The sequence below is a fragment of the Notolabrus celidotus genome, chromosome 15 (assembly GCF_009762535.1).
Source record: "Notolabrus celidotus isolate fNotCel1 chromosome 15, fNotCel1.pri, whole genome shotgun sequence".
Taxonomy (NCBI): Eukaryota; Metazoa; Chordata; class Actinopteri; order Labriformes; family Labridae; genus Notolabrus; species Notolabrus celidotus.
The window spans coordinates 29199674-29726309 of NC_048286.1; the positions used below are offsets into that span (position 1 = coordinate 29199674).

At 40.6% G+C, this 526636-nt stretch overlaps 13 protein-coding genes and 1 long non-coding RNA gene across 36 annotated transcripts in view; 5 read left to right on the plus strand and 9 right to left on the minus strand.

Annotated features, from left to right (window-relative positions):
* Positions 1–19437: 19437 nt before the first annotated feature.
* Positions 19438–103037, plus strand: zswim5 (zinc finger, SWIM-type containing 5). Its single transcript, XM_034703737.1, has 16 exons — positions 19438–20050; positions 75790–75977; positions 78211–78379; positions 80356–80504; positions 83516–83666; positions 85190–85366; positions 85467–85643; positions 86582–86728; positions 86884–87021; positions 91612–91763; positions 92733–92835; positions 92929–93064; positions 94441–94598; positions 94706–94869; positions 95507–95588; positions 97348–103037. The coding sequence occupies exons 1-16, from the start codon at positions 19516–19518 to the stop codon at positions 98208–98210; spliced, it is 3489 nt and encodes a 1162-aa protein (XP_034559628.1). The 5' UTR covers positions 19438–19515; the 3' UTR covers positions 98211–103037.
* Positions 103038–116687: 13650 nt separating this feature from the next.
* urod (uroporphyrinogen decarboxylase) lies at positions 116688–132310 on the minus strand. Of its 2 annotated transcripts, XM_034703402.1 has the most exons (11): positions 132109–132310; positions 129130–129242; positions 128909–128988; positions 128372–128434; positions 126721–126918; positions 126471–126632; positions 123159–123293; positions 122624–122724; positions 120326–120392; positions 117523–117703; positions 116688–117389 (listed from the first exon to the last, which is right to left on the minus strand). In XM_034703402.1, exons 1-10 carry the CDS (start codon positions 132129–132131, stop codon positions 117539–117541), a joined length of 1107 nt encoding a protein of 368 aa, XP_034559293.1. In that variant the 5' UTR covers positions 132132–132310; the 3' UTR covers positions 116688–117389; positions 117523–117538. The 2 variants fall into 2 exon arrangements, with proteins under 2 accessions (XP_034559293.1, XP_034559292.1); XM_034703401.1 differs by having other exon boundaries at positions 116688–117703.
* Positions 132311–134613: 2303 nt separating this feature from the next.
* lyn (LYN proto-oncogene, Src family tyrosine kinase) lies at positions 134614–159457 on the minus strand. 4 transcript variants are annotated; one of them, XM_034702148.1, is made up of 13 exons: positions 159316–159457; positions 149443–149555; positions 147715–147757; positions 146455–146557; positions 145920–146018; positions 145671–145774; positions 145404–145553; positions 145031–145183; positions 140704–140886; positions 140385–140461; positions 137832–137985; positions 137108–137239; positions 134614–135613 (listed from the first exon to the last, which is right to left on the minus strand). In XM_034702148.1, the coding sequence occupies exons 2-13, from the start codon at positions 149548–149550 to the stop codon at positions 135411–135413; spliced, it is 1509 nt and encodes a 502-aa protein (XP_034558039.1). In that variant the 5' UTR covers positions 149551–149555; positions 159316–159457; the 3' UTR covers positions 134614–135410. The 4 variants fall into 4 exon arrangements, with proteins under 4 accessions (XP_034558039.1, XP_034558041.1, XP_034558038.1 ...); XM_034702150.1 differs by having other exon boundaries at positions 149503–149555; positions 159316–159456; XM_034702147.1 differs by lacking the exon at positions 159316–159457 and adding an exon at positions 153086–153200.
* Positions 157881–163484, plus strand: LOC117826227. 2 transcript variants are annotated; one of them, XR_004633995.1, is made up of 4 exons: positions 157881–158077; positions 158168–158272; positions 159398–159540; positions 162966–163484. It is a non-coding gene; the product is annotated as an uncharacterized LOC117826227 (long non-coding RNA). The 2 variants fall into 2 exon arrangements; XR_004633994.1 differs by having other exon boundaries at positions 157881–158272.
* pkia (cAMP-dependent protein kinase inhibitor alpha) lies at positions 159898–172289 on the minus strand. Of its 2 annotated transcripts, none has more exons than XM_034702151.1 (3): positions 168352–168630; positions 166255–166445; positions 159898–163383 (listed from the first exon to the last, which is right to left on the minus strand). In XM_034702151.1, exons 2-3 carry the CDS (start codon positions 166415–166417, stop codon positions 163313–163315), a joined length of 234 nt encoding a protein of 77 aa, XP_034558042.1. In that variant the 5' UTR covers positions 166418–166445; positions 168352–168630; the 3' UTR covers positions 159898–163312. The 2 variants fall into 2 exon arrangements, with proteins under 2 accessions (XP_034558042.1, XP_034558043.1); XM_034702152.1 differs by lacking the exon at positions 168352–168630 and adding an exon at positions 172148–172289 and having other exon boundaries at positions 162613–163383.
* On the plus strand, positions 172182–409456 carry ctnnd2b (catenin (cadherin-associated protein), delta 2b). 13 transcript variants are annotated; one of them, XM_034702136.1, is made up of 26 exons: positions 172183–172366; positions 174001–174143; positions 241526–241662; positions 261726–261838; positions 305482–305516; positions 308555–308668; positions 321791–321939; positions 324499–324663; positions 328693–328838; positions 330651–330898; positions 335102–335233; positions 338639–338882; positions 344617–344673; positions 359050–359182; positions 363282–363495; positions 372376–372562; positions 377683–377800; positions 380303–380485; positions 386823–386996; positions 389344–389494; positions 392493–392736; positions 396600–396693; positions 396846–396972; positions 401341–401469; positions 402777–402853; positions 406677–409456. In XM_034702136.1, the coding sequence occupies exons 3-26, from the start codon at positions 241531–241533 to the stop codon at positions 406938–406940; spliced, it is 3630 nt and encodes a 1209-aa protein (XP_034558027.1). In that variant the 5' UTR covers positions 172183–172366; positions 174001–174143; positions 241526–241530; the 3' UTR covers positions 406941–409456. The 13 variants fall into 13 exon arrangements, with proteins under 13 accessions (XP_034558025.1, XP_034558035.1, XP_034558027.1 ...); XM_034702137.1 differs by having other exon boundaries at positions 174061–174143; XM_034702135.1 differs by lacking the exon at positions 172183–172366 and adding an exon at positions 172911–172997.
* Positions 409457–416062: 6606 nt separating this feature from the next.
* ankrd33bb (ankyrin repeat domain 33Bb) lies at positions 416063–434747 on the minus strand. The gene is made up of 5 exons (XM_034702944.1): positions 434250–434747; positions 424858–424987; positions 419173–419313; positions 417583–417746; positions 416063–417432 (listed from the first exon to the last, which is right to left on the minus strand). The coding sequence occupies exons 1-5, from the start codon at positions 434745–434747 to the stop codon at positions 416776–416778; spliced, it is 1590 nt and encodes a 529-aa protein (XP_034558835.1). The 3' UTR covers positions 416063–416775.
* A 6306-nt stretch (positions 434748–441053) lies between these two features.
* Positions 441054–457491, minus strand: LOC117826238 (E3 ubiquitin-protein ligase MARCHF6-like). 3 transcript variants are annotated; one of them, XM_034702170.1, is made up of 26 exons: positions 457184–457491; positions 455045–455144; positions 454589–454662; positions 453830–453973; positions 453213–453285; positions 452799–452979; positions 452247–452484; positions 452071–452132; positions 451804–451836; positions 451656–451707; positions 451409–451467; positions 451239–451319; positions 451029–451097; positions 450800–450874; positions 450436–450570; positions 450127–450246; positions 449392–449492; positions 449140–449277; positions 448622–448817; positions 448438–448507; positions 448176–448357; positions 447705–447839; positions 447185–447274; positions 446838–446970; positions 445937–446072; positions 441054–445213 (listed from the first exon to the last, which is right to left on the minus strand). In XM_034702170.1, exons 1-26 carry the CDS (start codon positions 457200–457202, stop codon positions 445135–445137), a joined length of 2775 nt encoding a protein of 924 aa, XP_034558061.1. In that variant the 5' UTR covers positions 457203–457491; the 3' UTR covers positions 441054–445134. The 3 variants fall into 3 exon arrangements, with proteins under 3 accessions (XP_034558061.1, XP_034558062.1, XP_034558063.1); XM_034702171.1 differs by having other exon boundaries at positions 455045–455141; positions 457184–457485; XM_034702172.1 differs by lacking the exon at positions 457184–457491 and adding an exon at positions 456811–457004 and having other exon boundaries at positions 455045–455141.
* Positions 457492–459226: 1735 nt separating this feature from the next.
* atpsckmt (fATP synthase c subunit lysine N-methyltransferase) lies at positions 459227–462089 on the minus strand. Of its 2 annotated transcripts, none has more exons than XM_034703137.1 (5): positions 461920–462089; positions 461559–461838; positions 460338–460475; positions 460154–460204; positions 459227–459991 (listed from the first exon to the last, which is right to left on the minus strand). In XM_034703137.1, the coding sequence occupies exons 2-5, from the start codon at positions 461832–461834 to the stop codon at positions 459770–459772; spliced, it is 687 nt and encodes a 228-aa protein (XP_034559028.1). In that variant the 5' UTR covers positions 461835–461838; positions 461920–462089; the 3' UTR covers positions 459227–459769. The 2 variants fall into 2 exon arrangements, with proteins under 2 accessions (XP_034559028.1, XP_034559027.1); XM_034703136.1 differs by having other exon boundaries at positions 461559–461842; positions 461920–462088.
* A 1161-nt stretch (positions 462090–463250) lies between these two features.
* On the minus strand, positions 463251–476463 carry LOC117826940 (neuropilin and tolloid-like protein 1). The gene is made up of 10 exons (XM_034703369.1): positions 476056–476463; positions 475774–475839; positions 474117–474251; positions 473783–474031; positions 466533–466574; positions 466226–466353; positions 465663–465891; positions 464819–464932; positions 464579–464723; positions 463251–464415 (listed from the first exon to the last, which is right to left on the minus strand). Exons 1-10 carry the CDS (start codon positions 476081–476083, stop codon positions 463878–463880), a joined length of 1674 nt encoding a protein of 557 aa, XP_034559260.1. The 5' UTR covers positions 476084–476463; the 3' UTR covers positions 463251–463877.
* Positions 476464–478565: 2102 nt separating this feature from the next.
* LOC117827172 lies at positions 478566–482433 on the minus strand. Its single transcript, XM_034703679.1, has 2 exons — positions 481942–482433; positions 478566–479316 (listed from the first exon to the last, which is right to left on the minus strand). The coding sequence occupies exons 1-2, from the start codon at positions 482406–482408 to the stop codon at positions 478851–478853; spliced, it is 933 nt and encodes a 310-aa protein (XP_034559570.1). The 5' UTR covers positions 482409–482433; the 3' UTR covers positions 478566–478850.
* Positions 482434–485075: 2642 nt separating this feature from the next.
* On the minus strand, positions 485076–487164 carry LOC117827189. The gene is made up of 2 exons (XM_034703703.1): positions 486592–487164; positions 485076–485886 (listed from the first exon to the last, which is right to left on the minus strand). The coding sequence occupies exons 1-2, from the start codon at positions 487050–487052 to the stop codon at positions 485400–485402; spliced, it is 948 nt and encodes a 315-aa protein (XP_034559594.1). The 5' UTR covers positions 487053–487164; the 3' UTR covers positions 485076–485399.
* A 6210-nt stretch (positions 487165–493374) lies between these two features.
* LOC117826960 (cysteine-rich secretory protein LCCL domain-containing 1-like) lies at positions 493375–511283 on the plus strand. The gene is made up of 15 exons (XM_034703395.1): positions 493375–493616; positions 494685–494996; positions 501216–501334; positions 503027–503159; positions 503495–503610; positions 504204–504304; positions 504554–504721; positions 505845–505905; positions 506107–506173; positions 506337–506467; positions 506619–506662; positions 506760–506832; positions 507728–507797; positions 509517–509650; positions 509891–511283. Exons 2-15 carry the CDS (start codon positions 494730–494732, stop codon positions 509940–509942), a joined length of 1536 nt encoding a protein of 511 aa, XP_034559286.1. The 5' UTR covers positions 493375–493616; positions 494685–494729; the 3' UTR covers positions 509943–511283.
* Positions 511284–522007: 10724 nt separating this feature from the next.
* LOC117827014 (solute carrier family 12 member 7-like) overlaps positions 522008–526636 on the plus strand; it is a 43386-nt gene continuing 38757 nt past the window's right edge. Inside the window, exons 1-4 of one of the 2 annotated variants that reach the window (XM_034703461.1) lie at positions 522008–522342; positions 524797–524895; positions 525002–525102; positions 525638–525802. In XM_034703461.1, coding sequence (XP_034559352.1) covers positions 525667–525802 — 136 coding nt within the window. In that variant the 5' untranslated portion in view covers positions 522008–522342; positions 524797–524895; positions 525002–525102; positions 525638–525666. The remainder of the gene's footprint in view (positions 522343–524796; positions 524896–525001; positions 525103–525637; positions 525803–526636) is intronic. The other variant, XM_034703462.1, reaches the window with a different exon arrangement.

Sequence of the window (526636 nt, forward strand, 5' to 3'; positions counted from 1 at the left end):
CCACCAACGATTGGCTTCAAAACAGGGCTTTGAAAACAACTTTGTTAAAGAATTACATTGTTTGGTTTTGCCAAGTTATTTAAGAAAGCTCTTTTGCCAGACAGGAAGTTGATGCTAATGACTCATGTGACATATTGATCCATTGCTCCTGTTGATCAGACGACTTCAGGGTTAGGCAAGCAAAATAATTGGCTTAAGTTAGCAATGGACCATAATGATTCAAAAAATACTTAATACATAACCTTTACCTTTTTCTGTTATGTGTGGCCCACTAAGATGTTTTCTATTTTGTTCATTACCATATGCCACCCTTAAACCAAACCAAATGTGTCCCACCTTGGCACATTTCCAGCCGACATGCTGGGTCTTCTAGGGGTAAATAAAGCCTACAGGAACAGGCTTAAACCAGATTCACAATGTAGTGTCCATATGGAGCCACTATGGGCCTCATGTCACATATAGGCGCAGGTCTCTTATTGATTTCTGACACGGGGAAATTCAGCCAAAGGGGCCACTTTGTCTAAGTGGGCCAATCATCAGTCGCGTATTTGACTAACTAATCAAGTTTAGAATTGAGGGCAATTATCAAGTAAATGATCAACCAAATTTGAAGGACGGGTGCTGAAATACGTTTTAAAATTAGCTGATGCCCTGAAGTCAATCCAAATCAACATCTCTTCACCATGATGTGAAACACAGCAGAGGTCCGGTAAAACAAGCAGAGCACACTTTACAGCTCCCAGCCAATGTGTCGACATCTCTTATACATCTGTCCTTTCTTCCCACCTTCTTCCTCCCCTTTTCCACCCCTTTTCCTTTCCTTGCCTCCTCCTCCCTTCCCCCCTTGTCCCTCAAGTTTGCCTTTCAGCTCTTTCTCCTACTGGATGTCCCACTGGGAGCAGAGAGCCTCCACAAAGCTCCGACACCCAGAGTGAAAAGGGGCTGCGAAAAGAGAGAAAAGGCGAGGGGAAAATAGAGGGCGAGAGGTCGCAGAGAAGAAGAGAAGAAGAAGAAGAAGAAGAGGAGCAGGAGCAGAGGTGCAAAGAGAGCAGAGAATAGGGGACAGAGAAAGAGCAAGGGGAAGACTTAAAGAGAAGAAGGATATTGAGAAAAGGAGGCAAATAGAAAGCGGAGAGGGAGAGATAGTCAGTGGGGAAAGAGAACAAGAGGCAGGAGAGAGGATAATGGAAAGAAGACAAAGATGTGAGGAAGAGCACAGAGAGGAGATAGAGGCCGTTAGGGAAGGAGGGATTGGATTTGACACAAACAAGAGCATCCAGCAGAGCAGAAAGGTGGAGATGAGAAAAGGGGAAGAGACAGACTTGATGAAAAGAAATCAAGCTCTGAATAAAAGAGGGAGGGGGCGAGTCGGTTGCCTGGAGCCTGAATGGGAGTGTGTATTGTGAGGGATGGAGGGTCATAAGTAGCTGCTAAAAGGCTGGTGCCACCTCTGCTGAGGAGGAGCCCTTCACAGAACATCTCATCAACTGAACGTGTGTGTGTGTGCGTGTGTGTGTGTGTGCAATTCAGAGAGGAAGTGTCTTCAGGCGCAAAGGCAGCAAACGGCATGCTCATGAGTTCGCCATAGGTTAGGTGATTGCACACTTCCCCTCCCCCTTCACACACACTCACTAACACTCATTCTGTCCACACATTCGCTGTCTGGCCAACCCACCGCCTGTTGACACCTCAGTCTTAATCATCACCTCTGTGCCAGGCTGTCAAAATGTTCCTCTGATCTGAGTCTGTCACACGTGCTGCGTTGACATGCACTGAAGAAATCTGATTACTCTCATCTTTAGCAGTAACTAAATCTATGGAGGGGCAATGTAAATGAGTAACCTGAGTCCCTTAACAAGAAATTAGATTTAGAGAAAACTGCATGAAAGAGTTTTATTTTTGCTGGTGAAAAATGCTTCTTTTCAAATTTACAAGGTTCTTAATTTATTTTATTTTTTTAATCTGTATGAGGTATGATGTATGATGTGGTGGAGCAAACAGGTACCAAAGGTCTTAAATTGAAAGGGCTTCTAACTAGGGCTGTAAACGTTAATGCATTCAATGTGATCAGATAAGGTCAAACATTAAGGCATTGATTTGTATTGATTTCGTGCTTTCTACACAGCTAAGCCCTGCGTTGGGAAATAACATCACTTCAGCTTTGAATGGCACATTTCTCTCCCAAACCGCTCAGTTGGCATGTCACAAGTCGAAAGCATGAATGCATAAATAATGGACGTAGTATCCGTAGCCGCTTGGTCAACAATGATATGCACTGTAGATTTACAACTCGTGAGTCCACCACCACAGGGATTTTGGTGTCATTGTAAGGCACTGGTTTGAGCACAAGTTATAGGCTGAAAAAAGGGCTCAGACTGCAAATGTCTTTGCAAAAAAAGATGGCGGTTTTATTGATAAAAAAGTGAAATTGAATGATTTAACCAAAATCAAATACACTCAAAAAGAAAACCCATCCTCACAGCAGGCTGATGCCAGCAACAATCTCCCCCCAGTTCATGTCAGTCTGCTATTTTATACATGTCGTGGCCCGCCCTGAGTTGAGTAAACCATTGGAAAAGGAAAACCACTGATTCATTAGCCCACTGAAAAAAACTCAAAGAGCAAATAATGAAAATATTTCAAAGTGGGAAATCAAAACATCAATACAAGCATAATCCTTTTAACTTGTGAGATTTACCCCTTTTTGTAGATACACTTATCAAGTGCTCCACACTGACCAGCCAGGCACAGGTGGCCTCACTTGGTTTAATTACTCTGCTGTTGGGGAATGTGGTTCATGTGAAAAGACATGGGGAAACCTTTCCATATGCACTTCTTAAACAGAATTAAAACATCCCTGAAGTACTTCATGTTTGACCAAATATGAGCGAAGCATACAGGTGCAGTTTACCAGACCAATGTCAGCAGCCAACTTCAGCACAAAAGCCGGCAGAGCACTATCTTGGAGTGTGCTGATCATCACAGATCTGTGGATGAAACTAAAGCAAAGACGTTGGCAGGGAAATATTGTGACCAGTCATGGAGCTTACCATACTGGGGAACCATGCACCATGATGGTTAAATAAGTCAACGGGCATAAATGAAAGGAAACCAACCAATCAATTATTCTCAATCATTCTTTTTTTTAATTAGCCAGCTAACATTATCTGGGTACAAACACATGGCAACATGTGGTTGGCATTGTGCCCCTGCTCAACTAGCAGGTATGAATCCAACATTCATTATTCTTTTAACTCTATTTCAATCTGTACCATTTCCAAAGGGAAATATCTGTCCCTTTAACCGAGACATGTTACATCAATTTCACCAGATACTCATGAACTCTGTCTCAGGGTGCTTAAGTTGGAGGTCATGAAACAAAACCATTCACTGAAAAATGCTAAAAGGTTTGTAGAACTGAGTGAAACTGCATCAGCTGTGAGAAGTCCCTATCACATTACACACAGCTATGTGATGCATGATGGTGAAATGACACTGAAAGTAGTTTAAAAATGAAAATGCTAAACATGAAGTCCTGGATTACTGTACCGACTGGGGGCAGCTTCAGGTCCAATCGATGAATGTCACGTTCAGCTCTGCAAACTTGCTTTCAATGTGCCCCATTTCTACGTACCTTTTTGACTCATGGATGTTGATGTGCTTGTTTCATCTCAAAGATTGCTGTAGATATATTTCATTGTTCTGAACTGTGCAGTCAATCTCCAATTAAACTCTTTAGTCCAAAATGTTGGCACCATTGTCAGGTTTACCTGAGAAACCTGTCTGGCTCTGACTTAAAGATTTACTTCAGGGATTAAAGGGTCCAAGCTGACAGGAACAAATATTTGCCATGGACCTGTCCTTGTGTCCAAAATAACAAAATCCCTGATAGTTGCAGTAATCTGGTTTCCTGTGTGCATGTAAACATAGATGCTGTCCTGTCAGCATGTTGACAATCCACAGGTCGATGTTGCTCTGATTTGAATGTCTCCGAGTAGACATTAAGCTAGTGTGTTTAAGAAAGAGATAGTAGTCTAAAGAACTGTTATAGTAAGCAGGTGGGCCTCTACTCTGTTATCTAGTAAAGACAGCTGCAGGAGCCACATTTGTCAACAGAGCTGTCAGTCATCTTGTAGAAAGACTTGGACATAAATCAGCACAATAATGACTGAAACCATGTTTGAGAAAAGTGTATTTGACATGTATTTTAATGTCATAGTTTGACCCATGTTCCATCTGCTAACATGAAGGAGGCGGGGTTTGAGCCCTAACATGCAGCCAGTCAGCAGGGGGAGCTCTAAATCTTTGGCATTCACAGTCAGTGAACATTTACGTCCATTTTAATTAGCAGTCTGTGTTTTAAACTCTGAGTGTCAAAATGTTCTCATTCAAATCAAAGGTACACATGCGTCTTAATCACATCACTCAACTTCTCTCTACTCAGCATGACTTTAATCAGACTGAAGAAGAGCTGCACATGTAAACATGTCATTTTCTGAAAAGGCTCATCCATCAATGTATTCATCCATTCGACTTATGTGCAATGAGATCTGGTATAGCAAAGTCTGCTGAATGACATTTGTGTCATCACATGCAGCTCCTCTCGGTGATGTCCGGGGAAAAATCCTTGACCCCTCCTGCACACTCTTCCAAGGCCTCACCTCTCGCCTACGCCAAGCAGGGTGTTTCCAGCGGGTGTGAATTCATCTATCACAGATTAACCTGCTGCTGTGTGCTTGATGTGTCAAGAACAAGTCACAAAAATGTCCTAACCAGATCCTCCAGACACTGTCTGGACAATTTGTGTGGGTGAACAGCTTTAATGCATCAGTATAGAAAAAAGAATTGAGTTTTAGTGGGATGCAGGATTTTGACCTCTCTGTTTTAGTTGAATAGGTCATTCTACTCAAGGTTATAATCAATGAAAACCCCCCAGCAGAATGAAACCTAATGGGTCATAAAACAGGGGATGGGGTGACAGCAATGCTTCATTGCAACCCTGCTGTTATGCTAGTTCCCAAAAACTTGTTTCAAACATTACATTAGCTGTAATGAAGCTTCTTTTTGCCACAGTTGGTGTTCTTTTCTAATCTTTGCTTTACTTAGATCTAATGTAAAGGCAACTCCCCTGAATGCCAAGTGTAATCCAACTACTGTACGTATTTCCATTTTTTTTAAATGTTTTTTCTGCCTGTCTGAAGAACTCTTATTTGTAACTGATGCATACACTGAAACCTGAGCCTAAAAGTGACATGTATCACTTCCCACACACAATCTGTGTGAACATACAGGCATTTTGGAAGCAGAGGAATTCACAATGTAGATGTGAGGTGGTAAATTGGGCCTGTCACACATTTAATTTTACTTAACAAGGCTTGACGGCAATGCACGGTTAAAAACAAAGTACACGGTTCTACACTGCTAACAAAGCATGGCCAACTTTGTAAATCTTTTACAGGCAGTGTTCCAAATAACTCTAGAGATACAGGACTCTGATGATTTAGATAATGCATGGATTCGTGGAAGACAGACCGTCATATGTGGCTTTTGTTTAAAATTTTTTAATGATTCATAGTTTTTTATTGTTATTTTCACAGTTAACAAGCATAAGCAAGCAGTGGCACCCTGAATGGCAAGGACCAGCTAGAACTAAAATAAACACAATACAATTACATACACACATTTAAAAATAATAATCATAGCAACAACCACTACATACACACAAAAATGAATAAATAAAATAAAAACAGATGCACAAACAGCTTAAAATTGGACAGCGTTTCTTGTTGAGTTGTACCACAGTATTCCCACAATTGTTTACCTCATTGTTGTAGTTCAACTGAAATCATTCTCCTCTTTTCTGAGTTGGAAACGTCTTCAGTCAGACAATAAAAATGAGTGATAATGCCCCCACTTCAAGTCCTACTCCTCCACCCTATCTAGAAGCCTGTACGATAATCTTTCCAGGGCAGCAAGCTGACCAAGAGAGGTGTACCATGAAGATAAAACTGGTGCTGAAGAGGCCTTCCAATGAGAGTTTTCCTTCTTAACATGAGGAGAGTCTGGGTCCAGTCTGCAAGTGGTGGGGCCAGGCTACCTAGAGCAGAGGGGTCACCCAAAATAAACAAGCTGGGAGTGAAGGGGATATCCTGGCCAGTAATTTTCTTTACTGTGGTGTGTATCCCTCACCAAAACTCCTGAATCCTGGAACAGCTCCAGAGCATATGCACTAGAGTACCATCTTTATCATGACACCTCCAGCATGCTGGGGTGTCAACTAGACCCACTCTATGCAGCCTGGATGGCGTCCAGTAAACTCTGTTCAAAAATTTCAACTGGATCAATCTTGTGAGCAATTCTCTTGACATTTTTTTGCTTTTGTTTAGTTTTGATTGCGTTTGTCTTGTTTGATTTTCTGTCACATGGTTGTAGATTTACCTTGTGTTTCACCTGTGTATATTCTGTATTAGTTTTAAGTTCCTTAAGTCATCCTGGTGTCTCTTGGCACCTTGTCTTGTGTTGTGTTTCTAGTCTATCCTGTTTCCTGTTTTGTTTTGTAGATCTTGATCCCTGTGTGTGTGGTTTGGTTTTACTTCCTGTCCTTGTGTGTTTCCCCTCCATTTTTATTGGACTCATTAGTTTCACCTGTGTCCACACCTGTTACTCGTTACCCAGTGTGTATTTAGTTCCCTCGCAGACCGGTGCACTCAGATCTTTAACATTGAGATTAGTAACTGATTTGGTGTGTTGAACCTTTACACCTCTAGACTTAACACATAAAGGAGACCCCAGTTTGCTCTTGTGAAAGAGAACTAGTGTCACAATTAAAAAACATGTTCAAACAAATGTTGAATTTAAAAGAAAGTAAAATGAGTCGTTTTCAATTTGTTATTATCAGACATGATCAAGCACTCCACACAGCATATTTACCAAGGATGTCAGAAAACTGTGTAATACTGAATCTTAAAAGCAACTTCAGCTTAATGGTTTTAGAAGCTTTAGTCACATTCAAGGAAACAGACGAAGGCAGGTTTACTTCAGCAAAAACATGTTGAGAGAAATCAATACCAATAACATGAGGGATGTACAGAGCTAAGATGACATGACATTTTTTTTTTTTGATGAATATTGTTGACACAATTGGATGTCAGGAAAAAACAGTGTCTTTGTTTGACCTTCACACACCTGTAAAAAATCTTTCAGTGATGTGTCCACAAAAAGAAGATTCAGATGTTAACACTTGTGGGACAAGCTTTCTGGATTTTTTAAAAATCTGGATTTTTTAATCTGGATTTTTTTAATCTGGATTTTTTCATCTGGATTTTTTTTCATATGGATTATTTAATCTGGATTTTTTCATCTGGATTTTTTCATCTGGATTTTTTTAATCTGGATTTTTTAATCTGGATTCTTTAATCTGGATTTTTTTAATCTGGATTTTTTCATCTGGATTTTTTTTTCATATGGATTATTTAATCTGGATTTTTTCATCTGGATTTTTTCATCTGGATTTTTTTAATCTGGATTTTTTAATCTGGATTCTTTAATCTGGATTTTTTTAATCTGGATTTTTTAATCTGGATTTTTTAATCTGGATTTTTTAATCTGGATTTTTTAATCTGGATTATTTAATCTGGATTTTTTTCATCTGGATTTTTTTAATCTGGATTTTTTTAATCTGGATTTTTTAATCTGGATTTTTTAATCTGGATTATTTAATCTGGATTATTTAATCTGGATTTTTTCATCTGGATTTTTTTTATCTGGATTTTTTTTATCTGGATTTTTTTTATCTGGATTTTTTTATCTGGATTTTTTAATCTGGATTTTTTCAATCTGGATTTTTTAATCTGGATTTTTTAATCTGGATATTTTTCATCTGGATTCTTTTTTATGTTTTAATTTTTGGAAAGATTAAATTGAATTAAAACAACACCTGGTTTCAAACTAATAATGAATTCATATTTATCTCTTGTGTTCAGTGCCCATGAAAAACTAATTTTTGCTTCATCGGCGGTCTTTGACTCAACCTTTCAAACAACGTGTTCAATACAGATTTTTCATAATCTATGACACAATCAGAAACACTTTCTCTTTTATGACTTCTCCAGTTGAATTTCTCTTTTTTTATATTTCATCGGACAGTCCAAAAAAAGTTTGATTATTAGAATCTGTAACTAGGGATTAAACTCTTGTGTTTTGGCTGCTGTTGGGATAAAACAGAAATATACAGGGGCCACTTTTGGATGAGACAATGATCTGACTCAGATCAAGCGGGGTCTACTATTCTCCAAGCACAGGTCAGTGCGTCATAAAACCATGCCTGTGACCAAACACAGTCACATGCCGACTGATTATTCGAGCCATTATCTTTTCTTCCCATGTTGTTATTGAAGCGCATCGTGAAACAGTGCAGCTCAGAAAGACAAAACTACATACAAAATAAGTTGAAATTCTTCTACCCTCAATGTAGAAAGAAAGAGAAAAAAAAGGATGATGGGGGAGAGAGAGATAAAGGTAGATACATTTGCTCCACTGTCCTCCAGTGATGGACCAATCAAGTGGAGTGTTCATGGTGGGGAAGACGTGTTTGGAGGATGTCGACACCTTGGTTAGCAGGACTCTGGGAGACAAGGTGTCTGAGAGTCAAGGGTAACACACATACATACACACACACACACACACACACGCACATGCACACACACACACACACACAGAGAGAGAGAGAGAGTTTGTTTGGCTATTAAGTATCTTCAAACTAGTGAAGGAAGCGTTTGAGAGTGTGTGCGGTGTGTGTGTGTGTGTGTGTGTGTGTGTGTGTGTGTGTGTGTGTGTGTGTGTGTGAGGGTGTACCTCTCAACTCCTGGAAAGTTACATATCATGGCCTCAGAGCAGCTGATGCTTGTTTGAAATGTGTGAAAACAAAGCGTAACTGCAAATTATGGAACAATGATGTATGAGAGTGTATTGGAGCGTGGGGGGTTGGATTTCTGAATGTGTGTGTGCATGAGGTGTGGGTGGAAATAAGTGTGAATGCTTCTTGGATTTCTTGAACATGTGCCATGTCTGATCATCTGTATTTATTCCAACTGGATGAAAAACTATGAAAACGTTAATGATGTGCTAATTAGTGAGGTGGTTTCTGGATTTAAATGCTAAAGTGGTGAAAATACAATCAGGTTGTAAATGTTTGTTACAGCATTCCTGCTAACAAACCCGTTCCATGTGACAAACATGCTGATTGATCATTCTGTTGTTGTCAGTAACATTAGCTCTGTTCTGTTCGAGGCTCCCACTCTGCCATGATGTGGAGATGAGGATCCTGAACTAAAACAGCTTCAATTTCACAAGCAATTATTGTTCTTTTTCCACGTTAATATGTCAGAATGTCCTCATGTAAAAAAAGTTTTATACCAAACTCTAAAGCCTGGTTTATACTCCTGCGTCGAATCGATGCAGTATAGGTCTATAAGTATGCGTAGCCCCCGTACCTACGCAGAGGCCTACGCACGTAGATGATGCACAACTCCTCCGTGTTCAAATCGACAGGACCGCAAGCCCTGTGATTGTTCTGCTCAATGGCATTGTATTTCCTGCATTCACAGTACCTCCAGAATCGTCACACATAGGCCTTACATTGGCCGTGCATTTCATCTCCTTCAACGTGTCCTCTGTAAACATTGCTATATGCCCAAGCCTTCAGCTGCTCAGCACCCAGACCCTGGAACTCCCTCCCCCCCACACATAAGACAGTCAGACATTATAACATCATTTAAGTCCCAGCTCAAAACCCACCTTTTCAAATTAGCATATTCACTCTAACTGGACTCTCTGCACTTCACTAGTTTTTATTTTATATTATTATTTAGTCTGTTTGTTTTAATGATGAATGTTTTTTTTAATTTTATTCCCTGTAAGGTGACCTTGGGTGACTTGAAAGGCACCTCCAAATAAAATGTATTATTATTATCATCATTATTATCATTATTATTATTATTATTATTATTATTATTATTATTATTATTATAAACAGCAACATATGTCAGCTCTAAATTAAAACAATACGTTAGGAATCGCTGTGAAAAAGCAAGCAGAAAATGTAACTGGGCCAGAAACAGGCGTATAGAGACTACACTGCCTCAAGCGTTTCAGCAGCGTATTGCTGCGCAACACAAACACATGTAGTGCTCATGTCCACATCTGCCACTGCTGTGTAGGGTCAACTCAAAAGTATCTACCAGCCTTCAATTCAAGTCAATTCCTAAATATGAGTTTCAGATTTCCCTCGAGTTCCAACCCGTTCAGTGTGTCAGGAAACAGTCTGATCAACTTGTCACAGCAGACCAATGATGCAATTATTATCTGAATTATCTTGTTTTGAAGTGGGGATGTATGAGGTTGTCAGTTGTAAGTGTATTAGCCACAGTGTATGCCAGTCAGCTCAGCTTCTTTGCTGAGAAATATGTATGTATATGTAATGTATCAAGCTCACTTTGAGTACTCCAAACATAAATGTTGATGTAAGTGTAAGTTACATTCAGGAATTGCCATCATAAAGCCCAGCTCTGTTTGCACTGTTCGTGGACGAATCACACGTTCCTCCACTGATGAGCTGTTTGGGTCTGCCTGCTCTGAAGAAGACAAAAATACAGCAAAACTCAAATTAAAGACCAAACGAACGACCACAGGAGAGAGGGGAGAAAATCTGAGCTCACTGGAGGGCAGGAGATTTCCAAGTTACCTGGTGGTGCAGGTGTGTGAACTGTGAGCCCATGCTCATGAACCGAGAGAGCTACTGCTGTCATGAAGTTTAAAGTTCAAGGATTTTAAAGGTTGATAGCATAGCTTCTTATGTGGTTCTCTGGGCAGATTCAAAGGAAAGGGGCAGAGCTGACTGATCCCTTGTGGGTAAAACATTAAATTCAACAGTTACTTCATACACCCCACTCAAAAACAACGGACTATCCCTTTAACTACACAGGAAATAACTCCACCCTGAATCATTGCTTCTTAAGACAAATTTGCAAGAAGACTTAAAGGGCACATTTTTCTACTTTCTGCTTCCTGAAGTAAAAAAGAAGGTCTGAATAACTTAATCCAGCAGCTGCCTCTGGGCTCCAGACCCTCAGAGGCCCCCCTAAGTCCCAGGTTCACTGCGTGGCAATCACTTCATGTTAATTTGATTATGAGATAATACAGGGTAAAATGCAAAGGGATTTAATGTGCCTTTTGTTTTCTTATCTAATCCTGAGGCCACATTTTATTGAGGGCCTTTGTGCCATGATCTAATTTAAGACACTGAAAAATTACAGTCAGTGTGTGCTTACAGGCGCAAACCGTAATGAAATTTTGATTTCAATCTTAGAATATGTTTGCTTGAGTTACACAGCTCAGTACACACTTTTGGTTCCCCACTGAGAAACATTGGTGTGTCCTTGGTATCCATTCAGCCTCATGTATTATTAGTGCTTGCTTTGGTACCTCACTATGTTCATATTTTTGTAACTTTTAGAGGACGAAAACTGAACACATTCAGGTTCAGTTTTTAACAGTGATCATTTTCTCTCTGTAGTTCTTTGGCATTAGCATTAGCTTTAGCATCACAGAGCCAGCTGTTCTCTCCATGGCGGCGACTCTTTCACCAAATCACCCTCTCAAACATTGTTTACAGGCTTTGTTTGACAAAAGAGAATAGGCTAGACTTTCAGGTAATGTAGTGATACATCATTAGGAAACAACATTAGAGTGTATAATAAATGATGTAGTATTCGTGACGTAACCCATCTGTTCTGAAGCCAATCTGGTAGGAGCCATATTAGAAATGCTGAAGTCAACCTACCTCCTGTCTAGCTAGTGTGAGGTAAAGAGGCGGGCTTTGAGCCTCCTAGTCAGCAGCTACAGTATTTCCACCTGTCAGTCAAGTCAGTCATGTCCTAATTTGGGCAAAACTTGTAATCTTAATATCTTCTGAACCGTTGCATTTGAAAAAAATTCCCCCTGTACAGTGTGTGCCGATAGAGCAATTAGCTCTTCAGACCAAAGCCGTTTTTTGAACCAGGCTATGTGGTTTCCTGTGTTTCTGAAGCCAGCCTCAAGTTGACACTCAATGAACTGCAGTTTATTACACTTCCTCATGGGCTTAATATTTTGAGACTGGAGGTTGCTGCTTGGAACAACTTGAGAAGTTTCAAAATGGTTGATGGCGGCCATGTGTCCTACAGGTAAGTCATTCCTGAGTGAGACTGAAAACAAAAATAAGTGTTACACCCACTTCACTTGACATGATCACAGTTACACATCTTTTAAAGCAGACGTGTGCTTCCTGCTTGTTTTACGGCTGCTTTTGTCAAATTCTTGGTGAACGGTTGATCACGTGAACCTAAAAAACCTCTATCCAGAACATCAGCCAACATAACTCATTATGAATGAGGCAGAGCCAGAGGTGGGCACAGTTCATCCAAAATTAAACTTTTCACAAAGTTGTTTACTTTGTTAACAATGAATCATTTACATTTGTACAAAATTAGCCAAAGTTAACATTAAAGTTAACTTTAAAACCAGTTGAAAGTCCAACGGTGAAGGATTTAATCCTAACACATTACATCCATAGAGATCCACAGATTACTTAAAATCTACGAAGGCCATATGCTTTTGCTCATGTTGTGTGGGATCCATCTTGCCATGTTAGAGCAGGGTTTTCTTCTTCCACAGATAAACAACCTCAAAGTTTGGCTCCAAGTGATGTTTTTAGGCTCTTTCAGCTCCCAAACGTCTCTTCATTTTATTGATCACATGCAATAGCCAGCTTTTAAAGCCAAGTCATTCACGCCGGCAGATCACGATTGAATACATAAATGTTGATGTTATAGAAATTGAATAAAACAGAAGTTAAAGGATCCATAATTTGTTTTCAAATTAATGTCAATGCTAAACGTTAATATAAAAAGGAACAACTGTAATCAATGATTAACGGATTGAAGGAAGTTTGCCCAGCTCTGATTGGCTGTGGTGCAACAGGTCTAAAAACAAAGCAAGCTTCTGCAGAAAGACGTGTTTTCACTTATTATCAGCTTCACATTTATTCTTTTAACACTTTGCATTAAAATTATTTTCTGGTTTTGTTTTATTATCCCATTTATGTATTCACCACATTATGGATTGTTTTTATTCATTGACAAAAATGGATAGTAATTTGTTTTAATAAAGTTTTTATTTTCTCGTCATGAAAAAAGATGTTTCACGTTTTTTATTTAAGATGACATTGAAGAAAGAACTACTACTGATAAGTGAGTCAATCATAACAGAGTATGGTCAGTAGATCTGCTCTGTTTGTAGAGCTAACATTTGTTGGGATTTTGCACTTTATAAATAAAGATTGATTGATTGATTGATATTTCATTCATTAAGCAATAAATCATAAAAAAGTGATCTTAAGGACTAAACTGATTTATTTGTGCTATAATTCAAAGAGAACCGACATTGACCCATGACCAAGCACTTGGCAACAGTGGCAAAGAATGACAACACTTTAATAACTCTTGTTTGTAATGTATAACCTGGTGTATGGCTCATCGTCAGTGACCTTTCAATCACAGACCACTCTGTCCATCTTCCTCTTTTCAGACAGAAGAGAGAAATTGGAAGAAGGGGAGGCAGAGAGAAAACCGGATATTTGGAAAAAGAGAGGTTAATGTAAGGGTAAGAAAGAGAGAGGAGGGAGTGACTGGAGGAACCAGAGAGAGAGTGATTGCCTATTGACTTGATGAGAGAAGGGATGCATCATTATATAATTGTAAATCCCACAAAGATGGGGTGTAATAGGGCTGTCTCTCCTCCCACTGCTGCTTTGGTAATTTATCCTTCTCTCTTTCCATCCCTCCCTATCTCTCTCCTTCACCCTGTCACCCATCAATCTTTTTCCAATTACCTGCTCTGTCTATCCACAAATCCATCATAATCATTTCCATGGTAACGGGTTGCATCCTCCATTGGCTTTGGCCTATTGTTCGATATAATTGCACACCAAAAAGCAGTCTTTAGAAGAGAGGAGGGGATACACAGAGAGACACCGGTCTGGATATTGTCTCTGTTCAAGAGTTTACTTCATGGAAGATAGTCGACTTCATTTCAATCATCGTCCATTTATTGGACCCTTTATTAGCTATTATGTTTAAACTGACTGAAGCCGAGACAGCTGTAACATCAACTCCATCTGCTTAATTGTCAGTAATTGTGAGAATGGGAATGAAGAAGTGCCCATAGAAGATCAGTTAACTACAAAACAGAAAGCTATTTGTTTGGATCAAATGGGGGAAAAGCTCTCAGAAATCTATTACGCTGTTTATTTTATGTACTCAGACATAACTGTAAAAAATAATAGACATCATTTTAAAAGGACGTCAGCGCTCCTCTTCCCTCATTAACAAAATCTATTTTAAAACAAACTCTAACTAGGCATGAAGGTCATAAATATGCTTGGCTTAATGGCGTGTGCAACAAAATGTTCCCTGTGTACCCAGATCTTATCCTTTCTTTCTGAATGCAAACTATTAGCTTCAAAATAGAAGAAGCATTGCCCCAGAATAAGCAAACTACCACAAACTTAGTGTATGAAAGGCACTTCTAATATCTTTTTTTTGTCATATAACGGACAAGAAATGCACAGAGAGGTATTTCATTGTGTTAAGCTATTTTACCCAGATGATGGTGCTCAAAGAAACAAGCCACTTCAGCCTTAGCACGCCGGATACAGTGAGGAAGACCAGTCATGCGTTTTAAGAAAGTGGTGGTATACTTTTTAGTAAATGAGTCTTGTGGAGAGCTGGTTTGATTGAAAAGACTCTTCAATTTAACACAAGTGAGCAGCAGAGGGGGATGATGCTAGTCATGGGGATTTGGTCATGGGTAGTGGGTCCGTCCATACCTCACAACCATAAACACTACCTCAACTGAGCTCATCTACTGCATGGGCAGAAGAGTGAAAACAAATGGTTCTAGAGAGTCTTTCACAGGAACTGAACATTGTGGACTTTGTTGATCTCAACGGAAGACTTAACGCAGGCACACAGTTTGAACCTTGAACCATCCACTAAAACATGCTATATACTGATAAGACTTATACTCCAGAGTCTGCAGTGATGTTTTTGTATCAAACTCAAGGACAATTTTTCCAGCTGTTTCTAAAACCAATAGGTGCACGTATACAAACAGATAACTTGCATACTAGGGATGTGCAGTTCAGTCCACTAAACAATTAGATGTCTTCACCCTTGCAACTTGGCACCAGAATGTCATGAGTTGATTGATTTTGCCTTGTAAGTCTTCCTGGTGTTCCCTGTGTTTTCTTTTGGATTAGGTTCTTTGACATTTTAGTAAGTTTTCTTAGTACCTTTCATTAAAATCTTAATTTCTGCATATGGGTCCTCCTCCATACTTCCCCAACCAGACAGAAAATTAAGATTTTAATAACAAAAGATCAAACGGTACAAACAAAACTTACTAAAGTGTCCAAGAACCTAATCCAAAAGAAAACACAGGGAACACCAGGAAGACTTACAAGGCAAAACCAAAACCAAAGATCAACTCATGACACAGAATTACTAAATGATTAAACTAACCATTAATATCTGTTAATATAGGCTCAAAATGTATCTGATATGATGGGTCTAATGTAGCACAGCCACCCGCCACTATCCCTGGCTGCAGCTCTGTTTAATGTCTACTGCTATGATTGGATAATGCTCAAATACCCAGTTATAAATAAGCACGGACGACAGATGTACGTTGGATGTGTCACGTTATACTGGCATTATAATCACTTGAACTGGAGCAATGCATAACTAACACAGTGCTTACTACAAAAAGCAGTTGTTGTATCACATAAGAACCTGACAACTGTTTTTAGACAGGCCTATAAAAAAAATTGAAATCGTCCCTTCAGTTTTATTTATTATCACAGGATGATTGGATAATTCACTCCTCTGTGCTGATTATTATAATAATTGATAGAACTTATATATCAGGTTTCTAGAGTAGCAAAGATGCCTAAGAGTCAGTAACAGTCATCATTAGTGTAATATGTAGATTTTTGCATGCTCCTCCTGCAAATGTACCACATTATGGTTTAATTCTAACCGGTGGCTTCAAACTATTTAGTCATCTGTCTACATCTGAAGTTTAAATGTTTGCCAGAAATCCTGTTTTTTATACTCCTCACAAAATGAAGCATGAGATGGAAGTATTTTAGGTGTTTTTGTGTCTGTGTACTTTCCAAGAGATTTTTGCCTTTATTAGATAAAACAGCTAAAGAGCAAATTTGGAACCCATCTGCAGACTTGTCTATCATTGCCTGATGACTTTCATTGGCGTACACAGTGTCCAACCAAGACCACCTTTCCAGTGTGGTGTTTAAATCTCATACATGCTGTCATTTCATGGTCCATTACATCCCCCATAGTTGCAGTCAGTCATCTAATTCAAGTAGGTCTCGGTTCAAAGACAGTAGTTACACAGAGGCCACGCTCAGGCTTCAGCAGGACAGGCTTGAAAAATAAACCTATTTCCTTCAGACTTTCTTTAAAATAATGGGCCCCAAGTTTGTCCAAATAACATCATGATGTAGATTTGTTGAAAGTAAAACTGCAAACTGTGTCAGGTCTGTCTTTATGAGGAGAAGAAAACATCTTGTTGGAGGTTGGATCGGTCATTTCTAATGCCTTCTTGGATGTGAGGAAATCTAGACTGATTCAGAAAAACAAAGCTGATTGTCTTTTGGATCAAAGCGTTGAGAGGATTTGATTTGGAACAGATTGTTAGCTTCACTTGCATGCATATATCAAATAAACAACTAACTGGAGCAGGGATGTCATTATGGCGGCGGCCTGCTTTTGCTCTCCACATGCACTGTTTTTCTTGCATACACAGAAACCTGCTGATTTGTGATTGGTCAATCTTACTCAGATTAGAAACCAAAAACAAAAACCAGAAAACTCCCCATGCCAAAGATCCAGACCACTGAATACAGGGTCTACATTTTTAGAATCTATAAATAGAGGTTAAATGAAAAGAGACTGGGTTTTGAACCAGTAAGTGCTGCAACAAGGACTTTTGTGTCTTTACCAAACCAGTGCCCTGAGTATTCAATAAGGATTGAAAAGCACACATGGCCCTTTGCTGTGTAGTGAAAAACAACATACACTGATATTACAGTACTTTTCTGTAACTGTTTGCACACTACAGTGACACGTTTCTTACTATTCATACGTTGTATTTGTGTGCTTTGCTTTTAAGTGTTGCTTAATTCCTTTGCATGTCTTTACCATTCATCTAAAGCCTTAGATCAATGAGCAGTGGGCTCCATTATCTCAGCCTTATCTTAAGTATGAGGTTGGCTCCAGTTTCTCTGTGCCCTGCTGTGGGAAACAGCCACGCAACTGTGTGTTGTGTCCTTTGAATGGATGTGTATTCACTGGCCTGAGGTCATTGATATGTATAGCACACATAATGGTGTGAATTCAATTTGCAAAACAGTAACTTTGTTATTCATGTGGAGGAGTTGGGATCGTTATCTGTCTCAATGTAAAATGCGGACATGTCAGGGACTCCACAGTCATGTCACAGAGACTGCAGAGTGATGAAAGGGGTTTGGTCCAAAAGTACTTTTTACAGAAACACCAAAAACCCACAATAGGACAATAATTCCATGTGTCTCCTTTCCATCTCACAAAATGCTGCTGATTTACTGTCACTTTATTTATGCATGATGTGTTTCTTATGTTTACCTCCTTTTTATATTTGTGCACCCTTAACTTGAACTAGTTCCTATGAATAATGAAGCATACCTGGATATAAGGGAGCAGGTCTTGGAGCTGTTGCAGGCATGCCATGCTGATCTGAGACTCCTGTGTTTTGTTGTTGTGTTGGTTAGTGATGTGTAACATCCTCGACATCCAATCAATCTACAGACCCCCCCTCACTCCCCCCTCCCACCTCTCTCTCTCTGCCTGCTCTTTTAAATCAAGTCACACAGACAAACAGCATAAGTGACAGGAAATTAAGACATGCTTCTTTTAAAATAAAAGACCCTCTATCACTGAAGGATATTTATGAAAAAAATGCATGCTGCTAAAAACGATTGGTGCATATTTTTGACACTCCAAGAGATCTATTTTTAGAAACATAAAATAGAACAACTGTTTGCTCTCTGACACAGTATGTATCCTCTCTCAATGAGTACAGAGGGAAACAGACACCAAATGTTGTTTCTGGAGCGGTGGAGATGCATGAGGGTTTGTAGTCAACTATTTTACTGTACACATGAAAATAAACATTATTTTACAGCTATATGGTAAAAAATGTTTGCAGTTATTTTCACAAGTCAGTTGGTAAAGTGGTCTTACCTTGTACAAGAGGCTAACCAGGACATGGAAGAGCTCTTGTTACAGCTTTGCTCTGTCCTCCTCTGGTCAGGATCTCATGTGAAATCAGAGCTCATCCCCCGTCACAGCCAACATTGTTCAACTGCTTAGCACTTAAAAGTTCAAACTCACAGGCAAGCTAAATTTGAAATATATATTGTAAAATGTTTATGAAAGTTGATGTAAGATTATATTTGAATTAGAAAATAAGATAAGATAAGATATTACTTTATTGGTCCCTGGGGGGAAATTCAGTTGTTGCAGCAACTCAGACATAAGAGCAATCAAGAAAAAGTTCCAATTAGTAAAATAAAACAAGTACAAATAAAAATAGATAATTAAAGATAAAATACAATTTAGATATATGTTACAAATGGAATTTAGATAATTACAATGTTACAAATGTATTAAATAGCAGTAATTACAGGCAGTATTAAAAATGTTTCAGTAGTGACAGGTTGACATGGTGCGATTATGGTTGGTAATGACAGATTAAGCACTATAATAAATAAATATGGGTATATGACCGTAAGTTGTAGACAATAATTTGTTGTTCTTTTGTATTTATGGCTGATTCTTTTGTATTTATAGCTGATGTTATTGTTATTATTATTTTTTTTTATTGGTATGTCTTATTCTTATGCCTTGTACAAAGAGAGCACAGTTTACCTATGTCAAATTCCTTGTGTGTTTAAGCATACCTGGCCAATAAAGCTGATTCTGATTCTGATAATGTAATATATAACATAATATGATATAGCAAGATTGATCAGAATAATGTGTCTTCACATGTGCTACCTTCTACATTTTGTAATGTGAGGCTGTGATAATGGCGTCAATTAATTAAAGAAGTTTCTCCAATGACTAATTTAGTGAGGAATTTTTTTGACTCCTTTCATGTATCGCGACTTTTATTTCGAAATGCTGTACCGGAAGTTCTGTCTGTCTTGCCACTGGCTGCCCAGCGTGTGTGAGTTCCTGTGTGTGTATGTGTGAGTGTGAGCGTGAGTGTCTCAGTGTGTGTGCGTGTAGTCGGCTTCCTGCTGCTGCTGCTCCGGGTCCACACACCGTCCGTCTCGTCAGTGTTGATCGGCTCGCCATGGCGGAAGGACGCAGAGAACATCCCCATCCTCTCCTCTCCTTACCTCCGGCCAGCAAGCGACCCTGCCTGCGCCCTGCTCCCCGAGGTCCCGGACCGGGGCCCGGACACACCAGCGGCTTGCCCAGCTCCCGGTACCGTTCTCCGGAGTCTCTCCTGGACTGCGCCGCGAAAGCAGTCGCGGAAAAGTGGGCCTTCGAGAGAGTGGAGGAGCGCTTCGAGCGGATCCCGGAGCCCGTCCAGCGCCGCATCGTGTACTGGTCTTTTCCGCGTAACGAGAAGGAAATATGCATGTACTCTTCGTTTCAGTGCCGAGTCGCCGGCGAGGAGGGTCCGTCGGCGGCTACCGGCGGCGGGGCAGGGGGTGCGGGGTCCGGAGCTACAACCGCCGGCGGTGGTGGCGGAGGATCTACCGCCGGTACGACTGCTGCTGCCGTGGGGGCAGCTGGAGCTGTGGGGACCGGGGACGGACTGCCTTTCCGCCGGGGTATCAGGCTGCTTGAGACCGGCTGTGTGGAAAACGTATTACAAGTCGGTAAGTGGAACCTCTCAGTGTAAGAAGGCGTTTTTCCCTTTTTTTCCGTGGACTGCTTCCAAGTCCGTGCCCCTGCTGCTGCTGGATCTGTACGGGGGGATGATTGATGGAAGTTTTCCCTGCTGTCGTGGAAAGTATTCAAAGCGTTTAATTCCCCTCACATTGACGCACACTCTGGGTTTGTGTGTGTTTGAGTGTAGTTGGTGTACAGAGGAGCATACATTTATTGTGAAGTGTGGAGCTTTTTTATCTGAAAGAGGAAGATAATGTTGCTCTCCAGCTTCAGTCGACCAGCTGCTGCTGAAAAATTAAAGGGCTTCCTATTGTAGCTCCTGCGTCTTTGAGCACTTTGCCTTCACATTTGGAGATTTACGCAGCGACATATTGTGGTTTCAAGCCATGTTTCTGCAACTATGAGCACTTTTCTGCTTTTTATCTGAAAGAGGAAGATAACGTTGCTCCGGCTTCAGTCGACCAGCTGCTGCTGAAAAATTAAAGGGGCTTCCTATTGTAGCTGCGCGCTGTAGCTCCTGCGTTTTTGCGCACTTTACCTTCACATTTGAAGATTTACGCAGCGACATATTGTGGGTTTCAAACCAGGAAAAGCCATGTTTCTGCAACTATGAGCACTTTTCTGCTTTTTATCTGAAAGAGGAAGATAATGTTGCTCTCCAGCTGCTGCTGAAAAAATAAAGGGCTTCCTATTGTAGCTCCTGCGTCCTTGCGCACTTCACATTGGAGACTTACGCAGCGACATATTGTGGTTTTCAAACCATGTTTCTGCAACTATGAGCACTTTTCTGCTTCTTCTCCAGGGCTTCTCGTCGGTAGGCGGCTTTGCTGGAGCCGTCCCCCCCAGCGGAGAGGCAGGGGGAGGCGGGGAGAAGAAGGAGGAGGAGGGTTGACAGACGCGGATACAAAAGGACCCAGCGTTTTAAAGCAGCGTCGGGCTTTTATTTGAGTTTGTGCGCGTTCCCTGCTCCAAAAGTCGTTTTTCCTCAACCCGCCATCGGTTGAAGGTGGCTTAGGCGAGGAACAAAGGCGGTTATTGGGTCCCTTATTATGATTAATCCAACGTTAATCCGAAAAAATCCCCCCGCAGCTTTCTGTTTATTTGCTGTTGCTTGCTGCTGGTCGCACCGGACAAAGAGCGCAGTCGCCACCAGCGTGTAAAAAAATCCACGCTGGGGGGGTGTTTTGTGATGTTTTTATGATTAAAGTGAACCTCTCAGTAGCTGTTTATTATAACGTTATAAACTGCATTTGTCGCTGCGTTTGCCTGCAGCCTCTCTCTCTCTTTCGCACAACACAAAAGGCTTCCAGTTGAAATGATCGATAAGCGTCTCGCATTTCCAGCGCTGCAGAGAGAGGCTGTTTCCAAACAAAGGGCCATTCCGCAAAGCTCCATCTCCACTCACAGTCTCATTAGCCTCACACACACCCCCGGCTCTGCACAGCCACAAAATGAGCCCATACACGAGGGAAATGGAAGAGATGAAACCAGTGGATAGTCAAAAAGCAGCTTTTTATGGTTACTGGGAGCCCCCTTTTTTTTCTCTTCTCTTTGGCCATATGGTGCGAGAGCCACTGGAGCTTGTCTGGGGTTTCATGTTGCTCCAAGGTATCTGGAGGAAGGAGGAGGAGGGGGGGAAGCTGCAAACTGTGGCTGCTGCCTTGCTCTGTGACTGCTGTATCTAATTGCATCTTCTAAATGCTCATCGATTCCAGCCCATAACTAAAGGAAATGTGAGCCTCGTGAATATGAAAGTGATCTCTGCTCTCAGTCTGGAGAAGTTTTGCAAGTTTGAATCTGTCTGAGAGAGTTGATGTATTGCTTACAATCTGATAAGTTATTCGAGTGAGATTTGTAGTTTAGTTGTTTGCCTGCAGGCCTGACATGTAGACCTTATGTAAGAATTAATTATAGACTAAGATGGGGAAGTTGCGACCTACTTTTATCACCTCCTGTCCTTACAAACAAATCACAGCGGGGGAGTCTTGTGTTTGTTGGTCAAACAGGATTCGTGCGCGGGTTTTCAAAGGAATCTGGAGTTGTGCTGCACAATGCAGTCAAATGGTTATTAGCTAGTCAGTGTAAGAGGGTTCAATATATTGTGCAAAACTTGAAGAACAGCAGGTTGAAGAAGGAAATGTGAGTAATAATAAATATGCACTTGATATTAATGTGTAATACATTGCTATCCAATATATATAACAACATAATTGCACACTGCATACTTATCTCACACCCTGCAGGCTTGAAGTCAGTGGCACATCTCACTTAAACGCATATTTTGTGATTAAAGGTGATGCATGCTATCGCGTACAAGTTCCAGCTGGGGTTTAAACGGTCAAAACAAAAGCATACACCCATAAGCAAACACTTCCAGTCTTACCTGCCTCACCGCTGAATCATCTCCAATCCCCCCCTCAAGGTCAGTCATAGCAGGCAGACACACGGTTTTGTCTTTCTGTCAACAAAACACAAGCCGGGCTTAAATAGCTGTGTGACATGAAGATAAGATTTGGCTCCTCTTCACTCTGCAGACCTTGGGAACCAGTTGCTGCATGAAGAGTTTTCAGCCTGACCTAACACAAGAACAATTGTGTTTTGTGTTTTTTTTGTGGCTGGGTATAGAAAGGTTGGGCAACCGTGCTCGCTCACACACACACACACACACACACACACACACACACACACACACACACACACACACACACACACACACACACACACACACACACACACACACACACACACACAATGCACTCATTAAGGATCGTGTTACACACCTGTAAATGACAGTCTTAAGAGAGCTTTCACCTCACATGGCATCATATAATCGCCACTCTAAATAGCGGCATTACTTGTTTTTGAGGCAGCGAGATGGACGTGCTTCATGCACTTTGTAATAAGAGCCGGAGAGACGAGGATGCATGCTGACACACGCAGCGTGATGGTGCGTGGTTCAAGAAACAGCATCTCACTGAACAGCAGTGTGGAGTAAGAGGTGCTAAACTTTGTGATTACATCATTGTGTAGATAAGGCTTGCTTCTACATTTCTACACCAACACCACCAGCACATATTTTTGATTTCTTGTTCTGATATTTGCTTGTTGTCGAGCTGGATTCTTTGCTCCTCTGCATCCGTCTCACGTTGAGGTGTGTGATGCTGTGTTGCCATGCAGCTCTCGTCTGTGTTTGTGACTTCAGGGACTTTTAAACACATGCATCATTTTTTGGCAAATTAAACATTGCGTAGTAGCTCCACTCCCTTTCAATTCATTGAAATAAAAACCACATGTCTGTGGTGCATCAAACAGTAAGGAACCCCTAAACACTTTATCTTTGATGCTAGGCTATCATGGAATACAATAACATTTATTTTCCCCTCACAGCTATATCACAAGCTCAGCAGGAGCTCCTTTTTCCTATTAACTCATGCTCGCCTGGAGACTTGATCTAGTGAGTTTTTTCTTCTTCTCAGAATGAGTGAGCCTGGAGCCAGATGTAGAACTGCTCTAGTTTTTGTTTTCAGGTAATTGCTTATTGCAGTCCAAGGAAAAGAGAGGGTATCAGAGTGTGATCTCATTGAGAACTCTGCTTGTCAAATTAGTCGTCTGGGTCACATAAAGTTGAAGAGAAGAGCAGTAGGGTTTGAGAAGAGGAGGGCAACTGTTGTCTGCTGTGGCCTCAAAAAAAACCCTAAAGCTCTTTTTTTTTTATCACATATGATATAACATTTATTCACAACAAGGAACACACACTGGACACAGCTTCAAACTTTGTGTTTGAAGCTGTTTAAAGTTGACTTTAGTTACAGCACCTCCAGCAAGCGGAGTACTGAGGAAAAAAGTTGTGAAAGGAGTGAGTAATTCCAGCGCGAGTTGCAAATGTTTACCATTTCATACAGCTTTTATGCTTCAACAATCCTAAATTGACTTGACTGATGTGTCCCCTCCGTGCCCTCCACCCCCGTACATTACCACTGAAGGCCTTTTGTGCATCAGCCTCCTTTAACGGTAATACTGACGGATTGAGGAGACGTGAGCTCATCAACAACTCATCAGCCCATGTGTTCATAATAATCTACTCCTCGCTCCAAGTCATAATTAGAATAATCAAAGCTAAGCGTGCCTCTATTTGTATTAACCCCCCCACACACACACACCTCCCACCCTTCATACACACCACATACACACATGTGTGCCCAGAAGCCCCCATACCACAGCCTTATAAAGTCCTCAGAGAGCGGGAGGAAGGGATATAAGAGGAGGGAGGGCAGGGGGGGTTTCTTAAGCTTTGAGTCAAGCTTTGGGATTATTGGGTCATGCTTTGTTACCCAGCTGTAGAAAAACCCCTTGTTCACAGAAAGGCGGGGGGGGGGTAGGAGGGATCTGTGTGTATATGTGTGCACACGTCTCCGTCTACGCAACGTTACATAAAGCTGTAATGGGTCCCTGACGCCTTTTGAAGCGCCGGTGACTCTGACAAAGCGGGGCAGTGGAGTCGAACAGGATTAAACTGTATGGGACAGTGAGGCAGGGGGCTGAACGCACTGTGTGGCTTCTTAACTCTGAACACTTCAGGTCCTGGAATATCTTTAAAGCCTGAAAGCTGGTCCTGTTACTGAGATAAATCAGTCCCAAAAAACTCTCAAGTGTCAAAAGTTGAGATGTCAGACTTCTGCAAACTTTTTCTTGACTTTGTCTTTGATCAGACTGTTTTGGATTTGGATGACATTTATCTCTGAGAAGTGCTCGCATGTATAGTCCTTGTAGATAAAACTTAATATCTGAAAGTTTTTCCTTCCTTTGTGACACGAGGAGCTGGAAATTATGAAAGTATGTTCTGCATATAAGGCACCAACTTCCAGTAAAAGAAGAAGAAGAAAGAGAAAGGTACTTTATTGATACTCAGGGGGGAAATTCAATTTTTTCACTCGTGCTATTTTGGACACGTTACACATACAGTTTTTTTTGGTATATACATACAAATGCGCACACATGCAGTGAGCATGCTTAAGGAGAGATGTCAGTGAGGATACTGCCGTCAACCAGCGCACCCAGAGCAGTTGGGGGTTCGGTGCCTTGCTCAAGGGCACCTCGGCAGTGCCCAGGCAAGTGAACCAGCACCTCTCCAGCCACCAGTCCACTTGCCAAACTTCGTCCGTACTGTCACTCGAACCGGCGACCCTTCGGTTCCCAAGCTATATTTAAATTTATAGTTTAGTCTTTAGCATGTGTGGAACCTTCAGGAGAAGGACATTCCTTGTGCTCAAAGTGACATTTTAAGCTTTAACTAGGGGTGTGCATGTTTGGCCGACTGAACGATTACATACTCCAAACTTGTGATCCTGTCTTGAATAAATTGAGCTTAGTTCTGGGTTTTGTCTTACCTTCTGACCAGTCGGTTAGTCAGAATTTAAATTTCCCTTTAAACAGCTTAAAAATGAGTCACAATTCTGAACTGCTGTGACCAACAGGGGCGATCACACTGCAACCACCCTAACAATTTCCTGTTAGTTCTGTGATGAGACTGTTTTGGATTTGTATGACATTTATCTCTGAGAAGTGCTCGTATGTGTAGTCCTTGTAGATAAAATGTAATATTTGAAAGTTTTTCTTTCCTTTGTGACACGAGGAGCTGGAAATTATGGAAGTATGTTTTGCATATGAATCACCAACTTCCAACAAAGAAGAAGGCAAGCTGAGGAGGCCAACAAATCCTTTAACATCTACAAGGCCTCCAAGAAACGATGCCTCTGATATTGAACACTTAATTGACTAAGTTTAAAATGTATAGTTTAGTCTATAACGTGTTGAACCTTCAGGAGAAGGACATTCCTTGTTCTCAAAGTGACATTTTAAGCTTTAACTAGGGGTGTGCATGTTTGGCAGACTGAACGATTACATACTCCAAACTTGTGATCCTGTCTTGAATAAATTGAGCTTAGTTCTGGGTTTTTCTTACCTTCTGACCAGTCTGTTAGTCAAAATTTAAATTTCCCTTTAAACAGCTTAAAAATGAGTCACAATTCTGAACTACTGTGACCAACAGGGGCGATCACACTGCAACCACCCTAACAATTTCCTGTTAGTTCTGTGATGAGACTGTTTTGGATTTGTATGACATTTATCTCAGAGAAGTGTTCGTATAGTCCTTGTAGATAAAACGTAATATTTGAAAGTTTTTCTTTCCTTTGTGACACGAGGAGCTTTCAAATTATGGAAGTATGTTTTGCATATGAATCACCAACTTCCAACAAAGAAGAAGGCAAGCTGAGGAGGCCAACAAATTCTTTAACATCTACAAGGCCTCCAAGAAACGATGTCTCTGATGTTGAACACTTTATTGACTAGGTTTTAAATTTATAGTTTGTGTGGAACCTTCAGGGGATGGACTTTCCTGGTGCTCAAAGTGGCATTTTAAGCTTTAACTAGGGGAGTGCAACTAGGTCGACTGAGTGATTACATTCTCCAAAGCTGTGATCCTGTCTTAAATAAATTGAGCTTAGTTCTGTTTTTTTTTCTCACCTTCTGACCAGTCTGTTAGTCAGAATCTAAATTTCCCTTTAAACAGCTTCAAAATTAGTCACAATTCTGAACTACTGTGACCAACAGGGGCGATCACACTGCAACCACCCTCACATTTCCCCTCGAGGAGAAACCTGGAGCAAATTCATGAGTGAAGTAAATCCAAGAGCACGTGCTCATACGTCCAAAACAAACGCAAATAAAGAAATGTGCAAACCTCTGCAGCACACATTCCACAAACACCTTCCAGCATGAAGTCTACTCTGAACGCTAAATGATATCAGCTGTGACTGAAACTACACAGAGAAAGTCTTCCCTAGAAGAATGTACAAGAGCAGCTGTCTAATTCCAAGTGTGGAGTTCCTACTTTCACTGCTGCAGTACTCAGTGTCAGTTCATGTTTGAGTTCCACTTCGCTGAGAGTGTGTGTGTGCGTGTTGTGTGGGAGTGGGTGGTTGGTTTTGCCAGTATTTCCTCAGATGTAATTTCCTGGCAGAATGGCCGCGGGGTTCCTTGTTGTGGAGAAAGCTTGCGAGCCTCTGGTGTAAATCCTCCCTTTGGTTGCTCACGAGAAGAGCACTGCGATAAAAGACCGAAGGAGGCGGTGAGCTCATCCTCGCTTGCCTCATCTCCCATCTCTCTTCCACTGACACAGCTCAGATTATATCTGTCTGTCCATGGCTCTATTTCGGTCCTGTCTTTTACTTGTCCCGTCTTCATCCCCGCTCCGTTTCTTAACATCTCTATCTGCTTCTCATTCAACACGTGACTCCGCGTCTGCTTTCTATCTTTCATGCTGCTTCTTTCTCCTCGCACTCTCTCCCTCTCTGTTTCTGTAACTTACATCAGTAAAAGATGACTCGCACTTTAATCATATTCTGTCTGTAGGCTCCTGCTCAGTAAGGAGATGTCGGTCGAACCCGGTCAGATCATTCCTCGCCCTCCACTGACCATGTGCGGGGCTCTTTCTGGAGTCTTGGGGCAATCTAGAAAGACTCAGTCATTGCTGTTGTGTGAGTCGGAGGTCAGACTCTTGACAACAACACCCAGAGCGTGCTTTTCTGCAGCGTTTCAACACTGTTGAGATGTTTGATCATGTTCTTACTGGTAACAGGGAGATACTTCTCTGAGGTCAGACTTCAGTTCTCATTGGTTGATGGTGTGAATGTGGAGACAGGAGGGAGGAAGTGTGTCAGAGTTTCAAAATGTTCTATTAATGAGGATTTTGTCATTCACTTGTGTTCAATTGGCTTTTGTTGTTGTTGAGATTACATTTTAAAGCTGCTTTAAGTGAATGTAGATATCATCCCCTATCGTCCCGTCCCATGGAGGTCACCATCTTGAACCGCCATGTTTCTGTCACACCACAGAACAGAGTGGCTGCATGAAATGTTGGATAAAGAGTGTTTCTGTGCACGAAATAATTTGCGTTGATGAACTCTTTTTATGGTAAAAACTTGACAAAAGGAGAATCATACTTCTCTTTCATCACAGCAGCTTCTTGTCCTCGAAGGCCGCCGCTGCTTCACCCCCGGAAGAGGTGAACAAGGGAGCCTTTCAATCTGCCTTTGAATGATTTGGATGTTTTATGAGATCTTCATTTTTCTGTATGTTTATTTCTCTTGCTTACTTCTTGTTTTGAAAGGTTTTGTTGTTAAGCTCTTTGTGAGGAAAAGTGCTCCATAAAAAAAAAAAAAAAAAAAAAAAAAAGGGCTTTTGTTGTTAAAATGCAAATCATCACTTTCATTTCAAGACATTTTCAACGTGTAAGTGTTTTATCCTTCGCCGCAGGGGCAACAGGATGCTTGAGCATTAATTTGCAAAAAGCTCATCCTTTATTTTCTTGAGTGCATTTGTTGTCTATTAATCCACGTACATTCACAGAAGAATCCATTCTGAGCCACAGTTTTCGCCACTTTGCACACACAAACACACACACTCACGGACACACATACTCTCACACAGTCCGTCTTCAGCCCTTCCCCGGCGCACAATGCAGACAGACAATATTTAATCAGTGTAATTAATTCCGTGCCCGCCACACTCGAAAAGAGAAAATCGGTAAAACAAATCGTCCTGGCTCTCTTATTAGCTCTGGAGAGGCTCCTGAAAGATGAGGCCATTAGAAGATGCTCTGTTGTCATATTCATCAAAGAGAAGAGGCACCTGTACACGCGTGTGTGTGAGAGCACACAAGGGTTGATTATATGAAATCATTAATCAGAGGTTGTGTTTGACGGCAGCGTCCTCCATAAAACAGAGAAGCGACCATCTGTACGTAAACACAAAACGCTTGATGAAAGGAAAAGTGTCCATTCACAGATTCTCTTTGTTTGAAATAAGAGCTCTGGACAAACTTTGATGTCCTCATTGTACAGAAACTGGTCTTCATTTCCTCACTTGGTCTCAGAGTTGCTGGTTTGAAAGAAGTGGAAGGAGGAATGATTGCGTTTGGGGATTTCAAAAAGAGATAAGACAGTCATCTGCAAAGAGTTGAATGTACTCACTTTTACCTCTATTAGGAAGCACCATACCAGCTCCATTTTTGTTAGCCGGGTTGAGAACCCAGACTTCTATTCCTCTTCTATTCCATATGAAGTGATTGTTGGGTCATGTGCTGTAGGGATGAGTATCATTAATTTGGTTGATATTGACACATCAAGCCAACTTAACAATCAAACTCAATTGATTCCACTATCCATATCCTTATTTGTTAGTAAGTGACCTTGAGTATAAAGAGAGCGCTTTTATACCATAGATCAGGGGTTCCCAAAAATGTTCAACCCACGACCCCCAAAATATAGGTGCCAAAGACTCACGACCCCCACTGTCCCTCAAAGTGATTTAATGTGGTTTCATTTAGATGGTCTGCAGAAAATTAGCCTACCTATATGAGCATGCGGCTGTGTTTCCTGTGCCTTTATGAATTAACCTGCTGCTACTGATGCTTTTGATAATTAACTGTTCACTAACCCTAAACTTACGAGTCATCTGGCAACAAGAACGGCAGAAAACTCATTACATTTTTTGTTTTCAAGGTTTTATTTCAAATGTGGCTACTATTTTTGTTGATATTTTTACCATAATGGTTGAATGTACAATTTTTAGATAGCTTCTAATGACCCCCCATTTCTGTCTTGCAACCCCCCAGGGGGTCCCGACCCACACTTTTGGAACCCCTGCCATAGACTGTATAAATAATGGACGTAGTATCCAGTGACGTCACCCATCTGTTTCTGAGTATTGTTTTGAGGCCAGTCGGCGGCAGCAGCCATATTGGAAATGCTGAACTCAACCTAACTGCTGTCCAGTGATTGTGACGTAAAGAGGCGGGCTTTGAGCCTCTTAGCCAACAGCTACAGTGTTCCCGCCTGTCAATCAAGTCAGCTGTGCCTCTCATTGGACGACTCGTAATCTAAATATCTTTGAAATTGCTGCATTATGAAAAAATTCACCCCCCGTACAGTGTGAGCCGATCAAGAAATGAGCTATCCAGACTACACTCGTTTTTTTGTACCAGGCTGTAAACATGTTTATTTCTGCTGTAAAGATCAGCTTTTTTGAATTGGTGTGTATGTGGTTTCCGGTACTTCCTGAGCCAGCCTCGAGTGGACACTCGATGAACTGCAGCTTTTAACACTTCTGCATTGGCTTCAATTCTCACGGCCGGAGGTTGCCACTTGTTTACACATTCTCTCCTCTGTGACGGCAGGCTTCCCTACCTGACATAGACAGGGGCTGATCAGAGCATCCATAAACACCTTTGCCTTCAGCCACTTGACTCAACATTTAATTTTAACCTGTCTTCTTTGACATTTTGCAGATGACTCTGCTGTTCCCCTGTGTAAGCTTTTGAGTAAATAGCATCATGAAAGAAAATGTCTCCTGGGAGAGCAGACAGTTGTTGTGAAGCAAACAGAAGAGCTTTAATAGACTGGTTAGAGGTAATATCTGCTCTGCTCTGCAACCCAAAGAACCACAATCAGCATTAAATGAAAGAAAAAGCAACATTCACATCTTCCAAAACCCTGACAAAGGTTTTTGTGCATTGCTTCCATTTCTCCCCAGTGTGTGTGTGTGTGTATGTCCCGTGTCTTCTTTCCCTTTAAACCTGGCCTCAGGTGCTTCAGCCACATTTTTGCTATGATTTCCAGCCATGCTATTTCCACCTCAGACTTGTTTGCAGTTGCACGCACCCCAAAAAAAAAAAGTGGCATTCTTTGCTGTTGGTAATGTTTGCTCAGCCCTGTCCCTCAACAACAGCTCATTTCCTACAGCTGTGAAACACTGGAAACCTGTGTGTGAGGAGTGTGTGTATCTGCTCATGTGATGAGATAAAAACAGAGCAAACACCTTTTTTTTTTTTTAACTACCCCTGTTCTGTTTTCATGCCTGCGTGCCCTGTGTGGTGCTCTGTGTGTTTTCCTCCACCTTCAGTGCTTTTACCTCGGGTGGTGGGTGTGCAATTATGAGCCGAGATCACTGCTGGCCTTGTCCTTTTAGCTTTTGAAGCTGACAGTCTGCTGTTTTCTCTTATTGCACTCTTCCACACCTGTCTTTTATTGGCTTTTTGTGTGTGTGTGTCCAAGTGTGTGTTGTTTACCAGGGTTGTTGCACACATTTGGCCTCTGTCCATGTCTCAGAAGCTGGACATGAAAGAGAAGTCAGAGGCTTGCAGACCGGACTATTATGGCCTCGTTTGGTTGTAATTGCCTAACAAATGTGGAGGAAGGAGAGGAATAGACAAGGAGGGGGGAGGCGGCTATTTGAAATGCAAAGTAGATCCAAATCAAACTCTTTTATAATCAGGGTTTTAGCTGCATATGCAACTCATTTTAACCAGCTATGCTTTCTGGACTTCTCTGATGTGTAACACAATCGTATAACTCGTCCCACATGAGATTAAGTGACGCATTTCCTGAAAAAGAAAAGCCATGCCTGTGGCGTGAAACATGACATGAGGGGAACTCCAGGATGATTTAAGTGGGAGAGGAAAACAGTGACAGGTAGCATTGTTCAAAAACATAAAGGTAAATCTCCTGGGATGAATTTATTTGTAGAAGAAGAGCTTCTTTTGCCTTTAACACAGAGGAATTAAGAGGAAGAATTAAAACATGTCCTCTGATAGATTAACCTCAAACCCTTTTTCTGTCCTTATGTTTTAACCTGGTGAGGAGAAAGAAACGTGGCTCCTCCGCTCATGTGTGTGCTGATATTGATTACCTGATGGTTGGATAGAACTCAGTCAAGCTGAACTCTTACTGAAGGTGTGTGTGTCTACGTGTGTGTGTGTGTGTGTGTGTCCTCTGTTCTCCAAGTCCTGAAAATAGCTTAAAGGCTTTGTTTACCTTTCTGAGACCTGTGCTTTTCAGACTGAAACTGAGAGCACGCAGGGTCAGGTACCAGAAAGAATCAAACCACCACATGTTGAAACACTCATGTATATCAGCACCAAAGAATGAGCTTTTCTTTTGAAACAAAATCCCCCGGATTGTTTTCTTTAAAAGAAAAGAAAAGAGATGATGATTCAGGCCTTACCTTGTATTCAAATGATTCTTACTCATAACATGAGACTATTTCCAAAGAATTCCTGGTTTTCTTTAAAGATATTTCAGGAGGGTTTAAAGAAACAAGAGGCCCAACTTTGGTTTCAGACAAGCGGCAACCTCCGGTCTCAAACGATGAAGCCCATGCGGAAGTGTTATAAACTGCAGTTCATTGAGAATCCTCTTGAGGCTGGCTACAGAAACACAGGAAACCACATACACACCAATTCAAAAAAGACGATCTTTACAGCAGAAATAAACATGTTTACAGCATGGTACAAAAAACAGCTTGGCTCTATTTTGCTCATTACTCTATTGGTACACACTGTAAGGGGGTTGAATTTATTTCTAACGTGACGGTTCAGAAGATATTAAGATTAGGAGTTTTTCCCCATATAAGGACATGACTGACTTTACTCCTGGACGGGAACACAAAGCTGTTGGCTAGGAGGCTCAAACCCCGCCACTTTACGTCCCACTATGCCTGGTTGAGTTCTGCATTTCCAATATGGCTGCCGCTGTCGATTGGCTTCAAAACAGCGCACAGGAACAGATGGGTGATGTCACAGATACTACCTCTATTATTTATACAGTCTATGGTTTCAGATTATCAGCAGTGTTGCTAATACAGAGTTAGGACTGAATCTAAAGAAATGCATTGACAATTCAAATAGTTACCCTGCTTGCTCTCTGTCCAAAAGTTAGAACCTCCTACTATTAAAATGACACTGTATAATATGATGCTATAGCTAGCAGGCCATTAGCTTAGCCAACATATATATATATATATATATATATATATATATATATATATATATATATATGTGAAGATTTTGTCTTCAGAAGGTATTTTTTTGTAAAAGTTTGTCTATAAAAGGGGAAGCTGTCTTATAATCCTGGTTGTAAAAATTGGACAGTAAAAATATTTTTTTTAACTTTGGGTGAGCGTATCAACTTGTTTTTCCCCTTCTTCTGCTACAATTTTTTTTTTTACAAGGTAACAGTTAAAAAAAAAAATCTTGATCTTCTTCTTCAACTTTAGAAAATATAAATCTCCAAAATATCACACCTCCCCTGACAGAATATTTCAGATTGTTTATTCGTTTCATTGTAAGCCTTCTCTCTTCATTCTTCTTAAAGAGCAGCTCCAGCAGACAGTCAGACACTTAGCTGGGACACTGACAGATTAGGGACTCGGCTAATTGGATTAAATTTGACCTTTTGCTCTGAGCATGATCATCTGCTCTGGTTGCTTCTGTGTCACATAAAACACCAGTGGAAGCTGTTTTGGGACACATCACTGTGAGCATAGAGGCTTTCTCAAATGAAAGACGTACGCAGTGTGAATGTAAATCACAGGAGACGTTTAGCTGCAGCAGGAAAACAGAAACATACAAAAATGTTGAAGTAATGTTGTTAAATAATTTTTTTGAGCTTCACATCTTTGGTAATTTAATACATCACTCCCTTTCCCACAATGCCCTGCTTTGTGTTGGTCATGCTTGCTTCATGAGCTCTATGCTAATGCTCTCCATCTTTCTTTTAAATGCAGTGAATCTGCTGCTTTATCGTGTCGCCCATCTCCACTGTCAACGGCCTGTCGTAGATCAGAGATATCAAGCACAGATAGTCATCACTCCTTCTTTTCACTCTTCTTTTGAATACACACACACACTCACGCACTCACACACACTTGTGAATTGCAGCGACTGCCTGTTTCCTATGTGCTTTTCCAATCTCAGCCGCACTTAAAGCAGCACTCAGCAACAGTGCTATTACTGCCAAAAAGATAGACGAGGGCCCATAGGAGCGCATTGTGAGAGACACATCCATTATAGTTGGATTAGAAACTATTTCCATACATTTGGTTGGCTTTGATCTGAGGAAATGGGAGTCAACAACCATGCAGCATGTCTTTTTATCTCCCTCTTTGTGCATGTGTGCAGCTTATATTGTCATGGCGTACAGATGTGCTCCCTCTCTTCATCCTCCTCTCAGACAAAAACATTTCTGTCTGCCGTATTCAAAACTTAATTTGTGATTCATCTGTTCTGACCTCGTCAAATCATTTGATCTTTTCTGCCTGTACAGTTTGTCTCTCCTGGTCATCTTGAGCCTTTTTATCGCCCTCTTTCTCTTCTGAAATGTGAGGACAAGGTTTTAAAGGAAGCACTTAGTGCTAAAGCTACGAATAATTATATCACTTAGAGACCAAGTCCCCTATTATGGTGATTCAGACTGTCAGTGTGCATTAGCAAATGGGCCGGGGCCTCCTGTGTGGCTGAATTATTCGGAGTCTTTGAATGTGAAATGTGAACAGCACACCAATCTTTAACCCCAAAAGGTTGAAAAGTCTCCTGTTGTCCTTTGTTCCTTCAGTAAGCCTCAACTAGCAGTCTGTTTCTGCAGCTACACTCACATTCAGCTGCAAATGATCAGCCAACCTCTGAAATATGGGGGAAATACATGATAAAATCAAAGCCCTTATAGAACTGATTAGTCCTGCATCCAGATAATCCTGATCCCATTCATGATAATAGAGTAGAGATGCTTTTATGGTAATGAAATCCTCCAACACGTCTATTCTACATTAGGAACACATCAGATCAGTGTGTTATATAGAGTCATGGGTAGTTACACATGAATATTTAAGGACAAAGGAGTTGAACCAATACATTATACGTATACCAAACCATGTAAATAAAACATGCAGGATCCCAATCAAGCTCTAGAAACATTCACTGATGTGTAATAACCTTTAAAAACAGAGGCTAAGATAATATAGCTGCACTTTCCAGGATGTAAGGCCAGTATTTCTGTCTTAATTTGACTATTTCAGAGAAGTTTATCATCATTTTTTAGGTTTAAAACATGCATACTGAGGCTTGCATGAAAAAAAAAGAGCAATCAAGTGTATTAAATGTGGACTCTGCTGTATTTCATTGCAGTTCCTGCTGTTTTCACCCATGATGTATCATACCAGCCTCACCGTGACTCACCCCTTTTCATTTTAAGAGGCTGCTGGGTCATGCTGCTCTGTCGATGGCCTCTTCCTCTTTGAACGAGCCTGCCTGCTAACTGGTGGGACATAAAAACACAGAATCGAATCAGGCTGCAGAGAGGAAGATGCCTGCTCAGCATTAGTTAATTGAACGCTGCTTTAATATGAATCACCCCAGTTTACCTCTCCTCTCCTTCTGCACACCAGTCTGCTGTGTTTTCCACAGTTTCCCTCCTCCTTTCTCTGCCTCCCCTCTCCTCTTTATCTCACTGCCTGCTAATAACAGCACTCTGTGTGGGTTTCTTTAGTGGAAAGGCCTGCTATGGCCCATTAGGCTGCAGCCTCACCGACAAATGAATGCTTGGACTGACTGCAGAGAGAGGAGGAGGAGGAGGAGGAGGAGGAGAAGATGAAAAAGGGTCGGGGCGAAGCTGGGATGAGATGGGTGGGAAAAGAGGTGAGGGTGGGGGAGAGGGCGGAGGATCGAATTCAGGGAGATGAGGGTAAGGGAAGGAGGGAAAGTGGAGGTGTGAAGCAAGGAAGGGAGGAAGGAAGGAAGGAGAGAAGAGCTGAAAGGCAAATGTGGAAGAACATAACCAACCTGTCACCTCTGGCTCCCCCTTCTCCACTCACTCCTCCATCACAAAAAAAAACACAGGAGGAGGGAGGGACCTCATTAGGCTCCCAGCAGTCCATCACACACACACACACACACACACACACACACACATACACACACACACACACACACACACACACACACACACACACACACACACACACACTCAAACACACATTGAGAGAGAGAGACGGAGAGAGAGACCACAGGGCTGTAAGGTGGGGGATGGGGATGCCCTGTGAAAAGGAGGGAGGTACAATTGAATTGATAGGAGCAGTCAAGTGCAGACACACGCACACACACACACACAAACACACACACACACACACACACACACACACACACACACACACACACAAACAGGGGACAGGGGAGGACAAGTTTCCACCACGCACACACTCGCTGCTCTTCTCTATGCAACATGATTAATGTGGTCAACAGCCATGAGGATCAGTCTGGTCGGGACCTCTCACCCTTTTACACACACACACACACACACACACACACACACACACACACACACACACACACACACACACACACACACACACACACACACACACACACACACACACACTTCGCCCTCCTCCTCTGTAAGTGTCTCAGTGCCCTTTTTCTGGCTCGTCTCTTCACACACCCTCCTCCTCCTCCTCACCCGGACCAGCCTCCTCTCCCCTCCTCACACCCAAACAAAGATAACCGGGACAGACACAGGGCCTGTTTGTGTTGTCTAACGTTATGTATCACACTGACATCAGTTTGAGTTTAAAGGCCTGTTTTTCTTTTTTGTAACACACAGACGTTTTCACATATGGACCGTAGTGAGTCAGGACATGAGGCACGCCGAGTTAAGCCACAGAGTAATGTTTACGACGGGAGGGCAGACGAAGCAGCAGAGACTTACAGTGTGACAGCAGCTTTTGCATTTACATCAAGGCTTCCTGTAAACACTTGAAATGATTCAACCTCAGATGTCATCTCATGTCGCTCTTAAAGGTTTGCACCAGTGAATAAATGTGCTCGTTAATATCATCACACCCGCCTACTCGCTCAAATTTCCCCATATGTGACTTAAAGCGTTCTCATATGACAATTTTACCAGAAGTGTTTGAGCTGGCAGAAAACACTTCGGGTAAAGTAAAACTTTTGTGTGTTTTGGAAGTTTTCAGGTGATTTGTGTGCATTTGAATGCAGCTCATGTGTGATAATGAATCTCTTATGATCATTAGATAAGACATGTTTTGTTATTGCTGCTGGTGAACATTTTTTGAGGAGAACATTTGATTCTTCTAGTCATTCAGTAGTCAAGACAACCAGGCGCAGAGCTCTGACATGTTGAGATGGTAACTAGCCGTCTGTGTTTGACTTATCCACGCTAACACACTTTGTTTTCTTTCCTTCTTCACATCTGCTTCTATTCTTTTGCACGGATTCGCTTAAACTCACAGCCAATCAGAGTGAGAGCACAGACAGGCTCCGCTGCAGATCAAGTAGCAACCTCTGGCCCGTGAGAATTGAAGCCAATGCAGAAGTGTTAAAAACTGCAGCTTCCAGTGTCCGCTTGAGACTGGCTCTGGAAGTACCGGAAACCACGTACACACAAATTCAAAAAAGCTGATCTTTACAGCAGAAATAAACATGTTTACAGCCTGGTACAAAAGTGAAGTCTGGATTCTCGATCGGCACACACTGTATGGTGGTGGATTTTTTCATAACACGGTCATTTCTAAGATATTAAGATTACAAGTTTCCATTATCAGAGGTAAAGCTGACTTGATTGACAGGTGGGAACACTGTAGCTGTTGGCTAGGAGGCCCAAAGCCCACCTCTTGCTCTCACACTTGTTCCACAGCAGTTAGGTTGAGTTAAGCATTTCCAATATGGCTCCCACCGACGATTGGCTTCAAAACAGGGCTTCAGAAACAGATGGGTGACGTCACGGATACTACGTCCATTATTTATACAGTCTATGCTGCAGACTCATCACACAATGAAAAAACAATAAGGGCTGTGTAGACCTGTGCAATAGTAGCCGACACACCTGCAAAACCTGAGATCAGAGCTTTAGAAGGCCTGATATCATCCAGTGGCTGAGCGTTCACTTTATGTGTCTGTAAGAAAGTAACTGAACTCAAATGGTCCATCTTACGCTTACATTTTAGGAGCTGTTGAATTAATTGAATATGATATTTAGATTCACATTTGGTTTTAACACTCAAAACTAGCAAAATGAAAGCTACCTTTACACAGCACATCAGCTCTGAGCTGCACACCGACAGACCTGCACTAACACCAGCAAAGAGACAAACTGGGAGCTGGGTACAGCTGTAAATAAATTTATAGTGATAACATAATGAGAAAATGGATCCTGGGTAAAAACCAGTCCTGCTAATGCAGCCATTTGAAACATTACCTTTGTGAGATGGCCTCAAGACGTTTGAACCCAAACCACTTAAACTGTCAGTTCACATGAGGCCAGCATGCTGTCCATCACCGCACGCACGGAGCACGTCCACTTTAAGGCCCCGAATGATTTCCCCTTACTTTGTTTCTCTGTGTGTGTGTGTGTGTGTGTGTGTGTGTGTGTGTGTGCGGGTGTGTGTGTCCGAGCGTGGGCATATATCAGTGAATGCAGGGTTTCTAGTATTCGTCATGCTGTAACAGGATTAGGTGCCTTCTCTCCAGCCTTACACCACAGGACCATTGTAGTTTGTGTGTGTGTGTGTGTGTGTGTGTGTGTGTGTGTGTGTGTGTGTGTGTGTGTGTGTGTGTGTGTGTGTGTTGGGGTTTTGTCTCTGGGGGTCTCACTCTGTCCTGTAAACCTTAGGGGGGCTGGTGTGTGTGTGACTGTTCAGAAGTGCTTCAAGGAGAATGAAAACTTTTCCAAACTCAGTGTTTTGTTGTAGAAGTCAGTCAGCGTCTTGTTTTCTTGGAACCAAGAGTTCTTGAAGTGAGTGTGTTTTTATTCACCTCTTTAAAGTGGAAGTTGTTTATTCTGCCTTTTTTTAAAAAGGAATGTTTGTTATTGGTTTTACTTTGGATCTTGACCTTGGTGGAGTTGCTTTTGAGTGCAGAAAAAAAGACCAAACATTGACTCTGAAATTCTCCTATCCTTTTTCTTCTCTATCTTTAACTATGCTCCCTTGAAAACGCCTACACACACACACCTACACACACATGCACACCTAGACAGAGGGCATGCATGCTCTGTATATTCCCTTCTTTTTGATTTTAAAGTCTAATTTTCACCTAGTTAAATTTTGCCTCAAAAAGAGAGCATGTGGCATGCTAAGCACTTTTTTTCTGCCATCGCAGCAGAAAGGAAATCTCTGTGTGTTGGTGTGTGTGTGTGCATGTGTGTGTGTAGCAGCGTTCAAAGTGTTGTGAGTTATCAGTGGGATGAAACAGCATGGCTCTAACAATGGGATTAAAGCTGTGTCTATGAAAGAAGCAATTAAACGCTATCTCATCTCATCTGCTTCTCACACCAAAAAGCACTTCCATATTCTCAAGTTTTCCCTCCTCCTCCTCCTCTTCCTCCTCCTCTTCTCGAGAGGCATCTTTAAGTTCCCAGCAGACGCTGATGCTGATTGGTGAACGGCCAAACTCTCCTTTCATGTGATTGGTTCTGTAATCCTTTTTTTTGAGAGGTTCTACTTCTAAGTTTACGTTGCCTGTGCTGCTGTTAAAGATTAGATTTTCTTATAACCAGGTCTGTATTCATCAGCACGTTTCTATTAAAGAATATGGCTGTCTGCTGTTTTCTGTTTTGATTCCTCTGTCTGATAAATCTATAAATTATTCAATTTTGTTCTCAAATTTTCATTTTTTTTATGAAGAAAAACCCAGAGCCCGAAGTCAAGTCTCAAGTCTTCAAAAGTCACCAAATAAAAGTCCCCTTTACATCAATCTGAGTCAGATCCAGGTCTCTATTACTGGTATTGTAATTTATCCTTAGGTGGATCACAGCTTCACTGTCTGAACCTGGACTGACTGTGTGGGAACTCATGGATGTGTGAAAACATTTCACTTCCCAACATGAGTGTCTGACTGATCCTGTCAGCGTGTCTGAAGATTTAAGTCATGAAAGTTACAGCGCTGTGTGTCTGTAAGAAATGAATGCACACCTCTGCTCCCTGAATGTGCAAATGTAGCCATCTATTATATATCTAACTCACCTGCTGTGAATCAGAATCTTAACTAACCAAATATCTTTAATCAAGTGGCTAAAGGCTGGCACACATTACAGGATTCTTCAACCCTTCACACATTTAGAGACCACACACTTGATGATAACAAAAGACAGATCGCACAAGATCTCTCTCTTCTGATCTTATAGTGTGTGGTGTGCACTACGGAGCACACCACACACTAACCAATTCTTCACGCTCAATATTCCAAATCTCGCGTAGTAAAACGTGACTTTGGTGTAAACAAACATGGCGGATGAACAGGAAGACTGTTTTAGGCCTCTCTTACTTTCCGAAAACACTCTTAAAAAAGCGTTGGTCTTCCATTTCGGAGGTGCAAGAGACTTTAGTTTTCACCGGCGCCATGTTTTTGTTTGTCTTTACTTCCTCCTCTGTCAGTCAGCTGAGTCAGCTCGCGTCTTGATTGGCTTTTTGATTGGCTCTCGGAGCATCCCAAACACTACAGGATTTCTACAGGTGTCGTAAATATTAAACATGTTCATTATTTATGATCTCTCCTTCTGAGGCCTTGCTTCCGAGTGGCTCCGACTGGACAAAACTCTTAACACACCCCACACCACAGGAAAATCACACACAATGTCATTTGCAAACATCAGACAATCAGGCCTTTGCTGGCTTTGATCATAAGGGGGAGATCGGGACAAAAATCAGCCCGATTATCCTGTAGTGTGTACCCACCTTAAGTCACTGAAATAGCAAACTTTACCATCCCCAAGAGTAATGTCATCAACAGCCCTCGCTTCTTTGAGAAAGAAACTCATAACTTGTGCTGATTCGTTTAAGAACCCAGGCAGGAACTGTTGCTGCTTACACACACAAACAAAACTAATAAAACAGTCTAAAGTCTAGGTCTGAGTCCTTTATCTTCCTAGTCCTAATGCAGTCAATGCTCAAGTCCAAGCTGAATCATGAGTCCTGAAAATCAGGAGTTGAGTGACTGAGACAAATAGCTGAAAAGATACACTTGTAGCTTGAATCATTGCAGCTCAATTTTAATTGATTCATTGCTTGAAGCCCAAAAAGAGAGACTTTATTTTTAAAAGCTCTCTAGAGCACCTGCTGGTTTTACAGTGTTGACATTCTCATGCTCAGATTCTGAAGCTTTAAAACGCTGGTAAAAGTCACCTTCTACTTTCCTCACCACGCAGCTACAATATGAGGACAGTGCTCTCCATCCTGTCACATCTTAACCTCTCCTCCTCTCTGTCTTTTCCACTCCAACAATCAAAAAATTTCCTCACAGACGTATTCTCCGCTATTACCTTTAATCATCCTTCATCGCTTCATTCCGAGTGGGCGAGGGGAGAGGGAGCCGGATGAGGGCAAAGCGAAAGAGATGGAGCAAGGGGGGGTGATGGCTGTGTGATTGAAGAGGGTTTGTCAGGATAATTCTCTCTGATTGGACTCTCTCTGTGTCTCTGTGAGCGTCAGAGTTGCTACTTACCCTTCACACGGCCTCTTTGTCCTCTGTTTCATCCCTCTCTTATTCCCTCTCCTCTGCTTGGGTCTATGGATACTTTGGTCACTGCTCTGTTCTGCTTCTCGTGATTTGGGCTTAAATTCAGGTGAGGCAGTGAATCATTTTGTAATCCACCAATCTCCTCTTAGATGTATTGAAGTGTGGGTTTTTGAAGATAATTTTCCAGCAGACTGAAAGTGATGAGTGAGCGTTCAGCAGACACGGAAGCAGCCTGCATCCAGCAGCTGGCTGCAGTCTCTTTGCAGTGGGAGCGTCTCGAGGGCCATGCAGATTGTGTTTCAGTGACCTGACCGGGCTGCTCTGCGGCTGATAGGCTTCTGGTGAAAGGAGTTATTTAATCTAATTTGGGTCCGGATATATTTGAATCGCAGGAGAACGTAGACCAAGGTTTTTTCTGTCAGCTTTAATATACAACGAGCGAGGGTGACAACATTTAATTGTGTAGGCCAGGGGTTCCCAAACTTTACCATGCCAAGGCCCCCCAAACAGAACTCGCTTCTGGACGAGGACCACCTTTGCAAACCCACAGACAATGCAAGGCAAGGCAAGTTTATTTATAAAGCACCATTCATACAAAGAGCAATTCAAAGTGCTTTACAGAGTTAAAAACAAAAACCAGAACAGTAACAATCAACAAAAACATACAGCAAACACTTCAAACATTACAATTTTATATGCAACCAGTTATGTGCTTCAAAATATTTAAAGAAACATCAACTTTAAGAATGTATTTTCTTACTTTTATTCACTTTTCAATAATTATTGCATTTGTTTAGCATAGGAAATTATTAACAAAGGTGTTGTAAAAAAATAAAATAAATTTGATTATATTTTTTTCCCTTCCCTCCAATTTTCTGAGCGCCCCCTGGCGGCCCCCACTTTGAAAACCACTGATGTAGGCGACTAAACACGCACATCCCTAGTATTGACTGCCCATGACTGCTCACTAAGTCCAATATTCATTCATATTTTTACCTCTGTTTTGGTCTCCACCAATCCCAAAGGGAAAAATGTGCATGTTAGCTGCAAAAACCCTGCCATGTTCTCACTAGCTGTTTGCTAACTTGTTGCAGCTGAACCCAAAACAGCGAGATGTTTCCAAGAAATCCGAGGACTTGGTACAAATATTTGTGTGGCTGGAGCTGAGGAAGTATTTGGTGCTGTAAGCCGGCGTTACCATGGTTTTAAGGGTTTTCAGGGTCATGAGACAGAAAAAGAGCCAAAGCCCGAAAGTAACAGAAGCCTCTTCACATTCACGACAGTTAGCTGCGTCCCCCTGTGGCCAACGCACAGTCCACATATCAGCTCACACACACACACACACACACACACACACACACACACACACACACACACACACACACACACACACACACACACACACACACACACACACACACACACACACACCTCTCTGTGGATTTAAAACAGTCCTAATACTGTTCCCATGCTCACTGGACTAACAGTTTTTTACTATTCACACACTGCATACACGTACTGACCCAGGCCTACATCCCTCGGGGGGGTTGCCATGCTATTTAACCACTGCTTTTGTTGCAGGGGTCTAAAGCCGAGCCAGGCACACCTTTTAACTTACAAAGAGCATTTCAGTTGGAAGCCAGTGGTTACTGGGGCCTGGGGGCACCCTGTGTGTGTGGATGTGTGTGTTTCTCATGGTGGGAAACCCAAAAGACTATGATCAGACCCTCCTCAATTGTCCAGTTCCTGCTCTTTTCTTTCTTATTTCACCTCCTTTTTCTCCACCTTTCTATTCAGCCCGAGTGAACTAATTCCCGTAAAAAACTCCTCAGTGTTTTCTTTCTGCCGTGTCCAGCTCATCGCTCTTAAAGCGGAGCTTTTACTCAGGTTGCCTGAAGAGCTGTGTGAATCAACACATAAAAATAAAAGCTACCCCTTGTAGCGTTTTGAAACAGGGTTGCTATGCATGCTAGTTAGGGGAACCTTTGGTAGTTTGACTCGCTGTATTGAATCTCTGAGGTGAAACCGGGCACTAGTTTTAGTGTGTTGCCAGGTGACTGACTCAGCGGCTCAATACACGGCAGTGCAACAGTAGCTGACTGGTGAGGAGGAGGCTGAAGAATGTTTTTGATATGAAACACCACAGAGCCAGCAGAGAGCCATTTTTCCAAAAGCCAAGAAAAGAAGGGCCACGCAGGGCCTGCCAGGACCAGCCTCTAAACGCTGCTGGCATCCAATGAAAACCTGTTCCTTTATTATTATGGGAAAGGAGAGGAGCTTCTTATCCCCTGGCAACAGCATACAGAGATGAATCCCGTAAATGGTGTCAAATCTTGTGAAATCTGGAGGTGCAGTGCTCCTGGCCATCCAGGCAGGCTGACATCATCCTGTGAGGAGCTGGAGCTGCAGAAGAATCACAGTGAGAAGCGCAGCTCTTTAAATACAGTGCAGAACAAAAGAAAGCATGAAGTCCAAACATTTATATCTTTTGTTAAATGGAAATTAATCAGATGAAGAAACACTCTGACTGTGGGGATTGTTATGTACAAGTTTTGTTGGATTAGTTTCTAAACTCATGGTGTGTGTTAGCAAAACCAGATTGACACACCTAGATTAACACTCCCAAATTGACATTTACTAATGGATCTTATTAGTGAAAATTAAACCAAAACAATGTGATAATCTTTTAAAGTGTATATAATTTTAATTATTAAAGAAAGACAAAAGAAAATTGACTTTTTCAGATGGCATAGGCTGAATTTACCAACTGGACAAAACTCAGAAATACAAAGAAAGCTACTGTTTTCACATCAACTAATGTTAATGCTTTGAAAAAGTTCCCAATATATGAACCAGGTTGCAGTTTTTACACGTCATCAGTATGCTTCCTTAAGCAAGGGTTCAAATTTAAACCCTTTTTCACATCGTGTGCTATTTTGTCCCTTTCTGCACATTGTAGTTGGGCTGAGGCAGCAACCTCTTGCTTCCTGTTGCCGCTGTGTTGGCTACTAACACCACAAACATGCTTTAGAACAGCATATTCGAATACTAGTGCCATTTTTAGAACCTGACCCAAAATATAATCAAGGTACATTGCGTTGAAAAGATAATATTTAACGATATTCAGGTACAAAATCTTAGAATGCTCCCTTGATCACCCTCCCATTGGTGAAGTAACGGTGGCCTTAGAGGACAAGAAGCTGGTGTGATGTGTGATAGATATGATCCTCTATTTGTTAGGTTTCACCATCTAAAAAGTTTATTGATACAACTTATTTTTTGCACAATCACAACCAATCGCTTCTCCTTGGTGTGCCAAATGGTGCATTACACCAGTGGCCACTCATTCAACACAAAAACATGTTTGGCAAAAATGTCAACCCTGATTTCTACAGATGTTCAAACTGCTGAATGTACCTTTATCCATGACCTTAATCTGACATGCAAACAACATAGAAGTGCATCTATGTAAGAGTCATTTGGCGTTAGTATTTCCTCTCCTCTTTTCGGCCTCTCTCTCTGTGTTTGGAGTCTGTCTCCTCTGTCTCTCTGCTCCCTGCAGGATTGTGTCATGGCTGTCTGCTAACTTGAGGGGGAGTTCCCCCATTCGTCTGTCTCCTCTCCCCCAGGTCCTTACACTGAAAGGACCTCTTCTTTTGTCATAAATACTGTGTGTATGTGTGTGAGTATATTCGTGTGAGTGTTCATGTGTGTGTGTGTGTGTGTGTGTGTGTGTGTGTGTGTGTGTGTGTGTGTGTGTGTGTGTGTGTGTGTGTGTGTGTGTGTGTGTGTGTGTGTGTGTGTGTGTGTGTGTGTGTGCACGCAGGCAAGGACAGGCTGCTGTGACATTTCTATTGAGTTCAAAGCAGTGAGTGGGAGTGTTTATGACACTAGAAAGCAACTATAAGATCTCAGTGTCTGAATCTGTCACTCTTTTACTCTCTCTCTCTCTCTCCCTCTCTCTCTCTCTCTCTCTCTGAACCTGGCTAACCCTGGAGCTTGAAAGCTAAGAGCTTCTCTTTGTGGTCCGTCTCTGCGGTGTGTCACTGCGAGGTTTTTTCGCTCCTAGCTAACGATCGCTGCACTGACCTCTGATCATAGAAACACAGTCTATGAGTCCTCTTTTTCAGATACAGCATACGATATTTGAGCTTCACACTAGGCTTGGTTTGCACCCACTCTCACACACAAAAAGAACACACACACACACACACTGGAATGACACTGAGTGTGTATTCTGTGCACTGATCCGACGTTTGTTCCCTGTGGGTATAAAGTGAGAGCAGGCTGTGTTTGTGTCAAAGGAAAGGCATTTTCATTCATACAGGGGCAGGGCTGCTATGCATGAACACACACTGGAGTCTGGTCTGTCGCCATGTGTGGGTGTGAGTGTGTGTATGTGTGTGTGTGAGATTTAGTGCATCCTCTTTGATTTTACAAGAAAGTCAGAATTCCACCCTGTCATCATCAGATGTGTCTGTGCAGCGTTGATCAGGGTTTACTTCATTTCGTCTAGTTCCTCTCAGTTAACCCTTGATGAGCCGTGAAGTCCTGAAGGATGTTTCTAGAGTTTGTTCACCATTGGCACACTTTTCTACTTGTGTCTTTATCCATCTGTGTGCTTTTATGATGGTGCACTTCTCAAATTGGAGTCCTCCACAGGTCTCTTTAAATATTGATGGTTGTATGTAATTTAGGATTTAATTAAAACATTTTCCAGCCCCCCCCCCTCTCCAAATTTACGAGCTTGAAAGCACTCGAAAAGACCTTGAGGTGGCAACAAAAGGCCCACAGTGTTGTTGAGTGCTGCCTCAAAGCACTGTATGGAAACTAAAATATGCACCAGGAATACCAGTTTGAAAGCTTATCAGACACAAAGAGCCTTTCAGTCAGTGGTTTGAAATGCTCCGACAGTCTTTTACAACAATAGAAATCGTGGTGGAAGGTTGTCAGTCAGTTCATCAGAAAGCATCTTGACTTGGTTAAAGTTCTTGAAGGCATTTGGCCTCTCATCAAAAGACTTGTTGAGTTCAAAGCCTAAAGGTTAAGAAAGTTGTCTTTCAGATTCAACTTTTGACGACAGCAGTAGATGTACAGTCTAGAATATATTCTAACACTTCTACCCTATTCCTCACTTAGTCATATCTTGACTGATTTAGTAGTGTGTACTTCCTGTGTTCTGAACATGGAGTCAGCCTTTTCAATAGCAATCAGAAACTCCTCCGGAACTGTGCTGCTTATCAACATGGGTCACAGAAATGAATCACAGTCTGAATTATGTTCAAGGGGAAAAAGTCCAGTTTTTACCAAGCAGCAACATCTGGTCTAAAAATATGAAGCCCATGCAGAAGTGTTATAAACTGCAGTTCATCGAGGATCTGCTTGAGGCCGGCTCTGGAAGTACCGGAAACCACATACACACCATTTCAAAAAAGACGATCTTTACAGCAGAAATAAACATGTTTACAGCCTGGTACAAAAGACGAGTGTAGTCTGGATAGCACTGTAAGGGGGGTGAATTTTTTCATAACGTGGCAATTTGGAAGATATTTCAATTACGAGTCTTCCAATGAGAGGCACAGCTGACTTGATTGGCAGTGCAACAGTAGCTGTAGCTGTTGGCTCGGAGGCTCAAAGCCCGCCTCTTTACGTCACAATCGCTCGACAGCAGCAATATGGCTGCTGCCGCCGATTGGCCTCAAAGCAGCGCTTCAGAAAAAGACAGGTGACGTCACGGATACTACGTCCATATTTCATACAGTCTATGGTCTTTACCAATCAAGTGCACACAACACAATCCAGTCATGTTATGTTATTGTGCAGCTTACAGTTGTAGAAATTCTGCAGTGTTGAAATATTGCTGAACAGAAGTTTGTGCCATATGCAGATTTGATTAAAGGAAGTTACTATTCCACCTTCCCTCAAATTTTAAATGTACAAAAACTCAATATTCATTAGTGTTTGGTGTGTTTGATTAAGAGGGATTCCTGCAGTGTAGTTCAATGCCAATCACATCCCTGATGAGTACAATGGTGAACCGTGTATCTCTACTCCTGCTGTGTAACAGACGTTACACTCATGATCATTTCAGTAGTCAGTAGTCACAGCAGTGCCCCCAAGACTAAGGTAGACACAGCTTATGAATCATGTTGTGACCAACTCGTTATGTTTCACATCAACACTGCACTGTAGCAAAGCAAGACTCAAATCTGCATCAACCTCTATGCAGATGATACCATGCTTTCTTATTGAGACTGCAGGAGCACCGCCATGGTGTCATTTTTTGTTGTCTTCCCATAAAGTGCAAATTATGGTAGAAAGACAACAAAGTCAAGGACAGGATATATTCCAAATATTGTAGCTTTGTTATTTGATTCATTAGAAACTGAAAGAAAGTTGTCTTTCAGCCAGGCCAGGCAAAATGTGGTGTTTTTTCTTTCCCCCATTAATATGATTTCAACGTCTTAAAATACTTTATTATTCAGATGTTTTATAACAGGGTGAATAAAAAGAGACCAACGTACTTATATCTCTTATAATGTTTCTTATTGAAGATATCATACACATATAAATTGCTCAGATCCCCTGTAACCCCCTCAAGGACTTTAAGTAGCACCACTCTGAAAGACTAGCTCTCTTTGGCCTTTTACATTTCTTTCTTCTTTCCGCTGGGAGTCTGAAAAGATGAAACTTTAATGGCCCCTGTGTGGAATGCTGGTCTGATCACAGATTTACCCTACACATGGCAGTACATTGCATTACACTAAGTTGAGGCTAGTATCCCAGAGAGACTTATAACTGTGCTTCTAGTTTGTCACTGTCAGATATAGTGCTGTTTTTTTCACTTTGAAATATCACAGCATTAAATGGTCTCATCATTTCTTTAAAACAAGGATAAAAACTACAGATCCTCTCTCAGAGAATCCTCAACGTTTCTGCTAATTGAAGAGAGAGCGGACGAGGTGGTGAGCTCGCCGGCCTCTGTGCGGGGCTGTCGTCGAGCACTCTGCTCTGCCTTTTCCAAGCTCTATTCATTAATTCATTTCTTATTGGGACAGAGATAACAGGATTAGTGCTCCAAGCATCCAGGAGTCAGCAGGGAGGGAGGGGGGGACCCTTTAACCCTCCTCCCTCCTGCAGACAATGCCTGTGTGTGTATGTGTAAGTGTGTGTGTGACTGTGTGACTTTGTGATTGTGTGGGTGTGTGTTTGTGTCCTTGCCAGATGGGACCAGTGCTTCTTCCAACTAAGAAAAGCATCAACACACACACACACACACACACACACATATACACACACCGTATATTCTTCAGCTCTCACCCTCTCTCTGGTTTGCGTCCAATCAACCACTTCTCACTATTGTGTTCTGGCCTCCAGCAGTGCTTTGTCAACAGAGCCAAATATCACCATGTTAACTAAATACGACTCCTTGGTATTGATTATGGTTGATACTATGAGGACATAATGTCAAGACGGTCTTTCCATTCAATGCTGCTACATCAGACCAGCAGTTCTTATGACTATTGTTAAGTTATAACACGCACTTTTATGCAAGGCCGTCTTGTAAAAGTTGATATTTGCACTTCAAACTTGATACCAGAGTAAACACAATGGTATGAGGATGCTTAAGTGCTCACGGGATGGGTAGCTTATACATCTGGGAAGGCTCCATTAATTCTAACCAGTTTTGCTGCCACCCAGACAATGCCTTTGTCAGGGAAGACCTTGAATAATACACCAAACTACATTCTACAGGTATTAAAACACAATGGCTCAGTAGTAAAAGAGTCCTGGTGTTTAACTAGCCCATCTGCAGTCCTGACTTGACACCCGTTGAAAACTTATGGCTTATAATGAATCAAAAAATGTGACAAAACAGACTCCAAATGTTCCAAATGTCAGGCAAGACCATAGACTGTATGAATAATGGATGTAGTATCCATGACGTCACCCATCTGTTTCCGAAGCACTGTTTTGAGGCCAATCATCGGCGGCAGCCATATTGGAAATGTTGAACTCAATATAACTACTGCCGAGTGATTGTGACGTAAAGAGGCGGGCTTTGAGCCTCCTAGCCAACAGCTACAGTGTCCCCACCTGTCAATCAAGTCAGCTTTTCCCCTGTAATGTAAAACTCTTGATCTAAATATCTTAGAAAAAATTCACCCCCCTCACAGTTGTGCCGATCAAGAAATGAGCTATCCAGACTACACTCGTCTTTTGTACCAGGCTGCAAACATGTTTATTTCTGCTGTGAAGATTGGCTTTTTTGAATTGGTGTGTATGTGGTTTCTGGTACTTGCGGAGCCAGCCTCAAGCGGATCCTTGATGAACTGCAGTTTTTAGCACTTCTGCATTGGACTCATATTTATAGACCGGAGGTTACCGCTCACGTCCAAACCAGTGATTCTTTAATGACTTTCTAATTACCTGAACCACATCGTCATCTCTTTCCCCCTCCTCATATGTGCTCATAAAGCTAAAGCTGATTTCACACAGTATGTAAAACTCAGTTGTACACAGTAAAAGTCTGAGCATTGAAGGTTCTGGAGGTTTAAAATGTGTCATGAGAGCAGGTTACTGTGTTAAAGCGCTGCTCTGTCTTCCTTTCAGTCTCCTGTTCGCTCTCCATCGCTCCTCATTTACAGTAGCGCCTCCTTCCCTTCTCACTCGCCCTCCGCTCCCTCCCTCTGCTGAGACAGAGTCTATTGCCTCCTCTCACTGTTACTGTGGAGAAACCGGCAGCATGCGTCCCAGGAATGCAAGCACACACACACACACATTCCTACGCACACACTGACACACACACACACTCTCACTCACAACCACCCGGTGCCCTGCCAGCTTTGCGGGTCATTGTATTTGGCACGTGGCCACTATCTCTCCTACATTGCACACATACACACACAAAACACACACTCGCCCCTTGCCTGACTCCTGCCTTGGCAGACAGCTCCTGCTGAGTAAGGAGGCCCTCGCTCGCCCTCGCTCTTTCTCACTTGCTCTCTCTTTTTTTGTGCCTCTCGTTTCTTTTCAGACTAAACTTTCTCTCCTTCTGTGCTCCCTTTATGTTCGCATGGTCGTCTCACTTCATGTCTTCCCACGTTTTTTAACACGTCCTCAACCTGCAGAGAATAAGTAAAACCGACGGCACTCCCATTTTCTAACCACGCCAGCCCCCGTCTGATCCCATCCTCCAGAAGATTGTACAGTCTGCATGGCTTAGCTGCACCGCATGCTTTTGAATTGACACGTTGTAACTGGATGTGAAGCTTTAACTCTGGCCATTAGTCATGTCTTTACTCTCCTGCTGGCAGTAATGTCTCAACAGAGAAGAATTAGAGGTGGGGCATTGAGGATTCAGAGGGCTGCATTCAGCCTTAAGGTAAAGACAGTGTTTCACAATGCATGCAGTGCTCAGCCAATCCTCCTCAACGTGACTCATATTAGATTCAAATCAGAGAAATAAGAGTACAGCTTCATGTGAACCACGCTGTTACCTGAACACAAAGAGATACCTCAAAGATTTAGCAACACCTTGGTTAATGTGTCACTGCTCGCTCCATTATTTAAACTTTTACATGCTGGCTGTTGATTAAGGGATAAGTCCGTTGAATGACATTTGAGTCATCGGGACAAGCGTTAAGCTGTTTGCTTACGGGAACTGTACAATGACTACTGTTCTGTAAGCTGTATAGATGATAACAGTGTTTAGAGTCAAGGTTGTGTGTTCTTTATCACCACGCTGTCCTGTCTGAGATAACTGCACTTCAGTCTCATAAAAAGCTCCGTCCTGGTATGAGAAGTATTGTCAAACTCCCTCTGGCTCATTTTTGAGAGATGAAGGGAGAGGAAGCGTTTCATGAGAAGATGGCTTGAGTTGACTTGTTGTCATTCAGAAATGCTTTATGTCATTTTATTTCTTCATCTCCAGTTCGCCTTTGGGTGATTATCTATTGAGATCAAGCAGCAACCTCTGCCTGCAAGAATTGAAGCCATTGTGGAAGTGTTAAAAACTGCAGTTCTTCGAGTGTCCACTTGAGGCTGGCTCCGAAAGTACCAGAAACAACATACACACCAATTCAAAAAAGCTGATCTTTACAGCAGAAATGAACATGTTTACAGCCTGGATAGCTCATTTCTTAAACACCACGCACAGTACAGTGATTGACAGACGGGAACACTAGCTATTGGCTAGGAGACTCCAAACCTGCCTCTTTACCTCACACTAGCTCGACAGAAGTTAGATTGAGCTCAGCATTTCCAATATGGCTGCCGCCAACGATTAGCTTCAAAACAGTGCTTCAGAAACAGATGGGGGATGTCACAGATACTACGTCCATTATTTATATAGTCTATGTTATCGCCACTGTAACTAGCTAAATACTGCGATGTGCAATGCTCATGGTGGATTAAGGTGGGGTCAGACTGAGTCTTACCCTGTCTTGAAGTTGAGTCTCTGTTCATAATTTGACATAGAGTGGTCTAGACCTCCTATGTTTGTAAAAGCGTCTTGAGATAACGTTTGTTGTGATTTGGCGCTATACAAATAAAGATTGATTGATTGAGATTGATTGAGATGGTTGAGATGATTGTGACACAAAAAACGTATCCTTAGTTTTATTAAATTTTAAAAGTTTAATGACTGGGACGCTGGTGGCCTAGCAGTCTAAGCACCCCATGCATAGAGGCTACAGTCCTCGTCGCAGAGGTCGCTGGTTCGAGTCCCGGCCGGTCGACCATCTGCTGTATGTCTTCCCCCTCTCTCTACTCCCTTCATTTCCTCTCTCTCATCAGCTGTCCTGTCCATTAAAGGGAAAAAATGTCCAACAAACATTACTTTAAAAAAAACAAACTGACTGAGGTCAAGTTTTTATTCCCATGCCATTTCTTTCAAAACACCCCAAATGTAACATTTCTTCCCCCAAAGTTACAGCCTGTTACGCTCCTTGATACATCTGTTACTGGACAAGCAGCCAAACCTCCCTAAATCACACACAGTACCTTTCACAGTCAGTCGTGTAAACTATGAGAAAGCAAGTTAAACTGGAGATCAAAAGTCTCTGTATCCTTTCTGCTCTGGTCTACGTGCTCTTGCGCTCAAAGCTCCAAACATCAGTCATGTTCAACATTCAGACTGATTGTCCTTGGCAGATGATAAGCTTCAGATCTGTGTGGCGACAGTTTTAATCAGCAGCTGATCACATGGAACAATGTTCTTTTGTTTGGGAACAATGTCTTTGACAATGCTTTATCTGTTTCTCAGTGGGTGGCGGTTTGGCGCTGCACTATTTGAATTATGTAAAACATACGTCAAGAAGCAGAGCCTGCTGGTGAGGGTTGCTGCTGATCCATGTGTGGGAATGTCATGCTGTTCAGATATATGCAACCCTTTATTTCCAGTGAAAGACTGGATAGAGAGCAGACTGGAAACATGTCGATGCACTTTGCATAATTGAATGGGACTACAACTTGCGAGGCCTTGAAGTTTAAAGTAGTTTCAGCCCATTAACAAACTCTTCACTTGAGGTAAAAGCATGTCCAAAATATTGTTCCAGCTCCATCCAAAAGTGGCCAGCTGAGCCTCGTTCAAGTCCCTCTCTGTTTCTTCTCCTGCTCTTGTTTGGGACATGAAAAGAGGATCCTGTTGTGTTTCTGTGGTGTCGCCCGGCGCTGCCTCTATTCAGCGGGATCTGATGAACACGACTTGTTTTAAGTATCAAGCCTCTCTATAGCTCCACTTTTCTTTATACCTGAGAAGAGAGGGAGAGAAATGTGTGTGTTCGTATATCTGTGTGTGTGTCGCAAGTTCTGTGTGTGTGTGTGTGTGAGTTTCATTGTCATGCCAAGGACAAGCGGGTCTGTCCCGTGCCAAGTGGTGCCAAGCCAGCTGGCTGTCGCTCATGCTTTTGTTTTGTGCTGTGCTCTGTATTCAGCCCACGACACACATTGTTGTGAAGAGCCTTTTCGCTCGCTCTCCCTCACTCACACTCCTTTTGTGTGTGTGTATATGTGTGTGTGTGTGTGTGCGGCAGTGACCTTGATGTGGGGGAAAAAAACGACAAACAAGAATGGGCCAATCCAGAGCAATAGAGAGAATTAGAAATGAAATGGTGCTGCATGTAATTACCTTTTTAATATTCACTGGTGTTTGACTCTGGACGTACAGTCACCCTGCTCTTCTTCTGTTCCTACACCAAAGAGGTGAAGGGGTGCTGCTCGGCTTTGTGGTGAAGTCCTGTTAATGACTGCGGTGCTTTGCATCTCAAATGGGATTCTCTCCTGTTAGCTGTGGAGGAAATCTGAAAGGAGAAATAATCTCAAAGTGATCCATTCAGAGATGCAGTCTATAATTTGCACTATTTCTTCTTTATTAAGTAAATGGATTTGAACATAAGTGCACAGCCACAGGTATGCGTCATGCTGAGAGTTTGTTGGACTGTTACAGAAAGTCTAAACTCAGGAGGGGCCTGCATCAAGAACCTTTTGTTATTTTCTGAACGGATCACTCAACAGGACATCTTTCAGAGAGGTCTGGAGGCAGAGAGAAAAGCTGAATGAACTCTTTCTGCATCAACCCCCATACGACAATGTCTTCATTTTAAATCTGCACTTAAAATCTATAATTTTTTAGCTCCATTGCTGAACTTGTCACCTTCCATGTGAACATGCTAGGGATAATGATTCGGATTTGTTGAGCCCATACAGGTAACTGGTTATAACCTGCTCCTGATGGCTGATACCAATACATTTATATTTCTTTTTTACATTTTCATTTTTTAAAATATGTAGTTTGTGCACACCTGAGGGTCGGAAAAGCTAAGAGTTAGTGACCTGGTAAAACTTTTGCCACTGTCATTGTTGTGGATCAGACTGTGAATGTGTGTAGAGATCACATTACATTTAGCGGTCACTCAGGATGTTCCAAATAAACCATGAGCTGGTGAAATCTTCATTCTTCTACATCAGAAAAAGACGTTTCATTGAGTGATGTAAAATCAGTCACTTTGTCATTACTTCAGCTTTTGGTTGTCTCTAGTACACTTTCTGCACTTTCCAATTCCTGTTGAGTCGGCACTGTGTCACTTACTGTTTATTGGTGCTTATTCTAGTTGGGTCCTTGCAATGATGACTTTTCAGGAGACTGAAAAGATATGTTGTGTTAAAAGTTGTGGACTTCTTTCCTCTTCTTGTTTTACATGCAGCCTATGTTCCACAGGTAGCATTCATGTTCATCTCAGCTGAAACAGGAAGAAATCATCACCAGTGACCAGTGTGGATGTTTTTCACTCTCTCATCAGCTTGATGCAGCTGAACTTGTTCTTCTCTGCATGTGATGGTGGATCATATACTGCCACATACTGTATGTGAAGGCCTGTGAATAAGTGAATGAAAGCAACTTTTATCAGTTATTTAAATCAGATAAAGCTTTATTTTCAGAAGATAACAAATTACTGGCTGATAACTTAGAACTTGCAATAAAGTTAAAAACTTTGAATGTCAGAAATTGACGGCAGCTTTTAGAAACAAATGTGTTTCAGCCCTTCACTTTCATCAGCTGTCATCAGCACCGAGTATTTTTTGAGAAGCTTTGAGTGTATTCTCTTTCTGATCATTTATCAGACACATATATTTTGCATCCTTACTAAAAATATAACCACACATATCCATTTACTTAAACTGGGCACGTCTATTCCAGGAAAACACAAAAAAGGGCACTTAGACACTCGCCAAAAATCTGCAGGCTGCTGATGCCACTGCACACCAGAGGTGCTCAGGTTATAGCTCTATTCATGTGCATGAAGGCAGCAGTAACATTATGAAATGCAGAATTTAGCTGCATCACAGCAGCTCCTCAGGACGAGGTCAGCACTGCCTGTAATAAGTACGTCATGTTGACTGCAGTTTGAAGCTGATGGTATTTCTATTGGGGATTGATGAATCAGTAAGATTGCGGAAGTGACGGTACATGTCTGCTCCACAGTTTGTAAAAGTCTTAAGTGTCTACACATAAAAACTCAATCAGAGGTTTGACAGTGAAATGGGGTCAAGTGTGCAGACGATCCTGTGGGCTTTACAGTATAACAGTGTTAGTGTGTGTATCCTGAAGCTCTGTTGTTTTTATCTGACACTCATCTGCTCTTGAAGCACTTTGTAAGTACAACATTGAGTGCTATACGTTAATTGCCTCCTAAGAGAGAAGTCTAAAAGCCACCATCTACATTTAAAGAAACTTTGGTAGCATGTGACCTGTGAGGTAGCTAATAGAAATAAACCTGTGTGTCCTTAGTTAACTTGTGTGTGTTGAAGACAGTCTGATATTAACTGTTATGTCATAGCCATGTTTGTGTCTCCTTTTCATTCAACTGTGTAAAAGCTTTGGCTGAGGTATTTCAACATCCTCGTCAGTAAAACTGAGTGACTCGACTGACTTGAAAAGCAGCGGAAGAAACAGAAAGTCATTGATGATGATCCTGCTGTGTTGACCCAAGAGGACATGTTTAAAGTGTCTATTCATGAATATTCACATGAGTCCAACCCTTCATCCCCCCCCTTACCCTCCCACCTCCTGTCCTGCAGCCGCATGTGTCCAAAGCTGTTTTTAACTCTACATAATTTGGGTTTGAAGTGCCTTTCAAATGGCCTTTCTTGTTCTGACACTTAACTGAAACAAGAGGGGACACACTTATTAATCAGGCCCTCATTGTGTGTGAGTGTGTCTGACTGTGTATGTGTGTGTGTGTGTGTGTGTGTGTGTGGTTGATGGAGACAGAGATAGGTGGCTGCAGAGTGAAACCCACAGTGGATAAGAGACACGAGCTGGAGTATGAGAGCGGGAAACAAAGTCACAAAACAAGAGTGTGTTTGAGAGCGAGACAGAGAAAATGAGACGCAGTCACATTGTGGTTTAAAAAAGCAAAACCAGTTGGCAGCTGGCGAGATGTTGGTCAACCACAAAGCAAACTGCCACAGTGGTTTTGAAAAATGGAGATTTTCAACTATCCCAATTACACTGATGCATTGAAGCGTTCTCCATCCTGTCTACTTAGTCGGAGAGGCCGTTTGGGCTCTTGGTATAAAAGTCAAAAGGGAAAACAGGGAGCTTTTTTGTTGTAGAGTTCATGCTGTATTGTCCGAGCTGGAGTTGAGCATCATTCTCCAGTTGAAAAACGATTAACACTGCCACATACTCCACACTGGAACAGTGTAAATGAACCATCTGGATTTTAATGAGTCTGCACTCAGTGGGTTAGGCTCTCTCTGTCCTTGCCAAAAAGGAAGAATCTTTGAAAAAAGATCTCACAACAAGGCCATAACAAGAGGCCGGCATAATGCCTGATTTGCTTTTTGACATCCAACCAAATGCGGTCGCTGTTCAATCCCAGCATCCGCCACTGAGCAGCATGTCAGGAAAACCGGTGATGCCTAACAGCCATTTCGGTGCAAAGCTGTAACGCACGAACGGTCCATCTTGTCCTCTGTTTAAAGGGTATAAAGCCCCCAAATCTTGTTGTCCAGCCAATTAGCAAACTTCTGAGATGGCTGCAGAATCATTTTTCTTTCCTGTTGGGTTAATGTAATGACATTTTCATTTGGTTCACACCCAAAAACCTTCAAAGTCAAAGTAGTTTCAGAAGTTGTAAAACTATGCAACAAACACTGGAAACTCAAACGATAGAGGACCTAGTTTGAAGCCCTGAGGGACACCATTTTTCAACGTTAGTGGAGAATAGTTGAGAATTAAAAGCCAATTAACTTGTCATTTATAGTAACAATCAGGTCATCCACTGAACAACTAACCTGGGCTTTACTGTCACTTTAGTGAATACACATTTGTACATAGGATTAAGCTAAGGCCTTTTTGTTTAAAGGGAGATTTTATTGATTGTTGGTGGAAGAAATTGATTTTGCAGTATAGGTCTCAGTCTGCCTTTCACTTGAAATACCTGGAAATATCAAACTACTACTAGATACTGGAACTCAGCCTCCTTTAAACTGAACACAAAATATGTTGTTGGTTTAAGGTCAAAAGGAGCAGGTTAAGGACATGTTGTGTTTTGTCTTTAAGTAGAGTTTCAATGTCAAAGACATGCAGAGAGGTTCATAGTAATTGATCAATAGAAGGACTGCATTGAAGACAGTTTTCTAGAGTTTGGTGTTTCTTTGTAATCTTGCTGTTTGGTGCTTCATGCTTCATTTTCAGATGAGGTGAGATCATATTTGTCATTGTTGCATTAATTGCTTTTGGTAGCCTGCTGGTTTTGCAAACTACTTTTTACATTGTCAATTATTCAGTTATTGCATTGGAAATACTGATTTGTGCAGCTTTAATTATCCTTTGTATAAAAGTTATAAAATAAAACATTTCAATGGAAAACCAAGCACACATGTTTCGGACAGATACACTGCCACACACTCTCACTCACACACACCCACACTCACCCACACAGATCCATACAACTGTAGCCCTGGGGTTGTTGTTCCTATCCTTTTATTGTCCATACAGAGGGGATTGGAGGGCTTACATCACTGTTGGTTCAATCTCAAGCCGTCCCTGCACTGTGTGAATCCAGGCTATTGTGATAGGATGAGATGTGTGTGTGTGCATGTGTGTGTGTGAGTGTACGAGTGTGTGTCTGCATGGTGCCTTACAGAGCAGGGCCAGTGAGTGCATCCTGATCCCTCCTATCTGTCCTATATAACCCACTCTGTGATAAAGGACTGAGATCCTTATAAAGAAATAATGATGATAATAATAAAAAGTTTGTGTCCATAAAACATGTTTTATTTTGGAGTGTGTTAAAGGTGGACAGAGAGGAGGGGGACAGAAAAAGAGCAATTGAATGACTGAATAGAGTAAGCCAGGGAATGGTCTGCCTGGCATTGTGTCCCTTAGCGCATGGCGTAAAGGTCTCTCTCCCTCTCCCTCACCCCAGCTGTGTGTGTGTCTCTCTCTCTGTGTGTGTGTGTGTGTGTGTGTGTGTGTGTGTTTGCGTGTGTATGTGTGTGTGATTGAATGAATGTCTAGCGATTGGAAACCTTTTCTTTTGTAAACTCAAGTCTCTGCTAGAGAGCATTGTGGAGCATTGTTTACCAGCCTCCCATCCTTTGTTCTGCCTCTGTGTGCGTGTGTACGTGTATATGTGTGTGTGTGTTTGTCCCTGTGTGACAGTTGACATTATCAGATGATTGCTCCCACGACTCGTCTGTGTGTGAGTGCACGCACACGCATGCCTCTGTGTGTGGTTACGTACATGACAGCTGACATTATTGGATCCCCACTGTTGTGTGTGGGTGTGTGTGTTTGTATCTATGTCAGCCGATGATTGTGTGTGTGTGACATTATTGGATGATTGCTTGTGTGCGTGTGTGCATGTGTGCGTGTGTGTGTTCCTGATTATTTTCCATCAGTTGAGGCCTGTGGTTTAAAACAAGCTGCTCTAATGTCTTTAAACCAGAGTTGCAAAGTCGTCTAAGCTCCTGCAGCCCTTCTTCATGCGACATGTTGTTGCCTCAGGTAAACAAACTGTCGTCAGACTTCAGGTCCATGGGTTTACCTTCGACTGGTGTCTTTTGAAACCTCAGAGGGAGTTTGCTGTGGTAGTTTTCTGCCGCTTGCTGCTGCTTGTTCCTCCCATTCCAGCCATTTGAATCGGTCGCTCTTTTCACACATGCTCCACAAAAGTCTAGAAAACTTCAGGACTGCCTGCTCCTGAAATCAACACAGTTTATATTCACACATGTCCCTCAAGGCATTAACTTTTCCCAGTCTGAAGGGGGAGGGGGGGTCATGGTGTTAAAGAAGACTGCAGTAGTCATTTTGTAATGTTTACAATGCATCCAAGATGGCGGGTGGAGCAGAGTCTGACAGTTTTTTTTGCCTTTAAATCAATGCCATGTGCAAACAGAATCAAGTAATGCATTGTAAAGGTTAGCTAGTTAGCAGGAAAGAGCATGAAGCAGCGTGATATGTGCACAAAGATTGCAGCGGTCGCAGACTGATCACATGATTTCATCATCATCGACCTGAACTTCTTTTTACCTGCTGTTTTCACACCGCAGCTCACCTAGACTTTGTCCCCGACAAACATTCTACAAAGACGCTGAAAGGAAAATGTCTGAGTAAAGTCTGGCTGGAAAATGTGTTCATTAGCAGACGAAGCTGACACTGACATTTCAGGGAAATTCTCCAGAGCTAAGTGCAAACAGCAACGGAAAACTGTGCTGGAAGAATCTTATATCTCATCCTACAACCAAGCAGGTAGCAGTTATCCATCATCGTCTTTGCTGGTGTTGAGGGATTATTTCCCTGCTGTCCCAAACCCATGGATGCTCACATATGTATATGAACATATCTTTATTGTGATTTAAAAAAATGTATTCAGGTTTTTTTCCTCCTACTTCACTCATGAAGTGATATGATAACTATTTGTTTATTGATTGATTTTTGTCCACCTAACAACTATCAAATGTTACAAAGTCTAACTGGAACATCTTATATCCTGTGTCACAACAGCAGAGAAGTCTTAAGCTAATGCAGCTCAGCAAACTTTCTTCATCCTCAGTTCAACCAAAACTAAATTATAGTTCAAAGGTGCATTTCGACCAAGAGTCTTTTAGCCCCCAGAACTACTTTACCCTGAACTAAAAGGTTCCTGTGCCCCCATTGTTGTCTGTGTTTCAACCGCGGGCTGAAGTCCTGGGTAGATTGTGGAAACAGGCCAGTGACGTATGGAGAAAAAAAATTATGTTAAATGATATTTTGAAATCTTAATAAGAAACTAAACTAGTATCCATTCCCAGGAACTCCCTCTGTGTTTCAACAGCTTTGTAAACTCCACAAACACCGTTACGTTCAACAGAAAGTCCCAAGACCTTTGAAAAGTACTACCCCCCAAGCAGGGGCTTTTCAGGAGGAAGATTATCTACCCCTGAACTAAATTTAGACCCTGGTTCCTCCAGTCGAAACGCACGTAGTTCAGGGATAAAGTCCCTAGTTCTGGGGTAAAGTTCCTGCAGTTGAAAAACGCTTCAAATCTCAAAGTTTCCAAATACACAAAATCTGAAAAGCTGAATGTTGAGAAACATGTTGTCAAATGTGTCCAAATTATTAAGTAGATACAATGTTTTTTTGCTGAAATGGGACAAACTTTAAAAGTCAAAACATGCAGTAAAGGCTGGAATACAACACATATAATACTGTGAGATACAGAAAAAGAAGATCTGACATCTATAAAACTGTCAAAGGGAAACTGAATGTGCTGCAAGGGTTTTACATCTCAAAGCGCTTGTATATTTTCCCTCATTCACAGCGCCTGCAGAACGAGCCGACAAACTCCCTGGTCACTTTGAAAGTTATTCATTTGAAACGTGGACTTGAACACGTTGGGCTCATTCAGTTTCTGCGCTCATGGCTGATGTCTCATTGAGTCGTGTAACCCTGAAACGTTGCTGTAAACGTGGCCTCACAGTAAATAGAGCTTGCGGTGCAGTCTGGCTGCAGTGACAGATGCTCCTATTTGAAATAAATAAATGAACCTCCACGGGAGAATTGAGCTCACTTTGTTAAGCTTGATCCCAGCTTTAGATTGAACGGAGTAGACAGCCTGTGTTGCGTGTAATGGCTTTGTGAAAGTAGCTAACGTCACTCACAGCCCGTTTGACTTCAGAGCTTTTAAACTTTTACCTATTAACGTTGTGTTCCTGATATAATGAGTTCATAACCATCTCCACTCTTTTGTCCTGTCATCTCATCTCATGTTAGTTTCATCAGCTATCATGTGTGTTTGCATCCGTCCTTCCCCCTCCAGCAGCTACCTCTCCCCTGGCTTCCTCCACAAGGCCTCCTGGCTGCTGCCTGCCTGCCTGCCTGCCTGCCTGCCTGCCAGCCGCCTCTCACCCATTGTGGGCTAACAAAGGCAGGCGAGGCCCCAGCCTCAAGGCCTACAGCCTGGTTCTTAGAGGGGGTCTCAGGGTGGGCGGTGCTTCGGGGAGGAGGGGGTGTGCTTGCCCATGAAAGGCAGGGGAAGCCGGGGGGTGGAAGCCAAGAAAAAGCAGGTCACGCCCAGATTAAAATTCAATGTATGCCCCATGTATGACTGTCTGCCTACGTCAGCAATCTGGCCTTCCTGCACGGTGTGAGTGTGGGTGGGTGTGAGAAGGAGAGGAGGGTACAGGGAGTGATTCGCAAGATTTTCAGGGTGGATCATCAAACAAAGTGGTTGGGGAGAGGAAGAAGAGGAGGAAGACAGCTAGAAATATGGAAAAGAGGAATGAAGGAACCATGGGGGACTGAGGAGAAATGAGTGTGTGGAGAGGAAAAAGGAGGAGGTGGTAATCAGAGTGTCTGGCCCCTTCATTGCTTAGCTTCAGCTGTTTGAGCCCGACACACCTTCAGGGTGTGTGTGTGTGTGTGTGTGTGTGTGTGTGTGTGTGTGTGTGTGTGTGTGTGTGTGTGTTGGGAGAGGAGGGGGGTCTTCTTAATAGGGCTGCAGTAGCGTCATAATGCATGCAAGACAAAGCTGATTTGGTGATGCATGCTTCCTTTGTGTTGGTGTTGCTTTTGGGGGGGTCTTGGTAATACACACACACTCACTCACACACACTCACACACACACAATCCAATCCCCCTCTGTTTTGGGCCCCATCCCCATATGGTGGCTTGGCTTGATGAGAGCTTGATGAAGTCAACCAGAAGTCCCCCACCCCTGTGCGTGCGTGTGTGTGTGCGTGTGTGTTTGTGTGTGTGTGCAAATCTGTGATTGCTTTTCAGCTAATGGATAAATGAGAGTTTCGCCCTTGCAGAGCTTTTGTGCGTACATATCTGTGTGTATATATATGTGTGTGTTTGTGTGTGAGGGAGTGAAGGAGCATGTGTGGATCATCAGCTTGTATATTGGCTTGCAAGCTGTTTTCATTATATTTCATTATTCATGTTTCATGCATGATTGTGCAAGGCGAGCAGTGATCAGCTCTGCAGGGGCGGAGGCTAATCAGGGGCGTAAAGGTTTCTAAACTCAGACGTGCAGACGGTCCAACTAAACCACAAATGTCACGACCTTTTGCAGTAGACGAAATATTTCCCAGAAAGAAGTAGAAGAAAAACAACAACACGAAAACCTACAGTCAGTATTTATTTTCAGATTTGCAGACTCGTACAGTGCCAGCGGGGATTGAACCGAGTCCATGTTTGCTGCTTCTTTTGTTTAATATGAACCCAGTGAGACTAGCTGTTACTATGGCAGAGGGGCAACCAGATTAACCAGTAAACCAGCAGCATTTATTTTCATTTCCCTGGGTATGCTGAAAATCCAAACAGTGAGTCACCTCCAGAATATCTTCCCATCTAAAATTAACTGAGGTCACTGCTTGCGAATGAGCTCCAAGAAAGTCTTTCTGTTTATTGGAAATAAAGCCCAAACACACCAGGAAATAATGTCGACTTACTGTACAGCACATCAGAAAGTTGTATTCAAACTGTGTGTGTGTGCCTGCCTGCCTTCAGAGAGAGTGTGTCGTCTGCTTGATGAGCCAGAGGTCAATATTCCTATTTTCCAGAATGTCCCTGAAGTTACTTTTGTTCACTCCTCAGAGTGCTTTCATCAGATGTTTGCTTTCAGCTGTACAGTAAACAAAAAAGCTCTGATTAATAAAGCTGGATTTCAAATGTTCAGCTTTGTGCTCATTTGTGTTTGTGCACAAACTACAAATACTGGGCTTTTGTGCCTCCTTCCTCTGTGTGTGTTTGTACACACAAACGGCATCAGAGCGAGCTTTTTCTCTCTCCTTTATGTTTTGTGTTGCCACCTCGCCGTTCCTTGTGTTGTGTCCGCCAACTCAGAATGGAGCCATTTTGTCTCCTTCAGTTCCTGAAATGAAATATAAGCCTCTTAAATGCATACTTATCTTGCCCTGCAGACCGCGCTTGAGGAACAAACACTCACATGACTGCATGCACACACACACACACACATGCACACACACGCACACACACACACACTAAAGAGGCATTGTGATGCCAGCTCTTGTTGTTCCTAAGACGGCTGCTGCATGCATGTGGCAGATGGTTGTTCCTTTTGCTTTGCATGCTGCCATATTAAACAAAAAGCACGGCGAAGGCCACGGCTGGTTTCGGAAAAGGGCAAAGTGCGAGAGAGATGCAGAAAGAGGAGACAAAAGAGCAGCAGAGGGAGAGCCAGAGACAACAGGCTGGGCATACGTAAACACAAGCAGGAAATCCATGCGTGTAGCTGTGCATGTGTGTGTGCTTAACCACATTAACTTTGCATGCTTTGCTTACACAGATGCAGGCAGACACACAAATTCAGCAAAATGAACGCACAATAATAAGCAGAATACACCCAAATGTTCCAGATGGCTGACTTGCTGCAGGGAACGATCTGAATATGTAGCAGACATCATGTTTGGTGTGTTATTTTGGACTGCATTTACTGAAAGCCATGGTGTTGCATGTTTAAAAGTGTGTGAATGTCTTTCTAAAGCTCTTTGCTTAATTGGAGGCCAAATCCAGCGCAGTGACCTTTTCCAGCTGTCTGCTTCTTTCATATGTTTCCATGTTGGTGTGTACGTCCATATCACTGAATGCCTCTGTCGTTCTTTCCAAGAATGAAACGCAGTATTGCGCTGACATTTCAGCCGTCCTCTCAACTCGTCCCACTTTAAATCCCAGTTTGTCAAAGTTTGCTGTGGTAACGTCAAACTTGTGCTAACTTTTGAGGGGAGCAGATTCCCATGGTACGTAAGGCAGAGAGAAAGACAAAGAAAGATCACATCCTAAATTATGAGATTAGCACGTCTATTTGGAGACGCCACATTTTTCCTTGAATTTCTTTGGCCACCTACACTCACTCATCCCAAACTTCTTCAGCTGGTTCAAACCTTTCAGTGACTGTAATGTCCTGTTTTTTCTGAACCATGAAGTGTCTGCATTTTTCAAATAATCTGCCTGAAGGAGACAAAGGAGCAGGAATGTTACAACGGTACTCTCTTTGGCTTGTGAGCGATGGCTTAAAGTGACATTTTCAAAGCTCCTGGATACAAGCTTTCTGATTGGTTGAACCATCCAGGTACAAGTCATCAAAATCAGCATGAATACGAGGCCAGAAACGTACTGAATTTTAAAACCTCTTGTGCCGTGATGAAAGTCTGAGAAACTATAGCTTGTTGGATATTTGTTTGACTTTTGTGCACAAATTTATGTACGGCACACATTCTTCACCTCCTGTTGTAAGATGTGAAGCCAAAATTGATTTGAAGCAGACACTCTTGGCTGATGGAAGTTCAGTGACTCTTGTGTTTGTGTTGTTTTCTCTCACAGTTTCTACTTTAAGGATGCTGCAAGAGCCTTTGTCAACAGAGCTGTCACTCATGACATCACATCCCCTCTTGTTAGCATACCAGAATGTGTATGATTAAAAAAGGCACGTCAGCAATGCTAATTACCATGCTCCTTATCTGTCTAAAACAAAACTCATGATTGGTGTAGAGGTGTTGTCTTTTGATACTGTTTTTGTAAGTTACTTATTCATGCTGTTTTTTTACAGTAAACAGATAAAAGATGTTAAACAGTCAAGAGGCTAACTCTTTGAAACATATTTCAGTTTAAAGGTTCACATAAGGTCAAAATAGTAAACTTTTACAGTAGATGTTGTGTAAAAAACGTGATTTTCAAACCTGAAATGTGAGTGACTTGTCAGGACTTCGAACAGCTGTTTCTCCTGTCTCATATATTGTAGTCTTCAGTCGTCTTTCCACTTTCGTTTGAGATAAACATCTTTTCTCATATTCAGCTTTGATCGGCTGATAGGACACTTCTGTTCATTCCTGTTCCATGGGAATTATCACCAGCACTCAGATTATTTGCATCATCATTCTCAACTCCCCCTATACGGCGTCCGATCTCTTTGCACCTACCTGCTTCTTGTAAGTTTGTTGCCTCATGTTTGAATGCTCCATTAAATCTCTCTCCACAAAGCTGGAGTCTACGCCATGGAGAACAATTTAAAACAGGAAGTTTTCCCGGAGACAGTGAATGCATGCTTTATCACATGCAGGGGATTGACATTGCATGGGGGCAGCAGTAGCTCAGTCTAGTAGGGACTTGGCTTGGGACGAAGTTTGGCAAGTGGACTGGTGGCTGGAGAGGTGCTGGTTCACTTGAGCAAGGCACCGAAGCCCCAAGTGCTCATGGGTGCGCTGGTTGATGGCAGCATCCTCACTCTGACATCTCACCCTAAGTGCATGTCCATAACATGTTTGTGCATAAATTGTATGTCAAACTATGTGTGTAGCATGATCAAAAATAACACAAGTAGAAAAACTGAATTTCCCCCATGGGGATTAATAAAGTACGTTTCTTCTTTCTTCCTCTTCTATGTTTGCAGCCTGATAAATTGCTTCTGCTTGCTTCTTTGTAAGCGTGGCCAGACAAGGCCGCGGCACAATAATGCCTCTGCTCTGCAAACAACGGGCCAGAACATAAAAACACGGCCCCCTTATCTCTAATTTAGCCTTGGGTGAACAGGGTTTGCACACAGTGGAGAAAAGACAGCTTCTGTGTGTGACACACAAACATACCACAGCCCTCAACCCTGCCCCAGCTTTGTGTTTCATTTAATGTGTTTCTGTCGTTTGTGTGCGAGCATTTCTACTCTCAGGATTTTTCAGTTTCGTATCCTCCTGCAAAGCTGAAAAGCAGTATTTGTGGACTGAATAACCTTCATTCAAGTGTTGCACACGCTCACAATGGCGTGAATCCACCGAGTGACTCTCCATTAATAACAGAATGTATGCGGGCCATGAGTTGGACCACTTTGGCATTCAGGTTGTGTAGCTTGCTTTTCGATTAGGCAGGTGAAGTTCCTGATTGAATTTCTGACGCCATCAAGCAAGAGACGCCATCTTTAATGCTCAACACATTCAACACGAGAAACTGTTTGGAGGCTACGGCAAAGTACCCGTGTGTGTGTGCACGTCCAAACAAGCAGACATGTTCTCCTTCTTCCTTTGACGAGCACTTTACTCAACACAGTCTTCCTTTCAAAGACATCCAGCTTACCTTCCCTGCATCTGAATTTCTTGCCATGCTTCCTTTTTGTTGCCCTTTGCTCCGTCAGGTTTGGGAACGAAGCAGTCGCGTCAGCTCTTTGCCAGTTTCTGCTGTCAGCTCTGTCAGATCTGCAGTTTTTGCCCCGTTTTCGTTGTTTCCACTGTGACACCTCAGCTGAAAGGGACTTGATTAAACCTTTCTCCCTCGCCTTTTTCTCTCTTTCACCCCTTTTCTCTTCCCCCATCTCCCTGTTCTCTCCTCCCCCATCGCAACAGAATGGAGCAAATCAGGGAATCAATTCAATGTAATCATGACAAATGAGTCTCGGCGGTTAGCAGGGATTTTTTTTTGTGCGTGTGTGTGTTTGGGACAGGGCTGCTGGGAAATCACAAATGAATCAATCAGCTGTTATCGCATCAGTAAACCCTGCAGGAGGGAGGGATGGAAGGATAGATGGATGAATGATGGATGGATGAATTGTCAGAGGGGAGGAGAGGATTCAGTGTACTCTATGTGTGTGTGTGTGCATATGCACGTCTGTTGTGAAGAGATAGATGGCTGATTGAATACAGGGCCATGTGGGTGTCTGTCTGTGTGTGAATGAGAGCGAGCAGGGGGGGTGCTGTGTAAACCTTGGAGCTGTCAGAACAGATGGGAGATGGGTATGGCCGCAGGCTGCGAGGGATGTGTTGGCTGCTGGAGGAAGATGAATCCTACATTTGGCCACTTTTGGGAGTGGGGGCAGTGAGATTAGAGCAAAATAAGGTGGTGGGGTTTTTTTCTGCTGGTTGTGTTTCTGCTGAAGAGGCAGTTTCATGGTTGAAGTGAGAAGTAGACGTCTCATCAGCTTAGACGGAGTGAGATGGAGTTCTTTTGGTAGCTGAGAGGGATTAGCCAATGTATTTGACATGAAGAGTGTGTGTTGACAGTTTTATGGTGTGTTGGTGCTCTGAACATCACATGATATTGTGTAATAACAAGCATAACTAATTGTGACCAAGTAATGTCTATAAGTATGGACCTCCCACAGATATTCATAGTCTGTCTAACCAACGGTTCTTGGGATAAGAAAATACTGGTGCAACAGTCAAAAATGAGCACAATCTCAAAAACAACCTCTAACACCCCTTTTCGACCGAGGCCGGTTCAGGGTTGGTTCAGGGCTGGTTCAGGGCCAGTTCAGGGCCGGTTCGGAGCCTGCGCTCAATTGAGAACCGGTTCTTCGTGTTTCGACTGTGAGTGAACCGGCTCCTGGACGGGAAAACCGGTTCCATAGCGGCTCCAACTCTTTGCTGGTCTAGAACTGTGAACCGCTTACGTCAGGGGGCGTGGTTGCTGTGATGAAAAATACAAACCAATAGTGTTTCCGCCATTGTCCTTCAGTGAAAAAATAAAAGAGACTAATGGATTCCAAGGCAAAGCGGTGGTCGGCCGAGGAGACAAGCTGCTTTTGTCCGCCATTGTTGTTGTTGTTGTGAGGGAAAGTTCACGCTAGCGCTGCTGGAAAAAAGGGGTCACGTAAATGTGACGTCATGGCGTGCCTCTTCCACGAGCTCGAGCGAGTGGAAAAACAAATGGGTGCCATGTTGGTTCACAAGTTCAACCAGCCCCAAACCAGCACGAGCACCTCCCCGAAAACCCAACCCAACCAACGGTTCACATTGGTCGAAAAAGAGGTATAACTGGTTTGCTGAGTCTGGCTACCATCAGCAGATCTAGCACCACCAGCCAATGGTCCTCTTTGCAGGTTCACGTCCCTTATGCCTGGTCCGGTCACGCATTGCTCCGGTCTGGTGGTTACATGTCAGTTAAATCAGACTCAGCCTCAAACAGTGCCACGCTACCAGATGCCATCTGTCATGTGTGCTAGTTGTCATCCAGATAGTAGAGCGTTCTAGTCATTAACTGACGCCACAGACACAGCTAGAGGCAGGAGACTGGGCCACAGCTTTGACACAACATGCAGTCGCAATTTAAAAAAATATATAACATTTGCAATTAATAGAACCAACTAGTAATTATGGTGCCGTCTTGCAAAGGTGATAGTGTTTAATCATTAAGTCTTAAACATGGACATCCCTGTTTTAAGTGGAACATTTAATAAAATATATCAATGACTATCTAAACCAACCCGAGCATTTCTTTCAGCATCACACACTTAAAGACAAACTGTGTTTTGTTTTGTCTTGTGGTTTGTTCAACATAGTCTGACATCAACCTCTGAGTGGATCTGATATCACACAGAATATTGGTCTACAGGATTATTGAAGGAGGTTTTACTACCTTAAAGAGTGCAGCACTCTAGACTGATGATTCAACATGAAGTCACCGTTGTAGCTCCCAGGTTTGTGTTGACTCTCCGGTGTTTGGCTTATGCGAGTTAAGTATATTGCTTTTTAGCTGCTGGAGCGCCAAATGAACATGATGGAGAGAAACTAAACAAAATTACACTGCAGTAATATAATGAGTACAGATGATTCAGAGCCGAGGGGTCATTGGGTTCACTGGGTGTAAAAAATAATGTGAACTTTGCTGTTGTCATCGAAACTCCAAATTAGAGGCAATCTTTAGGCAGACGGCGCTCTTGTGGTGGAGACGCTTTTTGTTGGCTTTTCTTTAATTTGCCCTCCTTTCATACTGCTTTGCAAACAGAGAAAATGAGGGAGTGGCTTTGTTTTTGCAGTGTGTGTTTTGTAGCAGTGTGCAGCTCTGTAGGGCAGGTAGATGAATAGAATCAAAGATGTCTCTTAGTACATTTATAAATCCAGTCTAAGACAGGGTTTGTCTGTCTGTCTGTCTGCAGGGCCTGTGGTGAGGCTTTGCTTGAATATACCGGTTTAGGAGTATGCGTATGTTTGTGTGTGTGAGTTTTTGGTGTGTGTGTGTGTGTGTGTGTGTGTGTGTGCATGCACCCTTTGGCTCCCTTCCCGGCCTCAATCTCCCCAGCTGATTAGGGGTTAATGGTCTATGAGCATGGGGAGCTATCTGCCTCCAGATTGGCTGGCTGGCTTTGTGTGGGCGGGGTTGCCATCGAGTGACAGATGGCGCACAACAGAGAGGGAGGAGGTGTATTTGGAGTGTGTTGAGTGTATATATATACATCACACGAAAGGGGGGGGGGGGCTGTCTAATTACAATAGAGAAATGTACAATGGTGGTCTCTCCAGTGTTGTTTCTCTCCCACAAATCATCACTAAGTTGCTGCAGGATTTCACCTGTTAACACATCTATACAGACACATGCATTGTGGAGTGCTACCAGCATGCATTGCAAAATCATAACAGAATCAGAGTAAGGTTGAAAGCTGGTGTTTGAACATGTGCATATAGAGACAAGGTGCAGGATGTACATTCAAAGTGGAGTTATTAAAAACTTCCAATGACACAAACAAACACACACATCTCAGTGAAGGACCATGTGTGTAGGTTTCAAGGCGAGCATACATACCTGTATCAGAACAGACAAAGAGACAGAACACACACATATATATACACACATAAATACACACAGGGCTTTGTGATGTCCCCCCCCCCAGTTTTGGCAACACTCCCAGTCTACACACATCACTCCTAATTCACCTTTGTTAGAGATTCATTGGTTTTGCAGAACCTGTCCAATAGCCTAGCATGGAACAGGACGAAGACTGTGTGTTTGTGTGCAACAGAAACAGATTAGTGATATCTACTGTGAATATCACGGACTGGTTTGTGTCTTTTCATCACTGTGACATTAAGAACAAAAGCAGACAGGCTCTGAAAAGGTTGTTTTGTTCACTGTATTTATGTGTGTGTGTGCGGGTGTGTGCGCCTGCAGACTGTCTGATGCAGCGTCTTTTTATCGAGTGTCATTGCATCCCCATCTGCTGAAGACACACTGTCTCCCTCAGACTCGACACACACACACAGAGAAGCACTATGTGTGTGAGAACAAGGGGATAAAGGAAGTTGGGAGTTTTTACACCATCTCTGAGTTTTCCATGGGACAGAATGAACAAGAGATCAATGACAAAAATAATCAAACTCCACTCTGGAGCACCTGATGGCTCTAAGGTCTAGTATCATCCTTAAACAGGCAACTTTTAAATATCAGAAAGTAGCTTAATGCGTCAAACAGACAACCAGGTGTGACGTAGAACCAGGTTGTCCTGTCAGTTAAGTTAAATGTGGATCTAAATCTGATCTGCATACGATGGACCTCAAGCTTTTAAATATGAGCCTGTCAGAAGTCAAAGAGAGATAGCAGGACAGGATTAAGAGACATAACGGCCACAGGAGAGACCAAGAGGAAATGATGCAGGCGTGGTGGTGAGTGAGCAGAGGTAGCTAACCAAATCTAACACAAAGTTCACATCACAGGTTGTTAGTTTATAATAGCGCAGTAGAGGAAATGGGCAGATATAACATAGATCTGTCTTTGTCAAGCTTTGTATCTTACTCAGCAAGGAGCTCAGTCTCTCCTGTGATTCCATGTCCAATTCATGATCTAGTCTCCACATGCTTTAATTGATATGATCAGGAGATGAAACTCACAGGTGGTTCACTGTAGTCCAGAATAATTAAGTGTGGTGAAGATACAGTTTATAACGTGGATCTGTGTATTCATCTTGCTGCTTATTTGGTCTATTTTTAACACTCAAATCAGACACAGTCTACAGTTTAGTCCTTATTTTTAACTGATGACTTATAAAACTTTAAAGGAATCATTATGTTGATGAATAAAGTTTTACTTACTTTTTGAACATAGCCAATTCGAACTACTCTGTGCTTCTTTATATACTTTGTTATAATTTTTGTTAAATTTAATTTTATTAATATTTATATCTTATTTTATTCCTTCTTCTATTAATATTTTGACTTTCTTACATACTGTTTATAAGAGCTCTGTAATGACTGAATTTCCCTCCGTGGGATAAATAAAGTATTTCTGATTCTGATTGTCACTTCAGTCTGTAATCGTTCTCCACGCTGCACCTCTTGCAGCTCATCCCCTCTCTCTTTTAAGGCTGATGAAAGTGAAGTGAAAGAGAGACAGATAGAGGGGTCATGACTGTGTCCTAATACTTTTTGTCTGAAAAGTCAGCCTGTATTTTCAGCCTCCAGCTACTCATTGAGCAGAGGCCGAGAGAGAAAACCTGGAACTATGACATAACTTAATATAACACCATGTTGAGGAAAAAAAAGTTACTTAGTAGCCTGAAACAACCACTTTTTCTTTATCTAAAAACAATGATTCACTTTCTCAGCAGCTATTTTCAGATGTAGTTATGTAATAATGTTGTAAAAAGTTTAATTTGCAAGTTGCACTTTAAAGACCTCGGTGGTTTGAAGGTGTTATGCCTTTAACTGGAAGTCGTAGCGGGGATGGTGCCAGACAGACTGTGACCCGTTTCAGCCACTTTGTCCTTGATTGAAAGTAAAAAGAGCAGCTTTGTCACCATTGCATTCAGCCCAGTGACCGGAGCCACAATAGGCTGACGAGAGAGTGAGAAAAGAGGGGGCTCACTGGAGTCCAAAGCCAAGGCAGGAAACTGTAGAAAAGTCTTTATACCTTTTATAGGTATCATCGAGCATCAAAACTTCTACACTTATCTTAAACGCTAAGCTGCGTTTCTGGCGTAAGTGTAGATTTGACTGATGACTGACAAGACATTATTTAGACAGCCCGGAGAGGAAGATAGCTCTCAAATGTTCCCCCGATGCTTTTAAGAAATGCACTCCCTGGATTTTTGCCTGATCTTTTGCTCACCGCTGTGATGATTTCAGCACTGGAAGATCAAATTTGGACTCCCTTACGCAGAGCTGCGGTTAGTGCAAATTGGCTCTACAGGTATATCCATTATAGAGAAGGAGGGGAGGAATGGAAAACCTTTTCTCTGACATTTATGATATTACGATGAGCTGTGAGACAGAAAGATTGGTTTGACAGGCGGACCCAGCGGGAGGGAGAGATTTCAACAATTTTGATGAGTTTTTATGTGAACATTAGGAGGATGCATCAGCCCCCTTTCTTCAGATTTCCTCTCTTTCAGCGTCTTTTCCTTCCTGATGGCCTGTTTGGCTCCGTGGACTCTTGGCGTTGGTCGGCCATGTCCTTTTGGGAACCAGTTGGTCATTGAAGTGTTGATGTCACCTGTGAGACTCTCAGTCTGTAGTTATGTGGGTACGTCAGGAGGTCTGAAAGTTCAGTAGATGACTTGTGCCCGGGTTGATGGGTAGTACTGATAGTTTGGACCCAATAACAGTGGAAAAGAAAAAAACAGCCATTTTCGGGTCCAGACTAAATCCTTCACTCCCCTTTCACTGTGACTCTGTAGTTTGTTGTTTTGCTAACTGTTCATTGGCGGTCTGGGTTGTAGAATTGAAAAGTAGATCAGACCAGCGTGTGGTTATTTTGTCGGTGGAAGGATGTGAGTCGACTAGTTTGGTCTTGGTTCAAAGGGTTCTTTTTGGTCAGCCGGTGTGACAACAGCGTGCGTCAGTCCTTTAAACCCTTCATGTGGTCGTCAGTTTCCTCTTGTTCTCCTGTTGCTCTTCATCTTTCTTTGTCAAAGTGAAAGCAGTTTGGAGCTGATTGGGTCTCAGCGTGTGTGTGTGTGTGCAAGTGTGTGTGTATGTGTGTGATTGCTACCTTGTGTGTCTATGTGCTCCCAACATTTGGTTTGGAAAAGCCTGCTGGGGGATTTTGCCAGGGAGATGGCTTAACACACGCTTATTAGGCCGCTCTACCAGGCTGGCTCACACCCCAGAATTTAAATGTTGAGTGTGTGTGCGTGTGTGCGTGTGTGTTTATGCTGGTGTTTGTTGGCTTGACGGAGCTTTAGACAATTAGACTTTTATTAGCTGGTGCTGAAAATAGCCATATCATTGCTTCCCAGTTAGCCTGCTCATGCTCCCTTTATGTCCCTCCTTCTCTTTATCTATCTTTCCCTCTCTCTCTCCCTCTCTCCCCCCATCTCTCTCTCTCTCTCTCTCTCTCTCTCTCTGGTGTATCTAGCTGTGAAAGCAGCAGTAGGGTTGCCATGGTTTGGTGAGATACTGTAATCCAATGTGTACACACACACACACACACCTCACCTCATAAATAATTGACCTGTCACAGTGAGACGACAGGACAGACCAGATACACTCTCCCCTCCCCTATTCTCTTTTCCCCTCTCACATTTCTCCTCCTATCTCGTCCCCTTTATCCTCTGTTTCCTCGCTTGCCTTTCTGTCTGCTTTTATCTCTCTCTATTTCCAGTTCTTCTGTTCTTTTCGCATTTTGTCTTTTGGTGGCAGGACTATAAAAGACCTTGCAGTTAATGGTTTGACTTGAATGAGCGTCATGTGTTTGTGTTTTAGTGCATTTGAGAAAAGATGATTTCATGCGGGAACCACTATTACTTTTTTTCATTAAACCCAGTAGATGATGATGATGATGATGATGATGATGATGATGATGAGAACCAGCTTTGGGAAAACAAAGACCTTAACAGTAGCTAAATTTACTACTTTATTGACATCATCAAAAGTAAGTTTGGGATCAAAGATAACTCAGAAACATTTAGCACACATGGTCCAGGGTTATCTTTGACACCAGATGTTTATAAAGTCAACACAAACAGATTTATTCCTTTTTTTTAACATTGATATGATGGGATTACAAGCCTTCTACATTTAATGTCAGTCTGAACGTCACTGGCTTACAGATGAGTAAAGTTGTGCATCATCAGCATAACACTGGAGTCCAAGAATAGGGCCTTGAGGTACACCACAGTGAAGTATTTGCTGTTATCACTTTGTATCCAGACCATAGACTATATAAATAATGGACGTAGTATCCGTGACGTCACCCATCTGTTTCTGAAGCACTGTTCTGAAGCCAATCGATGGCAGGAGCCATATTGCTGCTGTCGAACGATTGTGATGTAAAGAGGCGGGTTTTGAGCCTCCTAGCCAACAGCTGCAGTGTTCCCGCCTGTCAATCAAGTCAGCTGTGCCTCTCAATGGAAGACTCGTAATCTTAATATCTTCAAGATTACAGCGTTATGAAAAAAGTCACCCCCCCGTACAGTGTGTGCTGATCAAGAAATGAGCTCTCCAGACTACACTCGTCTTTTGTACCAGGCTGTAAACATGTTTATTTCTGCTGTAAAGATTGGCTTCTTTGAATGGTTGTGTATGTGGTTTCTGGTACTTCCAGAGCCAGCCTCAAGTGGATCCTCAATGAACTGCAGCTTTCAACGCTTCTGCATTGGACTCAAATTTTTAGAATGGAGGTTGCAGCTTGATCCAGACCCAAAGCTATATTTTGCCTGCTGTTGAATATATCTTTGTTAGCATTGAAAGTGGTCACAGGTTCTTTTTTAAGTTATTGCTTGATGCATCTTTGATTGGACAGCTAAAAGGGTCTGAAAATGTGGGGAGTTGTGACATGCAACAATGGGTCAAGGCCAGGAGTTGACTCAGCCTCTGCATGTTAACCGCTTAACCAATGCTTCAACTCAAGTTATTCAAAGTAGACGTGTCTCTCTGGAGTTTTATCTTAACAACACGTTTTTTGGCAAAACTTTGAGATCCACACAAAAAGAAAAATCCTTCAGTTCAGTTCTCAAAGAGCCCGCCTGTAAATCTTGCGAAAGTGAGGGCAGATGTTTCGGAGTGTAATCCTCATAATGTTCTCGGCAGTTTGTCTGAAGTGTGAGGCCTTTGGTTAGTCGAGTGTGTGAGGGTCATAAAGATTAACTATGCAGAGCAGAGTTAAAGTTCAGCTCGGCAGGTGACTACCCTTACAGTCCTGGGGGCTGAACATATGTGTTTGTAATGTGTGTGTATGTGTGTGTGTGTGGGGAGGAAATCACACCCCAGCAGCCTGCTATTCACTGCACACACACAGATGCATGACACATAAGGAGGAGAGAGGCAGAGAGAGTATCAGATGGCACGGTGCCCTGTTAGAGAAGTCTCATTAAGATGTGTGTGTTTTGTACTGAAGGTTCCCTAAAGGCTCAGGTTACCACACATGCTCCCTCTCTCTCCCTCTTTAACACTTCTATACTTCTATTTGATAAAACCACCAGAACTAGGCCGAAGCAGCAGAACACATCGTAATGATGTCGAGTTTTTGTCCATGAAAAAAATCATTATCTCTGTTTTTACATATTGATTTATAGACATGGAAACTCTCTGTCCCAGTTCTCATCAGACCATCTGAAACAGCTTTGGTTAAATGTGCATGAAACAACATTTTGCATCACTGGTTGTGCGATCGTCTTCCCTCATCACTCACTGTCCCCTTCTTCTCTCGTGTCTTTGCAGGGTTTCACCTCAGCGGCACAGTAACTGAACCCGCCACGCCGTCGGAGCCCGAGGTCACTCACAAGGTGGCCATCAGCTTCGACCGATGCAAGATCACCTCCGTCACGTGCGGTTGTGGGAACAGAGACATTTTCTACTGCGCCCATGTGGTGGCGCTCTCTCTTTACCGGATTCGCAAACCAGAACAGGTAAAAACAAAAACACATCACAGCTTTCAGCGTCTGTTTAAAGATCAACATTTCTTGCAGATTGCTGCTTCTGTGGTATCATAGTCTTCATTGTCTTGTTACAAACTTTATCTCTTCAGAACCAGACGCTTAAAGATAAAATGTACACTTTAAAAGCAGTAAAAACATCCAGTTTATTGTTCTTTTTACATCAAAGGTTACAGAGCAAACTGGAAATGTAGTATGACTTTGTATCTGAAGAGTCCCGTCGTTTCTAATCACTATAAAACTGATAGAAAGACATCATCTTCACAGTCCGTCAAAGCGATTTGTAAAGCCAAATTTTAAAACTTGAACAAGTAATGGAGGGAGTTTATAAAAGTTCAACCAGAACGATAGAACCATTTTGAAAAGAGCTTTCTGATAACTGTTTTTAGGAGAATTTTTAAAGACACTACAGAGAAAACTAGTGATTTTCACATGACTAAATAATATTCAGCTTCAGGGAAAAATGGGGCATATGTTTAGCCTTCAGCCATCTCTTAAAACACCAAGGCATTATTGGAACTGTGAGGCCAAATTCCAATACAGAAAATCACATGAATTAACTTAAAGTAGCTTTTCCACAAATACATTTTCTGACATTACTAAATCCTCATAAATATATTTTTCACCATCCTCGGACGCCTCACATTCTCTTCCCTTCGATAAAATACAGCTTTAAAAATCAAAGATCGGGCGCTGATGGCCTAGTGGTCTAAGCGCCCCACATACAGAGGCTATAGTTCTCCTCGCAGAGGTCGTCAGCTCGACTCCCGGACGCGATCATTTGCTGCATGTCTGCCTGTTCTCTCTACTCCCCAGGTTTTCTGTCTCTCTTCAGCTGTCCTATCAACAAAGGCAAAAAAAAAAAAAAAGCCCCAAAATATAACTGAAAAAAAAAAAAAATCAAAGATCAATCACAGATGTATATGGAAGGGATTTAAAACTATGTATATCTTCTTTCTGAAGAAGCGTAGATTGTATTACATGATATATAACAAGGATAACCCCAGAGATGTAAACTGTGCTGAGGGATGAAAATCCAGAAACTCAGCTTTCATTTTAACAACCTGAAGCTCCTGTCCCTGCTTTCAGCTTCAGACCCTGAGGACAAACAGAACCTCTTTTCTCTTTACTGCTTTTTTTTTATTTTTTATAAATGTGTAAAAAGTGTTTTCAGAAAAAAAAACTCTCATCCTGCTGTTTTCTAAAAGTCAAACACACCTCTCACCATGAATCTCCCTCATGGAAAATGTTAATCACTTCATCTGATGCATGACAGTGACCTGCTCTGACGGAGCTTACATTAACTATTTAGTTATTATTAATCTCCTTACTCCTTTCTTTATTTTGTTAGTCAAAAAGAAGCCTCAGTACTCTTTCTGTCTTTTTCATAACCAGCTAAACTCCTCTCTGGAACCTTTACACGTTTGGTTTGAATAGAAGTTTCTAAAGAATCTGTGTATGTTAAACGATCTCTGTCTAAATGAGAGAAGCTGTGTTAAGTAATTGTAAGTAACAGTAATAAAGAGAACAAAAACATTTGGTGACGCTGCTTTCAGCCACTACACTCCTAAACTATGGAACAACCTGCTGGACGATCTGAGGGGAGCTGACAGAGATATTGAGACTTTTAAATGTAAACTAAAAACATATTTATTCAGTCTGGCTTTTATGTAGGGTTTTAAATTTTTTAGAATTGACCCTTTCCTATTATATTGATTTTAATTTTGTATTATTATTATTAATAATTGTAACTTTTTTATCTTATTTTATTTACAATTCATTCAATTACTTATTTATCTACTCAGTTTTATTGATATTCTTAGCCTTAATTTTATTTTCAACTCTTATCCTTACCCTTTAAAATTATTTATTTTAACTATTTATACTCTTAATATTAATTTGACGCTTTAACTTATTTTTAATTACACATTTAATTCTATATTTCTTATCGCTGCCATGTGCATTAGTCCCTATTTTATTTTAGTCTCTATTTCAGTCTCTATTTTAAAATCACATTTTTATTTTTTAATGTCTTGCCATATATTTTATTTCTGCTTATTTCTTGTTTTCAATCGCTGTAAAGCACTTTGGGTTGCATTTGATTTGTATGAAAGGTGCTATATAAATAAAGCACGATTGATTGATTGATAAAAAGTATGCTGATGGTAGGCACAATACTAACTTTCCCAATGTGTGTCTGATACAGGTGAAGCTGCGGTTGCCAATCTCAGAGACGTTGTTCCAGATGAACAGAGACCAGCTGCAGAAGCTGGTTCAGTATCTGATCACAGCCCATCACACCGAGGTGCTCCCCACTGCTCAGAAACTGGCCGACGAGATCCTGTCCTCCAACTCTGAAATCAACCAGGTCCATGGTGAGAGAAAGACACATATGACAAACTTTCAGCTCATGTTTGATGAACTTCAGGTCTCATTTATCACCCACAATCCATCTAGACACTGCTTTGAGTGTCATGAGCCTGGCGGTCAATAGTAGAGCTGTAGTTGTAAAGTCTGTGGAGGTGCCGTTCATCCCTCTGCAGTGATATCTTCACAGCCACAGGCCAGACTTAAAAGCTGCCAGGCTGAAAACCTGCTGCATGTTAGCCCACAGGCTGTCAGACGTCAGAGCTCTGATTGCTCCAGCGGAGCAGCTAGGCCGGCTTCAAATGGCTTGTTTGATTTCTAAGTCCCAATTCTTCAGTGACTACCTCCTGCCAGTGGCAGGAATATGACGAGTAAAGTAGAGAAGAAAAAAAAACAGAGAGTTGACTGGTGAATGGACCAGGAGACGGAAAAGAGAGAGACATATGGAAAGGAAAGAGTTTAGAGGAAAGCAGCAGAGATGGTATTTGGGGAAATGGGAGCGAGGAGACGGAGTGGAGAGAAAACATGAAAGGACCGGAGAGTGTACTGATGATGAAAAAGACGAGGAAAACCACAGCAGACCTGCATGAGGGAAACGACAAACCAAACACATCCTTTCACCGAACAAAACTCTTTATCTGTTTCTTGATTTCATCCTCCTCGCTAAATGTTGACATTCTCCAGCGCTCCTGTCCAGGAAGCCCCGCGCTGTGTTTCCTGTCTGTGTTTGACAGGGGGGATCATGGGGGTTGAAGTTCAGTAGAGCCAGGAGGGAGGCGTTCTTTGATGGAGGAATGTTGCTGTTTGCTGCGGCCTTTTTTTCATTTTTTCTTTCCGAGCCAGTTGGAAACACATCTCTGGGCTTTCCTCAGCACACTTCCTGTTAGATCAAAGCAGCCTCCCCCTATCTGAGCACATCTACATTTCCCCATAGTATAACTGAGACACACACACACACACACGCACACACACAGGCAGCACCGCACGGAAGAAAAATAAAGTTAGTCTTTTATTCCCTCAGTGCACCATTAGCCTAAATGGAGCAGCTTTTCTTAGGTGTCATGTAGGTTATACTGTAAGGGAAATGTAAAACAAATGGCTGTAAGAGCGCTGAGGAACAGGGAAGTCAAAGCTCTAGATTGTTTTTTAGTCTTTTATTTTTTCCCTTTAAATATGTAATGCAATCTCATGTTGTTGTGATAAAGCAACACACTGTGATGTTAAAATGAAGGAAACGCAGAGTGCAAAAAAGCTGCAGTTCCTCAAGTGTCCTCAAAGAGACCACTAGAGGCCGTATTAGGGTGCTTGTTTTCACATCAGAACGACACGTTTCCATCCTGGTTCAAGAAGCGGTATTGGTCTCTATAGCTCTTCTATTTTTTCAAACTGTAAAGGAGTAATTTAAAAAAAATCATATCTGTTTTGATCATACTAAAGCCAAATTCTAATGCTAAAAACAGCTTAAATTGAAGGCAAGGCAACTTTATTTGTATAGCGCATTTCATACATGAGGGCAACTCATGTATGAAATGAACAGGGGTAGAGAGTCAATATTTCTGATGTCTGGTGGGAGTGAGTTCAAGAGTTGGAGACGGGCAGAGGGCACAGAGAGGTGGAGGGGGGTGGAAGACCTGAGAGAGCGAGAGGGGGTGGCAATGTGGAGGAGATCGGACAGATACAGGGGGGTGAGGTTGTGGATGGCCTTGAATAAAGGAGATTCTAAATTTGACCAGGAGCCAGTGAAGCTGCTGGAGGACGGGGGTGATGTGATGTAAAGGATAATGTATAGTGAACTGGTGGTTATGCATATTAGAATCATTATGATAGGGTGAGCAAGACTTGGACACAAGCAGAGGGGTCTTGTCTCATCCTGAAGGGATTCTAATCTGCATAACCACCAGTTCATTAATCATGATCCTGCTTATTACATGTTTCTATCGCTGTATATTCCGGTCATTAATTGTGTACGTGTTTTTATTCCCAGGTGCTCCGGACCCGACAGCAGGCGCCAGCATTGACGATGACAACTGCTGGCATCTGGACGAGGATCAAGTGAGGGAGCAGGTCAAACAGTTTCTGTCGCAGGGAGGATACTACGGCTCGGGGAAGCAGCTCAACTCCATGTTCGCTAAGGTACACATCGCCACTTCCTGTTTCTGATTCATCTCAAGGCTGAGACTAATTTATTAATAATAATCAAATAAAAGATTAAAGGAGGCATTTTAGTAATTTTATTCTGCATTTCTATAAAACTGTGGGCTATACATCCTTCAATTCCCACAATGCAGCTTTAGTTCATTAGAGCCTCTTCAGCCTGACTTTTTTAAACCACAGATCTAAGGTTTGTAAGAAAAGCTTTCAGATATAATGTTTTGAGAATAATATATCAACCACTGATTGAGATGACCCTGATGTCAGCTGTTTGAAAACTCATCTTCACGTCTTAGACGTCGATGATTCCTGTTTGAAATGATAAAAAAGAAGATTATAACAAACTTTGGTCACCATCATTTGCGCTTTCGGTCTCTTTTACTTTTTGTTCCTCGTTCACGTTGAACCCTGAACTTCTTCTCTGCAGTCAAAGAATAAAAAGTTCACATTGATTCAAACACTCTGGTATTTGGAGTCAAATTCTCATCTCAATGTAAAAGTGTGGTCTCCGATGCATAAAGAAACAAGGCGCTCAGAGGTCCTGAACGCCTCTCAAGATTTCTTTGACTGTATTATTCAACTCAAGAAATGAATAGGTGTTCAATACAGTTTGATGTAACTTTTCAAATCAGACTGAGTGCGGAGGATTTGTGAAAGCACTTCTCTTGTGCTCTTTGTCTGAGTGTAACAGGACCACTTTACAAAGACCTGTATTCTGATGAGGCTGAGCTCTCGGCCTCAGGGCCAAGCGGATGCTTTCATAAAGTTTTAGATGGCATTCAGAAGCCTCTTCAATGTAACTTTTACACCTCGAGTGTACTTAATGACACGCATCTCAAGGAATCATGCTTCATCTTTCCTTTTATTCTGATTTGATAAAAGGTTTTTCACACGTGTTCAACCTGGATATAGATGCATGCTTCCATCACTGAGCAGAATAAATAACACAGATAAGATGTTGTGAATCACTCTCTTTAACTTTCTATCTCACACCAAGAGAATCAAAGTAAACTCTGAATCAGTGTGCTCTGTTTGGTTTGGAGAAAGAGTCCGGGGGTGGTTGGCTTAACTCTTAGCATAAGGATTTATTTTTTTGTTTTAAACCTTTATTTAACCAGATAAAACCCATTGAGATCAGGATCTCTTTCACAAGGGTGACCTGGCCAAGAGGTCAGCAGCACATGTCATAAAAAACAGCTACAAGAAAATGACAGTACAAGTTAAAACATACAATTTATAGATGCATAGTGTAGGAATAAGAGGTGCGGAGGCTGTAACAAAACAACAAACAACAATTTAAGGTTTAAAACACAGGCACTGTACAGTGCTCTCACGCTGTCGGTCCCTCAGGATAGAACAGAAGGCTCCAAGTGTAATGAGTTCAGAGAGTTTCAGTTTAGTCTGTAGAGCATTCCTTGCCATGGGGGCAGCAAAGCTGAAATCTCTTTTTCCAAATTCCCGAGGAACAGGTAAGGACTTAATTGGATTGAAAACATGTGTTTAAGCCATAGACTGAATAAATAATGGACGTAGTATCCGTGACGTCAACCATCTGTTTCTGAAGCGCTGTTTTGAAGCCAGTCGGCGGCGGCAGCCATATTGGAAATGTTGAACTCAAAATAACTGCTGTCTAGCTAGTGTAACATAAAGAGGCTTAGAGGATTAGAAAACATTCAGGACATTCAGACATTACTAACTTTACAGACAAAAACAAACAAACAAATTACAACAATATTGGCAGTTCTGAAAAAATAAACGGAAAGATAACCCAACAATAATGAAGTTAATCAATCAAAACTTCACTTTAAGTGATGGGCTCTAACAGTGGCAGCAGATTAAGAGTTTTATAATGAGTATAACTTATCTGTAGATTTAATTTCAGCTTAGTGGGGTATCAAGCTTGTCTCTAATGTAGTCTACAAAAGGTTTCCATGTTCTCTCAAACTTATCAGAGGAGTTTTGTATTGTGAATCTCAGATTTCAAGTTTTAGGTGTTGCTAGAGGCAGAGTTTGAGCCTCCTCGCCAACAGCTACAGTGTTCCTGCCTGTCAATCAAGTCAGCTGTGCCTCTTATAATGAAAAACTCGTAATCTAAATATCTTCGAAATGGCTGCGTGCTGAAAAAAAATTCCACCTGTACAGTGTGTGCCGATCAAGAAATGAGCTATCCAGACTACACTCGTTTTTTTGTACCAGGCTGTAAACATGTTTATTTCTGCTGTAAAGATCGGCTTTTTTGAATTGGTGTGTATGTGGTTTCCGGTACATCCGGAGCCAGCCTCAAGTGGACACTCGATGAACTGCAGTTTTTAACACTTTTGCATTGGCTTCAATTCTTGCGGTCGGAGGTTGCAGCTTGATTCAACACCAAGCAAAATGAAGCTTTGGGTCTGGATGCAAAGTGAAAAGAACAAAAACTTCAGTGTGGAGAACCTCAAAGCTCTATTCTTGGACTCCAGTGTTATGCTGACGATGCACTCCTTTACTCATATTTTTAGACCCGAGGTTGCCGCTTGGTTTAAGTGTTAATTAGTGTTGTGATGTAAAAAAAAAAACTCTCTAATTTCTCTACAGCACAAACAAAAACTATAAAAACCAACATATTTGACATTAGCATTCTTTAAAATTCAGAATATACCACAAATTCATGTTAATAAGATATCAAATACTGCATGACCTTGCTCTAACTCCAATCAGCTCTCTTTCCCTTCAACACTTACATTGCAGAACAAAAATGATCTTCCTTTTATGTAAAGCCCTAAAAGCTTTTCATAACGTGTCTGAGCAGACAGTTTCTTGAATCTCTCTTTTGTTCGATGGAGCAATCGTTTTCTTTTAGTTACCATTTTGTTTACTTGTTTTATTTCTCTACATTCTATAGCTTGTAGAGTGTTTAATATGCCTCATAAATACATCTTTACTTACTGTATATACAAATGAAAGTCACAGTCATGATATCTGTGACTGAAGCCATGCTGTGTGGGTCTTTTCAGGTGAGGGAGATGCTGCGAATGCGAGACTCCAACGGCGCCCGAATGCTGACACTCATAACGGAACAGTTTATGGCAGACCCCCGCCTGTCGCTATGGAGACAGCAGGGCACGGGCATGACCGACAAGTGCCGGCAGCTCTGGGACGAGCTTGGTAAGTCGGAGACACGGCTTAAAAAAAAACCAGACACACACACCCTGAAATTGACTTATTTGTTTTGCAGTTTTTGAAGGCGGCCAATCAGATCGCTCGTTGCTCCATCAGTCAGCGTAGATTAGAGAGCACAGCCCCTCAGACATATCTGCTGTGTCATTGATGCAGAAAAATCAGCAGTCACCTTGTCGGGTAAACGTTCACCCAGCCAGTAAGCTATTAAGTCATCCAGTCAGAGTCTCCTCCTCCTCCTCCTCCTCCTCCTCCCCCTCCTCCTCCTTCACCCTCTCTTCTCCCCCTCGTCCTCCAGCTCCTCACAAACAGAGTGAACGATAAAGGCTGCCGATCAATACGGCTGCTCAGCTTCTCTGCAATCAATCTCAGCATTTAGGAGGTCAATGAGAACACTTCCTGGGTGAGCGAGGGGGATCATGACACAGACGCAGACAGAAATAACAGCCAGACAGCCAGATTTTGCTGCCTGCTCATTTTTCTCCAATGCAGACGTCTGACAGTGTGCTCTGCTCAACGTCTGTTTGTAGAGGAGTGGAGGTTAAAGCAGTGCAGCCTGCCATTGTTACTCAGAATATTAGATTTATTTATATAAAATGTGATATAGAAGTCTGAGGGAGTCTCTTTTGGGTTTGTGCTGAAGCTAATGCACAACATTGTATGCATAGTTTGTCTATTAAATGTCAGAAAGTAATGAAAAACGTGGATCAATACTCCCTGAAGCCCAAGATGAAGTCTTCACACATCCTGGTTTGAAGCTAACCCAAAGATTTTCAGTTTACTGTCACAGGAAATAAAACAAACAGGATGAGTTTTTAAATTAAAGCAGCTAAAATCTGATAATTTGTACTTTTAACCTTAAAGATAAATTTACAAAACATCATGGAATTTTAAATATAGCTGTGTTGGGGTGCTGGTGGCCTAGTGGTCTAAGCACCCCGCATACAGAGGCTACAGTCCTCCTTGCAGGGGTTGCCAGTTCGATACCCGGCCAGTCGACCACTTCCTGCATGTCTTCCCTCACTCTCTACTCCCCACATTTCTTGACTCTCTTCAGCTGTCCTGTCAAATAAAGGCAAAAAGGCCAAAAATACAACTTGAAAAAAAAATAATAATAATAAATGAGATAAAAAAAATATAGCTTTGTTTTCACTTAATAAACAGAAAATGGATGTAAACACCAGGGAAGTCACAAAACGACAATGACAGACGTGGATATTATTAAAGCAACAGTATTTCCGCTTTGTTGGAAGTTGGCATGCGAATAGCGCCTCTTCTAACCTTCTTGAATGTATTACTCCTTGTCCATGTCTACATGAACAACTCACTATTCTTCATCTTCTTGATAAATGACTCATCAAATTATTTATTGCCACATATGTCATCAATATTTTTTCTCTCAATCTACAAATCAAAAACACTGACGTAGGCCACAGCTGGAGCTTTCTGTCTCAATCCGGGGAGCCTAAATGATGCCATTTCCCTAAATCTGACCTCTCTCCTTTCCCCAGGTGCATTGTGGGTATGCGTAGTCTTAAACCCTCACTGTAAAAGCGAGGAGAAGACCAGCTGGCTGAAGCAGCTAAAGAAATGGGGCGACATGGACGTATGCCCGCTGGAGGACGGCAACTACGGCAGTGAGCTTCCCAACATCACAAACGCTCTGCCACAGAGCAACCTGGCTCAGGGTCAGTATTAAATGTGAAAATATACATATATATAGTTAAATCCACGGATGGAAGCACAACAGATCTAATGTGAATATTGTGTTTGTGTTGTTTTCGTCAGACTCTCTGTCCAGGCCGAGGAGGACGGTGTTTAGCCGAGCAGTCGAGGCCTGCGACCTCCACTGGCAGGACAGCCACCTGCAGAGGATCATCAGCAGTGACCACTACATGTCTCCGTCCTATCAGAGGGAGGGGGAGAGCCTGCTGTTCAACCCACAGGGGCTGCCACTCTGGCTAGGTAAACACACATTTTGGAGATAACTTCTGGACTCTCAGGAACATGCAGATCACACAGATCATCTCTAGAGGACATGCTCACAACTCTACTTGGTTTAAAGGGAGGGGAGTTTTGCACATGCAGAAGGAGGAATCTGCTGTACCTGTGTTTATATCCCTATGACATTTCCACAACAAACCTTGGGCTTCTCACATGCATGTAAGGAAATATTAAGGACTTCTGTGCATTTATCCTTTAGAAACTCAAGTTTCAAGAAGTTTGATAGCAGTACTCGTGCTTTACTCATGTCAGGAAAGTCAGTTTATGAACGCATTTAACGTCTGCACACTTTTTTCTGTAGCTTATCCAGTCAAAGTTCAGTTTTAACCTTCACACAGGAAACGAGCAACTTTCTATGACTGTAGCATAAAAACTTCTTTTCAGGGGCAAAGACAGAATTTCTGAGGCACTTACATATATACACAATCTCTAATTCCACCGGAGACACACACACACACACACACACACACACACACACACACATTCACACACACACACACACACACACACACACACACACACACACACACACAGTAATTCTGCTGATATTGAGGCCAGTATCTGCAGTAAGCAGCTTCCAGCTAAGATCTGTCAGATTCTGCAACTTAAGCCAGCTATCAGACGCTCGCTGGTGTTCTGCTGAGACTGCTCTGTGTGTGTGTGTGTTTTTGTGTAAGAGTGTGTGTGTGTGTGTGTCTGCCATTACTTACTACATCCTAGATACCACAGTATGTGTTTAGGAGAAAAATGCGTCTGTGACTGGTTTTGTATAATAATGTGTTTATTCAGCATCAGTGCGTTTATCTGTGTGTGTGTGTGTGTGTGTGTGTGTGTGTGTGTGTTGGTGTGTGTGTGTGTTGGCTCTAACGTCACTGTCGTTCTCTCTCTCTAACACACAGACCACGTCCCAACGGCCTGCGCTCGTGTGGACGCCCTGCGTTCTCATGGTTACTCAAGGGAAGCCCTGCGATTGGCTGTGGCCATCATCAATACACTCCGCCTCCAGCAGCAGAGACAGATGGACATCTACAAACACCAAAAGAAAGGTAAGTGAAGCGCGTGCACACACACACACACACACACACACACACACACACACACACACACACACACACACACACACACACACACACACACACACACACACACGCATAAGGTGATCCTTTTCTGGACCAATCATTCTCCTCTCTTCCTCACTCAGAGCTTCTCCAGAGAGGCGTGACCTCCACCACCAACCTGGAGGGCTGGGTGGGTCATCCTTTAGACCCGATTGGCTGCCTGTTCATCACACTAACAGAAACCTGCCGTGTGGACGACGATAACTCCATGGACACTGGAGGTATGACACATGTAGTGTTTTATTCATACTTAGTAAAGCATCACTGTCTTAAAGATTCACATGAAAACATCATCATTTATATTTTTGTTTTACCGTCATAGACGTCAGTACGGTTCATACGGCTGCTCTCATCTTTCTGCAGAGTGTTTTTGAAGATCAGTTCTGGAGTCCAAACAAACTGTTTTATTTAACAGTGTTTTGGTCTAATCAGGGGATTATCAAGAGCTGATCAGGCATGGAGGGTATTTAATGTTTGCTCTGTTCTGTACAAGTCAGAGAACTGGGCAACTTAGTAGAGCCTGAAATTACAATATTATTAGTTTGGCATTTGCACTTCAGCCTGGTAATCATGGATCAACAACTTTATTATTATTATTTTTTTTTTTTTTTAAATATATTTTATGAAGTTATTTTATTATATTTTATTTAATTTTATACATTTTTATTTTCTTGATTTATTTAATTTTATTTAATTTTATGCATTTTTATTTGCCTGTTTTATTTCATTTTATGAATTTATTTAGTGTTTTATTCTGTTTTATTTTATTTCATGCTATTTTATTTTCTTGATTTATTTCAGTTTATTTTATTTTAGGCCCTATCAGGTAAAAATTGCTGATTTTGGGATCACACATGAAAACACAAATTAGAATCCACAAAATAATATAAATAAAAAGAAAATCCAAGGCAACCCCTAAAAAGAGAAATCAATCAAACCATCATTATAAACAGCCACTGGTTCTGGCATCTGTTTTGATTAACAGTGGCAAACTTGTACCAAAGCATTTTTCTGATTTAAGACAGTGTATAGTCTTGATCCTTGCTTAATCAGGAGAGTAACCCATAAATCAATTATTTGTTGCAGCCCCATCATCCCATATATAAAGCGGAAAATCATTCTCCCTCTGCATGTCAAGTCTTCAGTCAGCTGCGTTATCATTGCTGTGTTTTAAAGCTAAGCCACCGTCCACTGAACCCACAAAGTAAGCTCAAACCTCAGCACAGCTTCATCAAAGGAAGCTCCTCCCTCCTGTTTTAACACCAAATTAGTCAAAGAGCTCATTTCTCAAACACGAGAGTGATTCCTGCCACACTCCACCAGCTGATGCAGAGTCAGCCTGAGGAGAGGTGAGCGGGTTCACCAGCAGAGGCTCCTCAGACGACAGACTTCACGCTCTTATATCAGGAGCGGATCTATTGTCCTGCAGACGGCCATAAAGTCACAGAGCATGAATGGATTGGGCTGCAACACCCTGCTCATTTAGACCACTCTCCTTTTGTGTGTGTGTGTGTGTAGATGTGTGTGCATGCAGGCATGTGTGCATGTGTGTGTGTGGTACGTATAGAATCCATCACCATTTGCATTTCTCACCCTGCCCTGGCTCTTTTTTTGCACCAGTGGTCATTGCAACAGAGCAGAATAGGGGTCGGGTTTTTCTATTGTTACCAGGCTACAGGGAACTATTGTCCAGTCAAACAATGCTGACCACTGGCACACTCACTGGTCCGTGTGTGTGTGTGTGTGTGTGTGTGTGTGTGTGTGTGTGTGTGTGTGTGTGTGTGTGTGTGTGTGTGTGTGTGTGTGTGTGTGTGTGTGTGTGTGTGTGTGTGTGTGTGTGTGTGTGTGCGTGTGTGTATGCGATAGAGTGAATGATTGTCTTATGTTGTTCTGGGAATTGGAGGAGAGTGGTATGACTATTCTGTGTGTGTGTGTGTGTGTTTGTGTGTGTACGGCCTGGTCACTGTGTTTTATTTCCCTCTGGAAGACAGCTGGGAACATCTGTTAAAAGAGGAGGCGGGCCCACACTTAATGTCAGCCAATCAGAATGAAGTCTCCCCTGAGATCTTTTCAAACCGACCAATCAATCACCAGCTCAGGGATAAAAAACTAAACTGAGTTAACACCGGGGTTAAGTCTGTAAAATCAGTTTCCACTTTTCCCTAGATTTCCTCTCTCTCACTCACACACACACACACACACTCACAGAACAGACACACACACACACACTCACACACATGCATGGAATTAACAGGATTGAGGGGATGTCTTGCTCAGAGGGGATTTAAGCGGAGTGGTGGGGTGGGGGGAGAAAGAGAGAACAAATGGGCACCAATCAACAGCTGAGACTCTCATGGCATCTGTTCTCAATTATAGCTGTCGAGCATTTGGTGAAGGTTGGCCGCCATCTTAGAGGAGTGATCACAATCTACTGTGGATGCTGTAATTTAAATACTTCAACACGCAGCTTTATCACATTTCAACAGGTCACGTCAAGTTTAATTTTCTAATTGAATGAGAGTTTTTTCAGGCACTCTGGCTCCTGTTCAATCAGTCAGTCTTAATGCACACAAGCCTACATGTCTTACTCTCTGCCTCTACGACGCTACAGCAAACCCTTTCAGACTTAACACTGAAATAACAAGAGAAATACAAACATCATTGAAGTGTAGAGCAATCTGAGTGAGTGATATCTCTGACTCCTGAAGGTTTTCTATCTAATAATTCATATTTAGTGTAAAATTCTCTTTTTTCTTCTACAGACAGTTTGATCTGTCATTTTAACATTCTAATAGTGACATGGACTGGAGTTTTGACACCCAGAACAAATATAGTAACTCAATATAACTAGCATTGGATGAGGTCTGCAGTCTGTGTTCTTCATTAATCTGGTTGGTATCATTTTGGACTCCTATCTCACACTGGAACAGCACATCAAGCATATCACCAAAACCGCCTTCTTCCACCTTAAAAATATTGCCCGTCTCCGTCCATCTCTCTTATTTTCCACCGCTGAAACCCTGATCCACGCCTTTATCACTTCCAGACTCGACTACTGTAATAGTCTTCTACGGTCTACCTTCAAAACAACTCAACAAACTACAATGTATCCAGAATTCTGCCGCCCGCCTGCTCACCCACACCCGCTCCCGTGACCACATCACCCCTGTCCTCCAAAACCTCCACTGGGTCCCCATCAAACAGCGCATACATTTTAAAATCCTCCTCCTCACCCACAAAGCCCTCCATAACCAGGCCCCCTCTTACCTCATTGACCTGCTCCACCACCACACCCCCTCCCGTAACCTCTGATCCTCCAATGCCCACCTCCTCTCCCCACCACCTGACACAAAGCACTGAACCTGGGGGGACAGAGCGTTCTCTGTCGCCGCCCCCCACCCTCTGGAACGCCTTACCACTTAACATTCAAAACTGCCCCAACCTGTCCACCTTCAAATCACTCACCAAAACCCACCTATTTAGAACTGCTTTTAACCTATGATTGCTTTTAAATGTATTTTATTCATGTTTTTATTATTCTGTTGTTTTATATGCTGTTTTATCCTTTGTGCAGCATCTTTGAGTTTTAAGAAAAGCTCTAAATAAAATATATTATTTTTATTATCATTATTGGTACAAGTTGTTTTGCTGAAGTCTGTGATCATTTAGACTAGAAGTTGAAGTAGTTTGGGTTATTCACAGTTAAGTAGAATCAACTTCATTGACTCAGCCCTTCCTCTTCATCAAGAATTGGATGACAGGTCACGTAGAGTTCAGTGTGCTCTGCTCTGCTCTGTTCTGCACACAGTGACTGATCACTGCTGAAAAGAAATGTCAGTTCAGTTTCTTTGAAAGGTTTTTTTTTACTTTTATACGACTCATTTAGTCATACATAAAAAGGCTTGTGTAAGCTGTTTGTTTTGAGTTAACTCATTGTAATCCAAATGTTATCTCAAGACGCTTGTACAAACAGAGCAGGTCTAGACCCACTTTGTGTCAAATTATGAACAAAGACCCAACACCAAGACAGGATCAGACTCAGTCTAAATCCACCTTAATCCACCATGAGCATTGCACCTCAGTATTTAGGTAGTTACAGCAGTGAGGAAAAATGTCCTTTTAACAGGCAGAAAAGCTCGAGCGGAACCAGACTCATGTTAGACAGCCATCTGCCGAGTTGGAACATTTGGTCTGTATGGAGGTTTTGGGTTCCCTTGTCAAATCATCAGTCTGTACCTGTATGCCTGGCTTGTAAGTACTTGTTGGACATTTGAATTCTGTTTGACACAAAGTGAAAGTTATTTTTGACTTGTTGACTGAGCCGTCTGGGAGTTTTTTTTTTAAAGTGACGCATGCCGCTCAGAAGCGCAGCGGTGTTATTTTCCAGCAGGAAGCAGCTGTGGAAGCTAAACTACTGTGTGCCAAATGAGACAAAATAACATGCAAGTTAACAAAAAAAAAGTGCTTTTAATTCAGGCTTTAATCACATCACAATTAACATGTTAATGCTGACAGCTCTAATGCAGATACAAAAATACCATCTAAATATACCCAGCCTATTTAGTGTCACTTCAGTCAGGTAACACTGGAACACTATGGGCCATTAAAACTGAAGAAGTGTGAACTCTCCTGGCACACATAGGCACTTGAATACTGTACTAATACAGACCTGAGAAAGTCTGAGTCTTCATGTCATGTATGTGATTTTTCTTTGTTTCTGCTGTGTCTAGATCACCGCCTGAATGAAAGTGATCACACAAAATCCACTGATCAGATCAACAAACTAAATATGTCTTATTCTTTCTCATCAGATGGAGACCCCAGGCCTCCCATCTACCATCATGTACCTGTGTGGGGCAGTCCTGACGGGGCGGAGTCCTACCTGACACTGGCCTTAGAGGTGGCTCTGATGGGAATGGGCCAGCAGAGGATCATGCCGGAGGGTCTCTACGCTCAGGATAAGGTGAGATCGGCACATTGATAGTAGTAATAATATATACATTTGAACATGATCCCAGTTTGTCAGAGGACTAACTGCTCTTACAGTTTCCTTCTGACTAAACACTTTGCTTTTTCTGTTCTGGTGCATCTGCAAACAAGACAGAAAATGGCTGTCATTAAACGTCTGTGTGAAGTAATTGCTGTGCAGAGAGAGAGAGAGAGAGAGAGAGAGAGAGAGAGAGAGAGAGAGAGAGAGAGAGAGAAAGAGAGAGAGAGAGAAAAGGTCACAGCATTTTGTTCCTCTAAAAATAAGCAGAAAGTCATTGTGCTTAAGTTCCCTTTGAATTAAAGTAAGTCCAAGAAACATGTCTTTGTGTGGCTGATAAGCTGCTTTAGAGTGCTTAGCATGGCGGCCATGGACCTTTCTCTAAAGTCATGGGAAAATATTCCTGTTCTAGACGAGGCACGGCATCTATAACAAGGTGACTGAATGTGCTTTGAATGAAACATGAATACACATATACACTAAACACAAAGTGTATGAAAAAGAAATCACATTTTAAAAAGTATTGAGGTCTGAACTCAAATGATCACATCAGAGAAAGCCGTGTCACGTGTCCTCTAACAGTAGATCCGCACAGATGAAAGTGTGTAAGGTATTAAAGCCCCCTGCTGCTCCTTTAATACCTCAAGCTCCAAATCCCTTCTTAAAAGGTGTTTAAACTTCAAAGATTTTCTCTCATGAAACAGTCATGAATCTCAACTTTTTTGTGTGCGTGTTCTTCAGCTCATCTAACCCGTGCTCATGAAGACTTCTCATATCTTATTCTAATTTTAGTCCATGTGCATATTAAACCAGTGATGACTTCACTCTTTTAGAGAAGTCTACAGATCCTCTCTGCTCTTTTTCTCCCCCCTTTGTCATGAATACTAAACTCTGCATTGATCGTATGATGGCAGTGAATACAGCGTGTGTGTAAATGTGTTCCAGGTGTGTCGTAATGAGGAGCAGATTGTCGTGAAACTTCAAGAACTGGAGCTGGATGACCCTCTGGTCCAGACTCTTCGGAAACAGGCCATACAGCTGCTCGAAGGTAAGAGAACGTCGTCCCCCTCTGGTTTACGTTTGGACACATTTAGAAGTTGTGAAATGAACCTAACATTATTTTGTCCTTCTCCTCGCTCAGCTGGTCCGTTCAGCGGACTGGGTGAGGTCATCCATAGGGAGAGCGTTCCCATGCACACCTTCGCCAAGTACCTCTTCTCTGCTCTGCTGCCTCATGATGCAGACCTGGCGTACAAGGTGGCTCTTCGTGCAATGAGGTGAGTGTCCCTGCACAGTGAAGCAGTTGAAAGAACTCGAGAAACTGTTTGATGCTCTTTCCTAATCGAAGCACACTCTTTTCATTTGTTGATATAAAGAATAAGTTCAGTTACTCTTAGGGTTGCAAAATGCCTGGAACTTTCAAAGTTGGAAACTTTCCATGGGAATAAACCAGGAATTTACTAAATTGAAGGTTGGCTCTTAATAGGGAACTTAAATATAGTTGGGGAAAATATATTTCAGCATAATCCTGACTAAAAAAGATTTCATGCAAGCACAGTTAAATTTCTATGGTATTCCTCAATCACGTGCACATAGCACACTGCTTACTGCAGGGCTATTGAGACCACGCCCCCTACATGCACTGTGCATTCCTTCATCACATGCACAGATGATTTCTAGAATCCTGCAGAGGCTAGGCTTGAGAAGCTTGAGGGAAGATGCTTTTTTATTTGCATGTTGAATGGGGACTTTTTTTGGAGGGAGAGGGGCTCTTTTCATTTAACATTTTGAATGGGACTTTGTTGGGATTGATTGTTCAATAATATTTAACACTTGATAAAGTTCTACTTATAAATAAATCTGTTTTAATTGTATTATTTTGGATGGATGTCTGCTTATAACAAAACAAATATTTATGCTTGGATATGATACCTTTCAATTAGATTACCCTCAATTCCCAGTTAATTCCCATAATTCTCATGGAAAGTTTCCAATTTGGAATATTTCCAAAATTCCTCAGCATAACTTCCCATGGAAATTTACCAGAAATTGTCCACCCCTTTGCAACCCTAGTTACTCTTAGATGTGGCATGAAGACAAAAACTGTCATCAAAGCGTCTGACAATATTAGTTTGTCTTCCAACCTTTTTTAAAACAAGCTTTATTAAAACCATTGATAATAACACAGTGCTCAATTTATGAAAACACACATATGCCAGGGGCTTAGAGAAGAAGAAAAATTAAGAGAATATGAAAAAGTAAAACATGGAAGAGTGAAATGAAAGGATCTTGGATGCGTTGTTAATAATAGACCACGACGACCACAGCATCAAAAGTCGTCCCACCGCTGTATGGGCATCAGAGGTAGTAACAGGAGCATTACAGGGAAGGAGGCAGGAGAGAACAGCACAGAGTGTATGTGAACCTCCTGCTGTGTGTTTAGCACATACGTGTCCGCAGCACCACTATTACATTTTTGCAGGATGTGCCTTTGTTACCACTCTCAGTATAAAAGGGGCTGAAGTCTACGCTGGAGTAGATCTCTGTGGTGCATTCAGTGGAACTTGTAAATCAGAGCTTTCTTTCTTTCTTTCTTGATATGAATGTTTTTGCTGATCAATTTTTAACTTTCAAACCTTTTTTTTTCCATCAGACTGCCGGTGCTGGAGTCGTCAGCAGGCTCCGGGGACATGGGCCACCCTCATCATGGTATCTCCATAGTCCCCAGCAGATACCCGCGCTGGTTCACACTAGGACATCTGGAGTCTCAGCAGTGTGAGCTGGCCTCGACCATGCTCACTGCTGCAAAAGGTACCTTACACGCAACTGCCGTCTCACAGCTGAAATCACAGTTCATGAAAAATGTACCTCCTTGTAATAGTTCCTGCTTGTTAATAAAGCGATTTTCTGCATTGCAGGTGACATGTTGAGGTTGCGGACAGTATTGGAGGCGATCCAGAAAAACATCCACTCTTCTTCTTTAATCTTCAAACTCGCCCAAGACGCCTTCAAGATCGCCACACCGGCAGACAACCCACCTGATATCACTCTGCTCAACGTGGCTCTGGAGCTCGGCCTACAGGTAGGAAGTGCTTGTGTGTGTGTGTGTGTGTGTGTGTGTGTGTAGAGTAGGTGAGGTATGAGGGCGAGTCGGTCGTCTTCATCGAGTCATTTCAACACCAATAAAAACCAAGGCACAGTGATCACCAGACAGAACATTCAACAGTTTCCCCACAACTAGTAATTTCCGCCGGCCTCCACAGCCCTCGCTACAAATTAACAGAGAAAACATCACACAGCGTTTTACCATCCTGGATGAGAAGAAACCACATAATTAAGCCTTTTGGGTTCCACAGTAAACACCAGAGCTCCTCACATCATCAAGGCAGCAGAGAGGCTGTGGTTTTAATCCGCCTGCTTCTCCTTGTATTCAGAGGTTCACATGAATTCCTGTCAGCAAAAAACTGCAAGAAAGTGGAAGAGTGAGAATTAGTCATCTTTAATTACAAACACACTCCGGATACATCTTTCATGGCTGGGGACTTACAGATGCATACTTGCTGCTTCAAACTTTTTATGCTTAATGGATGCTAAAGGTGCAGTTTTGTTAGACTTTTTTTAAACAGGTGATCATTTGTAAATCTTCCAAGGAGTCTACTTCCTGTTTTAAAAGTTGGGTGGTCAGAAAGCATCATGTGGTCTCTGTGTGTGCTCTCCAGGTGATGAGGATGACTCTGTCCACACTGAACTGGAGGAGGAGGGAGATGGTTCGCTGGTTGGTGACCTGTGCGACTGAAGTCGGTAAGTGACGCCTCTGAACATTACTGGAGGGATGAACACTTTTTAAAACACCTTTTGTTCTTTCAAGAAGTAGTTTAACTCCTATGTATTATCTGAAGCACATTATCACCATTTTCATCCTCATCTTATCACTCAGTGACCTCTTGTGTCAAAAACTGAGGCGTCCACACACATTATGTGTAATTCTTTAAAAGGTTTTCAAATCATTGAATAATTGTCTGTTTGCACACTCCAAAAAGTCCAATGTGAGCGGCTGTATTTGTCTAATTATCAGTCAAGATATTTCATTACACTGAGTAAAAGCCTGATTGATCTGACAGGTCCAATTATAAATCTTTTTAAAGATATGCAAGGCAAATATCAGGGTTTAATTCATTTTAATAATTACAAATATCTGCCAATGCAGTAAGAAAAAATCTGACAAGTTTCATGAAGTAAGTATTCAACTTGTTTAATAATTTGATGAGAAATTAGACAAACACACTCAGTCTGATTGGCTGATACATTGGCATCACTGGGCTCCAGTGCTCATCATAAAGTAGGAGGCAGCAATTCATGAGGAGTCATTCTGGTCATCACAGTTTATGGCTGATCAAATCAAATCAAAGATGTCAGTTTAGTAGGAGATGAAGCTTTTTAAAAACAGGCTTTACATGTGGCTTCATATGCAGCCAGAAGATTAAATGAAAAGCAATTTCATCAAAGCAAATATTTCAAGAAAACAAACCCAGTGCAGTTTCAGCCAGAGTTGGTTTGTGACATTAAAGTAAAGAGACCTGAGAGAAAGGCAGCCCTATGTATCTAGTACAACATAAGTTTTACAGCTATATCAGGAGCTGCAGTCTGCATTTACAACTGATCTATAGGTGCATTTCGACCAATAGTTCTGGAGTCTTTTGAACTACTTTACCCAGAACTAAAAGGTTCCTGTGCCCCCATTGTTGTTGCTGAAGGTCTCCAGTTCACAGGGTCACTTTTAAAACCTTAACACCGAGAGAGACACATTCACAGTGGGTTTAGAGAAGACTAGTGTTACAAGCTGCTCAATCAAGTGAATCACAGCTCCTTCTTTTGAAAAGTACACTCACATATTAAAAAGATAGAACAAATTAAAGAAAGAGAAATCAAGTGAATCACAGATGTGTGTGATGTTATTATAGACAGCAGGCGGAATAAAAACACTGCAGGTAATCTACCAATCAGACAGGTTCAGCATTGCAGGCCCTGCCCCCAGAAAGTCCTGGGACCTTTGAAAAGTACTACCCCCAAGCAGGTGCTTTTCAGGGGGGAGATTAACTACCCCTGAACTAAATTTAGACCCTGGTTCCTCAGGTCGAAAAGCACGCAGTTCTGGGATAAAGTCCCTAGTTCCGGGGTGAAGTTCCTGCAGTCGAAAAAAGCCTTATATAATACAGTTCCACACCCAAGCAAGGTCAAAGTCTATGTTCCTTAAAATGATCAAAGTATACCTGACCCTGCTCTAACCCTGGACAGCAACACCTTCAGGAAGGAACTTTCCTGTCAAATAATGATGATAACATTATTGATCATACAGAATGTTTAAAATTCAAGAACTGAATCTGAATGTTTTGGAGGATACTGAAGACCTAACTGAGGGTGCAGCAGCATGAACAAACAATAAACTTTTAAACCATTAAAGAACACATTTAGTCCAAGAACAAAGAACCACTCCAGCGCTCTGAAATGTATGATTTCCATTTCTAAACAATGAATGTAAAATCTTCTGGTTCCCCCTCAGGTCTTCGGGCGTTGGTGAGCATCTTGCAGAGTTGGTACACCCTCTTCACACCCACTGAGGCCACCAGCATCGTGGCAGCCACCGTCATGTCCCACAACACCATCCTGCGCCTCAGCCTGGACTACCCGCAGCGGGAGGAGCTTGCCAGCTGTGCTCGGACCCTGGCCCTGCAGTGCGCCATGAAGGACCCTCAGAACTGCGCTCTGTCAGCCCTGACACTCTGCGAGAAGGACCACATCGCCTTCGAGACGGCCTACCAGATCGTGATCGATGCAGCATCCACTGGTATGACCTACTCCCAGCTGTTCACCATCGCCAGGTACATGGAGCACAGAGGATACCCGCTGCGCTCCTTCAAGCTGGCCTCCCTCGCCATGACACATCTTAACCTGGCGTACAACCAGGACACTCACCCAGCCATTAACGACGTGCTCTGGGCCTGCGCGCTCAGCCACTCGCTTGGAAAGAATGAGCTCGCAGCCATTATCCCTCTAGTGGTGAAAAGCGTGCACTGCGCCACGGTGCTGTCTGACATCCTCCGCCGCTGCACCATGACAGCGCCGGGTCTCGCAGGCATTCCTGGGAGAAGGAACTCTGGGAAGCTGATGTCAACAGACAAGGCGCCACTGCGGCAGCTCCTGGACGCCACAATTTCAGCCTACATCAACACCACGCACTCCCGACTGACGCACATCAGTCCGAGGCACTACGGAGAGTTCATTGAGTTCCTGAGCAAAGCACGGGAGACTTTCCTGCTGGCACAGGACGGACACATTCAGTTCGCCCAGTTCATAGACAACCTGAAACAGATCTACAAGGGCAAAAAGAAACTGATGATGTTAGTCAGGGAGCGCTTCGGCTGACCTAACCCCGCCCTCAAAAAGGACCCTCTTCTTGGGAAGTAGTTAAACTTATTTGTTTCTATTTAAGGTTTTTTGCATTCTTTGTATTTTTACTTCTTTCGTTGAGCCATTTGTTGACTAAGTCTTAAATTTTTTGTCCTGTTTTGTTGTTTGTTTCTTGAATGTGAACCAGGAAGTGTTCGCAGTGCATTGCTCTACTTTATTGAGACAGCAAAAAGAGGGAAGCCGGCTTTAAATGTCAAAGAAAAAGGAAGAACGAAGCTTTTACCCCTTTCTAACTCATGTTAAACTTTTAATGTAAAAGTCGAAAAGATTGTGATGAAAACAAACAAAAAGGAACTTTTGTTTCGTGGTGGCACATGACGATTGAAAAACCAAAAGCTTTTGTTGGACTTTGAGCCAGAAGACACTTTCAGCTGGTGTTAGGAAGAAGAAGAAAAAGAAGAAGTTTTAAAGTGAACACATCATTCCAAAAAGAAAGGAAAACCCACTGAGGTCAAAAACACACAAAGTGTTACTTTCATACCTCGACTGTATTATTTGTCAGCTTTAACTTCTCTAACAGAAATGGGCTCATGTTTCCTTCAGGGCATCTTAGAGTAGAGAGGGGTGAATACAGAAACACACACATGTGGTTTCTCTTTACCAACAGGTGTACAAACTTGACTAAAGCCACAGTAGACTAGCTCAAACCCTCCACACCTGCTGGTCAGAGCTTTTCTTTCACAGACGAAGAATCACGTCGCCTGAGAGTACATCTTTCAGGATGTTATAGCAAAGGTAGACTAGTTGAGGCTCCACGTGCACATACATTTACACAGTATATCTCCTTTGTACTCCTTGAGGCTTATCAACAGTGACATTACACAACTGTGATGAAAGGTGTGGTCACAGTATTCCCATCTCCAGACACCACCAACTGTAACGCTGCCTGTGGCCAAAACCTTTGAAATCTCTGGTCCTCTTTCCCTCACTAGATCAAGATTCAGTCAAAAGCAATATAAGTCATGTCTGAGCTTCACTTTTATCACCTCGCGGCATTAATTTCACCCTCTTGCATTCAGCGAGGAAGCTTTGGATCATAATGGTTGATTTCATTGACTGTTGGCTGTTAACTCTGCCTGAAGCTGAAGCTCCTTTTCCATCCCAAGAACATGAGCAGGAACTAAGAACTTTAGTGATAGTTTCTCTGAACTTCAAATGAAGCAAGGTGGTTTATTTTTCACCGTCGCTGTGTGGTGACCTGTGCTCTAGTTCAGTGGTTCCCAAAGTGGGTGTCGGGACCCCTTGGGCGGTCACAAGATGCCTTCCAAAAATCTATAAAAACTTAGAATGATCTAAAATTGCATCTTTTATCCTTTTCTTATAAAAACATACAAAATGTGTAGCCTAAGGAAATTATCCTGCTATAGCCTTCTTTAAATTGCAAAGATATCTGTAGGTTTTGGGATTGGCCTACTAGTTTTGTGAGCAACATTCAACCACATCAGGACAGTGGGGGTCTCCAGTCTCTGGCATTCTTATTTGGGGGTCACAGATTGAACCGTTTGGGAACCCCTGCTCTAGTTATTGCTCATTGGTCAAGCTACCACTATTATTATTCTGTACGGACTTAATCATCAAGACAATAAACTGAACATCCTTAATGATAAGGATAAAATCTCTGCCTTTGTCCAACATTTTAGTTTACCAAAATGTATTTCTCCAACTATATTAGCTTCATTTGGCTAACTATATAAATTTACTGTGAAGTGAGTCACAGTGTCAGTCATGATTTGCACAGCAAAGCTAGCATTTTTCAGCCAAAAGCTAAACATTTGGCTGAGCAACAATAACTGACACAGTTAGCAGCTAGCAGATGAAGAAAGTTCATGATTCTGAAATTCAGTGAAATATTTCCATAATACTTTATTTCAATTTTTTTACTTAGAGCTAACATTGCTACATTTCTGCTAGATGTGTAAATTAGCATACTATGGCAACCTGGTGGGCCCAGTAAACTCTGCAACACCTCTTAGCATTATGTTGCTAAGTATTTAGAAAAAAATCTTCCCCTTAAAAGTCTCAAGTTGAGTCTCACACTGCTTTGTATTTCGGCTTCAAACCACAAAACTTAGCTACGTTTGGTGAAAGTGTTAGCTGCCAATCACCAAACAACAGACGAACAAAGTTAGCAGCTAGCTAGTGAACATACCAGACAATTTGGCGGGAAAATAAAAGTCTTTAAAATGTCGTCTGAAGTAAGTACTGGATTAAATTTGTGAGGTGGCAGAAAAAATTAACTCCATCATGTTTCTCCATCTGTGCCAGATGAACATGTTAGCAACTGTTCAGTAACATGTTAGCAATAGCCGGTTTTATACTGATAAGATTTTACTCTAGCTGTGTTAGCTTGCTCCACTGTCCGAAGGTGACCAAAGTAAAATAGATGCCTGGTAGTTCAGTGACATAAAAAATGAAAAGGCAGATATTTAAAAGTTCTAAACACGCTCATTGTTCTTGTGATGGAAAAGGGATGCACCTCACCTGTGGATGCTTGTGATCACCCTGTTTGGACAAGGGGCCTTGTCTTTGCAGACCCACATGGCAGAAACACAAAGTACTGTATGTTTTATGACTTAATCCTACATTTTTGAGACCACATGCCTTGGCACGCAAAGTTCTTTCTTCTTTCTGAGGGTCGTCGGTGTCCCCTCTTCTTACCCAGTAAAGAAGTGTTGTTGTTAAACGGCAGTATACAGAGCAGCAGGAGCTTCAATCTTTACTGGTCGGACTACACGTCATCGTATAAGCACTTCACACAAATACCTCTTCAGTACGTTCCTGCCTGCTTCAGCATTTATTTATTGATTGTTGAGTAAACTGTATGACTGAGTAAGGGATCGCAGACACAGAAACAACACAGTAAACGAGTCAGCCTGCCGATGACCGGAGAATTAAACAGAAATGGTTTTTTTTGTTTTGTTTATTATTTGAATGGAGGAACATTTTCTTGTCTGCTTTTACATTCCACGAGAGCTACCTTCACCCACTATCTGGGTAGTCAGCCACAACTCTGGGCCTTTTTTTTTGATCTGAAGAATCGCAGACGGAAGAATGGATGGAAAAAAAGGATAACTGAGCAAAAGAAAGAAAAGAGAGGCTAAACTCAGTTCTCAGGGACATCACTTAAAGAAACAAAACAAAAAGTAGTAGCATTAAGCATTTAAGATATTGTAAATATTAAAGTGTCAATTCAGAAAATTGTAAAGTTATAATTATTTATGATAAGTATGTTCTGTGATTTTCTTTATTTTTACGTTCTTTTGTTTGTTTTTGGTGGGGGTGTACTTGAACTGTTTTGGGGCGGGGGAATTTGACAGCGTTTTTGTAAGACTTCAAGGCATTTCTCAGGTGCTCCTGTGTACATTTCTTTCTGTTTGTTTTTGCTATAATATCTATTTTTGTTTAGTTTTTTATATATATTTTGATTTGCAAAGAAAAAAAAATCTGTGTTCCTAAAGGAAGCATGTCGTTCGGGAGAAAGGAGGGCGAGGAAGGCATTCATTGATAAAACAGATTCGTACTAAACCTTGACTATGCAGAACCGCTCTGATGGTCTTGTCACCTCTTAAAATTTGCCCCCAAAAAAGCTTTCAGAAAAAGAAACAGAGTGGACTGAACCATTGTTAAAAGATGGGAGGGGGGGGGGGTAAAAGACAAGACCCAGCATGCTTGTGTGTGGATGTTGCGCAGTGGCCGGCATACGCTGCAACATTTAGAGGAGAAAAAAAGAAAATGTTGGGAAATGCCTTTGTGACCGATCAATGTACAAAGTTTATTTTTGCTTTACGTCCTTATTGTTTTTGATTTAATCAGGACTCAAGCCTTTAGTGTCTTCTCAGAGGTGTCGAGTGGCGGCACTGCAGTGAGACAGAACAAAACACAAATGTCAGAGTCAGACAGAGACGGCCTGTGGATGACCTCGTGTTAATTTTTATTTTTTCTTTCTATCAACTCTCCTCAGCCCAAAAACTGGCTGACTCCACCTCCTCTGTCTCATGGTTGTTTCCTTCTCTTATCTTCTGTTCTTCATCCCCTCCTCTCATGTAGGGAGGCTTTTGGTTTGAAGCAATGCACCAATGTGTCAGTGAGCAGCTTTCTTCTGTTGTTACTTCTTAAAAACCACTCATTCCAGTGCGGCAGCCTTTGCTCTGCATAAACTTTCAAACAAAAAAAAATCAGATTTTCTTCTTTCATTACTGAAAATTGAGAATTCAAAAAGTCTTATTACATTTGTTTGCTACTGAGTTAGCATGTTGAGGCTGTTTTTTCCTGATTCATCCATGACAGAGGGACATCATTTACTATGTTTTAAACTTGAAAAGCTGCCTTTGTGTGATGCATTCACTGACAGCATTATAACAAAGAAGTTCAAACTCTGTTTTTCAGCCAGTTCCTGAGGTTGTCTTTTCTTTCTTTTCTTCTCCTTCGTTCTTTTGTAGGAGCGTACTATTTGCTGGTAGAGATCTAGTTCACCTACTGTTTCCCAGTTTGTTTTGTTTTTTGGATTCTCTCTAATGTAAGGGAAATTTGAAAGTGTTTGTTGCCTCTTTGTGCTACTGATTATGAAAAGGTATTTCCAGTATTTGTTGCCACAGAAGTATGATAGCTTATCATCAACACTTGTTTTTGTTTTTGTTTTTATTTGTAATTTTTTGTGCAACTTCTTGAGCTACTGTCTATAAAGCGAGAATTTATTACTATTTATGTAACGCTACTACCATTTTATATTGATTTGTGTTGGAATCTCAGTGCTTTTCTATGAATAAAGTGTGAAACACGTTACAGGACTCTTTTTCTACATGTGCTCAAACGTGACTCAACACTTAAAGAGAGGGATAGTTCTTTATTTGAAGTAATGTCATATGAGGAATTTGTCAGTAATAAGCAGTGGTGGACAAAGTACACAGCCTCATTACTTAAGTCAAAGTATAGATCCTCCAGGTCAAATATTAGTCCAATACAAGTGAAAGTTGTTCTGTCAAATTATTACTTGAGTTAAAGTACTGCAGTACTTGCTTTTAAAAATACTAAAGTGTTCAAAGTACTTCTTAAAAAATCTTTAAACATTGTATTTTCACAATGCATAAGTGCAGTGAAGAATACATAGAAGTACATTCTGTTACATCATGTTTATCTAGAAACGGTTACTTGAAATATCTAAAAACTATACCATGGAATAAAAACAGCAACTATGTTACTCCAAGCACAGACAGCTTAGTTTGAAATGTTCATCTGGACTGAAACAAATGTTACGTAGCTCAACACGCTTTCTCAGGTCGGTCAGTGAATGTTTGTTTGTTTGGGCAGAGTGGGAAACAGGGAGAACATTTCAAACGATACATATCATTCTTCATTTCAAAAACCTCTAACACGGACTGAAGATATGGCCATGGGGGCTCAGGTGGAGAATTATAGACATCATTACCACCTCTACATGAACTGCCTGATCTGAGTGAAATTTGCTCTGTGTTTGATAGATAGATAGATAGATCTTTATTTGTCCTTAATAAGAAGATTTGTTGCCACCATCTGTACAGGAATACATGTATGAACACAATAACCATAAACATCCACCCAGCCTCACAGCAATGGTGCACCACATCCCACAAATATACACACCAGACACATATGCACACACTGGACACATATAAAACACACCGAACACATATGAACACACTGGACACATATGAACACACTGGACACATATATGCACACCGGACACATATAAACACACCGGACACATTACAGTGGCATTCTGTTTAGCAGTGCTATGGCCGATGGGACGAAGCTTCTGCCAAACCGGGCTCGCCTACAGTAAGGGGATCTGTATCTGCGACCGGAGGGGAGTAGTGTGAAGACCGAGTAGAGGGGGTGTTGGGGGTCCAGTGTTATAGTGCGTGCTCTGCGTATGATGGCTCTGTTGTTGAGGTCAGACAGGTTGGGTGTGGGGAGGCGGACGATTTTGGTGGCAGTGTTTGTGGTGCGTATGAGTTTGTTTTTGTTGGAGACAGTTAGCATGTTGTAGTAGCAGGGGGAACAGTAGAGGAGAACGTTCAACCGTGGGATCAGATTTCAGAAAAGAGAAGGAAATTCATGAGCTGACTTCAAAGCTAAAGTAGTGAGTAACTAGAGCACTGATAGAAATGTAGTGGAGTAAAAGTAATAGGTTCCCTAAAAAAATAATACTCAAGTAAAGTACAGATACTCACAAAATGTACTTAAGTAAAGTACAGATACTCACAAAATGTACTTAAGTAAAGTACAGATACTCACAAAATGTACTTAAGTACTGTACTCAAGTAAATGTACGTTGTTACTGTCCACCACTGGTAATAAGTGTATTACCCAAAGGAGACCCTCGGTCAGCTGGGCCCATTTGTTGAAAAATCGTCCGTGAACCAGAACACAAGCAAACTTCTACAAACGGGGCTACCTTTACCATAACTAGTTTAACAAACTCTAACCATAGTACTGTTCTGAGTCTAAGTGTTGCTGTGTTTTGTCATTTCTCAGTGCTGCATTTTGCTGTCAGAGTCCTTTTGTGTATCCTCGGACGCACATGTTCTTCTGCCTTTAAAAAGCCTGACATAGACTGAAGTGTATTTTGTTATGAGCTACAAAACCCAATGAGACCACAGCCTACAAGATACATTATTTCTACTCTATTTCCATTCTGTTTTTTCAGGGCCTGAAACTGCTTCTGATCCAGGGTAAAGACATCGGATGAAGTATTAAATTACATGCTGCCATTTAACACATTTTCCTTTGCAAAAAATGACGAGTGACATTTGATTGTTAAAAGACAGCAGGATAAAAAAACTTTAAATGGTAACACAAGTACAGGCTGAGTTAGTACAGAGATAGCTTAAACCAAAATGTCCTCACAGGAGCTTTAATATCATTCAGGAAATGATTGATTTTACTGTTCTGACAAGTTTAACTATTTCTAAAGTTTGGGGTTTTTTTAAAGAAATTTTTTTTATTTGTGCCTGAAATACTAAATTGTGGCCACAAATTAGTATTTTGTGCGCACAAAATACAAATTAATGATATTAATATCATTCCTGGACAGCTGGGTACGCAAATCGAGCGCACCTTCTCTAAGGTCTAAGGCAGGGGTTCCCAAAGTGGGGGTCGGGTACCCCTGGGGGGTCATGAGACACAAATGGGGGGTCATGAGATTTCGTCCAGAATGTTTTTTTTAAGTTATCTAAAAATAGTGTAAAAAAATAAAACCTTGAAAATAAACGTAATGAGTTTTCTGCTTTTCTTTTTGCCTTTGCTCTTTATGACAGTCATCTGGCAAAAAGATACATATATGACATTCTCATATAGGTAGGTTAATTTTCTGCAGACCAGCTAAATGAAGCCACGTTAAAACACTATGAGGGACAGTGGGGGTTGCAAGTCTTTGGCACCTGTATTTTGGGGGTCGCAGGATGAAAAGTTTGGGAAGCCCTGGTCTAAGGTACAGGCAGTAGAGGGGCTAAAGCTACACGATGGACAGAGATCGTATGATTGAAGTTTATTTTAGGCTGTGAATGAGCTACAAAGACATTCTGAAAAGCCTGGCATTGCAAGGAAGCATTATTTCTGAAAGGCATTTACACAAAATATTGAGATACAGATTGCTTTACCGGTGGAGCTACGACTTGGACGCCAGGATGGATTTCATTGTTGACCAACTGCAAGGCCCTGGAAAGAATCATGGTTACCGGTGGATGTATATAAAGTGTAAACAACACAGTATTTCGTCAGGATGAGAATCTGTTGTGGTGTGACCTGTAGTGACCTGAGGGATCTTTGATGTTTCATCTGGAAATGAAATGTTTGTTTTTGTTAGCAGAAAGGAGACAAGACGTCATTTACCCGGCTAAGTGCATGCCTTGACTCCAAAATACATCACTAGTGCAACATGTCTGCATCTATTGTCTTGGTAATTTGTCTTCAATGTTTCACAATTGGACGAGATGGAGGGGCATCATCCATATTTATGTACAGTCAATAGTTTGCAGCTTTAGGAGAAGACTTTGTACGGAATAACATTGATGTAAATGACCCAGGTAATTTCGTCTGATATTAAATCTGCTAGGAGTTAATATGAGCCATGCTAATGCTTAATCCACCACACAATGCGTATGAATATACGTCTTTACATTTGATGTTGTTCAAGCCAGGAAGTTGAAGGAACATGCTGACATTTGAAGGTTAACTTTAAAATGCATCACTGAACACACATTTTATGTTTGTGTAGTTTAAGTTGTAAAGACATCTGTTATGTGCATTGTTCCTGTTCAGCAGCTGAATATGTGCCAGTGCTGTAATGTCTTCAGGCCCTGAGAGTACCTCTCCATCACAACAACAATATAAGGATAAAAAAGCAGAAAGACTCACCAGCTGGTGAGGCTCAGTCCTGCATGTTTCAGCCGTCTAACCCGTGCCATTATTGATAAATGAAGCACGCGGCGGCTGAGACGGTTCCATCAATCTTTCACTCATTTGTCTCTTCTCAGAATATTATTCTTCAACGCTTCGTTCTCATTCATTACTGATTCCTGCAGAGCCGTGTGAGCAGACAATCAGGCCATAAAGAAGTGTTAAGTGTGTGCGTGGGTGTGTGTGTGTAAATCCAGATTGATTGGCCGATGGTAAATGAGCAGATTTATATTAATTACACAGACAGATAGATGGAGAAGTGATTGCTATATGCTCAATCTTTCTCTCCTTAGTTAGTGCCGCCTCCCCTCATCTCTCCATTTTCAATCAATCCACACAAGTAAGACTTTCTGTACTGCTCATGGTGGATGTGTAGAAAGATGTATTTTTTGGATGTGTGGCCTTAGCACCTGTGAGTGCTGCCACAATGCAGATGTCTCAACACTGTAATGCTAAACACTGTGCCTGAATGTATCCTGTGTGGTCACACAACACAGGAGAACTTGCTACTGCACATGTTGCTCATATACTACACCTCCTAATGTCGCGTTCAAACCAGACACAAATGATTGGTGCAATGGGTTCAGATATTTCAGATATTTCAACTCTTGCGAATCATTCGTGTCATTTGAGTGAATTGCGCCATTCGTGTCGCCAGACCACTACTTGCGTCTATTAGCGTCTCTACATTGACTACATGTAATTCATTTGCACAAATGAATTTATTCGCGTTTCCCCATAACACTAGAAAGGAGGTGTAGAGTTCACTTTCATGATACATCTGTGTGCAAACTCAGCTAACAATATGGTCTTGTTGCTTAGACTGCTAGGCCAAGGGTGCCCCCAGTCCCGGCCTACTTGAGATCAGATTGGGCTGTATGAGGCCCCTGAACTGAAATGAGTTTGACCCCCCCTCCTGCTATAGATAATGTTCCTTCTCAAGTCAACTGTCATTGGGAAGCTAACAAATGATCCATAGGCATAGTTAATAAGTCAATTCACAGCCACCCCCTTGTCAAAAGACCTCTGGAGTTTGAAAAACAAACATGGCAATGACTAATAAAGTGAACATGAGGCTACAAATCTGCAGACCACAAACTAATAGAGGATATCAAGGTGGTTATGTGGACTTGGGTGTCATCCTCGACAGTACAGTGTCATTCCAGTCCCACATCAATGATGTCACCCGGTCAGCATACTTCCATCTCCGTTACATCTCTCACCTACGTCTGTCTCTCTCCTGGTCTCCTCCCGCCTAGATTAATGCAACTCCATCCTTTTTGGTTTACCAGACAAGTCCATCCATAAACTTCAACTGGTTCAGAATTCTGCAGCCCGCATCCTCACCAGAACCCCCTCCACCAGCCACATCACACCTGTCCTGCAGCAACTCCACTGGCATCAAATACAACATCATTTTAAGATTCTGCTTCTCACCTTCAAGGCCATCAACAACCTCACTCCTCAGTACCTCATCGACCTCCTCCATACAAAAATACCCACCCTACCGTAGTCTCAGGTCCTCCTCTTCCACTCAACTCACCCTCCCACCTGCTTGCTTGACTACCATGGGGTCGAGAGCCTTCAGCCTCTGGAACGCTCTCCCCCAGGACGTACAAAATTCCACCTCTTCCACCACCTTCAAATCCTGTCCCAAAACTTACCTTTTCTGCCAAGCATACTCACTTTAACCTATCTCTTTAGGACTGGAATGACCCCATCCCCACCCCCTTTTGTTTTATTAGTATTGTATTGTTATTCTGTTGTATTTATGTATTTATGAATGTTGAAAGGTGACCTTGAGTGTCCAGAAAGGCCCCTATAAATAAAATCTACTACTATTATTATTATTATTATTATTATTATTATTATTATTACTTCTTGTTGAAATAAATTGTTTATACATAAGAAACATTCATAAGGTTTTACACGACATGTGTGAATTAATCAATGGACTGTTGGTGGATTAAGAAACTTCCCAGATAATTCTATTTAAAAACCTTTCAAAGTGACCTCCAATGACTGTAGGGATGTTTTTAAAAAAAGCTGTATCTTTGTAACAAGACGTCTAGTGCAGGAGGTTGGCTGCTGCATGAATGTAGGAAACAAGGGTCCAGATCAGTAGGATAAACATGGTGCCATAATATGTTTTCATCTGCAAAGAGGGGCAGTCACAGCTGTCAGCATCTGCACCAGTGTGAAGCAGCTCATGGTCTTTTCACTTTGTCTCCCTCTGCCTCCCAACAACAACCGCTATGCTAATCCTGCCGATCAGTCTCTGTCACCGCCGCTGTGTTTGGATGTGTGTGTTCATTCATGCATGTGGTCATTGAAAGATCTAGAGTGTGTGTGTGTGTGTGTGTGTGTGTGTGTGTGTGTGTGTGTGTGTTTGAGGGGGGCGGTCACTGATAAAGCGCTGATAGTGTCCATCCCTGGCAGATGATGTACAGCCTGCTGTCTCTACAGGCAGATTGGATTTTCAGGCCTGCTGATTTGCTGAGAGATGGAGCTTGGACCTCCTTCAAAGACACACACATACACATACAAGCACACACACACACACACACACAAACACACATTAAAAAACACACCTTATCCACCTGTTCAATGCATGAGCTCAAAATAAGCACATAAAAGCCACACACACATGTTCACAGAAGCACATACTTACAACACACAAACAGAAAAACATGCATATAAACACACATGTAAAAACAAACACAGAACACACACACACACACACACACACACACACACATACACACACACACACACACACACACTAATGTATTATTCTCTTGCTAAAGCCTTTTAAAAAGACCGTGTGGAAATTGATCTCCATTTCTAAAGAGCATATATTCATTGTTGCAGCCTCTCTCTCTCCCTCTCTTACACACACACACACACACACATACGCACACACACACACACACACACACACACACAATGTCAAACACACACACACACACACACACACACACACACACACACACACCTGCAGCCTGTCACTTTGTTCCCAGAGGCCCACTGACACAGTAGCGGCCTCTTCAGTCCTACCTGCCGACAGTCAGAGTGATTTTTGTTCATTTGTCTCTGCTATTTACGCAATAGAAGGGGGGCGGGGCTGTAACAAAACCTTGTGTTTGCTTTATGTGTGTGTGTGTGTGTGTGTGTGTGTGTGTGTGTGTGTGTGTGTGCGTGTGTGTGTTTAGAGTACTACAGGATAACAAAGGACTGAGATGAATGAAAGACTGTTTCATTTGCTTTTTCCAATCACAGGATTAATTCAGCTGCTTTGTGACTGAGTGTGTGTGTGTGTGTGTGTGTGTGTGTGTGCGTGTGTGTGTGTGTGTGTGTGTGTGTGTGTGTGTGTGTGTGTGTGTGTGTGCATTGTTTTTTCTAAATAACACTGAGCTTGCCTCCCCTCACTCCTAAGTGTTTTAATCAATAAAGGATCGACATCTTTTGTAAAATGGCTCAGACAACCTTGTACTTTTTCAGGATGTGGGGCTGAGGCCGGGAGGCAGGTCATTTATCTGATATGTCTTATTGGAACACATTTCATTAAAAACCCAAACTAATCAATAAAAAATAATTATTATAAAATCCAGAGTAGAAGACACACTTTTAAATAATCTATGATCTAAAAGCAAGCTGTGTCCTTCGCAAAGGGGGGACCCAAACACCCGTACAAAATCTTGTGTCATGCTTTTAAAGAAAACGAGGCTGTACTATATTAAGAGAGCAAACCTTGTTCGGCTGGTTTGATTGAAAACACTCTCCTGTTTAAGACAACAAGTGACCAACTGTGATGGATGGTGCAAACCTCAGCAAATTGGTTGCAGTTTGTGGGTCTGTACCATCGCAGTTATAAAACGTAACCTCTGGTCGGCTCAGCCACCACGCTGACAGCCTGCAGGATTACAAATTCCATAAAGCAGAAACAGACTCTGTCAGAGCTCCACAGCTGCACAGAATCAGCACATTGTGGACTTTACTGCACACATTGCAGGAAGACAGTCCTCTGAGAGACTCCCACAACAGTCTGTTTCTGATAAAGCTGTACTTCTTATACTCCAGAATTTATGGTAACATTTCCTATATCTCAAGATGAAATGTCAATATCATCATGCAGACTTTTAAAAGTACTTCTTCCTCCTTATTAAGAAAGATTTTGTGTTAAAAAAGAAAACCTTCAGTGACAGGCTGTTATGAGAAATACTGTATATTTTAAAGGTCATAGGCTGAATGTTGCACAAAGGGTGAGAAAGTTATCAGACACTGAGAGTCATTGTTGATTTTGGTCTCTTCGTGAACTTTATTTATGAAAAGAAATATAAAAAGTGTTTCAAAATGTGACATCAGGTCAACAACATATCCTCTAAAGCTTCTTCAAAGCTTCAGAAAATGTCACCTTGAAGCAGGAAGATATTGTATTTGACAGTTATTGAACGTTAAAAACGTATTTTTTCAGTCTGGGTTTTATGTAGGGTTTAACAATTCTATTACCTACCTTTTACTATAATATTTATTTGAATGTTGCTTTATTATTTTACTAATTTTAACCGTTATCTTATTCTATTTTTATGTATTTATTCATTCATTTATTAAATTTTTATTTATCTACTCAGTTTTATTGATATTTTTAGCCTTAGTTTTATTTTTCAACTCTTATCCTTACCTTTTTAAATCTATTTATTTTAACTATTTTTATTCTTAATTTTGATGCTTTAACTTATTTTAATTACACATATTTTATTTTGGTGTGCATTGGTCTCTATTTTATTTTATGTTGTTCTTATTTTTAATTTGTATTCTTATTATTTTTATTATTATCATTATTATTTACTTTCCCCAATTAACTCTTGCCATTGTTTCATTTCTGCTTCTTTCTTGTTTTTCAATCGCAGTAAAGCACTTTGGGTTGCATTTGATTTGTATGAAAGGTGCTATGTAAATAAAGCTTGATTGATTGATTGATTGAGTTATTGAAGTGGACACTTTTCATCTCTTAATCTAAAACAACAAACAGTTCATAAATTCTTCATTTATTTCAAAAAACAAAACACATTCTTTAAAATCCTCTTTGCTTTGAGAGCATGAGATTCATGTTTATGATCCATCATTTAAAAAAAACCCAGACATCTTCTAATATTAAAAAAACAATGATATATTCACAGGGGTGCACAGCTGTAGCTTATAATTATTTCAAAATATTTAAGGAATTATATAATTTATTTATCTTTTCTGTGGTTAAAGCTGCTTATATTTGAAGAGTTCATTTGCAAAAACTGTTAACTCACTTTTAAAAAAATCCAAAAAATGTTTCAAAAATGATCAATCCAATCCAATCCAATCCAATCCAATCCAATCCAATCCAATCCAATCCAATCCATTTGATCTATATAGCACATTTTAAAAACAACAAGGTTCCCAAAGTGCTGCACAACAAATATAAACAGTAGAAATAAAAAACAGTAAAATTTAAAACACAGTACATTAAAAGACAAACAGAGACCAACATAAACTCTCATGCTGTATTAAAAGCCAAGGAGTAAAAATGAGTTTTAAGCCGTGATTTAAAAGTATCCAGGGTGGGGTCCATTTTAACTTGGGGTGGGTAGCTCATTCCACAATTTAGGAGCTACCACTGAAAAAGCTCGGTCTCCCCTTGTCTTTTGTCGGCTTTTTTGCACGACGAGACGCATCTGATCAGCAGATTAATTTTATCTTTGTTTAATCGTGATCTTTTTAGGGAGCCTTTTTAACATCTGGCAAGGGACTACGGATGTAAACTAGCCTTTTGGCTAACTCTGGCATATTTACAGAAATGTTAATTAATATGAATGGTCCTTTTAAATAATAAATAATAAATAAATAAATAATAATAGACCTCAGTGCTCTGGAGGGGGCGCAGATCAACTGAGGTTGGGTGGCTTTGACAGTCAAAATGTCTTTACTAATCAGAGATATATTGAAAATCTAACTTTATTAGGAATCGATATCAAAAAGAAATGTTTTTTGAAAATGTATAAAATAGAGTTTTCTGTTTTTGGAAATGAACTCTTCAACACTTTACAGGGATATACTGGATACAAACAGGCATTTGTAAACTCTGATAGGTAACTTGATGTGTGTGTTGTGTTTTGTAATGTTAAATATAAAGATATGTTTAATAATGAGAGTTTTTTTTTTTTTTACGTAGGAACCACTTAAAATGATTTTCTTTCTCAATTGAAAAATTAAAGCTTTCCATTTTAACTCAAACACCATTAAAGATTTATATTCAGCCAAAATTTAGATAGAAATATAAACTGGTTTGCACCATCATCAACAGCAAATGATGGTTTTCATGCAGATTTATTCAATGCAGTTTTACAATAAACTCTCTCTACATAAAGGTATCCTTACAGAGTTATGTTTTGTCACATAGAAATGATCAAAGCCAGAGACATAACACACAAACAGAAAAACTGACTTCTTTCTGAAATACTGACGGACATGTTTGAACTCATTAGATCTCAATAACCCACAGACTGGTGACGAGGGATCCCCTAAACCCACCCCCCGACCCCCCCACTCTGGTCACATGATGTTATGATTTCTCTGGGATCCTTCACAACAACATCAGGAACAACAACAACAACCGGATTTAGCAGAATCTGCTTATCCAGTCTTCTTAGCTCCCCTCATAGAGAGAGAGAAAAAAAACACAATTTAGGATTAGCTGATCCTTTTTTCCTGTGTTCAGAGCTTCTTTGATGATTACTGTAATAACCCATCATTCCATCTTAAGCCACATTCTGTGTAATACAATAAAGCTTTGTATTTACTCAATATTTACACAACTATTCATTCACATGGAGACAGACGGCCTCCAGGTCTGTGATTGGATGTTTAGTTTGAATCCCGCCTCTCATTGGTGTCTGTGATGGAGATGGTCGTGGGTTCAGGCTCCTGATTGGTGAAGATGAAGGCTGACTTTATCACCTCTATGCCCGTCCTTAGATGACCCTTAAAGGTTTAGGATGGCTTCAAAACAGACTGAGGAAGTAGAAAATGTTCAGGCTGATGATTAGATGCTCAAGTTTTAAAACGTCAGAGTTTCAAGGTTCTTGGAAAAGTCTGTTTTTTGGGGCTTACTGAGACCTAAGACTCAAACCAAAATAGAAAAGCAAACATATCTATAATAGTGATGTCATGACCCACTCATAGCACATTTTATTAGAATAACAAAGTCAAGCCAGCAGCACTTGTAAGGCTTATTTGACATACTGTTTTTATTTCCTCATGGCCGTGAAGCAGCTAATGTAGCCTGCAGCAAAGATGTTGATTCACTTCTTTATCTTTTCTTCTTTTCCTTTTCTTTGTTTGGATAAATTTAAGTTACTCCTTCATCAGAAGAAGTTTTTGTTGTTCTTGAGGCCGCACTGTGCTGAACTGTTTAAGAAGTTCTTTATAAAGACCTTCATCCCAAAGCTTCTCTCCAGGGATGAAGTGCACACACACCTTCAGGCGGGACATCGTCTCCCTTCTGTCCCAGTTAAACTCCAGACAGCGTGATTTCTCTGTCCCATTTTCTGGGCCTCAGCCTCGAAAGCTTCGAAACAAAGAGGAATATGTCACAGCTGTTTTCTTTCATATACATTTTCAATTGGGGCAGTAGCACCTCAGAGCATCAATACCTTAGCCTTAGGTCTTAAACAACTTATTAGCAGAGTCAATAGAAAGAGAGAAAGAGGTTAGAGAAATGGATGCTGTCTGGAGTGATTTGAGACTCAAGAACTTTGGACAATTCAAAATGTATGGTGATGTTTGAAGAAGTAAAGCTTTACCTTTGTAGTCTTCTTCTTCTTCTTCTTCTTCTTCTTCTTCTTCTTCTTCTTCTTCTTCTTCTTCTTCTTCTTCTTCCTCTTTTCTTTAGACCAGTGGCTGGAAGCTGCATTAACTCTAACACCAAATAACACCTGATTGTCTGCAGCAGTTGTATCTTGTCTGATTTAGGCAACAGGTTTTAAAAAGGAGGAAGAATGTTAAGGTACTTGGGGAGATATCTGGTTCAGCTGCATACAGAGGGAGGAGAGGAACTCTCATCTTATACGCAACGCTCGAGAGAGTCGGTGTGAATTCCTCATCTCTTAATCTCTGTTACAAGAAAAAGTCCTGCTGTTGAACTCTTAAGGAAAGGTAAGGGAGAGTAAGGATAGGATATACATACACCAGAATTATGAGTACTCAGTGTGGCTTCTGTATGATCCATACTCTGGGTCTAGCAGTCTGAGACCACCAGTCAAAATACTTAAAGACAGTCTGTGTTAGAGCTGGATTGGACTAAAGTTTGTATAAAACCTGGAGACCTCACAGAATGCTCAACCATCAGTCACTAAGGGCCACAGTTAATGCTCGGTTGGTTCCAGGTCCGCTGATTAGTCAGGACTCCGTTGTCCTCTTCCTGAAGTTGTCCGTGTAAAGCTTTGAAGACATGAGGTTGAAGCATGTCTCTCTAAATGTCAGTGATACCTTCATAAATGAAGAAGTCAGTTTGAAGCAGGAGGGCATCTCTGGATTGTCTGCTGCTCTGAACAAGCCCTGATTGCTTTATTGGTAATCACACAGTTTAGGATATCTGAGCTTCTGTATAGGGTTCATGTTATCCGTGAATCAAATGTACTTACATTTGATTTCTGATGAAGACAAACAGCATAGATGTGGTTATAATTCTTATTCCATGGCTTCTTGGGGGTTTAAATGTGTCTGAGTCTTAAAGGAGTCTGATTATTTTCAGGTGTGGTCAAATATGTTTGAGACTTTTGGACCCTGCTGTATATTTTAGTATGGGTGAGGGTTGCAGCTGAACTTCACCTGTAATAACACACAGTAATTTAATGACCAGATTTACATTTTGGGGCTGCACGGTGGTGCAGTGGGTGGCGCTGTTGCCTCACAGCGAGAAAGTTCCTGGTTCGAGTCCCCGGTCAGACAGGTGCCTCTCTGTGTGGAGTTTGCATGTTCTCTCCGGGTACTCCGGCTTCCTCGCACTGTCCAAAAACATACTCATCAGGTTAATTGGTCACTCTAAATCAGGGGTTCCCAAACTTTTCAGCCCGTGACCCCCAAATATAGGTACCAAAGACTCGCGACCCCCACTGTCCCTCAAAGTGATTTAATGTGTCTTCATTTAGCTGGTCTGCAGAAAATTAGCCTACATACATGAGCATGTGGTTGTGTTTCCTGTGCTGTTATGAACTAACCTACTGCTACTGATGCTTTTGATAATTAACTGTTTACTAACCCTAAACTTAGGAGTCATCTGACAAAAAGAAAGGCAGAAAACTCATTACATCTTCTATTTTCAAGGTTTTATTTCAAGTTTAGCTATACGTTTGTCGATATTCTTCACTATAAATGGTTAAAATGTACTATTTTTTAGATAATTAAAAAATAATAATTCTGGAAGACATCTCACGACCACCCAATTGTGTCTCGCGACCCCCCACGGGGTCCCAACCCATACTTTGGGAACGCCTGCTCTAAATTGCCTGTAGGTGTGAGTGTGTGCATGAATGGTTGTCTGTCTTTCCATGTTTGCCCTGTGATAGGTTGGCGACCTGTCCAGGGTGTACCCTGCCTTCCGCCTGAAGTCAGCTGGGATAGGCTCCAGTCCCCAGGTTACCCCAAATGGGATAAGCGGTCAAAATAATGGATGGATGGATGGAATTATGTTTTGTATTTGCTGTTAAACTCAATTTACAAAGTCAGAGGTAGTTTAAAAAAGATATGTACAAAAGAGAGAGAAACAGTTATTCTTCTGAAATGTCCCCGCTAGTGTGGACAGGCAAAGTAGCATCAAATAGAAATTGTCATATAAAGTCTTCTTTAAATTGTAGGTAAATATAAAATCAAACAAACAGCTTTTATTTTACATTTCTATTTCACTGCTTCAATTCTTTTTTTCTGCCTGATGACATAAATGTATAAAAACAACATGAACTGATATAGAAATTAAATCAGTTTTTATTCACTTGACAGAAAAATACAGCCAGATACACATTCATCATATTTCAAACCTGCTTTCACAGGAACCTCTCTGCTAACAACATGAATCACTTTATAAGCCATAACTCTGAGCAGATGAAACTAAAGATGTATTTATGGTTAAAGACAAAAACAGCATAAGGCATCTTCTCGTACGACAAGCTTTTGTAAAGTTTTTTCTACCTGCAGGAGTAAAAATAAAACTCTTCCTGCTGAGCTCCAGAGAGGGACTTTGTTCGCTGTGAAGATGTTCAATGGTGGATTGATCAACTGCTGAACGCTGACATCTCTGAAACTTGATTTTAATCACTGGAGTCGTTTTTTGGTCTCCGTTTCCAGATGACAGACTTTTGTTTTTCCCTTCAAGAATCATTTTGTCCCCATGAAGAGCCTCTGACAGGCTTGTGTTTCTAAGTGCTGCAGCGACATTATAATACATTTGATTGGATGACGAATATTTTTCATCAACAAGTCAAAGCTGTTTGAGCAATTTTGAATAAATCCAATAATCATAGAAATACAGCACACATCTAAATGTCTTTGGAAAAGGGGATGTCATCCCTCTGGAATAAAAACACATAATCCGCTCTGCTCAGATCAACGTTAGAGACCAGCAGAAATCTTTGCTTATGAAACAACAGCTTGTTTATTTATCCTTACAACCTGCAGTGAGAGAGAATGAAGGAGAAGATGTCAGTGTTTATGAAGATCTGAATGTTTTTGTGTGTCATTCATTTCTGGTTCTGTTTTGATTTTTTCATCTCAGGGAATGGACTCTTAAACTGCTTTGGCTTACACAGACTCATCCATCTTTACATTTGCTTGATCATCTGTTTAGAGTGCTTGTGCACCGCTTCGACGAAGGCGCCCACGTTCTCTGGGTCCATGTCCGGGTAGAGACCGTGGCCTAGGTTTGCGATGTAGCCTCTCGTGCCGAAACCCTCCAGCATCTTCTTCACAATTTCAGAAATCTTTTCCTGAAGAAGGCGGATAGAGAAGGGGAGGATTAAAGGGGGATTCTAGTGTTTTTAAAGCAGAGTTTTAATTTATCTTAAATGCTTTGGGGTCTAAATGACTGATGGGTTCATAAAGTTTGGAGGTGCTTCAGCAGACATGTTGTAACATAATCTGTCAGGGTAAAAGCGCTTTATCAAAGGACATCCTGAATAAAGGTTTGTTTTGACCTCTGACAGGCTCACATTGTTATTCTAAGAGTCTGACATCACTGCAGCTTTATTTGTGAAGCACATTTCATACACTGCAGCATCTCACAGAACTTTACAGAGCAATAAAACAAAAGACAGAACTACGATTATAAAGAACAGAAATTAGTTAAAGTTAAAACAAAAGTGCAGACAAGAGCGGCACCACAGTTTTAAAAATGGAAACAGAGTTTAAATAATTACTAAAAGTTAAAGAATGGCATGTAAAGAAATTAATCTGTTTCATTTGGACTTGAGGGTGGTCAGAGCCAGGTCCAGGCCAGTCATCTTGGGCGATTATTCCAGATTTGTGCTGCATAACAACAAAACACTGCTTCTCCATGTTCTGTTCTGACTCTAAGACAGCCCCTGATGTCCTCAGGGTTCATAAGTCACAAAAATACCATAGATGTGTACTTTTAAGATTAGGCTTCAAACTTTCCTTTTTGATAAAGCTTATAGTTAGAGCTGACTCAGGCTTAGACCAGCTCTTAGTTCTGCTGCCATAGGCTTAGACTGCTGGAGGAACTGGCACACTGACACACTGGGATCCTATCTCACCCCCTTCCACCCAACCCCCTCATCACTTACTTTAACTCTCCCTGTCCCATTAAAGTTACTAACCATAGACCTTTCTGGAGTCCCTGAGCTCCCTTGTCTCGTAGGTTCCTTTGAGCTGGAGACGTCCTGCTGCTGTGGACGTGCTGGACTCCAGCGGCAACAGCTACTACTACTCGTCTCATCACTATCACTGCCTCCTCTCTCTCTTATTCTCCTCTATCCCTCTTTGCAGACCCAACTCAGTCTCAGCAGATGTGTGTCTGACATGAGTCTGGTCCTGCTTGAGGTTTCTGCCTGTTAAAGGATTTTTTCCTCGCCACTGTATCTAGCTAAATACTGCGAGGTGCAATGCTCATGGTGGATTAAGGTGGGGTAAGACTGAGTCTTATCCTGTCTTGGTGTTGGGTCTCTGTTCATAATTTGACATAGAGTGGTCTAGACCTGCTCTGTTGGTAAAATCGTCTTGAGATAACGTTTGTTGGGATTTGGTGCCATACAAATAAAGATTGATTGATTGATTGATTGATTGAGATGTGATTCAGAGAGACTTACACACCTGCAAAAGCATTTTGAGATCAAACCTCAGTTTTACAGGTAGTCAGTGTACAGGTTTTAAATCTGGAGTAAAGTCTTCATATTTCTTAGACTCTGACTGCTGATCTGCTGGTTTAAAAAGCTTCGTGAGGAGACCACAGCAGGAAACTAATTTGCTGAAAATAAAAGCATTTTTGATCTGTTCAGGGTCTTTGACATCATTCCTCTGACCCCAAGCAATGTTTTTTAAATGCTCAAAATCAGAATATGTCCTCCTGATTCAAGATTCCTGACATGACTCTTTGTTATAAGAGACAGACTGAAGGTGAAAGCTGATGCTCTCTTTCTCAAGTCAGCCTCTGTTACGTTGGAGAAAGTTTTGCTGCATAGAATCAATGATTCGATCAGTACGTTACTGAACAGATCACCACAGAAACAGATCTTTCAGTTAAAGAAGGAGATGCTCCCAGTTTGACCAGAATCAGCCTTTGTGTCGCTCTTTTGAAGCCAACAGACTCTGTCGCCTTTACCTCGCAGGAAAACAGGAGCTGTTTGTGTATCGCTGCCTTGACTCATTCATTGTTTGTATTGTTGAGTGACTTTTGTGTTCAAAAGAGTTTAATCAAGAAGAAAAAAGAGGCTGAAACTCCAGATTTATCTAAGAGATAGGACCAGTGGTGAAGACACAGCTCCTGTCTCTTCTGTGAGGTTAAAGACCTCTTTGTCAATGAGTCTGCTGGCTTTGATGAAAACTGTGCAAAACTGTTCCCTCTTAAACTTGAGGATCAACTGGTTCATTTTAAAACAGCCGTAGAATAACTGATTCATCAGCGTAGGAAACTGTTGTTGTGATGACTTATATTTTGCTGAAACCGGGTCAGAGGAGGATCCACTTTGGAAACTTCTGCCTAAGAGTTATAAAAATGTGTGTAAACAAAAGTTTGTCAGAATGAATTACAGCACTTCACCTCGGTTATGAAGTAGAAACGTATGAATAGAAACACGGTGGAACGAAAAACAAGATTCACAGCTTGTACGCAGGCAGCTGAAAATAGCAGCTGAGAGAGAAACACTTGAAGAAAGTGAAGTGTAGCCGTTTTCCTCTCAGCCTTCTTCCTTTGGGTTTTCTTTTTTTGTTCAAAAATAATGATTAAATTGTCGTGTGGAAGCCGCTCTGTCGCCACTGAACAACTCACACTTTGTGCGACGAGTTCACAGGTTAGACAAAAAACAATGAATGTTCATTATTTTTCCTTTTTACTCAGTAATCAGAGCCGAAACTGAAGCAGGAGCTGAGGTTACCTTTGGAGCGTAGAGAGCGCAGGGGTCCATGTTTCCCTGCAGGCTGACCTTCCCTCCTGTGCGCTCCCTGAACACACACACACACACACACACAGGACACACAAAGTAATCCTTTAACCAACAGGTTAAGTATTTGATGAGCCGAGCAGAAAACACAGACATTTGTTGACTTAAATTCTGAACCCTCTGACAAACCAGGGCCGAAGGAGAGGTCAGTAATGGTTAAACTGCTCCTCAGGTAAAACAAAAGCAAGGTCCGAGGTCGGTGCAGAAACCTGAGGTTCATTTTCTGAAGTCTGACCATGACTGTGGATTTTCAGCTTGTGCTCGTCTGATGGGGTTTGTGCATTTCTTTCTGTTCCTGCTCTCAGTCATGACATCCCTCAGCTACAACCTGAGGAGGCTGCCCCGGTTGAAATGACGACAGACCAGTCAGCTGATAAGGCTTAGGTGATTCTTGAGCCTGGTGGGACAGCTCAGGCAGTGGCGGTTCTAGACCAATTTTACTGGGGGGGCCAGGTTGGGGCCAAGGGGGTTGTCAGAGGGACACATTCAACCCTGACAAAAGAGACTGAGAAGGGCGAGGACCGGCTGAGAACAAACTTGCAAAACATCAGTGCATCCCTATATACTAGACATATACACTACTGTGTACTAGATCAAAATACAGACTGACAGCAGCTGTTTGGCTGTTTACACAACATGACCAAGTGCCACACGCATGTGTTAGGCCTGTAACATCGGCACAATACCGAAGCTTTTTTTTATCGTATATTATTATTTTGGTGTGGAGGGGGGGCCACAGGGGGGTCCAGGTTCAGTTTTACAGGGACACTGGCCCCTGTTCGCCCCTCCCCAGAACCGCCCCTGAGCTCAGGGTGTTTTAACCCTTTTCTGTCCATTGTTATCTCTGGTGGAAGGAGGAGGAGGGAGGCGAAGGACTCGAGAGGTTACAGGATACTATGGACCAGGGCACCAGAATAAATAATAAAGAAATAAAGAAGTAGGGAAATAAAGAGGTAAAGGAATAAAGAGGTAAATGAATAAAAAGATAAAGGATAAATAAGGAGAAAGTACGGGGAAAAGATAGAAAAGAAAGGAGAAGAAAGAAGTAAAATAAACTAAAGTGAAATAAAAAGAGTAAAACAGTGCTTGTGTTTGTTAATGTATGTACAGTATCTCACAAAAGTGAGTACACCTCTCACATTTCTGCAAATATTTAACTATATCTTTTCATGGGACAACACTGAAGAAATGACACTTTGATACAATGTAAAGTAGTCAGTGTACAGCTTGTATAACAGTGTGAATTTACTGTCCCCTCAAAATAACTCAACACACAGCCATTAATGTCTAAACCACTGACAACAAAAGTGAGTACACCCCTAAGTGAAAATGTCCAAATTGGGCCCAAAGTGTCAATATTTTCTGTGGCCACCATTATTTTCCAGCACTGCCTTAACCCTCTTGGGCATGGAGTTCACCAGAGCTTCACAGGTTGCCACTGGAATCCTCTTCCACTCCTCTGTGATGACATCACGGAGCTGGTGGATGTTAGAGACCTTGCGGTCCTCCACCTTCCGTTTGAGGATGCCCCACAGATGCTCAATAGGGTTTAGGTCTGGAGACATGCTTGGCCACTCCATCACCTTTACCTTCAGCTTCTTTAGCAAGGCAGGGGCCGTCTTGGAGGTGTGTTTGGGGTCGTTATCATGTTGGAATACTGCCCTGGGGCCCAGTTTTTGAAGGGAGGGGATCATGCTCTGCTTCAGTATGTCACAGGACATGTTGGCATTCATGGTTCCCTAAAGTGCCGGTAGCACTCATGCAGACCCAGACCACGACACTCCCACCACCATGCTTGACTGTAGGCAAGACACACTTGTCTTTGTGCTCCTCACCTGGTTGCCCCCACACATGCTTGACACCACCATAACCAAATAAGTTTATCTTGGTCTCATCAGACCACAAGACATGGTTCCAGTAATCCATGTCCTTAGTCTGCTTGTCTTTAGCAAACTGTTTGCAGACTTTCTTGTGCATCATCTTTAGAAGAAAGGAGAGGGGTGTACTCACTTTTGTGAGATACTGTATGTTTCATGTATTAAGTGTACTGTGTATATGCGTGTAATGTATGCAGTCAGCTGATGAGCTAACGTGTCAGACTTAACGTTATGCTTTTATAATAAAGAGCTGAAGTGCAGTTTGTGTTGTGATTTTTTTTATGGTTTTATGCTACTTGATGATGATTCCAGAGGTGGAGTCAAACAGCTTTGTGCACATGTGTGTTTGTGTTACCGTGCAGATCTTGGGTCAACAGTCCAGTCCAGTCCGACCACCTCATAGTTGGACTGAGACAGCTCCTCCAGACCGTAGTGGGCATCCTTTGCGAAAACAATCTGTGAGACGAAAACAAACAGATTTTTAAAGCAACTTCTCCATGAATGTTTGTGATGCATGTTTGGTGAAATGCTGCCATCTTGTGGCGATAAGTAGAACTGTTTTTGTTATGAGACCAGATGGATGCTTAATGACCCCTCCTGGGACACAGAGTGTTGTTGAAGCAACACAGTGTCGATAAGAATAGAACAGAGCCCTGAAACTAATGAAGAAAGTAATTATAACCATGGAACAAAGAGGAAAATACAGCAGTAAGAATAAATAAATACAGCTGTCACAGTCGACATGCAGTGCTCATCATTAGCAGCTGATGTTGTCAAAAAGTACTGATGGAGGAGTGCAGAAAATATGTAGCAGGAAATCTAAGTGCAGGAATGTTTATGCAAATGTGTAAGAAAGTTGATTTCTGCTCCTGTGTGCAGCTGTCACTCACCATGGGGACGACTTGTCCTGACTCCTTCATTTTATCTTTGACACTTCGAGCGATATCTCGAAGGTACGGCAGAGCAAACTCTTTAAACTCAGCCGGGCCCAGAATACCTGCGTGGGACTCAAACACCTGTAGAGCCTGCACAACACACATCCACAGAGGAGGAAGGATTGTTAACAAAAAACCCTGCAGGAGACCTGAGGGCATGCAACAAGTTTAAACTCAACATCTACTCAGCACTCATTCAGAGCTGTGCTAACCCTCATCTGATTCATCAAAGTCCAATATTTATCTCCTTTTGTCTCCGTTTTTGTCACAACTACCTTCTAAAGAACATTATGCTCCCGAATGTTTCACAGTGATCACCAGCTTGTCTCACACTTTGTCTGCTGTGAGCTGCTGAACAGTTAGTATAGAGGGAGTTCATCTGAGCCTCTTTGCAGAAAACAGAAGGCTGATGCATTTGGAAATATTACAGAAGAATAAGAAGAGTGAGAAGAAGAAGAGTGAGAAGAAGAAGAAGAAGAAGAAGAAGAAGAAGAAGAAGAAGAAGAAGAAGAAGAAGAAGAAGAAGAAGAAGAAGAAGAAGAAGAAGAAGAAGAAGAAGAAGAAGAAGAAGAAGAAAGAGGAGCAGCAGAAGAAGAAGAAGAAGAAGAAGAAGAAGAAGAAGAAGAAGAAGAAGAAGAAGAAGAAGAAGAAGAAGAAGAAGAAGAAGAAGAAGAAGAAGAAGAAGAAGAAGAAGAAGAAGAAGAAGAAGAAGAAGAAGAAGAAGAAAGAGGCACAGCAGAAGAAGAAGAAGAAAGAGGAGCAGCAGAAGAAGAAGAAAAAAGAGGAGAAGAAGAAGAAGAAAGAGGAGCAGCAGAAGAAGAAGAAAAAAGAGGAGAAGAAGAAGAAGAAGAAAAAAGAGGAGAAGAAGAAGAAGAAGAAGAAGAAGAAGAAAGAGGCACAGCAGAAGAAGAAGAAGAAGAAGAAGAAGAAGAAGAAGAAGGAAGAGGAGCAGAAGAAGTAGAAGAAGAAGTAGAAGAACAAGAAGAAGAACAAGAAGAAGAAGGAAGAGGAGCAGAAGAAGTAGAAGAGTGAGAAGCTCAGAGAAAGAGAAGAACAACTTGTTCTTGGTTATACAGTATTTAATAATCTGAAGATGCATTCTAAAAATGAACGCGTCATTTTCTCTGATGCAATTTTGCAATTTTTGTCCCTTAATGCACACCATAGTTTGGCCACCACAGCATCTTTTTACTTTCTGCTGCTGCAAAGGAGAAATAACACCACTGCACTTTGGAAAGGCACATTTCACTTTAAACACCTCTCAGACGGCTCAGACGACAAGTTAATATAAAGTGCACTTTGTGTCAAACAGATTTACAGCATCACTGAAGAACTTGAGGTTTGAGCTTCTACCTACGAGCCAAGCATACAGGCGCAGATAATCAGGCTGATGTCAGCGGGAAGTCACATCATAAACAAGGGCAAAGCTCTATTTTGGAATTAGGAAAGGAGTTAACCACAGGGCTTGCCAAATCATTAACCGCATGGAAGACTGAGAACTAATAGATGACCTCATGTGGGGATGTTGTGACCAGTCATACCTCATGCAACAGTCCATGCAAACAGGTCAAACAGTGAAAGCAACAAAAATGGAACTCCTGAAGAGTGCATTCATTTGATGCCCTGATAAAGACACTGGTAAGACTAGTTTCATTTGTCAATACAGACATAAAACTGCTTAGAAAAACAAAAAATTGAATTCTAAACATGCAGTTAAAAATGGATCGTTTGGGGGCACTGGTGGCCAAGCAGTCCAAGCACGCCCCGTATACAGAGGCTATGGTCCTGGTCACTAGGGTCGCTGGTTTGGCTCCTGGACATGACCATTTGCGGCATGTCTTCCCCCACTCTCTACTCCCCACATTTCCTGTCTATCTTCAGCTGTCCTATCAATAGAGACGAAAATGCCCAAAAATGCCTTAAAGACGTATTTTCTTCAGGGATCATTTCTGTTTTTGTTCTGCAGTCCTTGCAAAAAGAAGAACTTATACTCGACGTACTTCGGTGCGAATGCTTTGCAGAATTTCAGCCATAAAGTCTGTTTTGTTGCTGCAGGATGAAGAAGAACTTCTGCAGAAATCTCCAAACTATCGTCCTTTAAAACCAGAGTGATCTAAAGCCGGGCCGACGTGTTTAAAGACAGAATCCCTCTGCTTGAAGAATCGTTTGATGGGCGGTCGTCTTTCTTTCTTTTTGTTTGAGTTTATCTTCGTCATAAAAACAAACCACATTATCCCTCACTCTCTACTCCCCACATTTCCTCTCTCTTCAGCTGTCCTATCAATAGAGACGAAAATGCCCCAAAACATAAAAAAAAGTTTTAAAAATGTGGTCGTCTGACCGGCCATGTTTTTTTGACTATTTAAAACCCAAATACTGTGAGTTGTGCTTTGATGCTTTGGCAAAGTGTAGAAACCTTTCTATAAGTTATAATTCTATAATATATATATATATATATATTTTTATATATATTTGGGGCTTTTTCGCCTTTATTGACAGGACAGCTGAAGAGAGACAGGAAATGTGGGGAGTAGAGAGTGGGGGAAGACATGCAGTAAATGGTCGACCTGCCGGGAGTCGAGCCGGCGACCTCTGTGACGAGGAGTATAGCCTCTATATGTGGGGCGCTTAGACCGCCAGGCCACTAGTGCCCCAAGATAATAAATCATTTGAATCAACAGAATTAATCCAATAATTGTGTAAAACATTGATTATAGCAGCTTTAACTTTTGAAATCTCACACACCTTTTTTATTATCTCTAAGAAAATATGTATCTTCTGGTATCCCTTATTTCTGTCATATTACTCCATATGACTGAAGAGTTTTCAGCTCTATAAATCACCAGTGTTCTCAAGTACTATGATATCATTGCAGGCTTCGAAACCCACTCAGAGATACTTCAGTGTTAAATGATATTCTCTCTTTTCTCTGCTCTGCCCGAAGGTCAGGGTTTGAGGAAACACTAGCAGGGTGGATGCTTGATTCCTCTCAATGAGATCAAAACAGTAAAAGGACACCATGTTGTATCAAACTGTAGTGAAAATGGAGGCAGACTCTGCTTGTGTTTCAGAGTCTAGACGTTGTGTAATCATCCAGGTTGGTGCTCTGAACTGTTTCAGGAGAAAATGCTGCCTCAAACTGATTCCTTTTTGCTGATACTGACGCAGGTTTGTTTCCATGAGCTGCGGCCATCAGCAGAGTATTTATGTCTCTGTTCTGACGCTCTCACAATGTGACGTCATCTGAAACAAAGCAGACCCTCTTACCTGAGCTCCAGCTGCCACCTGTCCCAGCAGATACTGCACGATCACATCTGTCAGCATCCTCAGCAGCATGTGGCTCGCCTCAGGGTGCCGGTACAGCCAGCGCTTTGCCTTAGAGTGGGTGTTTGAGCCTCCGCCTTCAATCATGTAGGACATTAGTGTCCACTATGGAGAAGCACAGCAACTAAATTAGAACCTCAAATAAACACATTTACTTTAGGATCTTTATATCTGTGCGTGTGTTGTCTCTAACCGGAGCTCCAGTGAATCCTATGAGCGGCACTTTGCCCTCTATCTTGTGTCTGGTCAGTGTGATGGCTTTGAAGACGTAGCTCAGCTCTTTGTTCACGTCCACTTGGGCTTTCAGACGCTGCAGGTCCTCTGGCTCCTTCAGGGGCTCTGGGAATGTGGGACCTTTACCTGGGACCATCTGGACATCCATACCCATAGCCTGGAGGGACCAAGAGATCAATGAAAGGATGAATGAAGACAAAGAACATGTGCGACCAACCAACCTGGATAAGGACACTATTCTTATACAACAGATGTCCTGCAGAGTGGATACATCAAAATCACCCAAATAAAAACTCTGTTGTGTATCATAGCATGTAGTCTTTTAATTAATGATGGAAAAATATAACTGTATTTTATACACTACCAATCAAATGTTTGGAAACACCTTCTCATTCAAGGGTTTGTATTTATTTTAATTATTCTAAACCTTGTAGATTAATACCAAAGACATCAAAACTATGAAAGAACATATATGGAATTATTTAATTAACAAAAAAGTGTTAAACAAAGCAGAATATGTTTTATATTTTAGATTCTGTAAAGTAGCCCCCTTTTTCCTTCATGACAGCTTTGCACACTCTTGGTATTCTCTCAGTCTGCTTCATGAAGTGGTCTCCTGGAATGGTTTCTAATTAACATGAGCCTTGTCAAGAGTTCAGTTGTAGAATGACTTGCCTTCTTCATGTGTTTGAGATCATCAGTTGTGTTGTTCAGAGGTAGGGTTAGTACACAATGGATAGCCCTATTTGACTGCTGTTGTAATCCAGATTATGGCAAATCCAGATAATTTTATATTTTTGATGTCTTCAGTATTAAACTACAATATTAAAAATAATTAAATAAATAAAAACCATTGAATGAGAAGGTGTGATAATTAAATAATTCCATATATGTTCTTTCATAGTTTTGATGTCTTCAGTATTAATCTACAGTGTTTCAAATAATTAAAATAAATACAAACCTTTGAATGAGAAGGTGTTTCCAAACTTATGACTGGTAGTGTATTAATCTGTTATATTTGCTATATTTTATTTTATCTTATTTTAGATTCACCTTATCATTATTACTAATATTATCATTATTATTATTGATATTATTTTATACTTAACTATGTAAGAACATTGTCATATTCTCATGTCCTGTGTTGTAAGCTGTTGAAACAAACAAATTTCCCCCTCTGATCAATAAAGTCTGTCTGTCTGTCTGTCTGTCTGTCTGTCTGTCTGTCTGTCTGTCTGTCTGTCTGTCTGTCTGTCTGTCTGTCTGTCTGTCTGTCTGTCTATCTATCTATCTATTCAACATTCAGGAAAGAAAGTTAAGAAGTTAAGTTTTTTTAATTATACCACAGATTTTGGACTAATATTGAGGCCACATTGGAAGACTATGTAAGGTTGCATAACTATTTTTTGGCCATTATGAGAGAATACAAACAAGCTCACAAATACCAAACCACAACATGTATCTCTGCCTAATAACAGAGTTATAGTATAAAAGTGCTGATAGCAGCAAGTCCACGATCCACATTTCTTCCAGCTCTGTTAAATTAGAAAACTTAACACTAAAGAGGTTAAGCTACAGGTTATGAATGAGTGTTGTCTGAACAGCCTCACCTGTGGGATCACCAGGATGTCAGAGAAGATGATGGCAGCATCGAATGGATAACGTCTCAGAGGCTACAAGTAGGAACAAGGAAGACAGCAGACAGAGAGGAGATAGCTGCATGATTATTCATTCTCTTGTAGTGATGAGAGCCACATCAAATTTTACCCCTCTTTTCAAACAAAACAACTCTATTTATTTACTATACAGCTACCACACAGTAAATAATGTCAAATGTCATCAACTGTGACAAAATGAAAATAGTAAATCATGATCAGAGACAGTCATTTGTGGTTTTATTCTGCTTGTGGTGTGCTGTCTTCTGATTATAAACCTAACATGCCAGAACAACTGCAAAACTCTAAGAATTATCAAAGTCCTCCTGATGATAAAAGCATTTTTTCAGCCACTCGTTTCCAGTTTCAGGTCAAGAAATATCAATTTAACAACAGAATTCGAACACGCCCCGGACAGGATAAGTGGTCAAGTTAATGGATGAATGTATCTAAAAGCTGAGTGAGTAATGAGTTTGAAAGGCAGTGCTGTACCTGCAGAGTGAGCTCACAGCAGGCCTCGGGTGACCTGCATGTGTCGAAGAAGTCCTTCCCCGCTCTGAACTCACGAAACTCTGAAAGTTAGATTTGACAAAACATAGGTAAGCCTTCATGTTGTTGTCCTAAAAGTGTGCAGACTTCAGCAATGTGTTCAAAACTGTAAGAACAGTGCAAAACAAAAAACTAAGTGTTTAGAGCAGCACTGATGTTAGCACCTGGTAGGTATCTTCCTGCCTGTCTCATACACCACACAGGAACATGCTCAGTCTCTTCTCCTCTTGTTGCTCGCAGGAATGTATCATTCTGAAGCTGAGGGAAGTCCTTGGGGCTGGAAGGAAGGAAAAAGAACAGAGGTTAGCATCAGTAGGTTTGAATGAGGCTGCACCCAAACGGAGATAAAACCAGCTTTCTGCTACAGGGAAAGACTACAGTATATAACAATGCTGCATAAGCTTGCAAACAAATCATGTGTTGCAGTACAGATGTGAGTTATGTAATCAGAGTTTCTCAAAGACATATCAGAGCAATACCGCTTAGTAATCAATACAGATGCAGCCCCCACTGTGCACATGAAAAGATGATTTATTGGTTATTTAATGTTCATCCAAAGTAAACCTGGGTTTATTTTAATACAAAGTTGTGCAAGTTGATAGTGATCATGCCTCTTAAATGTCTGAGGTAAGAACAAACATAAAAAAATGACTGTCCTTCCATCAGACTATCAAATATGTCCAACCCCTAACAAAAATCTCAAAGTACTGCCCTTTCAGAGAATCTGGATTAGCTGGCAGTGTCTTAATCACAATAACCTGCAAGCAACAATAACGTTACTAAGCATCTGTTATCTCCCAACAGTCACGTCCCTCCCTTTCCCATCATGCAATCATATCAGGCATCCAGCTGCAGAGCTGTTAATGATAGCGTGGTTATTCGAAATACCCCTCCTCTGCTTTCTTATCGTCCTCCAACAGTAGAAAAACGGTTACAGCAATGGTTTGTCCCCATCATCCTTTACATTACATGTGTGAATTTGAACACTAGGGTTAATCTCACTATGGGACCAGATTAAAAGAAGAACTGCTTTCCAGTAACATTAGATTTCTATTGATCAATCTATTAATGGTAACATTTACTGTAACTTAATGAATCACTTTTGGTACACAGAATGACTATGACACATTTAAGATAAGATAAGATAAGATATACTTTAGTTTTCCACCATTGGGGGAAATTCATTTGTTACAGCAGCTTACAACACGGGACAGGAGAATACAACAATGTACTAACTAGGGATGCACCGATCCCATCCTGGTATCGGATATCGGCCAGATTGGACTCAAAAAGCTAGATCAGATATCGGCGACAAGGGGCCGATATATAGTGCCGATTTTAATATCCCTCCTCCCTGCCACAGGTACAGGTCATTCTGTGGGAAACACTATGGAAACACTACGTTGACCTATTTTTTTTTCCTCATTTGAAGCTGTTTTTCTATGCAGAATATTTAATTCCTCGTATCGACTACTGAGGTACAGTTGAATTATAATATCTGTTTGTTATGAAGATTTACTCACCAAACTGCTGGTACACATTTATAATCTCTTGAATAATGACACTGTCAGTTTAAAAATGTTCATTTCATTGTGGTTTTCAGAGTCAGAAAACCTGAAGTTGCCAAAACATGATTCTATCCTCACATTAAGGAATAGAGATTGTTAAATCAATACAGGGATCGGATCGGTTCAGTATCGTTATCAGCAGATACCAAAGCCCAGGTATCCGCATCGGGACCTAAAAAGTAGGATCGGTGCATCCCTAGTACTAACATAGTTAAAAAATATAATAACAATAATAATAGCAATGACAAAGGTAAAATAGAATAAAATAAAATAAAATAAAGTAAAATGAAATAAAATATGGCAACTATTACAGATTGTTACATGCAGCAGAAATACTAACTGTGTTAAAGTGAGAAAAACAGAGTTACTCAAGAAACTTTAAGACACATATTTAATTCTACTTTGATTCAGCAGCAATCAGAACAACAATAATCATAGGGATAGAGTTTTAGTTGAACCATCTTTAGGAAGCACTATGCACTTAGCTAGACTGTTCTCCGCTGTTCAGATCATGTCTTCCAGCTACAGTTGACTCACACTGTCCTGCTCTACTCTGGGAATCTGTGTTCAGCTCTGGAGTGACCCAGCACTTGGTACTCTGGTCATTATTGTGGTGATGACAACTTAATTGTTGATGATGATAATGGAAGGTCTTAAATTGTTTGTTTGCTTCATTGTAGATGTTCCTTATTTTGGAAAAAAAAAAATTCCTTATTTACTTTTGTGCATTGCCTTTACACTGCTTGGCAGTACCTGCACCCAAATGGATTTGAAGCACTTTGTTACTCTAACTGATCTTGTTTCCTCTTGTCTAGATCTTTGCTTGTGTTGTTCTTGTTCTTGTATGTACGTCGCTTTGGATAAAAGCGTCTGCTAAATGACATTGTAACATTGTAATTATAATAGCAATGACAAAGGTAAAATATAATAAAATAAAATAAAGTAAAATGAAATAAAATATGGCAACTATTTCAGATTTTTACATGCAGCAGAAATACTAACTGTGTTAAAGTGATGAAAATAGAGACACTCAAGAAACTTTAAGACACATATCTAATTCTACTTTGATTCAGCAGCAATCAGAACAACAATAATCATAGAGGAAGAGATTTTGTTGAATCATAATGCACAATGGAATTGGAGTCACTTCACATTAAAAACAAATTATATTATTATTCTATAAACACTGAGACGCTCCTTTATGAGTTATCTTTAAGCCGAATTCATCACAAGATCCAAATGAGTTATGGTACTAACAATGTATTCCCCAGGGGTAATTACATTTTAAATAATAGCTGGATAATATTAAAAAGCTTGTTTTCTAAATGAGATTCTTCCCTGCAGAAAGAGCAATGCTGTTAAGAGGAACTAAACATTAGTAAAGTAGGACATATTAAAAACATATTGCTGTAAGGGTTATGAACTGTGAGATCAAAGCGAGGTTGTGTAAAGAAATGTTTTCATAAGAGTGACACATGCATGTTTCGTAATGTCATTTTTGATACAAAGCAGCCGAGCTGTTGTCCTAAACCGTGTGATATATTGTAAAATAAGGAGAACAACAGCCGTACTTACAGGATTATCTCGTCCTTGCTCATGTCTGCAGGGCTGAGGAGATGTCACACACTTTCAGATGCTCCTCTGTTTCTCTCTGAAGATAACACACGCGACCTGCAGCTCGTCAACTGTCAATAAAACCTGCTTTGCACAGCTCTCTGCTTCAGTGCTTCTCCCCTGCAGGGCGCGGCCATCTTGGAAGACCACGTGATCGTACCAGGAAGTGAGCCGCGTATCAAAGTAAAATACGTCATGAGACACTTTTCTTTCCTTCGTTCTTTTTCTTCTTTTGTTCTTCTAATTAATGTTTCAAAACCTATACATGTATGTTTCCGAATTGTTTCTAGATAATTAAAATATAATTAATGGATTTATATAAATGCAAAGCACCAAAATGCAGCTGAATTAATAATAATATAATAATAATAATACATTTTTTTTGGATACACCTTTCAAGTCCCCCAAGGTCACCTTACAGGGAATAAAAAAACATTAATCATTAAAACATCATTAAAACAAACAGACTAAATAATAATAATAATAATAATAATAATGTTAATAATAAAAAATAAAAAAAATTATTGCTTATTGCAGTGAATACATTATGAAGGTCCTGAACTTGGTTTGGAAGTCCATAATAACCGCTTATTTTTTATACAATGAATGTACTCATTACATGTTGAATACTCATTTTCATACTTTGTCAAAAAATACTGAAAGTAATGAAATGTAAATGTAAATGTACTGCACATCCACCCTCTTTGATACCATCAATCCATCAATCCATCAATCAATCAATCAATCAATCAATCAATCAATCAATCAATCAATCAATCAATCAATCAATCCATCCATCCATCCATCCATCCATCCATCCATCAATCAAGCTTTATTTATATAGCACCTTTCATACAAATCAAATGCAACCCAAAGTGCTTTACAGCGATTGAAAAACAAGAAAGAAGCAGAAATGAAACAAATGCAAGACATATTAGGGGACAATAATAATAATAAGAAAAATAGTAATAATACAAATTAAAAATAGGAACAACATGAAATAAAATAAAATAGAGACCAATGCACAGCAAAAATAAAATATGTTTAATTAAAATAAGTTAAAGCATCAAAATTAAGAATACAAATAGTTAAAATAAGTAGATTTTTTTAAAAAAAGAGTAAGGATACGAGTTGAAAAATAAAACTAAGGCTAAAAATATCAATAAAACTGAGTAAATAAATAAAAATTAAATAAATGAATGAATTAATATATAAAATAGAATAATATAATAGTTAAAATTACTAAAATAATAAAGCAACATTTAAATCAATATTATAGTAAAAGTTAGGTAATAAAATTGTTAAACCCTACATAAAAGCCAGACTGAATAAATACGTTTTTAGTTTACGTTTAAAAGTCTCAATATCTCTATCAGCGCCTCTGGGGAGTCACCATGGGGATGACTCCAAAAGTTTAGCTCTCCCAGCTCTCTGAAGTTGATAAAGGGAAGAAGAGAAACGGCAAATCCCTTAAATGTGAGGAACACATGTGTGTGTGACTCAAAGACATCCAACATTAAAGTTTTATGTTAACATCTTTGTATATAATACCTTCATTCCCAGCACAATTCCAATTCTGTCTACTTTATTATTGTTCTTTTTTATTTTATCTTTCTTAGTTTTATCTCATTTGTATTTATATCTTATTTTATTCCGTCTTTCTATTAATATTTTGACTTTATTTCATACTGTGTATAAGAGCATTCTGTAGTTACTGAATTTCCCCCCTTGAATAAAACGGATCTGTAAGGCCAGTGATGTTGTCGGGGTGGAGCTTGACTCTCTGACGGTGGTGACAGAGAGGAGGACTCTGTCAAAGCTCCACAGCATCATGGACAACATCCACCACCCTCTCTGTAACGTGCTGGTGAATCACAGGAGCACATTCAGCAAAAGACAGATCACCCCCTAAATGCACCACAGAATGCCACAGGAAGTCATCAGACTGTACAACTCCTCCCACTGATGACTGAACTATATTCTGTACTCTGTGCAATAACTTACAACACACTGTGCAATATCCCTGCCACATCAACATCCTGTATATAAGACCTTCATTCCCAGTGCTTTTGTACGTATCGAACTGTAACTATTCTGTGTTTCTGTATATACTTATTATTAATCCAAATTATAGTATCTCATTCGTATTTATATCTAATGTTATTCCTTCTTTCTATTAATATTTTGACTTTTTCATACTGTGTAAAAGAGCATTCTGTAACAACTGAATTTTCCCTCGGGATAAATAAAGTATTTCTGATTCTGATAAAGTATTTCTGATTCTGAAGTACACTACATAAACCTTTGTCTTATGTTCTTTATTATTTGTTTTCCACAATCTAATTTCAAACAGTAACACGCATGCAACTGAACTGAACAACACATTTCAAAGAAATAGAGATCTCGTGTTTTCATGCTATGACATGTTGACTCAATGTACAAATGAAAGAGCCAGTGAATACACGATGAAGGTCTAGATGTTTAATTTTACAATAACATATTTTACATATTGAAATGATTAAGGCATCAGATTCCACTTGTATCATCTCAAAAGATCAGAACAAGTAAAAGCAACAGAACTTCAACATGAAGTGAATTTAAAGGTGATTGACTCTCTGCAGTCAATAAAGCAGCGGTTGAAGAAACAGCTCTGCTATGTTCAGACATTTAACTGTTTGGGGTTTTTTGGACACAGAAACTTCATGAACCTGAAATGGAAATATGGAATATTGAACCTTAATGTGCCTTGTATTTTCTTCTTTTTTTAAACAAAAACATCACAACATATAATGCACATGGATAGAGAGTTGAAGATTTTAACTTTAAGAAGTTAATCCAAATGTTGGCTCTTTACCTGAAAGCAGACTTTAACATAAAAACATTAATTAACATGATAAAGTATCACTTTAAGGTTGCTGATACTTGAGTTTCGCACGATAGAGGCACAACACTCCAGTGTCAGAGGGGAAAACAACAACTCTCTTATTTTTCATTTTCACAATATGAAAATTACATATTCTTACAGGTGATATTTTATTCATAATTTAATTGCCTTTTATGTTTTTACACAAAAGGTTTTAGAGGCCACAAAAGGAGCAAGGTGTAGGACAAAGACAGTATATTCAGTTTATGTACAGTCCATATATGTTTTTCATTTATACAAAAATTACAAATTAGAATAAAAATAGGCATGCATATCAAAAGTGTCTCCAAACATAATCAGGAGTCAATGTGAAATGTCTCCCTCATTTAGAGTCCCTCTCTTAACCCTGTTGCTGGTATTGTCCCTCTGTGGCAGTGAAGAAGTCCTCCAGGACACTCTGCATGTACTCAAATGTGGGTCTCTCCTCAGGTTTGTGCTTCCAGCAGGTCTGCATGATCTCATAGAGCTCTGCAGGGCATTCAGTGGGCTGAGGCATCCTGTAACCTCGCTGCAAAGAGGACATCACTTCTCCTTTGGTCATACCTGAAGGTAACACAAGCAGACATGTAGGTGTAAATATAAAAGTAAAAGCACAAGCAACATCATCATGTATACTGTCTATACACAGAGATTCATGCTGACCTGGATCAGAACATGCAAACTGCGGCAGTAGATATCTGAGACCTAGTTATGAATAAGTAAGGAAAACACCTGTGCCAGACACCTGTGCCAGTGGGGTGATACTTTAAATAATGCAGAAGTGTTTTTTGTATTAAAAACAGTTTGGCAATGTGTGAAAATATTTGTGTATGAGCTATTTTTATAGGCTACCTGTGCACTTTAGAGTCAATTTTGAGATTCTTTTATTTGTTTTTAAATCTTTGAATGGTCTAGCCCCGCCTTACCTCTGAGCTCCTTCACCCCTACGCTCCTGCTCGATGCCTCAGGTCAGCTGATCTGCTGCTCCTGGAGGTACCGAGGTCAAAACGGAAGCTCAGAGGGGATAGAGCTTTTTCTGTTGCTGCTCCTAAATTATGGAATGAGCTTCCCCTCCACATTAGACAAGCCTCCTCACTGCCCATTTTTAAAACTTGGCTTTCAACCCAGCATGATACCTTGCTCCTGTTTTAGTGTTTTATGGGTTTTTTTATTTATTGTTTCTATGTTTTTATAGTTTTATTATCCTGTTGGAATTGTTTTATGCCTGCATTCTCTGCCTATTTATGTACAGCACTCTGTTTCGGCTGTGGTCGTTTTTAAAGTGCTTTATAAATAAAGTTAAGTTGAGTTGAGTTTATATAGTTCTGAAATTAAAAACCACCAGCAGAGGGCAGCATACCTTAAAGCAATTCTTGACAACACTACATCAATGTGATGTCCCTCCTGACAAGGTTTAACTGAGTTAATCAAGAAACAAAGCTGAACAATAACAAATGTGAATTAACATTAAAGGGGTCCCTGAGGGTTTGGGACTTGGGCAACTGTTTTTTTGGGGTGCAGTACCTCAGTCTGTGTTGGGAACCATAGCGTCCCCATTTTAGGTTTGATTATAAATGCAATATAATGGGATATTACAAGTGGGGATCTGTGCTGGTAACAGGCGAGGTCTTGCCACTTCTTTTTCTGTGCCCTTGAGCATGGCACTGGACCCTAAAGTGCTTGGGACACTAGTCCTTGTGCAGCACCCTCACTCTGGCATCTCTCTATTAATGCTTGTTCATGGGGTCCTGTTTGTGCTGTTTGAGTGTATTTCAGCATGTGTGTGTGTGGCCTGTTTCAACAGAGTGAAAAGCTGAATTTCCCCTCGAGGATTAATAAACTATGTAACATTCAAATGTTTTTTTTACATTTTTTATGGTAGTTTGTAAAGTCTGTTTGGGTAACTAGGAATATCCACTAATGAAGCACAATTCTAAATGACATGGAGAAAGCCTTTATAAAAGTCTGAATGTATCACCTGACCCTTCAAAATCTGTCATTTCAAAACACTTTCTATCTGATAATGTGTTTATTATCGGGTGTATGGGCTTTATTTACCTGGGTATGGGATTTTCCCGAATGTTATGATCTCATACAGCAGGACTCCAAAGGACCACATGTCTGACTTGATGGTGAAGGAGCCGTAGTTTATGGCCTCAGGAGCGGTCCACTTTATGGGAAACTTTGCTCCTGTGGAGGACACACACACAGTTACACATAAACTTCATGTCAGCATTAATGGAAAGGTATTTTTAGATTGTAAAATGATGACATTTATAAAGTTAGGATTCTTTAAGGCTACTGTATTAAAAAAAAAACTGTACTGTACTCTTACACACTCCCACACACTCAAATTCTCACAGATACTGTGTACGTCACATGGAATCAAAGGTTTATTTGTGTACATATATTTGTAATTTTCCGGCTGCAGTGTCAGCGTCTGATGGTTCCAGATCAGTGATCAGTCAGGTTTCATTAATAGTCCACATTAAAAAAAACAAACCCGCCCTGATCGTCACGTATCAAAGAGTTCTCTTTCATTTAGTTCATCAATTCTGCTTTTTCTCTGGAAAGGGGATTTTGATTTTGCTGTGTTGCGACTGTCCAGTAACACAGTTGTGAAGGGAAATAAACCTCATACCTTAAATAGAAATTGAGTAACACACACATATTCTTGAACTTACGACACACATACACACATACACACACACACACACACACACACACACACACACACACACACACACACACACACACACACACACACACACACACAGTTTACCCTCTCTGGCTGAGTATTCATCGTCCTCTATGACTCGTGCCAGTCCAAAATCAGCGATTTTACAGAGCAGACTCTCTGAAACGAGGACATTAGCCGCTCTCAGGTCTCTGTGGATGTATTTTTGCTCCTCGATGTACGCCATGCCCTCTGCGATCTGAAACAGGAAAAATGTGAAACAGAGAATGCCTCAAGTTTCATTTCACACATGAGTAGGAAATAGCAACAAATAATACATATGGTAAAATCACAGAACTACAATTATTTTCATTTTATGAAAAGTTATTCACAGTTGTTCTCAAACCAACCCACTGACTCTGGAATCACTAACGTTATTTATTTACCTGACCAGACCTGCGCTCAGTAGACCACATTAACTGAAAATGATTCACTCCAACTCTTCAAATATAATCATGTTATATGATAACATCCAAGTCCTTATATAGAATTATATAATGAACTTAATAAGCGATAAAATACAACTTGTATGTGCACTGTTTATTCATTTATGCACTGTGTGATCTTTTCTGTTCTTTGCTTCTTCTTCTTCACACTGAACATTTCCCTGCAGGGGAATAAATAAAGGTTCATCTTATCTTATTTTATTAATCCATGTAGGAACAAAAAAAAGATGGACCAAGCATGACCCAAACACCACCTTCAAATAAATATGTCCTACACTCCCAAACTAAGCGACACAGTGATTTTCTGGTCAAAGCAGCTCATGTGCTTGAGTGATTGTTTCTATCTTTAACTAATACCACTGAGCTCAACAAATTCTGACTCTATGCACTACAGTATATTTAAGGTTAATGTAAATGTCTTGTTTAGACAATGCCTCTTATTAACTCTAGTACAGTAGACAGCAAGGTGCAATCTGATCTCTTCAGGTTCATCAGCAGTCCTCGAGTACTCAGAAACCATCTTCAAACTTCATATGAATGGTCTAAACTTTGTTATACTACAGCAATACAGAAAATAGATACTATGTAAGTATTCCATATCTTTACCCTGGATAGGCTTCATGTCAGTGAAACCAATTCACACATGAATAGACTTCTTTTGGTTATATGCTCCTGTTTGTAGTATTACTTCGTAGTCCTAGATTATACACTACCAGTCAAAAGTTTGGACACACCTTCTCATTCAATTGTTTGTATTTATTTTAATTATTTCCCACATTGTAGATTAATACTGAAGACATCACAACTATGAGATCATATGGTTTTGCCAAAATCTGGATTACAATAGTAGTCAAACAGGGCTCTCCATTGTGTACTAACCATTGACTGTATAAAATAGGTACTAACCCTACCTCTGAACAACACAACTGATGGTCTCAAACACTTTAAGAAGGCAAGTCATTCTACAAATGAACTCTTGACAAGGCTCATGTTAATTAGAAACCATTCCAGGAGACCACTTCATGAAGTAGACTGAGAGAATACCAAGAGTGTGCAAAGCTGTCATGAAGGAAAAAGGGGGCTACTTTACAGAATCTAACATATAAAACATATTCTGCTTTGTTTAACCAGAGTTGCCAGTAGCCCCCTTTTTCCTTTATGACAGCTTTGCACACTCTTGGTATTCTCTCAGTCTGCTTCATGAAGTGGTCTCCTGGAATGGTTTCTAATTAACTTGAGCCTTGTCAAGAGTTCATTTGTAGAATGACTTGCCTTCTTAATGTGTTTGAGACCATCAGTTGTGTTGTTCAGAGGTAGGGTTAGTACACAATGGATGGCCCTATTTGACTGCTGTTGTAATCCATATTTTGGCAAAACCATATTATTTCATAGTTTTGATGTCTTCAGTATTAATCCACAATGTTGAAAATAATTAAAATAAATAAAAATCATTGAATGAGAAGGTGTGTCCAAACTTTTGACTGGTAGTGTACTTTCAGAGAAGTACCTTTAATAATAATAATAATAATAATAATAATAATAATAATAATAATAATAATAATAATAATAATAATAATAATAATAATAATAAAATAAAAAAACATTCTGGTTTGTTTAACACTTTTTTGTTCATTTAATAATTCCATATATGTTCTTTCATAGTTTTGATGTCTTTGGTATTAATCTACAGTGTTTCAAATAATTAAAATAAATACAAGCCTTTGAATGAGGTGTGTCCAATGCTACATTTTACTGTGACTAACCTTTCATTCTCTGAGAATTTTCCTGCGAAACATTTCACAATGTGTTACTCAGTATATCAAAAACACTTTTCAACGAGGCACATTTCCATTTAAATCTTGCACTGATGGCAAATTCCTGCTATTAATACACAGACGTTGATAAGAACCAACATGACATTGTTCCGTCACGGTGCGGACCAGGAAATTAGAAAGTATCATGTTATCAACATGGGTCAGGTTTGAACAGTGGATAGTCAGATTTGAACTATTGTGGTTTTGGTTCCTCCTTTCACTTCAGCAATGGAAACAGTGAAGTAACATGTGGGTTTCAGAGAAATTGATGCCACCATTTCTCAAAGGATGGCGGTGAGCAGTGAATAAAAAAACTCTGTGTTTTCATCAGTGTGTACCTGTGCTGAGAAATCGATAAGCTTTGGTAGTTGCTGTTTGGCTCCTGCGTCACTCTTTAAGAAGTCCAAGAGGCTCCCTGAAGACAAGACAGAACAGGAGACAGTGTCAGTAAAATGTTAAATTCAGTGGACATTTGATTTGTTTTCCTACTCTCTGTTGGCCTGCTCCACTAGTATGAAATCCCCTATGCTCTCCTGCTGAAGATGCTTTCAAGACTGGATGCTTGGTCTGAATACACCTGGGTAATACTCAAACTTATTGTACCGCTGCACTCTTTGAACATCGCTCCACACAATAATATCAGCCAGAACTACTCACCATTCGCCATGTATTCAGTGATGATGTAGATGGGTGGTGTTTTAGTGACGACAGCATAGAGTCGCACCAGCCTGTCGTGCTGCAGCATCTTCATGACGTTGGCTTCCTCCATGAAAGCTTCAACCGTCATGGTGCCCGGCTTCAGCGTCTTCACTGCTACTTTGGTGGTGTTCTTGTAAAAAGCTGATCATGTCGAAAGAGAGGAAAGAGGGTGGGGTTTGGAAAAGAGGAGAATGTTACATTTCAAAAGGAAAAGAAAGTCAGCGTCTGAATTATCACATCCAAACCGGTTTTACATCCAAATCAATAGTTTCTACTGACTCATTAAAACATCTAAAAATGGTAATTAAAGACAGCAAACCTCTTTAAAAGCTAAATCACTTATGTATATAGCTTTTAATATTTACTTTGTGCACATGTTTTTAATAATCATTAGAGCCTGTAAAAAGCAGTGTGAGTTAACAGTGCAGTGTCAGCTTCTGTTATTACATCAGACTCATCCCTCTTCTTCACTTCATGCATATTTGAAGTGTTCACAAAATGCTCAGTTCCTCACAAATCATTTTCCTAAAGCATCCAAACACGTCGAACAGCTCAATGAATACACATTTTATGTAGATAACCTCAAAGCTTTGTGAAATGAAGAAAATGTCTGTTGATGAAGTTTGCATTCAAGTGCTTGACTCGCACTGAGTTCACTTTCTGAGGTGCCTTTGAATGAGCTATAGGAGTGGAAACAGTGCTCAAATATTCTACAGTTACTTATATGTAATTCTACTTTACTCGCTTTTCACTGAGGGTGAGGAGTGAGGGTGTTGGAAAGTAAAATATGACCCCCAAATGACATAATTTGGGCGTCACATTTTAGCTAGTAACTTGTAAGCTTGTAACTGAAGTTTAACCACCAGGAGAGGTTAAATGTATGAGGCGATTTCCTTGTTACTACACCATCCAGGAAGTTGATGACTATTTTTCTAACACCTTTTTTTAGTTTTGCACTTTGTGGATAGTGCCCTCTGCATCAAGTCACATCATGCTGTGCAGAGTTCACCCCCTTAACTGTCCAGCATGCAGGACGGCTCGCACGGAAGAAAACCCGGCTGTGGCTCTCAGTCTATGTGACCATGTTTCGAAAGGGGTGACGCTTTTTTTTAAAAGCATTGTTCCTCTGATGAGTTAATAAGTAGGGAAGGGTGAAGTTGTGGATGTATGCCCTCCCTTTAAAAGTGTGATTTCAACACCAACATGTCTCCTTCACTACATTATGTTCACCTGACAGTCAGGTAGTAGATGTCAGCCAATCAGCAAGTAGTCTCACAGTTGATGAAAATCCTTTTTACTTTTATTCTTCCTCAGAAACAGATGCAAAGTTGAATGTGGTGTAGTATGATACTTCCCATAAATTATAGTTAAGTGAAAGTGAAAATACTGATGTTATAATGAAGGCTACTCAATTACAGTGTACATTACACTGTAACTGGTTAGCTTCCACAAGGTGTCCAATCTACACTATCAGTCAGAAGTTTGGAAACACCTTCTCATTTAACGGGTTTTTTTTCTTTTAATTATTTGAAACACTGTAGATTAATACCAAAGACATCAAAACTATGAAAGAACATATATGGAATTATTTAATTAACAAAAAAGTGTTAAACAAAGCAGAATATGTTTTATATTTTAGATTCTGTAAAGTAGCCCCCTTTTTCCTTCATGACAGCTTTGCACACTCTTGGTATTCTCTCAGTCTGCTTCATGAAGTGGTCTCCTGGAATGGTTTCTAATTAACATGTGCCTTATCAAGAACTCAGTTGTAGAATGACTTGCCTTCTTAAAGTGTTTGAGACCATCAGTTGTGTTGTTCAGAGGTAGGGTTAGTACACAATGGATGGCCCTATTTGACTGCTGTTGTAATCCAGATTATGGCAAAACCAGATTATTTCATAGTTTTGATGTCTTCAGTATTAAACTACAATGTTGAAAATAATTAAAATAAATAAAAATCATTGAATGAGAAGGTGTGTCCAAACTTTTGACTGGTTGTGTAATTTCAGAGATTTACTTTTATTATTATTAATAATAATAATAATAATAATAATAATAATAATAATAAAATAAAATAAAATAAAATAAAATAAAATAAAATAAAATAAAATAAAATAATAATAATAGGTAACTTGATTTGCCAGATAAATGTGATTGATGCTATTTTTAATGGTGAGATAACAACACAAGAAAACAGGACATATCAGAAAATTAAAAGGCAAAGGGACAATAGAGAGACAGAGTATTTCATCACTGCCATAAACATGCAGTGTTACAAAGTCTTGCACTTCTCAGTACTGGAGCAGCACTTCCCCATCATTATCCTCAGAAGTAACAAACCACAGAGCATTACCTCTTCTCTGGCGCCCTACACTTCTTATCTCAAAGGTTTTTTTAACCTCAGTTGTGTCATTTGTTGTATCCTTATCTCGATGAAATGTATTATTAACAGGTGGAACAAGGAAGAAGGGTGAAGTAAACTACCCTGTCAGTTAGAATCAGACCACAGAAAGCTTTGCCGGTCTAACTGTGAAATCAGAGTTTCTCTCTTCACCCTCTGTGCACACTCCTCTCTGATGTGAGTCATCATACGTCACCACTCCCTAACTTCTAATGCAAATCTCTTCAGACTCCAACATTTCCTACATAGATGATAAAATTGACAACCCTGATGCGCACATGAATTTGATCTTCCCAGGTCGGTCTTCTCTGCATATTTTCAGTATATTTGCAGAGGCAGCAGTCAATTCTGACAAATATGTGATACACCTAATAGGTAACAAAAGAAGGAAGTCATTTCTGTTTTAATTAGGGGGAAATGGAACTTCCTGGTACTGTTCACTTCTGCAGCTCTGCAGTTTATTTACACAAAATGAGAATACGGACTAACAAATCCTCTGACCTGCAAAACCAAACACGACAAAACTCACTGTCACTCAGGAGCCAATGTCAACGTGCCAGGCCAATGCTGAAGGATGTTTAAAAGGAGCTTATACTGAACTACCTGGGCATTCAGTGCTGTAATGATGCAGCAGCCTCTCATATTCAGAGATAGGCAGTGCTGTAGAGCAGGGGTTCCCAAACTTTTCAGCCCGCAACCCCCAAAATATAGATGCCAAAGACTCGCGACCCCCACTGTCCCTCAAAGTGATTTAATGTGGCGTCATTTAGCTGGTCTGCAGAAAATCATCCTACCTATATGAGCATGTGACTGTGTTTCCTGTGCTGTTATTAATCAACCTGCTGCTACTGATGCTTATGATAATTAACTGTTCACTAACTCTAAACTTAGGAGTCATCTGGCAACAAAGAAAGGCAGAAAACTCATTACATTTCTATTTTCAAGGTTATATTTCAAGTTTACCTACTATTTTTATCAATATTTTTTATCATAATGGATAAAATGTACTATTTTTAGATAATAAAAAAAAGAAAAACATTCGGGAAGATATCTCACGACCGCCCATTAGTGTCTTGCGACCCCCAGAGGGTCCCAACCCACACTGCTGTAGAGTAATGTTTTGTATCCATTAAGTATCATTGGATTAGCCTGCTGCTTTCAGGTTGATATCCTGGAATTACTTGTAAATAATTGTCTTCCAAGTTGCTTTTTGTTTGAAATGAATGAGTTCACACTATACTGATAGAGTGAATGGACTGAGTCAAAATGTATTATTGGTGAAAAAGAAGAAACTGAATCTAAGTTGCTGCTTAATTAAAGCTCCTGTGAGGAACTTTCTGTTTGCGTTGGCTTTGGCACCCCCTGTGGACAAAGTCATACCTCTATCGTTGCTGAATTAATTATGTTTCTGAAACGAAATCTCCTCCTGCTTACAATTAATAGTCAAATATTTCACTCATTAAGAACATTTGCTGCAGAAAAAGTACTAAAAGGGTTTTTCTTTGATGTGCTGTTGATCACCTCATCTGGCACCTACCCCCTCAGAGCTGTTTCAGGCTTTAAAAGTTATAAAACTGAAACTGTTAAAATATTTTCTAATGGTTTTGTTTGATTTTGAGGGTCATGAAGAGGCATGGTTGTTGATTTCAGCCTGTTTCATAACCTCTCAAAAACTCCTCACAGGAGCTTTACAGACAGAAAGTCAAAACCATTACGTGTGTTATTATTTTTTTATCCCTGTTTTATCTACTCTATGCCGTGTCCCACATGGGGATAAGGAGACTGAATTACTGTCTGCACTATCTTGTGTATCTACTCCCTCTCTGAACTCTTATAAATGGATTGTATTGATTAAATGAAAGCCACATTCTCCTCCGTACTGACCCATCCAGACTTCTCCAAACTGTCCTGCTCCGAGTTTCTTCACCATGGTTATCGACTCTTTGGAGATTTCCCAGGCGTCTTTGTCCCACGGCTTCTGTACCTGGGGTTTTACACACGGACGTTCCAGTTTGCGACACAGGCCGTCTGCTTTATCTGTTGGTTACACACACACACACACAAGCACAGACATAAAAAGCTAAGGCATCCTTCCTTTGTTCTGAATCAAGCTTTTAGCATAAAACATGCATGGTGCATTTTATCTTGAGGTCCTGAGGCGTCTCAGAAGTGATTAAATCCAAGTATAAAGGCGAGGTAACATGAACATTTTCTGAGATTAGGATGTTGAATGTTTCTATTAAGGAGCTGTACCCACTGTGATAGTGTCTGATCATTGAGCTAATGTCAGTGAAGGACACTTTAGGAGAGATGTAGTATCCGCCATTATCCAGCATCCTGATCTTATAGTGTTTGACCAAGTCTGTTCCCTGGGCGTCCACGTCTCTGATGGACAATGAGTAGCTTCCTTTGGGATAAACCAAGAAAAAGAGAGTGAGCAGTGATTCAAAACTAGCAGAGGTTCAGTCTGAACTCCGCAGATTGAATGTGTGTGAATGTATCTTTATCTGTTGTGATTTCTAACCTTTTAATGATTCACTTTCTCTGATGAGATAAGAGCCGGGTTTGTTTGCAGGCGCAAACAGCTGCCTCTCTGCATCCTTTCTGGTGACGTCTTTGAAAAACCAGCTACAAACACAAAGAAATGCACTCGATAAACACACGCTTATACTTCCCAAAGGCAGCCATTAGTCCATGCACAATGTTATGCTGATGCAAATTGTTAATATGAAACATAATGTGTAGAAACGTTGACTGATGTGCAGCTACTCACGCCTCTGTTTCCATGGTGTTGGCTTCAGCAACATAATTGGATGGGATAAATCCTACTTTCTTGGTTTTCATTGATCTTACTTTCCACCACTCCCCATGTCTGCAAGAAATGATCCACAATTAACACTATTACTTTTTAGTCTTTGCCCGTCAGGACTGTCAAAGATGTTTCTGAAAGATGTCCCAAAGCGCCGGATGAGCAACTTCAACCCTGATTTCCATGTTTGGTGTAAATTCTGGTGGATTTAAAGGAGAATGAAATATCCTTTATACATCTGATTACCAGCTCTATCCAACAAAGTACATTATCTTCAGCCTCCAAAGGATTCATTTCATCCTCACTAGAATTCAAAGTGTGTCCTCTGAACACTTTTTGGTGACGCAACAGTCAGTAATGACGGACGGAGCATCAGGGCTGAAAGAGGCTGAACTCCTCATGGTATGCAGATTAAACAGAGCTCAGTTTTGGACATGTGTGAGCATTGATCTCTGCTTTATATGATGCAATCAGTCCACCATCAGTATCAGACACTCACTCCTCTAAGACTTCCATCATCTCGCCTTTCTTGAATCCTAAGTCGTCCGGGTGCACAACTTCATACGGGTAAAGGCCGACCATTATTTTACCGACCTTTTGCTCTGAGAGAGGAAACAGAGAAAGGTATTGAAATGTTAAATTCTTTCAACATTAATAATAACAATAAATAAGCCCAACTTTCTTTAAGTCAAACTGTGTCATGTGTAGGCCAAGCATTCATTAAAAAACATCAGACATAGGTTAAGGACGTGAAAGACACAGATATAGTGACTGCAGGTGGTATCAGCATGTGTGATCTTCCACTAAATACCACACATCACTATTATATTTGTATATCCAGAGTAAGACTCAGTCTCACTCAGTATAAAGTCACCATACTGTTGTGACTTTATCAAATAAATTTGAGCAATGACCACCGCACTGGAAAACATCATAATTAAAACATTTTAATTTTTTCAAGAAACCTGACAACTAAATTTTTATTGATTTGTTACTCATTAAATCAATTTAGGTATGTTTTTTTTTTATATCTTGAAATAAGACTTTCATCTGGACTTCCCAACTTGGTCTCAGCAGATGTGTGTCTAACATGAGTCTGGTCCTGCTGGAGGTTTCTGCCTGTTAAAAGAAGTTTGTCCTTGCCACTGTAACTTGCTAAATGCTGCAAAGTGCTCTGCTCATGGTGGATTACGATGACATCAGACTGAGTCCTGTCTGTGAAATGGGACTGGACTTTGTTAATGATATAACATAGAGTGCGGACTAGACCTGCTTTGTTTGGAAAGAGTCTTGAGATAACATTTGTTGTGATTTGGTGCAATATAAATAAATATTGATAGCTTAACTGGACTTGTCAGGTGAATGTGTCTTATATAGAGTCTACTAAGACATCTATTTTTACTAGAAATAAGACAAACACAAGTGTTTACTTTGAGTCTTTTCAGTGTGTATACAATTTACATTATGCAACTGCTAGCTAGGTCAGTACCCTGGCTATGTGGAATCTTGCAGCTAGTTTATTCCAATAACATTCAAGGATAAGTGAAGATATGCTTCAGTAAGGCTGGTCATACACTAAATAACTTTTAGATCTTCACAGATTTTAAAAGTTTAGGAGACCACACACAAAAGGAAAGTCCTGACAGATTTCTAAACATTACAGGAGGGCTAGCATACACCACACTGCTGGGCTACAAGCCTTTGTAAAGAAAGTATAGAAAGACATTCAAACAAAGAGAAGACACAATGTGAGGCATACCTTCGATTTTTTGGAACACCTGACCAGGTAACAGGGAACTATCCTGCAAAGACAGACCAAGAATTAGTAGGATCACTCTGGTTAATATTAAATCTTAAAAAGCATTTTAGAAATGTTGTAAAGTAATCTAAACTAACTTATAAGAGCAGTAAGGTAGCATGCTAACAAAAACAGCTGCTTCTGAAGCTAAACAGTCACCTCAAAAAGATACTTCAGGACTGAGTTCATGGCCTTTTTAAAGACTTTAGTGTTCTATGTTTTAGTACTTTAAAGTAATGTTTTTAAGTAAGATGTACTGAAAATAAGTTAAAGGGTTAAAAAATAAAGTTTGGAAGGCATAGATATCTGTTTTAATGTAATGTTGGAGTATTATAGATGAATAGATCATTAAATGTCTCATGTCTCATTACATCATTATGTCTCATATCTCATTAATTGTCTGATGTTCTGATTACATCTCAGACACAGTTTGAAGTTTCAGCTTGTTTTATGAAAGCGGTTAGATACGTTTGTGCACAGTGCAGCTTCTCTTTCTTTAATGTTTGAAAGTAAACCATGCCTAACAGCATTCATTTGGGCATTTTCCTGTTTATGTCACCTTATTAAAGGCAGTGTGCTCTTCACATTGTTATTAGTGTTTCCAATACAATACAATTTCATATAATAATAATAATAATAATACATTTTATTTAAAGGCGCCTTTCTCGGCACTCAAGGACACACTACAGATATAAATATATACATACACGAATTTACATTAAAGGAAACAAAATCAGAGTCAAAAATGAAAACAATATAAACTAACAAGGGGTAAGAAAAAATAGAAACAATAACAAAATGACAGAGCAATTGGAGTCAGACGGAGTAGGCGGTTTGGAACAGATATGTTTTGAGTTGTGATTTGAAATGGGGGAAAGAATCTGTGTTTCTGAGTTGAGGTGGCAATGAGTTCCAGAGACGGGGAGCAGAGCGGCTGAATGCTCGGCTCCCCATAGTGGTGAGACGGGCGGAGGGGACAGACAGGTGTATGGAGGAAGAGGATCTGAGGGAGCGGGAGGGAGTGGGAACATGGAGGAGGTCGGACAGATATGGGGGGGCGAGGTTGTGGATGGTCTTGAATGTTAACAGAAGGACTTTGAATTGAATACGGAACTGAACAGGGAGCCAGTGGAGCTGTTGGAGGACAGGAGTGATGTGGTGGATGGAGGGGGTTCGGGCAATGATACGGGCAGCTGAATTCTGGACCAGTTGGAGTTTATGGAGGGATTTGTGAGGGAGGCCGAAGAGGAGAGAGTTGCAGTAGTCCAGACGGGAAGTGACAAGGCTGTGGACAAGGATGGCGGCAGTGTATATATATGATACTACTCACAAGTTACTCACTACTTAAGTAGTTTTTCCTGAGGTACTTATTTACTCAAGTACTTATTTATATGAGTACTCTTACTTCTACTTGAGTAATCTCCATTGTAAAGTAGCAGTACTTTTACTGTTTACTCTACCCACCACTGTTTATATAACATAATAATTAATAACTGCCCGGAAAATCAATCATTTTGTACTCACCAGGCCGTACTACAAGCGTAACATTCATTACAGCCAAACTGTGATTGCGTTTGATTTTCAGGTAGCAGCACCATGTTTTGCTTAAGTAAGCTTAGAGAGCAGATTTCAGCGTCTTCTTATCCTGTATTATTTTTTTGTGCACAGCCCATCTGTCTGACTACTTACTATGGGTTTTTGTGTAAAGGAGGTGGGGTCTCTGACATAGTGGGTTTGCTCGGTACGTACAGGCTGCTTGTTGTCTTGCCCCTCCAGCGTGGACTTCATGCAGCCCATCCTGCCTGCAGGAGGAAGTGAGAAAAAGGAAGAGTGAACTGGACTGTTACACGTTTGGCATTTACAGCTGGTTAAAAAAACAACATCGGAATTATTTGGCTCCAAACACCTGTGACATTTCATGTAAAAATAACAGAATCACCCACAGACACTGTCCATTTTTCCTTTCTTTAACAACACCTTGGTTTAAAATAGTCGAATAGGAAACACACATATACACTGAAACCAACTCTGAGCAGCTGCAGGTGTAGTCATCGCATTGGTGAACATCCCATACCAAATATATGGATGAAACTGTCTGAGAAGTTACATATCAGGGATTCACAGTGTCCCATGTTCATGCAGTATAATCACATCTTGCTCTGTATCTTACTGAAATGCCCAACCACAACATGGTCTTGTAGTGAAATACCTAGAGGACATGCTTTTTGTCCTTCAAGGGATAGTTCATATATTTACTTATTTATTGTTAAGTCAAGTTGTATGCAATCAATAGTTAGTGTATTGCTCACAGGGGATCCTGCCCACCTCAGCTCTTTGCTCAGAAACAGACCAGAGAAGCTAGACTATCAACCACTGGACAGGATCAACTTCACCACACACTGTGCTCATTTTGAGAAACTCTGACCCAAAAAGTACCATTAGTGTAAGTGTGCACTCTACTTAGAAACTTTGCATCCCTTTACGTTGTCAAATTCAGCGTTTTAGTTTCTTTTTGTGGCTTGTGGTTGGCTTGTTCTCTACTAACCATCGGGAAGCCCACAAACACTGACATTTACAGGCAAGCATGCAAAGACACACAGAGACGAAACCAAATGGCTAGAAAATCTTCTTAACCTCAAGAGATGATTTCTGTTTGGCTTTGCATTTTATATTAGACTGTTCCCAGCACAGAGGAGAATACACAACATATGTTAGCAGACATGCAAATGTATGTGCAGTGTTGTAGACACAGCAACACAGTTTACAACAACCATGCCTCCCCTTATGGTACAATATGATAAGATAAGACACAATAAGTTGAAAATGTGGAAGAGTACAGTTGTAATGTTATGAGACAGAAGTCTTAATTACAGGCTATAAGCTTTTCTTATCCAGCCCGTCTTAACAGCTGAAGACAAACAGTGGCTGCAGAAGCGTGCACAGACTCAGTTTCTTACACAACTGACTCAGAATCCTGATTCTTATGATGATGTGGTTCTGAAAAAGATGAAGTGTTCAGTTTTTATGAAACTTAAATGAAAGTGTAACTTCACAAGATGCTCCAGATTCCTCTTTTTATGTTAGGCGGCTGCAGGCACCTCTTCTGATCTGTCCCTCTAAAATAACATAAGAGAAAACTAAAACTAAACTAAAATTGTGACTGTTTAAAAAAGTACAACTTCTTTCTCTTATATCATGGCTCAATACTATGGCTTAAATCGTGCATGGTTATGAGTTTATTCTTGTTCATTTACAACTTTTTTCTCCTAAATGTACGACTCTGGTTCTGCCCAAGGTTTCTACCTGCTAAAAGGAAGTTTGTCCTTGCCGCTGTAACTCGCTGAAGTGCTCTGCTCATGAGGGATTAAGATGAGATCAGACTATTCTGCCCTTCCTGAACGGTTTAGTTTGCCAGATAGGATAAACAGTTCTCGGTGAAATGAGAGACCGTTTGAAGATTTGGCCGTTTATTGTGACTCCACACACAAAGGTACTGTTAAGATAAGATAAGATAAGATAAGACAAGATAAGATAAGATAAGATAAGATAAGATAAGATAAGATAAGATATACTTTATTTGTCCCCGGTTGGGGGAAATTCTTTTGTTAAAATGTAACCCTTTTCTGTCCATTGTTGATCTGTGGTGGAAGGAGGAAGGAGGAGGAGGGAGGCAGAGGACTCAAGAGGTTACAGGATACTGTAGACCAACACACCAGAAATACATAAAGAAATAAGTGAGTAGAGAAATAAAGAGGTAAAGAGATAAATAAATAAATAAATAAATAAATAAAGATAAAGTCAAGAAAAAGGAAGAAAAAAAAGGGAAATAAAATACACTAAAGTAGTGGAATAAAAATTGTTTAACAAAGTGTGTGTGTGTGTGTGTGTGTGTGTGTGTGTGTGTGTGTGTGTGTGTGTGTGTGTGTGTGTGTGTGTGTGTGTGTGTGTGTGCATGATGTGAGGTAGTCGTCGTGTGCAAGGCTAAGGCTTTAAGTATAAATCAGCCTTAAGGTGATTCTTGAGCCTGGTGGGACAGCTCATGGTGTTGTAACCCTTTTCTGTCCATTGTTGATCTGTGGTGGAAGGAGGAGGAGGAGGGAGGCAGAGGACTCAAGAGGTTACAGGGCACTGTGGACCAACACACCAAAATAAATACATAAAGAAATAAGGAAGAAGAGAAATAAAGAGGTAAAGAGATAAATAAATAAATAAATAAATATATAAATAAATAAATAAATAAATAAATAAATAGGTAAAGAGATAAATAAATACATAAATAAAGATATAAATAAATAAATAGGTAAAGAGATAAATAAATAAAGAGGTAAATAAATAAATAAATAAAGAGATAAATAAATACATAAATACATAAATAAATAAATAAATAAATAAATAAAGAGGTAAATAAATAAAAATACATAAATAAATACATAAATAAATAAATAAATAAATAAATAAATAAAGAGGTAAATAAATAAATAAATAGGTAAATAAATAAAGATAAAGTAAAGAAAAAGGAAGAAAAAAAAGGAAAATAAAATACACTAAAGTAGTGGAATAAAAATAGTTTTAAAAAAGTGTGTGTTTGTTAATGTATGTGTGATTCATGTATTAAGAGTGCTGTGTGTGGGTGTGTGGGTGTGCGTGTGTGTGTGTGTGTGTGTGCGTGATGTAAGGTAGTCGCCGTGTGCAGTCATGATAACTCATCACCAAGGACATAGTAGGGGCCGCCCCTTAACCAATCAGGGCAGAGGATTGTAGATTAGCTCTGATTGGTCCGTCAAAAGAGGAGAATAATAACATTGCTTGATACAAAGGCATTAGAAAATGTGGAAAACGCAGAGATTTTTCAATAGTCTCAGATTACTCCATTTACTCCAATGAGTACTGATGGGTATTATGACCTTTCCTCCAAACCCAGCGGAAAAAAGGAACGTTTTTTTACACCATTCCTACCAACAGCTGCTTTAATGTAGAGCAGATCAGAACCACATGTTCAAACAGCTGATCGATCAACACGGAGATATAAACATTACACACCACAGAGTGTTTAAGGTGTAGTGTTGTAGAGTGAGATGTGTGTCTGCAGAGTGAGAGAGTGACACTGAAGGTGAAAGCGCGTTTGTCACACACCAGGGGCGTGAGAGTGAGCTCTCCTGTGTAACGAGTCCACGTAGACAGTCAGAAAACAGTCCCCTAGCTTAATGCTAACACACAATGGGGAACCCCATGTACTGGCTAACGAAGTGAGCATTGCCATTCCGATCATGTTTGACCTTTTTAACAGCTTTCATTGGTAACATGAAACAAAACAACACACTACAATACTCACAGGCATCTGTTTCCATGCTCTTATGAGGGACGTCAACTGCAAACAGTGAACAATAAGGTTCTGCTTGATTCTAACTGTGATGGTTAATTAAGATGGCTGCCTGAAAGGATCAAATTCAACTTTAAAGATACAGACACATTCCACATTAAATAAACATATTGTGACATGTCCAAAAAGCAAAACAAAATGTTCAACCTGCAACCTCCAAAATATAGGTGCCAAAGACTTGTGACCCCCCACTGTCCCTCAAAGTGATTTAATGTGGCTTCATTTAGCTGGTCTGCAGAAAATGACCCTACCTATATGAGTGTGTGACTGTGTTTCCTGTGCCTTTATGAATTAACCTGCTGCTACTGATGCTTTTGATAATTCACTGTCAGAAAACCCATTACATTTTGGATTTTCAAGGTTTTATTGTTTGTCAATATTCTGTACTATAATGGGTAGAATTTACTATTTTAAATAACTTAAAAAAAAACAACAACATTCTCAAGGCCCTTCCATTTTTTAGGTGCTGTGAAAATTATTAAATTCATGCAAACCACTTCTACATAAATGAAGCGATGCCTGCGAGCTAGTTCAGTTGGGGGCGGCAGTAGCTCAGTCCATAGGGACTTGGCTTGGGAACCGAAGGGTCGCCGGTTTGAGTCCCAGCATGGACGAAGTTTGGCAAGTGGACTGGTGGCTGGAGAGGTGCTGGTTCACTTGCCTGGGCACTGCCGAGGTGCACTTGAGCAAGGCACCGAACCCCCAACTGCTCGGGGTGCGCTGGTTGACGGCAGTATCCTCACTCTGACATCTCTCCCTAAGCATGTTCACTGCATGTGTGTGCATTTGTATGTATATATGTATGTGTAGCATGTCCAAAAATAGCATGAGTGAAAAAATTGAATTTCCCCCCTGGGGATTAATAAAGTACCTTTCAAACTCGAGCTGCACTGCTATACACGTCACATGTCCCACTCTCATAACAATCATCCGATCCTGCCCTCTGCCTCTCAAATTGGCGGTCTATTTAAACTGGGAAAATCTCCCATCTCTCCCTCTGCCTGTCAACGCCTCTGCTGCCTGCATGCCTATTGCTGAAATTTCTTTCATCCCCACCGCCACCCCAGCATCCACCTGCAGGCTCCCGGGGGTGTTCAGTATGTTTTGCTCATCACTCCTCAATGTCTGCATGTAAACTTATCTGCAGGGAGTGATGAGGCCGGGGCCTGGGCGCCAAACATGAATATGTATTTGCTGCTGCACTAAACAATTTAAAGGTGAGTTGTCTGACTGAACTACAAATGTAGTATGCAGTACCCACTGCATATTACATTCGTAGGTAGCAGCAGGCGATTTCGAAAACAGCCTTCTTCTCAAACGGTCTCACTCGATAGCACACACAGTACAAATCCACTGTCAGGCAAACATCTCTCAAATGAAATGAAAGACACAGCAATGTACTGCCCTCCATTTCCCCTTCCCAAAATCTTGTCAGTCGTCTAGCTTCACATACACCTTCAATGTCCAAAAACGACCCCACCTGCATCAAAAGTGGCACGCCACTCACCACTTCTATTTTCCTGGCCTCCGTTCCATAGTCTCTGTTTTATTTTATTTTATGTTATTCTTATTTTCAATTTTTATTACTATTATTTTTATTATTATTATTATCTTCCCCTAATATGTCTTGCCATTGTTTTATCTCTTTCAATCGCTGTAAAGCACTTTGGGTTGCATTTGATTTGTATGAAAGGTGCTATATAAATAAAGCTTGATTGATTGATTGATTGAAATGGGAAAAACGAAACATAGTTGCGTTCAATCAATTCAATGTTCAGGGCCTTATCTCTATGCCGTTTAGACGAAAGCCCCTCTTGTGATTCGGACAGATCGCACTTCACCAAGTTTCCTTCCACAAACGTTTCAATCTTGTGAGGATCCTTGAAAATATAGCCATGCTGAGTCACGGCCATCATTCCCACAACAAACCTTTCCTCTTTTTCCTTCTTTTGACTACTGTCACTGGAAGAATCATTCTTTTTCCTTTTATTTTAACTTGTGTATCTGAGGGTCTACAATTTAAATCTCGCTCTCTGACTCCTGCTCTGATTCTTTTTCCGCCATCCGACCTCAAGTTTGTCAAGTTGTTGTGTTCCCAGACTCCTCCTGTCTTGGTGTTGGGTCTTTGTTAATAATTTAACAGAGAGTACAGTCTAAACCTGCTCTGTTTGTAAAAAATCTTGAGATACAATTTGTTGTGATTTGGCGCTGTATAAAAAAAGATATGATTGATTGATAGTTTAATTCGATTTTATCTACAAGGTAGCCCTTATACTATGATGTACCTTTGAGTGTGTTTGATGTGTGTCTCATAAAGTCCAGATTAAATAGCACAGTTGACATTTTGAGCCTTTGTATTATAGCATATTTCCTACTATAAAAGGACATAACATTGGGATCTAATCTACTCATCTAAGTGTTCAATAATGTTCATGTCACTTCAACCACATGTGAATGTGTGTTCACACCAAACACAATGACAATACTTGAGTCTTTACAGTGACAGTGTTCACACATGGGGTATAGCAGCATCCATCAGGGAGCTAATACAGAGTACGCTTCCCTCAAAATGAATATGTTCAAGTCTGAGAACCCATATTTGATGAATTTTAGGGAACACATCAAGGTTGAAGGTGAGAAACAACCTGGAGACACACAAACACCGGGGCATCCCATGGTGCTATCAACTGAAGTAGATGACTTTACAGACACAAACACCAGATACATTCACCTGTTCTTAATTTAGAGTCACAAATTAACCTGAGACACATGTTTGGACTGTGTGGAGGAAACCCACACATGCATGAGAGGAACATGTGTGCTCCACATACAAAGCTCCTGTGGATTCAAACCAGCAAAGTTCTTGCTGTGACACTTTGTACTGACCACAGTACAGCCTGATTACATTTGTTCAGCAATTTCTTGTAGTTAACGCCTCTTTGTTACTTTTCATACGCCTGCTTCTACGTGCTGAGGGGTTTGTCTGGGATAAACCAAATCTGGAGTTTTGATGGTTTCTTTTTCCTCTTGGCTCACACGGGATGCATCTTCTCTCATTTGGTTTCATATGCTGGTTCAGCACTGTGGCTGTGATCTGTTGAGATTCTTCCTCAGACTGAGTATTGTTTCTCTGTGGTAGGAGCTATCCCTTAAACTCTGGTAAATGGAGTGAGTTAGAGGAGCTGGTTTATTTATTTTCCCACCTGTCCACCCATGTGTTAGTTTTCCTTTTTTTTATTTTTGGTGTAATCCTAGTAACAAAAAAAACAAAACAGAAACCAGGTTTGCAGTCCTGCTTCTTAAAATGCCTGAAGCCTGGCACACCTTAGAAGATATTTAAGCTAGAGTTAATGTTAGGCAGGTGCCTGGGGGTTGTTTTATGTTGGCACTCTCAGGGGCCTACTTACAGTGCTCACTTCAGTGGGAGATTTTAGAAGTTAGGTGAGTTTAAGTATGTGCCATTGTTGTTTAGTATCTATGATCCTAACTTGTATGTGCCTTACAGCTTCTGTATTTCAACAAAGACATGATTCCAGGCATGTATATATAGATACATGTTATGACTGGGGATGTGACCTTAGAGGGTCACAAAGCCATATTTTTAAATTTCATTCAGATTTTTATGGCAGATGTTTTGCTTACAACGTGAGAGTTCAGCTGCCTTGCACTTTTACTACATGTGATGGTTGGTAATCAAAAAAAAGATATTCAAATCCCTGTCATGAACATTTCTTATTCAAACAGCAGGATGAGCTTTCCCTCTGATTTGCTGGTTGCAGAAAACATTTCTGACAGGATGTGAAAAAGAAACAGGAACAACAGGAGGGATGATTTAAGATAGAAACAAGAGAAGTGATCAAAACAGGTATCATAATGTTTTAAAATGATGGTTGGTTGGTGTGTAAAAATGATTCTGACTTCATGAGTCACAGTACAAACAGTGTTCATAAAAAGATGATGGACAAAAGAGTACTACTGAAAAAACAAGGTTTTATGTCATGGGTGTTTTTGGTTTGGTGTTTTCTTTATGGTGTCCTGGTTTTGATTTCTGGTTTCACTTCGTGTGTTTCATTGATCCCTGTTCTGTGTTTTATCTGTTGCCTTTTTGTGTTCTTGTGTTTAGTTTAGTGTTTTGTCTTGTTGCTACCTGTGTTTTCCTGTGGTCTTGAGTCGGTTTTCAGTGTAATATATTGTAGAATAGTCTTGTGTTAGCTAGTAGTAATAGTCTTGCTAGATTTTAATTTGGAGTAGTTCATTTTTAGCCGTGGACTGCATAAGTATTTTTTTATTTATTTTTATTTTAATCATTGTTTTAACATTTATTGATCTTATTTATAAAAACTATTTATTTATTCATACAATTTAATTATTTATTTATCTATTTATTTCTTGTGTTCATCCGATCTTGTTAACTCTACCTTATTTTTAACTTTTCTTTCCACTCTTACTTATTTTATTAATTTTACTGTGTTGATTTTATTTTATTTTTAAGTATTTTATTTATAATCATGCCTTTTATAATTCTACCATTGCTGTTGTTTTCTGTCTCTGTTATTCTGTGAAGCATTTTGGGCTGCATGTTTTTATGTATGAAAGGTGATAAAGTTCAGTTGAGTTGAGTGTTAAGTTTAGTGTTACTTCCTGTGTTTTCCCGCCTTTGTGATTGTCTTCACCTGTGCCTTGTTGTCCTCACCTGTGTGTCCTTACTCGTTACCCAGTGTGTCTATTTAGTCTCTGTGTTTCCTCCCTTCTGTGCCTGTTCATTGTGCTCATGATGTCTTCCAGGTTCCCAGTATTTTTTTCATTCCCTGGATTTAGTTTGGATTAAGTTTGTTTTATATCTGTTTTTAGTTTATTAAATTATCTTATTTTTTTTAATCTGCACCTTGGTCCTCCCACTCCTTTCTACATCTATAACAATTTTAATCCAGATTGATTTATAAGGTTAGATATGATCAGCTGTATTATTACATTTCAGCCTCACAACTGCAGGAGCACACAATGTTTGAATCAACTACTGGTTTCTAAAACAAGGAAGACAACGCTGTGGCTCAATTGTTGGAGAAATGGAGTCAGCAGTTTGAATGAACAGCTGTCAGAGGGGACAATGGAAATACAGCAAATGATGTCTGGAATGACGTAAGTAAAGCTGGTCACATGTGGAGTCATCATTTGGGAAACAAGGATGTATAAATGTGGGAAACCCATCCATAAAAAGTCGAGATTATTATGTGGCTACTGTGAGTTTTTGATGCAGATATAAAACAATAAAAACATTAAAATCTATCACAGCAGCCGACCACATCTTTGCAGTGACTGTTATCTACGAAAAAATGGTAGATTTGAAAGCTTGCAGCTGACCTCAGTCTGATAATTTGCACACAGGTTGTGAAAGAAAAAGCCTTCATGCTTCATTATCTCAGTGTTGTGTTCTGAAAGCGTCTAAATAGATAGTTTAGGGTATGTTTGGGAGCCGATGTGAAGTTGTTATAAAATGAAAAAACAGTTTGGCAGTTCGTTTCTGGCTGTCTGCTTGACTGGTCCAGTGCCTCTGCTATATTTTTAACCTGACAGTCAGCAAACAGCCGGAAACCAAGGCTCTTAACAGATTAGGGGCTCAGGCACACACATGAACACACACATGAACACACACACATTGGGTATGCTCTGACCAACATTTAAACTTCCTCTTTTACTACTGAACGGAGTCAAAGGCTAGAGAGGAATGAAACATGAAATGAGATAGAGGACAGGAGGAAAGTGAATTAAATGCACAGCAGAGTTTTATCCTACAAAGAGACACATTAAACTGCAGTGCCACCTAAAAGTGAGTTCAAAGGCGATCTATTCTAACCTTATCTAAGTTATCACAACTTACAAACTACTATTTGTTAATCAGAGGTGCTGATTTCAAACATTAAAAACTCCATGAAGCTCATTGAAACCATCAGAAGCATTTATGAAAAAGTGTGAGGAGAAATCCAACAAATACTTACACAATAAAATAATAAAAGTTACTTTATGACTTGAATCAATATATGAAAATGTTCAATCAGCCAAAATGTTTACTTTGGCATAATACAATTGCATGTTATTCTTGTAGTTTGTGTGAATAGGTATGTTCTTTAGTCTGTGACAGAGCACAACAACCTGATGCACATCTCTGGAAGGTGTGTGCTTACCTCTCTTGGTGTGTGTCCTCAGTTAAAGGAAGCAGTTCATCCACCGTTACACTCCTCAGATTTCTTCTTTGTTTCTCATCAGATTGACAGATGGAGTGACAGACTGCTGGTATTCTTCTTGACAAGCGGGTCAGCCGGTCGACAATGGACTGTTTCACTCTGCCACCCAGAATGAGGAACTTAAGAGAAACCAGCTGGGGATTTTTTTCTTGCTCAAACTTCCTGGTACTATTGTCTAATGATTATTTGCATAACCAGCAACACACACAGACTTTTGAGTGCTGTATATTCTAAAACACAATAGTTTATACTGCAGTAGGTCTGAGTTTGACAATAAACAATACAGAATAAGAACCAGAATCCCATTGAGGTATTTACAAAAACTACATGAGAAAGGCTGATAACCTTTGTAACTTTGACCAAATGCTTTATTTTAAATTGTTAAAAATTATCATAAATACTTTAATATGATCTATACAGCATTTTAATGTTCCATACTTTAAGTGTCGTGTGTCCTTTTTACCAAACAGAGCCCCCTGTTGGCCAAATAAAAGAATCACAATAAGACCAGAAACACACAACTGTGATCAGATATTTATTTTGTTTTGACACATTATGTAGAAATATGATTATAGGCAGTCAGACAAACACAGACACATTAAGCAGAATCATGCACCTGCTTTATGTCTACATGCTGAGTTATGAACAGCAGGGTCACACAGTGTTGTTGCAGGTGAGAGAGTTACATGGTCACATGGCAGTTTACAACCTGAAAACCTGATTGAATGAGTGTTATAAAACACAGTTATATTAGCAGTGTTATCGTCAGCATGAGTCAGAATGAGACACGTTTACGTCGCAGTATTACAGCAAGATTATACAAGGGACAAAATATAAAAATAAAAAGTTTCAACAGTGCATGCATGATGGTCTCTGCGGGTCGTGATTAGGGGAGGTTTCCATTTTTTATGTAAAGTGGGAATACGGATTAGCTTTAAGAGGAAATTTCACCCCAACATGTTAAATTACTGGAAGCTCCACTGAGTATTGCATATCTACATTTCAGTAGCTGGAAAACACCCTTCTTCATTTTACTACGAAGAGTTCATTAAAAGGATTCCTAGTGGTCTCATGTATGTACATTCAGGGCCTGTGTCCACTGACAGCATTATTTTCACAGGCAGCACCCATTTACACAAAACCAATGCAGAGCAGCGTCCAATGTGCAAAAAGGCTCCATATGCCAGCTGTTTTTTTCATGCTAGTTAATGTCAGCCGTCCAATACCAACCTTTCAAAATCAAGAGGGGGTGGGGCTTCTGATTTCAGCTTTGTCAACAAAAATGGTGGAGGCCAGTAGAGGAGGGAAACTAACCACACTTGTTTTTAAGATAAGAAAGGATAGTCATTTATTCGTTCCACAACGGGGAAATTTAAAATGGTTTAGAGGTACTATTACTATTATATTGTTATAGTGAAAAATAAAGCATACAGAGCATTTTGAAAATAGTCTTAAAGGTCACTACTATGGGTAGCAGAAGTCATGCGGGACAACTTTAGTAACATAGCTGGTGAGAAGTGCTCTAAAGTCAAGGTCAGGGCTAATGCCAGTGCTAAAAAAAGTGGTTAGTGGACACAGGCCCATCTGTTTGCTCACCTAGCTTATCTGTATTGGTAACAAATCAACAGTGTTTTCTTACACATATAAAATAACTGTCATGAAACCAAAGAACATGGCTGGAAGCACAAATTGAGAAAGGAGGAACTATGTCGTCTTCATCTTTCAATAACCATATTGTTGGATCTGTGGTTGGTAGGTTTAAGTTTTGTGTTTTTTTGGAGTGGGGGTCGAGTGGATCTATTTTGAGAACTATAGCTTCTGTACAGGTGCATGTTAGAGTCACTATCAGCTTGGTCATCGTTTGCCTCCGCTTTTCGAAACTGAAAATCCAGAGGCACCTGGCCAAGCACACTACAAAACAGATCCAACAGATACACATATGGCATACTACCTTCAAACCAAGCGGCAACCTCCCGTCTAAAAATATGAGTCCAATGCGGAAGTGTTAAAAACTGTAGTTCATCGAGGATCCGCTTGAGGCTGGCTCCTGAAGTACTGGAAACCACATACACACCAATTCAAAAAAGCCGATCTTTACAGAAGAAATAAACATGTTTACAGCCTGGTACTAAAGACGAGTGTACTCTGGATAGCTCTGGATAGAGGGGGGTGAATTTTTTATAACGCGGCAATTTCGAAGATATTTAGATTGCAAGTCTTCCAATGAGAGACACAGCTGACTTGATTGACAGGCAGGAACACTGTAGCTGTTGACTAGGAGGCTCAAAGCCTCTTTACGTCACAATCGCTCGACAGCAGCAATATGGCTCCCGCCGACGATTGGCCTCAAAACAGCGCTTCAGAAACAGATGGGTGACGTCACAGATACTACTTCCATTTTTTATACTGTCTATGATACTACCTTCAAACGCAGTATGAAGTATATACTGCATACTGTATTCATAGGTAGTATGTGGCAGGCGGTTTCAAAAACAGGCTCTAAATTGATGCCGGTGCCACAGTATGTCAGTGACTGTTGCAGGAGGTATTTTGACTTCAGTTTTGTGTACAGTGGGAAAGGGTGGAGATGTCTTCCATCTTTATATACAGTTAATGGGAGAAACACTTGCAGACAAAAGGTGGGCCAGCAAATACACTTAAAAAGGAAACCTGAAATTAACAGCAGAGTTACAAATGATTATCCATGTCAGAAGGAATCAAAAGTAACCTTTATACTAAGAGTTTGTGGCTCTTGACCTAGCGATATATAAAAACTGGAAAGGGAGATATAATGTAATTTTATCAATGATGTGGCTTAGATGTAAAATTGATTGATTGGAGTCTTTGCTTGATGCCGTGTAACTGGTCCAAGTATAAGATTTCATACAAACCCAAGCGAGCTATTTCCCTGTTTCAACTTTGAGTTATGCTAAGCTTCCCCTCTGGCTGACTTCAGCTGCATATTCAGCATACAGACATGAAGCAGTTTGAATCCTCTCTTCTCCCTCTCGGCTGGAAAGTGAATAAGTGTATTTTCCATATTTTCAATCTCCCTCAAAGTTGTGATTATTATTATTATTATGGCATTATTAGAAAAGTAAAAAAACTAAAGTATAAACAGTTCCAAAGATATTACACCACCATCAGTTCTTTTTTTTTTAAACCACTGAGTTATAAAATATGTTACCATGCTCACTGTATGTGTATTATAGGTTCACTGAACACGGCTCCATCATCTCAGGTTATCTTCTGTTTTTACAAACCAGTCCCACATCACTGTGTTATGTTCATGACGCACAACAGAAGTAGTGTACACACCTTCCCACATATAAAGTAGTCAAGCCCCAGTGTTTTATGTCCATAGTGTTCTCCTTTTCTACTTCAGCTGAGTCGCTCAATTCCCTCCACAGTAATGTCAATTTAAAGGAAGCACAAGCCATTAACTGGCAATATAATCTCTACCAGCATCACTACTAAACATGCTACTCTCACTGTGGGCCATTACATCAGCACGTCTCAGTGGTCTTACAAATTGTCAGCACAACTATTAAACTCTTTTTTTCTTTTTTCTTTTTCTCTTTTCATTCCAGCCATCCAGCCTGTGTGTTCACTAACTACGACTGAAGTAAAATCAGCTGTACAAGAGCTACAGATGAGTCTCTCTGCTTTCACCAGCTCTGAATACACTCCTGCCATCAGTCTGTTTATCAAGTGGACAGCAGAGCCACAGGAACATGAGAGCACTGCGTGAATATATCCCAGCACAGCACCTCTACAGTGGATTCTGGGGGGGGTCAGTACCATGCTTATGTAGGCACATGAGCACCAGTAGTGCTAGCCTCCAGCGATCAGCCCACTGTGGATAAACTGGTTCATCACGATGGCGGCTGGAATCCCCCACGCTGCTCTCCGTCCACGGGCAGGAGTGTGTGGATGGCTAGCTGTTCCTCTGCTCTGAATCCCTGTGGGCGGAGGACGAGCTCTGGCTGTCCTCGGCGTCGTCTCCATCTGCAGGACAGAGGGACAAATTACAAACATCCATAACAAGTTTTAAGTCCATGTTTTTTAGGGTTTCGTATCAGATCAGACAAAGCATTGCAAAAAAAAAAGACACCATAGCATTTTTTTCTCCTGAAGCCATTCTCACCTGTCCACAGCTTCAACATAGTTTGTTAGCAATTAAACCCACAGATCAATATTCTTCATCTGATTGGACAATGGGGGGGAGGGGGGGGGGGGGGGGGGGGGGGGGGGGGGAGGCAGCCTAAGCATTGTGCATAATGACTATCATTGCAAATACTGCTGCCTGAGGAGTTAGGCTTTAACTCTGGGTCTGAGTAATAATTAACTTTTTAACTACAGTCATTATTCTGGGATGCATGGCTGGCAATAAAGTTTTCCATTGACACTGAAAGAAACAGATTAAAAAACAGACACAAACACAGAATTGTGGTTTACATTTGTCTCTCAGTGACTGATGGATTAGGATGAATTTAATAAAGTCAGGGATGTCCAAAGAGAGGAAATTAAAAATCGATGTCTTTTGGGATCTGTTGAGTTTCATCTTTCTTTTTTTTTTCTTTTTTTTTTACAATAATCTGTTAAAAACATTCTCATGAGACTCAGCTGTGATATGTGTTAAATGCTGAGTATCAAACCTGAGCAGTTTTTTTTTGCCCAGTTCCCCTCTTAGCAGCAGGGTCTTTTCTTTGGTTTGCATGATCAGCTTAGACACAGCTACATCTGCAGGTTGTAGGATCGATTCCTGGCCTTGACATGACTTGGTGCGTGTCATTCTCCTTCTCTCTCCCTTCATTCCCTGTCTCTCTCTCATGCTGTCAAATCAAACAAAGGCAAAAACCCTAAAAAAATCATTTGTAAAAAATAATGATTTTTGATTTGTGCACAGTTTTTTCTTCCAAAACTTCACAGGTTCTTCCTCATGTCCTTAACATCGTTGTCAAAAGTAAAGCAACGTACAAAGAAATGGTCAGAGTATAAAATTGTTCATTTTTGAGACCGCTTGTGTTTAAATCACAGACTATAAATGGATGGCTAATAAATGGACGTAGGATCCGTGACGTCACCCATCTGTTTCTGAAGCGCTGTTTTGAAGCCAATCGTTGACGGGAGCCATATTGGAAATGCTGAAGTCAACCTAAATGTAGCTCTAGCGAAAGTTCAGACAGGAAGACTATAAAAGCAATCACAGCAGTTGTTTAACTCTCCTCTCCCTCGTTCAATAGCTCACCCGCTTCCACCAGAGTCTGGACTCTAGGGGGATTTCTTCTGCTGCCAAATTCACACATCCCACGCTCACAAAATTATCCCCATAGGGTCCGTAAGCCAAAGATTTCTGTCAAGTTTCATTATTCATTAAGTTGTAATAAATAACATTTAGCTGTGTCTCTCCTGATTGAACTGCTGTCGAGCTAGTGTGAGGTAGAGAGGCGGGCTTTGAGCCTCCTAGCTAACAGCTACAGTGTTCCTGTCTGTCGATCAAGTCAGCTGTGCCTCTCATAATGGAAAGCTTGTAACCTTAACATCGTTGAAACAGCTGAGTTCTGAAAAAAAAAACTCCCCCTGTACAGTGTGTGCCGATCGACAAATGAGCTATCCAGACTACACTCGTCTTTTGTACCAGGATGTAAACATGTTTACTTCTGCTGTTTTTTGAATGGGTGTGTATGTGGTTCCTGGTATTCCCCGTTATATCTACAGTCACTAATCAAACTTCACAGCACAAACCGTAGCCTGCGCTCAAGTAGCCTTATCAAACTCATCCCACCCAAAGCCCGGACCTCCTTTGGTCGCACCTCCTTCCAGTTTTCCGCTGCAAATGACTGGAATCACCTTCAACAATCCCTAAAGCTGACCTCTCTCATTCCACTCGCCACTTTCAAAAAACTAATACACCCCATAACTCAACATCACTGCCCTTGCTTTTAAATTGCTTTTAAGTTGTTCACTGCTGTCATATTTTTGTATTGTATTGTTCTGTCTATAGGTTTCTGTGTGTCCTCTCTATTTCTTGTTTTGTCTTTTATTTATTGTCATGCCACCTGTGTTGCCTCATCGCCCAGGTCGTTATTGCAAATGAGAATTGGTTCTCAATTAACTCACCTGGTTAAATAAAGGTTAAATAAATAAAATAAATAAATATTTCTGGAGCCAGCCTCAAGTGGACACTTGAGAAACTGCAGTTTATAACACTTCCGCATTGGCTTCAATTCTCGTGGCCGGAGGTTGCTACTTGGTTCAAATACACGGACGAAGTAGGGAGACACCACCACAGTAATGGCAGCTTGTCAACTTCAAGCAATTTGACAGATTGGTCAACAATACTTTATTATCAAGCTTTCGAACCAGTGGTAAAAAATTACTGCATAACATCCGCTGTTTAAATATATATTAATCTCCAATCTGAGTTTCAGGAATGTTTAAACTTACTGATTGAAAGACTTGTTAAGAATGATGGTTTAGTGTAAAGAGCTACAAGGGCGATGCTGGTTTTATGTGGATAAATAACTTCTGTTATAAAATGTGACCAATCTTATATACTGGTAGACAGCTACACCAAAACAACTTTAAAAACAGTTAGCATCTTAGAAAGTGTACTTTAATCTAAAGTTTGTAGATATGGAATGAGAATGAAAGCTACTTTGTCTTAAAGCCTTGAACTCAACACATGCCATTGATGACCCATTTAGCTGCCAAGTAAATGAGAACATAAACCAAAGAAAATGTTTCTACATCTTTGAATTCAGCCACTTATCCCTGACATTATCTGTTCCAACTGAATCGAACACCTTACTGCGTTATATACTTATAAGACTGACCATCTAAAGTAAAACATTTCAGCACTATACGTCACTTTACCTCCTCCTCCTGCGTTGATGTGAAGCTGGGACAGAGACAGCGTGAGGGGCAGCTCTCGTCCATCGGGGTCAGTGGGACTCTGCAGGATATCATGCATGGCGTTCCTGCGTCCCGTCCTGCCGGAGGCGATGAAGTCTGCGTACGTGGCCTCAACATCAGACATCGCTCGGGCATCATCCACACGGCAACACCTGCAAGACAGTATCAGTGAGATTTAGCTGAACACACTCAGGTCTGGAGAGTCAGATCCATCAATGTGATAGAGGACCAAGACACAACATGAAGGTTGGGTGCGTTGCTTGAAAGACCCTCTCTGTATTTACTTGTTTTAAAAAGCATCTTTTGCATATTTATTATCATGATCTAAAAAGAAAAGGATGCTACATGACTGTACTTTGCAGGTTAACAGTATCTATGTGCAAGGCCTTTATTTTAACACACCATTATAAGCACTAACAGACCTTCCAACACTCCCGATTTAGGCGGGAGTTGATAATCTCCCTATTTAACCTTGATGTCAATCAAATGAGTGTCCCTCAACTTCTATGGGGGGCTTGCGTGCTCATTCAATCTGATGGGTTACCTTGAAATAGACAAATTGTTATGAATTCAACAAACTTCTGCATTGTTTAAAGGTTTGATCCATCCCTCATTAAAGTGGGTTAGCCCTGTTCTTGCTTGCTAACTTATGTTATGATGTGCAATAACGCAGCATCCTCTTTAAAGTTCATAAGGAGAGTTTAGAGCTGTGTGAATCTGATGACAGAGTGCTGACAGTGTCACTATCACAATATCACAGGTGAAGTTATTAAATCCCTAAACTCTACCTGATAACCTCAGGTGGAGACGCAGAGGAAATCTCTTCCTTCTTTAACCCTCCTGTTATGTTGCGGGTCAAATTGACCCTTTTAAAAGTCTATTTCAGGCAATGTATGCCTTCCAAACCAGCTAAATGCAGCACAAAAATATGGGCAGCATGTGACAGAAGAGGTGTCATGTTAATGTATCAACATCACTTATTAAAAATAAAAACTATTGTATTTATATTTAGGGCTTTCCAATGTACATTTTAAAAAGTTTAACATTAATTTTCATAAAAAACGAGTGAGTAATCCTCATTGAACCATGATCTGTGAGAATTAAAGAACACCAATGTACTAAATATTGATTTTAATGGCTAGTAATGGAGTTAAAAATTTGATTTAAAAACTACATATTGGGATTTTGACCCAGAAACATTATTGCTGATTCTACAGAAACGAACACAAAGAGCAGAAAGCAGCAGAGGCTAAGGATGCAGAGGTTACTATAGGTCATATAACATTTAGCTGTAGGTGATAAATATGATTTAAAGGAACCAGACAAATTTTGTTTGTGTTGTTTTGTGTGCTTGTTGTGTGCTGTAACCTATTTTGTGCTGCCGTCTTGGCCAGGTCACTCTTGAAAAAGAGGTTTTAAATCTCAATGAGTCTTTTACCTGGTTAAATAAATAAATAAATAAATAAATAAAGGTCTATATGTGCTTTAAAAAGCACATAGAGATGTAGATTCATGTTACAGAGACTCCTGCATTGAGATAATACTATAATGGTAATAACATCAAAATATGGTGTCAACACAAACCACTCTACTTGGCATATGTGTGTGTTACTCCTCACTGCAGTGGCTCACTCTACTCTCACTCTTTAACATGTTCATGAAGTTTGTCATATTTATAAGACATGCATTTTTTTTAATTTTGTATGTTTAGATTGCTATATTTTATTGCAAACCTTGAAATTAAGAGACATTTAAAGTATATATCTGTTTATTAAATGTATTAATCTGCAGTTCAGGGTTATATATGGACGGGGTTGCTGGGTATAGGCTGAATATCTCCCTATTTTGCACAGTCCAATGTTGGCAGGTATGAAGTAAAAGCATCCCTTGAGACATCAGAGTTATTTCATGTGTGTGCAGCAGTAATGCAAACTACGCAGCCCGTCAATAACAGGCCCTCAGATCAAGTATCTGTTTCATGACTCTCAGATTAGGTCCTAAAATGACTAATAGCATCCTCTGATTGCTCCTTAATCCGACTTTAAACTCATCTCTTACCTTTAGAGATAGCTCTGATAGTGTTGTAACCCCGAGCTACATTTCTAGGGAGTGACTTCACCTACAGATCCGCTCGACAGGCCCGACATCACATCAAACGATTCAACTCAACAAATCAAACCAAACAACAATCCGACCCGAGCAGCGTCCACGAGGTTATCACACACAACCGTACACCTGATTACGACTCAAAACATGACATTAATCCACGGATACATGTCACATCAGTGGGATGGTTTGGGAAGTCTCTTGTCTTCTCTCCATGGCCTTCGCATCTTCCTCCTTCGTGACCAATCAGAGGCCAGCAAACCGATTCTGAGCGCTGATTGGACAGACAACACAAAAGGATGCGAGGAGAGAGCGCAGAGAAGCACCGAGGCTCGTGCTGCGTTCAAGATCACCTCGGAAATTGAGAAATCCTGCATTTTCTGCTTTCTTACATCTTTCTTTCATAGATTACACTTTATCAATCAATCAATCAGACTTTATTTATACAGCGCTTTTCATACAATGACATTGTAAATAAATTATTATTATTATTGTAACACAAAGTGCTGTATATAAAAATATGCCAAAATAGAATAAATTAAGAAAAAGGTCCCACTCCCAGACCGACTCCCAAGGTTAAGAACACAATATATGCAACAATAGTAATAAAAACAATAAAAATAAAATAAATAAAAAATAAATAAAAAAGAAGTTGCTGAACGAACTGAGGAAACGCTCTCATGATATCTTAATGAGGAAACAGTGGAGGTAAAAATAAGATGTTAAAACTCAACACAGGAAATTAAAATCACCAAAATAAAATACCTTTCTAAGATAATAAGACCCTAAAATATTAAACCATTGAAAGAAAATAAGATGCTAAAAAAAAATAAAAAAATAAGTACATAAATAAATAAAATAGACTAAAAGTGACTTAAATTTGAACTAGATAATAAATAAATGGACTTGTACTTATATAGCACTTTTCTAGTCTTTCTGACCACTCAAAGCGCTTTTACACTACTCGTCACATTCACCCATTCATACCCATTCACTCACTGATGGTAGAGGCTGCTATGTAGTGAGGAACCATCAGTATTAGTTGATCTCATTCGTTCACATTCACACACCTCTGAACAACAGTGGGAGCAATTTGGGGTTCAGTGTCTTCCTCAAGGACACTTCGGCATGGGACTGCTGGAGCTGGGATCGAGCCGCCAACCTTCCAATTGATAGACGACCGAATCTACCCACTGAGCCCCAGCCGCGCCCAAAATAAATGAATAAATAAAACTGTTATGAGAATAAAACTCAGTTAAAAGCAAGACTAAAAAGGTAGGTCTTGAGTTTTACTTATATAAGCATCATGGGTACAATAGAGAGTGATAGATCATACACTAAAGGTCCCCAGAGTCTACTCTGAACTTGGAAAATCTGCCTTTTCCTATAGTGCTCCTGATTCTTGGAACAATCTTTTAAAATGATTTAAAGATCAATTGCCTTCCAAACTATTTACAATTCAAAACCATGATCACAAACCACTGTCTATAATTCTGCAACGGTTTAAGTGAATGTCTTGTTTTATCCAAGCAGCAACCTCCAGTCTAAAAATATGAGTCCAATGCGGAAGTGCTAAGAACTGCATGTCATCGAAGATCCGCTTGAGGCTGGCTCCGGAAGTACTGGAAACCACATACACACCAATTCAAAAAAGACGATCTCTACAGCAGAAATAAACATGTTTACAGCCTGGTACAAAAAACAAGTGTAGTCTGGATAGTGGTAACACGGCAATTTCGAAAATATTGAGATTACGAGTCTTCCAATGAGAGGCACAGCTGACTTGATTGACAGGCAGGAACACTGTAGCTGTTGGCTAAGCTCCTTTAGTTTGTATCTAGATAAAAGGTCCAAAGGAAATCTCTGGTTCAGTTTGGACAAATCTCTCATTTTAGAGGAAATGAGAGAAAGAACAGCTGTAGGCTCAGTGACACATTGCTCATCAATGTGTTGTTTTTTTTTGCTTCTCTGGAAATAAGATTGGAAACAAGATACTGAGGATATAATTGCATGCAATACTTTTTCTTCCACATGATGGCGCTGATGACTGAGTTAGTTCACTTAGAAGTGGCACCAAATGGTGAGAATCAGATAGCCCACACACCCTACCATGAGCTGCAGAATTACTGAAATCATGTTAGTACCATTTAAATTAGAATAAAGCAATCAGAGATCACCAAATCTATATATGGCATCTATACATTTTCCTGGTTCTCTTCCCTTTGATTAGTTTACCTCCCCAAACTGCTGCTTAAAGATTTAACCTGAACCAAGATTAGAGGTCATAACCTTAATCCTTGGTTTGTCTGCTGTCCAATTTCACCCCTCTCTCTTATTCAATATACCTCCCCACCACCATCAACAGATTTATCTTGAAGTGAACACCTAATTTTACTCACAGGTAAAACTATAGCTTCACTTTGAGCAGTGTCAGCGGTGAGATACTCCTTAAACATCCCTTCATCCTTACAGACTAAAAAAAGTAATGTTTCTAAGAAACCACAAATGCAGAACATGACTTTGACTCTCTGATTACATTTCGCTGTTAAAGCTCTGTACCTTTTGGAATGAAGGACTTCTGTTTTGGAGCTTTTCTACCTTGTTTAATTAGTACAGTTTCTTCAGTAGAGGATACCACTAACACTGCTGTTGTTTTCCTCGCAAGGGGAATAACATACCCCCCTGGGAATTTAAGAAAAATCGTACAAGTTTGTGCTGATGATGCCTGGTGCTCCAGGAAACAAGCATCTCTGACTGTTAAAAACAAGCTCTTGCATGAATGCATCAGTTTAAGTCTTGCCTCTGGTTTCTGTGTTGACAGCTGTGCACATCACATTGTGGATATTTGGTTTGTGGCACTTCAGTAGGATCAATAAAATCTGCATTGTCTCTCAGAAGAGTCTTCAATAAATGTTCAAGTTTCCTGTCTCCCGCTGACAAAGACTCCACGCCCTGAGCTTTTAACAGGCTCCTTGATTTTTATGAAGTTTAACTTTCACATGGAAGAATATCTTTACAAGCTGCTTCTACTGAAGAGGATGAATTCTGACTGCAGTGAAGGCCACAGCAGGTATTGACCGTGGAGGATGTGTTGAGCTTTCACATGAGCACACGTGAGTCTACTTTATATAATCACCAACAAGGGCGAAACGGTTCAGGAAATAAATGATAATCTCAGTTTTAATCAGACTAAATGTGTCGATCAGCTTTTTATTAAAACAAAGGGTGCTTCCTTTTACTATACGGTGGTTACTTTGAAACAAGTTAAATATTACTTTGTGTAAAAGAGAAAAGGTCCAAGTGAGAAATACCTCCTGAGGAAACGTTATATACATAATATATCCAGGAAATATTGTAGATCAGCACATCTGTCAACTGTACTTTTAGTTGTATAATTAAATAGATAAGGAGGTCTGTAGAGTTAAGAGTTCAACAGATCAGTTATAGAGGTGCACAAAGTGGTCCAGTGAGCACCAGATCCCATACATGACTGCAACAGCAGATTCCTACTGCTGGAATGGATACACAGGTTAATAAGTTCATACACTCTATTACTATTTCACTGTGTCAAGCAAGCCTTTTTTTAAATTACAAGATCCATATATGTTGATTTTGGAAAACATATTTTTCTGTTTGAAACTCATTTAGTTATAGTGATGAGCTAAGGTTAATTTGGAAGTTTATTTAGACTTCTGCATTTAAGAGTGTTGAAATTATGTTCTCTTGTGTGGTGCTGTGTCCCACTCACCTGCATCCAATCAGGTAATTGGGCAGTCTGTAAAGCTGGCAGAAGTGTGCTTTGCAGGGGTAGAGGAGGCCGTGCTGCCTCAAGCATGTGCGTTATATTAATTTGATTATGAGTTAATTTGCTTTACTTTTCTTTGCATTTTGTTGAGTTGTTGCCTTCCTACCACCTTCCTCGACAATTGAGCCTGACTACACTACATGGCACCTAATCCTTTTGCAAGTAAGATGTTAACGTTGGCGAACAATCCCAGTTTGGATATGTTGAGGCTGCTTCATCACATGTACAACTAGAGTTTAAGACAATCGATAAAACATTGATTTTTATATGGACGTTATCTGCAACTTCCTGTTACCCTGAGTGAAAAGGCATTCTTTAAAAATGATTGATACAAACTTTTAGGCAATGAGAACCACTCATCACAGCACAGTGGTGTGAGCCAATCACAGAACATTAAGGTGGGACTTGCTGGCATTGTAGTGAGAGAAATCTAATTGAGATTTTATGGAACAAAGTTAATCCATGGGGAGACATCAATGTGTGTGCCAAGTAGTGACAAATCAGTTGAGACATTTCACTCAAAACCCTTATGTGTGAAGATGAAATGTTAAACTTTTGTTTCCAAAGTAGGCTCTGATGTCACATTGCTCCACAATAACAGTGTACACTCAGAGTTTCATAAAAGAGCATCAAGTCAAATATAAGAACAGAACCTGCAGCCCGAGTGGGAGGAGCTCCAGAGCTCATAAAATACAGCCAGCTCACCTGTGTGAGCCCTTTTGTGAGAACAATGGAGCTGGCTGCTGGTTTTATCTCCTACATCTCCATGACTGAGCAACTGTGTCTTTGGGCTGTGAGTTGCCTTTATTTAAAGTGTGTAGTGTCTTAGTTTGCCTTATTTATAGTTAAGTTTGTTGGAATGAATAGCTATCATGATTGATGTACCTTTTGTTAGATCATTTCCAACAGACTAAACCAGTTCAAACCGTACAATAAATATTCTTTGGACTGGAAGCTTGTCTCATCGTCTTCTGTCCTTGCAGACAGCCCATTGAGTTGGTCACCCACATTACACCAGAACCTCTTACCAAAATTATATTTTCCAGCAATAAAAGTCCAGTAAGTTCAGTAACAACAGTTAGATGTAGAAAATAAATGGCATTACATTGACAGTACTCGTGGCGGTAATCAGGGATGGAAAGATTGCTATAACAATCTGCTCAAGTAAAAGTAGAGTTACTTGACATTGATGATACTTTAAGTAGAAGTAAAACTACCAGTCTGTGAATGTAGTCAAGTTATTTTAAAATGTACTTGTTGTAATAACTAACTCGAATAAAGTAAAGTACTGATTTAAAACTACAAAAATAAATAAATAAATACAAATAAAATAAGTTATAAAAAAAGCTACTTAATTACAGTAAATCTAACTTCTTACTTTCCACCCCTGGTAATAATACTGTGGAGTCTTAAAACTTAAATTGCACCTGAATGTAGGAAAGCATATAAAAGTAACTGTACATGATAATGATGAAATGCAATACTCCACATGATAAGGTTACTGGTAGACCAGTTGTCCATAAATAAAACAGTGGCCCTTCACCTCCAACTTAATGCTAAAGGTAGGAAGCTTCAATGCTGCTTTAATGTCACACTGCTGTGCTGTAGATTGTTTTTACATATTTCAGCCACTGTTATGTGGGACAGGAATGGGAATCTAATTTCTTGCTAACAAATTGTCATCAAGGAATAGATTTATCATACGTTCATTTTTAAGACTGGTTTAATTTGGATAAGATTCTACTGATGCTGTCGTCTTTAAGGATTGTGTCATTCTGTGTGCTCCCTCTGCAAAGCTGGACTCTTGTGGGTCTTTTAAAGATCATCTGAATCTGGATTTCCATTCCCAACCTCAGGACATTGCAAGAGGAAAGGTCAGGAATCATAGAAGTCAGTGGATTTAGCCTCCATAGGAAACATCAATATCTCCATAACCCAGGTCAGTGCATCCAAAAAGTTGTTGTGAAATTTCAGCCTGGACCAGAAGTGTGGACTGAACATATAGCCATGCTGCCTCTATGGCTACACAAGGAAAAATAAGTAGAGGCCATACAGCATCGTCTCCTCTCAGATGCAAATGGGGGTCTATAAGCCAAGCTTTCAAATCATGTCAGAGATTATTTATCAGTTTGAAAGAAAAGATCTGCTCGCTGCACTGAGGGATGCAGGCGTTCTGATTTAACAGCAACATTTCAATCAACCCTGTATGCACGTAGATTGAAAGAAGGATGATGACGGGCAAATGAAGGATAAAGTGTTTGTGATGTACATGAAACACTAATCCTCCGTCTAGACACAGACTGATAGGTTGTAGGTCCTGACTTCACAGCCCCTCTCTCACTCTCTGCCTCTCTCCTCCTCTCTCCCTTTCTGCATGATGTCACCATGCACCAATGAGGTATGCTGGATGTTGTCTTTGTTTCTGCAACCACTTTCAAACGAGAAACCCATCGCTACATTTCCACCACGCTGTCTCTTTACCACTGTCGCCTTTCTTTCTGATCCCCACAGGCTGACAGATTCTTTCATGTTAACATGGGTTTAAATGTGTTCCTCCCTGCAGCATTGTTCTTCATACACACGCATTTACACGCACACACTGACACCTCCAAGCAGCTTCTCACTTTAACACATTTCCCTCCTGATGGACACTGAGCAGCTTCACTGGAGCAGACAAGTGCCTTGCTTAAGGGGACTTCAATTTTTAGATTAGGTCAGATGAAACTTTAATGATCCCTGCGGAGACGTCAGGTCATTAGAGCAGCAGAAGATAAGAATAGCTCAGATGGAGTAGACTGCAAAGAAACAGTTAGAGCAGAGCTCACAGCACACATAAAGAGGTCTTCAAAATGTGCAGTTATACCATAAATAAATATAAAGCCATTCGTTGAGGACTTTTATCTACAAACTGCTGCTTCTTCCTCTGTCAAGGCTGCAGAACATCCAAAGTCATTTTTTTGTGCAGTGAAGCAAACGGCTCATGCTAGAACAATGTGTGCAAGATTTAGTTTGCTACTGATGCCTCCGACTGTGGCATTTGAAAATAGCTTACAGTCGACTGAACAAAGAGATTTCAACAAAGAGGAGCTGAAAGGAAGAGCGACGCAGATCAAGAGGGAGACAAATATAGACAGAGCCAGAGACAGAAGAGAGAGAGGAGAGACAGAGCTCAGTTCAACTGGGTTACAAACTTTTCCCAGCTTCCTCTTGTGTTCCTTCTCCCTCTGGTAAAGGCTCTGTCCTGATTTGGTGTATGTGCATATTCTATCTTATATTCTTGACAATTCAAAGCCACTAAGTGTTTTTTGTTGTATTTGTTCAAGTTATGGTGTATCTGACGCTCTGAGAAGTAGAAGTGAACCGTGAAGATGAGGTGCTCCTTAAAAGCATGGTGTCTTGGTACCTCTTTTTTTGGGAGGAGGAGCTTTAACAGCCTTTAGAGGGTAGGAGGGTGGAGAAAGTTGGAACTGGGGAGAAGAGGGTGGGATGACTTGCAGTAACAGTCTGAGAGTTTGAATTTAACATAAAGACTGTCTTGATTAAATACAGAAACAAAAATCTTCTTAGATGAGGAGACTGTATTCTTAAATCAACACAGCACAACTTTTAATTATACTACAATAACTGAAATCATGCCCTAAAATTGAACAATTTTGGTGCCAAAATCTAATCAAACTTGGATTATTTTGTTACATTTTAGCAGAAGTTAGTTTGACAATGTTCAGGTGCAAAAATCATTGCTGTGTCCTGCAAAGCCATGCTCATCTTGGTGAAATACCATGTTTACAGGAAGTCTTGTACTCCTGACTTGAGTATTCAAAGCTAGGGTCAGACAAAGCCTTTGCACAGAAGTGGCAAGGGAGGATTGCTTATAAAACAGTCAGTCACCTCTCCCTAACGCCCCTCACATGGACTATTCCTCTACATTCACTCTGGCTGGGCACACTATTTTTGGTTGGATATTTTGTTGTTATACCTCAAACTCCTTTCACCTGAATATTGAATCATGTAAGCAGTAATGTCAATGTATCAAACACAGAGGCGATAATTGTGGCTACGTCCACGTTGATTTTGATTCATCATTCCAGTTAGGGCCTGTGTCCACAGCATCCTAAAGCGCAGAAATGCCGCAGCCTGCATCAGCTGCAGCCACGTCACTCTCAGTTGAAAAAGTTCAACTTTTGGAACACCACTACATTCATCATTGTCAGTGCTTCCTCACCAACCAATCAAAACCAAGAACGGGCAAACATCTGATACCAAGTTGGAAACAAAAATGGGAGAGGAGAAATGAATCTGACTCATATTTTTCTCGGGTCATTTCACAGTATAGAGCTGCTGCTAACAACAGGACCAAATTACTTCCCACTGTTTTTACAAAAAAAAAAAATGTATTTAAATAAAGCAAATGTGAAACATATAGAGGAATTAATGACTTAACATAACATGCATTCATCTATCTCAAATTCTAAATGTATGCACACACTGACAATATAACAACTGACAATATTTTTTTATGTAAAGGTTTGAAGTATCCTTCTGTAACCATTTGAAAATTCAGCTAGCTTTGATCTGTTTAGTTTTATACTTAAATCTAGTGAAAGGTCAAGAGTGGTACGCTTATATACGAGATAGTTTTGTTTCTCACTTTGTTTCAGCACAAGTGCATATTGTTGACTGTGCAAGAAACTGGAATCTGATCTGTTATTTATGCTGCACATATTACTCAAAATCAAACAAATTGTGATTTGGTTTGATGAAGACTAGGGATGTCCCAATCCTGATCTCTACAATCAGATGAGAGGCGGTCTTAGAGCATAGTTTGTGGCAGAATGCAAATGCATGAGTGGTAAAGCATTAGCAGCCCTGTGGCTAAAATGTCAATAGTGTGAAAATATTTTAATACAGAAAGTGCAAACAGTCAAACAGTCATTTGTAATGCAATATATGACCATTTAAAGGTAGAAGTAGATCTGCATTCAAAACTACCTATTTGACATGACATCTAAAACATAAACATGCAACAGAATTTAATGCATTCACCAAAGTTACAGAGGAGAAGCCTGCTGCACCAAAGCAACAAACTACAGACCTTAAAAGAAAGGATAAATATCCTCCAGAGAGTAAAAGGCCAAAAAGATTACAAAGAAGGTTCCATCGCTTTGGACCACCAGCTCATCCCCAGGGTAGAGAATGCATGTTTTTCTCATCTTTTGGAGCTTTTGGATCGACAGTATGCCGTGGGTTACTGGAGCTGTACAGCAAAGTTTCTGACAACGTACAAAGTGACATAACATGATGTGACTGCTGTTTATTTAACAGAAGACATTTGGAGCTCTAACATTTGTCCCATGTCATTGCTGATCCTCACTTCAAACTGTGATTGTCTAGTCGAGCTGTTTACAACACTTTTTGTTGGATCTAAGATTCCTCTTCAAGTATGTACTTTTTATTTGTTTGTTTAATACAGCACTAAGTAGATTGGGATTTATTTTTGTGACTGAATATTGAAGATAAACAAAACTTTAACACTATTTTGAGTAGACGTTTGATTTAATTTGTGAGTTTTAAAACATTGCTAGCTGGACTAAGTTAAATAGATTAAGCTGAGGGCATCTTTTAGTTAATATGTTTACTTTAGTTATTTTTCTAAAGAAACAACGTGCAGCTCTGTCATTAAGGCCAGGGGTTCCCAAACTTTTCACGCCATGACCCCCCCAAAATATAGGTGCCAAAGACTTGTGACCCCAACTGTCCCCCAAGTGGTTAAATGTTGCTTCATACTTCCAGGTTGGTTTACCACATGTGGCTGTGTTTCCTGTCCTGCTGTGAATTAACCTGCTGCAACTTATCCTTTTGCTAATTAACTGTTAGCTAACCCTAACTTTAGGAGTCATCTGGCAACAAAGAAAGGCAGACAACTAATGAAATGTACTTATTTGCAGGGTTTTTATTTCAAATGTAACTACTATTTGTGTCTATATTTGAAAAGTTAATTTGCAAAAACAGATAACTCACTTTTAAATATTTGAGAATCTTTTTCAAAAAACACATTTTTTTCTATTACTAGCTTTAGGTATTATCAATCAATTGAAGTTGGGTGGCTTTTACCAAGTCAAAATAACATTACTAATTAACTGTATCTTAAAAATGTTACTTTATAAAAAAAATTATATTAAAAGGATATTTTTTTTGAAAATGTATAAAAACTGAGATCTGTTTTTGCAAGTGAACTCCTCATTTTTACATTAATGGATAAAATATGCAAATTTAGATTACTTATAAAAAATAAAAAATTTGGAAGACATCTCGCGACCCCCATTAGTGTCTCGCGACCTCCGAGGGGGTCCCGACCCCCACTTTGGGAACCCCTGATTTAGACAAATACAAATATTGGATAAGGACTTTGTATTGATTGATACTCATCACATACTCAGTATTAAAAATTTGATCAGGATCAGTAATGTGGCTTCAAAGATGATCTGTTATGTATCCCACTCATGCTGCCACAGGTGTCAGTCATTCAGCTTGATTGAAGGCTAAATGAACATAATTAAAACATTAACGAGACCTTTTATTACATTTAACACTAAAATATCACATATCAGTCTGCAGGTAGTGTCATATATTTTGTCTGTGTAATGCTGTTAGCTGGAATTTAATGTTAATACGTCACATTTTAAGGCTAAATGGATATCTGCACTACTACTACTGGCCCACAATGACGGAGCCTCTCTTCTCCAGCTGCTGCCTCCTCCTCTCTGTGGCACGCGTAATTCCTCTCATCGCCAGTGGGTGTCGCTGCTGATACTTTGGTACCCAAACCGTCTGTCAGTTTGTCTGGCGGGGATGGGGGGATGTTGTATTGTGAAGTAGAGAGAGAGAGAGAAGAGAGAGAGGGAGAGGAAAAAAAAAGCGAGAGAGAAAAAATAGAGAGAGAGAGAGAGAGCGAACCACTGCCGCTCTTCCTCCCTCCTCCTCTCCCTCTCGTGTGTGCGCAGCGCTCCGGCCCCGGCCGCTCCTTCCTCCCTCATTTCCTCCCCACAGCTGGCTCTCTCCTCTCTCCTCTCGGATGCTGGCTCGCCCTCGTCTTCTCCTCTCTCTCACTCACTCACACACCGCGCTGGACCAAATACTTCGCAGGGTGGAAATGACTGACTACTACCTGGCTTGCATGGTCTGAATATCGGGGGATTCGCTCGTCGGAAAGGAGGGGAGTCAAGAGGGGGAAAAAACGGAGGCTCTCCATCCACCAGAGGGGAATTTATTTTACAGTAAGCAGGCGCAATGTCATCCCAGTTTCCTCATACCACTCGTCTCACACCTCCCATCTGTGTGAATGCCTGAAAAACGCCAGAATGAGACAGCCTGTAAGGAATATGGCTGTCTGGTGTGTTTTTGCTCGGAGTGTGTGCCAGATGTTTTGCGGGTTTATGTCAGTTAAATCTGAGGTGTGGTGTGGATTGTGTGTGTTTTTATTATGATGATGCGCTAAAGGGCTGTGGTGCGCTCGCACTGGCCGTGGAGTGAAAATGGAACCCCTTCCCACCCCCCCATTTCAGCTAAGACTCGCCATCCATCCATCTCTCCATCTATCAAGCAGAGGCTGGGGTGTGTGGGGGTCGGAGGACGAGGAGGAGGAGGAGGAGAAGTGGGGGGTTGGCAGATGTGAAAACGCTTCCAGATTAAGCGTAATTTGTGATTTTCCTGCGATTATCACAGCTGACAGCAGCGCGTCGTTGCCGTCTTTGTGTTGCCATTGCAGGGCGATGCGTGGACGATCCGAATTTTTGGTTTCCCCCCAGCCCATCGTCAGGCGCACATGAGCTGTGTGAAGAGCACCTTGCAGCCCTCAGTGCAGCTCCAGCTCCGGCTTCAGCCTGCTTGAAGGGCTCCATGTTGACCAGTAAAAACACCACAGAGTGTTTCCTCCATCACCTCCAGGCTCTTTCTCCTCCCCACTGTACATTAATTAATCCCATTCATCTCCCTGCAAAGATTAGATGAGCTACTGTGTCTGAGCAGAGAGGATCCTAATGTTAGCTGTGGTAATTGTCTGTAGATTTCTGCTCTGTGACCTGGCAGAAATTAGGGCCTTGCATGTGCCTGCAGAATTAGCCCTTCAGTGTATCCTCAGAGTGTCACCATGGGTTTATGATGGCTCATTTAAAGTTAATTCCTGTTTTTTCTTATGAGCTTTGGTGCTGTAGAGATCACAGATCACTCCCAAGATGGAGGAGCTGCCCAGCCTGAGTAAGAAGTTTAATGGAGGGGGGGCGAGGAGAGGGGGGGTCTGATTAGGCTGCCAGAGGAGATTGTGTCCAACAGTGAAATTTCTTATTAAGCTGGTTAATGAGCAGCAGCCTATTTGTGCATGTACAACATGTTGTGACAGATGTTTATGACAAAGATCAGTGGATTTGGCTCACAAACATTCTCTGACATTCCTCAGTTGTCATGGTGTTGTGTTGAGTTTTACTGATCTATTGAGGCTGATAGTTTTTTAGATTTTAGTCTCTGAGTCTAAGACAATGGAGGGACCAATGTCTCAATTTCAACACCAAGTAAATCTAATCATATCATTGATATGTCTTATTATGAGTTTTCAGGCATGTTTTGGAAGTGTATATTCAGAAATGTCACAATCAACATTGGCATGTGATCCTTTAAAGATATAACTCATAGGTGATAGATACAGCTGACTGGTTTAGTCAACCAAACTACTAACTGTTGTCACCCTTGCTCGCCAGCATCAAGTTTAATTATCATACAAAGGAATTATTAGTATTTTTGTTATTGTAGGTCTGAAATGTTTGTCATATGTAAGCCGTAGCAGCCACTCAACATTAGCTGCAGCTGTTGCTCTGGTTAATGTCTACTGCCATAATGCTATAATGCTCTACTACCTGGATGTAAACAATCACAGATGACTGATGGCATCTCCTAGCACAGCATGGTTTGTCAGTATTTTGATGTATAACATAGAGATAAGGTTGTATGCTGTGTCTGGTTAAACTGACATGTGACCACTCAACTGAAGCAATAACCAGTACAGGCATGTGGACGCTAACCTGGAAAGAGGACTGAAGCTCTGCTAATGTTAGCCTGACTTGGGAAACCGATTTGACACGTTATATTTTTTGGCTTTTTCGCCTTTATTTGACAGGACAGCTGAAGAGAGACAGGACATGTGGGAAGTAGAGAGGGGGAAGATATGCAGCAAATGGTTGACCGGCCGGGAGTCGAACAGGCGACCTCTGCTACGAGGACTATAGCCTCGATACGTGGGGCACTTAGACTGCTAGGCCACCAGCCCCCCTAAATTTTAGTATTGAACCATTTGGGAATAAGTTGCTTTGGAACATCATGACAGCTAGCCTGTATAACTATGTAAAATGTGACAAAATTCACCTTCTAGCATCTCTAAAAATCACTACCATTTGTACAACCTGCTGGTTTAATTTTCACAAAACACATGATAAAATATAGGTTTGTAGTTAGTAGACTGTCTGGGATTTGAATAGACTAATATTTTTCACTGATATTCTGTTACATATTAAAAGAACATAAGCTCAGATGAGTTCCAGGACAAACACCAGACAGCATTTGTCAACTTATGCTACTATGCTGATTTATACTTCTGCGTCAAATCGCCAGTGTAGCCTTCGCCGGGGGTTCTTGTAGCTCCAGTACCTACGCAGAGGCCTACGCATGTATCTGACGTGCACCTCCTCCAAAATGTAACTACACATAGAATCGATGCGGACCGTAAGCCCTGTGATTGGTCCGCTTGGCGGCATTGCATTTCCGGCATTTACAGCACTTCCAGGATCCCTGCTCATCGGCCGTGTATTTCATCTCCTCCTCTCTATTCTTTCATGTAATCATGTCTGCATGATAAACAGTAACATGTATTAGTTGTAGATTAACATAACACGCTCTGAATCGCTGTGGAAAAGTAAACCGAGATCATACCACGGCCGGAAGCAGGCTACCGACTATCAGAGAGTTTCTGAATGGTTCAAATGATCCTCCTTTTGACAACACAAAGGCCAAAACCATGATTTAAAACACAAACCCCTTTAGACTGGTCAGATTGTTATATGGGGAACCAAGAACCTGCCACCGCCTAGCTGCTTGCCCAAAACAGATAGCATTAAGAAAAGCTCTTTGCTCATGTTGTGACTCGTCAACATAAAGACACTTTCAGCCCTTCTCTTCAGTGTTCATTTGCTCTGCAGGAGTGAACACAAACAGTTTACCCACCACAGCTACATGTGCAACATCTCAAAGCGGAGCTCCAAACACTAAACACACTAACAGGTGAAGCTGCCAGACACTGTTTTCGTCACACAACATTTAACTGATCAAAGAGCTGCTTCTCACAAACATTACTGCATGTGTTCCTGTAACAACCCAAGCAGCATTACAGGAAGTCTTTACAAAGCTTTACCTGTTTCTCTGGGGTGTGATAGAGACCCCCGCCCCGTCTCACGCACCCAAACCCATCTCTCCATTTCTCTGCCTAATTGCCAATGATTCATGCTGCATGCTGGAGTGACCCACAGCTACGTCCCTGGTGAAAAGTCTGGAAAGTGATGCTCACCAGCGCGGTTCGGAGAAGTGTTAAGAGCGAGTTATCATCCATCTTTAAAGAGTCGCCTCGGCTGCCGCGGCCTCAGCAGGCTTCATTAAGCTCTTACATTAAGGAGTTGATGTATGTGATGTGGACAAACACTTCATAAATTCTCACCGGGACAGATTTGAGTCGTGAGTTATTACACCTATACACCTACACCTCACCTGTAGTCTGTCTCCTACTGTAGATATTGATCGCTCGGTCTAGACCAAAACATTAACCCTTTCATTTCTACATTAAAATAGCCCGTTAGTGTTAACACCAGTGTATTATCTTATTATGATGTAAATACCTGGAGATTTTTGAAACATTTTACATCCTTAGAATCTGTAAAAACCCAAACTAAGAGGGGACATAAGTTAATAATGATTATAACTGTTGTAAGAACGTATATAGATTAATAGTTTATGGTAGTTTTCTATAGTTCTGCTAGATAAAAATACATGAATACATTAACTGAACATATTTTTCAGTCAGTTTCGTCAAAGAACCTCACAAGCATGCCGAATCCAACCCAATTATAATCAGCTATGGTTGCATCTGCAGTTTTTCTTCTACATGATTACATTCATTCATTACATTCTGATTGGAGATTTTAACCTGGTTTCATGGGGAAACCATGCTGTGCTGAAATTGTGGAGAGATGGAGATTTCCAACAATCCTGAGAGCTTTGCTGCCACTCCCACTCCCCAGTTTCCCACTCGGTCCACTTTCAGATCTCTCTCATTAAGACATAAAAGCCAAAAATAACCTTAAATAAACACTTTTCTGAATTACTTAAATTTTTCAAACCTTTCAGATTCTCTCTTTTTCTGTTTTGTAATCATAACAGGGGGCTGACATTGGTACTTTGCTTACTTGTTCTCTTGGAGTACCATTGAATGAGGCTATGTGAGCAAAGCTTTTGCTACAACCATTTTTATCTCACATCAATTTGAACAGGATCCTGGGGACAACCATCTCTACCAAATTTATACTGTGCATGATGTAACACCATGACATCATCGAAAGATGCATAAGAGCAAGACAAAATAGAAAGAGGCCTTATCTCTGTGCTGTCCAAGCTATTGTAGTTTTTTATTTTGGATCAGTTTAATCTGGATTATGCAAACAACATTATCCCGTGTCCCCTGAGAGAGGTCCATTTTCTTAAGTTCAGCTCAAAAGATAAAAGAGGGGGGAAGGACAAAATCATAAAAACATTATCATGAAAACATTATAAGCACTTGAAGGGATTTCTCAGGTTTATTACAAACTTTGTTTTGTGTGTGCAGGTTTGGCAGTCATTTCTTTTGGTGTGTAATCATATCTGACTCCAAAACATGATTAATGATATTTTGGAAACACAGTATGATTACTTCAACAAGGTCATACGAGTACAGAGACATGGGTGGTCAGTTGATTGTGCAGGTTTTTTTGGAGGGGATCTGGGAAGTATCTGCAACAAGAATGCTGATATTAATCATAATTCATTGATTTATCTGTAATCAATCCAGGAAAAGCTAAACAAGGTTGATTTTCTTGACATTATGGATTTTTTGGCAGTCCTGGTGCAGCCAGTGGGTAGCATCAAACAACTTGTTCCTTTTCTGTGCAGGATTTACATCAGCATTGTAAATGTTGGGAGCTGTGGTCCAACACATCCTCCTGAGTTGTGTCTGGTTATCTGTATCAAATAGGTCAACAGAGACAGTATGTTAAACTGAGGTTGCACTCTGGCTTTCTTCATTATTACAAGCCTGAGAATTGTGCAAAAATCCTCGGGTCTATCTTCAAGAAGAGAAGAGAACAACTTCTCAAAAGGTGCATTTCACCCGAGAGTTCCGGGGTCTTTTAGCCCCCAGAACTACTTTCCCCAGAACTAAAAGGTTCCTGTGCCCCCATTGTTATCTGCGTTTTGAGTCCCGGGTATATTGTGCAAATCAAGCCAGGGATGTATGGAGAAGAAAAAAAATGAAATTAAATAACATTTTGAAATCTTAATAAAAACTAAACTAGTATGCATGCCCAGGAACTCCCTCTGTGTTTCAACAACTGTGTAAACTCCACAAACACCGTTACGTTCAACCGAAAGTCCCAGGACCTTTGAAAAGTACTACCCCCCCAAGCAGGGGCTTTTCAGGGGGAGATTAACTACCCCTGTACTAAATTTAGACCCTAGTTCCTCCGGTTGAAACACATGTAGTTCAGGGGTAAAGTTCCTACTTCCGGGGTAAAGTTCCTGCTGTTGAAAAACGCCTAAATGTTTCTTTTGAACTGAGGACGGATTGATCTTTTCTAATGCATTTACTGATTGGCTTTTGCTACACATGGTGCAGCTGATTTGTCACTCAAGTGAAGATTTTGGATGAAGAGCAGATTGTCAGCTTGAATGAGGACATCTTATTATTTCCTGTAGATACATATATCTGTAAATCAAACAGATTAGTACTGATGGGAGCCAGGGTGTCATTGCAACTGTGTGTGTTCTGCCTGCTTTTGCTCTCTATATGGATATACACCAAAGCCTGCTGATAAGTGATTGGTCAGCACTACTTGGACTACAAAAGCACAGCAAACAGGAATGAGAATGCTCCCATGCTGAAACAAACAAATGCAGAGTCTACATTTTTATGTGTATAGGGATTATAATTGAAAGAAATGATAACCCAAATGTGAAAAAACTGACCCAAATACTGAAGTCCGGCTTGTCTTCTGAGATTGCAGTAACTATATTGCAATAACAGCTCCAGAGTTGCATCACAGAGACGTCAGCTCAGAGCATTATTAATCAATAACAAGATGAGGCAATCAGCACTTAAAGGTGTGAGGGATAGGGTTTAATGTGACAACTAACACAACATTTAAGGCAGTTTGCTCATCTGCGTCATAACTGCATGTGCATCAGCCCAAAATCTGCTAAATGATTCATCACCTGAAAGAGTATAGTGTGAGAAACGAAGAGTAAAGTGCAGCAGGACTCCACCAGTTGAGTTTATACATCAGGGATACTACGCATACCCTATGTGAAGTATATAGGAGGTGTACAAATACTTTATTAGTATGGAACATCATGACCCACTTTTGTAGCAGCATTAGCATGCTTTAGTAACTTCAAAGTTGTTTTCATGAGTGGTAATGCTATTTCATCTCCCCCCTGCAGACCTCTATTTCAGCTCATACTGAGAAAGCTGTATTTAAATGAGGGATTCTTGATGGCGATGCTCATACTGATATCGCTGCTACTAATCACGAGTATGTAAACAGCTAACACATTTGTAGAAATGTAAAATCTTGAATGGTATTGCATAAGAAATATGATTACTTCCCTGTCACTGTATAACAACTAGTGCTACAATTAATGATATTAAAATACCAGGAATATCTTTCTGTGCTCCCAGTTTGTACTCATGTCTTTATTAAATCTTTTCCTCTAAAAACATTGATAGTCCCGTGTAAAGTGGATTGAAAATTAAGGATTTAGGCTCAGGATGAGATGTGTTTTGTGTCCCCAAGCATTCACTACCTATTTGAATCAGCCGTCTATTGTCCTAACCCGATAATCTCTGCTGATAACCTTGTTCAGAGACAGAGACACATGGCGAGAGAGAGAGAGGGAATGACACTGTGTGTTGCCAGGTCATTGTATTCCAATCATGGCAGCATCTGATTCATATCACAGCTGGCGTCCCTGCCCCCCACCTACACCCAACCCCCCCTCCCTCACTCAGTAGATGGAAAGATCCGCCCGCCTGGTCAACAACCACTTTATTCCTTGGACCCTTCAGAGCAGATACTCAGTAGGAGATGAAAACACAGGGCGGGTCGCGGCCATCAAAGGCATTAAAACAGGGAAATGATTTTCTGTAGCTCTTTGCAGAATAACACTTTTATAAGAGTAAAATATCGACGCAGGTAAAATAAATCTTTGATAACTGTAATGGTGCAATGATTATACGTAACTGTTTGTGCAATAGAAAAACAGAAAAGGTTGAATTTAGCATCACTTTAAGATCAAATGGGCATTAAACCGATGAGTTTGGCTGAATAGATCAAGGTTACTACCGCTGTGTACACGCATGTTGCTGAATAACTGCATCCTCTTTGTGCAACAGTATAATCCACCTCTATCCTGTTATAAAACCTCCATTGTAGGATTTGACTGTGTAACTTTACAGCGTGGGGTCACGAGTATCCACAATGATGTTTGGAGTATTGATGATCTGAGTCGTATTGAGTCCCTTCAAGATTTGGTCCTGGTCCAACTCCAGGTCATGGTCATTACCATCAAATTCTAACCTCTTTCATCACATTTCTGAATCAACTCATTTGCAGATGACACTCTAATGTTTGTAAGTCTCTCGCTAAGCCCTAAAGAATCAGAACTCACGTTTAGTCGTCCGCAGGTTTGTCCTCGATTTGATCAAATCTGCCTGAAATGATAAACATACATATATTCTAAGAATCAGGGAATCCCTGCGCATAGGCCAACCCAGAGATTAAACCAGAACAAAGTGATGAGGGCACATGGTTGTGAAAAACTGCAGCTGAATATAAATTGATTTTGTTGTATTATGCTGTGTTTCCAGAAAGAGATATTGAAAAAGGTTCACTCATCTCCGTTCTCTCTGCTAAAGCAACTATATCCTCTGCTTATATGTTTTTATCAGACTTGCATAAAAAGGGCGCTTAGACCGCTAGGCCACCAGCGCCCCTTTTATGCAAGTCTGATACACATACAGAGGCTACAGTCATCGTTGCAGGGGTTGCCGGTTCGATTCCCGGCCGTTCGACCATTTCCTGCATGTCTTCCCCCACTCTCTACTCCCCACATTTCCTGTCTCTCTTCAGCTGTCCTATAGAGTGGAGGCAAAAAGGCCAAAAATATAACTTAAAAGAAAAAAAAAAGACTTGCAAAATAAATCTGTTTTCTTCTTCTTTTGCAATTAATGCAGGTAGCATTCTTCTTCTTCTGTTTGCTAATGTGGTTGGCAAAAAGCTGTAAGATGCTCTATAGCCACCGTCTGGCGGGAAGAAGAGGAGAAGAAGAAACGTAGTTTATTAATCCCCATGGGGGAAATTCAACTTTTCCACTCCTGTTAATTTCGTCATGCTACACACACAGTTTGATATATACTGTACATACAATTTATGCACAAACATGCACTTAGGGAGAGATGTCAGAGTGAGGATGCTGCCATCAACCAGCGCACCCCAAGCAGTTGGGGGTTTGGTGCCTTGCTCAAGGTTACCTCGGCAGTGCCCAGGCAAGTGACCTGGCACCTCTCCAGCCACCAGTCCACTTGCCAAACTTCATCCATACTGGGACTTGAGCCGGTGACCATCCGGTTCCCAAGCCAGGTCCCTATGGTCTGAGCTACTGTGGCTGTACTGAAGGTAGATGGCCTGTACGGGGAACACCGTATTACAACCAGACACCGGTAAAAACAATGAAAATGTGTACTTTTAAAATGAGAAAATATTCAAAGCAACTCTTTAATTTTTACAAAGTGAATGAATATACGAATATTTGAAAATCATTGCCCATCCCTATAATCAATGGGTATGGTAGCCTAATAAAACATGGACTCAAAGGAGGTCAGGATGAGCTGTCAGTCTTTATCAGGACACAAACACTTCAGCTTCTTCTGTTACTCACTCAATAAAGAGACACCCACTTCTTGCATTTACAACCAAGTCTTGAGTGAATGAAGTCGTACAAGTGTAATAGCACCATTGTTGACCCAACACTCTGCACACAGTATATTAATACTTCAACACTGATCAGGAGTACAAATCCTATGGCTGAATGACCTCTGACCCTTTTCTCTCTGCAGTTTTTACTTGTGTGTCTGACTGGTCCTCTAATGGATGATGACAAACAACAGATGCACTTTGCTTCCCAGTCTGAGGCGCTGAGTGGTTTACCCTCTTCATCCTCTGCCCTGAGAGGCGAGAGCAGCAGAACGGGAGCCGTGGAGAGGGTAATGGTTGTTTGTAGGACGTGTCGTTTTGTCACTTGAGTTTCGTTCGTTTCACTCAATGGTTGAGTGTGTTCTTTGCTGCAGGAGAACTGTGCTGCAAAGTCACTCTGCGCCTAGATTTACTACGGTTGAACATTAAACAGACACTCGGGTGAAAATGCGATCATGACAGTCTTACTCTGCTCACTTGACAAATGTATTTCAGATAATTTTAAAGATAAAACCTATACCAGGAACTAGCCTGAGGCACTATTGGAAAACCCTCCTATATTATTATCACTGCAGCACATCAGTAAATTGATAAGCAACACATAAACAATAAGCTTCTTTCATCCCTGTGTAAAGCCAAGTTCAGGTCAAGGGCTCATCATTGTTTCATCCAGTCTACCATCCTCTCTGTGTCTGTCCCTCTGCACCCAGGGAGACTATAATACTCCTCCTAATCCACCTCTCACTGCATTGCTCACCCAATCAATCCCCCGTGGAGTGGGACGTTGCCAAGTTGCAGTTGCCAAGTTGTGGTTGCTGTGGTAACAGGGACTCTGGTTTAGCTGTGATGTCAGCCAGGTGCGTTGTGGCGGTTCGGGCTCTAACAAGGCCGACCCTTGTTGTGGATAATGAGCGAGACTCTGCTGTCATGGCGATGACTCTATCTGTGGACGAGCTGAGGTCAGGGAGGGTCGACTCCCAATTAGCTACGAGAGAGAGAGAGAGAGAGAGAGAGAGAGAGAGAGAGAGATAGAGAGAGAGGTGTCTCTGTATGTATGTATTGGGGGGCTGGATGGGAGTAGGAGGGGAGTTGAATCCCCCTCTGTTTGTTTGTTTGTTTGTGTGACCAAATCAACATTACTGCAACATGTGTAATCTAATCTCAAACACATGTACACTTGTGGCATGCAGAGTACTGGCAAAACTGCTGAATCTGAAAAGCTCCTTTACTGGTCCTGTTGCAATGATTGAATCCCATACCAACAACAACATTTTTTGAAACTTCCTCTACTAAAAACAGTTTCTTTAAAGCAAACTCTGAAATTTGAACATTTTACACAATGTCAAACAATTAGCATTTATACTGCTAAGAAACAAGAGAATCAGAGACACTCTTTTGGACAATTTAGGACCTTGGTATTCATGGCATGGTCATTTTAGACCTTTAAACAACTTCAACACATTCAATGAAAACCACTTTTGAATTCCTGATGAGGCTGAATGCCTTTTGAATGTGAAAACTGTGTTTGAGGGCGTGGACTTAAGGCTGATTTATACTTCTGCATCCCCCCTATTCAGCAGGGGCTGACGCAGACTGAGGGCAGTGCGGTCTCTCTGATAGCCGGTCGCCTGCTTCCGGCCCTTCTACGATCTCTGTTTCCTTTTCCACAGTGATTCAGAGCGTGTTATGTTAATCTACAGCTGATACATGTTGCTGTTTATCATACAGACATGATTACATGGAAGAATAGAAAGGAGGAGATGAAATACACCGCCGATGTGCGGCCGATGTCTGGGATCCCAGAAGTGCTGTAAATGCGGGAAACACAAGCCGCAGAGCGGACCAATCACAGGGCTTGCGGTCCACATTGATTCTACGCGTAGTTACATTTTGGAGGAGGTGCACGTCAGCTACGTGTGTAGGCCTCTTTGTAGGTACGGGAGCTACGCGGAAACTCGGCTTAGGCTACGCCGTTGATTTGATGCAGAGGTATAAATCCGCCTTTAGCCTAACGGTTAAGTTGCGCGCCCATGTAGCGGGTGGCCTGCGTTCAAATCCAGCCTTCAGCCTCTTTCCTGCATGTCATTCCTGCACTCTCTCCCAGTTTCCTACACTATCCACTGTCCTCTCCTCTATAAAAAATAAAGGTGTAAAAGCCCAAAAATATAACTTAGAAAAAAAAGGAAAACTTGTTTGACATGATCACACTCTCAAAATGATAAAAGATAGTAATAATAATACCTAAGTTTTATATAGCGCTTTTCAAGAACTCAAAGACGCTTGATAGACTAGATGACTGCCTGTATCCCAATCCAAACAGCAGCTCCAACCTAAACTAGAGCACAGACAGATTTCCTCCTTGTGTGTTTTTTGATGGAGCATCTGTATCCCTAAAACTGAACATTGCACCACTAAGTAAACCACTAATGCTTACATCAGCAGTCCTCCACAGGCTGGACAGAAACACAAATGTTGGCTGATCTACCCGTAAAATTAGTGGGGTGAAGTGTTAGCAGCCAGATGTCCACTCCTTTTTATCACTCATCGTTCTATCACTTATCTTTTTTATGACTTATCATTTTATCACTCGTCCTTTTTATTACATTTTATAGAATCCTAAATATAAGTTGCAGCACAGGACCCGGTCTGTGTTGGGGTTTCTTCTAGAGGGAAAAGGTTTGAACTAACTTTCTGTGTGAAGAATTATGTTGCATTCAAGAACAAGTTCATGATGTGAAGCTTCTGTACAGCTTTGTAGCTCCTTCTAGTCTTCTTGCAACCTAGTAGTGCGTTAGCTGAGCTCGGCCTATGGTAATCAATATAGATGTGAGCGCGGGCCCACATCCAAATTTACCTGGAGTCATGATGACGAGCATCACTGGTCACTTGTTGGAGTCTTTTAGATCAAAACACCTCCACAAAGTTCATTTACCTAAGAGTATACCACCATTATTAACCCTCCTGTTATGTTCATTTTTTAGGGACAGCAATAATGTTCTAGGGTCAACTTGACCCGGGGCATATTTAATGATTCAAAAGTGTCAGAACCCCAAAAAAAATCCCAATAAACATTTTTAAAATCTCATTTTTAACTCCATTACTAACCATTTAAATAAATATTTAGTGCATTGGTGTTCTTTTATTCTCATAGATCATAGTTCAATGAGGATAATTCACAATTTTTTTATGAAAATTCATGTTAAAACTTGTTTTATGTACATTGGAAAGTGATTTGGGTAAAATATGTCACACAGTTGCAAAGAAACATTTAGTATTTGACACCTCTGACCCCTTTTAGCCTCCACTTTGACTGCAGGGTCAAATTGACCCACGAACAATAGACTATCTATGTAATAAAACATGCAGGGGGGGTTGCAAATGTTTGAAATGAACCATTTTCACTTTATATGCTGTCCACGCTAATTAAGAAGTTTCATCCTGAAAAAATTACTTTTTGACATTTTTTTTTTTACTTTAAAATGGGTCAATTTGACCCGCAACATAACAGGAAGTTTAAACATGTATGATTATGATCCTATGATCTACAAGCTGTTAAAAGTGGCAACTTGCTGTAAACAATGAATGGGGGCAAGTTTTCAATAGCGTGAAGTTGTGTGGTGAGTGTTGGTGGTCATGGTGCAGCTTTGACCAGCGTTGCATTCATCTTCTTACAATAAACACCTTTCATTGCATTATACTCTATTGGTTGCATAATGTAGGATGCAGCCCACCTTTAGATGAGGAACCATAAACCAGATGTTAGTTCTTGGCAGTGCTTTTCTGCAGCAATCGTTATGTGTAGGCAAAGTGTGCAGGGTCACTGTTATTCATGTTTCTTCACTGCCATTGAAAAGACTGAAAGATCATTCAATAACTCTACATCTGCATGACATTCATTAATGAGCACCATTCATATGCAGACAACAAGTAACTGGCTGCTTTGGAGGGAATGAAGTGCATCAATGATGAAAAACTTTGCACAATTCTGTTTATAAAAGTACTTATAATACATAACTAATTTAACAAGATTAGATTTATCAATGCTTCTGTGCTCACCCTCTGTCCTTGGATTAACCCGGTTCATTTTTCTGCACTAGAGAAGAGACACTTCAGATTTCAGGGCTTTGAGACCTGTGTGCCTGCTTCTCAGTGCATTTTACTGCAAACTGGTTTGTTCTTTTACTTTGTGTGCCAGTATGTTAGTGTGACTTTGCATGCCCTTGTGTTTGCATGTGTGTGTGTGTGTGTGCTTGTGTGTGTGTGTTTTGTTGACAGGGTGGTGGGCGTTGGAGGACTTGCTGCAGCCTCACAGCCGCTCTTTGTTCTCGCTTGCCTTTAGCGTTCATCAACTGCTACGTGTAAGTGGGCTTTACATAATTACAAATGAGCTTCTTATCCATAATGATGCTGAGAGAGGACCATTATGTCCTGCAGAGATTTTGGGAGCTGTGAAGTTTAGGAGAGAGAGAGAGAGAGAGAGAAAAAATAAGACAGATTGTGGTGGTCAAACAGCTATTCATCACTTATCACCTTGATGGGAACAATTGTGGCTCTGCTTTATTTAACTGCCTGTGGTCTGTGAGTATGGCACCAGATGAATTCATACAGATTGTTCACACACAGTGGCAGAGAGAGGCTTTTCATCTGGGTGTGAAAGTAATGGGTTTGCAGGCGACATGTTTTAAAGCTTGGTCCTTTGTGTGTCCAGTTTAATAAAACAAAAGATTTTTTACTCCAGAAAGAAAATAAATGCTGAAACTGCACATGTTAGGTTTGCTTTGACTTTCTCCTGTGATTGAAATTTGTAGACTCTTATTTTCATCTCTTTGTCCCCAACTACTCCACCCTCCTTGGCACCATTGTTTAGATTTTTCTACCCTGTTGGTTGTTCCATATCTGCTGACATGGTGGTTTGTGTGATGTTTGGTGCAGACTGCATGGTGTCAGTGCAATCTTTGCTTCAGGCTGTGTCCTTGATTGTTTTCTGGCCAAAATCACCTCCATTTATTTGACCTCAAATGCACTTAAAAATAACCCCTGGAGTGGACTTTTAATGGGGGAGGAAAACATCTCTCAATCCTTAAGATATGCATGCAAAAAATGTGAGTGGATGCTATCTTTTCTCTGTCTGGGGCAGTTTTTATTTTGTAAGCATTTTTCAAACTTTAAAGGGCATTTCGTTGCTCCAAGCCTTCATTAATTGCTAACCTTGTTGAAGCGTTTGCTGGCTTGCAGGTTTTGTATGAGTGGGTTTTGTGTGTGTGTGTGTGTGTGTGTGTGTCTGTGTGTGTACACGTGCAGGAGAGGAAGTGGCGTCAGGCCAGAGCAGCCGAGCTTTGTCTGGCTTTAATGCCTCTTCATTCACTGTCCTCACATCCAGCCAGCGCCCTGACACCAACTAATCTCCTCTTTATCTTAAAGGTTTGCTCAGCACTTTGCTGTCCCGTTCAGGCGGCTGCAAACCAAAGATTTCAGGGCACCAGAGCAGCACTCTACTCTTCGTTGACTGCTCCACCATGTCCACGCTTTATTGATGTCCAATGTTGGCCTTTTTTAGTCAAGCGGTTGTGACTCTGGGGTGAAACGGCTAAGCAATCATGTAGAAATTCATGTTCCCTAAATGATGCACATTCATAACTTTGGTGCTTGACTGTGAGATGGACATTTGATTTTCTTACTGCACTGTTAGATGGATTTGATTTAAATTTTGGAAACATATTCATGGTCCCCAGAGGATGAATCCAGTGTAGTTGTCTTAAACCTATTTCCCAAATGCATTCCACATGATGTCTCCTTTGGGTTGGCATAGGTGGCATGATATAGTCATCACCCCAGCCCATTGGCTCATGGTAAGAAATCTCTGATATAGTCGGGGATACAATCGTGGTTGTTTGTGTTCACACACGCAGCGCCCCTTAAAATTTATTTTTTGAGTGAGTTGTGTTAATACTGTTTAGTGTTATTCACACTTAAAGTGTTGATTGTTAAGATCCCTGTAAGGCCTTTTTTTCCTCCATAATGCTCCTATAAATAAATCTATGGTGACTCTATCAGACACCTTATAAAGTCTCTGACACATCTCAGTGCTCCTATGTTACTTAGTCTCTCTGCACTGACAGAATTCAGCAGCCAGAGGCATCGTAGTTCAGGATGATTAGATGACCAAAACATGCATTGGTTACATGATAAAGCTATCTAGCCTTTTAACACTAGAAGGCCAGAATTCCATTTCTACTAGAAAGGCCATGAGAGGTCATTTTGACTGCCAGATTCCAAATTGTATCATCTGTTATGATAAATACCCAGAGTGATGTCTTTACTGTTTAAGGATGTACTATATATTTATGAAAATATACATATATTTATATGAAACTTTCCTCGGAGAGCCACTTTTCAAGTCAAGTCAAGCTTTATTTATAAAGCACATTCAAAACAACCTCAGTTGACCAAAGTGCTGTACAGTTATTAAAATACAATATAATCATACACAAATATAATAATAAATAAAAACAATAAAAGAATAGGAAGAGCTCAATTTAGGAAATAAAAGGAGTAAAGAAGTAAAATGCCATGGGTTCTTGCTTAGCTGGGACTGAACGCCAAGGAGAAAAGATGGGTTTTTAATAGTGTTTTAAAGTGCTCAACAGAGTGTGCAGCTCTAACCTGGAAAGGTAGGCTGTTCCACAGCTTTGGGGCCGCCACTGAGAAGACTTTTATCCGCTTCTTATTCAGATAGATCGCTGGTCTGCGCTGTCCAATTCCTGGAACAACTGTCCATCTTCCTGATCTTTCTCTTTGAGCTTCTCTTTGCAATTATTGCAAAAATAGAGTTGTCTGTTTTTTCTCAAATCGCTCTGGACACTACAATGATAGTTGCCAAGCAATCAAGGGGCATGCAGCGTGAAAATGTATCAATCTAATGGCAGCAGTCATTATGGCTGCCTGTGGCCGAAGTAGATAAATGTGATCATATTCTTGTTGCCTTTTGTGAAATTTGTATAAATGACATTTTAAATACTTAAACACACACTTTTAGGAAAAGTTAGGAACCAGCAGCACTGTAATCTTTAATTTAACAAAGTTGCAGGACAAATAAACGTGAAAACAGTCAAAATGACCCCCATGGCCGTTCTAGTGTTGAATTGAGATTGACTTCCCTGAAAGCTTTAGCTATGATCCTAAAAATATAGTTTTCATCATTGGATGAATCCCATGACTGAGGATAACCACAGTCATGAATCCCATGACTGTGGTTATCCTCTCAGCATCACCAAAAGGTCAACATTTTCACTTCTCCAGTAAACATCTGAATATATTCCCAATGGGTTTGCCTAAAAGTTCATACTGACATTCATGATTCTCAGATAATCAGTCCTAATCTTTTGATTTCATGACTTCTCCTGTAATGCCACCTTGGCACTGATATTTGCAGGTTTGGTTGAAGTGTCAGCAGCTGTCTTATGACTCTCTTGAAATTTCTGATAGACATTTATGCTCCTTTTTATTATGAGTAGTAAAACTTTAGTGATGTTTAATCTGTCCTTCACTTTCATTATCTGCAGTCCATTTTAATGTACAGTTTTACTTACCAAATACCTGCAAAGTTATAACACTAACCTTAGCCTTAGCTGTACTTTGTGTTGGTCTTTAATCAGCTAATGTTGATGTGCTTAACTCGGATGTAAAGCAGGTATATGCATTTCACTAGCTGAGCATGAATAGAGTAGAGAAGACAACTTCAATGTCCACTTTTTTCATGCAAATGCAGACATTTGTCTTTAACCCTCCTGTTATGTTGCAGGTCAAATTGACCCTTTTTAAAGTCTATTTTAGGCAAAATATGCCTTCCAAACCAGCTAAATGCAGCATAAAAATCTGGGCAGCATGTGACAGAAGAGGTGACGTGTGGATTTATAAAATGTAAAATAAATAAAATAAAATCTATTTCATGTAAAACTATTGTATTTATATTTAGGTCTTTCCAATGTACATTAAAAAAAGTTTTAACATGAATCTTAATGAAAAACGAGTTATCCTCATTGAACCATGATCTGTGAAAATTAAAGAACACCAATGGACTAAATCTTGATTTAAATGGTTAGTAATGAAGTTAAAAATTAGATTTAAAAAAAAAATGTGTAATGGGATTTTTTGGGGTTCTGACACTTGGATAATTGAATATGCCCCAGGTCAAATGGATCCAGGAACATTATTGCTGTTCCAGATAAACGAGCATAACAGGAGGGTTAACTTGTGAAATAGTAAAACACTTGAAAACATTGCATTCTGAATTAAAATACACTCAATGTAGTTACATTAAAGGAGGTTAAGTGTGTGCAGAGTGAAGCAGCAGTCTGACATTAAAAGAATCAGCTTGCCATTGTTGAAATAATCAAATGTTAAGGTTAGCTTTAGATCGGAGTACCCACATGCTATGTAGCTTCTTATCAGGCATCCCAGATCTGGTGGTTATTTTCGCCTTTGAGGGCTCACCTGTTGACACATTGAAAACTGATGTCCTCTACTTTGTGAGTCCATTAGCTTCACAAGCAGAGTCATATTTTCTTTCTATCAATACAATGGACAGGATGATATCACGGGTTAGCAAACATTGGGACCTTTTGTGCTTGAAGACGGCATGAGTCATGAGATTTGTTGATTTAGTAAACAGCACCAGCAATTAGTGACCAGCTGATTGGTCGCAACAAATGCCCTTTTTAGAGGCAGGATAAAAGTACATGATGTTTTTCTACTCTCTGGGAGTAATCCACATGTGAAAACATTAGCAGAACTAATTAGCTGGAAAGGTCTTGTAATGAGATATGTAGACTCAAAATAAGCAGGGCAAATAATGAGGATGTTGTTTCCGGTCACAGCCTGTGAAATAACACAGGGATCATAAATCACGCCCATTTGTTCGGTGCCGTGCTCTGGGTCTGGGATTAGTTTGGTTGCTCACATTGATCAAATGAAAAATCTCAACTTTTAGTGAATTAGATGTAATGCTCTTCTAAAAACGTGGTTGTCATCTTTGCTTTAAAGTTTAAACGTTGCATCAGATGATAATGTTTAACCCCGAGTTTTGTCACATTTGGAAACTTATTAGAATACAGACTGAAGTTGTTGAAGTTTATTTTTTAATGCCTGTTCATCTGGGATTTAAAAACAGATTGAAGTATTTTAATCAGCTTTGATGTAAGAGAGAGAAGAGGACTTTTACACTTGGGAAGTGAAACAAGACGGAAAGGAAATGAAATCAAAGAAGCTTTTTTTTTATAGCTGTAGTGAATCAGCTATTGGACACACACTCTCCCTCTCTCTCTCTTTCTCTCTCTCTGACTTTTTTTTCAGTTTTTATCACCAGACTCAGTCAGGCGAAGACAGCTCCACGGCTTGGCAACTGCTGATTTTAAATATCACACTCGGCCTCCTTAAAGACGGGCATGAACACAGCGTGAGCCTCTGAACGTAGCTCCAAAGGAAATATTTTCCCTCAGACCTTTTAACTTTGACTAATAAGGATTTGTCAGGGAGAGCTGAGCGTCTCGCTGATGACTAAGCATTGTGTCTGACTAAGAGATGAAGAGACTTTGCAGTTTATTGGCTGAGGGTCAAATCCTTTGGAGATTTTCGCTCAGCTGGCTAACGTACTGCTCTCCATGTGCTCACGTATTCGAGTTCAGGCGGGGAATTCCTTATTTGCTCTCTTCATGGCTTGCTCTCGTGTAATATCAGCGTGTCCTCACTTATCTCGGGCCTTCGGGCTAAATTGATGAATCTCATTGATTTGTTGCAGTGAAATAACACTGTGTCATCAGTTAACTCGCTCTCAGCTTAATTAATGGAAGCTATTGATCAGTCAATGATAAGCTGGATGGATGTGTGTATGCAGAGAGCTTTATTTTAGTCTATGATTCTGCAAGCAGAGGATTCCTACTTTCTTCTTTGTGACCTTACACAAGGAGTCATGTTGCATTCACAGGCAATAGGAAAAATGAAAGTTTTTGCTTTAACTTTATTGACAGACTTGCAGGATGTGACAGAATTACCTCATTTAAAAATAGCACCATAGAGACAGTATTTTGAACTCATGTGGTTTCATATTTCTTAAAACCACAAAACTGTCACAAAAAACAAACTGTTACAGCAGGGGTGCGTCCAGAAGGATGACCCAGGGTGGCATTGGACCTCCCTGAAATCTGACTGACCACCTTAGAGGCGGGGCTTATTTTGAAAATCAACTATTTGTGCAATGTGGGTGCTAATAAAATCTCTGTGTTGCACACTTTCTTTTGTTGATGTTCTAAATAATGGTTAAGTAGACAATAGACAAGGTTAAGTTCAGAGTTTCAGCTTTGCATAGGATGACAGCACCGCCTTCATCAATATATATTGGTCTAAGAGGTCCCCAAAACATGTCTTTATAGTTTATGCTCAAAAAAACACTTTGAAATCAGATTTTGGCATGCCTGAAAAACCCTCTTCTTAAGTCCTCCTCAGAACACTCTGTTTTCTCTCTGACCACGCCCCCTCAGGAAGTGGATGTGCCTCGGCTCTCCAGCACGTTGATCTAATGTTTACATGTTGGCTGAATATACACGGCTGCTCACAGATCGCGTTACTTCAACCCTCTGAATCTGATCCAGAATCTGATCCTGACGGAGAGGCGCCTGCAGCAGGACCTTTCTGAACGAATGGTCACAGATTTAGTGTTTCTTGTTGTTTTATTTATCAGTATGTCGACGTGTGTCTTGGTACACAGCTACGAACATGTAGCTATGTGGCTATGCTAACTAGCGCTAGCACTTATCCATGATAAATAAAAATCATCCACTACACAGCTACAGCTATGAAGATGTAGCTATGTGGCTATGCTAATTAGTGCTAGCACTTATCCATGACAAATAAAAATCATCCACTAGATCTTCAAATCTGCAGACGTGTGGAGTAAAACCGACCTCTGCCAGAAAGGCAGCGGGACCTTTTCTGAAGGATTGGTCACAGATTCTGTGTTTCTTGTTGTTTTATTTGTCAGTATGTAGACGTGTGTCTTGGTACACAGCTACAGCTACGACATGTAGCTATGTAGCTATGCTAACTAGCGCTAGCACTTATCCATGACAAATAAAAATCATCCACTAGATCTTCAAATCTGCAGATGTGGGGAGTAAAACCGACCTTTGTGTTTATTAAGACAGCCTACAATTAGCATGCCTCCCTCCTAAGCTCCTTGTTACCGCACATTTGTGCAGGTAATGAAAAACGGAGGGGGGATTCAGTATTATTTTATACAGTCTATGGGCTGAACAAGCTCCGAGCTCTGACTCCGTGACAGACCGGATATTGTTGTTACGTAACAAAAACATGGAAGTCTGAAACGGCTCGTTTCACACACATTTACAGAAAGGTGGAGAAATCAAAACAGGGGCAGAATGGATTTTTTTCATTCTCAGGGGGGTTTGTAGACATGCCAGGGACACATATTTCAGGTAATGTACCATTAAAAAGTCAATTTTGCATGATATGTCACCTTTAAGTAATTCTTACATGACAATATTCTTTGTAGATCTTCAATTAAAATAATATGTATACAGAAACACATGAAGCTGTAACGTTAGGTTAATAAATCCACAGAATGAAGCCGTACAGATACGGTAACACATACTGTATGTAACACCTCACCAAGCCTCTGCATTCAGCTAGTGATGAATATAATGTGACCCCACCTTCAGTCTCACTATACATGTTTGATTCAGGTGAAGTTAACACTTTCAATATCTGCAGATCATCCTTACAGTAAACGAACAATCACAGCATCCAAGGATGCTGGATTGAAGTCAATTAAAGGCCAGCTTTGCAGGGAGAGATGAAAGTTAATGAGCCCACAGATTGAATTAAATCAGTTATTTAACATGACTTCTATCTGTCTTTATATTATAGTTATGTGTGTGTGTTTATAGCTGTACTATGTGTAGTTGTTTAATTAGACATGAATGCAAGGCCCTGCTGAAGGCAGCCATGTTGCAGGATGTTTTGCCACTTGCTCAGAGGGGGAGTGTCCGTGTGGGAAAGTGACGTCAGTGCACACCCTCTGCTACATGCTTGCTTTGTCAATGTGATCATGTGTGATGTTAGAACTCAGCCCAAAGCATGCTGTGCTTTCATCAGCAAGGAGACTGATTAGTCCGTCATTGTATCGGGGGAGCATAATGAAGAATAGTAAAATAAGTAAAAGAAAATAAAAGAAAAAAATAGATAAATAAAGATAAAATACAATTTAGATATATACAATGTTACAAATGGAATATAGATGAAATAGCAGTAATTACAGGCAGTATTAAAAAATGATTCAGTAGTGACAAGTTGACATGGTGTGATTATGGTTGGTAATGACAGATTAAGCAATAAATAAAATAAATATGGGTATGTAATATGACTGTGAGTTGTAGTAACCAATAATAATGTAATATAACATAATATAATATAGCAAGATAATTATATAATATAATACATTATGCATTATAATGCCAGCAGCAGTGAAGAAAGTCAGTTCGGGATGAGATGATGGAGTGTGACAGACAATGCAGTGATGGTATGGATCGGTTAATGGGGGGTGGGTGTCAGTGGTCAGCATGGTGCAGTCTGTGGCCTCCATTACTGTTTAACAGTCTGATGGCGGTGGACACAAAGCTTGATCTGCCTCATTCAAACTACTCCAGCCTCCTTTATCATGGAGGGTGTGTTTATTTTTACTCCTAAGAAGCACGAGGAGTCGCCTGGTTGATCGTCACTTCTTTTTCAGTGAATAAAATGTTTAATTGGAGCGCAAGATGAAGGATGCAGGTAATTAACGAGGTAATTTGACAGTTTGGTTAATAGTGTTGGTATGCTGCTCTCCTCTCCGGTTGTGTTTGCAGCACAAAGCTCACGTCAGTCCTGCTTTCCATTCAAGCTAAGCAAATAAAAGAGAGTTATATAAGACTGAGGTTTTATTGATTTTCCTATCTTTCAAGGAGAATATCCAATATGGCTGAACATCCATTACACTGTCTTTTATTCTAAATTGCCTGACATTTTGCAATATAGTCACCTGACAATAGAGACGTGTGGTAAGGCCTGGATTCTTAGGTAAAAAAAGGAGAGGACATGAGAGGAGAGGAGAGATTATTAGACGGCAGTGAAGCGAGTGAGGAATTGGAAACAAGTGCAGCAGGAGGCAAGAAGAGGCTTTCTGTATGTACGCAGTGAGCATTCTTCACCAGTGACTGTGGGAGCCAGTGACACATGAAATATGAGAGACAGCAGCACTCTCCACTATTTATAGCCCCGCGAGAGAGAAAGGGAGAGACAGAGAAAGCAGCCACACCACATACACTCCGGGGCAGAGCTGGCATCATTTCTTCACTCTCAGAGAAATTGCACCCAAATTTCAGAGCTCACACGAGTCAGGGCCAGTGCGTATTTGTGTGTGTAAAACTCCCTTTAATAGTGGAATGCTGAGTAAGACAGTTTGTTTTTTGTCTCACGGAGCTAAACAGATGCTCTGGGGGGGGAGGAAGCGCTGGTTGTGGCTTTGTGTCATCGCTTTGTGATGATAAAAACCCATCTGTAGCTCTGCACTGTTTAGCACAAACTGCAAGAAATGTCTCAGTCCCGCTTGGAAAGTAACAGCACGTCCTGTTCTGCTGTAGATATAGGGATGAAAAGAAGCCAAAAAGGAGCCCAGTCAAAGTTGGCACGCAGCTTGAAGAATCTTTTTAGTCATGTTATCTTCTGTTTAGATGCAACTTTGACCTGTGAGTAAGAATCAAAGAGGCAGCAGATCATTATTCGATGCTTTGTGGAAGCCTCTCAAGCTCTAGAAATAGGTGAACGCTGCGTTAGCTAAATGAATAAGGTCTGAAAGGTTACTGTGATCTTCTGCAGTGCATTGCTTTTTGATGTAAGATTATGAAGATTGATGTGACCCAGAATTGCATAACATGCTGGCACTGTCAGGCCAAAGAAGCATCAGAACATCAGATAAAAATAACCTGAATTGGAGGGAGGACTTTGATTTGTGATGGGAGATAAAGTAATAGCTTGGCCTACAAATCTTACATCAAATAGCAAACTTTACAAAAAGCCCTTCTCTTTGTTTTCCTCTAAAAGCACACGTCAGCAGTCAAATAAATCCTGAAAAAGCTGACATTCTGAGTGCTTTTGAGCAGCTCTCTTCTTGACATTTGATTTTTACTTTCTCACAGTGTCCGTACTTGCATCATGCTCTCCTAACCACAGTCCTGTCAGCTATTTGAAGTTTTTTGGACCGCAGCCATGGTCTGAAGGCAGCTTCATTGCCCGAACACTGCCCTCCATAAACTATTTTTCTTAGTGACGTAGGTTCTTCAGAGAAAGCCCATCAAAGTCAGGTGGATGTATTATGCATGGGGGCTACAGTAGCTAGCCGGTGTGCCTGTAGTGCTCTGGGTGGTAATGGTGATGCTCGCAGTGCTGAGAATAGCAGCGGGAGGCCTTTGTACTGTGGGCTGTATCCCTCTCTGGTCAATTTTTTCCCCTCCTTCACTGTATGTTCTGTTTAAATCATGCATGAGTGCAGTGCTATCGTTGTGCAAACACAGAACAGAGATGTCCACAGGCTATACTCACATTGAAGGAGTGTATTCTGAACACTGAGGAGCTCTGAAGAGAATACATTCTTATCTCTTTTACTTATTGAATTGTTTTCCAAGAAGACAGATACCGCAGTGAAGCAAAATGAGGATTATTAGCATGTTAAAATGTGTTTTAATAATCAAAATGAAATCAGCTGTTCAAGTTTTCAGATTGTATGAACGGCTGGAGGAGCTACGCAAACATATTTCATGACATGACTGGACAATTATTTAGAGCTCTTGTGGAGGTCTTTTGGTTTTTGCAGATTTGGCGCCTCCTGTGGACAAATTGGTACCTCTCGTCTCTTTGCTGCACTCATTTACCCCTTTTCGATCGAGGCAGTTTCAGGGCCGGCGCTCAATTGAGAAATGGTTTTTCGTGTTTCCACTGCGAGTGAACCTGCTCCCAGCCTGGGAAACCGGTTCCAGAGTGGCTCCAACCCTTTGCTGGTCTAGAACTGCGAACTGCTTACGTCAGGGATGAGGTTGTCTTGATCAAAAACACAACCAAATGTGTTTCCGCCATTGTCCTGCAGCGAAAAAATTGAAGAGACTAATGTACTCCAAGGCAAAGCAGCGGTCGGCCGAGGAGACAATCTTCTTGCCTCGTTGTTGTTGTAAGGGAAAGTTCGCTCTAGAGCTGCTGGGAAAAGTGGTCACGTAAATCTGATGTCATGACGTGCCTCTTCCACAGGCTCTAGCAGGCGGAAAAACAAACGGGTGCTGTGTTGATTCCCGAGTTCAACCAGCTCCGAACCAGCGTGAGCATCTCATTCAGCCTGGAAATACAACCTGGTTCGGACTAAAAACCAAAATAAAAGGTTATTTTCAGCAGCCTGCTGCAATTCAATTTGTCTAATACCTACTTTGCAGCAGCCACTGTTTCAGGCATTGAAATTAACTATACAGAAATGATCAATCGCATAGCTTTTGTAACCCATAAAGAGGAATCAATAAGAAAATCAGTCAATCTCACAACCAGCTCAAATCTCAAAAGATAATTTTCGGGCAAAAACTGATGGTTCGCAACTCAATGATAATTAATTTCAATATGTATAATATTAGTAATTTAGATATTGATAGTTATTGTCTTCAACAAACACAGAGACACTAGCTAAAACAGATGAGGAATGAAACATGTAAACATTTCTTCCTCTGGTCCTTTCTCACATTTTGTCAGTTTTGGTAAAACACAAACTACTCATCAAGTCTAAAGAAGAAAAATTATGGAAAAGTTACAGATTTTTCTCAATTCTTAATCTCAGGAGAGACTTTTGTCTCAGTTTTCCTTTCATTCTGTATTTGAAGTTGACCACACGGTCAAAGAAAGGTTGAAGGTGTTCAGTTTTCTGTGAACATTTATGAAGCACCAGGCAGCTCATCTCCACATGCTCATGAGTTCACTGACTCTAAGTGAGTTGCGATGTGTTTACTGTCCATCTGAATCATAAGGATTTCAGTGCATGCTAACTTGTAAAACCATTGCAGTGTAAATTTAAAAGATTCTTCACCAAAGTACCGACTGAATATTAATATGGACTGCATGTCTCTGTTGCCTCTTAATGTGAGAAGTGGAGCCATAAGACCAGCACGATGAGCTCCAACATATTATGCTGGTGATGAATTTTGGAGACGAGGTTTGACCAGAAGTGATCTGACTGATAGAGCCTTGGGACTGTTGTCACACCCCGTCTGCTATAAAAGAACATACATTTAATTTAATGATAGAACGCCAAAGATCCCTCAGGTGTTACAGTCCACAGCAGAACAGATGCTTCTGTTGATCTGAAGCAGAACATCAGAGTAAAACCGCGCTTATTGACTCAGAATAACACAATTATGGCCAAGACGACTAGAACAAAAGGTCATTAGCAACAACATTGCTTAGCTCTCTGTTCTGGTTTATCAGAAAGGACATACTGCTAACAGCTGCGGGTTCAAAGAAGGTCAGGAGCATAAGATCATTCAAAGCAACACAAATTAACAGTGAAACTAGCCTGCAGCGTCACAAGGATAGAGGTGTGGAAATGAAACAGAATAGAGAGAGAGAGGAAGTTTATTTTTTCTCTTTGTTTATGAGGATGTGTATGTGCAGCTGCAATGTAGCATGCTGTGTGTTTCATGCTGCATTCACATGGATTCAGACTGATGGTAGACTGCACACAGGAAGTCGTTCTGTGGACAGGAACAGAAAAATCTGGTAGTATGCCAAAAAAAGAGTAATAAGGTACAACCAGGTGAGGCTGGAAGAGTACATCTGTGGTGCTAACAGTATAGCTTAAAATATCTTAAAGGGGTTTGTGTTCCTCTATACAATAAAATAAACATTGGACTGTAACGTTGTGAATTAAAATCAAGCGGCAAACTCCGGTCTCAAAATATGAAGCCCATGCAGAAGTGTTATAAACTGCAAATCATTGAGAATCCGTTTGAGGCTGGCTGCAGAAACACCGGAAACCACATACACACCCATTCAAAAAATACCATCTTTACAGCAGAAATAAACACGTTTACAGCCTGGTTCAAAAAACGGTTTTGGTCTAGGTCGCTAATTTCTAACGCAACGGTTCAGAAGATATTTAGATTACAAGTTATGCCCAAAATAAGGACATGACTGATGGCCAGGAGGCTCAAGCCCTGCCTCTTTACCTCACACTCTTTTGGATGAGCTCAGCATTTCCAATATGGCTCCTGCCGACGATTGGCTTCAAAACAGTGCTTAGAAACAGATGGGTAGCGTCACAAATACTACGTCCATTATTTATACAGTCTATGATAAAAACACAACATTTTAAATATATTTGGGTTATATTATTTAGAGCCACACCACTAATCAGATTTCAAGGGGGCCCATATCACCTCTGGACATCCCTCTTGACACACCTCTGCCTTTAATTTTTTACAATTACACCCTTTGTCCACAGGGGGTGCCAAAATCAATGCAAACTGAGAGTTCCTTTCAGCAGCTTTGATTTATTACATATCATCATGCTTTTCTGCTATTTGCCCAACGCCGTGTGAATGCAGTATAAAGGAAGACCTACTCTGAGTTGTAAGGTTTTAAAGGAGTTCAGAACCAGTTTTAGTTTGATTTATTTATTGTAATGTGTTTTGGATAAATCATTCTAGAAATGCAGAAACTGAACCTGTGATTTTAAAATCAGTCGTGTCTCTGTCTCTTTGTTTTTACATCACTGACAAACATGCAAACCCTCCGGAGTGTAATCCTAACAAACACTCTGACAGCTTTTCCCCCCAAAATGCTGCAGTTTGTCTAACACAGTTAACTTTGAAGTGTCCCGGCTTGTAACTTTCACTCCTGAATCCTCTTGTTCACAAACAGCTTTTGTCACGATGCAGAGTCCTCAGTGCATTCCTCTGTGGGTGGAGGAGGGCAGTGTACGTTTTAATTTGCCTTTGCAATGTGATTATTACCACGGTTGTAACCTCTGCAATTAAAGCATGTGGTGAAGCCGCTCACGAAAACCTAGCTCACCCAGAGGATCAGTGGAGAACATGTTTAATTCATGATGTTGATCGTATTTTTAGCTGCACCGGCTTGTTGTTTAGAGATAGGGATGCTGCATTTAAGGCAGGTTATTTTGTATTAAAGATGCGCCTCAGATGAACAGTTTATTTTTCTCCTCTTTTAGCTTTAGTCCCGCCGCCTGCTGGGAGGCTGCACTGAAGGGTGGGGCCTTTTGGTTTTAAGTCTCTTTTATTTTTCTGTGGTATAAATATCAGAACCAAAGTCTGCGTTAGTGTCACATTTATATCTTGTTTCATTAATACCACTCTCCCACTGAAACACCAGAGTCCCACGAGCGGTCAGAGCAATGCTGTCCCAGTGAGTGGCATCACACCACATGAAAAATGTCTGCAGCCTTGAACTGCTCACACTATCTCATTTATTACTGCAGCATCATTTATGATATCAAGACAGAGTTACTTCTTTTATCTCAGAGGAGGCGACTGATTGCATGAGCAGAAGTCTGCATGGCTGAATGTTCAGTAATACACTCTGCACATACTTGTGTGTGTGTGTGTGCTCATCAATAAGAGCACATTAGCGATGACCTGTACTTTGTTCTTCCTTTCCTTCTTACACACACACACACACACACACACACACACCCACACACACAGTTTCATGTTGTTGTTGTCCCATCAGTGAACCAGCAGGGGTCTCCCATGGCAGCTCAACACCCTCAGCCAATCACAGTGAAGCATTTAGCTTTGAAAGACATTAGTCTTGAACAAAGTGTAATGCAATCAGTGCTGCACAATAGGACCAGTGTTATCTTAGAATAACTGAGTTAGGGTTTTCCTGAGCTTTATTGTACCTTATTTTGAATCTGTAACTTGAAAAGTGTCTAGTAAATTTATTTGGCTGCAGTTCATTCACTTTATGGTGAAAACGTTGCAAAGGGTTCTTCTTAATGATCTCATTCATCACCATGTTTATTGATCTGCTACTCAAGCCACCATAAATCCTCTGAGTTGATTTTAGAAAAGATTTGATACCTGCCTGCAGCGCTTTGCTCCCATTCACCTGCAGGACAGCTATCTTTTATGTCCATTGCATCTGTGCAGTTCCAGTGTCTACCCTTAAGGAAGAGATGCATGATGATTTAAAAAAGGGAAATCACAGTGTCAATCATTTCTAGTTTCATCAGCGTTATAAGATCTGTTCAAGAGGACAAAACCAATCCATGTGAATGTCCTGTGTACAGACACAGTTTTGAAACAGTAGGAACCTACCTGCCCAAACTCAATTCCAACCTCTTGGCCCCATCCTGGATTTTGCAGGGCTGCTTAATGTGGCCTTTCAGAACCGCCATAGGTTGAAACATTTATCCTGGAATCACAACCACCCCATTGCCTTGTTAGAGCCAATGATCTTTTTTAAGTATTTCTTTTTTTTAAAAATCATGCCTTCTATAATTTTACCATTGCTGTTGTTTTCTTACTGTCTGTTACTCTGTGAAGCACTGTGGGCTACATGTTTTTATGTATGAAAGGTGCTATATAAATAAAGTTGAGTTGAATGATTTCACTAAGTGACGATCATCTGAGGATGTCACAAACAAATAAAATCAGTGTAGATGGTCTTGCAGCAGTTCAGTATGACAGTTACATTCACACTTAGGTGGTGACCTCTAAAAAGGGCAGAATTCAAGAATTTCAGAATATTAATTTACCTCGTATGGTGTGCAATGGTGACCAAAATACCAGGGGAAACAACTACCAACTAACAGTGGAGGTAAAAACAGAAAAGCTCTTGGAGATATTGATACTGAGCTAATGATCAGGCAGCTAGTGGAATGGGATAGCAAGAGAAAATCAAGTGACAAAAAAATGTTGAATAGGGTTGAGATCAGGGGTCTGTGCAGGCCAGTGTACAGTATGTGGAGTCTTTATTAATCATGCTGTGCACCAGAGTTGTTGTCATGTAAAACAAAAATGATCCTTTCCTAATAAAAATGGCGCCACAATTACTAAAATATCATTGTCTTATATAATAATGTACTCCAAGAATTTCAGATTCAAAAATGCAGATGATGTCCTCGTGCTTTTGGTCATGAATACAGTGTATCTATACCCAGATACCCAGCCAAATAATTGCACAACAATAGCACTGATTGTGTCATTTGTGTCATTCAGCTCTTATTATCCTTGACTATTCTGTAAGAAGATTTAATCTTAAGCTAAGGAACATAGTAGATTGAGGGTTTGTTTCAGTTGTACAACCCTGCTAAAGTACTCTATAGTGCCAGAATTGTGTGATGAATGTTCTTTACATCCAGATTCCCCACATGTCTCAAAAATGTCTGCTGTAGAATCGGAAACAAAAAAAGCATAAAGTAAGTTATCTAAAGTTTTCCCACGCTAAGCGAGTGACCTTGAAAGATCTGTCCTGAAATATGAGTCTCAGACTCATCAATATTCCTCGGCTATCTCCGTCCCAGGATCAACACACATCCTGGGGATAAACCTGCGATGGAGATTTGCATTGATATGACAGCAGTTTGAAAAGTCTTTCCTCGGGGTTTCTTTTTTTTTTGACAAGATCGTGAGCAAGGGTGAATCCAGGACAGCTGTAGAGCCTGTGACTGACAGTTAATGTTACTAAAACATTTGTGTGTTTTTATTGATACTAAGATTTATCATTATTTTAAGAAGATTTCATTATGTTGAAATGCTGAGCATTTCAACATATTGTTCTTCTACTTTAAACTTATTATTTTTCTTCTTCCGTGACCGCTTTCACAGCCTTCAAATTTTGTCCGATTTTCACCGTTCAACTTTTAAACTATTCAGCTTCTTCACCATTCGCAGGCTATATCTTTTCACATCTTCAACCCTTATACTTTTTGAATTATTCAACTTTATTCAACCTTTATTTTAACATTGAAACAGATGGGGCGGAATCTTCAAATCCACTTCAACTTCTTCAACTACTACAGCTCATAGCTTCAGCTTACTTTCACTTATAGACTCCATTCAAACTTTAAACTATTTACAAGACTTTCAGCTATCTACACATGTTTCACTTCTTTGATACCTTTCACAGTTTCACAGATTTCACTGTTCAAAAATTCATCAAATTTCAGCTCTTCCCTCACTTTAACATTGGTGTGTGTGGGGTGGAACTCTGGTAAGCAGAGTGAGAGGTTCAAAACTTAGAGTGGGCAGGCTGGGAAAAATATGGGACATGGCCTCTGGAAAAATTGCCAGAATATCCACAAATTTCACTCCACATACACAAATAAGATATCAAAACGTTCCCTGTCTTCTCCTGCTTCTGTCAAAGAGGTTACCAAAGCAAAAGATCGTACCGTTGAGCCAGCAGGTCACCAACTGTCAGAGAAAGTCTCTCTGCTCGGCCATCTGCCGTAATGTTAAACATTTTTGGAGGGCAGCACAAGTTTCACTTTTCTTAACTCGCTGCCCTGACTACATTACTGACTGTACAGACAAGAAAAACACATCACTGTGTTCATCAGAGTCTTCTGATGCTCACGATTTGATCCTTTTTCTGATAGCTATTACGGTTATCGCATAGTGTTGGCACATGTAGACCCTAATTTACTCCATGAATCCCATTCTTAATCAACTGTCACACAGCAGTTACACAGCTGGTCCCATCACAATGGAAACAGTTAATGACAGTTGGAAACAGTTAATAACAGTTGGAAACAGTTAATAACAGTTGGAAACACAGGTGATTCAGATGACCTCCTCAGTTCTGACTGACACAAAGACACACGCACACACATGTGATTCAGATGACCTCCTCAGTGAGTGGCAAACACAAACACACATACACACACATACACAAACACACACAGGTGATTCAGATGACCTCATCAGTGAGTGACAAACACAAGCACGCATGCACACACAAACACACACACACACACACACACACACACACACACACACACACAGACACAGACACACGCACACACAGGTGATTCAGATGACCTCAAAACACAAACACACACACACACACACACACACACACACACATACACACACACACACACATACACAGACACACAAACACATACACACATAGGTGATTCAAATGACTGCATCAGTGAGTGACAAACACAAAGACGCATGCTCACACACACACACAAACACACGCACACACACACACACACAGGTGATTCAGATGACCTCATCAGTGAGTGACAAACACAAACGCACAAACACACACACACACACACACACACACACAGACACACACACACGCACACACAGGTGATTCAGATGACCTAAAAATACAAACACACACACACACACACACACACATACACAGACACACAAACACATAGTAGGACATTTCCATAGTTTGTCAAGCAGTTTATAGGTGCTACTACTTCTAACACTTCAACTTCTTTTTAATTTTTCCACTTTATTCACTTCTTCTCCTTTTTCACTTTTTCTCCCTTTTCCACTCCTTCACCTTTTTCCACTTCTACTTTTTCCACTCCTTCAACTTCTTCTCCTTTTTCCACTTCTTCAACTTCCTCTCCTTCCACTTCTTCTACTTCCACTAATTCAACTACTTCTACTACTCTTCCACATGTTCAGCTGTGTTTCACAGCTTTCAGCCTTCAGCTTCAGCATTTCAACGCATTTGCTTTCAGGAAATGCAACCTTTCTAGTTTACATATAGTTTCAAAACTATCTTTATTTTCTTGTCTCCTGAAAGTTGACATCCTACATCACTGTAATATCAAATTATTACATCCTTTATCTTAATTTCACTCCAGCTTTTGCTAACATTCAATCACATTCAAGCTATTCAAAGTGAATTAGAGGTCCCTGTCTGATGCAACAGCCTGCAAGTGCAGCTTCAAACTCAGCATCAAGGTCTCCCCACCTCCATGACGTTACCTTGTATCACATATGAACCTGCACATACAGGGGCGCTGCCAGGGAGTTCAAAATGTGCTGAGGGTAATCTTTTACAGTTTAAATTACATTGTATAACACATCGTTAAACATATCACCACTTGTAGCAACATGAAGACCAGAACTGTGCAGCATCCATTGCAGACTGTAGGCTGTGTTTGTTTCATCTAAGGATCATTATCTTGAAAATCAATTACAGTGTTTCGAATCTTGTTATGGAAAAGAATTGAATCATTTCTCATATTTTATTTAATAGAAAATAAACTCCAGGGGGACCCTCTAAATTAGAATTATCATTAAACATGATGATGCTCACCCCCCTCTTCAGTCACCAGTAGAGCTGGTTCATCTGTATGATAAGATGGAGCAGGTCTGTTGGTCCTGGAATGAGGCAGGGTCAGAGAAAAGAGATCAAGGACAAATAGCTGCTGAAAGTTTACCTGCGTTGATTTAATGTTGGTTGAAATAACAGGGAGGGGGAGACTGTCAAATAACAGAGACTGTCTGACTAACTGGGAATTTTTGCCCAAAATGAGAAAAAACAAAAACAATTTTTTATTAGTACATTGTGAAGAATGTGTTCTCTTATGACAATAGGTTAATGAAAAGTATTGGAAAAATAATCCTCTAGTATTTGTATGGCCCCTCACAGTCACTGGCCCTTAGCATCGTCCCCCATTGGGCTCTCCTGCAGCTCTACTCCATTAAAGAGGGAGTTGAGCTGCAATGCATTGAATGACATTTAGTTGTTGTTTTCATTTTGTAGAGGGCTGGGGCTCCAGTGGTGGAAATGTCTTTTTTGGAATGATAATGAACAAAAAGAAATGATTGAGGTGCCCGTGTCCACTAACGCATTTTATTTTCACGCTAGCAGCTCCAATTTTGTATTCAAACATAATGTGATTTGGCGTATTCAACACTTGCCCTCAGCATAGCAGCACTTTCTGCACTCTCAGTTGAAAACAGTTCAAATTTTGTAACATCGCTTTCCTCATCAATTTCACTTCTTGATCACCAACGCATGTGAATCAAGAAGGACAGGACTTCTGATGTCAGCTTTGTAAATAACAATGGCGGCGATCCGTACACTGAAGAAAAGTCATCACACTTGTATTTTGAGGTACAATTTCTGAGTCTAGAGCTGCTACTAATGCTATGACATGATTTCTATTAATAGTTTTTCCACTTCCTCACGCTTTGGCGACTGTGGCTCAGTTGGTAGAGTCGGCCGTCTCTCAATCGGTAGGTTGGCGGTTCGATCCCAGCTACGGCAGTCACATGCTGAAGTGTCCTTGAGCAAGACACTGAACCCCAAATTGCTCCTGCTGTTGTTCAGCAGTGTATGAATGAGATTAGCTAATACTGATGGTCCCTTACTGTAGCAGCCTCTACCATCAGTGAGTGAATGTGGTGTGAATGGGTGAATGTGACAAGTAGTTTAATAGCGCTTTGAGTGGTCAGAAAGACTAGAAAGGTGCTATATAAGTTCAAGTCCATTTACCATTTCTTGATGAAATGCTGTTGAATGATACTGACACAATTACTCTGGGTCAGTGGAGTCGAAGCTCTAAGTCTTCATCCTGCTTTTAAGTTTTCCAGTTTTGTCTATCATTTTTAGAATACAGTGGCGGTGAGCAACCATAATTTAATTTCACTGATATGATGACTCATTAGTTACCCATCAAACACACACAGCAACTTCCACGTTCATGTTTATTTGTTTGTTTTCCTCTCCTCTTCTCTCTGTTTTTATCACCTCCTGATGGAATTAGCTCTCTCCCTCCATCCTCACTGTAATGTAGAGTTATGTTAACATTACGCATTATATTTCTGAAAACCTGACACAGAGGAGGGTAAACATGCACCAAAGTTAAACCGCCCAATCACTGAGTCAACGGTTCAGTTAATTGCTAGTTGTCCTGGTGATTGCATTTAATTAATACTGTGCCTGTAACCAAGGAGACGTGGCGCTGAGCCTGTTGAAACATTTCACACTCTGTACACAGATCAGTCACTAAGGTTAGCGCTGTTGTGACAAGATGTTTCTTGATTTCATTTGACTCAGTCCCCAACAGACTGACTCATTGTGCTGAGGTGAAGCTTCGCTGGCTGCAGAGACACACTCACTGTCACCGAGGAGCATATGGTGCGTGTGTGCGTGTGTGCGTGTGTGTGTGTGTGTGTGTGATACTTACTGACAGCTCTCAGATGAGGGAAGTGATAATTAGAGATGTTTAAAAGTGACAAGTGAGTGTGGTGAGGGTCTGCTATGAGCAGTAAGGGCACGGTTCTGTATGTGAACATGTGCTGTGGGAACACGACCGGGGATTTGCTCGTTGAAATCTTTGTGAAATCTGACCAAAACATCTGAGACCTAATTTCAATCATTTTTCAATTAGGCTAAAATATGGTTACAACATCAATGTGCCTTTAAAACACATTTTAGTTTATGCTTCTAATAAACTGTTCAGTCAAGGAAGGATGAAAATGAACTTAAAATTCTGTAAGAGACATAATTTAAATATGTGTATCATGGACAGTGTGATGTTAAAAAGAAGGCTCAGAGACATCATGAAGGAAGTTGTAATAGACAAACTCCACAGAAGAAGAAAAAAAGAGGACCTTGTATGCGCTGATACTTACCTAGAACTCCCACCTGATCTGTGTCCAGTCCGTCTCCGATCCACTGTGGTCCGGCTCCATGCCTTGTCGTCCGTCAGCACCCACCAGTTGCGTTTTCTGAATGCAGCACAGAGCAGGACCGCCGGACAGCTGGAGTCATGTGACCAAGGTTTTCCCACGGCAATTACTGAATCAAGGATTCTCCTCCTCCTCTCCTCATCCATGTTGTCTTTCTGGTCCTCTGAAAACCTCTGACCTGTTGACTCCAGGCCTGGCTCCGCTCATTATGACGGTTTGTTGTTGTAGTTAAGTGAAAAACAATCTGGTGATAATTTCTGATTTCTGAAAATTAAACAGGTGTTCTCATTTTGTTTTGGTGCCTGACTTCCTGTCCCGCTTCATCTGCCCTGTGCATACTGATGCGTTGTTATCAGGCACCCGGCAAAAATAGAAGTCTTGCGAATCTGATCAGTTGGATTCCAGCGTGCCAGATCAGAGACACAGCCTGAAGCAACGGAGTGGATCCAGTGGAAGTTAACACATTGACTATAATAGAAAGACCTGGTGCCGTGATGGACCGGACATGGATCTGGTGGAAATTGGCTGTTCAGCTGAACATGCTCTGACTACAAGACCCCTGGATTCTGAAGTAGTTGAACATACTTCACAGACAGTGATAGTTGCAGGTGGTGTTATAGAGTCAGATAACTGATGGTGACGCAGCAAAACACAAGCCTGCATCGTGCTACCTGCTTATGAGATATGAGATGCGACTTGAAATTTTTCAGGAACATGCGTGTGAATGTGTGATGAATCTTGTGAATGGAGTCAGTGAAATCTGGTCTAAAAATAGATGTTGAAAAGGTTTTTCTTTTCACTCAGTTTTCAGCGTCCCTGCAGCAGAGGCCATGGACATTTTTAAAAACATCTATTTTTAATAGGAAAATGCTCAATGGGAGTATTTCTAGCTGTTTTTCGACCATGAGTCACAGCCACAACCTGTTCCTCTCAATCGTCATGGATTTAAGACAGGTGAGACATCAGCAAACACACCTTCAAGAAGGTAGGGCCGTTGTTATGGAGTTATGAATCCCTGCTGCACTGCGGTCAAGTCAAACCAAATCAACCCACAGCCCATAGCCGATGATAAAGACCCTATAGACCGAAAGAAATGGACTGAAAGCGAACACAGCGACTTAACGTTGCTGGTACTTTCTTACATTAAACTTGGAGAGATCATATATTGCGAGTCTGCAACAGTTTTGCCATCACCACACTTTTGTACTTCCATATTAATCCACTAACAGCTTAATGTCTGTGTTCTGGTGTGGGATTTCTTATTCTATTATGGCTTTTTTTGAAGCATGAGAGGTAAAAAAAACACAGCAGGAGCTTCACATCCACGCTCTCATACATGCACACACACACGTGCACGCACGCACGCACGCACACTCACACTCACACACGCACACGCACACACACACACACACACACACACAGGCTGTTCCACCAGCTCACATTAATACCGTCTCGCCTGTGTTACAACCTTGATGCTGGCACAACGGCAGGCCCAGTTGGTTCCACCATCACGCCTCTGTGACATTCATATTGAAAGCGAGACGTTACAGCGGCGTGAATATCACACCTTGAGTTGGCAATATGTAGAGGGTTAGAGACACCCGCTTTGACATGAGGAGTGCCCTTTGGTTAGTGAGCGTGTGCAGCCGCCTGGCTCTGCTCGCAGTTTCAGAGCAGAACAGGCAGAAGACCCCCCCCCTGTATTACAACCAGGCACCTGTAAAAGCAATGAAAAATGAGAAAATATTCAAAGTAACTCTTTGATTTTTACTAAGGGAACAAATATTTGTATATTCGATAATCATTGCCCATCCCTAGCTAGCAGGTTGAGCAAATTCATTTTACACTGGATCATCAGCATTTAGCTGGTGGCAAATGCACTTTGCAATGAAGCTGGGGGAAGTAATTCTCTCTTGCATGTGCACTAAAACCCAAACATGTTTGTACTAAAAACAAAGCTCATTACCGAAATGAAGGTTTCTATGTCTTTAAGTCACTAGCAACTTTTGTATCTGTAATTGACTATGGTGATGTTCTTTATATGCATGCTTCCTCAGCCTCTCTGAAAATGTTGGACTCGGTGTACCATGCTGCATTGTGGTTTGTTTCTGGTTTAGGATTCCACACACATCATTGTATCTTGTATGAACAGGTAGGCTTGTCTTCCTTACACAACAGAAGAATGGAGCATTGGTATGTCTTTCTTTATAAGGCCGTACTCCAGGAGCTGCCATCTTATATCTGCTCTTTATTGACTCCTAAAGTTGTCAGTGGCTGTCATCTTCGGTCCCATGGACAAATTGTTTTTGTCATTCCTCAGACTCGCTCTGTCTTTGGTAAAAGTGCTTTTAATGTCTTTGCTCCCTCATCTTGGTTTGAGCTTCAGGGTCGCCTAAAACTGGATTGTTTAATTTGATTGGAGGATTTTAAAACTAGGATAAAGGATCATCTGATCAGCTTGTGCACATGTTTTAGAGTCTAACACTGCTAATTTGTACATTTATGTAATAGTTACTTGTCACTATATTTTTTGTCTTGTTCTCTTTGTGAAACTTTTTATGCTGCTATCTTGGCCAGGACTCCCTTGTAAAAGAGACTTTGCATCTCAATGGGACTATTCCAGGTAAAATAAAGGTTAAATTAAAAAAAAAAGAAAAAAAAGAAATGAGCTACAGCTTAAAAATGTCGGTCAAAGCTATAGTTTTGGAAGGAAAATTTCCACACAAACCAACAAGAGAATAACTGGTCTCAGTACAGTTTTTTTATTTCTGATCACTAAATTATCCACTGAGAGAATCTGAAATGATGATTTTGTGATGTCTGCACCTCTTTCATCTTGAATCTATAATAACGTTGACGTCTTTAGGTTTTCAGAACTCCTCTGCCTTTGCATATTGATGGTGATGGAGTTTATACGAGTAGATAGAGCAAGAGGAAGCAGTCTTTGAAGCCTCTAGAGAGGTGTGTTGCTCTTTCTCTGGCATTGCTACTTAAAGAGCAGACTTGGATCACAGAGAAACCGAGCTAAATGAATTCCACTGTCGGATGTTTATTTTAGGCTTTGTGAAGTTTAAATTTAGGACAAATACACCGGAGACTTCAACTACACGACTTTGAAATCAGGAAACTGTGTAACAAGGTACAGTTTCCCTGCACGCTGCACAGTTCAGCCAAAGTATGATGAGTGGGTGTGTTTCATATTTCAGGTTTGGGGAGTGCAGCGCTAATCTTGTTTTGAATGGGATTAAAAATCAGTTTTATTCTAATATTGGTTCCATTTTGTGTTTCCCTAAAAGATGAGAAAATAAAAGTCTGTTGTGCTCTGTGAAATAAAGAAAGTCGTACACACACTGACAGATCTTTAGTCTCAGAGTTGGGATTTTGTATTTATTAGATAAAATGATCCTCTGAAGGAAGCTACATTTGCTGTTTTGCTGTAGTCTGTTTGGTTCTGAGCTCTTAAAGCTGTGTCGCTGTCTTTGCACACCTCATGTAGGGAACAAGATAATCAGGCCAATTTTGGGGCCCACTTTTTTTTCAACTTTTGATGATTCTGAAGATGATCTTGTCACATTTTCCTGTGATGTGAGATTAGTTCAAATGGATTTACTTCCCCGATCTCCTCAGAACACAACCGACAACCAACTTGTTCATTTGTGGCAAGGGTTTGCCCAATGTGTCACTTAAAAAAAAACTGCAATCTAAAGCTACGTTCACACTGCAAGGCTTAATGCTCAATTCAAATTTTTTGCTCAGATCTGATTTTTTGTTTGCCTGTTCATATTACCATCTATAATGTGACATGTATCTGATTCCAGTGTGAACTGCCCCGCATGCCCAAAAGAACAGTAACAATGACGTCACATGCAGCTGTTTCACAAACGTAAACATGGAGGAAGTCAGCATTTTCGCCACGTTCTTCTGTGTCTCCATTCGGCAAGTTCTTATACTTTTAAACACGGGCCGGTTAAGGTATGAACCCTCAAGCTTTGCTTGTATGGAAGTGTCACCCCATATATTCATAAGGTCCAAGACCTTGCTGTCCCTCCATTGATTTGCTCCATTTTTGCTATCCTCCATTTTTGCAAGGCTACTGCCGTGCAGAATTGTGATGTGTGTCGCTATAAGGACTCCCTAAAAAGTCCATCAGATGACTGCAGCTCATACAGAATGCTGCTGCTCGAGTCCTAACAAGGACCAAGAAAGTAGATCACATCACTCCAGTTCTTAGATCTCTACACTGGCTTCCTGTCTGTCAGAGAATAGACTTTAAAATTCTGCTGATGGTTTATAAAGCACTGAATGGTTTAGGCCCAAAATACATTGCTGATCTGCTGCTACTTTATGAACCACCTCGACCTCTGAGGTCATCAGGTACTGGTCTGCTTTCAGTCCCTAGAGTCAGAACGAAACATGGTGAAGCAGCGTTTAGTCATTATGCACCACATATCTGGAACACACTCCCTGAAAGCTGCAGGTCCGCTCCAACTCTCACCTCTTTTAAATCAAAGATTAAGACTTTTTTATTTACCACTAGCTCATTTTAACTCACTTTAAATTCAAATTTTAATGTAATTTTTAATATATTTCTAATTTTCCTTTTCTTTATTATATTTTTCATTTTAATTATGTTCTTTTATGTTTATCTGAATGTTTCCAATGCTTTTAATGTTTTAATGTAAAGCACATTAAGTTGCCCTCGTGTATGACATGCGCTATACAAATAAAGCTGCCTTGCCTTGCCTTGCCTATATAGTGATGTGAAAGTATCAAATGTGCATCAAATCCGCCTTGGCCGTTCACACAGAGGACGCATTGAAAAAGATCTGATCTGTATCTGATTCAGGACCATAAGGATATGGTACCATATGTTATGTGGAAGTGGTCTAAATCTGATTTGGTCCAGATCTGACTGTTCACACTGCCTCTAAAAAATAAGACCTGGTCACTTGACCTCAAAAAATTGGATTTGGGCCACTTTTGCCTGCAGTGTGAACACAGCTAAAGTGACAAGGACTCCTATTACAGTTACAACAGAAAGCTCAGCAGCTTGTGGCATTCAGCTTGACACTTATCCGCTGTCCACCATGTTTGTTTCCTCTGAAGAGACCACAAGTGATTTTGCAAGATTTCCACTTCACTTCCACTGAGAGTCTTGACTCTGGTTGATGTTGAATTAAATCTGTGAGCATGCGATGTGCTGTGTTGGCCGTCATGTTGGAACAAAACAGTTCAATCTTTCATCATGTGTGTTCACCAGGCTTAAGAGTAAGATTTTCTTGTATCGTTCTTCTTTGCTGCGCCTCTGACCTTGAAAAGCAGCATTTGGAAATGATGTGAAAAGAACTTCTTCCAGATACCCCAGTGCCCTCAAAATGCATTTCCAGCGCTCTCACTTTGATAATCATGCCTCTGCTCATGAATGTTTTCTGTCCCTTTTTAATAGCTCTACCAAATCCTTCTGATTCACTGCTAATCTGGCTTCTCCCTCATGCTAATGAGGTCTTTGTAATCAGTGATGTAAGTATCAGTACATGGGGGCTTAGAGGTGAGCATGAGTTCACACTAGAGCACATACTACAAATTAACTAAAGTCAATACAGAGCTTAAGGTGAATGCACTTTCCTTCAACAAACAAAAGTAAGATCCTAAAGCCCTGCTGACTCTGCAGAGCTCTGTGTTTACTCGTTTTAATGCCCCACAGGACACAAATCAAAGCTCTGCACTGATCAAACCTCCACAGATTGATGGAATCTCACAGTAATGAGTCTAAATAAAGAAAGTTTGTTGTGAGTGAGAGGGGACGTCTTCAGTAAATAGACATAACCTGCTCTGCAAATTTCATGGCAGTCTGCCCATGAGATTATGAGACAGTGTGTCTGGTGTACAGGGTTGACATTTTGTCTGACAGAGGCAGGAGATGAGAGCTGGGGGTGTTTTAACAGAAACAGTTTATCCTGGGGGGGAGATAAGAAAACTCCAAATATTGACTTTACATCATCTTCTGGGAACCATGCACTCCTGCGAGGCTTTTCTTGTCTTGGTAAATACACTGCTTGTAAATTAGCTCAGCTTTTTAAAGGTGTAACAAATAAGAACTCAAAGTAGAAGTGCTGAATTCAGATGGATTGGTGAGCAGTAAGGTGGTGCAGGTGCTCTGGCTGCTTCCTGTGGGTGGAAGTAATGCTTGTTAGGTTCATTTGTAACATTTTTATGGTCATTCAGGTTCCACCGCAGCTTCTTCATCACTAAACCTCTGTTCTTTGACTATGAACAACAAGAAGTCTGGCCATGTGTGTAACACGCTCATTAACAGGTTGAAAAATGTGAATTCAGAGGTGAATAAACAATATAGCATAACATTGGTGTGCCAGTGTATGTTGATACATGGCATTACGGGAGGCATGATGTGTAAACAAACAGCATGAGCTTCATGTGTATGCACACACATGGAAAAAACACACTCAGCATTGTTCAACCCTGCTTCCTCTGCTGTTTACAGAGCTGATGTTTTGCCTCTGTTACACTCCCGTTACATGTCTGATACCAGCTTTGTGGCAGAACACCTCAGCCCCACCACTACGCCTCAGTGCCATCGTGAGCAAGCAATGTAAAAGTGGCTGAAGGATTGTTTGACTGTTTTTTAAATGTATTTGATTTATGTTATTGTTATTAAATCAAATCAAATCAAATCAACTTTATTTATATAGCTCTTTAAACACAACACAGTTGATCCAAAGGGCTTTAGAACAGACGATGAGGAAAATGAAGAGCAAATGAAATAAATGGGGCACCAACCAGATTGTCTCTATGTGTCAGTCTTGAGATGGACTAGTGATCTGTCCAGGGTGTATCCCGCCCCTCACCTGATGATAGCGTGGTCTGCTTCTTTCCCCAAGATACTTAACGGGATAAGACCAGATAACAGATGTGTGAAACCCAGGTTTTGTAACTTGTTGGTGCTGTTATTTCTTGACTGGTGAAACCAAACTAAACTAAACTAAACTAAACTAAACTAAACTAAACTAAACTAAACTAAGCTAAGCTAAGCTAAGCTAAGCTAAGCTAAGCTAAACTAAAGTAAACTAAGCTAAGCTAAACTAAACTAAGTTAAATGTAACTTAACCTAATTAAACTAAACCTAACTAAACTAAACTAAGTTAAACTAAACTTAACTTAACCTAATTAAACTAAACCTAAATAAACTTAACTAAATTAAACTAAACTTAACCTAACTAAACTAAGTTAAACTAAACTTAACTTAACCTAACTAAACTAAACTAAGTTAAACTAAACTTAACTTAACCTAATTAAACTAAACCTAAATAAACTAAACTAAATTAAACTAAACTTAACCTAACTAAACTAAGTTAAACTAAACTTAACTAAACCTAAATAAACTAAACTAAGTTAAACTAAACTTAACTAAACCTAAATAAACTAAACTAAGTTAAACTAAACTTAACTTAACCTAACTTAACTGAACTTAACTAATCTAAACTTAACCTAACTTTACTAAATTAAACAAATCTAAACTAAACTTAACCTAACTAAACTAAACTAAGCTAAATTAAACTAAGCTAAACTAAACTTAACTAAGTTAAATTAAATTAAGCTAAGCTAAACTAAACTAAATTTAACTAAGTTAAATTAAATTAAGCTAAGCTAAACTAAACCAAGATAAACTAAACAAATCTAAACTTAAGTTAACTAAACTAAACTAAGGTAAAATAAACTAAACTTTCTTAAATCTTTGAAGGCACTTTTGTTTAAACAGTTAAAAAAAATGTAAAAGAAACTGAAAGTCAGCTCACATAAGCCTGTAAAGCTGTCAATGTAAGGACTGTGGCAAAGTAAATTATCATACTTATTCAGATTAACTTGAGATCTGGACATGATGATTTCTACATCTTGGCTGGAGCTGAACTGGAAGTTCCTCAGCCTGGCTGACAATGATCCTGTAACACGATTTTAGACAGATGGTAGACATCAAAGTGTGCATGAGTCTAGTGGACAGCAGCAAGATGGTGAACAAGACGAGACCGGGAGAGTTCACTGGTTTTGGTAAACAACATTGACATCCAAATTTTTGCCTCCTGTCATGACTGAATGCAGGGTCGAATGTTTCCTAGTTTCCTCATGCGGGATAAAACTTGGCCGTCCTGGTCTATGAGAGGCTTTTTCTGTCATCCTGCCAGTCTGTTGGACTGTTTGTATGTCTTTTCCTGCATCGTCCAGAGGGTGTTTACTGTCTACTGTCTGCCATCTGTCTGAATCCATGTGGATGCAGCATTGAGAAATTATTGAGAAGGGCTCTTCTGTGAATGATATGGATGCACTAGACTCATAGATGGATGCAAAAAGAGCATCACTGCTGAATGCTGAATCATGCTATCTCAGTTATTTTGTTTTCATTACTCTTGTGAGCAAAGAGTTCACACTATCCAAATTTGCCTACGTGTGTGTAGCTACTTTACACACATTAGTATTTTAAGCAGGTGTAGCTTGGTAGCTGGCCATGTTGTAAATTGTTATCCTCATTCAGCATCCTGCCCTCAAAGCTCTATTACTCAGAAGTAGACAAACTCCAACCATCTGAATCATTGAACCAACTGGTGATGAGTCAGTGATCTGGAAACAGCCTTGTCTATATCAGGGCTTCATGCTGTGACTTTATCTGAGATGCTGATTCTTCTCTCCAGGTTTCCTGCTTTGGCTCCTGCAGCTTTCTTCAACAGGGTGTACTCTGGAGATAACAAAGCTTTCCCAGGCACGGGGACTATTTCTGCTCCGGTTCACTTCTGTTTGCTTTATGGTGATTATCTGCTGGTTTAAGCCTTATGCATTTCTTTTCTGCTCTGATGCTCTGGATTAAATATAGCTCAGTGCTCTGTTGATGAATATGCCACAGGTCTGATCAGCCACATTAGCTGAGCTGTTTGTTTAGTTGGGAGCCTGAAGGATTTTTAAATCATGAGTCTCCTGTCATTCCTCAACATCTCCTGTAAGACTCAGTTTAAAGGCCGGATTCACAAAAGGACTGTGTGGCTTTTGCACCCACTGAACTTGTGCCAATGAGACCAAAAGACACCATCTAATTCACAAAGCACACACAAAGGTTTGATTGCACCACAAACTGCACTGCACCACAAATAGCATGAATGTATTCTGATTTTTGTGCATATTGCTTACTGTTTGAGCCACAATGCATTGATTTGTTGCAAAATTTTGCTCTTTTTATGCAAATGAACCTAACCTCAAAAATGTCAAATTCACAAACACAGGCCCTAACAGTAGTGATGGGCAAATGAAGCTTCATGAACGTTTTCTTGTGTTTGTTGAGCCCTCTAGATGGCGCTCTCTGTTCAACAAAGGGTTGAAAGTAGTGATGGGCAAATGAAGCTTCATGAACCAGTAGTTGTATTTTTTGACTCCTCTAGATGGCGCTCTTGGTTTAGCATAAAGGCTCAATCAATGGCAATTCAGCGTGCTTTCAACCCTTTGTTGAACAGAGCGCCATCTAGAGGACGTTCATGAAGCTACACTTACCCATCCCTAGTTGAAAGCACATTGAATTGCCATTCATTGAGCCTTTATTTTTAAACCAAGATCACCATCTAGAGTAGTCATAAAGTACAACTAATGGTTCATGAAGCTTCATTTGCCCATCACTACCTAACAGCTACGCACTGCTAAATTGAAAATTTTTGGTCTGCTTAAGATTGAAAGGGACACAGCAGTATTTATAAGCTTTAGAGTGGTGAAGACAGTTCCACTGAGAAAGAGGAATATACATAAGGCCTGTAAGTATTATGTTGAATCTACTGCGTACATGTGTGCCATCCGACCTATACATTTTGTTTTATTGTTGTCCTTGGATGAACAGTTCCTTTAGCTCCCACCAGGGAGGAAATTTAAAACTGTATCATATACCTGATTATCTGTACCACTTATTTCATGATCAACTTCACAACACACTGGTAACAATCGTCCCCTGCTTGTCAAGGAGATGCTAACAGCTCATCTCCGCAATCAGACACTAAACAAGAGCAAAATGCATGGAACTGTAAAACTTTGTTGGCATGTTTGCTCTTCAATATCAATCGCTTTGTGATTTGGACCCTTACAACAGAGCAGATAGGAGGACAAATGATGCAGAATTCTGGATTCTAATAACAGCTGCAATCCATTCTTAGTGACATCACCTCTTAGACTCCTCGAGTCAAATAGTTCTGTAGATTCTGCCACATTTTGCTGTAATGTCTGTCTTCTTCTCTTTGAATTATCAGCAACCTGATGTGTGGCTATGTTTGGAAAAAGAAATCAAAGAGAAGTATTGTTGAATTTACTATTTTGATTTTGAACTTTGCACCATGGTTATTCGATTATGAAGAATTCCCTCACATGCGCAAACCAAATCCAGAGAGCATTATTAGCATATACGCCCAAAATAGAAAAAGCCATTTCAAATGAAAATACAATCATCAGAACTCAATTGAATAGTAATCCATATTTAGTGAGTCAGGCATCCAGGCAGTAAAATAAAATGGCAGCAGCTCTCTAAAGTGGTTTGGCAACAGTCTCCCTGCAGTGTAACAGGCTTTGTGTTGAGCATTTTTAGCGGCACATTTTTATTAAATAATGTCTTGTGATTGAGGCCAGTCGACTCTAAATGGTTTTACATCAGAGCTGCTTTCTTCAAGTGACACTCAGAGGGATACATGATGTGCAGGAGGTGTGCGTGTGTGTGCACTAAGTATAGATGTCCATTAGCATCTGGACGTTTACTGTGGACAGATCTGGGTGATGGGTGATTAACCCTTAATGATGCTTGTAAGCCCATCTGCCATTATCTGCCTGCAACAGCTCTGTTGTGAAAAATCCTTCAAAATTTAAAGCCCTGCATATGGTTCATCCATATTTTGGTTGAATGGCCTTCTTCCCAGGACTGTGTTGGGCTGCACTGAGTGCACTTGATGGACAGATCCTTCACTCTCCTTTTAGCTTCGATGCATCTGTGAGGAAGAATAAACTGCACTTCGATCATTCTTCACAGTACATGAAGTCCAGAGCCTTCATGTCACTCTCAGCTTGGTTACATTATCTTTTTATTTGAGCAGAGGTATAAACAGCATGAAGCAGGATCTTGGCAGTCACATACAGTAGTTTGGATGAAGGTTGTCTCTTTGCAGCTCCTGAAAATGACATTATGCAGAGCTAATACTATTAGCTGGTTTAAATGGACATACTGCAATCAAGATGGTATTTTATCAAATTTCCATGAAATTCAACCCATCAGCAACTTCCAATGCAAAGTGATGAAAACATCCACTGTCAATGCATCAAAGGACTCTTTTTCTGTCAAAATAATACACAAACGGGGCGCTGGTGAACTAGCGGTCTAAGCGGCACATACAGAGGCTATAGTCCTCATTGCAGAGGTTGCCGGTTCGACTCCTGGTCGTGACAATTTGCTGCATGTCTTCCCCCACTCTCTACTCCCCACATTTCCTGTCTCTCTTCAGCTGTCCTATCAATAAAGGAAAAAATGCCCCACAATATACAACTTAAAAAAATAATAACTACCAACAAAGAGCCAACGAGTGTTAATGCATCTTTAGTAATACTTTGAGTATTGAGGCTAAAGCTTGATTTATTCTTCTGTGTTGATGTTAAGCTGTGGCTACTCTGTAGTGGCATACACCGTAGTGAAAAACGTACATACTTGTGCATTGAGTGTCTAAGTCACTCTGCAACACTCCACCTCAACACTAGTTTGTTAGTTTTTTTATTAGTTTTTTTTTCACTACATTTGCTGTTTGTTCAATGCACAGGAAACCATGGCGAATGAATCCAAGCATATTAATGGAGTTGGAGCCGACACATGTTGAGCAATGTTGATAATGCTGTAGTTATTGCAAAGAGTATAAAAGAGGAGACGTTGGAGGAGATGGAATGTATGATTTCTGAATCAAAGTTACATTTTTGAGGAGGTGCACATCAGTCTATGTGCTACTGCAGGGTAGAGGCTGACATTTTTTCAGGAATCCCACAGGTCAAGGGATTCCACAAATCCACAAATAATGCAAAAACAAACAGGTTTTCTGATGTGAATTGAAGGTGAAGTGCTGACAAAAAACACAAGTGGAGTGTACACCTAAACTGAGATGAGTGCTCAGGTCTTAGTTTTCCAAAACTCAGGTGCAGCATGTGAATAGTGAAGGTAATGCCTTTATGCACTTTGTTCAGTGAGGTATGTATTGCCTAAAGACTAAAAGAAAAAAAAAAAAAAGGGATTCATTCTGAATGGGAGTGGGATGGGAGTGGGAGCCATTTCACTGGGAGTGGGATGGGACAAGATTTTTTTCTGTGGGAGTGGGATGACACAGGAGTAAAAATCCACTCCTGTGTCACCCTCTACTGCAGGGATACAGGGAACCTACGACCTAGAAGTATAAATCACTCTAAAGAAGCAAAGGCTGTTTTTAAATTGAAGTTGGCTAGATAACGAGAGACACAATGATCTTTGTTGGTTCAAAGTATAACAGCAGGTCAGTTGTTCTTTTTTCTGATATTTGCTCAGCTTGAGAGCTGAACTGTGTTTGGGTTTGTATGAACAGGAGTGAGATATGTTGAATACACATTGTTGAACAAAGACAAATAAAATAGTACATAAAAAAACAGAAGAAACATCAGATGGTTCAACATGTTGTTTTACACTGTTTGTGTCGACATGTTGCATTATTTTCTCAAAGGGGCCTCTGGGAGGCCATTTCTCTCGTATATATTTAGCCAACTCCACTTAGAGTTCTTAGCATTCAATGTCAAAGGATGAGATGGTCTGCTTTTAATTAATTTTTTTTTTTTTTTTAAGATTAAACCGAAATGTTTTTCGTCAATCTTTACCTACAAGTAGAGGTGAGATACAGCATTCAAATTTCTGTCTACAAGTTTTCTTTCTTTCTTTCTTCTTTCTTTTTTTTGTTCCAGGTTGTGAAAGTCCATTTTGCCTGTAGACTTTGGCACTGGACCACGGGGCTTCAATGGAGATTGATTTGCTTTTGGAGCCAGACTAAGGTGGCTATTCAGGGAACTTGATTTAAAAAAAAAAATTGGCCTCATTTCAGATCCTGAAGTTGCAACTGAGGCAGAAAAAAAAGCTGTAACAAAAAAACACTGACAACGCTAAACTGTCAAACGTGTTTTACTCAAATGGATTTGGCAGATACAGAGACACATTAGTGTTCATTGTCAGTCATGTTTCTCCTTAATGAGCTGTTTGAGGCTTAATCACTCAATAGATTTGAAAGGATCAGTCGTTGAATGTCTCTGTAACCATGAGGTCGTACAGAAAGGTTGAATGTACAAAAATAATTGTAGTACTTCAAACTGACAGTTTACACACGTTTTATTTCCTTTTCTCTCTGCAGGCTTCCTGTTGATCATAACTTGTCTCATTAGTATTTTGGAAGCTACTGGCTTCATGTACTGAGTGGACACATTCCTACTTAATATTGTGTGAGGAGAAACTACTATAAGCTTGACTGTGTGAAAACTTGATCCTGATTGGTCATTACATAGCAACAGCTCATAGCAACAGTCTGATATTTCTGAATAACAGACCATCTACTTAAAAAATATCAGACATACACTCTCCATTATTTCTGCTTTCCAGAAATGACAGGCAGTCGCTGCGAGGAACAGGCTGCAGCTCTAATTACAGGCTCTTGAGGACTAGCTGTGATCATATAAAGTGCAGAAAGAAGTCTGGTTGTCTGACATGAGATTATTTATGGTGAGAAAAAAAAGAAAGGGGATAAAAACAGCAGAAGAAAGGCAGGAGAGGTTATGAGCACAAAAAGCTTTAGGCTGTAAAGTCGACGAAGTTGAGGATGAGGCATGAAGTAAAGGGACATGATATGGGGTAGTGTGATGTTTAAGGACTGATGAATAGAAATGAATCAGAATCAGAAATACCTAACATATTATTAATTTATTATTACATTCATCTACTAAAATGTGCACTCTGGCTTAGGCTATTTTAACTTATTCATGTCTTTAAAAGTGCTTCTATACTTTTGTTTGTACAGTTAGTATTTTTATTTTTTATTTAGAGTTTTTAGATATGTCTTTAGGTTTCTATATTTATTGTCCTTACTGTCTTGTCAAGTACCGGTGTTCCAATCACCACGTCAAATTCCTTGTGTGTGCGAGCTCACTTGATTCTTGATTCTTGAAATACTTTATTTACCCAGAAGGGAAATTCAGTAAACATCACAGACTCCGTCAGCATCACAATCTCCGACAGTGACAAGGCAGAAAATCTCAATCATGTGCGGCACTCATTCATGTGGTCCTGTGCACCTTGTTTTACTTCAGCATCAGTGGAAATGTTCAAGTTTAATGTGATTATTGACAGCTGAATTAGCTGCTAAATTATCATTATATGGGTGCTGCTCAAACTGTGACTGTAACAGACCATCTTCAACAGAAGAATTATAATCATTTTTAAATCAATATAATCATTCCCAAATCAACATTTGGATTTTGGGGGTTTTTTTTATTTAGATTTTTCAAAAATGCAAGTACACAGAGACAAAAGGCAAGGCAAGGCAAGGCAGCTTTATTTGTATAGCACATTTCATACATGAGGGCAACTCAATGTGCTTTACATTAAAACATGTAAAAAAGACAACACAATAACAGACATAGGAAAGAAAAGATACAATATAATAGGAGACAACACTGGACATGACACTGGGGGTGCATGATAATTCATAACCAATCCATGATGGGTGAGTTACGGTACACAACGAAATAACTAGGAGGCTGAATAGCCGATATAACAGCAGCAGGTAGACGACAATGAACATGACCATGAACACACCATGATAAATACAGTACAAAACTCCTAACCCAGACCTCTCCTGACAATGTCCCAGAGCCCACTCAGACCTCGGTCAAAGTCTTTTAAGAGACCAGCAGCTCTCTCCATATTTAGCAGGTCAAGGTAATCCTCCAGCCAAGAGTCCTTCATGAAGCATGCTGGCTTTCGCTTCTTCCAGTTAAGAAGAATCAACCTTTTAACCGAAAGGCACCCGAGAGTCCACAGGCATGTGACAGCAGGGCTAGTTTTAGTCTGGGGCTTATAGCCCAAAATGCAAACAGAAGGGGAGAAGGGAAGAACAGTATGCAAAATTCCTGTCACGACGGCATGCACTTCTGACCACACAGACTTAACAGCAAATCAACATTTGGAGTAAATGTATTACTTTGTTAATAGAGAAGCTGTATAAGAGGCAGGATCATTTATGAAGCGGCGTTGAGGAACCCCGCTGCTTCATGTTGGGGTCCTGCTCACCCTGTCAGGGTCTCGCTTTAACAAGCTTCTCCCTGTCCATCATCCCTCACATGGAACTCTTTGCACTTGGAGTTGTTCTCATGCACAATGCAGAACACAGATCAGAGGATTAAACACTCAACCTTCAGTCCTGATGCCCCATCTTTAATTTACTTTGTCTTATTTACTTTTCTGTTTGAGAGAAGATGGTTGAAAGAAAACCATTCACACATCAGACAACTCTGAGGGGTGAAGAGAACTAAAGGCATTCACCCGCCCTGGTCTGCAGGTCTTAATAAATACTCAGTGAGACACAGACAGTGCTAATTACATTGTTAATGTGAGTGTTAGAGTGTTGTTAATTTAGGAAGCTGAGTCGTGGGCACAGGGTCTAGACAAAGGGACAGATGACTGGTGAAGCCAAAACAAAACACTGCAGCAAGTTTTAATGAGGCGGCGGGGGACTGCCCGTCAAACACATAACAAACTATCACATCCCAGAAGGAGGACACACAAATAAACAACACAACAATGCCTCAGTGCTCTGTGCACACACACACACACACACACTTCATTTAAGAATACACTCGTGCATGCAAGTACACATCACATGCAGCGAAACAACATTTGAACATGGACATTGGCTGATTTGCTGCATCTGTGATGAATTCTGTCTTCACCAACACATGCCTGTCTCAAACCTGAGTGATGAGCTTAAAAGGTCAAAAGATTAAACTCAATATTCCCCGTGTCGAGCATGTCAATCAAGGCTGAATTTACAATATAACAGCAACATCAGAGATTACCGCTTTGAAATGTGGGGCTAAATACCCCCGCATTTCAAAGCGGTAATATAGACGTAAAAATCCAAGATTATACTTCAGTGAAATAAAGCCTTTAGGCCTAATCCATATTCAAAGTCTTGTCTGTATCTGGGCTCTGGGCTTCCATAACCTAGTTCTGACGGCTGTTATTGGGGAAAGCTGCTTTGTACTGGTCAGTTGTGTGATGAGGGCTTGGACACGGTCTGTTGAGCTGACCTATATTTGGCTGCCTGCCCTGTTTGTACAGTCCAAACCAGAGCTACTCTCTTGTGGTGTTCTATAGGCAAACGGGCCGCAGGATACTCTACTTAGTCTCTGATCCACTTCAAGGATCAGATTTGAAATAGTTCAAGCTATCTTTATAAAGTTGTCAGAGAGAAGTCGTGCACAGGACTGATTCAAAACTTCATTCACCATCAGTGGAGAGGAATGTTGTGCAGCACTGTTTTGGAAACTCACATAATCATAAGCAAAACAGTACTGTAGGTTAGTTTGTTGAAAATATCAAAACAGGAATTGAGTAAAATGCTTAGATCAACATGCTAATATGCTTGCAACTACAATGCTTTCTCACTCATGTTAAAGCTCCTGTGAGAAACTCTCTGTTTGTGTTGATTCTGGCGGCCCCTGTGGACAAAATGATACAGCTTCTCTCTTTGCTAATCTCGTCTTGTACACATGTAAGTCCCATTCTTCATCATCATCTTCTTATTCTGTCATCATGATTGTTTGCTGTGGAAAAATGTTAAAAAAGGGGGGTTTGCTTTGCTGTGTTATACAGTATATCACCTTATCTGACACCTACCCAGATCAGACCAACCAGATCACACATGTCACATCAAACCAGTCTGTAGAAAGGATTCTTGCACACTTGCAAAGTTTATGATTTCAACTCTTCCTGGTGACAATTTCGCAAAAAACTCAGTTTCAAAAAGCATTGTTAGCATGGAGGATATTTTTGATAATACTCTTGGTTTACTTGGAGAGCACAAAACTAAAGTCCAGCCCAGTATGGACTTTAGCAGTGTTACAGGATTGAGTAAGAAGACAGAAAAGTTACAGGAAAGAAGAGCTCATACAGGTGCTTCTGTTATTTTCTGCATTTGTGAAGAATGACAGCAGAAATTTGCAAATGTTTAAGACTTTACTGTGAATGAAAATGTTACATTTATGTTAATCTGACCCACAAGTAGGCTGATGAGAACAATGTTGCTACAAAAGTGCAACCAACCGTAGAATCTGGGGGACTTTTTTTTTTTATCTGCGTAAAGAAATCAGTTTTAAATCAATGCAATAATCTTTAGATCAATATTTAATGTTTAGATCAATACTTAGTTTCACATTGTTTGTATATTTGGTTGGTAGCTGGGTAGTTACCTTTTCCTCAAGGTGTTTTCCCATTAGATATCCCCACCTACCCCCAGACCCCCTACCTGACCCTGGGAAGCAACCTTTGGTTTCTTGAAAGGCGCTACATAAATATCAGTTATTATTATTATTATTATTATTATTATTATTATTATTATTATTATTATTATTATTATTATTATTATTATTATTATTATTTGTATTACTATTACTATTACTATTACTATTACTATTACTGAGATGATGAACAGTGAGCTGAGGATTATGCAGAACAGAATCACAACAGGAAACAACAAAACCCCCACACTTCAGATCCGGTTTCATCCGGTTGGGATGCTATTTTGCATCACAGCCATCATTCCTTACAGAGTACAGGCCATAAAACACAAATATATCTGAGAGTGATCATCACTTCTTTATCGCAGGGTATCCTCTGGAGTTCATTCAACATCTTATTATCAAAGTTGAGAAAATCTTTAACGATCATTTTTAAAATTCTTGTTAAAACATGATAAATTAAAATGTTTTCTAAATGAAATCCCCCCCATAAGACAGCACACATGATGACCAGCGTCTTATTATATATTTCTGGATGTCATGTCACATAACCTGAATATTTGACCCAACCCCCCTCTGTGTTTCTAGAGATTTGAAGTGCACCCACTTGATGCCAGCCTTCTCCCACAGCCTGTGGTGCTTTAAAAGAAGTTATACACTGTTAGGTCAGGGATCATTTTTTCATCCTCTGGGCCTCATTAATGTTATCTGTACTAAATTTTCCTCCAACACGATAAAGTCAGTTATTGTAGCATCAGAGAAGAAGTCAGGGGACCTGCAGAACCCTGAGTGTTCATACTCTGGGAGCCATAAAAGTCAACATTAAGGTCAATAAACTCCTTCTAAGTCTGCACTTCAGCAGTCCAATAAAAGACCGAACATTATTACCACCTAGAGTTACGTTTTTAGGAGGCAGGCGATAAGTTTGGCTTTCCTTCCCAACAAAGCTCTGATGAACTATAAGTGGTTTCAAAAACATCCTCAGTAGTTGATACACTTTGAAATGCTTCTGATTTCCTTGAAGGTAAAGAAATGAGCTTTCACAAACTCCAATCTCTTTTTATCTGCCCCAATTTAATCCCACTCTGCAGCTTGTAGTCCTGCTCCACAACAACGCCTTATACGTGTATGCACAGAAAAACAGCAGCCTGCACTGTGCAGAGGGGAAAGTGCTCAAAATGAAAAGTGGGGCTGCAGTGTCAGACGCTATACAAACACTATCAGTACAGCATGATATGCAATCAACACCAAGTAAACAGCAGCAGTAGGTAAATTAATAAATGGACTTCACAGGAGCAATGATGGTATATGCTGAATTATCATGGGCTGTATAAACAGTGTTGTGCTGTCGGGTCATGATGTAGAGGACAGCGACACTGCTCAACCTAATTACTTGATATTGTGCACCGGGGAATCCAACATTAAAATCTCACTTCTTAAGATTGGTTTCGTTGAGGGAGATATTGCTGTCATCATTACCGCCTTAAAATGTTCATGAAAACTGTCTTATAGCTGGTGTTACTATTTCCTGGCTCATCTGATTTAACACTGAATCTATTTCTGGATGTATGACTCAGTGTGACTCCAGAGGATGCCGATCAGAAGGAAACTCTGTTTTAGAGTGAGCTGGAAAGTTTCAAACTTCTTTTCTAAATAAGTTACTTTTTTCTCTGTCGGGTCTCTGTGATTCACTCAATTCTTAAAGTTTGTGTCCAACTGAGAGGGAGAGATATTTAGGCTTAAAAAGTTTAATTCAAAAGCACATAACACTCTTTTTCAACTCTCAGGGGTTTTGTTACTACATGGTTGGTTGAGCACATAAAGTTTCACATCCAAACTCATGTAAGTTAGTCACTTAAGCTGTTTATTCGTACATTTTTCCACAACAAATCCTGTTCTGCAAAAGGGACAAAAAATTAAAAACTTAGTTTTAACAAGCTGAACACAGATTTGAACAGACATTACCATGCTTGTTGAACTGTTTGCTTTCCCTCTCAGTTAGTTTAGCTAAGGATGTTATGTTTGAATTAACTTTTTAAGAACAGTGTGTAAAATGGGAATATTTAGCGATATCTAGCAACCACACTAGATTGAAACACTCCCTTGCTCACCCCTCCCATCAGTGAAGCAATGGTGGCCTTTGAGGACAAGAAGCTGCTGTGAAGCCTGTTACATATGATCCTCCAATTGTCAAGATTTTACCATCAAATCTACCATCAATAACACATATTTTGAGCACAACAACTCTCTTCTTTTTCTTCCAGCTAGTGCACTTTTAGTGGCCACTCACTAAATTCAAAAACCTGTATGTGATTACTTTGTCTGCTTTGCTACTTTAGAAATATGGCTGTTCAAGATGGCGGCCTCTGAGGAAGTGGACCTGCTACTTCTGTAGATATATTTTTAAGCTGGCATATCCACTTTGATCACAAGAATCCTTTCCACTGTTAACTTTATCCATCAAACTTTTACAGTGTTGTTCCTTTACTTTGCCTTGTAAGGTGGCCATGAGTTTTTTGAAATGCACTTATAGATACAATGTTTTTTTATCATTATAATATAAAAGGTTCATTCTGAGGAGACATAAACAGTCTGTTCTTTTAACTGCTGCTAAATGTTACGCACTGTACCTTTAAGTGAAGGATACCTTTGATAATGACATGCATTACATGTGCTGTTAGCTTATGCAGGCACACTTGTGGCCTAATCACGTACTGAATACATCAGGCATGTGATTGCTATTAGACCAAAACAGCAGGAATATATTGTCCAGCACGCACGCACACACACACACACACACACACACACACACACACACACACACACACACACACACACACACACACACACACACACACACACACACACACACACACACACACACACACACACACACACAAATACATATACTCAAAGACATTTAAGGTAACATAAAATGATGATCTCTTAGAATCACAATAAATGACACTTGTCCACCTCGTTCTGTCACAGCTATGAAAAGGCGATGAGAGGGTCACAACAAAGTGTTACAATAACCATGGCAACTCTCTTGCACCTTGCTGCATGTGAGAGAAAGAGAAAGAAAGTGTGTGTGCGTGTGTGTGAGAGAGAGAGAGAGAGACAGAGAGACAGAGAGAGAGGTTGGTGTCGCTGCTGATCACTACTAATTAACTTGATTTGGAAAGAGCTGCCAAGTTCTGGACCTCGATGGCATCAAAGTTCGTTACAGCAGTTGTTACAAAGACACACGATAAAGTGCTCAACAGAAACGTGCTCGATTAGCTGTGCCGTTATCTGACAGCTAACAGTGTAACTTATTTTAAAACCACATGCACAGCCTGCAAATAAACACAAACAGCTAACATCGCTCACCTCTAACAGGTTGAGTTCTAGCTCATTACTGTGTGGAGAAAGTATCATCACACATTTGATCCTGCTTATTAACCTCCTTATTTAAAGTGGTGTTTGATGGAAATCCATAATTTATTATTTACTTTTTTAGGTCAGAAAATTCAGAACAATCACATCCCCTTGTAATGAAGTGGGCACAGCTGCCATGATAGGATGACTTAGTTTGTTAACGACTGCCGTTTAGATGATTTCAGTTTTGCTCTTTAGATGTCTTCATCTTGTTTTAATCTGAAGCCTGACATGAAACAGTTAAGACAACAGAAAGAATATTGCTGCTCTTTAACTTTATTTGTAGTCATGATGGTAACTTATCAACCAATCAATCAAGCTTTATTTATATAGCACCTTTCATACAAGTCAAATGCAACCCAAAGTGCTTTACATTGATTGAAAATGAAGCGGAAATAAAATAATGGCAAGACATATTAAAAAAAGTAAAAATGGATTTTAAAATAGAGACTAATGCACACTGACAACAATAGAATATGTGTAATTAAAATGAGATAAAGCGTCAGATTAATATTAAGAATAGAAATAGTTAAAATACAAACATTTAAAAAGGGTAAGGATACGAGTTGAAAATAAAAATAAGGCTAAAAATGTCAATAAAAATGAGTAGATAAATTAAAATAAATGAATGAATAAATAAATAAGAATAAAATAGGATAAACAGTTAAAATTAGTTAAATAATAAAGCAACATTTAAAACAAAATAACAGTAAAAAGTAAGTAATAAAATTGTTAAACCCTACAATTTATCAATTATAAGAAGCCAGGCCTTTTATCATATCCTACTTTAACCCCTGTTGTTTCTCCAATTGGTGCTCTCACTCACAAAGTGACAGTCATGCTTCATACAGAAGAACTGAAACCAGTGATCCAGATCATAGGTTTTTACTTAGCCAATTAATCTAGTGAGAATTAGGAACATTTTCTTGTAGACAAACAACTAACCCTTGTTTTTGTTTTGTTTTTACCAGTGGAAATGCCCCCTACTGGCCATACGAGAAAATGCATGCAGGCACTTTCACAGAAGCTTTACTTTTGAAACCAAGAGGCCACACCCACTTTTTATGTCTTTAAATAATACATATCATAACATATATGTACTTTTTATAAAGAGTTAATATAGGTCAAAATGTAAATGACAGAGGAAAGTGAATAGTTTTCAACATGAACCATGACCAGAGGCCTTCCTCTTGATAACAATAAAAGAAAAGAGGAATTTGGGGAATTGTATTCCAGAGAGAGAGAGTAATGGAGACCGATTAGGATGACAAAATGTGATATTGAGTGATGACAGAGTAAAGAGGGAGAGGGAGGAGCAGGAAGGACTGGAGGCTTTGAGTAAGGATGTAAGTAGGCAGGGAGGTGCTATAGATTCAAGAGGAAGGTGCAGCGGGAGGATGTAAGACACATATGAGCTCATGATAAGCTGAGCTGATGAGTAAAAAACTCCAGGAAAGCAGGATAGAAAAAAAGGGGGGATGGCATGAAAAATGTGAAGCATGTAGCCGTGTCAGCGGGCCAGAAAAGCAGTCGAGTGTGCCCGCTCAGGGTGGATGGGTTGGGTGGGGATGCTGGGAGGGCTCAGGTGCACCGCAGCGTTGCAGGTTGAAATCTGAGCAAGCTACGTTTCGGGTCATCCTCCTTCTGCCATCCTCCACTGCGTGCTGCCTAATAAAGCAGAAACCTGCTGAAAGATGAGGAGACGCTGAAATAGGTCAAGTGTGGAGAAGTGGGCGGAGGGAGGGGAGGAGAGGAGAGAAAGTTTAGAGGCATAAAAGAGGAGGAGAGGGATGCAGTGGAGGAGGAGGAGGAGGAAAATATGTAGTGTAAGTAGAAAGGTGGATGGTTATGAAAAATTTAGTTTGATAGGTAAAAAGGGAGGAACACTCTCCAAAATGGAAGACGAGTAAAGCCAGGTCAGCCATATTAGCAGCCTTCAGTGACCACAGATTGTTGCCTAGCAGCATGCAGGAGAGGTTTTTTTATTCTCCTCTCCCTCCTTCTCCTCTTGTCTCTTCACATTGCATCCTTCTTCCTTCTCTCTGCTTCCCTCTCCACCATCACTCTTCTGGTTTCACCTTTCCCTCTCTCTCTTCTCCTTTACACATGTATCCCTCCACTCTGCCTCCTCTCTTTAGTTTTTCTTTTTTAAAACCAGTCTAGTCCGGTGCTGCCTCATGCACACAACTGTCCTCTTTTTGTGTGTGTGTGTGTGTGTGAGTGTGTGTGTGTGACTGCGTGTGCGTGTGCATGTGTGTGCATGTGGCAGATTCCTCATGACAAGCCTTTCATCAGTGTGTAAAGCTGGCTGATGCAGCTGTTACACCAGCTCTGTGCTGCTTCAGGATTACACGGCACATGTGAAACCCGTGTCCTCCAACGCCGGGTCCAGAACAGGATGACACATGGCATCAAGCATTGAAAAGTGTGTGTGTGTGTGTGCATGTTTTTCTCTGTGTGTGCGTGTGTGTGCGTGTGTGTGCGTGTCTTTCTCTCTCTCTGTGTGTGCAAGTTCCTCAGATGCTGTGCACAGCTGGGTTGTTTGGGGAATAAAAGCCACTGTAAGACCTAAATCCGAAGTATCCATCTATCTTTGTGATGTAGGGCCTTATTTACAGAATAATTTAGATCTAAAAATAAATAAGATTAACCCAAATTAAAAATTCAACAATGATCAAATCAGATCTTCTATGCACAGACAATCTTGGAAAATGGTCTTTACCACAATAAGGGGCTATTTTTAATGCAATTTTATGATAGTATGAATTTTCAATTCCCACAAAGATTTCATGGATGTTTGATGAAGTCTTCACTTTCATATCAGAAATACTTTAAACTAGATTAAAGGAACATTGAGATTTTTTTTTTTTTATAACACCTGTTTTGCACTAATATTGACAGGAAAGGCTGACATTGCAAAATGGACAAATCAAACCTTTGTTGATCTGACTTAATGAATATTTTACCAGAAGACAAATTGATGGCAGACTCCTCCTCCTTTTTGGAAGAGACTATTTAAAACTAGGGTTGGTAGTCACGGGAAACTAGCATGAATTTGAATGTAGCATTTCAAACTATCAGTAGCATGCTTCCTGGCTAACATGTTTCATGCGTGATGGTGTGGTGTGCTGGTGTGGTGTGTTACCAGCGCAGGAGGAGGGCAGAACCGCAGGACGGGATTTGATTGGTTTCATAATTTGGCTCCTGATTCATTCATTGGTTGGTGTTCTCCCAGGTTTACTCCGGCTGTAAATAGCTGCTTTTTTCGCTCTTTTTTTAAGAACACATTATGTATTGATTGCCATTGGGACATAAAGATCATTTTAACCAGTATAACAAAAAGTGTATCTAAATGTGACTACCAACCCCAGCTTTAACAAGCAGCAACCTCTAGAGTAAAAGAAGTGGAGCAGATGCAGAGAGTGTCCATTTGAGGCTGAAAGCCAAGGAGACCCCACTACAGCCCATATTTAGACACTCATTTTCACAGCAGCAGAAAACATGATTACAGTGGAGCACAAAAAAGACGTTTTGGTCTATGTGGCTCATTTCTCTTTTTATGACAACTGTAACAATGCATCCTTTTTTGTTAATATGAAGTCAAAGATGAATGAATAAGTGGCATTATTAGGGGCTGGGTTGACTGACAGGAAGGCATGCTGTCCTTGTTTGCCAGAAAGCTCAAAGCTTGCCTCACTTCCACCTCTTTGCCTTTGGTAGACTGATGGAAAGTCAGGCTGATATAGTTTTTCCTTTGTGGCATGCAGCCATCGTTTGGCCTCATAACACCTCCAATTGTCAGTTAATCTGCACCGAGAAAAAAGTTTGCAACAAATAAAACGTTGATGACATGTTTTAGATATTAAAGTCTTCAGTAGCAGTCATTGGGCTCGTGGCAGAGAGCCACAGACAGCAGGGAGACCAGCTCACACATTGTTGGTCTTTTCATTAAAACTGTTAACATCTACAACATTAATGAATATTGCCAGACTTATGCTTTTTATAATTTTGTTGTCTGCCAAAAGAGATGCCATAAATGGACAACTTTATTACTACAATAATAATAACAGCTACAATGAATACTGCTTTTCCTTTCATGCTCTCCTAAAAATGTGATTAAAACATTGCTTGTTATGTGGGCTCTGCTTGTACTATATTACTTTATAAAGACTCTGGTACAAATAACTCAAGCGCACTGTAGCAACGACATGCCAGATGTGTACCTTTCTAATATAAATGGAAACACCCATCTCTTTTTTACAAGGACTTACCTGTCCTAGAACACAAACCTACAGACTCTGGATTACTAAAAGTACTCATCCTGTTTTATTTCTAAAAATGGTACCATTTTTTGCAGTACTACACATCCATAAATCATCCTATGCATGTACACTTTGGCACAAGTATTGATGTTAAAGCCTTTGGAGTCTGCAAACTTCTGTCTCACTGACCTAGATTTCCTGTTCTAAAGATATACTCATGTACCTGTCCAGGATGTGCCACTGACCTCTGCCAAATGCATGCTGGGTAAAGCTCCAGTTGTACATGATCCTGCACACAAATACATCCAAGAGATTTTACATTACATTACAATACATTACAGTGAGCAATCTCAACAGGATGACCCTAAAGAGGCAACAATACTGAAATGACACTTTCTAGAAAATGTATTGGCCAGTGTGTTCAAATGTGATGCTAATAGAAACTATGAATTTTGCCACAGTGTCAACAGGCAGAAGTGAAAAGTGCTGGACTTCTTTGCCCACTTGATTTGATAGTTCATGTTTGATCAGGCTGCACCTGGTTATTGGTGATTACCATTATTATGGGGTTCTGATAAATCATAATTAAGTATGTGAAAGTCCCATATAATGGTATTTTAAGCTGTTTACCATGTCCTGGTTTTCTTAAGCAAGGTTTCAAATTCAGAGGCAAAACCCCCCCCCAATTTCAGGCTTTTGTGGAGGAATCGTCAGCCTCTAATAATAAATAATAATTCATAGGATTTATATAGCACTTTTCTTAATACTCAAAGTTGCTTTACATAAAATAAAAGTCAAAATAAAACAGGTAAATAAAACATAACAAAGACAGAGGTGGGGCGGGGGTAGAGGTCATGTGTTGTATGCTTTTTTGAGCAGGTAGGTCTTGAGGTGGTTTTTGAATGTAAGTTTCTAACCCCATCCATGCAGTGAGCTAAGTGGGCATGGATGCTATGATAATGAAGCCCTACTGTGATTGGCTGCCTCATTGCCCCTTAGAGGGGGAGTGGAGAGGGTTTCAGGCAGATGCAGAGGTGGAAAAACACCAAAACAAACATGGTGAACTCTCCAGAAGAAATTGCCCAAGTACTAAGCTATATGTTTCTTAGAAAACTGCAGATATTATTACATATTATTTATTATTTTCACTGTATCATGCCTTATTGATTTTATCAGCCTGATTTTTATATTGTTCTTTTTTAAACTCTGCCCTGTACGGTGACCTTGAGGGCTCAGGAAGGCGCCTTTAAATCAAATGTATTATTATTATTAAAGTGGTGACACTTACCATCAATCATAACCACCTCATTGTTGTTAAAGATCAAATGAAACCACAGTTTTCGTTGTTTCTCTGGACAGAACGTGGACTTTTGTGCTGCTTCTTGCAACCAACAACAGGGCAGATTGCATATCTGGCTTTGACCTTTGACATCTTGATTCAGCAACAAAAAGAAATCACAACAGCACAGGAGGAGGTGGAATTGCAGGAGGAATGGTTTTGCATTCGTGTTATGCAAATCACTCCTGTTTCTATGTCATTACAGGAACACATTTAAATCACCTTGTAGAAGCGGTATTTCCCAGTAGGTGGGCTACAGAAACCATGTAGGGGGTCTGTTGCTTCCTCACTTAGCAGGGTTTCTAGGCTAAGGGATGACAATAGTTTATATGTATAGGCAAGGAAAACATGTTTTTCATTATGTGAGACCTTTGCTCAGTGAGAGAGTCAGGTAGTAATATAATTTGAATACACTTATTGTTCTTATATTTTGCTGAACCATGTCACGTCAGTATGTTCTGTCTGAATGTCTGCTTCTCACTTCCTTCCACCCTTTTCCATGTGTTCGTGTAAGATTGATGGAGAGTGTAGGTGTGACAGCCACTCAGACTAAGCACCGACATGTCAAAGTATTTTTAATAATAATTAACGAGTTGCATGTTTCCTTGTTTTCGCAGGAGGTATGCCAGTGCCTGAGGTGGCGACTGACACTGCCAGCGCTGCCGCCATGTTGAGCCCCGTCCTCAACGCCTCCAACGGAGACGGCTCCGAGTCTGAAACCACCTCCGCCATCCTCGCCTCCGTCAAGGAACAGGTTAGAAATGTTTTATATTATGTAGGTGTAGGTGTGTGTTTGTGCAGCTTATAACAAGGTTCATCATAATTAATGAAAAATGAACACCAGAAAAAACAGTGATGATAAGTTCCCTCAAGTCTTTTCTGGGATAAACAGGGCGACAATGAACACTAAACACAAATGATGGAATCATCTGAGCTAATGTGTCACAAAAATGTTGCCACATTTTTATCTGTTAGCTGGGCGCCCGAGGCCACAGCCGCTCAGTGTAATTTTGGATTGCTCTAATGTTGTAGGAGGCATCGCTTCACTTCATTTTTGTCAAAGTCTGAGCAGATTAGTTGGAGGTACTTTTAGTGAGAAAGGAATAAAACAAATCCCAGACTTTGACTTTGTGCTTAAGGAAAGCTAACTTTAGGCTGTATGGCTAGACTTTGTCTTTGGTCCTTAATCTGTATTCATGAAGGTTGAAATATTCATGACTCTGTTGGATTTCGTCTTTATCATGTTTTTATATTTCTATTTTTTGATGAGTAGATTTTCTTTACTGTTAGTCATGTTCTGAACTAAAGACTGATCCTGATGTTCACATAGTTGTCTTTTCCTTTGACATATAAAACACTATGTGCGCCATTATTCTAAACAAACAGACATCTACAAATGTTTGCAGAATCTAAATGTTGTAAAGAGCTCTGAAACTTTCAGGGGCCTGTAGGGAGCAGGATTTAAGGTTACTTCAGGGTTTATTCTGGGGTTTCATGACAACACAGGGGCTTCACTTCTTACCGGGGTAGATCCCCATGGTCACCTGGAGCAGGATATGTTTCATAGAAGAAATCATCCTCTGATAAACCCCGCCTACTGACCAATCACTTTATTTTATCAAGGAGCTCTGTTAGCTGATGAAGAAAGAGGAAGAGGATGAGTGACCTTGAAACATTTTGTTTACCTGTCTGGCTTTGCACATGAAAAATGTTACTGAAAGTTATTGATGGTGGTTTAATGATGTCATCCTTCAACACCAGAGCCTTACATGTGTTTATTATTTTAAAGTTTGTTTAAAATATTCATTTTAATAATCCATGCTGCTCGGTTTGATATGGTCGGTGCTGTAGCTGAAATCTAAAAATGTCACACATGCCACTAGAATAAATGAGAGCAACAGATTAATTTAAGGGAATGGACATAGGTTACCACAGTCAGATCTATCATTTAGGTGGCCTATTAGCCTGCCTTCTTTATGCATGAAGTTTTTTCAAGTTATTTATGACACCTCCTCTTAACATGATCCTCTAAGTTCCTAATTGTAATGCAGGCGGCTCCTTCAAGCAACACACATGCTAACCATAGACTACATTTACAACTTATTCTCTTAAATAAGGACCTTATGTTCATAAATGTACACCCTTATTTTTTTATTTTTTTGTAATACTAAGACAAAACAAAGATGTGGCAGCATGTCAGCATTGGATGAGTTTTCTTAAATTTAAGACTATCTTCTGTAAATAAACAGCTCATTTTTAACTCATCCTTCAGTATAGGATTTGATACCCAATGCAGAAACACACTTTAAAGAAAATTTACAAAGAAAAAGATTTACAACATCGACAAGAATAAACAGGAAAAAAAAATAAAAATAAAATAAAAATAAAGGGAAAGTAAAAGCATAAAGCAAATTTAATCAGATTTTAATTCAGACTTTTAATCACCCTTATTCTTGAAGTATGAGGACTTCGTTCTTGTAAATTTACTACATTCTTATAATCTCTCTTCTTCCTTAATGTGGACCTCACCCTCTTTTAGAAAGTTGCAGATTGAACTAATAATGCTCAAACTTGTTTGTTCCAATCTGATGACTTCCTGGAATTGAATTTCCCCACATTGGTTGTTGAAGCAGGATAACATTACAATACTGAGTGAGTTTCCTGTCAGTTCTCTGATGCAGTCTCTTTCATTTTGAAAAGCCATAGTGGACACAATCAAACCATAACTTTCAGGCAACACTTTTTACCATGGTCAGAATCAAATTAAGTCAATAACAGAGGTGAAAGCAACATCTAAATGAGAGCTTTTAAGTATTTGACTCACTTGTCATGAAGATGATTAGATCTTGTGATGTCAAATGTCAGATTTAACTAGATTGAAATTCTTTAGGAGTGTCAGCAGCATCTAGTTCACTGTAATGCTAATTGCCAGTCAGGAAACCAAATGTTAACATTGGATATAAATATGGAGCAGAGATTTTGCTGATAGAAAATAGATCATTGGTTTTGGTGCTATCCCGTCACGCTATGAGAGAGGACATTTTGACTCTCTGTTGGTTGAATCAGATAAAAAAATATTTAGGGGATCACCAAAATCATTAAGTTATAACATCTGAGGACCATTTATCTGTCTGCCAAATGTAATGTTAATCCAACCAGAGGACATGCAGATATTTAAATCCTTACAAAAGTGTGGAACAGATGGACTCCCCCAAAATCCACACTACCACTGTATTTTACTTCCAATCAGCTTACTTGTACACAGGATTAGCACCAATCAACATACAGTAAATATAGAAGAGATTAAACCTAATGTCAGTGTGAGATCTCATTATGTATTTAAACTGTTTACTGGTCTTTGGGGTTGCTACTGCATGAGATTAATAAAGCTTTTTGTGTATCCGAAGAGGAGATTTAAATCAAACACTGCATCAATTCAGTGTCTGTTGGTGCTAATGACTACCAGTTTGAGGATTTAAAAATACCCCAGGATGTGGAGTCAGGAAGAAGTTGGCATGCAAGCTGAATTTCTGATCAGATTGATGAAAGTGAAACTGCATTATGGGTAGTGCAGTCGCACACTTTTGACAAGAGGGTAGGAATGCGTGGAATAAGAAATGATAATACCTCTGGTGTTGGCATCAATTTTAATCCTTTTTAAAAAAACGACTCCTGCCATGCTAAGTGAGCACTCTGTGAATAAATGAAGCACTCTTTTAGCTTTATAGTAGACCGCAGTGCTATGAATCTTGGCTCTGAATTGAAGATGAACTTTCTCCAGCGTGCAGTTGTGCATGTGTGGGTGGGTTGGGGCACAGTCGAGTGGATACTTGACACTGTGGACGTTGTGTGTGTCCTTGGGTACTACAGGATGTGAGGAAATGTACTCTGAGACTAAGACGCTAAAGATAGCCGGTGAATATGCTGGGGAGTGGAAAAATAATGGATTCTGCATGTTTTAGAGTGGAACCTCAGTTTGAGTTACTACAAAAGTTCTGAAAGTCCATGTCTAGTCTAAGTGGGTCATGTTAACTCGGACACACACACACATATGGTCCATGCAGGGTTCAGTAATGGCCTTCTGTTGAGAGTGTGTAAAAAGAAAAAGAGAAGAATGGTGGGTGTGTCGGCTGCTCGGAGAGAGTGAAGACGAATGGTCTCCCCTACCTCCCTTCTTCTTCCTCTAAAAGCTGGACTCATTTTATTTCACGCCCCTGCACCACAGTGAAGTTATTATATTTTTTAAGCCAGTCATTTGTCACTTCCTTTCACACTTGTTTCTACACTGTGGCATTTTTCAATATGTTTGGGCTTCTGCCAGTGTTTGTTGCCTGGCTGTACAAAAGGGAGCAGCCTGCACACAGCTTCCTGTTCATTTTGCTTCATAAAGACAAGGTCATACATGAGAGACCAAGAAAAGGCTTCACACACACTTGGATACACAGGCGTGCTTGCATGCGGTCCGCAGACACACACACACACTTGTGTACACACTGCCAATCACACTCTTTTGCCTCTGCTGACTCACACCAGGAGATCCCTGCTGCTGTTTTTCCCATTTCCTTCGACCCACATGAGATTGATTAGCCATTCGACGTTGTATTTATCACATCTGTCAGCTTTTGTCGTCATATCGTTCATCATCTCTGCTGTCGACACATCTGCTGTAGGGGAAAGCAGTGTGAAGTACCCGCTCTGAAAGAGTTTCATGCCACTGTGAGATGTGCCTCTTTTGAAAAATCTGACATATTGTCAGATTGAATGAAGGATTAAGTGAAAGCAGCTCAGGGTATTGATTAGCTGTCTTTTGCTCGTCGCCTGGTAACACATGACGATCAAGTCAGTCCATAAAAATATCAAGAAGCTCAGAACATGTTCATCTATCTGCAGACAATGATCTGCAGGAAACTCCAACTAAATCCTTCAAGTTGTTTGATATATGATTCCCAAAAAGTATTTGGTACTTCTCTGGTGCTGTAAAAGTGCAGAGTGTAGTAATGGGGATATTTAGCAATATCTAGCAGATAGGGAAATTTAAAAGCTCTCTTACTCACCCCTCCTGTTGGTGAAGCTCCACAAGCAACGGTGGCCTTCAAGGACAAGAAGCTCCCGACTTACACAAACACAAAATGTAAGATAAGATATATTTATTGTCATTGTTATGGTGTAACAGTGAAATTTGTAAGGAGCAGTCCTCCAGATGCCTAAAAAGAAATGGTCTCAAGTAAAGTATTTAACTATAAGAAAATAAACAATAGAATTAAACTTATAACTCTAAAAAATATACAGAAATAAACTGTATAAAATGTACAATAGGATAAATTATAAAGCTAGATAGAAATTGAAAAAAATTATAATAATGATAAAAATAATAATGATAATAATAATACTATACATAACACATGTCGTTACAAGTTTGAATGTACTACTGTATAAAGATGGCGGTGCAAGATGAGGGAGTGGACAGGCTCCTTATTTTGATAGAAAAGGCTCATTGGAGCATAAACAACATATATATTCAAGTGATAATAAATTGATTTAAACATACTTGTGAATATTATACTCCAGTCTGTTCTGCTAAATGCTGCTAAATACTACACCCAGCACTTTTAAGCTTTCATTATTTCTTCATTTATAAGATAATGAAACCCATATCTGTGCGTCTTGACTCACAGAGCATGTATGTTGTTCTTATTCAAGAGCAAATACGACTTAAAACAGGGGTTGTGATTAAAAGTAGTAAGTGCAACTGATCTAAAATGACTATTACTGATATTTGAGTGAAGAAAGAGGATGTGATGTCATGATTGACAACTTTGTTAACAAATGAGGCTTCTGCAGGACTATAGCAGAGTACAGGAGGCACGGTGAGAGGAAAAATAAATACAAACTAGGGATGGGACATGATTTTCGAATATCTTCATATTCGTTCACTTAGTAAAAATTGAGGAGTTGCTGCAAATATTTTCTGATTTTAAAAGTACACATTTTCATTGTTTTCACCGGTGCCTGGTTATAATAATCTCACACCACTTAACATGTATTTCCAGAGATTGAGCATGGCTGTAAAATGTAAACATACATGCCATAGAGCGTCCTGCTGCAAGGCTGTTAAAGTGTGTAGTTAGACTTCATGGTCCACTGCAGGTTGTTGATACTTCTGACTTCCAGGTGAAGCTTTGTTTCACCCCATTGTCATTGAACTTTCCATAACCATGAGTGTCCACCTCAAATCAACGAAAGCATCTGTTCTGCTTTGGACCGTACTGACCTGAGAGATCATTGACGCTGATTGGCTAAAGTTAAATTTGTGTTCTGGCTAGAGACTCCAACAGCCTCCCCAAGCAATATATCTGTGCATGTCTTGGCTCTAAAAGGTGTACGGTTTTGGCTTCACTTCTTAGTGTGGGAGGAGATGGGGGCAGGCCGTCCATATTAATATACAGAGAGAGAACAGCCATACAGTCCTGTTCTGTTTATTCATTAACTGGAAAGAAGTTTACCTTCTTACTCCGATCATGCTGTAAACATTACCTCCTGCTGTGTTTTTACAAAAGGGCAACAGGAGACAGTCCTGTATTCACCCTGTCATGAGAGCCGAAAACATGACGATGCATTAAAGAGTGATGAAGTGCTTCATTATGAGAGATCATTTTTAAAAGGGTAAAAAGTACTGTACTGAGAGACCCTGTAAAATATATTTAAAAATGCTTCTGTTGTCTGTAAAGTCTGAGCTGGCTTTAATTGGCAGTGCAGCAGGAAACAACTCCTCGCAGGTCTGACCTACAACGCGTGTGAATCCAGACTGAAAGCTGAGCTTTAATTAGGCTTACAGAGAAAACACAGATTCAACCTTTATTTTCTCTGTAAGCTTAATTAAACTTTGATTCTTCTCTTCACCTACCACATCATTCACATTTTCAACACAGTAGTTTAAAGCACCGATACTTAAACACTCACTCTGTTTATGATTGGTGTTATGACATATGAGATGATAAAAAGAACAGGATTAGCAGCCTTTTTGAAAACAATCAGCTTTACGGTAATTGTACTCACTGTGTTGGATGATTCATAAGTTTTGTTTACTGCTGTTTTCTTGCAGAAGCTCAACGATAATAACAGCTGCCATCAGCCTTTCCTCCCCCTCCTGTCGCTCCGCTCTTTGTTTATCAAGGATTAATTAAGATTTGCTTAGCAACGGATACCTCATTAAAACACCAAATATAGTTCCCTTCAAAGTTCACACGAGTTAGATATTCATAAGAAGTGGTTTCAAAGTGGATCAAATATTTATTCTGTGTTACTTCTTATGCGAGGGGGCATGCAGAAAAAGAAAAAAGGAGAATATTTATGGGATGAAGGGGGACAGGAGGTATTTAGGGGGAAATTGTGTGTGTTCATGCTTTGTCTCTCCTGCACCCTCCTCTTTCTTTGCTCCGTCAGGCAAAGTGTTGGAATTTGAGAACGTCTTTTACTTTTTGTTATTTCCAGATGAAGAAAGACTCCAGGCCAGAGCACGGTGGTAGAAATAGGACAGAATATCTTATTTTAGTCAGGAAATGTTGCAGAATGAGGATGTGATTGTGTGTTGTGTGTGTTTTTATCTGTGGATTTTGTGTGATTGTGGATGAAACTGACTTATTTAGCTCGTGCTGGTCAAGCTCTCCATTGTCCCATGGCTTCTTCTATTTGACGATAATAGTGGATTAACAGCTGAAATTGTAAACTGTCATTTCAGTACTAAATGAATTGTTGATTTAGACAGAACTATATAAACATAGCACCTTAATTCAAGCCAAATAAATCAAGTTTTCCCTCTACAATGGCAGCTACAGCCAGCAGGTTTTATCAGCAAATGCTATAGCTTATAAAGCTTAGAACGAAAAGGCTGTCTTAAAATGTCTTTATAGTGTTTTGCTTCAGCACAGTCAAGAGCAGAAAGTCGACATCCGTACATTAATAATATGTGTTTTCAGCTCCTGCTTAGATAAGCTCTTTTTTTTTCTTTTCTTTTCGGTTCTATTTAGCAGTTTTCCAACTTTTTCAACCATTTCCTCTGATACAGAACATTTAAACTCAAAGGTTGTACTTCAAGGCACATCTCTCTGTTTGTGTGACATTTGAACCCAAAATACATGGTTCTAAGATGAGGAACAACCTTAAAAGCAACGCAAACATTTTTTAAATTTAACTCCACCATTAGTTTTAAATACTTTTAAGAGGCGCTGGTGACCTAGATTTGTTTTCTAACGTAGCCTTTTTGTGCATTTCTGAAGCAGCATGCCGTGTTTGTCCACGCTCACCTCCATGGTCTATTGGGAGCACTGGACGGCATGAAGTGCAGGAGGCTTTCATCGAGCACCTGTTGACGGGCTTAACCACCGACTTCTTTGCTTCCTATTTACTGTTGTAGCCGCAAAGTCTTCTCTTGTTGACAGTTCATTCATATTTCACACTTGTGAACACCAATCAGTGGAGGAATCTTATTTCAGTGGTATTATGTGAATGTATAGCTGATGAATAAGAGGGGGGCTTTGATTGAATGTTACCATTCCCTTTCTAAAGTGGATTGAGAACTCAAAGATGTCAGCTGACAGGAAATATATGGAAACTTAATGTTTATTGTTAAGACTGTTTTCTGAGGTGTCCACTCGCATATTGTTCAAAATTAAAACATCTACAATACTTAAAAATTAACATCCATGTTGAAAATGATAATCATGCACTTTAGCAACTACTGTCTGGTGGGTTGAATATGGATCTCCAAAAATTCTACTGAAAAACAAAAGGACAATGTGCTGCATTTAAATGCCACAAAAGCTTCTAACAGCCTGCTGTAGCCGTAGAAGGCAGTTTGAACTCCTCCAGATACAAAGCAGATCATAGTTTAGGATTTCTGCGAAGGCACAAGGGGTGGCTATTTAGATTTCAGGAGGTCCCTGCCACCCCAAGCCATCTGGACACACTTCTGCTCCAATCCAGTTTTGGGATTTTTTTCAATTAGGGACGGAAACACAGACCATTAAGACGAGAAAGCGAAACTCCTGCATCTACAGCTGCAGTTATTGAGAAACAAGACAAATGTGAGCACTTTGGGTCGAGCATTTAAGTAGTTTTGGTATCTGGAGAGAGCTAAATCTCCTTGAATCTGTTTTCCCCCTGTGCCACTTTCCAGTCAGCTGAAGTTTTCTCCTCTTCCATCTCATTTCACTCGTCTCTCAGTGCTCCCCGGGTCTCTATATTTCTATCACACCTCACCTATTTGTGTATAGGCTTGTTTATCTCTGCCCCGGGGACAACTTTGTTACTGACTGGATGTACAGAGTAATTCTCTGTTCTCAAAACTACAGCCCCACACGGCAGTGGTCCCAGATATGCAGCCTCTGTGACATTTTCTCATCGAGCAGGTTCCCTTCTGAAAATACTAAATGCCAGGCGAACACCACGGGGCATAATTAGACCACTTTACACTGGAGAGAACCACACACACACATTCACACAAACACACACACACACTGGCACTGCGACTTTGCTCCCCATGCCCACCACTGTCCTGCAGTCATTTATTCTGCTTTACTAATAGCTTTAATGGTTTTTCAGGGATCCTGTAAGCTGGTGGCTGCACACAGACTCTCTCTCTCTCTGTCTCCGCTCTGTCTCCATTAAAAAGCTCTAAAAGGAGCTGAATCTGTACTAATGCAATCAGTTGACAAGCACTTGATTGTAGAAGCTGCTCATTAAGACATAGTTAATTGTTGTCCTTTTCACTTAATTGCCTAACAGGCTATGATTACTCTCTTGTACACACAGACACGCACACACACACACACACACACACACACACACACACACACACACACACACCTACACACACACACACACACACACACACACACACACACACACACACACACACACACACACACACACACACAAATACATGCACATGAATCTATTAGGTCAGGGAATGATTTTGTCCAGCAGTATTCTGAACTTGAGGATGTACCTCAAAGTATTCATTCTAGTGTAAGCCTTTAAAAGAAAAGCTCAGTTCCCCACAATCAAAACCATTTTTTACTAATTATTTTTTACCTTATATGTCCAAGCAAACTTGTGATCCATCACACTGAAGAAACATGTCTGGATATGTGAATGAGCAGCCTGCTCTCACTCGTCATTTATAACATCATAGTAAGATGTATCACGCTTCATATTTCACGACATAGTCAACCTTCAAACAGGTTTTTCTAGCAAAATGCTTTGATGCTGGAGCCATGGAGTCTACTGTCTCCCTTGCCTTAGTCTAAATCATCCAGGATAGATGTTGATGTCGAGGCTGAGGGGCTGAGAGGTTGAGAGACTTTGCAAAGTGAGATTAGAAGCTAATCTGGATCTGGAGTTTTCAGCATTACAGAGCTGGCTTTCTTTTAACTGAGCTGGAATTGAAGCTTCTGTAAAGAAAGGAAGGCCCAAAGATGATGTAGTACTGGTCCATTATTGTGATGGATTCCACAACATAAACAAGTTTTAACAGGTTCAATGATTGATTTGTATGCCACATGGGGATGAATGGATGTCAACGATGTGAAAGAAAATTCTAAAAGTTCCACAGCATACATTTAAAAAGACTCAACTAAATTTTGAGTATGTACATCAGTGGTGCCATATAGCGGGGAAGAGAAGGAGGGAAAGAGAGGAGAGAGAGGAGAAAGGGCGACAGTATGTCACTCAGTTTTTCTCCAGGAAAGGTTGGTATAGTCTTTGAGTGGTTGAAATCAACCTGTATGCTAGTTTGATGTCCACAATGAGATGAACTAAGTTTGAGCTAATTATACTATATGGGTTTCCCCGCCCTCCCTACCAGACTCAGCAGCTGATATGTCAGCAGGTGAACTGTCTCCCCACAACTCCCCCCAACCCAATGAACAAGAAGGTGCGCAACCTAGCATGTCAATTAGCATTATTGAAGGGGGTCTGTGGGAATCTCTTTTTTCTCTCTCTATCTGTACTATTACAAAAGCCCATAAAAACATAGCTATAGCTAAGCTACATAAGCTACAGCCTATAGTCTGTTTTGGATGCTGGGCAGGTTGTAGCATTGAGGGATTTAGTTTGTTTTAATGTCACGTCTGGGTCGATTGGATCCTGCAGATGTGGTTACAGCAGTTGCACAGGGTTGTTGTGGCCTTTGGTGATGGAGCCCATTGTGATATTTTTTCATGGGGCCCAAAATCGTTAGCGGCGCCCCTGCACACCATGTTTATTTTGATCTTATTCTGTATCAGACAGTTTTTCAGGCTTTCAGATTCAAAGCTTAAAATGGAATGATAATTAAGACACCATCACCATTTATCTTTAATATATCTTAAGGAGCCACTGTGCTTCTGTTTTCCCAGTCTGAGTAGAATTCTTCATTACAAGCAAACTTACCTCAGTGTGGGGAATTTGTGCAACATGACAACCTCTGATGTTTCATTTGTTACTGGATACTAGAAATATCCCATTGAGGTAGTTTATCAGCCTCCTATAATAAAAAGGTCTCACCCAAACATCAGAATGTGCACACAAACACACACACTCTAACACACAGATTCAAGCTCAGAGCAGCAGTGTATTTACAATTTCAACTTTTAGTTCATCTCTGTCATCCGTCTGCTTTTTAACCCACCTCTCAGTCGTTGCCCCACTTATCTCTGTGATAAAACCTGCACTCAGTCAGTCCGTCCGTCAGCAGCCAAACAGAGGCGTAAACTGAACCAGTCCACATTTGAATAAAGAAATGACTGGAGGCTGCAGCTTTGCATGTGCAGCTTGGATTTGCTAATGTGTCGTAGTAGACTCCAGGTCATTCTGGGAGTGGATCGAGTCAGATAAAGGAGAGCAAAAGCAAAAACAGATCTTTTAGACCGCGAGAGAGAAGCGGGAGAAGTTATTCCCTTGTTTTTGACCTGAAGGGAGCATCTGTGGAAACTGAGGAGGAGCCATGGGTTGTGACTATCAGTGCGATTGTATCTGGGTAAGACATCGCTGGACAGGCTTTCTTGAAATATGGGAAAATTCAATAACATGTATACTTTCTTCTGACTGTGATTTTACATGAAAACGTCTTCACAACTACATTTATTTTTAGGGGGCTGCTGAATCTCTTTGAGAAACTAGCAGGGGAGCTAACTAGCACCATGTTAGTATGCTTGGGACATGCTAGCAGAGAAGGAGACAGTGCATTCAAAGTCTTTTTAAATGTGTGTCTGCATCATGAGGGTTTACTGCTGGCCAACACAAGGCCAGTCCTCAGTTTATTAATTAAAAGGGAATAGTTATGTGGATCATAGATTATGATGAATACTTTTGCCTCATGATCACCAAAGTAAAAAGTGTACCCACTTATTCAAACTCTAATTCTGTTCCAACATTGGGGATAGGCTTTAGAGAGACTTTTAGACGGACAAGCTTCAGGAGATTTGACCCTTGAAGATTTGATACTTACCACTAAAGATCTGGCTTTCAGTGTATCTTCTCTCTGGTGACATCAGGATGAACAGATTTAAGAGTGATCTCAGCTTGAATCCATGAGTTACAGGTTACAATGTGGTTTATTTTGTTTCAAATCGAAGCTTTCATTATCCATTAAGCATTTTTGGAAGGATAAAGACACTCTGCCTGTTTGGGACACTGAAGTTTGGTAGCTCGTCATCCTTGTCATGAAGAATCTTTGGTACTTGCTCTTCAGGAAGCCAACTTGTTTTCTTGATTACAGGTTGATGATGAGGTTCAGCTTCACTGTTAACATCATTCCAGATTTAATCAGCCCAGTCCTGTGGTGTATATCCTGACTGGGGGAGGATATATAAGATGAGATGATGGAATAGCAAGTTTTTCTGAGGGATTCCTCTTGATAGGATTATATTCAGGGTGATGTTATTACCCGGCTTTTTTACTGATCTTTCAACTGTGTAAGATGCTTGATTCTGATTGGTCAAAAACCCTTGATAACCCCTTGACCATGGTTATTAACTTTTACTAACATGAGCAATGACAGAGGCAAACTGATCACACGTCATGTCAAATGACGAAAAGAGTTCCGAAACATTTTACTTCTGCTTGTTGACACCATAGACCATAAGATGAGGTAAAACCGTTAGCTTCCATTAGCATCATATTGGTAAACAACACAGATGAGCTGACAGACACCTGAATTTCCCTTCGGGGATTAATGAAGTACATTCTATTCTATTCTATATTTAGTGCAATGAGATGGTTTGACTAGAAACGAGACAGATTCATTTGGAAAGATTTGAGTTTTTTTTTTTTTTGCATCAGAGACATCGTCCAATCATCTGCTGGCACTTTGATGCAAAGCTTGTGAGTATTTGGGATTTGTTTCCTCAGTAACTGACATTATGTGAAATTCAGTGATGTGCAAAACTTCCCAAAGAAAACACTTAAGTAAAAGCAAAAGTGCTGATTTTTAAAAACTACAAAAAACAGCTTCTCAATTTCAGTAACATGAGTAAATGTAATTTGATACTACAGGTGGTTACTCTGTTAAAGATGTGACGATGATCACTCTTGTCTGGTTTGCGTGGGAATCTCTTTAAGTGAAATCTTAACAAAACTTGCTCTCTGTCATTTAAATATCTGTTGTTATAACTTGTTTGTCATGGAAGCATCAGCTTAGTATTTTGGCTTCAACAAACGTGACCTGACCCACATGGTTTCTCAGTTTTTAGCTCTCTGGCTCTTTATTATCATCAAGGTCAAGATTGTTTTTGTGGAAGACCATGAATGAACCTGAGTTGGAAAGAAATCTCTGGCTTGAAAGTAGATAGATAGAAAGTTAGATCAAAATGTCAGTCTAATTAATAGCAATCAATAGTGTTGGTGAGTCTCAACATACTCGACTAAATACACTCCGCTACAGCTGCTTGAGGATTTGTCCTAGGCGTGTGTGTGTGTGTGTGTGCTTGTGTGTAGGTATGACTCCACTGTTTTGAAAGTGTGAGCGTCCATCCATCTTCTGTCTCTCCTGCCTCCCTCTCTTCTTTCAAATCCCCCCTTTGCTTTTCAGTGATGCAGGCAGAGGGAGGGATGAGGGGGAAGGAGAGGGAGGGGTGCAGATGGTCTGGTGAGAGAGAGAGAGAGAGAGAGAGAGAGAGACAGAGAGAGAGAGGCAGAGAGTGAGTGGTGAGCGGCGGGCTTTTTTGGCAGGGTCAGCCGGTGGGAGGGCCCATTGTGATGCAACGTTGCATAAATAATGCCACGGGGCTTCTAAATGCTCCGTTGCCATGGGGACCTTTGTGCCTCAGTGAACACTTGGTGTGTGTGTGTGTGTGTGTGTGTGTGTGTGTGTGTGTGTTGCATGTCCCCCGAGGAGGCAGAGAGAAAGAGGCAGAGACAGAGGGGCTGAGTTGCAGTCAGCTCAAGTGACACTTGTAGTCTCTCTCTCTCTCTCTCTCTCTCTCTCTCTCTCTCTCTTTCTGTCTCTCTTTCTGTCTCTCTATCGCTCGCTGTGTTTGAGTCAGGACAGATGAGTGTTTGGAGGACGGAGGGGGAACATTGTTGCTGCTTTTTGACCGGAGGGGAGAGAAGAAGAAGAAAAGCGGGATACTGTTTGACTGTGTGTGTCTCTGTAAAGTATGGTCCATGTGAAGGTATGTGTGCTCCCTGCCTCTATCCTCTCTTTCAGTCTGTTGTTTTTTTTCCTGTTTTTAGACAGCAGCTCTTCTCTGAGTACATTCCATCATGGCCTGAGCGTCCTCCTCTGCAGTAACAGGTGTCCGCCTGTCAGCCCCTGAATTGGAGGGAGCTGAGATGAGGGGAGAAAAGGAGGGAGCGATGGCTTTTGTTTGGGTTGTTTTCAAGAAGCCTTGCAACTGAATTTCTCACGGCTTCGACATTCAGCAAGTTAGTCAGCTTTCTTAGCCGCTCAGCTTCAGCTGCAGGAGCACCAAACAAACAAACAAGCAAACAAACAAAGACAAACAAAAAAGTGTTTCATCCGATCCTTCATCTGCTCTGGAGATGTTGCCTCCAAGTATGTTTGTTTCTGCCCAGTTTTCCCTGTCTTCTGGTTCTTACATCAGCTGATTGGATTGATGTGACTTTGCAGAAAGACAAAATCTGATCCCACAGGAGAGCATGCACTTTTCTTGAGTGGAGTTGTGTTCAGATGCAGTTGTTGTTTTCTTTTCCCCTGAATGATGGAGTTCTTGCAGCTGGTAGCCAGTTTGTGTTTTGCATGAAAGGATTACAGCTTTTTATCTTCATGTGAGCCTTTAAGTGATGAGATCACAGCCTCTCAAATCATCTGTGTGTTTCTTGCAGATGATTGGCTGCACGCTAAAACTTAAGCAAACACTGCGATGATTGATCTCAGGCCAGTAAAGAGCTAAACCCGTGTAAGCAGTTTTACTACATGGCTTTTATTTGTGTCCATTTCAAACATGATTTATGATCAGCTCGGTAAATACGGCCAAGTCGACACAGCTGAAGCAGCCAGGTGATTCTTTTATGACTATTTCCGTCGAGCAGCTATATTTTCATCCTCAGTGCCGAGTAAACACGACTATGTATCATCATGTTGACATTGTGTAAACAGGGAAGAGTGTGCGTGTTGCACTCGCTGTTTAACAGGATTCACACTTGAGAGACTTAGCATTAGTGTGTGTGTGTGTGTGTCAGTGTGTTGGTGAGAGTGTGTGCAAGCATTACAGCATCTCACAACCTTTTCCACATTTAGCGTTTTATAAGCGGACATATCTGCTGTTTGGCAGCCACTCAAAGCACTCAACTGTGTCATGAAGTCAATGGGAAACTTTCCATAACCCTGTCATTGTAAGAGCATCAATATACGCACATAATGTTACAGCAGCATGTCTTAAAGGCATGTAAGTGTATGCATAATCCATGCAAATACATTCGAACATGCCTGTGTGTAAACGTGCATGTGTGAAAATGCAGCAGAGGAACATGTGCAGATGTATGGCCAACATGTTTCTTGTGTGTGTATGAGCATATGTGCGTCCAGTTAGCAGTAAGATGGTGCATAATTGCAGTCGAATTTGCAATTTGATTAGTTAAGTTATTACATTAGTGATTCATTAAAGTCAAATAGCATAATTATGGTGGAGAGCCTGAAGCAGCCGCAGGCATCATCAGCGTTAAAGTTCCCACAGTCCAGCACGCTGCTCCACGTCAGTGCTCTCTGATGCTGAAAATACACATTGTGTAATCACTATGAATGAAATTAATGTTCATCCTTGCTGGGAAGCACATTGTTGTGTTCTATTTTTGAGGCATTAAGAGTTTTAAAAAGTACCATAAAGTAAAGTGCAACCAGAGCAGTCTGACTTTTTTATGGATTTTTAATGACGTTAAATTACTTTTTGCCTCTGTGATGGTTTGTAGTCATTTGTCATGCACATTTACTATCTGAGCAGGAGCTTAGTTCAGTGTGTTGTGAAGTCTCTGATCACCCTCATTAGGTTGTCAGATGAGTAGAAGAGTAATAAATATAGTCCGCGTAGTGTGCATGCTTTTATAACTTCACACATACTCACACAGAATTACTTTTTGAGTCTCATTTTGATGGAAACTATTAAAACTGAATGACATTTAAAATGATCCATTCACCTTCAGATCCCAAATTTAGATTTTTATAGCTTTTAGATGGGCTCCTCTGTATTCAAATACTGTCTCAACAAAACTGATGGATCATGTTACCCGCTCTGACATGACTTATCACAACTCATCAGCTTTAATATGTGGGAAACCTTCAGAAAACTGACATGCACCGCATCAATCTAAATGAGCAGGACCAGAGCTGCAGTGAAAATGAACTGTAAGCTCTTGATTGGATTTAAAAATCAACTATAAGTTATTTTCTTGTTTATGATTTTATACAAATTGTAAAAAATCAGTGAAGTGCAATGGGCTGTAATGAACGCAGCAGCAGGAGCAGCAGCAGTGGACATAAACACTATAATCAGCTGCTGGTTTGTTTGAGATCCAGGTAATTACTGGTTATTCATCCCACTTTGAACAACATCAGTTATACACAAACACAATCAGAGAACCAGTCGTAGGGGACTGATTCACTCCCTCACATACCGGTGGTTCAAGAGAACTTGTCCGGTAACTACATTTCTTGTGTTTACAAAAATCCTCATAGACAACAATACACAAACAAACACTTTCACTTCATATTTGTCTTGAGTCATGCACTGGAAAAAATGCCCCTCCAAAAATAATAAGAAAAATAAACGTATCTAAGGTACTTTTACCTTGAAATAAGCAAAAAAATCTGCCAATAGAAGAAGTGAAAATTTGCTTGGTAAGATTTCTTAAAATAAGATGTAATATTTAGAAAACTGTGATCTTAAAATTAGCAGGGAAAACTTATTTTAAGCAATATTTCACCAGTAATTTAAAGCTTAGTGTCTCAGAATAAGACAGGAATATTAACAATTAATATTCTCTCACTCAAAAAAAGATTTTTTTAGCACTAATACATTTCATGTCAACTTCTTCATTTGAGATATATTCACCTTAATTTGAGTTGTATTATAGCGGCACTTCTCTAGGTTTAAGACCATCTTGTACTTGAAATAAGATGACAAAGTTTAATTTGAGCATTTTGAGATGTAATGTCTTCTCATGGTGAACTGGATATACTAATATTCAGTCATGTTGTTTTTTGGGATAAGCCAGCTATGCTCTAAAGTAGGTGTTTCATTGTGTGCATGTAGTTTGAGGATGTATTTTTTTATCTGATTCAGAAGAAACAGTGTCTGAAAACTGTGACCCACCCTTAAAAAAACTTGTCTTTCTTTCTTTCTTTTATCAATGGATCTGTTTTCTGATAGATTCTCCAATAAAATGAATTTACTTAAATCAAGTAAAGGGTTTGTCTTAAATCAAGATAATCCGTCTTCTACAAATAAGATCTCAGCTTGAGAAATGTCTGAAATGTAAAATAAACCTTGTTTCTTCTAAATTACAACTCAAAACAAGATCATTTCAAGATTGTTTGACTTAACAAGATATTTAAGATGTATTAAAACAAGTCCCTCTATCTTGCGCAAATGTTACTTGTTAAGTAAACTTATCTTAAATCAAGTGAGAGAAGACATTTTGACTAAAAATGAGACAATTTCACTTGGTAAGATTTTAAGTTTTTGCAGTGTGTGCTGTCACTTAAAATATAATCTGGATGAAACAGTTCTCCCTTTCATGATTAAATGTGCATCATGGCTCCTTCATTGAATTCTACTACAGTAGCGTTTCTCTATGTCGGCACCTTTGATTGAGTGTATGTTAAAGCATTGGCTTCACTGCTGCAGCTGCTTCATGGTCAACTGTACTTCTTATTCCAGTGTGTTATTTATCTCTGCTGATTTAGAACTGCTTGAGTTAAGCACAGCAGACTGCATCCTCTTTTAGTCTTGGTTGTCCTCGTTTCAATCGACACTTTGCTGCAACATAACGGATAAGTAGAAGTTCTTCTACTTCAAAGAGTGCAGTGACTCAGACTTTGAATTTATCTACCACTAAGCCAGTAGTAAGTATACAGAACATTGAAAACCCCTGCAAGGATATTTTTTTTAGCTGGTGATGAAACAGACTAGAAGTTATACTTTTCTATGAACTACAAAAGCAAAGCAGACCATCAGCAACTGAGCTGATATTTTCTATATAGTTCTTTTTAAAGTTGGAATCAAGGCCTCAGGGTAGGTGTACGATGTTTTACAGCACAATGAAGGAACTGGAAGTTCCATCACACATATTCACAATGAATCAGATGTTGAATTGTTAAAAGAAAGCAGGATTTAATTTTTGTAAAAAAAAAAAAACGACAAACAAAACACTTTACCCACCACTTTGTTCACAGGGGGCGCCAAAAACTCTATTAACCATCTGGAGTTCCTTTAATCTCCATCCATATCAGTTCCTAGCGTCAAATCCTGCCATCTTCCCAGAAACTGCTATAAAATTATTATAAGTTCATATTTTTTTCCACTTTAAATGACTCAATCTTATAAAACTACTTCAGCCGGAGTTTTTTTTTATCAAATATGAATTGTATTTTGGGGACTTTAACCCTTTAACTGCCAGTATGTTTACATAATTCAACAAAAAACTGAAATATTTTCCAAAAAAAACATTCAACCAGAATTTGTTTATTATTATTATTATTAGGCCCTGAGATGTGTTAATGATTGGCGGTGACATTGATTTTGATGCATTATTTTTTTTTGCAATGCAGGTTTTTAAAAAAAACGCCCTTGTGAGTGCTAAAACGTGACACCTTCCCAGAAGCTGCTCTAAAAAGGATATAGATTAATATTTTTTTTAACTTTAAATGACTCAATCATATAAAAGTAATTCAGTTTGAGTTTTTAATATCAAATATGAATTGTATTTGGGGGATTTTAACCCTTTAATCAAAAGCTATTCACATGAGCTTTAAGTGTTTTTGCAAATGTGTGATTCATCCCCTTGTTTAGAATTAAAGCAGAGTTAGCAGTTATTTAAGTTATTAGTTATTAGTTAAGTTTTTATATCACCAAAGCTTTTATGCATGGCTGAGGTAGAGGGGTCTATGAGTCAATATGAACAAACTGCAACACAATGCTGTGGAAGCAGTCTTGAGGAATTATGTTTATCAAAGTCATGATTTAGTGTCTTTTCTTCAAGTCACAAGAAGTATGAAAAAACTGAAAAGTCATATGAGATGCATTTACTAGAAATAAGTAAAAGACACTTCATTAGATTTGTGTTTCTGCAGTGTATCTTCTTTGCCTCTCCTTCTATATAAGTGCTAAACTAGCCCTGATATGGCATCAGCACCATTAACAGTCCCCTCTAATGAACCAGCCTTTGATATGATGGGAAGAATCTGGATGGATCTGATTTCCAGCGTGAATTTGGGTGGAACTTTGTAAATGAGGTCCATTGTTCACAACAATAGAGACGTTTTTTATGCAAATGTGACCCCCAAACCGAGATGCTCTTAACAGTAACTCTGATACATGTTGCTTCACATGATCCTGCTGGTTTAATGTTTCATTCTTCAATTACCCCAGAGAAGAAATGTACTATCCACAGATTTTTAAAGTTTGTTAATATAACTGTTGCTCAACAATGACCTCAACTTAAAAAGATCCAACACCTTCAGATCATATGGAATAAGAATAAGGTACCCCATGGGGTTACAGTCCTTGCAGTACAGGATCATTTCCTGGTCCCGTCATGATTTTTGCATGTCAACCCCCACTCTCGCCCCACATTTCCTGTCTCTCTCTCTCAAGCTGTCCTTGTAGTTAAATCAATAAATGTATGTTGTGAAAATCAGCATTATCCTCTGGTATCTTGTATTGACTGGCCGTAACAAACACACATCGGTAAGTGAATAAATGGAGAACTGGCTCTTTCTTTTTCCACTCTACTACAAAATGTAGGTTAACATGAAACAACCATGAAACATTTAGCTTAAACATAAGGCCAAACTCTGTCTGTTTCCCAGTGGCAGAGTAACAAATGTCACTCTGGTGATAGCTTGAGTCTGGAGTCACATTTTTGCAACATATCAAACTCTTCTCAGTGAATATCTGGCAGTGTGAAACTGGCAGACACGGTGTTATCTGGCCTGTTTTCCCCAGCACAGACGGCAGAGTCTATTTCACAACAATTAAAAATGTGACAGAGACAAGTGGAGCCAAAATTATGTTCAGGATGACTGTAAATGTGACAGTAAATAAGTAGACAGAATGTTTTGACAGATTTCCTCTCTCTCTCTCCCTCTCTCTCTCTTTCCAGGAGTTGCAGTTTGAACGTCTGACCAGGGAGCTGGAAGCCGAACGACAGATTGTAGCCAGTCAGCTGGAGAGATGCAAGCTTGGCTCTGAGACTGGAAGCATGACTAGCATCAGGTGTGTGTGTGATGCGTTGTGTTTTGTGTGTTTGTCTCACACCCGTCACATCCTTTCCTGTACACTCTACCCGTGTGTGTCAGCTGCACTGTTGCAGGTGACTGGCTTTACAGCAGGTCACATTACGGGCACACTCCTTGATTTGTGTCCAAATGTCGTCTCTGTGGTTCGAACCACAACTCAAATATTCTGTTGTTTTGGTTTGAACATCAGAGGAAGACTATGTTCCTTCTCCCACTCACACTGCAGCACTTTCCACACCATCAACAGGATGCAAACTGACATTGTTTAAATTGTACTTGTGTTTGTTGTGTTTGTTGTTGTGTTGGGGAAGCTTCTTATGTCATCCGCCGCAAACCCTCACAGGGCCCAGAGGACAAGAGAAGTAAAGGAAACGGAAAGAGAGATTTAAGGGAGTGAGACGGAAAGGTTTGATTAAACCAGACGTCTACTCCTGCTCCTGAAACCTTGATTTACATCACTTTTGTCAATGTTGAGTGATATTACTCTTACAGATGAATCAAAAATTCTGTTAAAAATGAACGATTGGTGTTGAATTTAAAGCTGCTGTTGGTAGTCGTGATATAAACATCAATTCTGAGAGAGATTTAAAATGTCAACACCCTCCTCTCTCTGCTGCCGTAACCCCACCCTCAAAAGATTGCTGTGCGCATTCTATGAGAAAGTAGGGCTTTCACAGCCAATCAGGGCGACGTAGTGGGATCGCCACTCGACCAATCAGGACAGAGGGTTGGGGATTAGCTCTGATTGGTCATGTGATAACGGGAACAAGCGGAATAATAGCATTGCTTGATACAAAGGCATTGGAAAACACAGAGATTTCGCCATAATCTCAAATTACTTCACAAAAGTACTGTTTTTTATACCATCCCTGATAAAGAAAATGATAAAGTTGATGATGTTGAGAGCTGACAAGAGGCTTTGAGAAGATTTGATATTCAATTCAGCCTCCTAATTTTAGATACACTTAAATTTCATTCAACCAGTGACAACATTTTCTCCTCCAGAGAAGCAGAAATGTTCAAAAGAGTTTTTTACAACTACAAGAATACAAACAACCATTTATTTATTTATTTATTTATTTATTATTTAAAAGGACCATGCATATTAATTAACATTTCTGTAAATATGCGAGAGTTAGCCAAAAGGCTAGTTTACATCTGCAGTCCCTTGCCAGAGGTTAAAAAGGCTCCCTAAAAAGATCAAGATTAAACAAAGATAAAATAGGGTAAAATAAGATCAAAATAAGAAGATAGATGAGAAACCAAAACCAAAACAAACAAACAAAAAAGAGAAGAAAAGAAAAGTACAAATAGCACCATACAATTCAAAATGACTAAAAGCTACATAAGGACATGATATGACAGTTTTGAGAAAGTGTCCATGGACATAAAATACATGGTGCAAGACAATCAGGAAGCTGCAATGAGGAAATGTTAAAGAAGACACATGCAGACACAACAGGACAACATTCAACATTTGTCTACTTTTGTCCTCCCTCTCTTGCTCTGCAAACTAAACACACACACAGGTGAGGAGGACCCACTGTGATGAGGCTGTAATCACTTTATTAAATGTATTTTTTTCTGAAGTCTTTTAGAAAAAAGTGTAAGAAAAGCCTACGGCGTACCTTGAGACCTTATTTTGTGTGCATGGCAGGGGGAGGGGAAGATATAATGTGTCCAAGACTCACGACAGACTACAAGCTATTGACGGGATCAAGTTGCCATCCCGATTTTCTTAACTGCACACTACCTGCTTGTACTGAAGCACCTCAAAGCTCAGAGCTTAGAAGCGTGAAAAATGATTGAACATCACTTTGCAGAAGAACGATTTGAACTTCAAAGAAACCTGATGTCACACCGACACATTGATGCTAACAGGGTTAAAGTGAATTCACTTTGATCGTGTCGCTGAGTCATGATAAAATAATTAATCTGAGAAAATAGAGACTTTTATTATTGCATGACATAATCAAACAAAACCTTTAGCATTTGTGTGAGACACAAACACAGGTATGTGTTACACATGGACATAGAAATATCGTCCTCATGTCCTGCAGGCCTAGTATTGACCAAAGTGCAGGAATATTAGATGATTGGATGTTGATGCAAGAGATAGAAGCTGAGTCCCAATTCAGTGGCTGCATCCTTTAAGGGATGCACTTGTGTCACAATGGCGCGTTGAGAGTTTACCCTATTTCCATGACTCCTTCAAAAACGTCCGAAATGTATCCTTCTTTCCTCAGGCTTTGAAGGATGCATCAGCCGCATCCTACATGGTCCAACCTGTTCTGTGATTCTTTGTGTGCCAATTCCATTTAGATGGCGGACTTCCAAGCAGCCGAGTGATACACTGTTTAATGTTAGAATGGTTTCAACTGAACAGGATAGCTGATGATAAAAAAAAAAGGTATATATGAAATTCTCTGTTTCAGGAGGTTTTATTCAGTTATGAGAAGGGGTCAGATTAAAAACTGATGTCCCTTTAGGAGTGTAAAAAGCAAACAAGGCCATCAAAAAGAGGAGTGACTGTCGTTTACAGTTATTCTTTATTTCTGGGGGTATGTGTCAGGACCACTGCTGATACAGCCTTCTTTCACATGTTCCCCCATGTTCCTATTTTCTCTCATGTTACAGAATCAAAATTAGCAAAGGACTGCTTTATCCACAGGGGGCGCCAGAATCAACATGGACTGAAAGTATCTCACAGGAGCTCTAAAATGATAGTTTAGATAGATATATTGTTTTAAAGTGAGGTTTGATATGGCGTTTGAAGCCTGGAAGGAACAGATGATCTAGCAGCTGGGCAGGTTGAGGCAAACGTTTGAAAATCCTGGAAGAGTTGTGATCCTGAGGGAAAAGGAGGGAGACTGAGAATTACTTTGAGATTATGAATGAAACACAGTGAAAGTCTTAGGAAGATAGTCTGGCCGTAGAACAGTACCACATGAAGAACTGAACACTCTGGTGAAGACTGGTTGTGGAGCCAGGGTATATATAGTTTGATAGTTTGATTAGTGTACGGATCTCAGGTGTGCAGGTTGATTGACAGGAGGAGTGTAATGGGAGGGGAAAAAACTGAAACACAAGAAAAGAGGACGGAGCCATGACAGACGGGACACTAGCTTTGTTACATGATGCCAGGTGACAGTCTCAATCAACAAGGCCATCCTATTTCACTTCGGCCTGAGCGGTCTATGGAGGCTGTGAAGGCTGGGTCTTTGTAGCATGCTACCCCTGAATTGAGACGCAGTTCAAGTCTTTTTTTTTGTCTTTTCCTTTTATTTTTAAAGTGTGATGAGTAAATCAAACACTGCAGGACTTCACCCAGGAGACCAAACCAAAAGCAAAATGTGTGATAATGTTTAGACCTGCCATATTTCTTCTCAGACTAACCTAATTGTTTGGTACCCAAACCGAATCAAGAAACCTTGATACATGAATCTCATGTTCAAAAAGATGAACATTCTTGAGTCTGCAGGACAAAGAATTGATATTTGAATACCAGAGATGAGAACACTAATCTAATTAATCTAAAGTGTGATGATTAAACGTCTATTCATCTCTGTTTTTCCATTTTAATTCACCAGGTGAGACATGACCTTCTGCTATGCTCCCACAAACCCCAATCTGTTGGGTTCTCACTTATTCCTTGTTTGTGATATTCAGGCGTTAAAGCATTTTCAAGATTAGCTTTTTCTGCTGCAGAAGAAAGAAATGTAATATTATTTTAGCAAAATATGCCAACTCTGTCAGCATTATACTCCAGGTTGATCAAAGCTGCTTCTTTTCATAGTTTAAATGAATTTTGGCTCAGGTCTAACGGCACGACGCAAATCCTCGGCTTTGCCAACATGCCGAATAATTGTCTATTAAAAACAGCGATTGTGCAGCTGTCACTGGAATTCATTGGTCTGCTCAAGGCCATCTTTTCTTCATGATAGGAGGAGGTAAACTGTAAACAATGTGCAGAGCCTGACACATTATCTGCTGCTGATTGAGTTTGGACCTGAGCCTCATCTCTGCTCTGAGCTCAAAGAAACTCATTCTACACGGCCCATATGAGTCCCAGTGTGAAGACAGCACTCCCGACACAATGCTTCTAATGCACTTAGCCTGCCACTCAGGACAATGTAACACGATTACAGCCTCGGTCTCCACTTCTCTGCCCAACTGCCTCTCTCTTATACACACACATAAATAAACGCACACAATCCATCATCTTTTCTCCTCCTTTGACTCCGTGAATCGAGCCGGGGATCCCATCCGTGTGGAGCTAATTAGTCTTACGGTGTCGTAATTCTCATTTCAATTTGAGAGGTGGACCAACAAAGAGAAGGAAAGATGGCCCTAAAACCGATTCATTCAGCAGACTAATTAACTGGTGCATGCATTCAGCTCCTCGGTGCTGTCATGGGGCTGCATTGAAGGTGCCCATTTAAAAACGGCGGCAACATGGGAGATGAAGGAGGTACAGAGTCCAGAGTAGAAAAAGAAGCTCGTACTGCACTTCATCACCATGTGGCACCCGGACGGAATAAAGGCTGCCATGTTGCTTACTGGATGAGATGTGTGTGTTATTTAGGGAAGAGCAGCGTGTCTGGTGAATTACACTCTTCGTCTTCTATTGCTTTTTATTGGCTGTCCACTTTGTTTGACTTGGCGGTAATTACCAAATGGACAAACGACTACGCACAACACACAGCATCCACTGAAGTAATATGCTGGAGGTTTGTAGAGCCTGTCAGATTTATTGTTCAATTACGTCTGAAACATTAGTATCGCTGCTGTCCTGAATAGTTTTATTCATCACTCTTTGTCCTGGTAAACACAATTGGAGGCATTCATCGTCAGCTACAATACTTCTGCAGGAATTCATCTTGGTAGAAATCTTTGCCCCCTGTGTACAGCAATTAAACTAGATGCATCAACATATTTCAGCAAGTTTGATTGAGTATTTACTGTGTTCATCTTATTTTAAGTTCACTAGTTATTCTGTTGTTAAAGGTCATGAACTTTATGCTTTGTTGCCTTTATTTCCACTTTTTGGTTTAGTAATATTACCATAACTACTTTGGCATGTCCCAGGTGTGTTCTGGCTGATATTGCTGTGTTAAAGATATTCTTAAAGGTCATATTCTGTTCTGTTTGTACATTTCAGAATTGTGTCTGCTGAATCCAGGCTGTTGTCTTTCAGTTTATAACAATGCAGGTTTCAGGTCATTTTTTTGGATTAACCCTGTGGGGTCCAGGGTATAATTGGCCGTTTTTGACTCATTTTGATTTAACCTTTATATATCCCCTTAAAAACGTTTTACCTTGCCTTGTTTGGTGTCATTTTTTTTCAGCTCAACCCCACATGTGGGACTATGCAGTTATTTTTTCATTTTGACATAAAGTATTAACACAATAGACCTGAAATCACCCAAAAACCATAAAATCCGAATATGAAAAAGTTAGATTTTTAACTGTGAAAACAAAAACATTTTTAATGAACCATTTTTAAAACATTTACAACATTTGTAAATTTCAGAAAAATATGTTCAAATGTAGTAAACTACAAAGATATGTACAATTATTGACATTAAATGCAGGCAATTCCTCAGGCGAAAATCTTCATTCTCAATATCAGTCAATTTTTCCTTTTCCCCCAAATCCCTGTTTTTTTGCAGCATTTTTATTTGTGTTGGTGCAGATTGTTCTGACTGTGTCGGTGGCAAAAAACAAAATAAAAAGATATTTGGGACTATAAGGAGAAGGTGTCTCTAACTGGACTCCTGGTGTCCTCCTGCTAATTTACTGACATTGTTGGTGTTAGCAGTCTTGCTCAGTCACTCCATTGTACTTTTTCTGTGTTTTGAGAGCACACTAGCTTTTCCTTGCATGAAAAATATTCCCAAGATAGAAGAAACTGTAACTCTCAGATTAACTTCTTCACAAAAGATTTGACTTTATTTGAAAAACTTACTTCATTACAACCTAAAAGAGGAAAGAATAACTGCATATAACTACTCAACCATCCAGCGTTGTTTTTAAATAGGAGCTTGTGTAGTTCCTAACTTAGAAGGTTCATACTTGACCCTGAAAACTGTATTTGAGATCTTAAACAACCAGAGTTGGGCAAGTTAGATGACAACAGTCATACGTAACTTGTTAATAGTAGTAACTAGTTATTTTAACTGAGTTACTGCATCACACAAGTAATTTGTTATTTAAGAAAGTTTAGTGTTTCTTCTTTTCTCTCATTACCTCAATGTACCCTGCCTCTCGTCTCAGCTGTGTTTTGCTAATTAGCTCTCTGAACGCAGACGACTCAACAGTCGATATGTGAAGCATGTCTTCATTAACATACCTCACATTCAATCCGCTTAGTCCTCCCTGGCTTACAGATTGAGGAGCTGGTGTTGATTTAAAATCAAGCCTTGTCTGTTTGGATGGAGTGGCTCTTTCTTGGTCTGTATAGAGCAAAAGTGAGCTCATCTGGGTCACTGGTGTTTGCATTGCCGGGCTCTCTGGCAGCCAGCATTATAGAAGCGTGTTGTCTGATTGGATAAGAATTACTATAGTCTTGGTGGTGAAAAAGGGTTTCCTACCCGCATTAGAGTCACCACTAATAATGCACTTATATCCAAGACAGAAAGCTCATGCCTGATTGATCACCAGAACCGTGTGTGTTTACTTGGCGTCATACTTTTTCTCCCAGGATGCTCCTGTGCTGATTTGGATGTTACCTTTCCACCAAGTCAGATATTTTGTAGTTATTTGATGAAAAGTATGAAGCAATGAGTCTATTTTAGCCAGGGTTTTAAACAGAACCAAAAAATTTGACAACATCTCTCCGGTTTTAGCTTCCTTGCACTGGCTCCCTGTATTTAGAATTGATTTTAAGATTTTACTGATTACTTTTAAAGCTCTGCATGGTCTTGCTCCAAGCTATATAGCAGACCTTTTAATACCCTATGAGCTGACGAGTACATTGAGATCCTCAGGCAGAGGTTTACTGTGCATTCCAAATACTAAAATGAAAACAAAAGGGGACAGGGCGTTCGCAGTGAGGGGTCCGACACTCTGGAACCATCTGCCCGAGGAAATCAGGTCAGCTGAGTCAGTGAGCTCTTTTAAACCCCTTCTTAAAACATAATTTTATCGCAGAGCCTTCCCGGATTTTATCTGAATTTTATTTGACTTTATTTTATTTTAACCGTCTTAAGAAATATATTTTAAAATGATTTGATTCCTTTAGAGTTCTTTTAGGGGAATTTTATGTATTTTAAAATATGTTTATTCCTTTATCTTGACTTGTGTTTTTATGATCTGCCTGTTTTATTCTGCTGCCCATGTAAAGCACTTTGTAACCTGGTTTTGAAAAGTTCTCTACAAATAAAATTATTATTAATATTATTATTATTATTATTTTAATTGCCGTAATCTTAACAGTGTTATATATTTTGGAAAGTTGCTACATACACTACTAATTACAACAAATATAAATGAAGTTATGGTTATTCATTACTCAGTTACACATGTTTCTAACAACATTGAAAACAACAATATATGAGCTTTTCTGCACTTTTGAGTTTTTTAGCCTAAGATGCAACATCTAAACTCATAGTTATCCAAACGGATGAAAAAAGATCAACTCAATCACCAATCTACAAAGTTCATTAAGCACTGCATTAAACGTGTCATTAGTAATATCTTAAAAGAGTTCAGATCTGCATCTGTAGTTTCATGTTATCTGCCAAAGGAAGAGCTGCTCAGCCAGAAAGCATCCATTAAAGCCTGCTGGAGTATTCCTTCACAGACTTTCACAGAGGACCACCTCCGGCTCCCCCAGAAAAAAATCACAAGTTCACAGACTGAGGCACAGGAGATATAGAAGAACAAGTGGTGCTGTTATTATCACTGACAGTATGTGTTTAGATTATTTGGCTCATGATAGAAACAGCTTTGCCGTAACACCAGTAAAAAAGAAATAGTCTAAATTATTAATGGTAAGAACAAAAGTTGTGACTCATGCTCCTCATTTTTTCTCAGTATTTAGCTGACTTCTAGTTGACTTTAGTTGTTTTAAATAATCGGATGTGACAACTCTATTGAAAAAAGCAGCAATGAAGTTATCACAATAATGAAAGTGTGTCTCAGGATGGGCAGGGCGAGCCAGAGAAAAGCTGAATTATGAATGAGAGTTAAGTGCAGCGGGGGCTGGCGGCTCGGGAATCTGCTCCTGTTGTGTGGTGGCAGATAAAGACTTTCAGAGGTGCTAATGAGACTCTCAGCTCTGCCTTTGTTTCCAGTTTTAATCAGTCTCCACAGGTCACAGAGTCTGCCACCACATATGCTGCTGCTTTATCACTTCAAAAAGCACAAACCCGCTGTGTGACCCTGGCTGTGTGTGTGTGTGTGTGCGTGTGTGCGCGTGTGTGTGTGTGATTCCATCAGTCATACTGAGACAATTGCCTCTTACATGCTGCCATTTCAAGGCAGGATATTTACGCCCCTGTTACTCCTCGTATGCAATGTGTACCGTACTGAAGCGTGATGTTGGGACAAAGTCGTTCTGCCACTGATCCGAACTCAGAGGTAGTAACAGAGGTGGAATGAGGGGAAGATGGTGGCGATGTGTGGGGGTTAGAGCCGGCAGGATGGAGCAGCACTGTGTGTTTGTGAGTGTGAATGAATGCGGCGTTCCTGCTTTGTGTTTACAAGGCATGCCAAAGACTAATTAGCATGAGTGTGGTTGTTTTGCATAAGTGCCCACCATTGAAACTCTATTCTCTATACTCCTCACTTGACCTTGTCCAGCCACATACTCTCACTTCTGTCCATTCAGTGGATTCATCAGTTAAATGGAATAGCCTTTATGTTGCTTTAATGTTGTTTCTAGCATTTTGTGTTCAGTATGTCTGATTCCTGAGCAGTTATGTTTGTTTTTAGAGGCTTCCTCTGTAACACAATTTCTCTGCCTGTTACTTTGTCACCTGTCTTCTGTTTTTCACATTTCATACAGTCGGTCTTTTCATTTCAATCAGAAGAGACACAATTCGAATATTAAAGGTTATTTATTACAACTGAATGAAATCTTTGGCATAAGGACTCTATGGGGATACTTTTGTGAGCCTAGGATGCATGAATTTGGCAGCAGAAGAAATACACTGGTGGTGGTGGTTGATGAATCCTAGGAATTGAAGACTTTGCAGAGACCAGGTGGAGATGGGGAGGTGGAGGGGTGTGCACCATCAATGCAAGAAGGAACTAGCTGGAGAGAGAGACACAATTAAAAAGACAGCAGAAAGTTGATAGGCTGACGATAAGGGCGTGCCACTAAGCTATTGGATGACAGCTGCCGCTGATTAACCAATGACAGCTCTGGAGTGTGCAGCTGGAGCAGGTGAGCAATTGAGTGAGGGAGAGGAGAGCTAAACAACTGGTGTGATTGCTTTATAGTCATCCTGTCTGAACTTTTACAACAGCTACATTCCTTCTCCCCATATTCTCCTAACCTCTTTCAAAGTGTCATCTCCTCTACCGATCCAAACACATCTTTAGGCAGTCAGAGCAGGACAGGTCAGAGTTATTATTTGGTGCCCTGAAGCGGTTTGGTTGGGTTTGGATGTAGATACAAAAACACACAGTCCAGAAAGACTCGGGCTGCACTCAGAGCAAAGTTGTAGTGCATTTTAAAAAACCAACCCTGGAGCACTTTGGTTGACTCTGATCTCACCCCTGCTGCATCATAGGTTATCAGTCTCTAATTTGACTTACCCATCAATGGTTTTGATTGAAAACTCTAAGAAGAAACTGTGAGAGGAACAAGAGGAGTGTTTCTCTGTTATCTCAGCTGGTGCACCTCACCCTGCCGAGTGTTAGCCTGCTTACTGTCCCTTTATCTAATCATCCAAGTGGACGTCTCACAGTGAGCACACACCCAGTAGATAAAGATATGTGAGCTTTGGTGACACTGCGGTGGCCTCAACACTCTGCTGGATGAAGACTGGCCCCCCCTCCCATGGCGTGCTATTTGTCTTCCTCTTTTGGCTGTGCATATATGCGACAGTTGTCTCGTAATCAGATGCGCAGCTACATGCTTCTCTGGCTGCTGAATGAGAGTGTGCGTGTGTGTGTAAGTGTGTGTGTGCGTAAGCGTTGGCTGTAACCACAGCACCCGGCACGACCCACCACCACTTGTCTGGCGGGGAGAAAGCGACCCGTCTAGCGAGCCCAGCAAGGGCCCATTACCCAGAAGCTGTCAGGGCGCTCGGCTGCCAGCTCTAACTCGCAGCTCTGCGCCTCTCCCTCTGTTTCTCTGTATCCCACATTCACTAACAGAGACGTCTGCAGCTTTTTCTGAGAACTAGACCCGCACTTTTAGAAAGTGGAAAACTATTTTCTAAGAAATGCCCTGGTCATTTTAGCTCTATGAAAGAGAGAAAGCTCTCCCACTGAGGTAATCTGAAGCATTTATGACAGACAAATAGCCGCTGTCTGACCTGTCAACGAAATGTGTGTTATTTTGATTCAAAGGTCTTGCTAGAGAAAAAATGATTGACAGGAAAACAATTCAGAATTAAATGAACAACACTAATACATTATTTTTTTTTGCTGATTATGTACACTTACATGAAAGAAAGCTCTCCATTTTTAGTAAACTGGCGCTCGCTCACATGATTTTAATTGAGAAAGAAGCTTTGAACTTTGTCACCGCCAACGTGACCTTTTAAACCATTTTACCCTCAGTTGGCGGTGTACCAAGCTTTGCAAACAAGTAACAATATTTTGATGATGAGAGAAATTTCATGTTCAGCCCATTAATGCACACCTGAAACTTTCAAGGCAGCCTCATGAAGTCCGTTGTTTTTCACACATCCCACACGGGGTTATGTTTTCCCTGTTGGACGTTAGAGGAGTGGTCTTGGTCTGGCAGGGTGTTGCCTGAAATGATGCGTTGCTCATCACTGTTTGATATTTACAAGATCTGTAAAATGGGATGAAGATAAGCTGACAATATTTTGCTTTTATATCAGCATTCTGGAACCTAGCACTCTAGAAACCTCCTCCACTGTTGCTGTTTCACAAGGTTGTGTTTCTCTATCTGAAATGATAAATTATGAAATATGAACCCTAAATCTGACCCTGAAAGTTTGGAAAGAGACATAAAATCCCTTACGTTTATAACATTTATTATGCTCTTCAAACAAGATTCACTGATGGATGACATCACGATCTTTAGCTAATCTTGTGTCCCACTTGTGTGATTCTCATGTGACGTTTTGAACAAGCCTGCAGTCCCATCCTGGGGTTGCACCAACCAAGCGGCAACCTCCGGTCTAAAAATACTAGTCCAATGTGGAAGTGCTAAAATCTGCAGTTCATTGAGGATCCGCTTGAGTCTGGCTCCGGAAGTACTGGAAACCACATACACACCAATTCAAAGAAGACGATCTTTACAGCAGAAATAAACATGTTTACAGCCTGGTACAAAAGACGAGTGTAGTCTGGATAGCTCATTTCTTGATCAGCACACACTGTAGGGGGGTGCATTTTTTTCCAACACTGCAATTTCAAAGATATTTAGATTACAAGTCTTCCAATGAGAGGCACAGCTGACTTGATTGACAAGCGGGAACACTGTGGTTAGCTAGGAGGCTCAAAGCCCACCCCTTTATGTCACAATCGCTCAACAGCAGCAATATGGCAGCCACCGCCGATCGGCCTCAAAACAGGGCTTCAGAAACAGATGGGTGACGTCACGGATACTACGTCCATATTTTATACAGTCTATGGCACCAACACACGTTAACCTCACAATTTGAAACTTTTCCTCCATTCAGTATTGACATCTAACATGTTCACTTGATATTTATTTATAAACTATGAAAAAGGATAATGCCTCCTCTTTGATCTAGTGTCACTATCAGCAGCGCTTACCTCATCCCAGTGCTACTTAATCCTGCTGCCACGCTGAAGGACTGTCACAGGTGTCCTGCTGAGTGTTTACTTTTAGTGTCTACATCTGCAGTGCACACACACTGAAGTGTTATGTGAGTCACTGTTGATTCTGTTGTCTCTGCTCCATGGGGCTGTCAGAGGACTGGACACTGCAAAAAAACAAAAAAAGACTCAGACACTCAAAAGTATTTTATTTCAGTGTTTATCTGAAGAAATACAAAATGAATAATGTGTCAATTTTTCAAATAGGACTTGAATAATGTCCAGGCCTAGTTTGTGTGTGTTTGCAGTGTTTGAATAGTTCTCAGTGATCATTGTCTATTGTGACTATCATGCTGAATAGTAGTCATATTTTGGACATCAAATGCTCATCTCTAACCAACATCAGCTGACAGCCTAATGTCCTGCCATCAAGTTTTAGTATACTGTTCCCAATGTGTACAGTTTTCAGTTTCTGTGTCGTCCTGCTGTGTCTGTGCTGAATCTTATCAATTTCAATTCAATTCAATTTGCTTTATTGGCATGAACAAAGACATGTTGTTGCCAAAGCACATACAATTCATACACATACATTACATATTATATATATTACATATTTTATACACATTAATGAACAATGGTGTCACCCATACAGCATATCTCAATGTCCTCACTTGATGCAGTATGCTCATAAAAACCTTCACCCAAAATCAGATATTATGGGATGGTGCTTATCTTATCAATATCATCGACATCTCTGATTGTCTTTGCCACTTCTTGAATTTTTGTTTTTGTGTGTTACTGAACTCTCATTGTAGCATATGCACATTTAACATGACACATTATGTAAGTTTGGCTTTGATAGCTTCGATGATGAAACATACTTCATAGATTTCACACACCATCTCAGCACAGTCCCCTTTGTAAAGTAGGTCAATTATGTAACAGTGAAATTAATTTTGCACACTTAATGTTTGATGTTTGAAAACAACATTTACAAGAAAGAGTCTGAGAGCCAGAGTGACGAGCGTGCACTCGGCTGCATCCGGCTGAGTCATAAAAGGATGAGCAGTGAAGCTGCTATACCAGGGAGAAGAAGCGCTGTAGAGTTCAGTTCAATTCAATTCAGTTCAATTCAAAGGACTTACTGACATGAAAGTTTCAGAAACTATTTTATCAAAGCGTCAAATCAAAGAAGTGTTTGGAGAGGGTGAGATGCAGTCTGGTCAAATGCAGTTGATTGATTCTGTGTGGTAACTTTTCTTACTCATATTTAAGCTGCAACGAAGCACTGAGGTTGTCATTTGGTGGGATACCTTTGCATGCAGTCACAGATACAAACCTTTGACAGTGCAGAAAGTCCTCTCAGGTTAATGCAGGGCTTCACTGCACTGATTCTGTTTTTAACGATGACAGAGTACAATCAGGAAACTCCTTGTGAAATTTATGAGCAGAAACAGAAGGTGCTGTTCTCTTTAACAGCTCAATAAACACAAATCAGCCTGATATTTAATAACTTAGGTAATTTCACTCAAATTGCCAATAAAACACTCAAACAGATGACACCTTTCAGGGGCTGCAGCTTTCAAACATAAATAGAGACAATGCGTTTTATTATGCTGTCCACAAAAACATCTGGTTAGGTAATTAAAAGGAAAGTTTCCATTTTTAGTTCAAGCACTTTGTCAGTAATAATCTGGGTTTAAATAGAGAGAACATACATTTACACATTTACACATTACTTCTGCTCTGTAGGGCTGCTTCAAATGATGCATCATCATTTTACAGAGTCTGTTAATGTTCATTCAGTGAGGGTTTTGATGATGAAGTCAACCACAACATTACAGGTGCATTTAGTTCCACGTGCACTGAAGACATATAAAGATGTATTGAGGGAAAAAAGGGACAGATTTGAGCTACTTTGAGCTTACTTTAATGACTACAGTGAACTCTTCTGCTGTGTGATTCTGGTCGTCCTGGCTGCAGTTTGCAAAATAAGCCCAATTGTTTCATCCCTTCCAAAAATGATGGAGTTTTATCTGCTTTTAAACTGATCTGTATTCAAAAATGTTCATCCCCTCTGCAAACAGACTAATACATGCTCTTCAGGTTTTGTATTTCTTGGCAGACTTTGCGTCTTCTTTATCAAGATTCTTTAATCATTTTAAAATCAGTGTTGAAGTTAGATCTCTGTATTCAATCTCTTATGTTTGATGTCTCTGAGCCTTGTGTATGCGTCTGTACAAAGTGCTCCTAATGACTGGCTCTGGTGGGATAGGAAAAGTTGTTTGTATTAAATTTAAATTAAACAGAATCAAATAAAAGTGAACTAATTGGTTACACCGCCATATATGGGTGGTGTTGAACATTTGTCACAATGGTTGGACTTGGATTTGAATCAATCAATCTTTATTTGCATAGCACCAAATCACAACAAATGTTATCTCAAGACGCTTTTACAAACAGAGCAGGTCTAGATCATAATCTATGTTAAATTATGAACTAAGACCCAACACCAAGACCTTAATCCACCATGAGCATTGCACCTCGCAGTATTTAGCTAGTTACAGCGGCAAGGAAAAACTTCCTTTTGACAGGCAGAAACCTCAGGCAGAACCAGACTCATGTTAGACACACATCTGCCTTGAATGAGTTTAAAAGTCCCAATCAGCTAATGAAAGTCCACTTTTTCAAATAGAGAAACACAGATTAACTTAATGATGACCATTTAGTTGCATGGCAACAGTAGAGGAGGCTTCTGGAGAGCTGGCATATTGAAAGAAAGTTGACTGATGGGAGTCTTAGATAAACACAGATTCTTCAGAGCTATAAATTGTGTAAACCTACTACAGAGGTATCTGAGGGACAGTATAAAGCCTGGACATCAGTACAATACCCTGTCTTAACTGTTGAATTGAGACAGGTCACTTAAAAAGGGATATAAACATTGTCCAGGTGCCCTCATGTCTTCTTCAGTGTTTCACTTATTGTTGTTTTTTTCCCATTCAATATACAGCGTGGCATCACTTTCCAATCCTTAGCCACTGTCATCACAATACTCACTCTTGCAGGAGGCATCCAACCATAACAGATATTGAAGACCCCACCAGCCGCACAGAAGGTTCCTGGTTTCCTGGTTGGGGTCTTTCTGTGTCGAGTTTGCATGTTGTTGTGCATGAACAGGTTCCCTCTGGGTTCCCTGACCTCCTCCCACAGTCCAAAGACATGATTAGTAGGTTAATTGGTGACTCTACGTCGCCCATGGGTGTGCGTGAGTAAGTCTGGTTGTTTGTCTTTGTGTGTCGGCCGCCTCATTGACTGGTGACCTTTGCGGGTGTACCCTACCTCTCATCCAATGACAGTTGGGATATGGTCAAGCACTGCAACCTTAAAAGGAATAAGCAATATAAATAATAGCTTGATGGAATTAAGCTCTCCCATATTTAACAGGCAAAGTAATCAACCCATTTTATTTAACTCTGCCCCTGGCTTTCTTCAGATGGTATCCAGATCCTCCTCGTATAATTCAGCCTTTGTCTCTTTTACATTTTCAATTGTGTTTTTGTTTCTAATTTCTCTAGCTGAATATTTCAGACTCTGTTCTCAATCATGTCTACAAACTGCATCATCCACAATCACATTACACGCTCCTCTCCAAATGCCAATGCTCTGAACGATTGTGTCATCATTGTGCATGCATGAAACACACACACACACACACACACACACACACACACACACACACACACACACACACACACACACTTTTGTTTAAAGGCCACTACCATCCCCAAATGTTGAGTCCAGCTCGGGTGAAACCAGCTGGTATTTTGAAAAGTTGAATTCGGAAAAGTTTTGATGAAACTTAAAGAAAAGAAGAAAGGGAGACGTTATGATACTGACAATTCAAATCCTGCTGAAACATCAGAGCCGCGCTCAGGAGTCAATGAAAAGGATCTGTCTTTCCCTCTGAATGACATCAATATTCTCATTTTCACTCAGCACTTTATTCTTCTTTTTAACACTTACTCATGTCTTCAGTAGAGAGAAATAGAAATGCAATGTGCATAATGATGAGGATGTTAATGATGATGTTGTTTCTCATCATGTAGACGATAAGGATGTTAATTTTAAACCCGCATTGATCCAAGAGGAAGCCGGCTGCTTGATGATGACAGTGGTGGATTCTCCTTAACGATCCGGAGCGAGAGGAAATAGCAAAGAGGATGAGGTCTACATTTTAAACACTGGTGTTGGGTGTGATCCATACTGAACTCCATGTATTGATCTCATGGAGGGAAATGTGGAGCAGAGAAAGAGGAGAGAGAGAAGGTCAGTGATCTGTGCCGGGCTCCTCCTGCTCGGCGGCTGGATGGAAGGAGAGTGAGGGGAATAAATGTCAGGCAGCTGAAATGAATGCGGTTCATCACATTCAGGTTTGGAAAGTACGAGCATCTCTCAAAAAACATCCCGGTGTTGCTGTTTGTTCCAGACTTAAGTACAAAGATACGACGCCTGCTTTTATCTCACGGCAGACTCAATGTAATTTCACACACTGTGGTTTCACTTACACCAGTGGAAGGAGAAAATTATTAGAACTGTTCCTCTGATGTGGAGGAGAGGTTTTATTTTCTTCTTTCCGCTCAAGCATCGTCACGTTTCTTCATGACAAACACGGCTGGATTATCATACAGAGCGAGGACAGAGAGGTTGTTGAAATGTGATTTATTTCCTATGTGTAAAAAATATTAAATTATTACCTGTCTTGTCTACCTGTCTGGCAAAGCAGCTCTGGCTAAATATATCTGTGTTGAAGCAAATTACCACCGACAGAGGTTTAGTATTGGTTTGACAGTGGCACTAAATCACTTTTTGGCCTCACACGATCAGTTATCTTTCCTCTACCAGCTTCATTTCTTAAGGTATTTAAGATATTTGGTACATGGCTGTGCTGAATACTTGATTCTGATTGCTAAATACGTCATGGCAACAGTCTGTTTAGACAGCAGACTCTGACTCTGATCATAAAGTAGGGCAGGGTGATAATTCAATGAATAACAAATGTTCAATAAAAATTCAGTATGAATAATCATGTAATTTTCAACCCAGCCACTGGAAAGGGGGGCGCTAATGAGCCTTAAATGCTTAGTTGCCACCCAAAATTAGACAGAAATAGAAGACTGCATTGAAGAGCCAATCATGTTGCAGGGTGAGAGGTAGGCGGGGCTTAAATACGTTGGAGCCTGAATGTAAACACAGCTGAAACGAGCGACAGCGGCACAGAAGAAAACTCAAAACCTACCAGCTCAAAGCAGAGTCTTCGGTCTAACACTGTGCTGACTCAGCTTTAACTATTAACCTAATACACTTCCATAGACTGTATAAAATATGGACGTAGTATCCGTGACGTCACCCATCTGTTTCTGAAGCACAGTTTTGAGGCCAATCGTCGGTGGGAGCCATATTGCTGCTGTCGAACGAGAGTGACATAAAGAGGCGGGCTTTGAGCCTCCTAGCCAACAGCTACAGTGTTCCCGCCTGTCAATCAAGTCAGCTGTGTCTCTCATTGGAAGACTTGTAATCTCAATACCCTCAAAATTGCAGCGTTAGGAAAAAAATTCACCCCCCTACAGTGTGTGCCGATCGAGAAATTAGCTATCCAGACTACACTCGTCTTTTGTACCAGGCTGTAAACATGTTTATTTCTGCTGTAAAGATCGTCTTTTTTGAATTGGTGTGTATGTGGTTTCCGGTACTTCTGGAGCCAGCCTCAAGCGGATCCTCGATGAACTGCAGTTTTTAGCACTTCTGCATTGGACTCATATTTTTAGACCGGAGGTTGGTTCATTAACTTTCAGGATCAGGGTAAAGGAAGAGCACATTCAATGTAATGTGCAGAAAGAAGTCCAGTTAATATGATGTTGGTGGGAAAAACAGGAGAAGGATAGGAGAAGACAGCAAGAGAGGTTAAAGACCCAACAACTGTAGGCTAAGACCACTGCTGTTGATGTGCTGAGCTGAATATCAGCACCTCTTACTGTTTGTGGCCCTCAGCCTGCACCCTTAGGCTTATGACTGTATCCGTGCAGAAATGATATTCAATACAGCATAACTCCCTCTCAGGCAGTATGACTTCATCTTACTTACTTGTGCACGTAAGTAAGAAAGCAGTTCTGCTGACACCCCCATGATTGGAACAGAAGTTAAGTCATAGACGAGGAAAGTTGGTAAGAGTCCTTCGAATAAGAGAGCCGACTGTGTTTGTGAGGTTTCTGGTGGCCTTGCTAGCTCGTTACGCCTACGGTGAGAAAGTAATCAGTGAAGAAGCCCTTGAGATGTCAGAGAAACTATTTGGTGGTTGGTTAAAAAAAACAAAAAAATAACTTCAAGTTCGTCTGAATAGTGTTGTTTTCCAGTTTCTGCTTTGAGTTATTTCATTACAGTTTTTGGTCTCTAATTATAAAATGAGTTGGTGTTTCGCTGAGCAGATTACTTCCTGTTTACAAGGTCTGTCTGAGAAATTATCAGATAATGAGCACCTAAGAGCTCAATGTCAATGTGAAGACAACTTAATTCATTTTTTAAACCCTGCTGAAATGTGTTCACCATATCTCTTTTATGAAAACAGTGTGGTCTGTAAGATAACAGCGTCTCGCTGAACACTGATGTGTGGGCAGTGATTGAGAGGTCTAAACCACGTCTATTTCCAACCAAATGGTCTCATATATCTGCCTCCATTAGACCAAACTTCATTTAAAAAAGGAGAAGTCAATCGTTCACACTTCTCTCTGCAGCAGGTGTCTTTCATCACTTATACTGAGGTAATAATTTGAAGCTGAAGTGTGATGTCCTTTTGCCGACTTCCGTACTGCCACACAAAGTCATTCTGAAAACAGAAATATTTTCAAAGCTGTCACAAAATTGAAGTGGGAGAACTGTTTGCCTTTTTGAAAATAAAAAGCAGGAGGAAGAAAAGTGGGCACAGAGGAAAGAAGGGACAGAGGGTTGAAAAGAGGACAGAGGAGGGAAAAGAGAGACAACATGGATGCAAGAGGGGGAGAGAGAGGAAGGGAATAAGTAACGAGATGAGCCGGGAGGCAGAGAAGAAGAAGAAGAAGAAGAGAGAGGGGGAGGGGAGGGGTCTCAGATGCATTCTCATGTTAAGCCCTTTTAACCTGCTACCCTGCAAACACACAAAAACACACTGAGGGAGCATGAGTCACTCGCAGACCCAGACACTCCTAATAAGCCTAATATCCTCCGCCGTCACAGACAGGCTCCGTCTGCCACACCCGGCTCTCTGTGTGTTGGGGCGTATGTGAGTGTGTGTGTAGGTGTGTGTGTGTATGTGTGCATGCTCTAACTGGATCCCAGTGTTAGCACAGTCATCTGCGACTATTATTGATCTGCCAGCAGAACGGAGACAGAACTGTCACAGCTAAGCCCCCGATGAAAACCTTCTTAGTCCACAAACACAACATGCGAACACACACACACACACACACACACACACACACACACACACACACACACACACACACACACACACACACACACACACACACACACACACACACACACACACACACACACACACACACACACACACACACACAAACACCAGGAAATATTTCACACAGACTCACAAACAAGGATTCAAACACACAAACACATATTCATGGTGACTTGAAAGAAGCCTTAACTGCAGCACACAAGCTTAAGTACAAATTTAAGGTAGAGTGAAATAAACACCCTGCAAAGCTGCTCCACCTCGTTAGAGACTATTGGGTTTTAGTATTCTTCTAAGTGTATTTACCCCTTTAAATTGGACTTTTGGAGGTTGATTTTGGTTTGATTTACTGCTGTATTAGTCAAAATGTAAGACCACCAAGACTATAAATTAAAATCTGATCACGTGTAAATGAAGCATTTTTGATACCATTAAAAGCCTCTTAGATCTTTAAGGCTTTCATCTGGATGGCGGCTTTGGTAATGAGCATTCCTCTGAGAGCTACATACTTATGCCATGAACATATCAGTGTTTTAATTTGATCATTTTGTCACTCAACCACAAAACATTGACAATTAAAAATAAAGTCCCAGCTTGCAGCTTGGTAAAAACTTTACATTGATTTTTAATGTCCAGAGGGAATTGATTAATTTCAATGTTACAATGTTACAATGTTACAATGTCATTTAGCAGATGCTTTTATCCTAAGCGACGTACATACAAGAACAAGAACACAAGCAAAGATCTAGACAAGAGGAAACAAGATCAGTACGAGTAACAAAGTGCTTCAAGTCAATTTGGGTGCAGGTACTGCCAAGCAGTGTAAAGGCAATGCACAAAAGTAAGTAAGGAACTTTATTATTATTATTATTATTTTTCAAAATAAGGAGCATCTACAATGAAGCAACCAAACAATTTAAGACCTTCCATTATCATCATCAACAATTAACATCACCACAATAATGACCAAAGTACCAAGTGCTGGGTCACTCAAGAGCTGAACACAGATTCCCAGAGTAGAGCAGGACAGTGTGAGTCAACTGTAGCTGGAAGACATGATCTGCCACTGGGGACAACAGTGGAGAACAGTCTAGCTAAGTGCATAGTGCTTCCTAAAGAGCTGCGTCTTTAGCTGTCTTTTGAAAGTAGAGAGGGACTCTGCAGATCGTATGGAGTTGGCCAGTTCATTCCACCATTTAGGGGCAACAGAAGAGAAGAGTCGAGCTAGTGATTTTGATTTTGAGGCCTTGTGTGCTGGAAGCACTAGACGCTTTTCAGAGGCTGAGCGTAGCGGGCGAGAAGGGCAGTAGACCTGGATGAGGGGTTCCAGGTAAACTGGAGCGGTTTTGGTGACTGCTTTGTAAGTCATGATTAGAGTTTTTGTATCAATGCAATGCTCTTAATCATAGTGGATATAAAAACATTAAAAGTTAAAAGCAGTTCTGAAGAGGTGAGGTTTGAGGTGGGATTTGAATGTTTTTAGGTCAGTGGAGTTGCGTATCTGTTTGGGGAGGGAGTTCCAGAGGGCAGGGGCAGCAATGGAGTAAGCCCTGTCGCCCCAGGTTCGGTGCTTGGTCCTACAGGGTGGGGAGAGGAGGTTTTCATCGGAGGAGCGGAGACTATGGGAGGGGTTGTGAGGGTAAAGCAGGTCAGTGAGATAGGAGGGCTGCCAGGTGATGGAGGGCATTGTAGGTCAGGAGGAGGAGTTTGAAGTGAATGCATTGGGGGCCATGTAGCTGTATTCAATCCAGTTGCTGCCTTTTAAACTTGAATTTACCTGACAGGTTTTCAATAAGACATCACTGTGACAGAGTGCTACTTTTGCCTTATTAAACCAAAAGCCATAAACAAGTAGATTTTTGATTGACTAAACACTGAATTTAATCTCAGCTAAATCAATCCATGCATAATGTGACCACACCGCTCTCCTCAAGCCGCCTCACGAGGACACTGAAGCAAAGTCATGAAATGTTCTACAAACCACAACAAACACAAGATACTCGTACCAGTTCTCACCACCTCAGAGGCTCATTTGGACAATGAGACTGAAGAGAAAATCAAACACACTATGCGACGTGTTGTTGATTGCGGGAAACCTAATTAACTTAATTCCTTAAATGCAATCACGAGAGTTTGGAAGCAGGGCTCACCTGGGAGTCGGCTGCAGCAGCACAAACGGGGACTCAGAGCAGAACGGTCGGCCATTTTGGCTCCAAACTGATGTTTTCCTTAATTTGGCTCTGGAAGCCCGCCATCTAGTAAAGTGGCTCGGCTGGACCCGATCGATGCTGATAAGGAGACCTGGCACAATACTTCTGATGGTGTGTGTGTTTGTAGGTGTGTGTGTGTGTGTTTGTAGGTGTGTGTGTGTGTGTACAGTAGGTGTGTGCAATGGTCCAAGTCCAAAGCCAGCAAATTGATTTGACTTCTAGGTTGCTCGAGAGTGGATCGCCAAGGCTTTGGCTTGTCAATCTGTGCAGGGAGGAAAAAATACACAGTACTTCTCTGCTACAGCCCCAGCAGTCCCAGTAGCTGTGCTAAACACACTGTTTTGGCACTGGGGCGGTGTCACGTATTGCTTTTCTAAGAGAGAGATTGTCCAGGCAGCAGCTTAAGGGACACACAATCCCTTTAGAAACTGTGCTCTGTTGCAGCAGCTCAGGAAGGGTTTTCCTTCAGTGATGCCCCCTTACCTACTGCATTGCTTTTAAAGCCTCTGTTATTTGGCTTGAAGCCATTCAAGCGTTTATACATGTCTTATTAGGCATCCCCTGAAATCTGAGGGAACATTTAGAATCCTTATATTAGAAAAAGTAGTTTAAATGTGATTGTTGGGAGCAGTTCTTCAGACCCTGTGGGGGTGACCACTCAGGGTTGATCATCACTGGCTGACATCTGCATGTCTCTGCACAGAACAATGATATAAGTGACAAACAGCATAATGCAGCCCAAGAGCTACAGTCAGTCACCTCATTCAGAAAAAGACTAGGAAGCAGAAGCTTGGTCCCAATAATGTAAGTTACAAATGTTGTGATCTGTATCATCGCTGGTGTTAGCAAACACTTGCAATTTTAACCAACAGGCAGAGGTGAAGTGTGCTGGACTCCTTTCCTTGGATTGACCTGCGTTTGACCAATCAGAATCAAGCATTTAACACAGCCTGTTAATGAGTAAGAAATCTGGGTAATAATCTAAATGTGAACATCTCAAACTAAGCACAGACACATGTTGCAGACTCCCCTGTTGTTGATAATCACTCTTGGACTACGCTAATGCAGGAAACAAACAGCTGAATGGCTTCAGTGTGACTTTACCTGTTATTAATTATAATAACAGATGCTGAGCTTAACTACACTCATTCAAACCCACTTTAACAACAATGATACAGTGTTGACCTGAATATAAGACGGGCATTGTTTCCTTGACAGACATATGAAAAAGTTGGATGAGCCAATATTCATTCAGAACAGCCAACTTCACTGACGAGTAAAAGCTAGTGCACATCCGTCAGGACTCTGAGTCCAGCTCTCACTCACTACTACAGCACCTGAGGGATGACAGTGAGAGACGCAGTGATCATCAGAACAAAGAGGCTAAGAAGTAGGCCAAGTTACTCAACTGAGGCGGAGTGGTGAAGCTGATTTTAAGATAATGGCTACCAGTGCAGCAGAGACATTAAAGTACTGTCATTGAACTGAAGCATGATGTCGCAGAATTAAAGGTCTGAAGATTCGAACACCGCCTTAAAATGCTTGTGTGATTTAAGTTACAGAAAACAGATAAAAGGTGTGTTAATTACAGGACCCATCATCCATGTATTAGATCAGGGCTTCCCAAACTCTTCGGCCTGTGACCCCCAAAATATAGGTGCCAAAGACTCTCAACCCCCCTGCCCCTGGAAGTGATTTAATGTGGCTTCATTTAGCTTGTCTGCAGAAAATTAGCCTACCTATATGAGTGTGTGTCTGTGTTTCCTGTGCTGTTATGAATTAACCTACTGCTACTGATGCTTTTGATAATTAACTGTTCACTAACCCTAAACTTAGGAGTCATAATGGCAACAAAGAAAGGCAGAAAACTCATTACATTTTCTATTTTCAAAGTTTTATTTTCAAATTTAGCTATTTTTGTCAATATTTTTTCACAAAAATGGGTCAAATGTAATATTTTTTGATGACTTTAAAAAGAAAAACATTCTGGAAGACATCTCACGACCCACCATTTGTGTTTCTAGACCCCCCAGGGGGTCCTGACCCACACTTTGGGAACCCCTTTGTTAGACTTCAGACTGATATTCATGGTATTAAAATACAGATATATACAGATAAGTACTACGTTTGGATGCATGTCAATATTTTGTAGCATTTAAATGTGCAATTTGATTTTAAAAGGTATGAAAAACAGGATTTTATGTAATAGGTGTTAAATCAGCAATCTACCTTATTTTATTCAATGAGACTTTTATTATTGTACTCAATTAAAAAACAAGATAAGGTCTTTTTCTAGAAGTCCGTCTTGAAAAGGTTGTCTTGTAATCAGGGTCGTCTTATATTCAGGTCCAGGGTCGTCCATATATTCCAACATGGATTGGGAACCATTGTTTTTATACTTTTAAATGCAAACTAATAAAAAAAATATTGCACTAAATTACATAATAAGAAGGCTATAGTGGACTTGGGTTTCCAGTGGCTTCAAAACCGCAGATGAAAAATATATTGAATGATATATACCAGCTGTCCATCATAAAAGAAAACCTCAATTCCTGCAGGAAGAAAAAGCACCGCAGCCTTTTTAATAAATGCCCTCTGAGAAACAATCCCATTGGGAGGTTTTGTCTATTGACAGTCGCACTTATTTATAGCTCTTGACAGGCTCAATATTTCGGCCCTTGATAGCTGAAAAAGGGGGGGAGGAGATGTGAAGAGCGCTGGCCCACTGAAGTCAGCACTCATCAGCTTTTGTTTGTTCGACGCTGGGCTGAAAAGATGAGTGATCATGCTGCTCTGTGAAGTCCTGACACTCTGCTCCCTTACACCCTTTGTAGTCGAGACAAAGGCTCGTGTTTTTTTTTTTTTATATTCTGGTTCGAAAAGAAAGCTCAGAGGCACCATGAGAGGGAAGTGTCACAGCCAATCATTTCTGACATCATGATTGTCTAGAAATATTTCCACTCGCTGTTTGTCTTGACTGATTGTCAGTGCTGGAGAGTTTTTTAGGGAATGAATAATTCATCTGCAGAGAAAGACACAAACAAAACTACCTCTAGGAACATGATCTATCTCGGGGCTGTTCTGGACAGAGAGGCTGCTCTCACACAGAGAACCAACATGTCTCCTCCCTCGTTTCGCATTTAACTCCTGGCCCTGAGTCAAAATGGCCGCCTCCCACACTGGCAGACTAGGAAGTCAATCTGACCAATTTAGCGGGTCACAGGAGACTTCTGCTCCCCTCTGCCTTTCTCTCTCTCTCTCCAACCATTTGTTTGGAGCATGTGGACGGGCGAGCTGAGCCTCGTCCTGCTGTGCTTTAATCACTCGCTTCAAAGGCTCTCGTGTTTCTCTCTGTCTGGATGGCAGAGGGGAGGAAAATGAAGCTCTTCTCCACCTCGGCTGAATTCCTGTACATCAGACCCAGACAAGAGTCATATCTCCCTTCACCTTCACTGTCCTAGCTCCAGTTGGGGCGGCTCACGCTGAGCTTTTTATTAAAAAAAAGCAACAGAAATTCACAAAAATATATTATCAGCCACAGCCAGACACAGAGCTCTGCATTCAGTGTGGTGATTGCATCTGTCACAGCACTGCTGGCAAAATAAGCATCATGTTATTTGCATTTGCAGCTACACAAAGTTGAATTTGAATTGCTTTTTCAGCTCATTTTTCTGCCTTAGTAATGACATATGTGCTCCAGCAGACGGGCCATCATGTGGCATAAATCTGACATGATGTGACACTGGTGCTAACACAGAAACATAACGTGACAGACGTCTCACCAAATGTGTTTTCGTTCTTCTCAGAGGATGAACTCTCAAAGGAGTTTCTGCTCTCCATCTTCTCGGCCATCAATAAATCAATCAATGAATTTATTTTCAACACAGGGAGGAGACATTGCAAAAGTAATGGGAGGAAGACACCAAATTCTGTGCCATGTTATTCACACAGGCATTCATTTTTATCCACCTGTGAGCAAGCCCTTGGCAACAGTAAAAGAAAACTTTCCTCTAGCAGGCAGAAACCTTGGGCACAACCAGACCAGATCTGCCAAGAGAGCAAGAAAGATTGAGCTTTGTCCCAAGTCAGGGGCTGCATCCTTCGAAGGCTGCATTTGAGGACTGATTGTGGCGCACACTGCGACGCCTCGAAGGCTATCCAATTAAGAAGGCTCCTTCAAAAGGGGGTGACAAATCAATTCTACTTTTCCTAGACTGCAACGGACACCAAAGGCATGCTTTGTGGCACAGCGTATCCCTTGATCTTTGTATAGCAACTCAAACGCAATGGCAGACTCAATTTGCAGAGTAATACAAGTTAAGTGATTTGTTTCAACTCAATGACATAGCAATATGAATTTTACGAATGATGATAGAGGCCTTGACATTTGAAATTATCTTTAAAACCATGAGTGAGTTACATAACACAGGCAATGTGAGTTAGTTAGTCAGCTAGTTACCTGATGCTTGGTGACAGAGGCGGCACAATGTGATGCAAGGGTAGCTGGTGAGCCACTGTCTAGGGGGGTGATAGGGACAAGAAAGTCCTTCAGAGAGAGGCTCATTGGATCCATTACCTGCAGACAGAGTCTCCTAGAGGCTTAAATTAGGAGGTTTCTTAATCCTGTTTCTTGTAACATTTATTCATTTGTCTTTGGTATTTTGATGACCCACATTTCGATGACAGTAAAGGTTATCTTTGTGTTTTTTGTGCGTTCTTGAGTCTGGAACAGCAATAAGGTGTCTTATTTGTCTTATAGCTGGTGATGTAAACAGGGAATCCTGGGTAGTCCAGACCATCTTTTTCAATCCTTCAAAGGGTGCTACCACTGAGCTGGGACACAACAACAGAAAGAGACGAATAAAGACAAACAAACAGAGCAACAACAACAGACTATACAGACTTGTGGCTCAGTAACGTGTGGAATTAGAAGTAACATTATCGTATTGGTTATAAAATTATGACTGAAAATAATATTGTAAACTAATATTAGCATTAATGAGTACAACAATGACAAAGCAAGTATGACTAATGATAATAATAGTATTGCTGTCAGAGTCAAGCAAGTCAAGCTCGTGTGTCAGGTCTCCAAGCAGTCTAGGCCTACAGCAGAATAACTAGGAGCTGGTCCAGGCCTGAGCTGGCACTAAAAGCTTTAACAAGAAGAAGAGTTTTGAGCCTAGTCATTAATAAATTAAGGCTCTACCTCCCATACTACTTTTGGAAACTTTATGATAGGTTGATATAAAAAAAATACAGGTAAAGCCATACACCAACGTTTTTGTCTCAGATGTTGTTCTCCTTAATGTCAAAATAAGTTTGTCATTACTAAAATAAATGTTGTGTAGGTACCTTTTTTTAATATCTGACACCCCATTTATGACTTATCATAATTGGTCAATGCCTATATGGTCTGTCCCAATACAAACAACACACTGTTACTTCACCTTAGCTAAAGTTCTTGGTTAAATTTATAATAATTGATCATTATTATAAAATAATGGCTGCTAAAATAGAAGCCTTGAGTTTACCATACCATGCATCTGAGCCACACAGGTTGGGAATGCTGCACTGTCTCAGAATCCAGAACAGAGAAGTTGATCATTTCTGGCTCCTTGCACTACTGAGCAAAGAGAAAGAGAAAGACAAGGCCCCTGAGGAACGACCTGAATGTGAATAATACATGAATCAATACACTTTTAAAGATTTTTCACAAAGAAAGATTTAACATGTTTATTGGACAGTAAGGATAGAAACAACACATATAACTTACCACTAACATTTGGCTTGTGCTGGTCTTGCTCAACAGTTGGGTGCATCCCCTATCCATCAAGGCTACCGTCATTATTGCATCGGTCTTAGGTTCCCCTCTGCCTCTCTGCTCTTTGCTGCGTGTTATCCTCCACAAGATTTGCAGTCTCTCGTCAGCTGTCTTTTCAATAAAGATGGAAATGTCCAGAAACTATCAAAGAAGAAAAAAAAGTTTTAGTGCTGTAAAGAAACTGATGAAAACCTCCATCCAGCGCTCCTCCCTAAGACTTATTGCATTGCTCCAGCTCTGTAATGCTGCATGTGGCCTTGCCTCTGAGAGATAAAGGTCATTTTTATACCATCTCATTACAGCATGCTGCCATTTATCATGCACATCATGGCTCTTCTGAGAGTATCACTCCTCAATACTCTCCTGAGACTGTTGACATTTCAACCATTTGAATTCTCCCCTCTCTTGAGATATTAGATACAGCCGTGTTGGAGAGTACCTGCACAAAGCAGCAACAGTTAGCTATTGTTCCAACATAATGCGTAATTAGATAAAACTGTGGTGACCGGGTAAGATAAAGCACGTAGTTACAGAGCGCATAGGGGTCCTCCATCTTCCTGCTCAGACTGTAATTAAAGGTCCACAATAGCTGCTCTGGGATCTGCCGGGGCTTTCCCTCTCTGCATGCTGATGGACTGTCACCGAAGCAGCCGGGTAAAATTCATGCTGGATTATTTTCATCCCTGCACTCTGTGTGTGTTGTCCTCTTTGGAGTGTGTGTTTTTCTCTGAGGGTCTTTGGGTGTTTAAATGTTTCAGGTTCTCTTGTAACTCTCCCTGGTGCTGTTCAGTATTAAGCTATAGTGCGGTTTAAGATTCATCTTTAATATCACACGCTCCATATGGACCCATTTATGTCCACAGGCTGGTCTTAAATCAGCACCCTCATTACAGAACTGACTATTAGTTTAAGATGACTTGTGGCTTTCTGTGCCATGTAACTGGCTCCTGCTGTATTGTTTCACTCATTTTACCATTACTACAGCTGCCTCTGGCCACTTTTGTACTCTGCACTTTACTACTGTTGCATTATTATCATCACTCCACTCCCCACATCACCCTGTACCAGATGTTGCAAGATGCTATTATCCACCTACTCAGAGCTCATAGAGACTAAGGCTTCAAGCAGCTATACTATATGTTCATATACTAACATTAACACACATATCAAAATATGAAACCAATATGATGATGGGTAGAGGTCACTCATGTGGATGAGCTTCAGTATTTTGCAACAACAAATACGTTTAACATAAATGCTAAACTGATCTTATTTTCTATAAACTTGAGAGGAAAACGTAGTTAATAGATATACCTGGCAAGCACAAATGTTAATCTTTGCTGTATCCAGTATGTAAAGTGGGAAAAAAAGTAAATGCTGGTATTCCCCTTATTCACTTGTTGGCATATGATGAAGCCAGTATCCTTTATTGAATAAACTATTTCAAGGGTCACACAAACAAAGAAACTTTGCATCTCTGCATCACCATGCTCCTATCCGATCTTCTAAATAAACTATACAGAGTAGCTTTGGTTACTTTGGATACAGTTGCTCACTCTTCAGCGAAAACAGACAAGTGAGCATCATGTAATGCCTGAGAAAGGATGCAACCATCAGGTAGTGCACCATGCTTAATTCAGTTGACTGAAAACTTGTACATGTTCAATTTGGGGCTTTTATGCATTCGTCCAAAGAGAACAGGACAGATATGGGGAATGTAAGATCTATCTACGATAAGGTGGACAAGCTAACCCAGCACCGGAGGGAATACTGGCAGAGTAGCACCATGCTAACAGAGCTAACACCGGACACGAACGCCACATTGGAAGGGTTTCACCTGCTGTGGGCGGACAGGATACGGGAGAGCAAGACTGAACTAAGTGGTGAAGAAGGTCAGCTCAGTCCTGGACCCTGTGGAGGTGGTGGCTGACAGGAGAATTATGGCCAAGCTGTTGTCTCTGATGGACATTTTTTTTCTATATATATCCTACACATTTTTGTTTGCTGCTGTAACTCCATGAATTTCCCTGTTGAAGGACAAATAAAGGAGTATCTTATTTTTATCTTATCTTAGGATAGAGTAAGAAACTGGTAGAGAGATAAAGGGCTTGGATTGGAACCAAACTCTGGCCACCTGTACATGGGGCGCCCAATCCAACCACTTGGCCAAACCGGCGCTCCACAGCCATTATTATAGTGCCTAACTAAACTAGAGTGTGGCTGTGAAGCTGGGACTTCAATGTGACTGTCCTGCTCATTTTATGGCCACCATACACCCTTGATATTTCCCCACATTTATGAGACCAGACTGGGTTATCAGCTGCTGAAGAGGCAAATGTTTCCCTATAAGATAGTAAACACCAAATGCTGAGCAAAAAGAGGGTAAATGTTGGACGTGTCTGCTTATGGGTATATCTTAAACCTTGGCAGGAGTGAGTAATAGAAATACTCCCTTAATGTTTGCTAATGCATTTTCATATCAACATAAAACATTAGTAAGTAAATAGATGTATGACTGGAGGTGTTCAGGTTTCACTTATACTCGTTCCTGCCTTGTTTTCAGTTGGTTGCTCTCTGTGGTGGCAGCAGTATAACCTCTCATTGAGGAAGACACCACAAAAAAAGTCGTTAACAGTGAAGAGTTTGTTTGAAAAAGTCTTCTTCTGATTAACTCATTAGATTAAGACAGAGAGGGTATTCCTTACCCACCAACTCTAGACTCAACACTCAAACATCCTACAAAGACATGTGATTCTACCATCATTCAGCACTTGAGGCGAGTGAATCTCAGCAGCCTGACTTAGTGTTTATGAGGCTTACATCCAGGCCGGTCGGTGTAGCTGCTGCTCCCCCTGGGATGAGCCGGTGAATTATGGGTCTCTTTGAAGTCATTTCAACCTGAGATACTGCTCGTCTTCTGTTGCATTATGTGTCAGTTTTCCTGACAGGTACGCTGCTATCATTCCCACAGAGGGGGAAAAAGTGAAATTTATACATTGATCTCTGGAGCTGAAGTGGCTTCTCGCTATTTCACTGAACTGGAGATGTATGCATTCACAGAGAGGGTATAGCATCAGCTTCTATCATTGTGAATGTCATATGAGGGATCATATCCTTGTTTTCTTTTCTACATTTGTAGAAACTTAATATGTTGAATATTACAGCAGCAGAGTAAACTTATAGCTGTTTCCACGTGTCAAGGACTCAGCTGTCAAAATGTTGGCTTGTCTAGGTTGAAAATGCCAAACTGTGACCTCTTCACCCTTATAGCTTTTAAAATACCCCAGCAGACAGACAGTAGTTTGCTTCCAGCTTGTGATTATAAAGCCAAGAAAAGCAAAATACTCTGTTTTCTTTCAGAATTAATGAGTGTTTTTTTTCCTTTCATTTCCCGTCTGAACATGTGAACTGAGTCTGCTGGGTTTTGTGAAAAGGCAGTTGTTTGCTAACACATTAGCGATATCAGCTCATGACCCACTTTGAGCTGGTTATGCACTGTACTATAAGAAGCTCATTACTGCAGCTTCTAGCCGTAAGAGCAACATAAACAGGTACGGGGATAATGAGCAGGTGGCTATGCAAATTGGAATCCTGCGTGAGACAAGACCAAGCGGAAACCTCTGTTAGTGAAATATGAAGCCATGATGGAAGGGTTAAAAACTGCAGTTCCTCAAGTGTCCACTTTAGGCTGGGTTTAGAAGCACCAGAAGTCGCATACACTCCTGTGGGGGATCATGACTCATTACTTTTTAAAGATATCAAGGTTACAGGTTTAGTATAGTTAGAGGCATGGCTGATTTGACTGACAGGTGGGCAAAGTACTGCTCCCACCACAATGCACCCTCTTTTCAATCAATCATCAATCTTTATTTGTATAGCGCCAAATCACAACAAACGTTATCTCAAGACGCTTTTACAAACATAGGAAGTCTAGACCACTCTATGCCATATTATGAACAGAGACCCAACTTCAAGATAGGGTGAGACTCAGTCTGACCCCACCTTAATCCATCATGAGCATTGCACATCGCAGTATTTAGTTAGTAACAGTGGCGAGGAAAAACTTCCTTTTAACAGGCAGAAACCTCAGGCAGAACCAGACTCATGTTAGACAGACATCATGAATCGACTGAGTTGGGTCTTGAAAGAGAGATAGAGGGGAGTAAGAGAGAGAGGTGATAGTGATGAGACGAGTAGTTTTCTGCTTTTCCAGTTTAGTAATATTGTTTTCTTGGTGATAGTTAAGGCCACAAGAAGGAGTGTTGTGATTTTACAACTTTTAACACTGTTGCAATTAGCACTACAGCTCATGGTTCAAGTAACTTGTGAAGATCTGCAACTCAAAGATGCACTCAGCAGCTTTCCTGCAGGACATCCTGTTGCTCCACTTTTCCCTTCAGAGATGGTTTGATGCTCAGGCTGCAGATGTCATTATTTCCTAACTCTTAAGATCAGTCTTAGACACAAACATCTGTGTTTGCCACAGTGTCAACAGGCAGAGGTGAATTAAAGTGGACTCCTTTCTGCAGAGTGATCCTATGTTTGTGATCAGATAAATTAATTATATCTTTAATCTCCCTTCCACACCAAAAATGCCCTGAAGTATCACAAAATAACACATCACATATCACATTTTTTAACGTTGGTCTACCAACCATATTTCTTCTGTTTCTTTTTTAACTGTAACCCTGTAATTACAAAAGCATAGCCTCCATTTGGTGTTGAGAAGGAGTTGGGGTGTCATTTTGTTGTCTGTGTGAATTTGGTTACATAACAACAAGTCTATGATTGTGTCAAGTGACAGTGTTTGGTGGCAAAGCAATAAACAGGCTGGATATTTATGAGGCTTTTGAGGCAAGTTTTAAAAGAAGACAACTATGAGGTGACATTTGTATGATAATTTGGATTTTACTAAGATGACTTTCCAGAAGTGCAGCGTCAGGAATATAGAGAATAGTGCAGATAGAGCTGTAAAAGAGGGAAGCAGGGTCAGTATAAGTTAGAATAAATATTGTAGCTGACAACCTATGATTCATGTTTGGATCAAATGTTTGCATTAAGCAGGTTTGGCGTGTGTAAAGGTTATCTACTGTGTTTTTAAGTGAAATCTGTGAAATGGAGGACGTGGCTTCAGCTTTGTCAGAAATCACGACTCTATTATTGTTTGATGTTTCCGTCCTTGTTGGTTTGTCTCTGTCTTTTACGGGTGATTCTGTTATCTTTGAGTTCAGTCTAAAAGAAGGGATGGCACTGTGGTCAGCACAGACGGCAGATAATATGCAGGCCATGAAAATAGATGGATTACATGGAGCGGGTTCAGAATGTGTGCATGTGGTGGGTATAATGACTGGATTTTATAACTATCTCTGGCATTCGCTCTTTAGAGCCCCACTTAACTCATTGGATTTAGAGGAGCTCTCTTCTCTGTCTCTCCCTCTCTGTGCCATTCTCTTCCTATTTCCTCTCTGTGTGTTATTTTTGCTCTTTCATCATCAACTTCTCCATTGGCCCCTCATCTCCCACTCCTCTCCAGCCTTTCCTTTCTTTATATTTTCCGTCCGAGGTGGACAGAGAGCGGTGGTTTGATCTGTGGCCTGATCTATGTCTCTCTGGGAAAAGCACCAAATGACGAAATGAGCTCTCTTAAGCAGCTGAAAATATCAGATCAGAGTGTACGATTGGAGTTGATCATTATTTTAAATTACAGAGCATTATGCCTCTCATCTTTTTTATTATCTGACAGGAAATAACAGCCTTAACAACCAGTACTTTTCACTGAACCTGTCATAACTGGGCTCAAGTATGGCAATAAATGGCTCCAACCCACCTTGGTATTTTTATTCGAATTACATCTCAAATTGTGTCCTTATCTTGACATATATATTTCCGGTTATAGTCAAGGTTATATTGGATTGCTGAGATGAGAGGCTATGTGTCAGATAGTCTAATGAACCCCACTTAGAGTCAGGTATCATCTGGTTTTATTCCAGACACCTCTGACGGGTGGAGCTCAGAAAACTTTGGCACTCCTGAATCACTGTTTTTAGCACATAGCCACCGTCTCTTTTTTAGGCAGGGTTAATGTTTGATCATCCAGTTGGGGTTGCTGAAAAAGATGTATGTGGAGTCAGAGTTTTGCACAGGCTCTTCTGTTTCTGTATTATTTTTTTCTATAGTCATGGCTCTCAGGAATACACATCATTTATATTCATGCTCATGTGGGCCGGTAGTTCTGCAAAAAAAAATCCAGACAGGGTGAGACAAGACCTTTCAGGTGGAAGTTAACTTTAAATTATCCAATTTATTACCCTGTTACCAACTAACAACACAAACAAGTATCAAATATTGATATAAAGATGATCTGATTGATTTTAAAAGGGAAAATTATTCATACAGCTAATGAATTAGTCTCTCAGTTATAAGCGTTGGTGGTGCTTCCAAGGCAACAGTGCTCTTAACGGCTGACTAATAAGTTAAATTAACATTAAACTCCACATTTTATTTCACGGTAGTCTAAACATTAACCTGCTTTACTGTTATTAAAACATATTAAATTGAACATTTCTATTAACAGTAAAGTGTAGATGTTAGCGTTTCTCTGTGAGCATCTTTAGCAGATGTAGAAAATAACAGCAGCACCTGTATCAGGTCCTCTCCCACATAACTTTTCTGTTGCCAGTCCTATAATTCTGCCAAGACTCACACCCTTTTGAGGTCTGTGTTTGCTTTGTGTATGTCTTCATCAATTTAGACTAGGGATGGGCATTACAAGCCAAAATACTATTTGATAATCATTTAGGATTCATTTTAAGGTTCTTGCTTTTGTGCATGGTCATGCCCTGAATATATCGCCGACCAGCTCCACCCCTACCTCACCAGTAGGTCACTCAGGTGTTCTGACCAGGGCTTGCTGGTTGTCCCTCAAGCTCGTCTAAGGACAAAAGGTGACCATGTGTTTGAAGTGGTGGCACCAACATTGTGGAACGCCCTTCCTGTAAATATTCACTCAGCTGTCTCTGTTGTCACTTTTAAAACACATTTATTTAAACAGGCCTTTGACTCACCTTGTACAGACTAATGTTTTAATTATGCTATTGTCTGCTTCTTTTAATGTTTTATGATTTCATTTTAATTGGAATATTGTTCCTGGGATTTTATTCTATGAAAGGTGCCATACTAAATAAAATGTACTTACTTACATTGGCATCTATTTGACGATTATTCTAATAATCAACCCCCTCCACACACAGACACACACACACACACACACACACACACAAACACGCCCACACACCTACACTTGTCCCGTTAACAGCCTGTCTGTGTGGCTTCTGTGATGCGGCGTGGTGTGTGTGTTTACATTTTACAGCCATGCTCAGTCTCTGGAAATACATGTGTAGTAGTGTGAGATTCAGAAACAGAGAAAACCGCCACGACTGCTAATGTTTTCTTCTTCCTTTGCTATTGAATGCAGTTAGCATTCTTCTTCTTCTGTTACTTAATGCGGTTAGAAAACAGCTTTAAGATGCTCTATAGCCACCGTCTGGCGAGAATACCGTATTACAGCCAGGCACCGGTAAAAACGATAAGAAATTCTACTTTTAAAATGAGAAAATGAATATTTGAATATTTGAAAATCATTGCCCATCCCTCATTTGGACAATGTCTCTTTAACTCAGCTCCTTGTGTGGTTAAACATACTTAGCTAGTTTCTGCACTGTTTTAACAATGCTGCACGTGACTGATCAACCTAAAACCACCAGTCTATAATTGTTTGCTCTCCAAATAAGTTTAGAGTTGTAGGCTATAAAAAAGTTCCTCCATATTATTGAACAGTAGATAAGGATCCCTGAGACCAACGGCCCTGAATTGTGTTTGTTATCACCCCATGATGGCCCATGGTTCGGGCAAAAAAGGAAGCAAAAAGCATCCTAAGGACTGATCCTGGTCTGTAAGATGATATTTGCTTCACAAGATGATGAGTAGATTTGTTGTTTGTGGTCTTGTTTGCTGATTAAATAGATGTTTGGTTGCTTTAGGTCTGCTAAGATGTCCAAAAAGGTTATAGTTTTGATCTTCTTTGGGTAAAATAAATAAATGAGACCTGATTTAACAGCCATCAAATGTTTAGTATTTCTCAAAGATAAGATTAAAATGGAAAGTGTGTTATAATCCCTTTCTGTTGATCAGTCTGAGGATGGAGATGAGGACGGAGATGAGAACTCTCTCGGTAACTGTCACGCTAAAAAAGAGGATGCTTTCTTTTGCTCTATTTGAAAGCCAATCTTCCCTTCTTTTAGAGGTAGCTGGAGGCATCAAGAGACATATTGTTGCTCAGCCTTTCAGTGTCCTTTACTGGGGATTGGGGGATTATGTAACATTTTTGATTTCGTGCAACTGAGGATGAGCTAAATAAAATAATAACAAAGGAAGCTCTGGCCCTTTTTTTTTATTTAATGACCTGTGTTGTTCCCCCCCACATATTTTTGATATTCAAACACAAAAACTAGTGTTGATCTCTGTGCACAGAACATCAATGTGCTGTCTTGTTTACACACACCACGGAGCCACACTTCCACCTGCACGCACATAGCACACACGGCATTATATCATTAGCGGTGATGAAGTGCCGTGCCATGGCGTGACCTGCAGCAGGCGAGTTGATCGCCCTGTCAATTAGTTCTCTCTCAGCCCACTAATTATACTGTCACATCCCGTTGGCGTGTCATAGAGGTTCGATGGGAAAAACACACCAGCTCCCTGTTTCCTGGGTTAACAGGTCAATGAGCTGTTTCAGATACTGAGGCCTGATTAGTTGTACCTGGCGGCCATGCAGAGGAGGAGGTGGAGGAGGAGGAGGAGGAGGAGGAGGAGGAGGAGGAGGAGGAGGAGGAGGAGGGAGGAGGGAGGATGCTTGTGTGGGCAGAGAGGAGAGAGAAAGGAAGGGAAAGAGGAAGACGAAGGCTTTGGCTCAGACAGAACAAACAGACAGACGTTATTTCAGGCAGCATTGGTGGTTGAATCCAAGAGTGACCACAATAAATCAAAGACTGCGATATATTTCGGTGGACCCCAAAGTGACGTTTCAAATCAACCTGTTAGATTCACACACTCAGAGATAGTCATCTAACATTAATGTGATCAGGGAATGCCTCAAACAGGGATAACAGGTGAATCTGTCAGTGCAATCAGCTGATCCATACCTTTGCTGGAATATCTCAACAACTCTTCGTTGAATTACCATGAAATTGGGAGCAGAAATGTAGAGTCCCCAGAGGATAAATAACAAGTAGTTTGAATGATCCCCTTTTATGGTTTTCTTGGGTACTATAACATGAATGTCACTATTGGATAGGTTTAAATTACATTTTGGAAAGACATTCATGGTGCACAGAGGATGGATCTTTTAAGACTTAGAGGATAAAAAAAGCAGTTTTCAGTTGAAAAATTAACAAGCTCAAACAATTTGGTTTGTTGTTTTCCTTTTTCTGTCAAGAAACAATTTTTGGTAATCTTTTAGATCCTCACCGTTCCTCTCCAGTGCAGTCATACGTAAACCTCTGAATTTGTTCAGTTATAATCAAATTGTTGTGCCAACAGCAGTTTTCTTGAGACTCAATGTTTCAGAACAAAGTTGCAGCAGTTGAAGGGGTTTTAATTAAGGTTTGGTTACAGACTGGTAATACAGAGATGGATGTTAAGGTGAGGAGGTGAGGTTGGATGAACCGGTGTCTCTTGAGTTGAAAATATCAGATTGGTGGTTGAAGTGGAACTTGAGGCACGGGACAAATATTTCAGCAGATACACAAGTAAACAATAATCTTAAGTACCTTGAACAAACTGTTTGGCCTCAATGATGTAAGGCTTTAGTAGACTGATGATCTGATGAGTGACTGAAAAACAAGGGTTTACAGAGTGCAGGCTGATGACTTGATGATAACCAAGTGGGCAGGCTGATGCAATCAGTAGGTGCAAATGGTTGAGCAGGTGTGAAGAATGAGGATGGCCATGCACAGTGGCAGAAAGATAGAGACTACAGAAAACACAGGAGGGGGACATGAGAAAACACAGGAGGAGAGGCAAACCACAGCTCAGGCCTGGGCCATAACACAAATACTACTTGCAAAACCATTGGAAGTTAGTTGGAGCTGCTGTCCTACAGCCAACATGCCGTCAAGTATCTCTCTGTGTAAAATTTGCAACAAGAGGTTGGAAATTGAACAGCAGCTTTTTTTTTCATAACCTATAACATGCACAATATAAATGGTGCTACTTACTGAATGATATGGTTGTCACACCTTGTTTGTAATCTTATGCCAGCATTTAGCCCAAAGCACTTAGAGCTTCCAAATGTCAGTTGTTTACCCCTCTGTGTTTCTTCATACCTGTAATGCACTAATTGCTTCAGCACCTACAGAGACCAAGAGGAAGGTTGAGCTCATCCCGTTGGTCTGAAGATACAATCTCTTTTTCGGAGTCTGACCAATCATCCCAACGTAATGACGTTGGAAGGATGACAGGCAGGGCTAGATAACATCCAGAACTGTAAGCAGCAGTGTCTCACTGGGCTGCTAAAGTGGGTCTGCTCTTTCTCGTCAACATCGCTCTTTGTCAGATTAAAGAAAAGAAATCACTTTACATTCATTTATTACAACCAGGCTCAGATTCTGTACAAAATCTGTCTCTTTATTTGGACTCCAGTCTGGCCTAGTGGTTGAGTTGTGGACCCCATGTACAGCTACAGTCCTCTCTCTCCAGGTCTCCTCCTCTATCCACTGTCCTTTCCTCTCAGCATGAATGGAATAAAAGCCTGGAAATAAAAAACAATTACATTTTTGAGCTTTTATGTCTCTATTGAGAGATAGGACCATGGACAGATTAGGAGCTTGAGAATGGCATGGAGTAAAGGATAGGACTTCAACCCAGGCCACCCACTTTGAGGACTGTAGCCTCTGTACATGGGGTGCATGATTTAACTGCCAAGCTAAACTGGTGCCCCAACATACAGCTGTCTGTAATCTAAGATTTATCTGCTATTGTAGTCTTTAGTTTAGTTGCTTATACACAGATCTAACTCTTCTTTTCAGGTCCAGTCTTGTCTGGTCTGCTCAGTTTTGATCTCTCTCATAATATAAACAAATTTCTGTATTTCCTCTGAGCCCAAACTTAAGTCTAAAACCCTCTCGTCATTTTTATACTGCAGCTCCAGCCCGAATTGAAGTAACCACTTGACGAAAACACCACTTGGTCTATTTCTTCCCTTCTTCCAACCTGGTTTCTACCCGAGCACTCAGCTTGCATTTAGTTTTACCAACATCACACCCCTGGCCCCGGTAGATAACACACACTTGCCTCCTTTCAGAGTTTTTCCAGAGAGCAGAGGCAACATTTTGACTACGGCTAATGCAGAAAGAGAAAGCGAGAACCAGTCTGCTGCCCTTTAAGAAAACAGTGACTCAGACTCCGTCATCGGTTCTGTCTGGACTCAGATAATAATCCCCATCATCCTGCCCCATCTCTGCTGTATGTCTGATATAAACATACTCCATCCTCAAGGAAACGGTTCAGTCTCTCACAGCTCTCTCTTGCTCACTGTGATGCATTTGTGTGTGTGTGTCCTTTGTGTGTATTTGCACGTGTGGAGGTGTTTTGTTTGGTATAATAACGCCTGATGAATGAGGATTCTGCCCTGCTGACAGAGGGTCCCATTAACATGTACCGCTTGGCTCCCCATCGCAATCCGTCACACAGACACATACACATACACACACACTCATATAAACACGCACACACACGGAATGGGGGTAATCAATGGGATGATTTAATAGCATCTGTTCTGTGTCCGCAAGGAGTGAACGGCATTCATCGCTATGTTAACCTCTATGGAGGCTTTGTGTAACAAGTACAAAGAGTTTAGATGAAAACTGTTGTAGGTTTTGAAACATGCAAAACAATGACTGCCAGCCTGGTATTAACTCCTGAAGTTAATATCAGTTCATTATTTTACCTATGATAATAGAAATGTACATTTGAAACGATAATACTGTCACTAACAGATACTACCATGCATCCTTTACATTTGGATGGACGTTAAACAGTGCATCCACTAGAGGGCGCTCGATCAAACCTGTCGTATATAAACCATTGCCATCTGACTAAAGCCCCGTTTCCACCAAGCCGTACCGTCCTGCTTTTTGGTACCCTTCTGTTGGGGTGCAAGACATACTGATCCGACCCAAGAAGGTGGAGCTAGAAACACTGCAGTCCTTTGATTGGTCGAAAGAATCGTCACTTCCCATGCGATAGCGGTAATAAAGAACAACACATAACCCCACCATGTTTAAATCTCCAGTGGACTTCGGGAAGATAACTTTTTTTGTTTGGAAAATGGCGTCAAGAAACAGCATTCCATGGTTCCTCACGTTTTTCTTCTTCGTTGCATTTATTAGCGGGGTAAACTGTGTCTCTCTGCCATGACATCACGCTATTACGTAGCTGACGCGGCTATCGGCATCTGGCTTACACGCCGCCCACCAAGTAGGGCACGGTTGGCTGTGGAAACCCAAACAGGATCAGGCATCACCGATCCAACCTGTACCAAACTGTCCTGATCCATACCAGACCGCTTGGTGGAAACGAGCTATAACACTCATATGTTGCCCCCGCCCCACCCCATATCAGCACAAACCAAAAGTTCTTCACAGCAGCTTTGAATTTCACTGCTTACCTTTCTTTAGTCAGGCTCAGGGATTTGAAGTTTCGTGAGTCAAACTGGATCTGACTGTTCACTGTTGCACTTTGAATATCAGTTCCTTCTAGGAAAATAGATACCATGTCTCAGCTGTGTCATCATTTAACAGGATTTGAAAGATGTTAGTCAGTCGGTTAGTGTGTAAATAAATAAACAAAGTAGTGACAGCTCAGCTCTCAGCCTCCATGACCTCTTTTCAGCTGAATTATGCCAAACACATTTTCACACGAGACTGCTTCATTCAGTGTTTTCACTGGTTATTCAACAGCTTGAGTTAATGAGGGTCGTTCTGCTGCAGTTAAACCGCCTTATGACAGAAGAGCACATCCATCATTTTTAGACTTTGCAAAGTTTTCAGACTTTTCCTCCTCTTTTTTTCTCTCTGACGCTGCTGATGCATGAAAACTTTGGGATCAGATGAAAAACATGAGTCAGCCTGGGACAGACTGATGATTCATACCGCCGACCTATGGTTGCAGGTTTCGTCTTCTAGATTGCGTCATACCAGACCTGAACTCATAGCAAACATACTGTAAGAAAAGACGGCGAGGAAAAGAAGTATGAGGACTCAGAGGCTGTTAGCTGCTTTAGAAACTCAATCAGTCAGTTTTACAAGAATGCAATAGTCAAATGATTTAGAGGAGTAATGGCGACTCCTGATGTAAACAGAGTGAGGAGGAGTAAAGCCTGCAGCAGAGGAATGATCAAAAATAGAAGTAAACAGTATTGAACATATGTCAGAGAGAATGGAGGAAACACCCTGATTAACTATTAACAGCACCTGGTTACTCTGAAATGAAGCCAACTGCCTCTCCTTCTAAAATAATTAAAATATGGGCTGCTTAAAGTTCTGGATTTGTATCAAGGCATGTTACAGCTAGTGATGCATAAATAAGTTAGAAATGAGGAAGGGAGATGCAAAAAGGGTGCTCCCCCAATCTTTGGTCACTATGAGTATCATAGTAAACAGTGTGTCTGTGTCTGAGTGGAAAGCTGCAGCATATGGCAACAATCCAGTAAGATAATTAAACATGTTCTCAGTACCAGAGGTAACTCTAGTTCAAATAAAACCAAACAGTATGTGTTACAGTTCAATAATATTTGTTTAAATCCCAGAAATGCTCTGGGTGTCACACAAGCAAAGTCACAGCAAAGTAGGTTAACAGTGGCAGTGATTCTACTCATTCTAAAACATTGTGTGTATGCATACAGTTTACGAATTAGTTCAATTTGAAGTTATAATACATCATTTAAAGATGGATGGTGATTCACATAAATACCACGTTTATAAAATGACATGCCATTAAAAAGATGGTGAGGTTAAATTCCCTCGGAATGGATTGCGGTCGCTAATACCGCCATGGATTGAGTATCAGTGACCATAATTATCTGCTTTGTCTCACGGTCCAATTCACCAAGCATATTAATGCACCCATGATTCTCAGGCCCAAACACACCCCTCTCTGTCCACAGTGCTGCTCTCTCATCCTGACTCCTGAGTCCAACTTTATCCTCATACAGATGATGAGCTGGATGAGGAGGGGACACCTTTTCCAGTTTATTGTGAAGTCTAGACTCGATAGATGTGAAGTGTCAGAGTTTATGACTCCTCCCTGAAGCCAGCTAGCAAGAGCAGCGTGTCCACATAAAAGATTTGCCCTAGATGAGCCATTTGCTCTGCAGCACAGTTGAGAAAAGACACGACCCCTGGAGTGTTTTGAGGTTCAGAAACCGCAAAAGCTGTGCAGTCTTTAAATGTATCAGAAGCCCTGAGCTATAGACGGTTTACAAAAATGTTTAATGTTGGGGCAATTTGGCTTAGAGGTTAAAGTGCATGCCTCATGTGCAGAAGCTACAGTCCTTGTTGTAGCGGTTTCCAGCTCAACTCCTGGCTACAACCCTTTGCTGCATCTCGTTCCCCCGCTTCTTCCACATTTCCTGTCTCTATTCAGCTGTCCTATCGAGGAAAGGCAAAAATGCACTCAAAAAAACCTAAAAAACAATAAAAAAGGTCAAAATCATTCATCCCTGAAGCCATTAGGCTTCATAACTCCCTAGCCAATGGGAGATGAGCTGACAGACATCTGAATTACTTGTTTTATGTGATTTTTATAATTGTATCTGCCAGACAACTGAATTTCACCCTTGGGGGAGGAATAAAGTACATTCTATTCTATTCTATTCTATTCTATTCTATTCTATTCTATTCTATTCTATTCTATATTTTAGTCATGTAACATAATGTAATAGAAGATTTTGTCAACCAAGCTAGATATGTAATTCCATGAATGTCCAATCACATATCACCCCTTGCTTGTGCCTCATCATGGCCGTGGTTTGGCCTTTATAATTCATATGTGTCTGTTGAGCATCTGTTTCTAGGAACCCTTTAGCTTCTGTTTCGGGGCACCCCTTCACGGCTGTCTCGAGTGGCTGTTTTCTTCAATCCTGAAATATGTAGAGACAGATTGTGTTGTGAGGTTATGTTACTAAAACCAAACGCTTGTGTGCAGTCACAACATTAATCTTTTTTTTTGCCATCTTTCCCTCAAAAGGATTCCTCCACACAGTGAACGATGACAGCCTAAATTCAATTGTACTAACAACCCTTATCAAATTGCCGCTCTGTCTCGTCTTACCGCCAAAGAAACAAACTTTCTCTCATCAGTTGCTTTGATACAAGCTGTTATAACTTATTCTGAGACTGAAAAGTTGGCTGACATTACTGATGGAACTGTGTGAAATGAAGTGTGTATCCTGTGGCCCTCACACAGCAGCACATCGCTCCATGTGTCTGTGTGGATATTTTTCTTTCTGATTCCAGCTTTGTTTTGACACACTGTCACTTTTTTATTACTCTTCTCAGACTTTTTCTCCAGCCTAATCTGAACTGATGTTTCCTCTGTCCAAGCAGCCTCTCACTGCCCTTTGAAAAAATGTGTCTATCTCAGAACCCCCTGTGCTCTCTGAAATCTTTCTGTTGACGGGACAAGGCTATTGTTTGATAAAATCCTCCTTTGGCCCAAAGAAAATTAACAAACAGCCCTCAGTTCTTTGACGCTTGTGTTTTTTTGGGGGGGAGTCTGTTTGTATTTGAAAAGTGTCTATGCCCAAGGTCTCAAAGAAGTTTATACAACTTCATGTGTTTTTATTTGTGAAGCTACAGCTGATTGTGAAACTTGACAAAAGGTGCAAATGAATATAAAAGATTTCAGCTGATGATTCACGTGGAACAAACTCTTCATACTGGGGCTTTTAATGATTTTATACATGTATTTCAATATAATGATGTACTTTTTTGAAGGGATGTCAAGTCAAAGAGCACCATTAAAGAAGAACAATGTTGTTTTTTCGTATATATTTTAACCTTCTGTATCTTTCTCTGGTTTGTGTCTTATAGTTCAGCCGATGAGAAGTTTCGCTGGAACAACCAAGGTAATATTTCCTCTTAATTGCTCTCAGTGCATATTGTCTGCTCCTCTATTGTTTTCCTTCCAGCCCACTGCATACCGCTGACTCGGCTTATTGCACCTGTGACCACTGAAACAATCCCCCGTCATGCACCAGCAAAGTTATTGATGCAATCCTATGCTGAAACTATTGTTACTGTGGTTAAAATACTCAATCAAAGTCACTCTCTGGATTTAAAAAAAGGTTTATAGTAACAAGAATCTCTCAAGCTCCCTCACCGCATCTATAGGGTCGCACAGTATTAAGAATTACAAGTTAAATGAACGCGCCTCTCTGTGCTTGAAAACTCTGGCAGCATTTAGTTGCAGAAACGCCTCCAGAGCTTGTAGCTGATCCCTCTCTTTCTCTCTGTGTCAGTCATGCGGAGCTGTTTGAGCCGTTGAGGTTAGATTGATTAGCTGAGTTCACGGTTGGCGACCTCTGCCAACAAAGAGTTGACTGAAGGTTTGTGGTTAAAAGCTGTTCATACTGCAGCCTTTTTGGTGTCGGCTGTGGTCGACTTCCATCTGTGCAACTCTGAGAAAAATTCTCTCTGCACCTAAAGAGAAACCCTTAACTGGCTCCAGTCAGACTTTTTGATCTCTTCATCACTCAAATCATTAAAAAAACATCACCTCTCGATCAAGCAGGTTGAAAAATGAGTTCTGGCTTGTGTGTGTGTGTGTGTGTGTGTGTGTGTGTTAGAGTAAATCCAGAGGAATGCCTCTTACTGCACAGGAAATGTTTCACCCGAAGCATCAACATCATCAGTCTGCGGTTGTGTACGTCCAAGTCAATAAAAATCAGCCTCCTAAATCCTCCCACTAAGGCCTCTGCTGTTACTGTCCCTCCCCCTCCATCCTGATAAGAGATTAATGTTGCTCCTTAGACCCATTTGTGAGGTTTTATCCCTCCTGGCAGGCTTCTCTTTCTTGAAGACACTGAGCTCGTATCGGCCTCTCTGACAGACTAACGGTGTGGTGTTTGAGTACAACATGACACCCCAGAGTCCTAAAACCACCAAAACATGTCCCTGGATTAGCAGATTGGTTTTTAGCCTTGGCTTCATGTTTTCTTTTCAACATTTCACTGTGATCTATTTGCAATAAACGGGGAAGCTGTGGGAAGATAGCTAGGTTAGCAAAAATTGAGCAAAGGTGCCAGCGCGCTGGTGTCAGGAGGCTGAGCTGCCAAGCTGGCAGAGCTGCAAATGTCTTGAAAGCTCTTTACTTTGTCAGCTAGATTGTGTGACGATATGTTCATCAAGTTATATCCAATGAAATTAAAAACTAATGTTACCTTCAATGGAAATGTTCAGTTTAATGGGAATTATAAAAAAATAAGCATGCTAATAGTTTACCTTAGCCAGGCATGGAAATGTTGAGTTTCAAATTACTTCTCCAAACAAGGAAGCTAATAAATATACAATGATATGGAAGCATTACTGACTGTGGACTACTTTTTTTTCTGACTGTACACTTAAAAAAAAAAATGTCCTTACATTAAACAGCAATAAAACCGAGGTTCTCCTCATTGGCACCAAATCCACTCTATCCAAATCCAACAGCTTCTCCCTCACCATTGATAACTCCTCCGTCTCACCCTCCCCCCAGGTTAAGAGTCTGGGTGTCATCCTTGACAGCACATTATCCTTTCAATCACACATCAATAACATCACCCGGACTGCCTACTTCCATCTTCGTAACATCAGTCGTCTCCGCCCCTCCCTCACCCCTCACACAGCCGCCATCCTTGTCCACAGCCTTGTCACTTCCCGTCTGGACTACTGCAACTCTCTCCTCTTCGGCCTCCCTCACAAATCCCTCCATAAACTCCAACTGGTCCAGAATTCAGCTGCCCGGATCATTACCCGAACCCCCTCCAACCACCACATCACTCCTGTCCTCCAACAGCTCCACTGGCTCCCTGTTCAGTTCCGCATTCAGTTCAAAGTCCTTCTGTTGACATTCAAGACCATCCACAACCTCGCCCCCCCATATCTGTCCGACCTCCTCCATGTTCCCACTCCCTCCCGCTCCCTCAGATCCTCTTCCCCCATACACCTGTCTGTCCCCTCCACCCGTCTCACCACTATGGGGAGCCGAGCATTCAGCCGCTCTGCTCCCTGTCTCTGGAACTCATTGCCACCTCAACTCAGAAACACAGATTCTTTCCCCCATTTCAAATCACAACTCAAAACATATCTGTTCCAAACCACTTACTCCGTCTGACTCCAATTGCTCTGTCATTTTGTTATTGTTTCTATTTTTTCTTACCACTTTGTTAGTTTATATTGATTTCATTTTGACTTTGATTTTGTTTCCTTTAATGTAAATGTGTGTATGTATATACATATATATCTGTGCGGTGTCCTTCAGTGCCGAGAAAGGCGCGTTTAAATAAAATGTATTATTATTATTATTAAAATATTATTTTTCAACATTAAAATCATTTTGAAATTAATCTTCTCCTGTCAACTGGTATAGCTTGAATTTGTAGCCTTTACATATAAGTCCAACCAGACTCTGACCTCGTCTGAAGTTTTGGTTTTGTAGAGAAGGAGCGGTTTTAAATTTAATCTGATCATATTTTTTTACAGCATTGTAACAATAAGTTATCTAGTGTGCCATGTACTGTTATTCCCAAAAGAGTTTCAGTAGCATAAACGGTGTTATCTGTGTTCATTGATAAAACAAAAATAACTTGATTTAGCGGGAGAGTGTGAGCCTATAACAAAGTATGTAAAACTTTGCCAGTGATTTCACTTTGACAGAGGTAATTAGTTGAAAGTTGTATTCATATTTTTGCATAGACAGTAAACACTGTTGCTCTGCCCCCTTTTTCCTTTGCCTAAAGTCATATTATACACCATGAATGCTGCACTAGTTGATGGCAGGTGTTATGTGCACAGTAACCGTTATTATAAAATAATCACTGGAGAGGTTTGACCCTTATGTTAATGTGTGTATGGTTCTTTCTCTCATGTCATGTTTTCCTCCTCTCTGTTTTTGTTGCACATGCAGATGGACAGAAGGACATCGAGGAGGAGCTGACAACCGGCCTGGAGCTGGTGGACTCCTGCATCCGTTCACTCCAGGAGTCCGGCATCTTGGACTCGCAGGACACCATAGGAGACAGTAAGGGCATTGCTATGATTTAGAGGACTGTTAAGTTAAGAAGTATTTCTCCTTGTCTATGCAGGGACTAAAGGACAGTTTGAAGTAGTCAAAGACCAGCAGGTACTAATGTTTTGCAGGGCTGAGGTCTCTAGGCTGATGAACCTGAACCTGTTGAGTGTGTGAGCACCCACAGGGTAAATGCTCTAAAAAGCTGGACGCCATGACTGCATTACACTGGAGAGAAATATCAAATTAAAGTAGGAGTGTGGTCAGTCCTTAGATAATTAGTAAAATAATACAATAAGGTCATTTTAATAAATGTAATCAAGCTGATGAGATCATTTGCTAATCAGAGAAGGTACTTGTTCTGATTAGCAACGATGAAAAAGATATTTCATTTGATTAATCACATTTTCAAAAGTGCTGCTCGTCAAAATAAGATGAATTCAAGCACAAGATTGGCTCATAAGAACAGTGATACATGAAATCTTCAGCACTCCCTCACAGTTTGCTCAGCAGGATTACATCTTTATTAGACTTTCTGTTGATTTCCTTGTATGTTGGTGACACATTTATTTGTGTGTAAAGCCGTGGTGAATCTTCATGCTCTTGATATCTGCTTCAGTTTGTACCAAACATACTTTCAGAACCTTTAAATAAATCCCCTTTTCTTGTGCTGCAGATGACTTTTCACAAGTTTGAGCCGCCACACACTGAGATTTCAGGAGACATTTATTTATACAGCACATTTCAAACACAGACACAATTCAAAGTGCTTTACATAGGCAAAGAAAGCTTTAGAGTGACATTTAAAACAAAGAAGAATAAAACAAAGACAAAGACAGAAGCTGCTTTAAACTGTCTGAAAACAGAGTCTGCAATAAAATTTTAAAAATGATCTCTGCTTTTATGATAACATTTGTATTTGTATTTTTGGGGGGAGGCAGAACAATGTGGGATAGAGGAAAAAGTTGCCTGTTCAAACATCCTGCAGAGCTGGAGAAACAAAAGCATTTATTTGAAGCCTTTATCAATTCAACAAATGAAGTACGTGCCAGTGTTACTGACCTAATACTTTTTGTTCAAGTCAACTTCTGACTCAACTCTTTTTGGCTTTTCAATGGATGAATTGCTACATTCTGCCTGTTTTATTTTAGGTTTTTTTGTCAGGTAACATACATAAATCAGGTTAACAGCCCTTTGCTGCAGCTTAAATAGCCTCATGAGAGCCATCAAACCAAGCTGAAGCTAACAGCCAGAAACTGGGGTGAAAGATGCTGAGGTGCTTTGTTAGCAAGAAAGGAGAACTGCAGATTTAGATGGTAGTTCTCACAGAGTTTGCACCTATTGGGGTTATCTTTTACACCATACCAAGACTCATTATCATTTCATAATACGAATGAGGGCCTGTGTGCACCAACACTTTTTTTTTTCTACCAATGCCTTCCAATGTTTCCAAGCTAAGTGTCCCAAGTGCAAAAATGCCCTCAGCACCAGCTGTTTTTTGACGTGTTGGAAATGAGGAAGACAGGGCAAAGAGTTGTTCTGTGTTCCATTCTTTTAAATGAGTCAGCTTTCTGTCCAATCCACAGTGGATACCTGCAGCACATGATGAGGGAAGGAAAATAAAGGGCACACACAAAGGAAAACAGCACCATACCAAGCAGGCAGGAACAATATAACCACATTAATTATGAATATACACCAATGTTTGACCACCAGTCATAACAGTAATCCCAGTGCCTTGAAAATAGTTTAACTTTTGGATCACTCTTGACCTCGTCACTGTCACTTGTCCATCGTCAACCAATCAAAATCAAGGAGGGGTGAGACTTCTGATATCAACTTTTTTCAACAGCAGTACTGGAGGGCCGTACTGAATGAGAAACAACCACTCAGGTTTTTTTAAATGTATAATTTCAGAACTAGAGCTGCTGCTAATGCTACAACACAATTTCTGTCTTTTGTTTTGTTTTGTTTTGTTTTTACATTAACTTTGTAGAATTATATTGAACAAGAACAAACATGAGACATACAGAGCATTTTAAAACAGATTTAATAATCTCTACTGAGGGAAGTAGAAGCTCCTAGTGACAGTAAACAATGGTGAGAAGTGCTCAGAAATTGAGGTCCTGGGTGCTGACAGTCTAAGAAAAACACTGTTAGTGGACACAGGCCCTGAAGCAACCTCTGGTGCTGAAAAACAGAACCAGTTTGAAAGTGCAAAAAAACTGCAGTTCTTAAAAGCCAAGAAAACTCCATTAGGTCCCGAGTTAGAATGTAAATGATTACAACAGAAAACATGAATGAAAAATGGGGATGATTTTTTTTTGATAACTCACTTGTTATGATTATATTGATGCTAAGATTTGTGCAACAATTTGCATTATTAGAAGTGTGGCTGAGAAGACAGACAGGTGGGTGTGTGGAAGATGTCCGAAGCCCTCCTCAGCTAGAGTCAGCATTTGTAATGACTGCCATCATTCAGCTTCATAACACCCCTTTGGAAACCAATAGGTGTTGATGTCACGGTCCATGTTGTATCCAGTCTAGAACATGAATGCATGTTTTTAGCTGTGCTTATAGGGATAAAGTTTGTTTCCTCTGCAGAAACCAGGGACTGTAATTCACCCCAGGCACCTTGGAGCCTTACAGTGCTGGACATTTCTCATGGTTGACCTTAAAGAAAGTGTTGCAATGTTTACAATGAAATAAGGAATCACTAGCTTTTAATTTCACCAGTTTTAAACCCAAGGGAGAGTGTATGGAAATAAATAGATCCAAGGTCTGAATGCTGCATCACTGGTATTGTGTTGATAAGTGGAAGAAGAGTTTGCATGTTGGCTCAGTCAACCTGTGTGAAATGGGTAAAAGCACAGACAACAGTTGCTATTTAGGGAACATTTTAGTCCCTTGAAGAGCAGCTCCCGACTCTAAAAGTCCCTGTTACCTCTGGTGGAAGTGCAGCTTTCGTGCATCTTAAAAAAAACCTGGGCGGAAAAAGTTACCAGAGAAGTTTCCACAGAAGCTGCTCCGCTGTATTACTTCAGGAGTTGAAAGCAGTTGTTTTTAAGAGCTCTCAGTGAGCTCCTGAACATCTCCCCGTGCCTCTCTGCTCCACTCATCTTTTTTCATTTGGTCCCGGGGATGATACCCACGTCTTTTGTACAGTCGACCCCATGGGAGGGAGGTCGCTGTCAGGAGACATGCAGAGTCGTGCCAGTGGTTTGATATGCTAATCCATCCTCACTGAGGTGTCAGCTGGCCTGCTGTTCACAGTGCAGAGAGGGGAGGCACACACACACATACACATACACAGGAACATGCACACACACACACACACATGCAAGTGCTCAGGCTCATAGATGTGTGCGCACAAACAAACATGCATATATAATGACACATGAAGCATAAATCATCATCAGTCATGAAGAAAAACAGAGAAGTGTGTATGTGTGCATGCATACAGTATGGCTGTTTATGCAGAAATGCTGGAGACACAAACACATGCATGAAAACCTAGGAATAGTTCTGTGTTTGATGTTGGATGCTTAAATAACAGTTATGTAACAGAGCACCTGACGAAACCGATAAAAAAGACAAATAAAACAAATGAAAAAGGGGCCAGCGGGGAACAGACGGGGGAGAGACAAAAAAAAAAAGGCGAAAAGTGAGTGAGAGAGCAGAACGAGCAAAATAATGAAGCTTTGATTGACCTTTCACTGAAGCCCTCCCCCAAAGCTTTGATTGTCCAATCATAGCTGTGGGCCTGATAAGACTCCAATGTCTGTATCTGTGCATCTTCAAAATGATGTTCATGGGGCTAGAGAAATAAAGCACTGATACAATAATTAAAAAGGTGGCATGTCCAGCTTACCCTGCAGTTATTGGGAGGCTGTGGTTAAGAGGGTACAATGATTCAATGCACATCTCCTTCTGAACACCAATCAAAGTGTCTTTGAGTAGGACATTGAGCCTCCACTGGTTGGCCTTCATCTTATCAATTAGCTCCAGACTATCGTTGTGGATATACAAGCTGCAAAAAAACTTGTTAAGTTTGATATCATATCACATGAGCAAATAATATCACGTCTACTGGATACAGCCATGTCTTTAGTTTTACTTTGTTGCTGTTATAACTACCATTTATGGTTTGAATTGTTTCATAGCAATCAGCAACTTAGCTCTGCAGCCGTTGCCTGGATTGCAGGACAGGATGTTGCTCCACTTCTCTCTATCAGAGATGTTTGGGGTCCAGTAGCTCCTCAGGCTGCTCTCACATCTGTGCCTGCTAACTGTCATTATTTCCTGACTCTCAAGACCAGCCTGACAGAAAGTGATGTATTTGCTCCAGGCAGAGGTTAAATGTGCTCACTCCTTTACACAGATTGATTTAGTATGACGTGTATGATCAGGTGGACCCTGGTGTCGATATTGCTATTGAGAATTTTTTTTTTTTAATTTAGATTTTAATGGGGTAGGGGGGATCAACATTAGTACAGTTTTTCATTATTATTATTATTAGGATTACTATTAGCTTAGATGCATATCAATTAAACGTTTCCCTGATTATAGTCCATAGGGCTTCTGGTGTGTGATGGTCGCTGAGAGATGATGCTGCACTCTCCATTGATAGCAAGTCCAAAAAGTCTGCAAACTAGTTATGTATATTGCAACAGTCCAGTTTTCAAATTTTCCAGCTCAGAAGTATTGTCCTTTTTACAGAAATAAAAGCTAGACCAACAATGCGTTGGGTTGCTCTTGGCTGTATATTGTCCATCGCATTCCCAAGAATGCATACATCCAGGCGTTTAGGGACATGAACATTCATTAACAATTGCTATTGAGAATTAATCACCATTGTCATGAGGTTTTGACCACTTAGATGACTAAACAAAAATCCTCGTTGGCTTGTACATCGGAGTATCGTATTGGTTGTATTCGGCATTTCCAATATGGCACCTGCCAACGATTGGCTTCAAAACAGCGCTACAGGAACAGATGTGTGACGTCACGTCTATTTTTTATACAGTCTATGGCTGCCATGTGGAGTGTCCAGTCAAGGATTAGAGAGAGAGCTGGTCACACCTGGGAATCTGGCCACAAACAGAACCAGGAAAAGGCAACCAACAAGCAGGCCCTACAATAACAAGAGGGCCGTCACAATCAACAGTACATTATGTGAATATGATACCCCAGTGCTCAGTGATGTATCAAGACTGACTCTTTGACCAGGACCATCAGACATCTTTGGCATCAGCACAGTTTTTAAGTATGCAGCTCTCATATGCATGTTTGAAAACCATTCTCAGGATTTGCATTTAAAGAACTAGACCACAGAGCTAAGATCTGCCTTATTATCAGCCTCACACTGTTGACTTTTCAGCTGGAATAAATTAACAGTTTCTGTGTAGAAAAGAGAAACCTGGCTTTGTCTGCCTTTGTTTAAAATCAAGGAGTCATTGTTTAAGAAATTACTGAGGACGCTGGGTGGCAAAACTGTCACCATCTGCCAGCCGACAGTCAATTTGTTTTTGTTAAATTAGCATAAAACAAGAAGAAAAAAACAGTTTGTTTAAAGATTCATTTTGCACCAAAGTATCTGGACTTGAACACACAGACAGTCCATACTAACACAAAGAGACACATTAAACACAATTAGGTTTGATCACACCTGTAAGACAAACACTTGAGGACAGAGCATAGGTCTTTAGTCGTGCAGGATCTCGTGCTTTCCTGCTGAGGCTGAATATTGTGCATGTTAATCCGTGCGTGTTTGCAGTCTTCATGGACAGTGCATGCAGTTTTATGTACTTGTGTGTTTCCAGGCTGCGCATGTCTGCAGTGAGTCTCCAAAAATAGAACCATGATGAAATATTAAAATGTGTCAATAGAGAACCATGGCCTTGACGTGGAAGAAAAGCCACTCAACTCTCTGCGTGTGTGTGTGACAGAGGAGGAGATTACTGAGCCCCAGCAGGTCTATCAGGGTCAGACGGTCCATGACTATATTACATTCATGCAGGTATATGCAGGGTATTTGTGTGTGCGTGTGTGTGTTAACCCGGCTCTGAAAAGATATTAAAATGCGCAGGCAGAGGCTTCCTTTTTTTGGCACCCCATTACTTTCTTCCTAATACACTAATACATCCCCATCTCTTTCTCCACACACACTCTCTCACCTCAGATGGATTCAGTAGAGCCTTCAGTGTTTGCCATCTGACTGATAATGTATTTATGAAGCCCCCTCACTCCCCCTAAAGGCTCCACTACCCATACGAAACACACCTAAAGTGGCAAACAAAAACTGTGGAAAACATCCCCTGGCTTTGTGCGCACACACACACACACACACACACACACACACACACACACACACACACACACACACACACACACACACACACATGCACACATCTGTTGGTTTGTGTGAATCCATCTGAAACCGGCCTGCAGTGCAAATACTTCAGCTGCATTATGTGTGTGTGTCACTGCGTGTGCATTTGCCTATTTTAGACATAGAGGCCTTGACCTATAACTCACCCCGCACCCTTAGCTTAATATCTCATTGTAAATAATTCACAATCACCAGCTTCACTGCCTACAGGAAACCATTGGTTCTGCTTTTAAGTGACTTTTCACTTTGGTTGCGCTTTATTTTCCAACGCTCTCATCCAGAGTGACTCCATTTGCCGCCAGCTGCTGATTTTATCTGTCCCGCGTTGTTGATGTTGACCGCTGGCACTCTTACGATTTTTCATCTTCTCTTGTTTAAAAATCACAAACAAGAAATGCTCTTTGGTTTGTTTCTGCGACTGCTGGCGGAAAAAAAAAGTGACATCAGTGGAGATTAAAGGGACAGAGGCTGTTGATGGAGGACAGCTCAACAGCTCCTCTGAGAGCACAAATACTGAGAGCGAGGAATTTTATCGGTCTATTTGGAGCTGATATAATGTAGTGAAGTTGTTTTCCAGTGCAGTGGGTTGTTTGCCAGAAAAAGCAAACAGATGTGGCGGCAGTTCACTTTCTATCTACCGCAGCAATATTGCACTGCAGGAAATTATGTTTAAAGGAACATTAAAACAAATTATGTCTGTAATTAAAGTTGTTGGTGAGGCTCATCTTTGATATCATTGCCAAAAATGAATGAATCAAAGCTGCATCAACTTTTTTATTATGACTTTAATAGGAGGGATGGGAGATTTTTGGCACTCACACATCACCTCCCCTTTTTACCTTTAACATTCAATTATGCTCACTTTAAATTTTATGGAGCCACTAAGGCATTTTTACAGATTACATTCTGCAAAGTACTCTGAAAATGCTTTGTCATTTTGCCCTGAACGTACACACAATGTCTGATTTCAAACCAGAACACAGAGACGCTCTTTCCTCTGCAACACAGTTATTATGTTTCACAGAGGCTTTGAATGCAGCGTGAGGCGGCTGCAGCACAGCTTCATTTTCATTTTGGCATGTATGTAAATGGATTAGAGCTTTGCTGGCATGAGACATGCATCTCACATGCGTGTCTCATACGCCAAAAGTCTCCAGGTTAGGAGGCCTACTTATTTTCACCACAAGCCTCACTTGGTTCATGGCCAAGATAGACATTTTATTGATCTTGTTACAACAATAATTACATCTACATCTGATGAATGAATCCAAAGTATGAAATACAAAGTCACATCTGATATGCTTTTCAAAATAAAAGCCTGGGCAGTGTTTTTAAAGAGACTAACTTCTTCTCAACACAATGATTTTTTCAGATTTTTGGTTGGGCCGGTTGGTTTATGACTTAATTTGGTAAAACTTTTGGGAGGGACAAGGCTGACAGCAACAACTCAAAGAGCATGCAGCTTGTGTGAATACCAAGACAACACAAGCTGCTGCCACCTTGTGCCACAGTGGCCATACAGCCAACACCCTACCAGACTGCCACACCCCTTTGAGATGCATTTAACCCCATGAACACAGAGATGCTCTTTCCTCTGCAACACAGTTATTATGTTTCACAGAGGCTTTGAATGCAGCGTGAGGCAGCTGCAGCACAGCTTCATTTTCATTTTGGCATGCATGTAAATGGATTAGAGCTTTGCTGGCATGAGACATGCATCTCACATGCGTGTCTCATACGCCAAAAGTCTCCAGGTTAGGAGGCCTACTTATTTTCACCACAAGCCTCACTTGGTTCGTGGCCATGATAGACATTTTGTTGATCTTGTTACAACAATAATTACATCTACATGTGAAGAATGAATCCAAAGTATGAGATACAAAGTAACACATCTGATATGCTTTTCAAAATAAAAGTCTGGACAGTGCTTTTCAAGAGACTAACTTCTTCTCAACACAATGATTTGTTCAGTTTTTTGGTTGTGCCGGTTGGTTTTGGACTTAATTTAGGTGAAACTTTTGGGAGAGACAAGGCTGACAGCAACAACTCAAAGAGCAATGCCTGTGTGAATACCAGGACAACACAAGCTGCAGCCATCTTGTGCTACAGTGGTCATACAGCCAACACCCTACCAGACTGCCACAGCCCTTTGAGATGCATTTAACCCCATGAACACAGAGACGCTCTTTCCTCTGCAACACACTTATTATGTTTCACACAGGCTTTGAATGCAGCGCGAGGCAGCTGCAGCACAGCTTCATTTTCATTTTCATTTTGGCATGCATGTAAATGGATTAGAGCTTTGCTGGCATGAGACATGCATCTCACATGCATGTCTCATACGCCAAAAGTCTCCAGGTTAGGAGGCCTACTTATTTTCACCACAAGCCTCACTTGGTTTGTGGCCAAGATAGACATTTTATTGATCTTGTTACAACAATAATTACATCTACATGTGAAGAATGAATCCAAAGTATGAGCTACAAAGTAACACATCTGATATGCTTTTCAAAATAAAAGACCTGGCAGTGTTTTTCTCTCTATGAAGAGAGTAACCTCTTCTCAACACAATGCTTTTTTCAAATTTTTGGTTGGGCTGGTTTGTTTTGGACTTAATTTAGGGGAAACTTTTGGGAGAGACAAAGCTGACACCAACAACTCAAAGAGCATGCAGCCTGTGTGAATACCAGGACAACACAAGCTGCAGTCATCATGTTTCACAGTGGTCATACCATAGACATGTAAAGAGTAGAGGCCGCATCGACCGCTACTACCTATTGGCGCTGACGATGCCGTGGGGCCGCCATCTTAGTCTGGTCACCCGCTCCCACTTAGTGTAATCTGTTTGGCAGGCGCAATTAAGTGTCAGCGCATTTAATCAATCTTTACTCACTGAATACTAAACTGATTTTCATGCAGGGTTTTTTTTTCTGCAAAGTTCATACATGTAGGTATGATACAGGACACATGGTTCGGCGTATTTTAATATTCATAATGGGCTTAACAGTGATAAATATTCTGATAGATGATATATGTGATATATGATTGGTATTTTGCAGCACTTTGCTCTGGCATCTTGAAGTCTCTGCTGCTTCAGTTTACATTTACAGGTAGGATCACGGGTAGGATGACCGGACCACGATGGCGGCCGTATGTCTTGCGCCCCAGCAGCCAATGCGGCGTCTACTCTTTATATGTCTATGAGTCATACAGCCAACACCCTACCAGACTGCCACAGCCCTTTGAGATGCATTTAACCCCGTGTTTGTGCTTTTTGTATCATGTGCACTAAGTTTAGCAGCCCCCAAAAGATGATCAGTCTTTATGAACAAGGCTCCCAATATCCACTACAGCAAAGTTACACCCTGGGAAATCATACTCAATGAAACACTCTGGATAAAAAATGTGTTTAATATCTGTTCATAAAGTCTTTTGTGAGGCACCTCTTTGCTACCATCCCCAAAGTGAATTAACCAAAGATGCACCGACAGTGTTTGAGGACTTTGGTGGGAAGGGTGGAAGAGTTTTGGCTCTTGTTTGAGCTTCTGTCCTCCTTAAATGATTGAAAGAAACTCACATTAAACAATGTAAAAACATCCAGTGTGCAAAAATGTTCCAGAGATGCTTGTGTTCTGTGATTTACATATTGTTATGTTTTGTGTGCCACAGTCGATGCATGTTTGCATGTTTACACAACAAGTGAAATGATCCATGTGCAAATCTTAAGACTGCAGGAAGCCTGAGGCAGCGTGTAAAATTAGAGATGAAGGGTGTTATCACATTAAGCTTTGGCAGGATGTTTGTGTATGTTATCATCATCTACAGTGAATCTACAGTTAATCACTTGTACAGTCTCATCCATAGATGATTGCACAGTTTAGTTTCCACAAAGTGAGACGTGAAAATTTCACAGCAATCAGAGATAATGCACCCAGAAAAAAAAAAATACATCACATCTCATTACGTTAATTTATTCGGAGGCATCGAAGACGTTTGAAAAGTTAATTTGATGTCACTGATTCATGATCTGAGAGTAAGCGCTGACTAACAGACGGGTTTGATGGCTGACCAGCTGCTGGCTGGACGGCAGGTCGCTGTAGGACTGTCCAGCTGGAGTCTGACCCACTGATCTGATCTTTGATGGGTCTAAAGCTCAGATGTGGAAAGAAAATTGTGAGAATAAAAGCAGCTCACTCAGCTAATCTCACATTGTATTTATCTCTCAGCAGACAGATTATATTACAAAGTGTAGAAGGCATGTAACGAGGTCTCAGCTTAGTCACCGGTTGTGTTTCACAAAAGAGAAAACGTTGTCTTTGGTGGCTTTTCTTCATTCCTCTCTCAGTCAAAGTGAGATAAACACTTGCTTCAAACCTTCTCCGTTCTTAAAAGAAATGTTAGAGGATGAAGTAAGATGCATTCCTGGATCTATTTTTGCCTCTCCAGATGGACAGACAGCGCTAATGACTTCTTTGTTTCATCTGACGGCGTCAACAACTTCACTGAGTGCTTTAGAGGAGCGCTCAGTCCTCCTTCAGGTCAACATGTCACAGAATTTGTTCAACTGTAGGAGACAAATCAACAAACCCAGACATCCATCTCTTTGTGGAGTTGTTATTAGACGTCACAGATGCTGTGTCGCTTTATTCCCTCTGAGAACACACTTTTGTCGTGCCAGACATTCATTAATGTTTCTAACACCTCATGTCTGTCTGTTTGGGTTATTTATCAGCTTCAGTGCGTGGTGGAATAACTCAACGCTCAGACCAGAGAGCTGCTCATTGAATTCATTTTCACGTCCTTCTGAAATATGTGGCACTGAGAGATGGTGAACTATTTCACTGATTTCCAACTTTATCTGTATCTATCTGGAGCCTCTGTTAAACAGGCACTGCGATACTAAAATGTCCAGACGTTGTTCAGGAGCTTTACACAGAACAGCCTTTAATTGACAGTCAGGGTGAGTAGATGAGTGAATGCAGTCTGGAACATTTACCAAGAGGGAGTCGTTGTTCCCATTAATAAGCAGTGTAGCTGCTCTTCATTCTTTACTGCTCGTATGTTGGTGGTATATTATTTTCTACTACCAGTCAAAAGTTTGGACACACCTTCTCATTCAATGGTTTTTATTTATTTTAATTATTTTCAACATTGTAGATTAATACTGAAGACATCAAAACTATGAAATAATCTGGTTATGCCATAATATGGATTACAACAGCAGTCAAATAGGGCTATCCATTGTGTGCTAACCCTACCTCTGAACAACACAACTGATGGTCTCAAACACATTAAGAAGGCAAGTCATTCCACAAATGAACTCTTGACAAGGCTCAAGTTAGTTAGAAACCATTCCAGGAGACCACTTCATGAAGCAGACTGAGAGAATACCAAGAGTGTGCAAAGCTGTCATGAAGGAAAAAAGGGGGCTACTTTACAGAATCTAAAATATAAAACATATTCTGCTTTGTTTAACACTTTTTTTTAAATCAAATAATTCCATATATGAAGAGTTAATTTGCAAATACAGTTAACTCACTTTTGAAAAATTTAAAAAATGTTTCATAAAACATATTTTTTCTATTTCTAGCTTTTGATATGATCAATCAACTGAGGTTGGGTGGCTTTGACTAAGTGAAAATGACTTTACTAATCAGAGATATCTTGAAAATGTAACTTTATTAGGAATCTATCGATCAAGAAGAAATATCTTGTTTGAAAATTTATAAAAACAGAGTTATCTGTTTTTGCAAATTAACTCTTCATATGTTCTTTCATAGTTTTGATGCCTTTAGTATTAATCTACAGTGTTTCAAATAATTCAAATAAATACAAACCCTTGAGTGAGAAGGTGTGTCCAAACTTTCCACTGGTAGTGTATATTTACCAACAGGGGGCACCAAAACCAACACAAACCAGAAGTTCCTCACAGCGTTTGATCAAATATTCTTTAACCTGGGCTTGCATTTAGCCTAAGAGTTAAGATGCACGCCGAGGTTTGATTCCAGCCTGTGGTCCTTTTCCCTCATGTCATTCTCCCCCTTGCTCCCAGTTTCCTACTCTATCCACTGTCCTCTCTTCTATAAATAAAGTTATAAATAAAATATTTTTGAACCTTGAAGTGCACATACGTTTCTCTGAGCCTCAGTAAATATTTGAAGTAAGTAGAAAAGCATAGAATACACTCTGAAAACTGAGGATTTTGACTGTTTTAATACCACCGTGACATAAACACTCTGATGTTCCTCCAGCTGAATAAAACTGAGTGCTTATAGAAAGACAGGTAAGACTGAAGAGGGATGAGATACAGACAGAGAGAGTATGTGAGTGTGGGTTTTAAATGGAGGTCAGGAACAAGGTGAGATTTAAGGGTCACAGAGCATGAGAGAAAAAGAGTGCAGAGCGGCTGGAGCAACATCAGAGTTAAAAGCAAATGGTTGTCTGAAAAAAATGGACAAGCATTTCTATTTTACTCTTTTAGTCCTCTCCTTTCTTCTCTTTAATTCAGCTGCTGTTAGAAATGGAAAAAAAAGAACAGTTTTGTCATCTTATTCACACACCTTCAAGGCCATGAAGAGACTACATTTGATCTCAAAGATAATCTGTTACAGGAGTTGTCTGATAGAAGTCTTCAGGTGCCTTCTGACAGGAATCCTAAACCTCTGTTCAAACACGACATCACCACACTTTACATCCCTCGAGCTCGACACCTCAATATTTTTTCTTTTTCTGTTCTCCACCAGGACAAGGTCTTCTGTCCCAGAGCGCTCTGCAGCTCAACAACCAGGATGCCTACGCAGCAGCCGGTTACCATAGCAACCAGGGGATGACACTTGGCGAGTCGGTTGGTGGACGCGGGCAAGTCGGAGGGGCCGTTCACATCTACAACCAGGTACGACTAATGGACGCCTGATTCCACATTAACCTTTGATCCATATCATTTAGGGTCTGATGTACACTACCAGTCAAAAGTTAGGAAACACCTTCCCATTCAACGGTTTTTATTTATTTTAATTATTTGAAACACTGTAGATTAATACCGAATACATTCTAAACTATGAAAGAACATATATGGAATTATTTAATTCACAAAAAAGTGTTAAACGAAGCAGAATATGTTTTATATTTTAGATTCTGTAAAGTAGCCCCCTTTTTCCCTTCATGACAGCTTTGCACACTCTTGGTATTCTTTCAGTCTGCTTCATGAAGTGGTCTCCTGGAATGGTTTCTAATTAACATGAGCCTTGTCAAGAGTTCATTTGTAGAATGACTTGCCTTCTTAATGTGTTTAAGACCATCAGTTGTATTCTGTCCCCAATGTCTGTCTGTACACAAATCGAAAGACAGCTTAGTAAAGTTCAATGACCTTTACTGTTGTCATCATTCTCGTGAAGATATCCATCGTTGTAAAACTGAAAATATACAAAAAAAGTGAAAACAGAAACAAGTAAACACAAGTAACAATGTTTTGGCGTACGAATATTACAATTAAGCAGCTTTGCGTCTGTCAGCTTCTCCTATGAAAATAATGGAATTCATTAAGTCATAAAAATTCAATACCTTTACATAACCAGCAGGAGGAAACTAAAATACAAATTTCTTGCAACACATTACAAGTTGTGTTGTTCAGAGGTAGGGTTAGCACACAGTGGATAGCCCTATTTGACTGCTGTTGTAATCCATATTATGGCACAACCATATTATTTCATAGTTCTGATGTCTTCAGTATTAATCTTCAATGTTGAAAATAATTAAAATGAATAAAAACCATTGAATGAGAAGGTGATTCCAAACTTGTCACTGCTAGTGCACATTGTTGTCAACATGTGTGGGTTAAAATATGAGTTTTAGTCTGAATCTGAAGTGCAGTCACTGAAGTTTCCCAAAGCCTTTCTGATATCAGGTTTATACTGGGCATGGTAGAGCTTAGGTAAATAAAGAATACAAAATCACTAGAATAATGTTTGGAGTTGTTTAGCTGTTTATACCCAGTATTAGCGCAGTCTGCTAACAACTGACACTCATGGTTCTCCAGTGTTTATCATCAGCTGTAGGAGGTTACTGCAGGTCAATTATAATCAGATTAAAGTGGACATTTATAGATGTGATCAGATTGTTACTGAGAGTCTTGAAGTGTTTAAATACTTGTTTTTGTTCCTTGAAGAAACTCTCCTTTAAATCAAACAGAAAGTCTTTACATGGAATGTTTCTTCTAAATTTTGTCTTTCTCTTGTTGTCAGGCAGAAACTCACTCAAGCAATGTTTATATCAGTAGTTCATCACAGTGATAATCCTTACATGCATGCTACCTCATCTTCACTGAAATGTTAGACTCAGTGCACCATGCTGGGTTCTGATTTGTCTCATGAACACATCACTTCTGTCATTTCACAAACTCCATCTGTGTTTAGAAGAAGCGTGTTTGTGATGTGTCTCCGTTATCTTGGTCTGAGCTACAGGGTCACCTTAAACTAGAGCACTTATTAATCAGGTGGAAATATTTCACAACCAGGATTTAGGATCATTTGAGTGTGAATATGTTTGACAGATGAAAGCTGCACAGTTGTAGTTATCAGTGTTTGAAGTAATATTTTCTTTTTATAATCTATTGTTGTTCTTCGTTTGCTGTTGTCTCGAAATTTGATTAACAATGAAAATATTCCTAAATTATAATTATAGTTTTTAATTTAACCAATCGGTGCACTGGGCTTGGCTGGTACAACACAGAGGCTTTAGCTAATCCTGCATTTATGAGTACTTTTAAAATAAACTTACAGTAATTGTATTCTTATGAAAAGGATAAGCGCTCAGTGGAAAACCCATCACATTACGCCATCATCAGGATTTATGCTTTACCAATAAGTCACAGCCGTTTATGTCACTGACTGAACACCCAAACATGAAGATAGATGGGTACAGATTGGCAGAGAGACCCATCACCAGTGAGCACCTCCCTTCAAAAACACAGTCTAGAGGTGTTAGAAGAAGGACAGAGGATGAAGAGCCGGGGTGAGGAACTAGGTTAGGCTGTTCGCTCTCCCCTATACTTCCATCTGAAATGAGGCAAGGGAGGAAAGAAGACAGAGGGAGTAAAAAAGAGAGGTCTATATGTGTTGGAAAGAAGACAGGAAGGGCAGAGCCAGGAGGATAGAGAAAACAGAGGGAGGAGTCTGAAGTGAGCTGCTAGAAAGAGGACAGGGATGACAGTGCCAGGGAGAGACGCCTGGTTGAGGTCTTTTGCTATACTTCCCTTTTTTCTTTACTACTCCCCTCCATCACACATAGTGTTCCTCTGTCTCCTCTGATGATTTCCCTTGCACTGACTTCAACTCACTCCTCTTTTCCTCCCTCCTTCTACCCTCATCTTGCTTCATTTCCATGTGCACTTTTTCTGTTCTCTCCACCCCTGCCTCCCTCTCTCTCATCTTTCTCCCTTCTCTGTCCTCTCTAGGTGACATCCAGCCGTGCAGCTGCCCACCTAGCAGGAACAGACTCTCAGTCCCAGAGAGACTCATTTGCCCAGCAGGCCCATGGCAGCGCCTTCATGCCCACTGAGGGTGGATCTGCACCTGTTGGGCCATCCATGTATTACTCCTGTGCCACTTTGCCCGCACAGGTACAAGTCCCTGAGCAGATAACTTTGATGTTGAAGTTTTGGTCTGACAGATGCTCTCTCCACTCCTCCTTGATAGTACACTCTCCTTCACACTGCTGTAACTCCACTAAAAGAAAAAAAGTTTAGGGGCTACGATGGGCCTGCTTTATTGATTCTATCATTCCTTAGACATCCAGGGAGCGCTTCAGTGGAAATCTATCTCCTGAGCTTCACATACTCCCTGTGTGGCTCTCTAAACTTTATTCACTGCTCCTTTGCAGAGGCAGAGAGCTCTCTGATTCATAAGAGGGGCAATTGAGTCCGATGGCAAAGCAGAGTTATGTTTTAAAAAACAAGACATCCTAAATTCTAGATAATCTCCTTCTAAATAATTCACCTCCATGCAGTTAGTTAATTCCCTTCATGTGCCCCTTTATCCACGAAGTGCTAAGAACAGATTCTTAATGTCGAAGGGCTGCACAGGAGGAGAAGTGGAGGAAGTGAAGTCAGTAGTTGTGCAAAGGTGGTTTGGTTGCATTTGGAGGTTTTTGAACTGGACTGGAATCCTTCGAAGGTTTTTGTCACACCAGCAAATAAAACTGGAATATTATAGGAATCAGTCCATTTCATTTTAAAATCAGTGACTGTAGGTTTTATTTATTTATTTAGAGTCCATTGAATTAGGATAGTGCTCATTAATCAACATGTGAACATTTGCTAGGATTAGCACGACAGAGTTTTTGCTTTGGTATTGGCTATTCTTATTTTTGAGGGGTTGGAAAAAACTGTTTATTTCCCGGCTCTCTTACTGATCCTCCCGCTGTGTAAGATGCTTGATTCTGATTTGGTCAAAACCCCTTCATGACGGTTATTAACTTTCACTAACATGAGCAACACCAAGCAAACTGATCACACGTCATGTCAAATCAATCAGCGGAAAAGAGTTCCAGCACATTTTGCTTCTGCCTGTTGACACCATAGGTAGGTTGAGGTGAAATCGTTAGTATCTATTTGCCTCAAAACAATGTGGCTAAAACGCTAGTTTCCATTAGAGTGCTTGTCGTATCTTAACAGCCCGTGATGTGCAGATGTTGAAGGAACCTCGTGACACTGGCTTGCTTGGATAGTAATCAGGTTTATTACAATCAGCATCAGTATCAAACAAGCACCGTGGATGCTCGAAGGACGACTTGGTCAGATGAAGCGTCCTGTTGACTGTCTCCATGCTCCTTCTTAAATAGGATGAAGGTGTCCTCAAAACACACACATATATGGACTCTTCAACCTCAGTTTAACATTAGCTATTATTGGACTCCATCTCTGAAAACCTTGAAGTGACCATATCAAAGAGGTCAACTGTCACAGTCAATCATATTTATTAGCAAGGTGTTCTTCTTTTAGAAATTCCTGAATCCTCCCCATTCCACAAATAACTGAAGTCTCCTGGAGTCCTTTTAAAACAACACATTCTTTTGTGTTATAAGTTACATATGAGATACATATGAGATAATGCTAATTTGGCAGGCTTAACTACACAAATGTTTAAACGTTGGATCCTGTCCAGCAATTTTAGACACGCGGGTGAGGCAGGTGAGAGCAACAAAGAAACTTAAACCATGAGCGGTGGTGATGATAGCAGCAGGGTCAAAGTTGTGACATTTGCCTCGCACACATGTTGAAAACTTTAAAACAAGACAAACATCAGTAAAAGTTTTGTAACTGTCTGAGTTAAACCCTAGAACACTATCGCTAAAATTAGTAACACCATCACTAACGCCGGCTGTTTTTTACCTGATATAATATACCCAATAAAAAGTATTTGTCATCAAAATATATCAAAATATGACAATACCTGACAAATTAGAGTATTGTTCTTTTATTTTAAACTGTGCCATGTCAAAATCATGGTGGGACCCTAAAACAATGCTCCAAATTTACTGAAAAAGTTGGAATTCTAGAACAAAAAACTCTTAAAAAAAAAAAGAATGATGAAACTGGAAACTTTGTGTTCGGTCCACCCATTCCTGGGACATTTGAGACTTCCCTGGTGAAGGCACAGTCTCCTTGACACACAAACAGCTGCAGGAGAGAGAAACAAAAAATCACCATTGCTGGGTGAAAATCACCCGAACACGTGCCTGTAGGAAAAAGTGTGTTTTGGAGTAGGGAAACACCCACGCCTTCAAAGACGTCAAAGACGATGCTGAAGCTACCCAGGGACCCATAACACTCAGACAAACACAACATAATGAAAATCATGTCAATGTGTTTGCTTGGGTGACAATCACCCGGCGATAGCGTTCTAGGGTTGATGTGTTTAATCCACTCATGATTTTACAATAATGAAGCTGAAAAGGTTTCCAAAGGCATGCAAAGGACTTTTACTTTGAAAATCATACCAGAAGTGTTACCATACTTTGTTTATCATGCCTGTGACATGACTATAGCTGATGCTAAGTCAATACAGCCCTCATCATTCATCATCATAATTTTTCTTTCTCTTTGGACAAGATCATTGCACGGCTTGCAGAAACATAGGTGTAGACTTTCGGTGCATAAGACGGACGTGAGATGGGCTCTCACCCCAGCAGTCTGAAACATGCCCGCTGACATCAAAATGAAGCCGTCCCACAGCCAACACGCTTTCAGTCTGAAGCTCAAGGAACTGCTGTTTAGCACAGCACCCCAAATGCTGTTTCCAGGTCCCTCCCTGCAGCAGCAATGTTCAATTTAAACCCTCTAAAGCATCTCTGTAGAGCCTCCACTTTCCAATAAAGGAGACCAAAAAATGATATTTACAAGAAGAAAGAGAGCTAGCCTGGAAGGATTTCTTTATTCCTGTTCAGTAACTTTCAAAGAAATCAAATTATGTACAATCCTGAGAACAAAATGCCGGGGGGAGTAGACAGCCCACTGCAGAAGAAAAATAAAGAACCCTGTGTTATGACTGAGTTTCTGGGCTTATTCTCCGCCTGCGGTCATGGCTAACTTGATCAATTTGAGATTGCTCACTAAAAAGCTAATAGTCCACCAGATCTAAGCCTAACTTATTGTCACTCACCGATGTATAATGCCTCCAGGAGATTACTTATTTTTAGCTTTGTTGACAAAAAAAAAATCTGTGAACTACTAAACTAATCCTGCATGAGTTCTGTGCACTGACCAAACAGAAGAGCTCACCCTCACAGACTTGCAGAAGATTCAACCTCTCTGCTGTTTCTCTACCTGCAAAGTCTGAGTCTAATTTGTAGACAGCGTCGAGGCTTTGTGAACCACAGACAGAGGGATACCTCAGAGTGAACTGCTGTTGTGGTCAAACTTTGCTGACTCTTCATTTCAGCTTTAAATGCTATCATGGCGGCAATTGAAGAAATTGCTTTTCTTGCATCTTCTTTGCAATTAGCACAAATGGTTTCTGCAAAAAGCAGGTACACGAACGGACGGGTCAGCAGTGCAGCCACAATGCAGCATTAAATACTGGCCTTTGGTGGTGATTCAATTTGTTATTGCTTCTTTAGCTGCATTAAAATCTGGACTCAGAATGAAAGATTTGAAGAACGCTGCATAATCGTGTCTTTGAATTTGTTTAAGCAGATGTACCGACGTCGTTCAAGTGAATCAAAAAATTTGCAGCGTCTGCACTTCAGCACATCTCGTCCTCATCCATATTAATGAACTGTTTAAAATTGTACCTTTAGTTCTGTTACTGCAAGACTTGGAAAATATTTCCTCAACTCTTTTCTTCAGTTGGAACAAATTGAGAATGAATGTGAAGAATTGGGAGGGAACTTAATTTGGCGGCTCGTTTGCCTGCAGTCACATTTCAAGTTCATTTGGTTCTAAAAGTTCAGTCATCCCTTCATGTTTGGTCTGATGGCTCCGAGCTCTTCATCAGGATGTTATCGCAGATTAGACTCTCTGCTCTCTGGTTATCCTGCTCCAGGGGGAGTTGTTCATCTCTCTGAAAATAATGATAGGAGTGAGAAGAGAAGATGAATATTTAAAGTGAGTGACATCCTTCTTTAATGAAGTACATCTCTTCTATTACAGCGTGTGAGCTCCCCTCAGCAGGCGGTGGGATCTCCTACCAAGCTGCAGCGCCTGGGTCCAGCCTCCTCTGACATGCCCAGCTACGCCACGCTGCAGAGGGTGTCCTCGCCCAAACAGTCGCCCAGCCGACTCGCCAAGTCCTACAGGTCAGTCCAGCTGATGTGAACCAGGGTATTTAATGAGGGCTCATAAAAGGGATATACTCTATATATGTATATTTGCAGGGGTTGATAGGATTCAAGATCAGCACAGATGACCATTTCTTTTTTGGGTTTCAACGTGAATTTATTTTGAAAAATAGATTTCTTTATACCCCTGGACTGTCTTAAGTTAACCACAGAAACTTTACAGTGTTCAGAATTCTATATAGTAAAGAAGAGCACAACTTCTATCTCCTAACTCTTTAATGAAGCACCTGGAGCACAGTTAGATTGTACAATAAGAATCCCACAGTGTTAAACTCCTAATAAAGTAGCAGATTGCTGGTGGGCCAGTCTCTGCAAGCTCACGCTGTGTAGCCAAATGTTGTTCAAAGACACAAAACTTCATTTGAAATTCCCCAAAGATATCCAACAAAGTTCTGTGGATTGTCTGATATGGAGGGAACTTCAGGGTGCCCAAAAGTTGGTTCACTTCTTACCTGGGTAGATCACTGCGGTGGCTCATGCTGAGCACTTGTCTTGGACCACGGAGGTTTATGAGCTGAACGTGAGAACGGAGGAGGGAGAGAGAGACCAACAAGCTCTTTGTGGATCCTGAATGATGAAGTGACATATAATCATGAAAGATATTTATTATAATTTTTATGCTATCATCCTACTACAGAGGCTGGAAAAGCACTGGAGGCCAGTTGTGGTTGTAGTCAAATTATTAAAAATGACTTGCTGTGTTTGCTTTTAATCATGTTTTCATATTTGTTTTCATTAGTTTCCCACTGTTCCTTTGAAACCATCGGGGCCGCAGATTAAGTATTAGCCCAAGTCTCTTCTATCACACACAACACAAGAATATGTCCAGGCAACAGATTAATTTGAGGGAATAAACAGGAGTTATTAGAAAGATCCAGAGTGTGAACTAAAGCAAAGTGATATTATGAGCTTCAGTTTGTGCATCCATAGTCATTAATATTTCTATTGTGCAGATGCAGCTGTGTTTGTTTTAGTTTGGATTATGAGTTTAACTTCTCCATATATTTTGTAGATCATATTTAGCTCTGCATTTGTAAAATACGACGATCTGCTGACATCACACTTGTTAATGTTTCTGATTGGTCTGTGCTGCTATCCCCGCCCCTTTCTTGTGAACAAAAAGCTGGATAGCAACCTGATAAATCAACCCAGAGTTCCTTTGAGTGCATCCACATAACCAGGGTAAACTTCGCAACATATGACCAATCGCAATCGTGATCATGACTGCTGTCAGCAGATCATATCTTACAAACTCATAGGCAAGGCAAGGCAAGGCTATTTATAAAGCACCATTCATACAAAGAGCAATTCAAAGTGCTTTACAGAGTTAAAAACAAAAAACAGAACAGTAACAATCAACAAAAACATACAGCAAACACTTCAAACATTTACATTTTATATTCAGCCAGTTATGTTTGTTCTACTCTCTCCCTCTCTGTGTACTTATGCAACTTAACGTACGTAGTAAATAGTGTTGGGTCTTATTATTTATATAAATTAGGATGGATTATTACAAATAATCAGCCCCCCTCTGAAGTCAGTAACTTGCAGAGTCTTAGTGTCCTGCCGGACACAGAATCACAACTGATCTTGTCTTAACTGAAATGAACCCAGGTTACCTTGTTTTGGTTTTAGTTGAACACTGAAGGGTCATTTTGAGACTCTGTGGTGTTCACAGTCTGACCCACTGGAGCAGACGGTGTAAACACTCATGGGTTAAATTATTCTGATATGTAGTCTGAATATCTGTTCCATTTTCTCCTCCTGCAGCACCTCATCACCCATCAACATGGTGGCCTCGGGTGCCGCTGGTTCCTCCTCCCCACTCCCCATGGTGGCCTCCCCAGGAAACCACTCCTCGTCGCCCATCCACCAGCTGAGCTCGGTGGTGGGCAGCTACGCCACCCTGTCGCCCACCAAGAGAATGCTGCACCACATCGGAGGGGATACCTACAAGATCTCCCACGAGCTGTACGCCAACGCGACCCTGCAGAGGCCTGGAAGCCTGGCAGGTCGAGGTCAAGACAACTGCTTTCTTACTTTCTATGTGGTTTTGTGAAATTATGTTGATTTATTTATTGATTTATTTTAATTTGCTGCTGCATTTATTTACTGATATGCTCAGAGCCCATTGTCCCTCTTTGTCTAATTGGTATTCATCAGCATGATCAAAAAGACAAAACATTATCAAATATCTGATTGAATTTGCCTGAGGTTTGATCCAAAATGTATTACATTATAAATGTTCTCATGAATTTCCACACAATTCATAAATTAGATTAAGTGTCTCTACAGAGGAGACTTCCAAAAAGTAGCTCAAAGTGCCAGACTTTCCCTTTGATCCTGGCTACCAAATCTGGATTTGAAATGTTGCTCTTAAATGTTGAAAAAGCTAAGAAGTAGCAGAGGGGAATGTCAAATGTTTCAACTCTTTTTTCAAACATGCAACACACACACTGGCCAGGAATACATATACATGAACAAACAGGTACCTGTGGACATGCACAAATAAAGAGATGTCAGAGGGAGGTTGCTGCACAGGGGCAGGTGCTCTGAGGAGTTGGGGGTTCCGTGCCTTGCACCTCCGCAGTGCCCAGAAAGTGAACAGTCACCAGCCCAACCTCCAGATTTTGTTCTTTACCTTAATGATTAGGGTAAGGGTTAGGATTAGGGTTATGATTAGGGTTAGGGTTATGATTAGGGATTGGGTTAGGGTTATGATTAGGGTTAGGGTTAGAGTTAGGGTTAGGGTTAGGGTTAGGATTAGGGTTAAGGTTTATGATTAGGGTTATGATTAGGGTTAGGATTAGGGTTAGGGTTACGGTTAGGGTTAGGGTTAGGGTTATGATTAGGGTTAGGGTTATGATTAGGGTTAGGGTTAGGGTTAGGGTTTGGGTTAGGGTTAGGATTAGGATTAGGGTTAGGGTTAGGGTTAGGATTAGGGTTAGGGTTAGGGTTAGGATTAGGGTTAGGGTTATGATTAGGGTTAGGATTAGGGTTAGGGTTATGATTAGGATTAGGGTTATGATTAGGGTTAGGGTTAGGATTAGGGTTAGGATTAGGGTTAGGATTAGGGTTAGGGTTATGATTGGGGTTATGATTAGGGTTAGGGTTAGGATTAGGGTTAGGGTTAGGATTAGGGTTAGGGTTAGGGTTAGGGTTATGATTAGGGTTAGGATTAGGGTTATGATTACGGTTAGGGTTATGATTAGGGTTAGGGTTAGGATTAGGGTTAGGATTAGGGTTAGGGTTATGATTAGGATTAGGGTTATGATTAGGGTTAGGGTTATGATTAGGGTTAGGATTAGGGTTAGGATTAGGGTTAGGGTTATGATTAGGGTTATGATTAGGGTTAGGGTTAGGATTAGGGTTAGGGTTAGGGTTAGGATTAGGGTTAGGGTTAGGGTTATGATTAGGGTTATGATTAGGGTTATGATTACGGTTAGGGTTATGATTAGGGTTAGGGTTAGGATTAGGGTTAGGATTAGGGTTAGGGTTAGGATTAGAGTTAGGGTTAGGATTAGGGTTAGGGTTAGGGTTAGGGTTAGGATTAGAGTTAGGGTTAGGATTAGGGTTAGGGTTAGGATTAGGGTTAGGATTAGGGTTAGGGTTAGGATTAGGGTTAGGGTTAGGGTTAGGGTTAGGGTTAGGATTAGGGTTATGGTTAGGATTAGAGTTAGGGTTAGGGTTAGGGTTAGGATTAGGGTTAGGGTTAGGGTTAGGGTTAGGGTTAGAGTTAGGGTTAGGATTAGGATTAGGATTAGGATTAGGGTTAGGGTTAGGGTTAGAGTTAGGGTTAGGATTAGGGTTAGGGTTAGGGTTAGGATTAGGGTTAGGGTTTGGGTTAGGGTTAGGGTTTGCGTCAGGATTAGGGTTAGGGTTATGATTAGGGTTAGGGTTTGGGTTAGGATTTGCGTTAGGGTTATGATTAGGGTTAGGGTTAGGATTAGGGTTAGGGTTTGGGTTAGGATTAGGGTTAGGGTTAGGATTAGGGTTTGGGTTTGGGTTAGGGTTGGAATTAGGATTAGGGTTAGGGTTAGAACCAGAACCAAACTTAAGCAAACAGAACCAGAACCAAACTCAAGCAAACAGAACCAGAACCAAACTCAAGCAAACAGAACCAAAACCAAACTCAACCAGATCTGAACCAGAACCGAACCAGAACCAGATTCGAACCGAACCAGAACCAGATTCGAACCGAACCAGAACCGAATCAGAACCGAACCGAATCAGAACCGAATCAGAACCGAATCAGAACCAACCAGAATCAGATCCGAACCAGAACCGAACAGAACCAGAACCAAACTCATGCAAACAGAACCAGAACCGAACCAGAACTTAACCAGAACCAAGCCAGATCCGAACCAGAACTGAACCGAACCAGAACTGAACCGAACCAGAACTGAACCGAACCAGAACCGAACCAGAACCGAACCAGACACGAACCAGAACCAGATCCGAACCGAACCAGAACCGAACCAGAACCGACCAGAATTAGATCCGAACCAGAATCGAACCAGAACCGAACCAGAACCAGAACCAAACTCAAGCAAACAGAATCAGAACCAGAATCAAGTCAAGCAAACAGAACCAGAACCAGAACCAAACTCAAGCAAACAGAACCAGAACCAAACTCAAGCAAACAGAACCAGAACCAAACTCAAGCAAACAGAACCAGAATCAAACTGGAGCAAAGATTATGAATGTCCTCAGGTTGGCATTGAGAACAATCTGATGCCTCAGCTTGGATGGGCTGATCCGATTTCTCCTCTCAGTGAGAATTTGTCCTATCTTTGAGAAGAACCCTAACCCTCTTAGAAGGAACAGATGAAGCCACGATACACAGCCTCCCCTCCATCACCTATATCCTATATCCTCATGTGATTGGCCGCATGGCCGCCATGCTGACCAATCAAAACGAAGTTCTGCTGTGAGCAGAGCTGGGGCTGAGCACTGAGAGAGCTAAGCAGTGAAAGGAAAAAACTGCGCTCTTCTGATTCACTATAAAGCATCGGCTCTCTTTTGATGATGACACATCACTAATGTGCTTAATCTGTGTTACAATTATGGACAATTTTCTCACCTGTAAGGGGTCCCTGGCTCCAAAAAGTTTGAGAACCCCTGCCTTAAACTATAGAGGGCAAGAAGGGTTTAGCTTTGCTTTGGGCCCCTAAACAGGTTCATCTGTGTCCTGGTTCGCCTGTGATGTGACTTGTTCGTGATCAAAGCTTTTTCAGTTAATGTCTTACAGGGGAAATAATTTAACATTTCCAATGTCATTTTATCATTCTCTTGTTTTTTACAACAGTTCTGCCATCGTTGTCAAGGCTGCACAGCCAAACCCAATGAACACTAACTGGGATTTAGATGTTATAATTTGATTTAAAATGGTGTGAAATCAGATCCAAACCCACAAGATCTAATTTCCCAGAGTTTTCAGCCAGCTAAAACCGAGATGGGACATCAATGTGTTAAAAAGCACAATTTGGTTCAAATATAAATGTTATAAATGTGTTTTTCTTTGGGTAAATGGAACACACAAATTTCTATTGTGAATGTGTTTTTCCAAAGAAATGTTCCAGCTGAAGTTGAAATCCTGTCGATTTAGCGCTGTAGTTTCAAGGTGATTCATTTTTCATACAATTCATGAATATGATAGCATTGTGGGCTTTTTGATGTTAACTAAGGCTCGGAGACATTTCAAAGGGAAAAGTTTGAAACATCCCCACAGAAAAAAGGAAAAGCAGGCTGCACATGCATGAACACTACAGCAATGAAGCTCCAACTATGAAGGTCAGAGGCCTGGGTGCTGATGTAGCTGACTGATACCTGACAGGACTGTAGTGGTGGTCAACTGTATCAGCTGACAGTCGTGAGCAACGGGCCAGACTAGAGAAGATCACAGAATCAGATTCATGTCTGACAGATCAACTGTTTTTATGGGTCACTTTGATGCTCTGTAAAATAATCTTTTCAACAGTGATACTTAAGACAGGGGAGTTGTAAAACGCTGTTAATGTATGTAAATGTGATGAATGTTGGATTTTATTCTGAAAAAAAAAGATGTTGCCACTGCTTTTTAGCTGGTTTAAGACTGGATGAAATTAGTTCAGGGGTTCAGACCTGATTTCACCCCATTTTCAAAGTTCAGCATCTAAATCCTGGTCACTGCTCACTGTGATCCCTCAGAATCCCTAACCTCATATCCGCTGTGTTTTCAGGCTCCAGAGGTTCGTACAGCAGCCAGCACAGCCACCTGGGCGCTGAACTCCGACCCCTGCAGTCCCCTGAACACCACATCGACCCCATCTACGAGGACCGAGTCTACACCAAACCCAACCTGAGAGGACAAGGTGAGCTGAGGGGGATAAACAGGCTGCAGAAGTAAAGACAGGGGATGGAGGGGGTATTTATTTAAGGTGTAAAGAGGGATCAGAGATTGATCCGTGAAGGCTAGAGGAGTAGATACAGGCGGTTCTGAGCAGAAAGCAAACATGCGATGGACTGTGAAATGCAAGGCGTGTACTCCATTTTCACCAATAATGATAAGAAGCATCCAAGCTGTTATGGAAATAAATGTTGGAGATGATAAGTGAGGGAGGGACAGAAGAAAAGGAGACAAAAAGCGATAGAGGAAACAAGGAAGGATAACTGGGAGGAAAGTGAGGCTGTGTCTAAAGTAGCCCAAAACTATAAATAGCTGCAGCAGCACCTGGACCATCTATATTTATAAATCAGTGAGTAGAAGCAGACGTCACATGATACTCTGAAAAAGTGATGGATCAAAGACAGACTCAGAGGTAGAACAAAAAAAGAAAACACAGTCTAATATCTAATATGAAAGATGTGTTTTTTAAATGGCTGCTGAACATACGAGATTTCTTCGTCCCATCTGATTATGTATCAGTGTTTACTAAATCAGGTAGGCAAATCCAATTGGGGTCTCAATGGCAATTTGTCTCTCAGTCACAGTCTGTTAACTAATTAGTTTTCTAGGCTGAAATTAATCTCAATTAATCCCATGGGCGTCAGCTCGGGCGCTTTGAAATCAAAGCAAATCAACCATGTCCTAAAATGTTGTCGACGCTACACCGCCGGTTCAGTCGTCTGAACCAAAAATATTGTTGCAAGGAGAAACACACATAGACAGAAGGTATGAAGGAGAGAAATCCACAGGGCTTTTCTCCAAAATCGACAGAGTTACCCTAATAATTAGAAGATTTGAGGTCATTTCAGTCGCAGTGGCCCACCTCTCGCTCTGATAAGCCACTTTGATGCATGGAGAGAACTCAATCTTCACCTACAGCTGTGTGTCTCTGGATGTAAGTCACGACAGCAGCACTCCGTCAAATCCTCTCTCTCTTTTTTCCTCTTTCATATTTTACATCTGCTCTCTATTTTCTTTGTGCAAAACAAAGTAGCTGTTGAAGCCTGCCTGGGTTTCAAGGTCAGTTCAAATAGTTTCAAGATAATAAAGAGAGTTGGAAACAAGCAGACAACACTTCACACTCCACTTCACATCACAGGTGAATTTCCTCAGGCCTTGTCAGGGTCCCTGCTGTTCTGCAGTTACACACACACACACACACACTCTCACACACAAACACACACACATTGACCCAACTCACCTCCCTCTGAGCGTGCCGCTGTAAGCGCGTTGACTACCATGCCCAAGTGGTTTTTGAAATGCTGTTTAACAAGAAAACAATTCAGCTCTCAGTTTGAGTCTGACAGAGGACGTCTGCAGGGTTCAGGTTCAGGTATTGAGATGTTCTCATGTCTCTACAGTAGGGCTGGGCGATATGGCCAAAAAATAAAATTCAGATTTTTTTCAAACTTTATTTATGTTGATATTTTTTCTCCCTCTTTAAAAACAAAAAAACCTACACATGACCAAGAAACGACTCAAAACAAGTTTTAGCCCTTAGGTGATATCCCTCCCCAATGTAGTCATGAAAAGTAAGCCGTTTGGAGGCAGACACTTTGCTTTGTTGAAGGTGAATAAAAACGACATCACTGTTAGCTGTTGTGCAGATGAGGCACGGCAACATCAGCAAAATACTTGTGGCTGCATAGCTCATATCTGTGGTTGAACCCAGTGGATGTGGATACACCCAGGCTGTTCCACTGTTTATATGAGCACCAATCTTTAGTGTTATGCAGCGTGACTGCCTCAGTATTACCTATGTTCCTTTCTTGTCATATTCGATGCAATGGGAAAATGCTCTCACTAATGTTGACTGCTTTTTAACGAGTGTTAGTTGGCTCTAGCAGTCGTGTACATTTTGTAGTGAGACACATTTCTCCCACTCGGCTGCACGCCTCTGTTTAAGATGTTGAAATAAATTGGTTGCGCTGCTGCCTTCAGATGCAACAGACTTTGAATGCAACGCAATGTAATGTTTGAGGTCTGATGTCTCAAGACCAAACCATTTCGACACAACTGACGAGACTGTGGCCTTGTGCCTTTATTGGGAACAGTCTTCATTAACACAGGCAGTCATGTTGTTGTTGTTGTTAGAAAAAATTCTAGATTTTTATTTTTTTTAAATCTTCCAAAACCACAAATATGAATAAATCATTAAAATGGATGTATCACCCAGCCCTATTTTTTTTAAATGATCTAAAAATAGTAAATTTTACCCATTATAGTAAAAAATATCAACAAAAATAGTAGCTAATCTTGAAATAAAACCTTGAAAATAGAAAATGTAATGAGTTTTCTGCCTTTCTTTTTTGCCAGGTGACTCCTTAGTTTAGGGTTAGTGAACAGTTAATTATCAAAAGCATCAGTATCAGCAGGTTAATTCAGAAAAGCAAAGGAAACACAGCCACACACTCATATAGGAAGGCAAATTTTCTGCAGACCAGCTAAATGAAGCCACATTAGATCACTTTGAGGGACAGTGGGGGTCAAAAGTCTTTGGCACCAACAGCTCTACAGTCACACTTGGACTACAAAGAGAGACACCTGTAATCCCTCCTGATAACTTCAGGCCTGCCAGAATGATAGCACAGTTATCCAGCCATGCTAAAGCCATGCAAGAGGCAGTTTGGTAAAGTTTTGAGGGGCTTTCATGTCTTTATTCAGAGGATAGGACAGTGGATAGAGCAGGGAACTGAGAGAACAGGAAATGGCATGCTGTAAAAGGCTACAGGTTGGGTCCAAAACTGGGCTACAGGAACTATCCTCTGTACATGCAGTGTGCAACTTAACCACTGGGCCAAAATCAGCACCCTGAAGAGAGGCAGTTCTTGATGGTCACCTTGAGAAAGACTTGATACACAAGCTTTAATGTTAACATTTGATATGAGCAGTTTTATCTGTTATGTCTGTTTTAATTTGTTTTGTTCGTCTGTTTGCTTTGACTATTTGATCATCTGCTTTTTGTTATGTGTTGAAGAACTTTATTGAAATAAAATATGTTCTTCTTTCATCTGAAGTCACTCCACCTGTTGAGTAGTAAGTTATTTAGCTGTGCTGTTATATGTTACTTTTATTTCATAACTTTCTTCTTCTCTTTCTGTTTTTTTTTCTTCTCTGCTGTTTCCATGGATGGCGTTGTTGCTTTTTTTGGCCATCGTTTGTGTGTATGTGTGTGTACGTTCACCCTTGTGTTGTGTTGGCACTCGTGTTTGCTCTCTTCTCCCCTGACTCCCCTGCCTCTACGCGGCTACATCAAACCCAGTGGTGAACCAGTTATACCAAGAGGTCCTCAACTATCTGCTTTTTCCCTACGCTCCTCTTCCTACTTTAGCCCCGCCCTCCCCTGGTGTCGACCCAATCCCCTTGCAGCGAACGGGAAGCCAGAGCGCCACGGGCACCTTTCAGAGAGGCAGCTTCGCCACCGGAAGCGGGGCGGCTGACTATGCCAACCCGTACCGCACTCTGCAGTTCTGCCCGTCCACAGAGTCGCCTTACAGCAAGTCGGGCAACACCCTCCCTCCTGAAGCTGCCTTGGGCCGGTCCCCTTCAGTGGACAGCATCCAGAAGGACCCAAGGTGAGGAAAAAAACATGACTAATGTATAAAAACCAGCTCTGGCTTGTTGATGAAGCGCTTTGTTCTGCTCCCTTCCCACTTTCACTGATCTTACTGAGGGCCAGATTCACCAAAGTCAAAGTGTCAATGCAATAAAAAAAAGTGGTCAATAATATGGATCTTTAAAGCCTCTGGAAATCTGGCTCAAAATGTTAAAAACAGATTTTAGGTATCAAAGTTCAGACTCTCATCAAGCTTTCAGATCTGTATGAAAATAATCAATCAACAATTTCAATCATCAGAAAAACCATGGTAGAAAATAAAACCAGCTCATATTGCTGAGTAGATTGTCCTCTGGCCTCAAGACTGACATTGTGTTCAGCAACGTGCAGTTTCAATACAGATGTGTAGCTCCATTTATTATCACTACGCTGCCAGCTAACCACATAGTTATAGAGCTTAGCACACAGAACACATCATAGTGTGATGGAGTCCACTGCCCGCAACCAATATGTCGAGAGTCTAGACTCATGCCTTCCTCCTCTGTTGGGTATTTATCTTAAAGCCTAAGGTCTGTTCAATCAAACCAGCACTCCACAAGGTTTATCCACCTAATAGTTTACCACGGTTTTTCTTTTAATTGGACCTAATGAGGGAGTAAAGATGGCTATATCGTTCTGCCTTGCTATATATCCAGCATGCTCTGCACACTGAGGCGGTCGCTTGGTTCTCAAAGCACCATCTTTTGGCAAGAATAGCATAACAGACTAGCTCTCTCTGCATTTTAGACACTATAAAAAACTACCTATAGATTCTACTCAATAAAATTGATGTAACAATTTGCACTCTATTAAATAGTGTACATTTTACCAAATGTTTAAAGTGAAGACTACCAATATTTTACTATGATGAAATACTAAAATAATTTAGGTAAAATCTACTCTTTTTTTTTTAATACATTTCACAACTTAAAAATAAGTTTATGACTACCAGAGCTGGGATCGAATCCACCAATCTTCTGATTACTAGACAACTGTCCATACCGACTGAGCTACAGCCACACTGGTTGTACAGTTAGATTACAGGCAGCACCTGATTAGCAAACAAGCTAACAGTGAAGGCAACACATTACTAAAACAATGTCTTTATTATGATTTACCACAACCGGTGGTCGGCCCCGGCAGAGCGGCATCCCCATGCCTTTATTTTTCTGCTTGGAAGGTGGCAACCCTAATATCAATCCTACCTTCCACCATGATGCCAAACCCCAACCGGAGAGTCTCGGCAACCGAAACTGTCCTCAGCAAAGAAGAAGTGATGAAGCATACACACCCTTCAGTGCATACCCAATATCTTTGGGTAGATATTATTTTGTGTATTTCTGTACACATTTTTACTGTTAAAAATAGATAAAGAAGGTCAAATGTACCCATTATAATACAGTTGCTGAACTAAATCATTTAATATAATTTAGACAATTTGTATGGATTATATTTACTATCCACAAAATCATTTTCTATAGTGTACTGGTATACTGGTCCTAGCATTACATAGAAAGGAGCTCACTTTTTAGGTATAAAAAGAGGTATTAAAAATGTGTCTTCTACACCAAATTTTACAGTAATTAATGACTTAATCTCCAAAATTCAAGCCCCAAATCAAGAAAGTTAACAGAAATATAACTCTATACGTTTTAAAGAAGATTCAAAGATGAATTTTTAAATGATTCCAATCATGTTTAGAGCCCATGGTTAGAGGGCAGCAGTGGTTAGTGTTTCCAGAGGCTTTAACAGTGGAAAAGATTTTAATTGCATCCAGAGTATCACAGTTGTAATGTGGTGACACAACGCAGTTTGTTTCACCTCAGCAGATAATTGACTGTCAACATTTGACAGTTCAGTGCTGCAGGGCTGGCTGAATCTGGGCTTTAGTATGAGGCACACATCACGCCACATCTTTCACTGTCCTCTCTGGTTTGCCTACTGATGGGACTCGTTCACGCTGCCGTATGAGTGCCTGCACACACCTCTAGACCCAATTTAAAGTTTGCCATCGCTGTTAGAGAGTAAGTGCCCCTCCGTCAGTGACACTCAGTTACCCTCTGTGCAGAAGGTAGACTCAGTTTATGTGGAAAGTACACAAAGTCTGCTTTTAGTACAAGAGAGATCTGTGTATGAGTGTTGGCGTGTGAGGAAGAGGGAGAGAGAGACAGTGACAGATAACAAAGACTAACAGAGAGAGACACACTAACAGCTTAATGGATGTTTTTATCATTCTTTTGTCCCAGTTACAATCAAGTTTCAAATACTATTCCAGTCGTGTCTTGGATTTTTTTTCCTTGTTAGCCTCTTCTCTCTGACTAATGACTGCACAGACGTGATGCCACAGAAAGAAGCTGCCTAATTAAAGTTGAAGTGTTTCTCTTTGTGACATTTCAGCTCAGGTGTAAGCAGAATGTATATATAAATAACTATATTTTGCTTTTTGCACCAGTCTTATATTTTTTTAATGAGTGCACCACTTTTTGCTGAAGTGCTTATTATACGCTCACATTCTGAAACTTAAGAGCATCTCTCCGAGTCGTCAGGACGGGTGACTGTTGTTGTTGCCATTGCTCTGTCCTCCACTCATCGTCTTGAGTGTTTCTTTTTCTCTTGCACATTGCACTCACATTGTCTGTTTGTTCAATCTTTAGCTCCGGCTTCATTGTTACACATCTGCATTGCCACGTGTGAAGGACTGACTTGTGATGCATGGCATTTTGCTTTTCCTTCACGTCATGCACAGCCAACGTCAGTGTAAGTGGTGTCTGAGCAACACAGTGCTGTCTGTGTAGCTTGCAGACCATGTTGGGTTAAAGGGAGGGTCCCCCTGAGATTAAAACTTCACCACACAGTTTGATCCTGAAATTATTCTGTCTTCAAGCGTCAGCGCTGCAAGTCTTTCATTTCAAAGAGAATTACTTATTAAAGCATTTTATAACATTTGATGTCAAAATCATCTCAACAAATCCCATAAAAAAGATCTCTCAATAGTTTCCAGTTTCTTGAGCATGTTTGAAACATATAGCCCCAAATCCATTCGATCATACTGAGGACATATTTTGAAACCAGGGCTGAATTACTCTCAAACTGCAAAATATCCTGGCGCTTTACTTGGTTATGGTTATGGTACTAAATTAACGAGATACTGGTACCTCAACATCCTAATAGCATTTCTCATTCAGACCAGATCAATCTTGGAACCCACAATCCATTATCTTCTATTAATGCCTGAAGTTGAAGGTGATATATGCCTATGCATGCCAACCTTTCACTAATTCCAGCATAGCTAGAAGTTAAGAGATCTACATCCATCCAAGACATCTGTGAATGTCAGGGAGTAAAAGCTGTTACATCCCCCAGGATAGCGCCTGTTCATCTGTTTAAACTACCTGTAGGTCTCAGTTCAACAGTAGACACACAGAGGCTTCAATCTGGCTTACTTCAGAACTCAAAAGGAAATGTTTTCTTGTGGCTTACTTATAAGTTACTGGTCTTAACTTTGTCGAAATAACTAGGGGTGTCCCGATACAACTTTTTCACTTCTGATACGATACCGATATTGCAGCCTTGAGTTTTGTCCGATACCGATATCGATCTGATACGATATCAGCACGGATCATACAAACTTTTATTACTTATTTTGTAGTATGGAATGTTAGAAAAGGCTTGATCAAGTGACATTACTCAAACAGAGAACAATAAATAAAACACTTTTGTGTAATATCTCAAGTTAAATGATTTAGCCTCTCACTGCTAAAAAGTAAAAAGAAAACATTCTTGATGTGACCACTATGAGGATATTTTGATTCTCTTGATTCAAATAAAAATGCCATGGACACAATATAAGGGCTGTATTGCACTTTTACGACGGTCCCTGAATGCACCTCGCAGGGGTGATGCTGGATAGAAGAGCTGGAATGGACTGCTTATATTGGAATGCTTATAATCCGAGATTTTAGATTCAGGCCGGTATAAACCGATACTGTTTTTTTTGCTGATATCGAACCGATATCCGATATTAATATCGTATCGGGACACCCCTAGAAATGACATCATGACAAAGATTTTGTAAACTGAAAATTCAAACTACTCAGGAGGAGAAGAAAAACACTGATGCGCTTTTGCAACACATCGTCAACAAATCATCGTCAGATTAAACGGTGCGAGTCTGGATGTCATTACGACGATGTGCATCCTGCCTGCTTTTGCTCTCCACATAGACTATTTTTCCTGCACACATCAAAGCCTGCTGATACATGATTGGTCAACACTACTCGGACTACAAACGAGCAACAAACCAGGACACATCCAACGCTGAAAATCTAGACCAGTCAACATTATCATGTAAAATCTGAAGATCCAGATTAAGGCCACTTAAGATAGCAAACATGCCGTCTGAGTTTGATCCAAAATAAGTCTAGTTTTGGTTTGAGACTTTGGGAGATCAAAGTAACATCGATGATATTGTGTAAGTTTGTCTATTTTGTGCAGGCGCATTAGGCATTTCTCCAGGATCAATTGAGCCAACAAGGAATGCTTCATGGAGAAGAGATGACGCATGTTAAATTCATTCAATGTATTGGGCTACTTGGCGAATTAAGGGACAATCAGACAGTTGCTGAAAACACTGGATACCCATAGTTCAACTGAGGGAGTATCTGTTTACTCAGAAAAAACCTGAGCTAGTCATTATTGTTCATACAAAAAACGTCCTCTCCTAATGCCGACATAACTATCCCGTCAAAAACAAATATATATAATAAGGTGCTTCCAAAGTTTGCTGATATTGTTGGTAATTTTATGGGATTTTTTGTCTAAAACACTCAGTTTTAAAGATGTTAGCTAATCAGACAAAGTGTTTGTTAAATGTTTACACACCAATCATCCACATTAATATATCCCTACAGGCTTACACAGGCTATGGTATTATGATACTACAACTGTGATAAACCTATGTATGTGGTGAACATAGGTAGAGTTCAGCACATTACAGAAGTTATTTCTTCCATTAAATAGCTTCTGTTTGTACTTGTAAATTTAGTCAACTCTCTAAACATAAGGATAAGGTAAATCTAGTTTAAATTGAACTCACACATGACAGGCGTAGCAGCTTAGCTTGTTAGTAAAGCACCGTGTAGCTATTCTGGTAAAAGTCCTGCTTTTGGAGATAAAGTGAGTCACTCAATCAAACTTAAAATAAATGAACAAATAGAACCTGAGTGAGTCAAAACTTCATTTAATCCTCTTCAGACACAGATATAAGAATAGCATTATATACCTTGTGTGTTCAAACTCAGGTCATTTGAAACACTATGACAATCTTTGCTCATTTCCAGCTGTCTGAAAGTGTTCTTTTAACCGGCTCTTCAGTGGACACCTAAATGATGAAATCTTCTCCACGAGCACAAACATGACAGAAACAATCCAGATATTTTTAGTGAACATGAACAGAACCAGACAGTACCTCCTCTGTGTAATCCTAAGACCCTCTCTTTTCCCAACATATCCACCATCTCACCACCTGCTTTAAGTGCATGCCCTCACCCTGCCCACCTTCACCGCCATTGCTTGTTAACTAAATGCTGAGAGAGAAAGACGAGCTTAGTGGCTACATTTTGATTTTCACTAATCTTCACTAATATGAGCAATTTTCTGCCAGAAAGCCAACAAAAACCTCTCTCTTGTTTCTCTCTGCCTGTCCCCCTCGATAGGTACGACCCAGAATTCCTTGTGTGGAATCAAAATCAAGCCGAGCAAAGAATGACAAAGTAATCCAACCATTTATTTACACATATATTCATTCTGTCTATCTATCTACCTTTTGTCTCATTCACTAAATCTTTCCATCTTCTCTATATGACACCGATATCTGACACAGCTGCTAATGTTGAAGCAGCGTGATATATCCCATTCGCACTGTCACCCATGTTACTCTTAGAAACAATGGATCACTTTGTTTTAGCCTCATGCATTGGTTCTAAATTGGAGACAAAATAAAGGACATTGCATCATACTGTGACATTAAAATGACATCCTCTTTGTCCTAAAAACAGAGAGAAATATTAAAAATAAAATATAAAATCAGTTGTATGATAAAATCCAGATTTAATCTACTTATTTGCATTTTAACAATATGGCTCACCAGATGATTCAAATTTTTACAGTGTAGATATTTCTCATTCTCTCCTTTGGCTGTCCATCTATCCATCCATACCTCCATCCATTTATCTGTCTGTGGATTTATTCTGTCTTTCATTTGTTTCCATTAGTCTGTCCGTCTGTCCAGGTGAACTCTTCACATGCTTTGTGGTGGTTCAGTCATGATGATTGCCTGGCATTTATTCTGGGATCAGATTTTATTGCTATGCCATGATATTCTCATTCCAGGAGGTGTATTTGCCAAAATGTCAAACATTTTGACTGACAACAATAACCTTGCACTCATCCCTCACGACTGAGGAAGTTTGTCTGCCTGTTTTGCAGTCTGTTTGGATGTTTTGGTACTGACTTTGTATCTTTGTAGGAGTGCAGATGTTGCATGTGTCACCTCTACCTTTAATGTAAGTAAGGTTAGCTGGTGGACATGCGGAATAGAATTCCAACAGGGTGAGACAAGACCAGTCTCACTCTGAATCCATTCTGCTTAGACTTTGAAAAATCCCAAAGTAACTTTTTTGTTGTGTTGTCTAAGTGAAGGTGAAATTATAGACAGGATACTCGTTCCATGAATTGTTTTGATATGTGTGACGTGTGTGATCAGGTTGTCCTTAGTGTTGCTTTTAGTATTCAGAAATAATAAGTGTTGTTAAAGCTGCTGTTGGTAGGAATGGTGTAAAAAGTCATAATACCCATCGGCACTCATCGGTAAGTGAAGTAATTTGAGACTATTGCGAAATGTCTGTGTTTTCCAATGCCTTTGTATCAAGCAATGTTATTATTCCCCTTGTTCCCGTTATAACGAACCAATCACAGCTAATCTCCAATCCTCTGTCCTGATTGGTTAAGGGGTGGCCCCTACTACGTCCCCGATTGGTTATGAGTCTGGCACTATCGTGACTGCACACGCTGATCTGTGTTGGGGGGCTAAGAGGAAATCTGGTTTGGAGGGATAGTGTTGACATTCAAAGTCCCTTTCACTGAACAGATGTTTACTCTGTGAGTACCAACAGCAGCTTTGAGGGGGTTTGACCAATCAGAATCATGCATTTGATCGGTAAGAAAGATGGATAGTAAGACCCTGTTATATTATCTAACAAAACCCCAAAGACAAAAAGTAAAAAAATAGCTTATAATACTGAAAATTGTCAAATTTTAACATCAATAAAAGACGTGCTGAAATAAGTTGGGAAGCAGAATTTTAGCTAACTAAACTATCTGAAGTCATATCGGCTAACAACACAAATGAAAGACTACATTTATCCAAAGACTGTTCAGCCTGGTCCTGTCCTTGGCCACTGATTGTCTACGTACACTATGCCAAGTTTGGCTCATAAGTCCATGTTGAATTTTGTGTCCAAGGGTCTGGCACAGAAACCTTGTTGAACCCACTAACTTTACACAGAGATGGACAATGCACTTCCTCACTGCACCAAAGTGTCAGTGGGACTGACCTCTTGTGCATTTGAAGCCAGGATATGTGCAGCAAGGATCGGCTCTCACAGCCAAAGTATTGACGCTATACTCCTTCTGATAACGAGCACAGACCTGACATTATAGATACAATGACAAAGCTTCCTCGGGGTGGCTCAGTCCACAGCGTGACTAAATCTTGGTTCAGTTTGAAGGAGATGCTGTCAGTCACAGAAGTTCAATGAAACTGAAGGAAACTCCCAAACTTCTATGTGTTGTTGTGTTTCCTCTCACAGTTCTCTCTCGATTCTGCACAAAGCACTGCCAGAGAATGGTTTTTGATTTTATTGTTTGATCTCTGCCCCACCTGTTAACATGGAGGGAGCCAGGCTTTATGACCTTTACTGCAGGCAGTCAGTAGGGAGAGCTTTAAATCTATTGGCTCCACTTTTATTGAGCTGCCATGTCGTTCATCTTGTCATACAGTCTAAGCATTCTCTCCTTACTGTTCCTTGATCAGTCTTTGTGGCACCTTATATGACATCCTGAAAGCTTACCGAAAGAAAGCTTTTTGTTTCCTAGCCCACTTTTATTCTCTGTTTTTGTGAAGCACTTTGTTAACTGTATTAAAAAGTGCTAAACAAATACAAATATTATAATTATCATTGTTAATTAAAGAGCAAAAAAGTAACCATCCTAGCAGCAGTACTATTTATTATTCCAGTAAAGTCAGAACATTAGCTACCACTACTAGCAAAGAACAAATGATGGCTTGTAATACTAGAAAAGTCTTAACTTAAGTTTAAAAAGATAAAATAGATAAATACAAACATTGATGTTATTTATCTTAAATAAATGGCAAAGACAGACTTACAAACTAGTGGAGTCAACAAACAACATTGCTTTGAGAAATGTGAGTTTGTCAAAATTCAGTAAATCATTGTTGGGAAACAAGAGGAGTCTGTCTGATGGAAATCTATATCACATCCACAGATGTAGACGTAAATATCGATTATGTAAGGTCAATAAACTCTGAAAGCTGAAGTCTGTGAACATGCACACGAAAAATAAAAAATCAAGCTGATTCGGAGTCCACACACACACACACACACGCACACACACACACGCACACGCATGCATGCACACATGCACACACAGTGTAAAAGAAGGTTTAGAGTTTCTGATGCAGGTGTCTGGATCTTGAAGTGTGGAGCAGCAAGTTAATCTTCTGAGGAATTACACGCCTCGTCCCAACATACATGAGTGTGGCTGTGCTTGAACAGTTACTTGTCATCTGTCAGTTTGCTCAGTCATACATGAAGGATGAGTTTATTTTTTTGTGTCACTTGTGATTTCCACCTTTGCTAATTAAGTGCAGGTGTACAAAAATCAAGTCTTTTATTTGTATCACTTTGCAGTGGGAACAAAGAGATTATTCTTGTGCCTGGCAGGAAGTATGTTTGATTTTCAGCATGGCATGCACATCTCTGGGTTTTGATGGCGCACACAGTTCTTTAAGCAATCTGCCTTTTGTTTTGACTTTTGTTTGGAATCATAGGTATCAAAATAAAGAGGAAAATGATGTTTCCTCATTGACTTTCATCAATAGCTACTTATAATTTTTTTGTTCTACTTTTGTTATGATCTAAAAAAAAAGTAGCTGTTTTCATTTTGTGCTTGTGTTGTCTGCAGCAGCAGGGAAAATTCATCACAACTGAAAAAGTGTTAGGACCAAAGTTTCCCCCTTGATGTTACCTTCATCCTGTAAATTCACAAAACAAATATCCTTTAGCTGATTCATCAAGACACACACTGGGACAGTCTGGGCAAATGAAGGCATTGTTACTGTGGATACCGCCTCTAATGCACTCCAACGCATTTCCTCCTTCAGGCTGCCGGTAATTTATTGAAACGTTTCTGCCAACATAAAGAAAGATTTGTGCCAGACAGGATGTGGCCTGATCATAAAAGTGCCCCATTTTATTTCATGCTCATAGGCACAGTGAGAATCCCTGATCTATATTTACTAACAGGGCTTATATAGGTATGTGTGTGTGTGTGCGTGTGCGTGTGCGTGTGCGTGTGCGTGTGCATGTGCGCGTGCGTGTGTGTGTGTGTGCGTGTGTGTTTCGGCTCTGCCTGACATCTCCCGACCTTTCCCTCATCTTGCTCAGCCTCAGTGGGCCAGTCAGTCAGCCATGCCATTATACTCTCAAACATACACACACAGTCTGGAAAACACAATGGCACACACAAATACACACACACACACACACACACACACACACACACACACACACACACACACACACACACACACACACACACACACTTTTCTAGTTCTTGCCTCAGTCTGTCTTCTTTTTTCTCACTCTGATCTCCTTCATGGAGGAAAAGGTGCCTCCACACACACTCACACACACACACAAACACACACACACTGTTAATTCAAATATAGTTTGATTCATGCGTTGAATGAGTCTGCAGTTAATATTAATGTGTTCAGAATGTAAAATGAAAAGTTCCTCTTTATTAAAGAAAGAATAGAGTCCAAACACTTTGGAGACGTCGATCAAACTGAGGTTAATTTTTTGAAGTAGGACACCATAGTTTTGAAATGTTGTGTCTGTCCTTAGTGACATCAGGACCAGTGGGGAAGCATTACTTTCAGTATGGGATGATCGGTTTGCTAAAGGAGGGAACAAACATTGTATGGAGGAAGGTGACAGCCTCTGCAGTTATGGTGGAACAAGCTATAAGAGTTCAATGCCCCAGATAAATAAGAAAATAACCCTAATTACAAAAAAGAAAGAACAACTGTGAAGGTAAAAGTCATGAGCACAGGTGGACGATGTTTGTACTCTTGTTGCCACAAGGTGGAGACAAAACTAGCACACTGCAGGTCACTACGGCCGTTTTAGAAATTGAAATGTAAATTCATCTATCAATTTTCGACCTGAGAAATGTTTGTAGAAAAGTAAAAAGTTTTCAGTCATTATTTTAACAGTGAAAACATGGTCAACCAAAAGAGATGATCAACGTTTTCTTCATATCCTAAGTTTCCCCACTATTTTTAGATAGTTATTAATCATGCGTCAAAGATGGGGGGAAGTATTTAGTTCTAACACGTATCCACAGATTTTAGAGATTCAGATTTAGTTTTTTCACAGGCTGATTTTTTGTTAATCGGCCCCCTGAAGAGGTTTGATTTCCTGCTGAAGAGTAATCACAGTTAGTTAGCACCAATCTGAATTTTTCTTCTTCTTTTTCTTCTTTTTCTTCTTCTTCTTCTTCTTCTTCTTCTTCTTCTTCTTCTTCTTCTTCTTCTTCTTCTTCTTCTTCTTCTTCTTCTTCTTCTTCTTCTTCTTCTTCTTCTTCTTCTTCTTCTTCTTCTTCTTCTTCTTCTTCTTCTTCTTCTTCTTCTTCTTCTTCTTCTTCTTCTTCTTCTTCTTCTTCTTCTTCTTCACTCCACAAAATCCACACTGGCTTCTGTCTTTATTACACCACAGGTTGCCACTTAGTCAAAAGCTGAATTTGGGTTCTTCATCTTCATTTCACTCAGCAGAGTCACCTACCTGTCTGCGTTCCTGTTTTTGTATCTGATAACGAGCCATCAGAAACATCTCCGACCCCTCACACATACATGCAAATATATCCAACACATCTCCCGTAGTCCCCTCTGGTTTAAAAATCTCTCTACTTCAGTAAAATCCTGAGTCACTGGAAATCCTTTCAACCCGATACAGCACAGAGCATCATCCGCCTGCAGCTCCCTGAAACATTGTTCACTGGTAGTTTATTTGCTCTGATTGTTGGTTTGCTTATATCTGATACTGTGGTGTAAATGTTTTGGCTGTGAGTGAGTGAGAGCATTGCAGTCAGTGTGCACTCAGCACACACACTCACACATGCACACTTACACGCCTAAACAAATAGTGAAGGGAGATAACTCACCTGGCTGCTTAGGAACAATGAGTGGATTGACAGCTCTCAGTTCTTTGTCCCAGTCCACTGAGTTACCAAATTAAACACTGCGTTCTCCTCTGGGATTTCAGAAGCTCACAAAAGATACACATACACACACACACACACACACACACACACACACACATATATGTGCATATATGCACATGTGGGGCTGTAGGGATGTGGTTTAAGCAAAGCATTGTATTTATAGGAAGCAAAAAGAATGGAAGAAAAAGAGAATGAAGGTAAAGACTCACAAATAAAAAACTATGACATCTGGTTAAGGTGTTTCTTTAAATGCAATAAGGGTGAGTTAAATATACAGATAAGTCATGGGGTCTGTCTCATGCTCTTTTGATTTATATTATTGGAGTGACATAAGCTCCAAGATGACATTGATTATCTAAATACTAGTCAGATGTAACATCTCTCTGTAAACGATGGAGGCTTCACAGATCCAAAAATGTTAAAAAATCTGCGTTCAGGATTCATCCAGGTTTTTGGGACTTTGTTTTCCAGCCCTGGATTTTGCCTCTTAGACTAAACACATGTTGCCCTTTAATGAAGATGAGTCCTTGTCAACTGATTATGGAAGTGTCTCATTTAATGCTTTGACTTTGTATGACCTTAAAGAGCAAAACAAACCAACAGTGGACAGAGTTACTTCTTTCTGTGTTGTTATCTGAATGCCTTTCACCGCTGCACTTGGCAGGGGCATGTCCAGACTTAATGACTTGGGTGGCCAACTGGGGTGCGCTGACATAAATCGGGGTGGCTGTGCACACATACAAAAATTAATAGCATTTACCCATTCTGTCTCCATACCACCAATAAAGTATCGTACAGTTGTTATGTTACTGAATAAAATTCTTGAATTCAAAAAGTTACACAACTGAGTGGTGACACATAAATCTCCTTGGCTTCATCCCTTAAGGACTCAAAAGATGATAGTTCGGTAATCACATTCAAAGGCACTTCACTAGCAAGGACCACGCCACACAAGGATATAAGTTTGAACATTTAATGAATTATTGTGTGTAGTGTGGCCCAGCAGAAGGAGACTCTGGATGAGGATTCTGCCTCAGTGTTATCCTGCCAGAGCTGATCTTGACCCGGGTTGTACCTGGATGTAGACAAGGGTATAGAAGAAGCGAGCACAAGTTCAGTCGAATGGGATAAGGAAAAAAGGTTAAGTGCAGTAGAGAAAGGTGAAGGAGGGTGGGTTGAAGAACCACAGACAAATGGTTGGAGTAGGCTGGCTATGTGTAAGTAGGTTTGTCAGGTGATTGGTCCTGCTCCCAAATTTAAGCTAACACCTTAACTTAATTTACAAAGGAAAGTGTCTGACATTTAAGTACAAAGAAAGCAGTGGCCTGTTTGTTACCAACCTGCCCAAATAGTTCATTTAAATGCAAGTCCCACCTTTAACAAGGCACATACCCAACCATAGCTTAGGATTTTATGGTGACACCTGGGGTGGCCAATAAGATTTCAGGAAAGGCCAGCGCCAACGTGGGCACTACTCTGGATATACCATGTGAACATGCAGACTTAATATGACATTCTTGAACATTTATCAGACACATGCTCACAGTTAGAACACATTTTCTGATAAAAAGGAAGCAGAAAATGTCTTAACCCTAGTATTGATGAAGAAGCATCTGACTTTAGATATGAAGTGACTTCACCTTTGATATTTTTTTACAGCAGCTGAGATGAATTAGGAGGAAACTTGATGTTAATCACATTGCATATCAAAACCATCCAAATCCAAAGCAACATTACCCAATTACAGCGGGTAACATGCTTTGCTAATTAAGCTGCAGTACAAGTTGACATCTAACACGCGAGGCCCAAAAACCCTTGGTGCATTTTCAGCAGGGATGTTAGAAGAGTGCTTGTCAGCACAGTGTCCGTGTGTGTTTGTCACAGAAAGTGTCTTTCAGAGTGTGTCTGTCACAGCGAGTGTGTCAATCACAGCAAGTGTGTCTGTCGCAGTGAACAGCAGCAGGAGAAGCAGAGTGAGCAGAGAGCGAGCACTCACCAGTTGATCACAAATTGTGTCTCATGTTGTATATTCGCATACAAATAATTTCACTAAAGGCTAATATAATGCACCAAATATACTCAGGTGACCATTAATATATGCCCAGGCAAAGGGTATGTGGCATCACTTACCTTAGTATCAGTCATCGTAATGCAGTGTCATTCATCCCCCTGCTGACTGGCTGCAGTATACTGTAGGTCTTGAACCTGCCTCCTCCATTATAACAGATGGAACATGGGTCAAACTAGAGAATTAAAATACACTTCAAATACATTTTGAAAAAAAAAACTATATAGTGGATTTCAATAAGTACAAAAGCAGTACAGGTCAGTGTTGCTGATGGAGACATTGATTTCTGGTGAAATATTGGTAAAATATGTAAATAACACCTCATTGCAATCTCTTTTATCAACCAGTTTAAGTGAGTTTATTGGGTTTAGTTCAAGGACACATGATTTTTTTGGATTATGGATCATGTAATCAAATGTACTGTTATGTGCTATGTGATGCCACAGTTTGAAAGCTAGTAAACTCCTCTGTGAATATACCAGGATTAAGACCACACATTTTATGAACAGACAAAATGTACCAACACTGTAAAAAATAAGTTCTCTCAACTTAAAATGATAAGTGAACTAGTTGCATGAATTATTTTGAGTTCTAACCACTCTTGCTGTTTAGTTGTGCTAACATAAAGATATAAGTTCAGGGTACAAGACCAATTTGGCTTGCTGACTAATATAGAGTATTCCTAACATATAAGATCACGTTGTTATAAAAAAACATGACATTTACTTAACAAACTTTGCCTATTGTCAAGAAAACTTCCTGTTCTTTTATTACAACTTGATCAGAGTGGTTAGAACTCAAAATAATTCATGCAACTAGTTCACTTATCATTTTAAGTTGAGACGTTTTTACAGTGAAACCTTTAAAGTTTAGCTTCTTAGAACATTTTATTTTAGCTTAAATTCACTGAAAGTTCATGAAATCCATTTGTGCACAGACTGTATGCTTGTTATTTACAGCATCACTCTCCAGTTTCAGTGGGGCTTTCCTCTGTTTAAGAACTGCAGTACCATCCAAACATGTTGCATTTCCTCTATTTTTTTAAACTCCATCACTAAACAGTGCAAACATTCCCCGAGCGAACACTTTGCCCCGAGTTCACAGATGGCTCTGTGGTATTTGCTCATCCTGCTGTGAAGTTGTCGCACAGTGTTTGGGACTGGAAGCGCTGAATGCTCCTGCGTTCCCCTGGCACTGAAATACACACACACACACACACACACACACACACACACACACACACACACACGTGCACGTCCACAGAGTGAAATAATAAAATAAAAGAGATGCTACGTGAAAAGTGGTACAGCTCCAGGCTAGAGTTAGTGAATGAATGAGCCATTATAGTACAGCTTTGTGAAGCAGAACACACACAGGAGAGATGACATAAAGAGTCTTCATTTGATATTAAATCACGGCGACTGAAGGTAATTTCTTTAAGAGACTTCATCTGCTTCAGAATTAAGATTTATTTTAGGGACGGCTAATTTGGCCCAACATGTCGACTTTATCTTCAGGTTGTCTCAGCATTCTGGGTGCATGTGGAGAAATAAAAATGCATGTAGAATATTTACATTTGTTTACTGAAATTGCACGTGTGTGTTTGTGTGTGTGAGTTTGTGTGTGTGTGTGCCTGCGGAGCTAAAAAGCCTGAGGTCTCGGGTTGAGTTTGATCTGCTGTGATGTGTTACTCTCTCTTCAGGGTCACAACTGTTCTAGGTCCTGGCTCTGTGGTTGTGTATGTGTTTATGTGTGTGTTTGTGTGTGTGTGTGTGTGTGTGTTGTTTCTCACCTCATTTTGGCTCCTGTCGTCTCCAAATGTGTGTGCATTGAGCTGTTTTGTCTTGTTATGGATGTTCTGAAGTGCACTTGTGTAATTTCTGTGGGTGTGTCAAATATTCTTGTGCCTGCAGGCCAAAAGCAGTAAGTCCGTGTCCCTCCATTCAAGTTTTAAAAGCCCATTTTTCCACACACACTGAGTACCTCATGTTGTAGTGTGTGTGTTTTTCTTTGCTTCAGCAGTTATATGCGGCTACCTAAAGTCATGTGTGAAGGAAAGGTCATGAGATAGGACTGAAGACTGAAAAGATGAGGATTTGACTCGTATAATAATTATTGGAAAAAGCTGCGTTGTTCTTCATGTGGTTTATTGTCTGCCCACTGGTGTGCAGGGAATATTACTGTGTACTATTAACCATATATAGTCTAGTTATGGACAATGCACCTCCATCTCCTTCAATTTAAAATAAACCAAGAAACAAATAAATAAGCTCAAATTGCTGCTTCATTGGGCGATGACATCTTGTGCTGGTGACGTATTTGGAACCAGAGCATGTGCAGTGTTGATCTGGCTGGTGGAGCTGCACAGTTGATGTCTTGCTTCCTTCAGCAAGTCACTTCACAGCAGAACAGATCAATGTGTAGATCTGAAGCTGGCACTCATGGTTGTGAAGTTGTGTTCAGTGACTCTTATTTTAGTGTCCCTTACATTTTCTTCTGCCTCGTCTCCTCTACTCTGCTAATCCAGGAATCTTGAAATCCATAGGCATTCATCGTCTATCATCCCTTGACATGTGGATGTGATATACTTTATGCCTCTGGGGACAGATGCCGACATATACTGTACATCTACAACGAAAACATTTCCCATTACATCCCCTGGCGTAGGTCTCAGTTCACTCTGGGTTACTGTAGCAGGTTGTGCCAAATCTGCACATGATTTTCTTACAATGAACAAGTCTTAAGTTTGTTGAAATAACACCGTCATGATAAAGATTTGCAAAAAGTAAATTTGCAAACTTTATCATGTCCATCCTCAAGAGGAAAAGAAACGGTTGTTTGTTGAAAGAAGGTTAGATTAATAATTTCTGATGCATTCAATGTAGTTGGGAAATCAAAGAGCTCATGGGCTTTTTGCAACATAGTGCTGTGCAGATTTGTTGCTCATAATTTAAGTTGGTTATGAGAGTTAGGAAAGAAGCAGGGCAACCTACAGTGAGCAGGAGGTTATGCAAATTATAATCATGGCAAGGTGAGCAGGACCTGGATTCTAATTTGCATAACCACCTGCTCACTACACATTATCTTTTCCATAGATATTGGAAGCTTTTAAAAATCTTAACCCACATGTCTTCAATGTCTGTCAACGTCATGACAGTCTATGGTTATTACAGAAGCTGTAAGGCTGCTAGAGCCTTTATCACTGCTGTTGCACTCTGATTACAACGTAAACGCATGTGTACACACACACATGCACACACACATATACACACACATGCTTAGCATTAATGTTAGATGTTTTATCAGCCAATTAACCGACAAGGTGACCCTAACAAGGTTATGTCATCTCTAATCATATTTATTGAGGACGTGTCCGCGTGTTTGTGTGTGTGTGTGTGGGTATGTGTGTCTGCATAACAACATTATAGGCATGTTTAAGTAGGGAGCAGAAGCTTGGAAACAAAAGAGAGAGCACAAGGCATTTGATAAAGAGAGAGAGGATTTCAGATAGAGAGAAACAGTAACCTTTGAAAATATTTTCTCTCCTCTTTCTCTGCAACCCCCCCTCTTTTTATTTTTCTTCAAGCACTTGGTTTATCCCGTTGCTCCATTATGAAACTTAGAGACAAAAGCTTTCTAATCCTGGTACTTCAGCACTGCCTTTGATGACTGGGTTTGTATGTGACTCAATAAGTGTGTGTCTGTGTGTTTGCAACATCAGCACGTAGGATTGTGTGTGTGTGTGTGTGTGTGTGCGTGTGTGCGTGTGCGTGCGTGCGTGCGCCTGTGCGTGTGCGTGTGTGTGTGTGTTTGCAAGTGTGAGCATAAGCTCTAGCTCTCAGCTGCATACTGAGTTGCAGCCAATGATGTGTATGTGCGCAAGTGTGTGTTTGTGTGCGTGAATGTTAGATTAGTCTGAACTGAAATATTCTCTGCAGGGACGTCGGTCTGTTGGTAAACGAGATACATCAAAGAGGAACGGCCTCTCCAAGAGAGCAGGGCGAACAGGGCATCTAGATGTGGCGAACCATCCCAGAACATCTGAAACTTTATATCAAAGTGTGCAAACATATGGTTTTAATTGAAGGAATTGCATCTGGAGAAGCCAATTAAATGGATATCCAGGAAGTATCATGTCTTGTCTTGATCCCCTTTTATATATATTTATATACAATTTAAAATCAAAACTGTGGGAAAAGGAAAAGAAACCCTCTCTCTGTCTTGGTCTATGAACCAGTTTACGTAGCATGGTTTGCCGTTGGCTATGATAATCTACATTGATAAGCCCCTCCCCCTTTCCTCCCATGCTGTGACTTCATTCTCTCACATCGCATCTTTCTCACATTAATCATCAGTGGGGCTTTTTTCACACACATTTACAGGGTTACTGAGTTTAGTGTGTTCGTGTGTGTGTGTGTGTGTGTGTGTGTGTGTGTGTGTGTGTGTGTGTGTGTGTGTGTGTGTGTGTGTGTGTGTGTGTGTGTGTGGCTCCTTCAGGCTAAAAGCACCAGTAGACCCTCAAACATCTTAGAACCAAAGACGCTCCAGCAGTTAGAATAAAGCAGGAATAAGCTCTGACAGTAGATCCAAGATGGCAGCTGTTGTTGAAGATGCAACTTTGATCATGCAGAGAAATCTGTTCAGCTCAGAAAACGTCTTCTCATGCAGAGCGTCAGAGGCAAGAATACTGTGTCATATATGCCAACGTAATAAGGCTGGGCACTATTCTTTATCTTATCTTTACACACTGCAATATGAAATAATACAGAAAAACTGTGTTTTGATGTGCAAAAAAACAATCTTACAATCATACTCGTCATTGTTTGGGTCTGCTTTCAAATCAAAACCTCACTGGTTTCATCACCTGCATGGAGAAGTAGTGACAACTGGTAGAAGGCGTACAGTTGGAGCGCCACATTCTTCATAAACTTTACATTTAGATACACACAGTTACATAGTTCAATTAATCTGCATCATCGGCCAGTGATAGTAATGTCTAACTAAACAAAAGCTCACTGTCTTGTTTATTTATGCTTTATTTATTAGGGACAGTTACAACATGTACAATCTGAAAGCAGCCATCCAATGCAAGTATCCTAGTGAAAGTAGTGGATGCTAATTAGAAACCCTCGTCCCTAGAAGGGCTTTCAAAAAAGTAAAAGATTCAAACCTCTGCTGATACTGCTTTTGATTCTCATGACACTGCACTGCATTCATGGACAGTAAAGTAATACTCTGCCATTAACAGTCTATTGGTTGGTTCACACATAGGTGGGTATTTTTAAAGATGTAGCTTTTAGCTGTGTGTTCTGGGCCCGAATGCACGTCCAGCCAATAGCGATGAAAACGGGCCGTTTGTACTAATGGTGAAAAAAAAATCGAATAGCAGTATGCATGAACCAGGTTAACGCCCCAACAGAGCATAACATATAACGGCAGTAGACCCCACCATTACAGGTGCTAACGGCAAGATTACCGCACCTGTTGGTGGCGGTACATGTTGCTTATTTTATTTTTGAGGTCTTCTACTGTGCACTCAGAAACACCACACGCATTTACCCTTCATTTACCTTGAACTTAGGTTCAAGACCTTAAGCCAAACTTTCCCTTTCTCCTTGTTTGTTATCTTTGACGACTGACTTGCTGATAACAGCTGTTTGTTCATTCTATATTCTTGGAATAAAATGTCCATTTCTTCCGTTGAAATTTTGTTTTTCTTGATCTTCTCTCAGTCACACTGGTACCACTCGCCATGTTTATTGTTGTTTATGTGTAGCAGGCATGCACAATTTGAATTTGTTGGATAGGGGTTTTCCAGGAGGTTCCCTGGACATATGACGTTTTGCACCAGCCTCGCTTTCATGGTGCAATTAGTTAATTGGCCGATAATTTGCAGCCGTGCATGCAGCTAACGCTACGGCCAAATGGGCCGATCCATAACCGTGCGTTAAGACTAATGGGCCCGTTTGTGTAATGGCTGGACGTGCATACGGGCTCTGGTCTTTCATACACGTGGAAATGAAGTTTGAGGTCATTGCAACCAGAGGTTTCCAAAAAAGGCCTTTCAAGGAGGAGATTTTTGAGGACTCTGTTTTGCTGTTTAGAAATAACAAACTGTTGTTGTGAAGCACTGACCAATCAAAATGAAGCATTGAATAACTTAAAGTAGTTTCAGAAAATCTATTAATAATTGGTATGTTCAGAATAAACACAAATCTGCACATTTTTAATGAATAGCTGTATTTTCTGTCTCCGTTATCAGTCCCAACCTTCAGTCTGTCTTCTTTTGTTCCTCTGGTGAGCTTTTTAAATCAGGGTTACTGTCGGACATCGAGCTGCCGGCATTTTTCAACACAAATTCAGCTACACAAACACACACACACACACACACACACACACACACACACACACACACACACACACACACAAACGTGTATCTCTGTTCAAATGATAACATGCTGTATTTTCTGTCTCTGTGTGTGTTTCTCTGTAGGGAGTTTGGCTGGAGGGATCCAGAGCTGCCTGAGGTGATCCAGATGTTGCAGCATCAGTTCCCATCAGTCCAGTCCAACGCTGCGGCCTACCTCCAGCACCTCTGCTTTGGAGACAACAAGATCAAATCTGAGGTATTCACACACACACGCACACACACACACACACACACACACTGACACGTACACACACATAATTTATAAACTCTGCTTGAAATGGCCTGAACGCCCCCTGTTGCACTTGTAGACAAACACAGGGATTATGTTGGCTCTTATTCAGAGTGTAGAGTTTCCATTAATAAGTGAGTGTACAAAACAAATACAAATGAGCATAGACTGTACATGAAAGAAGTAAAAACCATCAAATATCGCATTTCAGTCATCACTATCCTGGTTTTGGGAGCCAGAAGTGATCTCTTCTGGTTTACAGGTCATTGTAATTGTGATTGTCAGACCCAGAGCCCAGTTATTAAAGAAGGTGTAATCTGGATTATGATCTTTTACTTATGTCCTGTTGTTTTATTCTAAGTCCCACTGGATTAAATCAATTTGATCAAGATGCAGACTTCTCGAGATTACAAAAAAACAGCTCTAAATAGGACTACACAGTTTGTCCACAGGGGTGCTCAAAAATTCAAACATAAGAGTTTCTCACGGTTTGTTTGAATTGAATATTTCATTCGACAGCTTTTTAGTGGATTGTTTTATGAAGACAAAACCTCAGCTCTGGTCTCCTGAGAGGTCTGGCTTCTTTTGTTTTAAATGTTGCATCAACCATATTTCAAATGTGACTCCCTGTTGTCTCAAACACTTTAACAATGTAGAAACAATAACTCCAGTGCTTAGTTTCCCTCTCTCTCGGGACGATGATAAACCTGATACACCTGAAGCACTTTGCATGTGTTTTCTAGGTTTGTGTGTTTATGACTTTGCTTTGACCTGTTTGGTGTTCATGCACATGTTTTGGCTTTTTTCTTCTTCTTTTTAAACTTTGAAGCTCATTGCTTTTGTTGACTTTGTTTGACGAGGTTTTTAATTTGTATTGTCTCTGAATTTGTAACAAGTTTCCTCTAATGTTGCTGTGCGATTGCCCTCGTTGGCTACCGTACATAAGTCAACTTTCTCTGCTGTCAGTGAGGAGATTTAACAATTTCAGTTCAGTATATCCAAAACATCCAGAGTGTAAACTGCATCGTACAATTGTTTTATTGGACAGAATTAAACATTGCACAACATTTTGTTCCTGAGTCCAACTTCCAACCACTGCTGGGATCAAACAGTGTTGTTGGCGAGTCCCCCATCACCTGAGGATCTATAAAGAGGACTCCTGTTTTACTCTACACTACGCACTGCATCAACCTTGACTGACTGTGTGGGACCTTATGGATGTGTAGAAAATAAATGTCATTTATTAACATTAGATTCTGATTGATCCTGTCGGCGTGTCTGCAGATTTAAATGATCTGTCAAGTTATGGCACTGCGCCTCTCTTAATGGGAGGATGAACTCATCATTTCTGCTGCAGTCCAATTACTCCAGGTGTCTAATGAATGCAAGGATATCTGCAGCCCACCTGCTTTCAGTCCAAGTTATAACCAGTCAAACATCTTGGATCCTGTGGTTGAGTCACTTAAGAAGTCCATGTACATAAGTCTAGCATCTCACCTACTCCTTTTGGTGCATTCACGACAGAGTTTGAGTTTGTCCCTGCATTCTTTACATATTTAACATGTTGTACTGTTCTTGCTTGAATTTGCTGTAAAATCTTTAAAGCAAAACTGATTCATGGCGCCTGATAGGGCATCCTGGCAGGAACTGTGGCTGAAAAAAAAGACAGCACATGTACGGTCATGCAGTGCCATGCCGTTATGCAGAATACACGTGCAAGCTGCTCAAAGCTGAATAAATTATTAGGGTCTAACACCAAAACACTGACAAAAACTCAAATACAACAAAATGGTACAGAACCAGTCAAAAGTTTGGAAACACCTTCTCATTCAATGATTTTTATTTATTTTAGTTGTTTGGAACATTGTACATTAATACTGAAGACATCAAAACTGTGAGAGAACACGTGACGTTATTTAAAGCTGCTGTGAGGAACTTTTGTTTTGTATCGGTTCTGGCGCCCCCTTGTGGACAACGTGATACCTCTTATCTCTTGTCCTATACATGCAAAAGTAGTGCTTTCAACACAAACCTCATCCTGTTGTCTTTTGACAGTCAACTTTATCAGGCAATGTGATTATGTTCCATGAAAACAGTCAGATAAAGGCTGTTTCTGAAGCAAGATGTCCATCATGTGGTCTGAAACCTACCCCTCTCAGGGCGGTTTCAGCATTAAAAATGACAACAGAGAAGGTGCCAGTGTTGCTGCTGATGGTCTTGTTTGCTATTGAAGGTCATAAAGAGGCATCAGTATCAGTTTCAGTCTGTTTCTCAGCAAGTTCAAAACTCCTCACAGGGCCTTTAATAAAACAAAAAAGTGTTAAACAAACCAGAATATGTTTTATATTTTAGATTCTGTAAAGTAGCACCCTTTTTCCTTCATGACAACTTTGCACACTCTTGGTATTCTCTCGGTCTGCTTCATGAAGTGGTCTCCTGGAATGGTTTCTAATTAACATGAGCCTTGTCAAGAGCTCATTTGTAGAATGACTTGCCTTCTTAATGTGTTTGAGACCATCAGTTGTGTTGTTCAGAGGTAAGGTTAGTACACAATTGATAGCCCTATTTGACTACTGTTGTAATCCAGATTATGGCAAAACCAGATTATTTCATAGTTTTGATGTCTTGGGTAAGACAAGGTGAGAAGGTAAGTTTGACTGGTACTGTACATTAACTGAGCCCTTCTTATCTTGTAATGTATGCCAAAGGGTCAATAATTAACAAAATGAACATCATGCTGTATTGAACTATAAAACACTTCTTTACTGTGGGGCACACTTCACCAAACTCCTCTTCAGACAGAACTAACTTCTTGTTTTGGACACCTTACCCAAAATCTAAACACAGCCCTGTTGTTGTTTTTCGTCTCCTGTCCTTCACTGCTGTCATTGCTCAGTGTCTCGTACAAAATAGTTTGAGCTTTCTCTTCAAAGTCAACTCAGTTCAGCTCATTTCAACTTTAATAATGGATTGGAGGGCAAACAAATTTCTTCAAACAGCAATCTGTTTTAAAAAAAAATAGAGTGAGGAAGAGAGAGATGGTGGAGAGAGACGACTGGTGAAGTCATGGTGAAGAATAAAATATGGTCGTATTAAGAGTAGGTATTCGAAGCCTTATTCCGCTATCTATGCAACGTGTTTACAAACTAGACAAGGAACAACAATGAGAGACTTCAACACTTCTTTTCACCTTTTTGAAAAAGATTGAGAGTCATGATGTCAGGGACAGCTGGAGAAAGACAAGCTGAGAGGGAAAAGGGGGAAACGTATTAACAACAGGGATTGTCTTCATTGTCTGCCAACTGTTCAGCACAGGATGGCATCTGTAACACGAAAGCTGCAAAATGTACATTGCATCTCTGAACTCACTGATACTATCAATCACAACCCATCATCAGTTCAACTCTTCTTCAGACCTGTTCTTGTATTTCTTATCAAACTGTCCACTTTTACTGACTTCATGTTAACCATACTCGAAGGAGGGCTCACCAAGAACTGATTGCAGCTGCTAAAATCTCCAAGACTGAGTTCTCAATTATGTCAATGATATTTAGGCACAAACACATCCATTAAGTTTTGTCACTCTGTTCAGTCTGCTCTTGTTTTGTGTCTGTTTGAAGGGATAAGCTGTCAGCATCGGTCACCACTCTTTGTAATGCAAAGCTGTGCTGTCCACGTTCATCTACTCAGAGCTCGCATCTGTCCCCATACAGATGATGCACAAGCACATCTGCTTCATCTTTGCGTCGTCTTCACTGAAACGTTTCTAACGTTTTCATAGGAAGCAAGCTGCCTCATGTTTTCTATGTTTAGCCAGAGGAAAGAAGGGAAGGCAGAGAGTATAGTTGAAGGCAGTACCACAGGAGCTACAGCATGCTGTTCATCTTGTTGAAGAGGCAGAGATAAATATTTGGGTTTACATTTTCTCCAACAACAGCAGCAGAAGTGAAAAGTTGTTCTCCTTTTGAATTGAGTAACCAAGCCCATGTGTCCTCAGCTAAAAAAACAAACACTCTCACTGCCAATGCCCTTTTTTAAGTCCTTCCTCACCCCCCTCTGTCTGCAGATCCGGCGGCAGGGTGGCATCCAGCTGCTGGTCGACTTGTTGGACCACCGAATGACGGATGTTCACCGCAGTGCGTGTGGAGCCTTGAGGAACCTGGTGTACGGCAAAGCCAATGACGACAACAAGATCGCCCTGAAGAACTGCGGAGGAATACCGGCGCTGGTCCGACTGCTCCGAAAAACCACAGATGTGGAGATCAGAGAGCTGCTCACAGGTAAGGGGCACAAGGTTGACGACATCAGTAAAGAGACTTCAGGTTATCTTAGATTCCTCCCATTAACTAATGCAGTGATTACTGTAAGATAGTTCAAGGCAGGTCACTGGAGCTGCACTGTTTTCACACTGACTTGTGTCATATTCTCTATTAGCTGAAAAATGAATCCCCCCAATGTGGCAACCTATTGAATCTGCAAGGTTTCCTCTCTCTCTCTCTCTCTCTCTCTCTCTCTCTCTCTCTCTCTCTCTCTCTCTCTCTCTCTCTCTCTCTCTCTCTCTCTCTCTCTCTCTCTCTCTCTTTCTCTCTTTCTCTTTTCTCTTTTGTTGCATTGCTGTCTTGTCCCAGTACTGTGCCTAGTTTTCAGCGTCGCCACCCTCCAGCATCCAGCAAGGGGTTAAAGATATCACCTCATCGCTCCTCAGATTTCTGTACACCAGTAAATCTGCAAGGAGTGATGGGGTCAGAACCTTGATGCCAAACAAAAACATTGTTCTGGAGCTGCAATAAATATTTGAAACCTGAGTTGTCTGACTGAACTGAAGGTTACCTAAAAGTACCTCAGAAAGTTTTGTCAGGTTTTCACCTGCGAAGGGAAGATTTTGAATTACACAGGCAAAGCAAAGGGCGCCTCTTTTCAAACCTCATTCATACTACAAAGGTAGCTGTCAAAGCTCAATGCTAAAAGTTGTACAACACATTACTCTGGTGTCACAACTGAATCACAGAGATGCTTCTAATAGCTTCTCGTGTTGAAAAGGCAGCTTACAGTTCAGCTGCTGATTTTGTAACAAAGGAGGGAGGCAGTTTACAAGTAAGAGTTACAAAAGGTTTGTTAACACTTTCACAATATTTACAATCTGCATCCAAGAAGTCTAAAATAAAGCATCAGATGATCATGTTGTGTTGGCATATGAATGTTTCTGAAAAGATGCATACATCAAAAATAGAGACCGACGAACGCTGTGAGATACATACCCCTTACCCACAACCATTTTCCCTTGGGTTGCTGATCACCTGTCTTAAACTGAGGAGTCTTCTCAACCAAACCAGCACACCCACACGACTCTTTCACTTAATAGCATACCAGAGTTTGATTGAAACCCATGATAATGACCTAATGAGGGTAAAAAGCCGTAAAAAAAGTGGCACCTCCAGCCTGGTTCCAGTGGCTACATCAGCCTGGTTTGAGTGACTATGTATTCCAGCATTCATGCAAAACTTCATTTACATGAACAACTCAATAGTGTTATTCAGACAACCTGTCTCATGCACGGGCGCACACACACAGAAACACACACTTGTTTACCACCTACTTGTGTTCCAGCTCTCTGGTTAATGTGTTGGCTGAGAATTTGTATGAATGGCCACACGTCTACTCTTGTATCCACAGCAGGGTGGTTTTAATGCAGTTAACACTAACAAAGTGCAAAATGTAATCATAATTGATCATTTTAAAGTTCTTAACCCACTGAGATCTGCTTTGTTACTTAAAATGTAAAAATACTTTTATCAGTGCCTTATAGCTTTCATTTCTAATCGGTGTTCCCACAGACTGCTTTTACCTTCAGAGGGGTATGGGAAATTGCAGAGTTAAGAGATGGATACCACTCAATTTTTAAACTCATCTATGTTCAAAATCCTTTGAGATTTTCTTTCAATCCCGAAGCCAAATGAAAGCATTGGATTTGTCCTTCCTGCACCCACACACATGAAAGCATTCATGCCACCAGCCTGTCAGGAGCATGATATTCAACACTAGATATGCTCTCCAAGACAATTTATCATGCAGGTTTAAGTCTACAGTCTGTGCACACTACACACTGATCACTTAACCTGCTCAGGTGGAAGCTGAATGTATGTGGAGCCAATGATGGGGTAACAGCGGATTAAAAGACCCAGCTTGAACTGAGAAAACTCTGGCAATATAATAACAATAATAATAATAATAATAATAATAATAATAATAATAATAATAATAATACATTTTATTTAAAGGCGCCTTTCTCTGCACTCAAGGACACCGCACAGATATATATATATATATACATACACGAATTTACATTAAAGGAAACAAAATCAAAGTCAAAATGAAATCAATATAAACTAACAAAGTGGTAAGAAAAAATAGAAACAATAACAAAATGACAGAGCAATTGGAGTCAGACGGAGTAAGCGGTTTGGAACAGATATGTTTTGAGTTGTGATTTGAAATGGGGGAAAGAATCTGTGTTTCTGAGTTGAGGTGGCAATGAGTTCCAGAGACGGGGAGCAGAGCGGCTGAATGCTCGGCTCCCCATAGTGGTGAGACGGGCGGAGGGGACAGACAGGTGTATGGAGGAAGAGGATCTGAGGGAGCGGGAGGGAGTGGGAACATGGAGGAGGTCGGACAGATATGGGGGGGCGAGGTTGTGGATGGTCTTGAATATTAACAGGAGGACTTTGAACTGAATGCGGAACTGAACAGGGAGCCAGTGGAGCTGTTGGAGGACAGGAGTGATGTGGTGGTTGGAGGGGGTTCGGGTAATGATCCGGGCAGCTGAATTCTGGACCAGTTGGAGTTTATGGAGGGATTTGTGAGGGAGGCCGAAGAGGAGAGAGTTGCAGTAGTCCAGACGGGAAGTGACAAGGCTGTGGACAAGGATGGCGGCTGTGTGAGGGGTGAGGGAGGGGCGAAGACGATTGATGGAAGTAGGCAGTCCGGGTGATGTTATTGATGTGTGATTGAAAGGATAATGTGCTGTCAAGGATGACACCCACACTCTTAACCTGGGGGGAGGGTGAGACGGAGGAGTTATCAATGGTGAGGGAGAAGCTGTTGGATTTGGATAGAGTGGATTTGGTGCCAATGAGGAGAACCTCGGTTTTATTGCTGTTTAATGTAAGGAAATTTAGGGTGAACCAGGTTTTTATTTCAGAGATGCAATCAGTGAGGGAGGTGGGCAGCAGAGTGGACGAGGGGTTATGATTTCAACATGCAGTTTGAATAAGTTTTAGAATGAGGAAACACGCAAGCTCTCCATTAAAAAAGACCTTTTACATTCTTTCATGCACTTGAATAGAACTAGATTATTTTGCAGTTTTAAAACCAATTCTAACCTGGATAGGACAATAAAATGAAATCCGCCAATTTAGATAACTTTTGGTTCTCTGACGACCAACTGTGCTTCCTACAATTGTCCTCAGTGCTCCAGCGACGTGAAGATGTGTTAAACATGGAAATCCTCCCAACATTATTCTCATTGTCCATGACAATGGGTGGATAGAATGATGGTTGACAACTCCACATCCTTCGGTTTTCCAAAAGTGAAGCCAAATACCTCCTCTACTTGTCAATAGAGCTGTCAATCGTGGTCTTGTACCCCTTTTTATAAAATCAAATAACTAATTAAAATCAACTTCTAAGAAAAACAGCGTCATTCACTAAACCCTACACATTACCCAGAGAGTTTGATGTAGTGAACTATACATGTTGGACTAAAAGGATAAAGGGTATAATAATTGTTACTCATATTTTAGACAGCACTACAATATGGTGGATTCTATTTGTAGTGTACTCAGGGTTTAATGAACACATTATTGAATTGAATAGTTTTAAATGTTTGATTTATAAGGTTGGTGTTTTTGTGCTTTACTTCTGGCAAATATTGGTGATTATACATGACTATACAGAGCAGATGTTCAAAAAGAAAACCTCTGACTGCACTGCAGTTAGTACAGTTAGTAGTTCCTACATACAATGCTGTTTTGAATTCTCTGTAAGACCATACTCACACCAGACATCATGTGACTCTAACGACCCACAGCTGACCAATCACCCTAACGACTATCAGGAACTAGGCTAACGACTGTCAGGTGATAGGAAGACAACTGCCAGGAACTAGACTAACGACCCTACTTAGGACCCTTTTGTGACTCCTGGACACACCCACGACTGTTAGAGGCTTATATTTTCTAGCCCTTCCCCAGTCTGGTCAGGTTATTTATTTACCTCTTTATTTCTCTACTTTTCTCTACTTTCTCTTCTTCCTTATTTCTTTATGTATTTATTTTGGTGCCTTGGTCCACAGTATCCTGTAACCTCTTGAGTCCTTTGCCTCCCTCCTCCTCCTCCTGCCACCACAGATAAACATGGACAGAAAAGGGTTACAACACCCTGAGCTGTCCCACCAGGCTCAAGAATCACCTTAGCCTTAGTCTGGTCAGAACTGAAGAAGCCTTTCGGAGGAGAGGTGAAACGTCTTCAAGAATTCCAGTCCAGTCCAGTTACCTTATGGATCAAGCTTTGGACTATAGTTAGTAGTGGGTTGTTTCAAACACAACCTTTAAAATGAATCAGAACTATAAGTACTCACTATAATGACAGGAACAGTATTAGGGGAAGATTTTTTTTTTTTTATGTGTATTAAATAATTTTAGTTTGACCCATTCTCCATCTGCTCACATGGAGGAGCTGACCTTTAAGACCGATACTGCAGCCAGTCAGTTGGGGAGCTCCAAATGTTTTGGCTTCACTTTGAGGAACCAGTCTAAGACACACATGCAGGTCTGACATACATGTGGGTCTGACTCAGCAGTTACAGCCAAACTTTTCAACCGTCCTTGCAAACTCTCCTTAAACAAACTGTCCCGGTGTCCCATCAGGACTGCCCTTGAGCCTTTTATCTGCCCTCCAAATTATTTACAGCAGCACTCTACATCAGGGTGACATAAGATTCTGGTGAGGTACGAACATTTGAAGCATTATTTGTGTTAATAAAGGACATTCATGAATACTTAATCAGGCCAAATGGTTTCCCTGCGCAGGAAAGCCTTATCAGGAGAGCGCAATTTAGAGGAGCCGAGTATGACCCATGTGTGTTCTTAGTGTACATGTTTATACGTGTTTGTAGTGTGCATAGAAAGGGTTTAGGCCGAGCAGAGATGGAAATAAAAGGTTTTTTGTATGCTGCTGGAGTCTTAAAGAAGATTACCATATAAATTAGAGCAGCAATTCAAAGCACGGAGCGCAGAAATCCCTCCTGTCACAAATTAATCAGCTGAACGACCGACCGGACGCAGACAGACCTCTCTCAAAGACCCAGAGGAAATAACTCTGTTTCTCAGCCTCTCGCTCGGCCTCGTATCCCTCTGTGGTTGGGTTTTTCGTAATTGGTCTCTCCTTCTCTTCCTGTCTCTCTCGTCCTCTTTGCCTTTCTCTGTCTCCACTTTTTCACTCCGTCTCTCTTTCCCTCACCCTCTCTCTCTCTCTCTCTCTGGTGAGCATTTTGAATCAGGATCACAGTGGGAAGTCAAGCTGCCTGCCTAGATTCAGCTACACACACACACACACACACTGAAGCCTGGTTCACAAACACACACTCTTTCATGCTTTCAGATTGCTTGATGGCATTTGAACAAACAAACAAGGTCGTTGGCTTCTGCTCTTCAGCCTCTCTCCCTCTCATCTTTCAGATATCAAGATGATTATTTTGAGGGCGTAAAGCTGGTTTTAAAGAGCAGATATTGACTCTATCTCTGCAGAGTAGATTCAGCATTCAGCAGAGCTATGTCTGAGTGCATGCATACGTTTAAATAGTTTATAAATTGGGCCCTGTAGGAGGTAGCCATGTTGACTTTCAGAGAATTCATGCAAATTCAAACAATCCCTGCACCTTATTTGGGACCATGGTTATTGGCCCATCACAAAAAAATAATAATTAAGTTGTGATCTTGGACATGTTTGCCTTTATTTGATATGACAAATGAGAAAAAATGGTTGTTTATTGACATTAATTGTAATAATGTCCATGTACAACATTAATATGGAAGTTTTAAAATATCTCCTCAAACTTTGTTTTAGTAAAAGCAAAATAAATTGAGCAAGGGTTTAAAATCATGCAGGGGGAACCATTTTATTTCTTATATCATTTTAGGACTGAAATAAATATGTTATCCCAATCAGTGTTGCCAATTTAGCAACTTTGTTGCTATTTTTAGTGAGTTTTCAGACCCCGCTAACGACTCTTTTTAAAAAACGCGACTAGTGACAAATCTAGCGACTTTTTCTGGTGTCCAAAGGAGACTTTTTCAGACTGATGTAAAAGCATGTATCATTTTAACTTTTCTCAACAAGCAACGGGCACTGCTGTAAGTCCCTCCTAGCTGCATTCAGAGCAGGAGGCGTTCACCCCTCAGCATCCAGACTGCAAATGTGTCACGCATGTACGAAGACACCGATGGCTGATCCCGCCTGTTGTCTTTTTTGTCCATTTAGGTTGTTAATGTAGATCGTATACACTAAAACTGTAGAAAATGTTATGGTTGAAAATGTTCATGTTTTACTTTGATTTGTTGTAGGCTCCTAAGTGTAGTTATAAATATATTTAGGGTGTTTTTAAACCTCTCTTTTCCCCCTCAACATTACACGTCTCTCCTGCAGCGTCCATTATAATTTAAATTATGCAAATTAACCCTCATGTTTGTTTCTTAGGAACAGCAATAATGTTCCTGGGTCAATTAGACCCGGGGCATATTTAATGATTCAAAAGTGTCAGAACCCAAAAAAATCCCAATAAACATTTTTTTTTAAAACGCATTATTAACTCAATTACTAACCATTTAAATCAATATTTAGTGCAATGGTGTTCTTTAATCCTCACAGATCATGGTTCAAAAAGGATAACTCACTAGTTTTTTTATGGAAATTAATGGTAAACCTTTATTTAATGTACATTGGAAAGCCCTCAATATAATTACAATAGTTTTACATGACTTAGATTTTTGTTAATTTTATTTTGTATTTTATTTTATTTATTTCTTTTATGAAGTGATGTTGATAAATTATTCTATATGTTGATTGCGCTAATTAAGCCAAGCAGAAGAAGTGTCATACTGAAAAAATACTTTTAACATTTGCTTTAGATTTTTGAACTTTAAAATGGGTCAAATTGACCCGCAACATAACAGGAGGGTTAAGTGATGACGTCATTTAGCAACTTCTAGCGACATTTAGGACAGCCAATAGCTACTTTCCTCAGTGAGGAGTTGGCAACACTTATCCTAACTCATCAAACTCTGAAATACATCAAGTTTGGAAACATGCTACGGAGCCCCTAAAGTGACATGGACAGAAAAAACAACATAATAGGTTTCGTGTGTGTTCACGAGAAAGTTTCTTATGAACATGCAGTCCGTCTTAGGCGCCGTTCTGAGACAATAAAGCGCTTACAATGTGCAAGCAAAGCCATAATATCCTTATAATGAAGCCCAAGGTTGAAATAAAGCTCAACTAACTCCTGTACTGTCATTTTTAGATCGAACTAGGAAGACAGTGATGCACTGGTTAATCTCCGGTGCAGATCTGGTATCTTGTGCTCATGGGAAACTTTCTCATGTGCATGCTCTACTAGGCCGTGATCACAAGACATTTTCTCGTGAGCACGTGTTTGTTTCTGGTGCGCATGGGAACAGATCAAATTATTTTGTATCTCTGCCCATGTCACTTTAGGGGCTCCATAAAGATCTCATCCAGGAAGTAGAATTTTAATAAAATAAAAACACTCACTTTTGAAAAGTTTGACATTCTCACAGTGGTTCAGACGGAGTCACGACGGACACAACAATAAACTTTAGAGTGTGTTACTGAATAGTCAAAACAGGCTCTTTTGAAAAGGGTCCTGAGATAAGTGTTTTTATAAGTGGGCTTTTTACATAAATATGATTGAATGAAGAGGATTTCAGAAAAGGAATAAATTGGGAAGTGCGTTGCCCAAAGATAAGAGTGAGATTTAACACAGGAGTGAAAATATGGTGCAAATGAGGAACCCAAAATGACCCTAGAGACAGACAGAGAAAGCCAACATATTTATCTCCCCTCCCTCTTTACGGCAGAGCATTCAAAACCTGCTGCTTCTCATGATGTAAGGCAGGGGCAATGAGCCCTCCTTCATCTGTCACTCTTGACTGTGTGTGTGTGTGTGTGTGTGTGTCTTCCTGTGTTAGCAAGGCTTACTATGTATTCTGTGTGTTTGAGCCGGTGTGTGCTTCAGATCACAGATAAACCCTCTCCCTGCCTCTCACCTCAGGGAGATGATGTCATTCAGCCTGAAGAGCTGCTGGCAAACAGCTGACTTTACTCAACATACTGAAAAGTCATCTTTTTCTTGCAGCTGCACCACGGCATCATGTGTCACTCATAATTTCTAGCAATTTAAAACTCATGGGTGGTAAAACGCATTCTAGTCGCCACACAACAGATACATATTTGTACCTAAATAGTCACATTATCATTCATGACTATGCTGAATTTGTATCGTTGTAGTATGTAGCATCTTTCTCCTGCTTCTCAGCTGTCTGCAGCGCCCCGTGAAGTTGGCTGACACACAAACGTATACACACTAAAGCACACACAGGACTGCCACTGTTTACTACACTGGACTTCCAGCTACTCTGCTGGAATCACTTATGACAGAGCTTCTAGCTGCAGGCTGCATTTTAGTTTTGTTTTCAATTAAATGGCAAGAGGCTTGATAAAATAGCAAAACTCAGTGTTTTTAGGTTGGTTGAGAAAGTCACCATACATGACGGGGCTACGTACCATTTTTGGTCAGTGTGGGGACCTTGGATCTCCTCTAATCATTACTGCTGTCTCTCTTCAACTTTCACTGTCAAAGACAGAATGCAAAAAAGGATAATCCTTAAAAATAATTAAAAAATAGTCATTGTACTACTTTTGTTTTGACTTTTCAGGCTGCTGTAAGTCCAGACTGTATTGTCTGTCACTTAAATCTCCACGTTTGTTCTTCAACTGCTGGAGATATGTGCATCTCTGTCTCTACCCCTGTCTACCTCCTCTGTTTAGTTTTGCCTTGGTGTTCACACTGTCTTCTTGTTCTTCAGGTGTATTGTGGAACCTGTCATCATGTGACGCCTTGAAGATGCCCATCATCCAGGATGCACTGGCTGTGCTGACGAACGCTGTCATCATCCCCCACTCGGGCTGGGACACGTCCCCTCATACACAGGAGGACCGCAAGCTGCACCTACACTCCTCCCAGGTTCTCCGCAATGCCACAGGCTGCCTCCGGTCAGTGCCACTCTCTGTTATATCATGTTCAAAACAGTTTATCCGTGTGTCAATGCCCCATTACTCTTCATTTCTAAGTCTTTATGAATGAATAATCATGAACCACATGATAGAGTGAAAGTGTGAATCTTAAAGGAACTGTTTCACTAGAGTAATCATGTACTTTGCCACTTTGCTGAGATGTTTTACTGCTCTGACACAGTCAGTCTCAAATACGTCTCTTTAAGATAGTATTGTGTGATTATTTTTATCCCTGTTCAGACAGAGAAGAGACAGACAGAGCTGCATTTAAGATGACTAATCACTTGGCTTTAGGAGTGTTGTGGCTTCTCTTCCTCTCCTGAGACTTGATGATTCTCATACTGTGCTGTCTGGAAGAAATGGCACTGTGACACATTAAATGTGTTGTCTATGTGCTGGGCTCCAGCATGTTGGATATTTAAAAGTACAAACAGTATCTAAAATGAAGGCGCCATTCAATATGTACCATCAATTTAAGCCATGAAAAACTTTGTAATCCAGAAACAGGACTCTGTCAGTATTTAGCAGCATTTAGTTAAACAGACGTGTTACATGTCTAATATTCATAAGTGTTTAAATTAGTGTATAATCACCTGACTATATGTGCAACTCCCTCCAGTCAAGACAAGGCAAGGCGTTCCTTTTCTTACGGGCATTTATTTCGCACAATCAGTGCCTTTGAGCATGCGATGAGAACTGTAATAAAAATCATAACATCAGCTTAATGAAGCTTAAACACAAATTACATACAACACATAACACACTACTTCTCAAATCTAATCAATATACATAGAAACTATATGTTGTTAACTTATAATCACATCAAAGAAAAGAATTCGGCCACACAAACAAACTTTAACACATACCTCATTGGCCCCATGAGCTGAAAGGGTGTAAAAAATTAAATTCTGTCTTCCCAGGTCTTTAAAATTGTGCAGCAGCTTCCTTCTCTCTGCAATCAACCTTGCTGCATGGCAAGCATGAGATGCACGTTGCTAAACCCCGCCCCTTTCTCATGTTCTGGAAGCTTTCACTTTCTATTAGGAACAATTCTTATGAACTTATATTAAACAGCTAAATATTTTAAACTTAAATTATTTTAGTTTTTAACTTTAACTATTATATGAATTGAAATTAATTAAATCTATAAACTTTAATCACTGGCAGCTACAATATGGTTCAGATTTTGTTAACTTAGAGTAAGCCTTTCATTCATCGGACCAGGTCCCCTTCAACGGATGCCGCCTGCTTTATTCATTTCTACTCTAGCACAGAACAGACCAATTAGTAACATACATGTTTTTGTATTTAGTGACAGGCTGCTGAAAACCAGCTGTCGGTTCAAAATAAATCTATTTTACAGGGATTGACAGAGGAAGAGTGAAATGTAAAATACATTTAAGATGTCATCTGTGACCCTCTGTTAGCCTGTCTGAAAATGATCTGCACTAATATGATCTAATTCTCAGGCACAGACAGATTTACTCTGCTGCACTGAGCTGACATCAAAACTTATGTACACAAACTGAGACCTGGCGTCGGATTTGAGCGTATCCCCCACCCGTGTATAGATTGATAACTGCTGACCTTTGCGTGGACTGATCATACACCCAGTTTTCGGTAGTATGCATGTTTGATAAATTAGGGCCAATGAGTGTATACGTGGCTGTTTAATCACATTATAAAAGGAATTCACCACACCTTTTATTCAGATCAAAGTGCCTCTAAGTCATTTTTATATTAGGACATCTTAGTTTGAGATCACTGAAGCAACAAATGCAGAACATTATCTGGCTGACACAGTGATGACAGTAGAGGTTGTTCTTTCAGCTCAGTGTTCCCCCTTCAAAAGCTTACACTGTGTCTGTTGATGAAGTAAACACTGTGTCATATCACTGAGAAATCTTTGCAAGAACATACAGACATGCACAACGGTTCTCCTCGAGAGCAATTACACTGCACTTACATGCAACATTTCTCTGCTCAAGGGAGCAATTTTGCAGCCTGTGAGGAGAAAACTACCTTTGAGCTCGTGCTGAAATGGACCGAGCACTTTCAGTAACAATCTGAGTGCATGACTTGCTTTCCCTGTGCTCAGTGCACTTCCTGCTCGATTTCTTCATTTTGAGGGCGTGCATAGTCACACTGATGTCTGACTATGATTGGCTACAGGGATACAGTCCTTGTCTTTTCTGATTTGTTGTTGTTTAACTCCTTAGCTAACTTCATAGACTGTATAAAATATGGACGTTGTATCCTTGACGTCACCCATCTGTTTCTGAAGTAAAAGAACAGCTTGGTGGGCATGGGACAGGAACTGAATGTCAGTTGGACAGCACTGAAGGGGAAGCAGAGGTCCATGAGAGATCACTTCGTTTGAAAGCCCTCTAGTGGATGCTGATTTTGCTTATATGCTTATTTTAACGTCAATGTAAAGGACAGGTGGGAATATATGGGATGTGACAGATATATTTTTAAAAGCATACGTTTCTATTTTCATCCATGAACGAAGCATTAAATAGCCTTTAGTGTCTGGTGGTGTGTGAGTGTGTGTGTGTGTGTGTGTGTGTGTATGTTGCGAGAGATAGCTTTGTGCGAATCAGCTCCCTAAACCCAAAGAGCCAATTCATCTTTCTCACGCCTCGTTAGGGAATGCTGAGAGTCTGATTAAAGATTGAATATTTTGTGGCGAGTGTGGTTTATTGTCGGCCACCTGCTCTCTCACTTTCACTCCATCTCTCATTATCGTCCACACTCTCTCATTTCCTCTCTCTCCCCCTTTTTCCATGTCGTCGCTCTCTTTCTCATTGCCTGGACTTCGTCTTGTATTATTCCTCCAGCTCTTCTCTCTCCATCAAATCATCCATCCTTATATTCCTTTCTTCTCCTGTCTCGCTCTGTCTCTGCCTCGCTCTCTCTTACACACATCCTCTGCTTGTGCTTACTCACTGCTTGCTTTACTCCGTGTGTGTGCACAAAATGTCATGCCAGCAAACAAAAAGTGTTAAAACCTCGGCTGCTACAAAGCTCAACATGAATCATGTAAGTGGAAAGGACAAACTACTCACTGTGTGCTAGTGCAGGTTAAATATGCTTTTGTTTTTTTTTGTAAATGCTGCACTCAAAAGCTGATCAGTGAAATACTTAAAACACCCACGTTTGGAAGGTATCAGTGCAGTACATACATTTACTTATTCATATACTCTGTTGAGCCAAAAATACATCCATTCATTGCACAGTTGCCAAAAAGAAGAGCCCAAAGGTGGGTGCTGCTCAAGCTCCTAGTCAATAATGAAGTGCAAAAAAACTGCAGTTCCTCAGGTGTCCACTAGAAGCTGGCTCCAAAAGCTGAGGAACCCTATCAAGTCCTATGCTGTATTCCTTATTTTCAAAGCAAACTGAAACAGAAATAGGATTCCCTAATCCGACATGCCAGATAGACTGTAACATGACCATGACAGGGGATATATTTCACATAGGGTGGCAAAATTCTGGGAATTTTCAAAGTTGGAAACTTTCAACAGGAATTAACAGGAATTTATGGGAATAAATGGGAATAAACCAGGAATTTACTAAATTGAAGGTTGGCTCTTAATAGGGAATTTAATTATAGTTGGGGGAAATATATTTTACCATAATCCTTACTAAAACAACCAGATTTCATGCAAGTACAGTTGAATATCTATTCTATTCCTCAATCACATGCACATAGCACACTGCTACTGCAGGGCTATTGAGACCACGCCCCCTATATGCACTGTGCATTCCTCCATCACATGCACAGATGATTTCTAGAATCCTGCAGAGGCTAGGCTTGAGAAGCTTGAGAGAAGATGCTTTTTATTTAACATTTTGAATGGGACTTTCTTGGGATTGCATTTTTGTTAATCTTTGAATGGGTTGGGTCGAGGGTCTGAGTAATTTAATTCAACATTCATGTGTTTGTTCTTCAATGAAAGAATTGATAGTTCAATAAAATATCTAACACTTGATCAAGTTCAAGTTACAAATAAATCAGTTTTAATTGTATTATTTTGGATGGATGTCTGCTTATAACAAAACAACTATTGGACTCATATTTTTAGACCCGAGGTTGCCGCTTGGTGGAAACGCAGAGGGTGCTGTGAAAAAGAATTCCCCCAAGGGGACAATAAAGTCTAAAGTCTAAAGAGTACGGATCCCTTTATGAGAATGGAAGAAAAAAATTTAAGGTTTACCCTGAGGTCCAGTGGAAAAGTTCAGAAGCTGAAATGATTATAGGAATATAATTTAACAAACAAGACTGATACTGCAAACTGAAGAGTGATATATTTATGATTCAGAGTCAGGATTTAGACAGTTGAAAATGTGAATCGATTCCATCCTTGTGTGGCTTAATTTCACTGAAGAGTTTATTTTGTAAGACAACAGATGATCTCTTGTTATCTTTTAGTGTGACAATTCAAAGTAATGAGATTTTAAAAAATGCTGCTGGAAAAAAGGAGTGTTTACTCAGGGAGGTATCAGAAAACTGCTCCAGCCAAAATGATGCGTAAGACAAGATAAAGTCCTGAACATGTTTGATTTTAATGAAGAGCCAAGACGAGAAAAAGCCTGAATCTGGTTTTATGACTACCTAACTCAACAACTGAGGTCACAGGAGCGCACCCCAACTGTAGCAAAACTCCTCTGATTGTATTCTGACTTTTGGAAATGTGACTTTAAAGCACTTGAAAAATAATTTGGTGTCAGACCAGCACACACACAAGTACACAGCGCTTCACATCAGTACCTTTAAAACAGGAGACTTAAATGGTGACGATCGTTATAAAATGTTCAACAAATGCACCTCGAGGAGTTTTGGCAGCTTGGTGTCATTTCTCACTGACACTGAGGTTACAGGCATCTCCCAGCCATCTTTAATAGTCTGACATTTAAAGGGCATTACACTCAGACTCTGTCACACAGACAGGCAGACACACGTGACAGATGTGCCTCGAAATGCACGTGTGGTCTCATTCACATAAAGCTATAACAGGAAGTTCTGTGTATTTCTTATTAAGATTCTTGTGTTGTTTATTGATGAGGTGTGTGTGTGTGTTTGTGTGTTTGTGTTACAGGAATGTGAGTTCTGCAGGCGAGGAGGCCCGAAGGAGGATGAGAGAATGCGAGGGCCTGACAGACGCTCTGCTCTACGTCATTCAGACCGCTCTGGGGAGCAGTGAGATTGACAGCAAGGTAACTCACATACACGCACACACATATACACAACACAACAAAACACACACAATCCCACAGCCTGGAGGTCATAGGCTCACACAGGTAGAAACTCGCACCCACACACACAATGATAGCACCTGCATGTGTGTGTTTCTGCATGTTTGTGTGTCCAGGAACTCAAATATTTGTTGTACTTCCTGCTTTGCAACATGTGTATAATCATGATAACCATGCTAATTTTATTTTTAATTTGCATACATTCACGTGAGTTATATGCAAATGTGTTTAATCTGTGTCTTTGCAGACCGTATGTTTGCACTGTATATACATATTAATTTGTATAAGTGGTTTTCCTGGAGATGGTATGAGTATGTTTGCTTCAGGGATTAGGGAGTTGCATTTTTTAGGCCGTCTCTGGATAGTTTTACTGCAGTCTTCTTAGATATAAACACCACTAAAGCTTAAAATAACAGGATATCCATTATTAATGCACAATGTTTTGGAAGTTGAGTTAGTAATTAAGATATTGATACTCTGATACTCTACTGTGAAAAAAATGTTAAACAATTTTTTACAGTATTAGTAATGACATGTTAGGCAATCAGAGCTTTCTCTTTTGGGTGCAACATAACCCAGCTTTGCCAGTAAACACAGAAAATACAGGAAAATAAGTAAAGAGTTATTCTAGATGAAAACAAAAATTGTCATTTGTTTTGTCATAAAACAGAGATAGTCACAGAACCGTCAGAATACCAAAATGTTGACCTTTATTAACACACCAGGGAAAATCTAATTTCCACTCTGCACATTATGCTGCTATAGAAAAAATTATTTAACTCAGACTGATATGCATATACCATAGACTGTATAATAAATGGATGTAGTATCTGTGATGTCACCCATCTGTTTCTGAAGCGCTGTTTTGAAGCCAATCATCGGTGGGAGCCATATTGGAAATGCTAAAGTCAACCTAATAGCTGTCGAGCTAGTGTGAGGTAGAGAGGCGGGCTTTGAGCCTCCTAGCCAACAGCGACAGGAGGTCCGCCTGTCAATCAAGTCAGCTGTGCCTCTCATTATGGAAAACTTTTAATCTTAATATCTTCTAAACTGCCCTGTTATGAGAAAATTCACCCCCCGTACAATGTGTGTGCCGATAGAGAAATAGTCTAGTCAGTCTACACTCAGTTTTTTTTTTTGTACCAGGCTGTAAACATGTTTATTTCTGCTGGAAAGATCGTCTTTTTTGAATTGGTGTGTATTTGGTTTCTGGTACTTACCGAGCCAGCCTCAAGTGGACACTCAAGGAACTGCAGATTTTAACACCTCCACATTGGCTTCAATTCTCGCAGCTGGAGGTTGTCGCTTATAGACCGAAAACAAAATATCTCCTCTAATCAATAATAATCCAGAGGAAGCGTGTGATGGTGTGTGTGTCTACAGAGAGTGTGCTCTACGTCTGTACTTGTTTTTCTTAGTTTAACCATGTTTTGGAAACCTTGCTTTGGTGCAGTGGTCTTAGATTACAGCCAACAGTCTGTTTGGACTAATAAACAAGAATGAGAGGACATCGCTGTCTTTCTCCTCTGACCCCTCTTCATCTCAAACAAGCTCAAGCTGCTCTCTCTCTTTTTCGCCCGCAGCAGCTTTGGGTTGCCTATAGATCAGTTTTATATTTCAGACACTTCATGGATTATTGGTAATATCAAACATAAAAACAAATGAAACTGTGTTGTGTGAAAACACATAGTATTGAGATGAATCAAAGTAGTTGTAGGACATTTTGACAACCTTATTCATATGTTCAAGAATCAATGTCAGAAGTAGAGAAAGGAGGTTATTATTATGAGCTAAAAGGTCCAAATCATGAGACATTATTCTAAATTATCTGATAGTCATATCTTGTCATTTTGATTTGGTTCTAACAATTAGGACTTTTTCTCTCATAACTGACATCTGATCCCAGAAATTTGATTTTATATTTCATATTTACGTCCATCATTTACACTTTCTAATTATTATGATTTACAATCTGAATACAATTTTTGAATTTTTGATGGCTTAGAATTTTGATGGTTTGAGGCTTTTTGTCTGAAAAATGACCCAACAGGCTGGTGCATGTGTGTCTATTTGTGTGCATATATATTTTTTATGGTAAGTTGTCTAACTGTGTTATCAGTGTGTATGGGAGTGTGTGAATGTGTGTGAATGTGTGTCGAGTGGAGAAGTTTTTTAATCCGTGGAAATCCTTCACAAGATCAAAGTCTGACACTGTTGACTGCACAGCCACTCACAACTATAGGATTACATGGCGCGCGTGTGTGTGTGTCCGTCTGAATTATGCATGCAGCATGTCCGTGTCTGTATCTCCATGTAGATTGTATGCTTTTACCTACACACAGTATATCACCAGCCTGCACTGCACCGTACGTATGTGACTGCATGTGTGCACGTCTGCAGTCATATTCTGTCATTCGCAGTTTGTCTGATCTTCTTCTTTCTCTCTTTCTTCTCTTCCATCAGACCGTGGAGAACTGTGTGTGCATCCTGAGGAACTTGTCGTACCGTTTGGCTGCAGAGACGTCTCACAGCCAGCAGGGGGGGTCGGAGGAGCTGGACGGTCTGCTATGTGACACTGGAGGGAAGGACGCAGAGAGTTCTGGATGCTGGGGCAAGAAGAAAAAGAAGAAGAAGGGACATGACCAAGTGAGAATACTAAAGATTAAAAGATGGTGTCATCTGTATTTACATATCTGGAAGCTTTAATGAGAAGTATCTAGCTGGTTAAGACATTCAAACAGATCTTCGCACATGACATATAAAGCAGACAAGACCGTGATAGAGAAGAGCGATTATTTCTACACAGTTATTTTGAATGACTCTGGAGGTAGGTGTCAGTCGACGTGATGATCTGCTCACTACCTGAACAGACATTTTTCTTCATGTTCCACAGCAAAGATCTCCAAGTGTGATGCATCTCACTCGCCTTTGTCACATTGCGTGTGAAAAGCATGATATTTATGTCCCTGTAATGTCTCATCTTCAGTGTGAATGTCTCAGAAGTGTGATGGTGGGGACAAAGTGGTCCTACCGCTGTGTTGGCATCGGAAGTAGTAACAGACGCGTTACAGGGGCGAGATGGGATCACTGTGAACCAGCAAAGCAGGCAGGATGGAAGGGCTGTGTGTGTGTGTGTGTGTGCACGACTGAGTGTTTACCTCTCTTACTACAGCAACGGCGCAATGCAATGTGAATTGACACACTGTTACTCTGCTGCAGGATCAATATGAAAAATCCAAGATGTGATGTTGGTGGAACTGTTTCAGGGCTGTTTCAGGCTTGTAATATAAAAAGGGTGACTGTTAAGCCTGGTTTGTACTTCTGCAGTGAATCAACAGCGTAGCCTGTGCATGTAGGTCTGCGTAGCCCCCATACCTATGCAGAGGACTACGCAAGTAGCCAACACACACCTCCTCCAAAATGTAACCACGCGTTGAATCAACTTGGACCATAAGCCCTGTGATTGGTCCACTCGACGGCATTGTATTTCCTGCATTTACAGCACTTCCGGGATCACCATGTATTTCATCTTCTCTGACGTCTCCTCTCTATTCTTCCCTGTAATCATGTCTGTATGATAAACAGCAACATTTATCAGTTTTAGATTAACATAACACGCTCTGAATCGCTGTGAGATCATAGCGGGGCCGGAAACAGACAACCCGACTATCAGAGAGACCACACTGCCCTCAGTCGTTTTGGCGGAGTATTGCTGCCAGACACAGACACATCAACGCACAAGTATGTTGTGCTCACGTCCGTGTCGGTCACTGCTGCATAGGGTCGACGTATAAGTATAAACCAGCATTTAAAGAAAGCAGCATGAAAGTCAGCAATGAGATAAAAAGCACAACATTTTCCACAGACGTCACCAGGATCAACACAAATCGAAACATCCGCACAGAACCTTTGAAAACATGTTTACATACACTATATTCTATGCTTTACTGTTACAGATCATGGGCTATCTATTCTATCTATTTATTTATTTATTTATTATTTAAAAGGTCCATGCATATTAATTAACACTTCTGTAAATATGCCAGAGTTAGCCAAAAGGCTAGTTTACAACCGTAGTCCCTTGCCAGATGTTAAAAAGGCTCCCTAAAAAGATCAAGATTAAACAAAGATAAAATAGGGTAAAATAAGATCAGAATAAGAAGGTAGAGGAGAAACCAAAACACAAACAAACAAACAAACAAACAAAAAAGAGAAGAAATACAGCCTTTGAGCCAGTTGAAGATATTCCTTACAGCCTGCTGTCATGCCTGTCATTCTTCTAAACCTTGCTGAGTTCTACTGATGGACTTGAGTGTGTTTTTTCTCAGCACAGTTTTGAGCAGAGCTTTGATAATTCAGACAAAAGGTGCATTTCAACCAAGAGTTCCAGGGTCTTTTAGCCCCCAGAACTACTTTCCATGGAACTAAAAGGTTCCCGTGCCCCAATTGTTGTCTGCGTTTCGACCGCGAGCTGAAGTCCCGGGTAGATTGTGCAAATCAGGTGTGGTGGAAATCTGGAAATGATAGACTCAAACAACAACGGTTTGTCTTTGTGAGCTTTATTCCGGCCTTCAGTGAGCTTTGCAAAGCGGTCAGATGGCAGAGTGATCTAACAACCGAGACCAGGTCTGCTCAACTGACCCAGAGTGAAGATACAACACGGTACTTATCCTCTTCAGAGAATAACATTAACACATCATTAAGCATCTTCAAAGAACTGTAAGACAAACAAGAGAGTTTCTGATCACCTCTTGCTTCCTGGTCACCTTCCTGACTTCTCACCTTCTGGTCTGCTCCTCAGCCATGGGAACAGATAACAATATGCAAATCCCAGAAGGTTTGGTATGTGTGAATGTTTCTAGCTTCTGATCAAAGCAAGAACAACATACTATCATGTCTGTATTTTTCCCACCACACAGGCCAGTGACGTATGGAGAAAAAACATTATACTAAATAATATTTTGAAATCTTAATAAAAAACTAAACTAGTATGCATTCCCAGGAACTGTGTTTCAACAACTGTGTAAACTCCACAACCGAAAGTCCCAGGACCTTTGACAAGTACTACCCCCCAAGCAGGGGCTTTTCAGGGGGAGATTATCTACCCCTGAACTAAATTTAGACCCTGGTTCCTCTGGTCGAAATGCACGTAGTTCAGGGGTAAAGTCCCTAGTTCCGGGGTAAAGTTCCTGCAGTCAAAAAAAGCTTAAAGGGACTCACTGAAAAAAATTGCTAAAAATAGTAAATTAACTAAATGAATATGCTCATTTTATTGGGACTACTACTCACAATGTAGTTGTTAAGATGTGGTTGAAAATTGGCAAGTCAAATATAAGTTATTTTAAGTTATTTTGAACTAATCAATAATCTTTGCTATTAGCAGGTTAGATCCATGGCAGCACCTTAAGAACAGGGCCCAAGACAATATCCAACCCTCTCTACATCAGTGTTTCCTCTTTACACTGTCAGAGCAGGTGCTTCTGTTTCTTTTGCAGGCTTCAGTATTTCCTTTAATAATTCGTCTACATGCTGTTCTGTTAGTTCAGGAGTATTTGCTCATAGTTTCCCCTTGGTTAACACTTCCTCTAGTCTCAAATGAATATTTATGAATGCACCACGGCTTACTTTGAAATTCATGATGTTTGAGTTAGAGTTGTTTCCCTTTTTCCACTAATGAAATTCACCTACCACCCGGATTATTTTGATTCACCAGACCAAGAAGGCTCACAGCATCGTGCGTTGAGAAGAGTTTAATGATGTGACACAAATATATGTGTCGTCTGAATCCTCTGTTCTTTGTATTTTGTGCAGCATCATTCACACATGCTGCAAGGTTTTCACACAGCAGGAGCACGAGATCAAAGCCGTTTCAGAAGATTTAGCCGTGTTTGACTCTCTGCACTCGGACTACCTGCGCTGAGTTAAGATTGTGAGGTCGATTCAGTATTTCTGTCAGGGTTTCCAGAGTCTGTCCATCTGTGGCAAAGAGGGCGAGCTTCATCCTCTGTTCAGTTAAAAAATTAACACCCTCTCAGCTGTAGAGTTGTTGGAAACTAAACGTCTGCTTTTGAGCAGGCTCTAACCTTTTGTCATGGTAATGAGCAATCAGCTGCACATTCTGGTTGAGTGGAAGACATCTTTTACAACTTCTAGTGAGGCTGCGGGTCTGAAAACCCAACACTTCCGGTGGATCAGAGTGGGTGAATTGCTCATTAGCTCTGCTTGTATTTTTTTTTCTTTCTCCTTCTTTTGATATTTGAGAAAAGATAGAGAGAAGCTTTTTAAAAAAAATGGTAGTAATGAGCAAGGTCTTTGACTTCAAATTGTCAAACCAACTTGTGGCAGAACCGTGGAGGTGAAGGATCTTAAACCTAACTCTGAGATCACATTGTACGAGGACAAATCATAACCTCTCCATCATAATAACAAGTAACCCCTCCCTTCTTCCCTTTATCTATCAGTCTCCACTCCAGTGCAGCTGTGGGCGATTACCATGAAGTAGCGATTTGGGAGCTTGTTGAAGAGGGCAAAACTCTATCAACTGCAGGGTAATTAGAGCAGAGAGGAGGAGGAGAGGAAAGGAGGAGAGGATATGTTGGTGCGGAGGAGATATTAAGAGGGAGAAAAGGGAAGTTGGAGTAAAGGGAGGAGGCTGGAAAATACAAAAAGAAAGGGGAAGAGAGGGGGGAAAGACGATTGAGTATAATAATGTCAAATATAAAGTAAGACAATGGGATTATTGTTTGCATTCTGTCATGAGATTATATCCCTGCAGATTAATAATGATCTTTTCTACACTGCAAAAAATTAGAAGCAAGCAAGTGTTTTTATCTTATTTCGAGGAAAAATGATCTCATCACACTTAATATAAGGCACTTGAAATATCACAAGCTAAAAATAATGACTTCATTGTAATCAGAAAAAGATGTCTGCCAGTAGAAACTGTTTCGGATACGTCTCTTGACGCAAGATGTCATATTTATTTCAAGGAACAACATTTTCTAAGGAACTAAATATTTGGCTTATAATATCTTCAAATAAGAGTCTTGATCTGTGAGGTCAGTGTGTAGTAAAATATCTTAACTAGAAGAATTTGCAGTTTAAGATCTGAGTTTGTTTTTGCAGTGTGTTAATAAATTTCACCCCTCAACTCAGAGCTAGATAAAAGCACAATTACTTCAGACTTACAAGGACATGCTAGATCAGTTTTCAGTAGTTCTCGGTAGTCCTTCACACACTGCACTGATCAAAATGTACAGACAGTCAAACACAAAGATAAGCTTAATACAGCCACATATCTTTTATGTGCAGAACACGATCTATGTGTCTATCTTTCATATTCACTCAGCAGCCATTCAATGTTGTCGGCCTCGCTAATCAGCGCCAGAATTATTAATTTGTGAAAGATTGTTGGCCTGAAATGCCATATGTCATACGTCGTGTCTAGAGCAGTCGTCTGCCTCTAACCAGGGCCCGTATGCACATCCAGCCATTACACAAACAGGACCATTAGTCTTACATATCATTATGGAACGGCCCATTTGGCCGTGGCGTTAGCCGCATGCACGACTGCAAATAAGTGGCAAATTAACTAATTGCGCCATGAAAGCGAGGCTGGTGCAAAACGTCATATGTCCAGGGAACCTCCTGGAAAACCCCTTTCCAACAAAATTGAATTGCGCATGCCTACTATGCATAAACAACAATAAACATAGTGAGCGGTATCGGTGTGACTGAGAGAAGATCAAGAAAACACTGTTTTCAGTGGAAGAAGAAATGGACATTTTATTACAAGAATAAAGAATGAACAAACAGCTGTTATCAGCAAGTCAATCGTCAAAGATCAGACTTTCCCAAAGGATCCGTTCGATCCCTAAATATCCGTTGTCTTCGCATATCTCATCTTAAACGGTAACGCTCAAGTACAATGTCCACCATCCTTTAAACAGCCTAACAGGTGTGGTAATCCTGCCATAAGCACCTGTAATGGTGGGGTGGCTGGACATTCATAGGGCCCAGGGCTGTAGATCAGGTTAATGATAATTGCTATGATGCTGCCATGCACTACCACCTGGATGTAACCAAGCACATTTGACGGATGGCGTTTCGTAGCGGGACGTGGTTTGTCAGTATGTTGATCTAAAAAATAGATACAAAGTTGTCTGAAGGCTGTGACTGGTTAAACTGAGATGTAACCACTTAACCAGATCAATACAAGCACCAACATGTAGAGTTTAACCCACAAGGAGGACTGAAGACTGGTGCGGCTAGCTCTGCTAACCTTAGGGACCTTCGTCATACCAGTTGTCATCCCGTATTTGCCGTGAAGAGGTCTCTCTGGTATTTTATGTTAATTTTTCCAGCTTTTATTTATATTTAATGACACATGAGCTACTGATCGAAATGTAGTTTTGGGCCAGCTGCTTCAGCGTATTTTCATTTTTGATTATTAATGTGAACAAGACATAAAAGCTATTACAGAATAATCCCAGCATGTCTTTTCTGCTACCAATAAAATAGAATAAGGAGGCCGGACCCAGTGAACCTTTTTCTATAACCCAGCTTCAGTTCAAAACACATTAGTCAAACGTCAGTGTCACATCCGTGCGGATATTACTGCTGTGTCACTGAGAAATGTTCCATATGTAAGATTTCATATTTGCACCGTTATTGTTGCTGCCCTTTTTGTAAGTGTGTGTGTGTGTGCATGTGTGTGTGTGTGTGTGTGTGTGTGTGTTTCAAAATGCATCACCAATGCAGCAGGAAATGTCAGGTTTCAATTACAGAGGAGACAGAGAAGCAGAATGCACAAATAGATGAATGCCACCTTATTTATACACTGCTCCTGAATAGTAAATCTCTCTCCCTCCTCTCCCTCTCTCTTGCCTAAGGGGACCATGCTGGCACCCTACTGCTGTCAAGCCTCTCCTCACACAGAATTCAAAATGCTTTTCTTTCCTAAATTGTGTCTCATCTTCCGCAGTGGGATGGCGTCGGCCCATTTCCAGACTTGGCGGAGCCCCCGAAAGGCATCCAGATGTTATGGCACCCCACCATCGTCAAGCCTTACCTCACACTGCTGTCTGAGTGCTCCAACCCAGACACCCTGGAGGGAGCAGCTGGGGCCCTGCAGAACCTGGCTGCTGGCAGCTGGAAGGTAAGGACTGTGCTGATATACCTGAGATACTAAGGAGCATCTGCAGAAGCGCACTGAAGTTCCAGTCTGTGCCAAAATGTGGTCTGAAAAAACAGATTGTGGGCAAAACAACAATGAAGCCTGACAGCCTGCAATACTCTTGTAATTTAGTACAAGAATACAGAGAGAAACCTTATTTACTCTCTATTTACTGTGAATATAAACACGTCGCTGCCGCTTTCAGGCTTGTCAGAAAAAATCTACTCTGCCACCATCTTGGAGAGGGGTTCCCCAACACCTGATCCAATGTTAATACATGGGTGAGACAGCTAAACCCCTCACTTAAGTTCAGCTTTAACATCTGTCAGAGGCAACTAAGCATTTCCCAGAATAGAGGATGTTTCACAATAACAAATATGAATGCTTTGAATAAAGTACGTCATGGGAAATTATATCAGCCTACAAATAATGTAATGTATATGATATGCAAATGTATACATTACATATTACATTACAATAAAAACATTTATTTCATTACATGTCACAAGATATAGAAGTATTGAATATTACAATTATTGTTTCTATAACATATGACTTTTATTGAATATTATCATACACATACACTACCAGTCAAAAGTTTGGAAACACCTTCTCATTCAAAGGTTTGTATTCATTTTAATTATTTGAAACACTGTAGATTAATACTGAATCCATCAAAACTATGAAAGAACATATATGGAATTATTGATTGAACAAAAAAGTGTTAAACAAACCAGAATATGTTTTATATTTTAGATTCTGTAAAGTAGCCCCCTTTTTCCTTCATGACAGCTTTGCACACTCTTAGTATTCTCTCAGTCTGCTTCATGAAGTGGTCTCCTGGAATGGTTTCCTTGTCTAGAATTACTCGCCTTCTTAATGTGTTTGAAAATAGTACAAATCTAAAAACCTGTTTTGATATTGCAGCATCAAAAATACCAGCCCTGAGCACCCAAATTGGGAACTTTCTTATTGTTAGTCTGAAATTCCATACCCTATTTACCCCTCCTGTTATGTCTGTTTCTCCAGAACAGCAATAATGTACCTGGGTCAACTTGACCCAGGGCATATTCAATTATATAAAAGTGTCAGAACCCCAAAGAATCCCAATAAACATTCTTTTAATCTCATTATTAACTGAATTACTTACCTTTTCAATCAATATTTAGTGCAATGGTGTTCTTTAAGTGTCACAGATTGTGGTTCAATGAGGATAATTCATTAGTTTTTTATGAAAATTCATGTTAAAACTTTTTTAATGTACATTGGAAAGACCTAAATATAAATACAGTATTTTTACATTACTGAAATTTGTGTTTATTTTATTTTATACTTGGAATTTTTTCATCTTATTAACAATTTCTTTTTAGATTTTTGAACTTTAAAATGGGTCAATTTGACCCGCTACATAACAGAAGGGTTAATCAGCATCTCCATACAATAGAGTACAGAGCATCTTAAGATAGCCTATTACATCAGAGTTATCAATCATAATGTGGTAGGAGTGTGATGATGCTATATCAGCACACACTCTGCTCCCTGTTTGTGTTTTTTTATCATGTTGCTATGTTTGGGACGTTTCTGCAGCCAACACTCTGCAGGTCTGGACTAAAAGCAAACATAGTAATCATGTGACATTGTCTCTCTCCTCTGCTCTCTGTCAGTCTGCAATAGATGCAAATCTGATTTGTGCGTGACACCAAAAAGGCCTTCGGTATTTGCCGACCTGTGAATGTGAACGGTCTGCCTGTGTAAACTTACAGTGAAACGAGAGAAGAGAGCGGGGCACGGCTGAAACACAACATTCAGCTCCTTCCTGCACATTAGTGTGTAACTGTGACCGTGTTGATCTGTTCTTTGGTGCGTAACCGTTGAGAAACAATCGGAAGTATATCGCATTGTTCCTCAGTTTCAGGGCTTTGTTTTCTTAGACAGTCCGAATCTCAGCTTCCTCGACCACTGCTGCTTTCTCTCTCTTTCATTGTGGCAGCTTGAAGGGCCAGCCTGCAAGCCAAAGTGGAGTGGAGATCGTTGTGATAACAGGAATTTGAGGGAACTATAAAGACAATTTGTATTAGTTTAATGTATAGGTATCAGAGAAGGGGGGATGATTTACTAGTAGCATCCACAGCCACAATTTGCTGCCTGGTTATTTTTGCACAGCCTTATAGAGGATCCACTCTGCAACAACAACCTGCTCACTGTGCAGCCACGCCATGGTACTTAAGTAAAGAGATTAAATCAACAGGGTGTAAACCACAGTGCATGAGCAGCATTGGGAATAGAAAGTGCATGAATAACAACTCTCTGGTCCCCTGTCTCTGCACAGTGGTCGGTGTATATTCGTGCTGCGGTGCGTAAGGAGAAGGGTCTCCCCATCCTGGTGGAGCTGCTCAGGATAGACAACGACCGAGTGGTTTGTGCCGTGGCCACCGCGCTGAGAAACATGGCTCTGGACATCAGGAACAAGGAGCTCATCGGTGAGTCGTTCTGTCACTGCAAACATTTTGTCTTTGTGGATTTGACTGAGTGTTTGTGATATTTGAAAGTGCAGATGGTCGTAAAGTTTCCTCCTTTAAGCAGATCTTTGTATTCCTGTGACTGATTGTTAGATGCTTGATTTTTTTCCTTCAGATGCTGAATGATGTCTGTAACAAACTCAGCTTTTCTGCCAGTCCCCATAGCAACAACCTCCTGCCTCTTTTCACTTTGTCTGCATGCTTGAAGCTCTGAGCTAAGCAGTGTGTGTGCTTGTGTGTGTGTTTGTTTGTGTGTGTAATACATAGCTTGCAATGTCAGTGCACACGTGTCCATCTAGAACAGGGCATGCATGTACATTTTATCGGACTAACTGTCCTCCCTTTTCCTGTGTTGTGTGAACATGCACAAACTGCATTAGAGACTCATCACAGTGTGTTGCTTCCTCTGAGCGTTCAGCAGCAGAGATCAGTGCTGTCTGCACAAACAGATCCAGTGTGAGCTCACTGTTCTTTTTATTGCTGCAGGGTTACAAATGGGATTGAGAGCTTCATTTTCAGTGTTTGCAAGTGATAACAAGAATATTGGCAATTCTGCAAGTATATGGAAATCGCTGAAATGAATCTGTTGATGCTCAGTCATGTTTATGCTAACTTAATGTAAGAAGCCGGTCTTATGTGTAAATAACGTTGCTTAGAGAGAGTGATGGTTTTAGAGCTGGATTGAAGTTGGAGACTGTTTTATCTCTCTTTTTCACCTTATTTTTGAGACTTTGTCCACAGAATTACTCAATTACAGAGTAAAATTCAAAACAGTTAAACTACTACTGTTAAGTGTTGTGTAAGTGCAGCAGAGCAAGAAAGAAAGATGCTAGTTGCTACATGCACTATCATCACTGCACAGTTACATGTGGACAACAATCAATAAATCCATCAGTCTTAGTTTGTAAAATGAAGCTTTGCGTTAGTTCATGCAGAACATAGAAGTCGTACACCTCAGCTGCTGTCAGCTGACAGGCTGCAGTTTGAATCCTTGGGTGCGTCTCAAAGCTCTTAACTTCCATCCTCGTGTCGTTCACTCGCATCTTAGTCCCTCCCACCAGAGATGCTAGGAAATGAAACTAGAGGAGAGAGGAAACGAGGAGATTCCTTATTTTTCTACTATTAAACTCAGCTGATGTTAAGTTTCAGAGAAGTCTGAGCCGCTGCAGCTACCAATCAGTGAGAGCTATTTGTTAAGTGGGCGTGTCTGTCAGAGAAAAGACATCCGCAAAGCCTTCTCTCGTGTCTCCTCGATTATCCCTCATCCGATCAGTCTCCTCTCTCCTCTCTCCTCTCTCCTCTCTCCTCTCTCCTCTCTCCTCCAGCAGATTTAAGAGCCTTGGGACGCAAGGTTAAATGGCGGGTCAGTAGCTACTTCCGGTTCGCAAGAGACTGTAGTTAAGAGCTTTGAGACGCACCCGTTGTTTCCTATCCACACAACCAATCACAGCTCATTCCAACGATAAGGCAGCCTATTTAAACCCTTCTCCCCTCTCGCTAATCCCTGCAACACTTTTTTTGTGTTTGCTGCCCACACTCTGCTGCTGTTGGTTAAACTTTGCCTCCTCCTGTTTAAGTCTGAGTTATACTTCTGCGTCGAATCGGTCGCACATCGGCCTTGTATTTCATCTCCTCCTCTCTATTCTTCCCTGTAATCATGTCTGTATGATAAACAGCAACATGTATCAGCTGTAGATTAACATAATAAGCTCTGAATCTCTGTGGAAAAGTAAACAGAGATCATAGTGGGGCCGGAAGTAGGCGACCGGCTATCAGAGAGACCACACTGCCCTTGAGCGTTTCGGCAGAGAATTGCGGCATGTCACGAACACATCGACGCACAAGTATGTGGTGCTCACATCCGCATCAGCCCCTGCTGCGTAGGGGCGACGCAGAAGTATAAATCAACCTTTGGTCTAAATGTCTGTTATACCCTTGTGGGGATTTTGCAGTGCACTCCCTGGAAAGCCGAAGCAGGCTGCTGGGCTAACCCGGGGAGCGCTGAAGCAGAGCCTCTACCACCAAGCATAACTGTATTTCCATTTGGCAATAAATGGTTAAATCTATGACGAGAGTGTTCCTGACTGAAGTCCCAATTCCTCAAGACTCTTTACAAAAAGAGCATCCCTCAGTAGTGTTGTCTAGACTGAGCTCATGCTCCAACATTTGAGAGCTCCAGCACAGGTATACGTCACAATCCCCCCGACCAAGCCGACCGACCTCACACTTCTGCACATTTAACCACAAACTTCACTTTACACCCGGACTATCCATTGACTTTTCATATACTACATATAACATGCTTGTTTATAATTGCAGCTACATTTAATGTTCTACTTTTTTTCCCCTTATTGGCTTCTTGTTTTTTCTTCTTTGGCACTAACGGAGACCCGAGTGCAAAATTTGGTTCCACCTCATGTGACAGCATGTGTTGGCAAGACAATAAACAACCCTTGAATCCTTGAAGTCACATCTTTAATCTTACACCGAGCTCTGAGTAGGTGTTAAGGCCCCCCCGTGGAACACCGGTCGTCACGGTGCATCGTTTTGAAAGATGGGATAACTTGGAGGATGGGGAGCAGATGATTTTACAGGCTGTCTGGTGTCTGCAGTGTGTTCTCTGATCTCTCTCCCTTTGAAATGTTTGATGACTTTGATTTGTTCTCTCGCTTAAGTTTCATTTCATCAGTACCTTTATTACTGTATAATGCTAGTTGAGGAGTTAACAGCAGTGATATCAGGCAGAAATGAGACAACATGTCACTCTCAGAACTCCAGAGATAGATCTCCTCAGTGACCAAACGTTCACAGAGTGTTGTTTTAAGAAGAGGTGGTGCAGAGTTTAAATGATTTGCAAACCATCAAAAACGGTGTTTGTGAACATTTGACACAATAACCCATGGAATTGAGGTTCTTCGTGATTCCCCTCCACCTCAACCAATCACTCTTTCTCCCACAGGTAAATATGCCATGAGGGACTTGGTGCACCGTTTGCCTGGAGGCAGCAACAACAACAACACCAGCGGCGGGGGCGGCAGCAACACAAGTGTCCTGGTGGGGAAGACCATGTCAGACGATACCATCACGGCGATCTGCTGCGCGCTCCACGAGGTCATCACCAAGAACATGGAGAACACCAAGGCTCTGAGGGACGCCGGCGGCATCGAGAAGCTCATCGGCATCGCCCGCAGCAAAGGAGACAAGTAAGAGGAATGGAGAGATGATGTCAGGATGAAGGGGGGGAAAGAAAGAAAGAGGGAGGGTCAAAGGGAGATGAGGAACCAAAGACATGTTTTGTTTAAACAATGTTTCAAAACTACAATACCAAGGTTAGAGCAGTTTTACATTTTCATCAACTTGTATAATTTTTCAACTTCAATGTACTTTAATGAACTCTCTTTGAAACCATGCTCAGTATTGGAAGCTACATCTGATGTCAGAGAAGCTCCTCTACCTCCACATTTGTCAGTGTACAATGAGACAATCATCTATCCTGACCCTGGACAAGGTCTTCACCGAACACGGTTGTCTCATGTTTCTAGTACGGGGTTTCAGTCTATCAGCTTAACAAGTTATCATGCAGAGGTGTGTTTGCATGGATTGTAGCTAGCTGTCGCTTTCTCTTGGCTTACCTGACTCAGGGGGGAATACAAGTCAAGGCAGGAGCAGAGATGTGACGTCCCACTTTGACCTGCACCCTCGCCCTTGGGTAACGATAGATGGAGTGTATTTACATCACACTTTCTCTAACTCTAAGAGTTGAGTGGGACCTCAATCCCCTCTGCATTGCTTGCATGTGTGTCAAGCATGCCAAGGCGTCGCTTGTGGGTGTCTTGTCATGCAAGCACTGTAGCGGTATGCCGACATGATTCCTGGAACGCCACCTGCGTGTGTCTGTAGTCTCAAGAGGCCAATCCTTCTTTCCAACGCTGCAGTTAAACCCAGGATGAACCAACTTGTTTGTTTTTTATTTCTCACAAACATTGGAGTTTAGTTTTATTGCGGTTTAGTGTTATTTTTACTGCTGACTTTCATCATCTCCAGACAAGAACAGATTATAAACACAGTTGTGTGACATCAGGTGCTGCCGTCTACTTGTGGGAAATAGCCACAGCTACCCGAAAAGTACAATACAGTTTCAGTCAGTCCTTTTGAAGTTGTAAAGCCTTGTTTTATGTTTTTGAGGTTTTATATTTAGTGTTTCTGTTTTGTAAAACATCTCACACAGAGCAGAGACTCCTGCACCAGAGTCCCCTCCTCTCTGAATGTACAGCTGTAGCACAGATCTGTGTTTAATTGTCTCCATATTTTCGAGTGTTGATTCTGGGATGAACACATATTAAATCTAATCAGGCTGCCTGCTGTCCTATAAGAGGGATACATTTGATTATTTGCTTGTTAGCAAAGCAAAGAGCAAGCAGGTGTTACAGCATGATGCTTGACTTGTGTGGGTGAAGAGATGGATACTTAGACATGAAGATGAGGAGGTTCACTGGCGGACTATACGGCCTGATACCTCTGCATCAAATCTACACTGAAGCATAAAGCATATAGGTTCACATCACCCTGTACCCATGCAGAAGTAGCCTGACATGCATCTCCTATATCGTATATTGCAAGCCCTGTGATTCGTCTGCCGGGTTGCATCTTATTGTTGTCTTCTGCCCACACTGATTCTGCAGCTGTACATTCAATCTCCTCCGACGTCCAGTATGATCGACTGCTGTTCCACTTTATTAACTCCAGCTCTAACATAGTACGATTCAGTCGCCATGGTTTCCTGTGCACAAACAAGCAGAGAATGAAGTGGTAAAAGAAACTGGTGATATAACTGAGCATTGAAATCGCATTGCAAACTTATATATAGGTGGAGTGTTGCAGAGTGACGTTGACACTCCAATGTTCAAGTACGTAGTGCTCATGATGGTGAAGGCCACTACGGCATAGCGACATATAGAGACATATTCATCCAATCAGAGAAAAGGGCAGCAATTTGTTTGTGGTGGAAAAAAAGGGTGACAGAGTGAGGAGATCATGCAACAGAGACACAAGGTTGATGCAGGAGGGAGTGAAAGGAAAGATTCAGAGACACTGTGTGCTTGCTTTAAAGATGTGAGTCAGAGGTCGAAACAGAAAACAGAATGTAAGGTTGGAAAAGTGTGGCCGGTCTGTCTACCTGCACAGCACACCTACATTGAGTTTGGCTGGTTGACTTTATGAAGACAGCTAACCAACAGGAAACATGGGACAAAGAAGAGCAAGAGGGGCGACCTGGTTGCTTGGTCAAAATGTTTTATTAATTAAACTTGTCTTAGATCCTTCATGAATATTATCCCTTATCTAAGTGTATCCATTAACAGATTCATTACAGATAGTAATTGATCACTGTCTGTAATTGAAAATGAAGTATTGATTTGATATGACGTGTGTGATCAGGTTGTCTGTGGTGCTACTTTTGTGGTTTAGACCAGGGGTTCCCAACCTTTTCAGCCCGCGACCCCCAAAATATAGATGCCAAAGACTTGCGACCCCCACTGTCCCTCAAAGTGATTTAATGTGGCTTCATTTAGCTGGTCTAGAGAAAATTAGCCTACCTATATGAGCATGTGACTGTGTTTCCTACGCCGTTATGAATTAACCTGCTGCTACTAATGCTGTTGATAATTAACTGTTCACTAACCCTAAACTTAGGAGTCATCTGACAAAAAGAAAGGCAGACAACTCATCACATTTTCTATTTTCAAGGTTTTATTTCAAGGTTAGCTACTATTTTTGTCGATATTTTTTACTATAATGGGTAAAATGTACTATTTTTAGATCATTCAAAAAAAGTAAACATTCTTGAAGACATCTCACGACCCCCCATTTGTGTTTTGCGACACCCCCCCCCAAGGGGTACCGATCCACACTTTGGGAACCCCTGGTTTAGACCAATCAGAGTCAAGTATATAACACATCCAGGCAGTAATTACAGATACAAGTAAGAGCAAGAGCCTGAGATAAATTTCATTTTGAAATCTTTTTATTGGATTCTTTTCCTTTTTTTTTTACATACATTAATTGACACATCACAACATGTATCAACCAAATTAAAAAAAAGAAAAGAGAAAAAAAAGACATTAACAAACAGCAAAAACAACTTAAGGCAATCCAAGCCTATCACACGTAGAAAAGAAAATATACAGAGTACAACGACATAGGTATTTAAGGCAGGACAAAACAAAACAAGACAGCAGAAGAAGAAGGGAATGGGAAAAAAAATACTGAGTTTTTCAAGTTTTAAATGGGCCATCACACTTGCCGCCCAATTACTGTCCGATGAGCCTGAGATAAATTGATCAAATCCATTAAATTTAACCCGAGCTATTCAATTCAATTCAATTCAATTCTATTCAATTCAAAATATGTTATTTATTCCTGGGGGCCATAAAGGCCAGAAAGCAGTGGTATAAGAATAAAAGTTAGGTATATATAGTGAGATATCGCTATTTTAGCTATATCCCGTGATATAGCTTCTACTTTGTCTGTCGTGTTGAATGTTTGCTTGGTTTTGTCATAATGGAGATTTTACATTGTTGTGATAATTAAAGTATGCATTTTTTTCTACATCTTTGTGTATTTCCCAGGCAATGACTGTATAAATCTGTAGACAAACTAAATAGTTTCTTTTTTGTCAAAGAACATTTTTAATTTCTTTGCCCCAGTGATCAGACCGGATATGCACCCACATAATTGGAAACGGTAATTTTTACTCACATGGCTGGAAGAAACAAAGTTTAATTTCCGAGGTGATAATAAGGCCATATGAGCCAATAAACACAGCCATTAGTCAGCTGAGTCAAACCTGGAAGAAGCAAAGTGAAATATTGGCCAATCAATCAAACAACAAACCAATTTAGTCAATTCAAACGCCATATTCCCAGTCTTCATCTTTGTTCAGATCGTATTTGGAGACCGAATGAAGAATGACTCTGCTCTTTGATGTGTTTTTATGATTCCATAGCTAAAAGCAGCAGGAAACAAAGGACAGTCAAGCTTTATTCTGTATGTGTTTTTCTCTCTGCTGAATTCCCAGACATAGTCCCAAAGTGGTGAAAGCAGCATCTCAAGTGTTGAACAGCATGTGGCAATACAGAGACCTGCGCAGCCTCTACAAGAAGGTAAAGTCTGCACATCTGACTCTGCTATGGAAACAGAGGAAATATCACTCTGGTGTTTTAATGTGACATCAGGATATAAATCTACTATGTAGATCATTCTATCTCTTTCTTCTTTTCATGTTATTGTTCTGTCCATCTCATCTTTCCCTCAGGACGGCTACTCCCAGTACCATTTTGTGGGCTCTTCCTCCACAATAGAGAGAGACAGACAGCGACCTTATTCCTCCTCTCGTACGCCGTCCATCTCTCCCGTGCGGACCTCACCCAACAATCGATCAGGTGAGTCCACCCCTCCTCTCCCCTGTCTTCTCTTTTGTCCTCTATCACTCTTTTATCAGTACAGTCCGGTCAGAGGAGCACAGCCACAACACAGCTGAATTCTGATTGAACCGTCCTGTGACGACAGCCGCCTTTAAATTATTCAGCCGTCGGAAAGGTCCTTAAAGCACCTTGACAAACTTTTCACTCCTCTTTGGGAGAGAAAGAGTTTGATTTCTTTGAGCTGTCAAAGGTCAATGTTTCTGATGACCTGAACTATGTTCCTGGTTTAACCGTGGGGTGGGGTGGGGTGATGGGAACTGGCAAGGAAACTCTGGATGAAGTCAGGGTGAGCAGACACATGCCCCAAAAGTTTCAGAGTTTTGTGTGTATGTGTGTCTACAACACTTAAGGGAAGATAATCACTAAAAACTGAAATACAGAAGTGACTTTCTGCAAAATATGGATGTCACAAATGTTGAACGACTGTCTGCAGCTACCTCTCAACTTGTGGTTGGTAGTTTGAAAATGCTACCTAATTGACTCCCCTTGTTTAGCAGACAGACACACCTGCTCCCTGAACCCATGTCCTACTTCATTTGTTATATCCTCAGTGCGGGCAACACAGTGATTTCCACAGTCATTATTTTGTCAAGCATACACACAGCAGTGAGTCAGAGCCACCTCATTACTGTTTCATTTGAATTTGCAACAGGATTGTGCAACAAATGCCCCATTAGTGGATTGGTATTACCCTCACGTCCTTTATGGGAACATCCTTTCCTGACTGCTCCAAGACTGACTCCTCTGAATGAATCATTACTCAGTGAATTATTCCAGCTCCAAAATATCACCTCATTTTAGCGAGTTTGTTGGAAATGGGAACATTTTATATTTATGTGAGCTGAAACTAAGTTTGGGTACACGTTTCCTGCAACACACAGCTACAAGAGGAAGTGACTCCAGTGCAGTTTGAACACTAATTTGTAACTGTAATCGCTGTTTCCACATTTGTGTATAAGGGCCTGTGTCCATTAACGCTAAAACGCTATTTGCTAGCAGTGCTCAAGACCTCAATTTCAGAGCGCTTCTCAGCAGTGCTTACTGTTGCAGGGTTACAGATGCTCTGTATGCTTCATCTGCTGTCATTAGATGACATTGTAATTAGACCTGCAGAGTTAGTCCCTCATTTTATTTCGCTACTCAAGGCACACTGTTATAGTAAAGCTTTTATTTTATGAATTTATTTTAATTTGTAACATTTTACCTCTCTGCTTTTACTGTCAGTTTTCTTTTATTGCCTCTCTCCTTCTATTGTCTGTTTATAGTGCTATTCAAATAAAAGTATTATTATTACAGAGACAGGGTTAAAATAATTAGAGACATTCGTTGTAGCATTAGCAGCACCTCTAGACCTGGGAATTGTACCATGAAGAATTAGTCTGGTAAGTTTCTCCTTGGCCACCGCCATTGTTTTCAACAATGTTGATATCAGCAGCCACCCCTCCGTCTTGATTTTGATTGGTTGGTGAGGTAGAAGTGACATCACTGAGTGTGGCGCTCTCGCAAAAGTTGAAGTACCGTATTGACCAAGCAGCAACCTCCGGTCTCAAAATATGAAGCCCATGCGGAAGTGTTATAAACTGCAATTCATCGAGCGTCCACTTGAGGCTGGCTGTTGAAACACCAGAAACCACATAGACACCAATTCAAAATAGACGATCTTTACAGCAGAAATAAACATGTTTGGTTGAGTTCAGCATTACCAACGATTGGCTTCAAAACAGGGCTCAGGAAGAGATGGGTGACGTCACAAATACCACGTCCATTATTTATATAGTCTATGGCATTGACCCAATTATAAGACCCTGTTGTTTTTCATTAAATACATCTGTAAAAAGTTGCATTATCTTATATTCAGGGTTTACCAATTACATGCTGATATTTGTTACAACAGTGGACACTGTCAGTACAGTGAAGCCAGCCTTCAGTAACTGTTTCAGCAGCAGGCGGTTGAAAGATGAAGAGACATGATGACTGGAGCAAAGTAGCACAAAAGAAGCATAAGTTACCCGAGGACTGAGGCGGAGTTGTGATGCCTTTCTTAAGAAACATTCATCAGTGCAGAAGAGACGATAAACAGACAAAAAAAGTGTGATGTCACTGAGTTTCAATCAACCAATAGACTGCAGGTTATTTTAATTATGGTATCTAATCCTGCAACCATAATTTATTTAATTTAAAACTGACAATTTAAATAAAAGGTGTTAAAAACAACAACCGTCCTTTTTATATTTAATGAGTCTGTGTCATCATTTTTTTAACCCTCCTGTTATGTTGCAGGTCAAATTGACCCATTTTAAACTTCAAAAATGTAAAAATAAATTGTTAATAAAATGAAAAGAATTCAAATTTTAAAAACAAATCTAAGTAATGTAAAACTACTGCATTTATATTTAGGATAGGTAAGAGTTATCTTCTTTGAACCATGATCTGTGAGAATTAAAGAACATCATTGCACTAAATATTGATTTAAAAGGTTAGTAATGGAGTTAATAATGAGATTAAAAGAATGTTTATTGGTATTTTTTGGGTTCTGAAACTTTTATATAACTAAATATCCCACTGGGTCAAGTTGAACCAGGAACATTGTTGCTGTTCCTGAAAAATGAATATAACAGGAGGGTTAAAAAAAAAGCTTTTAAGTTGTTTTTATGTTTTTCGTGCATTTTTGCCTTCGTGATAGGACAGCTGAAGAGAGACAGGAAACATGGGGAGTAGAGAGCGGTGGAAGACATGCAGCAAATGGTCACAGACAGAAATGAGGACTGTAGCCTCTGCATGTGTTGTCATTTTTAACTGAAATAATTACCTTTATAGAAAAACAAGAATAGTTCTTCAAGGGCTTTTTTCTCAAAATCCGTCTTGAAAAGTGGAGGTCATCTCATGAAGGCTGTTTTATATTTGCAGGAGTAGAAATTTTCAAACAAGAGTGCTGAACGCAGGAACAAAAACCAGCTGAGGTCAAGGGCATTGCTGCTCTAAGGTTTTTATGGAAATATATGCTGCTAGCACAAAAAGGACATCAATGTACATAGGCCCCACTTCTGTAGACAGCCAAATGTACATCAGGACTGCAGGTGCATGTTGTCAAATATAAGTCCTGCAAAAAGTAAAACACCAAAGAGGTTTTATTTATTCATCAAACTTTATTTTGTTTGGTGATTAATTGAGGGGAAGCACAATTTTCAGTAGGTGTTAGAATTGCATTAAATCTAACAACATATGAAAGCATTCACACAGGGCCTCACAAACACCAGAGCTGGATTTATGAGGCTGTCAGCTGACATTAATAAAGTGATTAACTCTCTGGTTTGGAAGCCAATCTCTCATCTTTTATTTTGTTTTTCTGTTTATAAAAGTGCGAGCAGATAGAACATCGAGGCGTTTGTTTGCTTCTTTCGCTTCTTAGGAAATTTCCACACTCCAAAGAAAGCCTCTCATTGTGTTTAAAGCCTTTAAAATGTGTGTTTTTTTTTCATCAGCTGCATGCAGAGGACAATTGGTCGAGTGGGTGTCAGTGTGACAATAGCCTGATAATATTAGAAAATAATTGATGAGTGTATGGATCAGTGCTAACTGTGTTAGAACGTACAGAAAAGGAACAAAGAGGCAGACGCAGCTGCATAAACAGGCTGGGAGCATGCTTCACGGCAAGCAGCTTCACCGCTGATAATGATTTCAATATTAAAGCAAATGGTTCTGAACCACATGGCACTGAATCAACAGCCCGGGTTTCTGCAATATGGCTAGATCTAGCTCATTATCTCTGAAATGATCCCACAGCCTCCCTCAGTCCTGCATTTTCTCCCAGCTGTGGGTTTGAGTTTAGAATCAATGATGGTTTTACTATCTGGATTTAGAAGTTGGTAATGCAAGACGGAGATTAATCCGCCTGTGGGAGTTAAAGGTAGTAAAAATACGTGGCTGTAGTGAAGACTGGAGGAGAGAGAGAGTGGCCTGCAGGCAGACAGAGGGGAAAAGATGACAGAAGAGGGTACGCAGAGAGGAGGGATGACTCAGTGTTTACCTCTCTGAAATTACACCTGGGTCTAAAAGCTTCATTTGTAGAGAATGACGCCATGAGAGGGTCACAATGCAAACAGCATTCATGGTAAGAAGAAATACATGCTGTGAAGGAAAACATCCTTAAAAAGATGAGAAACGTACAGGTTTTAAATTGCACGGCATTCATTGTCTCAAAGGATTCCATGCAGCCCGGTCTGTTGTTCTCCTCCTGAATATGAGAGCCTGCTGGTGATAGATTGAGGCCTAAAGGTGTACCCTGTTTGTGTGTGTGTGTTTGTGTGTGTGTGTGTTTGTGTGTAGCGAGCGCCCCTGCTTCCCCCAGAGAGATGATGGCGTTGAAGGAGAGGAAGGCAGACTACGAGTCGACTGGCAATGCCAGTTACCATGGCAACAAGGGCGAACACACATCCAGGAAGGATGCAATGACGGGTAGGGATCCCATACTGCACATCTGACACCAAAATACACGGCCTCAATACTGCCTGTGTCTGTTTTTGTCTTCATATGTAAAGATTGAAAGTATACGTGATTTAAGTTCTGCAAACACACTGAGAGTTAAACCTGTGATCCTGCTCAGAGTTAGAGAGGAATACTGTATACTGTATGTACTGTGAAGTAGAACCATGTCACCACTTCACATACCAACACTACAGATGCAAACACAGGACCTCCAGACTGCTGCATTTGTACTTCTCACAGCTTTAGCCACATGACCCTCCCGACTCGAGCCCATCAGTGTATGTTAGGTCTATCATTACCACTGGACAGATAAAGACTATGAATGAAATACCTTGTGCAAAAGGAGACAGATTCTTCTTGCTGCATGAGCGGTCTGTTGAAGTGTATGCACAGTGAAGAGATGTTTCATAACAGGGATCTAAGAACAGCCTTCAGTCTGCAGAGCAGTTCATGTATCATGGGCCTACTGATAATCCACAGAGCTGTAGATGAACATCAATTTTATAATCCAAGTCTTAAACCACATCATCACATCAGTCCATTATGACACGGCCTGTTAGGTGCACCTCTCCCCTTCTCAGTGCTGTCTGCAGTCTGCATGACAGCTTGTTTTTTAAATGCTCATAAAGCTGCATTGTGGAAGAAGGAAAGTGAGATCTTATCACGTGTGGTCGGACCCATTTGGTCAAGCATGATCTGTCCAATGTGATCAGTTCAGCCGGACCACATCTCTGTATTAGGAGTTAACAAAGGGTCAGATATGAAAATCCTTCCAGGGCCAATGTAGACCTCAGATAGTTCATGTAAATATTAAGTTGATGCTTATTTTCTCTGAAGATAATCCACATGTTTGTAGTTACATTCATTCACTTGTAATTGAACCTGAGAGCTCACCAATCAGACAGCTTTTCATGTGTATGAATTTATTTAAGACACAAATAAGTTCAGGTATCTTGATTTTGTAGAAGCTGTCAGTGTTTCATGAAGTCCATGTTTGCTCTCTGACAGCTGTTTTGTAGGAAACATTGAGCTCAAATCTCTGCCTTATCATCATTAATCATTTTTATTTTAATTCCAGTCTACCCAATGCCTTTCACATCCCACCCACACTCCTCTGTCTGCACAGTGATATCTGATCACAGCAAACATTCAGCTGAAGTCCTTGTCCCCTCTCTCTCTCTCTCTCTCTCTCTCTCTCTCTCTCTCTCTCTCTCTCTCTCTCTCTCTCTCTCTCTCTCTCTCTCTCTCTCTCTCCCTCTCTCTCTCTCTCTCTGCAGGTCAAATGTCCGGTGGATCCTCTACGCTGCTCAGAGGAGCTTATGTGTCGCCAACTGATGACCTAAAGTATAATCAGGTACAACAAGTTTAATCATGGGTTCATAGTGTTCATAATTACAGTGCTGTGAAAAAGTATCTCCCCCCTTCCTGATTTCTTATATTTTTGCATATGTGTCACACTTAATGCTTCTGGTAATGAAACACATTTTAATGTCAGACAAAGATAACCATAGTAAATACAAAATGCAGTTTTTAAATGATGATTTCATTTAGTAAGGAAAACAAATTATCCAAACCTACCTGGCCCTATGTGAAAAAGTAATTCCCCTAAACCTACCCTTGGTGGCAACAACTGTAATCAAGCATTTGCAATAACTGGCACTGAGTCTTTTACGTTATTCTTTACAGAGTTGTTTTAATTAATCCACATTGGAGTGGTTTTCCAGCATGAACGGCCTGTTTAAGGTCATGCCACAGCATCTCAATCGGATTTGAGTCCAGACTTTGACTAGGCCACTCCAAAACCTTCATTTAGATTTTTTTTAAGCCATTCAGAGGTGGATTTGCTGGTGTGTTTCAAATCATTTTCCTGCAGTATAACGCAAGTGCACTTGGCTGGACATTTTCCCTAAGGATTTTCTAGTAAGGTCGTTATTGCAAATGAGAATTGGTTCTCAATTAACTCACCTGGTTAAATAAAGGTTAAATAAATAAATAAATAAGTAAAGAGCAGAATTCATGGTTCAATCAATTACAGCAAATCATCCAGGTGTTCTTGGATTTCTTTAGATTGTGACATGATGTGTTGGTTTTTGAGATCTTTAAACCCACTTCTCTTTAAGTGATTTCTTGATTCAACAGGTCTGGCAGTAATCAAGCCTGGGTGTGGCTAGTGAAATTGAACTCAGCTTTTCAAATCATTTAGTTAAAGCTCCTGTGAGGAGTTTTTAACTAGTTATGAAACAGACTAAAACCTACACCAATGGCTTTTTTATGACCTATAGAAGCAAATAAGACCACCATGAAGGAGACTGGCTATTTATGTTTAGTTATATCTTTAAAGTCTGAAATGGCTTCAGGGGGGTATGTGTCAACCTTTTATGGCATTTTCCACTGCAAATATTCACAATGAGTGAGTGTTAAAATACAGAAGGGTATCATCTTGTTTTACCAAACTCTACTTCACATGTAATGGACAAGATCATAAAGAGATATCAGATGTATCACTTTGCCGACAGGGGGCACCAAGATCCACATGGACTGAAGTACCTCACATGAGCTTTAATCACAGAAGGGAAAACAAAACATGACGATCAATACACTCAAGTGAATCAGGAGAAGCTGTTGGATTAAAGTACTTTTTTGGTATTTGTAACACATGTAAGGCTTCTATGAGACCAAGAGGTTAAATACAGCCTCTAACAGCCATTGTTCTGACACTGCTTGGCTTTCTTTTAAGTAATATAACACTGACAGTCATAGGTGACTTGTTTTGATGTGGAAACAGTCCTGAGAAAGAAGCAACATCTTCATATGCCCTCTTGTACTAACATAAATAGTTAACCTCTGCATTTGAGTTGTGAACAAATCAGCATAGACAGGCATGAAAAAGAAACAGATGTCCACAGAGGGTCAAAGGGAAAACACTCATGTAATAAACACCTGACAGTCTATACGTCTCTTCAACATCTTCCCCGTCTATACAATCCTCTAAGAGAAGATCCGCAGCACTGTCACCCCATAAAACTTGAGATGGGAATAAAGAAGTGCAGCAAAACTATTCTCTTTATTGCATTGGAATATAATGGTGACACAGATGGAGATGAAATACTATGGGGTCCAAACAGGTTGCTGTAAACTCCTATAGAGTCTCATTCAGCTTTATGGGAACTGCAGTGATTTGCTCTCTGAGTCTGGCATTTAATTCTGCATTGATGCCCGTAAAATCCTCCAGCATTGCTTATCAAACCCTCTGGCAGCAGTAGCTTCAGTCTTTTAACTTATGAGTTGGCCAGCTCTCAGAAAAGCACTGAAATAGACACCAATAAGAAGTGGCCATCACCCGTCATCCATCAGACTTGTTTGTTTCAGGCTGACTGACCAGAAGAAAGTTTGTGATGATAAAAAACTGCATTTGGAAGGATGGTTTTGGATGGTTTGCTTAAAATTGATATTAAATTGGTAATCTTACGGGAAATCTGGACTGAATACCTGAATTATTAAAGCTTGCCAGTGGAGGAAGACTTTAACTCTCCTAAAGGACAACATATCTCATCAGCTTTCATAAAATGAGGGTGGTTTTTACAGTCTTGAGTGACTTGTATGCGTGATTATTTGCTGTTGGAAGGATTTAGGAGGGGAAACCCATTAAAGCGCAAGACTGAATATATGAATGACCGCTGTAGGATGTATTTATCATGCATAATTCTCTTGAGAGTAAAAAGTGTGACAACCAACCCTGGTCCCCCCTACATCAATGCCAGCTGGACAAAGAGACACCTGTGCCTGTAGCTAGCCTTGTAGGCTAGCAGTAGTGGATGACATTTAACATTAGGGTCAGGTTTAAGTAGGTTTGCCACCTTGGTTTTGTGAATAAAAGGGACACTCAACCAAGTGTTTGGGGCGGAGGGTTCGGCCACTATTACCAGTTCAGACTGACCAAATTAACATACAATTCAGACATAGGACACTGGTAAGCTCTGCCACTGCAATCTTGTCTTCTTCTGGTGAACATTTCTTGGTCATAGTAGTTGCAATGGCTGCCTGTTTTTGTTTGTTTGATACCACAGCTTGATGCTTTTTTCATTTTTGCGTGGATTTCCAATGCATTTATCCCTTCATATTTTATGGAGTCTCCCTGGGTCGACCGTATCCATTCAAACTCTGACAGTGTCGCTCAGTCAGGATTGTAACTAGTATATCCATTTTTTAGTGCTGGTGGCTTGCATGTATTTGCTCCATCTCCTTCCTTGTCAGTCGTCTCTCCTCCCATTTCAAATGAAGGCGCCCAAAGTTGGTGATAAGAAGACCTCAGCGCGGTCAATTCAGCTTGCTGTCTCTCTTCGGTCAAGTTTCCCTCCCTGCTTGAGCCACTCTGAGCGCTGGAGTGCACAGGTGTGACATACGCATAAACTGGAAGAAAACAGAGACAATTTTAAATAGCCACAGAGGCCCGGGGGACCTTTCTAGACTAAAGAACGAAGGAAATCAAATGAGGTTTTTTGCATTTTCCCAAAAAAACAAGACAAATTGTGTCCCGGGAGAGATTTGTATTTACCCTGGACAGCTGGTGAAAAAAAAAGAGAACAATCCTGAGAAAAAAGGGACGGGCGGCAACTCTAGTGACAACCAGCTGGACAAAGAGACATCTGTGCCTGTAGCTAGCCTTGTAGGCTAGCAGTAGTGAAGGACATTTAACATTAAGGTCAGGTTCAAGTCATGTCAACGTGAAGAGATGTGTTTGGGTGTCACTTTTGCAGAATACAAGTCTGCTTTAGCATTTCAATCCAGCTAGCTAGCAGCTGAAATTTCCTGTGCCATGCTAAGTAGCAAGAGTTGCTCAATGTCGGGGAACACAAAGTTTATAAATGTTGGAAATGTGTTGCATTACAATTTATAATCTTCAAACATTTGCACAGAAACATTCAAACCATTCTTTATTTCTCAAAGCTCATGTCTACAACATTCTTATGGCTAATGTGCTCTGTGATTGAGGTAGTTTGTTAGCTAGCAGCCTAGCTTTGGTGGCACGTCTCTGATTGTTTTCCCTTGGTGTAGATCATTTTTTCACCAGTAAATGTTTTTATACTCATGTCAAGCAAATGTATCTCACATCAGGACGGCTTGGAGCTATTATAATCCGAGTTTTGTCTCATCCTACATCTTTGTTCTTTTTGCAGATCTCCTCTCAAGGCCTGCCGTCAGAGCCCTACCCTCCTTTCCAAAACCCGCCCCCAACCGACGGCAGCAGCTACGAGGACCAGGCTTTCTACGAGAACCAGGTCCACACAGTAGGACGCGCTCCGCAGGGTGACCTCAACATGCACCTGCAGGGCCTCAAGTCCACCGGGAACTATGTAGACTTCTACTCAGCCTCACGGCCCTACAGCGAGCTCAACTATGAGACAAGCCACTATCCTGCCTCACCAGACTCCTGGGTCTGAGAGGAGACGAGGGGCGGGGATAAGGAGGACGAGGAGAGGAATTAATGAAGAGTTTAGTTTAAAACTGGGGGAGAGACAGTGAGAGGACAGTTCCCCTCCCTCCTCATCCTCCCCTGTAGTTCCTGAGTAGCATCATAGGTAGCAGGACGGTGGAGGGGGAGGACGGAGTGCAGGAGACATGAGGAGAAAAATCAGAGGCGTTTCACTCCTTTTAGAGACATCTGAGCGAGGAGGGAGAGGGGACAAGGAAGGAACGGAAGGAAACAGAGGAGCGGCCATGCATGTGCATGCACACCACCAACAAAAACCAACAGACACATTATCTTTCTGTGTTTAGTTTGTGATCAATTACAGAAAGAGCCCCTGCACCTGAAGGCCTCTGGATACAGAATGAAAGAGGGGTGGATACAAAGAAAGAGAACATGAAGAAAAGGTGGATAAAGAGGGAAATATGAAGAGGAAGAAGGACAAAGAAAGAGATAAATGGATGGAGGATGAAAGGTTTTTGATTGTGGATGGAGAAACCTGTACATATGTGGTATAGAAACCTGGCTTTTAGTAATGTGAAGCACAAGAGGCGGAGCTGTAGGACATGTAGGACGTCTGTCACACAAACTTTTCTTTCTCTTTGGCTCTATGGCTTCAGCGTGATGTTTCCTCCTCTGGGCAAAGAACGCTTCAGGACTTCTCGTCATTTGTAACGGCTTTTATTTTTTCTTTCTCTTTTGTTGTGTTTCTACTTTTTTAATTCTCGATTCTGGTTGTATAGTATTTGATGTACACTGTACATTTACGGAGATGCATTGTGTACTGTACATTGCACTATTTTCTGTGTCATGTCAGGCCTTTCGCCATTGGGTCAACCTCACCTTTTCTCACCAACTTTCCAGCTTAAACACATAGAAACACACACGATAGCTGCACTTAGACTTTCAAAAATTCACATCAGAGCTACAGACGGATGCTGACGTGTTGCTAATGTGAAACAGCGGATATGAACTGGATGTTGAACTTTAGTTCTGGTAGGTCACGGTGCTCCTTATACTGCCCTACAGATGATTTCCACTGAATAGCTGAGCAGCATTTTCCATGTAAAACTCATTTTTAGGCTAGCTCTCCTCCCTCATTAACACCTCAAACCCCCTTATTTTTCCCATGAGCCCCTCTGTTGAGTGAACTTATTGTGTATATAACCGTGCCAAACAAGGGTTACTTCCCCTCCGCTGAGGGAGGAAGGTGAGGGGCGTGTTTAAGGGTCCAAGTTCAGCCGACGCTCTAAAGCTGAACATCCTTACGGTTCTAACGATGCCAGTTTGTAAATGCTTTGGTTTTTTAAAACTGTGTTTTACGGGGATGAAAACTGTCTTACTGCACCGGGACTTAGGGGAGAAAAACACAAAAAGAAAACAAAAAAAAATGAACAAAAAGAAAACCATGGAGGGACTGTGAGCAGGCGGAGCATCACTTCCTCCAAAAGTTGTACAAATTTAGTTGATTTCTGTGTTGTAAAATAATTAATGTTTGAGGTACAAAAAAAAAACTTTTCTGAGAGATGGGTGGCAATTCTAACTTCATGGTAGACAAACTGTTAATAGAGTACGGATATATATTATATAAATATAAATATATACTTTTTATGTGCAGATGTGGATGTCACTTATAGCAGCAACATTATGGAAAAAGACTTGTAAAAAAAAAAAACAGCTACATGTAGGAATTTTGTTCACATTTATTTTCTGGTCAACACACTAAAATTGTCGACTTTGTGTAGTAATGTTGTTGCTATGTGGAGTAGAGTAGACCAGGGCCCAGGGATCCACGTTGTCACTTAGGCAGTTTAAAAAGGTGCTACATCCGTGAGAAGTATTTCCAACATGTCTGTATTTTAACTGTGCACAAAATGTTTGTTCCCCCCTGCAACGATTACAAATGATTGATCATCAGGCGTCACTTTGAAGCGTTTCAAACCACGTTGAGAGGACAGATCCCCATGCATGAAAACCCTCAATTCTTAAAATTGGTCTTATGATGCTAAACAGCTCAAATTGCACCCATGAACGCATGAGTATCTGGTGTCAGTGACTCTGAGAGTAGACGATGATTCATTCTGATTGTTTTGTTTTTTTAATGAGAGAAAGACAACATTGTGACACAGGAGAACAGACCCTGGTTCTTCCTACCCGCCCAGTTTTAGAAGTCCTAGAGGTCATGGCGTCTGATGCTTGAAAAATGACCCATAATGCAACTGTCCCCCACACACAGACAAACACTGGATGAAAAGCAGAAGTACTGTATTTGTTTAGTGAGCATCTGGAAACTGACAACGTTATGTATGTCCTTGTGATCCTTAGGCAGAAAAAAACTGACTATAAGACCTGTATGGAGATATAACGTCGGTAACTTTTTTTGTTGCTAGACCAAATGTGTTTTAAAAAGAGAATTGTGAATCTTTCTATTGCCTCAAACAGATTGCAACTGCTCCAAAAAATATAAACGGACCATCGAAGAACCTCTAACTGTGGGAGTCGTTTGTTCACTTGCCAAAAAAAAGTGTGTTTGTGGTGTTTTTCTGTGATTTCTGCTGATGTTTATTGTCTTTGCACTACAACAGCATTCTGTGCAGACTTTCTAACTCAAACCAGAAGCTTTAGATTCAAAGTCCACTATCCTCTATTCGATGCACACTTTACTCTCCTATTATTGTCTTAGCAAGTGATCAGGGTAATGTCGTTTTTCAGTCTGCCAGTTGTTGTTTTTGTGTTCTTTAGCTTCAGAGAGCAAGCTTTTTTTCTAACCTCTCCTGGACGGTGAGTTCAAGGACACTCCAACATCTGGAAATTCACCGCCAGTTGCCAGAAAGCAAAAAGACAAACGTTTGAAAGACGACCAAATAGGCCTGAGACCAAATCAGAGCTGAGTCAAAAAACAAAACAGCTCCTGTTAAATATTTAAAGGATAGTCATAGAAAGACTAATGGAAAGTTCAGTGCATACGATGCACTTTGAATACCTTTTTAGGCATCTAAAAAGTGGGCTGTGTTCCCTGCGACCGGTACACGGGTATGACGTGTGGAGTGAAGTATTCTATCATGTTATGGTATTCAACCAAGCAGCAACTTTGGTCTTAAGAAGCCTAAGTGGAAGTGCTAAAAACTGCAGTTCATCGAGCGTCCACTTGAGGCTGGCTCCAGAAGAATCGGACACCAAATACACACAAATTCAAAAAAGCCGATCTTTACAGCAGAAATAAACATGTTTACAGCCTGGTTCAAAAAACGCCTTAGGTCTGAAGGCTAATCTCTCTCTCGGCACACACTGTGACTCGTTATTTTTGAAGATATGAAACTTATGTGTTTTGCCTAAATAAGGCTATGACTGATGTGATTGACAGGCGGGAACACTGTAAGTGTTGGTGAGAAGGCTCAAAGCCTGCCTCTTTACCTCACACTAGCTTGACAAGTAAGGTTGCGTTCAGCATTTCCAATATGGCACCCGCTGACGATCGGCTTTAAAACAGCGCTTTGGAAACAGATGGGTGACTTCACGGATACTAGGTCCATTTATTATACAGTCTATTGATTTAACCCAGAAGATGGTGCTCAAAGAAGCAAGCTTGTCAATGCCCAATGCCCATTATATAAATCTTTTGTGGTGCTGGTTTGATTGAAAAGACTTTCACTTAGAAAAAATGCTTATGCACAGTGGAAGTTTTCATGCAGGAGCACAGTTTAAATTAGACCTAAACTTCAGATTTCACAGTAATTTAACCATCTTCAACACTTTATTATGTCCTTAAAGTGTCATCAGGTCTGCTGCCAGTATGACCACTTTAGTATTATGCCTTTTTATATTTTGGGTAAAGCCTGACTGTTGTTAGATACTAAATGCTGAAACAAACAAAGTACATTTTTAGTATTTTGGTAACGTAGGCAGACCTTGTCTCTATGGCCTTTGAGCTTTTGTTCCTATAAGGTTAAGTACATTGACTTAAAACTACTTATTTTAAACCAATCAAGTAATTAAGATAGTGTGTAGTTCGCTTGCATCATCAGGCTGAGTTGCCGGATTCCCGTTCCTCAGATTGATTTGATATATTTGTGATCAGGTTGTCATCACTGGCATCACTTCTGCTGTTGAGAGTTAATTACAGTTGTTTGGGGTTTTGACCAATCAGAATCAAGTATATAACACAGCTATATTTGAGTGTGCACACATACCATACCCAACACACACACACACATTAAGAGACAAAAAACTGAGACAACTGTGAGTTAAAACCCCAACACAGATGAAACAGGGATGAAATCAACAGAAATTCTTAAGACTGAGATAAGTTTAACATCCCTGGGGCAGCTGTGGCTCATTGGGTAGAGTCGGTCATCTATCAATAGGAAGGTTGGCAGTTTGATCCCAGCACTGAAGTGTCCTTGAGCAAGACACTGAACCCCAACTTGCTCCCGCTGATGTTCAGTGGGAGCGGGTGTGTGAATATTTATTGAATGGGTGAATGTGACAAGGAGTGTAAAGTGCTATGAGTGGTCAGAAAGACTGGAAAAGTCCAATTACCATCCCTGTACTGCTTAACTCTGCGTCTGACTTCAGAAAACATGGAGACTTCCTCTGTGTGAAATGCAAATTTGTACTGTAAATTCATGTATTCATCTTTCAGGCATTCCACTTACATTGACATGCCTGCACAGGGTCATGAGTGCTCTCTAGTGGTCATCAGAGAATCTGCACCTCAGGTCAGGGTGGCGGCCATTTTAGTCGGTGCAGACAGACACCATGCACTCACATTTTCACAGAGATTTGGGTTAGGTGTCTTTTTTCTGTAAAAACCCTCCGCTGTATGAGTGTAGAACAAAGCATGGACAAGGCGACAGTCACAGCTCCAAATGAGGTGTACTCTGAGTGCATCGTATTCAGCCACAATGCAGAGAGCTTGTTTTGGACACCTGTAGTTAAGAGCATGAAGGCTGGTTTGATTCTACCTTTACCGACCTTCTACCTCAAACTTTCTTCAAAACAGCTTCAGTTCTTATTATAGCCAGAAAGTTTTGTGAGATAAAATGTGGACTGTGATACAAATTCATGCAAAAGTGTGGAGTTGAAGTTTATGGCATTTATTGCAGCTTATCTTTGAATACTCTTGGTTTAAAATACAGATACGTATTTTCATATGTGAGAAAGGCATGACAGAGGATAAGGGCCACACGAGGTTGAAACAAAGAAAAATGACTGAGAAATAAAGTCTCAATGTGATAAGAATAAAGTCAGAATTTAACAAAAATAAAGTCGTAATTTTAGTTTTCAATTTATGAGATTAAAGAAGCAAATCTGAAAAAAATCATCAAATGAAAAAATGACTGAATTTAACAAAAAGAGAAAACAGGATGAAGTTTTAAATTAGTCTTAAATATCACAATTAAGTGGTCATTTTAAGATAATCAAGTCTAAATGATATAGAAAGAAGTCAGAACTTCAGGCTTTGATTAATTTTAACGTAAAATAACTTGTCAGGTGTTGTATACGTCCAGCTGCCTGCACCAGTATGAGGAGCATGGATCATCTTGGGATGTTCAACTCAACAGGACAAACAGTTGTTGCAGTTGCATGCTCAGGTTGCCGGTTAGCCTGCTCTTCTTCATAATAGACTCAGCAGCTTTGTCACACTTCAGGAGCTGCAGCCTGAGTACATGTAAAGACCAAATGCGTCACTGCGGCGCATCGAAGGCCGTCCCATTTCAAAGGCTTCTCCGAATGCAGCCAACAAATGTGTACAAATGTGGCTCAACATATCCCAATATTTTCTTGTGCCGGTTCAAATGAAACCAGGTAATACACTGTTGAATATTGGTACCTGGTTTTAACTCAGTTCATCACAATGAGGTGCTGATGTTCTCAAAGATTGAGTATCCAGTTATTTCTAAAACGTATACTGGAGTAGAACTTCAAAAAATGCTTCACGATTCAGATTTTAGTGGAGGCAGCTGTTTGCTCTTCTGATCTTCCCCTTCAGAATAACAAGCAGGCTAACTGTTCTCTAAAACATTATCATTTTATTCTTACAAATGTACAACTTTGTTCCCAAAATCTCACATTTTCTTCTTCTGGCCTTAAGAAAAATGTGATAATACACAATGATTTACACATTAAGGTGGAAACAAACAAAGGTATAACAACCTTCAAGAATGAATGGCAGTGTTTGTTCAGAGGCCAGAGATGATGTGACATCAATATGAGGAATTTGGCAATTTACAATCAGTTCTCCTTCACTTCAAATGCCACTCAGAGTTTCTTCCTCATCCTTGTTTATTTTTTCTTCTATCAGTTTCCATCCTAGTGCAAAAATAATGAGCAGCCCGGGTTCTATTCAGTTTGTCATCCTGTGTTTTACAACATTTGAGTCACTGTATTTGGCAGAAAAGTAAAGATATCCAGTCGTCCAGCTCCCTGAGGTCCAGTTTAGTCAAAGAAATCAAGAGTAAAAGAAGAGTCCAGAGCTCCATCATCCCTTTGGTGTTTCAGTGTTAGCCAGCATTGCTAAAAGTCAAGTCTGAGAAAAATTGAATGACAAACTGTGACAGAATTATTGTTAAAGGAGCATTCAGTGATATTTGTCCGTCCTTAAGAAACAAAATGACCACAGAAAACCAGAGCTGAAAAACTCAAAAAATACATGAAAATATTGTTTTCACCGCTGCTTGATTTCTACACTCATTACTGTTTTGATAATATAGTTGCATTACCTTTTGTCTCCACTAGGGGGGCATAAAGGGAATACGTTGCACGGAACACTTTGGACAATGTCAATCATTTTTAAATGAGATTTAAATATCAAAAGATGGATATACGATGACCTCTTCTCACCGGCATTTCGCTGAGTTGTATTTAATGTATTTTTCTTAATAACACTTTATGCAATTTCTTATTTTTCTGCTACTCTAACGCAAGCCCACTCATTGTTGCCGCACATTTGTCTGGGAGCAGAGGTCTCTTCTCAGACAGAAGCAGTAGAAAAACCTGGTGTGATTATTTTGGGAGTGATCGAGTCACAGTGTGGCACTGAGCTGTTTATTTTTGGCTCTGCCTTTCAAACTCTCCACAAAGCCCTCACAAAGCCTGTGTGAGCTGCTCTCTCAGCTCAGCTGTCAAACACTGCTCATAAGCCTCCTTGCAGATACCTGTTGTACTGTGTGTGTCGCTGTAAAATGGCTTCTTGGCTTCCTCCTGCGTGCTCAGCGAGTCTCTCCCATGGCAAGCTGCTGCAGGAGCCAGCCACCGATCTGGATTTGACGGTGTCTGAGCTCTTCTGTGAAATCTGTGCCACTGGCTGTCACCTTGCTGCGAGCTCCATCCTTCTCTTTCTGAGTTTCCTTTTCACCAAATCAGTCCTTCAATGAGTGAGTGTGTGTGTGTGGTCTAGCTGCAGATGTTCTGAGTTTGGAACATCTGTTCTTATATATTGACACAAACTTCTCTAAAGCATACTGAAACCTTCAGGCTCGCTTCTTTTTCTTTGCAGAGCACTAATGAACTAAACATTTTCAACATGAAAAATCATCAAGAATAACCATGGAGGAGCTTCAGAGCCCGGCATAAGAAAAGAGTGGGAGGTGGATCTTTTTAATTTCAAACATTTTGGTCGAATGTGGGAAAGAACCGGGGATGCAGGATACAAAAACAAATGATCAGTCCAATAAAATGTTATTATTAATAATACAATAATATAATTTTATCTGATAAAAACAACAAACAAAAGATGCTTTCATTAATGTATTAACAAGCCTGCTTAACCCAACACAGTAGCTGGCAGTATTATGCAATCAGCCAACACATGCAGGGAAGAACAAGCACAGCCCCAACGAGCTGCTGAGAGTAAAAGTGGCGTCATGGCGTGTTTGTCACGGTTCCAGAGGAGGATAACACGACTGCAACCTGCCAACAAGACATCACAAGTATTACGGGAATAGACAAAGGTCTTCCAGTTTTAACACAACCAATCTTGTAAGTCAATTGAAAAGTCGTCATCGCAACAATTAAATAATGAAGAAATACGCAACAGTGGTAGATTCAGATAGCGTTAGCACCAATAAGCCGCGAGAGCCGTAGTGCCGATTTGAGTGCTGCAGAGAGTTGCAGAGAGCCTGAAGCAGTTCATGACAAAATCACTGAATTTACAGCCATTAGTGTTCCAACTTTTTCTGTGGTGGGGGATCAAATAATTCACCAGCTAATGGTGCATTTGTTACAGTGGAAGAGCTGCTTCTACTCAGATGTTTCACTACCTGCCCCATATGATAGAAACATGCTCGGTCTGATCCACAACATCAGTGACACAGGCCACATACATAGAGTCTGACGTCAGTCCAGCGAGTATGGTTGGTTTGGCTGGATGAAGACTTTAACATGAGATGATATGATTTGAGGCAGAGGAGCAGTGGCGGTTCTAGACCAATGTTACTGGGGGGGCCAGGCTGGGGCCAAGGGTGTTGTCAGAGGGACACATTAAACCCTGACAAAAGAGACTGAGAAGGGCGACGACCGGCTGAGAACAAACTGGTAAAACACCGGTGCATCCCTATAGACTAGACATATATACTACTGTGTACTAGATCAACATGCAGACTGACAGCAGCTGTTTGGCTGTTTACACTCAACATGAGTCCCTTAGCGCTCTAAGGGACTGGAACCAAGTGCCACACGTATGTATTCCGCCTGTAACATCAGCGCGATACCAAAGCCTTTTTTTATTGCTTGTTTGGTGTGGAGGGGGGGCCACAGGGGGGTCCAGGTTCAGTTTTACAGGGGCACTGGCCCCTGTTGGCACCTCCCCAGAACCGCCACTGCAGAGGAGAGCTCAGTTTTGCAGCAAAAATAAGTTAAATAACAATTTGAAGAGTCAGAAATGTTCTTTTTTTTTCGTGTTGAAGTAGTGATTTCAGATAGAATTGGTATATTTGGCTCATGTCGCCAAGTCTGAGTCTTTCTTTTCCAAAAAGAAAAAAAAGACATCTTATTTATCCTCCATTAAGAGCCGGTTATTACCAGTTATTAGTATCAGCTCAAAAAATACAAATTGTGCATCCCTTAAAAAAAAGAAATACAAGGGTCAGTCATCAATTTAAGAAAAGTGGGAAAAGGATTTTTCTTTAATTTCATAGATTAAGTGAAAATTTGGAGAATACATTTTAAATGTTGAGAATGACATCATCATTTTGTGTCAGTGCCAGTCATCAGATAAAACATCAGAAAGAGAACCAGGAGAAGACAACAGAGACTTCTCTGTCATTTACATTTTACATTCTGAACTTTGAACTCAAAGTCTGGAGATTAAAGTTGAAGATTTTTAACATTTGAGGTTATTTTTCAAATGCAATGCAACATTCTTACCCCTGAAGTATTTTTTATTTTACTTTCACCTTGCATAGAAACTAAAGGTCATTATTATTATTAATAAAATGCAGGTTAAAAAAATCCTCCTCTCATCTTTCCTTCATGCCTTGCACTAAAAATCCACCATGAGTTACAGTTACTGTTCATTACTTGTAGTTTCATTCACGAGTTTCTCCCTCACTGCTTCTCAAGTTAAGCCCCTCAGAGGAAACACAAATAGAAACAAGGCAAACAAACCAGCAGTGAAAGCTACCTTATCAACAGATGATGATTCAAAGTTATATCAAAAGGTCAAAGGTCAAGTCTTTCGATCAGTTCTTCAAGGATTTCAGCCCTGAGTGTTGTAAGCTCTGTGCGTTTGTCCACCAGACACAGTTAAGTTTGCCAAAGTGGCAACGTGTCATGTGCAGCTCTGTGTGAGCACACAGCGTCAGCTCCCCTCATCTCCTGCGTGGTGGAGGTAACAGTCTCTGCCTGTCCTCCTCCTGCCTCCTCTCGACCCTCTTCATCTTGTAGTTCCACTTTGGGATCTGCAGCTGGTTGTGGTCAGCGCTGCGTCTGAGTTTGTCAGGGTGAAAGTTCTGAGCTGGGGCTTTGCAGAGTCTCACTTTAGGCACCACGATGCCCGGCCGCACGCTGCTTCTCCTCATCATGTTCAGAGGGAGCAGACTCGCTCGCCTGAAAGCCACCGTGGATGCTGCGGCCACGTCGCTCAGCAGCTGCGGCTGGAGGCTGGCCCTGCGGTCCTTCACCTTAGGGATGAGGAGGACCCGGGAGTTCTGGAAAAACCTCTTGTAGTTGTTCAGTCTGTCTGGGCCCATACGCTTCAGCTCAGCCACTCGATGCCTTCTCAGGATCTCTGGCACAGCATAGCGGCGCTTCCCGATGCACGGCGGGCTGCCAGGGGACACAGTGCGGCAAGCTGTGGCCATAACAGGACTAGCAAGACAGGTGGTAACCCGGACCATATGATCAAGAACGCCATCGTCCACATTATTCACCTTGTTGTGTATGTAAAACCTGTAAGGGCAGCAGGACAGGAGGTTGAGCAAATGCCTCCAGCAGGACTTTGGTTCCTCAGCCTGGGCCACCAGCTCCTGCACAATAACATCAAACATGGTAGTTTAGAGGAATCACTAGGAAAAAAAACACCTTTTCAATACTTGTAGTGAATTTGCCTCTGGGGTACTAAAAGCATTATGTGGTGCATTCAATAAAAGGACTGCATTCATGATAAATTTATGAACCTCCAGCAGGGGCCACTCCAGGGAGAAGGAGTCACAGAACTGCTCAGCACAGGGCTTCGACATCAGGCGATACATCAGGTGTGCAGTCTCGTATCGACCGGTGAAGAGAGCCCACTCCCTGGGAGTCATCTTACGGCCGTTGTCTCGTGCCTGAATGTCTCCTCCTGGAAACAGAAAGTGTTTACAAATCCACTCAACCACTACAGCAGTGCATCATGGGATCTCATTCAGATACTTAAGGGTCTCAAGGGTGTGTGACAAATGCCAGTGCTTGACGTCTTGGGTATGAGAATATGTATTCAGACTCCTAAAGCCTGATGCATATTTGAAAACACATTGGCCAAGACCAAAGAGCTGTCCAAGGACACCAGGAAGAAAATTGTGGACCTGCACCAGGCTGGGAAGAGTGAGTCTACAATAGGCAAGCAGGTTGGTGTGAATAAATCAACTGTGGGAGCAACTGTAAGAAAATGAAAGACATACAAGACCATTGATAATCTCCCTGGATCTGGGGCCCCACGCAAGATCTCATCCCGTGGGGTCAAAATGATCATGAGAACGGTGAGCAAAAATCCCAGAACTACACAGAGGAACCTGATGAATGACCTGCAGAGAGCTGGGACCAAAGTACCAAAGGCTACCATCAGTAACACACTTCGCCGAGAGGGACTCAAATCCTGCAGCGCCAGGCGTGTCCCCCTGCTTGAGCCAGTACATGTCCAAGCCCGTCTGAAGTTTGCCAGAGAGCATATGGATGATCCAGAAGAGGATTGGGAGAATATCATGTGGTCAGATGAAACCAAAATAGAACTTTGTGGTAAAAACTCAACTCGTGCTGAGTTGCATCCCAAGAACACCATACCTACTGTGAAGCATGGGGGTGGAAACCTCATGCTTTGGGGCTGTTTTTCTGCAAAGGGGACAGGACGACTGATCCGTGTTAAGGGAAGAATGAACAGGGGCCATGTATCGTGAGATTTTAAGCCAAAACCTTCTTCCATCAGTGAGAGCATTGAAGATGGAACGTGGCCTGGTCTTCCAGCATGACAATGATCCCAAACACACCGCTCGGGCACGAAGGAGTGGCTCCGTAAAAAGCATTTCAAGGTCCTGGAGTGGCCTAGCCAGTCTCCAGACCTCAACCCCATAGAAAATTTGTGGAGGGAGTTGAAAGTCCGTGTTGCCCAGCGACAGCCCTAAAACATCCCTGCTCTAGAGGAGACCTGCATGGAGGAATGGTTCAAAATACCAGCTACAGTGTGTGCAAACCTGGTGAAGACTTACAGGAAACGTTTGACCTCTGTCATTAACAAAGGTTATGTTACAAAGTATTGAGTTGAACTTTTGTTATTGACCAAATACTTATTTTCCACCATAATTTACAAATAAATTCTTTAAAAATCCTACAATGTGATTTCCTGGATTTTTTTTCTCATAGTTGAAGTGTACCTCTGATGAAAATTACAGACCTCTCTCATCTTTCTAAGTGGGAGAACTTGCAAAATCAGTGGCTGACTAAATACTTGTTTGCCCCACTGTATGTGTTTTTATTGAGGTTATGTGCTTTACATTGGTCTTGGCTATGTTTACCATTCATCATGAGAGCCCTGGCACACTCAGCTCGGCCCTGCATGGCGGCCTTCATCAAAGCTGTGAAACCGTGACAGTTTCTCCTCTCGATGTCGAGCCCGGGGAAATAGTTGAGCAGGTAGTTAGAGATGAATATATGACCTGCAAACAAAAGAGGACATGCTGATTTATTCTTGAAGGTATTGTGATGAACTCTCACTGTGCAGCTTTTTGATGACCCCTGAGGACAAAGAGATACATGACATCTACTGAAATCACTTTGCTGGCATCGTTCTGGACATGCAATAATGCTTCCTGATGAAAAATGGGATGACAGATATATCACTCTCTCTTAATCTTTTTTTCATGGACAATTTAAAACACAATGTTGGCCTCGTTTCCACACCTTGTGGTGGCTGTGGCTCAGCGGTAGAGTTGGTTGTCTCTCAATCATAATGTTGGTGGTTGTGTCCCTGGGCTGAACACTTGGACTCAGAACTGCTCACACATCCAGCCATGTGTGAATGCCAGTGAATGGGGTTTGTCAATACTAATTGGCACTTTGCATAGCACCCTCTCCCATCAGTGTGGATATCAGGGAAATTTGACATGTAGTTCGCTTTGAGTGATCGGAAGATGAGGAAACCTTGATTTCAGCACAGTCCATTTACTGTTTATAATAAGCTAAATACATTAAGGGTTTTGTGAACACAGCATGAGAACAAACTATCATATTTGTCTGAATGTAGGATGACCCTGATTATAAGACGACCTCCACTTTTCAAGACACATTTTTAGATGGTAAACATTAAATGGACTGTGTTTAAATAGCGCTTCTGACCACTCAAAGCGCTTTTAACATCATGTCACAGTCACCCACTCACACCACATTCGTACACTGATGGCAGAGGCTGTTCTGTAAAGAGTCAATCAATATTAACTATTCCAATTCACGTACCAATGGCTCAGCCATCGAAAACAGGTAGGGGTTAAGTGTTTTGTCCAAGGAAACCTTCGCATGTGGGCAGCTGGACCTAGGATTTAACCCCTAACCTACTAACCTTCCAACTGAGAGAAGACAGACTCTACCACTAAACCACAGCTGCCATTACTGAGTCCCTTCAAGACTTTCTGAAGACCAAAACACAATAGACAGAATAAAGGTGAGATATTAAACATTATACACATAAACATAAGCATGTGAGCATTATCACTGCAACGTGTTAGCGTTAATACTGACAGCATGTTAGCTTTATGTTAGAATTTTCTTCAGTTAAACAAAGAAAAAACTGAAATGATTGTTTTTGGAGCCAAGGAAGAAAGGTCAAAGGTTACTGCTCAGCTCCAATCTGCAAAGATGAAATTTCAAACCAAGCCAGAAACCTTAGTGTAGTCATAGATAGCAGGATGCAGAAAAGCTTGCCCATGCATTTATCTTTGGCAGACTAGAATACTGTAACGGGGTCTTTACAGGACTCCCTAAAAAGTCCATCAGACGGCTGCAGCTCATACAGAATGCTGCTGCTCGAGTCCTAACAAGGATCAACAAAGTAGACTACATCACTCCTGTTCTTAGATGTCTACACTGGCTTCCTGTCTGTCAGAGAATAGACTTTAAAATTCTGCTGATGGTTTATAAAGCACTGAATGGTTTAGACCCAAAATACATTGATGATCTGCTGCTACTTTATGAACCATCTGGACTTCTGGGGTCATCAGGTACTGGTCTGCTTTCAGTCCCTAGAATGCGAACAAAACATGGTGAAGCAGCGTTTAGTCATTATGCACCACATATCTGGAACAAACTCCCTGAAAGCTGCAGATCTGCTCCAACTCTCACCTCTTTTAAATCAAAGATTAAGACTTTTTTATTTGCCACTGCCTTCCAATCTTAACTTATTTTAACTCACTTTAAATGCAAATTTTAAATGTCCTTTTAATACATTTCTAATTTTCCTTTTCTTTTCTGTTTTATTATATTTGTCATTTTAATTGTGTTCTTTTTTGCTTGTCTGAATGTCTCCAATGCTTTTAATGTTTTAATGTAAATCACATTGAGTTGCCCTCGTGTATGAAATGCACTATACAAATAAAGTTGCTTTGCCTTGCCTTATCACTGAGGCATGTGAGCATTATCACAGCAACATGTTAACATTATCATTGTCAGCTTGTTAGCATTATCACTGTCAGCAATGTTAACATTATCATGCTCAACATCTCTGCATTATCACTACAGCATGTTAGCATAATGACTGTTCGCATGTTAGCATTCTATTAGCTGTTTTTTGGTCACTATTCCATTATTCTAAGTGTTACATCGTATTTCTCTGAATATAGTGTTTTAGTAAATCCTGTATCAATCAAGGCAAACCGTTGAATTTAAAAAGTAGCATTGGCAGAGCGAAAGCAGCGTTTCAGCAAACAGCAGGACTCAGTTTTGAAACAACAGACAGAACCAGAAGCAGGGTCAAAAGAAGGAGACAGATGAATAATGGTGGTTTGACTCTGAGGACCAGACATCCCCACACTTCCCACCTCTGGTGACAGGTTTCAGGGAAAGTTTTTGTGCTGTGTACCTGACCCCTCTGCCACAGTCTCAGAGTCCAGCTCACCTGCTCCCCTGAGGTGTAGCAGAGTACTTTGTCACGAACGGGGATCGATACTTCTTTTAATGAAGCAGAAAATGAAGAGCAGTCTGCAGCTATTCATCAAAGAGCACAGGGAGACATTCATCATCGTTAGCAGATGAGAGGCCGGGCTCCACGTCTGATACATGTGGCTGCATCACTATGAAATTACTTACCGTGGTAATTTCTAATGCCAGCATATAATAGCGAATCCTGCAGCTGGGAGCATCAGACCTCATCATATGCTCGGTGCTTTAACGTGGACCAATTTTAAAACTCAATTCTAGCAATGAAATTCAAAACCACTGTAAATTAATGCATCAAAGGGAGCGGGGGAGAGAGGGTTCAATTACGCAAAGCAACATGTCTAACTAGGAGACAGCTTTGAAATGAGCTGCTAGATATGTAATGAGGAAGAATATATAAGGTTAAAAGACTACAACAGGTTTATTAATGGGAAAAAACGTGGCTAAGCTGTAATGTAATACTCTAAGTGGGAAACCTGCACATCCTGGATAATGGATCTATCTTTCATGATGATGCTTGGTCCTATAATTTGTGTTTTATCAGTCAGTCTGAAAGTTTAAATCCTGTGGTGACACCGACAATGAAACGGTTGCATGTAGTTACAAACACAGGGGAATGAAAACTTGAGTTCAATAAGCTCTCTTCAGACTCATTTTTATGGATTCTGGTCAAAGTGAGCGTGTCAGCATGACTCACTCAAACAGATATGAATGATGAATGAATGAATCCATTAGCTTTGCCTGACTCGCTATAACAGACTGAGTAATTTCAATCACTCAGTGCTTACCCACATAATTGATCTCTGACTTAATATTTGATGCATATTGAAGGGAATTTCTTTTTCTTTTTTACTCCAGCATGGGTGCCAGAACCACTGTTGTGATGTCTGTCTATCTGTCCATCTGAGTCTGTGATGAGAGCCCAGTCCATGCCAACCATCTGTTCTTCATAGCACAAGTCAGCAGCTCTCCAGAGCAGCTCAAATGTGTGAGTGTCAGAGACTATTTCTAGTGAAAAACATATTTTGAAATCATGTTGTAATCAGTATTTGGTGTACAATAAGCAGGATAATGTATGTGCAGAGGGTATGCACATGATGTCAAAGGTGGAGTCGCTCGAGAAGCAGTGAGGGAGAAACTTGTGAATGAAACTACAAGTAATGAACAGTAACTGTAACTCATGGTGGATTTTTAGTGCAAGGCATGAAGAAAAGATGAGAGGATGATTTTTTTAACCTGCATTTTAATAATGATAATAATGAACTTTTAGTATCTATGCAAGGTGAACGTAAAATAAGAAATACTTCAGTGGTAAAAATGTTGCATTGCATTTGAAAAATAACCTCAAATGTTACAAATCTTCAACTTTAAGAGCAGCTGCTACAACACATCTGTGACAAAGTTATGTTCAGAGTTTCAGAGTTACCTGTTTGTCTCAGGTGAAATTAAGTCTTTACATTTTAGAAGATCATCTGTGCAATAAAACAACGATCACAGCATAGAAGGACACAGGGTTATACTTCCAAACTTGGTGAAGGATGCATTATTTTGGTGATTTTATATTTTAATATTGTAGTCTGTAGGTATTTATCACAGATTAAATTAAATCAATAATTAAACATGCCGTCTTTTCGAAAAAATATCAGAGTCAATCAGATAATAAAGTCAATATATAATTTTGTAGTGTGTTGATGTCCACTGATCACTGTGTCTTTGGTAAAATGCACTCCAATCGAACCTGACTGCAATTAATCTGGGCAAATTTGTCTGTTCTGCTTCCATTTTTGTCCTTTTTTTTGTCTTCTTTTTGTCCTGTTGCAGGATGTTTTGCCAAGTTAAATAGTGATGTTACACCCCCATATAACACTGTTTAAACAACGGAAAGGAAACACATATAAAGTTCCCTGAATTTAGCATTAAGCTATGGAATCTGTAAATAAATGTCAGTGACAGATGAATTACGCATTGATATGAATGACATTTGAAGTGGTTAAAAAATGATAGTAGGCTGGACATTCAAACAAAATGTTACAAAACAGCTGCAGTTGTGAACAAAAATGTGTTATTTTTAAAATTGGTGGAAAACAAATCCAAAACCGGAGCTGTCATTGGTTAATCAGTGGCGGCTGTCATCCAATAGCTCAGTGGCACGCCCTTATCGTCAGCCTATCAACTTTCTGCTGTCTTTTTAAATGTGTCTCTCTCTCCAGCTAGTTCCTTCTTGCATTGATGGTGCGCACCCCTCCACCTCCCTATCTCCACCTGGTCTCTGCAAATCTTCAATTCCTAAGATTCATCAACCACCACCACCATCACCAGAGTCTGGACTCAAGGGGATTTCTTCTACTGCCAAACTCTCACATCCTACTCACACAAAATTACCCCCATAGAGTCCTTACGCCGAAGATTTCTGACAAGTTTCATCATTTATTCAGTTGTAATAAGTAACCTTTAATATTTAAATTATGTCTCTCCTGATTGAAATAGTATTAGCTGAGCTAGCGTCTTGTGCTTCTTTGATTCTCAGCAGTGTAGACATGAGAGACTGCACCGATGACCACATTACATGTTGCTTTTCTCCATGCTTACCATGTGTTTTCATAATGTATTGCCTTTTTATTCACAAGCTAACGTACACAAAGAGCGAGAGTTTGAAGTGAATGAGCGTTTTGACATCATATGTAAGAGTGACATCACACTTGACTGGATAGTAATTGGTTGTAATGGTGGAAGAACCCCGACAGGGTGAGCAGGTACACCATTGCAAGGTAAAGGGGTCTTGTCTCACCATGTGGGGTTCCAGTCCACTATAACACTCACTATCACAGCTTCATATTTACAGTCCAAACACAAAAGAGGTCTTATCATCTAACTCACAGCAGAAGAGCAAATAATTGTTTTCCCCAAACATCATAATCAAGTCTCGCCCTCTCACGCCCACACAGTCAGGGAGACGTGTCACTGCTATGAGTTGAAACACCTCTCGAGGAGGATCATTTGTGAAATACAAAACAAAGTAATTAAACAAATACACGGTTTAAAGTTGAACTCACCTGCTTGTGCTGCAAATATAAGAGCAGTGTTTCCCTCGTTGTCCTGCCAGTTAACATCCAGATACGGACACTGAGAGAGGGCGATGACCACGTCCACATAGCCATGGTAACACGCCACAATCAGACCGGACTGAAACACAACAACAAGAAAGATTTAGTTTCCTTTTCTCTGTTTGTTGTTGATTGATTTCTTAAGTCCTGAGAAACACCAAAACTGTTTCCTGGGGTGACAGAGAAGATCTCTTTATGTCGTTAAAGCAACACTTTCACACAAAGAAGTCAGTGAGTGAGAAAAGAAAGAAAGGAGTAAAAAAAAAAAAAGAAGAGAATTGTAGAAAGAGTCGTACAAAAGAAATAATACATATCAGTCTTTCAGTCCTCGGGGAAATTAAAGTTTGATTTTCACAGTTTGAAACAGACGGATATGAGTGAGTTAGAGACTGTTAACTCTAATGACATGAGTTTCTAAGTTAGGCTGCACACATTGTTCAAACGTATTCTAACGTTGAATTATACGAAAACACACACACAGAGAGAGAGAGAGAGAGAGAGAGAGAGGAGAGAGAGAGAGAGAGAGAGAGAGAGAGAGAGAGAGAGAGTAATAGACACGACAAGAGAGGTACAAGACAATTTTACACCAATTCAACACCTCTCAATGTTATACTCAAAAACACATCAAAAGGAAACAGAAGTTGATTTATTTAAGCAGAACACTGACAAGGCAAGCTCAGCAGGAGATCCAACCATCTGTCTGCACACTTCAGCCGGTCAGTGGCTGAATGAGGACAGTTTCATGTTAAATCGACCGCAACATGCAGAATCCATAAACATGGAACGCTAACTGACGAGGAATCACTGGGACTATTTCTAAAAACTGTAAATATAAATCACTTTAAATCAATAAAATAATATTTTAATCAAGTTTTTTTGCCAACGTTTTTGTATCTTAAGTTAGTAGCCTCCGCTTCGCGTCAGGGTCTGGTCTCACCCTGTCAGGATTTTACTATAACTACCTGCTAACCATACATTATGCCTTACATATTATTTGAAATGTACGTAATCTTCTTATTGATTATCCTTTGTAGCTTTTCCAAACTAGACCAGGCTGGTTTCTCCCCATTCCTTAGATCAGGTCTCACTTCAACATAGCTGAGCATAATTCAGGTTAAGTAAATGATGGACTGATGTATGTCTACAACTTTGACCCACTTTCACCCTGAACAAACACGTCTTCACAATCATTTGTTTAGAGGTAGTCAACCAGTAATGTATGTCAAGGGAGTGAAAATTCAAGGAAAACTTGATGATCATAAAAGGATCAGCCAGATCTTTTCTGGAGGTGTTGGGTAAAATGTCTCCAGATACAGACCTGATGGTAATAACAGGGTCAAGTAAGGCAAAGTGAGTGAGTAGATCAGTCTACAGGTTCTGAATAAAAAAGGCTTCTGTTTCAGGACAAGACTGAAGTTTCAAGATCCATGTTAATGGCCCATCAAGTAATCCAGATACATTTTGTCATAGCTTCCACTTTGGCGCCAGTGTGGGGGCAAACAAAAAAACACCCTCTTACTACTCACTTCTAGGTGGTATCCAAACATACCCCAAAGAGTAGAGCTACAGAACTGTTTGACAAACTAAATATGGATCAAACAAGAAGTGTACTTCAACATAGATCAAGATGATTATTGGGAATTTGAGACAATGGTGCTATCAAAAAATTATTTTTTTCCCCTGAGGTTTTGCCTTTTGGAGGAACAGTTGTTGAAATAAATGTGAGAAAATGTCCTAAATTTAGCCTCACATATAAGTTGCACATACATCAGAAACTTTGAGCATACAGAATTGCAACCTTACAAAATAAAAGAAGTCAAAGCAGAGTATACAGAGTTAGAAACTGAGGCATTATAGCCCTCAAACTGCTGAGAAAGTCAAAGAGAATGAACATTAAGAATCCCAACCCTGTTCTCATTTCCAGGTCAACACTTTGTCACATCCTCTCATACAGACAACACAAACCAAAGGTACGCCTTACCATCTGTTCTCTGCTGCTTTCTGCAACAAAGCTTTTCAGATGTGGTTGACATTGAGGTGCTTGTTCAGGTTGAGTTAAGTTTAGGTAACAAAAATACTTAAAAGTGTTAGTGAATTATCATAGTTTGGGTTAAATTGATAAGTCATCTCAGTGTTGTGGTTTTAGATAGGACGGGACACAAATGAGAGATCTCCTGAAAAAAGTTCTGTGATATTCGAGCCATTTATCCGCCTGATCTGGGATCTTGTTGCTCCTTCTAGTGTCTCCTGGTTTCTCTAACACAGGATGACCAGAGCAGTTGTTCTTAGTGTCCAACATCACTGTGGAGAGATTAACATATGAGTAATATGAATGCTCTGTGGGTCTAATACACAGACTGTGGTTATATTATCTTGGTTTTAGAAAACAAGCCAATGTGGAAGATCCTTAAACCGGCTGCACTTCTTAGTTGATTTCTTACCTCAGTGAACATCTTCTAAAATCGGTTTATGCTATTGATCTTGAGTCAAATTCTGGTTTCATTTTATTGGTATTAAAGGGTTTTTCAGGTAGACATATCTTCACTTTATTATACCTGGCCTGTTAGCTCATCAAACAAGACAAAAAAACATTAATTCACAAGGTGTACGCTAAGAGTTAAATGCACCAGAAAGGCGGGGCACAATAAATATGTGCTTGCATGTTCATTTGACATATACTGTATAAATAGTATAATAACCAAAAACAAAAATTCAAGTAAATTCAAGAAAGGATTTTCAATCACAGTATGTTACAAAGATATATAAGAGATCACTGATCCACAGTATTAAACCCCTCACTGCAAACGCCCTGTCCCCTTTGGAGGTTGCTTTGATTATATTCCCTCTGCCCGAAGGTCTCAATGTGTCAGCTCATATGACACTTGACATGTCTGATATGTAGCTGGAAGAAAGTCCAGTGAGGGTTTTAAAATAAATCAGTCAAATCAATCCTCAATTCCTGTAAGGAAGCTCACACAGAAGTGATGTGGTGATGATTTTTGGCTCTAGTTCAAACCCTGGCAGCTGAGCACTTCCAAAAAAATGAGTCCTTTTAATGCAAAAAAACGTCTATTTGACACAGAGTGAAAGTTCTACCGTCTGCTGCAGTATCAGGAACATCATGACAACTCAACCCTTGGTGACCTCAAAATGACATGTGCATACTGTCTGCAAAAATGTCTTATCAATCTAAATTATTTTGCACAATAAAACCACCTTCTTCTTCTTCTTCTTCTTCTTCTTCTTCTTCTTCATCTCTTTACATTCAGGTATGATTAGACATACTGTAGTTAAATATTGTATTCCATTTCTGCCAAGCCTGTTCTGCTATATACAACACAGCGTACCTCTAAAACAGTATATGGTTATATCCCGGCCTTTGCTTAGTCCATGTGTATCGAGATGGTTCAGACCCTCATACAGGACGGGAGTGAGATGTTGCTTTTTTTGAACGAGCAGTTGCTTGTTTGCTCCAGGGAGGTAGCTTTAAACTGTGAAATTTAAATCACATCTGCCATGAATCAACCCGACAAAACATTGTTAAAAAGCTCATTACCCGGCCTATATGTGAGGAAGAGGCGCAGAAGAGGAGGCCGCTCATCACTACAAATAGGAACAAACCGCATGGAGCTGGACGACTTTACGAGGGGGCTTAAATATCGTTAGTGCAATATGCTTTGAGAATTGAAGCTTGGAGCTTATAGCAGGGCAAATGATACTCAAATTGTGGTGCTCTAGGCGTCAGCAATCCATTCTTAGTAAATGTTCCCCTCTCTGAGATCATCATCCGTTTATTTATTCATGGTGGCCTGTGTATGGGGGTCAAGGTTTGCTGGCTTTTCCCTGCAGAGTAGACGGAGGGACCTATTGTGTGCACTGTTCACCCAGTGCAGCTCCCCCCAGGAATGGGTGAGATTAAGCATCTTTTCTGCCACCCAGACATGCTTTTTTATTTTCTTCTAATAAATAAAAATCCCCTTCCTGTCACCAGCACAGCTAGAACCTCATCGTGTGGACAAACCATGTTTATCTAGCTCATTCGACAGCTATATTGGCCAAGGACACTGACTGTATAGCTTTGATAACTTGGCATATGCTAATCCCTGGCTCTTCTCCAGCTCCACCTTCTTATCCAATTATGGTAACTTATAGCTCCGGGACACCAACATGGTGGAGGCCAAAATACAGAGATCCGGGATTTAAAAGGCAGTTGACAAACCAGTGGGTGAATACACTAAGGCCTCTTCCACTTGTCATACTGGTGACACGTACAGCAGATGCTGGGATGCATGATAATCAACACTATATGAAGACCTGGTATGTGCAGTAAGTCAAAGCCAGTGCTACGAACAAAAAGCCGACCTGTTTCTGATGATGACAGTATTAGAAAGACATCCACAGTTTCAGTTATCTTGTATTTTGCTGATAACGTTTTATGTTAGATCAAAGTAACAACCCCCAAAGAACCAAAAACTTGGGTCACTCTAAAGCCTGGTTTATACTCTTTGCATCAAATCAACTGTGTAGCCTATGCCGTAGGTCTGTGTAGCCCTGTACCTACACAAAGGCCTACACATAGCCACTGTGCACCTCCTCCAAAATGTAACTCTGCATTGAATTGATGAGGACCGCAAGCCCTGTGATTGTTTTGCTCAACAGCATTGTATTTCCTATATTATAGCACTTTCTGAATCACCGTACATCAACTGTGTATTCCATCTCCTCTGATGTCTCCTCTCTGTTCTTCCCTGTAATCATTGCTGTATGATAAACAGCAACATGTATCAGCTGTCAATTAACAGAATACGTTTGGAAGCGCTGTGAAAAAGCAAGCAGAACCCATAGCGGGGCGGGAAACAGGCGGCCCAACTATCAGAGAGACCACACTGCCCTCAAGGATTTGCTGTGCGTCACGGACAGATCCATGCACATGTATGTAGTGCTCATGTCTGTGTCTGCCTTAACTCAACCTTCAGCAATATTTGTGTTGTTGGTACCTTTTATAAAACATGTGCATTTCAATATAAACAAGGCAAGTGAAATCAAACATAAAGTACCTTTGATAGCTCTAATGAACAGGTTTCAGTGTCTGTTTCCTTATACAGTCGGTGGTCTGTGTTTATCACAACTGAGTAGTCAAGTCAGGTTGGCTGGCTTTTTCCCACAGAGAAAACGAGTGGCTGTCATGATGTTGTGACCGATAGTGACAAGTTATATGAAGGGATGTGATTGTCAAAGGACAAACAAGCAGGAAAATATATATATATAGTTCAGAGTAGGGTGCAAAATGTTAACTGCACAAATTATCTACAGGTTATATTTAAGTGTGACAATATCTGCTTCCTAAGCTCCATCTTCTTGGTAAATACCAATAAATAGTTGTTTTCATCAAGTTAGACGAACTACAGTCACTGGGGAACATGTCAGAAGGATCTGGAGGTCTTCTCCAGGAGATTTGGCGAAATAGTGTTCACCAGTTTATGGCTTTTCTGATATTTATTTACTCTTTGACTTTGACTTTTCAAATCCTGGCCCTGGCCATTTTCTGCATGTCATCCCTCCCCCTTCTCCCCACATTTCCTGTCTCTCCTCAGCTGTCCTATCGGATGAAGCCCAACATTATAACGTAAAAGAATAAATACAGTAATTCAAAATTTGAAGCCTTTTCTAAGTAAAAAACAAAAGTGGGGACCTCTGTGTTGTTACCACAACACACCTTTAACACATCTGTGCCGATATCAGTCCGCTTACAGACTCCTGTTAAGTTACTTCGGAGAGCTCTGTCAGCACGGCAAATGAACACAAACAGCCAGGACAGTCTACCTCTGTCCTTTTAATATCATCAGGTTGAGCTGGAGCTGAATCCAGCAAACACCCTCATGGATAAATCTGGACTAAACATTCTTGTACCTGATGCTTCTGATCAGGCAGTGACTACCAGTTCAACATGCTCTCTTAGCATCTTGTAGCTTCCACCACAAATAGTTCTACATTATGTTGAATCTTTTTTCATTAGCACCTTCACAAGCTAATGAATTAGCCCCAGGCTGGACTCTAGCTCCTGGCTTCTTTCCAGCACCATCCTCTGAACAAGTTGTAGTCACTTCTGGTCTCTGAAAACCATCATAAACATGACCACAGTGCAGAACTCAGACGCTTCAAAGATGCAGTCAATATACCTACAATCCAGCAGGCCACTTCTACTATGTTGATGCAAACAGTGGCCTCATACAGGTGCTGAAGAGAACCTTGAGTTACCTCTACATGACATGCAGAAGTAGTGACAAGTATCTGTTTTTAAGGACGTAGCATGGACAGTTTGTTCAGGGTGATTAAAGTGAGTGCTTCATCACAGGATACCGACCTGGCTCTGATGTCACAATTATTAAAGATTAAATCATCTTTTGTGGTACAGATTTTTATTTCTTCACTACAAACATGAGTCGATCAATTCTACTCAGTCACCTGGCAGCACCACTGAACACCCTCCTCTTTGTCCTTACAGACCTTATTGTTGCTGTCTGGAACCCCCGCCCCCCCTGCTCTGTTCTATCCATGAACACACGGAGTATCGTTTTCCCGGTGCTCAGGTCAATGTCTTTACAAGCCCTTTAAAGGCTGAGCCCTGAGGGCAAGCTTTTTGACATAGCCACTGCACGGTTACAGCCTCCCATCTGTCACTGGAGGCTTAACCAACTTCTCTAAACCAGGGTTTGACCTTTAGTGGCTCACCTGAGTTCAGGACCTGATCCAGTCTCAGTTGGCCTGAACCAAAATCCTGATGTGACTGCTGGTGAGAGAAAAACACTGCAGTTCACTCAGGGTAAACCTGTGCTATTCCTTGTGTGCCTGAATGTTACATACCAGATCAAGTCCTACGGTATGTCAGAAATGTGTATTTTCTGTAGTTTAACTTGTTGCTGCAAACTCTGTCCTTTTATTGCAGGTTTATTCACATTTTTGTATCCACACTAGAGTGCCACAAGCCAAGCAAACAACACCCTCCACGGATGAAACTTACTCCAAGTGTCACTTGATGGACTTGATCAGTGCATAACGGGCTACCGGCTGTGTCAGATCTGCTCTAGGGTCAGCAAAGTGTTGTCTCGTGAACGTCATTATACAGGACAGAGCAGTATCCCACTCAGGACGAACCCATTGGCTGTCCAGGCTGATATGGGATAGATAGAAACCCTAACTGTGTGTTTCATTAACACTGACAAAATATTCTACATTTGAGATATTTTAAGACCATCTAGCCGGACTGAGGATCACAACATCTCAACAGTTTGTGCTGTTTGATTGAGACTAGTGAGCTATAGACCTGACACCAGACAGTTCACAGTGGGAGACACAGATCTAAAGTAGCATGGTGAAACAGTGGAGCAATCAACAATGCAGACCCGTGTACTAACAACAGAATGAATGCTGGGCCACAGCAACATGTCAGACACTAAAGTAAATTCCATCATCGTTATAATCGACATATCTCCAGGTGCTACAACAGCTCTCTGCACATCTGTTTACAGACAGCAATATGTGATACAAAGGACCATTTTGAAGAGTGCTGAAATGGACCAGTACACTCCAGTACCCGGGGAGGCCACCTCTGAAGTCATCCCCTCTGGGTAGCTTTTTCTTTTTTGGCCTACATTGGGGCGTCTTACCAGCTCACAGTACCCTTAAGCCTTGTCTATATTTCTTCATCGGCCCTATGCCACAGTAGCCAACACGGTCTTGAGTACTACATACTTGTACCCCCCCGGCAGATCCTGAGCAGCCGGGATGCAGTGGCTGGTGCGAGGGGGAAAGCATATCCGTAAGCTAAAGAATCCCAGGTCAGACAACCAACCTGTTCACGTTCCTAACAGATTTGCCCCACTTAGCAACACACCTGCTAAGACAGTAACAAAGCACCAGAAAGCTAGCACTCTGGTAATTGGAGACTCCATAGTCAGAAATGTGACTGAGTCTTACCTTGTCTTGAAGGTGGGTTGACATAGAGTGGTCTAGACTTCCTATGTTTGTAAAAGCATCTTGAGATAACGTTTGTTGTGATTTGGTGCTATACAAATAAAGATTGATTGATTGCATTGTGTGAATTCTATATTCAGGTTGCCTGTTTCTAGTCCTGCTGCACTTTCTGCTCGTCCCAATGGAGCTACGGCAACTCTGAATATATAACGTTTAATTCGAGTTGATAATTTATGATATTGATCGTGTATTTTTACAAAGAGGTATAAAGAGGAGACGTCGGAGGAGATGGAATGTAAGACTGATCTATGGCGATTTTGGAAATGTTATTATGTATGAAATACGATGCTGCCCAGTCGACCAATCACAGGGCTTGCGGTCTGTGTCATTTCAATGCATAGTTATATTTAAGAGGAGGAGCACGTCAGGCTCAAGCGGCAACCTCCGGTCTAAAAATATGAGTCCAGACGTGAACACTTAAGCTGTTGGCTAGGAGGCTCAAAGCCCAGCTCTTTACGTCACAATTGCTCGACAGCAGCAATATGGCTCCCGCCGGCGATTGGCCTCAAAACAGCACTTCAGAAACAGATTGGTGACGTCACGGATACTACGTCCATATCTTATACAGTCTATGATCAGGCTACATACGTAGGCACCTGCGTCGGAGTACGGCTACACTGACCTACAGCGTAGGCTACGGAGTTGACGCAGAAGTATAGACCAGGCTTTATCTGTCCTCTCCATATAATAGTTTCTCTTGGCCATTCATACTAGCATTATATGGCACAGTGTGACACTCATGTCCTTACGTTATGTCAGTTTTCACCAAAGAGTGATATTAAATTAATGCAAACGTGCAAGTCTCCATAGTGTTGGATCAACGAAGACAATCTGATCAAAAATAAGACAGCAGCAATGTTTGCCTGTCTTCATACGGGCATAAAGATGAATATTTTCTCAACTGGAGAAATGAAGACCAATGATGTACTGATACTGGCCACACAATACACACGCTAACAATTGAATAAGGGGAGCACTGGCACTCATATTTCCCATTTGAAGCACTGGTTTTGAGCCTCTCATAATGCTGCTATTTAGGAGGAGGCAGGTGACTTACACCATGATGGCAGTGTTGCAGTGCTGGTGATGCTCATACACAATAATTGCACAGCTGTACATGAACTCCATGGAAAATTGTGTCACAGGTGAATTATTTGACCTGATGGAGGGCAGGGAGCAACCTTTGGTTTCCAGTGGAAACTCTAAAAGCCATCTCTGTGTGACAAACTGAAGACTTTGCTGATTTCAGTGGAAACAAACCAAAAAATCAAACACGTAATAAGAATGCATTAAAACCAGACACCTACTCTTCTGTTCCTGTCCGTCTCTCTCACTTCCTCCTCGGTCACCCCTTGTCTTATCATGATCTTTACGATGATAGCGTTGTTGTTGCAACAGGCCTTAAAGAAGGAAACTGGCTCAGGGCTTTCGGGGGTTGGTGGTCGGAACCATATTCGGGAGTCAACTGAATTGTCTGGGGGATAGAAAGAATCGTCCGAGCTAATGCTGCGGGTGTCCGACCGATCGGGCAGGGACTCGAAGTCCAACTCCTCAAACTCCTGGTAGATATCGTCGTCATCATCCCAATAGTTCCTTGTGTAATCAGCCTCAGCGCTCTCATCATTGTCCTCATCTGGCTCATCACACTCATGTCCTTCTTCATCAACCCTGGTGAGGGACATAACAGGTTTAGCCATGGCAACGTTATTGGTCCTAAAGTCAGTCCCAACCGGTCCAATGCCAGCGGGCACTCCATTCTCTCGAACCTTTGAACCTTCACCTTGTTCCTCGGTTATCAACACCATTTAAACCCTCCCCTCCCCTGCCCCAACAAACTCCTCCAATTCTTCTGCCAGGACAACTTTAGAGGAGCCCAGAGCTCATGTCCACCGGCCCTCTGTGATACGTTGTCTCATCCTACCTGAGACAAGATCGCTGGATAATCGACTTCTGTCCGTCTCGTCAGGTTCCCAGAGAGAAACGGGTCATCAGAGGTCAAAGGTGAGGCATGACATCATTGCATTTGCTTTCTATCTTTAGTCATTGTGGGATAAATCTTCTCAGGATGCCATAGGGGTTAGAAATTTCAGCACTTCCAGAGACAGGTCGTCAAGAAAGGTTTGATCTGATGCATGGTCAGAGGTATTCATTCTACATTTATGAAGGAAGCAATGAGGTTTAAAAAGCCAGTGTCAGCATTACCTCTCCAAAGAAATCAAGTGTCCCAAGACAAAGAGTATCCATGAGTCCAGAATTGTTCAGAAGTCATCGTCAACTTCCATGTGACTCTTGGCAAAACCTCGCCTATCCCATTGTTTAATCATGACATCAGAACCCAGATGGTCAGCTTGGACTCCTTAAATCCTGCCGCCCCGATCAGAAGTTAAAAGTAAAAAAGTTGTCTTCTGGAAAGTAGAAGAACTGGCAGTCGTCTTGGTTGGATACAGGGGCTGTCACCTGTAACAGCGCTCAGAAACTAATCCCATGTTTCCCACTAGAGAGACATGGGCTCTCTCTGATGATGGTCGGCAATGGGATGAGCCATTCTCTCGCACTGACGCATGATAATCCCTTTAGTCGCTCTCTCTCTGGCTCTAGCTGCTCTGTGGCATTCCCCTCCCCAGTGACGAGAGACTTTGAGTGTCTGCTTTTGGAGAACAATGAAGTGTAAAATTCAGTGATACAAGCCAGGAGGTCAAGTCTTCACTTTACTAATCTTCTCTCATACTGTCTGAAGATGTTTCACAAAGAAAGCAAACAGGTGTGATATTTTTATTAGATATTAAACTATACCCAGAATACATGACATTAACAGACCAGAAAACTCATTACACCGTTTACACCCATGCTCATGCTCAACCTTTCCTCAGGAAGAGATGGTCTTGAGAATTAATGTCATCATTTCAGCTAGTCAGGCCTGCTCCACCCCCCACAGGTTTCTCCTGCGCTTAGCACTGCCAGCTTCAATTGGATTTCTCCACCATGTGACTTCATTTGTGTACGAGGCAGAGGGGGAGAACTCTGGTAACCCTAAATCAAGTTCAGGCCCTACGTCACCTTCCTCAGTGTCTGAAAATACACTTCTATTTAGAGCTCTGTGAACGTGTTGAACTATCTGTGTCAAAGCTGACATTATGACAAGAGTCAGAATAATCACAGAGGACAAATGTCATTTAAAGACAGTTTATGAGCAAAATTTAACCACTACTTATGACTTTGTGATTTAAATGACAGTAATGAGCTGTGATGTACCTAAACAGCACCAAGCAGCACACAAATACAGTTAGTTACTAGCTGGTGTACATAGGCCAGTTTACTTATAAAGCACATTTTATCCCAAAATGAAGTCAATGTGATACAGACAGGACAATTAAAGAGGATGAATCACAAATGTATGATCACAAGGAGTTTAAACACACACTGAAACCTGCACAGCTGTTATTTTATATATGTAAATTTGTGGGTTTTTTTTCTTATTACTGATCATTTTATATTATTTATTATGTATTTATTAAGATGTATCATTATTAATTGTCTCTCTTTTCTTCTTTCATTAATTTATTCTTCATCTTTATTTATGTATGTATTTATTAATTTATTTATAGTCCATCCATATTTGTTTATAATCCATGTGTATTTATTTATTTTTATTCATTTTTTTTATAATTCATATGTATTTATTTATCTGTTTGTTTATTTATTTATTTATCTATATTCATTTATTTATAGTTCATATGTATGTATTTATTTGTTTTTTATGTGGCTTATCTTTATTTAGTTATGTTTCTTATGTATTTATTTAATTGATTATTTATGAGTATCTTCATTTATTTACTTATCTTTACTTATTCGTTTATTTTCTAACTCATATTTATTTATTTTTTTGTTTGTTTATTTATTTCTTTACAATTCATATGTATGTATTTGTTTATTCATGTGGGGTATCTTTATTTATTTATTATAATTTCAATGTATTCATTCATTTTATTGTATTTCTGTGGAGCATTTAGCAGCTTAAGGAACAGCAATTTACCAAGGATAACACTTTTAAACTATTGTGGATATTTATTTGTTTATTTATTAATTTATTTATTTATGGACAAACTTGACAGGAACTAGTACAGGAAGTAGTGTACAGGAAAGATCAGGAAAGAGTTAGGGATAGACAGATTATAACCAATGCTCAAAGACAGTAAACAAGACCTTATACAATAAAGTCAAGAGATGGATGGGAAAGAAACAGAAGACAGAAAAAAAGCTGAATAATAATAAGAATGTATGTAGCCTAAAAGAGAACAGGTTCAATTGAACATGAATGAAATAACTTGAAAATAAATACATAAAAATTAAGCATTACTCATGAGTACAGATGGAGTGCATATGTTGAGGTAAATCAGATAAAACGTATAAGTAAATGTATAGTTGTATTTAAATAATAGGGGGAGAGAAAGGGAGGGCAGCACAAGACAAAATAAAAAGGTTGATGTCCTGGGGCTGGGTCAGTGAGGACGGGGAAGCAGTGGTGTGGGGTGACTCTCCAACTGCAAGGCACTGAGGGTATGAAGGCAGTGAGTAGTTACAGAACAGCAACACTGGGATGGATTTCTTTATATCATTTTATCTTATTAGTTATTTTTTCATTTTAATTCCAAACATTTTAAGTTTCATCAACATCATTTTTGATTCCAGTGTTGTCTAATTCACACGGTCTCAGGTCCTGATCTGAACAGCTGACCTGAGGCTGCCTGTGGAATCCTTCCAGCTCTTTTGTGTTACCCTGTGTGGACAAGGTTTGTCACATGAGGACACAGTTCACGCTGAGCTAGACAAAGAATCCCACATCTCTGGTGGTTAAATCCAGGACATTACACCATCCTGTGAGATAAGCAGCCTTTCACTGAGTCTCTTAAGGAGGTGTACAGAATGTCTTCAAGTTCACTTTGAACAAGGTTTAACATTTCCTGTGCAAAGTAACCACCTGTCCCAGTGAAAATACAGTGCCTGAAGTGGGGTTTAACAATAGAGAAGAAAGACATTAAACTCCTTATGACAGCACTAATCTCTTCAGAGCTCCTTAAGGAGGCCCAGCTCACAGGCACTTACTCCATGATTTGACTGCCATTAAAAAACTCTGATCCCATTGTGATCTTAACAAAAACCAAGCGCAGGTTGGAAAAATGAGAATTAGCTCGACAGTGGAAATCTTGTTTCGGCTTGGAGTGTATGGTTGGCTTCGGAAACTGTTAAGACTTTGCATTAGCTGAAAGGTAATTGGATTCAACCCCACATCCTGTCTCTTGGAGCTGTGCAAGCACTGGGAATTATCCCATTATCCCAGAACTGGACCAATGCGTATTGATTATGATTAAGTGACTAGGGCATGCACTCTGAACCACTCTAGACACAAACATTGTATTTATGTATGACGTAGATCAGTTCTTAGAATAAATCAAGGGTTTGCCTCATTACATTAGCGCCATAGAACAAAGTCTGCACTAAGAGGCTCACTGGAAAAAATAAAGCAGATGCAGAATTGTGGTGCACGATGGTGCAGTGCACGCTGTTGCCTCTCAACTAGAAGGTTCCTGGTTCAAATCCCCAGCCGGCGGGTGCCTTTCTGTGTGTAGTTTGCATGTTCTCCCCGTGCATGCGTGGGTTCTCTTCGGGTACTCCGGCTACCTCCCACAATCCAAAAACATGCTCAGGTCACATGATTGGTCACTCTACATTGCCCGTAGGTGTGAGTGTGTGCATGAATGGTTGTCTGTCTCTCTGTGTTAGCCCTGTGATAAGTTGGCGACCTGTCCAGGGTGTACCCTGCCTTCCGCCCGAAGCCAGCTGGGATAGGCTCCAGCCCCCCATGACTCCTAACGGGATAAGCAGTCAAGATAAGATACATAAATACATAAAAAAATGGATGGAAAAAACTGAAGTTCCTCAAGTCTCCACTAGGGGCTGCATGCAAGAGCTGGAGAATCCTCATGAAGTCCTGTGTTAAAGCCAAGCGGCAACCTCTGGTCTAAAAAATATGAGTCCAATGCGGAAGTGTTAAAAACTGCAGTTCATCGAGGATCCACTTGAGGCTGGCTCTGGAAGTACAGGAAACCACATACACACCAGTTCAAAAAAGCCGATCTTTACAGCAGAAATAAACATGTTTACAGCCTGGTATAAAAGACGAGTGTGGTCTGGATAGCTCATTTCTTGATAGGCACACACTGTACAGGGGGTGAATTTTTTAGAGATTAGAGATTTAGAGATTATGAGTCTTCCAATGAGAGGCACAGCTGACTTGATTGACAGGCAGGAACACTGTACCTGTTGGCTAGGAGGCTCAAAGCCCACCTCTTTCTGTCACAATCGCTCAACAGCAGCAATATGGCAGCCGCGGATGATTGGCCTCAAAACAGCGCTTCAGAAACAGATGGATGACGTCACGGATACTACATCATATTTTATACAAAACATTATCAAAGTGAAAGTTTAAAACACAAACAAACATGAAATGTACACGCAGGAGGCGGGCAGAACAGCAGGACAGGATTTGATTGGTTTCATAATTTGGCTCCTAAAGCAGGGGTTGGTTGGTGTTTTCACATCATGTATTGATTGCCATCAGGACATAAAGATCAAATTTAACCAGTATAACAAAAAGTGTATCTAAATCTGACTGCCAACCCCAGCTTTAAGGCCATTAATCATCCCTGAGTGTACGCAGGCATACACATTGGCTACGTCTAATTTATAAATGTCTTCTTGGCTTGGTCTCAATGTGTTTGTGTGTGTATCTACAAAGATCAAGAAGCCAATATGCTTTGCGCTCCTGCGACACTTTACAAATGTGTGTTCCCCGTGTTTGGACAGAGTTTGGGAAGAGAGCATCTAGTTTTGCTGCTCCTACTGCTTGGAATAAACTCCAGAAGGACTTGAAATTGTCAGATCTTATCTCAATTGACGCCTTTGGCTCCATCTTAAATGAAAGACAGATCCCAGAACAGTGCCTGTGTTTTTAAATGCTGTTTTTGAGATCACAAATTGCACTTTATTTGCAAATTAGTTGCAGTTTTAAATTATTGATTGTTTCTACATACTGTGTACATACTCTCTGTGTTGCTGACCTCTTGGCCAGGTCGCCCTTGTAAATGAGGTCTTGATCTCACTGGGTCTCATCTAGTTAAATCAAGTAAAATAAAAATCATTCACCATGGTCTGAGAATTGAAGATCTGTATTGCCATCCATGTAGACGAAAACCTCTTTAATGAAGATACAAATAATAAGACCCTGAAGATATAAATATCTGAAATCTCACATGTTCAGGGTCTAATCAATTATTTCCCAGTGTTACAAACAGCATGTGCTTATTTGATTATTACCCTAAGTACCTTTTATTTACAAGTAAGCTACTTACAATGGAAAATAAGGTGTTTACCAAAAGAACTGCCCTACAAAGAAGAGGACTTTGTTTCATATTGTGGAGTTATGAGCCTGATAAAACATTATTCATCTCAGCTATTTTTATTCGTGTGAAGTGTATCCATGTTTACAAAAGGTCCCTGTTTGCGTGAGAGTGAGGGGAGTTTGTCCCAAAGCTCGCAGCTGACTCTGATCCCTCCACCTTGATGAAGTGAGCTCCACTCAGCTGTGGGCATGACTTCAAACAGTCCGCAGCCAAGTAGAAGTGGGAATAGACCAGTTGGAGAAAAGCCTGTTGCCAGCATAGCTCAGCTTCAGAAACCAATGGGTGACATCACTGGGTCCATGTTTCTACACAGACTGTGATCTCTACACAGAAGTCGTCTTTGGCTGCATTTTCAAGAGCTCATTTCCCTTTTATACAAAGTTATTTGAATAATTCCAGAGGTCTTTGGAGAGATAATTAGCCAGATATTCACAAGAGAGAGAAAAGCAAAGATTAGAGCACAAACTGAATTTCTTTGGCAGGAAGTTTATTTTTTCCTTTCCTGTCATGTTAACCATCTTGCTCCTTCTGAGATTTCACAGCGGCGACATTGGGGAACCTCGTCTCCAAAACCAGAAATAACCACAGAAGGAACGTGTATTTTGAGGATCGCATCGTCTCTGGTGTGAAAAGAAACAGCAGAGTCTGGAGTTCTCATTAAAACTATTTATTCTTGTTTCAAATGAATGAACCAAAAATGAATAGAACGTACTTCACTGTATGTTACAGTACATGCCACTCCTTTTTTTTTTTTTTTTTTTGCACATATAAAAATAGAAATCATTTGCTTCTAGAAATTGAAATTCAAGACCAAAATGTTGAAGTGTCCAGCTCAGTTCAAGATGCACTAAAAGGTCACTTTATAGCCTCAGCTGTATAATGTGAGCATTCCACACAGCAGCACTAAAGTTAATGTTCACAATCCATACCTTTTTATAAAAGCAGTTAACATTTAACAAACTCCTAATGAAACACGTTGAACACAAATGCAGTGTAAATTCATCTTTAAGTTAAAGTCACTGTGCAGTCACCAGTGAAATACTGACGTCTTTTAGTCTCAGTGTGAAGGAGAGTCAAACATAAAAACCCTGTGGTGAAGACCGTATCAGTGGATTCAAAATTATTGCAAACAGTGTTTTAAAGTGCAACACATTTGAACAATTGCATGAAAAAAAATGTTACGACTTGACAGTTACCGTCTCGACAAAAGACTTGAAGTCACATCTCTCAGGATCTGAAGAGTGAGGAACATTGGATTTAGTTTCAAAAAAAGGCCTGTGACTCTTTGTCAGTGGAATACATCTTTGTATGTTTTGACCCCTTTTAATTCCCACAGCGGTGATTTAACAGAGATGCTCTCGTTCTTCAGTGGGGGGGGGGGGGGGGGGGGGGGGGGGGGGCTTTAAAAATTGAACTGCAGGTTCTTAAACCTGCTGTGAGAGTTGGGACATTTTCAGTGAGACAGTGGAGCAAGAACGATGTGGAGACACAAGAGAGAGACAACACCTACCAACTAACTTTACATCCCCGTGCAAAAAGGTACCTGTGAGAGTGAGTTTAAAAACATCTGAAATGCTTGAAGTTTTTACAGCAAAGGTTTGAGATTTTGGGAAAACTGAATCAGGTTTGAATAGTTTTCCTTCAACTTGTTGAAACTAAAGCCAGGTTTATACTTCTGCGTCGGACCCTACGCAGCAGTGGTAGACGCAGATGTGAGCACTACATACTTCTACATGTCGTGAATCAATACTCAGCCAAAACACTTGAAGGCAGTGTGGCCTCTCTGGTAGTCCGGTCGCCTGTTTCTGGCCCTGCTACATTTTCTTCTTGCTTTTTCACAGCGATTCTGAGCTTGTTATGTTGATTTAGAGCTGATACATGTTGATGTTTATCATACAGCAATGATCAGGGGGAAGAATAGAGAGGAGACGTCAGAGGAGATGAAATGAACGTCCAATGTGTGGGGATCCTGGAAGTGCTGTAAATGTGGGAAATATAATTTTGCAGTGTGGACCAATCACAGGGCTTGTGGTCCATGTCAATGCTCAAAGCATAGTTATATTTTGGAGGAGGTGCACCTCAGTTACATGCCCTATCGATTAGACGCAGAAGTATAAACCAGGCTTTAGAAATAGATCCAGTACAAAAGTCCTCGTGAAACCCCGAACAGACTTTTTTTTTAATGAATTGTTGAGATGCAGAACACATGAGACATCAGGAGTGAAGCTGAGGAGCTAAGTGGAAATGTTACATGTAGACAGAGCCAGCTTCGCTCCAGCCCCTCCGTTTACTGTCTTAAAGCTTCCTTAAGCTAACCATTTAACAGCTCTTGCTTCAGATGTGACAAGTCGATGGATAAAAGAAAAGAAATGCACATATTCACATTGTGTAAGTCTAATTATGTAACTTGAGAATGTGTTAACATAAGAATCACCATCCATCACTTCCACCATTATTGTGTGGTTTGTGTTTAAATTTGAGCCAACACTGTGATCATAGGACAAACAACTCAAACACATAAGGGAAGGCGGACACCTCGTCTTTTTCATTCCTCATGTTTAGTATGAACCTGACGGTGACTTTAGGGCACAACTTTTTCTTTTTTTTTCAAATCAGGCTATTAGAGACTCCTGACAGTCTCCTCAAACCTCCAGTTTCAACGTCTCCTCGGTTAAATGTAGGTTAAGTAGAGGGGAAGAGGTGAGGCAGAGGGTTGATTTTAGACGCTTTCTTTATATCCAGCAGCAGCAGCAGCTTGTCAGGAGTGAGCGCCTGGCAGGAGGAGATATGACAGCATGACAAAGAGAGCCCTGTTCAAAGAGGGGACTGAGTAAACTGTGCTCAGCAGTGCCCACTGTGGATACAAGTGGTCATTACATCCATCCATGCTTTTATCTATACCACTGAACCCGTTAAAGGGTTGCAGGAAGGCTGGAGCTTATCCCTGCTGCCTTTAGCTGAAAGGAGGGTAACACCTGAACAGGTCAGCAGTCCATCCCACAGCTGATCACAGATAAAAGTGTCTCTAAAAGGGAACCAAGTACTGTCGGTCAGGGTGAGAAAAGATCAGACCGCCATCAGAAATGTTGAAGATGTTTTGGCTGTATGACATGAACAGATATGAACCCACAGAGTCCAGCAGTGTATCCACAAAGGAGAGAAACCAAACTTCTGCTCAAAAACAAGAGCTCAACTGGCTGACTTGAGACTTCTAGGTGATATTTGAAGGCTGTTACTGTCTCTTTAAGGACATCGGTTTCCTTTAATGAGCACCCGGAACCCTTGATGATGAAATACCTTTTCTCACACCTCAAGAGAGACCTATAACAACACCAGTGTGCTGTCACCGTGTCGTGTGTATGCTTACAAATTGGAGGTTTTGATTTTGGCAGATGTGTGTATCGGTAATCTAGTGTCTAATTAAAGCACATGTCCAGTTCTATAGTGTTTAAATGAAGAAGCCACAGTTTGAGTCCCTTACAAACACTGAGGAGTAACGTTGAGATCTCTCCTCTTCTGCTTTTAAAAAATACATTATGATTCAGATCTAAATCAGCGGATTGCCCCTTTAAATTTTTGAAATGTGTTTTCTGTCAGCACTGGAGCTACTTCACTTCACTTCAGCTGAGATGAATTCACTTGACTCAGTCTAGTTCAGATGCCTGTCAGGGTGATTTGTGTCAAACACTTTCCCCCTGTTTGAAATCAGCGTTGTGTTTTTAAAGCCGTCGTCTCCTCACTGTTCACAGTATCAGTCTCAACAGCTGATGAGCTGCCGCGAGCTTATCTAGTTTGAATTACATTAAAACAAATCTCAGCGTCTCAGTGTGTAACAGGCCCTGATTGTTGTGACTGTGAGGCTGCTTTTTCCAGTTTCAGTATCATGAGTTCGAGCCCCACACTCTGTGCACTGTAAAGGTAGATCTGCTGTGGATGTAACAAAGAACCACCACAGTTTAAAATTCACAGGAGAGCATCTGAAGAAACAGCGAGTCCTGAGCCGTGTCCACATGTCCAAAATGTCTTTTACATGTCAAAGGAATCCTCACAGGACGATTCAACAGCTCCCTCCAGATTCAAAACACACACAAAAAAATAAAAAATCAAACTTCTAATAAAATCATCTTAAAAAATAAAACATTACAATCACGTTTGCTACATCTTATATGCCCTCCTGATACAGATAACCTGCTTTAGATGAAGGGTGTGATTTGAGACGAGTGATGAGTTGTTCTCACTACAGTCCAAATATCTTTCACAGCTGAGACGTCAAAGCGACTTCGTGTGACCTAGACGACAAACAATGAAAGGGAAGCACGATCTGAGGTAAAAGCTAAGATCAACTGACCTCATTTCAACTCGAAGCTTCCTCAAATAAAACAGGTTCAGACTAAAAAATGTCAGCTGCATTGAAGAAGACCAAAAACACAGAACGCTGTATCACGCCGACTGTTTCCGCTGGCTGTCTGACAACCACGCTCGGATATGTGAGATTTCTCTGTCTTCGCTCTTTAACGTCTCTATCACTCAACCTGTGACGCTGCAGATGTTGGTGAATCAGAGGACTACACTGCAGCTGATGTTCACAGGCTTTGTTTGATGCTGACAGCCTGCAGGGAGGAAACAAAAAAAAAGGTTTCACCACGGGGTGGGGGGTGGGGGGGGAGCCGATGAAAGCTCGAAGCGCTGGACAGTGTGAGTCAGCTCCACCGATCCCACGGCGGCGTGGAGTCTAGGAGGCGGAGCTGTAAGAGGAGGCGCTTCTGCCCGCGTTACGCTCGTAGTTCACCAGGCGCTGTCCAACCAGGTATCTGGAGGAGGAACAGAACAAAGACGTGTTAACTGATTGTTTTCAACATCCAGGGTGTTTGTTCTGTCAGAGGAGCACAGGGAGGGCCTCCAGGGAGAGCTGGGAGGAAGATGAAGAGCTGTGTGGTGAGAGGAAGTGAAAGCCGTGTGAGGTCTTGTTCCCAGGATAACAATATGTAACAACAGCCTTTGCATGATTAACTAATATTGGCCTCTTAGGGACAGAGCCTTTGCCATCGCTGCCCTAACTCTCTGGAAGTCTCTCCCTCCAAACATCCACATCTCTGACTCACTCCAATCATTTAACAAACACCTCAAGACCTTCCTGTTCAAAAAAGCATACACCACATAACCTCTACTCCCGCCCACCTCTGTCCTTGTTCTGTTTATTCATCTGCTTTATTTCGATTTTTTCTAATTATTATTTTTCTGTGAAGTGACCTTAAGTACCAAGAAAAGTGCTATACAAAACCTATTAATTATTATTATTATTATTATTGTTATTGTTCTTTTCACTCAGTGTATGTCAGTGACAAAGCCACAAGCAGCTACCGCGTGACATCAGTTTAATATCTGACATTTGCTGTATCTGTTATTAACAATAATAGCTCCATGTAAAAACCACAGATGATCCTGGTGTGACGATGCCTTAAAGGGCATTTAAAATAGGAAGGAGAATCCTTTGACTTATTTGTGAACACTGCAGATTTTTGGGGTCTACTGACTTGTCGTTCTTGATGTGTTCGTAGAGGCGTTTGAACTGTCGGATCTGGAAGGACAGGACGGCCAAAATGATGACCACCATCAGCAGGAAGGGGTAGATCCTCCTCTCCACCAGCGTCTGCATCTCTGGCTGCACACCTTTAACAGGAAGAGGAGGAAGATGAGGTTAGGTAAGAGGAGACAGAATAAACACAGGAGCAGAATCTCCGCTTAATGACTGTGTGTGTGTGTGTGTGTGTGTTTGTGTGAGTGTGCGTGTGTCTGCGGGGAACTGATTGACTCCAGAGTTCAGCAGACAAAGTAAATGAAAGACAAAAAAACAATCAATTGTATTCAGGCTTGCACAATAGCTGCCGCCCTGATTACCACAGAGGCTGGGAATCTTTAATTGACTTGTTTTTCAAATCCAGGAGCAGCACGAGTCCACATCAAAAACAATTGTTTCAACAAAAATTGCTGCCCTGGGAGGGCTTTGCATAAATGAGGCCTGAGTCTAAATGAGTGTGGATCTGTCTGCGCTGTGACCTGATCATGTCTGAGCGTGTTTGCTTCCTCTGTGCCAGCATTTATCTGTAACTGTTTCTAATTCAGTCAGAGCCTGAAACAACACGAGACCAGGTACTCTTCGGGATTAGCTCGACTTGCAGACCTGTGGGGTTGTCAGTTTTAGTCAGAGTGTAAAGATTCCTCATTCTAACGTGTTTTTCTTCATATTATAGTCATAATCAATCACAGAAATACCTTCAAATTGTGGATTTAGGCCGAATTTGATCCCAGTAATAGAAAGATAAATATGAATCTTGGTCAGAAACGGAGGATCCTGAACTCTCAAACTATTCTTTGTAGGGAGACATGACTGCACCAAATAGTTCATGTGATGTTTCCACAGACATGGAGACTCACCCAGCAGCGGTGTGATGCCTTTAGAGACGGTGTACGGCACACAGAGCGACAGCAGCAGGACACAGATGACAGGAGCAGCCAGCCCTCGCACGATGAAATGGAGGTCAATGTTCCGGATACCGTTTGCATACACCTGAAGGAACGAGGGAAAAGAACACACTTCTGAGGAAGAGGACTATTTTATTCAGTCTTTACTACACACCATCTTGGACCGGCTTGTAGAATCAGCTTATATAGACAGGTAACAAACATAAAAACACAACACAAAGAAATACCTGTGTTTTATCTTTGCAGCTCATTTAAATGTTAATAATTCAGTTCTACTTGAGCAAAGGAGGCGGACTGACCTGCTCGATGACAGTTTTGAGCCACCACTGAGGACCCATCAGTGTGATGGCAGCGATGATTTTGGCATGGAGCACGCCCAGAGCCCAGTCCTGCCACACACACGGACACACACACACACACACAAGAAAGAAATGACATTTGTCTCAAGTTTTAATGTCTGTTTGGAACAAAGGCCCAGTCTCTGTCTAACTTTATCTGTGTCCCCTGGTAGAACACGTATTACTGGATGTACTGTTTGAATTTAGAATTGTACAGATTTAGCTAAATTTCTATGTTCATGCCTTATTTTGAGAAATACAGACAGGTTTTTCTTTTTAACTTTGTACCCATCTTATTTGAGAAACCGTTGACGTGTTCAATGACACAGAAACACACAAAGCTTCATCACAAAAACTGTAAAATGGTCTGAAAATAAAAAGGAAAACAGCTTTACTTTACTTTTCATCTCTCCAATTAAACAATCCCAGCATCTTAGCTAGACACATCTAACAGTGTCTAATACAAACTGCACAGTCTTACCTGCCAGGGGTAGAAGAGAGGCGTCTGGTCAAGTGGGACTCTGAGAGGAGCTACGACCACCAACTCAAACTGCAAACCCAGCAGCAGAGGAATCACACCCGCTAACATCACCGCAACCACGAGGGTCTTCAGGATCTGTAATCAACAAGAGATCATGCTGAATTAGGGATGTCAATTTCCAGTATTCTAAATAAAAAACATTAACAGCTAATGAGCTGTGTGCAACAGCTTTAGTCAGCTGATTCACATCGAAACATGCTTTAAATTTAAAACACCTCCCTGATAGCTGAACCAAATATGAGACCACATGATGTTTGTTCCAAAAAAACAGTTTCAGTAAGTTCTTGACAATCAGTTAATCAATACTCGATTCATTCTTAACATCCCTCCTCTAAATTCAACACTTTCACACAGCACAGGGAAAGCTTCACTTCCTCCACTGACTCAGAGTGAAAGAAAGGTCCATGTTACCATGAGTGTCCACTCATGGACTTTGACCATGATGACGTTGCGTCCCTGCGGCATCCAGGACAGCATCACGGTGGCAGCTCGGATGGACAGCCAGCAGACGTACAGACCGCTTGCCGCCGTGTACAGCTCATGAACCATGGCGCTGCCCATCCAGAAAGACATCAGCCAGCGACCTGCACACACTGAGACACAGCAAAGAGGAGGATGAACATCAGGCTTTAAGACCGACACAGAACAGAGAAGATAAAACCACACGACTTACCTGGCAGTGTGAGGCAGAGCAGACTCGCCGTTAACAGTGTCACACACATAAAAACCACCAGCAGAACGATCTAAACACACAAAAAGGACAAGAATACATCAGCTTTGTTTGAGAGATCTACAGCAGCAGTACAGGCTTCAATAACGACAGGTGGTGCACACATGATGGGAGTAACCTAAGTCACCTTGAGGGGGAAGTTGATCGGCCTGTGATACGACCTGAAGCCCACAGGACCACCCTGCTGCAGGATGGCTTGATGAGCTGCATGAAGCCCTTCGCCAAGGCCAGGGATCCTGTTGTTGTTGTGGCGACCAGGTAGGTTGTTGTTCGGTTGGTCGTCATCCTCTTCGTGGTCCCCCAGCAGGTAGGAGTGAAGGTCGCTGTGGAGAGGGAGCCATGGGGAGGAGTTACTTTCACAGACGTCTTCTGAACACCGCTGTCATTTATCATCGTTCAACATTTGTGGTTGAGCAACAACGTATTCTTATATGCCAGAGTATCAGTGTCTGTAATTCAGTCAATGGAACCTTAATACAAATGCACTGGGGTCTCTGTCATGTTTTGGTCTTGACTACAACACTAATGAAAAGTAAGATAGTCCAGAACCGTTCCCTGTATTTAGCATGTGCTAATTTAATACTAATTTTACATGTGTGTGTGTGTGTGTGTGATAGCGTGTGTGTGTGTGTGTGTGAAGCCTACAGCATGTATCCAGCAGTGAATGTCCAGGCATGGACGAGTCGTTTGAGCCACTGGCGAGTGTGTCCTTGCTCCAACAATGCCGGCAGAACAACCTGAAGCAGCAGCAGCTCCAGAGAAAGCTCACTGACCGGGGCGTCGCTGCAGAGACCGGACACAACATCTCATCAGTTTGAACATATCGTCTGTAGAACTACTAAAGGCAGCTTCCTGTTAGGATTTAGTCTGCATTAAAAGTAGTGTTTTAGGTTGTACCTGTAAAGCATGACGTTGTAGGGGAGGAAGGCTGGGAAGAGCAGTTTGATGATCCTGATGGGAAGCCAAAGCATCAACAGGACGATGGAGCCAAACACCACCTGAAAACACAGAGAAATAAAACAACACGTCACCGCTTTGTTGCCATCTAAACATTTTAAATCAAGAGTCATAATATACGGTTACTACTGGGGTCACTTTCCAATGCTGTCATAAAACCCTCCATCAATATCCTATCAGTTCTTTCTGGACACGTTCTTTCAAACTAATAAAAACTTCAGAGACTCTTTCCCAGACCACCACCACCACCCCATCACTGCCTTCTTCCACAGGATGACCTTGGTTTCCTTACATTTCTCTATTTTCTGCTTACTCCTCTCTTCTCTCCTCTGGTCTGTAACCCAGAAATTGATCTCAGTGCACTTTTTCTAATTATGCCTCAGTTCCTAAAAGAGTGAGGATAAAGGAGGCCAGCCAGGAGCTGTGAGTGAGGAAGAACAGTAGTGTCCTCTACAGAAATACACTATATGTGAAAAGTTTGGAAACACCTTCTCCTTCAACGATTTGTAGTTAATTTAATTATTTGAAACACTGTAGATTAATAACAAAGACATCAAAACTATGAAAGAACATATATAGAATCATTTAATTGATTTTCATTCATTCATTTAATGAACAAGAGGACACGGAAAGTTAGCCGTGAGTAAACTCAGAGGTGAAGGCTTTTTGACTGACCACAGAGAGTATGAACCTCCTCAGGTGTCTGTAGATGGGCAGGTGGATCATCTCTTGGACCGGGTTGAAGTCTGGATCATTCAGGTTCCTCAGGAACCACAACACTCCTGGACGAAGCACCTGCGAAACAAACATGCATTTAAAAGGCTTAGGTGGTTCATGCTTTTTGAAATGGTAACAACTAGGGATGTAAATTTTAAGTGTTTTCCGTGATCGATCTTGGGAAATTTTAACGATCAATTATTGAATAATCATTAAAAAAACAACAATGCCAAATGTGTTTTTTCTGTGCGTCTGGCCTCCTCTCACCTCTCTGAGCAGCAGGATGAAGGAGGCGAAGTAGAAGACGTAGACCATGCCGACGAGCCAGTGGAGGAACATGGTGGTGCCAGGGGCCGAGTCGAAGCTCTGCTCCCTGTCTTTCAGAGTCGCATCAAACATCTCCTGCAATAAGAAAAGCATGCTTCATCGTCTGTTCAATGAAACTGATGTCAAACTAAATCTGTTTTTCAATCTATGACTGTGAGAATTGTGTTCAAATTTTAATGTTCAGGGAGTGTCTCAGTAGAATTTGTTTACACAGCACCATCACGACAAAGATCAATCTGATGGTTTAGACATGTAGTCACAGACTGAATCAACAGGATCAGTTGACCCCGCATGACTCTCTTACCAGTGAGCAAATGTCGAGCCACCATCCACAAATCAGAGGGAACAGGCCTATCTCCATGACAACCAGCAGAGACACCTGTCACAGAAATATGAAGAAAACACTTGACTTCCTGCTTTAATGATTTGTTCCATTTAGGTCACCAATCATTGATCTAAATGAAAGCTTTGCTGGTTAGATGAAAACACAACAGATTAAAGGAAAACACTGAAACCTGTGGTCTCTGATTTACCTTCACAACGATGTAGCAGACACCCAGCAGGCGTCTGGAGCGCTGAAAGCTCACTAATGAAGCCAAGCCCTGAAGAAAGCACGGTTAAGGACTTGCACCCAAATATGAGAGTAACGACAGTTCACTGAGGTTGTATTGCAGCCGCTGATTGCACCATGAATTGTGCATCACTGAGAGCATGAAACAAAGACTGTTTTATGTCAAGGATACATGGCAGAGGATCAGAGCTCCAGCCAGGAGGATGTATCCCAGTATGGTGGTGATGAGGCCGTCAAAGTGAGACGCTTTGACCTGCAATCACATAATATCATCATAATCAATCTCAATCAATGCACAACAAACACCAAAACCAGTGACACTACGTTTTCCTGTGCACTCACATAGTCTTCAAAGCCCAGTCCAACCACTGAGAAATGACCGATGTGATACGGGCAGAACGCTAGAGACAGAGACAAATCAGATTAGAATCTTCAGACAGGCGTGAGCACAAGGAAGTTCACGGGACAGTCTTACATCAGTTCATTAGAATAGAAAAGCTGCTTGGATTAAAATAACTTCTCTGTTTTAAGTACACAGACGGTTTGACAGATTCAGGGTTGGAACTGTTGTCTAGATTGTCTTACTTACCGAAGACCAGGATGAACAGAGTGTTGAGAGACACCACCCAAAACACGTGCTCCTGGAAACAACAAATACAAACATATGGGTTACAATTTCAGCAGAAGACACATGTAGACTATGTGTGTGTGTGTATAGAGGCAGTATGATTACTTACCAGGAAAACTAAAGAGCCATCCAGCCCAAGCATCTAGAATAAACAGACAGAAGCGTCATGATAACCCTTGATGAAAAACATGATCATTTTTACCCCTCTTCTAAAACAATGAAATCCTTTTTTGGGCCCCAGACCAACCCTTTGCATTTCCCTTCACCCCCTCCAAACCCTGGATGCAGAAAGTACTCTCTTTAAGTAAACCACGTTAGGCCTACTGACTGCTTCCATGCGTTCATGTTGACAGAGGGATAAAATATAGATTCTAACCCTCTCCCAGGTCAGCTCCTCTGCGGCACGGTCCCACTCCAACGCGTTCCAGTTCAGATCTTCTGCAAAGTACAAAACAGCACACCAAGAATGTGAGGTGACCGTGAATGATCCTGGTTCAGGTCTATTCATTCTAGTATATAGCATTGAAAAACAACAGGCCACACAAAGCCAACCTTGTCCTCCATTGTTGGCATCAGCATTATCCTCTTCCCTGCCTTCTTCATCCTCCTCTTCCTCCTCCTCTCCATCGTCATCGTCTTCGTCATCATCAAGTTCTGGATCGTGTCCTTGATTACCGGCTTCGTTTGGGTTGGGAGGTGCGAGTCCATCTTGGGCCGGGTCAGCGGGGTCCCGGACAGCTGCGTCGTCTGCAGCAGCCTGACCATCGACACCAACATTACCACCCGGGACCTGCAGAGTAATTTAATTAATTTTTAAACAGTCATGTAAAATGTATATCTGTGGACACCCCTAGTATGTACTGCTTTAGATATTTGTTGATCTCGCTCCACAACCCAGAGTCAGGCCCAGCTCAACAGGCACATTCAGAGATCACAGAGGATTACTGTCCTGAAGTCACCTCAGGCAGGCATAAACTAATGTGATTTAATCCAGTAACCAGGCACAGTTTGAGGGGAAAATTAATCTGGATTAAGTTTTATTCACTAAATCAAAAATTGTTTTAATCAACCTTCATGTGACACAACGTTTAGTTTAGATCTCACCTCGTTAGCCAGTGCAGGACCATGAGGATGGTTAGGAACTAGAGGTGGTTGATGCTGATCTAACCAGAGAGGGGCACCACCGTGGACGATCTGCTCTCTGAGCCACACCAGGCTGATGAAGGCGCACAGCGTGCAAGTGACCACAAAACAACCTTGGAGACAGTCTGCAAGCAGGTTTTGTCTGCCGGGGAAAGAAAAGGATTATGAATATTATACCCTGAATGTCATTACTGTTTTTACACATTACTTTACCAGACAAAGAGAAGAGAGGATGGAAGGAGAAATTAGTGCTAACCAGCTTTTGTCACCAATCAGATAATAAACATCTTTATAAAACTCAAAATACTGAGAACACACAGATCGAAAATATGCAGGAATACAACAGAAGAAAGAAAGAAAGAGATTCAAACTTACGTTGAAAGCATGTCTAGTGGCAGGGTGAGTAGAGAGCTCACAGAGCCTGTAAACAAACACTTGTATATCCGACCTGTAAGAAAAACATACGAAAAGAGGGGGAGGCAAAGTAAATAAGTTAATATCACTCATATGTAAACCTGCACACAAAAGTGTATTGGTCTTTTAACTTCATCGTTTGGACTGGATAATATTTGTTGTGATTCAAGTTTTTCATGACAACCTGCTCTGAGGAGGAACAAAAATGAACGCACAAACATTTCAGACATCACGTCTCAGCAAGCTCAGTGAAAGCATCGTCACATTCCCTCATTTAAAGCATTAACAATGAAGGGATCAGTCTTTGGAAGTTGACAACAGACTTCAACAACATTTAGCCAGAAGTCAGGGACGTTTGAGAGCCCAATTATTAGAATCTGAGAAGCAGCCAACAACTCCTTTGTTCAGATGTGCTGCTTCACAATCCGTCTCCTGATGAAACGGTGTAAAGAGTACATCCTGTAGAGGAGGATGGTTCCATTTGAGTTTGGTTTTTTTTTGCCTTTTTAAACTGTTGTGAACATTTTTTATCAGACTTCTCTTTTTTCTTTTTTTATCTTGGGTATGATGTCACCTACATGCTGTGAGAGGCACCACGCCAAGCCAGGCAAAGGCTACCAGTGTGTAGTGAAACCAGTATCTGATGGCTGTTCCAATACTGGTGACCAACCCGGCAAAGATGTCCTGGACAGGCAGGCGAGATGGCATGTCTGGAGAGTAGACTAGGACAGAAAAGAGGGGATGGTGGAGGACAAAAAGAGACAGTGAGGACAGTGGAAGTGAGGGAAGACGATAACGGTCAAATACCACCAGATCCGCCTCCAATCCATCACAGCACCGGCTCTGATAGGTTTCTATTCTAGTCATTCTTTAAACCCCCACTGGATCTGCTCTGTTGCGTTCTGGCTGGACACGGATCTGGTGGAAGTCCCGTGTGAGTCGTCATGGCCCTGGTTACCTCAGGTATTAACTTAGTCCTGGGTGATCACAAGTAAACAGCTCCACAAATACATTCCTTGCTTTTTCATCTCTCTCTCTGCCTCTGCTGTGATCTGCATTCAACTTTGACTCACTTCTTTATTTGATTATGAAAACACAATGTGTGTGTGATTGCACATAGTGTGTTAAATTCAGCAGAAGTCATATGAGGCGAATGTAAGGCACAGTCTACCCAAGTGTTAAGGGCCATACCTGGAGCTCCCTTGTGATTTCATCACCCAGGGTGTGTGTCAATACCCGATGTAAACACAAACAATTAGGCACTCAGAGGAGCTCATAAAAAAATTAAAGCATCATTAGTGTACCGATCTAATCTACAGGAGGAAAAAGAGACTTACTTGGTGTGAATGCAAATCGGTGTTTGCATAATTCACAGTACTCCTTTCTGCTGTGCTTCAACCACTGCAGTAAACTGTGAAAACAGGGGAAACACCTTGTGAGTTCACTCTTTATATCCAGTAGCTCTTTATATCATTGCTATATCCCCTCTGATGATCTATCTAGAGGGCCTTGCAGCTTAAATAAGCTTCTTTAACAAAAAGGGATACTGTCAAGTTATGTCTATTTGTTTATATTGTTAGTCAGTGGTGAACTTTATCTGAGATATTCTGATTTACTTAGATTCTTTCCCCCCATAAACGTGAAAACACTTCAATAAATGTCAAACAAATTCAACAACTTCAGCTAAAGCAAACAGATGAAACAGGTGAAAAGTTCATTCTGATAATGCACCAACTTGAAGATAAAGCACGGGCAAGAAAGACTCATTTGAAACACTTGGTCAGTGAACGTACCATTCCTGGTGGATGAACTTGATACTGCCCGTGCAGACGCAGGGGTGGTAGAGGGGCTTGTCCAGGGTCCCCTCTGACCGACATACCCGACAGATGTCTGCTGTAGATAAGACACACAATAACACACCATACCATGAGATCACACTCTCACAATCTTCTTTAAAATAGTTTGAACTTTTGCATCGATTTCGGATTTACAGACGTTTTTTTTCTTTTGATCCAAAATGCAGACGGGCACTAGGCGCCTTAAATTGTTGCTACGCTTCAAAATTAACTCCTTCTTCGTCTATTTTAATAATAATAATAATAATTTATATGATTTATATAGCGCTTTTCTGGATACTCAAAGTCGCTTTGCAGAAACTGCAAAAAATAAAGCAAATAAATCAAACAGAACAAAGACAGAGGTGGGGTGTGAGTAGAGGTTATGTGTTGCTGTTTTGAACAAGAAGGTCTTGTGGTGATTTTAAAGGAATGAAGAGAGTCAGAGTTGCGGATGTTTTGAGGGAGAGATTTCCAGAGAGTCGGGGCAACTTGCTAATTGCTGCAAAGTGCTCTGCTCATGGTGGATTAAGATGAGATAGCACTGAGTCCTGTCTGTAAGACGGGACTGGATCTGATCCTGTCTTGATGTTGGGTCTTTGTTAGTAATAGAACATAGAGTATGGTCTAGACCTGCTCTGTTAGTAAAGCCTCTTGACATAACATTTGTTGTGATTTGACGCTAAAAAGATTGATTGATTGGTTGCTTGGTTGGTTGGTTGATTGGTTGATTGATTGATTGATTTGTGCCAACTGGGTACTCCAGAATCACAGAAAAATTGGCATTCATACCTCATAAAACTGTTACACAATGAAGCTTTGTATGTAGATCTTGAGATTGCACCAACAAAACAAATTCAAAACAAATCAAAAGCATATTTAGGGGTCTAGGGGTGTAGGGGAGATGTCAAGTGCACCTCTGTGTCTCACTTAGATGGCCTTATGATAGCGTAGAAAACACACCTTTCCCTGATAAGAAGAGACGATGAGATAAGATGTGGTTTAAAACTCTGGTCAACCCTTTGACATGGACCTTGGTTTAAGTTGTATATGTCAAATTACATTAAGCACTTCCACATAACATAACGAGTCCTGCTCTGTTTGTAAAGGGTCTTGAGATAAAATGTGTTGTGATTTGATGCTAGCTAAATACAGATTGATTGATACTTTACAAAAACTACATCAAAGTGTTTCATGATGTATGAAATGTTCCACATTTTTAAAGAGGGAGGTGGGCAGTGTAAAGGTAAAAACTATTATGTATAATTGAAAACAAAATGTACAGTGTGTTGTAGACTGAATGTGATAAATGACATTTCTTTTTCTAGTTTTAATGTGTTTAACAAGGTTAACAAACCCTCTGCTACTGCTTCATTACTTCATGTTATGATAAAGGTTAAATTGAAGTTACTTCGCGTTAATGCCTCTGATATTTAGCTAGTGAGCGGAATTATGACTTTCATGTAAAAAGGGTGATTTTTAGACTTCAACCACCAACACGTAAATGAGATAAATGTAATGTTTGTGAGGGAAAAACAACAGCAAGCTAGCTTTGCTGTTTGTATCCACCGCACAGACCAACCGACGCGATTACTTCGCCTAGCCGCATAGATCTACTGTCAGTTATTTGTGTGATTTCGGACGTTTCTCCATTTAAAAACCTTTCCAAGAGGTCAATATACTTCACAGTGTAACACGGTTCTCTCAAAATGCATGGTAGTTACATAACAAGGGAGAAAATCCGTTCAAAAGTGGCGTCGCCTGCCTCGTTCGCTTCGCAGAGTATCCCAGCAGCGACTCCGCCGCTTGCAATACACAATGAACGTAGGCGAACTTTGTCGCGCGTGAGTTCGCTTTCAGTTGGTTCACACCTTTAAAACAGCTGATGGCTAAGGGTTGGAAGCTAATGCTAGTTGGCTGCTACTTGGCTAACGGTTTCTACCATTCTGTTGAACCTCGGCTGATTTATAACAACATGTACAGTGGGTCATTAAGACAGACAGGTGTCCTGTGTAACTTGGAGTGTGGCATTAAAAGGCTGAAGGAGTTTCACAGAGACGGGAACAATATTGTGAATAAAGTTGAAACATAAGCTACCTTCGTCGGCGGTGTCCATCTTGACTGGCTGCAGAGGCAGCCCTGCTCCACCGTGGTCAAGCTAGGTCTGTTATTACTGCTGGTTAGCTACATGGGAACATTTCGAGTCAGTGTTCATTCCGAGCTGGAGATCCACGACGTGGCAAACGGGATCAATTCACAACAAATATTAACGTCTCTCCATTAAAAACTGAGAAACCAACGTAACATCCGCGAGCGGTCAGGACATCCCCAAAGAAACAACATGACTGTTCAGAGCGGAGCCACTAGATGGAGGCCGAGTTCAGCCAGCCAGCTTTACAACTCCAATAACAACACACAGAACCATTTGATTTGATTTGATTCGATTTGATTACTTTATTTCGAACATGTAAAAGTAAAAATACAAAAAAAGCATACGAGTAGAAAAGAAGAAAGAGTTATACAAACATACAAGAAAAAAGGAAACAGTTATACAAAAGGAACAAAATCAATACTAGCAAGCAGTGAAACAATGTACTTTACATGTGCGAAAAGGAGTAGGAAGAAGTTAAAACTTATCTAATCCTACCCCCTCTATTCACTATTTTCTGCCCTTATACGAGTGCAATCCCACACGTCAAATCTTCATATATTATCTTCACATTTACACCAACAAACAAAAGTGAACCAAGTACTGCTCAATGGATAAGACAGATGTTGTCAAGCCTTCCGCTAGAAAGGATAACTTACATATTAAAGGGTAAACAGCATATTTTTGAGAACATGTGGAAGCCTTTCATTAATTACGTTAAGGACTTAGATTTAATAGATGATCAAGTGAATTACTAAATTATGTGGACATTGCAGTTTCAAAGCATGTTGAATCTTTCTTTTTTTCCCTAGGTGCTTTTCACATTCTGTATTTAATGTATTTATATACTCCAATTTGTATAGATTACCATTTATTCTAACAGGAGAAGTCTTCTTGTATTATTATTATTATTATTATTAGTAGTAGTAGTAGTAGTAGTAGTATTTTTTTTGGGGGGGGGGGTGTTAGGTCTTGTTTTTTTGTTTTTTTTTACTTATTTGTGATGTGTAAACGCAGCAGTTGTATTTCTTGCTATAAAATATGTGAATGTAAAACGCTGTAATTCATGCTGCTAAAAAACTAAATAAAAATATTGTGGGAAAAAAACAAAAACAAAAGTGAACCTCTCGTGATTCTCAGCACTTGTCTTCCTCCTTGTACCTCATGAAAATCATTTCTTTATACTTCTTCTTGAACTGAATTATGTTCAGACATTGCTGTAGCTCCATATTTAGTCTGACCCACAGTTGTACTCCACAGACTGAAATACAAAAGCTTTTCCTCATGGCCCGAACACTCACCATCTTTAATCTTAACTTCCCTCTTAAGTTATAACCCCTCTCTTTTTTCAAAAAATAATCTTTGAGTATTTCCTGGAAGGATATTTTTCCTAGCCTTATATACAATTTGTGCAGTTTTAAAATCTACAAGGTCAAATAATTTCAATATTTTGGATTTGAGGAACAATGAATTGGTGTGTTCACGGAAATCAATGTGAACTATTCCGATGGCTCTTTTCTGTAGTACTGACAGTGGTTGCAGTGAGCTTTTATAAGTGTCTCAGTACAGTAACTGAGATATTGTGAAATAAGTGAACAGTAGAGAATAAGTAGTGATTTATCATCCAGAATGTTCTTGGCTTTGGCGAGAACTGAAATTCCTCAAGACAGCTTGGATTGAACGTGTTTTAATTCCTACATTTTCCCAAAGTCATTGTTGTTTACTAGCTATTTGAAACCATGTCAGGTTTTATTGTTAAACATGTATCAGATATAGATATTGCATGTTTGACCCTACAGCATACTCTGCTCTTGAATACTTTTTATTCTTATAACCAATACAAATGTGTGTTGTATTTCAACCACTGCAGTAAGCTGGGAAATATAAAGACAACCCTCAGACCGCTTTATTTCCTCAACTGACTCCTATCTCAAAACCTCACATCAGCCACCCTCCTTAGATATTAAAGTAAGAACATGAGCAATCATTACCCAAGCAGGTTTGTTTAGCCTCAGTTTGTATCCAGTTGTTGATACTGTTTGACAGGATTGTCATTTTATTATCAACTATGTTCAAGTACAGTCATGTCAAGTGATCTTTCTTTTACCTTGTCGGTGAATTAGTATACAATATACATGGATTTGATATTTCAACTTGCACTGAAACCGTCTGTGTATGATTGAGTTATAAAATCATTCATGTGTCAGATACAGAAATTGCTTCTTTAATGAAAAAGCCCACTTGAAGGATGAGCATGTAGGTACTTAGATAAATCCTTTTTCTGATGATAGCCAGATAACTTCAACATGAGGCTAACCTCTAGAGTCTCTCACAGTCCCTTCTTCTTATCTTTTCAAGCTAAATATTTAACTTGAACATGATTTATAAACTTGTTAAATCAGTGCCTTTAAAAACGCACACCAACCAGTCTTTCTAAGACATTTCAGATACAACTCAGAGCAGAGACTGCAAAGAAACATCTCAATACTGAATCTTAGAATCACAATTTGACAGCAACGTCCCAGTGTTTTCACTCATGTGTGTGAATCTGGTGTCTTCTCGTGCTCTGGTACTGTCTTCAGTGTCCTTCCATGTTGCAAGTCTGATTTAAAAGTCTGGGCATCGTACACCCACACAGTGTCTATGCCCTCCCCAGCGGTTTGTTCAGGAACCCAGGTAGGAAAGGGAAAGCGGCAGGCCACCACCTTGGCTGTAGTCGGTAGCTCGCTCGCTAGCTTCAGCTCCAGCTTTTCCATCTGCAGACACAGACATAGACTGTTATGTTATAAAGAGTAATAGTTTGCGATCATGAAAAACAAATGGTACCGTTGTTACTGTATTATGACTTAAACTGTCACATGGAAGAAGATACAAAATAAAATAGGACAAAACTTCTGCTGGAGAAACAAAGAACTCACCATTTGAGGCACTCCAAAAATCACGACATTTGAGTACTCAGCAAAACTGACCTGGCAAAAGAAAAAAATACATTAATGACATCAGATACACTTGTAATGTCCTGCACCAAATGATACTTGATGTCAATCAGGAAGCTTTTACATGCTTGAAGAAATGATGTAATGCATGTGATGCATCACTGACCTTCCACAAGTCGGAGATGTAGAAGGAGGAGGAGCGATGGACTCCCTCTCTCCGGGCCTTGTAACGAGAATACCACACCAGCCAGGGGTTCAGCTCGAAGCCTGAAGCTTTGAATCCCTGCTTGGCTGCTGCGATCACCTGAGAACAGAAGAATGTGTCAGCAAAAGTAAATCAGTTATTCACAGCAACTGCAGCAGGTGCAGTGTGATGTAAAAGAAGTCAGGTTAAACTTTGAAGTCAAACGGGTAAGTGCTCATTTGGGTTAAGAGCCTTTGTTTGAGCTTACTAGTACAAATCACGGTAACAGAGGAGATCAGTTCCTGTTCATTGTATTTCATAATCTGTCAACCAAAACAGTAATAGTTCTGTCTGTCTGTAACATTGTATTGTTTTGCTGCTACTGTTTGGAACAGGTCTAACTCGAGAATGAGACCCTGTGTCTAAATTATACTACAAATCTTCACTAAAAATACTAAGTCACTCATAACAGGTTTCTCTCACAGTGTCATTAATTCACGACTCCTCAAAACAGGTCCTGATCCAACACTGAACCTAGACTTGTTGGATCTAGATGAGGATCCCAGAGAGGCTTCAGACTTTTAAAATACAGGTTCAGATTTTTTGAAAATGCCAAAGTAGGGGAGTTTCATTGCTTTTTTCATCTAGACTTGTCAGATCTGGATTTGTTTTCTGAGAGGGTCTACAGACTTTTGGAAACACTTCAGCTTAGTGAAAATGTGATCCTATTTGTGCAAACTGAAATGAGCATTGTGTATTCTTCAGTGAATGAGAAACACTAAGATACAATTATGTTTTCCCCTGCAATAAATTTCACTTTAAATCATCTTTATTCCTCACAGCAACGTTGAAGTCAGCATATCTGATTATCTGATTTTGCTGTTTAGGGAATGGTTGAAGAAATCAGGTCCTGATCCAACACTGAACCTAGACTTGTTGGATCTAGATGAGGATCCCAGAGAGGCTTCAGACTTTTAAAACCCAGTTTCAGATTTGTGAAAAAGCCAAAGTATGGGGAGTTTCATTGCTTTTTTCAACCTAGACTTGTCAGATCTGGATTTGTTTTCTGAGAGGGTGAATGAGAAACACTAAGATACCATTACGTTTCCCCTGCAATATATTTCACTTTAAATAATCTTTATTATTGTGATGTTATCATTCTCAGTCATCTTATCGTGAGTCACCCTTAGGAATGAAACTTACTATTCTTCCATCTCCACTCCCAATGTCCACCAGGGTCCCTGTCCTGGCTCGCAGCACGTTGAGGACGTTCTCCACCTGAGCTGTGGTCGCAGGGACGAACGGGAGGCAGACCTTCCTCAGGGCAGGGGTGATAAACGGAGCAGCCACGGCGTACAGGGCGACCAGGGAGCCTCCCAGCACCCCGGTGACGATGACACCCAGTCGGCTTCTGCTCTTCCCCTCCCCGACATCACCCTTTGACTGTCCCGGGTCAAAGAGGAGCTCCTCTTGTGTCATGATGCTGGCTACACAGATATGTTACACGTTAACCAACAATGTCATGACACCTGGGGATAAAGGGGAGCTGGACAAGCTAGCTTACCAACGGAAGTGTCGTAAATATGAAACAGCTTCTTCTCATTGAGAGTTCTGTCAAGTGCACAACACGTTTTTTAAAGAACAGACTTATTATCTGATTAAAGTTGGTCCTGTTACCCTGACATCCATCCATGCACACTGGGGGATGACCTGTGCAGCGCTGTTTTGAGTCCGTAAGGATGACAAAAAATAAGCAAGCAAAGGTTCCGTCTTGCCTTTGTTCCCTGTCGGTTAACATTCTAAACGTACAAATACAAACACACATGCACTGGAAAAAATGCTCCTCCAATAACAAGAAAAAAACCTTATTTCAAGGTACTTTTACCTTGACATAAGCAACAAAATCTGCCATTAGAACAAGAACAAATTTGCTTTTTAAGATTTCTTAAAATAAGAAGTAATATTTAGAAAACTGTGATCCTAGAATTAGCAGGGAAAACTTATTTTAAGCAATAATTTACCAGTATTTTAAAGCTTAGTTTCTCAGAATAAGCCAGGAATGCTAACAATTAGTATTTTTTCACTCCAAAAAATATTTTTGCTCTAATACATTTCATGTCAACTTCTTCATTTGAGATATATTCACCTTAATTTGAGTTGTATTATAGTGGCACTTCTCTAGGTTTAAGACCATCTTGTTCTTGAAATAAGATTCCAAAGTTTAATTTGAGAATTTTGAGATATAATGTCTTCTCATAGTGAGCTGGATATACTAATATTCAGTCATGTTGTTTTTTAGGATAAGCCAGCTATGCTCAAAAGTAGGTGTTTCATTGTGTGCATGTGGTTTGAGGATGTATATTTTTATCTGATTTAGAAGAAACAGTGTCTGAAAACTGTAACCCACACTTAAAAAAACAACTTTTCTTTCTGTCTTTCCTTTATCAATGGAGCTGTTTTCAGATAGATTCTCCAATAAAATGCATTTACTTAAATCAAGTAAGGTGAATTGTCTTAAATCAAGATTATCCGTCTTCTACAAATAAGATCTCAGCTTGAAAAATGTAAAATAAACCTTTTTTTTTCTAAATTACAACTCGAAACAAGATCATTTCAAAATCGTTTGACATAACAAGATATTTAAGATGCATTGAAACAAGTCCCAGTACCGGTATCTTGCTCAAATATTACTTCATAAGTAAATGTATCTTAAATCAAGATATTTTGGCTTAAAATGAGACAATTTAACTTGGTAAGATTTCGAGTTTTTGCAGTGTGCTGCTCACGTTCAATGATAATGTGATAGTGTCATGCAGAGTAGAGAAGAAAGACGACTTTGATTAGATAATCAATTGAGACACTCATTTAATCAAAAGAGATGAACCAGAAAAAACAAACAAAAGTGATATATGAACTGATATAAACATATTAACATTGATTGATACTTCCTAACTAACAGAAACAAAAATCAAATCATGTATTCCTCAAGTTTAACCTCTCTGACAACATTTGTACATATAGTTTTTTTTATAGGAAAGGTGTCCCTGACTTTACTTACTTGAAAAGTATTAACAGCATTATTGCTGGCCTGTTTTAAAATCATTGACTTTCTTTTTGTTCTGTAGTGGAACGATAATGTCCAAACGTAAAGGAAACATGACAACACACAACAAATCAATCATAAAACAATTAACAAAAAGGAGAAAAACGGGCAGTGATGCAATGTAAAACTGGTATTAAGGATGCACAACAGTTTCTCTGTTGGATGAAAATGTATTTGTATATTTTATAAGAACTAATTTAGCTTTTTTCAACTCCATTCTGTTCTACGACTGTGGCAGCTCATATAAAACTTAACTCTATAGTTAGAATAAAGATCCACCACAAACAAGACCTGTAACAAACAGCCCTTATTTATATCAAATAAAGTGAAACCTAATTTAAAAGGTCAGAACAGTCAGGTAAACAGAATGACATGATGATCTCCTTTATACATTTTTCGTATTGCCATTAAGTTTTGCATTAGAAGTCATTAGACAGGGTGCGGTGGACAGCATGGTCCATCCCCAGCGGCCCATGGTGGATCTGATGATGGTGCATAAGGTGCTGGCTTGTGGTGGGGCCATCATCCATCATCAAATCCTCCTCTTCCTCCCCTCTGTACCCGTCCGTTCCATCCTGAGAGTAGCTGTGCTTCATCACCAGGATGCTCCTCCGTCCTGCTGGCGTGGTGAGGTGGGACAGGTGCGGGGACTGCTGGCTCACCATCATTGGGGGCAGTGGTGGTGGAACAAGAGCGCCCCCGTCACCAGCGTTGCCATCCCTCATGCTCAGGTTGCTGCGGCTACCATGGACACTGCCGTGCATGCTCCCTGCCTGAGAGCCACAGTGGTGATCACGGATGCATTTGGAGGAGGAGCGGCGGAGCTTGTGGAACTTTTCGTAGTCCTCAGCCAGGGCGGCATCAGTCAGGTCGCCGGATGGGGCGCGACGCAGAGTGCAGAGCTCATAGTGAGGGGGATCAAAACCAGGGTGGAGGAGGGCAGGGTCAAAGTCATCTCTGTGGATAAGGACAAATTATGACATAGAAACAGATTTCACAGATTTTGTACACACTGATAGCTATGTCTCCAGGAACAATTCTTCAAATCATCTTCATACAGGAACCAGTAAGATGTGATGTGTTAAGCTGTAAAAATGAGATTCAAGTCAGCTGATCTAACCTGCGGATGATGTATTTCTTGCGAGGCTGTTTGACCTGGATGATGACGGAGATGACGAGCAGGATGACAACCAGGCCGCAGGTTACTCCAATGATGGTGAGGTTGGTGTGATCCAGTTTGTCCAGGATACTGGCTTTCCTCTTCTCTGGTTTTGGGAGATGAAATGAAGAAAAGTGATGTAATGTTCATCCAAAACTAAGAAATGACTGGTAGTGGTAGTGAGCTTTTCAGTGAGCATACCTTTGCAGTGATTCTCATCCCATGGGTAAACACAGTTCTGGATGCCGTTGCAGACCAGGGTTTGGTTGATGCACATGTTGCTATGGCAAAAGAAAGTTTGGCTTTCACACGGAGCTGAAATACAAGAGGTAGGAGTCATGAAGATGTGTCACGTGGAAACCTGAAAAAAACATCTACCCATTTCAGAGTGTCAAAATTCAGACTTGAATTTAACCTGATGTTGACTCAGGTATGCAACGTTTAGATTTACTTTACCATTAGGTTTTTGGCCACTTAGGGGCAGAGCAAGACTCTGAAACAAGAGCTTGATATATTGTCGCCCTAGAGTATATAGCTCTTTATAAATGTGTGGTCCTTTATAGATCCATTCTTCACTCTGCTTTCAGATTCCTAGAGAAAACATAAAGTGCTGGCTAATTGGCTGATAATTGAACAATTCTATTCAGACTGCAGATCAATCAGCTTTTGGTGCTGAGTATAGGTAACAAGATTTTATTCATATATTTTGTTGAAGTTTGTTTGATGGTAGTGGATGGGGTGGGTAGAAACTAAAACAAGAAGTAAGAAAGCTTCATACAGTTAAGGGGAAATGCAGAGGAGGAACATTTCTTTCTGTAGGATTGTCAGTACCAACTTTTCTCACTAATGCCATTTCATTTATGTAGCTTATATTTTTTTGATAAGTTAAAGGGGTATTCTCAAAGTCTTCTTTTCTATGTTCTTTTGCAACACTGACTGTGAATCACAGGTGTGTAGCTGGGCCTCAGTCTAACAGCTCCCTTGCTGATGGTTTCGCCTGTCTTTGCCTCAAAGTCAATCTGCTTTTTCATTTTTTCAAACTCACGTTCATGGAAGGTTGTGAAGAGGATCCTGAATTTGCTCTTCCTGCTCCCCTCGTCTGCCCACAGTCTCACCACGCCCACAGAGGACGACAGCATGACATCGTTGGCCACCGTGGAGCAGAACTTATTCTTCAGGTGCTCAACTGAACTGCTGCCGTCGTAGATGGCAACAAAATTACGCTTACACTCGTTTGAGTTGTGCATCTCGTACTCCAGGAAACGCATGTAGATCTGTGGAGAGAGCACAATCAGAAGTTAATGGACCAGGCTTTGACAGTAATTACGTCTTCAGTTCATCTTTTATAACTGAAATGAATGGATGACGATGAAGTTTATGGGAAAAAGTCATGTTTTTTAGCTGGTGCTTGCAAAAATGAAGGTTTAGTAGATGTTTTATTAGTAGACACCACATTATGGTTTAACCCAAACTTACCACAGCAGGCTCTGGTTAAAGCTCACTTTTCAACCAAGTGAAATTTAATACATAAATGCATTCATCTGTCAACAGCTTCATGTAACTTCACCACAACAGACAATAGTTAATAACAGCTGGATGTACACATACCCTAGATCTTGGCGGAGCCTTGATGTACCACCTGCAGTCCACCGCCTCAGTCTGCAGAGCCCGGCCCTCCACGGTGATCTGAGCGGACTCCACGAAGCCTTCTGGACCACCCATCTCAAACTCACAATCTATGAGAGACAGTAATCTTGTTAAAGTCATGTTTACTTTGACACTAATAAATCAAAGTGATACCATACATGTATGTCATTATTTGCACTAACAAAGTAGTTGTTCACAGTTAGCAGTGTCTACATGGGGCTGGTCTAATTTCTGTGCAGGGATATGATAACCAAAGTGTAATACTCACATGGAAGAGCAGGAAGATCCCCCAGTTTTTTGAACTCAGGGTCTAAAAGCAAAACATAACATAGTTACTAAAAATCTAAGTGTGTCAACGACTGCATTCATAGTTTAAAATCTGATCAGTTGTTTGATTTATAAAACCGATGCCGATGTTTCACAGACACTGACTGGTTGTGGATTTCTTTCTAACTATCTTTTATATCTCCCTGTCAGCATGTGTGTAGTACAAATAGACTGTAAATAAATGACAAAGTGGTCTTTTCAGCCATTTCAACCAATAACTCTAACTTCTCTACTCACCTACATGCTACTTTTTATCAGCCACAACTTGAATAACAAAGCTGAAAAATAAAACTCAACATTTGTTGATGATGTGTAATGGGTTTTTCTTTTTGTTACAATTGATTTTATAAAGTTGGTATTGAAAAAAGTATCGTTAAGGAACTGGTATCGAAATGAAGGTATCGGTACAGGTATCACATATTTTTGAACGATATCCAGCCTTAGCCACAAGTGAGTAATTTGTAACATATGGACTTCAACTTGCAGTAATTGTGGTTTGTAGTTATAATTGGACATTGCGACGAAAACATACAAAAAATCGGAGTCATCTCCATCTGTGAGGCTCATCTGGATAAATCATAGAGTGTATAAAATATGGAGCTCCCCTTGGTGACTGGCTGCAGTATAGGTCACAAAGCCCACCTCCTTCATTGAAGCAGATGAAACATGGGTTAAAGCTGCTGTGAGGAACTTTTGATCTATATCAATTTCGGCGCCCCATTGTGGACAAAGTGATACCTCTTATCTCTTGTTCTGTACATGCAAAATTAGTGTTTTCAACAAAAAACCTCACCCTGCTGTCTTTTAACAGCCAAATGTATTCCTCAATGTGATTACTTGCCATGAAAACAGCCAAAAAAGGATGTTTCTAAAGCCAAATGTCAATCATGTGGTCTGACACCTACCCCTCAGAGTGGTTTAAGGCATTACAAATGACAACAGAGAAGGTACCAGTTTTGCTGTTTATGGCTTTGTTTGCTTTTGAAGGTCATAAAGAGGCATCAGTGTTGGTTTTAGTCTGTTTCTCAGCTCTTGAAAAACTCCTCATAGTGCCTTTAAACTAGAAAATGAACAAATACATTTTTCTCAAACATCTATTCCATCATAGCAGTTAGTTAGTATCATGCTGATTTATGTGTACATATTAATTTGTGGAGTGAGTACATGTCAAAAATATGATTGACAGCTCTGTTGACAAATGAGGCAATGGAGAGGCATGACGTCCATATGAATATGCGGTTGATTGTATAAACACAGTTTACTATGTTTCTGTTAAATCATGATGTTTGTTATTTTCCACAATCTTTCCATGCCACCCATGTTCAAGTACACATGCTTTAGATTTACATACGAATAAACCTTGACAACAAACGTAGACCTTATAAGAATGATTAGACTATGCTCATGTAATATTCACTGTGATTATTCTTTTCAAGGAAAATGTTTTCGAGGCCAAACTGAAAACAAAAATAGCAGAGACCTCGTATTGGAAATGACAATATTAAAGAAATATTGTACAACAAAATAAAAACACAGCTGTCCTGGATTTACATAATCTCTGAGGCACAATATTCCCTCTGCCCTCATCTAAACTCCCCAGATGCCCTTCATCAAAAAGAGAAAAACACACATTTCACATTAGAAAGGGAGGAAAAATTGTGCTCTAAACCTTTGTGCTGATGAATCTACTTGTGAGTTGGATTATGAATCCTGATATACCGGCTTAGTTCAGGACAGATTAGGCCCAGCAAACATTGACGACTGGATGATAAAAATGTCACAATGTTCCTTTCTTCAAATCCCTGCAAAGTTTGATTTTGTATAAAGAAATCCAGACTTTGAGGAAACTCTGTAAATGCTGAATAATGCATTATGTAACAACACATAACACCAGACAAGGGCACAAAACCTGTGTCCAAAGTGAAGCAGAGTGGAGAAGACAGTTTGTACGTTAGGTTTGTACAAAACTTTGATTAGTGACGTGTTAAATAAACTTTGAATCAGATAATGGACCTAAGAGGAGCAGGTGATGGACCAAACCGAGGCTCAAATCAACAAGGACTCTTATTAATCCTCTCATATTCCTTACCGGGCTCTGCTTCAGGCTTGTTCAGATTACTCACATTCACTCTCTCTCCCTCTGTGTGTGTGTGTGTGTGTGTGTGTGTGTGTGTGTGTGTGTGTGTGTGGCTTTGTGCCCAATATGAAGAATAAAGATGTAAAGATGAGCTTAAGGGCAGATATAGGATGGTTTATGTAAATCCTGTCCTAATAATATTCCCTTTGAAAAATGGTGCACATAAGAACACTGAACGCTGATACAGTGTAAATGTATACTACTAAGTGGAATGAAAGCACATGATTGGTATGGTGTTTGACCATTTAATGTTTCTTACTTCAATCTAGCTTCTAATTATTTACAATTCTGTGAGTTGTTTGAGCTGCTTCAGTGTACTCACCCTTCAAAGGTTATATCATAGATTAGGGTTTATTTATCATATCTGATTATGTATTTAAACCCCAGGAAATATATATATTTTTCCATTAGCTGGCACAAGGGGCAAACAGACTATGAACAAGCACTCATTTGTGTTTTTTGCACATTAAGTAGATATGTATCAAAAAACAAAAGCCAGTTTTGTGCACGTTCACACTAATATTGAGCTTCAACACAAAGTTCAGTTCACACTGATTAAAATGAACTTGTTAAAGTTCATAGCTCCTTGTTTTAAATGTTGAATTAAGGTCATGGTCCAAAAAATGAGCTGTAACTAAATTATTTTCCAATAGAGCCTCCTTTGCTTCCATCCCTCGCCCATTAACAGTTCTTTAACTTTATGCGTTACTGTACTCTACTATAAAATCACGGATACATTTAAAAGCCAAGAAAATCCCAATTAAACACAGGATAAAAATCAATGTTTAAGACAACTTTGAACTTCAAGAACACACACGTAAATATAATTTGTTGGCTGAATATTTGGCTAAAGGTTCGGACTCTAACTCTCAAACCTGAAGGGAAAATCAGCGTCATTAAGATGATGTGGTTGAAAGTGATCTATTCTCCCTGTCCTGATTCTCCTTCTAACCCCTCCCCACTCCCCTTGGAGCTCCTCCAAAACGACGCCCACGCTCACACGCACAAGCAACTCATGTCTCATTCAGCAGTAAGAAAACACCAAAACATTATCATAGTGAAAGTTAAAAACACAAACAAACATGAAATGTACGCTCTGCAGGAGGCGGGCAGAACGGCAGGACAGGATTTGATTGGTTTCATAATTTGGCTCCTGATGGCAGGGATTGGTTGGTGTTTTCCCAGGTTTACTCCGGCTGTAGATGGCAGCTTTTTTTCACTCTTTTTTAAGAACACATTATGTATTGATTGCCACCAGGACATAAAGATAATCTTAACCAGCATAGCAAAAAGTGCATCTAAATCTGACTATCAACCCCAGCTTCAATAACTCTCAAAAAATGCAGCAGAGCAATGAATACAATCATAAATTGTTCATCTGTGGTTTGAAAAAGCAAATAATTTAGACAGAGTTCAAGTCGGGGTCAGTGTATTGTGCATTAACGCTTTCAAAAATACTGCTGCTCTTTAAAAAATGTGTGGAAGCATGTGTGCATGAGGCTGATGTTATTCTCTCTCTCCACCGGTGATGAGTGGAATTAGACAGGAGATTAGCATTTGGCATGGGAGACTCAATACATGTGATGTAAACAGACAGAGACCCTGATCTGCCAATAATGAAGAGAGGGAGAGTTAATGCTGTTTATCAAAGGAAGGCGCTTTCAGATGCATTTCCCTTTCTGAGAGTATAAATGATTAAAAATGCCAATTCAGTCTTTACCACTGGAGGATACAGAGACTCTACTCTTACATTTGGTGAAGGATCACAGAAATTGTGTCCAGTGTTTTCAGAAAGTACTGAACCCCAACATGCACAAACAACCTCTGCCTCCAGCAACTTTAAACTAGTTTGCATGCAAGGACCTCACAGGAGTGTCTGAAACTAGAACATCCCTCCCAGAACAAAAAGATAACGTGCAGAGGCACGATCATGTTAAGAAAGACAGGAGGAAGATAGCAGGACGGCTGGATGGACAGAAGGATGCAGATTAATCTCTGCCCCCCGTCAGTGTAGGTGGCCTATAAAATCTGCTGTTAATGAAGCCTCTGCCTTGGACTCCCTTAAGCTGCTGCTGCGGCTCAAGCGCTGACAAGCTGTATTCCCCTGAAGACAAGCTTTCATTAACTTGTGTGTGTGCATGTGTGTGTGCATGTGTCTGTGTGTGAGTGTGACTGAGACACTCTGCCTCCCTCTGCCCACACGTTCCTTGTGAGCTGCAGCTGGTATGCCTGCACTGCAAATGGAAATAAGGTTACATTCCCAGCAGCACGCCACCGGACCACTATTAAAGTTTTAATGAAAAACTTTTTGTCTTCACTTGCACTTTTCAAACACTTTTCAAACACAGCCTGGAGCTCCTCTGTGGTACAGATCTTAATCAAACACCTGCTACCTTGTGACACTGGAAGTACAGGTTATAATTTGTCACATTACCCCCAAAATAAAGAGACAGAGAGAAAATGGTGACAAGTTTCGACATGTGGCAGCCGACATATCAAACTCACTGCAGGCTAGTGGATCAGGAAAGAGTGCCAAAGGAAGAAGTCAGAGGCTTAGAGTCGTAGTAATACTCTAAACATAAACCTGACCAGACAGACACAGCAGCAGCTGGTCTGATATAAGAAGGACAGTGGGCTGAGGCAACAAAACATCAGACTTTTACACAAGTTGTGTCCTGTTTCATAACACTCCGTACAAATGGTATTAAAATGTAACCAACAACACAAGCCTGGATGCTTCTTTAGCTGTTCGTGAAGCCATGCCCTCGACCTCTAAATACAGCAGCATCACAAGAAGCACTTTGTTTTGGTCGACAGGGTGTGGAGTTGTCAGATGTTTGGTTTATGCACTGACTGAAGTTTCTCCGGGTCTACATGTCAGCATCCTCACCTACACAACCCCACAGATACACTTCTTTTTATGTACAGGACTTTTGACTGTGTTTACTCAGTTGATAGACAGTTATGAACAACCAGATTAAATTGATTCAGTTTGATGCCTTCATAAGAGTTATCATTTTACATTCTAGTTCAGAATCTATCAGTTCATTTTGAGGCTTTCATTTTTTTCTAAATTCAAACAATGAACCTGATAACTTGGAAACAGTTTTAGTAAAATAAATAAATAAGCTACACATTATTTTTTATGATACTCAAAGACACTTAAAGCTCCTGTGAAGAATCTTTCTGTTTGTCTTAATTTTGGCAATGGAGCATTCCCTCTTTTAATCTCTACAAGTTTTTTTTATTCCACAAACGATCCTTCCTTGATTTATTCCATCTATCAAATAAATAATTTAATTTACATCTAAAGGCCCCGCACAAAGCAATTTAGAGTTTAAGTATTCTTTTGTTACCTTTGTCTTACCTTATTTAAAATGTATTTCTGTTCTTGTGTCAGTACCTTTGACTATATGTTAATATGGACACTGTGGGAGATGTGAGCCACAGTACTGATTTGGTAAGTGCTAACATATTGCACTGGAGAAGCCACAACCAGGGGGGGAGACAGACATCGTAAACATGAGGAGCTAAGCCCTGACCTTGTCATTTGTTGCTGGTAAACGTTGTATTTTTAAAGCCATTTTAAATACAAATTCTAAGTTTCAAGACTGTGTAGCCTACTTCAATTAACGTCTTCAGACTATAACTCTGAAAAATTAATGACTCCACCTAAATCAGCATAATTCAATCAAGCTATAATGACAGAAATATTGTGCAAAAGTGTCTTCAATGTTCATTTTAATGTTATAGTTTGACACATGTTCCACCTGGTACAATAGAGGAGGCGGGCCTAAGATAGCAGCTAGTCACCTTGGGGAGCTCTAAAAGTTTTGGCTTCACTCAAGATAGCTGCTGTCCTGTCCATTGTTGTTTCATCCAGACTATGTGCTGTAGTACAGGGGTTCCCAAAGTGTGGGTCGGGACCCCCTGGGGGATTGCGAGACACAAATGGGGGGTCGTGAGATGTCTTCCAGAATGTTCTTTTTTAAAAGTTATCTAAAAACAGTACATTTTACCCATTTATAGTAAAACACAGACAAAAATAGTAGCTAAACTTGAAATAAAACCTTGAAAATAGAAAATGCAATGAGTTTTCTGCCTTTCTATTTTGCCAGATGACTCCTAAGGTTAGGGTTTGTGAACAGTTAATTATCAAAAGCATCAGTAGCAGTAAGTTCATTCATAATGGCACAGAAAACACAGACACATGCTCAAATAGGTAGACTAGTTTTCTGCAGACCAGCTAAATGAAGCCACATTAAATCACTTTGAGGGACAGTGGGGGTCACGAGTCTTTGGTATCTATATTTTGGGGGTCGCGGGCTGAAAAGTTTGGGAACCCCTGCTGTGGTACACTGAAAGTGACATAAAATTAAAGTGAAATACTTAAAGCACAAAATTGACTCATGTTTGGATTCTGATTAAACTGAAAAAGGATTTAACTTATTATTAGTCAGTATGTGACCTCAATTAAAACTGGAGAAACAATTTTCTTTTCTCTTCGTTCTTGTACTACACCAACAAAGCTAAAGTCAGAGTAAAGTCATTATAACAGTTTGGTGATAGGCTTAGAAAGTTTAAATAGGTTTAAAGAACATTTCATTAAGGGTCAACGTAGCAAGGATTTATACCTCCTTTTAGGCAAAGTAATAGCACACATTTGAAGCAACGTTTAGAGTCATTTGAAGTTACTCCTGTTGCTACCTGATTAAAGGTAGGTTGGGTTCTATTTATTTTTGCTTCTGTTTCTGAAGCTTCTTAAACCACCAAAAGGTTTCTTGGCCACTGGATAGATTTGGTTGAGAGGTGTGATTTGAATAGAGCTGTAAGAGGCTAAAATGCTTTCCATCAATCAATCATTGTTCAGTCATAAAACAGGACTAAAGGTACAGTATGTGATGACACAAGATCAGGTGAAGACTGCTCTGTCTGTTATGTTTGTAGACATATCGTAGGAGTTCTTATGACTAACCTCTTTACCTTAAACACATTCATTTGATCAATTTTAATCCATCCATTTTGATTACTGCAATCACTTTGTGATCACTCACCTTGAGTGAAGTTGTACCGAGCAGAGAAACCGATGGCCTCCAGCTCACCATCAGCCACAAACTTGATGTACAGATACCGCCCGCTGGATCGGACGTATGCCGGGCTCACCTGCCCACAGTAGCGACCAATGATGGGCGAGAAACCAAAGGGCCCATCCCGGACCTCGATGTGGTCGAACTTGCACTCCCAAGACGGCTCTATGGAGTACTTCTCATCAAAGAATAAGTCGATGCACTGCCGGGGAGCGGCTGAGGAGGACGACAGAGTGCAGAGGAGGTGAGACTTAGAAGCAGGTGGAGAGTTAGTAAAAAAGCCACAAAGATGAAGCCTCACCTTCTATGATGTAAACACACTCCCTCTCAGCTGGGTATTTCTGAGGGTAGTTGGGTGAGGTGAATTGGCCTCCCTCGGGCTCCTTTATCCAGGCTCCACATTGCCCCGCTGGAGTCACACCTGAGTTGTTCTTCACTGGAGAGACATGTAGACAGAACAAAGACACAGCGGCAGATTAAAGTGTTAAACTTGGCGTAAATCAGACTGCTGTTTCTTCCCACACCATTAAATCTCCTGTAATTCAATGTGAAGTGCAGATTTGCTGCTCTGAATGTCACGAAGACTGGATTTAACCTCATACAAAGGCTGTAAATATAACTGTTTAGGTTTTTATTTGTGCAGTGTGAAGTGAAATAACTTAACTATTAAAGGCCCTGTGAGGAGTTTTGAACTGGCTGAGAAACAGACTGAAAATGATACTGATGCCTCTTTATGATCTTCAATAGCAAACAAGACCATCAGTAACAACACTGACACCTTCTCTGTTGTCATTTTTAATGCCTGAAACCGCCCTGAGGGGGTAGGTGTCAGACCAGATGATGGAAATCTTGCTTCAAAAACAGCCCTTATTTGACTGATTTCATGGAAAATAATTACATTGCCTGATAAAGTTGACTGTTAAAAGACAACAGGATGAGGTTTTTGTTGAAGACACTACTTTTGCATCTATGGGAAAAGAGATAAGAGCTATCACTTTGTCCACAAGGGGACGCCAGAATCGATACAAAACAAAAGTTCCTCACAGCAGCTTTAACTTGTTTTTATATCAAGCATTTAGAATAATACAGCTGAACTGATGACATCATTTAGTGCATCAATTATATCCTATAAATGTCAGAAAATATTACAACCAAAATGCAGATTAATATAAATTTCAGGTGAAATCTTGAATCATCTAATTAACACGTTCAATTTTAGAGATTTTATTTTACCTTGACTGACTTTACTGACTCTCTTGACTGCTATATTACGTTATTATTGTAACTACAACTCATGATCATATTACACACCCTTATTGCTTAATCAGTCACTACCAACCATAATCACACCATGTCAACCTGTCACTACTGAAACATTTTTAATCCTGCCTGTAATTACTTCTATTTAATCTAAATTCCATTGTAACATTGTATATATCTAAATTATATTCTAGCTTTATTTATCTATTTTAAGTTTTACTTATTTTATTTATTTTATTTATTTAATTTAATTTAATTTAATTTAATTTTATTTAATTTTATTTTACTTATTGAAACTTTTTCTTGATTGTACTTATGTCTGGGTTGCTGTAACAACTGAATTTCCCTCCAGGGGGATCAACAAAGTAATATCTTATCTTATCTTATCTTACTGGTATAAAAACTAAATCTTTTCACTTTGCAAATGTGAGACATTTCACTCAATTCGTGAACTTCTTGCTTGATCACAAAACAGCATGAAATTCATGTAGAGTAAATCAAAAATAAATATGTATGAACTTTTTCTTTCACCCTTATCTGAGCATCTTTCAGTCAGCTTGTTTGAGGTAAACACGGTGACACATAAAGGAATTAAGAATGAATGCACATCTGTTTCAGAGCTGCGGTCTGTCATTAACTCTTAAAGAAAACAATCAAATGGTGATTAGTGAATGATGGACAGTGACTGAGGCTGATACCTTGAGATTTAGTTTTTGTGTTGGAGGCACCTGACAGCACAGGTGAGATGAGGCTTGCTGCTAAAGCTGAGAGAGAAAATGAAAGGGGAGGAAGTTTGATTAGTTTTTAGACACTTGCTGTCCTTTTTAATATCACATTTGTAATATCTACTCATATCAGAGGAGAGAAGCAGCTGTAAACACACCATATGGGCTGCAGGATTATAATCCTGTCATGAATAATGATTCAAAGAGTCTTCAAACAGGCTGGATTATAAAACATGATTGAAGCAGTTAACTCACCGACATGCAGCAGAAGTTTGTGCACCATTTCTGTTCCCTGAGGACGGGCAGCTCCGTCTCATATATTGCCATTAAATGGTCCTAACCCAGCGTCCTGTTATTCTGGAGAAATGATTTTCATCTCATCAGTTTCTCACAAAATCCAAAGGGCAAAGAGTTCGATATTTCCATCCCTCTTTCTCTCCGTCTCCCTGAGAGCTCAGAGGATTACACTCCCACAAACCTTCACAATTTTTGCTCCACCTTTAGGCTGCACTAATCCTCTCAGAAGATATACGGTCATGGACGGAGATTGTGTGTGAGTCAGTGTGTGTGCGTTTGCAGCTGTGCCTGTTTGTGTGAGTGCATCATTTTAAGATAAGAGGCAAGATAAAGTGTTTTACTGATCCTGAAATTCTGGTAGCAGATAGCTCTAAAATCACAGAACTAGAATAAAGTAATTAGTATAAATGATTTAATTAATTAATATTACTCATCAGTCAGTCTCATTATTAAAGCTATTCTGCAATAACATCTTTTTTAGAGGAATATTTGAAAACAAAAGGAAATTGCTAAAATGAAATGAAATAATGATGAGGTTCTGTTATGAATTTCTATACAGTTTTAAACTTTAAGCATCTCTGGAACCTGCTACAACATTAAAGTGTATGAACAAATCAACACCATGACATAGAACTGTATTGCATGATCTACTCTCACATTTTTAACGGGACATCTTCAACTATTACTTTCATATTTGAAGCTGAATTAAGTTTATTTTGCCACTAGGTGGCAGAAAGTCCTCTAAATACCAAACACACAAATGTATATATTTGGTAATCAGACACTCAGTGGAAAGCATGACTAGTTAATTAAAAAAACAACACTTTTTTTCCAGGAGAGGTTTTTGAGTTTACAGGTATAAAAATGAAAAAGTACTTATCTGATGGGTCCAGCTGTATGTAAACCGCATGCCCTGCAGACATACGGTAAGTCAAGCAAAGTGGGTCCCCCATCAATGATATTTATGTGTCAGATATAAAATCACACTGTTTAATCTTTTTTCATTTGCAGTGAAGTTAGCTTTGTTAATTATAATAGTCAGAGTATTTTTTATTTATTTATTTTTTGGCCTTTTTGTCTTTATTTGACAGGACAGCTTGAGAGAGACAGGTAATGTGGGGAGTGGAGAGCGGGGGAAGACATGCAGGAAATTGTCGACCGGCCGGGAATCGAACAGGCGACCCCTGCGACGAGGACTGTACCCTCTGCATGTGGAGCGCTTAGACCGCTAGGCCACCAGCGCCCCGTCAGAGTATTTTGTTACCTTAAACATAAATTCAAAGGAAAATGGTCACTAATCATAAAGCAAAGTTACATAAATACATTAAGGTTTTAAACTCAAGATCATATAGGCTGAACCTGTAGGCAATGTAGAGAAGTGTTCTATATCATTATCCCATCCTATGAAGGCTTTAAATATAATCCAATGTAACCTTTAGTTCAAAAGTGTTCAGTAATGGGGTTGGGGTTACCTTACCTTTGAAAGATTAATCTCAAACTGTGTGTCTGAATAAGGGGATACACTTTGTCCCCTGGGGAACTGTGACAAGTCCAATCAACTACACAAGCTACCTCCTTAAAGTAACTGATAATGTATATGTTATATGACCCCTATTATTAACAAGCTACCCGCTAAAGACATAAACAAATCTGGGACAATTTAAATGTGGCCTGAAATCATCCAGTGTGTTGCAAAGGTTAAGTATCTGAATCGCATCATTTACTCATCTTTTAGCACACAGAGAAAAAAAGCAGAAAGAAGTCAAAGATCAATATTCCTTGATCTTATATTGTTAAAATACTAGACAAGGCCTTGCTCTCTGTGCTGTCATAACTGTGCAACATAAAACCAGGTGCTATTTTATTGTATTTATTATTTAAAAGGACCATGCATATTAATTAACATTTCTGTAGATATGCCAGAGTTAGCCAAAGGGCTAGTTTACATCCGTAGTCCCTTGCCAGCTGTTAAAAAGGCTCCCTTAAAAGATCAAGATTAAACAAAGATAAAATTGAGTAAAATCAAATCAAAGTAAGAAGGTAGAGGAGAAACCAAAACACAAACAAACAAAGAAACAAACAAAAAAGAGAAGAAAAGAAAAGTAAAGTATAAATTGCACCATATGATTAAAAAAGAATAAAAGCTACATAAGGACATGATATGACAGTTTTTGAGAAAGTGTCCATGGATATAAAATACATGGAGCAAGACAATCAGGAAGCAGCAATGAGGAAATGTTAAAGAAGACACATGCAGACACAACAGGACCACATTTAACAGTGCTGTACATATTTGCATCTGGCAGTGACTACCAATCATTAAACTAGCTAAAGGCGCCAATAACTGTTTCTATGTTTGATCCTTTTCCTGATGGTCTCATTTGATTTTGTTCGTCATATAACGGCCTTACTGTTATTTTCAGTCTGTTTCATGACTAGTAAAAAAGTTACTTACAGGAGCTTTAATTCAAGTCAAGTTCTGACTACAGTATAAGGTAACAAAATATGAATTTATTGACATATAGGTGCTACAGAATATACAGTGTATATATAGTAACCATAAACACAATACATTGAACTCATGAAATTGAACTTAGAGAGAAAAAAGTGTGTAACATGTATGGTCTCAAAGGGTCAAAGAAACAAGCTGATAGCTAATAATACAACATGTGTTTTGACATGTCTAACCTTGATCTTTTACAATCTTCATTAATATTGAGCTCTTTGTTTTCAAAGTAAATGACCCAAGTGATCTACTCTGCCCATTTCCCCAGTGCATTGGCCTTCAGGTCAAAATCTCCTCTTTGTGCAACCTTTAAATCATCATCCATTCCAATCTCACATGCCAGATGAAACATGGTGTTGAGCCATTCGAGCTCAGCGACCTGCAGCAGCCATGGCTTCAGCTTTGTCATGTATTTTTGAAAAGCTTCTTGGGTATGGCTGTCAGATCTTTGAACGTGGGCTTTAAAGTCCTTGTCAGCTGTCTCTGGATCACAGTTGAGATTGAAGGTAATAACAGCCGGAGGTCTTTCCTTAGAATGGACCAACTCATCAGCTGTAGCGTTTTTCAGGCGGAGGAAGTGAACCTTCAAATTGTTTGCAAACCATTTTCCATGAACCACGTTCAATAACGGGACGTCTTCCTGCATTGCAAACATGTTGTTTTCTCCCAAGTTTTCCAATTTCTGGTCATCAATAGTTAACAGCTTGATGTACCTGGAAGATAATACAAGCAAAAATATCTGGTGAGCTGACTGCAGATATTTGCAATGGCAAACTGACAGGTCAGTGGCAGCTGGACTATAGAGGTTGTGAACATAGACTGCATATTAAAAATGGACTTCATAAGTTTTTACTGACTGTAGAGCCATAAGGTTTTGAGCTCCCCCTGCTGGCTGTAGTAAATATCATACACCCTGCCTCCTTCATGTCAACAGATGGACTGTAGGTCAATTAAAATACATGTCAAATATATTTTGCTCAAAAATGTTTTCTGTCTTTAAAGTTCATTCTTATCTTGATTATTTCCAAGTGTTCATTTCTCTAAGAATTTAGTTTTAATTAGAGTTTCACCATATCACCAGGGGATTATAGTCCCATACAAACACTGAGTAAATGCATTGAACAAATCAATGACTGGAGGAGCCAGAACTTTCTTCAGTTAAAGAAAGAAAAAACTGAAATGATTGTTTTTGGAGCCAAGGAAGAAAGGTTAAAGGTTACTGCTCAGCTCCAATCTGCAACGATGAAATGTTCAAACCAAGCCAGAAACCTTGGTGTAATCTTAGACTCAGACCTTAATTTCAGCAGCCACATTAAGACAATTACAAAGTCAGCCTACTATCACCTTGAGAATATATCAAGGATTAACTTAAAGGACTTATGTCTCAGCAGGATGCAGAAAAACTGGTCCTTGCATTTATCTTTAGCAGACTAGACTACTGTAACAGGGTCTTTACAGGACTCCCTAAAAAGTCCATCAGACGGCTGCAGCTCATACAGAATGCTGCTGCTCGAGTCCTAACAAGGACCAAAAAAGTAGACCACATCACTCCAGTTCTTAGATCTCTACACTGGCTTCCTGTCGGTCAGAGAATAGACTTTAAAATCCTGCTGATGGTTTATAAAGCACTGAATGGTTTAGGCCCAAAATACATTGCTGATCTGCTACTACTTTATGAACCACCTCGACCTCTGAGATCATCAGGTACTGGTCTGCTTTCAGTCCCTAGAGTCAGAACGAAACATGGTGAAGCAGCGTTTAGTCATTATGCACCACATATCTGGAACACACTCCCTGAAAGCTGCAGGTCTGCTCCAACTCTCACCTCTTTTAAATCAAAGACTAAGACTTTCTTATTAGCCACTGCCTTCCTATCTTAGATTATTTTAACCCACTTTAAATCGAAATTTTAATTCCATTTTTAATATATTTCTAATTTTCCTTTTCTTTTCTGTTTTATCATATTTGTCATTTTAATTGTGTTCTTTTATGCTTGTCTGAATGTCTCCAATGCTTTTAATGTTTTAATGTAAATCACATTGAGTTGCCCTCGTGTATGAAATGCGCTATACAAATAAAGTTGCCTTGCCTTGCCTTGCCTAGAGTTTGAGTTCTAAAAGATGTATGATGCAATAATTGATTGTCAGCTCTGTTGAATAAATGGAAGAAGAACGGTGACAGAAAAATGAACACTAAAACAAGAGTCATTGACCTCCCCATAGTCCAGTGTCTGCTTCAAATCAACACAAGAATCTGCTGTGGATTGACCCCGGCAAAAACATTAAGTTCATACCCATGTTGCTCTTTTACCTTTTTATGATTTATTAATTGTCTGAGTAGTCTGAAGAGCTCTTTATAAATAAAACATTTCAGAATTATTATATTTATTTCCTAGAACAGGGGTTGCCAAAGTGTGGGTCGGGACCCCCTGGAGGGTCATAAGACACAAATGGGGGGTCGGGAGATGTCTTCCAGAATGTTTTTTTTTTTTTAAAGTTATCTAAAAATAGTACATTTTACCCATTATAGCAAAAAATATTGACAAAAATAGTAGCTAAACTTGAAATAAAACCTTGAAAATGGAAAATGTAATGAGTTTTCTGCCTCTTTTTGCCAGATGACTCCTAAGTTTAGGGTTAGTGAACAGTTAATTATCAAAAGCATCAGTAGCAGTAGGTTAATTCATAACAGCATAGGAAACACAGCCACATGCTCATATAGGTAGGCTAGTTTTCGGCAGACTAGCTAATTTAAGCCAAATAAAATCACTTTGAGGGACAGTGGGGGTTGCAAATCTTTGGCACCTATATTTTGGGGGTCGTGGGCTGAAAAGTTTGGGAACCACTAACCTAGAAAAAGCCCTGGTGTAGTTTCTCTGTCTTAATCAATCCTTCAACAGAAACGTCTTTTTGCTGATCCTGCTCCAGTGTCAGCCTCAAGTACAAAACATTATATACAAATACAATTATCTAAAGGATAAAAACTCCTGTCTTCTAACTTCTCATTGCCAAACTTCACCAGCAGAGCTCTAAACAGAGACATATCCCTTTGAGTGCCACATATTGACTCTTTACTGAACACAGGCACTAAAATTCATCATAAAGAAAGAACAAATCCTGCAGCTAATAATCTCATTTATCAATGGAGCTCATGAAGAGGCATCAGTGTAAGAGTGAGACTACTTTAAAATGAAAACTCCTCACAGTGCCTTTAAGATAGTTTCTAGTTTAGTTAAGTTTTACCTCTTGTTATACCTTATTTTCTATGTACAATTTGAAATCACTCACAGCCCCGCTGCCACTGGAAAACGCACAAACTCACACACATAGGTGACCTACCTCTCTGTCTCCTCTTTCATCCTGGTGGGATTGTTTGCAATGTGGGGAACCAGCCTCAGGTACTCGCTGACCGTGTGGACATGTGGCGGATAGTAACCTCTCAGGTCTTTTATGAATAACCCTGGAATTGGCCCTGAGTCTGACACCTGCTCTCCCTTTGCCTGTTTAGCAAGAGTGTCAAACAGTACAGCCAGGGACAGGGCCACCACCCCCACACCCCCATAACTGACCCTGCCCTCCCTGCCAAAAGTGCTCCTCAGGCTCTTGGTGAAGTCCTCCAGCTGCTTTGGATTCAGGGAGGACTGCACGGCTGTGTAGTGGTGCTTCAACTGAAGTGAAGAGTTGACGGACAGCATGTTGGTAAAAAGAGGATTAGGGGTGTAGTCCGGGAAAGGGCAGACGTCTCGAGCAACAGATGACATATGTGAAATGTTATCAGCAGGGCAAAAAGTGCTCCCCATCTTCATATGATTCTGGAGTCAAAGATTTGAAAAAGAAAATGCCAAAAAAGCAGAAACTGCACAGAACTTTCTCTCTCTGCGTTTGTGTGGCATGCTCTCCCTGGACATCCCAAATATATCCACAGTGGGATCATGACGTCACATCTGTAATCAATCATTAACCTGCTTCCTCAGTATGACTCTATCTGACTCACTGTCTTGTTCTAATGTTTGATTCTGTTGTCATCTTGGTAAACACCGTTTTATAATTTACTGAAAGCTGTGACAGAGGAATAGAGCAGGTGGAGAAACAGAGAAAACAACTAAACACTATCAGGTCAACATGTGCTTTTACATCTATTACTCATGTCCAGCTTAGTGCATCAACATCCTCAAGTAGGCTAGTGCAATTCGGCCCAGAGATATATATGTTTGTTAAATATGATGACATTTTTGTTTTTATTATCTTAGTTTTGGGGCCTTTATTCCTTTTAGATGTTCAACATTAAATCTAAATGTTAAATATTAATCTAAATGTTAAATATAAATATAAATATAATATATAAATATAAATGTTAAATGTTGCTCCACGATCCTAAATATTTATCTGATATGCAAAGACCCCTCACACCCTGGACACTCACTTTTCAAACTCCTCCCCTCCGGTCGGCGTTACAGAGCTCTGTACGCAAAAACATCCAGACACAGGAACAGTTCCTTCCCCCAGGCCGTCATACTGATGAACACTTAACACTGTCATAAACTAGCTACCTCATGGACAGAGCCACCTTCATCCTTGCACTATTGCACATTATCATGTTTGCCTATTGTTTCTTTATTGCACTCGTGCCTTTTGTACTTATATATATATGTTTTATATATTTTTTATTAGTAATTGATTTTTAGTGTTTGTCTATTTATGTTTGTACAGGGAGTACGCAAAAATACCGGAGTCAAATTCTTTGTATTCTTGAGATACATTGTGATTAAAGTTCTTTCTGATTCTGATTCTTAAATTCACACTGCCGCCTAGTGGAAGTAATAAAAACATCATGAAGTGATATAGATATCCCAATCATAGTCTTTCAGTACTGACTCCTACGGGTTATAGCCGGGCTGCCCGCTGTAAAAATGCTGGATAGGCAGTTGTGAAGGCCACAAAGAGGTTTCACAATGTTAAGAGACAATACTGACCCAGTCTATGATACGGACAAGCTAAGTTGCTCTTGCTAAGTCTGTATCGTTCTATGAAACTTTTATTTTAGTATTTACGCTAGGAAGAGTGAATTTGCGTATAAGCTAAATATTAAGGATCGAGGAGCAACATTTAACACTTATATTTAATACTAATATTTATATTTATACTCATATTTAACAATCAGATTTATATTTATTAACATTTATATTTAAAGTTGCTGTGAGGAACTTTTGTTTTGTATCAATTCTGGCGCCCCCCTTGTGGACAAAGTGATACCTCTTATCTCTTGTCCTGTACATGCAAAATTAGTGTTTTCAACAAAAGCCTCATCTTGCCCCCACCCCCCCCCCCCCCCCCCCCCCCCCCAGGGCGGTTTCAGGCATTAAAAATTACAACAGAGAAGGTGTCAGTGTTGCTGCTGATGGTCTCGTTTGCTATTGAAGGGCATAAAGAGGCATCAGTATAATTTTCAGTCTGTTTCTCAGCCATTTCAAAACTCCTCATAGTGCCTTTAAGGTTGAAAATTTTAATTTATATTTAACGTTGAACATTTAAATTTATATTTAACATTTAGATTTATATTTAGCATTTGAAATTAACAATGATTTTAACTCTTATTTTTTTTTCACAACAAAATTAAATATGAAGATCACAAATATTCATCTAAATGTGATTAAAAAAAAGTGACTTTTAAAAATTCACTTTACATTTTTATGACGTTTTGGAGCTAAATGTGGAGAAATGTTGCTGTTATTTTCGGTGTGCACAACTTTACAAACGGCACCCCATAGTTAATGTCCAGGCAGCTCACAGTTTACACATCTGTATCAACAGGTAACTTGAGATCTCTCCTGTTCTCCAGTTATCACAGAAGTTTCTCCTTTTAAAGAAGATGAAAATGTTCAAAATAGAGTATACACTTACACTGACATTAATGTTTGAGTCAGAGTCTCTTGATATTACCTAAATTCCCTGGTAGCATTGACCCAACACGGGCAGAAGTAGACATGGGGTACACAGGGATCATGTCCCCTGCAGCTGCCATATCTGTCTCCAATGTCCCCCCGTATTTTTGTCTTCTTCTTTGAATCAAATTTGACAGCTTTTCAATTTCTTTTAGCTGCTTTGTTAAAGTTGTCTGGAACACACCCCAAATAGGCTGAAACGGTACGCACCTCCTGCTTCTTTTTTATCATCAAAGTGAACAAAGCTGCAGCCTCTGGTCTTAAAATATGAAACCAGTGTGGAAGTGTTAAAAACTGCAGTTCATCGAGCGTCTGCTTGAGGCTGGCTGCAGAAACACTGGAGACCACTTACACACACATGAACAGTGGGGGCATTAGTTTGAGGATAGTGAATGTCCTTCTAGTGGAGAGTGGGGGGTTAAATTAAATGTTAGCTTGGTATCGTAAGCCATGATTTATTCACTCATCGTGTATATGTTGCAAAGGCTTTTGGATGTTAACTCCTTTTATTTGTAATTTTTTCACAACCACAAACAACTTCATGTACAATTCAGAAGTCGACATAATAAACAAATCATGTCCAAGTCCTGACTAGACACTTTGCAGTGGACCAGTTTCCTGGTCAACCAACTTTGAGTGGTTGAAGCTGAATTTGCAAAACAGCCACTTAATAAGATATTGATTCACTAAACTGGGCATAGTTTCAGTACCATGTTATTAAACAGTCACAAAAAAACAAGCAGATCACTCCAGTAAGAGGAACTGCAGACATTCAAAACAAATATCTTTCTGACTCCTTTGCTCCATGTTGTCATCCTTGAGTGAAGCTACAATTTAAATTTACCTATTTTTTCATTACACATTCCATTTCCAGAGTGCGTTGGCCTTCAAGTCAAAATCTTCTCTGTATGGAGATCTTGATTCAACATCTCCCAGGCTACAACTTGAAAGAAGAAACATTGAATTCCAGGAATCTGCTTCAGCGGCCTGGATCAGGAATGGAGTTGATTGTGGCAGTTTGTTTTTGAAAGCGTTTTGAAAGCCAGCGGGCAAGTTTTGCGCTGCAGCCACAAATTCTTTATCAGCTGTCTCCGGGTCACAGTTGAGATTATAGGTAGGGGGGTCATTCAGTTGTGGATTAAACTTCATTATCTCATCACTCTCGGTGCCGTTAATATTCAGGTAGTGTGTCCTCAGTACTTTTGAAAACACCACAGCCATGGCCAAATTCATTACTGCTGTGTCTTGCATGAATGGTAAACTTGACTTGTTTAATTGGAAACTTGGGTCTTCTTTCATTTTTTCCAGTGAAAGGTAGTCAATTTTAATTTGCAACAGGTACCTTTAGAAGAAATCACATGAAAAAAAAATCAATGGTGGCAAAGTGGTTGTTAACAGCACATGCACATACTTAGACATAGGTTATGATGGACAGTAACAAAGTAAATTTACTTGAGTACTGTACTTAAGTACATGTTTTAAGTATCTGTACTCATTACTTTTACTCCACTACATTTGAAAGACAAATATCATACTTTTGAATCCACTACATTTCTATCAAAGCCACTCAAACATCATCACTGCCTACAAAACATCACCATCTAACATGAGAGAGCATGTGGAGGTCTGTAGCTAACACACTTGTTTTATTACAGATACTCATTTGAAACTTGTCTGTGCTTGTAGTAACTTAGTTTATATTTCTTGGTATACTTTTTAGATGTGAAGTCATGTTTTCTAGATAGACAGAGCGTAGCAGAATTTACACCCATGCATTCCTGACTGCACTCATGCTTTGTGAAAAGCACATTACATTTTGAGATATTTAAAAAAAATACTTTGAACACCTTAGTACTTTTAAAAGCAAGTACTCCAGGACTTTAACTCAAGTAATAATTTGACTAAATAACTTTCACTTGTATTGGAGTAATGTTTGACCAGGAGGATCTATACTTTAACTTAAGTAATGAAGCCTGGTACTCTGTCCACCACTGCTTATTTGTTGGTTGCATCAATAAATAAATAATGCCACATACTCCATACTCACCTCTTTGCCTCCTCTCTCATCCTGGTGGGATTGTTTGCAATGTGGGGAACCAGCCTCAGGTACTCACTAATCGTGTGGACAAGTGGTGAGTAGTAACCTCTCACGTCTTTTATGAATAAACCTGGAATTGGCCCTGAGTCTGACACCTGCTCTCCCTTTGCCTGTTTAGCAAGAGTGTCAAACAGCACAGCCAGGGACAGGGCCACCACCCCCACACCCCCATAACTGACTCTGCCCTCCTTGCCAAAAGTGCTCCTCAGGCTCTGGGTGAAGTCCTCCAGCTGCTTTGGATTCAGGGAGGACTGCACGGCTGTGTAGTGGTTGCTCAGATGAAGTGAAGAGTTGATAGACAGCATGTTGGTAAACAGAGGACTGGGGGTGTAGTCCGGGAAAGGGCAGACGTCTCGAGCAATAGATGACATATATGAGACTTCGTCGGAAGGGCAAAACGTGTTTCCCATCTTTGCAAGAAAATGTTCAAAGATTTGTTGAAAAAAATGCCAAAATGTTTTAATCACATCACACTGCCTCTTTGAGTGGATGCTTAAGGCTGTCCATTGACACTGCTTTTAAAGCACTTTGGAATAATGACTTGAAATCTGTTATAAATGATTCACCTGCCACCCCTTTATTTGGCTGTTTCTGATTGGTCCTCAGAATAATGTTAAACTAGCTGGTCACCTTGCCAAAGTACACATTACTGTTTTTTTTAGAGGTTTATTTAGTGCATTGTTTGTCAGACTGCTGATAAAAGCTTTTATTGATTTAAAAGTTTTTTTTATATATATACACAGTATATATTTTTTGGGGCTTTTTCAACTTTATTGACAGGACAGCTGAAGAAAGACAGGAAATGTGGGGAGTGGAGAGAGGGGGAAGACATGCAGTGAATGGTCGAACGGCCAAGAATCAAACCGGTGACCTCTGCGACGAGGACTGTAGCCTCTGAGCCAGCAGCGCCCCTTGTGTGTAAAAGTAATTTAATAACTTCAGCGGATTACATTGTGTTTGTCAGAGTGATGAGGCAGTTAAGAGAGGTTTGATGATGTAGGTAGTAAGACAGTATTGTATGTTTCTCAACATGTACTCAAAGTATTTTTTAGTACATTGTGCATCTTACAATGAATATATTTATCAAAGTAAATTAATGAAATATTAAACTAATGACCAATTAAATACTGGGAAGATCAGTTCAGCCATGCTACAAATCTTGTAGGCTGCACTTAAATCTTTGTTCACCAGGCAAACAGAAAAAGATTTGCCTTTAGTTAACACAAAGTGATGTCAAGGTTAGTGTGAATGTCCAAAGTTCTGCAGTCTTTGATGTTAAACCAAATAAAATATTTGGACTGATGGTGGTGCTGCAGGAAAAGAAATGAGGGGACACAAGGTTCTGTTTTCATCCAGTATTCAATCTGATGAAGACTCTGCAGGAAATGTCAAGGATTTGTTGTAAATGGATTTGAAAATGCATTTCCTGAAAATAGATGTTTGTGATTAAATTGCTGTTGAAGTTACTGCTGGGATATTTTTCAGGATAAGTGTTACAATAACCACACCACAGTCATAAGGCCACTTCGTCTGTCAGCCACGTGTATGTACTGTATATCTGTTCCAAACTACTTTATAGAAAAGACTAGTCATCCTTCTAGGCCTTGATTATCTTCCAAACTTTATAGGTATAAACTAAATTTCATAAAGATAAAGTGTTGTCCAGATGGCCACAGCTACCTCTCTGTCTCCTATCTCATCCTGATGGGATTGTTTGCAATGTGGGGAACCAGCCTGAGGTACTCACTGACCATGTGTAAGCATGTGGCGGGTAGTGACCTCTCACGTCTTTTATGAATAAACCTGGAATTGGTTCTGAGTCTGACACCTGTTCTCTCTTTTCCTGTTTAGCAAGAGTGTCAAACAGCACAGCCAGGGACAGGGCCACCACCCCCACACCCCCATAACTGACCCTGCCTACCCTGACAAAAGTGCTTCTATCTTGCACCAACGTCTGATAATTTCTCATCTGCAGTAGACAGTGTTTGCATAACCTTGTTGTTGCCAGAAATAATTTCTCAACAGTGATAGCAGTATTTGATCGAGTCCGGGAAACATGATGTTTACCTTTAGTTAAACTTACAACAAGAGTGAAAAGTACATAAAGGATTCCCAGCAGACAGTTAAGACATACTTGGATTAAACTCAGTTATTGATTTTTTTTAGAGGTTTAACTGAGACTACAAAAATATACTTTGAATTGGGCATTTTTGGAAATGTTCCCTTTTTTGAAAGTTATAGATTAATACGTGTCTTGGTAATCATAAATCCAGCGTATTAGCTAACATAAATAATGTCACATTACGTATCCTAACGCATTGAAGGTAGTCTTAGAACTCAAGGAACTTTTGATTTTCTTAAACATCTGTTCAGCTACCTTTGTAGTGTATTGCTCAGCTGCATGAGAGTCCATCATCTCATGCTGGTGAACAATGCATATTGAGATAGGTTGGATCATGAAGGATACACCCAATGCATCCTCTATGGCCCAGTTAACAGTTAACCCTCCTGTTATGTTTGTTTCTTAGGGACAGCAATAATGTTTGTGGGTCAACTTGACCCGGGGCATTTAATTATCCAGAAGAATTATCCCCAAAAAAATCCCAATAAACATTTTTTAATCTCATTATTAACTCCATTACTAACCATTTATACATAATTGGATCATATGTAAACACAATAAACATGTAAACATTAGATCAACGTGCCGGAGAGCCGAGGCACATCCACTTCCTGAGGGGGCGTGGTCAGAGGGAAAACAGAGTGTTCTGAGGAGGACTGAAGAAGAGGGCTTTTCAGGCATGCCAAAATCTGATTTCAAAGTGTTTTTTTGAGCATAAACTTTAAAGACATGTTTTGGGGACCTCTTAGACCAATATATATTGATGAAAAAAGCGTGATATGTCACCTTTAACAAAGGAGCTAAAATTAATTGAAAAGCTGTCAAACTTGATTCAAAGAAGAATAAAAAAGTGCTGGGGGACATTGGAGACAAATATGGCAGCTGCAGGGGACATGATCCCTGTGTACCCCGTGTCTACTTCGGCCCTGCCTGTTTGCCACTGTTTAATTAGCTGCATTAGCATAATGGTTTTAATTGAACAAGATTAGCAAAATGCATCACACTTTGCCTAAGAAACTCCAATTTAATCCATTATGAATCATATGTTTTAATCTGCAATTGTTAGTTTTAGATTAGGGTTAGGATTAGGGTTAGGGTTATGATTAAGCGTTAGGGTTATGATTAGGGTTAGGGTAAGGGTTAGCGTTGTGATTAGGGTTAAGGTTAGGTTAGGGTTAGGGTTGTGATAAGGGAAAGTAGTGATGGGAAGTTTGGCTCTTTTCAGACAGCCGGCTCTTTTGACTTGGCTTCCAAAGAAAAGCCGGCTCTTTGCAAACTTTTTTTAACTTTGCAAAAACTAATGGTTTATGTGTTGAAATCCCTTACGTTCAGTGTTTTTATGAGAAGCCTTATATTAGCCCAATTTTCTCAACTCAAGCAAACAGAACCAGAACTAAACTCAAGCAAACAGAACCAGAACCAACTCAAGCAAACAGAACCAGAACCAACTCAAGCAAACAGAACCAGAATCAACTCAAGCAAACAGAACCAGAACCAAACTCAAGTTCAACAGCTTGTTTGAAAGTCTGCAGTGACAGTGCCATTGACTTCTACATCTATAGGAATAATGATATATTCATTTTAATTCATTTTCTCTGGGTGCACTGTGTCTTCAAATGATAAAATATCTACATCACTATGTGCTCCCTCACTATTTCTGCATTTGAATGCACGCTGGATTATTGTTCACTGTTCCTGAATCTTTGTGTGACTCTCAACAGAATGTTTTTGTGTCACTGTGCAGAAAACACACAAAGAGTTCATGTTGGCATTGCTAGCAAGACAGCAGGGTCCTTCAAAGTGTATTTGTCCTTGTCTAACTCTTTCATAACTGCACAGTAATGGACGCCACCACATGGATGCTTTGAGTAAGGTTTGATATGTTTTTGACTGAAAGTCTCTGTTTGATCCAGAAGGCGGCAGCAGATACTTATTTAAGAGATTCAGCAAAAGTGCTGGAATCATCTGAAATGTTGACACTATCCTTGAATCATAACCACCAAAGTACTAAAGTGTGATCTGACATCTAAGTGCATACAGTTATCACATATAATTATTAAAAACTACTGCCACCAACAAATGTAACACCAACTGAAATGAGGAAAGGGACATGTTAATGTCTGCCATTTAAGACTTTCCCAGCTTAATGTAACACATGATGGATAGCGTATCTCATATGAATATGATGGAATAAAACTCAGGTGGTCAAAGAGGGGAGCTTTATAACCACGACTGCAGGCTGCCATCATCAGGCTGAACCAGAATCACTATAGATATGACTGCATGTCACTTACTTTATATCTTTATGTACCACAAAAGTTACAAACAATACATCTTCTATGGAGTTTTTTTTTCAGCTGCCGTATCTCCTGTGGATTGTTGTGGATCTGCAACAACTGTAAATGTCATATATAATATTATCATTATTATAAATGTTAATGTGAATCTTTGAGCTGATATAACATTATTAGTCCTCCAATATTATCATCATTATTGTTAATGTTAATACAGACTGATCAGTGTATTGTCCTACTGCCATTCCTGCTCATATCACACATGCCTTATCATTATTATTACCATTGTAGTCATATGGGGGGGACAGAGCCTTCTCAGTAGCCGCCCCCACCCTCTGGAACTCACTCCCCTCCCATATCCAAAACTGCTCTGACCCTTCAGCATTCAAATCTCTTTTAAAAACTCACCTTTTTAAGTCAGCTTTTAATTTGTGATTGTATTGTTGTTTTGTTTTGTTTGATCTGTGTTCCTTGTTCGTTGCTTGTATTGATTTTAACAGTTGTACAGTGTCTTTGAGTTCCTGAAAAGCGCTATATAAATAGAAAGTATTATTATATATCTGTTTTATCTATTGTTGTGGTTGTTGTTGTTGTGTTTGTGTTTGTGTTTGTTTCTCTCCATCCATCTCTTTCTTTCTGCATCTCCCCTTATCCCACCTCCTAAGCCCAACACAGTTGCAGCAGATGGCTGTTCATCTTGAGTAAATGGACTGTACTTAACAAGCTAAATAAGATATGATAAGATAGACTGATCCCTCATCAGTGGAAATGCATTACATTCAACAGCCCAAAGTGAGGACAATGAAAATCAGATGACTGATGAGAAAACAAAAGCAGTAATTAAATAGAAAAAAACTGTAAATGGACTTTAAGCATTTAGGGCAGAGGCTGCTATGTAAAGTGTACACTAGTGTTAAGTAATCCCATTCACATGAAGTAACACACTCTAACACTGAGCCAGGGCCACCCCTTGAGTCTGGTGCTAGTCACTATGTTATATTATTAACAAAGACCCAACATGAAGACAGGATACGATCCATCCCATTTTACAGACAGGACTCAGTCTGATCTCGTCTTAATCCACCATGAGCATTGCACCTCGCAGTATTTAGCAAATGAGAACGGCAAGGACAAACTTCCTTTTGATAGGCAGAAACCTTGAGCAGGACCAGACTCATGTTAGACACACATCTGCTGAGACTGAGTTGGGGTTGCAAAGAGGGATGGAGGAGAATAAGACAGAGAGATGATAGTGGTGAGACGGATAGTAGTAGTTGTAGCAGCTGGAGTCTGGAAAGTCCACATCAGCAGGCTGCCTATGGCCAGCTACCATCAGTTGCTTAAAGCCGATATTCAGACAGAGCATTTTACATATTATATTTATTTAGAACAATAATGATTGCAAAGCAAACTGATGATGTGAGTAAAATATCACCCTCACCCAATCACCCTCATAATGTTCTGCTTTTGTACCTGAATGACAAGCTTATGTGTACTGAAGAAGTGTCTGGCCAGGGCATGTTAAGAGTAGAGGAAGCAGAGAAAGGTGGGGAGAGAAAGAGAGCATACATACACACAGGCACCAAAGTTTCACAAATATTCTAGTGTATGTAAAGGCAGATGAATCACTGCTTTGTGGTTGCGTTGCAGGGGAATACTGGCCACCCTGCTGGCTGCTGCTGTTTCATTCCCAGCAAGAAAGCCTTATGTGATCCTAGAAGAGTTCAGGCCTCAGGAAAAGCAAAACACCAGCCATAGATGTTCATGAATGAAATGTTTGATCGATTTGTGCATTAGAGTATGCAAATAAAACAATCTATAGTTAGGTATTTCATAGATTGCAAATCATATCAGAGAAAGATAAATGTCAGAGCTGCAAAATCAAAACTGGAGCTTCAAAGAGTGTTTTTTTATTGTGCAACCTTATATGGCCTCAGAGACCCTCAGATATTAAGACTGCAGCCTGCTTTCTGCCAGTTTTGACTGTGTCTTCCTGTCAAACAACAAACCTGCAAAGAGTAAGCAGAATGTGTAATATTTGCAACTGGAGTGGGCTGCTCTCAAAACATCCACAAGTTTACCCTCACGTCACTTCTAGTGCGATCAGATGCCTCCTCAAATAGATCAGCCCTGGAGTTCCAACAGATCCCTGCCGACCTTTTCTGAGTGTGTGAGTGTGTGTGTGTGTGTGTGTGTGTGTGTGTCAGCTGGGGGTACGGTAAAGGAAAGAAAGAGGGTTTGTGGAGGCGTGGTCCTGTGGGTTGCGCGTTGCTAAGCGCCAATTTGGCATATAAGCGCAAAATGAGCAGTGGTCCCATGCAGCCAGTAGCGCACGGAGTGAGCTGAGGAATTCAACAGGTACCTATAGGCATTTCTGAGCTCTGAGTCTTCAAGGGTGGATGTACTGCCTGTAAGAAAAGCAAGAACAGCCAGCACTCCTTTTTTTGTGATGGGTGGAATTAAATAAAGGCTCTCTGGATTGGAAAACTCTGCAATAATCTTACTGCTTTTTGGATTATTGCACCTGAGAGGTATTTTGACCAGAAGAGGATTTAAAGGTAAAACTGGACAACTCTGTACTACTTTGCCTGATAAAAAAGTTGCATCTGTTTTCTGTTGCTTTTAAAAAAGTGTTCTCATTTTAATCTTATGAATGAATAATGATATTCTCACTCATTGAATCATCTTTTATAAAAAAAAAAATAATAATAATACTTAATAATTTTTTCCTCAGGAATTAATTTTAAAAAGTGAGTGGTCTTGCTTAAAGGCACCATGAGGAGTTTTTCACCAGCTGAGAAACAGACTGAAACCAACACTGATGCCTCTTTATGACCTTCAAAAGCAAACAAAACCATAAACAACAACACTGATACCTTCTCTGTTGTCATTTTTAATACCTTAAACCACTCTGAGGGGGTAGGTGTTAGACCACATGATTGACATCTGGCTTTAGAAACATCTTTTTTCGGCTGTTGCAAATAATCACATTGGGTGATACATCTTGCTGTTAAAAGACAGCAGGGTGAGGTTTTTGTTGAAAACATTACTTTTACATGTACTGAAGAAGAGATAAGAGGTATCACTTTGTCCACAATGGGGCGCCAAAATTGATATAAATCAAAAGTTCCTCACAGCAGCTTTAAACTTAATATTTTTGTATCACAAATTGAATGCTGCAGGTCTCCAAACAGTACATGTGAGCACGCAGTCAGTGACCCACGCATGCGCAATAAATCCAGTGCTTTCTAACACAACGTGTGAAAGTCAGTTTACACTGGTCCCTCTGTATGTAGTGATGCAGTGACCTGCAGATGCACTCAGACTGCTGAGAGCTGTATTGGCTTAACTGTTTGAAGGGAAGTCCCCTATAATTACAGCATTATTAAACAGAGACAGAGGATGGATTCAAGGTGCCTTTGGGTTCATATAGAGATGCTGCAAAGTAGGGCTTGCTATGAAGGTATAAAATATATGCCCACTGATGAAAGTGCAACTTGAGTCCATGTTTTATTTCAAAAGATGACAAAAAAAAAGAGCTCATAATAAATTGTGCCAAAGCTGTGTAGAAACTTTGTTCACAAAAAGCTTAATTGTATTTAAATTCAAGCTATGCTTTCTTGCAGACAAACAAAAAGTACCCCTCATTCAGCAGCAGTATTCTCCCCATCATGAAGAGGTCTCTCCCTTTCCTGGGCTGGGTCAGAGCAGCAAGCTTGTTCCTATGTTTGACCCAGACTGTCCTTGCCATGGCCGTCACCAACTCCACACAACTGGAGTCCATCCTGGACAAGTACAAGGACAAGGACGAGGGGTGGTGGAGGGCCAGGTCAAGAAGGAGGAGAGCCATCAGCGAGGGAGACATGCACCTGATCCTGAACCTGCACAACAAGCTGCGTGGTGAGGTCCACCCTCCTGCTTCCAACATGGAGTACATGGTAGGTGCTGACGACACAGCTGTCTAGGTCACAGGTTGATACCTGTACTAGTGTTACAGACATAGAGTTAGAGTGACAATAGGAATATAACTAAGTAAGGGATAATGCACGATTAGCACGTAGTTATGGGAAATAGAATCCAGACAAGGTGAGACAAGTCGGGGTAGGTTGATTCTTATTTCCCTGTTGCAGTCAATTTAACCTGAAACTGTCCTCATTCAGCTCTCCTTCTTCTCTGAACACTTTGAACCCTGCTGCTATCATCACCACCGCTCATGGTTTAAGTTTCTTTGTAGTGACCTGTAACCTAAAGTTTCTCTCACCTGCTCCGCTGCCGTTGCTAATACTACTGGACAGGATCCAATATGAAAATGTCCCTAGCCTGTCGATTTAGCATGCTAACTGAAATTAACGTTTAGCCTCACCTTAAGTTCTATGGTGTCAACAAGCAGAAGCAAAATGTGCCTGAACTCTTTTTTTCCAGGATTCATTTGACATGACGTGTGATCATTTTGCCTCTGGCATTGCTCATGTCAGTGAAAGTTAATAACCATTGTCAAGGGATTTTGACCAATCAGAATCAAGTACTTACCATAGACTGTATAAATAATGGACTTGGTCTCCGTGACGTCACCCATCTGTTCCTGAGCGCTGTTTTGAAGCCAATCGGTGGCGGCGGCCATATTGGAAATGCGGAACTCAACCAGGCATAGTGTGACGTAAAGGGGCGGAGTTTGAGCCTCTTAGCCAACAGCTATGTGTTCCCGACCGGGAGTCAAGTCAGTCATGTCCTTATTTGGGCAAAAACTTGTAATCTTAATATCTTCTGAACCGTCGTGTTAGAAAAAAATTCACCCCCCGTACAGTGTGTGCCGATAAGAGAGATTAGCTACATAGAGCCAAGCTGTTTTTTTAACCAGGCTGTAAACATGTTTATTAATGCTGCAAAGATCGTCTTTTTTGAATTGGTGTGTATGTGGTTTCGGGTCTTTCTGCAGCCGGCCACAAGCAGATTCTTGATGTATTGCAGTTTATAACACTTCTGCATGGGCTTCATAGTTTGAGACCAGAGGTTGCCCCTTGGTACTTACATAACCAGAACATCAGTAAGAAAGTTGGATAATAAAGATTAAATTACCAACTCTTTGACAGCTGATATATAATAGGGGTGTGAATCACCAGATGACTCACAGTATGATACAAGACAATACAAAACAAAACAAAGCAATGCAATACAACACGATAAGATATGACATGATACAATAAGTAATAATACAAGTGCAGTAATCCATGATTACCCTGTATATCGCAAGACAATTGTTCAATGATCCATGATGGTATCTAATTAAAGACTGAAAATGTGATTAAAAGGGTAAAGTGCAGAACTAATGTACTTATTTGCTGCACTTTGGTTTGAGCTCACTGAGATGAAACAATATACATGGTTTTACTCTGAAAATAAAATGTACAGAACTATATACCAACTGGAAATTAGCCGGGAAAAAAAAACTTATAATAGTTTTATATTTTCTTAAAAAAGAAATCACAATTTTACGGCTTAAAAAATATAACCAGCTCGTGTAAGTTAACCTTTTAACATTTTGTGCTCAAACTTAATGTTTACCTATATGATTATGACTTTGTCTTCAGTAAAACTTCATGTTGGACTCAGCGGACCATTCAGTCCACCCATGGAGTGCCTCCTCCGCTTTCTCTCTTGTCTCAGAATAAAGAGAGTGAATATATTTTTCTTTCTTCCTTCTCTTTGTGTTTGACAGTGGCTATCTTGTAACTTCGGTCAGCGTTGTGCACAGTATTTCTTCTGCTAGTTAACTTCTCTTCATGGACTCAACCTCATGTTGATAACACGGCCGTGAGGAGTCATGCAGTGGTGATGCAGTGAGTGAAATACTACAGGGATATTTTAAGTGGGACATGCTTTTTCCATTTTAATCGATTTCTGAGGCCAGTGTATCAATCAGGACGAGGATGTATTGTCCCTCCCTGATATCGAGTGAATCTAGTCCAATCAAAGTGGTTGACTGTATATCTGTTTAGCACCCTCCTGACTCTGCTAGTTTGGCTCTGTCACTTCTGCACAGCAAAGTTGTAAAAAAAAAAAAAAAAAACAGAGAAGGACAACTGTGAGCCAAAGCCCCAATCTGGCTAGCTCCAGCTCCAGCTCCTGCCTCCTGCATGCCCGCCCTCACTGACCCTGGCTCATATCCAGCTTTCACCCCCGCAGTGTTGTCCTCCACTCCACCTCAACCCTCCTGCACTCCCTCCCTCCCTTCCTGTCCTGCGTCTCCATACTCTATCACTCCATTTCTCCTCCTGCAGACTCTTTTTTCCCCTCCTGCTTTACTCTCTTTATGCCCTCTTCATCTTTTGGCCTCACAAGCTCTCCCTCAGGCTTTTCTTCACCCTTTCTCTCATTCCCTTTGCCTTCTCTCTCCCCATCCATCCCAGCTCACTCAAACCTGGCTGGGGCTGATGTTGTCTTTTATTTGATCCTCCACACATCTCATTTTGGGTGCCACAGCAGTGAATCTATTTCAAACATGTCAGGCCTGGTTCTTTGAAGTGAGGGGCACAGTGGTGTAAATCTATGTTATGTACACAGATCCAGTGTTTCTCTAGCAAAGGATACTATTACTGATGATAATGATGTGGTAAGACTGGGACTATGTATTTGGTTTCCAGATTGCAAGGATTTGGAGGCCACAGGAGCTGTACTTCAGGGGAGCTTCGACTTCTTAATTTCACACAAAAGCCATTCAGTGAAAGTCTTTCAAGCACAGATTATGACACCCTTTTTAAGAGTTAAACAATCTACTGCTGTAAAAACTGCACATCATTGACTGATCTGTCAGGGAAAGGTGGTCCTGACAGATGGGTGGAATAGGACTGTGTTTTGGGTACTTAATGCCTTCAGGAATGCAAAAGGAGATTGGTAGTTGTTACTGTGACCTTTCTCCAACAGCTGGCGGGCAGTCCATCTTTCTCTCTGCTGGATAATTGAGGGCGAAGAATAACAAGAAGTCGTAGAGAAGAATGAGCCGGCAGAGATCATTAGTCACCCTGTAGATTGTTTCAGGTGAAGTTATATGCAGAACTGAATATTCAGCATAACCTAGAATACAAGTGACACACACATGGGCTGTGCAGGTGCACAGTATCGTTTATAGACAGGGTCAGGTTTATTGATCTATCCATTTATTAATCCATCCATCCATCTTCATATCTTCCACCCACTTGTCCACCCCTCCATCCATCCAACCATCCATGTCATTGACCTCTTGTGTTCGGCTTTCCTCAGGAATGTAAGCAGGTCTTCCTTGAGGATCCTGAGGTTTTTCCCAGGTCAGATGGGTTACATAACTCCACAAGTAAGCTCTGGTTCTGCCCAGGGTCTCCTCCAAGTCCTGGAAAACTTTAGGATACACCCAGGAGGAATCCTAATCAGATGCCCAAACAACCTTATTTGGTTCCTTTTGATACAAAGAGATACTTTGTATTGATCCTTCCCGATGTCACAGTTTCTACGCAATCCTTTAGGCTGAGCCCAACCACCCTGAGGAGGGAACACATTTCCCAGCTTGTGTCTAAGATCTCATTCTTTCAGTCACTATTCAAAGTTTGTGACCATAGGGGAGGATTTGAACTTAGATCAACTGGTTGAGGCCTTCTGATCACAACAAAGTTCCTGTGCATTTCAATAATACAGTTCCAACCCATCTGTCAAGCTCACAATCCTTTCAACCAATTCTTCATGAACAAGTCCTACAAAAACATGTACTTTCTTGCATACTTCCCACTCAGAGAGAGAGAGAGAGCAGTCCAGCATAGTCATGGCCTGAGACGTGCTGACTCTCAACACAACCACCTCACAGCTGGCACCCTGAGGTTACAGTTTGATAAAGCACACAGAACAACATCTTCTGCAAAAAGTAGATGCAACCCTGAGGCCCACACCTTGAGATTTCAGTCCATGAACATCACAGATAGCATTGGTAACAAAGGACAACCCTGGCTTAGGCTCAAAACGACCAGGTGTTTGACCTTTTTCTGTGGAAACCAACTCAGGTCTCATTGAAACAGCAACGGGATGGCACATGGAAGCAGCCCTGGAACTCCTTTATTTCTGCCTCTCCCCTCACAGGACCAAGTCTTCTTTCTCTGCCAAGGAGATGAATCTGAATGAACCTGTCTCTCTTTGCAGCTCTGGCACACAACACTTGGTATGTGGTTCCTAATTATAGAAAACAGGGAACTTAAATCAGGCTCAGGGACATCATCACTCTGATGACTTACTTTGAAATGAACAAGGTAAATCTACTGCAACAAAATAGCTTGGATGCGAGATGTATCTGTATCTGTAGGTATTTACCATAGGCTGTATTTATTTCCTTTTTAAGCTGAACTCTTCTGGTGACACCACTGACTGCAAAAAGAAGTCTGGTTCTAGAAATCAAAGTGGAGAATGACACTGAGCTCTGTTGAGTTGTGGCTGTTGAGCTAAAGACTCTTATGGCTCCAAAAGTTCAAGTTGGCAATTGCCAAGATGCCAAATTTCAGACTTGTAAAGAATGTCCTCTAAAGAATAAGTGAGGTCTCATCTGTGGCTGCATCCACTTTCTGTAAACAGTATATCTCGTTAGGTGTTAACATTTGCAGCCCCATGCATTACTCTAACTCATCGATGTTTGTGGTCTGTGTCTTAAAATCCTGTCATTGGATCTTATTCAATTGAAATGAAACCCACAAAACTGTCTGCTGAACACAGCTTTACAAAGAAAAACACCAACAGAACAATCGTAAGTTAAACACATACAGCCAGCAGTATCATCTTTTATCATGGGTAAATGTTATATCATATGTCAACTATGCAGGAGGTTGGAGCAAAAAAATTCCCTGCAGTGTTTTTACCCCGGCCACAGCTGGACTGCAGCCAAAGAAGTAAAGAGTCAAAATATCACTTTCTCAGTCAGGCTTGAACAGTAAGCAGCACCACAGTGAGTGGGCAACAGTGGGCACAGTGTGTTGGCCTTGCGTAACATATGGGACGCATTATGGTGGTCCATCAGAATCCAGCCATTAGTTTTGATGTGCGATAGCCGTAATGCAACCAAACAGATTGCCAACAGCCGAGCACACTGCCCCTATTCTCCTCAGACCCCAACAAAGTCAGCGCTAAATTAACTCTGCTGTAACATTTGAATCGCTCAGTCCTGATTTTCTGCTTTGTTTGAAACTAGAGGTGTGGAAATTGTGTTCAGGTATTTTCAAGTGAAGTATTTGCAGTCAAGAAGAAACACAGGCCTTCTGTTTTGGTCACTTTTATGTCAACTTTTTCTCTCTTTGCTTGTTTTACGAGACCAAAACTTACTGGAAACAAGCTATGAAACAACCACACTGGATAGCAGCACAAAGCTGTAAGTCAATGTGGTGGTGATGACACTCTGTTCTCCTCCTCTCACGTGTACGTGTCTGTGTGTAAGAGAGTGGATGTGTGCTTTTAATAGGAGAGGCCTACTTTTGACTATACTGTGTTAAATTTGCGAGGGGCATGCGTACAGCCACTGTTCTTTCAAAGCACAGAGCAGGTTCATCTTTCAGGTTCACTTTGCCTTCAGTATGTGATGTTACCTTCAGGTTAGAGGAATTCATGGTTGTTTAGCTCACCTGGAAGAAAATGATGACATATCTAAAAAAAAATGCAATGAGTTGCAATTAAAGCTACAACTACGCTAAGTGGCCACTTACCCCACTTCACTCAGGGTAATCCAGAGTGGAGTTACAGGTCTGCAAACATCTGTCAGAGGCAAAGCTGCTACTCACTAGACTTTAAGAGAAAGCTGATATTACCTGATGGGTGACAAAAAAAACATTTGTGACTTACCTTAGCTGACCTGCAGAGTTGGCCTTTTAAGGTCTTTCCTGTGTTTGGTATCTTTTTTTTTTTTTAAGTCATATTTTTGGGGCTTTTTGCCTTTATTCCATAGGACAGCTGAAGAGAGAAAGGAAATATGGGGAGTAGAGAGTGGGGGGAGGCATGCAGGAAATGGTCAACCGGTCGGGAATCGAACCGGCGACCCCTGCGACAAGGACTGTAGCCTCTGTATGTGGGGCACTTAGACCGCTAGGCCAGCAGAGCTCCTTGTTTGGTATCTTTTAACTCATGTTTGCTGTGTTATTCTGTTTGTCTGCTTCACTCAGGTATGGGATTATGAGTTGGAGAGGAGCGCAGAGCACTGGGCTCATACCTGTCGATGGGAACATGGACCGAGCCACATGTTGACACAAATAGGCCAAAACCTTGGAGCGCACTGGGGCAGGTGTGTATTGAAGAAATAAATGTGTTTCAGTTATGGTTTTTTTCTCTCTCAATGATACCATGGAAAGAATTATGATATTTTGTTTGATAGAATACACACCAAACTTTTAACAGCAGAGTGACAATACATTCAACCACTGAAAAACCTAACCCCAACTCGTTGAGGCAGATGGCCGTTTAACACGAGTCTGGTTCTGCTCGAGGTTTCTGACTGTTAAAAGGAAGTTTGTCCTTGCCACTGTAACTTCCTAAATACTGCAAAGTGCTCTGCTCATGGTGGATTAACCCTCCTGTTATGTTGCGGGTCAAATTGACCCTTTTTATAGTTCAGAAATCTAAAAGAAATTTATTTTTTTCACTATGAAACTTCTTCTGCTTGGCTTAATTAGCGTAACAATTAACATATAAAATGAAAACGGCTCATTTCACACATTTGCACCTCTCCCCCTGCATGTTTATAATACATAGATACTGGTTGTGGGTCAATTTGACCCTGTAGTCAAAGTGGAGGCTAAAAGGGGTCAGAAGTGTCAAATACTAAATGTTTCTTTGCAACTGTATTCATAAAAAAAGGAGAAAGTTATCTTCATTGAACCATGAACTGTGAGAATTAAAGAACACCGTTGCACTAAGTATTGATTAAAATGGTTAGTAATGGAGTTAATGATGACATTTAAAAAATGTTTATTGGGATTTTTTTGTGTTCTGACACTTTTGGATCATTAAATATTCCCGGGTCAAGTTGAACCAGGAACATTATTGCTGTCCCTGAGAAACAAACATAACAGGAGGGTTAAGATGAGATCAGACTAAGCCTTATCCTGTCTTGTTGATGGGTCATTGTTAATAAACTAACATAGAGTACAGTCTTGACCTGCTCTGTTTGTAAAAGTGTCTTGAGATAACATTTGTTGTGATTTTGCACTAAACAATAAAAGATCGATTGATTGAGAACAGATATACTTTGTTGTTTTTTAGTTTGCAGTCTACTTATAGAGCTGCTAAAGTCAGTATCTCTATATTGCTTAGAGACTATATAGTGTGCAGTGCTTTTAGCATCAAACAACAATCACCGCCTTGCTTAAAAGTTCATCTCTTCTATGTAAGCGTAATGTTTTGGATTTCAAGGCAGCATTTTCCTTCTCTTTTGATTTACTATCACAACCTTAATCAATGTCGTTTCCAGCAATGACTCAAACCGTCCACACACACAAAAATGCTCTGATGCTCCCACTGTATGCTGTCTGTGCAAACCCACACTACAGACAGACACAGTAAGCAACTATCTGGTAAACATAGAGGAGCTTTTAGCAGCAGAGGACAGTCAGATTTCCCTCAGGCAGTTTGATGTGAGATGCAGTGATGAAAGAAAGAGAGGATATTGAACTAAAGCTAATGAGGATATCAGAATAATTTATTTATACATTTATATCTCCCCCACATTAAACACAGCCAGAGTTTTTGCTTTCAATTGCACTTTTGTTCATCCTGCAGTGATGTGTTTCATGTTTTCTGTGAGACGTCTTTACTGAGACGGTCTTTGTTGCCTTGTCCAGTGAAAACTAGACTAGGCTTTTTAGCTGCCTGTATAAAATACTTACAGACTCACATTTAATGTATTCTTTAAAGTCATATTTCTTTTCAGGATGATGAAATAAAAAGATACAGTAAAACAGCTTTTCTATTACTTCAGGGACCGCCCCCCTACCTTCCATGTCCAGGCGTGGTATGATGAAGTGAGGCACTACAGCTACCCCTACTCCCAAGAGTGCAACCCGCACTGCCCCTTCAGGTGTTCGGGACCTGTTTGCACTCACTACACTCAGGTGAGGGCTTCATTTCTATGTCTTTAAAGGCTTTCAAATGCTTTTTTAAATGTTAGGATGTTACTGATAAGTAAACATTATTAATTTGTGATCAAAACAAATAAATCAAAAGTGTGTTCTTACTTTCTCTATCTTATCAGTTTGATAATAAACAAGACTAATCTTTTCTGTAAGAGTTACTGTTACAGTCAAAGCTGCATGTACCAAAGCAATGTAAAATAGTGCTCCAAATGCTGCATACAGACACTTATGGCCACTGTCTTTTGAAAGAAACAACACATGTATGAGGTCGACTATCTGCTGTTCTTAGTCTGTTTGTGTGTTTCACTTTTCAGTTGGTGTGGGCGACGAGTAACCGCATCGGCTGTGCCATCAACGTGTGTTACAACATGAATGTGTGGGGAATGATCTGGGCCAAAGCTGTCTATCTGGTCTGCAACTACTCTCCACCGTACGTTTTGACCTGTGATGCAACTCCATTACAATAACAAACCTGCAATCAATCAGGTCCTGGTTGCAGTTAGTTCAGAATCTCTGTTTGACTTCAACAAAACAAGAAAAAATACGACATGAAAAGAACCTTCAGAGGAACTTCACTGATTTTATACATCAGAGGGTGTTCACAGGTCTTGGGGAGAACGACTAAATACAAGTTCAGTGACAGTAGCTGAACTGTGTGTCTGACAAATGTCCTCAAGGGATGTAGCCTGAGGTAGAATCAGTTAGGGACCAGAGGTGGCCCCTGATGAGGACTTTGAAATAAACACAAGGTACTTGCGCTGTAATGAAAATGATAAGGGCTCAGTAAAGAAAACAATCTCATCATGCCCTCATCCCAAAACTTCTGCTCTACTGATAAGAGAAATACAAACATAAGATTCAAACTTCCTCCAACACCTTTACACTGAATTAGAAAAGACGAGAAAGAAATCAGAGAAAGGAGACTGGTGGAGTTCAGGGAAAGTGTATCAAAACTCTTGAATATTTTTTAGTTGTAAGTGCAATTTTCTTCTCTTTACAATAATTCTATCGTTCATTTTTCAGGGGCAACTGGTGGGGTCACGCTCCGTACAAATATGGAGCCCCCTGTTCAGCCTGTCCTTCCAGCTATGGTGGAGGCTGCAGGGACAACCTCTGCTACAAAGGTAGGTTGAATGAGTTCTGGTTTTGTTCTTTATTTATTATTTACTGTCATGTTACATCACCTTACATACATTTGTACATATTTAAAATGTATTTATACAGTAGTCCCCTCCATATTGGGTATTTCCCCTGTTATCCTGCAGGGGAAATTCTCCAAATACAAATGTCTGCATTAATCCACCTTAAGCATCAGTGACAAAGAAAACAGCTAATGAGATGACACACTGACGGTATGGGATCCATGTTTTTAGACGGTGGCGTTGAGAGGCGTCCAGCTCCTGAGCTCGAGGAGACCAACTACATTGAACCTGAACCAGAACCAGTGAGGGACAGGGAGCCCCAGCCCCGAGCACAGACACCAGAGCCCTCCTCTAATGACAACGTGGAGAGGAACCAGGTCGTCAGCACAGAACAAATGAGTAAGGACTCCTCTCATATTACAACTCTGTAGGCTGCAGGTTACACAACGTGGGACATCCTGGCCATCAAATATTATTTGTCCCTTTTGCTCAAAGATTTCTTCATATTCTCTGAAACTTCAATGATATTATTTTATACTGTAGAAGACGAAATCCTCAGATCCTTTGCCATTCTGTATTGAGAAACATCGTTCTTTAAATGTTGAGTTATTTGCTTGCACAGGAGAGTTAACATCATTTGTTGTGAAATGTTGCAGGTAATTTTTTTTGAGCATTTGACATCTTTCTTTTTTATTTTGATGCCGATGTTCCAGCTTTTCTCAAACATGTTTCATACATCAAGTCCAAAATGACACTTTCATTTTCCAAAACAATGACATTTCTCAACATTTGGTGTTGTCCTTGTTCTAATTCTATGAAATATGAGGTTTTAATGTTTCACAACTTCTGTTTTTACTCCAACTGTTAGAGCCATAGAGTAATTCAAGTATAGGTGCATTATTTAGATCATTTTTGTGGCGATAAGAGACTAAGTCATTACTTTTGGTTATTTTGAATATATTTTAATGTCTTTCTATGTTTGTGAAGCTGGTCAGAAGATCTGTGCCTTTAATTGTCCGTCTGTAGTTAATTGGTGCTGCTGTCGGGCACAGCTGATTGGAGCAAATTGGCAACTGAGCATGTGCACTGGAATGAGGGCTTTGATCTGAGCAGGACGAGGAGCAACAGATTTTTTTACTGTAGCTTTGCTTCGTTTTTTAAAGTTTTGTACCTTATATGGGAAATAAAAGTATCTTTCTTTAGTAAACAGGTTCATAGAGACAAGAGAAGTACTTTTTGCTTGTTAGCAGTCGATATTTTGTTTCATTTTATATGCCATCCATTTCATTTTTTGAATGCATGCACCTAAACCGGTTTTGGAAAGCACGAGTCAGAAACATCACGTCCTGCAGAAGTTACAAATGAAGATGTTTGCTTCCACTACACCAACCTTTATGGGGGTAACAGGGTTGTATAACATATCCCTGAACAGAGCATTGTTGAGGTTTTTTAAGTTGAACATTACTTCTGTTATTTTTACTGGTTTAGATTGTGAAAATCTTTCATTTGTTGGTTCATTTAGGTCAACAGGTGGAGTGTGAGACTAAACTGAGAGATCAGTGCAAAGGAACCACCTGTAACAGGTAAATATGGAGGGGATTCGGTGACACTACAACGTTTGAGTTTCAAATTGTATGCTAAATATTTCAGCTCTGAGAAACAATCAATGTACAAAACTGTGTGGGAATCATAAAAACAGCACAGTTAGCATTAGAATATTAGAACATTGTTTTGTGCCTATATAAAAACAAAACATACATTTTTATTCTTGTTTCTGTCAACAGATACGAGTGTCCACCGGGCTGCCTTGACAGACCTGGTAAAGTAGTCGGGACAAGCCATTATGACATGGTATGAACTGAGTATATCTTATACAACCTATAATGTTGCTCCATATTAATGATGTAGAGTTTGTGTTTAGTAATACTTTTATTTTTACCCAGGGGAAATTCCTTTTTTAGCTACATATTGCTGCAAATTAACATCTACTGTATGTTTTTGTCTCGTCTCGCAGCAATCCAGTGTGTGTGGAGTTGCTTTACACTCAGGTGTGATCGACAACGATGGAGGATGGCTGGATGTCACCAGACTGGGCAGAAAACAGCAATTTACCAAGTCCTACAAGAATGGTATTCAGTCACTGGGGTATGAATCAGTCTCAGAACTAAACTTATATTTTAGTGTTCAGTAACTTAACAGTGTACAAGTTATAGTCCAAGTACAACTCCAATTATGGGGGTTGTTAAACTAATGATGCACAGACCTCAACTTCATGCACTTTTCTTTCACCTCACAGGAAGAACAGGAGTGCAAACTCCTTCAAAGTAGATACAGTACCTGGTAAGAAACATTGTGACATTCATACCGTTCCTTATACTGATAAAGTAAGATGTTGTCTGCATATAGAATAATTAATGAGTATTTCTTTCTCTCACAGTAAAGGCAGTGACATGTGATACCACAGTGGCTCTGTTCTGCCCCTTCAAGAAACCTGTACGACACTGTCCCAGGTGAGCTTCATTACCTCTGCAGTACTGACTGAAATGTCTCACAGTTTGGGTTCAACTACATGTGTGGGAACAGTGATTGAGACTTTTAAAAGAAGGTAGGTTGAGTATTTCCATCAGGACACATGACCTAAATGTGTGCAGGACAGATCTGCAAAGAAAGGAAGTGTACCACTGTCCAAAGGGGGCGCAAAAATCAACACTAACTAAAAGTCCCCTGTGGGGGCTTTAAGTAATCTACAGTCAACATAGGCTAAGATACCCTTGGCTATTTTTCTAACCTTATATCAACTCATTTATCTGGCTTCATTCACTATTTACCAACTTCCCACACAATTTACAGTTACATACAAATTGGAGTGTAACTCACTTAGTGTAGCTAGTATGTCTAGACTAAGTTATGTTCAGATTTTTGACTTGAATAGGCTGACAAGTGCCGTCCTTTTACAAATTATCACATGATGATGTTCTCTGTGGAAATAAATCATAGTGTTAGGTTTAGTAAGCCATGGAACAAACCCGTGTGATTATACTCACGAATACTGTATGAGACAGAATCTCATACCTGATGTATTATATTCTTGATTAAAATGTACCTTTGTAGATTTTTCTTTAATGCACTATTTGAATTAGCATCTTGGTTGTAAGGTCGCATTGCATTCAGCAGTATGCCTTATATGAGGCTGAAAGACCACTTGTTGACTTGACCTGATCTGACTTGATAAACACCACAGGTTCTAACCACATTAGTGTAAATTCAAAGATATTCCTTTTTAATGACAGCTTGCTTCACCAATCTCATTTACACTCTGAAAACACGTGGCTGTAAAACTCTGCCTTCATACTTTAACTTAACTTTGACCCCAGGTGAGATGTGTATTTTGATTTATTTTTTCAGGCTTTATTGTCCGAGGAACTGTATACAGGACAGTCGAGTACGGGTCATCGGGACGAAATACTACTCAGATGTGAGTACTTGCTTTAAGTGAGAATTGTGTTAGCTCAGACAGGTCACAAAGTCAAGCTCAGAGCACAATACATTGGCTGATCTCACCAGCCTGATTACCTTCTCACGCATCCAAGTAGCAAATGTCAAAATGAACATCCTATTTAAACTCCTCTAACCTGCTTCCTCCACAAATTGTTGCACCCCAGCTCCTCCTTTCTAAGCTGTCTGATTTTACTCTCTTTGTAAAGAGTGGTCCTGACTGAATTCTCATTAATTAATCATTCTGGTTTTATAAATTGTTTTTAAATAAAGCTACACTGTAAACCCGAACAGTACTTCTAACTCATAGCCATTAAAGGTGCCAATGCCAAACCGCTGTACTGGTTCAGGGAAGACGGACAATGCTCCAACAAGGGACAGGGGAAACAGAGGAACTAAATACACAGAGTAATCAACACAGGTGTGAACACAGGACACAGGTGAGGCTAATGAGGGTAATCACAAAAGGATGGAAACACACAAGGGCATGACGTAAAACTAAACTGGAAACACAAGGATTCAGAACTACAGAATAAAACAGTAAACACAAGACTAGACTAAGAAAACACAACAAGAGACATGGATCACTAAACACTCAAGAGAGACAAAGGAGAACTGATACAGAATAAACACAGGGAGGAACCAAGGCATGAAACACAAGGAACAAACTAAACTAACCAAACCATGACATGTACTCAGTTTCATCGTATGTATGAATTAAAAATATAAAAAAAATCAACTAATAAATTTGAGTTGGGGAAACTTGAAAATGAAAAAAATTAAGAAAACAATTGAGTAAACTGAAATTATATTTTATAATTTCATTATACTCAGAAATTGTATTTCTGCTACTTAAAAACTCTTATGTAATCAGTTACAACAAACATTTTGAGTAATTCAAACTTGTTTGGGTTTACAGTGTATTTGATAAAAAAAAAAAATCAGCAGACTGACTCAACACAGCTAGTAAAGCACCAAATGATGATGATAGTTTGATACCAGTGAGCCAGTGATTCAGTACTAGTGAGCATTAGCCTCTCTACTTAGGACCTCACTGTAAAATCTATTATTTAATTAAACCAAGCCGTGACTAATATAGTTAGTAAAATGTTGTTGTTGTTTTTATACATCTAAGCAACTTAGCGGCACAAATACCTGCATACATTTTTACATTCAACCTTATTGGGACTTCATTTAACACAGGTGCCTCTTCAGCTTCAGCACTTTTGAGTTTTGTTTTTTTAAGCCAACCAGTGTTTGCTCTATTGTAATTTAACACATATTTTATAACAACCTGAATTAGTTACTGAGAAGACTCTGTGTGTATCTTTTATTTCTAGAACACATAGACTCTGCACTTTACCGCTGTGACTGCATGCACACATTACTGCACTTTCTCTCTTGTTTTAAACTATGTTTTTATATTTACTTACTGTAGGCTTGAGGTTATGAATTTATTTATTTTATTTGTAGAGTCTACTTTTAGTTTGTTTTCTATTCTGTTTGCTGCTGGACCCAAGTAATGTGTTTCGGTTCTTCATGTTTTCAAATATGACTGAATGACAATAAAATGAACTTTAAACCTTGAACCTTGAACAACAGCACTGTTCAGTATTTTACTTATTCATTTAATACATTTGATGTAACACCTAGTAAAAAGAGCTTATGTGTGGTTGTTAAAGTGTATTCGATCTTTCAGAAATCCAGCATCTGTCGAGCCGCCATTCATGCAGGAGTGATTCAGACTGAGTCTGGAGGGTACCTGGATGTGATGCCTGCGGACCGAAGAAGGCAGTACATTGGCAGTTACCAGAATGGCATCACTTCAGAGAGGTACGGTTCACAAATATTATAAAGGTACCATACAGGAAGAAATGTGCATGTATGAGATATCTCTACTGGGTTGATTTCACAATATCAATACCTAAAAACTGGCAAACAAATTTGACATTTTACTTGATAATGAGCCTGACCTTATTGTGGGTTTGATTTCTCATACACAGATACTTTTGTAAATGTGACAAGATATTTTTTTATTAGTCTACACTAAAATAACCATCTTTCATCTTCCAGCCTGCTGAACCCGACAGCTGGAAAGGCCTTCAGAGTGTTTGCAGTCATCTGAAAAAAAAAGGCTCCCAAAGGACAAAACCCTTGAACGTGTCCTCCTCACATCTTATAAACCTGCTCATTATCATCTTACAACCCGTAATTACATTTATTGCTCCAGTAAAAAAGCTTAAGACACTTAAAGTGTAACATGACTTCACTCAAGGCTTGCCCCCCAGGTTTGGTCATGATGTAGTAAGAGTCTAACATTAGCAGAAATGCTCAGTGAATGAGACTCTTGGATGTAGTTTGTCTATGTCTTCTCCAAATATAAATATCTGAAGCTGACAGTAATGTTTGCTTTGGGCTGCCATGCATCTGTGACTGACATACCATGACATCATGCTTTTTAATACTGAGTACAGATCAACGACCCCCATAACGCCGTATGTATGACCAAACTGGACATAAAAGTGAATCAAAAATAACTTGATAGAAAGCGCTCCCTCAAACCTGCTTTTAACCTAATCTGTCTTATTTTTAGAGGTCTGTAAAAGGATCTTGTGTAATGTCTTTATGATGTCATTTATTAGATCATGGTTAAAGCCTGAAGGTGCATTTTTGAAACCTTTGCAGTCAAGCAGCAGCTGCTTCATTTGGATTTAATTGTACATCTCAAGAACCATTATCCTGAAGCACCAAGAGCTTCTGAAAAGTAAGCACCAAAAAGCATCAGCCGCCTCTACTTCCCTCATTCAACAAAGCTGAGAAATGTAGCAGCAACCACCCAAAGGTAAACCAGCATTTCAGCATGATGGGAGATATGAGAGTCCACAAGCAGATGCTGTACTTGGATTGATGTCAGTATAGATATTAGCATCGCCCAAATGAGTTGAACATATTGGCATATCATATACTGGCAAAAACTTGAATACTTAATCCCTAATTTCTCCAGTGTGATTCATTCCTGTTAAATCCAGCTCCATCCTCCATCTGTACCTCACTTTTTTCTCTCATGGTAAAGTATCCTAAGCAGCACCACAGGCAATGAAACACTGATTGTATATTTCTGTACATAAAATGTAAATAATATTGAACTCTGTGCTATGAAATGTTTGCTAATGTTGCCTTTTTTCATTAAAACCCTGCCAGCCGACAAAATCAAACCAGCAATAAGAAGTTAGATGTTTAAACAGATTCTGCATGCAAACGTATATTTATTACTCACGCTTTTATTTTAAGTAAGGACAAGTTTCACCGTAAATTCAGTGTATTCATATGTTTGTACATATTGTTTATGTAACATATTGTCATATTTTATGCTGCATTTCTTTTATTAAAAGATTTGTATGAATGGACCCTGGCTGGCCAGGAAAGTGCACGTCAGAGTCACAATAAAAAATACTTGGAGATGAAATAAGATGTTGAATGTGTGTGATTTATCTTTCTGTAAGGCATCATTGTGATGTCATTTTTAATCGTATGGTGCTATTTGTACTTTTCTTTTCTTCTCTTTTTTGTTTGTGTTTTGGTTTCTCCTCTACCTTCTTATTCTGATCTTATTGTACCCTATTTTATATTTTAGTTTAATCTTGATCTTTTTAAGGAGCCTTTTTAACATCTGGCAAGGGACTACGGATGTAAACTAGCCTTTTGGCTAACTCTGGCATAGTTACAGAAGTGTTAATTAATATGCATGGTCCTTTTAAATAATAAATAAATAAATAAATGAGATCATCAAACAGTCCTCCCTCCTTGGACTGATGTGTATATAATGAAATCCTGCAAACTACAGGCCACAGGCTGGACTCTGCTCCTCAGTTTACATTGCATTACATAACGTTTGTTTTCAGTTTTTGCAGACTTCTATAAAGCTACAGACAGATGGTTTAGTGGCTGCACTTTTTTTGATATCAACCCCGACCGGGTCCAGATAACCCAAGGAATCTGGGCTTTGCCATGTTTTCCTAGAAAGGTGTGGGTGCTTCCAGGAACTGCAGGGAACAGAGGAAGAGAAAGCTGCTGGTCTCAGGTCCACAGAGAAGATCTTATCTGTTGGCTTGCATGTTTTAGGTTAAGAGTAAAAAAAAGATGTTGATTAAATCTGAACCATGGATGTCAGTCAATGCATTTTTTTAACCAAATGAATGACTCACATTCTGTCAATTCAGCATACATTTTTTGTAAAGTTGTACCCACATGCCTAAAATAACACCACTCAGCTCAGGTCTGCCAAATGAAACAGGAGGGAAACAGGTTCAAGGAATGTCATAAAAACCGCTGAAGACAATAAGCAGTTTAAATTCCACCGACGCGCTCCATACAGTGTTTTAAATTTCAGTGAACATTGATTCTTCTAGGTAGTACCTGATTTGTTTATACTCAGACATGTTTTATACAGCCTCTTTTTTCTGTTCTGTCCTCTAAGTGCAGAGAGTTATCTGATGTCAAAGTGTTCAGGCCTGCACACTGTGCCAGCAGCCAAACAGACAAAGAGCATCTTTGTTTTTCATTGATCTTGATCTTTTTCCCAGGATGCATTTCCGTTCCAGCGTCAGGATGGGCTCAGATGTGGTCAGGCTCAAGCCAAAAAGTCCCCATCAGTCATCTATGAACAGAGCAGTGCGCACAAGTTTATTACACACAGATCCTCATGAGGCAGACGTGAAAAATATTCAATATTTTTCCTGTTATTTTGTGATAAAAAAAATTGTGACCATGATAAGAAGATACAAAGTTGTTAAGTCAGGAATGTTGTTTATTGAATGAGTGGTTATGCCTGACAGAGTGAGCAGGACCCTCTTCCTCATGATACATTCTCAGGCAGCAAACTGAGGACATGACCAAGCTGATGTGAAATAACTATTTAGTTATTTAGTTAATTAGTTAGTTGAAATAAGGGGCAGTGCACATTGATGAGCATGGACATGTAAATGTGCCAGACTGTAGCCATATAGACTCATTTCGATCCGTAGTCCCCATCAGGTTGGTGTTTAAGGATGTTTAAGGATGAATTTATTATAATTATTTATACAGCTTAAAAATCACTCCCTCTGATTATAGGGTCAGTAAAACCTCCATGACATTGGATTCTTATCCTCGTCTTTGTGGAATGAATTAACATAAAACTCAACATTTCAATTCATGGTCAAGTTAAAACCTCAGCCAGCTCATTTGTTATAATTTACAATAAAATGAACATTTCTGGTGAACAGGACTTCTGCAGGAATATTCATTCATGTTGACATCTCTGTCCTCATTCAGCTCTCCTTCGTACCCTAGTCTTGCAGTTTACACACCATAAAACATAAATAAGGCAAATGACAGTTTTGAAAATTTGGACTATTTTCACTACCTCTTATGGTTTAAAGCTGCTGTTGGTAGTCCTGGAACAAACATCAGTTCAGGGAGAGATTTTGAATGTCAACACTACTCCTCCACACTAGATTCCCCTCTCACTGCACCCCTCTGCCCCCCTCTCTGCTCCTGTAAGCCCCGTCCACAAACAGATCGTAGTGCACGCTCAATCAGGACGAAGTAGGAGGACCAATCAGGAGAGTGGCTCTGATTGGTCGGAGCTGATGGGAGCCATTGGATTTTTTTAGATTGCTTAGGCATAGGAAAATACAGAAATCTCAAATCTCAAAATACCTCATTTATTGATGGCTGTTGATGAGTGTTATGACTTTTTTGCCAAACACAGCACAAAATAAGTACAGTTTGTTTTACCCCAATCCTACCAACTGCAGCTTTAAGCTACTTAACAGTGATCCTTTACTTAGAGATGTTCCCACCAGCTCTGCTGCTGTTGCCTGGATTGCAGGACAGGATGTTGCTCCACTTTTCTCTATCAGAGACTGTTGGGGTCCAGTAGCTCCTCAGGCTGTTCTCACATCTGTGCCCGCTGTCTTTGTTTCTTGAATTAACATTTTGTAACAATGTCTACCAATTAAACATTCTAACAGAAATATATTTGCCTCAGTGTCAGAGGTGAAATGCTCTGCACACATTGATGTGGATTGACTTGATGTGATATGAGGTTGTCCCTGGCCTCACTTATCACTGTCAAGGGGTTTGACCAATCAGAATCAAGTATTCTACCCTGCCTGGTAATACTGTCTTCTGATAGATTTTGCATTATCTTACAGTAGTCTTGATAAACAGACATCTGCAAGCAAGTGCAGCAAACAAACCACTCTTCATCTGCATACCTCCCCTTTAACTTCAACAGGCTTGCCTGGTTAATGGTTGGATGAATGTCAACACACTTTAAAAGAAGTTTGGTCTTTCAGCCATTTGTTCTTTAGCTCTGGTTGCACTGAAAGGCCTGACAAGTTGACCATCACTACCAGAGGCTTTATTTCTGTAGCCGATGGTTTAAAAAAGATTTCAAAATCATGAGTTTTTACTGTGGACTTGGGTTTCGACATGCAGATCATTTTCTAAACCAGCATTAAGACTTCAACACAACAAAATATAAATGAAGAAACTAACTGGAACGGCCAGTGCCAGTCAAAACATAATGAACTGGTTAGTCCAACATTCAAATGATACAGTTTTGAAGTGGAGAAGAGCCTTTTCCCTGAATGTATATCACATAAAAACCTGATGAAAATGATCAAACATGCCAACTGGGTTTGGGCCAGGTCTCCTAGAGAATAAAAGCAAGCATCACAGGGCTGTCAAAATTCACAGGACCCTGCTGCAGGGGCGGGCATTGGCACAGGACAGCTGTGAACTGCTCCGGTCAGTCAGCCAGCCTGTCAGTCAGAAAACAGTAAGTCAGCCATCATGCCAGAGTATGAAGGAAACATCCAACCAGCATGAAATTCAGTTTGTGTCATATTGTAAGAGTTTCAGATACTGAGCCAATAAGTCATTTGCAGCACTGGAGCTGTGAAGTGAAGATTTCACAGGGGTCTTAAGGATACTGCTGTTTTAAATTAAAGCTATGGGTTGTCATTTTGGGGAAACTGCTATGACAAATGTTCATATTATGCAGAATGATGGAAGGGAATACGTCTACTCCTCTGATCTATTCCCTATCTGTGATATCTGGGTTCAAATCCCACTGAGGGCTTCAAATGTGACATGAAAATGAAACACTTGGTTGAGCTTTTTAAATACGTCAACAAAATTGTGGAATGAAAAAGACAGAAAAAAGCAATTACTACTAAGCTCTGTGGTGTTGTGGATATGACTGCTGCCTTACAATCTAATGGTTCGGGTTTCAAGTCCAGTGGAGGGAACGTATAAGGTTGAGGCAGGGTCAGCACAAGGTTGAGGCAGGGACAACTCAAAAAAGAGGGAGGGTACGTACACTATCCAAATGGTGGAATGAAAAGACCTACACAGGTCAATTCATCCAAGCAGCACTTAGGTGTTGAGGATAGGCCTGCTACCTTTCAACCTGATGGTTCAGGGTTTAAATCCCACGAAGGGCTTCAAATGTGAACTGAAAATGAAACACTGTCCTCACCATGTGGTTGAGCTGTGCTTTTAAACAATTACAACAAAGTGGTGGAATGAAAAGACCTAAAAATGCAATTACTGCCAGGCAGCTCTGTGGTGTTGTGGATATGACCGCTGCCTTTCCACGCAAGGATCCTGCGATCAAAACCCTGACATGGACATGCCTATGGGAGATAGAATTAAAATACTTCCCTCACACTGTAATAAGAAATGTTCTTTTGAAGAACAATATCCAAATGGTGAAATGAAAAAACCTACACAAGTAAGTTCATCCAAGCAGCTCTGTGATGTTGAGGAAAGTTGCCCTGTGGTGTGGTGTACAGGGCTGCTGCCTTTCAATGCAAGGGTCCTGGGTTTGAATCCTGCCAGGACTGTGCATGGGAGATGGAAATGAAAAACTTTCCTCAAACTGGAGTTTGAACATTGCTTTTGAAGTACAATGTCCAATTGATGGAATGTAAAGCCTTCCAGAAGAAGCTCTGTGGTTCTGAGGATAGGCAACATGTTGTGGTGTTTTGCCCTTCAGGGCCACCGTAGCAAAAACAATAGTGTGGTGTTGATACTCGATAGTCTATCGTACTGTAACTTTGTTTTAAATACTTCCAAAAAAGCGACCATGGCACTCATTCAAGTCTTCTTCGGGTACTCAAGGTAAAGTGAATGCTTTAGAATAATGCAAGCTCACATATTTATTGAAGTATGACATATTGTATAACACTTTATAGATGTATTTGAGCAGAGTATACAGTGTTTCATGCAGCCTGGGTGCACTGCTAGGAATTCAAGGAAGCTGATGTGTTGAGCTCAGCACTGTATAACCTTTAGTCTTTGAAGGGGACCCCACTGAGTTTGAGGATGTACTCAGCAGGGCCCTGCATACACTGAACGCTTCAGTAAATCTGCTTCAGGGCTAAAGCCTTTGATATGTGCACCCTGAAACCAAAGTGAACTGAGTCACACTACTTTGGTTCTATATTTTGCACCTAAAGTCCTGACTGTCATCTCAAGACTCTTATAAATAATGCTAGTTACAGGCCTGGCACACTTAATCCATGACATTTAGCTGTAAGGGGAAGCATAAGCCTTTTCATAGCAGATGGAAAATATAGTAACGGCTGGTATTTGTGTAAGTCCAACAACTAACTCCTGTGTTTCCACATTTAGAGGTAAAACCTTTTTTGATTGTGTGTCTTGGTCAGTAAAATACAGAAACGTCAAATGGACGTAGCAATTATGGGGGTTTTTGAGATATGTTTGAAATTTGGGAGCAGCTGGCCATGCTTGATATGCACCGGTGTGAGTGCTATATTTACATGTGTGTGTGTGAGTGTGTGTGTGTGTTTAAGTGAGAACACACCTTTTTAGATTAATGTGTAGTTCTTGATGTGTAGAAGTGAAACACTTTCTAAATATGACTCCTGCAATCGCTCTCATGCTTTATAGCTGCTCCTCAGGCGGTTAACTCCAGGGAGGACTTGTACTGTGCATGGGCTAACAGTATGAGAACTTATGTGTGCGTGTTTGTGTGTGAGAGAGTGAGAGAGAGAGAGAGTGTGTGTGTGGTTGGACTTCCTCCTCTCAGCCCTCCACCACTCATAGATTTAGACGTTTTTATTATTTTAACATAGTTAGCAGCTGTGTTTTGGTGGTCAAACGTGGCAATCATCCCCCTCATTTCTGGCTTCTTTTGTTGGTGGAGGTGTTTTTATAAGAGCCCTGTTTCACTGAACTTTCTCATGATACAGCACTAATCTGGAAGCTTCTCAAAGACACACAATCATATTCTGGCAGTCATCATGTCAGTCATGATGATCACTAAAACAAGATTTAATTCATCAATCTAACATAGTTAGTTTACTCTGATATAGATACAACACAGACAATCCAAAACTACACTGAAAAAGCCTGTTTCATTCATGTGTCAGCACTCTGTGCTCTGAAGCCCTGCGTTACTTAAGTTGAGCTGAACTGTGTCCTAAGAGTGGAGTTTATTTCTTTGTGGTACAACCTGCTGAATGTAATCCTTGGGAACAAACTTCTGCCAACCTGGTGTGTTTCAGTCTCAGTGTCTCACGGCCAAATTCCACCAGATCCATGTCCAGTCCGTCTCCGATCCGTCATGGCACCAGATCTGATAGGTTTCTATTCTAGTCAATGTGTTAACTTCCACTGGATCCTCTTCGTTGTGCTCCGGCTGCGACTCTGATACAGCAGATCGGAACACAACAGATGAGATACACAAGACTTCTATTTTTGCAGGATGCCGGAGAACGACGCATAAATCAGAGCAGATGGAGCGGGACAGGAAGTCAGGCACCAAAACAAAATAAAACATCCGGTTAATTTTCAGAATAAAACACCAAACCGTCATGATGAGCGGAGCTAGGTCTGGAGTCAACAGGTCAGAGGTTTTCAGTGGACCATAAAGACAACATGGATGAGGAGAGGAGGAGGATAATTCTTGATCCAGTGATTACTGCGGCAAAACCTCGGTCACATGACTCCAGCTGGTAGGCGGTCCTGCTCCGTGCTGCGTTCCAAAAGTGCAACCGGTAAGAGAGTACAGAGCCAGACCGCACGGGATCAGAGATGGACCGGACACGGATACGGTGGAAGTCCTGTGTCAGTGCATAGACCATATCAGAGGAAAACTCAAATCCTGTATAACAGTGCAGTTTTTTTTGCACTTTTGCACAAGTTTTATCTACCTGTGGATGATTTGACAAAGAGGATAAAGGTTGTAAAACACTGTAACTAAGAACTGCCTGCTCAGTTCATGTTGTTAGGTATCCCAGAATGCTTTGCACAGCGAAGTGTACTAGTCGTACACACTGATTCGGCCAAAATTCAGTGTCCAGTATGGGAATAAGAGCAAAATTCACAGTATGCAAAAACTACCCAGTTTTGATCCAGTTCCTCCAACAGCGATACAGATCACATCAGGTAGATGTTGTGTTCTTTGCTTCTGTAATAGTCGTGACAACTTTAGCTTTGAGGAGGAAAAACTGAGGACCCCAAATAACACATTTTGCACACAACAATAACACATGCAGCACATTGCAGATCGGTTGGCCTTGTCAATTACCTCAGTTTTTTCGTTGAAGAAGCTAATACTAAGAGAACCATTCACACACTTTAAACATTTGCAGATAGTACCACAATACAAACAAAAACTCAATTATAAAAACATTCTACTCTTTTTGCAGTTTGCATGCATTTTGAGTACGATGATTGTAGGCTTCATTTAAGTTGCATACCTCCTACTCACCAAATACACACACACACACGCACACCAAACTCAAATTATGGGCTTGGCACCTCTCCTTCTCCTCCTGTTTTGTTGGTAGGCCACATGAAGTCCTCCAGTGCCAGCAGAGTGTGGCACAGGGTCACTGTTTCCCACAGTCCTACAGGATTCACAGACTTTCTTCTTACCTCCTGATCCTCTGCTGTTGGTCCCCGCCACCAAAGAATCCCCGTCAAAATTTTCCACTTGGACCAAAAATAGTTGTCTGAGCACTGGCCATGCTTGCCTGGTGCCCTCATGTCGCTTACAGCGGGCTGAGTACACACACACACACGCACACACACACACACTAACAACCAATCTATTTTCATCTTAATTGGTGGGAAATTCATTCATTTGTTGTAATTTTTTTTGCCTTGAAGAAAGAACATCCAGTTTTTTGGGAGACTGGGTTGTTTTTTTTTGTGTGAAAAGGATTTAGAGTTTGAGAAAGTGAGAGATGAAATGAATGAAAATACTACTGGGTGTTCTGGGCATCAGCGTATGGAGAGTGGGCATGTCCCTAAAAAAAGATGAGGGATGGGGACAAGGTAGGCACTGTATATGATCTTCAATGCTACTACAGTATACCACCTCCCAAGGTACCCATTTTTATATTTAATGAAAGCTAAAACTGTAAAATAATATGGTTAAAGGATTAAATGCCCACACCGGTGTCCTTAAAGCCCTGTTTACAAATACTGCACTCTAAAAAAGCTGCGATTCCAAATACAGAGAGTGACCCCTACTTATCCATTCCCATTCCCACCACAAATAGAAACTCAATTAGGATCCTTTCTCATTGTGGACACATGAACCCTTTATAAAATCAGCTGACGGAGAACAGAGTTAAATCAAGTCCAGGGCTGGTGGTTTGGGGTCGAGGATGAGTCAAACAAATGCAAGACTTTCATCCAGGAGACAACGGTCGAGGACGGTTCATTTATTTATGAAACTCAAATTACAAAAATCTTATTCTATACTTATTTAAACCTGAGCAACAATGTTTTAAGTCTTCAGCTAAGGGTGTTTTTCTTCTCCTGCCTGTATTCAGCTCTGTTATCATTTCTGTCATGTTGGTTTGTGCTTTAAGGGAGTACATGCCTCCACCACACGTAGTGATATTGCAAGATGTTGCTTTTATGGCACTGTTAAGGTGGTTTTTTTTTTTTTTTGTACTGATTTTGAAATAGTCTTACCCTGGACTTCCACCAGATCAGTGTCCGGTCTGTCTCTGATCCGCTGCGGTCCGGCTTCAAGCTCTCTTATCCATCAACACCCCCCGGTTGCATTTTCAGAACGCAGCACGGAGCAGGACTGCCGGACAGCTGGAGTCATGTGACCGACGTTTTCCAGCAGTAATTACTAAATCAATGATTATCCTCCTCTTCTCCTCACCCATGTAGTCTTTATGGTCCTCTGTAGCTAAAGGCCAACTCTGCCTCTTCTTGCTAGGTTGACCAAAAGTTCAGTTGAGTCATCATTTCAGTATGTCAACTGGCCACAAAAGGCCTTTAAAACTCTGTTTCAGAAGCAAATACGCAAATGTCACAGAGACTTTATCTATGTATTAAAGCTGGGGTTGGTAATCAGATTTAGATACACTTTTTGTTATACTGGTTAAAATGATCTTTATGTCCTGATGGCAATCAATACATAATGTGTTCTTAAAAAAGAAGGAAGAAAAGCTGCTATCTACAGCTGGAGTAAACCTGGGAAAACACCAACCAATCAGCCTTTTTTGGGTGCCAAAATTTTAAACCATTCAAATCCCGTCCTGCCGTTCTGCCCGCCTCCTGCGCATACATTTCCCCGGCGTGCACTCCTCGTCCCCGTCTCCTGCCTCTGCTTCCCCTGACTCTACTGACTGCCCCTCTCGCTCAACCTTGGGCCTGTCCCCTCTGACCCGATGAGGTGCTTTGCTCTGGACTGTAGTCCGGATCAGAGTCTAAAAAGCTCTCACCACGGGGGCTCTGACAAGCAGAAGAATGAATGACATTTAGTAAGTCCTACAGAAATGTATATGTACTGTAGCGTCCATCTGGACACTGTAGGGATGACGAGCCGATTCGTGAACACGTTGAGTTTTAATAACCAGTCACTGTCGGCCGACAACCAACAAAACAACAATCAATGTTTGAATGAATGAAGAACTTCTCCTCTTGTCTCTCCTCTCTCCCGCTCACACACTCTACATCTCTCCTGATGCCTTCACTAACCGTCAACAGTGTAGGAATTAAGAGCATCTACACTGAACAGGTTTAACAAACAGTAGAGATGTTACAGTATTACATGTGTTAGAACTTTTCTCCTGATATCGTGTCACCGGTACAACTGGATAATGCTAGCATGACAGTTGTAAGTACTAACAACAGCTATGTTTGTTTGTTTTTAACTTTCACTATGAGAATGTTTTGGTGAGGACCAGTTTTGAATCAGCCACCATCATATGGTCGCAAGTCAGCGGCGCTCGTGCATGTGAGCGGGGGGGGGGGGGGGTCGTTTTGGAGGAGCTCTGAGGGAGGAGGGAGGGGTTAGACGGAGTCCTGAGGAAATGCTACATTCAAATTCATGCTAGTTTTCCGAGACTGCCAACCCCAGCTTTAAACCATCTTTGGTCAAAACACAAAACCATGGGGGGAGGGTCTGCATATACTGAATTTCCCTCCCAGGGATAAATAAAGTATTTCTGATTCTGAAGCTTTGCCAAGAGCCACATCTTTAAGACAGTGGGCAATGGTGCTCATGGGAAATGCAGTCTTCATCCCAGGATAACAACCCCAGTGTTCTCCAAAGTGCTCAACAGACTCAACATAACCTGAAAACTCCTTACAGTGCCTTTAACATATTTTGAGACATTGTTCAACTCCTCAAATAATTTTGATTGAAGAGCCTCAATTTAGAATCGCATGTTCACATTTGCACATGAATCCAATTCTTCCATTGAATTATAGCTAATTAGCAAACTTCTACCTGAAATGAACAGTCAAGCTTCCCCTGATGTTATTGTTATTCTTTTTATGTTGATATTTTCATATAGTGTTAGTAAGCCCAAAACTCCAGGGCTCCCCCGGTGACTGGCTGCAGTATAGGTCTTACAGCCTGCTATCTTTACATTGTCATAGATGGTACATGGTTCAAACAAGGGAATTGAAATACACACCAAATACATTTTGCTCACCCATGGTTTCTGTCAAAGCAACTACTTATCATGCTCATTTATGTGCAAGTGTTCATTTTTTGGAGACGTTTCCCTTTAATTGGTCATTTGATGATGATTGGTAGATGATTGATTGACACCTCTGTTGGCGAATGAAACTCCTGCAGCATTTTGTACTGGGTTAGCAGAGTACAGGAGGACTGGGGAGAGGAAACATGTGAACACTCACACAAGAGTCAATGAACTCTTCATGGTCATGAGTGTCTGCTTCAAATAAACACAATAATCTGTTCTGCCATGGACTGTACCCACCTGAGGGATCTTTGACGTTTTATCAGACAGTATGCTTCAGTAAGCAGAAGTGGTTTGACATCAGTTCTGTGACTCCACAAGATCCACAGATCGCTTCTACCCATGCCATGGCCCCAAAACACGTCACCAGTGGGACATGTCAGCCACAAAGGAGGTGGTATTTTGGCTTCACTTGAGGAGGTAATGGAGGCCTGCTGTCCATTTTAATACAGAGTCTACCAGCAGATGATTGAAGGGCATTATAAGGTATGAAATGACTCCTTTCTTTGGCTTATCTCTTTATCTTGTTCAAACTGTACTTCATCATCAGAGTGCGGCTGCTCTGCTTCTTCAATGTTTAGAGAGAGGAATGAGCTCCTCAGTGCATCCTGAGCATTTCAGTACAACATAACTTATGAAAGACTTGTTGCTTGAATTATTTAAATATGCATGTTTATAATCTTTAAATGAAATCAAGCTCTTGTTGTGGCTATTTGAGCCTTTAAAGAATCTTAAATGCCATTTAAAACAACCATAAAGAAGCCTGTTTTCATTATTAAATTAGATATTTACTGATTATTTGCAATATGCATAATTTTTAGTTGATGTTTCAAACTCAAGCCAGTAAACCAAGTGTATAAAAGTGCGTCGAACTCCTGATAAACACAAGTTCATGTGCCCTGATATTGCGTTTTGCGGTCAGACAGCACACTGCAGGCAGTTGAGATTCATCCCCCTGTGTGATGGCACAAGAGGTCATCCAAACCCTCCAGTATGTTTGCACAGCTACCTGGTTTGGAGTGGGGGAGTCAGTAAACAGGTAAAAATGCTACAAATAGAATCTACCCACTTAAGAATATAGTCTTGAGGGAGGGCAGCCTGTTCCCGGGTCTGCGTCAGCACTGACCTTTTTGCTGTTTGCTAAAGGGATTTGATTTCACTGCTAACTCTCTCACTCTCCCTTTTTTTTCAACATTCACACTTTAAGCCATCTGAGAGGTATAAAATGGCAGTTCTGTCCATGGAGGAGAAGCTGTGGTAGTTTATTCATGAGCCAAGTGATAGCGCACCAACGATAAGCTGATTCCAGGAAAGAAATATTTGGCATTTCTAGAGAAAAGTTGTTAGAGGTTTTGCATCCAGCCAAATACCTTATTGAGCAAGCATGCATACTTTTAAATAAACATGCAGTCACATATACATTAGAGGAGTCAGAGGTCAGGACCAGAACAACACTTTGAGTCAGAAAGGTAGACACTTTTTTAACTGTCCTCAACCCACAGAAATATGTATCTCTTCATATTCATCCCCCCTACTATGAGCCATTGCTAAATCATATTTACACTCCTACCCCCACTGACTATATTTATCCATACCTGTGAGCTGGACACAGACCTCAACATCTCCCACTTTCCACTATTCATTGTCAGCTGAGAAGTGGAGCTCTTATGTACCAACAGCGCCCTCTGCTGGCATGGAATGGGTAGTCACACCACGGTCTCAGGGATTACACCCTCCATAAAAAAAACCTATTGCCTGAGAAATGTTCAACATATGAAACAAGTTATAGAGGAGGTCTTATATTACAAAAACATTACCAATATTATTTCAGCTTTATTTAAGCAGTTTGGTCCCAGCTCTTTTTCAAGGAAGACCTGGCCAAGACAGTCTGCAGCGCAAAAAGAAATGCAAAGTTACAGACACAGACACACAGAAAAACATAGTACAAATCATGAGTGCCACATGTTTTTCAGTAAAAGAGAAACTATCTAGGAATAAAATGGTTGACCAACATCAGCAAGCCTGTTTGGAAAGTTAATGTTTTGGGTCAGAAGGTCAAAAGGCCTGAGAAGTGTATGCTTGCTTAAATTTAATGAAGTCTAGCTCTTTTTTAAGCATTCAGCTGTTCATGAAGAGAAGAAAAAAACTCTCTGTAGTTCTCTACCAAAGCTGCAGAAACAGCAGTTATATTTTGTGGTATCCAGTGTGGCCTCTGTGTCCGTGAGATTATCTGATATCAGGCCAGCCAGGGATGTCTGTAGGTTCAACATGTGCTTCACATTCTATGTTAAAGCCTCTGTGATGGTTCCCCTTATTTCTTTGCTCTGGTTATGCTGCACTGTTAAGGTTTTATTTATTTTAAAGTTGGACTTTTTGCCTTTATTGATAAGACTGCTGAAGAGAGACAGGAAATGTGGGGAGTAGAGAGAGAGGGAGAAGACGTGCAGGAAACGGTCGCAGCCTTGAGTCCAGCTGGCAACGCCTGCAATGAGGACGATAGCCTCTGTATGTGGGGCGCTAAGACCACTAGGACACCAGCGCCCCGAGTTTTATTTATCTTTATTTTTCTAATTCTTCTTCAGTCAAAAAATATCAATCACTGTCAAACTTTGTTGTGGCAAATGTGAAAATCAATTTTGTTTGTTCTTGGCTTTTGAATTTTGAAGGAAGCTTTTTAATATCAAGGGTTCATATTGTGGAGGGATGCACAGAAAAACTTGTGTTCACTGAGAAAATGTAGCACATATATGCAAAGATACACATTGATGTACTATAGCTGGCTGAGTGTGGATCTTTTTAACTTATTTATGGCACTTAAAAGCCTGCAGCACATCAAGGAAAATGTCTAAAGACTTAGTGCCAACAAGGAAAATGACCACAAAATGTTTTCCCACCAACTGAAAACAAAACATGTTTACTTGTGTCCATTGTTTTCCAAAGCTCTGTCCTTCCCCCTTGGCTGTCCATTGTGATCTTTATAGGCTGAGAGTACCCAGAGGAAAGATTATGTACAAGGTGCTTCCTTTGCTGGCACAGTGCGTGAGTATGAGTGTGTGAAGCGCAGCAGTGCTGAACATAACACTCTACTGTTACCCACAATGCACTGCAGGAAAGGTAACACCCATTTCTTTTTTACCTGAGGAAGTCAGAGACAAACTACCAGCCTGGAGGGAGCAAGGGAATCGAAACCAAACCCTAAAAGAAGAGAAAAGACAAGACCCTGTGTTTGGATTTTCCCTCCTTGATGTGAGAAAGTTGTTTGCTTTCACAGAGTTCAGATTTTTTTGATACTTTATGAACTTTAACAGACATTTTTAAGTTTCTTTCCACACCTTTCTGCATGTCAAAGGTGTGAGTTGGAGAAGTGGGGCAGTCAGAGTAATGGGAGGAGCTGAAGGCTTCTGTGTGGAAGGACTCCACCTCTGTTCATATGGTAAATAGAAGGTCACATGGGGCAGTAGTCTTGGAGCAGTGGGGGGAAAAGGGAGGGAAAGAAACAAGGAGAGTGAGGAGATACTTAGCAGGACTTTGGCCTGCCCCATGTGCAGGAGGCGTTACTTTCACCCTGAGTTTAGAGGACACTGGATCACACAACGAAGGGAAAGGAAACACAAAGATCTGGAGTAGGTGCCATGTCGTGGTCAGTCTGACTCTCAGGCTTTCCTCCCCTGAAGCCTCATGTCTTCTACCTGACTTCTTTGGATTTGTGTTTCTCCTCCTTATTGGGGTGAAAGTTCAACAGCTAGTGACTTCCTGGTTGTCACTTCTGGACCCTTCTTAGGACTGCCTCTGCACAAGTGAAGAGTCAAGATGCCCACAAACTTCACTGTGGTGCCGGTGGAGGATGCAGAGGACTGCAATAAGAGTTTGGCTTCAGCCGGAGATAACAAACCCATCAGTTTGGGTAAAATCTTTCAGGAGGAAGAGAACGAAGACAACTTACAAGGTAGGAATATATAAGAGACATAACCTCTACTATGGCTTTAATACATGCTCATACACTTGTGTTTTTTTTCTGTTTGGGCTCATGAGAAATGTCCAGGTGACCCTTCAGCACTGACACTGAAGAAAAGGGTCTGTCTGATAAACTGTGTCACTGAACATGTGCAAATGGAAGAGTGCTGACTTAAACAATTGGATTCATGTAATGGCAGGCACGCTCTGCACACACACAAACACACACTTACGCACAAGCAGCTCTCACGTGTGACGTCGTTCAACTAGCAGGAACTTGCAGGGCAGCTTGATTGCTGTTGTGGGAGGAGGGAGTGTGAACTGTTGTAACTTCAGTCAAAGAAACTCAAAAGGCAGAGAGCAGAAGAAAAAGAAAACACAGTATAAATACACAATGTCTATTAAAATATAAACATAATATACAAGAAGAATGTAAATGTAAAAAACATCTAAACTTGATTTCCAGAGACAAAAAACAGCAAAATCTGTTCACCCGATGCATTCATATTTTTGTCCTTCTGTGTAAAAGTCAAATGTAAAATAATGGCTTCCTCCTTTTTCCCATTCATTTACTTGTGAGATTTTTTAGAGCATCTTTTGGAATAGTTCTTCTTGGTCTGGACATTTTCTAATTGAGTTAAATGACCCAGAAGTTTTGGAGCCATGGTAAATTCTCCAAAAGATAAGGAGCTTTATTGCTTCCTTTATCTCCTTCAGGATAGGACATTAGTCTGGATCATCCTTTACCAAAGGAGATAAGGAGAGATGACCTACAATTCTTTGCATCAACTTTATTTAACCCTCCCCTTTGTTTCTCTGGAACAGC

Coding starts and splice junctions, on each gene's coding strand:
- zswim5 (XM_034703737.1), top strand. CDS start 19,516: ATGGCGGAAGGACGCAGAGAACATCCCCATCCTCTCCTCTCCTTACCT. Junction 20,051..75,789: donor GGAAAACGTATTACAAGTCG/GTAAGTGGAACC, acceptor GTGTCTTTGCAG/GGTTTCACCTCAGCGGCACA. Junction 85,644..86,581: donor GGGGCTGCCACTCTGGCTAG/GTAAACACACAT, acceptor TCTAACACACAG/ACCACGTCCCAACGGCCTGC.
- urod (XM_034703402.1), bottom strand. CDS start 132,131: ATGAGCAAGGACGAGATAATCCT. Junction 128,989..129,129: donor GGCAGGAAGATACCTACCAG/GTGCTAACATCA, acceptor TCTAACTTTCAG/AGTTTCGTGAGTTCAGAGCG. Junction 128,435..128,908: donor GCTGTGAGCTCACTCTGCAG/GTACAGCACTGC, acceptor TCCTACTTGTAG/CCTCTGAGACGTTATCCATT.
- lyn (XM_034702147.1), bottom strand. Junction 147,758..149,442: donor CCTTTACACAAAAACCCATA/GTAAGTAGTCAG, acceptor CTGTCTTTGCAG/GATAGTTCCCTGTTACCTGG. Junction 145,775..145,919: donor AACACCATGGAAACAGAGGC/GTGAGTAGCTGC, acceptor TTGTGTTTGTAG/CTGGTTTTTCAAAGACGTCA.
- pkia (XM_034702151.1), bottom strand. CDS start 166,417: ATGTCTGATGTTGAGGCCACGTACGCAGACTTCATCGCCTCCGGCAGG. Junction 163,384..166,254: donor CATCAACGCAGGAGGAGGAG/GTAAAGTGACGT, acceptor TCTGTCCTGCAG/ATGGAGACGACGCCGAGGAC.
- ctnnd2b (XM_034702133.1), top strand. CDS start 172,345: ATGGCACCTAATCCTTTTGCAA. Junction 172,367..241,525: donor GGCACCTAATCCTTTTGCAA/GTAAGATGTTAA, acceptor TTGTTTTCGCAG/GAGGTATGCCAGTGCCTGAG. Junction 261,839..305,481: donor GGAAGCATGACTAGCATCAG/GTGTGTGTGTGA, acceptor TGTGTCTTATAG/TTCAGCCGATGAGAAGTTTC.
- ankrd33bb (XM_034702944.1), bottom strand. CDS start 434,747: ATGGTGTTGATAACCGAGGAACAAGGTGAAGGTTCAAAGGTTCGAGAG. Junction 419,314..424,857: donor TATATTTGCAGCACAAGCAG/GTGAGTTCAACT, acceptor TTTTGTTTGCAG/GTCATATATTCATCTCTAAC. Junction 417,747..419,172: donor CAGGGCTCTCATGATGAATG/GTAAACATAGCC, acceptor TTCTGTTTCCAG/GAGGAGACATTCAGGCACGA.
- LOC117826238 (XM_034702170.1), bottom strand. Junction 452,133..452,246: donor TGCCAACAATGGAGGACAAG/GTTGGCTTTGTG, acceptor TGTACTTTGCAG/AAGATCTGAACTGGAACGCG. Junction 451,320..451,408: donor GACTGGGCTTTGAAGACTAT/GTGAGTGCACAG, acceptor ATGTGATTGCAG/GTCAAAGCGTCTCACTTTGA.
- atpsckmt (XM_034703137.1), bottom strand. CDS start 461,834: ATGACACAAGAGGAGCTCCTCTTTGACCCGGGACAGTCAAAGGGTGAT. Junction 460,476..461,558: donor GGAGTGGAGATGGAAGAATA/GTAAGTTTCATT, acceptor TTCTGTTCTCAG/GTGATCGCAGCAGCCAAGCA. Junction 460,205..460,337: donor ACATCTCCGACTTGTGGAAG/GTCAGTGATGCA, acceptor TTCTTTTGCCAG/GTCAGTTTTGCTGAGTACTC.
- LOC117826940 (XM_034703369.1), bottom strand. CDS start 476,083: ATGGTGCACAAACTTCTGCTGCATGTCG. Junction 474,032..474,116: donor GTGTGTTTACATCATAGAAG/GTGAGGCTTCAT, acceptor CGTCCTCCTCAG/CCGCTCCCCGGCAGTGCATC. Junction 464,933..465,662: donor CTTCACAACCTTCCATGAAC/GTGAGTTTGAAA, acceptor CTTGTATTTCAG/CTCCGTGTGAAAGCCAAACT.
- LOC117827172 (XM_034703679.1), bottom strand. CDS start 482,408: ATGAAGATGGGGAGCACTTTTTGCCCTGCTGATAACATTTCACATATG. Junction 479,317..481,941: donor ATGAAAGAGGAGACAGAGAG/GTAGGTCACCTA, acceptor ATTATCTTCCAG/GTACATCAAGCTGTTAACTA.
- LOC117827189 (XM_034703703.1), bottom strand. CDS start 487,052: ATGGGAAACACGTTTTGCCCTTCCGACGAAGTCTCATATATGTCATCT. Junction 485,887..486,591: donor ATGAGAGAGGAGGCAAAGAG/GTGAGTATGGAG, acceptor TTTCTTCTAAAG/GTACCTGTTGCAAATTAAAA.
- LOC117826960 (XM_034703395.1), top strand. CDS start 494,730: ATGAAGAGGTCTCTCCCTTTCCTGGGCTGGGTCAGAGCAGCAAGCTTG. Junction 505,906..506,106: donor AAAGGAACCACCTGTAACAG/GTAAATATGGAG, acceptor TTCTGTCAACAG/ATACGAGTGTCCACCGGGCT. Junction 506,174..506,336: donor GGACAAGCCATTATGACATG/GTATGAACTGAG, acceptor CTCGTCTCGCAG/CAATCCAGTGTGTGTGGAGT.